General features: G+C 42.1%; 3 protein-coding genes, 1 long non-coding RNA gene and 1 other non-coding gene across 10 annotated transcripts; 2 read left to right on the forward strand and 3 right to left on the reverse strand.

Annotated features, from left to right (window-relative positions):
• The first annotated feature begins 33764 nt into the window (after positions 1 to 33764).
• On the forward strand, positions 33765 to 64408 carry LOC124615467 (protein l(2)37Cc). Of its 2 annotated transcripts, none has more exons than XM_047143377.1 (7): positions 33765 to 33817; positions 34145 to 34245; positions 43563 to 43724; positions 51089 to 51231; positions 56559 to 56675; positions 58510 to 58605; positions 63352 to 64408. In XM_047143377.1, exons 2-7 carry the CDS (start codon positions 34158 to 34160, stop codon positions 63565 to 63567), a joined length of 822 nt encoding a protein of 273 aa, XP_046999333.1. In that variant the 5' UTR covers positions 33765 to 33817; positions 34145 to 34157; the 3' UTR covers positions 63568 to 64408. The 2 variants fall into 2 exon arrangements, with proteins under 2 accessions (XP_046999333.1, XP_046999334.1); XM_047143378.1 differs by having other exon boundaries at positions 33792 to 33842.
• Positions 64409 to 72499: 8091 nt separating this feature from the next.
• On the forward strand, positions 72500 to 72573 carry Trnas-cga. The gene has a single exon. It is a non-coding gene; the product is annotated as a tRNA-Ser (tRNA).
• A 39428-nt stretch (positions 72574 to 112001) lies between these two features.
• On the reverse strand, positions 112002 to 444090 carry LOC124615287 (aldehyde dehydrogenase, dimeric NADP-preferring). 5 transcript variants are annotated; one of them, XM_047143059.1, is made up of 13 exons: positions 443979 to 444090; positions 178687 to 178730; positions 165945 to 166088; positions 165477 to 165572; positions 165130 to 165351; positions 159821 to 159984; positions 159463 to 159693; positions 159165 to 159362; positions 148521 to 148636; positions 135274 to 135409; positions 134352 to 134502; positions 127878 to 127969; positions 112002 to 112398 (listed from the first exon to the last, which is right to left on the reverse strand). In XM_047143059.1, exons 1-12 carry the CDS (start codon positions 444073 to 444075, stop codon positions 127916 to 127918), a joined length of 1653 nt encoding a protein of 550 aa, XP_046999015.1. In that variant the 5' UTR covers positions 444076 to 444090; the 3' UTR covers positions 112002 to 112398; positions 127878 to 127915. The 5 variants fall into 5 exon arrangements, with proteins under 5 accessions (XP_046999015.1, XP_046999016.1, XP_046999019.1 ...); XM_047143060.1 differs by lacking the exon at positions 148521 to 148636 and adding an exon at positions 153878 to 153993; XM_047143063.1 differs by lacking the exon at positions 443979 to 444090 and adding an exon at positions 237248 to 237570.
• Positions 444091 to 482629: 38539 nt separating this feature from the next.
• LOC124616765 lies at positions 482630 to 484160 on the reverse strand. Its single transcript, XM_047145150.1, has 2 exons — positions 483640 to 484160; positions 482630 to 482761 (listed from the first exon to the last, which is right to left on the reverse strand). The coding sequence occupies exon 1, from the start codon at positions 484018 to 484020 to the stop codon at positions 483649 to 483651; it is 372 nt and encodes a 123-aa protein (XP_047001106.1). The 5' UTR covers positions 484021 to 484160; the 3' UTR covers positions 482630 to 482761; positions 483640 to 483648.
• An 18548-nt stretch (positions 484161 to 502708) lies between these two features.
• LOC124615933 lies at positions 502709 to 504709 on the reverse strand. Its single transcript, XR_006979820.1, has 2 exons — positions 504394 to 504709; positions 502709 to 503284 (listed from the first exon to the last, which is right to left on the reverse strand). It is a non-coding gene; the product is annotated as an uncharacterized LOC124615933 (long non-coding RNA).
• Between the last annotated feature and the right edge of the window lie 59310 nt (positions 504710 to 564019).

The following is a 564019-nucleotide window of genomic DNA, read 5'->3' on the forward strand; positions in this document are numbered from 1 at the left end:
CGCTGGCAGCAGTCCACATACGCATGTCAGAGTACGGTGCAGCGAGTAAGTGTGCAGACATTTTCAAACGTGCTAATGGTGACTGTATGTTGAAAATGGCTCAAAGAACACATATTGAAGTCGTTATGAGTGGTAGAATACTAGGGCGACTGGAGGCTCGTCAAATACAGCAGGCCCTCCGTGTGCCACAAAGTGTGATCTCAGGATTATGGCAACGATTCCAGCAGACAGGAAACGTGTCCAGACGCTACAGTACGGGACGTCCACAGTGTACAGCACTACAAGAAGACTGATATCTCACCATCAGTGCCCGCAGTCGTCCACGGAGTACTGCAGGTAGCCTTGCTCAGGACCTTACCGCAGCATCTGGAACAGTTGGCTCCAGACACACAGTCTAAGACGACTGAACAGACATGTTTTATTCGCCCAGAGACCTGCAAGGTACATTCCACTGATCCCTGGTCACAGGAGAGTCCGTAAAGCCTGGTGTCAAAAACACAGTACAAGGTCATTGGAACTGTGGTCCCAGGTTATGTTCACGGACGAGTCCAGGTATAGTCTGAACAGTGATTCTCGCCGGGTTTTTATCTGGCGTGAACCAGGAACCAGATAACAACCCCTTAATGTCCTTGAAAGGGATCTGATGGAGGTCGTGGTTTGATGGTGTGGGATGGGATTATGATCGGTGCACCCACACCGCTGCATGTCTTTGACAGAGGAACTGTAACAGATCAGGTGTATCGGGATGTCATTTTGCACCAGTATGTCCGCCTTTTTAGGGGTGCAGTGGGTCCCACCTTCCTCCTGATGGATGATAACGCACTGCCCCACCGAGCTGCCATCGTGGAGGAGTACCGTGAAACAGAAGATATAAGGCGAATGGAGTGGCCTGCCTGTTCTCCAGAGCTAAACAGCATCGAGAACTTCTGGGATGCTCTCAGTCGACGTATCGCTGCACGTCTTCAAACCCCTACGACACTTCAGGAGCTCCGACTGGCACTGGTGCAAGAATTGGAGACTATACCCCAGCATCTTCTCGACCACCTGATCCACAGGATGGCAAGCCATTGTGCGGCCTGTGTACGTGTGCATGGTGATCATATCACATATTGATGTCGGAGTGCGTGCGCAGGAAACAGTGGCGTTTTGTAGCGCACGTGTTTCGGGACGGTTTTCTCAACTTATCACCAATACCGTGGACTTACACATCTGTGTCGTGTGTGTTCCCCATATGCCTATGCTATTAGCGCCAGTTTTGTGAAGTGCCACGTTGTGTGGCACCACGTTCTGCAATTATCCTTAATTTGTGAGTATGAGTGTACATCAAGCCTTTAATCTTATAAGCTGTTGTGTTTGATTTCATTTAATTATTAATATCACTTAATTGATGGCTCCCAGCGTGTGCCGATCTCATTCGTAATATGCTTGTTATGTGACGTCACAAACAATTTATCCAGTTCCCTACATTTTCAGCGCCCACACAAATAATTTCTCGAGTTCATCACAACAATAAAGCTCAATCTTAATTAAAGCTAGCGGAAAATTAGATACACCACAGACACTTTCACGATGTGTCTACTCTGCAGCGCTCATAGGACACCAGACGAAAATCGAGGAGTCAGCTGTCAGTTGTGGCAACAACTACGACTGCATCACATCCAGGTGCACGAAATCTCTCATCGTCTGCTCGATGAAGGAAAAGGGACCATACACCTTTCTCTTGGATACGGCACAGCGGACATTATTTTTTGACGAAAACTTTACCAACTCCACACGGACAGCAACTATTCAGTACCCACACTATCCCATTGTGCTGATTCACGTTTCCCGACAGACAGAAACCCTTCTCCAGTATTGCCGCCATTTTGTAAAGCGCCGTCACAGGCCTGCCATCGAGCGTGAATGCGAGCCACGAAGCGGCTTTTTCAGTTTGGTGAGTGGCTCTTTTTTTTTATCTGTCACCCACCTTTGTACATCGTATACTTGTCAATAAATACGATGATTCATTTAGGCTAACCCTGTATTGTAAAAGCTATTAGTCTAATCCTGTATTGTATAAACTATTACTGATAAAACCGAACTTTGCCCAGTACACCCAGAAGAAGGACAATGTAACCATGGACAAAACATTCGTTTCATCATTAATAGTTTTTTTTAACTACACCAGGTACTACACCCAGAAAATTTTCAAGACAAAGGGACGAGTGTGGCTCGATGATTAAGATTTCGTGTAAGGTTTTATTCGATCCATAAACGTTCAGGGACAAGCGTGCTCAGGCTTTTAGTATCAGACAGTGATTTGGATTCCCCACCCAGCCTGAATATCAATGTGGAGACTAGGTTAGAGATGTGATTCTTCAGCTTCTACCAGCGTACTTCATATCAAAATAGTTCACAGGTGAACTGCCAGACGGCAGTGCCCAACCGCCACAATACTCCGGCAAACCCTCACGGCCGGCCGGAGTAGCCGAGCGGTTCTAGGCGCTTCAGTCTGGAACCGCGCGACCGCTACGGTCGCAGGTTCGAATCCTGCCTCGGGCATGGATGTTTGTGATGTCCTTGGGTTAGTTAGGTTGAAGTAGTTATAAGTTCTAAGGGACTAATGACCTCAGATGTGGAGTCCCATAGTGCTCAGAGCCATTTGAAACGACCACGTTGCCATTATCAGGTGTGCTGATGGATTGACTGACGAGGGGCTCGCACGACGCTTTTATTTGCTCCCCCTCTGGAGCAACCGAGCGGAGGGAGAGGGGAAACAGATAAAAGCGCGGTGCCAGCACTGTGTCAGTCAGTTCATCAGCGCACCTGATAATGGTGGCGTGGTCGTTTACTGACATGTTGTGCCGGTTGTACAATGACATCCGGCAGTTCACCCACGAAATATTTCGACAGTCAGGGAATCTCAGCCTTCATACCACGGTCACAGGTTGCTCCCATGGAGAGCGCCGCTTCTGCCTTGGGCATGTCACACGGGCCCATCCATTGATGCGATAGCGTCCGCAAATATCGTGCCCTCGAACTTGTCCGGTAGTCCTCGCCATTCTATGAGACCTTGCTCGTATTTGCGACTTTTGATTCGGATCATTTCCTGGACTGTTTCAGCACGCTTACAACGACTTTTCTGCTCTCTGTACCTCGTTTCTGGCCAGTCGTTCACTTCGTGAACTGAACTCTGCCATCACTGACCACAGGAGCCGCCTTTTTGTTCCACTAGTCTTTGCATCAGATAGATTATATAATGGTAAGACAGAGATTTAGGAACCAGGTTTTAAATTGTAAGACATTTCCAGGGGCAGATGTGGCCTCTGACCACAATCTATTGGTTATGACCTGTAGATTAAAACTGAAGAAACTGCAAAAAGGTGGGAATTTAAGGAGATGGGGCCTGGATAAACTGACTAAACCAGAGGTTGTACAGAGTTTCAGGGAGAGCATTAGGGAACAATTGACAGGAATGGGGGAAAGAAATACAGTAGAAGAAGAATGGGTAGCTCTGAGGGATGAAGTAGTGAAGGCAACAGAGGATCAAGTAGTTAAAAAGACCAGGGCTAGTAGAAATCCTTGGGTAACAGAAGATATATTGAATTTAATTGATGAAAGGAGAAAATATAAAAACGCAGTAAATGAAGCAGGCAAAAGGGAATACAAACGTCTCAAAAATGAGATCGACAGGAAGTGCAAAATGGCTAAGCACGGATGGCTAGAGGACAAATGTAAGGATGTAGAGGCTTATCTCACTAGGGGTAATATAGATACTGCCTGCAGGAAAATTAAAGAGACCTTTGGAGTAAAGAGAGCCACTTGTATGAATATCAAGAGCTCAGGTGGCAACCCAGTTCTAAGCAGAGAAGGGAAAGCAGAAAGGTGCAAGGGTATTTAGAGGGCCTATACAGGGGCGATGTACATGATAACAATATTATGGAAATGGAAGAGGATATCGATGAAGATGAAATGGGAGATACGATACTGCGTGAAGAGTTTGACAGAGCACTGAAAGACCTGAGTCGAAACAAGGCCCCGGCAGTAGACAACATTCCATTGGAACTACTGACGGCCTTGGGAGAGCCAGTCCTGACAAAACTCTACCATCTGGTGAGCAAGATGTATGAGACAGGCGAAATACCCTCAGACTTCAAGAAGAATATAATAATTCCAATCCCAAAGAAAGCAGGTGTTGACAGATGTGAAAATTACCGAACTATGAGTTTAATAAGTCACAGCTGCAAAATACTAACGCGAATTCTTTACGGGCGAATGGAAAAACTGGTAGAAGCCGACCTCGGCGAAGATCAGTTTCGATTCCGCAGAAATGTTGGAACACGTGAGGCAATACTGACCCTACGACTGATCTTAGAAAATAGATTAAGGAAAGGCAAATCTACATTTCTAGCATTTGTAGACTTAGAGAAAGCTTTTGAAAATGTTGACTGGAATACTCTCTTTCAAATTCTAAAGGTGCCATGGTTAAAATACAGGGAGCAAAAGGCTATTTACAATTTGTACAGAAACCAGATGGCAGTCATAAGAGTCGAGGGGCATGAAAGGGAAGCAGTGGTTGGGAAGAGTATGAGACAGGGTTGTAGCCTATCCCCGATGTTATTCAATCTGTATATTGTGCAAGCAGTGAAGGAAACAAAAGAAAAATTCGGAGTAGGTATTAAAGTCCATGGAGAAGAAATAAAAACGTTGAGGTTCGCCGATGACATTGTAATACTGTCAGAGACAGCAAAGGATTGGGAAGAGCAGTTGAACGGAATGGACAGTGTCTTGATAGGAGGATATAAGATGAACATCAACAAAAGCAAAACGAGGATAATGGAATGTAGTCGAATTAAATCGGGTGATGATGAGAGAATTACGTTAGGAAATGAGACACTTAAAGTAGTAAAGGAGTTTTGCTATTTGGGGAACAAAATAACTGATGATAGTCGAAGTAGAGAGGATATAAAATGTAGACTGGCAATGGCAAGGAAAGCTTTTCTGAAGAAGAGAAATTTGTTAACATTGAGTATAGATTTAAGTGTCAGGAAGTCGTTTCTGAAAGTATTTGTATGGAGTGTAGCCATGTATGGAAGTGAAACATGGACGATAAATAGTTTGGAGAAGAAGAGAATAGAAGCTTTCGAAATGTGTTGCTACAGAAGAATGCTGAAGATTAGATGGGTAGATCACGTAACTAATGAGGAGGTATTGAATAGAATTGGGGAGAAGAGGAGTTTATGGCACAACTTGACTAGAAGAAGGGACCGGTTGGTAGGACATGTTCTGAGGCATCAAGGGATCACAAATTTAGCATTGGAGGGCAGCGTGGAGGGTAAAAATCGTAGAGGGAGACCAAGAGATGAATACAATAAGCAGATTCAGAAGGATGTAGGTTACAGTAAGAACCGGGAGATGAAGAAGCTTGCACAGGATACAGTAGCATGGAGAGCTGCATCAAACCAGTCTCAGGTCTGAAGACAACAACAACAACAACAACAACAGTCTTTGCATCACTGCTAGTGTGAGTGATCATAAACTGTGTTCTACCTGCGACGAATACGACAGAAAAATGGTGACGAGGATTTTCTCACCGTTCAGCTATCGAATGTGAGGCATAGTTCCAGAATTTCTAACGTGGCAGCAGCAGTTGCAGCAGGAACAGCAACCGCAAGAACAGCAGTGGGAATTCCGGCAGCAAAAGCAGAAATTACTGTCACAACTACTGCAAATCTAACAACAGTCTGCGGCTGGAGCATCGTCGCCTCCCATTTCACCGTCCACTTGCTTCGTCAAGGCAAATGATAGTTGGGAGATCTGTTTACGTCGTTTTGTACTTCACTGCAAAGCAAGCCACATAGCGGACCCTGAATGTCGGATTGCTCTCTTTCTGTCTTCTAATAATAAACTGAACGAAGTGGTATAATAACTACATTCATTCTCGGACACCAGTAGTTTGAGCTTCCCGAGATGTTCTGTAGTACTTACTTTGCTATCTATTATCGTCACCATACTCACAGTTGCAGCTAGGTTCTAATTTTATCAGTGTGTTAACATTAGCAAACACCCGCATCATCTGCTACTGACTTGAAGGGCTTAGCAAGTGTGATTTTTCCTATAAATAATGTGGCGTATTGTACCCAAAAACATTATTTTGTGTTTTGTTGCACTATAGCTCCTCATACAGGAGTCAGTGTGAATATTTTAGAGTCATCAGATTTGTAGTAATCGCCGTTGTGTTTTACGATTAACTAATGACAACTAGTCAACGCATGCCTATCACACGCTTGTCCATTAGTCCGGCAAAGCAGGATTCACTAGCTAGAGGAGCAGCTAGTGATCTAACCGACCTACTACCCTTATCGTTGGTAGACGCATACACGTGGAAGCATTTCGTTCTCCACAGACGTGTCCCAAAGTCAGTGGAAAGTTTCCTCCATCTCATTTTGAAAGAGCCTAGAAACGTTACTGTAATGAAATCGTGTCCATATAGCGGCTCAGAGCATGAACAAGGTCACTGTCTGTCACTGAAGTCACTTGTTTTGCATTCTGCAAAACCAGGCCATTTAGCAAGTGTCTGCCTTGGCCGGCGTTCAACAGCAACAACAGCCACCAGCACGCTGCACACTATCTTGCTGGTGTCAATAGCGTCAGCAGACGGGATGCAGAAGCTCATGCCGCAGCTGGAAATTAACGGAGCAATAGTAGAATTCCACCTGGACATGGGAGCGTCTGTGTCTTTGACGTGGACATTCTAGCGCATCGGCTCCCAGCAGCTGTGGTACCCTCCACGTTGAGTAACGACGTACAATTGACAGTCAGTTCCACTGTGGGATCAGATCGTAGTCCAAACTAGGTATAAAAATGTTGCTTGGCAACTAAAGCTGCTGGTGATAAATATATTCTCGGATGTGAACCAACAGTTTTACCTTAGACACCTTTCGGCGTTTTGGTTCCCACATTCAAGACCAAGTGCATCCAGTTTTAACTGCAATACCATTCGAAGTCGTTGATATATTGTATGTACAATATAAGCCATTATTTGACCCTACATTATGTTGTACAACTAGGTTCCAAATCAATGTATCCTTAAAGCAATCAGAAACGCTTAAGTATAATAGAGCACGTCCTGTGCGTTTCGCTAGACGCAATCGAGTGGAATTAGATTGACTAAAAAGCATGAGAGTAATCCATCCCAACTGTGTTAATTTTTTAGATGATGTGATAATTATTGGGGCCACTTGGGAGCACCGCCTGCAAAATTTACATATGTTGTCTGTGCGGCTTGAAGCCCATGGTCTGCACTATAACAAATGCAATCACAAACTCATCAAAACCTAAGACCTTCAAAGAACTACCGTTGTTCCCGTGTAAAGTTCATTATTATCTGAAACTCATTCCCAAAACAGCCACCGAGCGAGGCGATGTAGTGGTAGCACGCTGGTCTCGCATTCGGGAGGAAGACGTTCAAGCCCCCGTCCAGTCATCCAGATTTAGGTTTCCCGTGATTTCCCTAAATCGCTTGAGAAAATGCCGTGATGGATCCTTTGAAAGGTCACAGACAATTTCCTTCTCCATCCTTGACACAATTCGAGCTTGTGCGCCGTCTCTAATGACCTCGATGTCGTCGGGACGTTAAACCCAATCTTCCTTCCTTCCTTCCTTCCTCCCCAACACAGCCCAGATTTCCTATCAACTTAATCAACTGCATAAAAAGGGACCTAAATTATTGTGGTCAGTGGAATGACAGAGGGCTTAGTTGCAACTTAAAAAGTGCTTTAGTTCAGCCCTTTGTTAAAAAATTTTCAACCCAGGCAAACGGTTAACTGTAAACACTGATGACTCAGATCGCGGCACTAGTGCAGTGCTGGTCCATAAATATGCTGATGGCATGAAACAGTCCACTGCATTTACATCTAAAACGTTAAATAGGACACAGAGAAAGAGACACTGACTATCATATACAGCACCAAGAAATTTCACATACATCTCTATGGTACTCAGTTTCTCCTATCACCTATCGCAAGCCCTAATTTCCCTATCCAGACCGGACTCAAAACTTCCTGATAAGACAGCACAGCGGTTGCAGTGGTGGTTGTCGTTTCTCAGTAACTGCAACTATGAAACCAGGTATAGGCCCACCACGCAGCACTTTCCCACTTGACAGGTGGTCGAGATCCAGAGTTTGGCAGGCACAAAATACTGTGTTTTACCTTAGGCGCCAGTCAATGACACACCCTCGACGAATTTCCAACTATAGCATACGAAGAAGCAACATAAACAGGCTGTGAACCACTACAGCACGGTGCTAAAGTCTTCTGTACACCAGGGTTGGCTGGAATACCTGCCCTAAGGGCATAGACCTTGCATGACACACACATTTTTCGTGGTGTCTTATTGTGTTTTACTATTAGACACAGACTAATCTGAATGCCGAGTGATAATTCTGTCCACACACCGCCCCACACGCCGAAGCTCGCCCACACTGCATATTATGGAATGTTCAGACTGAAAGTAATAGTGCGGCGTCACATGTACTGGGCTGATATTGACACTACCATAGATATGTGGACAGGCAACAACCTTGCCGCTGTGGATACACCGGTTAAGCGCTGTCGGGCGCGGCCGGCACTTGGATGGGTGATCATCTGGGCCCTCATGCGCTGTTGCTATTTTTTCGGGGTGCATTCAGCCTCGTGATTCCAATTGAGTTCCCTTTGTTCCCTTCGTCACAGGTAAGCCATGAAATTAGTTAGTGCCAGTCTTACATTACAGTCAGGACAGTGAGATCATTTACAATTAGATGCTGCTTTTCAAAATTGTCAGGTTCAGTTTAAGTAAAGTTCAGTTTAGATTTCATTTCTTTGTATAGACAGCCTCATTCTTAAAGTACAGAGTTACATCTGCGTGAGTATTATTCACTGTTTGGAATTTTATTTAGTCAAATCGTCTTCATAAAGTCACAGGACATTTTTAAGGAAACATTTTCATTATTTATTCTTTCGAATTCGGCTTGTAATTTTACGCAGCATTTTTATCCTCTTATATTTGTATATTGAAACAGAAAGTCACGTAGTGTGACGTCACACATTTTAGCACTTCTTACTTCACTGCAGAATACAGATTTATATTTTGGTAGAAGTTAATTAAATACAGTTTCAAATAGTTCGGAAACTCATTTAATCTGACAGGGTTTACGTAATTACACTACCTGAATTCTTCAGGATGACAACACATCCACATGAAAGTCACGCCATGCTGGCAGCACCAAACAGTGTCCCAGAAACCATCGATCAGCTGGCAGTTCCACAGACAGTGTTGACATGTGACCCGGCCGCTTGCAATGAGCTCTAGCACTTCTCGCTCCCCTTCCTCGTCGAATTCAGCGTAGGCCGTGCCATTTCTGACCTTGCATGCCTATTAAACTGTGGCGTATCCAACAGAGATTTGGGTTTCCTACCCGGCCCAAGTATCAATTTGGAGCAAAGGTCAGAGCTATCCGGAGTCACAGAGTACCGGAGTTCATACCATGGCCGCAGCTTAGTTCCACGAAGGGCGCTGCCGCCGGCGCAGGCTTCTTGCGTGGGTCCATCCAGTACCGCGACAGGGTCTGTAAATACGGTGACCCCGCATTTGGCCGGCTATTCCAGCTGCGCTCTGAACCCTTCGGTACGTGTCATCGATAGTGGAGTGATTGACCTTGCCGCCGTTTACTTTTTTCGATTTGGGTTGGCTCCATGGACTGCTTTTGCTTACGACCACTTTCGCCACTTTCTGGATTTTGTGTCTGCTTAGCCGTTCACTTCGTGGACTTCGCTATCATCTACCATAGGAACCGCCTGCTTGTTCCACCGGTCTCTGTGACCATCTAAGTGAGTGACCATACAAGGCATTCTACCTAAGGTGAATAGGTTGGCAAGAGTTCGGCAGTCATATTCTCAATTTTTGTAAGTGATCAGCTAGCCATACTTTCCTGAGTTACGAAGATCATTCACTAAGTAATGCAACACTCTCTTTTTCTCGGCCAGTTTCGGTTGAAAAACTGCGGAATTTCTTCTGGGACATCGTGGTATATTCTCCTTGAGTTCCGATAGGTGGCGCTGCTTTACGTACCCTTCAAAATGGTATCTATAAACGGAGATGCTTTCCAAGCAAAGAGCTGTCACTGGGTTTCCTTTAGCGTAAGACCAGAGCCCAGCAGATATTCATAGGTTCTTTCAGAATGTCCACGGATCCCTCGCAGTGAACAAAACCACAAGGAGTCGCTGAGCGAGGTTTCTCTCATCATCGCAAAAATGTCGCGTAAACCAGTTCGATCTCCCGCATGCTGGCCAGCCGTATGTAACTCCTGCAGTGTTGGAAATTGCGGACACTCTTATTCGAGATGATCGGCGGATTACAATCAAACATCTCGCTGCACAAGTGGACATCTCTTTCGGCAGTGCTGACACACTCGTCCACCGGTTGTGGAACTCAAATGGGTTTCCCTCATCTAATAGAAGACCACGAAGCATTTGTGCCGCATTGCTTGCGCGTTACGAGGCTGATTGTGATAATGTTTTATCGAACATTGTCACAGGCGATGAAACATGAATACATCACTTCGAACCGGAAACAAAACGACCATCAACTGAGTGGCGCCACACCACCTCTCCGCCAAAGGAAAACTTCAAAGCTGCACCATCAGCCGGTAAAATCATGGCGACGGTTTTCTGGGACTCTGAAGAGGTTATTGTGTTCGATGTTCTCCCTCATGGTACAACAATCAAATCTTGAAGTGCATTGTGCTACACTCGGGGAACTGAAGAAACAACTTCAGCTCTTCCTCCTTGACACGGAACATTAGCCGTAGGTGGAGTTATTTACATCTGCATATGTATACTGAGGTGACAAAAGTCATCGGAGAACGGTATGCACATATACACATGGCGGCAGAATCGCTTACACAAGGTGCGAAAGGGTAATGCATTGGGGGAGCTGTCATTTGTACTCAGGTGATTCATGTGAATAGGTTTCCGACGTGAGAGTGTACCTAGATGTAGATGAATAGCAATGATTTTCTAGCCATTCCATTCTCGTCCCGCTATGTGAACCCTAATCTCTCTCATTCTCTGACCATTACGCGAGATAAGAGTTGGTGGTAGCAGAATTACAGCGCAGCTGCGCTCTAAGTTTACCCAAAGCGGTTTTGCAAGAACTGTATCGCCTCTCTTTCAAGCATTCACCCTTAAGTTCATATTTAAGTTCCCCTATCATTTCTGTTATGCTTTCGTGTGGATTATACTGCTTATCAGCGGGACAACGAAAAAATCGAGCGAATCGGTCGAATACAACACGAGAAATAACAAAATACCAGCTACTTTTTGAACACGTCTTCTACATCAACTTCCAGATTTGAAGGATAGCTCACAGAGAACAAATTGGCATGGAAACTATGGGTGTCGAAAATGGCTTGAACTGTAGACCTTACAACACTTACGTGTAACACAGGACACTCTTCAGTCGCCTACGTGACGCCCTGCTCATGTGAATGGGCCTGCAGTCTAACACACTAACCGATAACATTCCATCTAGGTAAAGGTGCCCATGTGCAGGCTGACCTGCCTGCTACCGACAATACATCCGGCACGGAATGTCAACTGCAGGTGGCGCAGCAGGCGATTAGGGCTTGATAGTCATATTAAATTAAGCAGTGCACGAAGATAAACAGCGAAAAAACTAAATAGCAAGACAAATATGAACAGAGAAAATTAAACAAGATGTCCAAAACCAGGAACAGCGAAACCTAGTATACGTATAAAGAACAAACGCAAGGCAAACACTGGGTACCCAGAAAAATGAATAATAAGAAAAAGCAAGCAAACAGACGACAGAACAGGAAGAAGGCAAACTTGAAGACTTGATGACTGCCACGCGCAGGTTTGATGACTCGTTGCCAGATGTTGTGTGCGACATCGTAAACAACGATAAGCCTTGGGCACAAGGACCGTGCTGTCGAACGTCAACGTTGTGCGTGCTGAGTTCAACGTGCTGCTAAACTCTCAGAAACGATGCGACTTGTGTATAAGGTACGTGGACCCCAGTGTGGTACACGCCATCGCAACGCACTCCAGGGGCAGTTGTGGGATGATTCTAGTTTGTAAGTAACACTGTTTATGAAACGTGCGTGCGTAAAATTCTCATATTGTCTCCATTGTCCATATGCTAGTCACGTTGCTCTATGTCTAATGTACACAAATAAAAACTGTAATATCCTTGTACATGTTTCGAGACAAAAAGGAAATTTCATGTCCAATCAATAAGCAAACGGGCTTATAAAAGTTCCGTTACAGACAGTGCGATACAAATTTGCAATAGTTCTCCACATAAGACAAACATTATTTCATAATTCCCACATTTTAGTAACACTCTAAGGTCATTCTTACTTGATCACTGTAGCAGAATCTTTACAGCATGGGAATTACGAAACTTAAAAGAAAAAGGAGCAAAATACGTACGAGTAGCGCAAGCTGTTCTGTAGATTAAGCCAATCGAACAAACTCACTCCTCAAAAAAAGGTAACCTTATATTTACATTATAGTATATACATATATTAAACTAATAATAAAGGATTAGAACCTATTAAAAACGCGAATAAAAAATTAAGACGTGGCGAGAAGCGAACCACCATTATATCACACCTTTCGTTGTGAACCGCTAACGCTACCCACAACGCTTTTTTCTGATCTCATTTTGTTCGATATTGTTCGTTTCGTTTGGACTGGGTGGACGTCGCAAGACACCCGTTCAAGTTGATCGTTGATTCCTTCACTCCGTTTTTTTTTTTTATTATAGAGGACAATCGGCCCTCTGATCAAACACGCTAACTTACCGTACTGGCGTCCTAAACCGACGGCATGTTAATGGCCAATCCTAGCGTGTTCCCACTTGCTAAGAGCTTTAATCATAGCTATGTTACTAATTTAAATTTAATTATAACAAATTGTACCAAGAACAATGCCTTTTTGGTGGATCCTCAGTGTGCCGTTGCCTTCAAATGGCATACTCTCATTATACGCAAGTTAAAATAATTCTTTTGACACAAATATGATGTTTCTCATTATTTTATTGCAACTAATCACACAGTAAACAACGGGTTTTAGAGTGAAATGGTAATAGAACTATATTAATACTCTCAGCTGCTAACGGACGTTGATATTTATCAACGGGGACAGGTGAAAACGTGTGGCCCGACCGGGATCTCCTGCTTACATGGAAGACGCTCTATCCATCGCTTTTTTTTCTATTTTTTTCTTTTTTTCATTTCGTTCGTTGTTGATCGTTGTGTTTGGTCGTTGCGGACTTCACATGATATCCGGTGACGTTAGTTTGTTGATCCTTCCACTCAGTTTTTTTATTACAGAAGCCAGCCAGCTCTCTGACCGAACACGCTTCTTTTTTTTTTTTTTTTTTTTTTTTTTTTTAATCTCATTTTGTTCACCTTCGTTCGTTGCATTTGCTCGGGGCGGACGTCGTAAGACATCCGTTTAAGTTCGTTGTCGATAGATTAACTCAGTTTTTTATTACAGAGGGCAGCTAACCCTCTGACCGAACACGCTGAGCTACCGTGCCGGCATCCATCTGAGCCACCGAAGGCACAGAGGATAGCGCGACTGCAGGGGCTATTTCGCGCACGCCTCCCGCGAGACCCACATTCTCACCTCGTACGTCCCCACACTACATTCGTAGAGTCCCACCCCAACACACTCATTACTCGTGGAAGTCATTCTTACCAAGTCGCGTAAGAGTTTGGAGAATATGTGTGTATCCGCACAGAAGAAGAAGGTCATGGCCGGTGTTGTCAGAACTATATATTTATATGGAAGAACAGGCACCATATCCATTTAAGTATATAGTTCTGGCAACACCAGTCATGAACTTCTTCTTCTGTGCGGATGCACACATGTTCCCCGAACTCTTATGGGACTTGGAAAGAATGACTTCCACAAGGAATGAGTGCGTTGGGGTGGGACACTACGAATGTAGTGTGGGGACGTACGAGGTGAGACTGTGGGTCTCGCGGGAGGCGTGCGCGAGATAGTCTCTGCAGTCGTGCTATCCTCTGTGTCCTCGGTGGTTCATATGGATAGAGCGTCTGCCATGTAAGCAGGAGATCCCGGGTTCGAGTACCGGTCGGGGTACACATTTTCACCTGTCCCCGTTGATATATATCAACGCCTGTTAGCAGCTGAAGGTATTAATATAGTTCTAATTTCGTTCTAGACGGCTGCAGGTCATCAATGGTGTCTGTTCTTTCAGACATGACCAAAAGAACAGACACCATATCCATATAAGGTTTTAGAGTGGTTCTCAATTTGCTGGCCGGCCGTAGTGGCCGAGCGGTTCTAGGCGCTTCAGTCTGGAACCGCGCGACCGCTACGGTCGCAGGCTCGATTCCTGCCTCAGGCATGGATGTGTGTGATGTCCTTAGGTTAGTTAGGCTTAAGTAGACCTAAGTTCTAGGGGACTGATGACCTCAGGTGTTGAGTCCCATAGTGCTCAGAGCCATTTGAACCATTTTTTTTTTTTTTTTTTTTTTTTTCAATTTGCTGGTGCTAAGAAACGGCACCTGTAAGTATAGGCTTGAACTCAGAGCCAATATTGCGCCTCACAACTTTGTGCTGAAGGGAGATGGCGTGCATGTGACGTAGGTGGCATTGAGCCATCTCATTGGTCAACGCTCATATGCACGCTCAGAATATCTGACGTGTTAGATATTGCACTGCACGTTCGGGAAGACTCCCCAACGTGCTATTCCACGCTATGACGTCAGAAACTCGGCACGCTCAACGTTCGGATACACGGTCCGTGTGCCGACGGCTTAATGAAAAAAGGCCTACAGAGTGGTACGTCAACTGTCGTCGTAAGAAAGCTCGACTGGAGCAGTGATTTAGTTAACAAAGCAATCATTACATTTACTTAACTTGTATTTCTCCGAAAGTACGAAGACTCATTATACACTCCTGGAAATGGAAAAAAGAACACATTGACGCCGGTGTGTCAGACCCACCATACTTGCTCCGGACACTGCGAGAGGGCTGTACAAGCAATGATCACACGCACGGCACAGCGGACACACCAGGAACCGCGGTGTTGGCCGTCGAATGGCGCTAGCTGCGCAGCATTTGTGCACCGCCGCCGTCAGTGTCAGCCAGTTTGCCGTGGCATACGGAGCTCCATCGCAGTCTTTAACACTGGTAGCATGCCGCGACAGCGTGGACGTGAACCGTATGTGCAGTTGACGGACTTTGAGCGAGGGCGTATAGTGGGCATGCGGGAGGCCGGGTGGGCGTACCGCCGAATTGCTCAACACGTGGGGCGTGAGGTCTCCACAGTACATCGATGTTGTCGCCAGTGGTCGGCGGAAGGTGCACGTGCCCGTCGACCTGGGACCGGACCGCAGCGACGCACGGATGCACGCCAAGACCGTAGGATCCTACGCAGTGCCGTAGGGGACCGCACCGCCACTTCCCAGCAAATTAGGGACACTGTTGCTCCTGGGGTATCGGCGAGGACCATTCGCAACCGTCTCCATGAAGCTGGGCTACGGTCCCGCACACCGTTAGGCCGTCTTCCGCTCACGCCCCAACATCGTGTAGCCCGCCTCCAGTGGTGTCGCGACAGGCGTGAATGGAGGGACGAATGGAGACGTGTCGTCTTCAGCGATGAGAGTCGCTTCTGCCTTGGTGCCAATGATGGTCGTATGCGTGTTTGGCGCTGTGCAGGTGAGCGCCACAATCAGGACTGCATACGACCGAGGCACACAGGGCCAACACCCGGCATCATGGTGTGGGGAGCGATCTCCTACACTGGCCGTACACCACTGGTGATCGTCGAGGGGACACTGAATAGTGCACGGTACATCCAAACCGTCACCGAACCCATCGTTCTACCATTCCTAGACCGGCAAGGGAACTTGCTGTTCCAACAGGACAATGCACGTCCGCATGTATCCCGTGCCACCCAACGTGCTCTAGAAGGTGTAAGTCAACTACCCTGGCCAGCAAGATCTCCGGATCTGTCCCCCACTGAGCATGTTTGGGACTGGATGAAGCGTCGTCTCACGCGGTCTGCACGTCCAGCACGAACGCTGGTCCAACTGAGGCGCCAGGTGGAAATGGCATGGCAAGCCGTTCCACAGGACTACATCCAGCATCTCTACGATCGTCTCCATGGGAGATTAGCAGCCTGCATTGCTGCGAAAGGTGGATATACACTGTACTAGTGCCGACATTGTGCATGCTCTGTTGCCTGTGTCTATGTGCCTGTGGTTCTGTCAGTGTGATCATGTGATGTATCTGACCCCAGGAATGTGTCAATAAAGTTTCCCCTTCCTGGGACAATGAATTCACGGTGTTCTTATTTCAATTTCGAGGAGTGTAGATGATGCAACAAAAAATTTAGTCCATCTACCACAATTCCCACAAGGAATAGTCTCCCTGTGCTAATGGTCGACGATGAAGGAGCCGCGACCAGGCGGTGTGTGCGAAGCATGACGTTGCGAAGTGGCTACAATGCGCGAGTGAGCCGCGTCGCTGCCGACGGCCGTCCTATATTGCGGCAGCACATAGAAACCGAAACACAAACAGTGACCTATGACCCAATCCAGAGCCGAACCCTGGATCTGACCCTTCCTCAAGAAGCAATTGCACATTAACCGTTCCCAAATGTTTTGTGTTGGGCGTTGCTTATTGTTTTATTTCTTGGGTTGAAATGAGTGAAGTGACTAATCCTAGTCCACCACGAATTTCGATTATAATCAATACAACACCAGAAGGGATCGTCGAACGCTGTGACTTTTTATCAGCTCTGCTTTAGCAGAAAACAGATGTATGGTAGCTACCCCGCAAGAAGGAGTCGGGGCTTGTTTCCCTGCAATGTTCCTCTCCACTCGGGCGGTGAAAATTCTAGTTTGTTTATGCAAGTATATAACTTCCACACTCCGCACTATACGAGCGAAGTGGCCGCGCGGTTTAAGACGCTATATCACGGATTATGCGGTTTCTCCCGCCGGAGATTCGAGTCCTCCGTCGGGCATGAGTGTGTGTGTTGTCCTTAGCATAAGTTAGTTTACGTGGTGTGTAAGTCCAGGGACCGATGACCTCAGCAGTCTGGTCCCTTAGGAATCACACTATTAGTCAATTAGTCTGCACTCTAACAATTAGGAAACAAACCGAGTCGAAATTTCGAGAAATACCTTGCGGTTGCTTTCCCTATAAGGTGCAGAGATTGTACAAATAAAATAAGTGATTAGTAACTGGAAGTACATCTGACACTCGGTTCATTTCATTCGTGGCAATTTAAGTTGTGCTCTTAGGTTCCTACCTAACCATACCATTGAAAATCGCGACATATTCCGAATAAACAGAAAAATATTGATGACAAGCCAGACTATAAACGTAATTGCCCCTCTTTCATCCGCAGCAATTTAAGATGTATTCTTAGGTTTCTGTATAACCACACCATTGGAAATCACGACATATGCGAGAATAAAAAGGTCAAACCAAGACTCACTTGACCCAGGTGATAGCGCCATGTGAGGGCTCCTGGCTGGAGTTACAGTGAAGACTTCACTAGGAGAGAAGGCAGAAAGAATGCATCCTGGAACGGCAGAATTAGCGCAAGAAGTAACACAAGAAAAAAATCCGCAATGGGTCTGACTTGCAGCAAGCGGAAAGTAGTCAGCATCTGTTAGCCAGAGGTACAGCTGAAAACGCAATCCTCAGAGCTAACAACCCTGAGTAGTGTATTTAAGGGGCTTGTTCCCCTAACTCAACAAGCAATCAACATTGGAGATGCACTTTGTAAGAGATTTTACCCCAGGGTGCACCCAGTCTCCTGTTTCCAAGGAAATTTAAAAATAGACATTAGGATTCTGGGGGCCTACGACATCGTGCAAAGAATGAGTTGGAGCATTCTGAAACCTGCTTTAAACAACAAACCCATAAAATCAAATACAGAAACATAAATTACCTAGCCACTTTTAATGTAAATTCACTCTTTAAAAAAAGGAGAACTCAAAACTGCAACAAACTTTATAAAGGCAAAAAATGCTGATAACAGCAATGATGAACAACCTTTAGATTCAGGAGGATTCAGGATATTTAAGGGAAAACCAGAAAAAAGAGTTGCAAGAAACATAACCCAGTTTTGCAGGTTTCATTGTATACAAAAAGATATTAAACTCAATAACTGAATTTAAATCAATTAATGAGAGGCTTTCCCCACTAACACTTAAATCATCAAAGAAAGCTTACACTATTTTAAATACACATACACCAACAAATGAGGAAAACAGAACACAGAAAGAGCAAACAGAAAATTTTGGCATAATGTGTCAAACACCCTAGATCACATTCGTTCAAAAAACACAGTATTATTATTTAGAGACTTAAATGCACAAACTGGTGAAAAGGGTTAGCACAGGTCAATGGCAGGAAAACTCCTTGCACTTAAAGAACTAATGCAAATGGAGGAAGACTCCCAAGCCTATGCAGGCAGCATAATGTACTACTAAAATCTACATTCTTCAAAAAGCTTTCTAGAAAACAAAGTACATGAGTATCACCAAGTCCAATTTTTGGTGAAAAAGAACTTGATCACATTGCTATAAGTAGACACTCTACAGTGGAGGTACTCAATGTAAAAGTTGCCAAAAGCGCCAGTTTAGGTTCACATCACTATCCATCTATCATTAAATTCAAGGTTAGATCAATATATAGAAAAAAGAACCAATACCAACCACGAAAGTTTGACATACAGACGTCATCTAGAGAAAAGGATCACAAAATACAGTCAGAAAAAAGAATACCTAAATATTGGAAACAACTTGAGAAAGGCATTATTGAGATTGCAGGGGAAACTATCCCTCTTTAAAAAAAATGGAAACATAACTGATGGAATGATGGGCTGTGACGGGTTAATTATAAAGAGAAAATTGGCCTGGAATATCTAGAACACAAATAAAAATTATAAGAACTGGAAACATTTTATGGAAGCAAGGAAGCATGCAAGAAAAAGTCTCGAAAATATCAGAGGACAACATAAAAAAGATCAACCAACGTCAATTCAGTCACATTTTAAACAGACCAACGCAAGGAACATCTATAAAACATTCAAGAATAGTTTAAAGAAGTACACACTATCAAGTTTATGGTTTATAGATAAAAAAATGCTGCATATAATAACTTGGAGAACAGCAGAATATTTGCAGGCTACTTCAAATAATTACGCAACTGAGATCCAATGAAAGAAGAATTTAATTTTGGTAATGTATTTCAAATACAAACAGACTCAAAGGAGATGACAGCAGAGGAAGTCAGAAATGCCATAAAACAACAGAGCATCAGGAGAAGACAATATAGTTGCTGAACTGCGGAAACACTCAAGTGACAACATTATTCGATGTCTAACAGAAATCATTAATGAAAATTTGGCCAAAAAACAGCTTACCATCAGAATGGACATCTGCATTAATACATCTGCTACATAAAAAGGGAAAGGAAACTGATCCTAATACTTATAGACAGTTCTCCCTCTTACCAGGCACATATAAGATCTTGTCCATGGTGTTTTAAAGAGAACTGAAGGAACACTCGACCTACAACTAGTAGAGTATCATGCACTATTTATGAAGGGAGGGTCTTGTGCAGAGCAAACATTAAATCTAAAGAACGTATTAGAAATGAGAAAAATCAGAAACTTGAAGTATATGCCAACTTTTGTAGATTTTTAAAAAAGCATATGACTCAATTGATACAAATACACTCATGATCATTTTAAAGGAATTTGGATTCGACAATAAAACGAGAGAAATAACTAAAGGAACTATATCAAACACAACATCAAAAGTAAAATTTATGGAGGATCTGCCCAAATCTTTTGAACTAAAATCAGGACTAAGACAGGAGATAGTTTATCACACCTACTTTCTAACTGAGCATTAGGGAAGATAGTGAGAGAATGGAGACAATCCGTCAATACTAAAGGTTTCAGGCTAGGAAGGAAAATTTTGCAAATGATATGGCATAATTACTGACTCACTGGATAGTGCCAAAGAACAAATCACAGAACTACAGAAACAAGCCAACAAAATATGACTAAAAGTATCGTTTTAACCCTTTCATGGAAAATGGAGATATACCTTCCCACATACTTTAAAGTCTTCCAGGGTCCAAAGGACTCGAGACTCCCACCTCTTGCTGGTGCTGCCATCTGTAAATTAGAATGAGAGACATGTGAAAATTCCCGCCGCTGCCAGCAGTCGCACTGGCAACAATTGATGGAGTATTATTTGTCTGTTGTGCTCAGTTTTGTGGCAGAAAGAAATCGTTTTGGTGTTATTTCGTGGTTTTCTTTGTCTCTCTACAGACAATAGCATTTGTAAGTAATTACACAGTATTTATTTGATATTTTGTACAATTTTGTTAATGTTAACGCATGAAAGAAAATTTCTAGTCCATTCTAACACATCAAAAATACTCTGAAGAGACAAAGAAATTGGTATACCTGCCTAATACCATGAGCACGGAGAAGTGCCACAACACGATGAGGCATGGACTCGGCCAATGTCTGAAACAGTGCTGGAGGGAAATGACACCATGAATCCTGCAGGGCTGTCCATAAATCCGTAAGAGTATGAGGGGGTCGAGATCTCTTCTGAACTGCACGTTGCAAGGCATCCCATGTATGTCAGTAATGTTCATGTCTGAGGAGTTTGGTGGGCAACGAAAGTGTTTAAACTCGGAATAGTGTTCCTAGAGCCACTCTGTAGCAATTCTGGACGTGTTGGGTGTCACATTGTCCTGCTGGAGTTGCCCAAGTCTGTCGGAATGCACAATGGACACGAATGGATGCAGGTGATCAGAAAGGATGCATACGTATGTGTCACCTGTCATAGTCGTATCTAGATGTACCAGTGGTCCATATCAATCCAACTTCAAACTCTCCACACCATTACAGAGCCTCCACCAGTTTGACTAGACCCCTTCTGACATGCAGGGTTAATGTATTCAAGAGGTTGTCTCCATACCTGTGCACATCCATCCACTCGATACAGTCTGAAACGAGACTTGTCCGACCAAGCAACATGTTTGCAGTCAACAACAGTCCAGTGTTGGTGTTGATGGGCCCAGGTGAGCCGTAAAGCTTTGTGTCATCCAGTCACCGAGGGTACACGAGTGGACCTTCGACTCCAAAAGCCCATATCAATGTTTCATTGAATGATTCACATACTGACCCTTGTTGATGGCCCAGCATTGAAATCTGCAGCAATTTGAGGAAGGGTTGCATTTCTCTCACACTGAACGATTCTCTTCAGTTGTTGTTGGTCCCATTCTTGCAGTATCTTTTTTCCGGCTGCAGTATGTTCAAGATTTGATGTTTTACCGGATTCTTGATATTCATGGTGCACTCGTGAAATGGTCGTACGGAAAAATTCCCACTTCATCATTGCGTCGGAGATACTGTGCCCCACGGCTCGTGCGCCGACTACAACGCTACGTTCAAAATCACTTAAACCTTGATAATATGCCATTGTAGCAGCAGAAACCGATCTAACAACTGTGCCAGACACTTGCTGTCTTATATGGGCGTTGTCGACCGCATCGCCATATTCTCCCTGTTTACATATCTCTTTATTTGAATACGCATATCTATACCAGTTTCTTTGGCGCTTCAGTGTGAGTTGTAAACATGCGGGAATATTTGCTCCCGCGGTCCAAGCTGACCACACATCTAGCACTGTTTCTCACTTTTAGTGTAGACAATACGCCTGTTTATTGAGGTATTGTAAGGCATATTCAGGTATCGTAGGAATTTCATTGCAGAATTACCTCACCAGGGGTAAAGACATGTCGCAGTATCTCTTATCACTTCAGATAATGTTTCAACACATGAGGAAAATAATATAGTGATCATCCACGCACAGCCTCCTGCTACTTTTTAACCACAAGTGCTGTCAGTAGTAGACAATGTTGCAGTCCATGGAGTGTGTTTGGTGTCTGTAGGTTCTACCACAGAGTCAACAAGAATTCTAGCTCTGACTGACAGTGGTCAGAGCCCTGAAAGTGACTGGGATGAAACACTGCCTCAGTGGTTAGACACAGATCCTGTTAGAGAAAGCTTAGCATCGCCAAAGAAAGCGATGTCCATACGAGTATTTTATTGGTATCTTCAATGAAAGTATCATTCAGAATATTGTTGAACAAACGAATATTTTCAAATGAGATATGAAAACTTGTAACAACAAAGAACTGGACACAACAGTCTCTGAAATCAAAGATTTTATTGGGTTGCTCATCACTATAGGCATCCATAAACTGCCACATTTATCAACTACTGGAATTCAGATACTGTTTTGCATGTTGAACCAGTGTCGAAAGTGATGACTCTAAAAAAAAGTTCAAAAGAATTTTAAAAAACTTTCATCTCAACGATAATTCGAAGGCAGTGGGGAAAGGTGCTCTTGTATATGATGAATTATATAAAGTGAATTGACTGACAACCTAAACAGTAATTTCGTAGAGGCAAATAATCATTAAGGCAGATTATCCATTGTTGAAGCTATGATACGTTTCGAGGGATGATTGAGCGTAAAACAATATACGCCCATGAAGAAGGTACAAGGTCTGGTGGCTGGCTGATGCTAAGACAGGCTGTCTACTGAAATTCCATGTCTATTGTGGAAAAGGGGAAGACAATAATGCCAATAGTCCTCTTCGTGAAAGTGTTGTATTTGAATTGTGTTCAACTTTGAAAAATAGTAAATGTATTGCATTGTTGCAGTTAACAACTAGTTCACTTCATACACCCTAATAAAACCACTTCTGCATAATGGTATATACTCTGTAGGTACTGTCAGAGTCAACAGAAAAGGTGTTCTGGAAATGATGAAGAAAAACTACAAACTTTCATGAGGCGAGTTAAAAGCACATGTCAATGATTCAGTCTTTGCAATAAAGTGTCAAGACACAAGAATAGTAACAGTTCTGTCTATAGGAACACCTAACAAGAATGTAATATTGTTGCAGTAGAAGGTGAGGAGCACTGTGGTATAGTGGATATGATACTAAACTGTTGCATAGTGGGTAGTGAGTTCAAAACTCGCATGGACTGTGTTATTTTAATTTCTATATTCGATTCGAGTACATTCTAGAAGTATCCTCAAATGTCAAGAATCGCTGTACTGGAATGTTCTGTAGCTGTAGATATACTATATGTGTTCTGGTCGGAGGCAGTTCGCACCGTGTTCTTGTATGTGCAAGTGCTGAATAAACCTTCGTTAAGTTAAGTTAGTGTTCGTCATTTATCTAATTAAACCTTCTCCTACGTGACATTATTCTGGTGGAGACGCTGCGTATTGGAACTTGTGATAGCGCACATTATCGACAACACAGTGGCTCCTATCAGATCACGACAGAGCAGCCATTTACGTGGCGAGAAACCCGAGTTCGAGCCATATTCAACAGATCGCAATCTATCGGAGACAGAAGAAGAAGAGGATGTTGATATGACAGCAACTGTGTGCCACCACATGAGACATCCTTCGGGGTTCTCTGGTGACGATGGCCAAGATCCAAACAAGTGGCTGAAGTTATATGAGCGTATAGCCAAATTTAACAAATGGGATGACATCGTGTGTTTGGCTAATGTATTTTTCTATTTGGAGGGCACTGCCAAGCAAGGAGAAGTTCACAAGCTGGAAAGTATTTCAGGTGGCATGGCGCAAGTATTTCGGCGACACACAATGACAGAAGTGCAAGGCTGAAGATAAATTAAAGTGCAGGGCACAGCGTCCAGGAAAAACTACAGCATCCTACGTTCAAGACGTCTCGGAGCTGTGTAAAATTGTGGATCCTAGAATGAAGAAGGAAGATAAAGTTGCACATCTCATGAAGGGTGATGCTGAGGACATGTATCAAACCCTACTCCTGAAGGAGGTTTCGACAGCAGACGACTTCATAAAATGGTGCCAGTATATCGAGACAATGCATCAAAAAAGAATTACACGCAAGAAGTTTGAACGGCTTTCAAACGTCGTATTGATGTCTGTGATGGAGGAAGCAACTAATTCCGCAAGTGTTCTTCGTCAGATAGTGAGAGAGGAAGTTCAGAAGGCACTTGGATTGCACGGCGAGCAAAAAACCGAGACGCTTCAAGAGGTCATAAGGGATGAAGTGGAACAAACATTGAACCCAATCTCTCGTCCTTCATTTCCCTTTAAAACTGTGAAAACGTCGAGACCCATGCGGAGTTACGTTCCTAAATGCCGCATGAGGAACCAGTTTGGGCACCAAGGAAGACTGACGTCTGGAGGACCCAGTATAACCAACCAATATGTTTCCGCTGTGGACGACCGGGACATGTGGTGCGCTATTGTCGAGAAAGGCGGCGGATATTTGCTGACGCCCGCGCCAGAAGACAGCAGGCCGATCTTAACCGACACCAACTCCGGGACGACGAAGATGAACAAGAAGATGTGGGTGCAGGATGACGTAGGTCACCATCGCCGCAAGGTAGCCGCTTGAGAGGACGTTCCCCAACACGTCGATCAAGGTCTCCATCGCCACTTAGAAGCTCCAGCCGATCACCTAGCCGCCGCAATCTGGAAAACTAAAAGGTGCGATCTTCCTTGGAGGTGAGGCCGTCGAAGAGAAAAATCCTCCGCCGTCGATCACTACACAAATTATCGGAAACTACGTCGATATCCTCATGGATGGCCGACCAGCCCAAGCTCTTGTGGGCTCTGGATCATCATATTCAGTCATTTCGGTGAAGTACCGTCGCCACTTGCAGAAAACCGTAATCTTCGACAGCAAAACATCTCTGCTGAAGGTGGCTATTGGGAAATATGTAAAGCCTACAGGAAGATGTACCATTCGTGTGGGTATAAGTGGCCATACACAGCCCTTAGAATTCATCGTCCTGCAAGAGTGTAGTCATGACGTCATTCTCGGATGGGACTTTTTGAAAGCTTCTCAGGCAATTACAGATTGTGGTCGCTAGAAGATTATGCTAGATGAGATGAGATACTGTTGACAGGAAGATGCACATCCGAGTGTGTGGAGACTATGTGTGCTGGATGAAGTGATCATTCCTGCAGTCAGCGCTAGAAAGGTAACTGTCACGTGTGAAGCCATGCATCAACTCATGGCTGTTGTAGTGGAATGTAAGAGAAGCATACCACTGGAGAATAATTTGGTCATCCCAGCCTCCGTCGTCTCGTTTGAGAACGGATATGATGAATTGTCGATAGTTAACTGTCGCCGAGAACTGCAGATCCTTCCAAGACGACTGTGTGTAGCAAGCGCTGAGCCGTTAATTGAAGAACAGCTAAGCGTCATAGAAACTTCCCATGTCCCATGCCGAGTCCGTGGTCGAAATTAGCGCTACCACTACAAGATCTTCTAGTTCGACTATCACCAGATCTCACTAAGGAACAACAGAAGAAGCTACTTGTCATTCTTCAAGAGTCCTCTGAATGCTTCAATCCACAGGTGAAGAGCAAGTTAGACAAATCGACGTTGAAGCACCAGATTAGCACTGGAGACCATCAACCAATAAGCCAGAGAGCATACCGTGTGTCAGCAACGGAACGTCGAATAACTCGTGACGAGGTAGAGAAAATGATGAAGAATGACATCATTCAGCCTTCGCAGAGTCCATGGTCATCACCAGTGGCTCTAATCAGGAAGAATGATGGCAGTTCGCTTTTTTGTGTTGATTACAGGAAGCTTAATAAGATAACTAAAAAGGACGTTTACCCTCTTCCACGAATTGACAATACACTATGTTGTCTGACAGGGGCTAAATTTTTCTCAACCGTGGACATGTACTCGCAATACTGGCAAATCGAAGTAGATGTGGCTGATCGTGAGAAAACTGCATTCATCACCCCTGAGCGCCTGTATGTTTAAGGTAATGCCGTTTGGTTTGTGTAATGCACCAGCAACTTTTGAACGGATGATGGATGATCTTCTAAGGCACCTAAAGTGGACAATGTGTCTTTGATATTTAGATGACATTATAGTGTACTCAGAGACACTTGGTGAACATATAAGAAGTGTCTCCAAGAAGGCGGACTGAAACGTAAGCCAACAAAGTGTCTCTTTGGAGCGAAAGAAATCAAAATACTTAGGCACCTTGTGTCAAACGAAGGTGTGCGACCAGACCCAGAAAAGGTGAGATCTATAAAGGAATTCAATATTCCTAAAAGTATTAGAGATGTGAGAAGATTCCTCGGATTATGTTCTTATTTCCGCCGTTTTATCAAAAACTTTTGTATCAAAGTCAGGCCACTCCAAGAGTTGTTAAAAGCTGATGCTAAATTTATCTGGGATGGTGCTCAACAAGATTCTTTGGGTGTGCTGCGAAAAGCTCTGACGACTGACCCTGTACTTGGTCTGTATTATGAGAGAGCACCTACAGAACTACACACACATGCCGGCGGATATGGGATCGGTGCTGTTCTGGTGCAAATTTCGGATGGAAAAAAGAAGCCTATGCTTCTAGGACACTTACAAAAGCCAGAGAAACTACTCAACTACAGAAAGAGAATGTCTTGCTGTGATCTGGGCAATGTGCAAATTTCGACAGTATCTCTATGGAAGGCCATTCACAGTTGTTACAGACCATCATTCACTTCGTTGGTTTACAGGTCTTAAGGATCCAATAGGAGGACTCGCAAGGTAGGCACTACGTCTTCAAGAGTATGACATTACCATAGTGTACAAAAGTGGAAGAAAACACCAAGATGCCGATTGTCTCTCAAGAAACCCTGTGCAAAACCATCAAGACTTTTGATGAGATAGTGACTGTCTCGCTGCACTCCAGGATTTCTCTGCTGGGCAGAAGAAGGACGCAAAGATATCTCAACTATGCCTGCCTTAAATCGGTCTGAGGATGTGAAAGGACAATTTAAGGTAGTTAATGTATTACTTTGCAGGAAAATCTTTGATCCGTTTGGAAAAAGGTAGCTACCAGTGATTCCTAAACACGTGAGCTTAGAGGTTCTACAGAAATTCCATGACACACCTGAGGCCAAACATTTAGGATTTATTAAGACATACGATAGAATCAGCAAGAGATTTTTCTGGCCAGGTTTATTTAGGAGTGTCCGTCACTATGTGTCGCACTGTCGAGAGTGCCAGAGGAGAAAGGCTGTTCCTCAGAAACCACCTGGCCGAGTCATACCAATTCCACCAGCGGAAAAGCCTTTCCAGCGTGTTGGGATTGACCTCCTCGGACAATTTCCAAGTCTGCTATTGGCAATAGATGGATTATCTGACACGCTATGCCATTACAAAAGCCGTGAAAACAGCCGAAGCATCCGAGGTACCCAAATTCATCGTGGAAGACATTGTCTTAAACCACGGTGCCCCAAGGTCGCTAATTACGAATCAAGGGAAAGTTTTTCAATCGAATCTTGTGACAGAGATAAACCGTCGCTGCAACATTACTCATCACACGACTACTGCCTACCATCCGCAAACTTACGGGCTTACTCAATGCCTTAATAAGACCTCGGCCGACATGCTATCAATGTTTGCCAGTGTTGAGCAGAGCAACTGGGATGAGGTGCTACCTTTCGTGACGTTTGCCAAACAAGACGCCACAGGATTTACGCCATTTTTCCCGGTGCAAGGGCGTGAGGCGACTACGACGATGGACACTGTGTTTCCGTTACATCCTGATGATGTGGACGACAACTACATCTGCCAGGTGTTAACCAGAGCTGAGGAAGCACAGCAGTTAGCTCGACTCCTCACACTGCAGGCTCAAGAAAACGATCGCCGAAGGTAAGACGCGAGCCACCGCCCTGTTGTCTACAAGCCTTGTGATCTCGTCTGGATCTTCACTCGTATTCGGAAGGTTGGTCCCTCTGAGAAGCTCCTCAGGTGCTACTTTGGACCTTGTAAGGTTGTAAGACAGTTGTCTGATGTTACTTATGAAGTTGAAAATTTCAACCCCAACACAAGACGAGAAAGATCAGAGATACGGTCCACGTCCTTCGAATGAAGCCCTATAAGGATCCTGCCACACAGGGTAAATCCGAAGCTCCTGCGACAGACAACAAGCGGAAAGGTGACAAAGAGCGTAGCGGCAAAAGAAGTTCTAAGGAGATCACCGCCAGAGCGAGAATCAGTCACCAGTAGTCAGAGTATGCAGGACCGATGACTCGTTCCCGGACTAGGAGGACGCAACACCGAGACGCTGTTCGCTTAAGGAGGGAGTAATGTCGCAGTAGAAGTTGAGTAGCACCATGGTGTAGTGGATATGATACTAAACTAGTCACTGCTTAAATAAATATCTTTTACTGCAGCCCAGGCTACAATTTTGTAGTAATAATAATGCTAGAATTTTTTGTTTAATTAATGATATTTGCACTAAGTTTGAGGTATAGCATCTACCAAGAAGTTATGGGAGAATCTATAAATTTGCACTAAGTTTTTATTTTTGCACCTTCTGTACGAACATTTGAAACATCCAGTCTGCGCTTGTCAGCACAGACTGGGTGTTTCACATGTTCGTACATAAGGTGTTTGTCAGCAAAGTAATTCATCTAGAGAGGCTCTTCAAAGCTCAGATAACTTGGTGATTTTTTTTTCACAGTTATATTTCCCATGGGTAGATCACATAACTAATGAGGAGGTATTGAATAGAATAGGGGAGAAGAGGAGTTTGTGGCACAACTTGACCAGAAGAAGGGATCGGCTGGTAGGACATGTTCTGAGGCATCAAGGGATCACCAATTTAGTATTGGAGGGCAGCGTGGAGGATAAAAATCGTAGAGGGAGACCAAGAGATGAATACACTAAGCAGATTCAGAAGGATAGAATAGGGAGTAGGTACTGGGAGATGAAGAAGCTTGCACAGGATAGAGTAGCATGGAGAGCTGCATAAAACCAGTCTCAGGACTGAAGACCACAACAACAACATCTTTCCCATCCTTCTTTCTCATCTGGGCTTTGGACCAGCAATGGCGAAGTTAATTTTTTTTTCAATTTTTGTAATTATTTTTATTTTTTCAACTTTTAAGTAATGTTTTCAGAAGTAAGGGCTTCATTTCATCTTCCAGCTGTAGCAACTTGGCTAAAAGTTCTTCTTTGTGTGGTATGTTTAAAACATGGATCAACGCACAAAGGTACATTGCATGTTTTGCATTCATATTTCGTTTCTCGATGCACATTCTGTTTCGAGCAGATTTCACATCTACGCCATAGTCCGCGTTTCTTGGACTAGTCACTTGGAACGACATGTGGAAAGTGCCTCCCAGTAAAGCGAAGAGGATTCTCGTCAGCAGAGCGTCTTCCTTTCCTATCTCTTCTCCGTTCTGTAGCAAATTTTTCCACAAGTTCTCGTAGCAGGCATAAATGAAAATCTGCTAATGATATTTTGCTACCTGTCACCGATCTGTGAAGAGTGTGAGCATTCAAAACACAAAGGTCCACAACATGAAATAAAACTTTTTGTACCATTTGACAGATTTCCGCACAGATGTAACAGAGCTTAATAGCATATCGGAGTGGTCCACTGCTCCCATATTTGCACTGTAATCAATAACACATTGCGGCTTTATTACTTTTTCGCCAGTCGTCCTGTTTGTCTTCCCCGTATCACGCATTTCTGTAGTGTTGCAGGTAGTCAGCATGAACACTTCTGTTTTGTCGCACCACTTGACGGCAAGCATTGCGTCAGTTGATATAAACTCGACTTCTCTTCGTCTCAGTTTCTTTTGTAGCTTCAGAAAGTTGCACCTGTTCCTACATACAGTAACACATGCTGCTGTTCTCTGGTTGTGAAACCAGAGGTACAAGGATGGACTTGCATACCAATTCCCGACATACAGGGTATGTCCACGTTCAAGGTATGGCTTCATTAGTGTTGCCAGAGTATCACCAGATTTCCTCAAATTATGGACTTCAATTTCTGTTGTTGTGCCTGTGTATACAATAAAATCCAAGACGTATCCAGTTTTACAGTTGCACAACACGAATGTTTTGATTCCAAATCTACTTCGTTTCGAAGGAATGTATTGTTTAAAAGACAAGCGACCTTTGAACAATAAATACAGAGTTTTCTTAATGGATTAAATGCACTGCAGAACGCCACATGACCTGTATCAATTATTTTCCTAATTTTAAACAAACTGTCTTCTCCACAATTGGCCAAGTTGTCACTAAAATGCAACATTCTCAAAAGTAACATAAAAAGGTCATGGGACATAGCTTCGCCAAAAATTGGTGTACTCAGAGGTACATCTCTGGACCAATATTCCTTTATTCTCAACTTTTTAACACGAACCATGAGGAGCCAAATACCAATGAAGCTATACATTTCCTCAAACCTGTATCTTTCCAGGTGGATAGTCGAGAATGAACTGATTCCAATGTTTTTGTTATGGTGAAAGTGAAAAATCGTTTCGTTTCAAGTGCTATAAATTTTAATATTTTTAAAAAGTTGGAGGCAATGTTAAGCACTTCATATGATAATGAAGTCAAATTATTTTTATGTGGGGATTTTAACATTTAGATGTTAATTGAAATTGAAGAAAAGAGTTTCTGAGTATTCTTAATAGCTTTCACATGAAACCACTCTTTAGGGACCCCAGTAGAGTAATAGTTTTCTTCTTCTCTATTAGATAATATCTTCACAACTATGAAACCTGGTGCCACTGAGGCACTAAATGTAAACTTTGATCTTTCAAATCACAACACACTCGTCACATGCATAAATTTTCTATACCCAAGGTAATAAATAGTAAGTGTTGTTATAAAAGAGGCTTCTGCACAGTAAAAGTAAATACTTTTATTCAGATGTTAGCAAACGAAACCTGGGGAAATGCATATTCAAAAATAACAACCGATGCTTATACTATGCTTGTGCTAGTACTGTCCCATCACTATTTACAAAAATCAGTGTCTGACAAAGAACAACAGCCAATGAATATCACCTACTATCAGAGTATCTAGTCAAACTCTAAAATGTCTCAGTCAAATGAAAAAGGACAACCAAGATAAACACTTTGCAGACTATTTAAGATGTATAAGAATATTTATAGATATGTGACTCAAAAAGCTAAAACTATACACAATGACAAAGCAATTTTAGGGTCAGCAAACACTTCAAAAGCAATATGATAAATAGTAAATAAATAAATAAACAAAAATGTTAAAGCTCAAGATGACATTTTAAAAAATTATCATGTTGCGCTACTCAGAAATCTCACTCTAGCAAATTACATAAATGACTACTTCATAAATACTCCAGTCAAAATAAGTAAAAATTGTCTTAGGAATAGTGGAACCACTGTTCCAAGAGAATAAAGTGTCAATTCATTATTGCTATGTCTTACAAATAAATCAGAAGTTCTAAGAACAATAAAAACGATGAGAAATAAAATGTCTGCAGGAGTTGCCGAAGTACCTGGTACAACCATAATAAAATTGCTAGTGTCAAATCAGATCCTCTCTCATTTATCATAATCAGAAGGAGAGTTTCCTCAAAGATCAAAAGTTTCAAAAATAAAAGGGCCATATACATGAGGTGAAAAATTATAGACCAATAGCTTTGTTATCTGTATTTTCAAAAGTATTATAGAGAGTCATGAAAACTTGAACTACAGATTTCCTTAAAAAATTCAATCTCAAGTGTGTGAACCAACATGGTTTTCCCAAAGGATTGAGTAGAGAATCAGCTATTACCCATTTCATTGAAAATATTGTAATGGGACTAGACAGACACAACAGTACAGTGGGAGTAAAGTTGGATTTATCAAAGGCATTTGAAACTGACCAACATGATATCTTTCTAGACAAATTAGAAGCTATTAGTGTATGAGGAGTTGCGAAAAAATGAATGCAGTCTTATTTCCATAATGGAACACAGATAGTAGAAATTACCTCAGCCAGCATTAAAACGAAAACTTTCCTTACAGATCTGATTTCCGAACTATACTGATTGTGGTACCACAGGGAAGTGTTCTAGGACCTAATTTATGTAAATTACGTCAAAATTCGAATCAGTAGTACTCATATAACACTGTTTACTGAAGATAAAAATGTTGGTATAAGTGATGTAAACCAAGTATTGACATTATATGCAACCAGAGTTTTTGGCATATTTACAAAACTGGTTTGATATAACTGAGTTAACTACAAATATTTCATACAGTAAGTACATGAGTTGCAGAGAAATGACCTGGACCTCAGAATACAAAATAAAGAAGTTCACAAAGTGTTTAGGTCTCAACATAGATAAAAATTTAGACTGGAAAGCGCACATCCACTATTTCGCTAACAAGTTAAGTTCTGCCTGCTTTCTGCTACATGCAATTAGTAATGTATCTAGTAAACAGTGTAGCAGAACTGTCTACTTTGCTTACATTCACACTGCTATTATCTATGGCCTCACTTTCTGGGTTCGTAGTACAACAAATCTAAAAACTATCTTCACAATACAAAAACGAGCTGTTAAATAATTACCAGCAGCTGCATATTCTACCTTTACCATGCCTCTACATACAAACTTAAAAAATTCCAGAACCAATTCAGATTTTCATTCAAATAACACAAGAATGTACAATGATATCCATGTAAAAAGAGTAAACAAGGCTGTTGCACCGAAACAAACAACGTTCAAGACACAAAATTGTATAACAAACTTCCAGCACATATAAAATAAATTTAAAAAATTGTCAACATTTAAGGAATCAAGATTCAAGTTTTTAATGATCAGCTGCTATTAAAATGTCAACGAATACCTCCAACTACCTAGTAGCAAATAACTATATTCATGTTCTACACGACATAGTCGAAATCAATAGCATTTTCATCAAAATGTTTGCTATGATGCGAATTAGTCTTTTCAACAGAAGTGTTACAACTATTATGTGTTTTTATTTGAATGTGAACTACGTATTCCATGAAAAATACCTTGTATGTAGTTACTCAAAGTTGTATGTGAAATTTTAATGTGAGATATGTATGGTACTGTGCACCCTTGTATTTTTAGGATACTGTACATCCTTACATGTGTATGTGTGTCTGTATGTATTTTCTGACAGAATCCATGCAATGTAAATTGTCTCTGGATGAATAAACAACAACTACTACTAATACTAATAGTATATCGTGTGCATGTCAGCTCTGTTCTGTTATTGTAAAGCGTAAATATTTTTTTTTCTTTCATATATCTGACCTCACTTATGAAACAACACTCAATGAGAAAAAATCCATGTTATCATGAAATAATTGCAATTTGCCACGAAAACTAGCATAATAATAACAAAAAAGAAAGAACGATGAAGATAAAAAATACACTCCACTGCTACAACATAAGTGAGGGAGATGAAAATATGGTTAACTTCAGATGTTAGCAGAACTTTCTTCATGAGAAACCTTGACGTGACATAGCGTGATGTGACGTGGCTGTCTGTTGCGTCCGTTGACGGTCTGCGTGAATTTTGCCATTTTAAAAGCACTGTGAAATGCTTTGAAGTGACATTACGGTAAGTGTAAATTCGCCTTTAGCCTACAGGCATAAGATATGTAAGCATTCCTCACTTTGCAGGACGTTACTCCAGTGTTCAGTATGAACGTCTTAAGAGTTTTTAATGATGCCACAAGGCCAAATCGCTTTTTAATTTGTCGCTGGTTTCTCTTCTAAAGTCTTTAATCCTGAAGATTTCACAAACCATTGGCGCCAATCATCGTTGGAATGTCAAAGTAATAGATGTTGATCCGTGTTTACCGCAGTATCTTCACATTGTCATCTTTGGTTTCGCCCTGATCACCAGCAGGTTTGTACTGTAGATAGCCAAAAAAGTATGTATAAACTTTAAGTTACATGAGTTAACTTTAATATTCATTTTTTGTGGTTGTATTACACTTGTGTGAATTTCAATGGAATAAAGCCCTGTTATATTGTCATAGGACAACCTCCGTACCCAATAGTTTACATCGTTAAAAAGCTTATGCTATTCACCGGCCTATGTTGAGTGGATATTGCATCAGGAAGCTTAATGTCCAGTTGCTGTCATAACATTTGTTATAGTGTGTAATAAGCATAAATACGTAGGTTCATAGGTAAACATCATTTATATATAATTTATTTTGTTTGTTTTCAGTTTTGAATGTACCATGGCAGCCCAATTTTTTAACAGGCTCGGTCAGATTGGTCTGGGAGTGGCTGTAGTTGGCGGTGTTGTTAATTCCGCATTATATAATGGTAAGCATAATTTGTAGTGTGTTCTTGCTTGTTGCATCGGCGAAAAACATTTCACGTGGCTCGTGCAGAGTGTCAGTTGAACGCATAAACTATTTTTTTTGTTTGCCTGTATTTTACTCACAGCCGTGATGCATTTTATTTCGTCTTTTTAATGAAAATTGTCTAGACCGTCAAGCAGTGCCCTGGCCAATACATCCAAATTTGGGCTTGCTTTAAAAATGAAATAACTGTGCCAAATTCAGTGCACAAATAGATTAATCTGATTTTGAGGCTGGTAACAATTCTTTGATAAACCATCAGACCATTTGGTCTATGTATATAGATGTATAGTGGCGTATCATTGTCCTTATATAATGTCTTGTAAGTATGTGTACATTACATAAGAATTTGTGAAGCGAGTTATCTCCCAAAACACACTTTGAAGGTTGGTGGCCGTTAAGGTGCTAGATATGATACTATCTGGTGCAGAATGTCATAATTTTTTTCCAACACGACCCTAAGTAATGTATTTATGAACATTTTATTTAAAATGTTAAGACGATACTATGAAATATTTTTAGATGATTTGTTTAGATCATCATATGATGCATATATAGATTACTAATTCACTGTGATGGTGGCCCTGTCATCCTAAAGTGTGGACTTACATAATCTAACCATATCAATTAGCACTTTATCATTATTGTTCATTTTTCTTTCAGAATGTGGCATAACTAGAACGAAATTATCTATACTCTTAACTGTAATGAATCACTTAGAAGGATATTTATGTTGCATGATTGTGTGTTAAAGAAAATGTTGATCAGTTAACTTAAAGAAGTTAATTCATTGGTTTTGCCTAGCAGATAGCAAAGAGAAGCTATGGCAGCCCGAAAACCTGGCATTTTCTTTGTGTATATTTACAAGAAAGAGACATAAAAAAAATTTTAGGCACCTAATTTTAACATTAACTTTGAGAAATAACTATGCTAGAATGTATAAAATTTAATGACAGAATGTAATCAGTGTCACATTGCTGACACATTTGCCGTGACGTAGAAAAGGGTCTCTCCAGGGATAGTTGATGCTACAGTGATCACTGCGTTGTTGAAGTGCTGTAAGACAAACTAAATTAGGTAATAAGATTCTGTACAAAAACTTAATGATCTGTCAGTTTAATGCTCTTATAATTATAGATATGTCAGTATACTGATACTAAAAGATGTGTGTTAAATGATGGGAAATACTTCAAACCAGAGCAACTGCGCAACAGTTTTGAAATCATTGGCAAAGATGTTTCCCCTCCCAAACTTATGCAGGGTGTTACATTAAAGGCTTCCAAACTGCTAAAGAGCATGCTGAGATGCAGCAAATCACGTTGTCTCAGTGGAGTCGGTTGTAAACAAAACTGAATCATATTGACCAAAAAAAATTTTGGGTATAAAGCAAAGGAAATAATGAGTTTGCAGGGAATAACAGTGCCAGAGATGACACACTGGAATCATTGGCCAGGAATTCAGTAATGTTTTCCTCTCAGTGCCATTAAACATTTCCACCTACTAATGAACTACTAAATACAGGTGTACAGTACTTACTCAGATGAACACTGAGTACAACTCTGACAACATTAAATTAATTTAAATTTCAGAAATCAGCTAGAGTGTGATATTGAATCCCACTGAAGCCTTCATTGTGGTGATGTCAGACTGATGTGTAACACAGCTCAAGTTCTAGGTTAGGTGGAAAGGTGTTAATCTGGATGTGGGTAGGCAAAGCCAACATTGTGAATGTCAAATGAGGATTATGGTAACAGATTGAGTTGTAGCTTAGCCTGATGTGTATTTTAAGCAACATATTTAAATGCTACATTAAACACACTTTTTGTCACAAAATCTAAAAGTGCAGGTAAATTCACAGTATGTTTATTGGATAATGAACAAGGTTCTGAAGAATATTTTTATCCATATTATGTATTGTACATAAGCCACAAAAATGCATTTGGGGGGGGGGGGGAGTTCTGCTGCATAACTTTTACCCTAAACACGGTATTGCTAAGGATGGTTATTGTTGTACGGCAGTGTTATTGTGGGATGTGATAGGACCACCATCAAGTTAACTTTCACCATAGACTCAAGGTTTACTTCCTGACAGCCTTAGTATTGCAACAGTGTATTCCATATGTAAAAATCAAAAAGAAACTTACTATTATTACAGATTGAGCTAAACAACAAAAAATATATTGGAATTTTCTGTGAATGTGTCAAAGTTTTACATTTTGTGTTCCATGAAATTATGTTTGCAGGAAAAACTAAAATATTATTTCATTAATGGCATTCCTCTTCCTAGGAGGGGGCTTACCTACATTATATAATCGACCAGAGAATAAAACCTAATTCAGAATTGAGGGGGAGAAAAATGAGTCCCAAGTTTTATCCTGAATCCGCTTGCTAAGGCATTCTGAAAAACTGGTTTAGTTCCTTGTGTAGCTGTCCAGATTTAACTATTTCATGGATTCCGTAAATTGCTAAGGTAAATGCTTAAATGACAGTCACAGACGTGCTTCTAAGAGACACTCCTGTGGCAGCTAAACAGGCCTAAAACTTATTCACAACAAACAATTGGTCGTAACCTCAATGATTCACAGTATCCCATGTTGAACAAAGTAAAGTGGCTCAGCCGAAATAGGAATAAATTTTAATGTTCATGCACCTACAAAAATAGTGTAAAATTCATTGGGTAATGTGACTTGGCACTACTGTATATTGTGGACTATAAGATGCTACTTTAATTTTTAAGCTTTTTTTATTTTACCGTTTTTATTATTAGATTGCTAAGTGAGACTAAAAAAATTCGTAGTTTATAAAGCTGAACTGACCTTTTAAATCCCTGAACCTTCTTCTTCTTCTTTGTTGTCATCACTCTCCTCTTCATAAATAAGATGGTCTTCACTGCCTTCAAGAGCGTTACTTATGCTGCAGTTCTTGAAAGACTTAACAGTAATTGTTTTACCCACTGACACACTTGTCTGGTCTTTAAATATGTCTGCTTGTGTCTGTATATGTGTGGACGGATATGTGTGTGTGTGCGCGAGTGTATACCCGTCCTTTTTTTCCCCCAAGGTAAGTCTTTCCGCTCCCGGGATTGGAATGACTCCTTACCCTCTCCCTTAAAACCCACATCCTTTCGTCTTTCCCTCTCCTTCCCTCTTTCCTGATGAGCCAACAGTTTGTTGCGAAAGCTTGAATTTTGTTTGTATGTTTGTGTTTGTTTGTGCGTCTATCGACCTGCCAGCGCTTTCGTTCGGTGGGTCACATAATCTTTGTTTTTGGAAATATTTTTCCCGCGTGGAATGTTTCCCTCTATTTATATATATATATATATATATATATAGGCACAAGCAGACATATTTAGGTCTTTAAATATGTCTGCTTGTGTCTGTGTGTGTGTGTGTGGGTGGGTGTGTGTGGGTGTGCGCGCGCGAGTGTATACCCGTTCTTTTTTTCCCCTAAGGTAAGTCTTTCCGGTCCCGGGATTGGAATGACTCCTTATCCTCTCCCTTAAAACCCACATCCTTTTGTCTTTCCTTCTCCTTCCCTCTTTCCTGATGAGGCAACAGTTTGTTGCGAAAGCTTGAATTTTGTGTGTTTGTTTGTGTGTGTATCGACCTGCCAGCGCGTTCGTTTGGTAAGTCACATCATCTTTGTTTTTAGATATATTTTTCCCACGTGGAATGTTATATATTGTGTGTGTGTGTTAATTACAAGTAACGCACCTGAATTTTGGATGCAATTTTTCGAAGAAAATGTGTTGTAAAAGTCCATAAAGCACAGTATACTGGGTGTCCCATTCACCATGACCACCCTAAATAACTGTTTGTCCAGATGCCAATTACAAAATGTTTCAAGCAAATGTTCTTTAGCTGTCAGGGGGACATCAATCAGCATGATTGCCTTTATGTAGTTTCTTTTTTTACAAAGATATGAACAGCAGTATGACTTTTTTAAATGGAACCCTGTATTTTTTATTTGGTAATTAATTTCCTCTCTTAAAGACCTACTCAAAAATGTATCACAGTGTACTATTCACTGAAACATAACATTATCAATTACATAACACAACACTGATGTTGACACTCGCAGCCGCTTATTGCAGGTGCTCAGGGTAATGAAACACTTAATGCACACCCGTCATTCTGTCAACCATCGTCAGTTGAGAGTTGTGTGAGTAGAATGTACACCAACGAAGAGAAGGTAGAAATGCTACTCGTCTATGGGGAATGTAAGTTAGCAGAACAGTAATTGCAATACTGTTTTCTTATTTACAGGTACATTTAGTACAGTACTTTAGTCCTTTTAAATACTGTTGTGTAGAGTAGGCATACAGTAAAGGCTGTCCTTCCTACAAACTGCATCGACATAATGTTTCTTTTATTGTTGTTGTTGTTGACGGTAGGCGAAATGCTGCGCAGGTGCGGAACTGTACAGAGAGCAATATCCTGACAAGAACCCACCTTCCCGACATGTTTTCTCGTCTTGTTCCGACTCTTCAGGAAACGAGAAGTTTCAACCTACGACAACACAATCGTTGTAGCGCTCGCACAGACGAAGCTGCCGAAGTTACTGTTCTCACTTCCGTTGCTCGGAATCCACATGTGAGCACATGACAACTTGAACATGAGATTGGCATTCCTAAAACAAGTGTACATCGTATTCTTACATGTCACCAGTTCCATCCTTACCACGTACACCTACATCAAGAATGGGAATGATTTCCAGAATCGTGTACAGTTCTGTCAGTGGGCACAGCAGGAAATCCTTGCCAACCCGAACTACTTCTCCAATGTTCTACTTACCAATGAATGTTCCTTCTCAAACAAAGGACAGGTGAATACAAGGAACATGGATTATTGGTCCAGCAACAACCCACAATAGTGTAGTCAGTGTCAATGGAGAGTTAACATCTGGTGTGGGATGCTTGGTACTAAAATTATTGACTTTTATTTCATCAGTGGTAGTCTAAAATGGCATAGTGTATGCCAACTTCCTCAGACGAATTCTTCCTCCTCTTCTGGATGCAGTGCCACTAAGAACCAGAATGCTTATGTGGTATCAATTTGATGGGTGTCCAGCACATAATGCCTTGCATGCACATCGTGTTCTATACTGAAGGTATCCTGCCAGATGAATTGGTCGGGGAGGAACAGTTACTTGGCCTGCTAGGTCTCCTGATTTAAATCCTCAGGACTTTTTTCTTTGGGAATGCATTAAAGACGTTGTCTATCACAATATTCCAACAACTCCAGAGGACATGCAGGAACATATTGTGATTGCTTGTAATTCTCTTCAGGAGGCAACACTGTAAGCAGTAAATAATTCTTTCATTCAACGAGTGCACTAGTGTATCGGTGTCTATGGCCACCACTTTGAGCCCCTTTGAAGATTCTACTCCTGGGCAAAGGTACAGTAGTCAAAGTCAATTTTGTGTTATGTTTCTACTTGGTTTTCATTTGTTTCCTGACAACTCTAGCAAGTGGACGAGTTTGTGATCGCAGGCTCAAAGTTAATGTTGTGTTATGTAATTAATGATGTTGTGTTTCAGTGAATGGTACACCGTGATACATTTTTGAATAGGTCTTTAGGAGAGGAAATGAATTACCAAATAAAAAAGCTACAACAAAAGCAATCATGCTGATTAATGTCCCCCTGATGGCTAAAGAACATTTGCTTGAAACATTTTGTAATTTGCATCTGGACAAACAGTTATTTAGGGTGGTCAGAATAATTGGGACACTGTATAGAAAGTCTCTTCATACATCTTCTGTTTTATCTGAGATAATGTTTTACTTTAATCTGCTTTTGATATTCAAGCAGTTAACATATATCTTGACTCATTGCTCATCCTTGGGTGTTTCTCTTAATGATGGGAGTTGGTTATCAGAGATAACTGCAATGCCATGTGTCTAAAGCTGCTTTTAAAAAATGTGATAGTTATTTACAGTGAATTGTTTGCAAAAAACTGAAGTTAGGGTACTTCTTGTGCATAAGAACAATAATAATTGATATTAAGACACAGAAAAGTGGATACAAGAGCATGCAGTACCATTTGGGCATGTGTCATCACTTTGCCTTTACATATAAGATCACCAGACAAAAATTTTACTCATCCTATTAACGCCCCCCCCCCCCCCCCCCCCCACACACACACACACACACACACACACACACACACACACTTATAGCTCTGGAGCATTGTAGATAGTTCCACTGCTTACGTAAGTCATTGCAGTTATTTAGTGTGTACTTCCCAGTCACACAGTGCCACAATAAGGTGGGTCGACATGGAGATGTGATAGAAGGGCAGAATGAAGCTATCAAGTTTGTATGTGATCACATACAACACTGTGAATGAAGTTGGCTGATATGCTTATGTATCAGCCAGAACTGTCCTCCATATCTAAAAGAATGATGTACCACACTTAGCCAGTGAACAATGGTTGTTAAAAGCTCGTAACTGATAGAGACCACAGACGAATGTCGTGCCTTGTTGGTGACAGTCAGGTTCAAAATTGAGGGAATTGCTGCTGTTGTGAAGGCAGATCCATCTCAACCAGTTTCTGAATCAGCATAGGGAAGGAACCTGCATCCAGTGTACATTATGAGTCGTGTATCTCACAAAAAGGCAATTGCTTACAGTCCACATACATCTGCAAGTCTTCAGTGTGCCAAACAGCACAGAAACTGGACAGTAGCTGTCAGGAGGCATACATTGTTGTCCGCTGAGTCTTGATTTTGCCCGTGTTCAAATGGTGGCAGGCATAAAGTTCAGAAGCAATCCAATGAGGCAATTAATCTGCAGTGTTTGGAGGTTGTATTTCAGTCTGAAGGTGGTTCTGAAGGTTTTTAGGCTTTTCATTTTTTCTTTGTAGTGAGCCCATTCGTTCAGGTTACTTTGAAATTTAACCAGAATGTTTATTCAGTGTTCTGAATAATAAGTCTTGCGCTTCCTCCTCACCCCTCACCCCCTCTCAATATAAGTCTGCTGTGGACACATGGTCTTCCAAGATGGCAGCAGCAGTAGTTTCGAAAGGGCTGAATGCAAATATTCCTTGTTTCATGAACACTTAGGCATCCTGTGTCACCCCTTGACTAGCCCACTAAATTATTCAATATTAATCCCATCATAAATGCTTGGGAGTGCATATTTGGAACAGCAGGTGAATCATAGCAGTCAGCATCCCCACAGTGTGATAGCTCTACAAGACCTAGGCACAACTGAGTTGGCTTCAGCTGGACACAGCAAACCTGAAGAAACTTGTGGAACCCCTACTTTGCAAATTGAGACTATTGTCAAGACAAGAGGTTGTGTTACACAGTGTTAAGTTAGTGGCTCCTGCAACTTTCTTTGTAACAATGAATAACCCCTATCACTGTGAATGACTGCACTTCCCCTGCCCCCAATCCCATTTTCATAGCAAACAATAAAATGTCTCTACATGTAGCCTGTACATGATTTTTTTTATTCTCCCTTATCTTATCCTCATGATCTCTACGAGCAGCATAGGCTAATTGTGTAGTATACAGTTTTTCTCAAGAACCATTTCTCTGAATTATTGAACACAGTTTTGTGAGTGTACCACCCTTCTTTGAAAGAGTCTCATTTAAGTTCACTGAGCATTTTCAATACACTTTTGTATCTAAAAACAATCCTGTCAGAGGAACACCTGCAACTGAGCATTACACCAGCAGTTGTAAATACTGCTACAGTTGTAAAGTTCTTTTCTCTAGAACACGATCAGTTTTGGGCTGTTATAAGCCCATCATCAGGTGTTATACTGAAAATAGCAAGAGATGGGAGATGATAATTGTTTTTACTTACAACAATACACGTAAAAGAGTTCCATCTAACATTTCAGAAACCACCAGTGAGTTTGGTGCCGTAAAACCTAAGTTAATGGCAAAGTGACATCAGACATTACTTAGGACGACCGCATAAAATTTATGATAAACTTTAAAACACAATGAAAATTCCCTCTTTCCACAAGTGGCATGCAAGTTTTTGATTTAGTGAGGATGTATATGGAAACTTGGAACAATAGGCACTATCGTCAATTAAAAGAACATACACACGTGCCACTCCTATTTAAAAGCATCTTGGTACTAAACAAAATTGAAGATAGCAAAACCTTACAGTCCACACTGTCATAAACTATTATGACAGTTAATAGCTAGCAGCACTAGCACCAAAGGGACATATTAAAAGTGGGGCAGTTTAAAACCTGTTAACTAAAAGTCAACAGCTAACCGAGGCTTACAGAAGGTAAGACCTGAGACAAGTTTTACATCATGAAAGATAGGTAGATTTTAAATTAGTGAGGACACATAGTGATCCAACGTAATAATGCACCATAGTCATAGGATAAAAAATGAGAAACATGCAAACTTCTATTAAAAGAGGGCATTTTACATCTGTGTATAATAAGCTGGAGGACCTTGCAGACCTCACTATAGGAGACAGGCATATGGCGTACAATCGTTAAGCCTAATAAGGACCACAAAAGTAATGGCGAAAAACAGCAACCGAGTTAAGAAATACACGTCTACACATGTTCATAACCAGTGAGTTCCAGGTGTGTGTGTGTGTGTGTGTGTGTGTGTGTGTGTGTGTGTTTTGAATATTTTCACCTACACATTTGAACTGAGAAACACTCCAGAATTTTCTACTTTTAGTTTTTAGATATTTGTTTGCCAACTTGCTGTTTGTGCATTTTTTTCCCCTTTCAAATAAGAATTGGAGACTTACTCTTTCTGTTGTTCTTCTCCCCCTTAGAAACCAGATTGTCTACAAAAGCTAAACAGTGTATCCTAATACTAATTCCTTGTAATCTGATTGGAGCTAAAAATTGACTAACAAATTTTAGTTTCTGCCTCTAATGGAATACTTTGTTTTAAGATATGGTTGTCTCATTCGTGTTTTGTTTCAGATAAGAGAGATGGTGCAGTGCTATGGCACTGACCTTCTAATTATGATGATGATGGTTTAAAGCATTGTCCATCCATCTGGATTTAGGTTTTCTGTGTTTTCTCTAAATCACAGTAAATTAAAGGACGATTCCTTAAAAGTGCAAGACCAGTTTTTTCCCCAGTTCAAGCATGTATTCTTTTTATGACAGTGACATAATTTTAAAGTGTTTTAATGTCTTATTACAATTTTTTCCCCCAGAGGATTAGTTGTTATATAGTATTTATTTTGTTAAAATGTATTTTTTACTTCTGTTGTATTGAAATATTTTGCATAACTTCATTCTTGTCATTAAGATCATAATTGCTATCTATTCACAGTGGACGGTGGCCACAGGGCTGTTATATTTGACAGATTTGCTGGTGTAAAGAACCAGGTGGTGGGTGAGGGAACCCATTTTTTCATACCATGGATACAAAGACCAATAATTTTTGACATACGTTCAAGACCGAGGAATGTGCCTGTTATCACAGGAAGCAAAGGTAATGTTCTACATGTATTAAATTTGTTCTTATAAGTAGAGAAATACGTTCAGGGCCTTTGGAAATTCACTCCTTACAGCCAATTAAAGTGTCATGTGTTATCAGACCAAGTCCCACCATGGGGCTCACCACTCTTTGGAGTTTGTTCTTGGTTACTGTGGGACCCCAAGCCTTTGCAGCACTCTTTCCCTTCCATGCTGCATGTCTATCCTCCTGCTATTCTTTTTCCTCTCCCTTGGGGAACATGGGGAGATTTTTGGGAATATGTCCTGAATTTTCAGTAGCCTGATATCAGAACAGTCCCTCCACTGTTTCTTCGTTCATTGCTCTTCTCCTGTTCTTCCTCTGCTTTGGCATCTGAGGTTCCTCTTTTCCTTCGTCCTCCCTGTGTGCTCCTGAAGGCCGGCCCACGCCTGATGCCTAACAGGTGACTGGGTAATGCATAATTCCCAGCCGCAGGTCGACAGGTAGGGTTCGCACATATCCTCTGGTACAGACCAGGCCCAGGGAGGCATGATTGCCTGAACTCTTACCTTCCCAAATTGCCAGCTGGTACCTCCATCAGGCGTTCAGGAAGTTTGATCTGAGGTGTGAACAATCACCTAAGATGAGTGAACCCCACTCTGAGGGAGGGCCCCCAGTTGGAAGCAGCACACCATCGGAGATGCTGGCAGTCATGGAGGATTTTCTCGCAGTGATTCAATCATCATCTTTGTGGTCTGTGTCTACTGTATGTAAAAGGAATGAGGTTAATGATTCAAAGACATTCCCAGCTGCCCAGCAGTTCGTCGTGGTTTTACGTACTAAAGACGGTCAGTCCTTTGCTGTGATTAATCCGTTTATTATTCAGAAAGGTGTTGATGAAGTTGCTGGCCCTGTGAAATCCTGCTCTCGTTTACACAATGGCACTTTGCTTTTGGAGACAAATTCTGATTCTCAAGCACAACAACTGCTTGCAGCTTCACTCCTCCACAGCTATCCTATTCGTGTCGAGGCCCATCGAACGCCAAATTCTTCGCATGGTGTTGTTTACACTAGGCCATTCAGTGGTCTGACCGAGGCAGAAAACCAAACTTAACTCTCTAATCAGGGCATCACTGGAGTCTTATCGGGTTGTGAAAAAGGTACATGCATCCTAAGTAGCCACACACTCTTTTTCTCATGTTTGGCAGAGTAGTGCTTCCATCAAAGATCAAAGCAGGCTGTGAAGTTAGCATGTTCCGAACACAGTGCGCTGCTACCAGTGTCATCATTACGATGACACTCAAATGTCCTGTCGACACCCATCATAATACGTAACATGTGGTATGCAGCCTCCTCCCGAGACTTTCCTGTGCATCTCAATGAGTGTGCCATGCAGCAGATCCATGTGAAGGAGTGCCTTACCCTGTCACTCGCAAGTTGTTGATTAATTGGAAACCACGAATTTTACCATCCGGCACTTATAGTACCGTTCTTGCAACATCTTGCTCCATGAAGGACTTGGTCACGCAGATGTGGGACTTCAAATTCAGCACCACGGTTGTAAAATTGCCCCATGTCACAGTAGCATCCCTGTCTCCTCCTCCTCCTCCTCCTCCTCCTCCTCCAGCTGTGCAATAAGCCACCAAATTTTCGCCTCACTTCATGAAATCATCTGTCACACAACCAGCAGGGCAGAAAGGACAGGAATACTCCCGGAAACACCTTTTACATCCCTCCAGTCAACAAACATCAGAATCATCACCTGCCAACCGCAAAGGCTCCAAGGAATCAGAAAAAGCCAAATGGCCAAATGGTCTCCTTCACTGTCTCTGATATCTTCTTCAGCAGTGTCGCTGCATGATACCCTCACTTGGCTGACCTCTGTGTCACTAGTGTGCACCACCAACCAATTGCCCTGGACTCCGCAGACCGCTGTAGGTCTCATGGAGCAGGATCCTCCAGCAGGTCCCCCACAAGGACCGACACCTCAATTCATAAACTTGTTACCGTACCTCACCGAAACCACACCCCTACCTTTTATCTTCTTCCTAAGATCCAGATATCCAGTCGCCCTAGTCATCCCATAGTTGCTGGCTTCAGACCATCCGCCGAACATATAATCTGCTTTTCAACACCAGCAACCTAAAGCACAAAGACTTCCCTGTTATATTAAAGACACCAACCAATTCCTCGGTAGTGTGAAATATATGCCTGTCCCACTCTCACCATACAGCTGCTTGTTACCATTGATGCCACCTCCGTTTATACCAACATCCTCCATGTACATGGTCTGTCTGCTGCTAACATTTTCTCAATCAGCACCCACCTGATTCTGTACCTATGATGTCCTTCCTGCTCACCTTAATCAGTTCTATACTTACCGACTACTTTATCACTGAGGAACGCAACCATGGGAACCAGGATGGCTCCTTCCTGTGCCACTCTTTTCATAGATCACTTGGAGGGAGATTTCTTGGGATCTGTAAGGATGCAGCCCCTGGTTTGGTTTAGATACATTGATGACATCTTTGCGATATAGCCTCATGGTGAGGCTGGGAAAAATGGAAATGAAGTCCCACTCTTCTCGACAGAGTATAGGGGAACGAGGCAGGAGCCCACACCGCTGCACTAGGCAAGGTCCTAATGGAGATGGTTTGCAGTCGCCTTCCTCCGACCGTAATGGGGATGAATGGTGGTGATGAAGATGAGACAACAACACCCAGTTGTCTAGGGGCAAGTGAAAATCCCTGACCCCACCAGGAATCAAACCCAGGACCCCATGCTCAGGGAGTGAGAACGCTACCACAAGTGGCGGACCATGGTAATGCTAAGCTGTTAAAATTCTACAAATCTCTAAATACGTTCTTCCATTAAATTTTGCATGGTTTTATTCTGAATCCCATGCCACTTTCTTTTATGTTAAACTCATCCTCACCAAAGGTCAGTTACACACTTTTGTTCACGTTAAACCTAGTATCAAACAACAGGACAAACATTTTGACAGTTGCTATCCTTTCCATGTCAAATGTTCCCACAGCCTTGGCATGTGAGACAAACATATTTGTTCAGGTGCAGACTCTTTACAGTAATACACCATCAGTCTCACCTCAGCCTTCAGAGGACGTAATTATCCCATCATCCTAGTTCAAAAGCAGATTTCCGGTGCCTTCACATCCAGTACTGATACTGTTGACACCTCCAAAAAACAACTTAGTAGTACACATGGTATCGCACAGTATTATCCTGGTCTTGAATGTATTAATCAGCTGTTTTGATGAGGCTATTACCTCCTAAAATCATGCCCTGAAATGACATCCGTTCTGTCCAACATTTTCCTCACCACACCTACAATAGCTTTTTGTTACCCACATAACCTCCACAATATCTTTGTCAAACCCTATTTTCCTCCTTCAGTACCCACTTCCCTACCCTTGGCTCCTCTCCCTGTGACCATTCCTGCTGTAAGACTTATCATGTGTATCCTCTCACAACCACCTCTACCAGTCCTGTAACTGGCAAAACTTAAACTATGAATGGGAAACGACACATGTCCTGTACGCTGTTGTGTAAACAGTGTGGTTTTTCTACATTGGCACAACTGCCATCAAGTTATCAATTAGGATGAACGAGAATAGGCAGAGGGTTTCTACTGACAACACACAATATCCTCACCAACATGACAGTCATGGGCTCGGTGCTTGTTTCATTACGTGTACCATCTGCATTCTTCCCCCAGACACCACTTTCTCACAACTCCGCAGGTGGGAACTGGCATTACAACTTGTCCTTAGTTCTCACCACCCATCTGGCTTTAATTTAAGCTAATTTCTTCAGAGTCAGTATTCTTTTCTTCATTCCCTTTTATTTTCTGTATCTTTTACCTGCCCTGTCTTTCCCCAACCCCACTCACCACCACCTCAATCTCTGCCACATTCAGTGCACATAGCTTTCCACTCTTAGTAACTCGTGAATGATGTTTCGTTAATAATCTCTGTATTGCACTATCCTCCACCTTTAAGCTCTCAGGTTTTCAAATCTCATCCGGCACAGTCCCCAACAATCAAACTTTCCTTCTCGTACATACAGTAAGCATCACTTGGCCTGGGATTTGGGGTGACTTTCCCAAACTCTCCAAATTTCCTAAACATCACCAGTTATTTTCCTTTGCTCTTCTTCCTTCCCCCTCCAACCCTTCTGCCAGTAGGAGACGCCACTGGCTCCAAAAGATTGCAAATTTCTTCCTGCCACCGATTGGTAATAGATTTTTCCTCTCTCCAGATGCATTATGTTTTCAAAAATTGATTATTTTCACATGCCTATACTGGTTTTTTATAATGTTTTGTAAACTTTATCATTATCCTGTATAGGTTGTTGAATGTAGTCATATTTAATCATGTGATGCCCAAGGAATTAATTAGAATACAGGTCCCTGTTAGTAGTAAATGAGTTTTGTTATTTGGGCAGCAAAAAAAAAAAGCTGATATTGACAGAATCAGAGGGGATAGCAATGGAGACTGGCAATAGCAAGAAAATTCATTTTAATAATGAGATACTTAACATCAGAGACCACTTTTAAATACAATGGAGGAACAGTGTGTTTTTCAGATATCCAGTAATCTTGCTGCAAGTGCTTTTAACATCTCTGAGGAGACTTTTCAGCCAGAAGGTAACTAGAGGTGTCTTTACGAAATATTTGCTACTGTACAACCTGTGACCCACACGTGAGTGTGGATGCACACTGGTAAAGTCACGGGTTCACGGGTGACGATGTTACGGCATGTACCCACTGTATCAACTTAGTTCAAGATGCTAAACTGCAGTAGCCATTTTTGCATACAAATTAAATTAGCACTTCATTATACCTTCAGTTGTTATATTCACTGGGAGCTATTGATGTCTTTATTTTCATTAAAAGTGTGAACCTAGCAACTTTAAAAAAAGACATCTTAATACATTGCTGCCAAATAGCAGCATGGTACAAAGTCTACATTAAACTCAACACAAGCAGGAAATTAGCATAAGAATTTATTCAGTTGTTAAAATTAAAGCCTGAAATGTCTAACACCAGGGCTTCATTTGACAGATGTCCTCTATATTGCAACAGTTATGCATATTATTGAAGAATTGCTTCAGTTTGTCTGAAGTTGTCCTAGTACTAGTGGCTTATTACATACTTATGAGATTTTCAATCTCACCATGGATAAAGACAGGTGCCAGTCTGACTTATTTGCATGAGACTTCATGGAAGTCATTCATCACATCTAATTCTAAATGTAACTTCTCATTTCATTTCTGTGTACATAATAAGTACAGCGTTGTTGCTGAAAGTATGTGACCAAAGATCTCTTTTCTCAAATACCAGTTTCAAGTGGCTACTGAGCTGACAGTGTTTGCAAATGGTTCTTTATATCAGTAAATTGCAAAGTTTTGTTAATATTACCCTGTCTGACACTTACTTTTCAAACATTTTAAACTACGTGGGAGTGCTTTCATTGCAGTTTCCAAATGACCATGAACACTAGAGTGAAGAATTCTATTTTCACATAAAATTGGACAAAAATATTAAACTACGTGGAAAATAATCTATGGTATGCCTTTTTACATCTACTTTTCTTGTATCAGAACAGATATACATTCTTATTAGTCATGCCCTAAGTTTTCAGGATTGTGATGAGTAATTTAACAAAACTTTGCATTTTACTGAATTGATATGTGTAATTGGTTGACAGTATGGAAGAAGTCTGTCAGATTATGCTTTGGCATTAAACATTTCAGTCTTTAATTTTAACAGTTGAATCATTTGTGAAGGTAATTCCCTACTTAACATTGAGTTGAACATGGCAGCAGCATTTGCATTAAGAGATAGATGACACCTATGTCAGCTGCTTAAGACAGTTACTGAGTAGAAAGTACAGTGCTGGAAACAGCAGTTGAAATGAAAATGTAACAGCCTTTGTATCCACAAATATACCAACACCATCCTCCACAGATGAGAAGGGTGCACAAAACAAAAGCATAGAAAGTGCCCCTGACCATTAGATCGTTCAACTGTTATTTTGCCTTATGATGAAATTCCAGTAGAAGTATGGACTGCACTGAAAGAATGGAGCTTTTTGCCCCTTGAACTGTACAGTACTCACTGCAGGCTCCCCACCTTGATGAAAGTGAGATAAAATGAGGGCATGACACATGAACTGAGGCTACTAGAATGGAAAGGATCTTTTCGTGTTCTGCAAGTAACAAATCTTAATTTGATAGGTGATTTTTGCCAAGGTGCTACATTCTCTGCATAAAGGGTGTCCTCTGCAGAGGCAGAACTTAACGTGGTATTTTTGTAAATGAATGCATATAGGTTACCTCTTCTCAAGCATAAGAGTTTGTTGTGTCATGTTTCCATTTGCGAAACTGTAGACAAGCAGACTATCACTGAACTTATCAGGCCTTTCTCCTTTATGAACACAGGTGGCTTTTTAACCACAGGTTGAAAGTCACATTTTTGAAAACATCGTGTTAAGAAGCTTAGTGTGTTGTTGTTGTTGTTGTTGTTGTAATGCAGAGAATACACTTATACACTGCCTTGAGGCCATTTCTGCATTGTTCGATGATTACGTTTATGAAGTGACCACTTTTCAATTTGGCTCTGTCTGCAGTGCCATCTACCAAAAAGGCTGCCTAAATAGATTCTCAGTAAGACTATTTAAATACTGTGCAATCATTTTTCAGGATTTGACTTGCGGCAGTGCTAGGAATGGATGAAGGATATTTTGAATATAATGAACATCATATATGACGCATTCTAACTATAGTCTTATGTAATCTTAAAGGTCACCTGTTCAATGAGAAACTGAGTGTCATTCCACAATTGAAAACCACATTGTGCTGCAGAGGCTCAAATGCAGGTTAGCTGATGTGTGCAAGCTTCGGTGGTCCATTATTTTCCTTGTACGTTAAGGAACCACTACACACCCAATAAAAAATAATATAAACCACATAATTGGCCTGTCAGGAACTACTAACACCCCACTTTTCAAAGCACTTGAATCTATAGTTTTGCAGAAGAATCATAAAATAAGTCATTTATCAAATTTGTCTCTGTAGAAGTGAGAGTTCCCAATTCCATCCATTGTACATTTGTCTGGGAGCCCGTAAGGAAAACATCGGAGGTGAGAAGCAGGTAATTATTTTAATAGTTATAACCATGCTAACCTAATAATGATTTAGTATGGGTGCTAGAGACCTCACTGTTGAACAATCAAAATGCTTACAGTTATTAGTAAATGAGACTTCTTTTTAAAACACAATTGGGGGCATTTTCTTGCTTACTGAATTGCTTGAGTACTTGTACTATAGTGCTACATAATGCTTAAATTTTCTTATCAAATGTTTGTGTTCAATTAAAGATTTGCAGAATGTCAACATAACTCTTCGTATCTTATTCCGACCTCTGCCGGATCAGTTGCCACGAATCTACACTATCCTCGGAGTCGATTACGATGACAGAGTACTGCCGTCAATCACCACAGAAGTACTTAAAGCTGTTGTTGTAAGTATGCGTACTGTTTATAATTTGGTAAATATTATGAATAGTTACATTATGTTTTCATCACATTGAAGTGACAAAAGACATAAGGTGCCTCCTAGTATAGGGTGTCCATTTCATTTTCATTGAAAAAGGAGACATTTAAAATAAATTAGAGTAAAACGTGGCACAACGAAGGAAAAAACGGGACGTAAATATTGTATTGACTAAATATAATACACATACAAGTTTACCTTTACAATGTGCACTCAGATGATCCCAAATCACTTTTTACAATTCTGCCACACTATCACCATACTTTTCACTTTTATGTGTTTTGTCAAGAAGTGCATTTTCGTTTGAAATTGTATCAGAAAAGTCACACATGTTCCTCAGCAGCATTTGACCCAGGAATTGCCAGACAAAGCTCCACCAAATGAATCATGTTTTTCATGTTAACGTTTTTACTTTAGAAATAAGCAAATATTTTACACCACGTTGCACTAACACGTTTTTTGACTCCTTCACTTTTTATGAAGTTCTGTGCACATGAAAATTCATCGAACAGTTCATCATCTTCAACGGGAAAATTTGGTACAATACTTTTAACAAAAACACAACAGTCCTGAATATCCTTCCACTGTAGCTGCTCCTTTTCAGTATTAACCCAGTCAAATGCTTTGAAAGGTGTGAGAAATGGTAAACACCATTCTTTAATATACTCAATGCAAGAGTCATAGATGATGTCAGCATAAATATTAAATTGTTCTACAGTAATTTCACCCTCTTCTTCCAGCTTTCTTAGAGTCTCATGTACAAAGGATGTGAGAAATCTTTCAGATTTTCTACATTGTAATTTGCCCAATAATTTGTTTATTTCTTGATAAACTTCCACTATTGTGATTTCTTGTTTCTCAATACATTTAATTGTTGTGGAGAAAGGTTTTAGCTGGCTAACAAGAAAATGTAGAACAACAATAGACACAGGGTTATCAAAGAATTGTTTAAGGATAACAGGAAACTTATCAAGGGAAATGAAATATGATTTCAAAGCAGGAAATATCTCTACAATTCTTTCCAATGCTGGTAGCAGAGAATGCCACCTTGTCTTGCTGTGCCCAAGTACAGTTTTGTATTCAGTTTCAATAAACTTACAGAATGACTTCAGAGATTCAACCCTTACTGTATATATGTGGAAATGCTGGTAGATTTTGTTTACAATTAATTGGCAGTCGATGGGTAGGCAATCTGAGCCAGTTTGTAAGGAATTGTGCACCACATGTGCTGGGCAGCCAACACCACCTATATTATTCACTGTGTTCTGTTGCAGTTTATAGAACAACTTGTTTTTTCCTTTCCTCTGCTTACCACCAAAATTGGCATTAGTGTTGTCTGCAGAAACTGCAATCACCTTTCCTTCAAGATCATATTTCTTTTAAACATCCAGCACATAATTCTGAAGTAAATCTGAAGTTTCTCCAGCTGAATCAACCAATTCGAGCACTTTTACCGTGATGCCATTTTCAGGGTGAAAATACCTGATAAGGAGAGGAACCAACTTCAAATCCAGGTGACTCGATGTATCAATCATTACAGAAATGAATCAAGCCCTTTTCAGTTCATTTAAAACCTGCTGAGCTGCATACAGTGCAATAACATTTGAAATGGTTGCATTACATTTTGTCTGTCCACATGTGAATTTAGGATTGAAAAGTGTTTTAACAACTGCTGTAGTAGTCCATTGGCTTAAAGCTATGGTTATGCATTGCACTGCGACATGCAAACGTAGCTTCTTGTGCTGCCAAGTGCCTATCCATTTCTGTTACTGATTTTAAGTTTACATAGTAGTCACTCACACATTTATTTGCTCTTTTCGTTTGATCACTCATGCGATGTTTCTTCGTCTTAATGTGATTCACAATGTCAGACCTTCCACCATGACCAATAGCAAATTTTGATCTGCACAACTTACATTCTAGTTTCTCCACTACCAGTGATAAAAGGAAACTCGCTTTTTATATTGCTGTTAAAATTACACTTTCGTTTTGGCATAATGAAACAGTGATTGCACAGTGCAAAACATTAACAGTGTGGCGACGAAAGCCAGAGAGCAAGTATCAGTGGTGTAGAGTATCTCTGGACCGAAAGGGTGGATTCAGTGGATCAATTTAGAAGGCAAGAATTTTCATTGTTATTCATAACCTATAGTGTGTTTAAAATTACTTGCGATTTTTGACAGTTCAGTACATGTTTGGGGTATGCTGAAAGTTATCACATGCTTCCTAGTGTAAATAATTGCGCATTTAATACCAAGTCAAACAACCAGTAGCGTAAAATACTCTAGCCAAGCGGAATCATAAAAAAAATGGGACATTTGAGCATCCCCAAAAAAACTTTTGGGTCAGTGGGACATTTTGGTAAAAACGGGACGAATGGACACCCTATCCTAATATCATGTTGCACCTCTTTTTGCCTGATGTACTGCAGCAACTTGACATGTCATGGACTCAACAAGTTGTTGGAAGTCCCCTGCAGAAATATTGAGCCACGCTGCCTCTGTGACCATTGCGAAAGTGTTGGGGATGCAGGATTTAGGGCATGAACTGACCTCTCAGTTAAGTCCATAAATGTTAGATGGGATTTTTGTTGGGCAAACTGGGTAGCCAAATCATTCACTCGAATTGTCCAGAATTTTCAAACCAATCACTAACAGTTGTGGCCTAGTGACATGGCACATTGTCATCCATAAAATTCCATCATTGTTTGGGAACATGAAGTACAATAGTGGCTGCAGACAGAGGGCCCAGTCCATTCCATGTAAACACAGTCCAATACCATTATGGACCCACCACCAGCTTGCACAGTGCCTTGTTCGCAAATTGGGTCCATTGGTTTGTGGGGTCTACTCCACAGTCAGACCATAACATCAGATCTTATCAACTGAAATCAGGACTTATCTGACCAGGCCGCAATTTTACATTTGTCTAGGGTCCAACTGATATGGTCACGAGCCCAGGAGGGGCACTGCAAGCAGTGTCATGCTGTTAGCAAATGCACTCACATCAGTCGTCTGCTTCTATAGCCCATTAACACCAAATTGTGCCACACTGTCATAACAGATATGTTTGTCGTGCGTCCCAAATTGGTTTCTTCAGTTATTTCAGTGTTGCTTGTTTGTCAGAACTGGTAACTTTATGGAAATGCTACTTTTCTCAGTCATCAAGTGAAGGTCACTGGCCATTGCATTCTCCATGGTGAAAGATAACATGAAATTTGGTAATCTCAGCACACCTTTGACACTGTGGATCTCGGAATATTGAGTTCCCTAATGATTTCCCATGCATCTAGCTCCAACTGCCAGTCTGCATTCAAACTATGTTAATTCCCATCATGCGACAATAACCAATTTGGAAACCTTTTCACATTAGTCACCTGAGTACAAATGACAGCTCTGTCAATGCACTGCCATTTTATACCGTATATATGGAACAATACAGCTGTCTGTATATGTGCATATTGTTATCTCATGACTTTTGTCAGCACATTGTATACTTGTGTACTCTGTCCACAATTTGTCTTTACTTTTGTGATATATGAGTGGTAAAACAAATTATTGTCTAGTAAAATATTTGTGATAGATGTACTTTTGTCTAAGAACAGTAATGCAGCAATAGTAGTAGTATTGAAACTTCCTGGCAGATTAAAACTGTGTGCCCGACCGAGACTCGAACTCGGGACCTTTGCCTTTCGCGGGCAAGTGCTCTACCACTTGCCCGCGAAAGGCAAAGGTCCCGAGTTCGAGTCTCGGTCGGGCACACAGTTTTAATCTGCCAGGAAGTTTCATATCAGCGCACACTCCGCTGCAGAGTGAAAATCTCATTCTGGAAGTAGTAGTATTGTTTTTGATGATGAAGCTGATAATGAAGATCTGCACTGGAGTTAGTCCCATGACACTGAGAATTATGGCAGAACTGACCAAACTACATAGACAAAAAAATTTTGAAATACGGATGGAGGTGGAAGTATTTGCTCAATTCACTATATTTACCTACCAATTTCCACTATGAGCCACAATTAAATTTCATAATTTGAATGTAGTTACTTCCCTGTATTGTTAGGTTTTAAATTTAAAATTTTCCCTTTTCTAGGAAAAAAAGAAACTTATGCAGTGAGTAGAGTGAAAGAAATAGTAAAATTTCAATCTTATTGATTGAAGGATTATGCCCATTGAATGGAAAAAAAAGCCAAAGGCATGTACGGTGGAAATTATTAAGGTGGACTCTGTCTGCTCACACTTCAATGTCTTCCAGTACCTCCATGACCAAACCATGCTATGTGCAAATCTGTGTAGTTTGTTAACCCTTTAACTGCTCTAAACGTGTTAACGTGTGCGCCGTTTTACCTGTCCCTGTGTGCTTTGAACATGAGTACGCGTAGACATGTTCAGAGTACCAGGTAGAAGGACTGGTGATGCACCTAAACACATTCAGAGCACACAGGGACAGGCACAAAGGCACACACGTTAACATGTCCAGAGCAGTTAAAGGATTAACAAGCCAGTAACATGTCAATACCCATGTCAGTCATTTGACCCTTACATGATTTACTCCATTGCCAGTATCAAGTGGACACTCAGTAAACAGAACTAATACATTATGAGACAGAAATGCTCACCAGTGCTTAACCTCCTGAAGTACTGGCCAGCAATCTTCTCTTTTATTAATACTCCTTTGTTGATCTGTTAGTTTTTCCTGTTCTGTCTAGAAGCAGTGCATCCCAAAGTACTTGCATCTTTATTAAATTTAAGACCATATATGCACATTATTTTCTTTCTCTGTAACCATTGTCATTTTTTTTATGTAATCGGCTGTGTTAATTCCCGTGTAGTGATACGATGAAAGTGAGAGTGCGGAAACTAATGATGACAAGAGCTACCAAACTTCATAAAGCGTATGATATTCTAATTTATACCCACATAAAAAATAAAGATTCAGGGTTTTGCTCTTTGGCCTTTGATTGAAAATTAATATAAGGTAGTTATTTTGCTGTGCAGACCTGGGAGTAGTAGCAGGTAGTGAAGTTAGCTGTTACAAATAATTTTAATTTTTGTCTTGTATCTGTAGTTTGTCATTTTAATTTGTGGTAACTGTTGAACATGATGCATGATAAAGTTGAAATTTCAAATGTTCTTGTTGTGCAAACACTGTTATGAAGAGTAGATAAAGTGATTTGACACGACTGAGAATATTTCCTTTCGTTCCTCACTTTGCCCTCACATCTCCTCTCCCATATTTAGGTTTTCAAAATTTTTTGGCTCATGATGATGTAAATACCTATGTAACTACTTATAGGCTCAATTTGATGCTGGTGAACTCATCACTCAGAGAGAACTTGTGTCGCAAAAAGTGAGTGAAGATCTAATGGAACGTGCATCACAGTTTGGTGTTATATTGGATGACATCTCAATTGTGAGTAATATTTTGCTTATCTTTGTAATTAATGTTTATAACAAATGCCAATTAAAAATTTGTATATGCAGGTTCATGTTCCGGTCAAGCAAACATTTTTATTAATTTTTTACTTCCTTAAAAGGTTTTAGACATGTGGTATCCATAGGTCCTATTTATATGCCACTGTTACATTTTACTTATTATAGTTTGTCAAATCCCTTATTCAGTTTTCACTACAATGTGTGTTGTTCGTGGATCAGCAAAGGGGACTTGCAGAGCAATCTATTTCTAGCCTCTTGTTGAAACTAAGTGCACATCCAATACTGAAGTGAAAAATTTGAATATTAGTAACACAGTCCTGACCGTGATCATTAGTAAAGTTGAGGTTTTCAAATCTTGAAAGGGTATGTGTAGCATGATTTGTGTTTGTCAAGGTGCATTTTATACTGTTTCATCTGCTATGCGTTTCATGTATATATAAAGCAGAATGTGTGTCCACGATGTCCTCGTAAACCACTGGATCAATTTCAACCAAATTTTACACAGAAACAGCAGGCCTCACGGGTATCGACACTGTGGGGTTTATAACCTCCAAGCTCCAGTAGGTGCGGAGATGCAGGCAAAAATGTGTTTCTCCCAGCCACTCGCATAAGGCTGCCTCGTACGACAGGCATGTTGTTCAGGAATGGTATCAGCCAGCCAAATGAACCTGGTCTGCAGGGTAGCCTATGTGTCAGGGTAAGACACTGTTTCCCAGGCCCCAACATGTAAGTTGCCCTGGATGACAGGCATGTTGTGTTGGAGTAATATCAGCCTGTGTTATCGACCTGCTTTGCATGGCAGTCTGTGTCATGGGCAAATAATGATTTCCAAGCCTCTGATGTGTAGCCTGCTCTGCTTGACAGGCATGCTGTGGGACTAATATCAACCTGGTTTATTGAACTGTATTGCAGGAGCCACACATGCTGAAGAGCATGGTGAGCAGGATGAGGTGGATAGAGCCTCGGATAGACAGAGCGAGAGGGAGAGAATAATGCAGGTGTAAGGTGTAGTGGTGGGTGGAAGAGTGGGAGGCAGAGACGGAAAGAGAGAGTGGTGGGGAGAGGGGGGGGGGGATAAGGTCAGATGATTGGGGAGGGGGAGGATATGGGCAGAGAGGGGGTGGAGGAAATGTACAAAAAGAGTGGGAGTAAAGGATGTGTTCAATATACATGTTGAATGCATATGCCGGTGAAGCTGCAGGGAAAAGGCTAGTTTGGATAATAAAACTATAACACTGTTCTCATTGTAGTTCTTAGTTGGCTGTTCGGTAATTTGTGGAGCAATGCCTTTGGACTTTATTTTCTGGATAGTTAATTGTATTTGATGCATAGGATACACATTCCTTGAGTCGGTGAAACATCTTAGATTTGAGTGTTAGTGTCAGTCAGCAATGTAAAATTTCAAATGCATACATGGAAATAGAATTATCATAATACTATTATAGTTAATATTTTGTTAGTGTAGTTTAAAATGGTGTTGATTTTACGTTATTCATGTCTCATTCATGCTTGATTGCTGAAAATGAAGTGCACAGTGCCAAGAAATAGTAATCAGTCGGTGCTACCTCATTCGTCATTCACATAGTTCATTTCTACTACTGTGTATTTACAGCCCGTATCACTCCCTACTGTTTCTTACATGAGTCCTGTCACTTAGTAACTCTTTTTGTATATTGCATTTCTTTCTCTTCCATAGAATTTAATTTCTATCAACTCTTAGAGAATGGATATCATTCAGCTGTTAAGTTACAGCTTTGTTTAATTTTATTTATATTTTTAATATTAAATTCAAAGAAAAATAATTTTTTCAGACTCATTTGACTTTTGGAAAAGAATTCACCCAGGCTGTAGAACTCAAACAGGTAGCACAACAAGAAGCAGAGAAGGCACGCTTCTTGGTAGAAAAGGTAAGCATCAAGTCAATTGTAGAATGTTTAGTGTCTATATGTTATAATGAAAATTGTATCTTTGTTATTTTTGGTTCATTACTCTTTTTATATTATGTTCCTGGTGGCAATGGGGAACTTAAAATCAAAAAGACAATAATGCATAATCTAAAAATGAAGTCCTTCCATTCAGGGCCATACTTTTTTCTTTCCTGATATCTTCAGATATTGATCTTTTGTAACTGTTACCTCTATGGATTCTTTCCTTGTTTAGTTCTCACTTTTTATTTGTGGAGTTCATTTTGATGACAATGAGTCAGTAAATATCCACCAAGATATTTTAGTTGAATGCACTGTTTTTTGCACGCTGATGCTGATAGTCTGCCATTGTTTCTTTGAGCCTTGCACCTCAATCCTTTTGTCGCTGATTAATAAAAAAAAGCCAACGCCATTCGTTATGCATACATGAGAACGTGACAACATATGCCAATTAAATTGAAAAAGTATTGTGTGTGCTTACAGAGAGAAAGTGTAGAGTGAACAGATTCATAGAGCTGTTTAAAAACTGGCAAACAGTGTTGGTCCAGGCTGTGATTGTAATAAACGAGTAACTGTTGACTAACGGAACGTTTGTGTGCATATTAGTTAGCTCTGCATATCGAATCACTTATGATGAGTTAATGTTTGAAAAGTCTGTGGACAATGGTTGCTTAAATTACTTAACAATTGTCCAAAAGACATTGCATTTGTATTTCAAGGAAGACAAAAATTTGTTACAAAAATAGTGACACAATTAAACTTGAATACACATCTTAGAGCCAGAGAAGGCTCATCAAAATGTTTGATGGTGTTCAATCTCAAGCCAAAATAAAATTTTTAAGAAATATCAACACAGCAGAAGCTATCTCCGTATTCAGAATGTTCTGGCTGATCAGTGTGCAACAGCTGTGAGTAATGAAAACTTCCGCCACTGCTGGATGCTGCAGTCATACTCCGTGATAACACTATAGCCCACACTCCAGGCATCATCAAAATGTGTGTACAACTGTGGGGGTGGGAAATCCTCCGCCATCCACCCTACTCACCAGACTCCAATCCGTGTGACATCGACCTTGTTCCACAACTGAAGAAACCATTGTATGGGAGGCACTTTGCGAACAGGAAAGATATCCACACAGTATGTCAGCGATAGGCGACACACATTGTTAGCAATGCCAGTATCATTCAGTGCTTTCACTGTAATTTGTATTTCTGCCTGGATCCATTGGGGGACTATTCTGGAGGGCAGTAGTTGATTTTGATTCATTTCTGTTCCATTTGTGCTTGTGCACAGTAAATTTATAAAGAGCTCCAATGCGTGTTTCCTCTGCTGCAGTTGTGATTTCCCTAAATCGCTCCAGGCAAATGCCGGGATGATTCCTTTCAAAGGGCACGGCCGACTTCCTTCCCCGTCCTTCCCTAATCCGATGGGACCGATGACCTCGCTGTTTGGTCTCCTTCCCCAAAACCAACCAACCAACCTGTGCTGCGGCCTTCTGTACTATAACCCTATGTTGTGTTGGCGTTCAGATACACACTGCATTACCAGTTCAACGCACGTCATGGAAGTCCCATGTCATCCCATTATTGTAAGATATACCATAGTTGCCATGACTCAAGGAATGATCCTTGTAGATTAAGCAAAACATCAAAAACTGAATGATAATCCTGCCTCACTGCCTGCTATTAGATAGCTTAAAATATCCTGTTATTTTGTATTCATTACTGCTGAGTTTTGCCTTTGTAACCATTCGGCGAATTGGTAGTAGCTGTGGACCATGTTGCAGCTAAAATACATCAAATCTTTTATGTAATTTGTTGTTGTTATTGCGGTGGTCTTAAGTCCTGAGACTGGTTTGATGCAGCTCTCCATGCTACTCTATCCCGTGCAAGATTCTTCATCTCCCAGTATGTACTGCAGCCTACTTCCTTCTGAATCTGCTTATTGTATTCATCTCTTGGTCTCTCTCTACGATTTTTACCCTCCACGCTGCCCTCCAATACTAAATTGGTGATCCCTTGATGCCCCAGAACATGTCCTACCATCCGATCCCTTCTTCTTGTCAAGTTGTGCCACAAACCCTCTTCTCCCCAATCCTCTTCAGTACCTCCTCATTAGTTACATGATCTATCCACCTAATCTTCAGCATTCTTCTGTAGCACCACATTTCGAAAGCTTACATTCTCTTCTTGTCCAAACTATTTATCGTCCATGTTTCACTTCCATACATGGCTACACTCCATACAAATACTTTCAGAAACGACTTCCTGACACTTAAATTTATACTCAATGTTAACAAATTTCTCTTCTTCAGAAACTCTTTCCTTGCTATTGCCAGTCTACATTTTATATCCTCTCTACTTCAACCATCATCAGGTATTTCGCTCCCCAAATAGCAAAACTCCTTTACTACTTTAAGTGTCTCATTTCCTAATCTAATTCCCTCAGCATCACCCGACTTAATTCGACTACATTCCATTATCCTCATTTTGCTTTTGTTGATGTTCATCTTATATCCTCCCTTCAAGACACTGTCCATTCCATTCAACTGCTCTTCCAAGTCCTTTGGTGTCTCTGACAGAATTACAATGTCATCGGCAAACCTCAAAGTTTTTATTTCTTCTCCATGGATTTTAATACCTACTCCAAATTTTTCTTTTGTTTCCTTTACTGCTTGCTCAATATACAGATTGAATAACATTGGGGATAGGCTACAACCCTGTCTCACTCCCTTCCCAACCACTCCTTCCCTTTCATGCCCCTCGACTCTTATAACTGTCATCTGGTTTCTGTACAAATTGTAAGTAGTCTTTCGCTCCCTGTATTTTACCCCTGCCACCTTCAGAATTTGAAAGAGAGTATTCCAGTCAACATTGTCGAAAGCTTTCTCCAAGTCTACAAATGTTAGAAACATAGGTTTGCCTTCTCTTAATCTAGCTTCTAAGATAAGTCGTAGGGTCAGTATTGCCTCATGTGTTCCCATATTTCTACGGAATCCAAACTGATCTTCCCCGAGGTCGGCTTCTACCAGTTTTTCCATTCGTCTGTAAAGAATTCGCGTTATTATTTTGTGGCCTGACTTACCGAACTGTGATAGTTCGGTAATTTTCACATCTGTCAACACCTACTTTCTTTGGGATTGGAATTATATTCTTCTTGAAGTCTGAGGGTATTTCGCCTGTCTCTTACATCTTGCTCACCAGATGGTAGAGTTTTGTCAGGACTGGCTCTCCCAAGGCTGTCAGTAGTTCTAATGGAATGTTGTCTACTCCCGGGGCTTTGTTTCGACTTAGGTCTTTCAGTGCTCTATCAAACTCTTCATGCAGTATCATATCTCCCATTTCATCTTGATCTACATCCTCTTCCCTTTCTATAACATTGCCCTCAAGTGCATTGCCCTTGTATAGTCCCTCTATATACTTCTTCCACCTTTCTGCTGTCCCTTCTTTGCTTAGAACTGGGTTTCCATCTGAGCTCTTGATATTCATACAAGTGGTTCTCTTTTCTCCAAAGGTCTCTGTAATTTTCCTGTAGGCAGTATCTATGTTACCCCTAGTAAGATAAGCCTCTACATCCTTACATTTGTCCTCTAGCCATCTCTGCTTAGCCATTTTGCACTTTCTGTCGATCTCATTTTTGAGACGTTTGTATTCCTTTCTGTCTGCTTCATTCACTGCATTTTTATATTTTCTCCTTTCATCAATTAAATTCAGTATTTCTTCTGTCACCCAAGGATTTCTACTAGCCGTCGTCTTTTTAGCTACTTGATCCCTCAAAGCTACTACCCATTCTTCTTCTACTGTATTTCTTTCCCCCATTCTTGTCAGTTGTTCCCTCATGCTCTCCCTGAAACTCTGTACAACCTCTGGTTTAGTCAGTTTATCCAGGTCCCATCTCCTTAAATTCCCACCTTTTTGCAGTTTCTTCAGTTTGAATCTACAGTTCATAACCAATAGATTGTGGGCAGAGTCCACATCTGCCCCTGGAAATGTCTTACAATTTAAAACCTGGTTCCTAAATCTCTGTCTTACCATTATATAATCTATCTGAAACCTGTCGGTATCTCGAAGCTTCTTCCATGTATACAACCTTCTTTTATGATTCTTGAACCAAGTGTTAGCTATGATTAAGTTGTGCTCTGTGCAAAATTCTACCAGGAGGCTTCCTCTTTCATTTCTTACCTCCAATCCATATTCACCTACTAAGTTTCCTTCTCTTCCTTTTCTACTATCAAATTCCAGTAACCCATGACTATCAAATTTTCGTCTCCCTTCACTATCTGAATAATTTCTTTTATCTCATCATATATTTCTTCAGTTTCTTTGTCATCTGCAGAGCTAGTTGGCATATAGACTTGTATTACTGTCGTACGCATGGGCTTCATGTCTATCTTGGCCACAACAATGCGTTCACTATGTTGTTTGTAGTAGCTTACCCGCACTCCTATTTTTTTATTCATTATTAAACCTACTCCTGCATTACGCCTATTTGATTTTGTATTTATAACCCTGTATCCACCTGACCAAAAGTCTTGTTCCTCCTGCCAACGAACTTTGCTAATTCCCACTATATCTAACTTTAACCTATCCATTTCCCTTTTTAAATTTTAAATAATAAGTTACTGCATACGGTCAAAGAACAGCAAACTTGGTTGCATAATGGAACAATGGAATTCACTTGTTACAGTATAAGCCATATTCATTGACAGTATTTTTATTTACTTGTAGGCTGAGCAGCAGAAGAAAGCAGCTGTTATATCTGCGGAGGGGGATGCACAAGCCGCTCTGTTGTTGGCCAAGTCATTTGGAGAAGCAGGAGAAGGTCTGGTAGAACTGCGACGGATTGAAGCAGCAGAAGATATTGCATATCAGTTGTCAAGATCTCGCCAAGTAGCATACTTGCCACCTGGGCAGAATGTGCTGCTGAACTTGCCAACACAATAGAAAAATGTGCCTGCTGCTTCCATACAGCCTCACTATTGAGTCCCTTGTGACATCCATGGATCTGCAAAGGAAATGAGTCATTGGCAGAATTGTTAATGTTTCCATTGTGGTTCATCCTGTTCGCATTTACAGAAATGGATTTGTGTGGTTCACTGGTAGTGTTAACATTTAGTACTACATTCAGTGTGACAGAAAGATATTTGTGTTACTGTGAAAGCAGGAATTTGTAATGTGTAAGCATTTGCTGTGTATTTTGTAGTGAAGACTGATGATATGTCAGTGAGGAGTGGTTACCAAATTTTTTTTAGCTTCTGGACAAGTTTGAAGCAAAGTTTTTAGAGGCAGTTATATATTTGCTAGTGGATCATAAATGCCCATTTGTGGTGCTGTTAATTGTATTGATACTTTCCTAATTTCTGTTTCAAATTAGAATCATTTCCTTTCACTTCCCTAAAGCCTTTTATGTACTCTCATGTAGAAGTTATCTATCAAATAGATATGGTTATTTTTGAGCAAAGCAAATTTAAATTGTGTGTTTCATGTGTTGCACAACAGTATTTTAAATACTAAATATATTTTTCAATATTGTACTCTGTTGTGCAAAGCAATCAGTGAAATGAAATGTCTGGATAGATAGGTGAAAATTTCATATTCATCTGATAATTGTCCTATACAGTTTTTATACCTCCTCATTATGCTGTTCAAATAGGCAGCCTATCTTGTTGCAGTCTGTGTATGGGTGGAATTTGAGAGCATTCTTAACATTTTAGGATGCCTTTCCCAATGTAAAATGTGTTGTTATGAAGAGGGGGGAGGGAGCGATAAAGCTTACAGAAGCAATTTTTCCCTCTTTTTTTTTCTCTAGTGTGTAGAAATATTTTTTTTATGTTTGACTTATTGATACCCCTAGCTTTCTGCTATTTAAAGGAATTATATGTTTAGTGACCATTCAGTTGCATACAAAACATTATATGTGGAATATTTGCAACTATAATCCATTTAGAGTTGCTTGAAATCAATTTTACACATAAAGGCAACAGTTGTGTATTCCAGGTATGAACTGTCTGTTGCAGTGGATTTCAAAACCTTTTCCCTGTTGAAAGTTTATTAATAACTAAAGGAAGTAACAACGGGGCTCTTTTCTGTGTTTAATACTACTAAAGAATTTTTCTGCTGTCAAGGTGATCATAAGTTTGTAGCCTGTCATATAGCAACAAGGAACATAATATTTCATACCAGGAAAGGAATGGTGGTGATTGTAAATGCAGCAGTTGTCAGTTAGTGTGTACTCCTTATAAGGCAGAGGTATCTTTGTTGACACAATGAAAGGATGCTGCAGCATCTGAGTTTGTCATTGGTCTGAAAATCCTATGGCCTGTAGTGTTACAGGTTACATATTAAGGCGATGGAAGCTTGATCGTATGGTGAACGAAGTCAGCATCCCAAGTTGTATGCAGTTGGACCAAACTTAATGAAATATACAAAATTTAATGACAGTGCTCATTGGAGGAGTGACCTTGACAGTGATACAGTATCTAGTGGCTGGCAGGGTTGGTGTACTGGCATCAGCATGTATTAACTGCCACTATTGATGACTGAAACTTATGTAACAATTCTGTTCTGGTCAACTTCCACTCTGACTGTCCAAATGGAGTATTCACAAAACCACACTACTTCTTTTATCCACCCCCCCCACCCCCCCCCCCCACCCCTCTTTTTCATATCCTCCCCCTTTTCCTCAAACAGCAGAAATATGAAGACTTCAGGCAATTTGCATATCTCCTTCTGTAGTTGCCACTTTTCACAGTCCAATAATGTTTCTGTACAGTATTGACCACAGTGACTTGTCGCATACATTTCCAGTTAGAATGTATGCCTGTACACCAGTATGAACTTTGCTAATTTGGTAATTTCATCTTCATTAACACCGCATCAAATAATTATGTTTTTGTACTGTATGGGCCAGGTGATTATCTCTTCTGCTCAGCATTAATCACCACCACATCCTGACCTCAGACAAATCTTCTCTGCTTTGAGCACTTCCTAGTGAAAAGTACTCAAATGGTAAATAGCGCCAGTGAAATCAAATGATAAATATTATATTTTAAACACATTTATTTTTGGCTTTCACAGTAATCATTTATTTACACTTAAGTCGTGTAAAGGATCTTATGTTGCTCACACACAAGTAATAGAGATTTGACCAGTTTTATAATATTAAAGAGAACATGGACATCAATATTTCTCTTGTGGGGCTGTGTAAAGTTCCCCACATAGCTTTGCTCAGTACTGATAGACTAATGCATATCTTTATAGACTGATATGTCCAATGTAGGCTATGATCTTACACAACAGTTCATTACTGTATTTACCCAATTATAAGACAAAGTTTTTCCCAATTTCTGAAAAATACATTTGCAGATTAAACTATTACTGCTGATATCAGCATTTTTATATCATGTAATAGATTGATACAGCGGGTCATTGTACATTTACAGATGAAGCTAAGTCACATGTAGATTTCGTTTGAAGGATGGGAGGGGGAACAATGGCACCAGCTTTGCAGAGCAGTTGGTCGCATGTGGGGAGGGGCACAAGCAGTCTGTTTTCTCAGGCTGCCAACCAGTGATATGTATACCACGTACTTTGGCTTTTTATGAACATCTACCGCATTAAATTTCAGTTTGCTTCAGTCCATTTGTAATCGGAATTAAATCACCTTCAAAATTGGACAAATAACTCATTAATAATATTGGACAATGTAGTAATATAAATTTCGACAGGACAGGTAAAAATCCATATACGGCCATTGCCATACTTAAGTGTTTTGTGCAGCAATGTTGTCAATGCTTGCTGGGAGGTATGATGGGAAGTGTCGGCCACTGGTTTTACGCAGCCAATGAGAGAGTAGTGGGCTGACAATATGTTTGGATGCAAGAGGTGAAGGAACACTGCCACATTTTCTCATCAGTGTAGAAGAAAACTCCACTGTGTATTCTGAGGGGAACAGCTGTGTTCTCACATCTCACCAAAACCACTACCAATTCAGAAGAAATAGCCAAATTTATGTGACAAACACATTCCCATTTCAGTTGCAGCAGTTTCAGCTTTGCTTTTAGCTCCCATCGTAACTACCTCTTTGGAAATCGCAATATATTTGGAAGAAATGGCCAAATATTTGTGTCAACAAAACAGGAAGTAATTCTCCTTGTGTTATCAAAATGTAGATGGTCAATGTATGACATAAGTTTAGAACAGATATAATGTTAACTTTTCCAGACAGATACTTATTATCAATGAAACTTTTTGTAATTTTGATTAGCCAGAATGTTAAAAATAAAATTGTCATGGAGCCTTGTAAAAAGGGGGGGGGGGGGGCAGTTGCTATTGGGTGGTCATCTTATACTCAGGTAAATACTTTATGCATTTTGGTGAACAGCAATCTTCAAACTCTGACACAGTGTGTCAGGAAGAAGCAAGGGGAACAGCATGTCTCAGTTCCTGAAATAGATAAGCTGGAGATGGATAAAGATTACAGTGTGATACAATCTGTTGGCTTTGGTCAACGATGTGATCAAAATGATGACTATTCGTCACCCATGTAACCAATAAGGGAGTTCAACAAACTGTCCAGTGTATTATGAACTTCTAAGTATTGCACCCCTTCTGCAGGCTTGGACAGTGATGATGTTAATTGCAATTAAGAATGTAAACAATACCAATTGTTTTATTTTGTAATATAAGCTGCAGTGCAGTCTGAACTTTGTATAGCTCCAGTTTGCAATGTGATACACTGGTTACCACTAGAGAAGCACTGTATAACCGCAAGTAGCATGTCATCGTCAGCAGCTGCAACTCGATTCCAAGTGAGCACAGCTTCTTCCTGCTTAGAGTGAGCATTTCCACTCGACTTATGGATGTGTTTCCATTGGCTGAACCGGCCAGTCCATGCATAAAACATGCATCCACACTAAATGGTTGGAGGAGGACAGGGTTGTAATGAGTGGAGCTTTCTTGCTTGTCACTTGGCCTCTTGATGTCTATGACATTCTTCCTGAAACAAGTTGACAGTGGTGGATGTAGTGTTCCTCCACAGTTTTGCAGTCCACGACCTGTTTATAAAAGTCGTCCTCATAATGTGTTTAGCTTGTCCTTAAAGCACTTAAGTGGGGCTCAAAGAGGCTTCCTGCCAGAGCAGAAGTCAACATATAAGATTTGGCAGGGAAGCCTTGTATCACTCATGTAATGAAAATAGCTTAACCATTTCAGTTGATGAGCGATGATGGTTGTGTCTGCTGTTTAGACCCGGTTTCTCGAGAGCCTTAGTGTTGGTCACATGTCCTCCCGCTTAATGTTCAAGAAGTATCTCATTTTTTGTTGGTGGAAGTGCTCAAGTTTTTGAAGACTGCGTGACAATTCCATCACTTTAACTGATGGAAAACTCTTGGAGCATTGGAAGGAACATTTCTCTTTGCATCTAAATAATGTCACCAGTATTGCTGAGGACTTTTTCTCATGTCCCTCAGCAACGCCAACAACAATGGATGCACATCCACCCGCATGCAGAGACTTCATCAACCCAATCAGTATTTAAGGCCAAGAAAGCCTCCTGGCCCTGATAACATTCCTCTGGTTTTAGTACAAGATTAAGGTATACCCTTGAAGAGTAGACTTTTTATGCTGATGCTCTGAAATCTGAGAAACTTGAGAAGTACCTGATGACATGAAGAAAGTCGACCATAGTGAATGTGAGAACTACTGTGGCATATTGCTGTCATCAGTTGCAGGTAAAATTCTCACAAGAATTCTATTAAATATGTTCTAAATTATTTCAGAGAGGATTTTACTTGAATCTCAATGTGATTTATAGTCCTCCAGAAGCACAGCAGACATTATATGTGTTAGTCAACTCCAGAAAAAATGCGAGCAACAGAAGCCTCCATCCAATAAAACCCCCATTTTTACGTTCCCACAGTTTGTTTTCCTGCTTTTTACGTTCAGTTTTGTTGGTACCAACAGAAGTCTTATTCTTTCAACACAATGCTTTCCCATCATTAAGACTTTCATATTACATTTCCCGCATTTGAAGTTTTCTTTGATGTTATCACAACCTTTAACACTGGTTCTCGTACAGATTCCTCCAAAAAGTGCATTGTATTCCTGCTCAAAGTCATCCTTATGGAAAAAGCAGAAAATGCACATTATATGCAAAATTTTTGATCAAGTATTGTAGCGTTAGTGCGGTAAGCAATATTTGCATTTGTCCGTGTGTAGGGTCATGGCTACTTGCATTATAGTTCAGTGTTTGGAAGAGTGGGAAAATATGCTGAATCACTGCCTTAATGATGATCATTATCTGACAGTAATAACGTTGGTAGTAACCTTCCTTCTGACCACTACATTGTATTACAACAGCTTTAATTTCACAGTCATTTACACAAATAAATTTGGCATTTGAAGATGGTCATTTCTATAATGGGCTTTCATGAATCATCTTTACTTCCGCATGAAATACGCTAAACCATACTAGGTGCACAGTCTTAAGTTAGTACAACCTGATCTTAGATATAAACAGTCCTCGAGATGCTCCATAACATGATGACCATCCTCTTTCTCACCCAGGATGTCCCTGAACCAACCAAATACACACACACACACACACACACACACACACACACACACACACACACACACACACACACACACACAGAGAGAGAGAGAGAGAGAGAGAGAGAGAGAGAGAGAGAGAGAGAGAGAGAGTGAGAGTGAGTCTGGACTCGGCAGCCAGAGACTGCAGGTCATTGTGTGGGTGTTCTATCTCCAGCGAAGGCCTTGTTGGCCAAATGCTCGTTTCTGATAGTCTTTTTGTTAAACCTATCTGCGACTCGGCCTCTCCACTATATGGTGAGTAGCAACTGTCCTTTTCGTAATACAGCTAATTACTGTTAGAAAGAAACAAAAACAATTAAGATGTTTTAAACAGGCAAAATTAATTTTATATATGAACAATATAAAGGGAATGCTAGTAAGAGAAATTTATTCCTTTTCAGCTGTGTTTCCTATGCTTTCTTGCATTTTATATATTTTTGGGTCATTCTGCTGAAAAGCGTAAAAAGGAGGTTTTACTGTATTTAGTTTTATATGACAAGGAAAAAGCCTATGATTCAGTACCTAGATGTGCACGATTCATTTTTATCAATCCAGTCTTGCCTTTTTTCTTCACAAAACCAATTGTTTCTTCAACTGACTCAGTAATGACCACCTGAAATGTGGCACACTCTTTATTTGCCCATTAGTGGTGACTGAATGACTAGCCAGCTTATTTGAGATTTTGTTTCTGTAATCTGCAGCAGTGGATTTAATTGGAAGCTTACAAGTGTTGAATTTCTGTCTGGGAAAGCTAGTGGATGGATTTTTCTGGTTTGCGACAGATTTAGATCCTCAGCTGGTAGAAAAGGAGCTTGTGAGTCCAAGTTTCCTCATCACATTTCTCCATAGTTGATGATGTGTACCAACTGAGAGTTGAAATCACCAAGTGATAAGAGCTTGTCTCAAGGCAGTACTTTGGTGATAGTTGTGCTCAGTGGGCTTTGATGTCTACATCAGCATCTCAGGTGGGGGCATATACAGAAATGAGTCACAAATTTACCACCAGACTGTGGGATCTGAAGATGTGACTCTTTTGCTGGCAGCAGTTGGAGTTAGCTGATAATCATTCACCAATGTGGTCTTCACAGTGAATCCAACACCTTGAATCTGATGTTCTCCTTCTTATCCCTTCCAGAAAACCATACAATCAGAACTGAACTCTGTATTGCTCAACAGCTTGAAAAGCGAGCCACATCTTAACTCCAATGTGTAGGTCACACCCAACTGTGTGCAACTGACATGGCATACCTGTGACACAGGTATGTGCCAGGGAACGGAAGGCCTGTCACCGTTGCCACTGAAACAGACTGCAATTCATGATACAAGTTTGCAGAATCATCAAATAACGTTGCAGCACATTTGGAATTTTCCACGGGCACACTAATGATGATGTGGATATTTTGGGAATGCAGAAAGTTTCGTCTCGATGGGTCCTGAAAGAACTTGAATGCAGATTGGAGACGGGAGCGTGTGCAGTGTTGTGAAGAAATCGTCTGCTATTTGAAGTGGATGAAGATGAATGTCTTGCATTGTATGTGAAGTGGTCAAGACATGGGTTCACCACCTTGATCCTGAGACAAAACAACAGTCAAAACAATGGAAACATCCATCATCTCTTAGCCCAAAAAAATTGCGGGTGCAAAAATCAGCAAGTAAGGTGATTGCTTCGGTCTTCTGGAATGCAGAAGGGGCAATTGTGGTGGATTACTTGGAAAAGGGCGTAACTATCAATGCATCATACTAATGCACCCTCCTGCACCATTTGAGAGAAGAGAGAGAGAGAGAGAAAAGTCGTGGAAAATTGGTGCACAGAGTTCTTTTGCATCAGGACAATGCACCGGTGCACAAAGCCCTCACAACACTGGAAACTCTGCGTGACTGCAGGTTTAAATTGTTATGTCATCTGCCATATTCTCCAGATTTGGCTCCATCAGACATTTTTCTTTTCCCAAATCTAAAAAAAGACCTCAAAGGACGACGATTTGACAATGACGATGCAGTGATTGATGCTGTGAACGCTTGGTTGGACTCGAAATCAAAGACCTTTTATTTCAATGGTTTGCAGAAGTTATCTGAGCATGCTTCACCAGTATTATATTGAAAAATAAATTGGTATTATGAAATTTCTGTCATTCTTTATTCATTAGGCTAGAAACTTTTCGACCCCCTCTCGTAAGCGTATTTTAATTATAGTCTTATTTTGTTCTAGTCTGTAGTATAGCTCGTGCCATGACTACTTAAATATTCCTCATTTTTGGTATTAAGAGCAGCATTGTTCATGCCTTAGAAAACGGAGTAAAGTCTAACATTTGTGGTTTGTTTGTGTTTAATAAAAGGGTGAAAGCAGTGGAGGCAGTTCGATACACCTGTACCCTGTAAAGAGCGAGCACTATTGCGGATGTCAGATTCTATTGTTTCAAGTTGGATCATTTAGAGAGAAATTAATCACCACATTCAGGAAGACAAACAGGTGTTGATGAAGGACATTTCTGCAATTTACAGCTATGGTCATGCACAGTGAATCAAATAACTGGCTAGTGTGACAACCAATTAACCTTCATGCGACACTTGCCTTCAATATATCTAAAAACAAAGATGATGTGACTTACCAAACGAAAGCGCTGGCAGGTTGATAGACACACAAACATACACACAAAATTCAAGCTTTCGCAACCAACAGTTGCTACGAAAGGATGTGGGTTTTAAGGGAGAGGGTAAGGAGTCATTCCAATCCCGGGAGCAGAAAGACTTACCTTAGGGAGAAAAAAGGACAGGTATACACTCGCACACACACCCATATCCAACCGCACATACACAGACACAAGCAGACATTTGTAAAGGCAAAGAGTTTCGGCAGAGATGTCAGTCGAGGCAGAAGTACAGAGGCAAAGATGTTGTTGACAGGTGAGGTATGAGCGGCGGCAACTTGAAATTAGCGGAGGTTGAGGCCTGGCGGATAACGAGAAGAGAGGATATACTGAAGGGCAAGTTCCCATCTCCGGAGTTCTGACAGGTTGGTGTTAGTGGAAGTATCCAGATAACCCGGACGGTGTAACACAGTTTTAATCTGCCAGGAAGTTTCATGTCAGCGCACACCCTGCTGCAGAGTGAAAATCTCATTCTGGAAATGTCCCCCAGGCTGTGGCTAAGCCATGTCTCCCCAATATCCTTTCTTTCAGGAGTTCTAGTTCTGCAAGGTTCGCAGGAGAGCTTCTGTAAAGTTTGGAAGGTAGGAGACGAGATACTGGTAGAAGTAAAGCTGTGAGGGCCGGGCGTGAGTCGTGCTTCGGTAGCTCAGATGGTAGAGCACTTGCCCGCGAAAGGCAAAGGTCCCGAGTTCGAGTCTCGGTCGGTGCACACAGTTTTAATCTGCCAGGAAGTTTCAAGACTTTATTTGCTTGTGGTTGATTTCCCCAGAATATGATGCCATATGTCATAAGTGAATGGAAATTACCAACATATGCCATTTTGATTGTTTCCATGTCACAAACAGATGCAATTTAGCGAATGGCAAGTGCTGCTGAATTCAGTCATTTACATAGGTCAGTGATGTGGACGGACCAGTTTAGTTTGTTATCAATGTGTAAACCCAGAAATTTGGAAGATACAACTTTCGATATTTCTTTGTATCCACATTTTATTTCATCATTTTCGAGTTTTTTGTTTACTGTTTGAAACTGAATGAAATGAGTCTTATTAACATTGAGGAACAGACCATTTGCAGAGAACCAATCTATAAATTCTTGGAATATAGTAATCGCAGTGTTCTCTAGACTGCAGTTGGGTACCTTGTCAATCATCATGGTTGTGTCATCTGCAAATAGGGTGAAGTGTGCTTCTTGTCGGCCGAAGTGGCCGTGCGGTTCTAGGCGCTACAGTCTGGAACCACAAGACCGCTATGGTCGCAGGTTCGAATCCTGCCTCGGGTATGGATGTGTGCGATGTCCTTAGGTTGGTTAGGATTAAGTAGTTCTAAGTTCTAGGGGACTGATGACCTCATAACTTGAGTCCCATAGTGCTCAGAGCCATTTGAACCATTTTGTGCTTCTTGGGTCACACACCATGGGAGGTCATTTACAAAGATTAAGAAAAGTAAGGTGACCAAGCACTGAGCCCTGTGGCACTCCACATTTTAATGTACCCCAATCAGAGCTGGCAGTCACCTTTGCAGAATTGTTTAATACTACCTTCTGATTTCTGTCGTCTAGATACAACTCAAGCCACTTCCTTACTTTATCTTTTAAGCCATTATGCTCAGCCTTTCTTAGTAGAATCTTGTGATCTACACAGTCAAATGCTTTTGATAGATCACAAAAGATTCCAACTGGTGGCATTATCTTGTTTATTGATTCAAGGAGTTGGTTGACAACTGAGAAAATGGCTTGTTCAGTTGAAACACCCTTTTCGAATCCAAACTGATTTTTATTAAGGATGTTATATTTATTATGGTGAGCCATGATTCTATTGTACATAAGTTTCTCAAGGATTTTTGAAAGACTTGTTAACAATGAAATTAGGCAGTAGTTAGAAACCTCTGCTTTATCAAACTTTTTGAAGAGTCTTTTAACAACTGCAAATTTTAGTGTATTAGGGACAGTACCTTAATTTAGAGATTCATTAAATATGTGACACAGAACTTTAAGAATATATTTATGGCAATGTGTCAGTACTTTGATATATATATTGTCCACACGAGTGGAATTTTTGTTTTTCATTTGGCATATCACCTTCTCAATCTCATCTGTTGTGATGTAGCATACATAGATCAGGCTAATTTTTCTCTGCATGACTTTTTGTAGAAGGTTCATGGCTTCATCCATAGACCCTCTACATCTAATTTGATCCGCTGCTGTCAGAAAATGATTGTTGAAGACATTGGCAACTATTTACCCTTCCATTGTGACACACTTGGATACTGTCTGTATCCTCTGAAACTTTTCCTGTCTCCCTTTTTACCACTTTCCAGATTGTTTTTATTTTATTATTTAATCTGTCAATTTTGGATTTGATAAACATACTCTTGGATTTCTAATAACATTCTTTAGGATGTTACAGTACAATCTGTAGTGTTCCCTATCCTGAGGTTTATCAGAATTTCTGAGTGAAATATAAAGCATTCTCTTTTTTTCTACATGAAGTTTTTATTCCCTTAGTGAGCCACTATCTCCTACAATCATTCCAGTTTGTGCATTTTAAAATTTTCTTAGGAAATACAGCTTCAAAAAGGGTAACAAATTCAATTAGGGAAAGGTTGAATTTATCATTTACATTTTTAGCCTCCCAATCTAACTGCTCCAAATGCCTACTGAAGGTTTCCAGGTTCTCACTGTTGATTAACCTGTATGGTCTACTGATAGAACTACTTTTGTTAGCAGTAACAAATCCTACCTGGAAGACAGCACTAAGGAGCTTGGTGGGCAAACACGCCTTACCACATGTCTCCTAATCTGGCACCCGCATGTCTTTACCTTTCTCGCCCCTTATCAATCAACCACCGAGGTAGTAAGTATTTGTTTGTTTTGTTTTGGCAATTGTGTTTTAATCGTGGCATAACTCAAAATCAGCAAGTCACTACATACAATGGATCGAAAAACTACCAGTGCATCATCAGGGTGTATACGACCCGGGAGACCCGGGAAAAACCCGGGAATTTTTTAGAATTCCGAGGATTTTTTGTTTTGTCTTATTTTTCAGTTAATTTTTTGTAATTTTGACTGTTAAAATCTAACAATGGATATTACTGTATCCGGCTACTGCAGATTAATATTGCAGCAATAAAACATGAATAAGAGAAAAAAAAACTTAAGTTCCAAAGGAAATGTGCCATATACGACGACAAATCACAGTGCTTATACAAGCGTCTGCGTACAGCAGAATGTGTCAAAGGCATTAGGAAAACTGTGCAATGTTTCATAACAACAAATTGCCTCCGATGAGCGTGACGTCACAGCTGTTTACATTAGATTCGTTAGAGTAGTTGCGAGCGGGCTCATGCGCATGCGCAGTTGAGTCACGCATGTGTATTATAGTACCTTCTCTCATTTCTGGCAACGGAAGTGTGGCTGTTAGCTGTGTAAGCAGTAGCAGCAAGATGTTACCCGGAAAAATTTTTATGGTGTGCACAAGCTGCCAGATTCAATGGGGGCAAACCGGGTTATCTGCCCCAGGCGGCAAGAATTCATATTCTTGAGGAAAAAGCCCCTAGTATCAAGCGCATGTTGGTCTATGGATTATTCATATGATTTTGAAAATCGTTCCTGTTGGTTTTAGAACATTTGTGAATATATTTTAAGTTTATTTCTGAATGGATCATAAGTTGATTTTTGAATGAGTGCACAGTGTATGTCATGTCTCTGCTAGAGGAATCCCCGTGGCATCTGGAAATAAAGTTTCCTGCAGACAGAAGGGGATGGGGCTATAAAGGTGGGTCCACACTGAGCGCGCCGCGCTGCGCAAAACGGCTCTGCACGCTCAGTGTGGACAGCGAACCGCGCTGTGCCGCGTCGTGCCGCGCCGCGCAGTTTTCCAGCTGTTGTCAGTACATCAAAGGAAGTGGCGCATTTGTGTGCAGTCAGTTTAGACGGGGCTTTGGCTCGCTCCATCTTCAGACCATGCGCTCGGCGCTAGCTCGAATTGGAACACAGTGCACGCCTCAGAGCGGGGCGCAGACGGCGCACTCCCGTGGGGTGTGCTCAGTGTGGACCCGCCTTAAGAGCTGAGCGGAATAAAGCTGAACGGGTGAATGTTAATCGCTGTTTGTGTGATTGACTGGGTTTGTGAATGTTCAGCGCTGTTACAATTACGAACGAAATCCATAGATTTAGACTACCTGAGTGGAAATAAACTGCTAATAGGAATTACAGTTAACAAAGATTACATATTATCTTCTCGGTGTATCCAAGAAAATGAAATATTGATAGTAAATTTTTGGCCAGACCACTACACTAGTAATGGCTAGTTATACAGACCCCAGTAGCAGCCACCTAAGTTCTATTCTGAGAGTAGTGTGGAAAATTCGTTGTACGAACACGTAATAACGCCTAACTAGAGAATAAACCCTGTATAACTAAGCAGTTGATTGTGGCAGGGTTAGTGAAATTAACCGGAGAATAAGTTTTGACACTAGCAGGAATAGTTACAGAATTAGTGATGACAAGATTGATTGTTAGAACGAGGAAGGAGAAGAAATGGGGGACACCACTCAAATTATATTCGACGATTCCAAATTTATATAAAAATTTCATGCTACTACTTTTCGTTCTCATGCTAGAGAAGCTGGGGCGTATGAATGAAATGTGAAACTATTTCCGAACATAAAGCTTTTTGCTTGTAGTAGGCCCAATAGGCATTTGATATTGGTACTTTGTGAATTATATTCTGTCGTGTTGGAAATAAGTGACCGTTTGTGCTAAAACAGTCTGTTTATTTGGTGTGTGTTGCAATTGCTGCAATATTAGACAGGCCTATTTCGTTTTATCTAGCAGACAGTGACAAAATACATGTAATCAGATCGAGAAACCACACCAGTCTTGGGTACTGTTTGTATTAAGAGCTTTTTCAGAATTAGACAACGACATTTCGTTTTTTCTTGACAAAAAACATTTCGCAGAAAGGAAAGGACACCATGTAAAACTGTAGCGAGGTTAGAGAGAAAAAAAATGGTAGGACTTATGGATTGAAGAAGTGTGTACTGTCTTGCTTGTCCCTTGTCTTTATTGGTTTCATGTATCCTATATTTAATTTTATGTTACACAAAAGATGCAAGTTATCAGCTAATAGGCAATAAAGAGTGCAAATTTTCTGGAGATTTCTTGTTCTCTGGCTTACAAATAATCCCATCCAATATTTATTGCGAGAATTTTCTTAAATAATAATAATAATAATAAAGAGAGAGAGAGAGAGGGCCTGGATGTCAAATTGGCTGACTGGGAGCAGGAGAGACACGACAGGACATTTTAATTTCCACTGTCCTTGATATAGTTTGATGGCATCCAGTACAACATATTATACTGAATTCCACAGAGCGAAATACAATGACGTGCGACAGAAGAATGCTGTGTGAAGAGGCGTGGCACTGCACTTTGGCGCACTTACGACCAAATAACATGTCTTACATTTCCTCGAACACATGTTTTATATATCAGACTCTTCAAAAAAATGTGCGCTACAAAATGATAATATTTTTGAAAAGTCGAATTATTCTTTTTTTTTATTATTATTATTATTTTTTTTGCGTTCTACCTCAAACACTCGAGGGATGAAGGGGGGGATCACTATCTAGTATTGCTGCAGTTCGGAAATATCGTTGATCCGGTGCTGATGCACAGAGCTGTCTGAGTTGTAGTGGGGAGGTGGATAGTCTCTACATGACCCGTGTTTACGTTTAGTGATTTTGTTGTTTCCCCTTCGTTTATTGCTCTCACGTCAAATGAAAGCAGAACAGATTTCTGTGGCCGGGAGCTATCAAGTGAATTAAAATACATTCACATAATTACAGAAGGCTAAAATATATTATTAGTTTCAGATTTTATTTCCACCTTTCTGACAGTCAAGCATTAATCGCCTTGCAGAACAATAAAGTTATTTTTGTCAGTTTGCTAAAGAATATTTAACTTTTATTAATCTTTTCCGCTGAGGCAGTCAATTTATTTGAAACGAAGTGTTTAATTCCACTCTATTGGCTAGGTTCAACTGTTCGCTGCATTTCAAAAGTGCATCTTTTCATCTTCTAGCCATACCTTTCCATCTTCTAGCACATATGGCATTATGCCATAATAAAGAACCAAACATGAGATAATACAGTACTGGTTCTCGAAGAAAATTTACATTCGAATCTGTACATACGAATGTGCACTGTAAGCTGAATTATGGATTTTAGTATGATTCACGAAATTCCAATGCTCTTGGAGTGTCCTCTGATGTCTTGTTTCTTTTATGACATAATGTAAGACCTTTTAATGTTTTACACATACGATAATATGGGCTTCCTGCACCATCGTAGCTTGGCATCTGCTGAAACGAACCTATTTCTAACAGGTTGCAGGAAAATATTGCAAATGGTTGAAAAGTGTGTCTTTCAAAGTAAATTTCCTTTTATGCAAGCTGAACAATGTGCGAGAATGGACAGTGAATTTCTTAAACCACAGAGCGTTTGCCTCTCATTTAAAAATTGAGGACAACCAATTAAAAAAAGATTCTAGCTCAGAAGATCAGACATTTATATCGTTACTAAAATTTTTACTATCAGATTTGTGTGATGTATCTTAAAGTGTAACACGTGCAAAAAAGATGAATATTATATGTGAAAGCTTAGTTTCTCTTGCAGCTTATTAATCTTTGAGACCAATATTATACATGAAAGCTTTGCTTTTCTTGTGCAACACTATGTATATTAATTTAAACCATTGACTTTTCCAAATTGTGTATACGCACTACTTAACAGTGATATTGCTATTGGCTGACTACATCACATGTCTGACGCGATCACGTGACATGAGCTATGACTGGCTTACAAAAGCGCATCGCAATCTCGATTTCAATGCTTCAGAAATAACATGCGGTGTTTGGTGGAATTCAAATTTATACTTTCGTGATACGAAAATATGCAGTGTAAATGTTGCTGCACATCAAAGATCTTTGCAAAACGTGTTTTTTACTGAGTTTGTTTTTCTAAAGGGCCGGGAAATTCTACAACGGTGTATAAAACCATTCAAAGGATTGATAAGTTTTACTGTTCTGAGGAAAAAGGATACTGTCACTTAACATGAAAAAAATTGTATTTTCACCTGGGAGAAAATGTATTTTTAACCAGGAAAAATCCAGGAATTTTTATCTTGTCTGCGTATGCACCCTGATCATCAGACAGTTTTTGAAGACGAGGTGGAATATATTGTTTCCCTGCAATACAACCGAAATAGTGAACTGCCTCACTGAATTGCAGACTTTGTGTCTTGTGATGTTTCACCACTTGAAAATGGTGTAGTTCCCTAAAATGACATCAAAATCCTTTCTGTGTTTCTGTACTGCTTCCACACCAAACCCATACTTTTCCCATAAATCTGTAGATTTACAAAACAGGTACTGGCAGGCACTATTATTTCCTCACCTAGTCCACTTATAGCATGGTGGCTTAAACACATGCTTATTACTATGAGAAATAATAGACAAATCTGAGCCACTACATTTACTAATACTGTGACAGTCCTTCCCCTAAGCTTGCCTTCTAGTTATTTTACTGGCCACCTCATCTAACTTTCCTTTTTGCACAAGATTCATTGTTGTTGTAGGGTGTGAGGGTGGGTGGCAGAGCCTGGCACATGCTTGTTTCTCAACTGTTATATTTCACTGTGTTTATTATTTTATGGAGTATTCTGCTGTTGGTAACTTTCCCTCTGGTTCTGTGGGCAACTGTTGCTTGTGTGACCGACAGTATAGCATTTTGTACAGCGCAGTGCATGACTGTGCTCAGCCATATGATTTGGCTTTTCACAGCATTTGCAACTTGCACAAAAACATGATGCATTGCTTTGCGAGGTAGTTGAAACATCTCAACCTGGCTCCTCACATAACACTACCAATCTTCACAGCTTTATGTATGGAGGTACAGGAAGCCACCTTGACTTCACTGCCTATCTACAGGTTTATTCTGCAAATAGATAAATCAATAGCTCTCACTTTGCTCTCTTCAATTAACCCTTCATTATATGACATCTTTTCCCAATGCATACATGTAAGAGGATACAGCCCTTACTCGATTGGCAAAAGACTCAAAATCTTCACTGTTTTTTTGTTGCAAAGTAAAAAAATGGTCTTTGTAATGTCTGACTGCTCTTTTGTCAGCATAGTGCTCTGCTAACCCCTTGATGGGATATCTAATGTTAATATGTTGAATACTGCATCAACTGATTCCACATAGTTGCATGGAACATCGGACAGCTTTAATTTTGTTACATTTAGTAGGAAGCTATCCAGCCAGGAGCAAGTGCATGCTATATCTTGGACATTCTGCAAAAAAAAAAAAGTGTTAACATTCTCACTTTGTTTACCCAAAAAGGTGGGACCAAAAGAGACAGCAATATTTGGGGTATAGTAACAGCACAAGCCGCAAAGGTCTCAAAGGGGATTGCAGCTGTTTGACTCGTGCATGCCTAGTTTCGCAATTACATTCATGTAATAGTTTGGCTACCTGTTCCTGTAACTGTAATTTTTGCGATATTAAAGCATTGATCTGCACACACAGAAGAAAAGCAAGATTTGTTTCCAGCATCTTCTGCCTCTTGCCATTCCTGTGACCAATTCACCACAGAGCACATATTAGGCATAGGTATACATTATGGGACCACAATTTCCAGCGATCACCAAGCCTTTGACAACAGAAAAGTGTCTCAACATGTGAATGGACACTAAAACCTAACCACAATGGCAGCTCACAGAAGATGGCAGCAAAAAGTGAGCACACATGGCTGTGAGACTTACTTTAAATTTTCTAGTGTCAAATGGGGTGGTATGAATGCAGCAGTTTCAGTGGTGTCGGTATCATGGCACAGAGCCTTGTTGACATGAACAGCAACCAGGACTTCCATGCATGTGGTAGTGGTGACAGATGCTCATTCAACAGAAGTATGGTGGCATAGTAAGCAGTTCATCCAGGACTGGCACCTGCAGTGACATTATGATGGTGCAGCCTGTAGAAAGTGCCCACGCAGCAAAAGGGTCATCTCCAGCCGGACACAGCAGTGGTGAGTCTTGCAGCATTTACACATGTTGTAGCTTGTTTGGGCACATCTAAACACCAAAAGAAGTTCAGACTACAGAGTAGTCCAGCCCAGTATAGCAATGCTATAGGCTAAGGGTGTGCAGCCAACTATCTCCCATGGGAATGCTACATGGCCATCATCTGTGAATGAAAGTTTGAAAAACTGGATCTAACAGTGGATCTACACCCTGCAGCTGACACTAGTTGTTCAAGGATGGATCATGGATAGGGATTTTGGCGAAATGTGGATGTCCAGAGGTGTCAGGAAATTGTTAAAGATGTAAAGCCAGAAATGTTCTGATCAACTGAATGAAGTTTATTGCCCTGAAAGCTATCTCTAAAGGATACAGGTAAATAGCTGCAGCATGTAGGAGGCCATCTCAGCCAGACTAAGGAGCATGATGCCCAAACGAGGAGCTGGATAATATATCTGATCAGGATGAGAGCTGGCGAACAAGAGAGCAATCCTGCAATGCCAGCACGCTCTTGCCAGTTGCTCTGCAACCCCCATATGACCATTCTCAGCCTCCTTACTGGCTGCAGAGGATACTTTAGATGCATACCTCCATCAGCTATGCAAGAGTGTCCCCCGTCAGAAATATCCAGTATGGGAACGTTGTTCATGCAGACTGAGCATGGTTAGGTGTAGTATCTGGAGACATTTGGTACTGCATCAGCACACGCCCAACCATGGCTCTACTATAAGATGCAGGCTGACTGCATCAGAACCCAGAGAATTGAAAGAGAATTTAAAAAATTAATTTAGAATAAATGTTTCCATTCAGTCTGACAATCCACCAAGTACACAGTTTAGGAGGTACTGTCCCACCTTTATCAGTTTAACCTTACTAGAGGCTTCACTATAAAGATAACAATATTTTGTGTTGACAAGACCTACAATACTATTTGGAGGAATAACACTCTCAGATAGCTCCATGTATGGATCTTTAGTGTACATCTTCCTACAGACGTTCCTTTCTGGATGACCTATCAGATATCATGTTGGGGATACCTTTTTGAACAGAAAGAAAAACAGAATGGGATCCTTCAAGGATCACTTAAGTGTTACAGTTTTGCTATATAAGTAATGACTTTAGTGTCCACAGTCCAGCCACTGGTATAATGTTTATTGTTTGTGCATGGCTGCTTCTTTCTGCCCATCTTACAGCTTCACAACAACCAGCCAAAGTTCTGATGATAAGGCAGTTAGAGGAGTTAGAAGAAAGTATAGACTTTAAATTCTCCCTGGATTTTAGCTCACAGTCATTTCAATTCATCTACACAAAAAATGAGGGACACACATTCCAATTTAAAGAAAGCAATAAGGTTTCAGGGACATACTTTCAGTGAGCAACTGATGTATTGCCACACTCAAAGGTTTTAAATAGCAAGACACTAAGTATCCAGCAATCTCTTATCCACATCCTGGGGGGGGGGGGGGGGGCAGATATGGCATGTCCTCTTCAATTTTATTAATCTTCTGTGGCATCCTGACTAGATTATGTGTGTCAAGTTGAAGAAACAGCACATCTTATACACCTGAAGATCATTCACACTGCCAATGTGGGATTTAAGCTGCTCACAGGACTGCCCCCATATCAAGCCTCTGCACTGAAAACGGCTAGTTTCTGTCACATATTTGGCAACAACTCATTGTGCATCAAGCAGACATGTTCATATCTGATCTGTAGTCATGTGCATTCTTTCTGATAAAACATCCACACATGTTAATGACATTTTCCAAACACTGCAAAGCCATTTGGATTTGCAGGAATCATGACAAAATGGCACTTGATGTTGTCTAAATATCAGTGCTTATGCAGGGGTGGAGCTGACTGTTAACCCTCGAGTGGGCTTGCCTACCTATAAGATGTACCAGCCTTATAATACATTATCTTTTACCTTTACATGTTTGTTTTATAATGTGACCCCATACATAGCCCTTTATTATTGCTTCAGCTAACACGATTGTGCACTGTGTTATCATATGGCCAAGTGAGCATAAGTAATACAAAATAAACAGCTAGCTAGGTGAGAAAAAATTTATGATCCATGAAAGAAAATGACCAAGATTACTAGCTAGCAGCACAAACCCACAATGAGGCAGTTGTCTGCAAGATAATTAGTAATTAAATAAGCAATTGGCTGGGATCTCACACAGCTGTTCTGTTTAATGCTTAGAGTGGGTGACTACTGTAGGGTAACCCTTGTATGAAGCATCAGAGAGATATAATGAAAGTTTATTTTATTATTATTTAATTAAAAAGTGCTTTAGTTCTTATAATGTAAGCATATTTTATCATTTTTTTAATTTAACTGACACTAAACTGTGATTCTGGTCATACATGACTACCTTGGTAACATAAAGAGAGCTATTTTTGACATGTGTACAAAGAATGCTGCGAGCCCACTTGAGGGTTAATTATGTGGCCCTGAATCATCATAAATTTACTCAAGTACTGCAGATAAAGTATTTTGCGTTTTGTTTACAGACTGCCATTTTATATCAGCACTTTCCTGACTGTATTCACTATCTATGATGCTGATGTACAAGTGATTTTGAGGGCACTAGATCCGATGAGACATATTTGGACTATAGAATGCATCATCTGCTCTGACTTTCTGATTACCCAGCAAGCTTCTGGAGGCATGTGTTCAACAATGAATCAAGTCCAGTTCAGTTCATCTGCACCACCATCCATTGTCTATAATATCAAGGAGACACAGGAATGAATTAAACTAATTCATGCACATGGTAACACAATGTTGAGGCAGTGTCTTGTAAAGTTGTACAGTCACAATATCAGGAATAGAACCAACCAAGTTTTTTTTCTGCTTCCACATGAAGAGATTCACAATAACACTGAATGATGTACAAAATGTATAGAACACATCAATATGCAGTCTCATAGGTTAACATACAACATGTAAGTAAACATAAGTGATGTTGAAGACCTGGCATGCCGGGCTTGTATTGGGCTTTTGTGCACGTGGCATAGAACTCGCTGCACCTTCCATTTAGCTTGAGAGGTGACCACTCTCAGCCGGCCATGGAAGTACTTGTACTGTACGATTACACATGCTCTCACTGTAGTGTTACAATGCTCCTTTTCCCTCGAGGAAAAGTGTTTGCTGTGAAGATGTCCATGTCCTCATCAATAGGTGATGATTGCTCAAACAGGTGTCATGTTGGCACAGGAGAGTATGGTTCGAAATGGCACGGGTGCAGAAAGGTGCAATACCCACACCCCCGCGAAAGGCCATAAGGGAGCATTGCTGACAATGGTGCTGTATCCATGCCCATACCCAGGCAAGTGCTTGGTGATGGACGCAGCAGAAAAGACAGTGGCAATGGCAGTGGCAGTGATGACAGGGGCTGTGGAAATTGAGGTGGCCCCGTGCTGACTACTCTGTCTGGTGGCGGCAGCACCCAGAATGAAGACAGCTCAGGGGCTGACACAGCTGGGCATAGGGGTCTCCGGTGCCTGGTTGGCCACGCGTGGACAGAGCTGGTCATAGTGTTGTGACAGCAAGCCATCATAGGCACACACGATGCAGAGGCAGTGATGGATGACCAAAGGTAACCACTCAGGCCACCAGCCAAACCCGTCGGCTGAGATGGCAAAGCCCAGATGGAATTGCTGTGAGGTGGGTGCTGGTGGGTGGTTGGGTGTCAGCGAGAGCAGATGGAGCAGTGTATGGGGCTGAGGGTTCCGCCAGGCTATGGTCACTGATGGGAGTCACTCTAAATGAACTCAGGAACCTGTTAAGGGCTTTCTGGACAGAGGAGTAAGTGATACATCTTTAAATCTGGGTTTTGAATCTAGAGACCAGCTGCTCCACCTCTCCATTGGATTGGGGATGAAAGGTAGGGGCCATAAGATGCCAGATGCCACTCTTAGTACAATAATCTTCAAAATATTGAGACACAAAACGTGGACCATTGTCTGTCGCAAGCATTTACAGCAACACTTCTAAGAGGGCCATGACCTTAGCCACCTTGGACATGGGTGGGCAATGAAACATGTAACAAAATTTTGAGAAAACATCAACTACTAAAAGCCAAAAGAAGTTGAGGAACAGACCTGCAAAATCAGCAAGAATACGCTCCAAGGGACACTTTGGTAGGTCATGGGGGGAGAGAGAGGCCCATGGTGCCACTTTATGCGTGGCACACTGCAGGGAGGCTGTCACAGCATGTGCGATCTCATTTTCAATACCCAGTCAATGCGGATGGCATCAGGCAAGCATTTTGTAGAAGAAACACCCCAATGGTCCAGGTGGAGAAAGCGCATGATGCCACGGCAATGCAAATGGGATCACAGCCCTGGCTACTGATTTTTCAGCACCAACAGTAACACTCTGTCAAGAACTAAGAGACAATGGTGGGGTCGCATTGTTAGCTGCAACAGACAGAAGACATGCTTTTTGGTGCTGTACATTTTAGTTATTTTGATCACTGCAGTGTTGTTTTTTGGCACGCCAGTGTACAAGTGTCCACAATATCAGATAAGTGAAAGATCCTTGCAATACGAATGTTCATTTATATATAAAACCTGATGCAGGAACTTTCCCCTTGTGTGAGACCGCTTGTACAATATTGTGTGTAAGTTTAAAGTTCTAGTTTCGCATATTTTACTCTTCACATCGCTTCTTCTGCATAATCTTTCATTGACTGGATCAGTATCTGTTTGTATTGCGAAATTTCAAACACACGCGAGTGCTGCGATAAACTAGTACTGTTATCATCAATTGTAAGCTTAAAACAAATTGTGCTCTTTTAAAATTTTTAAGGACAGCATGCCTATCCTCATTCAAAACGATCTTTCTCTAATTTCATTGTACAATTATGTGAAAAATAGATTAGTTTCAGAATTTTTGGATGCTTACAAAACTATATTTTCATTAAGTTAGCAGTACAAGTGTTTTGGATACATAATTTAATTCACAGCAAATCAGTGTTTGCAGCTCACAGTTCAGTCAATGTACATATCACCCCTGAATTTAATTGTATATCAACACAAATAAAAGAGTGCTTTTGAGAATTTTCAGAAGCTACTATTGTCTTTTGCATAATCTATGAGCAGTTTGTAACAGATTGTGGTTTGTGATTTAGACACTGTAGCAGATTTTCTAAATAACATATTGTGTTATGGTACATCTAGTTTTTCCTTAAATACGAGTAGCCCTATATATTATTTGCATTTATCATAAATTAACTCTGTTTTCAAGTTTGCTGACAGCTATAATTAACATCAAAACGTTTTAGAAAACTAGTAATTTTTACCCCATGTTTTTGCGTTTAATAGAAACCTTGTTTTGTGTATTTGCTTCAATTCTTATTGAGAATTTGCCACTTTTTAGCTCACCAGATTAAAAAATAATCATCAAATTTAATTTAAAGTTATTTTTTCACTGCCTTGCAATACACTTCATTGCACCAGCCAAAATGCAGCCCCACTGTGAATGTTGTTCTCAAACACAGGAAGAGTTGGTTGTTGACATTTGTAACCTACTGGAAATTTCCCTGGTGACTGTCAAACAACAGGCAGCTGCTGTGAATTGGGATGTTGTAAAGCTCTAAGAGTTGTGTGTCTGTGATATCTGTACCAGAGCTACCTCGAGAACTATCCTCTCCTGTGGACCTGTCTCCTCTGCAGAAAGTACAGGATGTGTCATTACCTGTCCACTTGACTGCAGGTGGCATTTACTGGTTGTTGGGGGCTCCAATGTAGGCATGTTATGGAGCCCCTTAGGCAGATAGCATTCAAGGCTGGAAAGAAAGCCAATGTGCACTTCGTATGTCTGCTGGGGGGCCTCATCCGAGATTTGGAGGTGGCCTGGCCTGTGGCTATCAAGTGTGCAGGGTGCAGTCATCTGCAAGTTGTGGCTCACGTTGACACCAACAACACCTGTCGCATGGGTTCTGAGGCAATCGTCAGTTCGTACAGGTGGCTGGCAGAGGTGGTGAAGACTGTTCGCCTCACACATGGGGTGCAAGCAGAGCTTGCAATTTGCAGCATCATTACCAGAGCTGATCGAGTCCTCTAGTTTGGAGCCCAGTGAAGGGTCTCAACCAAAGGCTTCATCGACCCTGTGATGGTCTTGGCTGCAGATTTCTGGACCTGCATTATCATGTGGGGATTTGTTGGACTTCCCTTGATAGGCCAGCAATGCACTACACAAAGGAAGCAACTACAGGCTGTAATGGTTCTATGGAAGAATCATTGTCCCTCCTACAGAAAGCTATTAGCAACAGAATCCCACAGTTATCTTTACCTCCAGTTACTGTAAGCGAAGTCATAAGAGTAATTAGATCATTAAAAAATAAAAATTCTGCTGGTGTAGACAATATTTCTAGTAAAATACTGAAACACTGTTATAAATTTGTTAGTCCCGTCTTATGCAACATATACAATACATCCCTACAAGAAGGGATTGGCCCTGACAGACTAAAGTTGGCTATAGTGATTCCTCTCTTTAAAAAAGGCGATAAAATCATTGTTACATACTATCGCCCAATATCCCTATTAACTACCTTCTCGAAAATTCTAGAAAAACTTGTGCACAGGAGGATTGTAGACCATCTCAACTTCCATAGTATTTTAAGCAAAAATCAGTTTGGTTTTCGTGCCGGTCTTTGTACTGAACAGGCAATATTCTCTTTCAGCAACCAAGTTTTGGAAGCCATTAACAAAAAAATGTCTCCAGTGGGTATTTTTTGTGATCTTACAAAAGCCTTTGACTGTGTAAACCACCAAATTATTTTGAAAAAGGCAGAATACTATGGTTTAACTGGTACTGTTGGCTTGTGGCTACAATCATATCTACAGGATCGGAAGCAGACTGTAATGCTAAATGGCTCTTCTGGAGAACCTGCCTCGTCTGAATGGGGCACGATAACGTGTGGTGTGCCACAAGGCTCCGTTTTGGGCCCACTGCTTTTCCTTGTCTTTATTAATGATCTTCCTCTTTGTTCTGAGACAAACACCAAATTTACCCTGTTTGCCGATGATACCACAATTCTAATTGACGATTTGATTGATCATAATCTTGAACTAACTACAAATACTGTTTTTAATGACATCTTAAATTGGTTATCCTCAAATGGTCTCTCACTCAATGCAGATAAAACTCATTATATGAGGTTCCATACATCACAAAGTAATCTCGATGAAATTAACATAAAATGTAGAGATCAACCAATACAGAAAGTTGAAGATACAAAATGCCCGGGTGCTTACATAGACAGTAAATGTAATTGGTCAGTTCACATTCTTCATCTATATAAAAAACTTAGCTCGGCAACATTTGCGTTACGGGTAATTTCTTCAGTGGCCGAAGTTGACACCATTAAGGTTGCCTACGTTGGCTACTTCCACTCATTGATGTCATATGCTATCATATTCTGGGGCAACCAACCACTTGCAAAAAACGTTTTCACCATCCAAAAAAAAGCAATCAGAATAATGTGTGGGGTCCATCAAAGACACTCTTGCAGGCACTTGTTTCAGAAGATAGGTATCCTAACAACTGCCTCACAGTATATTTTTTCCTTGCTGACCTTTGTGTGCAAAAATTATTCTATCTACCAAGACAACAGTAAATTCCATGGCTATAACACCAGAAGCAAAAACAATCTACATTTCGAAATGAAATGTCTCACTCTGGTACAAAAAGGAGTTTACTACTCCAGCATTAAGCTGTTCAATGTTCTACCACTACATATCAAATGTGTTCATACAGAGCTGCCAAAATTTAAACAAGTTCTCAAAGATTACCTGACAGAGAAATCTTTTTATATATATCTGAAAGAAAATGTATACCATCACTAAACTTATTGTGTCTAGAAGTAGTTCAATCGATTTTATTGTGCATTTGATCATTAGCACACTTTTTGTAACAACAAATTGGCTGTACCTGTATTTACTCTTGTAGGCCTAATATCTAAATTAACTTTGTGCTCTTATCTTTAACCTTTATTTGAAACTCCTTTTTCTGTTTAATGGTTGTTATGTTATCTAGCTGACATTGTATCTATTACTGTATTTATAGTATGTCTTACTTAAACTATGTACAATTGGCATTGAATTGTCCTTGTATTTATTGTAAGTGTAAATTGAAACCTGTACAATTTGACACGTTCCATATCCTTGTGATTGACACACTAACTGGATCTATGGAACAAGAAATAAATAAATACTCAGGTAGCAGAGCACTTGTAGAGTGCACATACAGGTTTTTTAGGGTAGGCAGTAGTTTGAGGTGCTCTGGTGAATACTCACCACTCGATTCACAGCAAGGGAAGTCAAACAGCATTCAGAACAAAGACACTTCAACTGTCACAATTTTATCAGTAAACTGTCAAATTATTTGTAATAAAGTTCCCAAATTTACTGCCATCCAGGAAAGTTCTCGCGCTCAAATTATTCTTGGGATGGAGTGCTGGCTGAAACCCAAAGTGGAAAGTTCTGAGATATTTAGTGAGTCATGGAACATATGTTGGAAAGACAGATTACAGGCCATAAGAGGGGAGTGTTCATTGCAGTTGACTAAAATATTCTCTCTATTGAGGTCAAAATTGAATGTGACAGTGAAGTTATCTGGTCATGTATAACTGGTGTAGGTGAAACTAAGTTAGTTGTTGGATGTTTTTACCTGTCACCTGATTCTGCCATGACAGTTCTTGTGTCATTCAAAGGAAGTCTATAGTCAATAGCATGTAAAACCCAGATCATGCAATACTAGTTGGTGACTTTAACCTTCCGAGTATAGATTGGTATGTCTCTGGATTCGTAATACTTTTGAACATGTTTCCTGAATGTTTTCTTGAGCAGCTAGCTCAGCAGTCCATCCACAATGGAATATATTAGATCTTGCAGCTACAAATAGGCCAGACCTTATCACAGTGTCACTATAGAAATGGGGATTAGAGATCATGATGTCATTTTAGGAACTATGATTATGAAAGTTAATAAATCAATCAAGAAGGCTAGGAGAGTGTTTCTACTAAATAGAGCAGATAAGCAGTTATTAACATCTCACTTAGCCAGTAAACTCGCAACACTTAGTTCCAATAAGATGGGTGTAGAGGAATTATGGACAAAGTTTAAGCAGATTGTAAATTGTGGCCTGGAGATTAAGTGGATTAAAACTGTTATTCTGCCAGGAAGTTTTGTATCGGCGCACACTCCGCTGCAGAGTGAAAATCTCATTCTGGAAGGGTCCCCCAGGCTGTGGCTAAGCCATGTCTTCGCAATATCATTTCTTTCAGGAGTGCTAGTTCTGCAAGGTTCTCAGGAGAGCTTCTGTAAGGTTTGGAAGGTAGGAGACGCGGATGAGTAGGAAGAACAAACCTGTAATTTTTGGATACAGTATTACTAGTATCCTGCTTGACACAATCAAGTCATTTAAATATCTGGGTTTAACATTGCAAAGTGATGTGAGGTGGAACAATCGTGAAAACTATGGTAGGGAAGACAAATGGTTGGCTTCGGTTTATTGGGAGAATTTTAGGAAAGAGTTGTTCCTCTGTAAAGGAGACCGCATAAAGGATGTTGGTGTAACATATTCTTGAGACTGATTGAGTGTTTGGGATCAATAGCAGGTCGAATAGAAGGAAAACATTGAAGCAATTCAGAGGCAGGCTGCTAGATTTGTTATTGGTAAGTTCGAACAGCATTTAAGTGTTACTGAGATGCTTTGGGAACTCAAATGGGACTCCCTGGTAGGAAGGCAACATTCTTTTTGAGAAACACTATTGAGGAAATTTAGGGAATCAGTGTTTGAAGCTGAGTGCTGAACGATTCTACTGCCACCAACATACATATGCATAAGGACTATGAAGACAAAATACAAGAAATTAGGGCTCATACGGATGCATACAGAGAGTCGTTTTTCCCTCACTCTATTTGCGAATGGAACAGGGGGGGGGGGGGGGGGGGAATGACAAGTAGTGGTACCTCTGCCATGCACTGTGCATGGACTGCAGAGTATCTACGTAGATGCAGAATTAGATGTAGAATGGTAGATCTAGGCATCCTGTATAGGGTGGATGTGGACCAGGGAGGACTCTGGGTGTTGTACCAGTCCCCCAAACCAACAAGTTTGAGGTCCTGTCTTTCACTGAAACTAAGCCAGTGGGACTCACTTCACCTGTTTTGGGGAAACCTGTTTTGTCCAGTGTCAGGAGGAGGCAAACACAAAAGGATAGCAGTCTATTAATTGTTAGCAGTTCAAAAGTACAGCGAATGATGGTACCCCTTAAAAATGGGAGCAAGGGTTGGAAAAGGACACTAGTTGCACTCAGTCTGTATACCTGGGGGCGTCATTCAACATGTTGAAACAACTATTCTGGCAACCACTGAGGGAATAGGGTGAACCAACTGCAGATTATAGTGCATGTTGGAACAAACAATGACTGTTATCTGGGCTCCATGGTCATTCTTGGGTCATTCCAGCAACTGGCAGAGAAAGTTGAGAAGACCAGCCTTGTGCATGGAGTTTTAATGAAGCTACCAATCTGCAGCATTGTCCCCAGAACTGATCATCTCCCTTTGGTTCCGAGTCGAGTGGAATGACTGAACAAGAGACTTTGAAGGTTTTGTGACAAGCTAGGCTGTGACTTCCTGAACTTGCGCCATAGGGTTTGCTAACTGTAGGGTCCTCCTAAATATGTCAGGTATGCACTACACGTCAGAGGCTGCTGCTCAGGTAGCTGACTGTGTGTGTGGTGCACATAAGGGTTTTTTGTAGGTTAGGTGACTCTCCACCCAATCCAGGTAATGATAGTTGTAAGAAACCCAGAAGTATCAGTATAAGATCAAAAGAAAAGCGTCCTACAGGCAAGAGTATTAAAATCCTTATGGTAAACTGCTGAAGCATTCACAGCAAAGTACCAGAGTTTGAAGCACTTATGAAAGCAGGGGAGTTCACATAATACTAGGTACAGAAATGTGGTTGAAACCTTAAACTGATAGCAGTGAGAGTTTTGGTAAACATTCAAGTGTATACTGAAAGGACAGGCAAATGGGAAATGGAGGTGGCATACTTGTCACAGTAGACAAGAAACTCAAATCCACCGAGAAAGAAATTGAAGTTGAATGTGAGATTGTTGGGCAAGACTCAGTGTCAGGGGTGGGCATAAAATGATAATTGGATCCTTCTATCGCCAACCAGACTCTTCTCCTGATGAAGCCAAAAACCTTAGAGAAAACCTCAGTTCACTTGTACATAAATTCCCAAATTATTCGTGGAGACTTTAATCATCCAACAATTACTTGGGAAAATTACAGTTTTATTAGTGGTGGGCATGATAAGACATCCTGTGAAACTTTACTAAATGTCTTCTGTGAAAACTGCCTAGAACAGATAGTTAGGAACCACGATCATGATGGAAATATATTAGATCTAATGTCAAAAAATAGGCCTGACCTCTTTGAGGATGTCCACATCGAAACTGGTATCAGGGACTGTGCTGTGGTTGTGGCAATAACGATAACCAAAGTACAAAGAACAACTAAAACAAGCTGAAAGATATATATTTTATAATAAATTAGATAAAAAGTCAGTAGTGTCATATCTCAATGAGGATCTTGAAACTTTAAGCACAGGTCAGGAGCATGTATAGGAACTCTGGCTCAAGTTTAAAAGAATAGTTGGCCACGCACTGGATTGATGTGTACCCTGTAGAACAGTTCATTATGGGAGGGACCCTCCATGGTATACAGTCACTGTAAAGAAACAAAGATTACAGCAGAATAGGTGTAAAACAAAGTATAGGGCTATAGATAGAGAGATCCCAAATGAAACAAATTTGGCAGCCAAGAGAGCAGTACCGTGACAGAATATTGTCAAATGACATTCCACAAAATACAAAGAAATTCTGATCATATGTAAAGGCTGTTAGTGGCACCAAAGTTAGTGTCCGGTCCATAATGAATGAGACAGGAACTGAAATTGAGAGGAGGAAAGCAAAAGCTGAAATGCTTAACTCTGTTTTCCAAACTTCCTTTAAAAAGGAAAATCCAGGAGAATTGAGCCAATTTAATCCTCGTACCACTGAAAAGATGAATGAAATGAGTATTAATGACAGTGGTGTTGAGAAAAAGCTGAAATCATTAAAAATGAACAAAAGCTCCAGGCCCTGATGGAATCTCTGTCAGAGTCTATACTGAATTTGTGGCTGAGTTAGCCCCTCTCCTAACTATAATCTACTGTAGATCCCTCGAATGAAAAACCATGCCCTGTTCTTGGAAAAAAGAGACAAGTCACATCCGTCTAGAAGAAGGGTAGTAGAAGTGATCCATTAGCCTTGACATCGATCTCCTGCAGAATCTTAGAACATATTCTGAGCTCAAACGTAATGAGGTATCTTGAACAGAATGACTTCCTCGATGCCAACCAGAACAGATTTCAAAAATACTGATCATATGAAACCCAATTCGCACTTTTATCACATGACATACTGAAAGCTTTGGATCCAGGCAACTAGTTAGATGCAGTATTTCTTTATTTCCAAAAAAGCATTTGACTCAGCATTGCACCTAAGCTTATTGTCAAAAGTACTATCATGTGGAATATCAAGTGAAATTTGTGGTTGGGTTGAGGACTTTTTGGTAGGGACGATAGAATATGTTATCTTGGATGGAAAGTCATCGTCAGATGTAGAAGTAACTTCAGGTGTGGATCAGGGAAGTGTGTTGGGACCCTTGCTGTACATGTTGTGTATTAATGACCTTGCAGGTAATATTAATTGTAAACTCAGGTTTTTGCAGGTGATGCAGTTATCTATAATGAAGTACTGTCTGAGAGAAGCTGCATAAATACTCAATCAGATCCTGATAATATTCCAACGTGGTGCAAAGATTGGCAACTTGCTCCAAATGTCCAGAAGTGTAAAATCTTGCACTTCACAAAACGAAAAAAATGTAGTGTCCTATAACTATAATATCAACAAGCCACTGTTGGAATTGGCAAACTCATACAAATACCTGGGTATAATACTTTATAGGGATATGAAATGGAATGTTCACTTAGGTTCAGCTGTGATTAACGCAGAAGACAGACATAAACTACCCTGAGAAAGTCTACTAACAATGTTTTAAGAACCGGCTATAAATGATTACTCTAGGGATACACTACAAGCCGCTGTGTATCACTCACAAAGGGATTGCGAGAACAAGATTAGAATAATTACTGAATGCACAGAGGCATTCAAATAATCATTCTTTCCATGCTCCATATGTGAATGGAACAGGAAGAAACCCTAATAACTGGTATAATGGGACATAATCTCTGCCATGCATCTCATGATGGTTTGCAGAGCGAAGATGTAGAGCATAATAATTACACAAAGGATCTGATGCTCAGCCTGGTGGTTTATCCAGCCAGCTGTGGTGAAAAAACTGAACAACCCCATATAAGACAGGATCGACCACAACAGCCACCGAAATCCAAGAACTGATAAATGGAAAACCATCAATAGTATTCTGGGCTTCGACTTCTTAATGAAAACACAACAGTCCATTCTGATCAAATGCTGGATCGTGGCCAATTGGCAAGCAAAAAAGAGCATTCACATTAGCGTGTTGTGCTATGAGGCAGACATGAATCTCATAAGTTATAGTGTGACAAACAGAGCCCAGCTTTGCAGGTGATGGGCTGCTTTGTCCGGTAAAGATGTTGAAGGCTGAAATGAGGACCTAGAGATTTACAATCAGTAATCAATTGAAACTTAGATCTGTAAAGGAAATTTTTTAAGTGCATACACAATAGCAAAGGCTTCTTTTTCTATCTACGAGTAGTACTATTGCGCCTGATTCAGAGTTTTGGAAGTGTATACAACAGGGTGTTCAGAACAGTCTGAATATCTTGTGTGCCTGAATCACCCAAAGGCTGTACTGGGAGGCATCTGTGGCCAAAATAAGATGTTGGCCTTGTTGGAAGATAACCAAGCAAGGTGCTGAATGTAATTTTGACCTTAGTAGGGGAAAAGAATACTTGCAGGCCAGTGACCAGTCAAAATGAACACTTTTATGTAAGAGAGAATAAAGTGGCTGGGCCAATGTGGCTGCTCCAGCAAGAAATTTATGGTATTATGCAATCTTTCCAAGAATAGCTTGCAACTCTTTAACATATGTAGGATGCAACAACACTGTAATGGCATCGACATGCTAGCATAAAGGCTTGATGCCAGCACATGAGACTTCAAAACCAGACAGACGATAGACGGTGGAAAAAATTATGATTTGTCCAAGTTACATTTCAAACCGGCAGCCTGTAGCACAATGAGTAAGGTATGAAGGTTCCGCAAATGTTCATCTGCTGAGGAATTTTAGACCTCAATATCATCCAGAAAGTTAATGCACTCCAGCAAGGAGGCCATCAGTCACTCCAAAAACTGGTGCAAAATGACAGGGGTACTAGCTCTGCCAAATGGCAGACACTGGTGTTGATATAACCCAAAGGGGATATTCTCTATGTGGACACATCTGGAAATATCATCCAGTGGGAGTTTTAAGTAGGCTCCTGACAAGTCTATTTGGGAAAAATGTTGGTCCTCAGAAAGCTGTACTGATTTCATTCTAATAGGGTAAAGGACTGTGAATTTACAGACACTTTAAAATCACCACAAAGCTGAAGGCCGCTGTTATGTTTTCTTGACAATTACAAATGGAGTATACCATTCACTAGAGGAGACAAGCATGATAATCCCAAAGATGTAAGTTGATCAAGTTCCAATTTGAATTCCTTCCATAACGGTATTGGGACTGGGTGGTCATTAAAAAACAAGTATGCACTGTCGGTTTCAGTGTGATGTGAGCCTTGAAATTGGTGGCACATCCTAACCTTACAAAACCAGGGAGGAATGTTCCAAGCAGAGTGCATCTAGTTGTTGGTATGGAACCTGATCTGATATCAGATGCACTTCTCCAGGAATAGAGCACCAAAAAATTTTGAATGTGTCTAACCCAAATAAATTTTCAGTGTGGGCACCATTCGCTACTATAAACGTCAAATGCTGAACAACTGTATTGTACCATATGGAAGAAGAAAACTGTCCCAAGATGGGTACCTGTAACTCACCAACCAATGAAAGACAGATGACAATGTTGGTGATCCAAGATCCACGTATGTTTGAGAATTTAACAAAGCCATTACTGCAGCCATGTCCAGTTGCCTTTTTAACATATTTTCCATCACACATACTTCAACGTAGAGTTAATTTGGGACTACAATGCTCTGGACACGTGGCCTGCTCATGTTGAGCAAAACAGTAAGGGCAAGACAGAAGAGGAGCAAGTGGCTGCTGATGTGATGCTAACTGCTGCTCCTGCTGCTTAGCATGGTGCTGCCCCAAGCAGCATGGAGGCTGCAGTAGCATGGCCATGACTTCATCTTTTTCCCAAGAGCTAAATGACAGAGGCTGAGATGGAGAGGCAGATTCTTTACACCAAACTTCTATCTGATTTCCTGCAAGACTGATCAATGTCCAGAACACAACATGTCATTCTTAACGGTTCAAAATCTGCAGATGTAGAGGTAATTTCGGGAGTACCGCAGGGAAGCGTGATAGGACCTTTATTGTTTACAATATACATAAATGACTTAGTTGACAACATCGGTAGCTCCGTGAGGCTATTTGCAGATGACACGGTTGTCTACAAGAAAGTAGCAACATCAGAAGACTCGTACGTACTCCAGGAGGACCTGCAGAGGATTAATGCATGGTGCGACAGCTGGCAGCTTTCCCTAAACGTAGATAAATGTAATATAATGCGCATACATAGGGGCAGAAATCGATTCCAGTACGATTATGCCATAGGTGGTAAATCATTGGAAGCGGTAACGACCGTAAAATACTTAGGAGTTACTATCCGGAGCGATCTGAAGTGGAATGATCACATAAAACAAATAGTGGGAAAAGCAGGCGCCAGGTTGAGATTCATAGGAAGAATTCTAAGAAAATGTGACTCATCGACGAAAGAAGTAGCTTACAAAACGCTTGTTCGTCCGATTCTTGAGTATTGCTCATCAGTATGGGACCCTTACCAGGTTGGACTAATAGAAGAGATAGACATGATCCAGCAAAAAGCAGCGCGATTCGTCATGGGGACATTTAGTCAGCGCGAGAGCGTTACGGAGATGCTGAACAAGCTCCAGTGGCGGACACTTCAAGAAAGGCGTTACGCAATACGGAGAGGTTTATTATCGAAATTACGAGAGAGCACATTCCGGGAAGAGATGGGCAACATATTACTACCGCCCACATATATCTCGCGTAATGATCACAACGAAAAGATCCGAGAAATTAGAGCAAATACGGAGACTTACAAGCAGTCGTTCTTCCCACGCACAATTCGTGAATGGAACAGGGAAGGGGGGATCAGATAGTGGTACAATAAGTACCCTCTGCCACACACCGTAAGGTGGCCCGCGGAGTATAGATGTAGATGTAGATCTGTGAAAGAGGGATTTTCACATCGTAAAGCACTTTCATGAACTTCCCTATCAGGGGCCAGGTGTATTATGGCAACACGAACCATTAGAGCAGTATATGAGTCCTGGTGGGCTCCAGTAACAAATTGGCAGTGACTGCTGAGCTGATGAAGTACCACTGCCCAAGCTCTGTATGCCTGTTGTGATCACTTTTGTCAATGGTAGAACTCAAGACGAGCAACAATAACATGAGTATGTTTGCAGTGATAATTAGAGAACAACTGACACACTTTGTCCAAAGAAAGGTTGGCATATTCCTGAAGAGAAGCTAGCTGACACAGAAGATGATAAAAATGAGGAGAAATCTGTGAAGAAAATAATCCTTACACAAGATTGGACCTATGGCATTTTTCATGTGTGTTCCAATCTCCTGCAGAATCATCATATGGAGGGAGCGGTGGGGATCGTGTCAACAATGGTTTAACCTGGCACATCAAAAAGGCTGCAAAATTTTTTAGTGCCACGAAGAGTGCCTGCTGTTGGTTGGTGAGAACTCACTGTTCTTAAACAAGAGATTGAAGAGTTTCCTTCATTGACATGTTGGCAGTATATCAAACCAAGAAACGAAACAAATCAAGTAGAATCTCACCGTTGTTGCCAAGTATTTTATAATGTTGTACAGACACAACATCAGAAGTAAAACCAACCAAGTTTTACCTGCTTCCACATGGAAAGACTCACAGTGACACTGGATGAAGTATAAAACGGTACAAAGTCTCATAACTGCAGAACACATCAATATATTGTCTCTTAGGTGGACATGCATTAAGTAAGCAAGCATAAGTAAGGCTAAGGGCCAGTAAGCCATACTTATACAGGGCTGCTGTGCACACAGCACAGCATTTGTGTCTGTCCAGGTTGCAAAGTGACCTCTCTAGGCAAGTCACGAAGGCACTTCTATTGCGCGCTGTTTGGTTTACCTTTTTTATTTATCTACAAATTCCATAGATCCTGTTATGCGTATGATGCTAGGATGTAGAACGACTTTAGTAATATATGTTCACAGACCATGGTATCAATTAGTTTACAAGAGCAGAACTAGACATAAATTACATAAGACTTGCAAAAATAATAATGAACTACAATAAAGTCATAGGAATAATACATTATGCAAAGTTTATGACATTGCAAAAGCCTATTTGTCACAGTAAGTATATGGTTACAAATAGGAACAAAAAGAACATAAACAAACAACAGTAAATATAAATACTAACAAAGACTACTTTTCTCTGTTGAAGTATTCATCAAATGAGTAAAACGTTTTCTCGATTAAATATGTCTTTAGATTATGCGTGCTCATTCTGTAGGGTTACAACACACAGGGTAGTATCAGCCAAAAATAAAAATAAAAAAAAAATAAAATAAAAATGGCTGGATGTGTGAGGGTAACAAGCTCCAATCAGTGAAACCTATCTAGTCATGGCATGGCACCTTTCAGCCACAGAGGTGACATGAAATACTCCCAGTGTACATCCTGCCTGGTCACTGCCATTCACTGTATTGATTCTTCCACCACACACTATTTTAAGCTGAATGTACACAATCTCTGCATGAAGAGTCACTCCACAACTTTGGCAATGTGACCTCTATTTTAAATGATGAGGTGAAAATCCTGGAGTGTTTACTATCTAAGTTCAAGCAAGCTACTCCTTCTTTTTTTAACTGAGTTTTTGCATTTGGAGCCTTTTTTATATCAATGTAAATATTCATTTTCAAGGTCTTTTTTATTACTTTTGCCAATGGCCTAGTCACATTGGTAACACAAGTTCCCTTAAGATCAGTGAAGTTCTGTCTGGCACGGATAGCATTTGGAAGGGTGACCAACTGGGTCTGCCGAGCACAGTTGACAAGCGGAGTGCACTCAGCCCTTTTGAGGCCATCTTAGGAGCTACTCAGCTGAGAAGTAGTGGCTCCAGTCATGAAAACTGACAACGGCTGGGAAAGTTGTGTGGTTGTCACATGCCCATCCACATCTGCATCCAGTTTACCTATGGACTGAAGATGACACAGCTGATGGTTGGTACTTTCAAGGCCTGCTAAGATGAAGTTTGTTTTGTTATTATTACTTTAATTTTCTGACCATATGTTACCTCAAATTGAGTCCTAATGACCATGTATCAACACCCCTAATCCAAACAACAGCAGTAATAATGAACAAATTGGCACTTGATGTGAAGTAAGCTGGAGTAAATCACTCTGTGACAATAGGCCGCAAGTCAGAAATCCAACTTCTGTACTACAAGGCTAAATAAATTAGCCAGGTGATAAGCTACTGCACTTGACTGTATATAAGTAGTTAAAACACTGTGGGGGACTGGGATCAAACTCTTTGGCCCTGCCTTCCATTGACAATTTCAACCATTTATATCCCGAGCATGCCTCACTGACCTGCTCAAAGTTTCAACTTGTTACTAGCTCTTCCTCCTATATTCCAAACTGCAGCATCTCTCACATTTGTAACAGAGAGTATGGCTTTTACACAGTCTTAGAGTGGTTGTTGAGACAGAAATTAGTGTTTGAATGGAAATTAAAAAGAGCCTGCTATAGGTTGAACCTTTGAACCAATGTGTGACGTGTACTCAGACTGTGTAATTGGTACTGCACTGCTTGTGAAAGGCAGGGATGAGTGTGTGAATCTCAGTCCAGTCATTTGCATATGAAGTCAGAACAGACTGTAATTTTACGATACCTAATTGGTATAACAAATTAATTCCTGGCCACACTTCTAAATGAAACCCCTGCATGTAACACTGCTGACTGTTCCATTCCATCAGTCGTAACACCATATATTTAGAGGCATTATTTGCCTCTCACCTTTCAGAAGTTTGGGTGCGAGAGCAAAAACCTGTGCTTCTCAGATCTCTGTAGTTACAGTATGATAGAATACTTCTCATTTGGTCAGACATCAAGATAGCTGAAATTACTGCAGCAACAGTTGAACTGTATGCATCATTACTAGCTGAGCATATTTTTCTGTCCTAATCATGCATCTACGTACTTTCTTTTTTATATGTGATGAGTTACTCCAGAAATTGTTCCATATTACATTATTGAGTGGAAATAAGTAAAATATGTTGGAAGACTGATTTGTTTGTTTGTTTGTTTCCAAGGCTAGCAATTGCACAAAAAGTAAAAGCAGCTCATCTTAACTGTTGTTGCTCCTTCAGTTCAAGTTTTCATCAATATATACACCCAAAAATTGGGGAGCACTCTACCCTGTTTACTGACTCCTGTTCCTGCGCTACATCCTATTTATTTTACAGAACTGAATACAGAGTTTTTTCTCAAAATTAAAGGAGAAACCATTTTCAGAGAATTCTATGAGAAGATCATTAACAGTTTCTTCTGTCACTTTCTTTCCAATGGGTTTTGTTATAATACTAGTATCATCCCCAGAAAGTATCAATCCTCCCAGCACATTTGTTAAGTGTGATTTAATCCAGTTGTTTATACAGCCATCAGTTCAGTAAAATTTATGTTTTTCAAAGACAGCAAAATGATCTAAGCATTAAACACCTTAGAAAGAATACAAAAAAAGTACGAGCTCGTGTTATTTCATTATTTAAAGCTACTAATTTTTGATGAGTGATTATATAAATGGCATTCTCATTCATTAACCCTTCTGGAAACCAAACTGTGACGTGTTAAGTAAATTGTTACTACTCAAATGTGAGATTACTCTTGAGTAGATTACATATTCAAATGTTTTGAAAAAGACATATGTAAGTAAATATGAGGCTAACTATGCAAGTATTTCTTGTCACATTTCTTATAAAGTGTTTTAACAATTGCATATGTTACTCTCTCTGAAAAAATTCACTGTGCCAATGATGCGTAGTATATCACTAAGGACATTACTTATGAAGCTGGAATAACTCTTCAGAATTATGTTTGAAATTCCACAAACGCCATATGAGATTTTGTTTTTGAGAACTTTTATAGCTCTGCTAGTTTCAATGAAGCAAGTCTGGTGCTCCTTCCAGTTGCTTAGATTTTTGTGGTCTGACATTTTTAATATACGTTATTGCTTCTTCAACTGAACCATTTAATCCTATTTTTACAGCTGCATTTCGAAAGTGATTATTAAAAATACTCACATCTTGCGAATTATCAGTCACATCATCATCATTCAGTTTATTTGTGGTAATATGTTGTGCACTGACTGGTTTCCAATCTACCATATCACAATACCCTATACAGTTTTAAACTTATTATCTGTATTATTAATTTCTGTCATGATATTCATATTTGTGGACGTATAATGACTTTCTGTAAAATATTACGGTCTTTAATAGACTCCAAGAAATACTGAATCTTTGCTTGTTGTGGTCTTCGTATAAAGTTGCCTTTTCCCCTAACATGATATTTTGATCCCTTTAGCTATGAAACTTTCTGGCAGATTAAAACTGTGTGTCAGACCAAGACTTGAACTTAGAACCCTTGCATTTTGTGGGAAAGTGTTCTACTAACAGAGCAACCCGAGCACAGCTCATGGTCCATTCTCACAGCTTTATACTTCCACCAGTACTTCATCTCCCATATTGTTTACCTTGGTTTCCTAAAAGGTGATCTACAAACCCGAACAACATAATTTATCCACAACCAGAAATATATAAATAAGATGCAACTAGGAATGGTGCAAGCTATATTAAGTCCATATTCCTCAAGCAATGACCAATCCAAGCTGTATCAGCATTTCGGCTATTACAAATAGATTCTACTAGAATAACACCATAGGCGGCATAGTAACACTTGTGGTGTGCACTCCACTGCTCACTTCAACATTGGCTTATGCTGGCCCTGGTCTGGCTTAACACTGCAGTCCACAGCGATATAGTCAGAAGATGTGCCTGAGTACGAGTGCCATCTAAGTACTGGCACAAAGGCAGTCGACAGTAAGGCTGCGTTCACACTGCCGGCCGGGCTGAGCCGAGCCTGGCCGGGCCGCCGCCCGCTTTGATATCAAACACATGGTTTTGAACTGCAGTGTTCACACTGGTGGCCGAGCCGACGACATCCCGAGTGTTTAATATTGCCGGCGCAAGCCGACCGCAGGCGCGAGCCTGTGGAGCAGTACCACAGCTTCTGCAGTACACGCATCAAACGTCTCCCTTCTGCTTTCATCACAAGTGTGACTGCACACGACTTTTATTTTAAGATGTTACCTCACATTTCACAACCAGTGAGGAAGAATTACATTTATTATAATGATACATGCGAAATTACTTTTATTTCATTTATTTAATCTACCGTATTTACATTCATTTACAACAATACCTTGCCAACGATTGTGGCATTGCCGCCACTGAATAGTTCGCATTTACTTGTAAACGGAGACAGATACAAGTGTCACTGAGGGACGGAAATGTGTCCCTACCAGATGACAATGCATTGTAAAGTCATGCTGTGGCACGTTACTATAAGCTGTTGTCTGTGACATCTTTTTGCGATGTTCTTACTTTAATGAATGCAGAATAACATATACATGACATTACCTTGTGTCCATCAATTTGGTATCAGAAATTCGGCTAGTATGACAGTAATGATGCAGTTTCCAGATTATGGAACGAAGTAACCAAGGAGTGTGTTTCAGATAGTACACACAAATATAAATTATTTTCCTTTATAATTTTATTTGTTTTATTTACAATGAAATGAGATACACAAAAATACAGTAAATAGCTAAGTGCTTTCAATTCCAGAATTTATTTTTGAAAGGTTTTTTAATTATTTTAAGTTGCATTTTTAACGAAATATTCAACAAAAGTGTTCCTGACAGTTTTCGAACGTAATGTGGAATTTCTGTTGAATTTGGCACCAGCAGTCTGCATATCAGCATTGTTACAAAAATTTTCAGCTACAACATTGCGTCCTTCTCTGCCAATGACAATATTATGAAGCAGACAAATGCACTTGACTATGTGATCAGCTACGTAAATGGATGTTTCAGTTTCCTTCCTCAGTAGTCTCCATTTATTGGTCATTATACCAACTGCACATTCAACAACTTTTCTTGCTCTGGAATGCATATCATTGTATAGAATCTTCTCGTTGTCCAAATTTCTGTGAGGAAAAGGTCTCATCAAATTCCCTAATAAGTTGTAAGCTTCATCTCCCAAAATGATGTACGGTGGTTCCTGACACATTCCTTCACGTCTTGTTGGTGGCGGTAATAACAGCTCCATATTTGTAAGTTTCTTATATAACATACTTTCTTTAAACATGGCTGCATCAGACTGTTTACCGTAGGCACCAACATCTACAGCTATAAATTTGTAATTTGCATCAGCAACTGCTTGGAGTACAATCGAATAATACTGTTTGTAAATGTAAAACATGCTGCCAGAAAATTTAGGACATTGGACACGTATGCGCTTCCCATCTATACATCCAATACAGTTTGGAAATCCCCATCTCATATGCATTTCACTGGCAATTTCTTTAAATCGAGAAACAGTTGGCGTTGGTGATTGAATGGGAGCAAGTGACTCCCATATGGCCATACAAACGTCTTTCACCAATACTGATACGGTGGACACTCCTAATCGGAATGACGATGCTAGTGCATAAAAGGAGATGCCAGTGGACAGATACCCGAGAAAAAAAATCATAAAATGTGTTACTCAAGTGTGGTGTTGGGCGAAGCTTTTACAGTTTTGTTTGCACAGTAGATATTTACTTAGTCCGTGTCATTTCACTGTTATACAACAATAAATAATTAAAGACATTTTCTTGCACCCTTCTATATTCTTTCAATTAAAATAATGAAATCGAAATGCAAAGACCTGAGAAACAGTTACAAAGAATAACTTTTGTAACTTGGCAAAATAAGGTCATGTGATCCAGGGAATAGTATATTAAAATGCAATTCCACTCGGGCTTTGTTCTGTCATATGATTTTCCTAAGTTCCAAGAGCTATGCACAGGTCCTTATCAGTGGAAATAGAACCACTGAGTCAAAGGGTATTATCTCAAAACTCTTCGTCTATCAATCTGTCTATCTTACAAGGTAATGAAAAGAATTTTGTGAGGTCATCAGTGGCTCCACATGACAAACCATCACGACTGCCAAGCGCTGCATCATGAAGAAAAAAGTTGGAAAATTCTGAAGGAGTATTTCTGCGATTTTTCGTTGAAGGCATAGCAAGACATTACCCAAAATGACGAAGCTAATTACTTCCTAATGATTCTCAGGAGTCCCATAAATTCTCTTCCCCTCAGAGGTAGCGTTTGTGAAATTTAAAATACAAAAGCATGACTACAATTAATTGGGGTAGTGAATGCTGTACAAAGTTCTACTGCAAACCAAAAAGTGTGTACTAACGAATCTTACCTTATCGTTATACACAATTTTTCTTCTGCTGTTATACTTCTGCGAAAATTTGTGTTCTGTTTCGAAATTTTGTCTTGAATGTTCTGCAGCACGTACTGAAATGTATTAGGATTCATTCTGTAATATGAATAAAAATTTTCAGCATAGTTTTTAAGTTCTTCATGTAAAGAAAAACACTCTCCTAAATGTCTGTCGCTATTTATGGGATGAATCCATAACCTCCTAGTTCATCTGTACTTCAAAACTCGACGAGTTACTGCAGAGTCAAAACAATACCAATAAAAGAGTGAAGACATTGTTCTACAAGACAGCACAGACTAGCTAAAGGTGAGCAACTGTTGACTGCAGCTGCGTTTTCTACTGACTTGCTTGTCAGCTGTCAAAGGGTATGGATTTTTTAAAATTTATTTATTTGGCCTCCGGCAGCTAACAGCCATTTAGCCAAAGAGTGTGGATTACCTTGACAGTGCAGCGCAGCCCGCCAAGGAAGGAAAAAAAAACAATGAAGAACAATGAAACGCACATCTGTGTCGATCTACAGTAGTTTCATTAACTCTCCATTATTTTTTCTGTCAAAGTAGACAACGAGACTACAGAATTGTGCTTCAGTTTCTGCAGTAAACGTATCACAAATCTCCAGTTGGTTGTTGTGATTAGTTTTACATCATATTTTATCAGACCTATGTCATTGACACTTCTATTTAGACACTTTATCTAGACAATGAGACCATTAAAATAATACGAGGGACTGACACTAGGTCTGCGCTGATCACTAGTAATTAGTTTTTTTCTGTCCTGCATTATATGACTACACTAAACCAAGCTGAAACCGCGCGAACTTGCGGACGCGGCACTGACGCCACTGAATAGCTCGCATTACTTGTGACCAGAGACAGATATCAGTATCATTATCATTTCAAAAACTTTTTGGTACTTTTAGCTACATTTCATTCCCAACAATGTATGGTCTAAAACGGATCTAACAGTAAGCTACCCACTACATAACGTTTTCACTACAAGATTTGTAAATCAAGTGCACAACATTGACAAATAGCATAATTTCACAATGACTGCTAAGAAATATGGAAAGATAAATGATTCAATACAAAGCTAAGATGTTACTCTACCACGTGTACAAAAATCAGAGTTTTTAGTCACATACTTTCTTCAAAATCAGTTGAACGCTTTTAAGGAAAAAATAAGTTCATAAAACGATGTGGTGAAGTCTTATATACCGCTAAGAATTTTTAAAACATGCAAATCGGAGAAGTGGATTTTCCCCCATTTCGCCGTCCCAGCTCGGCGCGGCGCACAGTGTGAATGCACTACACGTTGGCCTGAGCTGGCTAGGCACGAGCCGAGCCAGTACGCGTCATCCCAGCCCGGCCCGGCCGGCAGTGTGAACGCAGCCTAATTGTGAGTCAATTACTCAGTTTCCACAATGACTTGGATGGTGCCCCATTGCATGGCTTATTTGTTTCTTAATGGACTAACTGATAATTTTTTAGGAAGCCTACTTTCAGATATTGACAGAAATTTACTACGGTGGGGGGCGTAGATCATCCCGCAGAATCAAGTTGGGTACTGTCTGAACTGTCAGGCCCACACTGGGCACCCACCCACAAGGAAGAAGCCTCAGCAATTATGTGCACCAGTGGTTGGTGCAGCAGCATTTCAAAAGAGTGCAGTTTGGGCAACCATGAAGCCTCTCCACCAGACTGCAGCCACCGCCCCCCGCCTCACCCCCCCCCCCCGCCCCCTACCACTGCTCCACCAAATGGTGTGGCCTGTATGTTGCTAGAAAGCTGCAGAGTGCATTAATGTGGTGTCTGATACCATTTCCTTGCAGAGCTGAGTTTTAAAGTTTCAGATAGAGATCCTCACAGCTCTTGGAGGCCAGGTGAAAAGAAATTGTGCGAAAATGTTGAATCACACTACAAATGCAAAACTGTTTGAAGTCGTAGGAACTAAAAACCTTTATCAGAAACCACGATGGATGGGGGACCTTCAAGGGCAAAGCTACTTTCAAGGCTGCAATAGTAGTTGTAGAAGTAACTTGTGGCATGTGGAACACAAAAGGGAAGTGAGAAAAGGAATCAATCACGACCAACCACACAGAGCCTAAACACAGCCCATCAAAATCTAGGTAGATATATTCCAACAGTTAAACATTGTCAAACCAAGGAGAAAACCACTGGGGATGTGCAGGTTGATGGGGCTGACAGGAGCAACATTAGCACTTGAGGTCTGTGGTGTCGGAGTGAATATTTGGCGAGAATACATGTCGTCACCTGAAACTTTGCATCCAGGGCATGCCCCAATGGGCAGTGTGCTCGAGGTGCAGCTCTCACAGCCTCGGGCGAAGAATTAGGACTCAGCAGTGTTCTTCATCCAAGATCCACAACAGAACTCCTCGACTTAGGGGTAGGCGAAGCAACGGTGGCAAATAGGGCGAAAATTTGGGCCTGGGAGGTGTATCCAGCCTGTTGTACAAAGTGAACAAGGCAGCCTAAAGTCGGGTTCTTATAGGTGATGGCTGCAAAACTGTACAATGTTAAAGGAAAGACGGAAAATCCCAATTCAGATCTGAACTGAGACAGTGTATCTTCTGCATGTAACATTGCTGCTTGATAGTGATAGTATAATGAAAAGTAGACAAGGCTGTCTTGTCTGGTAAGCGATGCTCAGGGCGAAAGATGATGAGCGACGTGCGATGATATCTGACAAGATGAAATTTACATTCATAAGGAAATAATTTCAATTTCTGAACTCCGTAAATAACAGCGAGGTCCTCCTGCTCTATTTGAGAACAGCATTGCTGAGAAGCAAATAGGATCTTTAGAAGCATATGCGATAAGGTGCTTAGTGTCTTCAAGGTTATTATGGCATAGGACTGCACCATAACCACGGGGGAATACATCCGTTGCTACTTTCAGAGGCATATGACATTAGACATGGTGCCCGCTGCAAGTAATCTTTTAAAGCCTGGAAGACCTGTTCATAGTGAGGTGACCATTCAAACTTCGTAGCTTGGTGCTACAGTTGGCTCATTGGGTAAGAAATTTCTGCCTGGTTTGCAATGAATCAACCACAATAGTTGATCTTATCCAAGAACATTTGTAAGACTCTGATGTTTGTGAGAGCAAGTGGCTGCATCTTATTGTTTACTGCAACACAATCCTTCATTGTTTCAACTCCATTACCAGGGAAGGAAATCCCAAATATGGTCAAGGAGGATTGCATAAAAGAACACTTACACATTTGCATTTAAGTGCTCTTGTTGCCTGTCATGAACAAAAGCTCGAGGTTGTGAAGATTATCCTGGTATCTTTGAGGTATGCAGCACATTTGGGAATTCCCTGCAGTAGCTGATCCACAAAATGCTGAAATACGGCAGGGGGATGAAGAAATTCCAGAAGGTAACTGTTTAAAATGATGAAAGATGCATGTGTAGCAGGAGGACAGTTTCCTGATGCTGCTATCATGGGGATCGAAAATATGACTCTGCAAGGTCAGCTTTACAGAAAATCTATAACTTTGCAAAGAGTTCATCTGAGATCAGTAGCTTTAGCTAGTGCATTGGCTATTATTTTGAAAGTGCCACAAAGTCTCAAGGTGCCACTGGGTTTGCTTACTGTTACCAAGAGACTGGCCCATAGACTATGGTAAATAGTCGTTAAAACATCTTCAACAGTGAGGCTATCCAGCTCCATTCTGAAGCAATCATTAAGAGCCAAGGACACCAGGCAGACACTCAAACAACAAGGGGCCATCATTACTTTAAAAGTGACGTGATCTTTGAAATCTGTTCTCTTCCCTAGTCCAGCAGAGAAAATTTAGAAATATTTATCACTATCCATCTTTAAAGCAGTGAAAGTCCTTCAGATTGCATGATGTACACTGTTTCACAGACTCTAAATCCAAAAGCATGGAAACAGGTTACTCCAAAAAATACTGTCCACTTTGGGGACGGCTATCATCAGAAAATAAACTGGATGAGTGAATTCATAAGTAAGTAAAACAGGAAGCTTTCCTTGCTGAGGCACATGATAATGATCATTGGCCCAAAAATTTGTCTCAGCTACCTGTAATGGTGCTGGCCCTAAACTTAAGTAAACTGGTTTAACAATGAGAGAAGCAATGGTGTCCAAAAATAACCTCACAGGTTGTTTGTTAATGACCATGTCCAAGTACATCTTCCAGGCTGCATAGTGAAAAGTGCATTTCCACAAATTGCTCACTCACTTAGTTTACTTTTGTACATAGGAATGTATCCACACTGGAACTGCCAAACATACTTCTTGCAAGTGTCCTTTTTGCCACACCTGTGGCATGTCTGTTAGAGGCACGCGGTGTGTGTGATAAAGGAAACAATGTTTGCAGTTGGGTAATGGCGCTACAACTGATAAGGCCAGTTGCCACTGGTGTGGTTGTTCATGAGGCCACCTGGTTTGTGGTGTGATGCCTGTGAAACCAGTGCCACAGAGTTGTATGCTGTGACATTTTCTTCCATCAGAAACACATTTGGGCTGCATGGATAGTTTTGTGGGCTTACGCTGTTCGCGTAAGTTCCATGAGAGATGGATCAAGTTCCCTTAATACATAGTTCCTTACTTCTGAGTCAGCCGTAAGTCGCACTGAGTTGCTGATTAGAATGTCTGCCGAGTCCTGCCCTCATGAACTTTTACCATTGCAATTCGTGCTTAATCCCTGTAGATTGGCAGCTGCATACACATATTATTGACTGGGGTGTGGGTGGCTCTTTTGCATTGCTAAAATTCTGACTTTCCTGCGATAATGTGTTTCTTCATTGAAAAATGTTATTACAATAAAGAACATTCTAGGCAACTCAAGTTCTGCCAGTTTCACTAATGGCTCTAGTTTTTCTGTTAGCTGAGACAGTTTACTATGTCAGTCTTCACACTGTTCATTAAATGGTTGAAAGGCCATAAACGTAGGTGGAGTGGGAGACGCTCCTGCTACATTCACTAACACTTGCACTGCTAATAATATAGCTGCTGTCACCTTCTGATAACCCTGCACAATTTGCATTAGGAGTTGTAAATATTCAATGGTTAAAAACTTGCAGTCTCGCACAATTACATAATTGTTCAAAGACTGATTTGCATGCATCACAGATCCCGAGTCACCACCACTTTTGTAAAAGGCCATCTACACCTGCAAACAACTGAGTTTATTTACAACATGAGATACATATATAAATTGCTGCTAGAACCAGTGAAAGCCATTTTACCACCCTATTCCCAAAGTAAAGTCCAATCGAAGTCGTATCAGGGCACCAGCTAATAAAATTATAATAGACCAGAATAACACAATAGGCAATATAGCAGCACTCACAGCATGAATCCCATGGCTCACATCAACACCGGCTTAAGCCAGCCCTGGGCCTGCTTTTATGATGGAGTCTGGCGTGATCCCATCAGAGTGCACATCTGAGAATCAGTGCCATCTGAGTAGTGGCACCACAACAGTTTATAGTAATGCTGCACTGGATCCTCAGTTTCCATGGTGACGTTTGGTGGCGCCACTACACATGGCTCATCTTTTTTCCCTTTTTTTAAATGAACTTCCTGGATAATTATTTAGGAAAGCAACTTGCAGATACTGGCACAAATTTACTATGGATACAGTGTATTGTGTATTAGCATCTATTTCCATATATACCTCATTATCCGGTCTACACATTCTCCACCTGCACCACATTTCAATAGCTTCTATTCCCTTCTTGCTGGAATGTTTATCATCCATGTTTCACTTCTCCACTCCAAGACAAATAACTTCAGAAAAGACTTCTTAACATTAAAATACATATTTCAGATTAACAAATGTCTCTTTCAGAAACACTTTTTTCTGTACTGCCAGTTTGCATTTACATTTTCTCTACTTCTGCCAAAACTTTTTTTTTCTCCTGCCAGTCTTCAGTATCCTCTCTACATCTGTCATCAGTTATTTTGCTGTCCAAATAGCAAAAGTTAACTACTATATTTAATTTCTTATTTCCTAACCTCTTAACGTCACCCGATTTAATTCGACTACATTCCATTACCTTGTTTTACTTTTGTTAACAACCATAGTCTCTTTTCATGAGAAAACCCATTCAATTCAAATGCTCTTTCAAGTCCTTAGCATCACTGACATTGCAATTCTGTCTTTGGCTAACTCAAAGTTTTTTTCTTTCTTTTCCCTGCACTTTAATTACATTTTCAAATATTTAATCGGTTTTCTTCACAAATTGTTCAATGTACAGTCTGAATGACAGAGGGGATATTTTACACCTCCATCTCACTCCTTTGTCAACTACTGCTTGCCTTTCATATTTTCTGGCCTATATTGCCATTAGCCTTTCACCTAACTTCTTAGTGCCCTTAAGCATGTACTGTATCACATCCATTATTTGCGATCTGCATTAACATACCTGTTTGGTCTGTAGTTATGTATATGGTATGTCTAAATTTAAAAATATAAGGGAAACCAATATGTTAAACAATAATTTTGATATGGAAGGAAACACACCATTTTCATGAACACCAGAATAAAGTATAATGCTTTTATTATTCAATTTATTTGGTCTTACTGACCACACAGCAAAAACTTCTGCTCATCTTCGCAATTTCTTTTCCTTGACCAAGTCTCTATGTTGTGGAATACATAGTGTAGAACAAAGACCAATCATAGGCTAATTCAATAGAAGAGAAATAACAGCTTTATTCAATTGAAAACAATAAAATGCATTTTTTTCTGAGGTCCATCTGAATGGGGTTTTATTCCATTTCTTTGTTTTCGTAAAAAAAACTGTAATTTCTATACTAACTTACAGCAGATATCCTTGCGGATCCACCAAAATTGCAGTTGTTTATAAACGACTTACTTGTATCAACAGCACACAACTGTCAACTGTGACTGTTCATTTTATATTTGCAACAACCTTTTATTTTTATGAGGCCTTACTGTTCAATATATGATATAAAATCATAGCCACACCCTTAAAGACAAATTCTTGCACTAATAGGACAAAGATTTGTATGGTTGGTCATGACAGGACAGCACAATTCAACACTTAGAGAAGCTTCACAAAACCTCAGAATTTGTCTATTTTTCTCAGTACTCCCACTCATAAATACAGTGTCATTATGTTAGCAAACAACAGCAATTTTTAACTAAATAAAGAATACACTATCAAAAAGACAAAATTTTATTGAACATTACAGAAATGTACAGTACAAATATTCAGACTTTTCCTAATCTCTTATAAGGCTGCTCCCAGGTTCTTATTGTATTTAAACAAAGTTTTACATAAAACACAAATATTTAAAATATTTATCAGACACAACAATTCATCTATAGCAAGATGCAGCCCACTTGAGATGCATTCCCAGTCTGGATGTATCTTTTACATTTATAGGTGACATTGCTGCCCCTGAGCAGTCAGAAATTGAGCAGTTATAGCACTTTAAAATAGTACTTTAGCAAATCCAAAGCATTATCTGTTTGTGTAATAACTGCAGAAATTGGAACCTGCATACAACAGGTTGATGTTATTTGCAGTACTTTATTCAGACTCCACTCCACTAGCCTGTAAACAAATAAAACAAAGATTAAACTAATAGTATGCCCCCAGTTAGGTCCGTAAAGCTGTCTGTCTGCAACTTATTTGTGTTAAATAAATACAGCACTTTGTAAACAAGATGCAAATAAGAAGTGAATACGAACTCCTCTAAGAATTTCAGAGTTTGTTCAGTGATTTTTCCGAGTATTCTGGTATAAGGGCTCTGTGGTCTCCAGTAAAATGAGGTCACAATTTATTAAGTTAATTCTTCCAGTTATCTTTGTTTCTATAAAAATATCTTCAGACCAGTGAAAAAGTCTGTAATATGCAATCAATGAAACAAGATGCTTAAGTACTGTGATGTGGTCGCTGTTGCTTTGGGAACAATTCAGCAAAGGTTGTCACTGCTGCTTTTCCATTGCATACAGTGAACCATAAGGTGCATATTGACCAACCTTCATCAGTGAACCTGTCCATACTTTCATGTATCACTGTTAAGAGAAAACTAACATTGCTGGAAGAATAAACATGAGACATAACTATACAGTATTGAATGTGAAGTTGAGGGTCAAGACTGAAAGGGGCACAGGTTCCTTATAACAATATATTCAAAAAAATATCCCTGAGCAAACTCCAGAATTTTGTCTGTGGGTTTTGGGTTCAACCAGAATGGGCTGTAAACAAACAAACAAAAGAGTCACTGAAAGTAGGCCTTCAAGAACAGGATGACTTTCTTTGCATGACAAAAGCCAATGATAAAGCCAATAGACACTAGTCAAGTACAAGAAACGTAACTATGTAGTGTCACATTGTTAGCTAAAACCACCGGAAAACATATGGTCTAAGTACATCTACCTTGCTTACATTTACAGGTACCCAACACATTTTGCGTAGTTCTTCAAGCAACCTAATGTGCAGTTAAACTTTGTAACAGACAAAACAGGGATTAAAGAAGCAATTTTACATTGTTGTTGTTGTTGTTGTTGTGGTCTTCAGTCCTGAGACTGGTTTGATGCAGCTCTCCATGCTACTCTATCCTGTGCAAGCTGCTTCATCTCCCAGTACCTACTGCAACCTACATCCTTCTGAATCTGCTTAGTGTATTCGTCTCTTGGTCTCCCTCTACGATTTTTACCCTCCACACTGCCCTCCAATACTAAATTGGTGATCCCTTGATGCCTCGGAACATGTCCTACCAACCGATCCCTTCTTCTGGTCAAGTTGTGCCACAAACTTCTCTTCTCCCCAATGCTATTCAATACTTCTTCAATAGTTATGTGATCTACCCACCTAATCTTCAGCATTCTTCTGCAGCACCACATTTCGAAAGCTTCTATTCTCTTCTTGTCCAAACTGTTTATCGTCCATGTTTCACTTCCATACATGGCTACACTCCATACAAATACTTTCAGAAATGACTTCCTGACACTTAAATCTAACCTCGATGTTAACAAATTTCTCTTCTTCAGAAACGCTTTCCTTGCCATTTCCAGTCTACATTTTATATCCTCTCTATTCAACCATCATCAGTTATTTTGCTCCCCAAATAGCAAAACTCCTTTACTACTTTAAGTGTCTCATTTCATAATCTAATTCCCTCAGCATCACTCGAATTAATTTGACTACATTCCATTATCCTCGTTTTGCATTTGTTGATGTTCATCTTATATCCTACTTTCAAGGCACTGTCCATTCCATTCAACTGCTCTTCCAATTCCTTTGCTGTTTCTGACAGAATTACAATGTCATCGGCGAACCTCAAAGTTCTTATTTCTTCTCCATGGATTTTAATACCTACTCCAAATTTTTCTTTTGTTTCCTTTACTGCTTGCTCAATATACAGATTGAGTAGCACCGGGGAGAGGCTACAACCCTGTCTCACTCCCTTCCCAACCACTGCTTCCCTTTCATATCCCTCGATCTTATAACTGCAATCCGCTTTCTGTACAAATTGTAAATAGCCTTTCGCTCTCTGTATTTTACCCCTGCCACCTTCAGGATTTGAAAGAGAGTATTCCAATCAACATTGTCAAAAGCTTTCTCCAAGTCTACAAATGCTAGAAACGTAGGTTTGCCTTTCCTTAATCTTTCTTCTAAGATAAGCCGTAGGGTCAGCATTGCCTCACGTGTTCTGACATTTCTAAGGAATCCAAACTGATCTTCCCCGAGGTCGACTTCTACTAGTTTTTCCATTCGTCTGTAAAGAATTCGTGTTAGTATTTTGCAGCTGTGGCTTATTAAACAGATAGTTCGTTAATTTTCACATCTGTCAACACCTGCTTTCTTTGGGATTGGAATTATTATATTCTTCTTGAAGTCTGAGGCTATTTCGCCTGTTTCATACATCTTGCTCACCAGATGGTATAGTTGTGTCAGGACTGGCTCTCCCAAGGCTGTCAGTAGTTCCAATGGAATGTTGTCTACTCCGGGGGCCTTGTTTCGACTCAGGTCTTTCAGTGCTCTGTCAAACTCTTCACGCAGTATCTTATCTCCCATTGCATCTTCATCTACATCCTCTTCGATTTCCATAATATTGTCCTTAAGTACATCGCCCTTGTATAGGCCCTCTATATACTCCTTCCACCTTTCTGCTTTCCCTTCTTTGCTTAGAACTGGGTTTCCATCTGAGCTCTTTATGTTCATACAAGTGGTTCTCTTATCTCCAAAGGTCTCTTTGATTTCCTGTAGGCAGTTTCTATCTTACTCCTAGTGAGATAAGCCTCTACATCCTTACATTTGTCCTCTAGCCATCCCTGCTTAGCCATTTTGCATTTCCTGTCGATCTCATTTTTGAGATGTTTGTATTCCTTTTTGCCTGCTTCATTTACTGCATTTTTATATTTTCTCCTTTCATCAATTAAATTCAATATTTCTTCTGTTACCCAAGGATTTCTACTAGCCCTCGTCTTTTTAGCTACTTGATCCTCTGCTGCCTTCACTACTTCATCCCTCAAAGCTACCCATTCTTCTTCTACTGTATTTCTTTCCCCCATTCCTGTCAATTGTTCCCTTATGCTCTCCCTGAAACTCTGTACAACCTCTGGTTCTTTCAGTTTGTCCAGGTCCCGTCCCCTTAAATTCCCACCTTTTTGTAGTTTCTTCAGTTTTAATCTACAGGTCATAACCAATATATTGTGGTCAGAGTCCACATCTGCCCCTGGAAATGTCTTACAATTTAAAACCTGGTTCCTAAATCTCTGTCTTACCATTATATAATCTATCTGAAACCTGTCAGTATCTCCAGGCTTCTTCCATGTATACAGCCTTCTTTTATGATTCTTGAACCAAGTGTTAGCTATGATTAAGTTGTGCTCTGTGCAAAATTCTACCAGGCAGCTTCCTCTTTCATTTCTTAGCCCCAATCCATATTCACCTACTATGTTTCCTTCTCTCCCTTCTGCTACTACCGAATTCTAGTCACCCATGACAATTAAATTTCCGTCACCCTTCACTATCTGAATAATTTCTTTTATCTCATCATACATTTCTTCAATTTCTTCGTCATCTGCAGAGCTAGTTGGCATATAAACTTGTACTACTGTAGTAGGTGTGGGCTTCGTATCTATCTTGGCCACAATAATGTGTTCACTATGCTGTTTGTAGAGCTTACCCGCATTCCTGTTTTCCTATTCATTATTAAACCTACTCCTGCATTACCCCTATTTGATTTTGTGTTTATAACCCTGTAGTCACCTAACCAGAAGTCTTGTTCCTCCTGCCACCGAACTTCATTAATTCCCACAATATCTAACTTTAACCTATCCATTTCCCTTTTTAAATTTTCTAACCTACCTGCCCGATTAAGGGATCTGACATTCCACACTCCGATCGTAGAATGCCAGTTTTCTTTCTCCTGATAACAACATCCTCTTGAGTAGTCCCCGCCCGGAGATCCGAATGGGGGACTATTTTACCTCCGGAATATTTTACCCAAGAGGATGCCATCATCATTTAATCATACAGTAAAGCTGCATGCCCTCGGGAAAAATTACGGCCGTAGTTTCCCCTTGCTTTCAGCCGTTCGCAGTACCAGCACAGCAAGGCCGTTTTGGTTATTGTTACAAGGCCAGATCAGTCAATCATCCAGACTGTTGCCCTTGCAACTACTGAAAAGGCTGCTGCCCCTCTTCAGGAACCACACGTTTGTCTGGCCTCTCAACAGATACCCCTCCGTTGTGGTTGCACCTACGGTACGGCTATCTGTATCGCTGAGGCACGCAAGCCTCACCACCAACGGCAAGGTCCATGGTTCATTTTACATATGACAGTTAAAGAACACCATATCAATACGGGAACATAACAGCATCAGTATCATGGCAACACATGAAATAATTCCCAGTTTGTATTATGTTAAATATTAGAAGTCTAGAAGATGGTTACAGCTTCATTTTAGTGGAAGATATGACATATGTAAGCAGCTATGTGCGTGATACATCCACAGTTTTAACTATAAATCAACATGCCACACAAAGAAATTTATATTCTATGTTATTTTAGATAAAGCATTTTGCCTTCTGAATACCATGAACATTCAATAATTGTAAGACACTTTTGTATGTACTATTAAGCAGTTATGTTTAGTCATATTACCGGACATTTAATACTGTGTAAGAAATGTTTGCTGCCATCATGATATATGCTTCAGCCAAATGATAGATACCACAGAATCATTTATTCTACAAAATTACAGCTTGAAGCAATAATTTTTCATTGTTGTTGTTTTTGTTGTTTTGTTTTGTTTTTTCAGTGGTCTTCAGTCCGAAGACTGATTTTATGCAGCTCTCCAGCTAGTCTATCCCACGCAAGCCTCTTCATCTCTGTATAACTACTACAACTGACATCTATTTGGACCCACTTACTGTACTCATGCCTTGGTCTCCCTCTACAATTTTTATGCCTCCACACTTACTTGCATTACCAAAGTGGATAATTACGGTATCACAATTAAGAAAAATATATTTTATGCACATACATTAATGTAATACAGTATGATTTAAATACAACTGCGGCATTTTTAATGCCAATATGACATACATTTAAGTGTGACGACATAAGTAGAACCATTTACACCACACATATAAAAAATACAAATATGTAAGTGCTTACCATATAAACCATTACGATACCTTTATTAACCACATTTGACACATCCGCACATAACAAATTTTGTTCTCTGTAATAAGTGGTGTGTGAAAACATGCAAAGCTCAAAACTAGTCAGCTAGTATAGAAACATCAGCTCTTATGCTAAGCATTTAAAAAGTCTTTTCTTCAATACTCAAAAGTGGTGTCACATTTAAGTAGAAAAAATTTTCTTATTACATCAAATGTGTGTCCCACAATAGTTTCTCAACCGAAATCATCATTTATATATTTTAGAAAATATTGTAAGTTTTAAATTACTTGTATTACAAACAACTGATCTGAATCTGATTTTAGCAACTGGAGTAATGGGTCACTCCAACACAGCATCATAAGATTCAACTATGGGTCAAACCTTACTTCTTATATAACTGACACCACCATCCACTTACCATACATAAAGCAAAGTTTGTACTCATTACAGATGACAAATGCTACAATTATTGCTTTCGGGGCGACAGCGACAGTAGAACCACCACTAACAATTGATGCAAGACATTAAGAGGAGTCAGTGAAGAAGATAAAATGTTATAAATTTTTGGGTGTACATCCTGCTAAAAATTTCATTGAAAAAAAAAATTAGTTTATTCCTTTTCTCTAATGATAAATATGTTTTCTTATTGTTACTTGAATATGGAAAGACTTTGGATTCTTTTGTTTATTTTATCTGCTTTTGTATATTTTATCTGCATTTGTAATATTATGTCGTGAAGAACTGCTATGTAAATCATAGGCATGAAAGCACAGATTGAGAGTAATAGCTGAGCAGCGATATACAATGAGGGCGTGTCAGCCAATGTGTGTGTGTGTGTGTGTGCAGAAATATGGCAAGACGTGCATTACTGATCTGAGGATTACCATTGCAGTGTGTAATGAAAACTGAAGTGATCATTATGAACAGAAAGATCATACAGCTTGGGGATTACTAACTGGATGCTCTCTCCACTAGTACTGAGAATCCTTTCACGTTTAGATATTAATAGTTATTGCTGCCGTGTGAATGAAACAGCTTTTAACAATAAACCATACCATAAGAGCCAAGGCTCCATAAAACTGTGTAATATATTTGTCTCCTTAATGAACAATCAATTTTTTGAAGCATTAACTGTCACTGTGAGCATAATTACAATTATGGATCATGTGTAAGAGTGATTTTACTGACTGTGAATTTGTGACTGACATAGTCATCTGAAAATGTGACGGACAGTGATATTGCAGTTCAAAATTATCACAAACAGTGTATGAAGTACTGTAACGAGAATTAGGTGTGCCTAACAAGTAATAAATGTGACATGCTAAACCTATGCATTATCATCAATAATTACATCTATTCAGCCAGTGGCCTGTTAAACGCCACTGCAGATGACTTTGCAGCCCAACCGAGAAGAGACTTCACTAGCATACTATGTTGTGAAAATATGACAAATGGAGTTGCTGCAATAACTTCGTTTGTAACATCACAAGCCTCTGCTGTCATCTCAACATGCCGCAACATGTTTCCAACAACAAACAGCTAAGTGCTTTTCCAAGCTCAAACTAACAAAATTCAACAGTCCAGACTGTAAATCATTTGTTTCATTATAAAGCTATTGTTTTTCTTTGCCATTTCATAACTTTTGCTACGTAAACAAAAATGCTTGAAGTGAACTATTAACATTCAATGTAGCTTTTTTGACCCATCATTAGTCATAAGTATTTTTCTTTTACTTAAACGAACTCTTTCTTTTAAATAAGTGCTGCTGCAATTGCATGTGTTATGTTTTATGTGCCTTTTGGAATGGAGTGTTACAAATGTGTGTGCACCATTATGATCAAAGTGAGTTGGCATACCTCAATATGTGTAAATTGCGGTGTCCGCCATTACGTTCTGGGTGCCGACCAACAGAATTAAAGCTGCCTGTTCACTATTGGTTTAAGCTTCTACAGCAAGGGCAAACTGAATGTGATGGTTGCCAAACAATTGCTGCATGTTATGTTTACATAGTACTTAGATTCACGTTACCACACTTTCACAAGTAATAGCTTGGTGGTTGTTGATTAAAGAGATACGTCAACATGTTTATGGGATTAGTAAGAGAATTGTGTGTGATTTACATAATTTAGTGACTAGATGGAATCACATTCTCTGCATCCACACAATTCAAAAGTAAATCGAGTTGTTCTGGGGTGAAATAATTGGACATCAATTCAGTTAGGTTATTTTGGGCAAATTGTATAAATACATGGTCTATAATTTCACAAAGTACACCAAGATGCATTTTCTCCACAATATGCAGAAAATTGTAAAGGTTTGTCGACAACTTGAAAATATTTCGGAATTGCTCAAAAGAATTTGAAACGATGTGCTGAGTACTGAACTTTGAGGAAGACACTTTGAACAGCTCTTTTTAACTGGTACAAGTATAGAGTAATTGCAGCAAATCAGTGTAACATACTAATTAAGGGCAGTATTCCTTGAAAATTAAAAAACATTCTTACTTCTAACGAATTAGAACTTTTAACCAGGATTGTTAGGATGATGTTTATTAACAATGAATTCAAGAATGGCTGACAAAACAAATTTCAACTTAAATATTTTGCTGAGCCATGTTTACTAGAACTTTTTGCTACTAGTACCAAATACTTTCAACTGGTTACTTCATTGCGTTACTGATGCTACAGTCTGTATGTCCTATTTGACACTGTGTCAAGAAGTCTGGGGCTTCTCAACCTGGAGGAGTCACATTAACATTTTAGGAAGTTACATAATAGGAGACGAGGTACTGGCAGAAGTAAAGCTGTGAGGACGGTGCATGAGTCGTGCTTGGGTAGCTCAGTTGGTAGAGCACATGCCCGCGAAAGGCAAAGGTCCCGATTTCGAGTCTCAGTCCGGCACACAGTTTTAATCTGCCAGGAAGTTTCAGGTTACATAATGATTTCGAAAAAATTGTGTGCAAAGATTTAGTAAAAGTTTGTGACTTCTTGTGTTAGCTGTATTGAGAAGCTGCTCACTTTCTGACAACTTTTATCTGTTTAGAAGTTCACTGCGCAATATGCAGTATTCTACGCAACAAAGCCCAGCATTTTTATTGTCCTTAAGTATTCAAAGTCAGAAACAAGTGAGTGAATCATGTTGAGTTATGGGCTACCATTGTTTCAGAAAATAATAATAATAATATCAATATAATAGAGGGAAACATTCCACGTGGGAAAAATTATATATAAAAACAAAGATGAGGTGACTTACCGAACGAAAGCGCTGGCAGGTCGATAGACACACAAACAAACACAAACATACACACAAAATTCAAGCTTTCGCAACAAACTGTTGCCTCATCAGGAAAGAGGGAAGGAGAGGGGAAGACGAAAGGAAGTGGGTTTTAGGGGAGAGGGTAAGGAGTCATTCCAATCCCGGGAGCGGAAAGACTTACCTTAGGGGGAAAAAAGGACAGGTATACACTCGCACACACGCACATATCCATCCACACATACAGACACAAGCAGACATATTTAAAGACAAAGAGTTTGGGCAGAGATGTCAGTCGAGGTTTTTTTCAGAAGTGTAGAGGCAAAGAAGTTGTTGAAAGACAGGTGAGGTATGAGTGGCGGCAACTTGAAATTAGCGGAGATTGAGGCCTGGCGGATGACGAGAAGAGAGGATATACTGAAGGGCAAGTTCCCATCTCCGGAGTTCGGATAGGTTGGTGTTGGTGGGAAGTATCCAGATAACCCAGCGGTGTAACACTGTGCCAAGATGTGCTGGCTGTGCACCAAGGCATGTTTAGCCACAGGGTGATCCTCATTATCAACAAACACTGTCTGCCTGTGTCCATTCATGCGAATGGACAGTTTGTTGCTGGTCATTCCCACATAGAATGCATCACAGTGTAGGCAGGTCAGTTGGTAAATCACGTGGGTGCTTTCACACGTGGCTCTGCCTTTGATCGTGTACACCTTCTGGGTTACAGGACTGGAGTAGGTGGTGGTGGGAGGCTGCATGGGACAGGTTTTGCATCGGGGGCGGTTACAAGGATAGGAGCCAGAGGGTAGGGAAGGTGGTTTGGGGATTTCATAGGGATGAACTAACAGGTTACGAAGGTTAGGTGGACGGCGGAAAGACACTCTTGGCGGAGTGGGGAGGATTTCATGAAGGATGGATCTCATTTCAGGGCAGGATTTGAGGAAGTCGTATCGACTGACATCTCTGCCCAAACTCTTTGTCTTTAAATATGTCTGCTTGTGTCTGTATGTGTGGATGGATATGTGCGTGTGTGCGAGTGTATACCTGTCCTTTTTTCCCCCTAAGGTAAGTCTTTCCGCTCCCGGGATTGGAATGACTCCTTACCCTCTCCCCTAAAACCCACTTCCTTTCGTCTTCCCCTCTCCTTCCCTCTTTCCTGATGAGGCAACAGTTTGTTGCGAAAGCTTGAATTTTGTGTGTATGTTTGTGTTTGTTTGTGTGTCTATCGACCTGCCAGCGCTTTCGTTCGGTAAGTCACCTCATCTTTGTTTTTATATATAATAATAATAATAATAATAATAATAATAACAATAATGATAATGATGATGATATCTGTCAAAGACCAAGCCAACAGGTAACCTTGAAGCTATAGATCCCGCAGGACCATGACCATCCAGCTGCAACAAGTAGGTGCAGACAGAACTACAGACATTGTGCCTTGACATGCAAAAAAGAAAATATGATTAAACATTTCCCCAATATGGATTTACTTTTACCTTCACAAACAGTGAAGACACAGATGTTCGCCCAATTTATAATGAGTGCTTAGAGAGTGAAAGCCTGAAACCTGCAAAATTAAAATTGCATCTACTTACAAAACATGTTCCCCAACCCAAAAAATGTGCAAAGTGTTTTAAACAGCCACTGGAATCTCTGAAGATCAAAATGAGTCTATTGAGTCCCATAGATCCATAGACAAATTTAAAAAATTCTCTATTAAATTATACAGTAGGTAGACATATTTTGGAAATTTGCAGTGACCAGTGTGACCAAGTTACAGCAAGAATTAAATGAAGTTGAAAATTAGCAATTCTCCTGATGGTAACATCAGGTTTTGTAATGCTGAGAGTATGCATGAAGATATTCTCTTTTGTTGTGTCAATAGTGCACTTTATGGGTGAGGAAATTATTTAAAGAGTTGCAATTAGAGGAAGAATAGCAGCATTTCATGCTAAATTTGCACACAACAGTTCTACTACATATTACTCATTTTGTGATTAATCAAGAAGCTTCAGTGGCTAAGGAAATTTCTGCAGATTTGAATGCTTTTCCAAAATGCAATTAATATTATCAGTCTGATTAAGAGTTGTGAACTTCATAGCTGTCCCTTCGCAAATCTGCGTTATAAAAAGGAATCAAATTTCAGCAGACATTTAATGTGTGCTGGCAATGGTTGTCAAGCAGCTCTGAAGAGTTAAAAAACGAAACTACACTATTTTTATTTCAAAATAACTGTAAATATGCTGATTTCTATACAATGCAAACTTGCTGTAACAATTATGCATACTATAATATGTTGCTGTAGTGATAGGAACATGATCTTTACACTGAAATGTAAGATTCGGGTTTTTATGAAGGAATTGAACAATTTGGAAGCATAATGTGGAAAGTAATTCACATGAAATGTTTCATGTGCTGACAGCTTTATTGATTGTAAATTTGATTACAAAACTTTCTGGCAAATTAAAACTGTGTGCCAGACCTTATAGCTTTATCTACCTTATAGCTTTACTTCAGCCAGTACTTCATCACATACCTTCCAAGCTTCACATAAGATCTCCTACTGAACTTATGGGACTATCTCCTATTGAACTTACGGGACTAGCCTCCTGGAAGACGGGTCCCAGGTTTGAGTCCCAGTCCAGCACACAGTTTTAATCTGCCAATGCAGAGTGATAATTCATTCTGGAAACTATCACCCAGGCTATTGCTACACCATGTCTCCACAATATCTTTTCTTCCAGGAGTATTAGTCCCACAAATTTCGCAAGAGCAATGCTGCGAATTTTGGAAGGTAAAAGATGAGGCACTAGCGGAAATAAAAGTGTGAGGACAGGTCATGAATTGTGCTTGGGTAGCTCAGTCAGTAGAGCATGTGCCCATGAAATGCAAAGGTGGCAGGTTTGAGTCCCGAGCCACCACACTACGTGAACTGTCCTGGGAGCTCTATGTGAAATGGAAAAATATTTTGTTAATGCCCACCTGTATTGGGAGACACAAACATCACAATAAAGTAAGAGGAATCAGTGCTTGTACAGAAAGCTGTAAGTGCTTGTTTTTCCTGCACTCTGTTCAATAGGGGAGTGATAGAGAAATAGTGTGATAATGGATTAATGAAATTTAAGTGTGAATTGCAGAGAAGTCATGCAGACGTAGATGTAGATCAGTGCACACACTGCTGCAGAGCAGTAGTCTGATTACGATTTGGTTAAGAGTACCATAATTGATCATTGATATGGTTGAAAATTAATATCAGAATTATTTTTTTACCATGAGTGTACCGTAATCTGTTAGACTGCATTCAGAATTCTTTTGTCTTAGGAGTGGATCATGTGAAACATCTCTTGTTAAAATCTCAGGAAGAACATGGACACTTGTCCTGTGAACAGAAATCATGAACTTAATTTTCAAGAAAAGAAACATTAACAGTTTCTGGTTTGATGTGCAGACAAAATTTCTGGTACTGTCAGATTTAACAATCACAGTTGTCCTGCCATATGCTACGACTTATTTGTATGAATAATTATTTTCAACAATGGTGGCCATAATAATTAATACACCACTCAGATCTTAAGAACATGGATAGTGCCATAACCCCAGCAGTGACTTGAAGCTGCACTCTGAGATATTGTGTCAAAATAAGCAGTCACATCCATCACATTACATCTTTTATTCTATTCCACTGTATGTGATTAATTAATTGTGTATTTTTTAAATTATGTTACCAACTTTTTGTTTGTTTCCATTTTAATCATAGTCCTTTAGATATTGATGTAGTTCAAGTGTTCCTAAGATTTTATCTGACACTTATCACTTTGTACCACCTCATTCTGTCCCTGCAAATGTGAGTGTACACTGGATTTATAAACATACTGTGTAACTAGTATTTGTTATTATAGTTACTCTTTGACATTAGAGATATAGACTGTTCCATGCCGCTCTTTACAGTAACTGTTAAGCCTTCCACACTTGTAAGCTATCTTGTATAGATGTGTTTTATGTGGAAATAAATGTTCAATTCTATCAGATATCACATATTTAGTGACACCGACGATAACACAATAACATGATCGCGTCAGCTTCAGTGATCCACATGCATGAAAACATGAACATTCATTACGTCCACATCAGCCACAGTGCGCTCATTCCCACACAAAAATGGACAACCCGCCAGTTATCACAGAGCCAGCTGCGAAAGAGCACAATGAATAGGGTTACAATTAAACATCACAACACACTCCAGCAATCCAGTGGTGTTGTTTGCGCAGTTTGAAAGCCAGTTTGTCCTTGCGCAGATATCAAGAGATGAAATAAAGTACAGCTATGTAATCGCAACACGAACAGAAGACTTAGCCGCTGAAGTACAAGATACCGAACAGTATGCGTCAATTAAAAATATGCTAGTGATGCGCCTGTCGCAATCGGAAGAGAAGCGACTAGAGAGGACTGAGGAACTCAGCTATCAAATCCCATCACAACTTTTATGGCGTTTGCACACACTGGCAAGCAACACAGTGAGCGACGAAATGCTGTGCAATATTTGGTTGTCTCGATTAGCCTCGGACACTCGAAAAATTCTGACAAAAGTCGGACACATGTCAACGACCACACCATCAGTCATCAATAAGTCGTAACCACTCGCCATCAGCACAAAATTTGTGCCCAACCACGCAAGTGGAAACATGAAGTGGAAAATGTAGCAGCAACAACTATTCATACCCGTACTGCATGTTGACTTTTTGTCAGATACCACAACATGAAAGTATAATACCTAGTGGACACAGGAGCAGAAGTGTCGCTGTACCCAGTAACTTGTGTATCATGCCAGAACTGTGATGATTCTTGTCTGTTTGCCGCCAAAAGCTCTAAGATTTTTATAATCTAGTACCTGACCTCCAATGCAAGCAGCATATCGATTCCACTACAAACCTGCATCACCCTGATGACAGTATGTACGGTTCCAGGAGAAATGCCATACACATGATTACCAAAAGAATTTCCCGAAATCATGCAGCAGTCACCCACTCTTCTGCTGGTTAAACACGCAATGGTGCATCACATTTTGACCATGCCAAGCCCGCCATCTCACGCTACACCTAGATGTTTGACACCTGAGGAGTTGTGAGTGATGAAGCAGGAATTCCACAGCATGCTGTCAATGGGCATTTGCAAAGTTTCAGTAGCAGCTGGGCATCCCAATCCATATAGTACCTAAGAAGAACGGATAGTGTCCATGTGGCGATTACCGGCAGCTCAACACGACAGGCATCCCAGATCAGTACCCGGTGCCACATATAGAAGACTTCTTTGCCAACGTTCTTGGTAAGACTATGTTTTCCATTACTGATCTAGTCCAGGCGTATTATCAGATCCCAGTTGCCATAGAAGGTATCCCCATGACAGTAATGACAACACCTTTCAGTCTAGGATGCCTTTTGGTCTAAGCAATGCTGCATAGATGTTTCAGTGTTTCATGGATGAGATCACTAGGGACTTACGACATCTGTTACGTTTACGTAGATGATGTTTCGGTGAGTCTGTGACAGAAGAAGAACATTTGTATCATCTGGCTCTGATATTTAATCATTTTTGCACACAACGCTTAGTAACTAATCCTTCAAAGTGTACTTCTGGAGCGAGGGAAGTGCAATTTCTGGGTTACACGGCAGACGTGCATGGAATTTGACCACTGTAAGAGAAAGTGGAAGCCATAAAGAAATAGCCTTGCCCCATTACAATCAGAAAGCTACGCCGATTTTTAGGGGTCATAAATTTTTACCAAAAATTTGTATACAATTATGCATCGATAACAGCACCCCTGAATGAATTTACTAAGGGCACATCAAAGTCAAACAACCGGTTGACTGAGACTGCAGTCGTGTGTGTGTGTTTTTGTCACCTAACTTTGACGAAGGACAGGCCAAAAGCTATATTTGTGACAGTCTTTTTGTTGTGCCTATCTGCGACTCAGCATCTCTGCCATATGTTGAGTAGCAACTTTCTTTCTCACATTACTGTTACATTCCATCCTAGATTTTCCATTGTTTGATGAACTAGTATATTACTTGTTTATCTACAATGTTAGTACTAATTACATTTATAACAGCATGTGAGGTCACTAATAAATATGCCTGGATGAAAGGGATCACTGACCAAAAAAATCTGAGAACTTTATATAGCCAAGGAGTGTGTGGTTTTTCATTATTCAGTAGTGTACTAGGTACAGGATCTTCATATTAGGGATCTAAGATAGTATGGCACTGCAGTTGATCTCTGACAAAGTGTGGATTTAAATGTACAAAGACTTTAACTGAAAGAATTGCAACTGAAATTCCACTTGGTATTAGAATGCTAAAAGCTAACTAATAAACTGATACATTAAGCATGGCTCTAAATGCAAATTACACTCATTGTCATAAAAAGTTTGGCAACACTCTTGTGGATCATGCTCTTATAGCTGATGTTAATATTTCTGCAGAAATATTTTTAACACATATGTTGTACATTTCTAGTATGTTTTCATTCATATCTTTAACAGTGATGTTGACCAGTTAGGACATAAGAGACACAGATTACCAATTTTTTTAAAACACAAATATTTGTTTAAAGCAAACTGTGAAGTTTCGTTGGCAAAGATTACCACATTACTTCCTTGAAAATTTTTTAGTTTCAATTTACTAATTCGCAACTGTAAACTATGAAAGATTATAACAACAGTGCTTGCTACAGGTACCAAGAGGTTACCATTATAAAACATTTGATTACATCTGGTCAACATAACTGTAAACAATTACAACAGAAAAAACGCCATGCTGTTCCGACTTGCATTAAGCAACACAAAAGTTCACCCTCTCCAATTTGCAGAAATGCTACTGGGCGTGGAAATGAGCATAGATGATCTAAATGAAACGGCTAGTAGTGGTAATCTCTGGTCAACAGCAACCATTTGTAGTGGTGAGTATTATCTATATCCTCTGCCAAACAATAATTCTCTTGCACTGCAAAAGTAAAGGGCCTCCCGAAAATATTTCAAACTGGAAATATTGTACTTGCTAATACAGAGAGATGTGAGCTTATGTATTCCTCTCTATCCTACTTATAATATTCTACAATGATTATATGAAAATGATAATGATGAGCCCCACCTTCAGGGTAAGTCATGAGGTCATCAAGAACTTTACAGCTACTTTCTTTTCTGCAACGACCAGATGTAACCCAATATTCTTGATGGCTCTCTCTGGAGAAAATAAAACAATTAATGAGACAATGATTCCACCAATCCATGACTAGATGTTTCAAATTTGTATGCTCCAAACTGTTATGAGAAGATGTAATCAGGATATATTGAAGCATTCATTTCTGTTATGTGATGGAGGTCAGGTGATACTGTCCATCCACGTATTTGCTGTAGGTTCGGTTTTGACAAATATACCGAGGCAAAGCTACTGAACTGAAACCAGTCATTTCAAGTATAGTTCTTCAGCAATGTCTTTGTTTTTCTCACTATCAGATGGTTTGTGAACAATATCCTTACTGTAAGTGCCTTTTAAAATTCTATGTTTTAAGTGAAGTGTTAAAACTACAGTGGTACATAATATAGCTATTTTTAAAATGTGTTTTGAATGAATGAAAGAAAAGTGGCGGAATATGAGTTAGTGAAAAGTAACTGAAACACCATTGTTTTCCTGATCACATACTATTAACCTTTAGTGCATATAATCTTCCAAAACTAATCAAAGAACTTAACAGAGCAAATATCCAAGTATATCCGAATGTTAGTCATAACAAGAGTTATATAACATACAATCAAGACAGTAAAAATAGGCACAAATAAACAATGAAGTAAAAGAAGCAGTTTATGAATTTCTGCATTTAGAGTAGTTTGAAACAAGTGGATGGACTGCAAAAGGAATAAACAGAAGAGTAAAAATGCCCTGGAATGCCTTCAGTAAACTAAATATCTATTTGTAAACTAAACTTTCAACATGCCTGAAAATGAAGGTTTACGACCATCATCATGTATTAGTATGACTATGTTTTTGGCTGTACTATTTAATGACGCTCATAAATATTTGATGGCTGCATGTTATAATAATTTTATTGTGGACTGTACAATGATGAGCCTTTGAGAAACATACCACTTATCTCCAAAGTAATTACAATCAGTAGCTATGGAAGAATTATTTCAGATTCATTTGTTAACAGCTAGAAATGCAAGTAAAAGTGAAAAAAACCTTGCAGTTTGAAAACGATTTCAGAGAAGGTATACCAGGACAGGTTGCCCGCAATAACTAAGAAACAATTTTTTTATGTCTGAGATTCAAGATTACAATTACAAGTGTAAAATGAAGTCAAGTGGTGACAAAGTGTGACACTGAGTATAAAGACTATACAGAAAAAGAATACGTGAAAGCAGTTAAGCATCTACTGAGTAGTGTACTGTCATTTTACTGACAAGGAGAGGACATGACATTCGGATCACAGATTTACTTCAAACTTTGTTCACCTTTAGTACGCCATTAAAACAATATAATGTCCATGTAGTAAGGTGCACTACTCTGGCAATTCCAAGAAAATCATAAGAGAAGTTTTACACATCTATTATGTATCTGTACATAGGTGCTTGATGTTAAGAGTTCCTGCTGGTCAGTTGGTTAGCGTTTGCGATCTGCAAGATGAATGTGTGTGAGGTGAAGGTTCAACTCCCACTCAAACTTAATATTTTTTTCATCACTGGTCGTATTATTTAATTCATATGACATTTGAGAGGTTAAATAATTAAAAAAACACACGTATTTACATGAAGTTCTGGTGAATTTCATGTTATTTGACTATCACTACTTTCAATTAAATTTAATTATTACAACAAACACATTTACAACAATCAACAAGCAAATGAAGAAATGTATAGAGTTTTCCTGGAAATGTATACGTGTCAAGATGTGCAAAATCCCTTATACATGCAATCTGGTAAGATACTTGGAACTACTTTGCATCCCAACACTTCAAGCTGCAGACATAGAAGTAGGCCACATTCGGCAGTTAAGCTGCGTAGCAGTGAGACGTAGCTAATGAAGCATGAACGAATAGTGTAGGTGCAAATTTTTTTTACCATCACAAAATTAACACTTGTACTACTAAAATAAGTTTTGAACAGAAGTCGAACCGTCACCTGATGCACATTTGTCTTACGAAGTTCAAACGCTGACCGCTTGGCCACCACGAACTCTTAACATCTAGCACCTACGCACAGATACATCAGTTACATAATAGACACCTAAAGCTTATCTTACTATTTTCTTGGAATTGCCAGGGTAGTGCACCTTACTACTTGCACATTATGTTGTTTTGATGACCTACTAAACATGTACAAAGTTTGAAGTATATCTGTGATCCCAACATTGTGGATTTCTCTTGCGAGACAATATAGTGCTAAAGGTATTCATTGTAAGAAATTCATAAATTTAGCATACCACATCTTTCTCGAGTTAATGCAGCTACTTTTGGGACATTTTAATACAGCTATGAGGTATGCAAACAAATACATAACAGTTACACAGCATCTATAAATTACACAGTTCTCACATATGGAAGAAGAATAAGGTATGAAACTTTCACTAAATAATGACAACAACAGCAAATATGTTCACAGACTGAAATGAGGAACATAAACAGTTACACCAAACAAAGCAAGAGCAAAATAGTTTTCAAATATGGAATTTTTACAGTCAGAGAATGAGACAAAAAGATATGGATGAAAAGGGATTGTCTCCCACCTTTTTGTCATCTCAACTATCTCACCTGAATCTTCACATTTTCATTCTCTCTTCTTAATATCTCCCAAACAGATTTTGCTTTCATTTGTTTCTTTAGCCATTCCCTTTTTTCCTTGTTCTTTAGCCATTCCCTTCTTCTTTGCATCTACTCTCCTCCTGCCTATCTCCATTTATTCAGTTATACCACTCGTCTTTATTAGGCTTGATTTTTCAATTTATCCTCCCTTTACTAGTGAACTGCTAATTACATATTTTACCATTTCTTACTTTTCACATTTTCAGGACGTATCTTTTTAACTTTCATTTCATCGAATATTGTCAGGCTAACCTTTGCTCATCAACATATGTGACTTTCCTGTTCAACCTTACGAAAATGTGTCTCCTTTTAGTGTATTTCCTATGCTTCAGATACAGAAAAGTTTATTTTTGCCTTGGATGTCCTGCTAATTATCATTCAAACAATCAGATGTTTTGCTTTTCTTTACTTACAGGAAACTTCAACAAGGATATGAGAAGATTTCTAAGCAGTTACACATCAATTTATTGTGATGACTCACAGAGCTAGTTGTAGTGTGATTCTATAAGGATTTGAGACACGACGAGGCATGGTTTCGAATTACATCACTACAAGCAATAGCATCAGTTGATCTAAAATGGCTACTGTCACTGATCTCAAACATGGTCACTGCGTATTATAGAATTTAATTCTGTAACACTTGTATAATGAAATATACATATCTATATCTATATATACATACTCTGCAAACAACTGAGAACTGCCTAGCAGAGGATGCTTAGTACATTACCACATTAGGGTCTTTTCAGTACCATCGTGTATGGAGAATGGAGAGAACAAACGTTTAAATGCCTCTTTTCATACTGTAATTAGTCTAATTTTGTCTTCATAGTTGCCTGAGAGTAATGCATAGGGGTCAAGAGTCATCACTTAGTACTAGTTCTTGAAATTTTGTAAGTAGGCTTTCTCACTTTAATCTGTGTATATCTGCAAGAGTCTGCCAATTCAACTTTTTCAGTATTTTTTTTTTTTTTTTTTTTGAGACTGTTTTGCGAGTTGAACAAACCTGAGACCATTTTTGCCACCCTTCTTTGTTTACACTCAATATTTCACATTAGTTCTGTTTGGCATGGGTCCCACATATAAAACAAATATTCTAAAATGGGATGTACAAATGATCTGTAAGAGGTCTCCTTTGTAGATTGACTAAATTTTCCCAGTATACTGCCAGTAACCAAAGTTTGCTACCTGCTGCATTTCACACCCATAGAAATTGTTACATCCATAAACTTGGATGAGTTGATTGATTCCAACTGTGAATCACTGATATTGTAGAAGTTGATTGATTCTAACTGTGGATCACTAATATTGTAGTAATAGGATACTACTTTCTGTCATTTTATAAAGTGCATAGTTTTATATACATTCAAACAAAGTTGCCCATTTTTGCACCAATTTGAATTCTTATCAAGATCTGACAATATTTCTGCAACTTTTTCTGAAAATACTCCATTACAGGCAACTGCATAATCTGTGAAAGGTCTCAGCTTGCTACTAATATTGTCTGCCAGGTCGTTAATATACAACGAAACATCAAGTAACCCAACACACTCCCTTGCAGCATGTCTCAAGTTATTTCCATTTCTGTCAATGACTTCCCATGCAAGATAACATGCTGGGACTTGCCTGCCAAGAAATCCTCAACCCAATCATGAATTTTGTTTGATGCCTGTAAACTTGCTCCTCACCTTAGACAAAAGTGGTGTGCCCTTTCTTCCACCAATGGTCCTCTTTGACCTGCAGAATGGCTTGTGTGGCAAATAGGCATTGTTTGAGGGAACAGTGCGGAGCCTACTGAATCTGGGGCTGTAGTACGTACGTGAGGTGTTTGGTCACATTAAAAACACAAAAATGAGTATAACTGTTTGTTAAGAGAGGAGAGACAAAATGATATTGGAAGTGATTTATGCAGAATGTATCTTACCCTGATCATAACAAATAAGAGGAAGAATTACCACTGATAATGCACTTATGTGTGTGAACAGAACTGTGGTTTCAGCAGTAAGTGTATGAGAGCTGGAAATCACAAAGAGCTGGAAATCACAAAGAGCTGGAAATCACAAAGAGCTGGAAATCATAGTGACATATTTGACTATAAACTACAGATGTGTCATGACGCTTGTCTTGAATAATAATAATAATAATAATAATAATAATAATAATAATAATAATAATAATAATTCATATTTTTCAAGGCATTAACAGCAACATAGTCAAAATAATGAATTTAACTGTGGTTATATCAGTTAGAGCACTCACACGTTGTTGAAAACGAATTCAACCTATGGATATGAGCTCTGCAACTAATTTAACAGTTCAACTGAAAACATTAATTAAATATCATACTTATTAAGTAGAAAAGAGCTTGCATAGATCATTCAATTGTACTTCTGCCAATAAATGTAGGTGTTATACCGAGTTAAATTCTTTTTGGAAGATAAAAAAATAATACATCTTCCTGATTCTCTTGACCCATAGCATTCGGGATGTCACTTGTGAGAAGCAAACATTGGGTTTTGTATGATCAATGTTTTCGGGATCCATGCAATTTGGCACAGAATATGTCATTTTACTCGAGATATCTCATTACATTTGAACTGAGGTTATGTTCTAAGAGTCTACAACAGACAGACATAAATGAGATTGGGCAATAGTTTTGTGGATCACTTCTGTTACCCTTCTTGTTGACATGTGTGTGCTGTACTTTTTCCAGTCACAGTTCTTGGTTCCAGGAATCTAAAGTATATCACGGTTAAAATATGTGCTAACTGAGCTGCAAATTCTGTGTAGAATCTGAGACATATCCCGTTGGGCTGCAGTATCTAGTTTAATTCTAATGATTTTGTGCAATTGTGATTTTGTGTAGTTCCTGACACAACTGACACTAATATCTATATAACTCATCTTTGCAGTGATGCAAGAAGTTAACTGGGACAGTACTTCTTTATCTTCATTAGTAATAATAAACAGAGTTCACCATTTCTGTTTTTTACTTTGCTATGCTCAGTTTCAGTTTCTGTCTCATCCATGAGTGCTGGGGCACTAACTCTGATTCCATCAACATCCTTTGCATATGACCATAATTTCTCTGAGTATTGCGAAAGATCTTTTGATAAGGTTCTGTATTACAGTAGTTATGGAAGGCTTCGTGCATTGCCTTCTTGTCAGCCAAACGTTTTTCATTCAGCAATTCTCTCTATATACATGATATTTTTTTTTTATACTTATGGAATCCACTGTTTCTTTAGAAGTTTCTTTACAGTGACTGTGTACCATGGACAGTTCCTCCCATTGCACATGGTATGAACATTACCTCTCAGGGAGCCCACTATTTATCGTGGTGTAATTCCCATCCCCCCCCCCCCCCCCCACCCCACCCCCCAAAAATACATTGTAATAAACGTGCATGGCATCCCATAATGTCAGAGAACCAGTGAGACTAAGCTTTGGTGACCATTCTACAAACCAAATAGAAAAGGTATTCCTTGAATTCTGTGTTTGATATGAGGTTATCTGGTATGTACCGAGCAATCATTTGCTTCCAAACTCAAGCATACTTATAACAGAGCAAAAACTAAAGACACAAGAGGTGGCTAGAGAAGAGTTTTGTGTGGAAATACAAAATCAGCTAGATGAAGGCAAGAAGTGTATTGGAAGCAGAATTTTCTGTGATGATTCAACTTTCCATAAAATAAACATAAATAATTTCTTTAGGAAGATTCAAAAGATATCCATAAATTTCTAAAATAAATTAACACACTTATTACCTTCAGAATTTCTGTTACACCAACAGTTGCTGCAATACCCAGAACAAACATGACAACATGTGGCAAGTACTTGAAGCTTATTCCTTTCCGTTTTTTCAGTAAAAATCTCAGCGATGAAATCTTTTTCTCTGAATATGGTGGGTACCTTGCCCTGAAATCACAAATCCTTTTTGTAAATACGATCTCCTGTAGAAATAAGTTTATAGAACATGAAACAAGGCAGAGTTGAAAGAAAATGCACACTGTATTTTGTAATTAAAATTAGAAATATCACACCCTGCACTGTGATGCAGAATAATCTGTAGGTTCTATTACTGTGCAGATGCACAAAAACTACATCTCAGTATTAACAATGGTTTGGAAGACCAACGTATGAAGAATGCACCAAAGTTTCACAATGTACCAACAGAGCCTTAAAAAAAAATTTACGGAGTGTGATATGTGGTCATTCTTAAAGAAGTTTTTTTATGCTTCGTTACAAGCTCAATTGTGGAACTGATCTCTATTCATCAGTTTAGGGGCAGCGTAACGACATTAGGGAGAATGTAATCAGTGTCTTCCTCATTCATTATGCTTACTAACCTCAATGGGTTTTCTAAATATTTTATCAATTCAGAGAAAAGAAATCCAATCCTGTTGAAGCTAGGAGTTGCATTAATGGTTGAGCAATCAATCAACAGACTTTTAATGTATGGGAATTCACAGGCTTTGGCAATCTATGTCATTAGTCAACATAGCTTTATATCTTCATGGTCCAATACTTTTAAAAATATTTATATTTTTCCATTTGATTTACCTACATAAAAATTTCAATGTTTACAATACACAGACCTAAATACAATACACAGACCTACTTCTATTTCTTTAATCATGTACTGAGTTTTTTTTTTTTTTTTTTGTTTTTTTTTTTTTTAATACTTACGCAGCAAGTTTCTCCCCAATCGCACTCAAGTTCTTTACCAAACAGCTTTTCTTGTGAGTGAAAGTATTGAAAGTGTAGACTCCATGATAGGCTCCCATTCCACTATGTCCAACTCCACCAAAGGGCAAGGTTTCCACTGAACCAACATAAGGAAAATTAAGTACATTCATTCTTCATACACTGGAAATGACATAGTACAATGACTCCTTTTTACTCAGCTACTCTTACTTTGGCATAGTTCGATCACAAGCAAACAAAATACACTACTGGTCATTAAAACTGCAAAGGCATGAAGGGGCATTATTACAAATATTGAATTGGCAGGGCAGTATATGGCATGGAATGGAGAAGACACTCTTCACAAGACCGAATACAACAAAAACAGCAGAAGACAGGAACAAAAAGCTTCTTTGTTTCTTGCTTGCTCCATCTGAAAGAGAATGGCATGTCTTTGATCATTGTTTCCCAACAGATAACTAAGAACCGTCAGATACCAAAAATATATGTAACTCAATTTGAAAGGTGTTGCAGGACATACAAAAGTAAATCCCATAAATTTAATTTTAATTCTTTTCACTGCAAGCAATGTATATTTTATTACTGGAGAATGGACTCAGCATTACAAATTTCTTACACTCCCTGCTAAGACATAGATATGCTCAAATAACCTACTACATCTAATTAGACCCACATAATACGCCATTCAGTTCAGTACGGAATGTTGGCCAGTGCAGGTGCATACTAGGCGGTGGAGTAGTACTGTCATGTGCAGAGCATAATGGCTGACCAACCTGCAATTTGCCATGGAAGAAACTGCCATTTTCATGTTCCAGGACAACAATATCCAGTTGGATAAAACGATAGCATGAGTAAGGTTCCATACCCAATGTGAAGGATAAGGGACATGAGATGACAGTTTGAATGCTAGTAAATACCCAACTCATTCATGCAGCTCTGCTACGAAGCCCTCAGCAATTTGTCATCACTATTCAAGAACACTAAAAATCCTTCATATGTCTTTGCAGAATATTGTGAAACAGGAGTTGAATTTCCACCCTTATTAGCTGCAAGTGGTCATCAGTTACAGCTATGAGATAAACCCCTTCATCTGAGCTGAGCCATACTCTGCAAGCCACTTAACCGTATGTGGTAGAGGATACCTCTGGTGCCATTAGCTGACCTCCCTTCCCCCATTTCACTCACAAATGGCACGTGGGAAGAATGATACTTGGTAAGCCTCTGTATTGACTCTCAGTTTCTCAAATTTTTCTCATTTTGCGAGATGTATTTGGGAGTACGTAATATGTTGTCTGACTTTTTCTGGAAGCTGTTCTCTTGAAACTTCAACAAACCTCTCCATGACACACAATGCCTCTCTTGCAACGTCTGCCTCTTGGAGTTTGTTGACCATCTCCTTAACATTCTCATTCTGACTAAGTGATCCTCTGATGAAACATTCTGCTCTTCATTTGATCTTCTCCCCCTCATGTGGGTAAGGACCCCAGGTTTAAAAACAATACTCAAGAATTGGTCAAACAAATGCCTTGTATGCACTTCTTTTGTGGATGAGTTACATTTCCTCATGATTCTTCCCATGAATCTCAGTCTGGCAGCTGCTTTTCCTACTATTTGTTTTATGTGGTTGTCCTACTTAAGACTGCTCTGGATACTTACTCCTAAATAGTTTATGGTAGACACTGTTTCCAGCAATTTATTATCAATAGTGTATTTATTTTTCCAAATATGCACAATATGTTAATTCATTTATGGTAGGGTTCAACTGCCAGAGCCTGCACCATTCATAAATCCTCTGCAGGTCATTCTGCAAATCGATACTATATTCTGGCATTGCTACTTTCTTATGAACAACTGTATCATCTACAAACAGTTTTAAAGAGCTTCTGACACTTTCTACCAGGTCACCTACAAACATTGTCAACATTAATGGTCCTATCACACTTCTTTTGGGTACTCTTAAAAACACCTTTACATCTGTTACTTTTGTTCCATTAAGAGTGGCATGCTGAGTTCTATCTGCAAGGAAGACTTCAATCCAGTCTCAAACCTGATCCGATACTCAGTAAGCTCATATTTTTCTCACTAAACAGCAGTGCAGGACAGTGTCAAATGCCTTCCTGAAGTCAAGGAACACAGCTTCAACCTGAGCACCGTTTTCTTGTGTGCTATGGATCTCATGGAGGAACAGAGCAAGTCGAGCTCTGCAAGATCTCTGTTTGCAGAATCCATGTTGATTTTCTATACAGGAGATTTTCATTCTGCAAAAACGTCGTAATTCTTGAGCATAAACATGTTCTATATTTCTACAGCAGATTGATATCAACAATATAGGCCTATAATAAAGCACATTTGTTCTATGACTCATCTTAAAAATGGGCATAACCTGCACTTTTTTTCCAATTGCTAGGTACCCTTCATTGTTCAATGATCTACAACAAACTGCTACTAGAAGGGGAGCAAGTTCTTTCGCATAATCTTTCTATAATTTTATAGATATCTCATCCGTCCTGATACCTTTCCATTACTATTCGATTTTCTACTCTGCAATCAGTTATCTCAATATCTGTTAGTTTGGCATTTGTACAACGATTGAAAGGAGGAACCATGTTATCGTCTTCTCCTACAAAACAATTCAGAAGACTGAATTCAGTACTTCAGCCTTCTCTCTGTTAGCTTCCATTTTGGTTGCACTATGATCACTGCATGAATGAATAGAGGATTTGAACCACTTAGTGATTTCACGTTAGACCAAAACCTCAGTTGACAAAATTTTACTTTCAAAATCACCGAATGACTCTCTCATTTTTCATCTTGCACTCATTTTTGCTTCGTTTAATGAGTGGGCATATTTGTTGCACAAAAGTACTGGGCAGAATATAACAGGGTGGCGCATTTCTGACAAATCTTGCAATATCTGATGATGCAAAATTTCACCTGAATGGGCTTCTCCATAAACAAAACTTCTTATATTACTCAGAGAAAACCTGCAACCCAATGATGAAAAGGCCCAGAGTAACCCAAAGGTTGCCCACTGCTGTGCTATTGGATAGTTCACTGGAATTGCTTGTGGTTATTCTCCCTCCCTCTCTCTCTCTCTCTCTCTTTCTCTCTCACTGCTGGCCAGAAAGTGCCAATTCTGAGCTGTATATAGCCATGATAATTATTTCTTCATTCTCCACCAGCAGGGACACTGCCATCTATATGGTTCAGCACGATGTGGCTACAGCCCATGTGGCCCGTAATTCAAAGACTACACCCAGGTGCCACTTTCCTCATTCCTTATTCTCACAATTTGGTGATATCCTTTGGCTGGCAAGATCACCTGATCTTTCAGCCCATGATTTTTTTGTAGGATTCTCTGAAGAACAAAGTTTTTTCATAGTGATACTGTCAAGCTGCAAGCCACAAATCCGAACATCTTTCGCAATGGATTGCCAATGATGGGAGTAATTTGTGTGATGTGCTTTTTAGGAAACAAACAGGCACCTATAACTTACCGTATTTACTCGAATCTAAGCCGCACTTTTTTTCCGGTTTTTGTAATCCAAAAAACCGCCTGCGCTTAGAATCGAGTGCAAAGCGGAAGTTCTGAAAAATGTTGGTAGGTGCCGCCACAACTAACTTCTGTCGTCGAATATATGTAGCGCTTCGCAGGCACAAAGATAAATACTGGCACCAAAACATCTGGGTCAGTAAATGAATTTAAAAAAAGGTGGAAGACGAGCTTTTTTTCTCCACCCCGAGTTTAGACCACTTCATTTTCATACATTATCCAACAAAGTAAATACAAATTCCGTTTTGTTCATCTTCGAATGTAGCAGCATTTCAATGTACTACGAAAATCCGACTGGCAAGGCTGTTTGGGATGTTTGTCAATAAGGCCAACTCTGCGTTCTGAATTTTTTCCTACCTGTGAGAAGAGATGATTGCTAATAGGAAACTTTTATGAATTGTGAATTACATGCAGTATTCTCTTCACCATAATAATAATACGAATATAAACATTTTGCCATGTATTCTTTCGTGTTTGCTGCTATCTCATTTAAATACTATCTGCCTAATAAACTACGAAACTAGAGTGAGACAACAGCAAACGGGAAGAATATACATATCGTGTCATGTTTATATTTGTATTATTCTGATGCCGAATAGTGATACAGTCAGAAATGAAGCACGGCAATTGATTAGATTTTTAAATCTAAGATGACTCTAATTTCTGTGCAGAATGTAATGTACTAAAGAGACGTCTGCAAAGATTTTCAAACGGAGAAAAATTTTCGCTAAACTCTCGTTCAGAACATCTTCTATCATACGCAGTCTATTATTTGGTTCTTTTTTATCATTATCAAAGAAAGCGGCAGTGTAAGTAACAACAAATAGCAATCTCTTGCCATTGTTTCGCTAATGAGACGATTCCTCTCTTTTTTTCTTTTTTTAAAATTGTACGCGGCGGTAGCGCGCACAAAAGCAAGCCATACCGCGAGCGGCGACAGGTCGTAAACACTCATTATCAGAATACGACAAACAATGCATGACACAGGACAGTAACGCATTTTCAGCTTTGAGCGACGTAAACACCTATAACAAAGAGAACGGCACTTATCAGATCAAATAAAAATAAGCATCAATTCAAACCAGACGAAGCACGTGAAAAAGGAAGGGTACCCGCATAAATACGGACGGAGCGCCTGACGCATAGCAACGGCTACCTGGTAAAGCTTAACTGCTAAGCTTACGACTCGAACCAAACTACTATAGCTGTATCGTCATTCATTTGACCTAAATTGTGTCTCATATTACAATGGACCAACTTTGTTTCGATTTGGAGGTGCAGCCTAAAACTTTTCTCTCCCCCTGAATTTCGAGTCTCACATTTCAGGTGCGGCTTAGATTCGGGAAAATTTTTTTTTCCTCGATTTCGAGTCTCACTTTTAGGTGCGGCTTAGATTTGAGTGCGGCTTAAATTCGAGTAAATACGGTATACTAGAGCAAATATACACTAAACCTCATAATTACCTAATGACAATGTACTACTTCCTGTTGGCCACACAAAGATTATATAATGTGATGCTTCCTGTTAAGTGAACATTTGATAGCAGCAGAAGAAATACAAAAACAAGACAAAAGGACAGTAAAAAAAGAAAAAAGAAAAGAAATAAAAAACCAGACATGTGCAAGAAGGACTCGCACTCCGAGGGTTCCCTACCAACTTAATAATGCATATAGAAATAATAATAATTTCGTGTGGTTCAATGGCCTGGTGCAAATCATTCTACTGGATGCCAGTTTGGCAAATCACTTGTCCCTAACCCATCCCAGTTATCCAACCATGGAAGGGACCTACAGTTTAAAGTGGAATCCAAACCACATATTGTTTCTTGCAACTCCTCTCATCACTGACAGGTGAAAGATAGGTTGAAACGAAGACTGAAAAATCTGCTGGCCATCCGAGTTTCAACCCATGACCTCACCATTTGCAGGCATGCACTTTACTGCTTCGTTCGCATTATCACCACCTGCCTCTTCATTGTTCCCCCCCCCCCCCCCCCCTTCTTTTTTTCCACCAATTGTCTTACAAGGATTTCACATGCCATTGTTCAAAATTCCATCAATGAGTTTTTCACTCAGTTTTTACATTACAGAGGGTGGTCAGTCCCATGACGGAACACACTGTGTTGCCGTGCAGGCTCTAGACCAGAATTCCCAAGTATATACAGAGTGACCGGTGAAGGAGTCCCTGGTTTCAAAATTAAATGTCTCAAAAACTAAGACTGATAGACAAATGTAGTGTCACAATGGAAATGGATTCAGATGCCACAAAGATCACCAATTGGAAGCTCATCCAGTGTGCTGGGATGGTTCCAGTAGGCAGTGTCTTTCAATGTATCCCACAAAACGTAGTTGCAAGAAGTCACACAGAGCGAATATGAAGGTCTGTCTATTCCTGGATTAGTAAATTTACAGTAATCCAACACAATGACCATTTCCGAAGTATAGATCAAGAGAGCAAAACATCTGTTCTGTGTGGTGATGTCTGGCCCCATCTTGCACGAACCACTCAGTATCTGGTTGACCCTCCCACGCTACGTGTGTGGTGACAAATTGTTCCAAAATTGCGATGTAAAATTCACTAGTGACCATTCCTCACATGAAAGAAGGGTTAATAAGGCCTCTGCTGCATACCACAACCCAGGCAGTAACTTTGGGAAAATACAGTCGTTTCGCTTCACACAAATGGGGTTTGTCACAATCCCAAAATCGCTAATTTTGTTTATTCACAACTGCATTCAGGTGTAAGTGTGCTTCACCTGTGAACCAAATGCAGCCAACATCAAATCCTTCATTATCAATCACTGTGTGAATCTGGTTTGCAAAGTCAGCCCCGTATCACACATCTTGCACTGGTATGGTCTGCTGGCTTTGGATTTTGAATGTAAACAACATGTAGTCCTGGTCTCAGTATTTTCCTTGCACTAGAACTCGGAAAGTCAGTCTTTGCAGCAAGTCTTTGGACAGATTTTCTTGGATTTTGCTGTACGATTCCAGAAACTTTAGCGACATTTTCAGGAGTAACTACAGTTTGTCTGGAGCCAACATTCCTCACTATGTCATCAGCCACACTGCCCGTCTCTTGGAATTTGGTGATTTCAACCTCCTTCAATGTTCCAGTGGTGGCACTGATCACTCTTGAGCAGCAGCACGCTATTTATAGGCACTATATATTGTGACTACTGCATCGCCTGTTACCAGCTTTTCAAACTATTTCAAAATTTCTGTATATAATTTATACAGCTTGCACAATAAACATACTATTTGTTGCACCCATCTATTAGTCTTAATCTTAGAGATATTTAATTTTGAAATCAGGGAGTCCTTCACTGAACATCCTGTAAATGGTTTGTCTATAGGTTTTGATAAGTGAGTTTGAGAGTATTGACTTAGAAGCTGAAATTATTTACACCGGTAAGGTACCGTAGACCTTAGTATTTGACATAAGCTTCAAATTTGATACTTCTACCCTTTCCTGAGAAAAGGGGTCTTAACAGCCAGCCAGACGGACAAGAAAGTGAGACAATAAGCATTCCATTTTCACCAATTGAGGTACAAAACCCTAAAAATGCCAATATTTTTAAAAAAATAGATATTTTTTTATGTCCCAGAACAAGAAGCTCCTCACACGACATTCCTCTACACAAATGCTGCTGAAAGAAGCAAGTGAAAATTAGCTATCAAGGATTATTTGCTGTAAAAACAGTTCAAAGGATATCAATTGTTTAATGGTGGCATTATAAATGCAAAAATAAAAGAAAATAAAATGCTCAATTAAGAAAGTATGAGAATGTACTGTTGAATAACCCAGCATTCATAATTATGGGTAGAGACTAAAACACACTTGCCTGAACAGTTAACATAGAAGTGAAATGAAAGAAAAGATGGCACAAAGGAAGATTACAGGTGAATGTCTCATCGACATTCAAACTGTAATACCTGGAACTACAGATGGTGCTTGTGGCAGGCTCTGTGAAACTAGAGGATGATCACACAGACTAATCAGTGCACAGTCAACCGAGAAAAAAATTGGCTGACCCTGTAAATCTCTGACAGAGACCCTGAATACACCAATGTTCTTCACAGCTATTTCAACCGACAGATTGTGCATTATGACTATCACTACTGACTTTGACCCGACTGCAAGTCATAATCTAGCTGGTGTTATATCCAGGGTACAATAATGACTTCATAGATCTTTGTTGTGTGAATTGCTAGTTGTGCTTATTTTCTCATTGGCAATGAATTCTTTTTGTTGTTATGGAATGTCATTTCCTTCAAGCTGAAGTAGTTCATAAAAATTGTCAATGATTCATTTGAAACTTTTAATGTGAGCTAGCAGCAAGCCTAATGGACCCTGCAACGGCACAGAGATTTTGGAACAGTAACAGCATAAGTACACCATCAACAGAAAATGAAGCACTACATTTGCAAAGCATTTTATGCTCTTCCGCACTTCAAAATTGACCACAAACAACTTCAGCAGTAAACACACCCATGAATACGTGTGTGTGTGTGTGGGGGGGGGGGGGGGGGGGGGGCGGGGGGAGGGGGGAGGGGGGGGGGGCAGGCACACAAGCACTGTATGAGAAATGTGAAGTGTATAAGAGGCACAGCTGCCGTATCTCTGACCACAGAGGATTAATTACCGGTTTTTCACAATTCAGTATTCCTATAATATAGTTTGAGTTCGTGGAGATAATTCTTTCTGGATATAAAAATCTTAATGTTTCTTTGCATTGCCCCTAAATGCCTCTCTTTCTCTATTTCAGTTCAATAGGTGAATCAGTTAAAACACAACACACACACACACACACTCTTTCTCTCTCTTCAGTAGATTCAGTGACATACCATAACCAGCTAACTATAAGATGAGGTTTTTTGCCAAATTCATTACTCAAAAAATGTAGAGTTGTCTTACAATTACAGATGAACTACTGTTTCCAATGTCAACATCTTTACTTAGTATGGGGGTTTTCTTACATTTACAGATGAAACTTCGACAACTGAGTAATGCACAGATTTAATTTAAGAGTGGGAGGTGCAACAACGTGGCTGAGCACTAGGAAGAACATGTGGAGGAAAGTGGCAAGCAGACAGCAAATTTTCTCATGTTGCCAAACATGGGAACACATACTGCCTTTGTTTTCTATGAATATCTGCAATGTAGTTTGCCTGAATCCAATTGTAGCTGGAATTTAACTGAATATATAATACTGAACAATAGTAAATGTTTCTACAGAAGACAAATTAATGTTAACAAAAATATATTTGCCCAGAACACTTTAAAACTTTAAACACAGTACAACAAATGAAACATGAGCTTCAACAAAGTTACTGAAGTTGTTACTATTCTACAGCACTGCTGATTTTCAAGTTAGTATCAGTGTTAATCCAAAGTGGTATGATTTCTGCCTATGCACCTGCATTCTAACAACAACACTATCTTGCTCAGTCAGTCACGTAGACAGTAAGCATAAAAGAAAGTGAAAATAAAAATTAATGTATATCATTTCTTTTGGTTTATTTTACTACTTCTTGTGTGACCAAAAATCAATAAACGGTGGAAGTTTAGAATAGGAGTCATCTTCTATTTAGGGTTGTCTTATAGTCAGGTAAATAAGGCACTTAGGCAACAACTAACATTTCTCAACATTCCAAGAATGGTCAGTAATTCTGAGGGAATGTTGTATATTCCAAGCATCTTGTTTCCACTTAGGTCTTTCACTGCTCTGTCAAATTATTCTCACAGCATGTGTCCCACATCATCTTCACCTACTTCCTCTTCTCTTACTATCACATTGTGCTAAATTTTATTTTCCTTATAAAGACACTCTTTATACTGCTTGCACCATTCCATAGTAGGAAGAAAGAGTAAAGTTTACCATCTCTCTGGCACTGAGTTCATTACAGATTGAGCTGTGGGAATATCCACTGTGGTTTGTGCATGATAAGTGAAATATTTGTGACTTGACAACAGACATTAGTGAATTCTTAGTTTCAAAGCGGAACCTTTTACTGTGTAAATATTTGTGCAATAAAGCATTATCATCATTCTGCATGGTGTCATACCTCAGTTATATCATACCCGCACTGTACTCTCACCACATTGGAGACCCACAACGAATGTAAATTACGCCACATATGTACCGAACGACACCACAACAATGTGATGTGCGCTTAACCATTGTGTGCCATTCACACATTACAACAAGCTTTTCCATTCCAGTCAGCGCAGTGTTTTTCATCCGACTCTTCAACCACCTACAGTGATCAATTCCGCAGCAGGAGATGTACTTCAATACTGCGTATTGATTTTTGACAATAGTGCCATACAACTGAAAGCAACAAATGATCTACTTTGGGCCCTGATTGCTGTTCCCATTTTGCAGAAACACTAAGCGACTGCTGAAATGCAGCATTCCAGCTGCTTGCATTTGCATTTGTTCAGTGTGGACGCAGCATCTCCCACACCACACGTGATTTCCTTAGACCTGCCTGTGCTGCCACCGGCTGCCCAGATTTCAAACATTTGCACTGTGGATGGATCTGGAACATCTCAATTTAGTCTGGACCAACTACATGCCTGGTGTGCAACTGCTGACAACTCATCTGTAATGAATGAACAATTACATCAAGAACATTCCATGTAACACCAACAACATATTCACACTGTTGATGAACATGCTGGCTGCCATGGACTGCAGCTTCAGCCTCAAGTGCTTATTTCCAAGCAGCAGACAAATCCCACCGACTGCACCTGTCCACCATGAACTCCAACATCACCGTGCTCATTTGATATGATGGCCTTCACATGACATCAACAAACCCCCACTTTTTTGTGCTGATACAGAATACTGCCAACCACACCTGACCCTATGCAAATCACCACCACTCACATCATGCAGCTGCACTGTGTCCAACCATGCCACATCTGTGCAGCCATGACATGCAACTGACTTCGCCATGTTCCCGCCTGTGCAGGACACTGCTGTGTTGCACTGAGCAACCACGCCCCACATCCCACTGCATCCATGAGAGTCAAATTCGATGACACTGCGTGAAATTTATGCCTGTACTGTGATTAATTGATATTGCTCGAAAAACGTTCATTTACTTCAGAAGACTATTATAGTTGCCTCAATGCGCCACATGGCAGTGAATCGTCTTTCACTCCACAGACAATGACTGCTACCGGACTTAACATCTGCAATTACACACATAAATGTGATCTGCTCATTGACTTGGTCTCTGATGCGTGTTCAGCAGGGCTTCCATTTCCGATGGTCCCATTCCGAGAACCATGTTTTCCACTGTGCTGCCTGCCTTCTTCCCTCCAATGAATGACCTTTTGGTGGAACAAAGTTCTAATATCAACTTGCTACCAGTCATCAGCTCATTGACAAAGGACGAACCTAGGGTACTGAAACCGCATGAGGCTGCCCGTTCATGGATTACAGTGCACAAATCCATGGCTCGGACCCTACAACTGCCATTGTCTTTCCCCTTAAATGGACATTTTCTGCTAAGGACATCATAAAACCAGACCTAGTGATGGACTTTTTTAACACCAATTTCAACTCTCCTCCGTCGTACAACATGCCGTGCTTCTGTACTTTGACATGGACCACTGCATCCCAGAAACTTTTGTCTTGTTGCCTCCACCTATACATGGTCAAACAGGAAGACAATCGTACATCCATCAAGACCGTTGAGGAGCATACTCCCTCAGCTGATGAGCTACGCCAACTGTCTTACGTCATTGGACAGATTCTGTTGAGATAACATGTTTATCCGCCAATGTAATGAAGACATACCTGCTGCCCTCACACTGGTGCATAGGCAGATCACAGGTTTGACACACAACCGTCATGTCGAAGAGAGTGGGAGCACACGCATAGTCCCGTCGCACAAACCAATCATGCCCACCCAACATCTGGCCGTGCCCTCCTCTCCTTGCTCTACCTATCACCCGCAATGTTACCAAAACACGCATATGGTGGAGTACATGTCATGTCATGTCAGTAAAGTACAGTACAGTACACCACGTCAGTCCTGCCTAGCCATGTAGCTACCCCACCACTGGCATCATTGTTCATGTATCTCAGCTGTACAGCACACTGTGGCCACGTACCTTCCACATGATGCACCGCCATGCAGCTCGACTGCTGCCCACTGCTGATCTTCACATGACAACAGCAACCCCACCGGCTACATTCACCTGGTTCACTGACAGCCACTGCACAGACTGTGCCCATTGAAGCTCCCTCCAGCAATTGCATTATAGGCTCACGTCAACTGCACAACCCTTCAACATATGCTGTTCCTTTGATCAGAACGAAGTCTCTCCAAGATGTCTCGCCTCCACATGCCAACATCCTCACCACTGACACCCCACTCTCATCTCTCCAGTCGTACTGCCACTGTTCCATGTAGACACACTGGATGCTTCCCATGGCAGCTACAACTTTATTACCACCTGTTCAGTATTCGTACCGCACCCATGACTACTTCAAGAAGTGGCCCAGTTGTGACTCTCTAAAGTGCCAGCCACAGCATGACCTATCATTCATATCGATACTCACTGTTAAAAGTAGTCACCAGCCCCATTCTCATCATCCCTTCAGTGTTGCACACTGCAGGGTGAGGAAGGGGTGAAATTGGGGGGGGGGGGGGGGAGGGGGGGGCGCCTCTCTGGAAAATCCACGCAATATACACTGCTGATGTACCTTAAGTGGTAAATGGAATATCTGTGACCTGACCACAGATTACAGTGCATTTTTAGCTTCCAAACAGAACAGACATGTACCATATCTCAATTACTTCATACCCACTCCACACTTTCATTATAGAGCATTACCTCAATTACACGTAACCAGAGAAAAGTGGGTGAGGTGGGAGGGGGGTGTGCAGTGGTGGTAGTGGTGGTGGTGGTGGTGTGTGTGTGGGGGGGGGGGGGGGGGGGAGGAGGGGGGTGCAGAGCGAATTAACTGTGGCCTTGCTGAAGCAACCACCTTAGAATTCATCGAAGCTGGAAAAATGACCATTTGCTTCACGTTAATGATAAATGGAATTTGCAGAGTTTGAGTCTATAAAGTTTTCTTTGTCTCCCTTGCAGTTTTTTAAAGTGTTTATGTTGTCATTGAGTGTATATGTAACTTACTTTGCTTTGTTTCTAATAGGGGAAAAAAAAGAAAAGAAAAAGAGTGTGTACCATCAGTTTGAGAGAAGACAGAAATCAAGTGAAAATTAAATTGCAGCTATTCAGGAGCACAGAAATGATTATGCAACTTGTGGACCAACATATCACAAAAGATATAATTGGAAAACTGCTTAAAATCAACACTGAATGTTGTCAGTACCCAGCATACACAAACAGATAAAATAAGCAACTACACATTACAAAAGAATGCAAAGTATCACTTTCATACATACTAGTGACTACAACTGTATTCATAATATATATTCACAATGACTGTCACTATTAGTACTGTTAATGTTGTTACTGTTACATTAAACCAGATTGAGGAAAAAGGGCAAAAGGAAAGAGGGCAAAAGTAGAAAGACTGATAGAAGGCACATTTCTTAGTTTATATTTGTTACATACAAAGAAGTTAAAATGTTTAAAGTTAACAGTGAACTAACTGCATTACAAAAGTAACTTGAAACAGACTCATTACCTGCAAGATGAAGAACAGTGTCATTGCAACACACTCCACCACAAGGGACATTGTCAATCAAGAGCTCCATATCCGTTTTTCTACTGGTGAAGATGTAGAAAGCTAAAGGCTTTTCCCTGTACCAATAACAAAACCATGCCCAGCGTATAGTTCAAAGCAGGCTTCAAAAGAGGGTGCAGCAAACATAAACCAACCATCCTTTCCTCAGGCCACTAAAGAATTCATGTTAGGAGGGAAGAGATTGGACTTCCAGAAGTTATAGATTTGTGCAACCTTTCCCTATCTGGGAAAGTACTTTGCCACTCTTTTCAAATTATCACCTGTGACAAAGCAAGCTGGGATAATTTTAATTCCCCTCTTGTTTTGTCATCTGCCTCCTTAAAATTCATTTTGTTACTTTTAACTGATTACCATTAGCATACGTGGATATAATCTGCATTTTCATATAAGAGAAAGACTGGCCCTCAGTTTTAAAATAAATAACACCAGATCTAATTTTGTGCTTAGTTTTATGTATGTGTTTGATTTTCTAATTTATTTTGGTTATAGGGCGAAATCAGTAATTGTTTCATAGCTTAAATTCTATTGTTGATGTATAAACAAATATAAATTCTGTAATAATTGTAAACATTTGGAAGACGAAATGCTAGTAATCTCAAAGTATCTATTTGGCTCTCTTCGAAAACATGTTAGCAAAACCAGCCCTTAATTAATTCCAAAGTAATTAACAATTTTGTCAAAAGTATTATTTGCATAACTATATTTGTTAATTTCATGATTTAAAAAAAATAGTGTGGCCTAACTTTTGTAGTAGAAGAAACTGTTAAAGGGACGCAATTTTTCAGTGTATTTAGTTAATTTAATGAGTTAAGTTTTAATTGTAATTTACGTAAATTTAACTTTGAACAATGCAGTTTCAGCCCCTATTATTGTGAGGATACATAAGGGCCCGATTTTTGGTCACGAGACATTCAGTCCACAGCCAAGTTTTAGAGGAGAAACCTGTGTTGGTTAGAACAACAACAACAACACTTCAAATTTACTGTGGAACAAGTGTTAAACAATTAGGCCGTGCGTAAAAACAGTGACAGTGTCTACTTCATACATACCTGATTATTCTAGAAGAACCGTGAATTTTGTGGTTAGATTTTACTGCTCATAGATGTTCAACTAGAAACTATTGTAGCAGTATGTGGAGTTTCACCTGCTAACTGTTATGAGGCTATCCAAGGTTACATATTAGTGCACTGGCCATATAACTGTGTAATATTGGGGCTTGTGCAAATTGAAAATTAAAGTACGGTGAAACGCAACTGTGCACCTGTCGGCTACATGATTTACAGTAGTGTGTGTTGGAATCCACAACCCATTTTTGCACCAGTGTAGCAACACAGTATGGCAACACCGAGGACAACAATCAACAAAAGACGACAGCTAAGCAGGAGGAACCGCCACACACTGGATTAATCACCACAAAGAAAGCTTAGCTCATTTAATATCATACAGATTCTGCTAGCAGCATGCACATTGTCATACCACTCAAGAAAGACAATGCAGAATGTGTCAAATTGGGATAAAATATCAGACTTGTGACAATATTCTCCTTTTTTCTCAGAAAAACAAATCTGTGCCAGAAAGCTGATAGGAATACGCAGATGTGAATGCTGTAGCAGCGCAACCAGAAACTGTAGTCCATTTATCTACTGATGCTCTTGAAGCAGATTACATTACACACAACCCTTTGATGATAAAGTCTCAGTAATTTGAAATGTGAGCCAGAATCTGACTTTTGATGGTGCATGTCAGTTTCACCTCAAGTGTTCCACAGCAGTGCTACCTCTACCGCTACGAATGCATTACTTTTGGTTTATGTTACAATGTAAAGTAATCTTTTCCTTTGTTGAAAGGCTGGTTGTGAGAACAGCAAGTCCCTGATCTCCAGATACGAAAACATTTACAGGAGTTGAATTCAGCTGAAGGTACGCTGAATGAAGAAAATATTTCTCTTAGTTGGCCAGCCACAGATGAAAGCATATATTTCTTTTATTACACATTGTAATGATGGATTAATGTAAAGTGGAAGTCAGTTGCAATTGTGTTTTCAACAGGATAATATCTTGTTATGTTGAAAAATGTTAGTTGTTGCATAATTATGTTGCCCTTAATAAGCGAAGATTTTTTCAAGTGCCTGAGTCACTGAATCTATTGAGCTTATTTATGTGATTTTTTAAATACTTCATACACCTTCTAAACTGAAATAGGTACAGAGAGAAGAAGTGTCTAGAGGCAAAGCAAAGTAACATTTGGATTTTAATATCCAATAAGAATCTTCTTGATGAATATAAATTACACTACTTGAATACTGATTTATGGAAAACCAATCATCACAGCTGTGCAAAGATAAGCTGCAGAGAAGCTGTTCAAATCTGCTCCAAAAACAGTCTCCATACCATTAAATGAAAGTAATAAACAAGGCAAATGTTTAGAAGCAAATTTAATCTTTTAAAAAAAGAATCTACAAATTTAGTTGCAAAGTGCGATGATACAATGATGCAGTAATTCAAATTATACTCTTGCAAAACAGTGACTGTTCAATTTATATCCCTACAGTTCAGTCACTTTGGAAATTAGAATGCACATTAACAACTTAAGTAGATATATGGGGCACACTCTTAGCAATGGGACAAGGTTGGAATCTGATATAGAGAAGTTACAGATAAATATACTCTACGCTGTGATGAGAAGCATTTTGCTGAAGGAAAAGTATCACCCCTAGCATTAGCGTAGTCTCTGATGGCAGATGTGCATATCTACGGGTTATCATCTCTACACATGATTATCTGTTAAAGACAATGGAGAATCCCACTTTGAAACAAAAATTTGATCTCAAGAACAACTAAATGCAATGCCAGAGTAACTGAAATTCACTGACATGTGCATGTTTTAACATATGCTGATTCTGAGATGTTCCAGCCACAACCAAAAACAATAAATAGTAAAAACTATGGTCTGCTTTGTTCTAAGCTTTCTGCCACAGCTGAGTGAGAGAGGAAGGGGCGGAGAGAGGAAGGGGATAATATTTGTCACTGCGTAGCTGCCTGTTCCATACAAGGATTCTGCACCAGAGAAAGCCTCAAAGCATATCCCATTAGTGATTATGAGGCCTATCTATAACACTCTTTTTAGGAAATAAGGTAGATTCATCAAAAACTATAGGACTTATTTCAACTTCACTTGTCTTTATTATTAACAATTCTGGCTAAAATATTGCAATAGATAAGCAATGCTCAAGGGTAAACTACGTAAGTCATTTGTATGATATTTCTTTAGTTGAGAAACTACACCTTCCCAGAACTCTTCCAATGAAATACAACCAGGCATTTCCTCCTTCTACTGTAAAATTAACATAGTCAATGCATACTGTTTTGTTCTGAAGTATCATTTCAGTAATCCCTGACTATAATGATGTTAGAATCATTAGTCAAATATTGCAGTCATACTAGTGCAGAAAATGGGGACAGTCTCCTTCTCTTCACGTAATTATAATGAATGACTTGAATACCAGTTATGTCTTGCAACACAGAAATAAACTCTTGGCGGATTAAGCAAAGAAGTCCTAACCATGACCAAAACAGCTACAATTATTGAAATTCTGTCCAACTCACTTTTTGTGAAAGAATATGTTAGGTTGGTTTATATTTGCTCTACCACTCACATGAACAACTGTAAATCTTATTACCGAAAAGTACACACAAGAGAGAAATTGAGCACTCACTGATCAGACTAAGCTGCAAAATAAGCTTCCAATTGAATAAAAGATAATTTATCAATTTGTTATTTATGGCATTATCTTGCATCATAGCTTCCTTTTTAAAGTGGAAAGTCAGGTAAAGAACAAAGTAGTTACATCTACAAACGCTGTAAATGCCAATGAGCTGATTAAAAAGAAAATGGGAGCATAAACATGGAGAAGTTATGAATGCATTTTCCACTCATTTTTTCTGTTTCATCCCCTCTCACTACAATTTATATTGACACTATTATACGTAAAAGAGAGTGCATGAGTCCAATATTCTTCACTATTTTTGCATTTTAAATGATTTATTCTAACTACTGATCCTTGTTAACTACAACTCTACTATATCAGTTGTGTGTGTAATGTTCACAACCCTTTTTATTGCACAATACTCAAAAGCTCTAGAATAACTTTAAAGGATAATACAACAATACTTCTAAAAGTGTTCAGTTTTTAAGGACGTTTAAAACAAAGTAGTAGAAAATGGTAATGCAGCTATTTTTATAATTTTTTTTATCACAACCTGATCTGACCAATGGCACTTTTTACACAATTCTCTCTGCTGCACATTGAGCATAATTTTGTAGTATAATATGTTAGGACATTTAAATAATAATTTTTTATAGTTTTACCAACCAACAAAGTCAGTTAATTAACCATTGCTTAAAATTATGATAGCTAGAACAGACAGTAACCCTATCACCAATCTGCTAGTACGTTGGGCATGATGTATGTTGCACATCAGTTTCTCTGAAAACTGCAGTATCTATGGAAAGAATCATCATCACTGAGGCATTTTAAATGTACAACCAATGACTAAACTTATCAAACTAATTTTAGTTTCTGAAATGAATCACAATGCAGAGAGAGGAAAATTTTTGTGAATTTATTATGCTATTACATGCACCATCTCTTTTCAAAGTAGTTTCTAATTAGTACACTTAAGATCCAGCTAGAAGCACAGTATCCATTAGTGTGTGAATTGAAGTTACCCATTATTCTAATTGGTTTGGAACTAACATCTACATAAAACCTCAGTGTGCATAGCAATATTTACAAGTTGACCAAGTATATCTTGCACACCAGTAAAGAGACAGGATTGTAACAAAGTGTGAACCCAACTTCCTGGAGTCACATATAAACAGTTTAACCAGTCAGCACATTCTGAATGAAGAAGAAATCTGTTTATATCTAGATAGTTGTATCCTGCCTTGTAAAGCCTTTAGTACAACTACCTCTACATAACAACAGAATCAAAGCTCATAATAAACATTAACTTCACCTTTACACTTAAAACAAATGGTGGTCTTGATTTGACCACCTGATAAATGGCAAAGCATGTAAAATAATTCTGAATGTATACCCACCACCAAAATAAACAATGTTTTTCCCCTGTATTATGAACATGTCAACAGCAACTATAATTAGCTACAGAGCAGTGTTAATTATTACTTGTACAGAATGGGGGAATTTCAGATTATCTTCACAACTGTAACTACATTCTATGCCAAGCACCTCATCACAGGACCTGAAAGCATATTTTGCATTACCAACAACTCACCAGCAAACTGCATCACTGTGTCATTGATGCAAGCTGAGCCACTTCTTGTCTGATCCATGAACAACTTCTGTATCGACTTGTCAGTTGTAAATACATAAAGTGTCAATGGATGCCAGCTATTGAAGAGAAAAATGTGGGCAGATATATAAATGGTTTCCTGGGATGAAGTGATTAATTATGATCACATAAACATATGTGCTGAGGAGATTTCGAATGGACTTACTTTTTCTCAATAGTGCCTCCAGCTCTTCATAATATAATCTAAGTTATGATAACATAAATATGGTTCTCATTCTCCACCTTCTACACTTATATTCCTTACAGGTACTACTAGTGCTACTAGTAACTACAGTACCATTCCTCCTGAAAGTTCCACACCCCGAACATTTCATAGTCATTATGTATTTATAAATTATATGTTTGTTGGCTGTAGAAAAATTGCTCAACAGTTTACAAAAAATATTTCCAAACATACTCTTATCAATAGGTGAACTTCAGCTAGATTTTATGAAACTCCCTGGCAAATTCAGCTATGTGCTGGACAAAGACCTGAATGTAGGACCACAGGGAGATCCCTGTGTTTTAATCCTACTTAAATATATAATTGAGATAAAGCATGAATTTTAAACTGCAATTACTAATCTTTCATGTGTAATACAATGTCATTCTACTACCACATAAATTATTTAAAACTCACAATAAACATTTAAATGCTGCAATTTGGCAAGAATATGATAAACTGTCAAATATGAACATGTCCAAACAGCAAATAAAAATTGATCTGTACTATGAAGATATCATTTGGGATTTCCTCAAAATTTTAAGAAATGAAAACTCACTTGCTGTGATTCAATAAGTAAAGATATTTCATGAAAAGTCTCTCATACTGAGACACAAACTTGTTTTTGCCATGTTATTGATAGGGGGGGGGGGGGGGGGAATCGGTGTTATTTTATGGCCAAAATCAGTATTACTTTTTGCACTTTTCGGTGTTATTTATGAGTGTTATTTCTGGCAAGCTTTTTCTATTATCAGTTATCTATTTTTGTCACATTTAACCATTTTTCAATGCTATGTTGAAAATGTAACTATTCCTAAGATAGGGTAGGCCAAACATGAGACAAGTGTAGAGAAAAATTCTTTTAACAAAAGACTTTGACACAAATAATTATTTAAAAACAAATACCAAAGGTAAAAATGAAAATAACAGCATGTTGCAGATATTTCATTGATGACATGTTTCGTGCTTCTTCATGTCGTTCTTGAGCTCAAGAATGACCTGAAGATGTGCTAGACACGTGAAACGCGTCATCAATAAAGTATCTGCAACAGAGGCTATTATTTCAATTTTTAACATTTGTATACTGTTGCTGCGCTTGGCCAGAACGGTGTGAAGTGATACATATATTTTAAATAATGCGAAAAAAAATTATTTATCAATGATGTATCCAGCTTGTGGAATGTAGTGTTGGCCTGCAAAAATGTTTCCGCAGTCCTTTGGGCCAGATTTTCACAATCGCTCTTCTTCTTTTTTGCAGCTTAAAAAGCTGCTGCTAATTGTAGATTGCCACTTTATTGGCAAACTGGTCTACTTACACTTGTTGCCCTTATGTTTTTCGGTCTGCACATGTTTCACTGTTGAATTTTTACACTCCCATTAAACTCTGACATTGCAGAATTTATAAGACATTGTTAGCTAATCAGGAGCATATAAACCACGGATTTCAAATCTTCGCACCCTTTTGTCAGTGGTTACTGTAGGCTTCGTCATTGTGATGTGTTTGTGATAGATTTTCATTGCACCATTGCTCTGAAATGGCATACTGTGGCACATACACTGCAAAATACACAATCGAAATTCGCACAGTGGTCATTTGTATGCGCTCGCAAAAGTCGATAGTCGAAAGGCAACTAGTGACGTCACAACTGCGAAAGTAGTATGACGGTTGAACATGGAACATTTCAACACTAAGTATGTTTCTGACATCATTATATTTACGACATTTCTTACGAGGACACAGAAATATATTGTTGAAAAATGCTGATTTTGCGTTACTTCCTTAACAACTGCCAAATTCGCATTACTTCCTTAAAAACTGCTGAATTCGCGTATTCGTTGTGTTATCATTTAAACGAATTTTTCCTGTTCCTAGTTATTGAATCAAGAAATGTAATGTGACTGGCTTTCTAAAATATAAAAATGAGAAATATGCCTTTGAGTGCTCCCAACATCTTGCACACATATAAGAAAACAGTGGAAAACTTCAGAACTAGTGTGTATTGTAGCAGCCAATGCCACAAAATTTCGATCAAAGAATATTGAGTATCAAAACACAAAGCAAAAGACTGAATACAAACTAAGTGCTCTCCCTCCCCACCCTCGTTTCTCTCTCTCTCTCTCTCTCTCTCTCTCTCTCTCTCTCCCCCCCCCCCCCTTCCAGATGTGTGTAAAACCTTTTAAAGTTTTATTTTTGGCATTGTAATTCATTTAACAGAATTGGTGCAAAATTTACAAAACACAATACCAATTTAAGCCTAATTTAAGCTGACACATGAAATACAATAAAAAGCAAAAGATCTTAACCCACATAGACATTTTACCAATGTTAATTAAGTCTTGGTCAAGGGGTTAGTGTCTCCAACTACTACTCTAAAGATGACAGGTTTGACTACATTCACATCTAATGGCTGGAATTATAGATCTACCAAAATCACATTTGATAAACAATTAAACTGGCCATGGCACCTTCTCTGAACAGTTAAAAATTGATAAGATACAACAAGTGTATAAAAAGGGAGTAATCACTCTCGTAAATAATTATAAGCCAATTTCATTGACCTCAACATACAGGAAGTCGCTTGAAAGAGTAATTCTAGAGCAATGTAATCTTTCTCCTGTAAGTACACCCATTAAATAACTCGCCGTACAGGTTCCGAAAAGTGAGATACGCATGAACAGCAGTAGCAGCTTTTTCCATGAAAGGCTAAACAGACTGGATAAAGGAACCAAAGTCATTGGGACTTTTCTAGATTTGTCTCATGCCTTCGATTCTGTGGATCATGCAGCACTATTACCCAAATTACAAATTTATGGTATATGAGGCGAAGCACTAAACTATGTAAGTTTGCATATATGAGATAGAAGTGTACTAAACTGTATTATAAGAATGAAAATAAAATCCTAACAGTAAAATCAGCATACAAAACTCTTCCCCCAGGGAAGTATTCTTGGGCCATTTTTGTTTCTTGTATATGTTACTGACAAAACACAGCCACAAAACTGAAAGCTAGTGACTATGCTGATGAAACATCATTCATTAGGTGGGGCTGTACTGATAAGCTAGCATTACAAAGCAAACTCTGAATTGGTCACAGAAAATATAACAATGAATAGGGCCAAGACAGATGTAATGAAATTCCTGTTGAATTATAGCCTATTCCATGCTGCATCACAGTCTACAGCTGAAACATCCCATAAATGTAAGTTTTTAGGCATCGTGATGAAGGAACACCTCACATGCAAAGAGGATATCAGTTACATCTTTTTAAAGATTAGCTGCAATATTTACTTACTGAAGTGGCTCTCAAACATAATAAATCCTTCCATCCTTAAATAAGCATCTTATGGATTATTTCATTGGCATTTGCAATGTAGGACTGAAATTTGGGGTTGAGCATCCACAGTCTACATGGATGGTACGTTGAAGATTCAAAAGAGAGCAGTTAGAATAACTGCTAATATAAGTGAACTCCAGTCCTATAGGAACTACTTCAAAAATTATAATTTACTGACTTTGTATTCACTGTACGCCCTTACGTTTGAAAAAGAGAAGGATGAACTGAGCATAATGAACAGACACACACACACACACACACACACACACACACACACACACACAGTGTTGTCTGATTCAGAAAAGGCTTTTTGGCTGAAAGCCTACTTATTTAGCAGTCTTTCTTGTGCCTGTCTGCGACTCAATATTTCCACTTTATGGTGAGCAGCAATCAATTCTTTTCATATTATTGTCATTGTTAAATCCTGGATTTTCCATTGTTTGACTAATAAAAGAGCTACAGATCACAGTCCACTTGAAGCTGGAAGATAAATCTATATTAGGTTGCCAGATAACATAAAGCAGCTCCATGGAAAGCAGTTGTTAACTGAAAAATATTTATGCTCACCTAAAGAGTTCTGAGCTCCGTTATCGACAATTCTACCTCTGTATATTAATAGTGGTAAATATTTATATAATAGTATATAATATGCTACTTATTGTATATATTCATCACATGGCATTATATTTTTGGAAATCTACAAAAACTGACATGTCCAAGACTGTAAATTATATAAGGACAAATATATTCTCAAAAATTGATTGTTTTCATGTTATATAGGGATAAATAAAGATTATTATTATTATTATTATTATTGGAATATAACTCAAGATCAGAGTGATCAAACATTTTCAATAGATGGCATCACCTTCACTCTTTCAACTCCCTTATCAAAAGAAAGTGAAGGAATGTACAGAGGTTCAGGTTACCCTCCTACCATTGCAGTGATAAATTACTCCAAAAGGGTAAGAATCAGAAATAATCAACTACATGAATTTAATGACAATTCCACATGTGCAGTTTTGTTTTATCACAAATCTGACAACTACAAAAAATAACAAATTGGTGATCAAGGCAAAATATTTCTTCTGGTTACTTTACATTCATTGTTCATGCAGATCCGAAGTCCCTATAGATTTCTTTTTGAAATTTCTACAAGAATTTATCACAGCTTCATGGCTGTTTCCTCCTGCCCCACCCTTCCTACTAGCCACATTTTACCTGTGAAATAACAGTAAAACCCAACACTAACTTTGTCGTTGATTAAGTCATACAGTAATCAACCATTTAACTAAAAAGCTATGAGTTTATGTTCCTCTATGTACCATGTCTTTTAAACTTACTGCCGCCATCTAAATGGCAGTTTATATAGGAGTTTACCATGTTCTTTCAATTTTGTACCACACAGTTTGGTCAGAACCCCACTTTTATTTGCAGCAACACCTACTACATTCTCTGTCTGTTTTAGAGGTAAATAGCTTCTCAGTACTGGGTGCATAATGCTTAACTGTTAATCTGCATGTCAGTCTCTCATCCTAGTCGTGCACATCCTTACGTCTTCTTCCACTGTTAACTGCTGCAGTTATTATTCAAATGAAAAAATATTGCTAGTACTATATGAAGTTGCAGGTCAGTGAAAGTATATACATTTAAACTTCCTCTGACTACTTACCGACTGTTGATGAACTTTATCGCATCAAAAGCACTCTCCACATTTATTATAGGAAGTATTGGCCCAAATACTTCTTCTTGCATAACAGGTGCTGTTGGTTTCACATCTGTGAGAATAGTTGGGCTAATAAATCTTTCTGAAGCATCTGTTTCACCTCCAACTGCAATGCTTCCATTACTCAGATAACCATGTAATCTCCTAAGGAAGTATGAAGTTTTTAACAACTGGTGATCTACCATACTTTTGTTTTGTTAAGTTAATTAGTAATAGACATAGGATATTAAAATCCAAAACTTACTGGAATTGCCTATCAGAGATAATTCGGCACAGATCAGGCGAGTCCTTTGGATTATCTCCGTACCATTCTTTGAGTATTTCTTTAGCTTTAGCAATAAAATTCCTCTCCACTTCCTTAGAACATAGCACATAGTCAGGTGCTATACAAGTTTGACCAGCATTGATGCACTTTCCCCAAAGAATACGTTTTGCAGCTATATCCATATTTACAGTGGAATCAATGTACACAGGACTGTGGACAATGAACTGTAACTGTACATGGGTCCAAATAAATATGCACTATGCAAACAATTACTTATTACAAGTGAGGAATTTCCGCCTCCATTAACATCAAAATTTCAAATTAATCTGGATTTTACCTTTTACCACCTAGTTCCAAGGTGGTAGGAGTCAAATGTTCATTGGCTGCTGCTCTCACAATTTTACCAACATGTGTTGAGCCAGTGTAAAAGATATAGTCAAAACGTTCTTTCAGCAATTCAGTTGTTTCTGGTACTCCACCCTGAACAACATGGTAACATTCCTAAAAAAAAAAAAATAAATAAATAAATAAAATAAATAAATAAATAAATAAAAAATTCAAACAATCAGAAAAAGGAAAAACAGCAAACATTATGTTCAATGGGTAATAATTTCTGTTTATGAAAACTGTCATTCCACTTAGAGATGGTTACAAATATTATGCAAAGGATAGATGGCTGCTCACCATGCAGTGGAGATGTTGAGTCACAGACAGCCATAATAAAAGAACCACTAAACAAGAAAGCTTTTGGCCAAAAGGCCTTCTTTTACTGTAGACACACACATATTGACTCAAGCACAATTCACACACACATGACCACTATCTCTGGTTGCCGAGACCAGCCTGTCAGGAACTGTGCATGGTGGGCGAAGCAATTTGGGTGGGGGTGGGGGTGGGTGGTAAAGGGAAGACTGGGGCAGGGAGGAGGAGGTGACAGTAAAATGCTGCTTGTGGGAGCATACAGGGACATGATAGGGAAAGGGTAAGGCAGCTATGTGCAGTCAAGAGGTTAGATGTCAGGCAGGTGGGGGGAGGCAGGAAAGGATAGAAGTAAAGAGACAGTAAGTGCATTGGTAGAATAGAAGGCTGTGTAGCGATGGAGCAGGAACAGGGAAGGGGATAACCAGCTGTCTCTTGGCCACAGTTTATCAGTAGCCATTCACGCGGACAGACATGCCCATGTAGAATGCAGCAATGTGATTGCAGTTTAGCCTGTAGATCACATGACTGCTTTCACAGATAGCACGGCCTTTGACAGGATAGGTGATGCTTGTGACCAGAGTGGCGTAGGTACTGGTGGGAGGATGTATGGGACTGGTCTTGCATCTAGGTCTATTACAGGGATACGAGCCTTGAGGTGAGAGGTTGGGAGCAGTGGTAGAGTATGAATGGACGAGGATATCGTGTAGGTTCGGTGGGCGGCGGAGTACCACTGTGGGGAGGTAGGGGTGGAACAGATAGTGGGTAGGATTAGAAAAGCATTGCATTCATAATAATTTCCTGATTAATAAACAATATTAATAACATATCAATATAATAGAAGGAAACATTCCACGTGGGAAAAATTATATATAAAAACAAAGATGAGGTGACTTACTGAACGAAAGCGCTGGCAGGTCGATAGACACACAAACAAACACAAACATACATACAAAATTCAAGCTTTCGCAACAAACTGTTGCCTCATCAGGAAAGAGGGAAGGAGAGGGGAAGACGAAAGGAAGTGGGTTTTAAGGGAGAGGGTAAGGAGTCATTCCAATCCCGGGAGCCGAAAGACTTACCTTAGGGGGAAAAAAGGACAGGTATACACTCGCACACACGCACATATCCATCCACACATACAGACACAAGCAGACATATTTAAAGACAAAGAGTTTGGGCAGAGATGTCAGTCGAGGCAGAAGTGTAGAGGCAAAGAAGTTGTTGAAAGACAGGTAAGGCCTCGACTGACATCTCTGCCCAAACTCTTTGTCTTTAAATATGTCTGCTTGTGTCTGTATGTGTGGATGGATATGTGCGTGTGTGCGAGTGTATACCTGTCCTTTTTTCCCCCTAAGGTAAGTCTTTCGGCTCCCGGGATTGGAATGACTCCTTACCCTCTCCCTTAAAACCCACTTCCTTTCGTCTTCCCCTCTCCTTCCCTCTTTCCTGATGAGGCAACAGTTTGTTGCGAAAGCTTGAATTTTGTGTGTATGTTTGTGTTTGTTTGTGTGTCTATCGACCTGCCAGTGCTTTCGTTCGGTAAGTCACCTCATCTTTGTTTTTATATATAATATTAATAACATAGTATCAGTATTTAGTAAACTCATAAAAAAGGATTTTTAGGGACAAGAAGTGCCAATTTGTGCTTCAGGAAAGCTTTAGTGTTTATGACTGCTTTATACAGAAGTAGTAGTTGCACATTCTCCAATTAGCTCAAACAGCATGTAAGTCATAAGCAGTATCATGTCTCACAGCACCATATAATGTACATTTGCCATCAGGTTGAACTGAAGCTCATTCACAATCCAGTTGAAGCTCAAATTTACATGGCAATATCTACAATCAAGGGCACACTATGGATAGGTATGCACTAAGATATTTATTCAGAGAACTTCCATAAAAGAAATACTTGCAACAAGTTCTGAAAAGTAAATATCTGTTTACTCTCATCATATAACAATTCACAACACACTGCACTATCTAGCAATGTGCATTTACATTGTTTATTAATTTGCATATTATACCTAGCTTTGTATTATTGCCCATAATTTTTCCGTGGGGATGTTTTGATCATGATACGTCTATCGTCAAAAAGGAAGTGTGTGTTCTATGAGGAAGCTCATAAGATGAAATTTCTTCCTTCACTGCAACAAGATGTTGTGCCACTGTATACAGCAAAAGAGGTATATGATCAATTCAGACACAAGTATTCCAATTTCGCCTCTGTCATTCTAAATTTAACATAAAAATAATATTTTTAGCTGCAATAGTACTGGGCACCTTCTCAGAATTTTTTCTGCAAATGCAACAATCTGTACAATGCGACAACCTGTTAAACATCTCACTGAATGTATTTCTTTGCCATGTTAACCGATTCTTATATTGCTGGATGATAGAACAATTTATTATTTCTAAATGAAAATCACAAAATGAGGATTTGCTACAGTGTTTTTCGATTACAAGTATTTGCTTGTTTAAGTTCCTTCACAAGATTAAATGTAACAGCCACAAATTAACCGTATTAAATGTTTCATCAGGTATACCACTGTTTCATTCAGCTGGGATGTCATCACTCGGAAACGTCAAACACTTACTGGTAGGCCTGCACCATAGTAATAATCCATTCTGGATAAGTTTCATATGAAAGGTACAAATTACTCCACGTCAGCACTGGGGTTCAACAGAGTTTTTCAGAATGTTAATCATTTGGTAAAAGGCACAAGAGGATTGTTAACAATCAACACAAGAGGAACGTTAACAATCAGTATGAAAAAATACGGGCATATTTCTTACAATTATTTATTTTTGGGGCTCCGTATGTCAATCGACGGAATCCTTAAAGGATGACTTTATTGTCCCTCCATCTGTCTGTTAAGACCCCTTTTTCTCAGGAATGGGTAGAAGTATCAAGTTGAAATTTATGCCGAATACTATGCAGTTGAAATAATTAAAGCTTCTAAGTCCATATAACCAAAATATACAGCTATATATGTCACATATTTTGATACTCGCAAACTCAATCATCAAATCTATAAATGAACTATCTATATACATGTCAGACCTGATGATCTAGCAGTGAAGTGCACGCCTGGAAACTGAGAGGTCATGGGATCAATTCCTGGTCAGACCATACATTTTTCAGTCTTTGTTTTAGCCTGCACTTCACCTCTCAATGATAATAGGAGCCAGCAGACACAACACATGGTTTGGATTGTGTGTTAAACTGTATTTTCCCTTTCCCTACATATATACATAATTAAGTCTGCATAGAGCCCTTAGAGCACGAGTCCTATTGCACTTGTTCATTTTTTTTAAAGGGTAACTAACTTCATGTGTTGGTAGAACAGTATTGAAGCTTACAGTACTCTTTTTTAACTGAATGGGATGAATGCCAGAATGTGACATTTTTAATATGCCAAAAGCAGCAAAGAACTGTAATTTCAATTTACTTGTGGTAACCAATGAGAAAGAACACACACTTGAATTATTTCATCTCCTATGCATTATTGCTATCTTTTTTTTGTCTTTGTAAAAAGGCAGATTTCTTTTAGATGAAAATGGCAAAAATGTAACTGAAAATCTGAGGTACTTTACAAGCATATTTGTATGTCTACATATTTCATGAGATATTTGTCACAAGCATCGCATCTCATCTCATGGATGTTTACTCTATAACATGTTTTTCTAGCATACAAGTACAGATGTGAATAAACTTCCATATCTACTTTTATATCCACATCGATAATGTGCAAACAACACACAGATCCATACTGCACAAATGACCAGGAGGTGCATAGCAGACAGCACTTGCCACTGTACCATTTTTTATGGTTTATCCCCATTCCATTCATGCGTAGAGGTGGGAAGATGATGATAAATGCCTCAGTGCGTGTTGCAATTAGTCTGATCTGGTCTTTGTCATCCATGTGGGAGCAATACATAGAGTTTCAGTACACTGCTAGATTCATCGTTTGACACTTGGTCTTGAAACATCATAAGTAAGCTTTTGAGGAATAGTTTGTCTTCAAGCATGTGTCAGGTTAGTTTTTTCAGCATTTTCATGACCTATTCCTGTGGGTCAAACAAGTTATCATTTGCACTGCCCTTCTTGGCATACATTCAATATCTGGTGTTAGATCTAATGGTACTGTTACCACCCAACTGAGAAATATTTATATGCTGATAGAATTTTGATAAGCTGCCTGGATATTCAGTCCTTGTATTTTTGTTTAGGTAAAGATACAATTTTGTTTCACACTCATATACGCACAGAAAGATAATGTTCAAAAACATTACAGGAAATTCACAAGGTCATATTATTTTGCTGTGGTGGAAGGGCTTATGTAACTAACAGTATCACACCTGTACACCCATGCACACTGAGTAGTACAGTTTGTTCCATGTCAAACATACACCTCAGGAATTGTATGATTCATTTGTCATTTGTAGTCAACCACTATTAAATTATGATGCTTACAGCACCATCTATTGCCACATTTTTTAACTATTTATTTTTCTTCTGTCATACGTTTTCCCCCTTCTCTGATAATATTCTGTTGCAAATTTGACGTCGTTCTGCCCAGTGGTGTTATTTCTATAGTGGTTTGAAAGTTTAACTATAATTGTAATCACCCTGTATATCAGCACAGTGGTAGGAAATATACAGCAGCTATTAAATACAATTTTAGGAGAAGCTTGTTTGATACTAATTTGTCTGTATCAGATTTAACTCAAGTAAAATAGTTGTGTCACCTTAAATATAGTTCATTATTAATGCCATTTAATACCACTGCTTCTCTTTGTTAATAAATAATTTTACTCATTCCGCATTTCTGAAAAAGCTCTTTAATTACTAGGCCTTCAGGACATGTGATATAAATGAACAGACCAAACAAGGGTGTTAACATAGAAGCAGTAATAACAGTAACAGTTGGAACACATTACCTGATCTAAGTACTTTGGAAGTAACTCAGCTATGAGTTCCGAAGATCGAACAGCCACTTCTGATGGTTTCAGCACAACACAGTTACCTGCGGCTATAGCACCAGCCATTGGCAACAGAGATAACTGCAGTGGATAATTCCATGCACCAATAATTAAAACTACACCATAAGGCTCCTTAAAAATTAATACGTCATCCATTAAATTGACAAATCCTTTCGCTGGCTGTCAACAAAAGAAAATAAATTTCCAATAAGATCTTTAGAAATTCTTCACCACATATATGCTTCACAAAAATATCATCATGGTTATCTTGTTTTAATATGGTTAAGTGATTCATAACAGTATACCTTATCAGGCTTCATCCATTCTTCCAAATTCATCAATGTATTTGTTAGGTCATATTTTAGAAACTCTACTTCTGTGACAAGGGCCTCTTGTTTGCACTGAAAAATAATGAAAATAAGATTGTATTAATAGTAAAACCAATTTACTAGCCAGAAATAGCTCCACATATTACTACATCCAGTGACCTGAACACCCAACTAAAATTCAAGAAATCACTTGATTAATTGTAGCTGAACAGGAGAAACGGTTTTAAAATGAAAAAACTGAGACAAATAACCAAAAATAAAGTTGACAAATAAATTCTCTCTTTCTGTCATATTTAAATGGTAATATTTATTTGCTGCTTGCTCTACGTACGTATTACTTCTAATACAGCATTCCGAAATTAGGAGTAACTTTAAACAAAATCACACTAATGTGAAAGTTAGTATCAGTTACAATGACAACAAATTTCAGGATATGTTACTCACTTTTCGGAGATCTGATGCTAAAGCTGCAATCATTGCACCTTCATTCTCTTCATACATTTTGTACAATTGTTTCAACTGCTTTTCACGAAATGCTGCTGGTTTTGTTTGGCCGCTATTAAAGGCATCCCGAGCCCGTTGCACAATCTGTACCAAGAAATAATGAAACATTAATCTATTTCTCAAAGCACTAAATAAACTAATGGAAGATAGAACACAGAAATAAAGACAGTGAACCATTCCAAAAATTAATACATAAATTTGTCAGATTATTTCCATTACACAGCACTGGTTTGAAAATGGCGAAGACAATGTCTGACTTTTCTATTTAATGTAATACAATTCCTTAGAGTGTAATGATTTTTCACTGCCACTGCCACCGCCACCACCACCACCACCACCAGCAGCAGCAGCAGCAGCAATAATGTGGATTAAGAGCAGTAGCAGTCGGGGTGGTGGTGGAGGTGGTGGTGCAAGGTACTTGTCAGTTCCTTTTAAAATGGTGTAATTGCTACAATGGAAGGCAAACAAAAGTTCATCTAATGATGACTTAACAGTGCTCTTTATTGTGGCCAGCATACTGTTAAAACAATAAATACCTGGGGGAGTGGGATTGGAAGGGTGGAGGGAGGGGAGGGATGGGATGGGTGGAGATTGTGGTACAGGCACACAACTGCAGGAGGGGAGGGAGGAAAGGGGAAGGAGATTACACCATTGACTACATTTACACACTGTGGTAATTCTGAAGTGATATGGGTAAGTTACACATTTAGGTTTAACTTTAACAACACTGTAGACACTGGCAGCATTCCAAGTTAAAACCTGATGCATTACATTATTGTTCAAAACAGTATTAACAATCTGTATGACAAACAATATATTTTAGGTGCGAAAAACTTTTGTAATCACCTTCATTTGGATAGGCTGATACTTTCTGACTCCATACTGGAATTAGCCAAATAGGTTCTTCATTACAACATATGTACAGGGTGAGTCACTAACTATTGACACCAAGAATAACTCTGAAAATATGATAGGAGCTGAAAAGTTTGTGGGACAAAAGTTGCATGGGATAACGGGGGCCATAATATGACGATGGTTTTTTGTTGCTAGGTGGCGTCGCTTCAGAGATATGAAGGAAAACTTTGCTTTTTAAATGGGATACTATAGTTTAGTATTTTCTGATAGCGGCTATAGAGACGAATCCAGTGATGTGTAACAGTAAGGCCTTTGAAGGTCAACAAGGTGGCATGAACGTCCATTTACAGAAGGTGTTCGAAATGATGACCAGTGGTATCAATGTAGTGCTGCAATCATCTTATCATGGATTGAGTGGTATTCCTTATCACATAGGCACTTATCGAAGCACATGCTCTGACAAATCTCTCTCACATATCTTCAATTGTAGTTGGAACATCTTTATAAACAATGTCTTTTATGAAACCCCACAAGAAAAAATCCAGAGATGTCAAGTCTGGCAAACAAGCCAGCCACGACAGATCTCCTCCGCATCCAATCCAATGATTTGGGAATTGTCTCTGCAAGTCATTTCTAGCCATCAGCAAAAAACGTGCCAGACACCCATCGCGTTGATACCACATTCTGCTCCCTGTTCCTAAAGGTAATTCTTCCAATAACAGACCTAATATTTCTTGCAGGAATTGGTGCACTTCCTACTATTAAGATTTCCATCAATGAAATAGGGGCCTATAATTCTGTCCTCCAGAATCATACACCATACATTCACCGACCACGGTTTTTGGTGTGCAACTTGCCGCAGCAGTGGATCTTAAGTTGCCCAATAATCCACGTTATGCAAATTAACATTTCCATGGTCCGTGAATGTAGCCTCATCAATGAATAAAATCAAATTAATAAATGTGTCGCCCCTCTGAATCTGAAGTTGAGCCCATCGGCAGAATTCAATGCGATGCATACAACTCGTACCAGTTAATTCTTGGTGGAGACTGATATGGTAAGGATGATACTTATGGCGGTATAGAACATGAACAACACTACTCTGGCTCATGCCAGATTCCCCTGTGATTTGAAGCGAACTAACACGAGGATCTCGAATCAAGTGGCAAGGGTACCAATTTCCGTTTCCTCATTAGTAACTTTCCTTTGCCAGATATGTTTCTGATGCATTAAAGGTCCACTGTTGTTCTCAATTTATTATACACACATTTAAATGTACGATGTGTAAGGTGAGTACGTTGAGGATATCTTTCAGCGTAGAAGTCTCTAGCTCTCACTGAATTTTGTTGGTATTCTCCATAAATGAGAAGCATATCAACTTGTTCTTCGAAGGAATACATCATCCACATTCGCTTGATTCGACGATACTAGTCTTATCATTCCTATTAGTGTTGTATTGTGAAACCGTCGAATGATGTTTACATGTCAATGGCACATTAGATGGATATGCTGTATTAGGTGAATATTTACTATTTGCATGATATAGGAGAGAGAATTGTCGGAGCATGTGCTTCGATAAGTGCCGATTTTTTATGGCTCCCGTTGTCCCATGCAACTTTTGCCCCCACAAACTTTTCAGCTCTTATCATATTTTCGGAGTTATTCTACGTGGCAGTAGTTAGTGGCTCACCCTGTATACAATGCATCTGATGAGCACACATTAAAGAATATTTCTTACACAATTGCTAAATGCCACATTGAAATCTTTCCCTGGTTTCAAGGGAGTAGCCATTATAGCTTTCCGTTTGAAGCCAGGGCAATATCTTTCTGATCACATCTTGTTAAAAAGTTGCACGGGAATGTCTCTTGGATTTTTGGATTCAGCTGTTGCAACATGTCTTAGTGAATACTGTTTGGTCATGGACTATATTTTTCACCATATATAAAGCAATTCTAACTCTCACAAGAGGAAAGATTTGCTGTACATCTGAGTTTTTCAAAATGAAGTCAGATCTTCTTTTCCCTGGTTGTCAGGGGTACTAGGAAATATCATTTTGTAATTCACGAGTTCTTGTACTTACTCTGCACTGTTTGCATTATAACATATGGTGATACATTACAAATGTCATTTTTTTGTACAACAAATATGTCAATTCAACCCTCTCTCCCAGAATTTCTCTTGATTATTTCCACTTAGCCACTAGACAACACTTTCAGAAGATATTGATCCTTTGTGTTTACAACCTTTTCATAGATCAACTGCAGTTTGTCACTGTATGCCTTTTTTAGTTTAATGTGTACAGCTTATAGTACAAATTTCACACATTTTATATTAAAATCATACATTTTGCATTAAAATCATCTACTACAGTGAACCTGAGACAAACACTGAATAGTTGCCATCAATACCATGAAATTCATTAATAGAATATTATTATTCAAAAGTTACGGTAGACTACAGTCATTTTCCATTACAGACCTTGTACAAGATTCATACAAAAGATTTAAGTTCATCCTGCTATCTATACACAGTTACTTAAAACAGTCTTTTCCATGGTTTGTTTATACTCAGTGAACACCTAATGATTTTCTAGAAGGTTTATTAAACCTGATAGAATGCATCTGCTAATGGAACTGCACCTTCTGGAGATTTCTATGTTGTACCATAGGCTGTCATTAACTTGGTTCCTGAAGCTCTTATTATATCAAACTTTTTTCTGCAGCTCTCAAAGTCAAAACACTGCTCTATTTGATATGGTTGAAGTGTGAAGTTGACATGGTACAGGACAGATGTTCGGTCAAAGATACAGTAACAACTGAATCATATATTTTAAATTTTAAAAAAATTATTGAGCAGATTTATTATTACTATCACTACTGAGACTAATGAGTTCCTTGTTCACAACAGTAAATCTGTTAACAACCCAAAGTTTGGTTTGAACACCAAAGTGCTTTACTGGCTGTGGTCTTATTGGAGGTGGTATGCTCTTGTCCTCCTCTGACGTTTGAACTGGCTAACCCAGCCAATTATAGAGGGACCAAATCAGCAAATATCTTGTTAACAAATATTGTCAGAGGTGAAAGAAGTCGTAAGTGACAGACAAAAATCCTACGACCAATGGGGAATCCAACCTGAGACCTCTGGATCTGTAGTCTATCAGTTTACCACTGGGCTATTCCTTGTTCTCTTAAATCTTGGAATCAAAGTGGATATAGCTATCATCACTTTCTGTTCCACAATAATTGTTGCATGATATCTGCTCTTCATTACAGTGACCACTAAATGCTCAGCCTCACACAAATACAATCCTGCAAATATAATTAATGTTCATTATGTCTTTCCACTGAGCAGTGGATATTCAGCTTTTACTCAAATCCAAAAGACAGTAAATTCCATGCTGCCAAATTGTGTCTTCAATATAATGTTGCAAGACAAACCAATGAGATTTTCTTCTCCAAAGGAAATAAATTCAGATTTAGCATTGGCTTTCTTGAATTATTTTATAAGGCAAGTGATCTTCAAATATCATCAGTATTTACATCAACACATTTTATTCATTATTTTCAAATATAAGTATGTATACATCTAAAATAAGTATTTTGTCCTTGAAGTAATGCTTTGCAAAGGAGAAGAGATGTATGTGACTAATTTTTCAATTAATTGCATTTTGACATTCAACATCACATGCTCATTCTGTGGCTGATGGCACTGAAGCAAACACCCATTTGGGTTTTTTTTTCTTTTTTTTTTCGTAAATTTCCTGAGAAATTAAAAACTGTGTGCCAGACTGGTAGACAGAACTTCTATAAATTTTGGAAAGTAGGAGATGAGGTACAACTCTGAAGTTTAGTTGGTAGAGCACTTGCCTGCAAAGGGCAATGTTATCAGGTAAACAGCCCAATACATAGTTCTACATTGCACACTATTCTGCAGATTGAAAATTTATTCTGGAAAGCATTATTTGCTCTTAACAAAATGCTTAGAAAACATATGTTTTGTTGATTTAGCTGATTTAACTTTACAGTCAAGAAATTGTGATGTTTATCAACAATGCATGAATGAATGGTTCAGGGTGGTGTTTCAACTTACTCGGAAATAGAAACTGCTACCAATATTTTCAAACAATATGCACACCTTAGTTTCTCTTCAATGTCATCATTTGTTGACATTAAGCAAAACCTAAAATAGATGACATATTTGTGATGTGTTTGTTTCATTAAACACTTGCCACTCTGCGGTGTGCGCTCTCAACATCAACAGACATGTATAAACTTTTAGAGTGTGTGCAAGAACAGCTTTTAGTAGAGCCATTAGGCACACCTAAAAGTGAAAGTGATACACTTTCTTGTTTTCAGAATTAATAGTCCCTTTCTTGGAGTGGTCTACCATTCTTCTCACTACTTTGGTACAGAAAGAGCTGAAATGTGCAGCTATAAAACTCTTTTACAGTTTACTCATAGACATAGAATGCCTGAAAGATAGATAGAAGTCTTCTGAAAAAAGGTGTTTCTCCTTAAGAACTCCTATACCAGAGACGAATCCTTATGTGGAGATAATTTTAAAGAAATAAAACTGTAAATAGCCAGCATGTAGCCATATGAATATTATCTTTTTTTTTAATTTTTGTTTATATATAAGTGTTCTATGTTTTTCTGTTGATACATTCCACATCATAGCTTTCACATGAATTTGATCCATGGACCAACTAACCAACCAACCAACCAACAGGTGGGGTACCTCTCATTCTGCAATCTAAGTGACCCACTCCTCCATTTAACCTTTCTATCCCTCTCCCTTCCATGAGGAAGAAACTATCAGTTCCAAAAATAGGAAGTACATCACTTTTTCTGTTATATGAGTATACTGGCAGTGCTATACATTTCACCTCCTGAAACTAAGAAATGTCTCACAATTTATTAGTTTTCTTGAGTGAATTTTCCCTTGATACAATTACAAGAATAACTTAAGAATCACCATGTCTCAAAAAAACACAAATAAGTACATATTGTTAAACACTACAGAACAGTGAAAGTGGTGGCTGTGAGGAGAATACATATTGTTGAACACTACAGAACAGTGAAAGTGGTGGCTGTGAGGAGAATGTCTGCTCTCCCACCTCTGGAGTTTAATTGTCCTGTAACTGCCAGCAGCAGGCTTCCCCTGTAAATGCAATTTGTGGTCAGTGTGAAATTCCTGGTATATATGCTATCCAGGTGGCATCACAGTCAAACAACAACTACAAAGCAAATACCTATCACTGACAGAGTTTATGAAGCTACACCATCACATTATATTTACACTGCTGTGGCCAGCATAGTTCACTCACATCCAACAGCTGTTGCTACTTCACTACAGTATAGTTTGATTGCAGTCAGTCAAGGTTTCAGAGGGCAGCAGAAAAAGAACAGCAGTGAACATCACTTGTCACATGTACAACACACTGTAGGTCATATAACTCACACAGTATGTCATTGCAAAGCTGCATGCAAGAATGCAATCAGAATTTACAATGCACACATAAACGTTACTACATAGATTAGACCTGCATGGAATGTACCTTACAAAAAAGGAAGCAAAATGAAGATTTGGGTTTAATATTTCATCACAATGATGAGGTCATTGCAGACGGAACACAACCTTTGATTGGGGATGTACACTATGACCAATCAGTCTGGAAATATTTAGGCTGTGCAGATGGCCTCATGCCATCTGCCTCTGTTAAATGTAAACTGTTGTGTCTCTTGTTTCCTATTCTGTTCACTTCTTTGTTCAAACTCTTAGACTGGCAGTCCATCTCTACCTCTGCCACAGGGCGAGCCTTTCTGTATTCAATTGTCGAGAATATATTGAAAGTTTTCTTTAAGCCATTGGCTTCTACAGTTGTCTCAAAGCCAGTCACAGGTTTCAAGTCCGTTATTGCATTGCCGACTGTAAGACGAGCCGAGCACTTTTAGATTCTTCTTAGTGTTTCCTCTTCTCTGTCAACAGATGACAAGACATGTTAAATACCACTGAGTGGTGTGAAATACACACTATTTCTTCCAGAAATTGCGTAGTGTGCAAAGTGAGGGAAAAGAAAAGAGATACGGGGAATGAGTGTGAGAAATGTCTAGCGGTGTTGCACATATCTGTATATTTTGGGGGTATACCACAGCAACAAAAACTTCTAAAACAGTATTATCTCCACTCTTCAATAAATAGTAAGGATAGATTTACAAATAATTGCTATCAAAAAAATTACATAATTCTGAGGACAGCGTGTAAGACAAAATACGCTGTTCCTTGTAAATTTATGTAGTAAATATCGGATCAACTAGGGAGAAAAATATTAGTAAGTCAATTGGATAATTAACTGTTTTATTTTGCTGCCTCCCCTCAAACACTCAACCATCCCACCCTGCACGTAATACAGCGAAGGATGGGGAGGAAGTCTGTGCCCTTTCAAAGGGACTACCTTCATATTCATCTTAAGTGATTTAGGGACATCACAGAAAATCTAAATTGGGATAGTCATGTGGGAACCTCACTCAGTGTGGTGCAGTGGTAAAACATTGGATTCCCACTCTGGAGGACGTTGGTTCAAATCCACATTCAGCCATTCTGATATTAGTTTTCAGTTGTTTCCCTTAATTACTTATGAGAAATATCTGGCTAACTCTTTTTTTTTTAAATGATACGGTCAATTTCCTTTTGTCTTCCTTCCCCTTTTGAGCTGTCACCTTCAGGATTACAAGTCCAATGTCTTACCACAACACTTCACACGGTCTACCTTACGCCCGATTGCAAATGTATGTCAATGGATTTTCATTCATCCTCTCGGTATCCTTTACTGTTGCAGATGGTGTGTAATATTGGAATATTTTGTGGTGGCCCTGAAGCACAGCCATCGTTTCCCAGAGCACCTGGGCACACAATTTGGGAACCACTGCTCTAACAGATGAGGAAACAAGGATAACTATTTGCAATATTATGTTTTCCACAAATCCAAATATTCCATTATTATTTATTTAATAGTGTCTTGTCTACAATGTTACAATGTAACTTTTTTAAGGTAAAATGAAATAAATAAAATTATGAAATGGGAACCTCTGTCAAATTCCTTTCCTACTCTCCCTAATTATTCGCCACACTCTTAATACCTCAATGAACATATAGCCAAGTTTCCTCCCATTCCACAGATTTGAACCCTCACAGTGCTAAGCTGCCTGTCTAACTGTACAGCAATCCTATCACCTTGGAACAGTCTGGAGGATTTTGGTGTGTGTGTGTGTGTGTGTGTGTGTGTGAGAGAGAGAGAGAGAGAGAGAGAGAGAGAGAGAGAGAGAACAAAGTGGTGAGTCCTGCTTGTGGTGTTGTACACTTAATCCTGGATATGTTGTGTCTGTATTCAAACAGCACCAACTTCTTGTACAGTGTTCTGTCTACTCCAATTACCTTGCACATTGCTGGCTTCCTTCTGTGCACCAGCCCCCCATATCAGTGTAACCAAGTTCAGGAGAACTAACTGGGCGGGAAATTGGAACACATATTTGATACCTGTGGTTCATGGAGATCCAGAGGAAAACTAGTTACCTACATTTCAACAAGTTTATGCATTTAAGTAATTATAAAGCACCTGGAATGACACAACCGAAAGACTGGCTGCTAAGAAATGCTGGACCCTTGCTCCTACTCAATTCAACAACAGACATCTCACCTTAAGACAAACATTTCTTTCTGTTCCACCCCCTCGGAACTCATTTAGTTTTGTAGAGCAGCCACTGGGTCATCTGTCTATCCCACTCCTGCCTCATGTGTCCTTTCCTACCCGCTCCATATCCATCAACCCAAGCATCAGCTAATAACATATCACCAAGGTCACGGTAGTGTGCGTTTGGGTGTCTGTGTTGTTGAGTGCATAAATGTGTGTCCTTTCTGACAGAAATAGAGCCAGGGCTCAAAAGCTAATTAATACTACATTCTGTTACACGAGTCTACAAGCCACACATCAGTCTGCTTTCCTTTATTTTAGAAACAGTTAACTAATGTTCACAGCTTTTGAAAAGTCAGTGTTTCATCTTTGCACAAGTTTCACAACTGGAGACTAGTGGCAACACTGACTAACGATCAAGATCTGCTAAACTTGAATCCAATGAGGAATTAATGAGGGCCCTGAAGTGCTCATCATTTAGCATCAGTCAGAAGTAACTTATAGTTTACGGCTATCAAGGAAGTGATGAACATTACTCACTGATGAATCGCAGAGTTGTTTTAGTAAGTTTCAACCAATTGTAGTGCATTGCTTAAAAATTTGAATTGTTAAAGAGAAAGGAGCACACACGGGTGTAGGACAGTGGCAAATGAATATCAAATGAATTCAACAAAATGCTCTGAGACACTGAACAAATAAAGGTAACTATTAAAGCTAGAGAGGATACTGTAAGTACAAGGGACAGGCAAATGTGCAAATTCTATGGACGGCTCAATAAGTACTTTCATTTAACAGTAAAAAAAGACAATAAAAGAGTGTGATGAGAAATCTGTTATACAGATCACCTAGAAATCAAATCAATAAGATATGCACAGAAGCAATATCAGATTTGTTAAGAAAGCATGTGAGGAAAATTAGGCAGTTATGGCCATAGAAAAAAACTGACACAGTATACTAAGATTTAAACAATTTTCAGAAACGAGAATTAAGGGTGTCAACAAACGAAATGTAAATTCAAAGAGACTTTGATGCAGAAAACAGCAAATAGATGACAAAAGTTAGATGACAAGACAGTTGACAAACTACATGCATAATTTTACAAGTTGCTAATGCCTTTGATATTTACCAGTGGTGGGGCTGGAGCAGGTGACAGTGAGTGGGTGTGGGGGCAAGTTTTACAGCAGAGGCGTGTATGAGGAGATAATCTAAAAGATAGACTGTTTAAAACAGAAGAGGTTTTTTATTAAATTGTTAAAAGCAAACATTACAAGGAGAGCTCATTACTTTCTTAACATATGTTACACATAATGATCATGACAGTACACTAAAAGAAATGGGCTTAAGTGGTGGAGCTACCAACAGTAAGTACCAGAAAAGGAAGAGGAGGAGAATGATACAAATAGCCTATACCACATTTCCTCCACCAAACACTGTAATTACTTGCAGATTATACAGGGTATAAAAATAAAGTTTTACATATTTTAAGAGGCTAAACCAAAACAATGAAAAATGTCCTTTAAGCATGGAGTCTAAAATGCTTGCCTTAAGAGCTACGATCACATTTTCATATTTGCTACTGTGTAACACATCTACTGCAAGCTCTTTGCTATTACAAACGACCTACAGTCTGCACTAAACCTATGAGTGTATAAATGAGAATACTTTATTCTGTTACTGTCTAACATCAGATCATGTATTGTACTAAAGTGCATTAAATATCATGTGACTGTAAACATCAGGCTACACTGCAGGTCAGTCTATTACCACAACCTATATTTTGCATTCACATTCATTGTTTTTGCCAATTAATAACAGAACTGCAAGAGCTTGCAGTAAAAGAGATTATTTCACAGTAGCAAAGATGAACAAATGCTCATAGCTCTTAAGGTATACATTTTAGAGTCCATGTTTACTGGACATTTTTATCTTGTTTTCATTCATACTACCACCTTCCAAAATATGGTAATTTTTTTGATATCTTGTATATGTAATTTGAGGATACTACTCACCAGGTGTCCTTTCACATCTGACTATCATACACGGCATACATTTGAATGTGGTAACAGAAGATACAACTACAAGCACAAATGGCATGAAGTTATGCTTAGATGAAAGCACACTGTAATGGTTGTTGAAATGTGTAGCAGGTGACTCATTGTCCACATAATTCTTTCCATTACTTCATTAAATACACATCGTCCACAAGCATCTCTTCCTGATGTAAAAGCAAGTCAAAACTGTGTAACATACTGAACTCATACCCAGGTCTCTGCCCTTCACAAGCAGTACACTGACTGTTACCCCAACTGAGCACAGCTCATAAAAAAGATTCAGACTTTAAAATTGCCACTGCATATCTTCCAATATCCAGGAATCTATCCTACTAAGCTGCTGGACTAGCTCAATACAGCTGCCTGCCTGCTTTAACCGCACCAAGTTGACACTTTGTATCAGTCTAATCCCTCTCTGATTGCCAAATTCAGAGCACAATGCTCCCTGAACTGGGGGCACCCACACCCTAGCACACAGTTTTACCTCATCACAGATGGTTAATACACCTACTTTTATGAAGAGTATAAAATGCCATCTTACCAGTTTGATCATTAGCATGCATGATTGCACTGTAAGTAAATACAGCTATACAGTAACAATGAATTGTTAAAAACAGTCTGACATCAGTTTATAATCGCACAAACTTACCAATCCATGTCAAAAGCGCACAAAATTTCATTTATGAAGGACCGTAACTTCTGGATATGAAAATTTCATTTTCCAAAGTTAGTGTACATCTTACGTGCTTATATTTAGCAGTTAAGAATAGTGAGAATAGCCTTATAGTTTATTCATTCTGTAAAAATTCATTTTTAACAACTGTTGTTTGTGTATATGACGACTTACTTTAAAATGGCCTAAACACTTTCTTCTAGAAGCTTTTTTTAAAAAAAGGTGGGACGATGTCAATTTACAGCGACATTCAGCCTATATCTGAAAGCTGCAGTGCAGTGCATCATATCCTACTATCATTTCCTTCAGGCTGAAGGTGATAATGATATTTTACAACTGTAATACTAGAAAGAAAAATGTACTCTCTCATCACCAGGTGAACTTACTAACTTATACCATTCATGAACATACCGTTTATCACTGACATGATTTAGTACTAGGCACATAATTCTGGGGCTGGGTGTTACCTGCCAGAAATCAGTAAAGTTGTTACCCAAGTGTAAAGGTATATTATCATTCAGAACATTATCTATTACATGTTTCTATAGGGGATAGTTGAATGAAAATAAGAGATGGAAAAAAGTAAACAAGACATTTATTATTTTAAAAGCAGTTTCCATAACAGTTAATACATTCACCCACTGTGAGACAAAACAGTTAATGCCTCCATGGAAAAATGTTTACCAGTGCCTATGCAACCATGCTTGTATTAATGTGGGCACTTCTTCATCCAAAGCATACATATGGCCACAAATGTCTTTCATCAGGACTCCAAAAATATGGAAATCACATGGGGTATGATCAAGACTGTAAGGGCTTCCCACTGAAACTTCTGCAGTACAGTCCAAACAACTTTAGCAACATGTGGCTGTCAATTTTTTTGGACGAAGAGATGCACATCTGAGTACAATCATGGTTCCATAGGCAACCACAAACATGAAGGCATTGGCATCTTCTCTCACAGTGGGCTAAATGTGTTACAGTGGTTACTTTTGAAATAAACAGTTTAATTACTTTTTCCATTCATCTAATTTTCATTTAACTGTCCCCTAATTTTTTTTTAAAAAAAAGTATCTTTCCTACAAAAAGATAACACCAGAAAGTAGTAACTACTTAGGGGCTTACACATTATTTAGCAGCCCAACTAAATGTCCAGACCTCTAAGTAAGGGTCTAGTCTTGCAAACTACCCTTCACTGATTTATATCTCATATGAATGACTGAACATTGGGCAGAAATGCAATTCTGAAAAATATTTCTCTTTGACAATGGATAAAATATGTGAATCTAAAATAATAGTAAGCTCTTTGCCAGACTATCAAGATATTTCTTCAATTGAAGAATCTGACAGTTCATCCTTCCCTAATTACACAGTGAAATTGTGGAAACATGTTAAATATAAATTACACTTACATTGGAATAGGCCATGCTTGAATCTTTCCCGTTCGCCACCGGACCTGTAAATACGAAAAAGCATCTTAATTTGCGAAAGAACATCACTCCTCTCTGCATTTTGGAGACATGCTGTTCCCAAAACATAAACATTTTGAAGTTACTCTCTCCTCCCTTATTCACAATTATTGGTATGCAAAATTCGCGTTGTATTTCATATTATTATTATAGACTGGTGCAGACAGTAACACAGCTTCAGTTAAATAATGACCGACTACAGTAAACGAACCGAATGAACATCGCAATTTTTTTCAGATGATACCCACTTCCCGTCCCATGTAAACAATCATTTATTTACAACGGCGAAACCACATGTATGTGGGCGTGTTCAACATCTGAAAGACAGCACGCTAGAACTTCAACAATCCTAAATCTGTCAAGGCACCTATCAACTCATACCACTTCACTTCAACAATGCACGTAAATAACGTCAAAAATTGAAGACATTTACCCATTTCCGATTTCTGTTGTGCAGTAAATGAAACTTAGTTCTGAGTATAGCCTTACATCAACTAGTAGCCACCAACATGATTTTTAAACAGGACACAAATTCACTAGATGTCAAATATCCCGCATAACCTCATACATGCACATACACCTCGCCGCAGTAAATCGCCATCTCCACTCAGCCTTCGCAGTGAATGCCTCTAAAAAGGCGTAGATCACGTGACTGCTGGAAAACTGGTTTGTTACTGCTAGTGAGGCCCTTTCGAGCGACGGAAGCTGCGGTAGTAATGTGTGGCCGTAATTGTAGTAAGCTGTGTGATACTGAGTTAACCAAACTTCAAAAACAATGTTCTGAGATTATTCAACGATAAGTTTCTTATATGCTCTAAGATACTGGTTTATTGTGCTTTGTATTTTTAAGGAATAAAAGAGCGGTGATCCATAAATCGCGCCAATCTTTACTTTTTTATTCTGATACGAATATCTGGAGAAACGATGGATTACAATGTCCCTATATACAAATTATAGCGCAAGCTGCTATTAAAACTATTTCTCGAATAGATTAAGGGCCAACTATAAGCGTAATGTACATATTTCACTCGGTATAGAGTGTGTTGAACCACTGCTTACTTAAGTTACCGGTAACTTTCGTGTTTTGTCAACGGTAACGTGCTGCAATAGAGCGAAAAAAGGATATTCTTTCGTTCGTCGCCTAATTAATTCTGTCTCTACCGGTTAATCAAAGGTAAGCTCCAAGCTACAGGTAACGTAGACATGTGTGTGCTTCTGCCTTATTCACCAAATTACTCAGCATTTAGATATGAGATGTAAAAATAGCAGCGTTCTAACAGATATTACAGCAATCTTGCCCCCCCCCCCCCCCCCCCCCACACACACACAAATATCACAAAGGTCAGCACTGTGCTTACTATGTAACAAAGAAGTACATAAAACACAGACATTTCTGTTGTCGGCTTGTGATACGCCGTGAGAAGCGACGTCATGATAAACTGTTTTCATTTAATGGTGACATTCCACGACAGCTTTTAGTTATTACCATACCATGGTTTTTCTTCCTCTTCCTCCTCCCCAACACAATCAACATCGTTGTCACTAAGAAAGTGAGGAGGGGAAGGGAGCCTATAGTTCTCGTTTGCGTATATGTCATTGCAGAGACGAAGCGCTACTTCAGGTGAATAAGGATGGTGCAGGAAATGATCTCATGACATGTCAGGAAGCATTCGATTCATGAGTCAAGAGTCTTAATATGCATTGCCCCGTTCTTCAGGTGGTGAACGGTAGAAAGCAGAGAACTGTAACCCTATGACGAAATTTTCTTCCACGGAGTAAGTAACTTTGGAAATTGCGGGTGTGCTGTAAATGTGTAAACATCCACCGAGTTGATTTTCACCAATGCGGTACTATATGTGACTGGTTGCTTTATTAAGTACACAGTCGTCGATAAGCAAAGTTGCTTAAGTGGAGAGTTTCTTGATTTTTCATTGCAATCTACTCTTTAATAAAGATAAACGTTCTGCCTCGCACAGGGAATTTACCTGGAGATTCAAATTACCGACACGCGATATGTGGCGTTGGAGCGGGTCGATCAATTCGTTAATTCACCTTAATTGGCGGCACACGCTGTGCCCGCACACTTTCTGACGCAGTAACTCCATGCGGCTTTTCATTCTTATACTCCTTTTATAGGTTCGGGCTTCTATGCTGAAGAGGTAAAAATACACTGCTGTCGGTCCGTGCACGGTACCAATATATTCTGAAAAGCCGCGCCGAAAATGCGCCGTTTCCGGTGGTCATACCGCGAGCCTAGCAACCATTTGTATACCTATCGGAAGACCGGCCTTAGTGTAGCTATCCTACAGAACTGATTCAAAATGTAAATGTTATACACGTCCTCCAGCCCAGGCAAATTGAGTAAACCCCTCGGTTGTTTTGCATTAGATGTGGTCTAGGATTGACCTTAGGCGGCCCATAAAGTACCATTTGTTCAAGGGCGGTGCCTGAGAAAACACCGAAAAACCATGATTTTTTTTGGTATGAAAAGTGCCAGTTGTGGGGATGGCAACTTCTGTAATTTTTATTCATGACAGATGGTCGAAATTTTTACCACATGTTCTTAAGTTGATGATCTAGAGAAATCTTAACTTTTTGACGATGTCATGATCCGTTATTGAGGTACAGAGGTCCTAGTTACCGCACTTACGCACGTAAAATATGCACATAATATCCGTTGTGAGGGGTAAATGTAGTTTTAACTGACCTAGTGGACACATGACAAGTGTTCTGGGTATTCGATAGGAATCTTATGTCACCAAACTACGTTTTTAGTCGGCATTTTTTTTTTCACCAACAAAACTTTGTGCCTATTGTATAATGGACACTTCACGCCTATAGGAATGACCACAGTGTACTGCAATGACATAAAAAGGGCAGAAAAGGGCATTAACACATCTTAAAAGACTTAAAACGACTGCCAAAAATTATGAAAGTGGAAAGGCTGCAAATTCAGTAAAATATTTCTAGTTACGTTTTCACTCTTAATATACAAATCATAAGCCGGGCGTTATGGATGAACTGCGATAGATTAGTAAGGTATGCAGAAAAACTGCAGAGCGAACGATTTTGTATTAACGTTATTTTTATGCGTGCATAGTAGTCATTTATGTGTGTCAGGCTATATAAATGTGTCGGGAGTAAAGAAAAAAACAGTCAAAACTTTACTGACCTATAGAATTCGTTTTATACAGGCTGAAAAGTATATAAACCGACAAACTCTGGGAGGTTGTAGGGGGCATCAGAACAAATATTTTTCCCTAATGTCATTGTTTTCTATGAGGAGTAATTAAACCGGTAGAGGAAGATTTCTCTGGCGGCAAATTAATTAAACCAATAAACACTTTTCCATTTTTTTTATGACCAAGAGACAATACATTAACACAACCCAATTTCAATTACAGCAGACTTTCGAAAATGCCTCCATTGACACGTAAACAAAGGTTACACCGTCGGATCATGTTCTGTCTGACACGGGCAAAAACGCCAGGAGTATCCTGAATTGTTCCTGCTGCCGCTCTATCCGAGCAACCAGATCCTCTTCTGATGCAACAGGAGTTGTGTAAACAAGGCTGCGCATCTCTCCCCACACAAAAAAGCCCAGAGGGGACGTATCTGGGGATCGAGCAGGCCATGGTACAGGACCACCTCTGCCAATCCACGTTTCTGGAAACCGTCGGTCCACACGACGACTGAAATGTGCCGGCGCCACGTCATGTTGGAACCACATGCCTTGTATTGTAGGGAGCGGGACGTCTTCCAGCAATTCTAGCGGGAAAATTGTAATAGTGCCTGCCATTTAATGGCCTAGATAGCAGATACGGTCCAATTAAACAGTCCGCAACAACACCGACCCACACATTAACGAAGAACCGCACTTGATGAGCACTAGTAACTGTGGCATGTGGGTTTCCTCACTCCAAACATGCGAATTTTGCATGTTGAAGACTCCACCACGCCCGAACGTTGCTTCATCGGTAAACAACACAGAGGATGGAAACGTAGGATGCATTTCACACTGTTCCATATATCACTACGAAAACTGTGCTTTGGGTGGATAATCAACGAGTTCCAGGTTGTGAACACGCTGTAAGTGAAATGGACGTAACAACTGCTCTTGAAAGACTGTTCTCACATTCGTCTGATTCATCCCCATGTTATGTGCAATTGCACGAGTGCTAATTGAAGGATCCCGCTCCACACGCTGCAAGACAGCTTCCTCAAATTGCAGCGTTCTTGCCGTGCGCCGGCGTCCCTGTCCAGGTAATCTGCTAAATGACCCGCTAGACAGCAGCAAAGGTCGTATGATGCGGGATACGGCGATTAGAATATTGTTGTTGATAAACCCGCTATGCACCTCGTCCGTTGTGGTGCGCTACGTAGTACGCACCAACCATATCAATGTACTCACTCCAAGTGTATCGCTCAATTAGTAAACAGAGACAATGCACTATTACACTAGTGGACAACAGTTGCCTACAACTGAAGGGCGTAATACGGCCTCCACCGGTTCAAACAATCCTCATAGGAAAAAATGACATAAGGGGAAAGTATTTGTTTTGATGTCCCCTACAACCTCCCAGAGTTTGTCCGTTTAAATATTTTTCACCCTGTATAAGAATCACGCTCTACTGCAGCAGGGCAAAGAAAGAAACTAGCGAAAAATTCTCCTGTCGGAGCACAGAAAAGGCGAGTGTGTTCCTCTTTTAAAGACTCTGACAGTGTAGTGGCGAAACTAGCTGCCTCAATCCTCATTTCGTCTTCCGCGTTTCCCCATGTGAAAATATCCGCACTCTCCGGTGCTGAAAGAGAGTAGCCGAGCGGCAGAGACGGTGCAACAGAGAGGAGACAGTGCCAGGGGAAAGAGAGCGCGATGGACATAGAATCAGTGGGAGCAAAGGAGTAAGGAGGAAGAGATAATGAAAAATACAGGCGAGTGGAGGCCATAGGGAGCGGCGTCTGCAAGCCACAGACTTGCGAACTTTAACACGTAGATAAAGGAGAGGGCTCATTTTGGCCGAAATTTTAAACACGTGGATGTAGAGAAAAAAAAGGAAGTTTGGCCGTCCAGTATTTTTCAGTTGCCGAGGTGTGGTGGGGAAAATGGCAGTCTGAAAGAAGACAGTGACACAGAGAGGAGACAGTGGCACTGGGGCGCACTGTAAATCAATGGCAGAAAAACGAGACGCTGAAGAGCAAAGGAAGCTGGTACACCTGCCTATAGTATCGCATAGGACCCCTACGAGCACGCAGAAGTGCCGCTACACGACGTGGCATTGACTCGACTAATGTCTGAAGTAGCGTTGGAGGGAACTGACACCAAAAATCCTGCACGCCCGTCCATAAATCCGTAGGAGTACTTGGGGGTGGAGATCTCTCCTGAACAGCACGTTGCAAGGTATCCCAGATACGCTCAATAATGTTCATGTCTGGGGAGTTTGGTGGGCAGCGCAAGTGTTTAAACTCAGAATGTTTCTGGACGTGTGGTGTGTCGCATTGTCCTGCTGAAATTGCCCAAGTCCGTCGGAATGCACAATGGACATGAATGGATTCACCCGATCAGGCAGGATGCTTATGTGCGTATCACCTGTCAGTCGTATCTAGACGTTAAAGTGGTCCCATATCACTCAAAACTGCACACGCTCGACACCATCACAGAGCATCCACCAGCTTGAACCGTCCTCTACCGACATGCAGGGACTATGGATTCATGAGGTTGTCTTCATACCCGTACACGTCCATCCGCTCGATACAATTTGAAACGAGACTCGTCCAACCAGGCAACATGTTTCCAGTCATCTACAGCCCAGTGGCGGCGTTGATGGGTCCAGGAGAAGGGTAAAGCTTTGTGTCGTGCATCAAGGGTACACGAGGCTCCGAAAGCCCATATCGATAATGTTTAGTTGAATGGTTCGAGCGCTGACTCTTGTTCATGACCCAGTATCAAAACCTGCAGCAATTTGCGGAATGGTTGCACGTCTGTCACTTTGAAAGATTCTCTTGAGTCGTCGTCGGTCCCGTTCTTGCAGCATCTTTTTCCAGCCGCAGCGATGTCGGAAATTTGATGTTGTACTGGATTCCTGATATTCACTTTACAATCGTGAAATGGTCGTAGGGGAAATCCCCACTTCATCGCTACCTCGGAGATGCTGTGTCCCATCGCTCGTGCGCCGACTATAACACCACGTTCAAACACCCTTAAATCTTGATAACCTGCCATTGTAGCAGCAGTAACCGATGTCACAACTGCGCCAGACACTTGTCTTATATAGGCGTTGCCGACCGCAGGGCCATGTTCTGCCTGTTTACACATTTCTGTATTTGAATACACATGCCTATACCAGTTCCTTTGGCGCTTCAGTGTATATGACAGTGGCACTAGGAGTGAGATAAGAGTATGAAAGCTTAACTACAAAGAGAGTCCGGGTAAATGATTTAAAATGTTCTATGTTAAAAGATCCCGAATACGTTCGTGTGCCAAAATTTTTTATGAGGAAGGCCGAATGAGGATTGAGGCAACATGTTCGAGAAACTTTCATCTAAGTCTCTAAGCAACAGCATACACAGGCGAAGCTAAAAGGCTTAACATAAAAGTTGTCGTTGCCATTTACACTAATGCCGATTAGATCTCATATTAATACAGAACCAAAACAAACTTGAAGTAATGACAGGAGTAAAAATATGAGCGAAGTAGAACGGGCTGACCGTTTCCGAGAATTAGAATCGCATTTTAGATTTTTATGGCGTCATCCATGCTAATATTATAAATGTGGAAGTACACTACTGGCCATTAAAATTGCTACACCAAGAAGAAATGCAGATGATAAACGGGTATTCATTGGACAAATATATTATACTAGAACTGACATGTGATTACATTTTCAGGCAATTTGGGTGCATAGATCCTGAGAAATCAGTACCCATAACAACGACCTCTGGCCGTAATAACGGCCTTGATACGCCTGGGCATGGGTGTCAAACAGAGCTTGGATGGCGTGTAGAGGTACAGCTGCCCATGCAGCTTCAACACGATACCACAGTTCATCAAGAGTAGTGACTGGCGTATTGTGACGAGCCAGTTGCTCGGCCACCACTGACCAGACGTTTTCTGTTGGTGAGAGATCTAGAGGACGTGCTGGCCAGGGCAGCAGCCGAACATTTTCTGTATCCAGAATGGCCCGTACAGGACCTGCAACATGCGGTCGTGCATTATCCTGCTGAAATGTAGGATTTCGCAGGGATCGAATGAAGGGTAGAGCCACGGGTCGTAACTCATCTGAAATGTAACGTCCACCGTTCAAAGTGCCGTCAATGCGAACAAGAGGTGACCGAGACGTGTTACCAATGACACCCCATACCATCACGCCAGGTGATACTCCAGTATGGCGATGACGAATACACGCTTCCAATGTGCGTTCACCGCAATGTCGCCAAACACGGATGCGACCATCATGATGCTGTAAACAGAACCTGGATTCATCCGAAAAAATGACGTTTTGCCATTCGTGCACCCAGGTTCGTCGTTGAGTACACCATCGCAGGCGCTCCTGTCTGTGATGCAGCGTCAAGGGTAACTGCAGCCATGGTCTCCGACTGATAGTCCACGCTACTGCGAACGTCGTCGAACTGTTCGTGCAGATGGTTGTTGTCTTGCAAACGTCCCCATCTGTTGACTCAGGGATCGAGACGTGGCTGCACGATCCGTTACAGCCATGCGGATAAGATGCCTGTCATATCGACTGCTACTGATACGCGGCCGTTGGGTTCCAGCACGGCGTTCCGTATTACCCTCCTGAACCCACCGATGCCATATTCTGCTAACAGTCATTGGATCTCGACCAACGCGAGTAGGAATGTCGCGATACGATAAACCGCAATCGCGATAGGCTACAATACGACCTTTATCAAAGACGGAAACGTGATGGTACGCATTTCTCCTCCTTAGACGAGGCATCACAACAACGTTTCACCAGGCAACACCAGTCAACTGCTGTTTGTGTATGAGAAATCGGTTGGAAGCTTTCCTCATGTCAGCACGTTGTAGGTGTCGCCACCGGCGCCAACCTTGTGTGAATGCTCTGAAAAGCTAATCATTTACATATCACAGCATTTTCTTCCTGTCGGTAAAATTTGCGTCTGTAGCACGTCATCTTCGTGGTGTAGCAAATTTTAATGGCCTGTTACGCTATCACGACTAAATTGTTTAACAGATTTTGATGAAATTTGGTATGGGGATAGCTTGAATCGAGAGGAAGAACTTACGCTACTTCAGAAAACATAATTATCGACACCTGAAAAAGCGAGGTAGCGAATGGAACATTTGTTTTTATGTTGGCAAACACAATCAATGACGAAAAATTATTAAATTTATTGTTTAATGAACACGTTACATATCGCGCAGTGGCTTCAATAACAAGATGCCTCAACTCCTGCCCACACCCTTCCCCATGCATGCTTGGAAGAGACGCTGTGCGTACCGAGGCGTATTGGGGCAATTGGGTGCGTGGGAGGAGGGGGGGGGGCTGAAGGAAGGGTAGAAGGCCTCACACCACTTACCCGAACAGATGCACTCATGAGGGCAGCTAACATTATTGCATGTACAAATATTATGAAATTTATGCTGCACCGAACTACAAAATATTTAGTTTCTTTTTTCGTTAGTTAAAAGGTACTTAACAACTTTAGATTGTAGTGCCCAAATTGATTCCTTGAAACAGGCGTCCATTTTTAGTAGATAACAGGTGTTTTTTAATTTTCGATTTTGTATTTAATTTAGTTATAATAATATAATTACAAATAACATCCCTGTGTAGATGGTTCAAATGGCTCTGAGCACTATGGGACTTAACTTCTAAGGTCATCAGTCCCCTAGAACTTAGAACTACTTAAACCTAACTAACCTAAGGACATCACACACATCCATGCCCGCGGCAGGATTCGAACCTGCGACCGTAGCGGTCGCGCGGTTTCAGACTGTAGCGCCTTTAACCGCTTGGCCACCCCGGCCGGCCCCTGTGTAGAAGCACATTCATTATGTACCTACACGCTGGTGTTATGTACACCTCTAACTTTAAAGTGGTTATCTGTCAAAAGCCTGAATAATCACCTTTTGCAGTATTTACTGCTGCGATACGACCAGAAAGAGTTTCAGTGAGTTTTTGGAAGGTACTGACAGTGCTGTGGCTAGTCGCGCTAGGTCTCTCAGCTGAGGGTATTATATTTCTGGCTTTGCAGCCACCATATTCAGGTAAAAGAAGCTCTTCCTTGAGCAGTTGAGAAGACAGCAGTGGCAAGATGACTTAATGTGGTTTGAGGTATGATGACAGGTGGTTTACTCAGTACGGATATCTTGAGAAAGACCGCCTAAATTGTGATCCTGTGCGATTGGTTTCTGCGTTCGGAAGTTGCGCACCAAAATGATAATCTTGTGTTATTAATATTAGACAAACTAAACAGCATATTTACTTGCATTTCAAATTAAAGTACCTCTCTATAGCGTTATGTCATTCCATTACTTCACAAGTATTAATATACAGCAGAATAATAAACAACTGCTAAACGAAAAGGCAGACGAAGCACTTCGGAGATCTTCGGATCGCTCCTAACTTGGATGGCGGATGAAGTGGTTTGGCTGTAACGTCATAGCTGGTTCGGCAGTGTCGGAGGACGGACGTGTTGTCTGCCGCGGTCGGGTTAGGTAAGACTTTATTAGCAATGTATGGTTATTTGGACATGTAGTTGAGAACAATGTGATAGTAATTACAGAAATACACAGTTCATTAATTTGTTGAAGAATAGAAATTACTTGTGACTCTAAAGTTGAATGTAATTGTGAAGTTTCTCGTGTTCTGCTAATAAAATGCGAGTGGCAACCAGTAGAAATAAACTGATTGGAAATTTAATTATTTATAAAGTAACAGTTTCTCGCTAAGAGTTTCTTACAGCCTCACGGTAACGGATTCACGACCTACATGCTATTTTCTGTGCAGTGGGCAACAACTAGAGAAGACTGCATGTTGGTAAACATATAATAGAACTTAAGCATTCCACTCAGGGTGATGGAAGCAAATAGGCTCCTCGCGTGTACTGCAATCTTAGTACAAATGAGATCAGTGACACGCCATCTGTGATAACACGACATCTGTGATAACACAGAGGAGGTATGAAGAAGGGAAATTTTCGAGGGAAAGGGTTTATCCTACACACGTATATACAGGGTGACACTCATTTAACTATATGAGATAAAATCGTCATAACTTCTGAACGGTTTGCGTTGGGTCGTTCAAACAGCACGGTTGACCGCGGGGCATGATGGGAATTAGTATGCGCATGCGCACGCGCTTTGTTGTTGTCGGCCATTTGTACGCAAAAATGTCACGGTACAGAGCATTTGAGGGACTGAAAATGCGCATTTCGCGATCGAGAAGTCTCTTCACCCTCGAGAGTGACTGTGACGTGCAACGTCCAGTTACAGAATAATCGGTGCGATAGTCCTTGATGACACGTTAACTCCCGAACGGTACTTGAAGATTTTGGAAGATGATTTCATCCCCATTATCCGAAGTGACACTGATTCGGCAATAAGTGGTTCATGCAAGACAGAGCCGACCCCATCGAAGTAGGAGAGTGATGTTCTGGAGGAGCACTCTGGGGACCGCATTCTGGCTGTGGGGTACCCAGAGGCTGCTGGCGTGGGCCTCGATTGGCCACCATATTCTCCAGATCTGCCCACACGCGACTACTTTTTCTGGGACTATCATGAAGACAAGCCCCAAAACCATTGCTGAGCTCTAAATAGCCATTCAGGAGGTCATTGACAGCATCAATGTTCTGATATTTCAGTGGCTCATGCAGAATTTCGCTATTCGTCTGCGCCACATCATCGCCAATGACGGCACGCATATAGAACACGTCAGAACCTAAATCTGAGTATCTGTAGTGACGTTTGCTTGTTGAATGAAGAGTGGACACGCCATAGTTTGTAACTAATTAACGTTTTTTTTTCATACAGTTTAGTAATTGCCACCCTGTATTACCCGCTCTCTCTCTCTCTCTCTCTCTCTCTCTCTCTCTCTCTCTCTCTCTCCCCTCTTCCCTTTTTGTAGTTGCTGTTCATGGCATTCTTGAAGGCTAAGTGCTTTGTAACTATGAGGCTAGATTTTATTAGGGAAAATGGTGAACTGTAACCGACCAGCGAACTGTGGTACGTGTGAACTGTGAAGGACCAGAGAACTGCATGAGAGCTGTCATAAGTAGGCTGTGAACTGTGTTTGAAGCGTTTTTGAACTTCAGTTGAACTATAATATCTGATGCCGAAAAGACAAATTTTCCGATTACAGTGGAAGTGGTATCGGTAACTAAGGAATTCAAGTGCGGAAATGCAACGAGAATAAAAGCTAACATTGTGTGTAGGGTCCATGGGATTACGTTATTAAACATCACTTCAAGATTTTTCATGCTATAATGGAAATGTCGTGCGGCTAGGGCCTCAAGTCGGGTAGACCGTTCGCCTGGTGCAGGTCTTTCGATTTGACGCCACTTCGGCGACCTGCGCGTCGATGGGGATGAAATGATGATGGTTAGGACAACACAACACCCAGTCCCTGAGCGGAGAAAATTTCCGACCCAGCCAGGAATCGAACCCGGGCCCTTAGGATTGACAGTCTGTCACGCTGACCACTCAGCTACCAGGGCGGATTTTCATGTTATGAGAAGGAACAGCGTGCAGAGCAGCGCGAGACAGCCACAGACAACACGTGCGACGGCAGAAAGCAACGGCCGGCGCAGTTAGCAGTACAGTGCGCATTAGATGTACTGGCTTCAGCACACCGCAAGAGCAGAGTTGTATCCAGAAGTGCAGCCCACAGCCACGAGAATCAGTGGCAGTACCTCGAGGAAGAAATGTAGTGTTAAGTGTAGCGCTCACGTATGTAGCAGCCTCAGACTTGAAATTTGAACATTAGTATTAATAATATGTCTGGGCTAAAGAAAGTAAGTGGTACAGCATCAGCTGACACATTTACCAACTCAGGAGGATGATCAGGATATAAGATCTACACTAAAATTAACTTTGCAAGAACAATTAAGTAAAGCACTAAAATAAGGAGGAATTAAGTAAAAAGTAGATATGGGGTTAAAAGAAAGTAAGAAGGAATTAAGTAAGAAAATAGATAAGGGGTTGGGAGAAGCTAAGGCAGGAATAGCTCAAATTATCGCTAAATTCGATGCTTTGGAACAGAAGGATACAAAGCTTGAAGTTAAAACTGAGGGATATAGCAAGAAAATACATCATGAAATAAAAGAATGGGTAAAGAAGAAGTCTGTAAGTTAGAAATAATCAAAAGGTTGACACTGAAATCGAAATGTTAAATAAGGATTTGCAGAATCTAAGTGGGATAACACACACAACAATTAAGGACACAAGTAATGCAAGACAAAAGCAAAGTAAAGTTATCATGAGTAATTTATAGACTATCAAATATGACCAGGAAATACTTAATTGTTACAGTTCATGTGTAGAATCCTCTTGTAAAGGCAACACAAGTGCGATTCCGGGCGACAAAATAGTAAATGAAGTTAAACAAAAGTAGAAATTTGGTGTGAACAAGAAAGAAGGAAAGGTATTGTTCACGTAAGTGATGTTCAAATCACGCCAATGCATATACATTCCATTATTTCTCTAGTAAGGGAAATATACACGCAGTAGCCTTTATTAGGCAGTTTGGTGGCATCATTCCTGAAAACATGACAAAACAACTTAAACTCAAAATCGTGACCAATAGGTTAGAAGGAGAAGTAAAGTAATGCGGAACAGGCGTCAGTAAAAAATGTAAAACATAAGATTTTTTAAAAAATGATCAATTGTGTGTGAAATCTTATGGGACTTAACTGCTAAGGTCATCAGTCCCTAAGCTTACACACTACTTAACCTAAATTATCCTAAGGACAAACACACACACACCCATGCCTGAGGGAGGACTCGAACCTCCGCCGGGATCAGCCGCACAGTCCATGACTGCAGCGCCTTAAACCGCTCGGCTAATCCCGCGCGGCAGATTTTTTTTTTTTTTTCAAGCATTCTTGAATCAAGATTGGTCTTGCAACACAAAAAACAGAGCGAGAGGTGAAGTAATGGTGGGCAGAAGGCTTGATGGTGACAAAGTCATTATACATCAAATGGCTGGGACTAAGTTACTAGAAGGTCCCATACCGAAGTTCAAAGGCGTCAGGATATCAATTTTAGGAAGGCGTAAAGGGGGGGGGGGGGTGGATTACGTAGTTGAATTTGAGAAAGTTGTGAATGAAGCGCCTCATTCTACCATGGAAATACAGTCACAAAAATTATTATACGACATGTCACTCAGTGATATGAAAAAATATTATGATTATTAATCTCAGTGGGCAATAGCGTTCTGTGTATTGCTAGGTAATTGGTGATTACCAGGTACCCGAGTTAACTGACAGCATACTTCATTTTCTTTTTCTGCTGTTAGTTCTTCCCCCTCTTTCATTCAGAACTATAATTGTCTTCTGCAACATTCAATATTAAGACGACAAAAATTTTCTTACACTGAATGTGACAACAAACAAACGAGCCCTGACACAACCAAAGTAACCCAGCAGAATAAACATCTGCATAGCGCGGGTGAAAAACAGAAATTTGGTGGAATACAAGCGGACAGGCTAGAATATACGAAGTTTAGGATTACAGATACACGAGCAAGAGAACACAATATACAGTTACAAAAAACCGTACTAGACTTACGCACATAACAAAAAAATGTCATACCGTATGTAGTGAAACAACTTTTAAATATTTGTAACAAGACATACATAGCTTTACGTCTGAAAATATTTTAAGAATATGATAACAAGACGAGGGCTACTACATATAACACAGATGAAATAACGCCTACAAATACGCTCAAGGCTACAGAATAAGACGACGGCGCTAAACCAGTTAAGTGAATATGACAATCTGCAATAGTAAGGAATTCAGGTGGCAAAAATAATGGAAGAAATTAAATGTTGTCCTGAGATGATGTACAAGTTGAGTCAAAATAGACATATCGTTACTCTTTAGTGTGAACTGAAAAGGCGAAGTGGTTTCCGCTGCAAAGAGTTAGGATACATTGATAGGCTAGGAATAGCCGTGACAAAGAGGTTAATAGTAAATGGAGAGTTATAGTTATTAGGCGACAGAAAAGCCTGCCAATTATTTATGAAGAGAGAAAAAGAGGCAAATAGAGGGTTATAAATTAGGCGACAGAAAAGTCGGTAAATTGTATACATAGAGAGAGAAAGGTGAAATATTGTTATTAGGCGACAGGAAAGTCAGGCAATGATTTATGAAGAGGAAGGGTGGAAAGGCAAAGAGCGACATTTAAGTCGGCCATTAAGTAGTGCTTATGGGCGAAGTGCTTTCCGCTAACTATTTTATGAAGTACATGGGAGTAGACATATTATCTACATCGGACACAACTCTGACATGGAAATCTCACTAAGACATAAACGTAGTAAATAAGATTTAAATACAAGGCCACGTAATATGAAGAATAGAAAGTAATGCCACATACTGGTTCTAAATATGAAAGGAAGGTAGAATAAAGATCTAGTAGCTACGAATAAGGTAATTGGCCCCAATGTATTAAAAAGTCGCATAATGCTCGTATGTGTAAGTCAGTAGAAAATACACAATCATTGCATGAACACAGTTCCACTATTATGTTTTGTAGTAACAATAACACTTAAATATGGAAGGAATGATACCTCACACTGTGGAATATAGTAACGATTTGGTTAATGAAGGTTTGTGCTTTATGATTGAAACAAGATTCTAAAACGTTCTCTCAACGTGTCTGCGAATCGCAGTTGTAAGCCTCCGTAGGTAAGATTTAAAGAGCATGGTAGGTGACGCCGGCTAGCGGCGTGAGTCATTAGCGAAGCAGTTCAGCAGTAACATATGGTGCGAGCAAACACAGAGTTCTTAATAGATTGCGAAGGGCAATGCCCCAGCTGTATCTAGCTACAGCTGTGGCCAAAACAAAAACATTGATGAATCACTGTTGTAGTAAGACGTAGACATTGGCTTTGTTTATAAACACCCAAAATCATAACAAAACATTATGTATCACGTATTTATGTAATACTAGCGCATGGAACCGTTTATTTAAAATTTGTTTAAAATTATTAGGAAACTAATTTAAGGCATTTTGTACTGTTTCACGGAATTGTACTGGAGCTGTATGATGAGGCTGGAGATGGGAGAATGGGCAGAAAGTTGCTGAACTCAACACCACTTTGGAAAGTCTGGCGTTTCATAACGCAAGACCACATCATGGACAACAGAACCATTAGTATGGGTTGGCGCTGGGGGCTGCTTGCGCATGTTTGGTAAAAAGTGTGAGCTTCTGTTCTTCGGTCTCCACGTGTCTGTGAAATGTGTAGGTGTCGTGCTTATTTTATCTGCAACCACGTGAAGTGGACGTCTTACGACGCATTCATATAGATAAGTGTAGAACGGCATGCTGCCGACATAATAATGAGGAAAATTGTAAAGCGTAAAGAATGTTCCATCGAAGTGAAAGGATGGCAATGCGCCGATAATATTGGTATAGCAGTTGATCTGTTTAAAGAACGGCAATGTGCCGAAAGTGAATAACAATGTAAATTCTTCACGAGAAATATTTTTTTGAATCTAATGGACGGCAATGCGCCGATAGTAGCGTAACAGGAATATAAAATATGTGAATGAAACGTGCATAGGGGACAGAGGACTGCTATGGAGTATTACAGCAGAAATGGTAGATTGTAAACTAACAAAAAGACTGTCAACACCATAAAGGTGCAGAATAACGCTACTTTAAAAATATTTGCTATTATAAGAATAATATAATTAGTCCAGAAAGTGTTACTAAAGATTAATAATTTTGGGATATAAGGTTACAGGCGAATTTATTAAGGGCAACAATCAGTTTTTTCTATTAACAAAATAATTTAAGTCTATGGTTATATAAGTAAATTAATAATCTGAAAATTGAAAAACAATGTAGATTCAACTTTTGAGAAACAATAAGAAATTACAGATATAGTGGAATGATAAAACCCTTGAGAGATGATAATGAAAAAAATTATAAAAACTGGAAAAAAATTGTTTATTTTCCAAATTGATTGTTGTCTGTGGGAACATCTCAATTTTTGGAAATCTCAGGAGGAGGATGTTTAATACGAGGTGGAATCCAAAATTTTCGGGACCGGTGCTGCCATCTGGAAAGTAGGAGTAGTAGATCTTTGCACCGCGAGGTGGCGAGAGCTGCTTATCTGATGAGTCGGTGTACAGGTTGGCATTCAGCTGGGAGGACGTGTTGCGTGTCCACAGTGATTTCCGTGATACTCTGGTCTGTGGCGATTTTACGATGGATCCGCGAACAGAACAGGCAGACCCTTGCAATAATTCAACACGTGTTTGAGGGACAGAGCATGAGGCGTACGCCTGTGTTTGAGTGGCATGCTCGGTTCAGGGCCGGCCGTACAGATGTCGAAGATGATGCTCACACTGGAAGGCCCATTGCCAAATTTCAACAATTGGTTCGTGCGGATCGACGTCGAACTATTCAAGACTTTGTGCATGCAGTGGGTATTGGTTATGGGACATGTCAACGAATGCTGACTGATGAATTGGGCATGCATCGTGTCGCCGCAAAATCTGTGCCAAGGATCTTGACTGCCGATCAGAAGGCACGGACCTTCGTCAGATCGCATTTGACGATCCAACTTTCTTGTCACTGGTTATCACTGCAGACGAAAGCTGGATTGACAGTTATGATCCAGAGACAAAGCAACAATCGTCCCAGTGGAAGAGCCTGGGTTCTCCAAGACCCAAAAAAGCTAGACAGTTGAAGAGCAAAGTGAAGAGCATGATCATGGTTTTCTTTGATACCAAGGGAATTAAACAGATGGTAGCACCAGTCCCGAAAATTTTGGATAGCACCTCGTATTTCTGGCTTTGCAGCCACCATATTCAGGTACAATAAGCTCTCCTTAGAGCAGTTGAGAAGGTAGCAGTGGCGAGATGACGTAATGTGGAGTGATGTACCGATGACAGGTGCTTTGTTCGGTACGGATATCGTGAAGAAGACCGCCTAAATTGTGATCCTCCACGACTGGCTTCTGCGTTCGGTAGTTGCGCGCCAAAATGATAATCTTGTGTTATTAATATTGAACAAACTAAACAGGATATTTACTTGAATTTCCAATTAAAGCATCTCTCAATAGTGTGCTATCATTCCATTATTTCACAAGTATTAATAACCAGCAGAATAATAAACAACTGCAAGCAAACAAGGCAGATGAAGCACTTCGGAGATCTTCGGATCGCGCCTAATTTGAATGGCAGACAAAGTGGTCTGGCTGTAACGTCATAGCGGTTCGGCAGTGTCGGAGGACGGACATTTTGTCTGCCGCGGTATCAATTAAGTCTTAATTTCCAATGTCTAGTTTGTAAATGTGAGAGCTGGTTCGGCAATGTCGGAGGACAGACATGTTGTCTGCCGTGATCGGTGTCAGTTATGCCTTTATTAGCAATGTATGGTTATTTGGACATGTAGTTGAGATCAGTGTGACATTAATTACGGAAACACGCAGTTCATTAATTTGTAGAAGAATAGAAATTATTTGGGACCCAACAGAGGAATGTAGTTGTTCTGTTTCTGTACAAACAAACTGATTGGAAATTTAATTATTTCTAAAATAACAGTTCCTCGCTGACAGTTTCTTACAGCCTCAAGGTAACGGATTCATGACCTATGTGCTTTTTTCTGTGCAGGGAGCAACAGGTATAGAAGACTGCAGGTTGGTGAACATTTATTACAACTTTTTCATTCCTCTCAGGTTGGTGGAAGCAAACAGGCACCTCGTGTGTAATGCAATCTTAGTACAAATGAGATCACTTACACGTCATCTGTGATAACACAGAGGAGGTATGAAGAAGAGAAATTTTCGAGAGAAGGCGTTTATCAAACACATGTAAATATCACCCACCCACCCACCCTCCCTCTCTCTCTCTCTCTCTCTCTCTCTCTCTCTCTCTCTCTCTCTCTCTCTCTCTCCCCTCCTCCTCCTCCTCTTTTCTACTTCGCGTAACCATCAATGGCAAGAACAGCCTGATGATCCTACAGATTCTGAAGTGCGTTTAAAGAAGGGGAGTTTGATGGATAGAGGAGTACAGTAAACTCATCCTGTTGCTCTCTCAATCACACACGTACACTGCGAGCTGTGTGACATGTTGCATTGTTCTGCTGGTTGATGATATTGTGCTAAGGAAAGCAAACTGCAATTAGGGGTGGGAAGAGACCCCAAGGTTAGATGCATACTTGTGATGATCCACTGTGCCTTCCGGAATGACGAGATCACCCAGGGAATGCTGCGGAAACATTCCCCAGAACATAAAGCTCCCTCCTCTGGCCTGGACCCCTTCGACGATTGTTGCTTTCGTGTCCGATGGAGCATGAAACGTGATTCATCTGAAGAGGCCACCCGGCACCACTCAGTGGAGGTCCAGATACGGTACTGACATGCAATTTCCAGCCTTCATCGCCGATGAACAACAGCCAGCATGTGTGCATGAACCAGGCACCTGTTGCGGAGGCCCGAATGCAGCAACGTTCGCTGAATGGTCATTGAGAAGACACTGTTGGTGGCTCCTCGGTTTAATTTGAGTGGTCAGCTGCTCAACAGTTGCATATTTATTTGCCCACATATATCTCTGTCATCATCATCCACCCCTGTCACATATGGCCTGTGGTGCACCACAGTTGCCATGGGGCCAGCTTTGGACAGCGCCATTTTGCCATGCACGATACACTTTAATTACGGTGGCATGCGGACAGTTCACAAACTTAGCAGTTTAGGAAACTGCTTCTACCCTTAGCCTGAAAGCCAATGGTCAAGCCCTTTTGGACATCAGATAAATAACTCCACTTTCACCTTACGACAGTGTGTGCACCGTTGTCCGCAAGAGATCGAACTGGTTGGGTTTGCACCCATATCTTTCTTTTGAAGCTCCAGCATCCTTTGTGATCCGACGTTCGAATTGGCTATCCTGAAGCTTCGTATTGGCTTGGTGACATCTTGTTACTGGTACATAAAGTTTCGTCTCTTCAGTATGTTTATGTTTTCAATCCCTGACAGGTTTCGGAGACTTTCAAGTCCGGACAGTGATCGTAGTAGTCCACATCAATTAGGAGATGTTCGTCTTCGCCTAGCTATTCCTTGAGAGAGAGAAAGAGAGAGAGAGAGAGAGAGAGAGAGAGAGAGAGAGAGAGAGAACAAGCTCGATATCTCTGAAATATTCTGTGAAAGCATGCCACTGTTTCGAAACCGTTGCTGTCTTCATGGTCATCTGGAATTTTGTGTCACTGACAGTCATCACTGTTTGTGCGGTTGCTTCGATGGTGGTGGTGGCTGCCAGGTCAGTCTGTGTGGCGGTCCCAATAGCTTCCTTAGTGGTGGTGCGCTGTGTGACTTCTTCTATTTCGCTGATGGTGTGGCGGCCAGCACGACCTCTGCCACCCGTGGGCTGAATTGCTACATCGACTGCTCGACGGTCGGAGTCCTGCTGACACGCTTTATATACCTCCACAGCTAATGCCGCCACCTGCCATCTACCAGTCGTCTTTGCGCGTTGACGCAGAACATAGGCGATGGTCACTTTAATGTGACTGGACCATGGACCATATATATATATATATATATATATATATATATATATATATATATATATATATATATACCAAGGTACTAGCCGGCCGGAGTGGCCGTGCGGTTCTAGGCGCTACAGTCTGGAGCCGAGCGACCGCAACGGTCGCAGGTTCGAATCCTGCCTCGGGCATGGATGTGTGTGATGTCCTTAGGTTCGTTAGGTTTAATTAGTTGTAAGTTCTAGGCGACTGATGACCTTAGAAGTTAAGTCACATAGTGCTCAGAGCCATTTGAACCATTTTTGAACCAAGGTACTAGCTTTACTCACCATTACTCATCATAACAAAACTACTGATGTGCGATCATAGCCACAAGCAGCATCTAGTTTTTACATAAATACTAGCAAATGTTGGTAAGGTGTGAACTAATACTTGTATACGATGCTAGGAGGGACAATCAAAATTTTAATTATCATCTCAAATCAATAAATAGTTATATAATTAATATTCTGTTTGTTTGCAAGCACAAGTCTATAGTCCTGATACACAATTAAATCACTGCACTAGACTGAAGTACAATTTCGCTAGAATAGCCAAGGCAAAGTGGCTTAGCGATTAGTCCGTTGATGAAGCTAAGTATTGTTCAGTAATTCGTTTCCTCCAAATGAAGAGGGGCAGCACTGTAACACTCAGTGCTCAGTTGCTGGAAGTGTTCGGCAACAAACTATCATCGTATGACACAGTGGATACGTGGCATTGTCATCAGTCAAGTATGGTGGCGAAGCATGGATTCCGAAAATACCCATCATGTGAAACCCAATTCGCACTTATAGGTAAGACATGCTGAGAGTCAAGGATCAAGATGGTCATTTGCCTCAGTTCACATTTAGCTTATTATCGAAAGTGAGAGCGAATGACGGGTATTGAGAGAAACTGATGACTTCATTGAGGGTTTATCGGTACAGAGGCTGCAGCATTTTATCTAGGATAACAACCATTGTCAGGTGTAGAGATAAACTGAGTTATGCCACAGGGAAGTGTGTTGATCTTCATGTTTTACACTCTAAGACAAAAAAAAAAGGACACACCACTAAGGAATTATCCGAAGGGACGGAAGTCGGTATATTTAATGTACATGTACAGACAAATAAATGATTACAGTTTCAGAAAAATTGGATGATTTATTCAAGAGAAAGATCTTCACAAATTGAGCAAGTCAATAACGTGTTGGTCCACCACTGGCCCTTAAACAACCACGTATTCGGCTTGACATTTATTTATACACTTGTTGGATGCCATCCTGAGGGATATCATGCCAACTTCTGTCTAACTGGTGCGTTAGATCGTCAAAATCCCGAGCTGGTTGGAGAGCCCTGTCCATAAGCCTCCAAACTTTCTCAACTGGGAAGAGGCCTTACAGAAGTTCCGGACACTTAAAGGTATGAAAAATGCCTTGCTGGCCAAGGTAGGGCTTGGCAAGCACTAGGACAAGCAGTTGAAAATTTCGCTGTGTGCAGGCGGGCTTTATGTTGCTGAAATGGAAGCCCAGGATGGTTTGCCATGACAGGCAAGAAAATGGGGCGCAGAATATTGTCGACGTTCCACTGTGCTATAAAGGTTCCGTGGATGACAAGCCATGAAATGAAATGGTACCCTAGACCGTCACTCCTGGTTGTCGGGCCATATGGAGGCAACAGACTGGTATCCCATCGCTATCTGGGGTGTCTCCAGACACATCTTGGCTGGTCATCGGGGCTCAAGTCGAAGCGCGACTCGTCACTGAAGACAGCTCTACTCCAGTGATGAGATTCTATGGCTTCGCTTCAGGAGAAGACACAAACCGTGCTGTGGTACATTTAAATCCATTGTTATGGTGCAAAGGCAGTTTCGTTCTGTCCACAAGAAAGCAGCATAAGGCACCAGAGGGAGAAAAGCATGGCACAGGCAGTTTCTGGGCACTGGCAGCATTCTGAAGCGGCATGCAGGAGATCGGCGCGTCTCTGAAGACCAAGCTGAGAATGTCCGCCAAGCGTTCCGAAGACGTCCAAGCAAAATCAATTGGTCAGGCTTCATAGTAACTTTAGATGCCACGAGGGGAACTGTTCGTAAGCTCCTCAAAAAGCGCTTGGTCCAAGGTGCAGATTATGCAGGCGATAAAGCCTGAATACGCATAACGTTCGCATTTAGGGATAATAGAATCCATACAAAATCCGCGCAAAAAGGTGCGAGACAGCTCGAAAGTGAACGCTTTAGGTGGTGTCATGTGCGTGGATACCTAGACCATTGTTCTTTGCCACGGAGACTGTCTCAGCAGCGACGTACCTAGACGCGTTGGATACGTTTACTTTTCCCCAGGTCGAAGCCCTACGATCAAACCTTTGGTTTCAACGAGATGGTGCTCCACCTCACTAGTCGTTGCGTCTACATCTGTATGACAACTTTGCAAATCACACGCAAGTATCCGGAAGAAGGATCTTCGAACACTCTGAATTTGAACATTTCCAAGACGCTGGACTGGACGTTATGGACGCGTGAACTGGCCTCTACGTTCCCATTGGACGTTTTTTTCCTCTGGGGCTACGCGAAGGGAAGGGTGTTCACCACTCCAGTGAGGGACCTACAAGACCTCCGTACCTGGATAGCGGAAGTCATCGGTACTATTCCTCCAGACATGTTGCAGCAGACCTGGATGGCAACTGAATACAGACTAGACATTACTTTGACTCACCGCAGGGACTCATGTGAAAGTATTTTGATTCGATGAAGTAATTTTTTTTTAATACTTACGTTTGGGAAGGAAATAAGGTTACTTAATTTAATTTTGTGTTGGGAGCAAACTGAAAATAGGGAATTTCGGTACAGCCACCCTGCACTTTACTTTGAATCATCAGTCTTCTACCTGATTTGACGCGGCCCGCCACGAATTCCTCTCCTGTGCCAACCTTTTCTCGCAGTCTACGTCCTCATTTATTTACTGAATATTTTCAGATATCTTTCTTCCCCTGCATTTTTCCCCTTTACAGCTTCTTCTAGTACCACTGAAATTATTTCCTGATGTCTTAACAGGCGTCCACCATCCTGTTCCTTCTTGTTGTCAATGTTTTCCATTTTCCTTCCCTCGCCGATTCTGCAGAGAACCACCTCATTCCTTACCTGACCAGTCCACAAAATTTTCAACGTTCTTCTGTAGCACCACGCATCAAATGCTTCGATTCTCTTCGGTTCAGATTTTCTCCACAGTCCATACAATTCTGTGCTCCAAAAGTACAGTCCATACAATTCTGTGCTCCAAAAGTACATTCTCAGAAATTTCTTCCTGAAATTAATGCCTATATTTGATACCAGTAGACTTCTCCTAGCCAGGAAAATCCTTTCTGCCAATGCTAGTCTGCCTTTTACGTCCTCCTTGCTCCGTCCATCGTGATTTATTTTGCTGCCTAGATAGCGGAATTCTTCGACTTCATCTACTGCGTGACCCCCACTTCCGAGGTTAAGTTTCTCGCTGATCTCATTTCTGCTACTTCTCATACTTCCGTATTTCTTCGATTTACTCTGTCTATGGGTGTAGCGGTTCTAGGCGCTCAGTCCGGAACCGCGCGACTGCTACGGTCGCAGGTTCGAATCCTGCCTCGGGCATGGATGTGTGTGATGTCCTTAGGTTAGTTAGGTTTAAGTAGTTCTAAGTTCTAGGGGACTGATGACCATAGATGTTAAGTCCCATAGTGCTCATAGCCATTTTTACTCTGTCTATGTTCTATACCATTAGACTATTCATTGCATTCAACATATTCTGTAATAATTCATTCACTTTCAATGAGGGTAGCAATATTACTGAATCTTATCATTGATATCCTTTCACCTTGAATTTTAATCCCACACTTGTACCTTTTTTTTTTATTTCCCTCATGGCTTCTTCAAAGAATGGTTCAAATGGCTCTGAGCACTATGGGACTTAACTTCTGAGGTCATCGGGAGGACGACGGTTCAATCCCGTCTCCGGCCATCCTGATTTAGGTTTTCCGTGATTTCCCTAAATCGCTTGAGGCAAATGCCGGGATGGTTCCTTTGAAAGGGCGCGGCCGTTTTCCTTCCCCATCCTTCCCTCACCCGAGCTTGCGCTCCGTCTCTAATGACCTCGTTGTCGACGGGACGGTAAAACACTAATCTCCTCCTCTCCTTCTGAGGTCATCAGTCCCCTAGAACTTAGAACTATTTAAACCTAACTAACCTAAGGACATCACACACATCCATGCCCGAGGCAGGATTCGAACCTGCGACCATAGCGGTCGCGCGGTTCCAGACTGTAGCGACTAAAGCCGTTCGGCCATCCCGGCCGGCCATGGCTTCTTCGATGTATAGATTGAACAATAGGGGCGAAAGACTACATCCCTGTCTTACAACCTTTTTAATCAGAGCACTTCGGTCTTGGTCTCCCACTCTTATTGTTTCCTCTTGGTTCTTGTACATATTATTTATTACCTATCTTTCTATAGCTCGCTCCTACTTTTCTCAGAATTTCAAATACCTTGCACCAATTTACTTAGTCTAACAATTTTTTCAGGTCGACACATCCTATGAACTTACCTTGATTTTTCTTCAGCTTTGCTTCCATTATCAACCGCAACATCAGAACGGCTTCTATGATGCCTTCACCTTTCCTAAAGGCTCACTGATCGTCATCTAACAGATCATCAATTTTCTTTTCCATTTTTCTGTGTGTTATTCTTGTCAGTCACTTGGATGCGCGAGGTGTTAAGCTGATAGTGCGATAACTGGAAATTATTCATGGAACTAAAGTAAAGAAGGTTAGATTTCAACGACCCGTCGATTACGAAGTTCGTATTGGGAAAGAAATTCGGCCATGTGCTTTTCAAAGGAACCATCCCAGCATTTACCGTAAGATACTTCAGGAATCCACAGAAAACCTTAGAAGTGTGAATGGCCGTATGTGGATCTGAACCGTCGCACTCCCGAATGCGAGTCCGGTGTCTAACAATGCGCCACCTTGCTCAGTTAGTCAAGGAACTGCGCTGTGTGTCTGGTCTTTGTTTTTGTTAATCTTGTGAATTTTATTTGCTGTGCTTGTGTAAGTTCCTATCGGTATCTGATTCTTTCACTGAAAGTCCTGTCTTACTCCATGTTCGAGTTGTGCCTAGCAATTCAGATTTCTACCATTTCTGCGTTGTTGTTTTGTTAAATGAAATACGTTTTTTCGATAGAATACTCGTACCCTGGATCATGTAGTAATTCACACACTATTCATGTTACTGAGAATGCTATCTTTGTCTGGCCTGTTTCAGAACCTCGGAGGATTTTATCCTCAAGAAAGGAAGTACAGGATGTGTTTTTGCGACAGTATGTTTTAAACTGGAGAGATACTACATTCTGCCAACAACGAAAGTGCAATGGAAACAACTAAGATATTATGTGCCTAATAAACTGCTTTTAACTATAGATGACGACAGGGAATATTCCTTTTATTTATAAATAGAAAGCCCAGTTCCGATCTGTCCGGATATGTGGAGTCATTTTTTTTATTTAACTTTGTTTGTAGGCTACTAGGCATGAGCATCTATTCACAGTTCACACTGAATACTGTTTAACGAATTGTTGCTTCGACAGCTGAGATTTTATGAAATTTTGTAAGTCAAGGTTTTGCCACTTTAATTCCATACTTCATTAAGAGAACAGAAAAATGTATGCCTACGTCAAATTGACTCCTACGAGGCCTACGCCCAAGTTAAATTGCAATAAATTAATCCCCAATGGGTAATAAAATACGAATTGTTGCCAGTGATTGGCAACACATAGCCTCTTGGATTTTGATCTGACGTACTAAATTACATGCATAGTTAAATGATCGGTCACTGGGAAATCAAGTTGAATGCCTAAGATCCCTGGGGTGTCTACCCCCGTGCCATTCTTAGAACTGTCCAGTTCCCTCCTCGTGTGAAGGGAAACCTGAGTCAGCTCGGAAAGCGGCTGAAGCGGCGCTTTGTTTAGTGGGAAAAAGAGGAGAGAAGCCGCCCAGACAAAGTTGGACACAGATGGCGCCGTGCGTCTGCCATGAGACAACGCAATCTCAGAAATGTGCGGGGCAATGTTTTTAACAAGCCATGTCCATGGGCTGTGTGCCGTTTAATGGCCAGAGACCTGTAAGAGCTGCTTGTGAAGGACGACTCAAAAGGCAGTCAAACTTCGCAACGAAACAGTCTGTTGAGGTAGCATCTTAGAGAGTGGAACAGGAACAGAAAGTTGGGACTTCTTTGTGGTGTGCGAGACGCTGACACCTAACAAAGTGACGCCATTGCTAAATGAGTGTTTAAACAAACGTCAAGACATCTCCTGTGGATTTATATAAAGAATACTGGAATGGAAGAATAGAGTGTGACTGTACCCGCAGAGAGTTAACTATATTGGTCAACACATGAAGGAAAGCGGAGGGAGTAATGCATAGACACTTTTGGAGCCCCAAGAATAACAAGTTTTTTGACTGGTTAACCACCTGAAATACAAGTAAGGAACGGTGGCCAGTGTCTTGTAAGACATCTTACCGCTCGGTACTCACAAGAATCAGTATTCCACCAATCAAAATTACGCATCGAAAAACGCTGAGATGGAAGTTTTCCTTGTCGGAATCTTCAGATAGTCACTTCTCTCCTAGACCTCATTTCTGGACCACACTTCTAAAATGCACGTCCGGTATAACATCTGGCTGAGGTTGAAATGACTTTGGCAGAGTCGAGTTATTGTTACACAGTCAATGACCGATTTTGCAGCAATCATAGTCGCCACTTGCAGCCTCTAAGTATGGCGAGGCACAAATCGCAACAGCGAAGCAAAATGTATGGAAAGGCGAAGTTTATGTGCCAATGCTCAGTAATTCCAGTTTTGATTTCGAAGACTTATTTATTGTTAGAATTTTAACATGCTTTCAACCCCAGCAATAGATGAACACGCAGAAAAATTCTGTAGCATTTTCTGTCTCTATGTACCAACTAACGGCAATCATGGTACGAATTTCGTGGATGTAATACGCATACGCATTAACTTTGAATTACGATTCCAGGTCCTTTATCCATGTCTGCAAAGGTTTATGGACTTGAGATCTGCTGGACCAATTTTCATGGTTTTTGATTTGTTGGATTTGTCTCCGCCCCGAATAGCAGAATACATCTTAAAAATAATGAAAAATCGACGAATAAAAATTTTCATGGTTTTTGATTTGTTGGATTTGTCTCCGCCCCGAATAGCAGAATACATCTTAAAAATAATGAAAAATTGACGAATACTTGAAAAATGCGTTATTTTCCCTAAAAGTTCTTTAGTTTCGGAGCTGTCAAATTTTTTTGTCAAAATCTGTAAGTAATGATTGACATTTATGCATGCGTTCATAAACTATTTAAAACTAGCTGACCCGGCGAACTTCGTACCGCCTAACAGTCAATGAATGTCGTGTTACCTTTTAGCTGAACTAATTTAGGCTTTGATGAACGTAATACAATGATACAAAATAATCTATATATAAAAAAGAAAGTCGTGTTAGTTACACTATTTATAACTCAAGAACGTCTGGACCGATTTGGCTGAAAATTGGTGGAGAGGTATCTTAGAACCAGGAGACGGAGGAGACGGACATAGGATACTTTTTATCCCGTTCGACCGCTATAAAACGTGGTATAACAAAAACTCATCTTTCATGGAATAACCAAAAGCAAATGCCGGCTAAACGTCACCATAAAACGTGGTATAACAAAAACACATCTGACATGGAATAGCAAAACGGAAATGACAGCTAAACGTCTGTGGTTAAGTATCAGTATAGATCATTAATTAAAATTTTAAAGAAATAATTTGTATTTTCTTTGAATCACCATTAACAATGCCGCGACCAAGACGATCGAATATTTCTCGACAAAGCCGTAATGCAAGAAGGATACAAAACATTGCGAATGAAAGTACTGAAGAAGAACAACAAATTGCCCGTGAAGAGCGCCGCGTTAGTATGGCTCGACATCGTGCTTATCAATCAGAAGAGCAAAGTGAGGCAGCCCGTGAAACGGCTCGGTTGGCAATGCGAAATCGTCGAGCGAACAACAGAGATCAACATGTGGATAATTTTCGACACACAAGAAGAGATTTATCACGTGATGATTTGAATCGATTTGCGTTATGTGTTTTGATAAGATTGCAGCACTGATTACTGCTTGCATCCTTGCGTCTGCATTGGACCGATGGACGTTATTTGCGAGTATTGTGGCGCATTGAAGTTTTCCGGGGAAACGCGCGGATTGTGCTGCCTTAGTGGGAAAGTGAAACTGCCATTATTGACTCCGCCACCTGAGCCATTGCGTTCATTGCTTTGTGGCGAAACACCCGAATCACGTCATTTTTTTTTTGCAAACACCCAAAAATACAATGGTTGTTTCCAAATGACCTCATTTGGGGCAGACAGTATCGAAGAACGAGGATTTAATCAGACATTCAAGGTATTTATTTATTTATTTTTGTACTTGCACACAATGAAGTAGAAGAATAACTTACTATACTTATTCGTACGTATTTGCTAACTCTAAAAAAAGTGTTTATAAATAAGTAATATTTTACTTTGTAGATACAAGGAGAGATTCACCATCGAATTCGATCATTGCTACCTCTCGAAGATGCACAGCATAAATTTTTACACATATACTTCATGGGCAACTTGGAAGAACAACTTGATCGACGTCAAGAGATCAATGCAGCAATGAAAAGAGCAACTCTTCAAGATTTGCAGCAACTACTTCATGGACATCATGCGTTGGTCAGGCAGTTCAGGGGTGCTTTAGAGCGCATGCCAAATAATGACTACAAAGTCGTGATCAGACCAGAGATTAAGGCGGAACAGAGTTCGCCGGGTCAGCTAGTTATTTATACACAGAGAGATAAAGATTGCAATAAAATGAGTTTATAGTGATCATTGTTTGTAGTCAGATGTATTCCTTGAGCATCGATATGGTAAGTGATAATTTAGACTTTTCCCATATATATATTGCGGGGCCATATTCATTTATTTAAAGTATCCAATTAAAGAACCCCATCCACTCAACAGGCAAGAAATCGAACCGCATACCTTTACAGCGACACAGACATTAGCATATCAAAATAAGATAAAAAAGAAATATCAGATGAGATTTTCTTGATATGAGAGTAACACTGGGAGAAAAAAATAGATGCAATAATATTTGCGTTGAACTGAGAAGTGACTCACAATCGAGGAAAAGTTAAAGCTATAAAAACAATAGCTCACATGTCTACAAAGGATAATTCACGACCGACTTCCTTGCTAAGCCTATCATAACAAACCAAAAAGAACGAGACGTCAGCGAGAAGATGCCTACATTGCAGTGATGGTGAAACTCCTTCAATATTATATCGCCTAGCAGTTTTGACTGATAGTTTCTATCCAAATTTTTGGAAAGTTTATCACGTTAATCCTCTTAAAATATAATCTAAAACCGTAAAACTGTTCATCATTCGGTTAGAAATGAAGTTAAGTATCTGTTCACAGTAAAGTTACTAATTAGAAGTTATGGAATCCGCGTTGAGCTTGAAAGTGATAAATGATTTAGAAAAAGTCAGAGGTATAAAGACAATAGATCTCTTATCTACAAATTAATAGTAACACTTATATCCTTTCCGCACTACAAGAAGAGAAATCTTGCTTCCGTATCTTAAACCATATACATTACTTGGGACATCCTGTAATTTTATATTCGTTACGTGCTGAACATGCGATAGCACAGCTCTGCCTTGCTTAGCCGTAACTTTTTAGAAACGTGGCAGCTTCGACCAGTGTCGGATGACCGTGTGAATCACCGTCTTACTTGGAAATATCACAAAAACCCCTACCAGACAGGCGCTATCAGTTTCTTTTTCCAAGAAACCATGACTGTAGAAAACGACTCAGTGCTTGCTCCTGGGCAAGTGCATCCTACCTTGACCTCTGATGGGTGTCCAAATTGCTAATGCTCACAGTATCTCTGCGTTTGTTAACTTGTGAAAGAACGAGCACACGGCAACGTTAATTATCCTCTACCCTGCATATTTTTGCTTCTGCAGTGCCGTGTCACCCACTTTGCATTATCTGTAGAGCCAGTTCTCAGTATCCAACGATTACCTCTCGGAACAATTTAGAAGTTTCAGAATAACAGTGGGGACCATGCTGATGTCACTGCGAAATATTCGGACGTCATTCGTCAGAGACTGGATTTCAGTTTCATGTTATCCGCGGAGCTTCAGGTCACCCATGCACAGCAGGTGGGATATTTTGTGACTGAGAATTACTCAGTACCTGGCAACCAAGGCTTCTTTTCTTAAGATGGATGGCAGTGAGATCAGTGCGATGATGAACAGCGTTGGGGACAACGAATCCCCGAGGGAAATGCCTGTCTTGATTTTGACTAGTCCGTAACTTTTATTTCCGATAAATACACTAAGAAAAAACGACGCACCACGAAGGAATTATCAGAATGGAACAGAAACCGGTAGATATGATGTAAATGTACAGGCAAATAAATGATTACAATTTCAGAAAAACTTTATGATTTATTCGAGAGAAAGAGCTTAACAAATTGAACAAGTCAATAACGCGTTGATACGTCTCTGGCCTTTATGCAAACCGTTATTCAACTTGGCATTGATTGATATACTAATATGTAGACTTTCACGGCCGGAAATATCATGTCCATTATAATTATCCGGGCTGTTATGCCGTGGTCGGTTGATGAATTCAGTGTCAATTCCCAACGTTTCGTCTCCGACTGCGGGAGACATCTTCATGGATTCCGTAGCTCGATGGAAGATCCAACACACCCACTGGCTCGCTACTGACTGCCGCTAAATTCCGTGTCCGCGCGCTCCCGCACCGCGGCGTGACGTCACGTGTTTTGAGAACGTCAGTGCAATTGGCCGCTGTCCGTCGCCGTCGATCGCCGTTGCCATCACCCAGTAATGGACGGGTGGTATACATCTTCTTTAACACCGGTATCCATATACCGTTTAATTTCACGCGGCGCGGGAGCGCGCGGACACGGAATTTAGCGGCATCGTAAGTTATTTTGCTCCCCAAATAGCAAAACTCCTTTACTACTTTAAGTGTCATTTCCTAATCTAATTCCCTCAGCATCACCAGACTTAATTCGACTACATTCCATTATCCTCGTTTTGCTTTTGTTGATGTTCGTCTTATATCCTCCTTTCAAGACACTGTCCATTCCGTTCAACTGCTCTTCCAAGTCCTTTGCCGTCTCTGACAGAATTACAATGTCATCGGCGAACCTCAAAGTTTTTATTTCTTCTCCATGGATTTTAATACCTACTCCAAATTTTTCTTTTGTTTCCTTTACTGCTTGCTCAATATACAGATTGAATAACATCGGGGAGAGGCTACAACCCTGTCTCACTCCCTTCCCAACCACTGCTTCCCTTTCATGCCCCTCGACTCGTATAACCGCCATCTGGTTTCTGCACAAATTGTAAATAGCCTTTCGCTCCCTGTATTTTACCCCTGCCACCTTTAAAATTTGAAAGAGTATTCCAGCCGACATTGTCAAAAGCTTTCTCTAAGTCTACAAATGCTAGAAACGTAGCCAGTGGGTGTGTTGGACCTTCCATCGAGCTACGGACCCCCTTGAAGATGTCTCACGCAGTCGGAGACGAAACGTTGGGAATTGACACAGAATTCATCAACCGACCACGGCATAACAGCCCGGATAATTATAATGGACATTGATTGATATAGTTGCCGGATGTCCTCCTGAGAGATATCGTGCCAAAAAACAGCCCACTTAGCGCATTAGATCCGAGCTGGTTGGAGGGACCTGCCCACAATGCTCCAAACGTTCTCATTAGGGGAGAGATCCGGCGACCTTGCTGGCCAGTGTGTAGTTCGGCATGTACAAAGACAAGCAGTAGAAAGTCTCGCCATGTGCGAGCGGGCATTATCAAAAATGGTTCAGATGGCTCTGAGCACTATGGGACTTAACATCTGAGGTCATCAGTCCCCTAGACTTAGAACTACTTTAACCTAAGGACATCACACGCATCCATGCCCGAGGCAGGATTCGAACCTGCGACCGTAGCAGTACCGCGGTTCCGGACTGAGGCGCCTAGAACCTCGGGCATTATCGTTCTGAAATATAATCCCAGGTTGGTTTGCCACGAAGGGCGACAAAACGGGGGGTAGAATATTGTCGGGGTACCGCTGTGTTATAAGGGTGCCGCGGATTACAACTAAAGGGATCCCTGTATGAAATGAACTGGCACCAGAGACCATCGCCGGCCGAAGTGGCCGTGCGGTTAAAGGCGCTGCAGTCTGGAACCGCAAGACCGCTACGGTCGCAGGTTCGAATACTGCCTCGGGCATGGATGTTTGTGATGTCCTTAGGTTAGTTAGGTTTAACTAGTTCTAAGTTCTAGGGGACTAATGACCTCAGCAGTTGAGTCCCATAGTGCTCAGAGCCATTTGAACCATTTTGAACCAGAGACCATCACTCCTAGTCGTTTGTCCATAAGAAGGCGACAGTGACGCTGGTATCCCATCGCTGCCAGAGCGTCTCCAGACACGTTTTCGCTGGTCATCGGGGCTCAGTTCGAAGCGGGACTCCTCACTGAAGACAATTCTACTCCAGTCAATGAGATTCCAGCCAAATGTGCCCGACACCTGTGTAAACGGGCTTGTTGTTGTACAGAAATCAGTTCTACATCTACATTTATACTCCGCAAGCCACCCAACGGTGTGTGGCGAAGGGCACTTTACGTGCCACTGTCATTACCTCCCTTTCCTGTTCCAGTCGCGTATGGTTCGCGGGAAGAACGACTGTCTGAAAGCCTCCTTGCGCGCTCGAATATCTCTAATTTTACATTCGTGATCTCCTTGGGAGGTATAAGTAGGGGGAAGCAATATATTCGATACCTCATCCAGAAACGCACCCTCTCGAAACCTGGCGAGCAAGCTACACCGCGATGCAGAGCGCCTCTCTTGCAGAGTCTGCCACTTGAGTTTATTAAACATCTCCGTAACGCTACCACGGTTACCAAATAACCCTGTGACGAAACACGCCGCTCTTCTTTGGATCTTCTCTATCTCCTCCGTCAACCCGATCTGGTACGGATCCCACACTGATGAGCAATACTCAAGTATAGGTCGAACGAGTGTTTTCTAAGCCACCTCCTTTGTTGATGGACTACATTTTCTAAGCACTCTCCCAATGAATCTCAACCTGGTACCCGCCTTACCAACAATTAATTTTATATGATCATTCCATTTCAAATCGTTCCGCACGCATACTCCCAGATATTTTACAGAAGTAACTGCTACCAGGGTTTGTTCCGCTATCATATAATCATACAATAAAGGATCCTTCTTTCTATGTATTCGCAATACATTATATTTGTCTATGTTACGGGTCAGTTGCCACTCCCTGCACCAAGTGCCTATCCGCTGCAGATCTTCCTGCATTTCGCTACAATTTTCTAATGCTGCAACTTCTCTGTATGCTACAGCATCATCCACGAAAAGCCGCATGGAACTTCCGACACTATCTACTAGGTCATTTATATATATTGTGAAAAGCAATGGTCCCATAACACTCCCCTGCGTTGTCGACGCAAGGGGTGCCATGAGCTCAGCCCTCTTTCTGTGAGCCGCCTATTAAGTGTCCCTGCACGTCGAATCGACGATAACATCCGTGGCTCTGATTGTTCGGTCCTCACGTTCTGTCGTCTCTCTAGGTTGACTGCTTCCTTTTTTATGCTGTGTTCGGCCATGTTTCACCCATTCCTGCCTACACCTCTACATCTACATCCATACTCCGCAATCCACCATACGGTGCGTGGCGGAGGGTACATCGTACCACAACTAGCATCTTCTCTCCCTGTTCCACTCTCAAACAGAACGAGGGAAAAATGACTGCCTATAGGCCTCTGTAAGAGCCCTAATCTCTCTTATCTTATCTTTGGGGTGTTTCCGAGAAATATAAGTTGGCGGCAGTAAAATTGTACTGCAGTCAGCCTCAAATGCTGGTTCTCTAAATTTCCTCAGTAACGATTCACGAAAAGACCGCCTCCTTTCCTCTAGAGACTCCCACCCGAGTCCCTGAAGCATTTCCGTAACACTCGCGTGATGATCAAACCTACCAGTAACAAATCTAGCAGCCCGCCTCTGAATTGCCTCTATGTCCTCCCTCAATCCGACCTGATAGGGATCTCAAACGCTCGAGCAGTACTCAAGAATAGGACGTATTAGAGTTTTATAAGCGGTCTGCTTTACAGATGAACCACATCTTCCCAGAATTCTACCAATGAACCGAAGACGACTATCCGCCTTCCCCACAACTGCCATTACATGTTTGTCCCACTTCATATCGTTCTGCAATGTTACGCCCAAATATTTAATCGACGTGACTGTGTCAAACGCTACACTACTAATGGAGTATTCAAACATTACGGGATTCTTTTTCCTATTCGTCTGCATTAATTTATATTTATCTATATTTAGAGTTAGCTGCCATTCTTTACACCAATCACAAATCCTGTGCAAGTCATCTTGTATCCTCCTACAGTCACTCAAAGACGACACCTTCTCGAGCCCCACAGCATCATCAGCAAACAGCCGCACATTGCAATCCACCCTATCCAAAAGATCATTTATGTAGATAGAAAACAACAGCGGACCTACCACACTTTCCTGGGGCACCCCAGATGATACCCTCACCTCCGATGAACACTCACCATCGAGGACAAAGTACTCGGTTCTATTGCTTAAGAAGTCTTCGAGCCACTCACATATTTGGGAACCAATCCCATATGCTCGTACCTGGAGTCTGCAGTGGGGCACCGAGTCAAACGCTTTCCGGAAGTCAAGGAATATGGCATCCGTCTGATACCCTTCATCCATGGTTCGCAAGATATCAACACCGACGAATAGTGGCATCGATCCTGTTCAAATGTCGAGCGATTCGCCGATTAGTCCAACTGGCTTCGCCGGCCGGAGTGGCCGAGTGGTTCTAGGCGCTACAGTCTGGAAACACGCGACCACTTCGGCCGCAGGTTCGAATCCTGCCTCGGGCATGGATGTGTGTGATATCCTTAGGTTAGTTAGGTTTAAGTAGTTCTAAGTTCTAGGGGACTGATGACCTGAGAAGTTAAGCCCCATAGTGCTCAGAGCCATTTGAACCATTTTTGAACCAACTGGCTTCTTTGAGCGCAACTACACGTCCTCTCTCAAAGCTGACATCTGCGGATATTGTTCATGTACCTGTCTGCGAGGCATATTTACTGTCTGAGAACACGAAATGAAATTTATGCTCTGGTATCGACATGTTCCCTGTTTACTGCCCTTGCTAGATGCGCGGTGAATTGTGCTGCAGCGTCACACATTCATCCACCTGCCACCAGAGTTTACAATTTGCAGTTTCCTTCGATACCTGTACGAAATAAGTAGTTCTGTCTTCATGTGCCCCATCACATTCTCTGAATTTTCTCACTTTCTTGTTGACTCCGATTGATTTATGATTCTGTCACTTCATGATCCAGCTGTGTAGTTGTGAGTCACAAGGCTTTCTTGGAGTCAATCCGGCTTCGATGGACCCACCCGGATAACTACGTTCGTTAGCACGAGGATTTGGGGAGGCGCTTTGGCCCAGGATCGAATCCGCCCAGCGGGCTAACGACTAGCGCCGGTGTGCCAACCAGCCTGGATGTGTTTTTCAGGCGGTTTCTCCACATCTGACTAGGGAAACACATCTACATCTACATCTACATCTATACTCCGCGAGCCACCTTACGGTGTGTGGCGGAGGGTACTTATTGTACCACTATCTGATCCCCCCTTCCCTGTTCCATTCACGAATTGTGCGTGGGAAGAACGACTGCTTGTAAGTCTCCGTATTTGCTCTAATTTCTCGGATCTTTTCGTTGTGATCATTACGCGAGATATATGTGGGCGGTAGTAATATGTTGCCCATCTCTTCCCGGAATGTGCTCTCTCGTAATTTCGATAATAAACCTCTCCGTATTGCGTAACGCCTTTCTTGAAGTGTCCGCCACTGGAGCTTGTTCAGCATCTCCGTAACGCTCTCGCGCTGACTAAATGTCCCCATGACGAATCGCGCTGCTTTTCGCTGGATCATGTCTATCTCTTCTATTAATCCAACCTGGTAAGGGTCCCATACTGATGAGCAATACTCAAGAATCGGACGAACAAGCGTTTTGCAAGCTACTTCTTTCGTCGATGAGTCACATTTTCTTAGAATTCTTCCTATGAATCTCAACCTGGCGCCTGCTTTTCCCACTATTTGTTTTATGTGATCATTCCACTTCAGATCGCTCCGGATAGTAACTCCTAAGTATTTTACGGTCGTTACCGCTTCCAATGATTTACCACCTATGGCATAATCGTACTGGAATGGATTTCTGCCCCTATGTATGCGCATTATATTACATTTATCTACGTTTAGGGAAAGCTGCCAGCTGTCGCACCATGCATTAATCCTCTGCAGGTCCTCCTGGAGTACGTACGAGTCTTCTGATGTTGCTACTTTCTTGTAGACAACCGTGTCATCTGCAAATAGCCTCACGGAGCTACCGATGTTGTCAACTAAGTCATTTATGTATATTGTAAACAATAAAGGTCCTATCACGCTTCCCTGCGGTACTCCCGAAATTACCTCTACATCTGCAGATTTTGAACCGTTAAGAATGACATGTTGTGTTCTTTCTTCTAGGAAATCCTGAATCCAATCACAAACCTGGTCCGATATTCCGTAAGCTCGTATTTTTTTCACTAAACGTAAGTGCGGAACCGTATCAAATGCCTTCCTGAAGTCCAGGAATACGGCATCAATCTGCTCGCCAGTGTCTACGGCACTGTGAATTTCTTGGGCAAATAGGGCGAGCTGAGTTTCACATGATCTCTGTTTGCGGAATCCATGTTGGTTATGATGAAGGAGATTTGTATTATCTAAGAACGTCATAATACGAGAACACAAAACATGTTCCATTATTCTACAACAGATTGACGTAAGCGAAATAGGCCTATAATTATTCGCATCTGATTTATGACCCTTCTTGAAAATGGGAACGACCTGCGCTTTCTTCCAGTCGCTAGGTACTTTACGTTCTTCCAGCGATCTACGATAAATTGCTGATAGAAAGGGGGCAAGTTCTTTAGCATAATCACTGTAGAATCTTAAGGGTATCTCGTCTGGTCCGGATGCTTTTCCGCTACTAAGTGATAGCAGTTGTTTTTCAATTCCGATATCGTTTATTTCAATATTTTCCATTTTGGCGTCCGTGCGACGGCTGAAGTCAGGGACCGTGTTACGATTTTCCGCAGTGAAACAGTTTCGGAACACTGAATTCAGTATTTCTGCCTTTCTTCGGTCGTCCTCTGTTTCGGTGCCATCGTGGTCAACGAGTGACTGAATAGGGGATTTAGATCCGCTTACCGATTTTACATATGACCAAAACTTTTTAGGGTTCTTGTTTAGATTGTTTGCCAATGTTTTATGTTCGAATTCGTTGAATGCTTCTCTCATTGCTCTCTTTACGCTCTTTTTCGCTTCGTTCAGCTTTTCCTTATCAGCTATGATTCGACTACTCTTAAACCTATGATGAAGCTTTCTTTGTTTCCGTAGTACCTTTCGTACATGATTGTTATACCACGGTGGATCTTTCCCCTCGCTTTGGACCTTAGTCGGTACGAACTTATCTAAGGCGTACTGGACGATGTTTCTGAATTTTTTCCATTTTTGTTCCACATCCTCTTCCTCAGAAATGAACGTTTGATGGTGGTCACTCAGATATTCTGCGATTTGTGCCCTATCACTCTTGTTAAGCAAATATATTTTCCTTCCTTTCTTGGCATTTCTTATTACACTTGTAGTCATTGATGCAACCACTGACTTATGATCACTGATACCCTCTTCTACATTCACGGAGTCGAAAAGTTCCGGTCTATTTGTTGCTATGAGGTCTAAAACGTTAGCTTCACGAGTTGGTTCTCTAACTATCTGCTCGAAGTAATTCTCGGACAAGGCAGTCAGGATAATGTCACAAGAGTCTCTGTCCCTGGCTCCAGTTCTGATTGTGTGACTATCCCATTCTATACCTGGTAGATTGAAGTCTCCCCCTATTACAATAGTATGATCACGAAACTTCTTCACGACGTTCTGCAGGTTCTCTCTGAGGCGCTCAACTACTACGGTTGCTGATGCAGGTGGTCTATAGAAGCATCCGACTATCATATCTGACCCACCTTTGATACTTAACTTAACCCAGATTATTTCACATTCGCATTCGCTAATAACTTCACTGGATATTATTGAATTCTTTACTGCTATAAATACTCCTCCACCATTGGCGTTTATCCTATCCTTGCGGTATATATTCCATTCTGTGTCTAGGATTTCGTTACTGTTCACTTCCGGTTTTAACCAACTTTCCGTTCCTAATACTATATGCGCACTATTTCCTTCAATAGGAGATACTAATTCAGGAACCTTGCCCTGGATACTCCTGCAGTTTACCAATATTACTTTGACTTTTCCTGTTTTTGGTCTCTGAGGACGGACGTTCTTTATCAACGATGATAATGTCCTCTCTGGTAAGCCGTCAGGTATTTTATCGTTTCGCCCAAGGGGGGGTCCCTCTAACCTAAAAAACCCCCGTGTGCACGCCACACGTACTCTGCTACCCTAGTAGCTGCTTCCGGTGTGTAGTGCACGCCTGACCTGTCTAGGGGGGCCCTACAGTTCTCCACCCAATAACGGAGGTCGATGAATTTGCAACCATTATAGTCGCAGAGTCGTCTGAGCCTCTGGTTTAGACCCTCCACACGGCTCCAAACCAGAGGCCCGCGATCGACTCTGGGCACTATGCTGCAGATATTAAGCTCAGCTTGCACTCCGAGTGCGATGCTGGTTGTCTTCACCAAATCAGCCAGCCGCCGGAAGGAACCAAGGATGGCCTCAGAACCCAAGCGGCAGGCGTCATTCGTTCCGACATGTGCTACTATCTGCAGCCGGTCACACCCAGTGCGTTCAATAGCTGCCGGAAGGGCCTCCTCCACATTACGGACGAGACCCCCCGGCAAGCACACCGAGTGCACACTGGCATTCTTCCCCGACCTACCCGCTATTTTCCTAAGGGGCTCCATAACCCGCCTAACGTTGGAGCTCCCTATAACTAATAGGCCCGCCCTCTGTGACTGTCGGGACCTTGCCGGAGAATCGGCCACTGGCCCAACAGGCGAGGCATCCTGTGGTGGCTCGGAAACGATGTCATCACCACTAGGAAGCACCTCGTACCTGTTGGAAAGGGGTAAGGCAGCTGCCACGCGGCCAGATCCCACCTTCGCCTTTCGGCCAGGCACGCGCGAGCCCACCACTGTCCGCCATTCACCCTGGAGTGATGGCTGACCGGTAAAATGCTCACTGCCGGAAGACGCAGCGACATCAGGGGTTCCATGCGATTCCAAGGCCACCGAAGTAGGCATAGGTCTCACCACAGTTGCCCCAACGCCACTACGAGCCGACGCCTGCGCCTCGAGCTCGATGAGCCTAACAGACAAAGCCTCCACCTGCCCCCGAAGAGTGGCCAATATCCACGTCCCGCCTCAGTTACACGATTCATAAACACTTCGACAATGTTCTCACTCGTTCGCATGTGATAACGCTACAAGCAGACAATTGGGCCGCGCGGGATTAGCCGAGCGGTCTGAAGCGCTGCAGTCATGGACTGTGCGGCTGGTCCCGGCGGAGGTTCGAGTCCTCCCTTGGGCATGTGTGTGTGTGTGTGTGTGTGTGTGTGTGTGTGTGTGTGTGTGTCCTTAGGATAATTTAGGTTAAGTAGTGTGTAAGCTTAGGGACTGATGACCTTAGCAGTTAAGTCCCATAAGATTTCACACACATTTGAACATTTTGAACAGACAATTTGGACACACAAATTCCGACCCGGAGGGAAATAGGGTGGCGGCGGAAGGACATCCGGCAACCCACTACTCCTAACATTGCCCAATGCAGATTAACATGCAGACCCCAAGAACATACGAGATAAGGCCAAGAGAAAGAAGAGTAAGCTTGGTTCCATGTTGGCCAAAAAATGGCTTTCTTGTCACAGCAAGAACATGGGACTTGACTGAATGTGGAATAGAACTACCCATTACGAACGAAGCACAATAGTGCTCCAGCTGAGGGCTGCAAACGTGGCGCTTCACGCAGGTATGTGAAAAATGCTAGTGCCGCAATCTGTGAAAATTCTATTTTTCTAATACTTCGATTTTCAGTTTCCCGATACCTTGCCCAGAAAGAGTGATGTAAACAATAGTGACTTACAATAGCTTCGAAATCAACAGTTTAATAAAGCGAGGCGTGCAAGAAGAGGATATCATTGTCATTTGTGAATTTGCATATGTAAAAAAAGAAGTACCTTTGTACTTAGGATTTAATTGTCTGCTCTAACCTTAAGAAGAGTAGTTTACGCTTATCTGATTTCTGTAGTACTCTGTAAGTGAGATACCACAAGGAATTTAAGTTAGTCTGCAGTAATAACATAAATATAAGAGAATGTATAATCCATGTTTTGTATTTTTCATATTATCTTCTCAGCTTCGTAATTGTTGAAACAAACTGTGAAGTAATATTGTCTGTATGCAGTCTACGCTTCGCACCAGTTGACCCGTACAGCTAACTCGAAGAGCTGGAGGACGTAGTTACGTAACAGGCGGGAAGTGAGACACATGCCTCTCTGTGTCATCTGGCTGCCATCGAGTTGCAACACCGCTGAGGCAAAGACACATTAGTTTCTGATTAGAATGTTACGTCCAGGGCCGAATCGGCTGTTAGGAGATTAGTTATCTAATTATGATGACGATGATCATGATTGGCAGACGGCACAGGTTAAGTCACAAGAGGAAGCCACGACCTTGGTATCACAGATTTACTTCAAACGTTGTACACCTTTAGTAGGCCATTAAAACAACATAGCGTGTAAATAGTAAGGTGCACAACTCTGGCAATTCCGAAAAAATCGCAAGACAGTTTTTGCGCGTCTATCGAAGACAGTGCTGCCAAAGCAGAGTTACTAAACACAGCCTTCCGAAATGCCTTCACAAAAGACGACGAAGTAAATATCCCTGAATTCGAATCGAGAACAACTGTCAACATGAGTAACGTAGAAGTAAATATACTCGGAGTAGTGACGCAACTTAAATCAATTAATAAAAGCAAGTCTTCTGGTCCAGGCTGTATAATAATTAGGCTACTTTCGGAGTATGCTGATGCATTAGCTCCATAATTAACAATCATATACAACCGTTCGCTCGACGAAAAATCCGTACCCAAAGACTGGAAGGTTGCACAGGTCACGCCAATATTCAAGAAAGGTAGTAGGAGTAATCCACTAAATTACAGGCTCATATCATTAACGTCGATATGCAGCAGGATTTTGGAACATATATTGTGTTCGAACACTATGAATTACCTCGAAGGAAACGGTCTATTGACACACAGTCAACATGGGTTTAAAAACATCATTCCTGCGAAACACAACTAGCTCTTTATTCACATGAAGTGTTGTGTACTATTGACAAGGGATTTCAAATCGATTTCGGATTTTCGGAAGGCTTTTGACATTGTACCACACAAGCGGCTCGTAATGAAATTGCTTGCTTATGGAATATAGTCTCAGTTATGTGACTGGATTTGTGATTTCCTGTCAGAGAGGTCACAGTTCGTAGTAACTGACGGAAAGTCATCGAGTAAAACAGAAGTGATTTCTGGTGTTCCCCAAGGTAGTGTTATAGGCCCTTTGTAGTTCCCCATCTATATTAACGATTTTGGAGACAATATGAGCAGCCGTCTTCGGTTGTTTGCAGATGACTCTGTCGTTTATCGACTAATAATGTCATCAGAAGATCAAAACAAACTGTAAAACGCTTTAGAAAAGATGTCTGAATGGTGCGAAAAGTGGCAGTTGACCCTAAATAACAAAAAGTGTGAAGTCATCCACATGAGTGCTAAAAGGAACTCAAACTTCGGTTACACGACCGAGCGAGGTGGCGCAGTGGTTAGCACACTGGACTCGCATTCGGGAGGACGACGGTTCAATCCCGCGTCCGGGCATCCTGATTTAGGTTTTCCGTGATTTCCCTAAATCACTCCAGGCAAATGCCGGGATGGTTCCTTTGAAAGGGCACGGCCGACTTCCTTCCCCGTCCTTCTCTAATCCGATGAGACCGATGACCTCGCTGTTTGGTCTCTTCCCCCAAACAATCCAATCCAATCGGTTACACGATAAATCAGTCTAATCTAAAAGCCGTAAATTCAACTAAATCCGTAGGTACTACAATTACGAACAACTTAAATTGGGAGGAACACACAGAAAATGTTGTGGGAAAGGCTAAACAAAGACGGTGTTCTACTGGCAGGACGCTTAGAAAATGTAACAGACCTACTAAGGAGACTACGTGCACTACGCTTGTCCGTCCTCTTTTAGAATACTGCTGCGCGGTGTAGGATCCTTACCAGATAGGACTGGCGGAGTACATCGTAAAAGTTCAAAGAAAGGCGGCACGTTTACTATTATCGCGAGATATTGGAGAGAGTGTCTCAGAAATGATACAGGATTTGAGCTGGAAATCATTAAAAGAAAGGCGTTTTTCGCTGCGACGGGATCTTCCAACCACCAACTTTCTCCTCCGAATGCGAAAATATTTTGTTGACACCGACTTACATAGGGAGAGGAACGATCACCACGATGAGATAAGGGAAATCAGAGCTCGTACGGACAGATACAGGTGTTCATTCTTTCCGCGCGCTATACGAGTTATAAATAATAGAGAATTGGGAAAGTGGGTCGATGAACCCTCTGCCGGGCACTTGAATGTGATTTGCAGAGTATCCATGTAGATGTAGATGTAGATAATGTGACTGAGATATCTGTGCGTAGGAACTTTTTGTAAGAAGTCGTTATGGTCAAGCGGTTAGAGTTTGCGTTTCGCAAGACGGTCGTGAACGAGGTGGCGGTTCGACTCGCACTTGTTTTTCAATCTATATATTTTTCATCACTGATGATATTATTTAATTTATACGACATTTGTGAGGTAATATAATTAAAATACACCACGTGTATTTGCATGAAGCTTTAGCGAATTTCATGTTTTTTAACTACTCACTGTTTTTAATTAAATTTAATTATTAGAACAAACATATTTATAACTATCGGCAAGTATATGAAGAAACGCATACAGTTTTCCTGAAAATGTATGCCTGCCGTGATATTCGAAATTCCTTACACATGTAATCTGGTAGGGTACCCGGAACTATTTTGCACCTCGACGCTTCGAGGTGCAGACACATAGGCAGGCCTTAATTGGCAATTAATCTGCATTGCGGTGAGACGTTGCTAATGTAGCAAGAACGAATAGTGTAGGTGCAAATTTATGAATATCACAAAATTTACACATGTACTACAAAACTGAAGGTTTATACGGGAGTTGAACCGTCGCCTCATACACGTTCGTCTTACGACGCTCGAACGGTAACCACTTTACCACCGTGAAGTATAAAGTCCGGCGTCTACGCACAGATATGTCAGCTACATAATAGACGAGTAAAACTTCTCTTGTGATATTCTCGCAACTGCCAGAGTGTGCACGTTACTACTTGCACATTATGTTGTGTTAATGGCCTGTTAAGGATGTACAAAGCAGGAAGTAAATCCGCGTTCCAAACGTCGTGGCCTCTCCTTGTAAATTATAATACAACTCACACGTTTCTGGAAATGAAACAAGTGAGGCACAATTGTGTTTCATTATACAACTAGTGAGTTGCGCCACGCGGCGTTTACTTGAAGAACCTTGCCATTACACCTGGATTTCGTTTCGCAATGAACAGAAGTAGAAACGTACCAACTTTTGCACGGTGTGTGCAACAGTATAAAAGGGAATCAGAGTAATCAGTCATCTGTGAGAACGCAAGAGGCTCCAGAAAATATTACCACCGGCATGGAGAAGCAAATAACGACGTGGAACCACATAATAGCCAAAACTCCATCCACGTCACAGAGCGAAAGATACAAATCAAGACACGATTGTCGTCATCGGCATCAAGTATAAATAAAATTTTCTATCTTTGGTAGGGCGCGTTTCGATATACAACTCAGGATACGTATATTTTAAATACACCCGTTCTAGTGTTGCACTGAGTGATATCGAAGGATTGTTGCGATAAGAGGTGATTGTCAGAAATAATATAGCATCATAATGAAACTTTAACGTTAAATCACGTTTACGTTGTCTGGAAACTGGAGTTTTATGGTTCAGTGTAAACACCAGTTTCATTTTAAGCTAACATCTCATGACGATACAGAAACACCCCATAGAGGAACGATATGAGACAGTAGTATACAAGCATTTAACCGTCCACATGCATCGTATAAAATTCAAAAGTTATTTGTGACTGACAACTGCGTATTATATATTTTCTATACTATTTAAACAGTCACGATGAAATATTATCAGTGGTGTCCTCTTTTAAAGTTAATATTCACAGCTGAAGCTAAACTTTGTATGTATCAAGTTTATGGATGCACAGTGATTTGCGTTGAGTTTGAAATTTGCTGATCAAGGTGAGGGTGTCAAATATTATAGCCAATAAACCCAGCTCCGCACGAAACAATATGTCTTACAGAGAAAACTTTCCGTGGCACGGAGTGTTTAGCGCCAGCCTAATACCCCAAAGTTTTGTGCTAGTCTTCCAGGTGTGTCATGACTATTTTTTTTTATTTTTAAGTCAACTACAGTCAATTGCAAAGGGTACAACTTCCAACTTAATGACAGGAAGTAGAATAGCATCACCAGTAGGACCACGCCTGATAATGCACAGCAGTTTTCATACCAACCTTCAGACTGGTAATCGATTTAGTTTTAATCTCACAGATATTCGCAAGATAACCTTTTCCACAATCGGTACGAAGAAGAATCTATATTTACCGCTACCGGATCGATATTGTGGTGCATACCGTCGATACCTAGATGCTTGGCCGTTCACGCATCGGCTCATGGATAGAACAACGGTCGAGTGGATTGTCTGAAGATTATTTCTGAGACCGCGAGGGTCGACAGTCCTGTCAGTAACGTCCCGTTGCGTCCTTATAGAAAACAAAAATACGTAAAGTGAGGACAACGGGGGAGGTTACAAAAAGTGGAAGTTCTTTCCCGACTGTGAAACAATTCCTCTTAAAACATACCAGTCATCTGTAACAACATTATTTATAGATGAGTCGGCTAAGTGTGGAATCGCAACCAATCCGTGTTGTCTTTTATTATTTGATCGTATGTAACAGGAACTGACTGTAAAATGAATAAATTGACAAATACTAAAATGCACTTTCAGTGTCCGAATGAGTCAGACAACACAAGAGCAGTCATAACAGAGCATATTTATCAGCTAAATTCCATCCGATTCTTCATCCTCGCCGCGCGGGATTAGCCGAGCGGTCTGTGGCGCTGCAGTCATGGACTGTGCGGCTGGTCCCGGCAGAGGTTCGAGTTCTCCCTCGGGCGTGTGTGTGTGTGTGTGTGTGTGTGTGTGTGTGTGTGTGTGTGTGTTTGTCCTTAGGATAATTTAAGTTAAGTAGTGTGTAGGCTTAGGGACTGATGACCTTAGCAGTTAAGTCCCATAAGATTTCACAGACATTTGAACATTTTTTTCTTCATCCTCATGACTATCCTGGTTTACAGTTCAGTGAGTTATTCCTGCTCCGCAACTTGAGAAACTGTTTTGTTTGAATAAAATTTTATCAGTGGTATGATCCCTCCCCCCCCCCATGAACCATGGACCTTGCCGTTGGTGGGGAGGCTTGCGTGCCTCAGCGATACAGATAGCCGTACCGTAGGTGCAACCACAACGGAGGGGTATCTGTTGAGAGGCCAGACAAACGTGTGGTTCCTGAAGAGGGGCAGCAGCCTTTTCAGTAGTTGCAAGGGCAACAGTCTGGATGATTGACTGATCTGGCCTTGTAACAATAACCAAAACGGCCTTGCTGTGCTGGTACTGCGAACGGCTGAAAGCAAGGGGAAACTACAGCCGTAATTTTTCCCGAGGGCATGCAGCTTTACTGTATGATTACATGATGATGGCGTCCTCTTGGGTAAAATATTCCGGAGGTAAAATAGTCCCCCATTCGGATCTCCGGGCGGGGACTACTCAAGAGGATGTCGTTATCAGGAGAAAGAAAACTGGCGTTCTACGGATCGGAGCGTGGAATGTCAGATCCCTTAATCGGGCAGGTAGGTTAGAAAATTTAAAAAGGGAAATGGATAGGTTGAAGTTAGACATAGTGGGAATTAGTGAAGTTCGGTGGCAGGAGGAACAAGACTTCTGGTCAGGTGACTACAGGGTTATAAACACAAAATCAAATAGGGGTAATGCAGGAGTAGGTTTAATAATGAATAGGAAAATAGGAATGCGGGTAAGCTACTACAAACAGCATAGTGAACGCATTATTGTGGCCAAGATAGATACGAAGCCCACGCCTACTACAGTAGTACAAGTTTATATGCCAACTAGCTCTGCAGATGACGAAGAAATTGAAGAAATGTATGATGAAATAAAAGAAATTATTCAGATTGTGAAGGGAGACGAAAATTTAATAGTCATGGGTGACTGGAATTCGAGTGTAGGAAAAGGGAGAGAAGGAAACATAGTAGGTGAATATGGATTGGGGGACAGAAATGAAAGAGGAAGCCGCCTGGTCGAATTTTGCACAGAGCACAACATAATCATAACTAACACTTGGTTTAAGAATCATGAAAGAAGGTTGTATACATGGAAGAACCCTGGCGATACTAAAAGGTATCAGATAGATTATATAATGGTAAGACAGAGATTTAGGAACCAGGTTTTAAATTGTAAGACATTTCCAGGGGCAGATGTGGACTCTGACCACAATCTATTGGTTATGACCTGTAGATTAAAACTGAAGAAACTGCAAAAAGGTGGGAATTTAAGGAGATGGGACCTGGATAAACTAAAAGAACCAGAGGTTGTACAGAGATTCAGGGAGAGCATAAGGGAGCAACTGACAGGAATGGGGGAAATAAATACAGTAGAAGAAGAATGGGTAGCTTTGAGGGATGAAGTAGTGAAGGCAGCAGAGGATCAAGTAGGTAAAAAGACGAGGGCTAGTAGAAATCCTTGGGTAACAGAAGAAATATTGAATTTAATTGATGAAAGGAGAAAATATAAAAATGCAGTAAGTGAAACAGGCAAAAAGGAATACAAACGTCTCAAAAATGAGATCGACAGGAAGTGCAAAATGGCTAAGCAGGGATGGCTAGAGGACAAATGTAAGGATGTAGAGGCCTATCTCACTAGGGGTAAGATAGATACCGCCTACAGGAAAATTAAAGAGACCTTTGGAGATAAGAGAACGACTTGTATGAATATCAGGAGCTCAGATGGAAACCCAGTTCTAAGCAAAGAAGGGAAAGCAGAAAGGTGGAAGGAGTATATAGAGGGTCTATACAAGGGCGATGTACTTGAGGAAAATATTATGGAAATGGAAGAGGATGTAGATGAAGATGAAATGGGAGATATGATACTGCGTGAAGAGTTTGACAGAGCACTGAAAGACCTGAGTCGAAACAAGGCTCCCGGAGTAGACAATATTCCATTGGAACTACTGACGGCCGTGGGAGAGCCAGTCCTGACAAAACTCTACCATCTGGTGAGCAAGATGTATGAAACAGGCGAAATACCCTCAGACTTCAAGAAGAATATAATAATTCCAATCCCAAAGAAAGCAGGTGTTGACAGATGTGAAAATTACCGAACTATCAGCTTAATAAGTCACAGCTGCAAAATACTAACACGAATTCTTTACAGACGAATGGAAAAACTAGTAGAAGCCAACCTCGGGGAAGATCAGTTTGGATTCCGTAGAAACACTGGAACACGTGAGGCAATACTGACCTTACGACTTATCTTAGAAGAAAGATTAAGGAAAGGCAAACCTACGTTTCTAGCATTTGTAGACTTAGAGAAAGCTTTTGACAATGTTGACTGGAATACTCTCTTTCAAATTCTAAAGGTGGCAGGAGTAAAATACAGGGAGCGAAAGGCTATTTACAATTTGTACAGAAACCAGATGGCAGTTATAAGAGTCGAGGGACATGAAAGGGAAGCAGTGGTTGGGAAGGGAGTAAGACAGGGTTGTAGCCTCTCCCCGATGTTATTCAATCTGTATATTGAGCAAGCAGTAAAGGAAACAAAAGAAAAATTCGGAGTAGGTACTAAAATTCATGGAGAAGAAATAAAAACTTTGAGGTTCGCCGATGACATTGTAATTCTGTCAGAGACAGCAAAGGACTTGGAAGAGCAGTTGAATGGAATGGACAGTGTCTTGAAAGGAGGATATAAGATGAACATCAACAAAAGCAAAACAAGGATAATGGAATGTAGTCTAATTAAGTCGGGTGATGCTGAGGGAATTAGATTAGGAAATGAGGCACTTCAAGTAGTAAAGGAGTTTTGCTATTTGGGGAGCAAAATAACTGATGATGGTCGAAGTAGAGAGGATATAAAATGTAGGCTGGCAATGGCAAGGAAAGCGTTTCTGAAGAAGAGAAATTTGTTAACATCCAGTATAGATTTAAGTGTCAGGAAGTCATTTCTGAAAGTATTCGTATGGAGTGTAGCCATGTATGGAAGTGAAACATGGACGATAAATAGTTTGGACAAGAAGAGAATAGAAGCTTTCGAAATGTGGTGCTACAGGAGAATGCTGAAGATTAGATGGGTAGATCATATAACTAATGAGGAAGTATTGAATAGGATTGGGGAGAAGAGAAGTTTGTGGCACAACTTGACCAGAAGAAGGGATCGGTTGGTAGGACATGTTCTGAGGCATCAAGGGATCACCAATTTAGTATTGGAGGGCAGCGTGGAGGGTAAAAATCGTAGAGGGAGACCAAGAGGTGAATACACTAAGCAGATTCAGAAGGATGTAGGTTGCAGTAGGTACTGGGAGATGAAAAAGCTTGCACAGGATAGAGTAGCATGGAGAGCTGCATCAAACCAGTCTCAGAACTGAAGACCACAACAACAACAACATGATCCCTCCATAAAAGAATAATTCACTGATTTTAACATCACTGAACTGCGTAAGACGAAAACTTTGGAGCCTCGATGCGTCGATTGCGTAGTTGTCAAGGAAGACCAGTGGTTAGGGGGTTTGTCAATCGGATTCCTAACAATACATTAACAGTTTCTGTCGAGGAGGAATTGTGGACTGTAACATTTACAATGTTACAAATCATTTGAGGAAAGCAGTGTGTTTTCGTCATCATGTATCTTAACGAGAGGACTGCAGGTGATTAATAAGAAACGACAAAAACGGCTGGTGTTCTTTCACGGTAGGGATGCTTTCGCCTCATCGTGAGCATCTGCGTGGCAAGTTGCGACCGTTGTGTGTGTGTGTGTGTGTGTGTGTGTGTGTGTGTGTGTGTGTGGCCGGCCGGAGTGGTCGAGCGGTTCTAGGCGCTACAGTCTGTAACCGCGCGACCGCTACGGTCGCAGGTTCGAATCCTGCCTCGGGCATGGATGTGTGTGATGTCCTTAGGTTAGTTAGGTTAGAGTAGTTCTAAGTTCGAGGGGACTGATGACATCAGCAGTTAAGTCCCATAGTGCTCAGAGCCATTTGAACCATTGTGTGTATGTGTTCGTGTGTCGCGATCACATTTTGAGTATTATTTCTACCAGCAAATAGTAACTTCATCTAAGAATTTAGATGTGTTCTTCAGTGGAATGTGTGTATTACGTAATAGGCAGTTCTCGAAAATAGCAAAATTCATCAGTATATCTAAAAATAATGATTAGGAAAGTTACAAGAAATTAGAGAGATAAAGAACATATAGTTTCTTATTGCCAGACAATCTGCGAGCGTATAAGAAAGTTTGTAGTTATATGACCTTATGGTAAAATTAAAGAAAAGTGGTAGGACACATAAGGCTTGAGACTTTTAGGCGCTGTTCATTACAGATAGAATGCTTCTCGCGCATCTATAATAAAAATTATACCTTTGAGTAAGCTACCATACCAAGATCTACTTTTTCAGTTTAGTGTGGGTTCGGAACCACAGTGGGATCCTTAACGTTTGGCTAGGAGAGAAACACGCAAAATAAATCTGTATACTAATGATAACGAAGGAAAAAAAGTGATTTTCTCCTTTGATAATAGGCGAGGAATCTCATGATCCGCAAGCAACTATAGGTGAAACACTACCAACATTTAGCACTCAAAATGTTATTGACCTGTAGTATCCGGCGTCCAGCAAATTAGATAAAGCTGGGAACTTCTTGCTGAAGGAAGGTGTTCTACCCTCTGAACTTCGTCAAAACACATGTATAGCGTGGGCGAAATACTGGAAACACTTATATCTTACATATTCGTATCCGTTTACTCACAAGACTCAGGTTCACGCCTTTCCCTTATTACGCGTTTCGCCAGATATTTGTAAACTGTATAACCTCCGTTAATCAGTTTTAAACTTCGTGTGTGTTACGTCACTCAGGTGATGATGAATCATCTCTAAAGCGGTGCACATAGAGGCAGCGCGACTGCGCGAGTGACGAGATGCTGTGTAATTTCTCATCGAGTTGTTCAAACCGCGACTGACAGCGCGACGCAGTGCATCTCGTGGAATATCCCCAAGTACAGCCGCATACATAACCGTATGCCTCCACAACTAGGAAGTGCGCACACACTGTGTCTCATTTATTAAGCAGGGGGTTACACAGGCACATCACAAAAAGCCACCGACGATGTTTACACAAATCCTTGCCGTAGTTCTGCTTTTTAGAGAACTTACAGGGCCAATAGAATGAAACATCTATAACGTCGCAGTTCCACCTGATGAGTACAGCAAAAGTAGGTGCTGCTATCCATCACTGAGGTTGTCTGTTTCTCGTAAGGGTGTAATTCTGAACGCTTCAGACAATAATATATACTGGCATTCATACCTTTATTATTCTTGTTTTTCTTCTCCTCCACATCTTCGTCTGGTTAGATACTCGGCGTGATTGCCGCACTGTTTTCTCGACCTGTTATAAATATTCAATTTTTTGTCCGCAGCTCGTGGTCGTGCGGTAGCGTTCTCGCTTCCCGCGCCCGGGTTCGATTCCCGGCGGGGTGAGGGATTTTCTCTGCCTCGTGATGACTGGGTGTTGTCCTTAGGTTAGTTAGGTTTCAGTAGTTCTAAGTTCTAGGGGACTGATGACCTCAGAAGTTAAGTCCCATAGTGCTCAGAGCCATTTGAACCATATTCAGTTTTTTGTCACTTACTGTTTTCTTCCATTCTACTTCTCCCTTCGGTGTTGGTTTAACTAATCGTGGACTGCTTAGCAGATGTCTCACTATCTTGCACGCTCTTCTCGCAAGGTTTATCATTTATGATATACCACATAATTATCGATTTTAAGAGGTCTTGATAGAGAAATGATTCTTAGCTCTTTTATTTACCTGATAAAAATCACTGGTTTTAATGTTACAAAGGTGTTTTACAATGGTGTGTCCTATGCTTTCTACCGCTTGATCTGATTTCATAATTTCTAAGATCTTTGAAATACTTTCCGTTTCTGTTCTTCTACTACGCTGCAGTCCACCGTCATACGTTACTTTGTTACAGATGTATTGTTCAGGAATATATTCATCAGTTTTGTGTCAGGCTTCGATACCAACACAAAATTGAATTACATAAGGTTAAAGGTTAACATCTCACTAAAAAAAAAAAAATGGTTCAAATGGCTCTGAACACTATGCGACCGTTCGGCCACTCCGGCCGGCCTAGCATCTCACTAACATCAGAGTTATCAAAACGCAGCTGGATGAAGACGGGAAAGGAAATTTGCCACTATGTTTCCGGCTGAACCATACCGGTAGTTGACTGAATAGTTTTTGGGGTCGGATGAGGCTTCGAACTACTACTGCAAAATAGCTGGCTGTCAGAGTCACAGCCTTCGGAGACATAGGAAAACTTTTTGTTGAAGGCAGCTTTCTTCCAGTCCGCTCTTTGCGTCCCTTTTACTCTGGCCATTATTTTCTGCATTATTGCCTCAGTAGCTGAATAGTTTCGCCGGCACAGTAGCTCACCGTGTTCGAGGAGGAGACTGCAATAATAATAATAATAAAACTGAGTGGAGTTCTCATCGATCGAATGTGAAAGCCGTCATGCCACAATCGCCCAGAATCAACGACGAAAAAACGAAGAAACAGATCGACAGAAGACGGAAAAAAATGGTTAGCGTCGCTCCCTTCGGTGCGAAATGACCCGGGCTCGATTTCCGGTATATCCTCAGATATTTTTTTATGCGATAGGAAGGTCAGGAACAGGGTCACTCGGTCTCGTGATACCAAATGGGGAGTTGATTGTGCAAAGAAGCAGCAGGACAACTAGGATTCAGCTGTTCTCACAAGCCTTACGATCATAGACTGTTACGGTAGTGCCTCGTAGCAGCAGTCGACCAGTCGGAACAGGCCAAAGGGCTAATCCGTGGGTGGTGTTTACGTTCTTTCTTATAAAGAGAACTTCTTTTACTTTTTCCCTCATGTCACCACTATTTTTTATATTAAGCTGCTCATTATTCCCCCTTTCGCCTCTCTTCATAACTTTCCTCTTACTTTTCGTCTTAATATTTCCTTACAAACTGTACGCCTGGCACACCAAATTCCACGGTAGCTCTTGTACCAGCAGCTTCAACAATGAGTGCACCAACTGTATGGTACACCTCGCGCACTATATCGAAGGACTCTCACAGCAAGAATTTCTTAAGCAGCACTTTATTTAAAAAAAAAAAAAAAAAAAAAAAAGAGAGAGAGAGAGAGAGCCTAGATAGTACAAGAAACATAGTCCTGTGTCAGCCACACTTATTTGTGTTCACTACTAGTTTCGATGGTTACAGCATCATTATCAAGTGGATTTCGTTGTGTTTTACTCGTAACTTCATTTGTGACATAGTTGAGTGATGTCTGACAGCTAGCGCTGTAACGCAAAGCGCATGTCGCTGTTTGCCGGAACTATATGCCATGCGCATGCCAGAAATAAAATTTTATAGATAGGGTGTAAAGGAAACTGTTTACAACATACCACAGTGCTGTATAGAAGACGAGACGAACAATTTGATATAGGACATGCATTCAAACAATTTATTCGCCTAGATGAACAGTGGAATCACCTTCTTCAACGCGAATGCACAAGTACGTCCGACCTCCTGCGGGAATCTGAGTGTGGCGACCACGGAGGAAATGGGCAGGGACTGAGGACAGGTGGCGGTCAGTGGGGGGATGTGGGTCGGCCGTGAGGCGTGTCGAGATAGCGCAGTTGCGATAATGCTGTGTTGGTTAACGCACCTGCCTAGTTAACAGGAGATCCCGGGTTCGAATCCCAGTCCGGTACACATTTTCACTCTTCGCCGCTGATTGAGCGTAATGTGCCGATGCAGCTTACATCCCTTCCCTTCCCTTCCCTTTGCCCCCCTCCCCCTCTTCCACCTTCAATTTACGTATTATTACTTAAATTTTCTCGTAAGGATAACGAAAGAAACAAATACTTTTGTAAACGTCATGCAAAAACTAATTATGCTTACAGCTAATTCTAAAATTAATCCTTACAATCACAGCATTTTCGTAGTAAGGAGGCCAGACAAACAAAGAGATTTAATTGCTAATTTTATACTGTGTAAATTCACAATATTTTGAGATAAAATTTATGCAAACGTCAGTTTTAGTGTAGAAGCAAGAACAAGGGATTTTTAATGTTCAAGAGCGATTTTAAATAGGAAAAAAATGTCGTGTGCAGAGCATGCACTGTAACCTAGGTGACTTTTCTAGGCCAACTTGAGGCTGTTTCTGGCTTGATAGAAAAGTGACTTATAAATTTGTGCAAGTCCATCTTCATACAAGATGCCTGAAGGACTTTGACCGTTCAGTATAAAAAACACCTTTACCTGTCTATATTTTGTGTGTACAGTAATTTATTTATGTGAGCAGTTTTAGCATTTCTCTATGCCATCTTCAGGTCCCTTTGTGGAGACAATAATGATAACAATGTGAACCGCATAGTAAAGGGTCAGAGTAAAATTTAGGAGATCAAATACGAGGGGTATTCAGAAAGTTGGGAACGTTTTGGCATAAAAAAAGTACAAGAAATATATTTTATTATATACATCTGAAAGAGCGACTGACATACTACTTTTCCACATAGTCACCAAACACAATAAGGCACTTGTCATAGCGGTGGACAAAGTTTGAGAGACCTTCGTCGTAAAATTCTGCAGCGTGAGACTTCGGCCAGTCAGTCACGCCCGCCTGGGGTTCCGCGTCGTCATCAAAGCGCTGCGTTGCAAGCCAGTTGTTCATCTTGGGAAACAAGTGGAAGCCATTTGCTGCAAGATCGGTGCTGTAGGGCGAATGAGGGAAAATTTCCCATTTGAGTGGGTTAAGGAGTTCTTTACTGGTGTTTGCCGTGTGAGGTCGGGCATTGTCGTGCAAAAACAAAATTTTGGAAGTCAGCTTTCCTCGGCGTTTGTTTTGAACTGCTCTTCTAAGGCTGTGCAAAGTTTGACAGTACCGGGCAGAATTTATGGTTGCTCCACGTTCGAGAAAATTAGTAAGATGCACACCTTGACTTTCCCAAAAAACTGTCGCCATCAACTTCCTTGCTGGCGAGGTTTGCAAACATTTTCTTGATTTTGGGGGGGATCTTGTATCATCCCACTCCATGGACTGTAATTTTGTCTCGCCATTTCACCCAAGTCTCGTCGCCGGTTACGATTCATCCAGTAATGAATCACAATGTTTGTGGTAGGCCTCCAGAAATGTCAACATTGCCCCCATTCGCTGTTCTTCATGGTGTTCTGTAAGCATTTTGAGCACCCATCGTGCACAAAATTTGTGATAGCCTAGCTTTTGAGTGACAATTTCAAACAGCAAAGTCTGTGAAACTTGTGGAAAAGAAAGCGAAAGCTCCGTTATTGTGAAGCGGCGGTTTTCAGGAATCGTTTCATCAACTTTAGCGACAAGGTCGCCAGTCACGATGCTCGGGCGTCCACTCTTCTCTTCATCATGAACGTTGGTTCGGCCATTTTTAAACCGAATGCACCATTTCCGGTCGTAACATGCACTCATTACGTTATTTTCGTACACTTCGCACAGTTCACGACAAATTTCTATAGGTTATAGGTTTTTTTGCCAACAACAACCGTATCACAGACCGCACTTCACAACTGGCTGTATTTTCGATTGCAGTGCACATTTCAAATTAGACTATCGAAAAAACCAGACGCGCAGAGACGTTCCCATTCTCACGGATGGATGTCGACTGAGCTGCTGAGCACACACATACCAAACTATACGCGATAGGCGCGCGCCTAGCGGCGTCAAACGGAAACGTTCCCCTCTTTCTGAATAGCCCTCTATATACAATGGTAACATGTAGTAAACATTTAATGAAAACCAGACTGTACAAGGTACGACATCAGAGTCAATGGTGAACTAAAAAATAAAACAATGTATGAATGGAAAGAAGGAAACAAAATATACATGTGCCATATAAAAATAAAGTGAACGTACTAATCGCAGGTCGAAATTATATGTCCTGGTTTTTGTTAAATGTTTACCACTTTTATAGTGATGTCTTAAATTTTACACTGCCCCATTATTATGTAGTTCACACTGTCATTGTTGTTGTTCTCTTCACATAAGAGCAGCCAGATGGCAATTATAAACAAAATGTAGACGGCTGAAGGGGTTTTGAATTTGACATATAGATTAGTCTGTCTCGACTTAACCTACACCATTGTGGTACGTTGGTAAGCAGTTATCGTTTAAACCCTGTACAGAGCACAAAATCAAAGCCCTCTGTAAACGCCTGAGTAGCGAAACACATAGTGAACGTAAGTAATGTGAGACTGACGATGAATATTTTTGTTATTCCGCTGCACTTGCTAAACAGGATAATAATTGGTGCGTTGGTTTGAGTACAGCACATTCAACAGGTTATTAGTTACCTGTACTAATTTCTTGTTGGCCAAATGATTTGAAGAGTATATTGCCTGTCTTTTCGATGTTACTACAGCTACTATCATCTTGAAATAAAGCCATCTCAATTACAGGGTCTATTCTTTTTCAACCTCCGATTGGTAGCGAAATTAAAACCATAGTGAAAATCCGGTGAAGCTTTCCACGGCATGTTGTACACTGTCACTAGTGTGGCCGTCTATCCCATCCCTTTTTCACTTCTGGATGAACAACGAACACTTAAATAGCGTCTCCCGCCACGAGTAAGGTGCCTGCTGAGGGATTCCGCCCGATTTCATGCAGTCCACATGACGTAACCGTCATGCGTTTCTTCAGTTCTTGGCCGCATACTGGAGGTACAACAAAGTTGCACGCCCCGTGTTTTCGATGTATGTTTAATCTCGCACCATACTGCCCGGACTTGGCTCCCTCTGATTTTCATCTTTCGATCACATATGTGACAGCATTTTGGCACGGACAACACGCTGCAGACCATCGTAGGAAACTGTTGGAAATCACAGTTGGCGGCCTTCTGTGACGAGGGTGTTGGAAGGTTGCTACGACAAATGTCTAACTGGGAGTGGCGTCTATGTAAAGAAGTAGCTGGGAGGTGAAGTTAAATGTTGTAATTAAAACATATTTCGATTTTCACTGTGGTTTCCATTTCGCGACCGATAGGATGCTGAAGAAAAAAACTCACTCTTAACAATCAAATAATAAAATGAACGTGTCCTAATATTTCTAATTGCAGTGTATTGCCGCAGTTGTCTTCAAAACGATTATCGATTTCGTTCAGATTTTGAACATTAATATTATAGACTGCTTTAAAAATATTAGATAATAATATTGCCTTGAAAGGAGGATATAAGATGAACACCAACAAAAGCAAAACGACGATAATGGAATGCAGTCGAATTAAATCGGGTGAAGCTGAGGGAATTAGATAAGGAAATGAGACACTTAAAGCAGTAAGTGAGTTTTGCTATTCGGGGAGCAAAATAACTGATGATGGTCGAAGTAGAGAGGATATAAAATGTAGACTGACAATGGCAAGGAAAGCATTTCCGAAGAAGAGAAATTTGTTAATATCGAGTATTTAATGTCAGGATGTCGTTTCTGAAAGTATTTGTGTGGAGTGTAAGCTTTATATGGAAGTAGGGTTGCCATACATCGCGGATTTCGCGGACAGTCCGCAATTTTATGCTCGAAGACGGGTGTCCTGGACGAAGAGGAAAATGTCCCCAAAAAAAGTGGCTAGTAAGAGAAAAAAAATTTTTTACGCATGTTTTGCCAGTGATCACCGATCAAGTGTTTCATAGCTCCTGCGAACTTGACGATAGCCACTGAAACCTGTCCTGATATTCCGTGTTACTTCAGAATCGCTCGGCTATTTTCAGAACAGACTGTGGAAGCAGTGCAATAATCGATTCTTAGCGATTGTTTTCAGTTTTCCGCTGTTGGTTTATGTCTCTGTTGTCGGTATCGGATATTCTTTGGTCGTGTAAAGTTAACATTCAGCTGGGCGAAGTATAGTTCTGGTGTTGTTATTGCACAGAATTTGAAATTTAAAATGTCAAAATCGCAGCAGCATGATTGTGTACATGTTAATAGTTTGTGTTTAGTGCTTTAATTAAAATGTTATTTAATGTCAATTGCAATTAATTTTCTTCATCATTGACCACTCCTTTATAGACACCATTAATGCTTGGATTAATTTTCCTTGTTAATTACAACTTCTTTGCTGACAGAATTGCTGATTGAATTATGGTAATTATGAAGATTTGGCTGACGTGCAGAAAGGTGAAAGGACATTGTGATTCCAGGTTTCAACCACAATTTCATAATTACCCCTGTAAAGTAATGATGAAGATTTAACTGAAATGAAAACCAATGGTCACTTGCACAATCGGTCCGTGTTTCAACCACATCTTTATAATCACCGAATTTTGTCCTTGATTTTCGTCCTTTGATTATGCCAACCCTATATGGAAGTGAAACATGGACGATAAACAGTTTAGACAAGAAGAGAATAGAAGCTTTCGAACTGTGGTGCTACAGTAGAATGCTGAAGATTAGATGGATAGACCACATAACTAATGAGGAGGTACTGAATAGAATTAGGGAGAAGAGGAGTTTGTGGCACAACTTGACTAGAAGAAGGGATCGGTTGGTAGGACATGTTCTGAATCATCAAGGGATCACCAATTTAGTATTGGAGAGCAGCGTGGAGGATAAAAATCGTAGAGAGAGACCAAGAATTGAATGCATTAAGCAGATTCAGAAGGATGCACGTTGCAGTAGGTACTGGGAGATGAAGAAACTTGCACAGGATAGAGTAGCATGGAGAGCTGCATGAAAGCAGTCTCTGGACTGAAGACCACAACAACAACAGATAATAATGTGTTTTCATGGGTGTGTCTCCTCTTACATCATTCCAGGCTCCCATAGAAATGAAAGTGTTTAAAACTATAATTCAGAAAAGTGTGGCAGAAAGACAGTTGATGCAAAAAATGGAGAAGAGCCAAAGCAGGTCAAAGAAGAATATGGCAGCAGATGTGGAGGAAGATAAAGGTATGTGGACAGGTGGCAAGACTGAACTCTCCGTGTATGATCAGAACCACATGGAGACAACATATCTGTTACAGCGCCATGTGCGGAATAAACTAGCTCTGCTTGCGTTTGAAAACTCACCTTTGCAGGGATGCTAGTTGTCAGTCTGACTGCTGGCTGGTCTCACGGCGCTCGGTACGTAACTCTGCCGGACGCTAACTGGCCGAGTAGCCGACGAACTGCGCCCACCGCCTTGTCTTATCAGTGTTGTCACGCGCGTTGAACCGGCGGGATAAGAGCGAGCGAACCGCTAAGCACGCACTGCGTGCGCTGCCAGTAGCCGCCGACAAGGCCTGCTCCGCGCATGCGTGGGGCGACACGTCCTGCAGCGCCCTTGACGCGCTCAGCTGACGCTGATGAGTTTGTTTTGTGCTGCTCGCACGGGCAGCCCCGTCATCTCAGCGGTCCGCTCCTGCCGGCACTGTCGGAGATCGGATGAGCTGCCAACCGAGCTCTCGAGTGAAAGTGCAGTAAAACAGTCGGCCTGGCACGCGGCGCCAGCTGCATGCTGTTACGTCAGCAGGGGCTATCGCTCAGAGTCATCAGCCGCTTCCGGCAGGCCCGTCACAGTGTCTCAATTGCCTCTGGTATGGGAAACGGCCTCGGATTCTCGGACTCTTCCCTTTTTAAATAGCTCCAGGCTACTCCCAGAAAGAAAAAGGAAAAAATGTGGGCTTTAATTTCCTGTCGACATCGATGCCATTATACATGCTGCACAAGCTCAGATTACGTCAAGGATGGGGAAGGAAATCGGCATTTGCGTGGAGCGATTTAGGGAAATCACGGAAAACCTAAGGACGCGGGTTTGAACCGTCGTCCTATACCAAGAAAGCCGATAACAGTGGAACGTGATCAATAATCTGCCACTTATTTACACTACTGGCCATTAAAATTGCTACACCACGAAGATGAAGTGCTACAGACGCGAAATTTAACCGATAGGAAGAAGATGCTGTGATATGCAAATGATTAGCTTTTCAGAGCATTCACACAGGGTTGGCGCCGGTGGCGACACCTACAACGCGCTGGCATGAAGAAAGTTTCCAACCGATTTTTCATACACAGACAGCAGTTGATCGGCGTTGCCTGGTGAAACGTTGTTGTGATGCCTCGTGTAAGGAGGAGAAATGCGTACCATCACGTTTCCAGCTTTAATGGTGGTGGTGGTGGCTAGTGTTTAACGTTCCTCGGGTTAGGGAAGGATTGGGAAGGAAATCGGCCGTGCCCTTTCAAAGGAACCATCCCGGTATTTGCCTGAAATAATTTAGGGAAATCACGGAAAACCTAAATCAGGATGGCTTGAGACGGGATTGAACCGTCGTCCTCCCGAATGCGAGTCCAGTGTGCTAACCACTGCGCCACCTCGCTCGGTCCAGCTTTCATAAAGGTCGGATTGTAGCCTATCGCGATTGCGGTTTATCGTATCGCGAAATTGCTGCTCGCGTTGGTCGAGATCCAATTGATTGTTAGCAGAATATGGAATCGGTGGGTTCAGGAGGGTAATACGGAACGCCGTGCTGGATCCCAACTGCCTCGTATCACTAGCAGTCGAGATGACAGGCATCTTATCCACATGGCTGTAACGGATCGTGCAGCCACGTCTCGATGGTGACGTTTGCAAGACAACAACCATCTTCACGTACAGTTCGACGACGTTTGCAGCAGCATGGACTATCAGCTCCGAGACAGTGGCTGCGGTTACCCTTGACGCTGCATCACAGATAGGAGCGCCTACGATGGTGTACTCAACCAATGTCACCAATGTCAAAACGTTATTTTTTCGGATGAATCCAGGTTCTGTTTACAGCATCATGATGGTCGCATCCGTGTTTGGCGACATCGCGGTGAACGCAAATTGGAAGCGTATATTCGTCATCGCCATACTGGCGTATCACCCGGCGTGATGGTATGGGGTGCCATTGGTTGCACGTCTCAGTCACCTCGTGTTCGCATTGGCGGCACTTTGAACAGTGGACGTTACATTTCAGATGTGTTACGACCCGTGGGTCTACCCTTCATTCGATCCCTGCGAAACCCTACATTTCAGCAGGATAATGCACGATCGCATGTTGCAGGTCCTGTACGGGCCTTTCTGGATACCGAAAATGTTCGACTGCTGCCCTGGCCAGCACATTCTCCAGATCTCTCATCAACTGAAAACGTCTGGTCAATGGTGGCCGAGCAACTGGCTCGTCACATTACACCAGTCACTACTCCTGATGAACGAACTGTGGCATCGTGTTGAAGCTGCATGGGCAGCTGTACCTGTACACGCCATCCAAGCTCTGTTTGACTCAATGCCCAGGTGTATCAAGGCCGTTATTACGGCCAGAGGTGGTTGTCCTGGGTACTGATTTCTCAGGATCTATGCGTCTGTCATCATCGCAACATTGTCGTGCAAACTTGTCTGGTGCTGACTGGCAGCACACGGCTGTGACTCCTGCAATGATAGCCTCAGGAAACTGAAGGAATGACTTCAACGTGTTCGTCGCCACTAAACTGCAAACGAACGTCTCCTCCTCCATGACAACCTGAAGTCTCGCACTAGTCGACGCACCCGAGAGCAGCTCACAAATATTCAATTGACAGTACTTCCTCATCCACCCTACAACTCAGATCTCGCATCTGTCGACTTCCACCTGTTTGCCACAATGAATGGTGCGGGAAACAGTACTTGGATGATGGGGTGGTTATTGATGCGGCAAGACCTTGGCTTCGGCGTCGACAAGTAGAGTCGTACCAAGCGGATATACAGGCCTCCCCAGTAAGGTGCCGTAACGTCGTCGCATTGAACGGAGATTATGTTGAAGAAAAGGGTCTTGTAGTCACAAGAATGGGGAGTATCATGGTGCATTAAAATCCTGAATAAAACCAATCTGCTTTCAGGAAAAAAAAATGTGTTGCATTACTTACTGCATGCCCTTCGTCTTGTGCATGTAACAACTAGTTTCGGCAAGTTAAAGAAGCCATCTTCAGATCACATATATAAGCTATTGTGCCAATATATGCAGTCCACTACCACTCAGCCATGGAACAAGAGTCTTCTTCAACAACTTCTTCCAAAACATGTTCATGACTACAGTGCATTACATAGAGTGACACAGTGGTATATGTGTGTAGAGGATTTGATAATGGCGATTTTACTTGCTGAAATTAGTTGCAAATATATACATATAATTTGCTATCTGGGGACATAAACTTCTCCAGTAAGAAGATTACATTATTTAAAGCAAATGTATCCTTGATAAAACACACAAATGCGAGGCAGTCTTGTCGCAAAAAATGGGATTTAGTCAACCCAAAATTCTGGGCTATATTGCAACCACTTGGCTTGCTGCAGGGCAAGCTAAATTTACACGAGAAATATAAAGAATCAAACGAGAAACAATTATTAACTGTTCACTCTCTAGAAAGAGATTGGTGACTGGGGGAAAGCGAGAGAGAGAGAGAGGTGACTGGGGGAAAGCGAGAGAGAGAGAGGTGACTGGGGGAAAGCGAGAGAGAGAAGGTGACTGGGGGAAAGCGAGAGACAGAGAGAGAGAGAGAGAGAGAGAGAGAGAGAGAGAGGTGAGACTGGGGGAAAGAGAGAGAGAGAGAGAGAGAGAGAGAGAGAGAGAGAGAGAGAGAGGTGAGACTGGGGGAAAGAGAGAGAGAGAGGTGAGACTGGGGGAAAGAGAGAGAGAGAGAGAGAGAGAGAGAGAGAGAGAGAGAGAGAGGTGACTGGGGGAAAGAGAGAGAGGTGACTGGGGGAAAGAGAGAGAGGTGACTGGGGGAAAGAGAGAGAGGTGACTGGGGGAAAGAGAGGTAACTGGGGAAAGAGAGGTAACTGGGGAAAGAGAGGTAACTGGGGAAAGAGAGATGAATCTTGGAAATCGAGAATCTCAAACGAAGACAGTTAGCAGGCAGGGGTCATGTAATGTGAGAGAGTGCTGGAAAGCAGTGCCTCCGAAATTTTTATCCGAAACAAACGTGATTAACATTCTATATCTTCATGCTTCATGTGTACATACTCATTTCTCGACGTAGGCACCCTGCCGACGAACACATTCCTCCCATCGAGAGACCAGTCTGTAGAAGGTTTGACATTGTTGACGGAGCCACAACCTCACCTTTGCTTGCACCGCTTTATCACTGTCAAAGAGCTCTAAGTTGTTCTTTAAGTTTTGGAAACAGATAAAAATCGGACGGGGCCAAGTCGCGATGGTATGGATGACGATCGATGACAGCAAACCCAAGGTGTCGGATTGCTGCAGGTATCGCAGCACTCGTGTGTTATATGGCATTGTCAGGCTGAAGGGTCCGGCCGCTGTGACCGAGCGGTTCTAGGCGCTTCAGTCCGGAACCGCGCTGCGGCTACGGTCTCAGGTTCGAATCGTGCCTTGGGCATGGATGTATGTGATGTCCCTAGGTTAGTTAGGTTTAAGTATTCCAAGTCTAGGGGACATGACCTCAGATGTTAAGTCCCATAGTGCTTAGAGACCCCCCCCCCCCCCCACGCTGAAGGGGAGGGTGCTCCATGTATGGACGAACTCTTCGAATTCGCGAAACGTGATTACAGCAAGCTGTTTCTCACGCATCATCTTAGTTACGTTGCACATCACCATATTACACGCTACAATTCGGAGCCCTTAGCGGCAGAGGTTGCAGATAAGTAGACGTGAAGAATTAATATGGAGAATGTTAATAACGTTTGTTTTGCTTAAAATCTTTAAGAGTTTTCCTATAAATTCACAGGTATCACTTTTCAGTATGCCGTCGTACAAGTAAACAAACAAGGGCAGCGCAACAAGGCCTACCGCTCTAAAATCAATGTAACGGTAATGCTGGTTGCTCACGATGCAAATAGTACATTTGCATCTTAGTCACGGGTGAAGCTGCCACGGACATTTTACAGTGAAACCTCCGACTAACACTGACTGAATGTATAGGTGATTGCCTCCAGTTGATGGAAGCCAACACGTTCGACAAGATGCCGGCAACTAACGCACTACTACTGGTCGCGAAGTTAAATCGAGTAAGAACTGTAAATACATGGGGCTGGGAGAGAGTGTCTCGGTAGTTTTGTAACATTAGGCGTAGCGTAGCAGTGTTTCTCCTTCAATAGGAGAGGCTCCCTGTAGCCGAATTGACAGAGTGACAAAGCAAACGGTAGATACTTCTATCAGCCAACGAGCAGCTCGGCCTCTTGGTGCCCAGGTTGATGACCCTGAAGTGGTATCAATTCTCCGAACGCAGGGAGGGGACAGAGTAGTGTCCTTCAGCATCAACGTAGCTGCAGGTTGAATTTAAAAGTCAGGCCACGAACGTCTGTCGATTTTCGCCATCTTATGTATTTTTTGAATTAATTAATAGGCACTCATGAAAACTGCTCTGCCCCCTCCATCTGATAGTCCTCTACGAAGGTGAACCATCGATGATTTTAGTTGACCAGGGGAAATTGATCTTAAGGGATAAAACGACTAATTAATTTCATTGACTTTTTAATTAATTGATTCTTAAACTAGTGATTAGGACCCATGAACTCATGATTACCCGACCAATACGAATCTGTGATTGGAAGTATGATTTTAATTTAATTCAGCTATCTTTATTTGTAATGGGGAATGTCAACGTGCTTATTTCGTCCTAGAAAAGTCTCTGAAGTTACACTGTTTTGCGTACTGTTGTGGCAAGTGTAGGCCTATCTGCACACGCTGTCGGTCCCAATATCTCCTGACATCGAACAAATTTAGTGATCCTATCCCCAGAGAGAATGTTAGAGCACCACCCCCTTACACCAAATGTCACTGGCATTGCAAATGGGTATTTTCCTCTGTACTCGTTTGTACCAATGCCACAGATTTCGTTAGAGACTTCAGATAACAAAATTGTGCTCAGCAGCCCTCTCGGATAAAGGGGGAGGAATGGATGTTAACGCCACAACTTCGTCTTGCTGACGACATTGTACCGTTCGCATCGATTTCAAGTAAGCTTAACAACGAATGGCAGAACCGAACATTGTGAACAGTTTTTGATGTTGCTGAGCAACAGTCATATAATATTTTTTAAATAAAAAGCGAATAGAGAGTTCAACAGTAGGCCTAACAATTAATTACAAAAAGATTGCAATAATATGTAAGAAACAGCAAAGGAAATAATCACAAGAATAAATAGAAAGTTCTGGAGTACTTTTGGTGAACGAAATGCACTTTTCAATACCAAGCTCCTCGATCCCTCAAACGGAAATTTTATAACCAGTGTACGTTCTTCAGCTACTAATGGAAAGTACGCCCATTGTAGACGAAGTGCTTGAAATATAAACCGGTTATTGTTTAAATAAATATTCTTCCAACTAGTGTGACTCATCCTTATGGTTCCAATGGAAACTAGTTTGCATAAACATCTGAGTTCGTTGTGACATTGTCGAAGACGAATGACTTCCTCCGGGGGCTTTTAATGCCGTCACAACATACGCAGGTTAACGAAAAGCTGCCAAACATTCAGAGAATCCATTCACGTCCATCTGTGCCACATCACGTATCGTGACCCATCCTTATTAAAACCTTCTCCCACCCTTACATAGATAAGATGATAGAATTGTCTGCACCAGTATAAGCAATTTTGCGCATACGATCCTGTGATCAGCCTAGTGTCCCTCCTCGACTGATTATCGTGTCACTGATGTGGTTACTGGAACTGGAACGTAAGTTGCCACGACACTATATGTAAATATTTATTTATTTATTTATCGCGAATGGACTCAGAAGGATCACGCAAAGCTTTCTGACGTCGTTTCTTCCATACTTCTTTCATTCGTTCTCCATGTTTTCTTTTTCTTTCTTCTGTCCATTTTGTTCCTGGTCTCTTTAGTGCTTCCTTCTCCGACAATACAATCCACTTTTCCACCTTATTTCTAAAAGTTTTTTCTATCTTTGACATCTTTAAGTTCAATATTTGCTTTTTGTAAATCTAATTTTACTTGGCTAATCCATGGTGTTGTTGATTTGACTTTTTCTATGTAAGTGAGAATTCTGTTGGTGAGTCGTGTGGGGGGAAGTCTAGTGACATGTCCATAAAATTTTAATCTTCGCCTTCTTATGTCTGCTGCCAGGTTTGATATAGTTTCTGTGGTTCTTCTTGATTGTATCCGGTAACCTTCTTCTGCTAATTTTGGACCTAAAATCTTTCTCATAATTTTGCGTTCTTCTTTTAGTATTTTTTCTAAATCACATTTTGTGTGGAGTGTGAGCGTTTCACTAGCATATAGTGCTGCTGGCTTAATTACTGTGCAGTAGTGTCTGATTTTTGTGTTCGAGGAGATGCATTTTTTATTGTATATTTCATGTGTCATACCATATGCTCTCTTCATTTTCTGTTGTCTGATCTTCTGTGCAACTTTCTCTCCTCCGGTTGGCTCCAAAATTGCACCTAGGTATTTAAAATGTTTTACTCTATTTATTTTTCCATATTTTGTGTTCAAACTGTGTATATGGAATTTCGTACAGAAAAATTCTGTCTTTTGAAACGAAATTTGTAAACCTACTTTATCAGCGCATTCCTTAAGGATCTCTATTTGTTTGGTGGCGATTTCTTCATCATCTGCAAGTATGGCCAAGTCGTCCGCGAATGCTAAACAAGATATCTCCACGTTGTCATTGGTTCTACCAAGATGGGTTGGTTTCCAGTAGGATTGATTTTTTAATTCTTTTTCCCATTCCTTAATGACTTTATCCAGGACTATATTAAACAGAAATGGAGATAGCCCGTCACCTTGACGTACTCCAGTTTTTATGAGAAAAGGTTCAGAGATTTCTCCCCTGAATTTAACTTTAGATACAGTGTCTGTCAGTGATTCTTTGATAAGCCTTAGTGTTTTGGAGTCAAGTCCAAGTTCCTCTAAAATGTTAAACAAAGATTGCCGGTCAATTGAGTCATAGGCTTTCTTAAAATCTACAAATGTACAAATTATGGGGGCATTTCTAATTGCTTTGTGTTTTAATATTGTCTTTAAATTAAATATTTGTTCTATGCATGAGCGACCGGGGCGGAAGCCTGCTTGATAATCACCAATTTGGCGTTCCAGCTGCTCTTGTGTTCTTTTCAGCAGGCATGTTGAGAGAATTTTGTAGGTGACTTGTAAAAGTGAGATTACCCTGTAGTTATTGACATTTGTTCTGTCTCCTTTTTTATGTAACGGGTGAATAAGGGCACATTTCCAATCCTCTGGTAATTTTTCTGTTTCCCATATTTTTGTTATTATTTTTGTGAGCTCTTGCAACGTCTTTGGTCCTAGGTTTTTTAATAGCTCTGCAACAATGCCATCTTCACCAGATGTTCTATTATTTTTTAAGTTTTTAATGTGACATTTGATTTCTTCCTGTGTTGGTGGTAATGAATCCGGTTGAGCGTTGGCACTGATTTCTTTGGGAAACCTTAAACTAGGTTCTGGGCAATTTAGTAGGTTAGAAAAATATTGAGCCAATACTTGACAGTTTTCCTGGTTTGTTAGGGCTAATTTACCATCTGGTTTTCTGAAACATAAATTTTGAGGGATATATCCTCGTAATTTATCTGCGAAAGTTCTGTAGAAGTCTCTTGTATTATATATATATAATCGTTGGTTCATACAATATTTATTTAATTTAGGCAGTCCGTTTCAATCTATTAAGCTTACCAGCGGGCTGACAGAATCGATGCTTCCCTTACGTTCTCATTTGACAATAATGTCGTTAACAAATAATCGCACATGCCCACACACAATTTCTGTGGGGCGTCTTCTCGAATGCCCGAACTTTGGGACTACATGATAATGTTCAGTTGAAAATAAATTTCACCTGTTGACTCATTTTGTTGCATTTTTAGGACGACGACATACTGCGCCGCCACTTGTATATCGTGACAGCAAACAGAGCTTGTCCATGGTAATGTCCCACGACTTAGCCACGCAGCGTAGCTAATGTACTTCTCACAAACCGCAGGAGTTTCTGCAGCATCTTTTTTCAGCAGACCACTGGGAACCACTGCTCATTTGCACACCAATATTGTACTGAGAAATGAAACTACTTTCTGGAACTAAATGCTAAGATTATGGCTTAAATCCGTGAAATGTCAGTGCTAACTTCTCCGCGATTTAATGAAATCGCCCCTGAGGAAATCTTCATTTCTCGGATTTTGTGTTCACTTGCGAGACCGGTTTTAGCTCATGGAGGCAGTATCATCATATTTTAGTGTTACCTGCAAATTACATTAGAAGTGATTACAATGATATTGTCTCCAGCAAAAATAATCCTGCTTGTTGTATATTAGACAGAAGGTCGTCTACATATATGAGGAACACCAGTGGACCTAAGATTGCGGCTTGTGGATTCCGTGTGTGATTCCTCCTTCCCTGCTTACATTGACTGGATTAGTACAATCTTCCGTATTCTTTTTCTTATATATGACATTAGCCATTGGTTGGCTACACTATCAGTCCCATAAAACCTCAGTGTATCTCTGAGGACACTGATTCACGTAGTCAAATGCCTTAGATAGGTCACAGAAAATACTTGCCGGTGCTAAATTTTTTTGTTTTGTTTAATGCTTGGTGAGTGAACGTGTAAATTGCATTCTCTGCTGAGCAACTGTTATAAAATCCAAACAGTGATTTTCTAAGAATATTATTGATGCTTAGCCAGTATAGTATTCTTGAGTACATCTCTCCTACCGCCTTTCTTAAAGATGGGCAAAGAATTCATGTTTACGTTAATGTACGCCTACTAAAAATTGCACATGCACACACCGCTGTTTCGACAACGGCGGGAATAGAATAACCATCGAGAATACCAGAAAAATGTTGCCAGGAGTGGTTAACATTCTCGTTCCACCGCTTATTTTTTGATCGTTTTTAAGAACTATCTATACCAGGCTATAGGCGCACCTGAAACTGGTATTATAAAACTTATTAAAATTTTTGCCACTGAGTGTTAGAAGGCTATTTGTTTTGAGAATGAATTTTACACTGCAGCGAAAATGTATGTCGAACCGGAATCTAACCCGCAACCTTGTCACTAGCCAGTAATGTTCTTACCTGATTCTGAGAAATTTGGTAAGTTTGAGAGAGGTACTGATACAATCAACAATGCGAAGGCACACCGTGTCTGGATCATTCAGTCGTAAGAACGCTACCCACGCAATACGGGGTTCCGATTTCGAGTTCTGGTCTAGTAGACAGTTTTAATTCGTCGGGAAATTTTGTTTGTTTCGGTTTCGACTGTTTTACGATACAGATACCTAGTACTCAATCGATAAGAATATCAATATTCCTGAGATTTCAGCTGAAGGCCGCGATGGCGCAAGTACTAAGCTCTGGAAATGCTGGAGCTGCAGATACTGCATTAGCCTCCACGGAAATAATAAGCTAATAACCTGTGGGTTTTCCCCGAGAAGCTGTTAGCTACCAATTTGGAGAATCCGTAATCTGGTCAAGAGGATTAGGGAATTCCTAAGTAAGTTTCAGGAACTGAATTGTTGGTCGTGCTTTATACGGGGTCTCGTGATGTGAACATGACATCTGCAGGTGACACTAACAAGCTAAAGGGAGAAAAATTTATTTAGCATAGGAGCAGTGGAAATATAAGTTCTCATTGAACGATAAAAGCTATTGATCTACACTGCACGACAATGAAACATAACTTGCGCGGCTTCTGACTGTTGAGAGAGGAAGTAAAACTTATTTCATCAGACACTTTATGAAATAAAATTTAGGTGGCTGTACTTGACTATCAAAACCAACAACATCTGGGGTTGAACCGGTGTAATGATGAGTAAAACAGGACTTAAGATAATGTCACATATCATCAACGCACTGAAAACCAAGAGCAATGAATAACGTAGCCATAGAAGTGTTGAAGTACGGATTGGATTAGTTGCTCTCTAAGACATCAGATGGAAGGGTGAAGGAGAAATACGGAAGGAAAATTTTACATTTTATTACCTTTATTACCCTGGGAGAGATGATAGACTAGGAGAGATCACGGTGCTCGGTTCATTGTAAAAAAAAACTCCTTTTGTAAACTTCTAGGTTTTAACAGAAGTACCTGATGAGGATCTGGCGTATAGCTGTTACCAGCAATATGAAGGGGTACATGCCCGTGATTCGAGAATAGTCCAGAGAGATTATACCGCAAAACTTGGAAAACAAGAACCTTTTCATGCTCTCTTTCGTAACGAAAGCCTCCTTGGGGAAACAATTACTAATGGGCTGACGGTTACCTAGTTCGCAGCTACCAACGATTTTAAAGCAGTAAGCACGTTTCCCCAGAAAATTCACAAAAGGGATCTGGAAGATTCCAGGAACGAATGACACAACGTAAGCTGACCTCATATTGGTATCTAAAAGATGTTCAAGCAACATGAAAATGTACGCACAATTCGGGATGCAAACTCGTACCCCGGCCACTACCTCGTAGCTGCAAAAAATGAGACAGTGGAGGTACCCGAAATAATAATGATTCTTGGGGAGCAAGGGCCAATTATGAGTTGGTTAGTTCCGTACAAGGAGCTGATCGTGTAAGACTGATTAAAAGTAAACGAATACCCTGCTGGAACACGTCGTAAGAATAGAGGACACAAGAACTACAAAAGGTGGTCTTCCAATTGAAACTCATAGGAAGGAGATTAAAAGGAAAATCGCATAAACGATGTTGGGAAGACGTGGAAGGAATCATGGGATGGAGATGGAAAGTAAATGAGAGGGCGGAATGGAAGGAATTGTTAAGGAGGCGAAGACGCACGCAGTGTAGTAAAGCCACAAGAAGAAGAAAAAAAAATTTTGGGATTGAGACTGGTAAATATTTCAAGTGAATACAGGTTGGAGATACCATACTTTTCAGTCCAGTGGTGTTGGTTTCCAGACAACGCTCACTTATTTAGCACTTCGGCTGAATGGAGATTAGTGGGCGAGATGGTAAGGTCATATTGAACCTTACATAAACGTCTCTAAAATAGAGGACTCGTATAACGGTTTTTAGATTTCATTTTCAGTGATACATTTAGTCAACGAATGCCATAAGCTCATATGGCTTGCGAATTGCTTCAGCATGTTGAAGTGCAATATGGATTTTAGCAACTGGCACAAATCGTGGAAGGTACATTAGTGGTCATTCAGAATTTGTGTGTTGTAGCACGTAATAGACTTGGATGCAGATGAACCCTTAACTTGTAGTTGAGAATCGATTACCATACATTCGCGCGTTGAAATTCTTCGTGCAAATAGTGAATGACCTTCCGCGCTCGTCCCACATTCTAGTTGAGTGATTTGATTTCGTGGTTGTTCTTGGTAAGCGTTGTCAGGGGACTAGCGCAAAAAATTATGCAACGAATATCGATTGCCGATTGTGAGAAGTGGAAACAAAATGAGAAGTACATCACGTCGCGTAGCATAGGTATAAAACTGCTGCAACTATTTTTCGGTACAGGAAATAAGACTCTACAACTGATGATTCATATTCATTTTGTAATATTCTCTTCGTAAATATTAAAACATAGCACTTTATGACGCATCAACAATTCTGTGATGTTAAGACACAACCGGACTAATATCTTACTCAAATCTATATTTACGGAGTTTCTTGTCACAGATTACGGTTACTACAAGCAGTTTGCAGCGCCTTAGTTTCAACTTACAGAAGATAAGCGCTGAAGCAAGTACATAGCGAAAAGTTTAACTAAAAGTGTGTGTTTAAGTTTGTCACAAGGTGATACATGTTGTGTACGGTATTACAGTACACATTTCAACGGAATAGAGGTCAGGAGAGAGTAAAATTATTCATGATACTGTTAAGCGTTGATACGGTACTAACACTTTTAATTTTCAAAATATACACAGATAAAACGGTTCCGCACGAAGCAAATAGGCTGTACTTTTAACACAAGATATTTTCTTGTAGAGTTCTAAGGCGATGCTCGTAAATAATATAGATTTTCTGTTAACAGCCACCCCGATTTTGGCGTAAATTGCCTCGTATCCATGGAATGTCTTTCTTCAGAGCAAGTGAGGTATGAATATTTGAGTTAATTAATCGAAAGATGACTGAAGAGTAAAGCCATCACTTGATGAGCTCTGTCTCTGAAGCGAAGAATCAAAATAATTTCCAACCAAACGGGAAGGAGTACCATAAAGTAAAAACTTGTGATTGACGGTGGCATTGTTCCTGCACGCTCATATTAGTGAGTCTGGTAAAGACAGTTGTACTTGTTTCCAGAGATACAAACTGGGGGCCTTCTCACAGTAAGACGGCATAAATTGTAGTCCTAACATTATTTATGCGTCCGCATCATACTCACCCGGTATACGTAGTCTCTGTGTTAGGAAGGAAGGCTGCTAAGAGCTGGAACAGAGAACTGTTTAAGGTGGGACGAAGAAATGCAGTATACCGATACTGTAGCACGCAAAACAAAGTTTCGCGAGGTGGTAGGGTTTTTCATGAAAAGCAAATCAGGGGACTAAATACCGAAAACAAGAAAACTTATTTTTTCAGACGATATTTCTTGGGAACTACAGCTGTTAGATGTTTCAAAACAATTTGAATGGAAAACAGCAACCAGACATATTTTAATTCTAATTAGTTCTATTTGAAAGCCAAAACCATTAGTTTCAAATCTGAATTTTTTTCGTTAAAATCTCAGGTTGCGTATTTTTACAGGAAAGCGTCTTAATTTTGTTTACCATCTGTCAATAGCATCCACTGACTTCGAGTAACCAAGTAAGTGGTTTTCGTTTTTACCATGTTTCCGGAACAAAATCACTTCTTCGCAGAATGCACAACATGGTTCATTTACCATATTGAAAATGTAACGACAGAAATAAGTTACATGGCATGTTGTATTGCGACAAAATTTTTAGTAATTTTGCGATATATGAGAAAAAAATTGTAAAAACGACTGCTGATAGCAAAACCTCTCTGTAAGTTGAACAATGATAACAAAACCAGCGGCTGTATTTGAATCTAACATCGTTTATTTTTTGTAACACATGCTACCAGTTTCGACAACACATGGTGTCGTTTTCAGGCCCCGAACGTAACATGCCATTAAAAACCGTTGTCATGTGCAATGGACAGAGTCGTACGCAGCAGGTCGTCTGTGGTGTGGTGTCGAAACTGATAGCACGTGTTAGAAAAAATAAACGACAGTAGAATCAAATACATCCGCTGGTTCTGTTCTCACTGTTTAAGTACTACGTGTGCGGCTGCAGTTCCACTTTCCGTGATGCATTACCAGAGACCCTCTATAACTAGTTTGGGGAAAAAAAATCTTTAACATCAATGTAGGTCCACAGGCTACAAATATACTTGCTGATCAACGGTGTCTGGACGCCTATTAGTGGGCATTAATGTAGGGGTCGCCCGCACTGCCACCCGCGCCGCCCCCACCAGTCAGCCCGCACGCTATTCGTTTCTTTCGTCAGTCGACTCGACTGAATCGAGTTATCGAGAAATTATACTTTTCTATGTAGCACGCACGTCCGCCTCATCTTATTTTATATGTCTGGCTCATAGATAGCTAACACATATCTACCAGGATTTCGCGGCCATTTTAGTGATCTCGATATGTTATTCTACCTGGCATTCGTTCGAGAAAAGTCGCGAATATTCTACTGTTTTCTTGTACAGAGAACCTTCGATACGTAGCGTTATAACGTGGAGATGAGTGTTCCTCGTCTTACAGGCAGACAAAGACACAGGGAAAACTGCGATGATGATAATGATGATGATGATACGACATACTGGAAATGAACTGTCTTTATTCCAACACTGGACCATGTTACCATTAATATGAGAGAACGTTTTGCCGAAGAAAATATTTATCGTTTAAAATCCATCCAAATGAAATGCTTCAAATAGCTCTGGGCACTATGGGGCTTAACATCTGAGGTCATCAGTCCCCTAGAACTTAGAACTACTTAAACCTAACTAACCTAAGGACATCACACACATCCATGCCAGAGGCAGGATTCGAAACTGCGGCCGTAGAGGTCGCGCGGTTCCAGACTGAGGCGCCTAGAACCGATCGGCCACAGCGGCCGGCTAAAATTCAACATACTTTTGCCCTCACAACTACTGAAACATGACGGTAATGATCTGGCACATAAATTGAATCAGTGCTCAACTGAACTACCGTTCTTTGAAGAAGAATCACTCTTTGTGATTAGAAAGAGACTAATGGGAGAGATTCTTCAATACAAGCAAATGAGCGTAAACGCCCTTAATGATGGTGATTCTGTTATGCACGCGTTGTCTGTCTGTCCTAGGTCTGACTATCCTACTTTGCATACGCAGTATAAAATATTTGCTTGTCTACCTGCATCTATTGCTACAGTATAAAGAAGTTTTTTAACACTGCCGGGTACAAAGGCATGGCTGAGATCGACAATGAAGGAGGATCGACTTAATGGCTTAGCTCTGTTGAACACTCACCCTGACATTGATTGTCCTTTTGACGATGTAATTAATCAATTTGCCAGGAAGAACAGGCGCATAGAATTCATCACTTAAGGAAGAGAACCACAGTTGTAACTTTCTTATATCATAAGTGGCATTGCGTTGTATTTGCTTGCGACTTTATTATTTTTTATTACGGTAAAAGTAAAGATAGCTCAAGATATTTTTAGCGCCCCCTCCTAGAGGTTTTACTGCATCCGCCACTGGTCCCCACTTCGCCTTTATAGCTCCTTGAACTCGGCTGGGGACACTTTCAGTCAGGTGTCTGAACGTCTGTGGAGGTATGACAAGAGGCGAAAGCAGAGAAGGAATTAAAATTGGAAACTGCGGTCTGGAAACAGCAAAGTGGAGCAAAGTGGACATTGTAACTGATCCCAAAGGTGTTCCATTGGGTTAAGGTAGGGACTCTGGGCAGGTCAGTGTATTTCAGGAATGTTTTTGCCCACAAACTATTGCCTCATAGGCGCTGCTTTACGACAGAGTACATTGTCATGTTGATAAAATCGTCATTACAGATCTGTTCTTCTACTATACCCAGCACACAATGCTGTAAGGTGTGTTCTAAGCGCAGTAAGGCGACCACATCTTAAACGAACGAGATCCTCATATCTCGACACCACCACCCCTGACTTCACTGCTGGTACTATATACGACGGCAGGTAGTGTTCCCCAGGCATTCGCCAAACCGAAACTCTTCCATCGGATTGTCACAGGGTGTAGTATCATAATTCATCTCTCCAAATCACTCGTTTCCACTCATCCACTATCCAATGACGTTCTTTACATCAGCTCAAGTGTCGCCTAGCACTGAGTACAGAAATGTGTGGCTTGTAGGGAGCTGCTCGACCATTGTGCCGATACTTTCTAATTCACTGTTCACAGCTTTAGTGCTAGCTGACCAGCTGGTGGCACTACAGCGCTGAGGAGTGATTCCTTCCGCTAATTTCATGTTATTTACGATCACCACCCACAGTAGCTGATGGTCCCCTGTGTCAGTGCACGAGGTCTCCTGGTCTTTTTTAAGCTGTGTTTTTTTTTTCGCATTTCCACTTCACAGTCACATCACCAACAGTCGACTTGGACAGCTTTAGAAGGGCTGAAATGTCCATGAAGCACATGTTACTCAGGTGACTTCCAACGACTAATGCAATTTCGAAGTCACTGAGCTCTGTTGACACATTCTGCTGTTCCTTCTTCTCTATTGCTAACACAATACTCCCCGCCACCTTTTATACAGGTGGAACTGCCTCTCGTGACATCTAGAGAACAATTTCTCGTTACATAGGTTGTCCTGACACACTTGAACAGATGTATATGTAGTTAATTTTTTATACCTGGGATTCAAAGGCATGTAGAACTTTATAAAAGCGTGCCGCTTACTTGGAAAGTGTATGACCGCCTCTGTGATTCTGGTTCTGCTAACAATAAGTTAATACTATTTTTTTTTCTTTATTGTTATTTCAACATCTTGTACAAAAGGTGGGCCGGCAGCGGCAATAGTACGCCGCTCTTCGGCCACAGTCAGTACAAATAGAAACAATGAAGACACAGAAAAAAATATCGTAACGGTGGACAAAAAACAGTAGACACACGAGTAAAAAACACGGAGCCGTTCACAGGTGTAGTAAAAAGATAAAAAACGGTCAGCTCTGTACACGAACACTGAAGACTTAGATAACACACATGAGCGATGGAGCGTGTTGCGGTGAAAATACTGAAGCACTAGTTAATACTATAAACCACGACGAAATAAATGAGTGGGCAACATAAGAATACCTACAAGTATGTATAATGGTATATATCCTTTATGTATATAAAACGATGAATAACGATGTATTCCTTTACGTAAGGGAAACGGTGATCGATCCCATGTATTTTATGTACGATGTATTAAAAATAGGTTACGTAAGATATTATAATTTCACAACGAGGGCACACACTATGCTTCCTATTATAGTCGCTGGACGGTAATGGCGCTCCACACAGAGCAAAACAATATCTGTAATCCGTTTGGCGCCAAAACGGCTACCAGTAGCCTGTAAACAGAGATCTGCCGCTGCAGTTTAGTGCAAATGTTACTAGTGATGGGCTAACGAACATGAGTGTCTACAGACTATGTTGTTTTATGGCATATGGATGTGTGTGCTCGCACTATGTAACAGCGTCACCAATGTATTTAATAGTAATGACAACGACATCTAAAGGTCTCCTCTTTAAACTCCAAACCTACGCCCTGCCTATCAATTTTGTCCGTCTGGTCGCTTCCTTCCTCTCGCACCGTCCTTCCTATGTCACCCTCCACAACACCAACTCCCGTATCTTTTATCCCACAGCTGGCGTCCCCCAGGATTCTGTCCTCTCCCCTGTCCTTTATCTCTTGTATACAGCTGATATGCCCAAGCCACCTCCACCAGTCCACCCTCTCCAGTATGCTGATGACACCGCCTTCCTGGCTCTCTATCCTACCCTTCAACGGTCCCAACGTACCCTCCAAACCCACCTTAACCAGTTCACCACTTGGTGTAACCAGTGGTTCCTCCATCTCGACCCTTCCAAAACCCAGGCAATCATCATGGGCCGCACCACTCGCTCCTTTCGCCTCCATGATTTCTACCTCACCCTTTATGGTCGTCCTATCCAGCTCACCCCCACCCTGAAATACCTTGGCCTCACCCTCGACCGACACCTCACCTGGAACCCTCATCTCCAGACCATCCAGCAGAAAGCCCATTCCCACCTCCGCCTTCTGAAACTCCTGTCTGGCCGGACATGGGGATTGCATCCTCCCACCATCCTCCACACCTACAAATCCCTCATCCGTCCTATCCTCTGTTATGCCAGCGTTGCCTGGATCTCCGCCCCCACCCGCTTTTACAAGGCCCTCCAAATCCTTGAACGCCATGCCCTCCGCCTTGCCTTCCGTATCCGCCTTCCTTCCCCCACACGGCTCCTGTATGAACTGATCCCCTTCCCCCACCTCCACCTGTTCCACCAACATCTCCGCATCCTTTGCATTGTTCGCAGGCTTGATCCCCCCCCACCCTCTGGTTTCCTCCTTCCTCTCCACCCCCCGTCCGTTGCCGCGCCTTTATCGCTGTATCCCTCCCTCTCTCCACCTCCACACCCTCCATCTCCTTCATCAGGGCAATTTCCAACACCTCCCCCTCCCGGATGACGAACTTCGCTGTGACATCTACCCTTCCTTCCAACTGTAACCTGGCCTTGTTCCCCCCCGCCCCCCTCCCCAGGGCCCCCCTTTTTCCTTCTCCCTCCTTCTCCCAGAGCGGATTTTCCTCCATCCCCCCCTCCTCTGAGACCCTGCACCCCATACTTACCTCTTTCCTTCCCACATCCCTCCCTACCTGGCCCTCTTCCTCCCCCCTCTCTTCCCTTCCCTCCCTCCCTTATTCCGGTCTCACTCCTTGCGCCTGGCAGATCCTCTGTTTTGATCATCGTCAGTGTGCCACATCAGTGTTGTGTTTAGTGCTGTTTCTCCTGTGCATCAAGAGGTGTGATTTTAATAGTGTACTGCCTTGAGGTTCGCCATCCGTCGATACCTTTATGCTCCAGTCATACTGTGCCTTGTGTTCTTTTAATCGTCGCAGTGTGTGGCTTTTTGTGTGTGCTACTTTTAAACAGTTTTTTATCTCCATTTTACAGTCACCCCGCTTTTTGTCTCTTGCCTTCCATGATGTTCCCCCTTTTTTATATCTATGTTCACCTTATTCTCTCCTTTGCTGTTTTTAAATGTCTTCTATTGTTTTGTTCTATATCTTTCGGCTGAAGAGCAGCGCATATGCTGCTGCCAACCCGCCCCGATGGGGAATTGAAATACAATAAAGAAAAAAAAAAGACTTCTAAATGTGTCAGCCCATTTTAGGTTGACATGGTGTAATAGCCGTAACATCTTCACTTGATTATGGCCTAAGGCCGAAATTGCAATCGTGAAATAAAGAAACTGTTACAGTCACTAGCGTAAATATGGTGTCTTTGATAAAACACGCTCCAGCCAAGCATTTCCCTGGAACTCTTTATTTCAATGGGATGAAGATAGTTTTTAACAGAGAAATGTCCTTCGTCACTTATCTGGTACATCAACATTCTTATCTTAACTTCACACGTTATCATTTGATTGTAGCGAAGAGCTGGGTTGGGCACCGATCTTAACACTCGAAGGGGAACGAGAAAGAAAACTTAAGAGTTAAGCGTCTCCTTGAGTGAAAGTTTTTACTTGACTTTTGTACAAGAAAAACTTTAAAGTGAAAATTGGAGAGCTGTGGTGGCTACCTTCGGACGGTAATTGGAACGACAACGCTGCAACCTTAAATCTCAGGTGCTAAATAATGTAAATCAGACTATTGTTCTGTAAGCAGGGTTCATATTCTCGTCTAGTCACCGAAATTAATTGAAACAACTCAGCTGGAGTGCAACTGGAGAGGGGAACAGCCCTGACCTGTTTAGGGAAGCGCCCTAGCATCAGTCTCGTATGGTTAAGGGAAAGCACAGAATACTTGAAATTTCGATGACTGGCTGAGAATCTGAACCCTGCTTACTGATCCACTCCGGTAACCAATAGGACTATAGTCTGTTTTACATTATTTGGCACCTGACGTTTAAGGTTGCAACGTAGTCGGCCTGAGTACTGTCTGAAGGTAGCCACCACAGCTCTCCAGTTTTCAGAGCGATAGAAAATCACTTTAAAGTTTGTCTTGTACAAAAGTCAAGTAAAAAATCTGAAATTTACTCAAGCTATTGATCTCTATAGCTCCTCTAAGCGTATCAAAAATCTTTTGCTAATTTTAGGGCCAGATTTTTTTCCGTGAAACGCGCGAAATTTTCGCGGGTGGAAAAGTTTCCTACTTAACTGGTAGACGCAATGCTTTGCGCAATAGAAGTGACAACACAAAAGGAGCCGATAGTGTCACATTCCCATTGTTGTAATGATGCCGTGAACCGTATAGCACGCTGTCAAACGCCAACTGAGGTAAACAGAACAATAGGAAGGTACATGTTTTAATGTAGTTTACTGTTCACAGATATCGCGAAACCTATATATGAAATGAATAATAAACAATTGCAACTTGCCTCCTGTAAAAGCATATCACTACTACTGTGACCGTTCAAGAAGTAATGCAACACTTTTTTTCTGGAGGCATGTTAGTTTCATTCATGATTCTGATACGCCACATTGTACCCCACCCTTCTGGCTACAAAACCCACTTTTTCAACGTAATCACCGTTCAAAGCGACGGCCTTTCGCCAAATTACTGGGAGGGCCTGTATGGCGCCATGGTACCACACTAACGGTCGACGTCAGAGCCAACGACCCGCTGCATCAATAACCTCCCCAACCTGCACTTACCGCTTCCCGCGGAGTGCATCCTTCGTTGGGCCACACAATGGAAATCGGAAGGTGCGCGGTCCGGGCTTTAGGGTGGGTGAGGAAGAACAGTCGATTGGAGTTTTGTGAGCTCCTCCCGGATGCGCAGACTTGTGTGGGGCCTTGCGCTGTCCGTTTGTCGCGACGAACACGCTGAAGTAGTTTCTTCAATTTCCTGAGGGTAACACAGTCCACTTCCGAGTTGATAGTTGCACTATGAGGGAGGACATCAAACAGAATAACCCATTCAGAGTCCAGAACGCCATCGCCATAACTTTACCGCCTGAGGGTGCGGTTTTGAACTTTTTCTTCGCACGGGAGGTGGCGTGGCGCCACTCTATGGACAGCAGTTTTGTTTCCAGTTCGACGTGACGAATCCATGTTTAATCAGTTGTGACTATGTTCGACAAAAAATTGTCACGATAAGCCTCATAACGCGTAAGCAATTCTCCACAGATGGTCCTTCGTTGCTCTTCATGTTTTTCTGTTACGAGGCGAGAAACCCAGCGGGCACACAGCTTTGAGTATTCCAACTGATGGACGTGTGTGTAAGTACTACAGAGACGTCCAGTTGAGCAGCGAGGTGGCTGACTGTGATGCGTCTATCAGCTCTAATGAGAGTTTCCGCACGTTCCTACACTGCTGGAGTCATAGCTGTCTGCGGCCGGCCGGCACGCGGGTGATCGGACGGATTTGCGCGACCTTTTTACGACGACGACAGACGCCTCACCCAACGAGTTACCGTCGTTAGGTTTACTGCCACGTCTCTGAAGACATTCTGCAAGTGCCTATAAATATCTGCGATGCTCTGGTTTTCCACCAAAAGAAACTCAGTGACGAGCTCTGTTTGGAACGCACCTCAATTACAGACCCCATTTTGAAAGCTACGTGAAGCGCTGCCACCTGTCGGAACTTAATGAAACTATAGGGACTGAAGCGGGAATATTCCACGATGTCCCACAAGTTAAGCATTTTTTTCGACCAAAATGGCCGAGAAGAAAAATGGTTGCATTACTTATTGAATGGCTCCCGCAGATTTAAGTGTGGTTCAGAATTTCACAGAACGCACGAGTTTCTGACTTATGAACGAAAGCAACACTTTTAAGTAACAGTAAAAGCGTAGAAACTTCTATCTTACATCAACGTTATGCTAGTTCAATATCATTTCACTTCGGCTTTATAATACCACATACGAAGTTTAGTACTTTTACCTAAAATTTAAATGTTTTTAGTTTATCTAAATGCACATCGACTATTTTGAAGGTATCTTGCTTTATCAAGCGGAGAACAGTTCACTCCTGTCCTAGTCTACTCGTGAATGGTTTATGGGAAGACTGTACACTATCCGGTCAAAAGCATCCAGACACGCCTACGCAATGCGAAATTCACTACCAGATGTCACGGGAGCGGACCCACCAGTGAAAAATAAGGCGGGGTATTCTGTTGTCGATAGAGAAACAGTAACAGCAGAGCTCAGTGACTTCGAACGCGGACTAGTCTCTGCATGTTACCTAATTAACAGATCAATCAGGGGCATTTCAACCCTTATAAAGCCGCCCAAGTTGACTGTTGGTGATGTGTTTCTGAAGAGGAAACGCGGAGGAACTACCACGGATAAACCAAGCTCAGACAAGTATCGTGTCATGACGAACAGAACCTTCGAACATTGGTAAAGATTGGAAAAAATCGTATGAAATCAGATGAAGAAATCAGTCGTGAGTTCCGAAGTGCTACCAGAATCCCAGCTAGCACAATGACTGAGCAGGGAGTTGAAATGAACGGTGATGCAGAGGTCGAGCAGCGCCTCATATGCCACACATTTCTGTAGTCAATGGCAGGTGACATTTGAGGGGGAGTAAAGAGGGACGCCACTGGACAAAGGATGACTGGAAACGAGTTATGTATCACGCTATAGCCTCCAGCAATCCGATGCAACGGTCGTCTGTTTGGCGAATGCCTGGCGATCGTTATCTGCCATCATTTGTAATGCCAACACCGAAGTACGGATGAGGTGGTCTTAGAGCACATACTTATAAGATTCTATACAGATTATGGGAGCGAACTTGCCCCCCTTCTAGCAGTAACTTATCGTAGATCTCTCGAGCAACGAAAAGTACCTAAGGACTGGAAAAAAGCGCAGGTCATTCCCGTTTTTAAGAAAGGCCGTAAGACAGGTCCACACAATTATAGACCTATATCGTCAATCTGTTGTAGAATTATGGAACATGTTTTATGCTCAAGAATTATGACGTTCTTGAAAAATGAACATCTCCTCTATCAAAATCAACATGGATTCCGCAAACAGAGATCCTGCGAAACTCAGCTCGCTCTGTTCCTCCATGAGATCCACAGCGCAGTGGACAACGGCGCTCGGGCTGATGCCGTGTTCCTTGATTTCAGTGAGGCGTTTGACACAGTCCCGCACTCCGGTTAATGAAAAAAAATACGAGCTTACGGAGTATCGGAGCAGACCTGCGATTGGATTCAAGACTTTCTTGCAGGTAGAACTCAACACGTCGCTCTTAGCGCAACAAAATCGACAGATGTAAAGGTAATATCCGGAGTACCACAGGGAAGTGTTGGTCGCTTGGTTGGTTTTGTTGGTTTAAAAGAGAGGGGGAAGGGACCAAACTACGAGGTCATCGGTCCCTTGTTCCTAATTTAAAAAAAAATGCCACAAGTGTGAGAATAAAACGGACGAGACATATAACACAAAACGGAATGAAAGGAAAAACCACAAGAACGAAGGAAAGGCGACGAACCCTTAAAGGAACAAAAGAGGACAAGAAAACAACAGACGCTAGAAACAGAAGAGAGTAAAACAAGAAGGCAGATTACAGCGGCTGGCCGACCACGAGAATAAAAAGGAGAAGCCAGCCACTCTGCAACACATTGAAAAAAGAATGTTCAAATGTGTGTGAAATCTTATGGGATTTAACTGCTAAGGTCATCAGTCCCTAAGCTTACACACTACTTAACCTAAATTATCCTAAGGACAAACACATACACACCCATGCCCGAGGGAGGACTCGAACCTCCGCCGGGACCAGCCGCACAGTCCGTAACTGCAGCTCCCTACACCGCTCGGCTAATCCCGCGCGGCAACGCATTAAAACTTCCACCCTAAACGCAGTAGGGTGCAGGACACAAAGGGGCTTAGCACATGCGCTAAAACCTACATAGAAGTGTAAAACCAACTCTCATGGATAAAACTTAAAACTAAAGCTGCTGCTGAAGCTTCGTCGCCCAACACCGAAGGCAGGGAGCTGGGAAAGTTAAAAGTCCGCCGAAAAGCGGCTAAAAGTGGGCAGTCCAGCAAGAGGTGGACGAGTGCCATTTGGGAGCCACAGCGACACAGAGCTGGGTCCTCACGACGGAGTAGGTGACCATGCGTTAGCCATGTGTGGCCAATGCCGAGCAGGCAGAGGACAACTGATTGCCTGCGAGAGGACCGCATGGAAGATTTCCACACATTCGTCGTCTCCTTAATGACACGCAGCTTCTTGTGCGTACTGTTATGCCATTCCGTCTCCCAAAGCCCGAAAACTCTGCGGCGTAAGACAGAACGCAGGTCAGCTTCGGAGATGAAGGGAAGTGTGACTGGGCCGTTGCTCTTTACAATATATACAAATGATCTAGCAGAAAGCGCCGGATACTCTTTAAAGCTATTCGCAGATGATGCTGTTGTCTATACTAAAGTAGCAACACCAGAAGATATTAAGAACTTGCAGAGAATTGGTGAATGGTGCAGACTCTTACAGCTGACTCTGAACGTAAATAAATGTAACATATTGCGCATACATAGGAAAAGAAATCCAATACTGTACAGCTATACTATTGATGACAAACAGCTGGAGACGGCATCTGCCGTAAAATATCTAGGCGTAATTATCCAGAGCGACCTTAAGTGGAATGAGCACATGAAACAGGTAGTGGGAAAAGCAGACACCAGATTCACCATCGGAAGAATCTTAAGGAAATGTAACACATCCACGAAAGAAGTGGCTTATAAGGCGCTTGTTCGCCCGATTCTTGAGTATTGTTCATCTATCTGGGATTCCTATCAGGTAGGATTGATAGAGAAGATCCAACGAAGAGCGGCGCTTTTCGTCACGGGATCCTTTATCTGGCGACAGAATGTTACGGAGATGCTAAACAAACTCCACTGGCAGACGTTACAAGAGAGGCGTTGTGCATCTTGGAGAAATTTCGGGACAGCGCTTTTCAGGAGGAGTCGGACAAGATATTACTTCCCCCCACATACATCTCGCCTATTGACCACGAGGAGAAAATTCGAGGAATTAGAGCCAATACAGAGGCTTGCTGACAATAATTCTTCCCACGCACTATTCGCGCGTGGAACAGGGTTGGAGGGGTCAGATAGTGGTAGCGAAAGTACCCTCCGTCACACACCAGTAAGTGGCTTACGGAGTGTGGTGTAGATGTACGGTATCGGTCTGTTTCTCGTAGTTAAGATGTGGGCCCTTTATTGTGCTTAAAAAAATGCTAAATGTGAAATGATATGACCACATTTAAGCATTGCGTACTGCGTACAATACAGGAAAAGTTCGGAGACGGTGATTGATCGTACCAGCATGTTAAGGAACTCTGTCACAAAGCAGTATTTATGACGTAATGTTTTGTGGACAGTAAGATTTCTGAAATGGACTACACTGCCAAGAGCCGCGACCTGAGCCCAGTGGAACACGTTTGGGGTGAGTTAGGAAGTTGACTTCGCTCCAGACCCCATCGAGCAACAAGAGTACCTTCTCTGGTTTCTGCTCTTGCTATATCTCCATAGAAGTTCATAGATTTTACCGAATGTGTCCTCAGAAGAGTTCAAGCTGTCGTAAAGGTGAATGGTGGAACCTCGTAATACTGTAATAGGTGTCCAGATACTTTTGATCAGGTAGTTTATGTCGGTAAGGCTCCATTGGGCTTCACTTTTACAGTTATGTTTCTTCGCATGAGATACATGGGAAGAAGTAATATTTTGCTCTAAGTCTCTGACACTTCTCCATGACTCACCTCCGAAGTAGTGTCAGCCAATGTACTTTGCTTAGCATACTTGGTAAAGGTCCAAAACCCACAAGCAGTAATCATGAATCAGACGAAAGATAGTTAACGATCTTTATATTTAAGTATATAGGATTACATACGGAAACTTACAATGTGCTGCTGCAGGGCTCACCACACACTGCCAGCTACACTTGCGCTTCGACAGACTGAGTCTGAGAACCAAATGGTCTCACCCGCAGCCGAGGGGAACTTTCTCATCATTATGTAAGTCACCAGGCTTTTGTGGTCGTTGTCATTGAAGATAAAATCATGTGAGTCGAAGGCCACTTCGAGTAGTGAAGAAGTGAGGAAAGGAATATGACTCGGCCTAACGACTCAGAAGATTTTATCATCAAATGCTCATCACTATTGTCAAACGTTAATAGCCCGATAGCCTGTGCACGAAAACAGTAACAGGGTTTTATAGAAACTTCCTAAGGAGCTATGAGTAGTTCCTCTACATGATGTTTACGCAATACGAATGGGAGTGCTTTACAGCCACGGAGAGGGAAGGATCACTAATTTTGATATGGTGCATAATGAGACTGTGTCACCTAAGCACGCTGGATGAAGAACATAATAACGGCACTTGCATTTCCTCTTCCAAGCAATAAGTAGGAAGAAATCCACAAATATCAGCAGGGTCTCAGATAAATGATATATGGACTTCTGAAAGTTGATTCTGGAACCAACAGCAGAAAAATCTATGTAAACAAATGACGAAAAATACTTATCTACGTGGGCCCATCTACCTTTCCTCATCCTAATAATTTCGATGGTCTTTCTCAAAGTAGTCTCCCATGAATGCGATGCACTTGTCCCAGTGTTTCTGCCAGTCTTCAAATACATGCTGTCAACCATTTTTTTGAGAGGTCTTTCAAAATCGCCTCCGCAGCCTTCACCACTGCTTCTGATGATTGATTATGCCTACCACGAACGCGTTTTATCATGTTAGGGAATAGAAAAATGTCACATGGGGCTAAATCCGGACTATAGGGAGGGTGAGGGATGCACTTCACGTTGACTTTTGCAAGATATTCAGCAACAACATTGGCAATATACGGCCGCGCATTATCGTGGTGCAGCATCCAGCCTGCTTCACGGAAATGTGGACTTGCAATGTTTTCAGGACGTCCCTATAGAACCGTCCGATTAGTGATGCGTGTGCAGGAACAACATGCTAATAAACCATTCCATGAATATGAAATAATGAGATGACCATAACTTTCCCAGCAGAAGCAACTACATTAAATTTTTGGGGGTTGGTGATTAGGGAGATTTCCGCACTGAGCTCTGCTGTTTGCTCTCAGGATCGAAACGATGTAGCCAAGTATCATCAGCAGTCATTACATGTGAAAGAAACTCCGGATTTTCCTCTAACATCAACTTTAACTGCATGCAGACCTGCACGCGAATGTCCTTTTGTTCGGGAATCAACAGTCTTGGATCGCATCACGCACAAATACGTGTCATAAGTGTATCTTTATCTTTCCTATGCATTTCTACCCATATTAAGTACCAGTTTTCCAAAGAATTACATTAACTACCTTATTGGTGTTAAACGCGCATCACGTGTTATGTCGTTATCTTCATTAGATAGTATGAGTGCACGATCGTGGACAAAGAGTGACAATGAATAGTCCGGTTAGATTTGCTGACGAGCAGTATCGGCTCTAGAGCGCGCTGAACAGCAGTGATTTTTTGCCCTTCTGCGAAAACCTCGAAAATACACAATCCTCCACAAAACTCGAAAAATATAACATGCAGTTTTCTCGTGAGGAGGAAAACAGCAAGTCGAAACTATGAAACATGCCTTGTACACTTTACCTGTCTATCTCTCAGTGACGTTATATTTTCTGTGTATTACAATTCAAAGAAGTTGCTTTTAGTGAATTGATGGGAAAGCTTGTTTCATGAAAACATTAACTACTTGTATATACAACCCTTTAGGTGCGTGACATTGAATCGGAAGACGAATATGAAATCTGTATTTCGTTATGTACATATGCCCTGAAATATATGAATATCGAACTCAGGATCTGGTCATCAGTTTGAGTAGGAACTCCATCTGGGAAAGACAGAAGGCTTTTCGAGGAAACACCTATACCGATGTCGTGTGTGCAGTTATTTTACTTGTCTCCGTTTGGTTGTAGGTGGCCTATGCAATGTCTTTGGTCACTAGAAGGTCCAGGTGAAGAGTCTGGGCAATGGAAGATCCTGGCAAAGAGTTTTGGAGAATGGAAGGTCCAGGATGAACATTGAATTCTTCAACTGAAAAATTGTGATTGAATGTTCATGCTATGATAAAGAAAAATTGATGCACAATGCTGTCCAAATATTACATGAATGAACACGTTGTATCACCCCAACTGCTTCCGACATTGATACTTCAGTTTGCTCGCTTAGGTCGTCCTCGTCTTCTATAACACAACTGTCATTTATCTTAGAGCACAATTTTACACACTGCTGGCACAGTTTCGTGGGGAACAATTTGCTCGTCTACACCCACACTGACCTTAGCAATCTGTCATGCGTTTGCAAGATATGAGCTGAAGAAGCTCCTCGGGCGTCGGGGCTTTGAGTGTAGTAATGGAAACCATCCCATTTTTTCAACTTCCACCACCACTGTTGTGAATCCAAGTACGAGCAGTGCAGTATATCTGACTGATGGGGGCTTCTTGTTGCATAGATTCGTATAGTCGAAGAGGCATAACTTCGAACAATTTAGTGACTCATATATCCATTAAGTACGAAGAAAGTACACTCAAAGTGTAAGAACTGTGTCCAGTGGGTACTTTGACGGACAGAAGACTACAAAGTCCAGCGAGCGCTTGAGGAGGTCGAGCAAAAAGCAGTCTTTGGAGATATGATTTAGAAGCACCATGACACCAACCCTTTCACAAGTCTATTTTCTATCCAATGCGAAAACAAGGACAGGATAATCATCATGCTGACGACAAAATGCAATGAAGGTGGAATCCCCTTCAAGCAGGCAGCTGATAATGCATACACACTGATAGTGCGGACTGTAGAGTCCCTCGCTTCGCCTCACAAGTGTGTCCAATTTTGAGGAAAGACCTAGACCTTCTGGACATAATGATGTGTCTCCAATCTATACCCAACGCATATTTCCTCAAGCCAAGGAGAGGTACGGTCCCTCAACTATTCTGCCATCCGGAATGTGCAGTGGAGAACAGTGTGGCCAACCACATTCTCTTCTTTCACGCAATGAGTGGTTGCGACAGTACGTCAGCGTTATTCAACCAAGGCAACGTTAAACTTCTCAAGAGTCTCTTCAAAATTCCGTATATCGAATCAAAGATTACTGAATTCACTGATTCTTGAGCCCATCTAAGGGGAATAACAGCTGCTGGTTATAGATTTATCACTGCCCTTTATGGTGTAACCACACAACCACAACACTTAATAAGCTAAGGTATAAGCAGTACCTGACATCATCCCACAAGGCATCAGCAAGCATTGTTACCATATTCCCCACTAAAGCTGTAGCTCACCTTCAGAGTTTTCGGTCACATGCAGTAGTGGATCTGAGTGGATTCAGATGAGTGGGTTGAAGTTGACAAAAAATGGTTTGGCCCCCAGCTCCTGAGAGGCATCATCAGCTTACATCTTGTAAAAGCAAGACAGACTGCCAAGGTCAGTGTGGGTGTAGGCGAGCAGGAGTGTTCTGCCCAGTACTGTGCCAGCAATGTGAAGGATCGTGCTCCAAAGTCAACGACAATTTTGACACTGACGACGAAGACGGCATGGGTGAGTCACATACAGGTCCCTCTATCTAAAGTAGCTGAGGCGACAGAAGGTATTAATTCAAGTAATACCTAGCAGCATTAACCATCTTTACTAATCAATTTTTCTTATCGTAACATGAATCACGTAACAATTTTTCAGTTGAAGAACAGCAGCAACACATTGTTCGGCTCGGACCTTCCACAGTGCCTTTGCTTGGACCTTCCATTGCCCGAAACTTTTCACCTGGACCTTCCACTGCCCACGAAACATTGGCTGGGCCACCAACAGCCAAACTGAGACGAGTAAAAAAGACCGCACACATGACTTCAGTGCAGATATATTTCTTCATATACTGATAGTTCATAGTACAACTTTCGTCTTTTCCGTATGGCGACACTACTCCAAATGATGACCCATTCCCGTGTTCAGCATTCACTTACTTCATGACATGTACATACAGATTTTATTTTCATTTTCCTTTTCAGCGACGTGTACATAATACGTTACAAATATAATTTACTAATGTTTATTCAAAACCACCAGTTTTAAGCGTAATACACCGAAAGTATAGCGCCGATGAGAGACGGAAAGTTTGGAGGGTCGTTTGGCTGTAAGGCGGAGAAGGCATTTTTCGTAATTTTCGATTTTCTGCCTCCCTCTTGTAATAAAATTAAATGTTACAGACGTCTTTTGTAGGAAATTTAATGGTTCAAATCGCTCTGAGCACTATGGGACTCAACTGCTGAGGTCATTAGTCCCCTAGAACTTAGAACTAGTTAAACCTAACTAACCTAAGGACATCACACACATCCAGGCCCGAGGTAGGATTCGAACCTGCGACCGCAGCGGTCTCGCGGTTCCAGACTGCAGCGCCAGAACCGCGCGGCCACTTCGGCCGGCGAAATTTAATGTATTTTCACGTGGTGTAGGGATTTTTGTTGATAACATATATACTTTTCGAGTTTAAGTGGTGGGATTGGGCGTTTTTCACGTTTTCTCACAAGAGCCAAACAATCGTTGCGTTTCAGCGCGCTCTAGCGTTATTACAGTGAAACATAAAAACAAGCGTGACTAGCGAAGTTTTGTGAAATTTTGTCGGCTTTAGTTATGAATATATTGGTCAACCTAAAAAAATGCGTAATTCTCGAGATGTAAGTGAAAACTGAAAAATGCCACAATTTTTAGTTTTTGCTTTTTCGTTGTGAAACCGACCTCCTGCAAGCCAGCAAACCTGAAATTAAGATGCAGCACCCTAAAAAACAGATACAACCACTGAGAAAAAAATCTTCAGCAATTTTCTTACGGGAAAACCATTTGATCGGGCTAATACGAGTATGTATTGGGTCAGTGAACTCACAACGCGAAAATTACACAGACTATATTCATCCAGTATTTGAGAATGATAGGAGTTAGCTGCTTCGAAGAACCCTTGCATACAAATTCAAATATTTTCAAAACTCTTTCTCGCTGACAACCACCACAATATAATGATAGAAAAGAGTTTATCGCTTACTTTTTTTTTCTTCTTGCAATAAAATTTCAAAATCAGCACTACGTTTTATTACTTCTTCACTACTAACTCTACCCGCAACACATTCTGTAGACAATATCCAAATACACAACTGCATGTAGCTGCAAAATTTACTTTTGTACGACACACAGTTCCGGAGACATGAGGAACACTGAGATACCTGAAACGGTTGGTTTGTAAGTGGGAGTCCGATTTTAAAGAGTCCAAGATGGTTAATGGTACCTACGAACCGATTTAAATGAAGTGAATGGAAACGTAGTTAACTAATATGTAATAAAGTGCTATCAGCGGAAAATATTCAGAACTGTTTAACCTGAAATGAAATGTACATGTCATGACAAACGATTAAATTACAGGTCCAGATTTTGTAGGGTTTCTTCACATATCAATTCATGACATTGTATGTTAATGTATTTCATTCCAGTCGAATCAGTCATTTGATTTTGGCAAATTGAATTCAAAGAATATTACGTAAGGTAGTCAGTTCTCGTGGATTTTAATGTCTTTTCTGTTATGGCTTCCCGTAGTTTCACTAGGTTGTCCAAGAATAAAATTATTACGACTAGACCGATTAATACAGTAATCTAAAATAGTGGTTACGGTCATGGACAATTATGCTCATCTAAAATATAATAGGCTTTTGATGCCTTGCTACCTTCACTCTCTTAGTACACACCTGTAACAGGTAATTCATCTAAAAGGAGTAAATTCCGTAATGGTTTTGTAAATTCAGTAGTCCCGTTTTTCAAGAACTCTTCTTATTCAATAACTTGTAAGATTCGCTTCCGGCAATTGCTTTATAAAGAGTTGCCTTCAAAAATATATAGCTACGAAATAGAATAGAAAAAATAATTGAAGAGAAAGTTTATAAAGATCATTTTGGATTTAGAGAAGCAGTTCCTGACAACCAGATTAATAATTGGAAGAGGAATTAAATCATTACTTTATCGCTGTAGCATTTGTGAACTTAGAGCATACATTGGTGAAAGATGGACTAAAACGCTCAAAATACTGAAACGTATGGAGATAAAATTCGGTAACGACAAGCAGTGTACATCATCTGCCGAAAACCAAACGGGAGGAAGAAAGTGGAAGGTAAAGAGAAACAAGTTCGTGCCAGGAATAGTGCAGTGCAACGTTGCAGCTGCCTTTAGTAGACTGTGGGTGTCGACGAATGTGCAGGATGACTGTCAGCTTCTGTTGCGTCTAAGAATGGTATATATCACGTGACAGAAGCTTCACCTCAGTTCGAAGCGACACTCATCACGGGAGACAATTCTTCTCCAGTCCACGAGATAAGCCCCGACGACGACCGAAGACGTAAATGGAGACTTCGAGACAGCAGTGGGACACCAAACTATCACCCGCCATACGAACCGAGAACCAGGAATGATGGTCCAGGGTGCCATTTCTTTTCACAGCAGGCCCACTTTGGTTGTCATCCTTGGCACCCTTATAGAACAGCGGTACATCGACGACAAGACCCGTTTTTTGCCCTTTATGGCCAGCCATCCTAGGCTTACATTTCTACAAGATAACGCCCGCTCGCACACGGTGAGAGTTTCTACTGCTCGTGTTCGTGCTTGCCAAACCCTACCTCGGCCAGAAATATCGCCGGATCTCTTCCCAATTGAGAACGTTTGTATGGACAGGGCTCTCCAACGAGCTCCGATTTTGACCATCTAATGCACCAGTTGGACAGAATTTGGCACGATATTCCTCAGTTGGTCATTCAACAATTCCGTGAATCAATGTCAAGCTGAATAACTTGCATAAGGGCCAGAAGTGGACCAACGCGTTATTGACTTGCTCAAAATGTGAAGTTCTTTCTCTTGAATAAATCACCCAATTTTGAAGAAATCGTAATTATTTGTCTGTCTGCACATGTGCGTGGCATCTCCCGATTTCCGTTCCATTCGGGTAATTCCTTCCTTCTACGTCTTTTTCATCGTTCTTCTTAGAGAGTATTTAAGTTTTTCGGTAGGCCATCCAAACAAATGACTGTGATAATTGTCGACATTAGTCAGGACTTCAGTACATCTTTGGAAAGGACAACGTGATTACAATCGCTTAGCGCAAATAACGAAGCTGAAGTGCAGGTCTACATTGTTTTTTCGCTCCGAAATGTTAGCCTTCACAGAACTTCCCGTCGTATCGATCAATCCTGAAAGCCGTGAATCGAGGCACTCAAATGAATGAAAGCTAGACTTCTCCAAAGTATTTGACCCAATATAACAAAAACACTCATTAAGGAAAGTACGACCATAAGAGGTCTCAAACGAAAGGCGCGACTGGGTTGGGGATTTCTTGGTAGGGAGGACGCAGCGTCTTACCTTCGATAAAGAGTCATCGTCGGTAGCCTCTGGTGTGCACCAGTCAAGTGTATAAGGACGCTCGTTGTTAATATATTTTTATTAATGACTTTGGCAGACGATATTATGTTCAGATTTTTTACAGATGGTGTAGTTAAACTATAATGAGCCCGCCCGGCTAGCCGCACAGTCTAACGCGCTACTTCCCGACCGGGAAGGCGTGCTGGTCCCCGGCACAAATCCGCCCAGTGGATTTAGTGTCGAGGTCCGGTGTGCCGGCCAGTTTGTGCTTTTCCGTCTGCCTCGGCGAATGTGGACTGGTTCCCCTTATTCCGCCTCAGTTACACTATGTCGGCGATTGCTGCGCAAACACTGTCTCCAGGTACGCATACACCACAATTACTCTACCACGCAAATGTTTGGAATTACACTCGTGTGGTATGAGATGTTCCCACGTGGTGGGGGTGAGGGGGGGGGGGGGGCGTCCAGTGGGGAAGGAACCGCAGACGGCCGGAGTGGCCGAGCGGTTTTAGGCGCTACAGTGTGGAACCGCACGACCGCTACGGTCGCAGGTTCGAATCCTGCCTCGGGCATGGATGTATGTGATGTCCTTAGGTTAGTTAGGTTTAAGTAGTTCTACATTCTAGGAGACTGATGACCTCAGAAGTTAAGTCCCCTAGTGCTCAGAGCCATTTGAACCATTTTGAGGAACCGCACGGTAACCCTGGGTTCGGTGTGGCGCAGATAGGTGGTATCTTGTGCCTGCAATACCAACTAACAACTGAAATCAATCAACACTTAAGTTCCTGGGAGCTACGTTAATGGGGATATGAAATGCTGCGTCCGCCCTACAAAGAAGTCCTCTGTCAGGTTACAAATGTTCTTTGATATGAGGCTCAATCTCAGGTGAAGCAGGTGGTAGATTTCGCTTCACTGGTAGGATACCAGCAAAATGCAGTCTGTCTACAAAGGAGATTGCAGTAACTTGAGACCTCTGCTATAAACGATGGTAGGAACAGTTTACGAGAAACAGAGGTATTGCATGTAAAACATGGTACGTGATGTGCTTTATTCATATTAAGTTGATAGTTGATGATAAATCGAGCAATGGCAGCCTGTCTGTAACGTCAGATTCTCATAATGGTAACTTTGTCGGTATGTTTGCATGTAAACAGCGGTAAGTGCCAAACACATGGCCGCCGCAGCAGTAATAACAACATATGCCGAGTTCGTGACGGGAGAATGCTTTACAGGGGTTTGTACAAATCCGAGGATGATGCGGTTAACTACGACTCTGATACAGGTCCTGGAGTTACACTGAATGCAAATGCTCTTCAAAGGTTGTTGATAATCAGGTAAAGGTGAATAACTGTTTAATCAAGTGTAAAATATTGTGTTCTTTAGCAATGTTTACGTGAATTTGTGTGACAGTGTGAAGACAAATGTTAAGGTCCATCCTTAACATGGTGTACGTCCTGTAGTAAGGCAGCAACTGAATTAATTTTATACTGTGTTGAATCATAGATTAATTTTTGAAGTGGTTATACTTTCTACTGCAAAAATTTGGTAATATAAATCTTAGAATTATAAACGAAAACAATTCACATCTTTCAAATTAGTATTTTTGAGAGATTTCGCAGAATCGTTTGTTAACTCGTCCAGCAAGACGTAAACTGTGGAAAGTCAATGCCAGCTCATGTTAACTGCATTCAGTTTGCAGGTAAACAATGTTAAGTACCTAGTGACGTATTTTTAATAATAAAATTTCAGACAGAATTTACGGTTTTAAAAATACTAAAAACACTAAACCAATAAATTAACTGAATAAAAAAAATCACAATGGATGCACTTGAAATGTCTTATGAGGTTTTACTGAGACTGCACTGGCGAAGTCTTCAAATCCCTTCTGTGTCCCGTCTTAGAATATTGCTCAGTCTTTTTTACCCGTATCAAATAGGACCAACAAGGGATATTTAACATATACAAAAAAAATGGCAGCACGATTGGTCACAGCTTTGCTTGACCCAAGAGAGAGCATCACAGAAGTGCCTAAAACACCTGCTGTTGACTGAAAACAGACGTTTGTTATCCCGCAAAGGCCTACTTACTTCGAGAACAAGTATTAAGTGAAGAACTGATAAATATACGGTAGCATCCTATGCATTGCTCCTGTATAAACAGTGAGTACAAGATTAGATTGTTTACAGCAGACATTCTTCCCATGTTCCATATACGAATCGATGGGAAAATTTTTTAACATGCTACTCAATTCAATTCAATTTATTGCTCGTAATACATAATTATACATGCATGTGCATTTTCAGCTAAGTATAAAGTTTTTACAATTACAATTTTTTTTTAGTTTTCATTATTTCGTATTACATTTTAATTCAAGATAAATTCAAGTTATAAGGGCATTTTTGGATAAGCCACTGATTGACTCGCTTTTTAAAACTATCCCTCCCCATCAATATCTTAACTTCATTTGGTAACAAGTTATTAAAAACAACTCCTCTGACGTAGGGGCTTTTCGCTGTTAATCTTCTGTTAACGATACGGAAATCTTTTCTATGCCTTGTTTCACAGTTGTGAATATCCATGTTTCTTTTTGTGATCTTAGTGTCTTCTTTCACTAGCATTATAGTTTCTAGTATATACATGACAAACTATGATAGTATGGTGTCTAATGAATAGGGGTTTGCAAGAAGTTCCTGGTTTTACTTTTGCTATGATCCTCAAGGTTCGCTTCTGAAGTATGAAAACTTTTTTCATGTTAGTTTGGCACGTCCCACCCCACAGTACTATTCCATAAGACAAGAAAGGATACGCTAATCCATAATATACAGTACTTAGAGTTTCAGAATTAAGATATGGTGATAATTTTCTTAATACATATAGACTGTTCTTTTTAACAGACATAATAAGCTTGCTTGCTTCCATGAAAGTCGATCATCTATACATAAAGCCAAGAATTTACAATCTGTACAGGATTTTGGTAGAATTTCATCAATCACAGTACTTTGTCTGTTTGGACCACTTGGTTTAAAATAAATATTAGTTTTTTCTATGTTTCCTTTTAGGTACTCTCTTTCAAAGTGAACTCTTGCCATTTCAATAAAGTTATGTATCTCTTCAACTAGGCTGGGCTCATCGTCTGCATAGCAGACACCAGATGTATCATCTGCATGCATAGTGATTAGTTGCTTGTTGTCAAGAAAACGTGCGAAATCATTTACATAGCATATGAATAGGACTGAACTCAAAACAGAGCCCTGAGGAACACCAGAATGTATATTTCTTATACTTGACCTTCTCCTCTACAGTATTTCTCCATTAGAGTACATAATCTCTGTGCACTGTTGTCTACCCTTTATATATGTTTCTAGCAATTGCACGAGTTTTCCAGTAACACCACTCTTCGCAGTTTTTGATAAGAGCACGTCATGATGTACTCTGTCAAAAGCCCTTGAGAGGTCCAGGAATGCTACTGCTGCTCGGGAATTTTCCTTTTATTTTTTCAAGTACATTATGGACAAATTGTACTGCTGCTTCTGAAACCATGCTGGAAATCACTTAATATGTCAGTATTGTTGTAATGTTCGAAGATTTTTTTAAATATTATTTTCTCTATCAGTTTACTGAAGGTTGAGATTAGGGCAATGGGTCTGTAGTTCTGTACATGTTTTATTTCCCCATTTTTGTGCACTGGTTTCACTACAGATAGTTTCAACTTGTCAGGGACCACACCGCCTGCTAACAAAGCAACAACACGAACTTTCCCCTCACCGATTTCTCTCATATTGAAAGGATGTGTAGGACCTTAGGAGGGTTTGCTGGTCAAGAAGTTTCAAAAAATCAATTTTTTTATTGTGTATTTCGATGACTAGCGGAGAACATGTGGGAGAAACCGTTTTTCTGGTTGACTATTTCATATAGTCGAAATACACGATCATCGGACCGGCAGTCAGACCGGTATATGGATACCTATCGATTGACAGTTTACTGGTAAGATGTGTTGGCGAGAACACTCAAAACTCTAAAGAGTTGATAAATTCGCTGTTTTGGACGTTTTCCCCAGAACACACATATTCCGGCAAAGAAATAGTCGAAACTGCAAACAGTTTGGCTACAGTGACCTTCAACGGCTGCTTAATGGGAATCGCACAAATTGGGTACTATGGGCATTCTACTTAGCAACGCGGCATTAGAATTTTACAATGCCGACCGCCTTACACGCTCAGAACGTCGCGCGTCTACGGCCAGTAAAGAAACCATATCTGCGGCCGGGAGGAAGCGCTGCACGCGAACGAGATTTACAAGGTAGGCGTACTGTATGCTCCAGGCATCGCAGACTAATGGTAAGTTCCAGAAAACCGCCTAAAACCTTTTAAAACTTTATACGTGATTTCCTGAAAGCCACATTTTTTTTGCTGGGTTTTTAGATTTCCGAAAAACGACTCAGCTGATTTTGATCCTCTTAGCTATTTTTGTAGAGAATTGAACTTTCTATGGTCGAAACCTCAAAAACTTAAATAACTTTCTAAATATCGATTTTTATGTACCTTTCAACGCCCAAAAACAGCAGTTTTTTGTACTTCTCTCAAATAGCCGCCATTTTGTGAAAAAATGACAGTTTTTCACTTTCAGAGATTCTGACCGTAGCTACATAAATATTTTAATAATATTTCCAGTTACCTGAACCATGTCCACCCGCCTACCGGTGCACGCGTGTATTACAATCTTCGGCGCCATTTTGCTTAGTAAGTTCTTAATGTATCTGGGCAAAAAAAAATTTAATTCAGCCTTTATTTAGTTATCTTTTGGTTGCACCTTACAAAAAAGTTGAAAATTAGGTAAAAAAAGTAAAAATAGGACTTGTAGACCAGACTTATGTAAGGAAGAAGATACAACTTTCAACCTTTTTTGATGAAACTGAGTTTGAAAATTACAAACGCGCTTACGGTGTATACTTTGTAGAGCCGCCAGTGTTCACGGGACCCGCAGCTGGGCAAGTATTCACCTTAGTCCCATATGCGCGAGATCTCTGTTGGTAGTTTATATTTCAGTCCCACATAATTCTAACAACAGATTTATTATGACCGTGGTAAGTATCAATATCTAATCACTCATTAACTGCTTTCCTAATCTTTAACATGAAAAAGAAGAAAAAGTTTTTTCTTAAAGAGATTGGAAATCTAAGAAGGATGCATGAAAACTTTAAGCAAATCTGTGTAGTCATTTTGTTTATATCATTCTTTCTACATTTGTGGCAAGTATAACGTGTAAGCTATGCAACACTGCACGAATCAGGATCTTAGAAACATGGAAAACAATAAATATCGCAACATACAGCAGATGTAAGGAACGGCGAATTTACGCGTGTTCATGGTTTTTTTCAATGTGTGTATGATCGTAAACCAATATTGTTTCGGAATAAACATTTCTCGATCGTCACAGTTTCGTGCCGTACTCCGCATATTTAAGCAAGTAACTCAAGAACGTAGTAGTACCGGCAGCGAGATTCGATCCAGAGACCTTGCGTTTGCTCGCTCTGCTGTGAACTTGTTGTATATTAACAAGCATACAGAATAATAAGCACGGCTAAAATTTTCAAATTCTGTTTGCTCGAGAACGGTTGAGAGTTACGTCTTCCTACTATCACTTGTTGAAGTCAGGAAGCCGTGCCCTACACACCCTGTCAATACCAAGCAAATCGGAGAGGGAAAGTTCGTATTGTCACCTTGTTAGAACGTTCTGTGATGCACTTGACTTTTGTTCGAACAGTTTGTACCTAGATGTATCAGACCACCAGTTTACAATTGAAATCTGCCAACGTCATGAAGATAGCATACTAATGAGGTTTATCTCATTAGAGTACACTTCCCACACAAATTTCGAAGTTTACGTATACATCGTTATTGCTGGTCGGTTTTTTTCCGTTTGTTTACCTCTTAGTTCAGATTGTCAGTTGAGAGATAACTCTTGAAAGCTGGAGATTAGTTCTTTTGCGCCTTCACGATCGAAGTACAAAGTACATTCACGTACCGCTGTGCTGTAAGGAGGCCGCGGATGACAACCAAAGGCTTTGTCCCATTCGGATGACTCCTCGGTGGTGCGTCTTTTTTTGTCTGAGTGTAAATAGTAATAACGTGATATTATTAGAATTAAAACTATTTGAATGAGAAAACCACCACCACTGTTTAATAATAATAATAAACCTCGTGGAGGCCCGGGAAAAGAATAGGCTTCCGGTATGTTCTGGCAGTCATAAAAGGCGACGAAAAGAACAAACCACTAATAGGGCTAACTCCCCTTTTAGTGTGATTAGTTGGTTCAGGACAGAATTAATGAAGCCTCGGACAAGCGCTGTCATGGTCGGGGACGACGCATGAACCCTATGCCCGTCCACAATGGTAACGACACTGCTAGCCACACGGAAAATGATTTGAATCCAAATAGAGGTGTTTTGCAGGATATGCCTCCTGCAACCACTCTAGAAGGAAAACAAAGACAGAGGATGAGATGTTCAGATGAAGTTAACCGACACCTCATGTTCTGTTATTACCAAGCAACAAACTTGGGAACCAACACAACTGGATACAGATCACAAGTATACACAACATTCATTACCAGATACCCAGAATTAAAATTTTTAACAGAACAACGACTAGCTGATCAGATCCGTGCAATAATCAGAAATAACAGGATACCCGAGTCAGAATTAGAAAACATCAAACAACAAGTACAACAAATACTGGAACAAAATAATGTGCAATCAGAAGAAGAAAATACAGTAATGGACTCAAACATTCCAGAGCAAACAAACAAAGAACAACACGCATCAATTAAACAATCAGAGGAAAACGAAATCTTAAGACAGCCACCAGAACAAGCACAAATGGAACACGAAGTGACACACATGTTATATACAGAAGAAAAATTTCAGCTGACATATATAGAATACATAGACACAAATACAGACATTAGTCCATTCTTGCATAGACCCCCAAATAACCCACAAGTCGAAACAACAATAACAACTATCAACACAATCATACACAACAAAATAAATGAAAATACTACTATGGAAGAGTTACAACTACTGGTTTATATAGGAGCACTCACTACACTAAATATACACACTAGGCAGAGATCATAACCAACCAACACACAGAAGAAAGCCACAAAATCAGCATGGCGACACAGGCTACAGATCAGAATAGAAGAACTGAGAAAAGACATTGGAAATCTCACAACAAGAAGTGATAGAGCAATTAGATGAAAAGAAGCAGAAATAACAAGCATTGGCCAAACGACTTAGAAGATACAAAAAAAGTGAAAATAGAAGGAAACAAAACCAAACATTCAACACAAACCAAAAGAAATTTTACCAGACAATCGATAACACACACATTAAAATAGACTATCCACCAAACATAACAGACATGGAACACTTCTGGAGCAACATATGGTCAAACCCAGTACAGCATAACAGACATGCACGGTGGATACAAGCAGAAACACACATATACAAGATGATACCACAAATGTCTGAAGTGATAATTTTGCAACATGAAGTCACCCAAGCAATTAATTCTACGCACAATTGGAAAGCCTCTGGAAGAGATAAAATAGCAAATTTCTGGCTAAAGTAGTTCACCTCAACACATTCACATCCAACTAAATTATTTAACAGTTACATTGCAGACCCATACACAGTCCCTGATACACAAGGAACAACTTATTTGAAACATAAAGATCAAGCAGACACAGCAAACCCAACAAAATGTCACCCCATAACATGCCTACTAACAATATACAAAATATTAACTTCAGTCATTACACAGAAATTAATGACACATACCACACAGAACAAAATTATAAATGAAGAACAAAAAGGCTGCTGCAAAGGAGCACGAGGATGTAAAGAGCAACTGATAATAGATGCAGAGGTGACATATCAAGCTAAAACTAAACAAAGACCGCTACACTACGCATACATTGATTACCAAAAAGCTTTTGGTAGTGTACCTCACTCATGATTACTACAAATATTGGAAATATACAAAGCAGACCCTAAATTGGTACAGTTCCTAAACATAGTAATGAAAAATTAATATCCAAACAAATTCAAATAATATCACATCACAGCCAATACAGATTAAGCGTGGAATATACCAAGGAGGCTCATTAAGTCCTTTCTGGTTCTGTCTTGCTCTGAACCCACTATCCAACATGCTAAATAATACAAATTATGGATATAATATTACTGGAACATACTAATACAAAATCACACATTTGCTATACATGGACGATCTAAAACTACTGGCAGCAACAAATCATCAATTCAACCAATTTCTAAAGATAACAGAAGTATTCAGCAATGATGTAAATATGGCTTTTGGAACATTATCGAAACCACCTTGTACAGTATGAGATTCGTGCTTTAGAAGAGCGCAACTGATTGGAAACAACTGTTCACATGCAAGATGAGTCACCTCTTCACGTGGCTCGCCCAGTGAAAAATCTGCTTAAAGCAACCTTCCACGAACTTCTTTTCTCTAGAAGTTTTCAGATGCATGGCCTGAAAGCTCACCGGATATGAATTCACGTTTCATCTTGGTTTCGCCACGTGTTGAGGAGTGCAGTTTCCGAAATGCTACTGCCGAGCCTCCGGGCCATCACAATCTGCCCTCGGTGAAACTCAGACACGTGGCGCGCCTTCCTCATTCACACGCACAACCACGCCCACTGATGTTACGTGCACCGTGCGTATGTCTGATTAGTAGTCATTCCTCGCCAGGTGAGGCTGCTATCGCCTGGACGGGTTTATGTCGATAGTAAGCTGGTGTTCACAATGTTCTGGACGATCAGAGTATATAGGGTAGTCCATTGATAGTGGTCGGGCCAAATATCTCACGAAGTAAGCGTCAAACGAAAAAACTACAAAGAACGAAACTCGTCTAGCTTGAAAGGGTAAACCAGATGGCGTTATGGTTGGCCCGCTAGATGGCGCTGCCATAAGTCAAATGGATATCTACTGCGTTTTTTAAAATAGAACCCCCACTTTTATTACATATTCGTGTAGTACTAAAGAAATATGAATGATTTAGTTGGACGACTTTCTTCGCTTTGTGATAGATGGCGCTGTAATAGTCACAAACATATGGCTCACAATTTTAGATGAACAGTTGGTAACAGGTAAGTTTTTTAAATTAAAATACAAAACGTAGGTACGTTTCAACATTTTATTTCGGTTGTTCCAATGTGATACATGTACCTTTGTGAACTTATCATTTCTGAGAACGCATGTTGTTACAGCGTGATTACTTGTAAATACCACATGAATGCAAGAAATGCTCAAAATCATGTCCGTCAACCTCAATGCATCTGGCAATACGTGTAAAGACATTCCTCTCAACAGCGAGTAGTTCGCCTTCCGTAATGTTCGCACATTCATTGACAATGCGCTGACGCATGTTGTCAGGCGTTCTCGGTGGATCACGATAGCAACTATACTTCAACTTTCCCCACAGAAAGAAGTCCGTGGACGTCAGATCCTGTGAACGTGCGGGTCGTGGTATGGTGCTTCGACGACCAATCCACCTGCCATGAAATATGCTATTCAATACCGCTTCAACCGCACGCGAGCTATGTGCCGGACATACATCATGTTGGAAGTACATCGCCATTCTGTCATGCAGTGAAACATCTTGTAGTAACATCGGTAGAACATTACGTAGGAAATTTGCATACATTGCACCATTTAGAAAGCCACCGATAAAATGGGGGCCAGTTATCCATCCTCCCATAATGCCGCCCCATACATTAACCCGCCAAGGTCGCTGATGTTCCACTTGTCGCAGCCATCGTCGATTTTCCGTTGCCCAATAGTGCATATTATGCCGGTTTACGTTACCGCTGTTGGTGAATGGCGCTTCGTCGCTAAATAGAACGCGTGCAATAAATCTGTCATCGTCCCGTAATTTCTCTTGTGCCCAGTGGCAGAACTGTAGACGACGTTCAAAGTCGTCGCCATGCAATTCCTAGTGCATAGAAATTGCAGGTCGTGACTGACGTTTCACATGTTGGCTGAACACTTCCTGTTTCCTTAAATAACGCAACTATCCGGCGAACGTCCGGACACTTGGATGATGTCGTCCAGGATACCGAGCAGCATATAGCACACGCCCCTTGGGCATTTTGATCACAATAGCCATACATCAACACGATATCGACCTTTTCTGCAATTGGTAAACGGTCCATTTTAGCACGGGTAATGTATCGCGGAGCAAATACCGTCCGCACTGGCGGAATGTTACGTGATTCCACGTACTTATACGTTTGTGACTATTTCTTTAAGTACTACACGAATATGTAATAAAAAATGGGGGCATCCTATTTAAAAAAAAACGCAGTAAATATCCATTTGACCTATGGCAGCGCCATCTAGCGGGCCAACCATAACGCCACCTGGTTTCCCCCTTCAAGCTAGACGAGTTTCGTTCTTTGTAGTTTTTTCGTTTGACGCTTATTTCGTGAGATATTTGGCCCGGTCACGATCAATGTCCACCCTGTATACATGAAGCCTGCTGGGGCCCTTATTCAGCAGCGGAAATCGAGTGGTTGATGACAATGACAAAGTCAATTTTAAGTGAGTGCAAAATTTTCGATATGAGCCTCTAAGAGGACACATTCCAAAATAATTCTGAGAATCAAATAATTAGTGTAAAATAAGAACCATTGTTTTGTATCCCAGATGACAATTTTTCCTTCAATAGCTAGAATGGTGGACTTCTTTCACGTATCTATATTTTCTTGTCATGGCCATAATGCCTAATGTGAGTGCTTGTCCCCTATCGACATCAATTCGAAAAGATCATGCAAAGTGCCTCTTTTTTCCATCGTAATCTAAATCATGCATCGGTGACGTAAAGACGACTGCACAAATGGCTTCGTATAGAGCAGTTTTCGGTTTTCACCAGAACGACTGAGAAGAAGATGCAGGTAGAAGGGAATAATAATATAAACAGTTACGATCAATATGAACAAATTCGAACATATATGATTCGTTCGCCAGCTTGTCGTTCTTTTTTTTCTTCTTCTTCTGTATGTTAACAGGACTTTCCCTTCGAGCAACGCTTTGTTCGTGCTACATACGTTAACCTATACAAAAATTCGGGCTCTGCGCTGTCTCTCGATAATTGAATGTGTCAGTTCTGAAGTCAGACGAAGATCAATGCGTAAAATGTCAAACAGTAAAGCACTTTAACGTAATACGTAATAGCAAGAATAACCACACTGTATGTGACACTACATTTTTTTTTGTTCTTTAATCTGTTCGGATTCAACGCTTTCTTTTTGTTTCTTCGTGTTGCACTGCAGTGTAGTTCGTGAAAACACTGCACTCCACTAAAGGATGTGAGCGCTCCCTTTTCCGTAAAATAGATGCTACAGGAATTTTCACTCTCGTATAGGAAATTAAGCACTGTGTCAACATGTCAACATCATTAAACCAAATTCTAGTACAATCAGAGCCATTCAGTGAAGAGCCAACTTGGGTTTCACGAGTTTTGGCGAAAACACGGAATGTTAAGATCCGAATGGTTCAAATGGCTCTGAGCACTATGCGACTTAACGTCTGAGGTCATCAGTCGCCTAGAACTTAGAACTAATTAAACCTAACTAACCTAAGGACATCACACACATCCATGCCCGAGGCAGGATTCGAACCTGCGACCGTAGCGGTCACGGGGTTCCAGACTGAAGCGCCTTTAACCGCACGGCCACACCGGCCGGCGATCCGAATGGTGTGATAGGTATTTTAACCTAACTTCTCTGTAGTAACACTGCGGGTTAAATGCATCGGTGCACTGGACACGTTTTTTCCCCAAGCCACACACTACGTTTCCAGCCATCTGTTCAGTTGTGTGAGTTGTTCGGCCAACTGAACTCATGTAGTTTTATGTGGCCCCGTTAGCATCTACAAAATGTCCGTCGCCTGCAGTCCTTTTCGCAATGTTCGCTCGGTAACTGGTTGAGGTGGACCTGCATCTACTGACATCAGCGATTCCTATCCCTGTGAAACCGACTGTCATTGACAGGGCGTGATACACGTCTCCGGCCCATGTAAGTTAAGTTCATTTCTGTGAACACTGTTCTTACGCCGTGTTACATGACTGTGCTGGTACACCAATTCTTGTAGACATGTTGGACAGTCCGCGTTGACACACAAACAAAGCGTGAACTTCATTCAGGACGTGATCTTCGTCAAGTCCAAGCACGGCAGCTTCTTTCCGCCATAATGTCACGTCATCACATCGACTCATGTTACTACGATTACTGCAAAGAACCGACTGTCGCAAGCACACCACTCCACTGCCACGACTTACATCAGCAGTCGAGTGTCATATGACCACCTGGTAAGCGTGCTAGGCCATTTACAGCTCTCTTATATACAAACGAAGAAAAGGTCAAACTTCGAAATGGGTTCCCAAATTATCTCAGAAACCAGTGGAGGGCATCGAATTACTAATGTTTTGAGAAGCAACGCATGATCAGTGAGGTTACATTTCCCTGCAACCCTGCGAAACATACAAAACAAAGTATTCCACTCTCTCGCTCCACTTGGATAAAACAGCGGTTCAGCTAATTACTTCATATATAATCAACAAAGTAAGGTGGCAACAATGTCCGGCGCTAAAGTTCACATGAAGCAGACAACATTCTCGACTCGCATTACACACTCTCTCTGTCCCTCCACGTTATCATGCTGTTCCACTAATACAAGAGTGGCTTTAGGCATTGTTGTCGTTACTTAACTTGCTACAGAATCAGTAATTAACAGCGTGTCTGCCATTTGGCATCGCTCCTTCATTCGGCAGACTCCTAAGATTAGGACACATTTTATAGGTTCGTTTTCACTGCACGAAAAATGTGTTTCTATATATGGATTTCTGTTTACTGTCCACCCAGAATTCTCTACACCACCCAAGAAATTGTAAGGGGAATTTAAAAATAGTGTAAGTAGTTTGCGTGAGTTACCTTGTCGCAACAAGCAAACGCAGTCACAATGCGCTGTACGGCAGATGTGTCACGAGACAGTTTCCCGGAACTCCTCGTGCATACAAGAGGCACCAACCATTATAAGTGTAGGTTTGCGTTTCCTGAAGTCAGTGGACGCCACGATGCGCTGCGCTGCTATGAACACAATGAGGCGGATGTCATGTGCTCTACGGCTGTTCCCACGCCGTGGTAAACACGCGAGCCCCAAGCTATAAAAGTGTGCTTTCTTAGGCTGTGAAACGCAGCTCGCTGTATTCATCCACGGGACCAGCAGGCAGCAGATACCGGCCTCCAGGTTGATGCCGTGTTTCTCGACTTCCGAAAGATGTTCGGTACAGCTCCCCACTGTTGCCTTATGAGCAAAATACAAACATACGGTATATCAGACCAGATTTGTGATTGAACTGAAGAATTCCTAGCAAACAGAACGCAGCGTATCTTTCTTCATGGAGAGAAAGCTTTACACGCAAATGTAACTTCGGCGGCACCCCGAGGCTGTATTATAGACCTTTCTTTTCCTCTTCCTCTTCCTCTTCCTCCTCCTCCTCCTCCTCCTCCTCCTCCTGCTGTGTAACTGCTGCAACCTGCATCCATTTGTACTTGCTTTCTGTATTCAATACTGAGTCTCACCCTACAATTTTAAGACAGATCACTTCCGTCCATTACCACATTATTATTGGTGCTTCAAGATGCGTCATACTAACCTATCCCTTCTTTTACTCAAGTTGTGCCACAAATTACCTTTTTATCCAATTCGTTCCAGTACATCTTATCCTCTTCCGTACAAGGCTACACTCTAAACACCTTCAGAAAAGATTTCTAAACACTTTAACTTCGAGGTTAACAAATTCCTATTCTTCAGATACCTTTTTCTTGCTCTTGACAGTCTGCATTTTGTATAGTCTCTATTTCTGCCATCAACAGTTATTTTGCTATCCAAATAGCAAAACCCATCTACTATTTCAAGTGTCATTTCCTAACCAGATCCCCTCAGTATTGCTTGATTTAACTTGACTACATACCATTATCCTTGTTTTACTTTTGTTTTTGTTCGTCTTACAACTTCTTTTCGAGAGACAACAATTTGTGTTCAACTGATGTTCCAAATCTTACTCATCTCTGATTGAATTACAATGTCATCGGCAAACAATGAAATTTATTCCACAGATCAGGGACGTGACAATACACAAATGATTAGAATTACAGAAATGCACCGGCTCGACCATGAGAATTCAGTACAGTGCACACTGAGGTGACAAAAATGACCTTGAAGAAAATGACTTATTGATACATAAGCAACACGGATTCAGAAAATTCGTTCTTTATTCCCATGAAGTAATGAGTGCTGTCGACAAGGGATCTCAGATCGATTCCTAGATTTCCAGAAGGCTTTTGATACCGTTCCTCACAAGCGACTATTAATCAAATTGCGTGCATATCGACTCAGTTGTGTGACTGGATTCGTGATTTCCTCTCAGAGGTGTCACAGTTCGTAGTGGTAGAAGGGAAATCATCGAGTAGAACAGAAGCGATACCTGGCGTTCCTCAAGGTAGTGTCGTAGGCTCTCTGCTGTTCCTGATTGATATGAATGATCTATGTGATAATCTGAACAAGCCCCTTAGATTGTTTGCAGATGACGCTGTAATTTACCGTCTAGTAAAATCCTTACACGATCAATTCCAATAACAAAATGATCTGGAGATAAATTCTGTATGGTGCGAAAAGTGGCAATTAGCAATAAACAAAGAAAAGTGCGAGGTCATCCACATGGGTACTAAAATAAATTCGATAAATATTGGCTGTACGATAAATCTCACAAATCTAAGGGCTGCCAATTCGACTAAATATCTAGGAATTACAATTACGAGCAACTTAATTTGAAAGACCACATAGATAATATTGTGGGGAAGGCGAAACAGAGACTGCGCATTGTTGGCAGAACACTTAGAAGATGCGACAAACTCACTAAAGAGACAGCCTACATTTCACTTGTCCGTCCTTTGCTGGAATACTGTTGCACAGTGTGGGATCCTTACCAGGTAGGATTGACGGAGGACATCGAAAAAGAGCAAAGAACGGCAGTCAGTTTCGTGTTATCGCGCAATGGGGGTGAGAGTGTCACTGATATGATACGCGAGTTGGGGTGGCAGTCACTGAAACAAAGGCGGTTTTCTTAGCGGCGAGATCTATTTACGAAATTTCAATCACCAACTTTCTCTTCCGAATGCGAAAATATTTTGTTGACACCCACCTACATAGGGAGAAATGATCATCATAATAAAATAAGAGAAAAGATTTAGGTGTTCCTTTTCCCCACGCGCCATTCGAGAGTGAAATGGTAGAGAAGTTGTATGAAAATGATTCGATGAACCCTCTGCCAGGCTCTTCAGTGTGAATTGCAGAGTAACCATGTAGATGTAGAATCATGAGATAGCGATATGCACGTATACAGATGGCGGTAGTATCGCGTACACAAGATCTAAAAGGGCAGTGCATTGGCGAAGTTGTCATTTGTACTCAGGTCATTCATGTGAAAAGTTGTCCGGCGTGATTATGTCCGCACGACGGGAATTAACAGACCGAACACGGAATAGTAGTTGGAGGTAGACGCATGGGACATTCCATTTCGGAAACCGTCAGGGAATTTGATTTTCCGGGATCCACATTGTCAAGAGTGTCCCGAGAACACCAAGTTTCAGGCATTACCTCTCACCACGGACAACGCAGTGGCTAACGGCCTTCACTTATTAACCGAGAGCAGCGGTTTTTGCGTAGAATTGTCAGTGCTGATAGACAAGCAACACTGAATGAAACAGCCGCAGAAAGCAATGTGGGAGTACGACGAACTTATTCTTTAGGACGGGGCGTGGTGAAATTTGGCGTTAATGGGCGGTTGCAGCAGACAATCGCCAGTGCCTTTGCTAACAGCAAGACATCGCCTGCAGCGACTCTTCTGGGCTCGTGACAATTTCGGTTGGTCCCTTGACGACTGGAAAACCATGGCCTGGTCAGAAGTGTCCCGATTTTAACTGCTAAGAGCAGATGGCAGGGTTCGAGTGTGGTGCATATCCCACGAAGCCAAGGACGTAAGTTGTCAACAAGGCATTGTGCAAGCTGATGGTGGCTCCATAATAGTGTGTTTATATGGAATGTGCTGGGTCCTATGGTCTGCTCGGCTACAGGGAGGTCATTTGCTGTATTCATGGGTTTTATGCTCCCAAACAACGATGGAATTTTATGGACGCCAGTGGGCCATGTCAAAAGTCCACAACTGCTCGCAATTTGTTTTAAGAACATTCTAGACCAGGGCTTCCCAACGTGTGGTCCGCGGACCCCTTAGGGGTCCGCCGGCTCTTCCTAGGGGGTCCGCGGCCACCTTTCACCAAATCGTGTAAAATAATGAGTAAAATTATTGAATGAAAATGAGAAAATCAAATACATCACTTTCTTTCGTGTGAAAAAAAACGTGTACTTTTTTTACTTCAGGTCGTATTCCCAAGCAGCCTTTGCGGTTCATAGGTGAGAACACATACACAGTTTAGTGCCGGAGAATGCGGCTTCTCTGATCGACTGTTTCCCAACAATACGGGGGTCGTTTGTGGCCAGCTCACGGCGCTAGATGCGCTGAAACCTTTTACGCATGCGCGGAGCGAGCTTTGTCGACCAGTCACAGCGCTCGCCGGCACGTATGCGGCCCCCAGGCATAATTAAATGTTAATCTTGCTTTGTCATTGCACTACCTATTTCATAAGTTGATATTTGACCTTCAAGTTGTTTTCATTCATCTCTAAACCAAAGACAATTGATACTTCGGCGGAGAGGGGGGGGGGGAGGGGGGGGGGGGGGCTTGGGAACATGGCACTTGCATTAAGAAGGGGGATTTTCGACTGAAGAAGGGGTCCGCCAGCTGAAAAGGTTGGGAAGCGCTGTTCCACTGAATGATCTGCCCACACAGTTCGACCGACATGAGCCCCATCCAACATTTACGGGACATAATCGAGAAGTCTGTTTGTGCACAAAATCCTCCACCGGCAACACTTTCGGAATTATGGACGGCTATAGAGGCAGCATGGATCAGTATTTCTGCAGGAGACTTCCAACGACTTTTGGAACCCATGCCATATCGAATTGCTGCACTACGCCAGGCAAAACGAGGTCCGACACGATATTATGAGGTATCCCGTGACACCTCAGTGCGAAGCTCTCATGTACAGCAGTCATAGCCTGTAGTCATCGTGAGAAAATCAAAAAGGACCTGAATATGCTGCTGTGTAAAACACTCCTCCGTGTCCACAAAGCATCGACAGTTGTTGGAGGAGGACTTGAAAGAATAAGTTACCGACCGATCATATTCTAGATATGTTCCGTTGGTGACGTGTAAGGCGAACGTGCAGGCCGGAGAAACATTGGTACCCGTCGTTCGTCGAAGGAGGCTTATACAGTCTTCGCCTTGTGTGGTCGGGAATTATCCTTCTGAAATACGTTATTTGGGTCTGTCTGCAGGAGGGCAACTGCCTCGGTCTCCAAGATGTCGCTCACGTAGCGGTGGCTATTCAGATTGCCCTCAGTAGTTAGGAGACCAGATCTAGCAACGGCGACCCAAGCCATCGACTTGGCGGCTGTCAGCTGTACCGCTCAACAATGCAGTTTGCCCGATGGCGGTCACTCACCATGGCAGCGTCTTACGCGTACACTGCCATCACTGTAGAACAAGCTGAAGCAGGACTCGTCCGAAAACACAAAATTTTGCTACTCAGCACGCCAGTGACTGCGTTCACGTGCCTATACCAGTGTGAGATGATGTTGGTTGTTGGTCCGTGAAAGCAGACGCATTGTCATGCGTTTCACCAGTCCAATCCTCGGCAGAAGGTGGACTGAGCGTGTCGTAACAATGCCCGTTCGGACATACAAACTGAGAATTCTGTTGTCCTATGTGCACGCCATCTCTCTGCTATCTTAACCATACATTGTGATTCCACTATTCTACACATCCTCCGATTTTGGAGTGATTCATACCATACAGTCCGGGTTGCGCAGTTCTCACAGATATCAGTGTAGAAAATTGTAGTGAAATACAGAAACACCCAAAAGTGACTGACTCCTGGCGCACTGGTTGGTTGTTGACCCTCAACACATACAAATTTAGCGTATTGTGCTTGAATACACAGAAAGATCTGTAATTGTACCATTACATGACTGCTGAACATGCGTCCAAAGCACTCGAATACCAGATTGAGATAACCGGAAGAAATCTCAGGAGGTATCACACAAAACCCTATATTCCTCGTCAATATGGGATCTTTACCACATAGGATTGATAGAGGAAAGAGAGAAGATCCAAAGAAGTGCAGTGCATTTCGTCATAGGTTACTTTAGTAAGCAAGAAAGCTTCACAGAGGAAGTAGTCACGGGGTGGTTTTACTGTTAAATTCCGTGGGCACTCCTTCCGAGAGGAGCCGACCAATATGTTGCTATCTCCTGCATTTATCTCGCGAAATGGACACGGAGGTAAAATTACAGATTTCCGAACTCATGTGGCAGCACATCAACAATCGCTATTCCCATACACCATTCAAATGGTTCAATTGGCTCTGAGCACTATGGGACTTAACATCTGAGGTCATCAGTCCCCGAAAACGTAGAACTACTTAAATCTAACTAACCTAAGGACATGACACATCCATGCCCGAGGCAGGATTCGAACCTGCTACCATAGCGGTCGCGCGGTTCCAGACTGAAGCGCCTGTAACCGCTCGGTCACACCAGCCGGCCATACACCATTCCTGATGAACAGCGAAAGTGGGAAGTGACGGTGGTGCATGAAGAACGTTCCGCCACACGTGATAAGGTGGTTTTGCGGATTACAAATGTGGGTGCAGATGTGCATGTTGCTGGAGGAGGTATGGGGGAAAGAGGAAAGTAAATAGCACTTCGTACAGACGCCAGGATCAGAGGAGTTATAATGTAAACTGTGTTGATCAGCTTTGGAGGAAGATGCCCAGCATGATCTCTAATAGAAGGAACCACCCCCCCCCCCCCCCACACACACCTCCGAAATAATTCATGGAGCCGGCCGCTGTGGCCGAGCGGTTCTAGGCGCTTCAGTCCGGAACCACGCTGCATAGTGCTTAGAGCCATTTTAACCATTTTTTTGATTCATGGAAAACATCTAAATACTGACTGCTTGACAACAACTGGAATTCTATTAAATTCTATCAGATTTGATGTCGACACTCATCCTAGTCTTTTATCAGACAGGAAAAAAATCAAATGACAGAGTATAAAATCAAAGTAATTTTTTACATGTTTTTAGTGTAAGTGTAGTATTATTAAATTATCCTTTTCACTATCACTTCATCCACATATGCAATCAACACATGTACTGAACAGACAACCACCACCACCCCTTTCTGTGTCCACCTCTTCCTCCTCCTGTCTGTCCTCCTCCTCTCTCTCTCTCTCTCTCTCTCTCTCTCTCTCTCTCTCTCTCTCTCTCTCTCTCTGTCCATTCCTAATCCCCCTTGCTCAATCCATTGCCTCCTCTATTAATTTCAACTTATTCAAAGCCATACTCTTTGGCAAGGGTAGGCCCTGCAGTTCAGTTCAGTAAAGCAAGATGATACTACTCCCATAACATGCCTGTCAAGCATGGCAGGCTAGACAGCAGGGGCTTGTAAAGCACTTATTTGCCCCTGATGTACAGGCCGCTACCCAAAGCAGATCAATAAAGCATGCTGATACTATTCCAACACAACATGCCTGTCATATGGCAGCCCTGAAAACTGATTCTTGCCCCATCATGCAGGTTGCCCTACAAAGCAGTGATCTGACAGACTAATACTGCTCCCACACAACTTTCCTGTCATGCAGGACAGCCTACAAGCCAGGAGCTGTTAAAAATTTGTTTTCCTCTGTATCTCTGCTCCTACATGAGCTAGTAGGTTATAACCCCCCCCCCCCCCCCCCCACAGCGCTGATACCGCTGAGGTCTACTGTATCTGTGCCAAATTTGGTTGAAATCAATCCAGGGAGTTTTGGAGTAGAACCTGGATAAACACACACTCTGTTTTATGTACACTGGTAAGCCAAAATATTGTGACCACAGCCCACCACGACGTTGGATGACGTCTTGTGGCGTTATGGGCATGTGGCGTGGTAATGGAAGTATGAAACAGAGCAGACATGGACAGGGGATCGCCCTAGCGAAGATATGAGCCGCAAATGGTAAAATACTTTGAGAAAAGCGACTTTGACGAAGGGCACATTACTATTATACAGAGCTTATGAATGAGCATTTCGAAGCTGATCAAGCAATAAGTCATGAACATCTACAAAAAGAGGTAGAAGGACAGTGAAACTACCACCAAGCACTAAATGGTTGGGCGTACATGACTCTTCACAGAGTGTGTGGTTTGGAGATTTGTCCGCTCTGTAAAATAGGATAGATGGTGATTTGTGCCATGTCTGTCTTAAGGGCGCAATGCTGGTGCACACGCAAGTATTTTGGAGCACACCGTTCATCTTAAATTGTTGAACAAGGATCTCTGCAGCAGACCACTCCTACATATTCATATGACGACGCTATGCCATTGTCAGTTACGATTCGGGATTCGACCATCGATCAATGGAAACGTGTCGCCTCATCGGGTGAATCACATTATCGGCACACTAGGTTGATGGTGGTCTCTACAAACGCCGTCATCGAGGAGAACGACGGCTCGAAACGTGCACCGCGCTACGTGCATATGCTGGTGGGAGCAGTATTATGCCATGGGAGACATTCTCCTGTGCTTGCGTGGGACCTGCGGTAGTAATCGAAGACAAGCTGACAACTGCGAACCACCTGCATCCCTTCATGCTCGAAGCTTTCCCCGAAGGTGATGTCATTTTCCGGCTGTATAATTGTCAGTGTCTCTGAGTTAGAACCATGCTACAATGGTTTGAGGAGCATTATAGTGAACTGCCGTTGATGTCTCGGTGACCAAATTCACCTGATGTAAGTCCTATGGAACCCATCTGGGTCGCTATCGGGCGCCATCACGGGGCACGCAAATCAACGGCTCGTTATTTACGTGAATTGCATGACGTATGCGTAGACATCTGAATGCCACATACCTCCACAAACCTATCAATAAACTGTCGGATCCCTGATACGTAGAATAAGTGATGTATTTCGTTCCCAAGATGGACAAACAAGCTATTAAGCAGGTGGTCGTAACATTTTGGCTCATCAGTGTATACATATATATCAGACTAGCTTATTGTCCGCTGGCTTCGTAGACTGTATGACTTGCAGAGACTTTTTATTTTTATTTAATCGAATGATTAAAAAATTGCAACATCGTCTATCCTTTTCACGCTAATTAAGGCCATATAAGCATGATCTTTTCCGAACGTACCTCTGATCAAAAAGCCATTCCGCTAGCTGGAGTCCGAAGTTTTTTTAATCATGCTTTTTGAGTTCTTGTGGAGATATTTCCGTTGCAACTTTCTTCCGCTTACAAATATTTCTTCATTTCTGAGAAGTGGAACACCAATTTTCACAAATTTAACTTTAAAATTTTAGTGTAACGAATTATTTTCTTGAAAATTCTCATCCACTATTGCACTCCCTTAGCGGTCGAATTTCCAGAGACACTAAAACACGTATTTTTTAAATTTCTTTCCGAGAAGTCAATTACCAGTTGTCATAGAAGTAGCCATAAAAATCCTTCAGTAGTTCTTTAGCAATTATTTTCAAAAAACATTCACCCACTATTTTATCCCCTTAGTGGCTGAATTTCCAAAAATGCTGAAACACACATTTTTATTTTCTGACAGAGAAACCAAATACCAGTTTTCATAGTTCTAGCTTCAAAATTCCCTTCATAGCAACATACTTTTGAAAAGGCTTTCATTCCCTATTTCGCCCCCTTAGTAGTGAATTTCGGACAATCCCTTCTTAAATGATGCTACAATATAAGATGCACACCTTCTCCAAACATCAAGTTTCTATTCTTAGCGATTTGGGCTGGGTGGTGGTGAGTCAGGGAATCAGTCTGACCTTATTTCATTCCCTTAGGGGTTGAATTTTCAAAAACAATGAAACACCTATTTTTTTCCATCTCTAACTGAGAAGTCAAATACCAATTTTCAAAGATTTTGTTTTATTATGCTTTCGTAATGAAATCTCTTGACGAAACGTTTCACTCACTTAGAGATTGAATTTCCAAAAACAGTGACATCGTACGTTTTATTTCTAACAGAGAAGCCAAATATAAATTTTCGTAGACTTACCTTCAAAAAATGCTTGTACAATGAAATATTTCTACAAAAGCTTTCATCCCCGTTTCAGCCCCACGGGTGTTGAATTTCCAAAAACGTTGAAACACGTATTTTTTTAATTTCTAATACAAATCAAATTTAAATTTTCATGGATTTAGCTATAAAAATACTTTCATAATAAAATATTTTCATAAAAATCTCATCCCCTATTTCACCACCTGAGGGGCTCAGTTTCAAGACGCGATAAACATTTTTTTTTTTTTTGTAACCGAGAAATCAAATACCAGTTTTCATAGATGTAGCTATAAAAATACTTTAGTAGTTCTTTAATGATGATATATTTTCAAAACAACTTTCACCCATTATTTCACCCCCATATGGTTAAATTTCCAAAAATGTTGAAATCACTATTTCTTTGTTTCTGATCGATGAACCAGACATCAATTTTCGTAGGTCTAGCTTCAAAATTACATTAAAAGCGACATTTTTTTAAAAACCTACATCTCCTATTTCACCCTTTTAGGGTTGGAATTTGAAACGTCGCTTCTTAAGCAACACACCTACAGTATGAGATCCACACCTTCTCCAAATTTCAGGTTTCTATCCTTAGTGGTTTGGGCTGGGCGATGATGAGTCAGTCAGGACGTTGCCTTTTATATATAGAGATTATAATGATATCGACCCATGTTTATTTTTGTTATTTTAACGCTTTGAGCCGTATGCAAGTTAAAATTAATTGTTACCTTTTACAAATAATTTATTTTATTTTTTGTCATCCTTATAAATCATTTCATCATCATTTGGATTTATTACGAAGAAAACAATTTACCTCCAGATGTGTTGTAATTTCATGTGTCATATTTTCACTGTTTACATTTCCTACATGTGAAATAACCCATTACGTGTACATCTCATGTGATTTATTAATTGTTTCAAAAGTTATTTTGATTCATTTATGAGTACGAATGTCATTTACGATGGTAGATTTAGTGATAGATGAAGGACCTTAAACGAAGAGCCACTTCATAACAAAAACGAATGTCAGTGAAGCAAGTTCACAATTTTGTCGCTTCTTAAATGGGTCACTGTTCTGTTCAACGGATAGGAATCATTAGTTAAGTTCAGAGAAGGTGTATCTTTACTTAGATCACACAATCAGTTTTTTTCCCACTTATTTTCTGGAAGAGTCAAAAGCTGCAGCGTCTGCTTAGTCATCGGGCTTCAGAAATAAGAATATGATACCTTGCACAACTGCAATATTCCTTTACAAATCATGCGAGACGTTTCCTATGTTTCACAGAGGAGTTTTGTATTAAAAATGTGAAAAATTCTACTGTAAAACTGTTCGTTACATAATCGACAAACTGACTGACTAAACTTATCTGTGGTTTGAATTCCTTTTATAGCGCTTGAGACATCGAAATTTCACACGGAAGAAGCAGCACACCTAGGTACCTGTCACTTTCTGCATTGCTCACCTATTTCCTATACTCTTCTGCATCACGTCTTCTAGTTTGAGAAACACATATTTGTAGCGATTCCGCACTGCAACACCACAGCCAGCGTACACTATTGAATACCAACATCTTTCTTATGTAAACACTGAAATCGTAAACGAAGTTTGTAGCGATATGAAAAATCATGCTAAAAAGAAATTATGTATATTGATCTGCGCTTGAGCTTCATTGTCAAGCGAGGGATCCAAAGTACATTTCCACTGCTGTGACAAATTCCAGAATGACACAGAGGCACTAGATATGGAGCTAGCAAATCAAGATTGAATGGGACTCCTTTTCATATGGAATTTTGACAATGGTGAAATGAAGGAAATAGCGACACTCCTACGACACAGCATCATGCGGTTGTTTATTAGATTTGTATCGTAAGTATAAAGAACTAACAATTACTTTTCCGTATATCCTCCTTCAATAGGTCACGGTGTTTTTGATGTTTCTTTATTCTCTTCGAATAGTTTCGGTTCTACAGTTCACCATCATCAGTCTGAAGGTGGTGCCATCAACGTTCACAGTGTTAACTGCACGTCACTGCTGCACAGCGATATTTTATTCACATTTCGCTCGACTTTTTCTTTCAATATTAAGTTGATAAATGCCCGAAGTTGGTCAAATTCTACGATCTTTTAGGTCTTGTAAAGGACCTCTCGACTTTTTGTAGGTCTTTCTGACTGGAGTCTTTTCAGGCAATTCTGTCTCATCTTTTCACTGCTCCTTTATTAGCACCATCCGAGGGTCACTTGTAATGAATTAAGGATTATACCAATGCACGAAAGCAAGGCAGACGTGTAACTCAGTTAGGCAATGCCAGTAATTCCTGTTTTCAGCAATATCCCACTTCCAACTCTAAGAAAATCAGGAGTCCTACTGAATGTTGGAACAACATTGCTGTGTCTTCTTTCAATGTTAACCATTCCTGGAACATCCAGTGGGAGCAGTCATCTGTTGTCAACAAATATATAGTCGAGAACTTTTCCCTGCAGATACAAGGTTTCTACGAAGGGACTTCAGTAAATAAGGCACACATTTTTTTCTGAAAGCAAGTTAGTTTTATTCAGGAATAGAACACACCAAATTATTCTTTTAGCTACAAAACCCAGTTTTTCGACACAATCTTCTTTCAATGCGACAGCCTTATACTACGTTACTGGGAAGGCCTTTATCCCGCATGGTACAACTCTAGTGGTCGACGTGTGAGGCAACGTCTTGCTACTTCAGTAACCTCCCCATGATCCACGTACTGTTTCCCACGGAGTGCATCCTTCATTGAACAGAACAGATGGAAGTCAGAAGGTGCGAGATCCGGGATGTGGGTGGATGAAGATGAACGCACCTCTAAGTGCCCCAACTGCTGTGTCGGCATTACCAACAGAGTGAGGTTTTTGGTTGGTTGATTTGGGGTAGAGGACCAAACAGTGACGTCGTCAGTCCCTTGATCTACGATGGCAGAAAACAAGAGAGGAATAGCACAAACATTGCAGTCCAGGCAAGGGGAAATGATAACGTACAAACAAATAGGGAAAAAGGATGTCAGGACAGTAGGAAGAGGGAATGGGTTGGAAAGGGAAGAGCTGGTGTGCCTCAGAAAAGCCACGTGCAGTGGTGCACCAGCACCACCACCGACTCGTCCTATCCCAACACCCACACCATACGATTATCGCGATACAAATGGGACAATACCAGGGGAGGAAGACACAAGAAAAGCGGAGAAAAAACAGAACCTGGCCAGTGTAGAGGAAAAGTCAAGGCTTCCACAACTAACGCCTACGTTAACTGAGCCTAACTGAGGGACTCAAATGCCAGAGGAAATTTCAAGGACTTATACCTGATAGTACAAACCACTTCTGTGAAGAAAAATAAGGTCGCACGTAACCATGTGAGGGTGACAAGGAAGCTGGGAGGGAATGTTTAGTGTGAAGGGCCAAAAGGAAGGGGCAGACCAGCAAACACTGGTTCACCATGAGCAGAGCCACACAACTACAAATGGGCGGGAGGGCGGGGGACGGGGGACGGGGGGGGGGGGTCATTGCGGAGTAAAGAGTCATGGGTCAACCTAACATGGGCAATACGAAGATAGCAAAGGATGGTGGACTCCCCTACTTTGTGTGTGGTCGGTCGGCACGCGGGAGATCGGACAGGTTTGTGCGACCTTGTTGCGATGGTGACACACAGCTCGCTCAACGACTCACTGTGCTTTCGTTCACTGCCAGGTCCGCGTAGAAATTCTGCAAGCGCCTACAAATCGTTACTGACTGTGCTCTTCGACAATATAGATTAACAGTAATGGACATTCACCACGCGTCGAATGAAGCGTTCGAATGGATCGAGGAACTAGATCTTGAGATATAAGACTGTACGAGATTGTGATTGTGCACATTTGTCCAAGAATTATATTATACTATTATTGTATAGTATGTTTTCATCATACGATGAATATCATTTTGTGGTGCTTAGACTATCTGTTTCAAACGTTTACCAAATTTAGCTCTATGCCAATACTACTGCGTGAGTCACTTCTGAATAACTGTAGCGCCGGCCAGGGTGGCCGAGCGGTTCTAGGCGCGAAAGTCTAGAACCGCGCGACCGCCACGGTCGCAGGTTCGAATCCTGCCTCGGGCGTGGATGTGTGTGATGTCCTTAGTTTAGTTAGGTTTAAGTAGTTCTAAGTTCTAGGGGACTGATGACCTCAGCAGTTAAGTCCCATAGTGCTCAGAGCCATTTGAACCATTTTTTGAATAACTGTAGCAAATTCGCTTTTGCATTGCATAAGCAGAGATCCTGCGCTGTTTGGAAAGCCCTTGACGAGCCGTATGTGGAACACGCATGTGGCGAGTCTAACTACCGGTTTTGGCCGGAAATGGTTGCGGCAGGCTGACGCAGCAATTTCTCCATTCTACACAGCTGGCTTTCAGTATGTACAAAACCTCTGCAGAGAGTGAGACAACGGTCGTTGCCATTCAACATGCGTTTAATACGACAGTTTTGGCAGTCTAGCGTTTATTCTCGGCCGTAAAAATGTTGCGATACCTCACGTTTATTGTTTGTTCGCAAAGATTACCTCAATCCCGCCAGTCTAAACGGCGTGGGAACGAGAATTCAGTCTAACACCAATAATTCTTACAAACAAAGATGAATTTCACTTCAGCTACAGTTCTTTCCTTCCTCTGGAGACGCAAAAGTATTCCTATGCAAATCTCATGCGTTCAGTAATATTGACAGAACACTGGTACTGAATGTATCAGCTGTTGTGACAGTAATGGGATATTGACGTGTTCATATTTCCCGATCTCAAGGCATCAATACTGTAAAGTGTTAGGAATGCTGTCAATGGCTGCAAGAGCCTGACATGCTCGTGTCGATGTTTCTGTATCTTTTAAATGAACGTGAGCATCACTACCGTGACTGAAGGACGTGGGTAATGCAAACGACATTCGTGTGGACACAGGAGCATGTAATGACGACTATAAAAAAGAATGTAAAGTGATTCACAATTTTATCAAAACGTATTGTTGTTTTCTTCAGTCAGAAGACTACAAAAAAAAATGGTTCAAATGGCTCTGAGCACTATGCCACTTAACTTCTGACATCATCAGTTGCCTAGAACTGAAATGGAAATGCCGTGTGGCTAGGGCCTCCCGTCGCGTAGAGCGTTCGTCTGGTGCAAGTCTTTCGAGTTGACGCCATTTCGGCGACTTGCGTGTCGATGGGGATGAAATGATGATGATAAGGACAACACAACACCCAGTCCCTGAGCGGAGAAAATCCCCAGCCGGGAATCGAACCCGGGCCGTTAGGTACGACATTCCGTCGTGCTGACCACTCAGCTACCAGGGGCGGACAGTTGCCTAGAACTTAGAACTAATTAAACCTAAGGACATCACACACATCCATGCCCGATGCAGGATTCGAACCTGCGACCGTAGCGGTCGCTCGGTTCCAGACTGTAGCGCCTAGAACCGCACGGCCACTCCAGTCAGAAATACTGATTCAATGTCTCTCTCCACGTTGATCTATCCTAGGCAAGTCTTGGTTCCCCTATATAGTTTTTAGCCTCTACACTTACCTTCGTTCTCTTATTGACGATCCGTTGCTGCCCCTGGACGTCAGCCGATTCCTTCTTTTAGTCAAATCGTGATATAATTTCGTTTCTTTTCGACTGGATCCAGTACCTCTTCATCGGTTACACGAGCTGTCCATTTAACCTTCAATATTCTCCTGTAACACTACATTTCAAAAGCTTCTATTCTCTTCTGATCCAAACTGCTTATCGTCCATGATTCACCTCCGTGCATGGGTACACTTCCAATAAAAACGGTCCGAGAGAGAAACTACGCAACGTGAAGGAATTAACAGAATGGGACGGAAATCGGTAAATGTGACGTAGACACACAGATAAACAAACGATTAAAATTTCAAAAAAAAAACTGGACGATTTATTCAAGTGAAAGAGCTTCGTTCGTGTCCAACCCTTATGTAAGCAGCTACTCGGCTTCTCTGACTGTTGCTGGATATCCTCCTGAGAAATATGCTGCCAAATTCTGTCAAATGGTTCAAATGGCTCTGAGCACTATGGGACTTAACTTCTGCAGTCATCAGTCCCCTAGAACTTAGAACTACTTAAACCTAACTAACCTAAGGACATCACACACATCCATGCCCGAGGCAGGATTCGAACCTGCGACCGTAGTGGTCGCGCGGTTCCAGACTGTAGCGCCTAGAACCGCTTGGTCACTCCGTCCTGCCCAAATTCTGTCCAGTAGCCTCTTTAGGTCATTAAAATCTCGGGCTGGTTGGAGGGACCTGCCCATAATTCACCAAACGTTGTCAATTGGGGAGAGATTCGCCGACCTTGCTGGTCAAGGTACGGTTTGGTAAACACGAAGACAGGCAGTAGGAATTCTCGCCATGTGCGGGCGGGCATTATCTTGATGAAATGCAAGGCCAAGATGGCTTACCATGATCGGTAACAAAACGAGGCGCAGAATATCGTCGACGTACCGCGGCGCTGTGTGTCGCGGATGACAGCGAAAGGGGTCCTGCTGTGAAAAGAAATCGCATCCTGGTTGTTGAGCCGTATGGTGGGCGACAGTGTGGTTGATACCCCATTGCTGTCTGGAGCATCTCCAGACACGTCTCTGACCCTGAATCTCATGGACTGGAGTAGAATTGTCTTCAGTGATGAGTCCCGCTTCGAACTGATCACCAATGACAAGAGAAGTCGATTCTGGAGACGCCCCAGAGAGCAGTGGGATACCAAACCTGACTGTCGCCGGCTATACGGCCCGATAGCCAGGACTGATGGTCTGGGATGCCCTACCATTTCATTTCATAGTAGGATCGCTTTGATTGTCATCCGAAACACCTTTACAGCACAACGGTACGTCGACGATATTCTACGCCCCGTTTGGTTGCCCTTCATTGCAGACTATCCCAAGCTTACATTTCAAGAAGGTAATGGCCGCCTGCAAACGGTTAGAGTTTGTACTGCCTATCTTCGTGTGTGCCAAACCCTACCTCGGTTAGCAAGGTCGCCGTATCCCTCTTCAATTGACAACGTTTGTGGCACTATGGGCAGTGCCCTCCAACCAGCTCGGGATGTTGTTTATCGAAGACACCAATTGGACAGAGTTTGGCACCTTATCCCTTGGGAGGACATCCAACAACTGTATCAAACAATGCCAAGCCGAATAATTGCTTGCGTAAGCGACAGAGGTGGACCAAGGCGTTACTGACTTGCTCAATTTGTGATGCTCTCTCTCTTGAATAAACCATTCAGTTCTTCTGAAATTGTAATATTTTGCTTGTTTTACATGTCCATCACATCTGTCGACTTCCGCTCCATTCGGATAATTTCTTCGTGGCGCAACGTTATTGTTTTTTTTTTCTTACAGTATTTTCAGAAAAGACTTTGGTACATTTAAATATATATTCAATGTAAACAGACTTCTCATTTTGAGCAAAGCTTTTCTTGCTATTACAAGTCTGCACTTAAATCCGCTTTACTTCTGTCATCCTTAGTTACCTTGCTCCCCAAATAGCAATACTCTACTACGCGTAAGTGTCTTAGTTCTAACGCAATTCCCTCTGCATCACGCTTCCTGCACCACCATTAGTGGGCGCTTCGGCGTCTTGTGAAGCTTGTAGACAGTCAATTGAGTTTAGACACACGAAAGTGATGAAATATCTCAAAACAAAATATACCATACTAAGGCGTATTTATTCATAATTTCTTCTGTCGGATCCCATCATTAGATCTTTAAAGACGAACTGTTCTACTGCAGTGTGTAGTTACACATAGGTGTTACATTCCGAGCTTATAATCTTCGAAACAAAACAGACAAGTAAGTAAACTAAGCTGTCATCTTATAGATGTCATGTAGCAATTTTATGTCTGCTAAAATTAAAAGAATGACTACGCCCTCAACATGTTCACTGTTAGCTAAAAATCGTAATGGAACTGATGGTGTTATTAAATTATGTCTTAACATCCAACCAGTATTTCTAAACAATACAGCGTGAGTTCGTTTGCACCTTGTGTATACAGCCGCAAGTGTTTGTCTTTTCCTCAGATAGCGAGTAACTTTTTTCCGTCCACGGTTGCAGTCACACAGTCCGCAGTTTAGCAGATAAGACCGAATAATGCCACACCTCTCTCACAGACAAACAGGAAGCTTAGATAGAAGCACGCCAATTAACGCAGCAATATGTGATGGATATTGTCGACGGCATAGCTTCGCATGACATTCTGCATTATGAATGAAACTGAAAACTATTGTTTTCGGTTGTAATCAACTGAAGAACAGAAAAATTGAATAAAATAAGGTCTGACTCTGTCACTAAGCTAAAAGTTAGTTTCTCTGCCATTTGAGTTTCGTTTATTTTATTTTTTAAATATTCTCGGTGGCCTCCACCACATATTTTGCTTCTGTATCTGTAATCTGTAACTGTATCTGTAATGACAAAATACGTAATAAAATAGTTTTAAGCATACCTCTAAATTGCCGCTTTTCGGCGTAAGCCTCCGATTGTTAGTCAGGACAGCTTTTTGGAGCACAAGTTAAGTTTTTGGCACCTTCCCCATTACAGTTACGATTTTGCATGAACCCTCCTTCACAACTGTGCCGTGCTCGAATAGCATCTGTATTTGTTATGGGAAGTCAAAAAGTAAAGGACTTTACGCCGGAGGGCTTGGTGACACTGCTAATATCCAGGGCTGAAGTATTGTTGTCTGCAACAATTCTATACAACGTATATTGTAGCAGACCTTGAAACATGGCACCTCCATTGTCGATCTGCACCAAGGAGGAAATGAAGGCAGTGATTCGCTTTTAATTTAAATTCGAAAGCAAGCGCATTATGGTGGCAGCTGTTTATCGCGAAGCAAGATCTACGAATGGACAGAGCTCTTAAAACAGGTAAGAACTTCTGTATGTGGCGAGGAAAGACCGGGCAGGCCATCGACGTCAACAACTGAGGACAATTTCGAAGATGTTGGAAGTATTGTGATAAACAGACGAATCACAGTGGACGAAATCTTCAATACTTTACGTGTTAGTTATCGTTCAGTGTATTCCAGCTTACACGACAGGCTAGAATTTCAGAGTGTGTGCAAGTTGGGTACCGGAAGAACTGTCAGCAAAGCCTAAGGCGCAAAGGATGCACGTCTCTCGTAAGCATTTGACCCGTTTTCATCGCGACAGAGTTTGTTTTTTATAGCAAATCGTTACTGTGGACGAAATATGGGTGCACCATCACTAATTGAAAAGTAAGGCTGCGAGCATGGTCTGGAAACACCGAACATCACAAGAAGTTAAGAAATTTAAACGTCAACCGTCAGCTGGTAAGATTATGCTAACATTATTCTGGGGTATGGAACGTGTGGTAGCCGTTCATTTCGCCTCCAAGAGGTGAAAGTGTATACAGGGAGTACTACTGTGATGTGTTGCGAACTAAACTGAAACCTGCAGTCAGATCCAAATGTCGCGGGAAACTGCGAAAAGACGTCATCTGCAGGAAGATGACGCCCGACCACATTCTGCCAAACGGATTGCTGAAACAATAAAGGAGTTGGGATTCGACTTGCTGGAACTCCTGCCGTAGTCCAGACCAGGCTCCAAGCGATTTCCATACTTTTGGACCATTGAAGGAAGCGTTCAGGTTTGTTGATTTGGGGTACGGACCGAACAGAGAGTTCATCGGCCCCGTCTGATTAGGGAGGGATGGGAAAGGAAGTCGGCCGTGCCCTTTCAAAGGAGCCACTCCGGCATTTACCTGAACGATTTAGGGAAATCAAGGGAAACCTAAATCAGGATGGCCAGACGCGGGTTTGAACCGTCGTCCTCCCGAATGCGAGTCCAGTGTGCTAACCAATGCGCCATCTATCGCGGTAAGCGTTCAGGGGAAGATGATTTGCAACATATACAGTCATCGATGCGGTGCAAAATTCGTTACAGGTTCAACCAAAACCTTTATTTTCCGACGGAATCAAGAAGCTTGGGGAACGTTGGACAGGGTACGCTGAAGTGCAGGGAGGTTATGTAAAAAAATAATGTTTCAGTTTTTTATCATTAGACTATTGTTTAGAAACCAAATGGCAGTTATAAGAGTTGAGGGGCATGAAAGGGAAGCAGTGGTAGGGAAGGGAGTGAGACAGGGTTGTAGCCTCTCCCCGATGCTATTCAATCTGTATATTGAACAAGCAGTGAAGGAAACAAAACAAAAGTTCGGAGCAGGTATTAAAATCCATGGAGAAGAAATAAAAACGTTGAGTTTCGCCGATGACATTGTAATTCTGTCAGAGACAGCAAAGGACTTGGAAGAGCAGTTGAACGGAATGGAGAGTGTCTTGAAAGGAGGGTATAAGATGAACATCAACAAAAGCAAAACGAGGATAATGGAATGTAGTCGAATTAAGTCGGGTGATGCTGAGGGAATTAGATTAGGAAATGAGATACTTAAAGTAGTAAAGGAGTTTTGCTATTTGGGGAGCAAAATAACTGATGATGGTCGAAGTAGAGAGGATATAAAATGTGGACTGGCAATAAGAAGGAATGCGTTTCTGAAGAAGAGAAATTTGTTAACATCGAGTATAGATTTAAGTATCAGGAAGTCGTTTCAGAAAGTATTTGTATGGAGTGTAGCCATGTATGGAAGTGAAGCATGGACGATAAATAGTTTGGACAAGAAGAGAATAGAAGCTTTCGAAATGTGGTGCTACAGAAGAATGCTGAAGATTAGATGGGTAGATCACATAACTAATGAGGAGGTGTTGAATAGGATTGGGGAGAAGAGAAGTTTGTGGCACAACTTGACCAGAAGAAGGGATCGGTTGGTAGGACATGTTCTGAGGCATCAAGGGATCACCAATTTGGTATTGGAGGGCAGCGTGGAGGGTAAAAATCGTAGAGGGAGACCAAGAGATGAATACACCAAGCAGATTCAGAAGGATGTAGGTTGCAGTAGGTACTGGGAGATGAAGAAGCTTGCGCAGGATAGAGTAGCGTGGAGAGCTGCATCAAACCAGTCTCAGGACTGAAGACCACAACAACAACAACAACAACAACAACAGACTAAATATCCCTCTTCTCTAAAGTCCATTTACTTTTTGGCTTCCCCTCGTAATTATCCTGCTCACGCCAGACTGGGATGTACTGTAGTAGACACGTGGGTATACATTCCATCATATGCACTCCACGTTTCCACAAGTGTGTTTCAAACTAGTGTTTACTATTTCAGGTACAGTCAACTGTCGCGGCGCATTGTTATGTCATCTTTTATTTGTGTCGTTGTGGCTACACGCATTTCTGTTTCATTTCCTAGTTTGGGGCATTTGATCGGCAGTAGCTCTTAATATAATCTGTGAGCTTGTTTTTTCCTTCTAGTAAGAACACAGGTGGCAGTACTAACGACAGTAAACACACCGAAAGCTTTACGTAGGGACTTCAGAAAGTAAGTTACACACGTTGTTCCAGGCGAGAAACTCGCGCATCAACCGTGGCGCATTATCAGAAGAGTGTGCATGTACCGTGTTTCTTGCAGACGCATCACAGTAAGCCACTGAGGTCGTATTCCAGAGTTGAAGTACGCGAGGCACTATGGCTCTTGAAAGCAAAACGTTTAAAATGCACACAGATTCATCAAGAAATTCTGGCGGTATATAGACCAGTTGCAATGTCACGTCCAGCAGTAATGAAATGACGCCTACAATTTGACTAAGTTCGCACAGGTGTGAGTGGTACTGATCGAGAAGTTAGAATCTTGCACAGTGCGATTTCAGCTTTTCGGCACGTTTGGGGAACAAACATTTTCCACTGCTGAGGACGTTCACACAGCGGTTCCCGAATGACTCCGTGACCTCTAGGGGAGGATTTTTATCGTTGAAAAACTGTACTATTGGTAAAATGTTCCGATTGTTGTTTACAGAGACTTGATGACTATGCTGAAAAATAGTGTCAAGTATCTGTCAATTTGAAGAGTAGTGCAGCATTCAGTAAATGTTGTTTGCCCTGCCACTATAATGTGCAGCTTACAAATTCAAGGCCTCCCGTAAAAGACACTACTGAAAACGTGAAGTTGATATGATGGTGTTCACCCAAAATGTCTGTAACTGGACGCCTTGGACTGTAGAATATAACTGAATACAGTTACAACGCAGCAGAGATGTGAAGAAAGGACTACATAAAATCTTAAGTGGAACCACGGCGTGTTGAAGCCTAACTTAGTTTTATGCCAAAATGTTTCTCACCTAACAGAAAGACTAATATTGAAATGCTACGATAAAACTCTCGTTTAAAATTGCTATGAAGTACAAAACTCAAGGTCGAAAGTAACTTCCGCATTATGTCTCACTTTCAAGTAACATAGATCGATGAAACTTGGACCATACAAAGAAAGAACTGCTAGTGTGTAATACAGAATGTAACAAAGATATACGCATTGAGACGAACAGAAATGACACTTTTATTCAAAGACAATATTAACACTTAAGCCGCCGCGATTTATGATGGTTTCCTGGAAACGGTGCTTGATAGTGCATGCTCTGCAACGTGCTCCCACACTGTCCACGAGGTTGGTAAGTTCTTTTAGTAGGGCGATCCATTCCTCGACCATCACAGCTGACAACTGCTGGATTACGCCCCAACGCATCCCACACGTGCTCGATGGGATTTAAGTCCGGGGAGGCCAGTCCATCTGCCGAATATCCTCTCGTTCTAAGACCACCTCCACCTGCGCTGTCTGATGTTCGCGCAATGTCATCCATAAAAATCGGACAAATGCAAATAGGACTCGCCTTCTGAGGGGCTCCTTACATACTTAACTGCATATGTAGGTAGTTCATGTATAGTTCTTGACGGGTGAGTTTGCGAGTATCAAAATACAAGACATAAACAGCCATATCTTTTGATTGCATAGACTTAGCTTTTTTTTCTTTTTTTTTCACACCGCATTTTTTTCTTTTTTTTCACACCGCAAAGGGAGAGTAGACTTAACTATTTGATATAAATTTCAACTTGATGCTTCTACCTGTTCCTGAGAAAAATTGTTCTTAATACAGCAAAGTGATCCTATAAGAGTTGGTTTTCAGCGGCTGAGGCACGAAACCCTAGAAACGAAGTCAGGACGCAATGTACCGCTGAAAAGACACATATGGGGAAGGAGTACAATGTCGCTATAATGTTACATGTTGAATGTACTGTGTTCAAAGATGTGGAGGTCAGCACACCCATGCAACATTATGCCTCCCCACACCACAACACGTAGACCACCAAAACGACCATGTTTGACAGTGTCCCTGGGTGCATTACAACCCAACATGTGGCGACAGGTGGGAACACGTAATACGTGAGCTAACATGTGGATTACATGAGGTGATAGAACATGGGATACCTCCTAAAATCGTGTCGGACCTCTTTTTCTCTGTCATAGTGTAGCAACTCTGTAATTTTGCCCCTTAACATACCATTTTAAATATAGAAACATACTCTACTCATCAAGCCATGGAGTTTGATACCATACATACTGTACTTCACGTGAAGTGATACTTATTTGCATTCTACGGGGAGTAATCATTCATACACAGCCGACTTGAACTCGATACTAACAAGCATCCCCTACTTTGTATGCTAATAGTTATGTAGTATCGCAATGACTTTGAACTAAAGTGGATACAGGGAGTTCCGAGCGGTCGAGAGAAGCAGAACATGGAACGCATTTCGAGAGAGGCCATAAAAAAGCCGACCGTTCGCAGTGGGGAGGCAGGCACCATTAGCGCAGGTCGTTTATGACAGCGCACAGCTAACAATAGTCCATTAAGCGAGCTTCTCTGACTCACACTTGCGTGGAACGGAAAGAAACATCTGAGCATATCAGGGGTCCGCATGGACGCTCTTACAGGACCAATACATGGAATTCGCCCAAAATAAAGTCAACAGCGGGTCAGAGACGACTGGACCGAACACACATGGAAAGACTACACCTGATGGCTGCGGAAGCTTCTAGGAAAGAAATACTTTCAGAAGCACAATGGGAGGTCTTTGAATAGTACGAAAAAACTGGCTCTATGTTTCATACTTGGAAGCAGAAAACAGGCCACAGTGGAAAGTACAAATACTCGCATATCACGTGCTAAAGGCTTGGAGAACATGAGGTTGCACGTGGACAGCTCATGTATGGACGGAGTCTGAGAGGATAGGAGCGAAACATGAATGTTATAGGCCAGAAGGTAAGTAGTTTACACCCCCAATATGTTTCTCAAGCCTCACTAGGCCAAGCAGCGGCGCAAGTCGTACCACAATCAACATGGCCGCTACGACTTGTGGCAGGGGTTTAACGCAAGGTACAATGGGCGGAACCAAAAAGATATATAGGATGGCCTCGTCAGAGAGAAGGAGAGAGAGAGAGATCTCTTCACACAGGGGCCGTGGGTAGAAGGGAGAGAGGTCTCTTCGGACCAGGGCCATATGTAGACGGAACACATCCTGTTCTGTCGGCCTGGAGCTTTTTAATGAACACTTGCGTTCACAGGGCTCGAAAATCTCGTAACATCTCCAGAGTGGAGATTATGGATTTCGACCCCAGTTAGTTACGTCCTGCAGAACAATTAAAGAGGGCAGAGATGTACACGTCGCTAAGCCAGAGCGAGTGGACAATGCCATTAGTTTAGGTAGGGGAAAACCACAGTTTTTCGCCTCAAGAAAACTCTGGCAGTTTCTGACTGCTGATACAGTCAAGGCCAGAATAGTATTGAGGTTTACAGGTCCGCGCAGCGTCGACGTGCCGCCGTTATCATACGCCAACCACAGCAGCCGCCGATAAAGCACAGACATATCGCGTTTGCTAAGGCACTCGGTAAGGGAGTTACTAGCTTGTGTGTGCTCTTCAGTTCTATTGGAGATTGAAGTTGTGTTACGTATTTTCTTCTCAGTCCCTCGTGTCCATGATAGCGAACTATCGTGTGTGTGTGTGTTCATAGGGCTTAAAAGTCTAGAAAGGTATCAGTAAATATACGTTATTGTCCAGCTAAATTAGCATAGCAGGAGGGTATATATGGTTGTGAGTGTAATATTTTGGAGGGTAAATTGTTTTGTGATCATTGTATTGTAAGTTATGCTAGGGGTTCTTTTCTCATGTAGGAACAATTTTGGAAGGTTCTTATATGTTCATGGTTATCATGATTCATTTCATTTAGTTTGTGAATTCATTGTCAGAATCTTTCTAATTATAGAGGATTTTCCAACATCACCAACTGCACACTTGAATCCAATGTATATGGTGATTCTGTAATAAAGAGATTTAGTACAGGTAACAGTTGTTTGTGTGTTCTAGAGTAGAGGCTACCCCTTCCTCACTGAAATATTTTAGTGCATGTATGATGGCTGTTGTTCTGATGTCTGATCATGACTTCATCTGGAATCTCCTTACCTTGGAGGGCCTGGGATCACAGGCACTTTAGTTCTGTCAGATATCTCCTTGCGTGGCAAGTGGTTAGGACAGATCATAACGACCGGGGGAGTATGTTAGACGTGTCGTCGGAATCCCCTGCAGAAATATTGAGCTATGCTTCTCCATAGCTGTCCAGTATAGCAAAAGTTTTGCTAATGCAAAATTTTATGCGTGAACTGACCTCTTGATCATGACAACTAAATATTCGATGGAAACCACGTTGAGCGAGCTGAGCGACCAAATCATTCACTCGAATTGGCCAGAATGTTCTTCAAATGAATCGCGAACCATTGTGGCCTGGTGACGTGGCACATCATTATTTGGGAACATGAACTCCATGGATGGCTGCAAATAGTCTCCAAGTAGCCGAACATATCCATTTCCAATCAAGGATCGGTTCACTTGGACTAGAGGACCCAGTCCATTCCATTTAAACACAGCTTATACCATTTAAGAGCCATTACCAGCCTGAACAGTGTCGTGTTGACTACTTGGGCCCATGGCTCTGTGGGGTCTGCGCGACACACTAACCTATTACCAACCGAAATCGGGACTTATCTGACCAGCCCACGGTTTTACAGTGGTCTAGGGTCTAATTAATACGGTCGCGAGCCCGGGAGAGAGCAGGAAATGTGCTGTTCGCAAATGCACTCGCGTCGTTCGTTTGCTGCCATAGCCCATTAACGCCATAATTCGCCGCACTGTCCTAACGGATACGTTCGGCGGACGTCCCACACCGATTTCTGCGGTTATTTCAAGCAGTGTTGCTTGTCTGGTACCGCCGACAACTCTATGCAGAAGCTGTTGCTCTCAGTCGCTAAGTGATGGCCATCGTGCATTGCATTGTAATGGCTGAAATTTGGTATTCTCAGCACACTGTTGACACTGTGCATCTGGGAATACTAAATTCTCTAACGATTTCCAAAATGGAATGTCCCACGGATCTAGCTTCAATTACCATTCCACGTTCAAAGTATATTGACTCCCGTCGCGGTGCCATAATCACATCAGACACTTCTGCACGTGAAACACCTGAGCATAAATGACAGCTCCGCCAATGCAGCACCCTTTTATACCTTGTGTACGCAGTACTACCACCATCTGTATATGTGCGTATCCCCATACCATGACAGTGCATGAGCAACAACTGCTGGAACATCAATGTAGTTCACTTCTCCCGTCTATGAACGAGAACTGTTTGACAGTGCTGGACGTTTGTCAGATACCCGAAATGGAATGTACTAGAATGCGGTTATGTGCAACGATACTCCACTGAAGTGTATTCAGGAAGACCACTACTTATCCAACACTGAAGAGATCCTAAAAAGAGATACCGAGTGAAGGTCATGTTGTGGCATCTACCTCCATACTCTGCAAGCCACTGTGAAGTACATGGCAGAGGGACTTCCCATAGTATCAGTTAGTAGAGGCGCTTCCCTTTCCATTCACGTATGCAGTGCAGGAAGAATGGCTGCTGAAATCTATCTATGCACACTGTAATTAATCAGTCTTGTCCTCGCGATGCCTAAAGAGCAATTCGTAAGGGGTTGTAGTATATTCAGAGTTCATTTAGCTCTTGAATCATACTGTAAGTAGGCTCGCTCTCGGTTATTTGTGTCTATATTCAACTGTCACCCAGTTCACTTTATACAGTATAATTGTGACACGCTCCCACGCATCACATAAATCGAACACCTTTCGTCTGACTCTCTGTAAGCTTTCAGTATCCCCTATTACTCTGATTTGATATGGGTCCCATACTTCGCAGACGTGAGTTCAATGGGCTGTACTTTCTAGAGAGATGGCAAGTTTCTGCTGTAGCTTGAGGTTTGTAAATTGGCTCGTGTTAACAAAAGAATCGAGAACGCAAGCAATGCAGTTCGAACGGTTTAAGTCACATGTGTATTCAAACATTTACACTTGCGCCTGTGAAAATTTATGAAATGCAACACACAGGAAGTTGAACCGTATAGGAAAATTCCGCTGAGATGCTCTTCTAGGCATCGGTGTTAACAAGGTGGATGCTTCGTGCTGAAAATTTATTCAACATTTAACTGACTCATCTTTCCATGCTGCAACTACGTAATACCATTTGAAAAAAAGCACTAATAGGTAAATCATATTGAAGATGTTCTCTTGCGCTGGTGACAAAAATAATTTCAAACAGATAATGCACGCAAGCAGTTCTGAAAAATGCGTGAGAAATACAGGGTTATTACAAATGGTTGAAGCGATTTCACAGCTTTACAATAACTTCATTATTTGAGATATTTTCACAATGTCTTGCACACACATACAAAAACTCAAAAAGTTTTTTTAGGCATTCACAAATGTTCGATATGTGCCCCTTTAGTGATTCGGCAGACATCAAGCCGATAATCAAGTTCCTCCCACACTCAGTGCAGCATGTCCCCAACAATGAGTTCGAAAGCATCGTTGATGCGAGCTCTCAGTTCTGGTACGTTTCTCGGTAGGAGGAGGTTTAAACACTGAATCTTTCACATAACACCACAGAAAGAAATCGCATGGGGTTAATTCGGGAGAACGTGGAGGCCATGACATGAATTGCTGATCATGATCTGCACCACGACCGATCCATCGGTTTTCCAATCTCCTGTTTAAGAAATGCCGAACATCATGATGGAAGTGCGGTGGAGCACCATCCTGTTGAAAGATGAAGTCGGCGCTGTTGGTCTCCAGTTGTGGCATGAGCCAATTTTCCAGCATGTCCAGATACACGTGTCCTGTAACGTTTTTTCGCAGAAGAAAAAGGGGCCGTAAACTTTAAACCGTGAGATTGTACAAAACACGTTAACTTTTGGTGAATTGCGAATTTTCTGCACGAATACGTGAGGATTCTCTACCGCCCAGATTCGCACATTGTGTCTGTTCACTTCACCATTGAGAAAAAATGTTGCTTCATCACTGAAAACAAGTTTCGCACTGAACGCATTCTCTTCCATGAGCTGTTGCAACCGCGCCGAAAATTCAAAGCGTTTGACTTTGTCATCGGGTGTCAGGGCTTGTAGCTTCTGCTTTAGCCTTTTCCGTAAGATTTTCCAAAACGTCGGTTGTAGTACGTTTAGCTCCCTGCTTGCTTTATTCGTCGACTTCCGCGGGCTACGCGTGAAACTTGCCCGCACGCGTTCAACCGTTTCTTCGCTCACTGCAGGCCGACCCGTTGATTTCCCCTTACAGAGGCATCCAGAAGCTTTAAACTGCGCATACCATCGCCGAATGGAGTTAGCAGTTGGTGGATCTTTGTTGAACTTCGTCCTGAAGTGTCGTTGCACTGTTATGACTGACTGATGTGAGTGCATTTCAAGCACGACATACGCTTTCTCGGCTCCTGTCGCCATTTTGTCTCACTGCGCTCTCGAGCGCTCTGGCGGCAGAAACCTAAAGTGCGGCTTCAGCCGAACAAAACTTTATGAGTTTTTCTACGTATCAGTAGTGTGTCGTGACCATATGTCAATGAATGGAGCTACAGTGAATTTATGAAATCGCTTCAATCATTTGTAATAGCCCTGTAATTTTTTGACTGTCGTAACCCTGCCATTCCGAGCACATAATTTTGAAAAAAAGTCTGCTTCTGTCCTGTGACCGGGTTTGCAATGTTGTTAACGTTAAGTGCTTTTTAGTCATCTTAGTTCAGTGGAAACGTTGTGTTGTTTTTAATACGTATGTTGTGTTCTGTTCTGTATGTCAAGTGGTATGCTTTAATAGCGTGTACATGTACAGGCCATTAAACTGTATATTTATAGGCACATATACGTATAGTTACACATCAAATGACGCCCCACACACACACACTAAAGTGACAACACAACTTATCACGGGCAAATTACACCGTCCTTTTTACGGAAACATTATTTGAACGTTTAGTACCCACAATATGAAATATGTAAACAGCAATGTGAAGCACCACAGTGGCTCAGGTTCTTTTTGTATTGCTATTTCATTAAAATTAATACTACTTTAATGCCATGGGTTCACGTAGAGAAATATTATTGCGTGGCACATTTATCACTGATCATTTCGGAGTAAATTAATTTCTGTGGGTTTACGTAGCTGAGATAAAAGACAGCCGTTAAGTGGCAACCACAATAACTTAATGAAAACTACTATTGGTCTTTACAAATAATTTAAAAAGACACTGGAGTTAAATAATATAATTAAAATGCAAACATTGTAAGTTATTTTCGCGGCACTGTGCCGTTTAATATTGGCAATATTCAAATAAGACGTTGCGCCCGTGCAAATGGCCGACAACAATCATTCACAGGCTCGCGCTATATTACGCGGTCTGATAAGTCATTAGCTTCCTAATACGTAGAGATGCTAAAGTTACATAAATAAAGGTTTTAAGAGCAAATAAACACGTATTTAACCAAGACGCGTCGTAAGTACACTTAACAATGTCTCTCACGTCTATCCTATCCCGAGATAAAGATCAGAGCTGGTAATTACGTAAAATCATTCAACTATATCACAGTAATTAATATTTTTAACATAGAATAAAAAATAATGTACACAATAAAACGATATTTTTTAAAATGCAATTACGTTGAATGATATATATTTTTATGTACCTTTTTACATACGTCCTTGAAGAATCAGAAACGTCTGAATTGAGTGCACTGTTCGTAATTCCATATGAATAAATATTGTTCTCCCCAGGGCAACCAGTACAGCACATTTACTTATGACATAAACCCACGACATCGATACTGTCCCACGAGTAGTTCTACACCCGTATAGTTAAGACATACCACTATGATCCAAGTTTATGTACAAATAATTGTACAGTCAAAGGATTTTGCAGTACTGTATTTGAAAGAAAAATCAGATCTGAAATATCAAAACAAGTAAAATATAACAAATTTTGTGAAACACAGCCCTTTATATTACAATGGAACCTATTTGTCAATTCAAAGGAGAAAATTACTTTCCAAGCTATACAATCTTAATCTAATCAGGGAGTATTAATCAAATCTTGAACGTTGACAGTAAAGCAAGAACAGCAATCTCCTGTTCTTCGTTCAGCGTAGTGGGAAGAGAAATGTCTGAGGTCGCATTTCAGCTGTGTTATTCTTTCATGACGCAAGGATAAATGATAATCACTTGTCAGCTCAATGTGGACAGTAACCAGGCGGCCTGGGTGACACAAGGGATGTACTGCATGTCCCTTGACACACCACATCTAACCCCTCACAGTGACACCCATTGGCAGCAGCCTCAAGCTGTGTGACCAGAAGCAGCACCACTGAAGTTGTGAGCAAAGGGTCACGAACTCACCTCACATCCGAACACAGCAGTCATATAACCCGTTCATCATAAGAATAAACCTGAGGTAAACAAACCCAAATGCGATGACTGGTCAGAAGCCATAGCACACGCACATTGGTGTTGTTAAGCTCTTGGAAGTAGGTACTACTTATGGTTAGGTATCTTATTATTAAGTTACCTAAATTGAAACTTTAAGATATTCAAATGTATTAACAGCCATCAACGTTTTTCCTAATCACGCTTTAGCTACGTAGTTTTTATTTCAAAAATCGTGTGCAGTCACAGCCTCTGCAGTGATGTGCTCTGATTGTCGCGCTGCTAACGCGCAGTACAAAAATGGCAGAGATTGCTTTCTGTTCCGTAGTGATATAAGCGCGTGGAACACTGTTAAAAAGTGCCGAGAAATAGCATTTTCTTAATGTTTTTCTTAAATTTACGGAGGTAATCGGCTTTGAAGTTTTCCCAGCGTTGTATGTACTATAGTAGACAAACAAATTCCATTTGCACGTATAGTGCAGTCGGTGCGAATATTCACGGGTTGGTTCAAATCTCCCCAGTATCATTTTCTTTCTCGTTCAATTCGAAATAGCTACATCTCCTAATTATAAAATTCATCATTATTTTTTATGAAAATGCACTACTTCTTGTTTCTAATTACATATTGGACGCGAAATTCCTGTTTCCCTTTCAAACACAAATTCTCAATTATCGATGTTTTATGAACGACTGTTCGTAAAAGTTGTTTAAATTAAGAAAACATAACAATTTAATTTTTAAGGCAAAAATGCAAAACCAAATCCCCTTTATTTTGACTACGTTCATCGTTTTATACCACAGAAATAGATAAGTATCGTAAAAACATTGTTGAAATGGCTCTGAGCACTATAGGACTTAACTTCTGAGGTTATCAGTCGCCTAGAACTTAGAACTACTTAAACCTAACTAACCTAAGGACATCACACACATCCATGCCCGAGGCAGGATTCGAACCTGCGACCGTAGCGGTCGCGCGGTTCCAGACTGAAGCGCCTAGAACCGCTTGGCCACCACGGCCGGCTATTCTTATGATGAAAGGATTATGCTCATAATTCTTTATCCAAGGCGGCAACATTGTATAAAGTTCTCAAAACGTGCTACTGTACCTAGAAAATACACAAACGCGCTATAAACGTAAGAATTTAAACTACAAAGTAGGCTAGTAAAACAATAGAAATCGCTTCTAGTTAGAAGCTCACAAAAGAACTGTGTACCCTCGTATGTAGCTGCTAGGTTGAAGTCTGGTGCCATAATTATTTAGATAGAGAAGAGTTTCTTTCTCCAAAGAGGACAATGAGCGAGCATGAAGCAGGCTCCCTGATTCAACAGATGCAGTTCTAATTAAGTGCATATACCCGCCGACCCTTGTTGAAAAAGCCAATGAGCTGTACTTTTTTTCCAGTCGCTGCAGTCCAGCAACCTATGAGACACTGTCACACAATAGGGAACAAATTTGTTGGCACAGTCTCCATAGAATGTTTTAGCTCTCCGATCCAGACATCTTTCCACTGTTGAGCGATTTTAGATGATGATCTAGTGCGTGATCATTGGGCCCAGGGCCCAGGACCCACGCCACCAGTAATGGGGGCTTAGCAGGACCCACGCCTTTAGAACAAGACTGATGGCCAGTTGGTAGCAGCCCCGAGCACATCCACTCTCCTCAGAGTTACAGTTTGGCGGCTGATGTTTCAGTCTGTGGCAGATCACTTCATAGTGAATGCGCCCACCGATTCAATTACAGTAAGTAGCCTGAAACAGACCCCAGGCATCCCCTGTTCGGACATGTAGCACAAAACTCCAGGCTGAGATGGAGGAGGAGTTTCATGTACACAATATTAACAATTCCGTCAGTACCTGGAACTCGTCGAACATAGCTGCAGTAAGATTCATTAACTGAAAGGAATAAGTAGAACTCAAGGAGGAACCTGCCACGGGCTTTCATCTGCCGTATGCTACGTGGAAGGCTCTAGACCGACGGAGGACAGGAGTGTCAAGATGCAAAGCGAACTTCAGCAAGTGGGGCGACAACACTGACAAGGGAACCTCCCCATCGCACCCCCCTCAGATTTAGTTATAAGTTGGCACAGTGGATAGGGCTTGAAAAACTGAACACAGATCAATCGAGAAAACAGGAAGAAGTTGTGTGGGACTGTGAAAAACATAAGCAAAATATACAAACTGAGTAGTCCACGTGCAAGATAGGCAACATCAAGGACAATGCGAGCTCAGGAGCACCGTGGTCCCGTGGTTAGCGTGAGCAACTGCGGAACGAGAGGTCCTTGGTTCAAATCTTCCCTCGAGTGAATAGTTTATTTTCTTTATTTTCGCAAAGTTACGATCTGTCCATTTGTTCATTGACGTCTCTGTTCCCTGTAATAAGTTTAGTGTCTGTGTTTTGCGACCGCACGGCAAAACCGTGCGATTAGTAGACGAAAGGACGTGCCTCTCCAATGGGAACCGAAACCATTTGATCGCATGGTCATAGGTCAACTGATTCCTCCACAGGAAAACACGTCTGATATATTCTATACGACACTGGTGACGGCATGTGCGTCACATGACAGGAATATGTTGTCGACCCACCTAACTTGTACACTTGGCGAATCGGTAAAAAGATTCTTCTACCTTGACCGACTTAGGTTTTCTTGTGGATGTGATAATCATTCCCAAAAAAGTGACGAAAACATAAGAGTTTGTCACATAAACTTCAAAAAATGAATGCAACAGTTTCACAGTCGCACAGTTTTCCCTGTGCTGTGTCAAAACATATGTTTTTAACGTTTTCAAATTTTTCCGTGTGTAGACCGTCAAATCCTGCATATGTCCAAGCAAATCTGGACATGTCGTGGAATTCTGGAGAGCGAAGTAGATTATGTAAAAAATTAAACTTTTCACTCGAGAGAAAACTTGAACCAAGGACCTCTCGTTCCGCAGCTGCTGACGCTAACCACGGGACCACGGCGCTTCTGAGCTCACATTACCCTATATGTTGCCTATCTTGCGCATGGACTACTCAGTTTGTATATTTTGCTTATGTTTTTCATAGTTCCACACAACTTCTTCCTGTTTTCTCGATTGATCTGTGTTCAGTTTTTCAAGGCCTATCCACTGTGCCAACTTGTAACTAAATCTGAGGGGGGTGCGATGGGGAGGTTCCCTTGTGAGGAGGAATTATGTGAGTGTGGTGACCTGCAGGGCGCACGACATCTCCTGGTCAGAAGGAACCTGTCTGATCCTTCCACCACAGAATATCTTCATGCAGCAAGTGATAAGGCCTTCAAAACCGCGCAGTTCTGAAGCCTGCTGCCCATTGAATTGAAAACTGTGTGTGCTGTATTGTGTTATTACTTCTAGTATCTTTTATTACTGTACTGTACTTTTACTTATCATGTTGCATTTTAATTGGTTTGTATATTTAAGTTCTGGACACACAAAATAAATAAATGTAGTTAACATCACAGAATACTTTACTTTATATGAGTACACAAACTGTGCGCCCCTCGTAGCTGAGTGGTCAGCGCGACAGAATGTCAATCCTAAGGGCCCGGGTTCGATTCCCGGCCGGGTCGGTGATTTTCTCCGGTCATCATCATCATCATTTCATTCCATCGAAGCGCAAGTCGCCGAAGTAGCGTCAAGTCGAAAGACTTGCACCCGGCGAACGGTTTACCCGACGCTAGGCCCTAGTCACACAACATTTATTTAGTACACAAACTGTAAGAGTTTGTGTAATAGATTTGCGCATTAAATAACTAAAACTACAGGCAGGCAGGTAATAGCTTGCGTTATATCCCCAACTGTCAAACACAACATAATTGTACATAGCAATTGCCTTATGAAATATGGTGTGGTAGAGACAGGGCCTAAAACATATTTTACCAGTTTCTTAATAACATCATCATCATTATTATTATTATTATTACATTTTATTTGAGGAGATGGGACCTGGATAAACTGAAAGAACCAGAGGTTGTAGAGAGCTTCAGGGAGATCATTAGGGAACGATTGACAAGAAGGGGGGAAAGAAATACAGTAGAAGAAGAATGGGTAGCTTTGAGAGACGAAATAGTGAAGGTAGCAGAGGATCAAGTAGGTAAAAAGACGAGTGCTAATAGAAATCCTTGGGTAACAGAAGAGATATTGAATTTAATTGATGAAAGGAGAAAATATAAAAATGCAGTAAATGAAGCAGCCAAAAAGGAATAGAAACGTCTCAAAAATGAGGTCGACAGGAAGTGCAAAACGGCTAAGCAGGGATGGCTAGAGGACAAATGTAAGGATGTAGAGGCTTATCTCACTAGGGGGTAAGATAGATACTGCCTACTGGAAAATTAAAGAGGCCTTTGGAGAAAAGAGAACCACTTGTATGAACATCAAGAGCTCAGTTGGAAACCCAGTTCTAAGCAAAGAAGGGAAAGCAGAAAGGTGGAAGGAGTATATAGAGGGTCTATACGAGGGCGACGTTCGTAAGGACAATATTACAGAAATGGAAGAGGATGTAGATGAAGATGAAATGGGAGATATGATACTGCGTGAAGAGTTTGACAGAGCACTGAAAGACCTGAGTCGAAACAAGGCCCCGGGAGTAGACAACATTCCATTAGAACTACTGACAGCCTTCGGAGAGCCAGTCCTGACAAAAATCTACTATCTAGTGAGAAAGATGTATGAGTCAGGTGAAATACCTTCAGACTTCAAGAAGAATATAATAATTCCAATCCCAAAGAAAGCAGGTGTTGACAGATGTCACAGCTACCGAACTATCATTTTAATAAACAACGGCTGCAAAATACTTACACGAATTCTTTACAGACGAATGGAAAAACTGGTAGAAGCCGACCTCGGGGAAGATCAGTCTGGATTCCGTAGAAATGTTGGAACACATGAGACAATGCTGACCCTACGACTTATCTTAGAAAATAGATAAAGGCAAATCTACATTTCTAGCACTTGTAGACTTGGAGAAAGCTTTTGACAATGTTGACTGGAACACTCTCTTTCAAATTCTGAAAGTGGCAGGGGTAAAATACAGGGAGCGAAAGGGTATTTACAATTTGTACAGAAACCAGATGGCAGTTATAAGAGTCAAGGGGGCATGAAAGGGAAGCAGCGGTTGGGAAGGGATTGAGACAGTGTTGTAGCCTCTCCCCGATGTTATTAAATCTGCATATTGAGCAAGCAGTAAAGGAAAAGAAAAATTTGGAGTAGGAATTAAAATCCATGGAGAAGAAATAAAAACTTTGACGTTCGCCGATGACATTGTAATTCTGTCAGACAGCAAAGGACCTGGAAGAGCAGTTGAACGGAATGGACAGTGCCTGGAAAGGAGGATACAAGATGAACAACAAAAGCAGAACGAGGATAATGGAATGTAGTCGAATTAAGTCGGGTGATGCTGAGGAAATTAGATTAGAAAATGAGACGATTAAAGTAGTAAATGAGTATTTCTAGTTGGGGAGCAAATTAACTTGTGATGGTCGAAGTAGAGAGGATATAAAATGTAGACTGGCAATGGCAAGGAAAGCATTACTGAAGAAGAGAAATTTGTTAACATCTAGTATAGATTTAAGTGTCAGGAAGTCGTTTCTGAAAGTATTTGTATGGAGTATAGCCATGTATGGAAGTGAAACATGGGCGATAAATAGTTTAGAAAAGACGAGAATAGCAGCTTAAGAAATGTGGTGCTACAGAAGAATGCTGAAGATTGGATGGATAGATCACATAACTAATGAGGAGGTATTGAATAGAATTGGAGAGAGGAGGAGTTTGTGGCACAACTTGACTAGAAGAAGGGATAGGTTGGTAGAGCGTATTCTGAGGCATCAAGGGATCACCAATTTAGTATTGGAGGGCAGCGTGGAGGGTAAAAATCGCAGAGGGAGACCAAGAGATGAATACATTGAACACATTCAGAACGACGTAGGCTGCAGTAGCTACTGGGAGATGATGAACCCTGCACAGGATGGAGTAGCGTGGAGAGCTGCATCAAACCAGTCTCAGGACTGAAGACCACCACCACCACCACCACCACCACCACCACCACCACCACCACCACAACAACAACAACAACAACATTACATTTTGACATTGACCTGTTCAACTTCGTAGCAAGAGCGTGTCCGTTATGAAAATAATAATGCATGATCGTAAACGTCGATTAGTAAACCAAAACAGGCAGACAGAGGCACTTGCTGCAGCCAAATAAATAATACTCCCGGAGAATGCATCCCTGACACAGTGACGCGATATAGACAGGAGGTCACAGCTTTAGATGCCTTTAATGAAGCCTTAATGTATATCTCCATGCAGAGTATGAGGAATAATGACCCCTCTTTAACCTTGCAGAGTAATATCAATATCTACAAACGCTGCTGTTTTCTGCCAGTTCTGTATTTTACCGCTAAAATCTTAAGTCGAAAATGTTGTTTGGAAGGAAGTGTTAAGATCAAGGTGTATGATTATTAAGCATTAAGCGATCTACACTACTGGATATTCAAATTGCTACACCACGAAGATGACGTGCTACAGACGCGAAATTTAACCGACAGGAAGAAGATGCTGTGATATGAAAATGATTAGCTTTTCAGAGCATTCACACAAGTTTGGCGCCGGTGGCGACACCTACAACATGCTGACAGGAGGAAAGTTTCTAACCGACTTCTCATACACAAACAGCAGTTGACCGGCGTTGCCTGGTGAAACTTTGTTGTGATGCCTCGTGTAAGGAGGAGAAGTGCGTATCGTCACGTTTCCGACTTTGATAAAGGTCGGATTGTAGCCTATCGCGATTGCGGTTTGTCGTGTCGCGACATTGCTGCTCGTTGGTCGAGATCGAATGACTGTTAGCAGAATATGGAATCGGTGGATTCAGGAGGGTAATACGGAACGCCGTGCTGGATCCCAACAGCCTCGTATAACTAGCAGTCAAGATGACAGGCATCTTATCCGCATGGGCCGGCCGGTGTGGCCGTGCGGTTCTAGGCGCTACAGTCTGGAACCGCGTGACCGCTACGGTCGCAGGTTCGAATCCTGCCTCGGGCATGGATGTGTCTAATGTCCTTAGGTTAGTTAGGTTTAAGTAGTTTTAAGTTCTAGGGGACTAATGACCACAGATGTTAAGTCCCATAGTGCTCAGAGCCATTTGAACCTTATCCACATGGCTGTAACGGGTCGTGCAGCCACGTCTCGATCCCTGAGTCAACAGATGGGGACGTTTGCAAGACAACAACCATCTGCACGAACAGTTCGACGACGTTTGCAGCAGCATGGACTATTAGCTCAGAGACCAATGCTGCGGTAACCCTTGACACTGCATCACAGACAGGAGAGCCTGCGATGGTGTACTCTACGACCAACCTGAGTGCACGAATGGCAAAACGTCATTTTTTCAGATGAATCCAGATTCTGTTTACAGCATCATGATGGTCGCAACCGTGTTTGGCGACATCGCGGTGAACGCACATTGGAAGCGTGTAATCGTCATCGCCATACTGGCATATCACCCGGCGCGATGTTATGGGGTGCCAGTGGTTACACGTCTCGGTCACCTCTTGTCCGCATTGACGGCACTTTGAACAGTATTGACGTTACATTTCAGATGTGTTACGACCCGTGGCTCTAGCCTTCATTCGATCCCTGCGAAACCGTACATTTCAGCAGGATAATGCACGACCGCATGTTGCAGGTCCTGTACGGACATTCCTGGATACGGAAAATGTTCGACTGCTGCCCTGGCCAGCACGTCCTCCAGATCTCTCACCAACTGAAAACGTCTGGTCAAGGGTGGCCGAGCAACTGGCTCGTTACAATACGCCAGTCACTACTCTTGATGAACTGTGATATGGTGTTGAAGCTGCATGGGCAGCTGTACCTGTACACACCATCCAAGCTCTGTTTGAATCAATGCCCAGGCGTATCAAGGCCGTTATTACGGCCAAAGGTGGTTGTTCTGGGTACTGATTTCTCAGGATCTATGCACCCAAATTGCGTGAAAATGTAATCACATGTCACTTCTAGTATAATATATTTGTCCAATAAATAACCGTTTATCATCTGCATTTCTTCTTGGTGTAGCAATTTTAATTGCCAGTAGTGTAGATAAACAATATTTCTGTATGTAGAGTCTTTATGTGTGTGCTTTCCTACTTCAACAAAATCAGTTAGAGCGTTTGAGCCGTCAGAACATAGCTTTAATGTTGGTCTACGCTACAGCCATAGGTTATTTTACATTTATCTCTGTAGAATGTATCATCTTTCCGCTATTAAAATTATGTATTGTCATTAAATAGCCACGGTTACTTATGTTCGCCGGCCGGTGTTGTCGAGCGGTGCTAAGGCGCTAGAGTTCGCAAACGCGCTGCAACTACGGTCGCATGTTCGAATCCTGCCTCGGGCATGGATGTGTGTGATGTCCTTAGGTTTAAGTAGTTCTAAAATTCCAGGGGACTGATGACCTGAGATGTTAAGTCCCATAGTGCTTACAGCCATTTGAACCATTTGAAACTGTCATGTTCGATTTATATGTATTTATTTATCAGTTGCAGAACAAGTTTTGGGGAATGTTTCGGATTTTCAAATGCGTTTTTCGTGGTGTGTCAAGCAAAAATCGTCAGCCTAAGACGCTTACCAGGTTGGGTGAACAGGTGCTTTATATATGATGGTGTGGGGTACAATTGTCTTGCAACTTACCTCATCTGTATGTTACCTAAACATAACCAAGCGAAGTGTATGACTGACAAACACCCAGCGGAGGAATGAAATAAATTGGAAGTGCTGGGAAGCCAAAACGAAATGGCTGGATGAAAAATGTGAAGAAATCGAAAAAGAAATGATTGTCGGAAGGACTAACTCAGCGTATACGAAAGTAAAAACAATCTTCAGTGAAATTAGAAGCAAGGGTGATAGCATTAAGAGTGTAATAAGAACTCCACTGTTAAATGCAGAAAAGAGAGCGGATAGGAGAAAGAGTACATTGGTCTCTATGAGCGGGAAGATTTGCCTGATGGAATAGAAGAAGAAACAGGAGTCAATTTAGAAGAGAAAGGGATCCAGTATTAGAATCAGAATTTAAGTGAGCTTTGTGGGACATAAGACGAAATAAGGCAGAAGGGATAGATAACATTCCATCAGAATTTCTAAAATCGTTGGAGAAGTGGCAACAAAACGACTATTCACGTTGGTGTGTAGAATGTACGAGTCCGGCGATATACCGTCTGACATTCGGAAAAATGTCATTCACACAATTCCGAAGAATTCAAGAGCTCACGAGTTCGAGAATTTTCGCACAATCGGCTTAACAGCTCATGCATCCAAGTTGCTCAAGGATAATATACAGGATAATGGAAAAGAAAATTGAGGATGTGTTAGATGACGATCAATTCGGCTTTAGTAAATCACGAGTGGAATTAAAATACAAATGAAAGGATATCAGTGAAACGATTCGCTGATGACATTACTATCCTGAGCGAAAGTGAAGAAGAATTACCTGATCTGCTGAATGGAATTAACAGTCTAATGAGTACGGAATATGGATTGAGAGTAATACGAAGAAAGTCGAAAGTAATGAGAAGTATCAGAAATAAGAACAGCAAGAAACTTAACATCAGGATTGATCTTCACGAAGTAGATGAAAGTAAGGAATTCTGCTACCTAGGAAGCAAAATAACCAGTGACCGACGGAGCAAGGAGGACATCAAAAACAGACTAGCACTGGCAAAGAGGGCATTCCTGGCCATGAGAAGGCTACTTGTTTCAAACAAAGGCCCTTATTTGAGAAAGAAATTTCTGAGAATGTACATTTGGAGCACCACATTATATGGTAGTGAAACATGAACTAAGAGAAAACCTGAGCAGAAGAGAATCGAAGCATTTGAGATGTGATGCTACAGACGAATGTTGAAAATTAGGTGGACTGAAAAGGAATGAGGTGGTTCTGCGCGGAATCGGAGAAGAAAGGAATACGTGGAAAACACTGACAAGGAGACGGGACAGGGTGATAGGACATCTGTTAAGATACATATCTCCCCCTGCGGGTCTGGGGGTCAGAATAGGCCCGAGGTATCCCTGCCTATCGCAAGATACAACTAAAATGAGTCTCTCACTTTTCGGCTCTGTAAGTTCAGGTCATATGGTTTAACCTGCCACTTTCCAAATTCTACAGAAGTGCAGGCCATATGGGGAAGGACGCCTTACGTGGTGCATGAGTTATCCATAGGGCCCTTAGATTCGATCTCCTGGACCTCTTGTCATGGCTTTGCATCTCCATCTGCAATTCAGCTATTTGGGTAGGACACTTTCAGGGGCATGTCATCTTCTTTCGTTGTCTCTTGTCCTCTTTCGCCTCCACGATAATGCTGAATTTCTCTGCGCCCAATATCCAGCATGGTAGCCAGTCCGTTGTGATTGTGCCCATGTGGTGGTAGCCTCCTGACAACACAAGGATTGCACTGCTGATGCCATCTCACAAGAGTATGAACAAAGATGTGAACACAGATGAATGGGTAATATCTGATTTTCAGAGCACCTCTTGGCAGCCTCAGGCATAAACATTAAGGCTACTGAACACTCATTTAGATAAAACCCTCAAAGTCGGCCATCAGTACCGAAGGAATTTGTTACAGCAGTTTTTTATTGCGCACGTTTTAAGATAATGATGCAATGTACTCAAATAGACTTAGGCAGCTCACTGTGACTCGGATAGCAGCTGATTTATGCTAAATCTTCAACGATAAAAAAAGGGCTCTGAGCACTATGGGACTTAACATCTATGGTCATCAGTCCCCTAGAACTTAGAACTACTTAAGCCTAACTAACGTAAGGACATCACACAACACCCAGTCATCACGAGGCAGAGAAAATCCCTGACCCCGCCGGGAATCGAAACCGGGAACCCGGGCGTGGGAAGCGAGAACGCTACCGCATCTTCAATGATAGTCATTGATGGCACGTTTTCGGCGCTGTTACTGTTCCAGCTATACAAAAACGTCACGAGAGAAATTGGAAAGCTTGACGTCCAGTGCGTTAAGCCTGACGATTTTATTGTAATAGAGGAAAAACACGTTCTTCGTAAAATTGAACTTGATTAAGCAACAAAAGAGTTCACTCGTCGTTACAAATTATCTGCCTAATACAAACAGCTCACAGTATTTGTTGCACTCACACTACGCTACGCCATTGGTAAACAGGCCAGCACATACGAGTATACTAAAAACCTACAGTGTCAGGCACCTTGAAGGCTACCTTACAGTGGTGCCACACACCAATAATGCTGCGATAACACTTGGTTCACAGTGGTAGCAGAGTGCTAGTAGTCCAGGACTTTAAACCTGATGACGCATTGCGGAAATTGTTCAGTGAAGGATATCAGTGAATTTTGTTAAAATAATGAGCTGCTGTAATTGCCTAAAATCGTCTCTACACATACAGAGAGACAATTATTGAACTATATGAAGTAAAATCGCCCTAATTTGTGAACGGTTTGCGTTAGGAAGCTCGAAATGCACACTTGACCGCGGGGCATGATGGAAATTAGTATATGCATGTATGGTATGGTTCAGCGTCGAAACCCACTTTCATTTGGATAGGTTCATCAATAAGCAAATTTGGCGCATCTACGGGGACTGAGAATCTGCATTTCGCGATCGGGAAGTCTCATCACCCTCAGCGGATGACTGTAGTGCGCAACGTCCAGTCACGGAATAATCCGTGCGATATTCCTTGATGGCACGGTGACTACCAAACGGTACGTAAAGGTTTTGGAAGATGATTTCATCCCCATTGTCCGATGTGAACCTGATTTCGACACGATGTGGTTCAGGCAAGATTGAGCTCGACCCCATAGAAGCAGGAGAGTGTTTGATGTCCTGGAACAACACTTTGGGGACCGCATTCTGCCTCTGGGATAGACAGAGGCCGCTGGCATGGGCCTCGATTGGTCGCCATGTTCACTGGATCTGAAAACATGAGACTCCCCTTTCCGGGGCTACTTTAAAGATGAGGTGTACAGTAATAATCCCAAAACAATTGCTGAGCTAGGAACAGCCATGCAGGTGATCATCGACAACATCGAAGTTCCAAAACTTCAGTGGGTCACGCAGAATTTCGCTATTCGTCTGCGCCACATCATCGCCAATGATTGCAGGTATATCGAACATGTCATAACCTAAATCCGAATGTCTGTAGTGACGTTTACATGTCCACGCCGCAGATTGTAACTAATTTACGTTTTTCATTTCATATAGTTCGATAACTGTCACCCTGTATCTTAGAATGGAAACAGACAATGACGAATGCAATAATCGGAAACAAACTCCATGCTAAAGGGATGAAATTATATAGTGTTTTCTGCTGTACGTGTAAATCGTATAACTAACGAACGAATAGTACAGTGATGGACGATTCATCGCTTGTGCTGTAATAATTTTAATAACAACTTCTTACTGGAAATATCTTGGTATTTCGAAAGAAGTATAATAAATACCTTTTAAGCTGTTTCAAGACTGCCTGCGATTGCAAGCATGCCTCTCTAACGTCTGTTGCGTGAATGGCGGTTCCGAGTGGGTGTCTTAAGAAGTGGTTTGAGTGTTATCTGCAGGAGGCATACAGGCAGATGCGACTTCCGCGCCGGCGAGAGGAGTAGTTCACTATTAAGGTGATCATCACTGAGCGCTGATTCCCCATTCATCAGTTTTGAGTAGTATGTTTCTCCAGCAGTTACTGGCAACCAACACGAATGTTTTGTGCGAACGTTGAGGACGTGGCAGCTCTGCCCGAGCTATACATTCCACTTTTTTTTCCGACTGGTTCGATGTGGCCCGATGCTAATTCCTTTCCTGTGCCAACCACTTCTTCTCAGAGCAGCACTCGCAACCTACATTCTCAACTATTTGCTGGATGTATTACAGTCCCTGTCTTCCTCTACATTTTTGCCCTCTACAGTTCCCTCTAGTATCATGGAAGTCAGTCCCTAATGTGTATCTTGGTTGGTTGGTTGGATAGTTTGGAGTATAAAGGGACGAAACTTAGGGTCATCAGTCCCTTTCTCCTGACGCAAGCAAGGTTCAAGGTACAGAAACACCAAACACCACACCTAAAAAGAAAATGAATGGAACGAACAAAAAACGTAGAAAACATACACCACAAGGAAAAGTAGAAGAAGGTATTAAAACCTAGAGCAGGTGGTCTGGGCTGGCTGATCACAACAATAAAAGAGCATGAGCCAGCCACTCTGCAACACATTAAAATTTCCATCCCAAAAAGACAAGGCAAAATGAACACATGTAGGAAAAAGACGACCACCAAGAGAAGCAAATGCAAAGAAAGTGCGACAGAGTTAAAATGGAGGGAGGGTGGCGGCCTCTGAAAGAAGGCTAAATGCCCACCCTTAGATGGTACGATAAAAAAAAAAACCTCACGAATAAAAAATAAAACTAAATCTGCTGTTGAGGCATTGTCGCTCAACACCGAAGGTAGGGTGCTGGGAGAGTTAAAAGTCCGCCGCAGAGTGGCTAAAAGTGGGCAGTCCAGCAAGATGTGGACTACAGTCATATGTGAGCCACATTGACACTTAAGTGGGTCCTCGCGACGGAGGAGGTCGCCATGTGTTACCCACGTATGGCCAATGCGGAGCCAGCAGAGAACCACAGAGTCCCTGTGAGAGGCCCACATGGAGGTGTTCCACACATTCGTAGTCTCCTTAATGGCATGCAGTTCATTGTGCATATTTAGATTATGCCAATCCGTCCCCCAAAGCTGAAAAACCTTGCGGTGTAATAATGATCGCAGGTCAGTTTCAGAGATGCCCATCGCCAGGAGTGGTTTCCATGTAGCCTGTTTAGCCAGCCTGTCAGCAAGTTCATTTCCTGGGATTCCGACGTGGCCTGGGGTTCACACAAACACCACGTTCCAGGGCATAGATGGACACGTGGATGGTCACTACCAAAGGATGGTGGTGGTAGCACTGGTCGACAGCTTGTAGGCTGCTCAAGGATTCAGTACAGAGAAGAAACGATTCGCCAAGGCATGAGTGGATGCACTCAAGAGCACGAGAAACGGCCGCCAGCTCTGCAGTGAAAACACTGCAGTCATCTGGCAAGGAGTGTTGTTTAATATGTCCTCCATGAACATACTTGAAGCCAACGTGACCATCAGCCATCGAGCCGTCAGTGTAAACCACTTCATGGTCCTGGTACACTGGAATCGAGAGGAAGTGACAGTGGAGAGCCGCGGGGTTAACCAAGTACTTAGGACCACGTGAAAGGCCCAGGCGAAGCTTCGGTCTAAATGAATACTATTATGGTGTACGTGAATGGACTTCGAGTAAGGTGGGAAAGGCAAGGACTCCACTTCAGACACAAGAGATCGGATGCGAACTGCAATCGTAGGCCCTGACCTGGGCCTCCAATGCGGGAGACGAACCGCCATGGATGGGAAGAGGAGACGGTAATTCGGATGCTCAGGAGAACTACGAATGTGTGCTGCGTAACTGGCGACCAGTTGTGCATGCCTAACCTTTACTGGAGGGACTCCGGCCTACACCAGGATGCTGGTCACCAGACTCGTCCTAAAAACTCCCATTGCCAGTCGAACGCCACAGTGGGTCGAGTAAATGCAACGCTGAGGGCGCCGCCGAATCACAAACCAGACGTCTATAGTCAAGGAGGGATTGAACCAGGGCTCTGTACAGCTACAGCAGCGTAGAGCGATCTGCACACCATTGGTGTTGCTCAGGTAGAAGAGAGCATTGAGGTGCTTCCAACACTTCCGCTTAAGCTGGCGAAGATGAGGAAGCCACGTCAATCGAGCGTCGAAAAGAAGTCCTAACAATCGATTTGTCTCCACTACAGTGAGTAGATCGTCATTAAGGTAACGTTCTGGTTCCGGATGAACGGTACGACACCGATAGAAGTGCACGACATAAGACTTCATGGCTGAAAACTGGAAACCGTGGGCTAGATCCCATGACTGTGCCTTGTAGATTCGTACTTGAGGAGCAGTACGAAATGTAGAAGTCGTCTGCATTCAGAGAAAGTGAGACGGACGACCCGACAACTGCTGCTAGACCGTTAATGGCCACTAAAAATAGAGACACTCAATACAGAGCCGTGCGGGACGCCATTTTCCTGGATATGGGGGGAACTATGGGAGGCAATAACTCTGACATGGAAAGTACGGAGCGATAGGAAATTTTGGATAAAAAGCAGGAGCGGGCCCCAGAGACCCCACTTATATGATGTGGCGAGGATATGAGGTCGCCAGGAATTATTGTAAGCTTTTTGCAGGTGTTGGCGTCTGGGAAAGGCTGTTTAGATGGCAGACTCGAGGGAAACTAGGATATCAGTGATAGAGCGACCCCAGCGGAAACTGCCCTGGCATGGAGCCAGTAGGTCACGTGACTCCAGGACTCAACACAACTGCAGACTTACCATACGTTCTAACAGCTTACAAAGAACGTTGGTGAGGCTGAGGGGCCGATAGCTATGCACATCAAGTGGGCTTTTACCGGGTTTTGAATGATGGTGCTCTCCCGCCATTGCGATGGGAAGACCCCATCGCACAAGATCCGGTTGAAGATGACGGGGGTATGTCGCTTGTAGTCGGACGAGAGATGCTGGATCATCTGGCTGTGTTTTTTTTTTTGGTGTGGTTTAAGGGCGCTCAACTACTGAGGTCATTAGCGCCCAGTCACAGTTATTAGAGCACATGGAATCTAGTAAAACTCAAGGGGAGGGGGGGACACCAGACAGGCTTGACAAAGATGCAGATAAAATAAGTAAAAAAGTTAGATGTCTTTGGACAAGCCAGTCAAAGTTATAAAACGCAGAACAGGAGCAGCTGCTCGAGCGTCATCAGCTAAAATATCCGGTAAAGCAGATGGCAGGGACAGGACAACACGAGATTGACTAAAGCGGGGACACGACAATAAAACATGGCGCACTGTTAATGCCTGACCCCAAGGGCACTGCGGGGCTGGGTCACCGGAGAGCAGGTAGCGGTGGCTAAACCGGCAATGCCCGATCCGCAACCTGGTCAGAAGGACCTCCTCTCGCCGAGATGGTCGGGAGGAGGTTGTCCAAGCAGTTGGGAGCGGTTTTACTGCCCGGAGCTTGTTTCCTTGGAGGGATGACCAAGCATCCCACCACAACGACACAAGCCTCTTACAAACATCCCCACAAACGTCAGATGACGGGACACAATGGGAGGCTGGCCGAGGCAGGAGGACTGCGGATGCTGCAGCCTCATTCCCAGGCACTCCTACATGTCCAGGAACCCACAGAAAGCTGTCAGGAGAACCATTATCAGCGAAAGAATGGAGGGACTGCTGTATCCGTTGAACCAAGGGATGGACCGGATAGGGAGCTCCAAGGCTCTGAAGAGCACTGAGTGAGTCAGAGCAGAGTACATACGATGAATGGCGGTGGCGGCGGGCATACTGAACGGCCTGATGGAGAGCAAAATGCTTGGCCGTAAAGCTGGAACATTGGTCGAGGAGCCGGTATTTAAAGATGGCGGCCCCGACGACAAAGGCACAGCCGACACCATCGTCAGTTTTGGAGCCATCGGTGTAAATAAAGGTGTGACCGGCAAGTCGAGCACGAAGTTCGACAAACCGTGAGCAATACACTGCAGCCGGAGTACCCTCCTTCAGGAGTGAGCTGAGGTCGAGATAAATATGAACCGGAGCCTGGAGCCAAGGTGGTGTCGGGCTCTCACCCTCTCTGAAGGTGGTAGGGAGGGCAAAATCCAATTGTCGAAGCAGGCGACGGAAGCGGACTCCGGGGGGCAGCAGGGTAGACACATACAACCCGTACTGACGGTCGAGAGAATCGTCGAAGAAGGACTGGTAAGAGGGGTGGTCGGGCATAGACAACAGCCGGCAGGCATACCGACACAGCAGTACGTCGCGCCGGTAGGTCAATGGTAATTCGGCAGCTTCAGCATAAAGACTCTCGACAGGACTAGTGTAGAAGGCTCCGGTCGCAAGATGTAACCCCCGATGGTGGATGGAGTTGAGACGGCGTAAGAGGGATGGCCGAGCAGACGAGTAGACGAAGCTCCCATAATCCAGCTTCGATTGGACTATGGACCGATACAAGTGAAGCAGGACAGTGCGATCCGCTCCCCAAGATGAACCACTAAGAACTCTGAGGACATTAAGGGTACGTGTACAATGGGCCACCAAATAAGAGACATGCGGAGACCAACACAGTTTCCAGTCCAACGTGAGCCCTAGAAACTTAGTTGTTTCCATGAATGGGAGAACAACGGGACCGAGGTGTAAGGATGGCGGAAGGAACGCTTTATATCGCCAAAAGTTGATACAAACCGTCTTCTCTTCAGAGAACCGGAAGCCATTTGCCACGCTCCATGAGTATAGGCTGTCTATACAACGCTGAAGGCAGCGCTCCAGGAGGCATGTTCTCTGGGCACTGCAGTAGATCGCGAAGTCTTCGACAAAGAGAGAGCCTGAGACATTAGGTGGAATGCAATCCATAATTGGATTGATCATGATGGCAAAAAGGGCTACGCTCAAGACGGAGCCCTGAGGCACTCCGTTCTCCTGGAGGAAGACGTCGGAAATACGGAACCCACACGTACCCTAAACTATCGATCCGTTAAAAAGGAATCAATAAAAAGGGGCAGACGACCGCGTAGGCCCCACCTGTGCATAGTGCGGAGGATACCTCCTCTCCAACAGGTATCATAAGCCTTCTGCAAATCGAAGAACACGGCTACCGTTTGGCGCCTTCGCAAAAAGTTGTTCATGATAAATGTCGACAAGGTCACAAGGTGGTCAACAGCGGAGCGGCGGCGACGAAAGCCGCATTGGACATTGGTAAGTAGCCGTCGAGATTCAAGAATCCAAACTAACCGAGCATGAACCATGCACTCCATCACCTTACAGACAGAGCTTGTAAGAGAAATGGGGCGGTAACTAGAAGGAAGGTGTCTATCCTTCCCGGGTTTGGGTATAGGAACAACTACGGCCTCACGCCAACGCATGGGGACCTGACCTTCGGTCCAGACGCGATTGTAGGTACGAAGAAGGAAGCTTCTGCCCGCCGGAGAAAGGTGTGCCAGCATCTGAACGTGAATGGCATCTGGCCCCAGAGCAGAGGACCGGGACAGTGCAAGCGCACGTTCGAGTTCCCGCATAGTAAAGGGGGCATTATAAGTTTCCAGATTCAGCGAGTGGAAGGAAGGTCGCCGAGCCTCTTCTGCCTCTTTCCTGGGAAGGAAGGCAGGGTGGTAATGGGCAGAGCTTGAAACCGCCGCGAAAAACCGGCCGAAGGCGTTGGAGACAGCCACAGGATCAACGAGGACCTCATTACCTGAGGTCAGGCCAGGTACCGAGGAGTGGGCCTTAATGCCCGACAGCCGGCGCAGGCCACCCCATACGACAGAGGGAGTAAAACTGTTAAAGGAACTGGTGAAAGAGGCCCAACAAGCTTTTTTGCTGTTTTTGATGACTCTATGGCATTGTGCTTGGAGTCGTTTGTATCCAATACAATTCGCCAACTTAGGATGGCGGCGAAAGGTACGTAAAGCACGTCGTCGAGCACGGATAGCGTCTCTACAAGCCTCGTTCCACCAGGGGACGGAAACGCGACGTGAAGAAGAGGTAGTACGAGGAATGGAACGTTCGGCAGCATTGATGATAACAGCCGTGAGGTATTCGACCTGACTGTCACAACTGAGAAAATCGTGGTCCGGAAAGGTCGCCAGGGAGGAGTAAAGTCCCCAGTCAGCTTTCGGTATGTTCCAGCTCGAAGGACGTGGGGATGGGGTGTGGTGCAGGAGACGAACGACACAGGGGAAGTGGTCGCTCGAATAGGTGTCAGAAAGGACATACCACTCGAACCGACGGGCAAGAGTGGTAGAACAGATCGAGAGGTCCAAGTGGGAGTAGGTATGAGTAGAGTCCGAGAGGAAAGTCGGGGCGCCAGTATTGAGGCAGACAAGATTGAGATGGTTGAAGACATCCGCCAAGACTGAGCCTCTTTGACAGGATGCAGGAGAGCCCCAAAGGGGATCTGGCTGTGTATCTGATCTGGCCCAGGAGCTGTGTTGGAGCAATGTGCAAGGACGCTGAGGAACCCACACTCTGTAAATGGAGCATTATAGGGTTCACTGTGACGTTCAGTGAACGAGAGCACTTTTCTTTCCATCCACTCCCCGACCAGTATTCAAGAGACAGAGGTCTAGTAGAGACAGCAAAGTTTCAACATCTCTACCTCGATCAGTAAGCATGGGGCCACCCCACAAGGGGTTATGAGTGTTAAAATCTCCTAAAAGTAGGAGAGGTTTAGGGAGTTGATGAATCAGTGCAGCCAATGTGTTCAGGGATACTGCACCATCTGGAGGAAGATATACATTGCAGACAGCTTTTCCTGTGTCGTCCTTATCCTGACACCCACAGCTTCAAGAGGGGTTTGAAGGGGCACATGTTCACTGCATACTGAGTTCAGGACATGGACACAAACTCCACCTGACACACTATTATAGTCGCTATGGTTCTTGGAATATCCCCTATAGCTGAGGAGGGCAAGGGTCTGCTTTCCTGGGAACCAGGTTTCCTGGAGGGCAATGCAGAAAGCACGTTTAAAGCTTAAGAGTTGCCGTATTTCAGCCAGGTGGTGGAAAAAACCAGCAATTCCACTGGAGGATGTTATCGGGAGGCTGGGAAGGCATGAAAGGTTACGCCTCAGGGTCACCTGCTGCCACCGACTGAATAATTGTATCCATGCCTGTTGTGGATGAGGCATCAGGGAGATCTGGGTCCTCAGGGGATGCTGAGATCTCCATCTCACCTGCAGGTGCAGAACGGGTAGGGAGTGGTAGTGTTGGGGCCACCGGAGGGTCCTTTTTTTTTTAGCAGACTTCTTTGTTTGCTTGTCCTCTCGCTTCTCTTTAGGGGCTTAGAGGGAGGACTTCTCCAAAGTAGCTTCAGGCATGGAGGAAGACCATGAAGCTCTTCCTCAAGCAACTTTTGGCTCCTTTAGCCACTGACAAGTGTCCACTGTGGCATTAGTGGAGACCTTGGGATAGAGGGTCCCAAGGGACCCCTTCCACACGAGTGGAGCTGGAGGAGGCTATTGCTTCTCTGACTGAGGGAGGGGGGAGGAGGGGACCGATGTCTCCTGTGTTTGGGGAGGGGGGAGGTTTGCTCCAGAAGTAGGTACTTTTGGAGCAATGGATGGAGATTTTCCCGCTACCACCGAGGGGACAGATGTATTCTGGAGGCCCGGAGGGCCCACTGTTTATTGTACAGAGTGTGGTACAACTGGTACTTGTGATGGAGATGGTAATGTAGCTGCAGTGTATGTGGATATCAACTGAATGGGGTGTAATCATTCAAATTTACGTTTAGTCTCTTGTAAGTCAACTGGTCCAGGGTTTTGTACTTCATGGGAGCGCTGTTCCCCACCGTTGATACAAGAGGGAGGAGGTACACAGAGAGTATCTGGATGCAGTGGACGTCCGCAGTCTCGACATTTGGCGCTGGAAGTGTAGCAGCAAGACATGTGCCCGAATTTTCAGCGCTTATAGCACCGCTTATAGGGAGGGACGAGGGATGTATGGTTTAACGTCACAATGGTAAACCAGCACCTTGACCTTTTCAGGCAATGAATCGCCCTCAAAGGCCAAGATGAAGGCACTGGTAGCAACCCTGTTGCCTTTAGGTCCCCTGTAAACGCGCTGGATGAAATGAACAACCCGCCGTTCTTGATAGGCGTGGAGCTCGTCGTCAGACTGCAAGAGGAGGTTGCGATGGAAAATAATCCCCTGGACCATAATGAGGCATTTATGGGGAGTGATAGAAACAGGAACATAACCCAGCCAGTCACAAGCGAGTAACGCCAAGAACTGGGCTGGGGATGCTGTCTGAACCAAGACTGCACCGCTTTTCATTTTGGACAGTGCTGTCACTTCCCCAAACTTATCCTCAAAATGTTCAACAAAAAACTGAGGCTTCACAGGTAGAAAGGAGTCCCTGTCCATCTGCTACAGACTAAATACTAGGGCGAATATGGCTCCTCTTTCTGTAGCCCTACGTCCCTCCCATGCTCTAGTGAAGGAGGGGAACGATTTAGGGTCATATGTGTCAGCATTGTACTCTATCTTGCCCTTCTTAGAGACTGCTGACACTGTACGTCACCAGCAAGAGATGACAGTCTGCTTCAATGCGGGTCATTTGCCCTGATACCACCCACTCCGATCAAGGGCTCTCCCCACGTGCGCCACCCAGCCACAGCGAAGGCCACCTGGCATGATGGTCGTTGTTGGGAGTCCAGATGCCCGAGGAAGACAGGCATCTATCTACTCCTTGGCATACGTGGGGAGTTTACAGCTCAGGTATCAACAGTGGAGTCCCTCTGTTGTCAGGAGTCTACCACCAAATGGGTACATGACGGCCCCACCACAACGGACTGGCTACTGTGCTGGATATTGGGCACAGAGAAATCCAGTATTGTCATAGGGACGAAAGAGGACAGGAGACAACGAAAGAAGATGACATACTCCGGGAAGTGTCCTCACCCAAATAGTTGAATTGTAGGTGGAGATGCAAAGCCATTACAAGAGATCCAGGAGATCGAATCTAAGGGCACTATGGATAACTCGTGTTCCACATAAGGCGTCCTTCCGCATATGGCCTGCACTTCTGTAGCAATTGGAAAGTGGCAGGTCAAACCATAAAATGGGATCTGAATTTACAGGGCCGAAAAGTGTGAGACCCCTTTTAGTCGTCTCTTACGACAGGCAGGGATACCTCGGGCCTCAAAAATGGTTCAAATGGCTCTGAGCACTATGGGACTTAACATCTATGGTCATCAGTCCCCTAGAACTCAGAACTACTTAAACCTAACTAACCTAAGGACAGCACACAACACCCAGTCATCACGAGGCAGAGAAAATCCCTGACCCCGCCGGGAATCGAACCCAGGAGTCCGGGCGCGGGAAGCGAGAAAGCTACCGCACGACCACGAGCTGCGGACAATGCAGTATTTTTCAATGAACTATGACGGCCACATTGATAATACGGGGATGTGTAAGTGGTAGCAATAGTTTATTTATTGCACTGCAGTACTTGCTTATGCAATCGTTTTTAACACATTACGACGTGACTGCATCGTCGCTGCAGACGTCGAGCCGAAAGTGCTGGTTGTGTCTAGGGACTGTGCTCCACAGCCCTGCATCTTGGCACCACTGCTGTTGGTGGTTACAGAGAAATATTGTGTGTCTTAGTTGAAGACACAGCGCGATTTTCACCTGGTCCTATATCTATCTGTTCAAACGTTGTGTCCAAGTTTTAACAGACAGAGAACCGCTAACGCTTATGAAAGTTTCCATGGAAAGTACAATAATCAGTTTTACTTCTGCAGTCCAAATATATAAAAATTTCTTGAGTTACTCAAACAAATTCAGCATGACACTAAAACTGCAATAAATTTCTCAGCTTACAAGAAAAAGGGAAGATCTTGTCTGGCTTTAAAATTCTTGATGCTGCAACTGGCGGAGTTTAAAAGTGGAAAAATTACAAGAACGCCATACATGTAATTAGTTTTCAGTAAAATAAAAACTTAAAGCACAAGCTAAAGTGAAAAATATTGACAATTTTACTGATAAGCATATTATTATGGTAGTACGACATTTTTTAATATATGTAAAGAAATTGTGAAGTTATAAATACTTTGGAGTTTTGAGACAGCTCATCTCTCATGTTGCATTGTGGTAAACTAACTGGCACGAAAACCGCTAATTAACATTGTAAGAGGTTCATGTTATGGAATTTGTAGCTAGCGCACTCGAGCAGATGTAATTTCGATGGATTGCTCACGCGATGCCTGCGATATGTAAGCTGTAAGAGAATCTCAGACCAGAGAGCAGTGTTGTATGCAGTAAGAGCAGTGTCGGTAGCAGTAGGAGTAAGTAGTTGCGAGCAGTCGTGTGTGTGGAGTAGGCTGGGCCGGTCGTGGGGAGCGATGGCGGAGCCTGAGCGATATAATATAAGGTAAAAGCAGCCTCGCGCACATGTAGTATTGTTATATCAAGTCCCATGTAAATGTTTCTAAAAAAATCTCTTAATAATAATCTTTCTTATAAAAAAAATGAAAATTCTTACCTCAATGAAGTCGCCGGATAACGCATATATTGTCATGTATAAAAGGAAACAACTGATTTTTCTTAACAATAATCGGGATAACCATGGATTGGAGAAATTAGTAAATTCTTTAAACTGAGATGACTGATTGTCCAAAGTTAATTTTTATAAGTAAGATTATTATTAAGAGATTTTTAAACATTTACATGGGACTTGATATAACAATACTACATATACGCGAGGCTGCTTTTACCTTATATTATATCGCTCAGTTTCCGCCATCGCTCCGCGCGACCGGCCCAGCCAACTCGACACACACGACTGCTAGCTACTACTACTATAACTGCTACACTGCTCTTACTGCATACAACACTGCTCTCTGGTCTGAGATTCTCTTACAGCTTACATATCGCAGGCAGCGCGTGAACAATCCATCGAAATTACATCTGCTCGAGTGCGCTAGCAACAAATTCCATAATCATGGACCTATTACAACATTTAAGTATTAGAGGTTCATTTTCTTTTGAGCTCCAAGGGTAGGATAATCAGCAGTGTCTTTCCTTGTTACTTACGACAGATGCGAAAACATTTTTACAGTTTCGGCTGGAAATATGTACATAGCTACCTGCTTTGAACGGGAACACTACGTCCCATTCTCAACCGTTCGAGGGGTGGGTCCTGCGCCCAAGGCAGGCCGTTAAGGGTCCCGGAGGCATGGGTCCAGACTGAAGAAGGTGTGAGTTCACGCTCACCTCAGTATTTGATACATCGCCGTCTTTGTGCAAAACCATACCTTTATCGGAGCAAGGTCGCCCGATATTGCCCAATTGGGAATGTTTGTGCTCTCCGAGCATCTTAACATTTTAACGATCTAACGCGCTAGATGGACGAAATTTGGCATAACATACCTATTGACTTTCTCAATTTGTGAAGCTCTTTCTCGTGAGTAAATCATACAATTTTTCTGAAATTGTAATCATTTGTTTGTCTGTACTTGTACATCATATCTGCACATTTCCGACCCATTCGGTTATACCTTGGTGGTGAACCTTTTTTTGTCTTAGAGTGTACTTTCCATGCAACCCCAGAAATGAAAAGCGGAGCGGTAGTATTTCAAATTAATCACATTGCAAGAGGTCCATGATTAAGGAATTTGTTGCTGGCGCACTCGAGCAGATGTAATTTCGATGGATTGCTCGCGCTGCCTGCGATATGTAAGCTATAAGAGAATCTCAGACCAAAGAGCAGTGTTGGCTACAGTAGGAACTGTGTAGCAGTAGGAGTAAGTTGTTGCTAGCTGTCTGGTGTATCGTGTTGGCTGGGCCGGTCGTGTGGAGCGATGGCGGTGCCTGAGCGATATAAGGTAAAAGCAGCCTCGCGCATATGTACTATTGTTATGTCAAGCCCCATGTAAATGTTTTTAAAAAATCTCTTAATAATAATATTTCTTATAAAAAATTAACTTTTGATAATCATTCATCTCAATTTAATGGTCATCCCGATTATTGTAAAGAAAAATCAGTTGTTTCTCTTTATACATGACAAATCTATCTGCCAGCATTGCACAGGGCTGTGCCAGAAAAATTTCTTATAGGAGCAGATATATACGCGTTATCCGGCGACCTTATTCAGGTAAGAATTTTCAATTTATTCAGAATGATCTTTCAGGGCCATGACGCAGCGCTGCTGACGTCCAAAATTCACCAGTTTTTAATTCACAGTCAGTTATTGAAAGGTTACAAGTGAGCCACAATTTTATTCAGAGATTAGTCACATTGTATTATTGATAGGTTACGCAATTTTTCTGTTGGGCAGTTACACTGAATGTGAATTAAATAATTATATTTTTTACTGTTGGGACGTTTCGGAACTTTACTGTTGGGAGATTACACTAAATGTGAATACTATTCATATTATTTTTTGTGGGGCGGTTACAACATATTAATTTTATTTTCATAACGCAGCTAAGCCTGCTGAATTAAAAAAAATTACACAGGTAAATGAAGAAAGGAAAAACAAAAGTATGTGATTTCCACAAGAGAACGTTAGTAAAGTACGAGGGTTGCCCAAAAAGTAATGCACCATATTTTTCTTCTCAGCCGAGAACAATTCTGCAAATGCGAAAATTTACGCATGTATTATTGGAAGTCTCCTGAGTGAGCGCGCCAAATTTCCGTCTCTTCCGGCAGATAGCGTAGCTGCAGAACAGTTTCAAAATAGCGTCTGTAGGTGATGTACGTTACAAGCAACGTGCCGTCGTTGAATTTCTCACTGCAGAGAAAGAAACTGTGAAGAATATTCACAAACTCTTGTACATATATGGAGCATGTGCTGCCGACAGAAGTACAAGTCGCTGGGCACGGAGGGCGAGGTCATCAGGAGGCGGTTGGGCGGAGCTCCGCGATTTGCAGCGTTCCAAGAGACCACCCACGGCTGTCACACCTGTCATGTTGCAGCAAGCTGACGATGTCCAGACGCATTACGACTCGACAGTTGGCGCTGCATCTGTCAATCATCAAAGAAAGTGTGGATGCAGTTATCCGCACTCTTGTGTACTCGAAAATGTATGCAAGATGGGTCCCGAGGTGTCTAACAGTGGATCACAAATCGCACAGAAAAAACATTTGCCTTGATTTGTTGCAACGGTTTGAAACTGAAGGGGGGGGGGGGGAGGGCGTGCTTCTTGTCCCAGTTTGTGACAGGTGATGAAACCTGCGATCACCATTTTGAGACCGAAACAAAACGACAGTCAATGGAACGGCGGCATTCCCACTCCCCAAGGAGACAAAATTCAAAGCAACTGCTCCCGCCGTCAAGATCATGATCACAGTGTTCTGGAACTGTGAAGGCGTGATTCTCATTGATGTGATGCCAAGAGGCGGTACCATTAATTCAGAAGCATATGCCAACACATTAACAAAAGAGGCGGTTCCGGCGACATCTGCGCCACAGCAACCCAGGAGATATTTTGCTGCAACACTGTAATACTTGGCCCCAAACAAGTCTGAGGACTGCTGAACACATCGCAAAACAGGGTTGGGCAGTGTTACCCCATTTACCCTACAGCCCTGACCTAGCCTCCTCGGACTTCCACTTGTTTGGGCCATTAAAGGATGCCATTCGGGGAAGACATTTTGAGGATAATGAGGAGGTGATTCACACAGTGAAGCACTGGCTCCGCCACCAGGACAAGGATTGACACAAACGGAGCGTACACGTCCTTGTTTCGCGCTGTAGGAAGGCCATAGAGCGGGAAAAATAGGGTGTGTAGATGAAACACCATTCTTTCGTGAGTGTAACTCTCATTATGTTCAATAAAGAACTGATGAAGAAAAAAATGTGTTGCATTACTTTCTGGGCAGCTCTTGTATTTACATACCCTTCCATAAGATTCTACATCCACGTTTTAATCACCACCTCTAAAAAATAAAATTACATAATACCTTTGTTTCGTTTACCGATATGTGCCTGTCGGTAGTCATGGACACACTGAAATACCTGCACCACAGTACCGTAGCACACCTCCAGAGCAGCTGTAACAAAACTGTTGCAGCTATGTATGCCCAATCCAAGTTACTTCTTTGGATGTTTGGATTGGCATTGTAGAGTTGCAACGCTTCTGCTACAGCCAAAAACAAGCTGCACTTTATCAGTAGGCTCCATCATTTTGTCACGGCTGCTTTAGCGGCATGCTACTGCACTGTGGCGCGAGGTTTTCAATGTTCCCAGGACTGCAGACGGGCATGTACACTACTGGCCATTAAAATTGATACACCACGAAGATGACGTGCTACAGATGCGAAATTTAACCGACAGGAAGAAGATGCTGTGATATGCAAACGATTAGCTTTTCAGAGCATTCACACAACGTTGGCACCGGTGGCGACACCTACAACGTGCTGACATTAGGAAAGTTTCCAACCGATTTCTCATACACAAACAGCAGTTGACCGGCGTTGCCTGGTGAAACGTTGTTGTGATGCCTCGTGTAAGGAGAAGAAATGTGTACCATCACGTTTCCGACTTTCATAAAGGTCGGATTGTAGCCTCTCGCGATTGCGGTTTGTAGTATCGTGACATTGCTGCTCGCGTTGGTAGAGATCCAATTACTGTTAGCAGAATATGGAATCGGTGTGTTCAGGAAGGTAATACGGAACGCCGTGCTGGATCCCAACGGCCTCGAAACACTAGCAGCCGAGATGACAGGCATCTTATCCGCATGGCTGTAACGGATCGTGCAGCCACGTCTCGATCCCTGAGTCAACAGATGGGGGCATTTGCAAGACAACTACAATCTGCACGAACAGTTCGACGCCGTTTGCAGCAGCATGGATTATCAGCTCCGAGACCATGACTGCGGTTACCATTGACACTGCATCACAGACAGGAGTGCCTGCGATGGTGTACTCAACGACGAACCTGGGTGCACGAATGGCAAAACGTCATTTTTCGGATGAATCCAGGTTCTGTTTACAGCATCATGATGGTCGCATCCGTGTTTGGCGACATCGCGGTGAACGCACATTGGAAGCGTGTATTTGTCATCGCCATACTGGCGTATCACCAGGCGTGATGGTATGGGGTGCCATTGGTTACACGTCTCGGTCACCTCTTGTTCGTATTGACGGCACTTTGAACAGTATTGACGTTACATTTCAGATGTGTTACGGCCCGTGGCTCTAGCCTTCATTCGATCCCTGCGAAACCGTACATTTCAGCAGGATAATGCACGACCGCATTTTGCAGGTCCTGTACGGGCCTTTCTGGATACGGAAAATGTTCGACTGTTGCTCTGGGCAGCACATTCTTCAGATCTCTCACCAATTGAAAACGTCTGGTCAATGGTGGGCGAGCAACTGGCTCGCCACAATACGCCAGTCACTGCTCTTGATGAACTGTGATATCGTGTTGAAGCTGCATGGACGCTGTACCTGTACACGCCATCCAAGCTCTGTTTGACTCAATGCCCAGGCGTATCAAGGCTGTTATTACGGCCAGAGGTGGTTGTTCTGTGTACTGATTTCTCAGGATCTATGCACCGAAATTGCGTGAAAATGTAATCACATGTCAGTTCTAGTATAATATATTTTTCCAATGAATACCCATTTATCATCTGCATTTCTTCTTGGTGTAGCAATTTTAATGGCCAGTAGTGTACATGTTGTGGCATTACATTTCGGTAACACCCACAGGCGTCAAAGTTGGCGATGGAATTTCAAGTTTCTGCCAGACGCCGATAGCTGTTGTGCATGATCTGGCGAAGCCAGTGGCATGTACCCGCTGAGCCCCGCATCTGGCATCTCCGTACCATGAGTGCTCTCTGCCGCTGCAATAAACGACAGCCGCTGGCAGCCACATAACCGACTCACACTTGATCCACTTCGCTACATGACGCTACAAGGCGCCACCTAGTAGCAGCTCCAACACCATCGTTTGTGCTTTACTTTAGGTTGCCTCTTCCCTGTTGACATTAAGTGCTGGACTCTGTTTCTTGCTATGTTATCTATAATAAGTCTTTGTACACTTGGAGAAATACAAAAAATGGTTCAAATGGCTCTGAGGTCAATGGGACTTAATTTCTGAGGTCATCAGTCCCCTAGAACTTAGAACTACTTAAACGTAACTAACCTAAGGACATCACACACAGCCATGCCCGAAGCAGGATCGAACCTGCAACCGTAGCGATCGCGCGGTTCCAGACTACAGCACCTAGAACCGCTCTGCCACCCCGGCCGGCGAGAGAAATACAAGTTCAGTAAATCTTCTGCTTATTGTGTCAACTTATTCACTTTTCATGTCTGGTCCTGTTCAGCTTTCTTACAACGACAGCTGCTGCACCACTCTGCAGCCCACCTCTTCTTACCGTTGTGCACGAAGTCGTACACAAGAACTGTGAATGAAACAACGTTATTATGTAACTATCTTCTTAGAGGTAGTAATGAAGACTACCCGTACGGAATAAATAAACTGTAATGATTTTGGATTAAATCTAGCACTGGAGAGAGAGAGACCGGGACGAGTGTAAAAGCCACGCAGTCCAGCCTTACTTTGCCGGTCAAACAATGATGAAAAGTTTCCTTTCGCACGGTCACAACCTCTAAATTTGACTGGATTGGTCAGTCTCATGCTAAGAATCCGTTGTGGTCGAATACTGCTGGAAGCACGACAATAGCCATCTTCCTTCTTTTACGTTTCATGTTTTGTAAGCTCGCAAAGTTTTTGTAAAGTTCAAGTAAACACCAGCGACGCTACCCACTAGTTGTCTGTACTTGCGGTGAAGTGTTTTGTTTCACGAGATATCACACTGAGTCACTCGCAGTAGGACTCTGTCACCCGCTCAAAGGTGAGGAGACAAAGTGCAATGACTCCCGTGCTCGGTATCCCTCCAACGATGAGAACGCCAATCACATTAAGAGTTGTCTGTTAGGAGATAAAGAAGAAAAAAGTAGCATGACACGCACAATTTAAATGCAGACGATTGGATTTTCCTGGAAAAAACATGGACGCAGTTCTGTTGATATCGCTGAAAGATAGGTAATCCCATCTCTTGCCTCAGCGTTTCGTTTCATCCACGGGTGCTATCCCTCTTCGGAGCACCCTAGTGCAGCAGTTACAATTCCGGTCTCCATGTAGGGGACAGAGTTTAAAAATCCCTCCAATCTGCCTGCTTTAGGTTTTTAAAATAATCCCTAAATCACTCGAGACACAACTAGTTCTTCGTAAATAGCAAGGTAACTTTAAGCCGGTCCTCCCACGTCGCCATGGTAACTCGATGAATGAGCTTGCAAAATAGCTGTGCGACCCTCTTTTACTTCCCGACTCCTATCTCTTTCGGTACTCTGCCAGAGACAAATTAAAACTTTTCCTGCTTTTTTATTTTAATTTTCCTCGCGGGATTATTAACATTCTTCCTTTATAGCTGTGATCAGTTGATGAAATGCATATTTGCCCATTTAACATTCACCTAACAAAAATGTGATTACAGAATTTAGACCAGTCTATAGTATCTTTTCACGTTTCATACCTGCTTCCATTCGTTCAGCAATCACAATTGACGTGATACTGTAATGAACAGTTTCACATGTTACTAGCTTTAAAGGATTCCTTGAATAAATCGCTTTGAAAGCACAAGTTACCAGTAAGTGTGACAAGATAATTAATTTAATATCCGTTTCTCCATCAACTTTCCCTGACCAAAATAATTTGCCGTCCTCTCACTGAATCGAACTGCAATCAACCCGAAACTATTCGGAACTGACTGACGTCAATACTACAGCTGTCAAAGCGATTCAAAGATATAAATGATAGGTGGAAAGTCACTGTAGGAAAGTATTTACATTTATGCAGTCTTCCTCTGTAATCTGTAATGACTGAGACCCTTAATGAACGCTAAAACACTACCTAAAAAGGTAAGGATCGACATACAATGAGTAATGTAACATAGACCAAAAATGCAACATTTGGTAAATAGTCCAGTTTTCCCTGACACTGTCAACTAAACCCATTCACCTGAATCAAAATGGAGTTCATCTTTCAGTACAGCAAATTTGTACCTAGTCAGGCAATAAGTTCCGCATCTGAGTATACCGGATTTGAGCCAGGTCATGCAGAAATTTTTTTGTAGCAAATCTTCAACCATTGAAATTGATCTACGCAGAAAGACCGAACTTGCTGCGCGAACTTACAACAAGGATTCAGAATACAAGAACAGAAATACGCTTAAAGCAAATTGCTCTAGACAATGAACTGAAATGGAGAGACCTATTCAGTTGCAGCCCGGACATACGAAGTGATGTCCTGGGGATAGGATATTTGCAAGTATTTTGCTGTGTAGTCTCTTTGTTGTTTTTCTTCAGAGGTGCAAATTGAGCCACCTGTAAAATCATCGTAAGTGAAACTGTAACGTAAGGTATAATCAACTTACTATTTGTTCGCAACTCGTAGTCTAGTGGCTAGCGTTGCTGCCTCTGGATCACGGGACCCGGGTTCGATTCCAGTCCGGGTTGGGGATTTTCTCTGCCCGAGGACTGGGCGTTTGTGTTGTCCTCATCATTTCATCCTCATCTTCATTATTCGCGACAGTGGATCGATTAGACTGTGTAAAAAAATTGCATTGTGAAAAAATTAGGACTTTGTACGGACGCTGATGACCGCGCAGTTGAGCGCCCCACATACTATTCGTGTCATTTTTCTCACTGGAGCAATAATACATTCGAATCCTCAACATTACTAGCTTCAAGGCACAATAATTTTATTTCAGTAGAAAAAACGCGGAACTTCGCACGTCTACGGTTCCTACTAAACCATTACCTCATACATCTGCAGTACTTATTTGCAAAGTATAACTCTAACAAAGTCACCTACGATATATACTTCGTGTTTCTGATACGGCAGCAAGGCTTCAGCGGGAGAGGTCATGTTATGTTCTTCGGTACAAGGCTGACTACCTAATGCGTTATTTTTCTCAAAATTCTTCATAAATCAGAAGCCATGTTGGTACCCGTTGACTTAATTTTTTTTCACATTTTAAGGATGTCCTTGCGTTTACTTTCAGGTATTTATTGGATTGTTTCTAACAAAACTATAGTATTTATCTATTTATTTATTCTTTTGTCTTCAAGTTTATGTGTATGACGGGAAAAACTATATATCCAGAGGTCTTAACACAGGGTACTCAGCGAACTGTTGCAAGTATGGTCGATCCATGTTCTGAAAAAGTTATAAAAACAAAAACCTGTCCAGCTTTAAACTCTCCAATTTCACTGAAAGTGCCAGTGAGAGAGAACGGTATAAGCTATCGGCCTGTTGTAATTCCTTTGCTATGCAAATGGAATAATGCCTGTATAACTCTAATTAACTGAGACCTGTTACTGGAAACAGTTTCGGTTGTTACTCCAGCTGTCGAGAAGGAGCTGTAGCCTGAACCCACCGATTCCATATTCTGCTAACAGTCATTGGATCTTGACCAATGCGAGCAGTAATGTCGCAATACGATAAACCGCAATCGCGATAGGCTACAATCCGACCTTTATCAAAGTCGGAAACGTGATGATACGCATTTCTTCTCCTCCTTACACGAGGCATCACAACAACGTTTCACCAGGCATCGCCGGTCAACTGCTGTTTGTGTATGAGAAATCGGCTGGAAACTTTCCTCATGTCAGCACGTTGTAGCTGTCGCCACCGGCGCCAACCTTGTCTGAATGCTCTGAAAAGCTAATCATTTTCATATCACAGCATCTTCTTCCTGTCTGTTAAATTTCGCGTCTGTAGCACGTCATCTTCGTGGTGTAGCAATTTTAATGGCCAGTAGTAGAAACACATATTGTAGGTTGTGCAGTGATGTCGGTAAGGAGCTGGCTGCATAGTCTGCAACGACTGAACTAATTAGTAGTCGTTGGTAAAAATTATATATATTATGCTTGTGTTACAGGCTTCTTCATATGCTGCATACATATAATTAGAAACAGGTATCTAGAGAGGCATTACTTATGCCATACTTGAATAAGTGCTTTGTTAGAGGTTGTTTCCTATCAGCTGAAGACTATGCTACATTCCTAGTTGACGTCCCGAGCAAGAATGGACGAGAGCTCGCTAGATACTTGTCACAAGCCGCAGAGCGGCGCTAGTCGCGACTCGCGGGTCCAGCGATTTCTATTACGGACCGCGGTCGATATCTGCAACCCCTAACAAGTGTGGTATCGAACTTGATAACACACTCACCTTTAAATACAACGTAGTAACTTCTAAATCTACGAAACGCAAATACTTCTCACGCCTTCCTAATCTTTTGCCTTTGGTAACCATTTTGAAGTGCTATCAATGTGTGGTTTTCGCAAAATGGATTGGTAGTTAGGAGCTCGTATTGTTAGTCAATAAACAGGTTCTAAGTATTACTGCAAAGCGTATTTCTTGTGCAAAGATACACTCCTTGAAATGGAGCAATCTTATTGACATTAAACTACAAGTAGGGTAAATTGGAATGTCAGTGATGTTTAATGCAGGATTCTAGTGCGAGTCATTTACGGAATATCGTACTTTGAAAAGTTCCCAGACCTACACTTGTACAATACCTGTGTTAGCACACACTAAATAACAACACAATCGCACACACTAGCTGTGTGGATTCTGACCAACAACGAGGCAACTGATCATCACAGGTTGTGTTGAAAATGAGCACCGGCATCAGCAGTACATGCTTCCACAGTGTGGTATGGAATGACTGCTGCACACGTGCAGGCATTTCAGCTGAGATGTCCAATTAAGCTGCTTGCATATCGTCGAGTGTAGTTGGTATGTCCTTGTAGACAGTGTCTTTCAGCATTCCACCACAAAAAAATTCTTCATGCGTCAAATTCTTGGAACGGCCCTGCCAAGGTATAGATCCACTACGTCCAATCCCAAGATTTGGAAACAATTCCAGAAGACTACTGTGGTACTTGGTTCACTAATGGCCGAACAACCATCACTTTCGTACCGCAGGTTCCACTTTAGTCTGCAGTGGGACGTATTCTGGCATCCGTGTTAGGAGAAAGCGATACTGATGCGCATTCAATGATCCGTCTATGAAAACAGGCCTATGAACTGGTGGTTCACTATACGACATCAAACGTTACACTCCATGGACACTGACGCTCCACCTAACAAAGCCAACGGGGATTGTCAACAGACCAATAGTGCACGTTTCAGTGGTTACCTGGCCTTGACTGGTAAATGTGGCACCATCACTAAACAAAATCCATTACAACGGGTGTTCAAAAAGTCTCTCCGCAGTGCCGTATGATTGTTAGCCGCGCATGCCGTATGCCGCACTGAATATACCTAAGTGAAACTCAGTGAAATACAAGTTCTTAATTTACTGAAAATTCATTTTTAATTACAAATTTTCACATTAAATGTTGAAAGTGTCCCCACTTGCCGGCCAGAGTGGCCGAGCGGTTCTAGGCGCTTCAGTCTGGAACCGCGCGACCGCTACGGTCGCAGGTTCGAATCCTGCCTCGGGCATGGATGTGTGTGATGTCCTTAGGTTAGTTAGGTTCAAGTAGTTCTAAGTTCTAGGGGACTGATGACCTCAGATGTTAAGTCCCATAGTGCTCAGAGCCATTTGTCCCCACTTGAAGGTAAGTAACCCAGGCAGGCGAACTATCTTACGGCACGCGCGGCTAACAATCATACGGCACTGCGGAGAGACTGTTTGAACACCCCATACATCTGGAGTATCCTGTCTTAATGCCCACGCACACATGTTAACACGATTCTCATAATCGTATACATGCAGAGGGAGATGAGATAGGTATGGAATCTACGTCGATGGAGAATGAGAAGGACGCTTGCCTGATTCTTGCACCTCCTCATGCGATTGCGCTGGAGCTAATGTGCTGATCAACAACAGCAACAATAACATTAATTTCCGCTCTTTTGCGGTAAATTGTTTCCTTCTGCTACTTTCTCTAGGTGTTACACCACCACTTTCGCGTAACTGATTGAAGAGTCTGATAAATAAATGCCCAGGCGGCTGACGTCTATTGGGATATCTTGCCGCATGCACCTTATGAGAACGAACTGTGATCCTTCTATACTCTATCCACTAGGACTGTTGATATTTTTAAAAATACCGGGAATCCGACATGTCTATGCCGGCCGCGGTGGTCTCGCGGCTCTAGGCGCGCAGTCCGGAACCGTGCGACTGCTACGGTCGCAGGTTCGAATCCTGCCTCGGGCATGGATGTGTGTGATGTCCTTAGGTTAGTTAGGTTTACGTAGTTCTAAGTTCTAGGGGACTGATGACCACAGCTGTTAAGTCCCATAGTGCTCAGAGCCATTTGAACCATTTGAACCGACATGTCTATATTTTAAAAAATTATTATTTGATCTCGATATACCGAGAAACAGTATCGATGTATCGGCATATCGACGGAAAAATATCGACGTACCGGCCCATAAAAATAGCGGCTTCACATTGTAAATATAATGCCGGTTTTAGAGCTGCATATTTAAGTCTTGATTTATTATTGGATATTCCGTACGTCAACAAACCAGCAGTCTGCTATCCCCCTCAGAGCAAGAATTAAAGGAAAACTATGCACGTTGACGCTTGCGATAACCACTTTGCTAAAAATGGTAACTGCAAGTAAGTGGCACAACAAAAGGTGTCCGATGGGTCCATCGCTCGGTTTCGTCACATATCGGATTTGTACGGAACACTTCACTTCATGTCGACCTCCTCTGTTTTTTCCATTTCTACCACCGCCAGCGACGTAGTAGTTGTGTCAGAATTGCTTGGTGAAGGTAAACGTTGCAGTTTCTGTTGGTAGCTCCGAACGCCGATTACGTCAACATTTTCCCTCAGGCGTCTCTGCCCACCGCAAACTCCACTCCTGTCATTCAGATCTTTGTTCATCATTTTCAGCAACTGTTTTTGAAAAATGCCTATGTAAAGAAATAGCAGCTGCATTAAAAATTGCTTTTTAACGCTATTTCTTCACGTCGGAAACCTTATTACTCCATTCACACCGCCACCCCCAGCGCAATCGGACTTCTTCTTTTGTGCCCCGCATACTTGGCTCACATAGTCAAAGAGAAAGAAAGGACGTGATGAAGGCTCAGGAAGCAGTAAGACTTCCTAATACAGTGAAAGTAAAAGTTGTGAAGAAAATATAATTAAAAATTAATATATCGGCACTCGATATTGCCACTTTGATCGCGATATACTGGGGAAAAATTACCGTCAGTATATATTGGTATTTTTGAAAGAATATCGATACATCGATATTTTATCAAAAGCCCTACCATACACAATGAACATGTCGGCTTTTTCCTCCGCTGGTAAATCCCATCGTCCGCTCACGGACTGCTGTTTGGACTGTCACACACTAACTGATCAGCAAATTGAAATGCCATCTAGGAACACACAAGCGCACTGTAGAATGAAACAAACAAGTGTCGGTTTGGAAACCTTTCAAAAGTATTCGCACTAGGATCCTGCAACAAATACCACTTGTATTCTAATTGACCCTACTTTAGTCTGTTCATTTTCATTTAAAAAAGTGTGTTTGCACAAAAGATACACTTTCTAAGTATTGTTACAATCTTTTTGTTCGATAACAATAGGGGTCCCTGACTAGAATCCATTCTGTGAAAACTGCGCGTCAATAGAACTTTCCATTTTCGCAATATTTGCGGTGCAAGTTTAAGGTGATTCAATGCTATGGTCGTCGAACTCCATTTCTTTGATGACACTGACGCAATTGTGGTGGTTTGTTTGTAGCCAAATCTCAAACGTTTCTCTCGCGTGAGAGTTGCCGAACTAGATGTTCGCTGCAATTACCTGTTGCGAAGTTCTCAGTTGATGAGGTGAAGTCAGTCTCAGCGATAATGACAGTCTTACGACAGGCTTACTTCCGTACTATGGAGTGCAAGTAGACTTTGAATGACTACAACTGATGTGTTGTGAGTGACTGCCATTGTTCTCTCTTGCATCTACACTTTGTTATTTTGTATCTCATGCTAGTTACTATCAGCACTACACGTTCTGGAGAATTTGTCGTAAATGATATAGGCACTTCACATTAGCGGACGATGTATCGCAAGATCGAAGCACGCGAATGACGAAATTACCTGGTGAGCTGTTTCGTTCGCATCGCCCTGATGACGCGCACGGGAGGAATCACTACTTCGCTCTGCAGGGCCCTTCAGTGAAGTTTCAGTCCAGTATGACAGTGTGTGAATGTTGAGGACGCAGTATCCAATACTATTTTTAAATCATGATAGCAATCTGAAAACTGCAATGTCGTTCAGTGGCAGTTAAAGATTTTAGACACAACGGAGAAGCTTTTTTTTCTGTTCAGCAGAGTCGATACTGCTTAATTCCACTATATGCTTGCACAAGGAAACTGATTTCAGCCACGAATACTGTGAAAAAAAAAAAACAACAAAGGGAGAGAAATAAATATCTCTGAAGCATTTGAAGTCTGAGGGGAACATCTGCCACCAGCCTTCTTCTGCGTGTGTCGAAGTATATTCATGAATGTTGATTGGTTCAAATGACTCTGAGCACTATGGGACTTAACTTCTGTGGTCATCAGTCCCCTAGAACTTAGAACTACTTAAACCTAACTAACCTAAGGACATCACACACACCCATGCCCGAGGCAGGATCCGAACCTGCGACCGTAGCGGTCACGCGATTCCAGACTGAAGCGCCTAGAACCGCACGGCCACACCGGCCGGCATGAATGTTGAACTATACTAAATAATTACCTAGAAGTTATGCGATGCAACGTCTTTTTGGCATCTAGCCAGTTCCACTTCAGCCACAGCTACAGACAAGCGCTTCAGACTAAGTTTACAGGTCACTGCTTTATGGAAATTAGAAATATGCGTCCTTTAGAAATAGTCGTTTCTGGATAGGAGCTGTGCATGCTTTCTCCAGTGGGGCTATTAGGAATGAATCTATGCGCAGCTCACCACCAATCGAGTCTTCTACAGTTTTTACAAAAGGGGTCTAAGACCCTGGAGTACAAGTAATGTGCGTTTGTTTGCGAAAGAAAGACATTTTGTGAGAGCAGAACGAAGATAAATATCCACTCACAAGTAATACATATGAAATGTATACTCTGCAAGTCATTGTACAGTGCAGAGTGGAGGGTATTTTGTGCCAATTGTAGCGACTTTATGGTAGAACCCATTCACATTAGGAGCCAGGGGAAACTATGTATATGATTCAGGGCATTACCTAACTCACCTAATCTTACTCTCGTGACCCTTACGGAATAAAACTGTTGCTCATTCCTCGTCGAATAGCGACCTTCCAGAATTACGGAAGATGTTGCCATGAGTATGACGTCATGTTTTGCGTACAACGTCATTTTTTCCCGGATCGTCATTCAAGATCCATAAGCATTCCATTAAAATTTCGTAAGGACCCTGCTGGCTCCTTACGATCCTAGCAGTGCTTCGCTAACCCTTCCTTCGCTCCTGCCACCAGCGATCGGCCGGTTGATAGGCCGCCAGCAGTGCGCCTCGGCGACACAGAAGACGGCCGTGGGCGATTTCCGCCAGGTGGTGCCGTAGATGAGACACGCCTTGGCGGAGAAGGAGATGAACTGGGTTTCTTATTAGCTTTCTTGGAAACATGATGTTTAGATGAAGGAGGAACCGATGGGTGTGAAGTTGGGGTACGTAAAAAATCTTCATGAGTATGCTCTTTTTTCGAAGTCTTGGTGTCTGACTTTTGGGAGATTTAGCAGAACCCGATGAAGGGTGAGCCATAGCGTGAGCAGGCGAAAGTGGGGAGGTTGAATGGGCGATCTTTGTGCTGGCCGATCTGACTACCGTGTCACTAAAGGTGAGATCACAAGTCTGCGTGGCCGCCTCCTTTGTTGGCCGAGGAGAGGCAAGGACAGTGCTGTATTTTCCTGTCTGAGGCACAGTGGGCTTTCGACTTGCGAATAATTTTCGAGCAGCAAAGGTCGACACCTTTTCCTTCACTCTGATTTCCTGAATTAGCTTTTTGTCTTTAAAAATGGGACAATCTCGAGAGGAAGCAGCGTGGTCACCCATACAGTTGATGCAACGAGGGGATGGAGGTGAACAAGCACCCTCATGGGCATCCTTGCCACACATAACACATTTGGCCGGATTGGAACAGGACTGGCTGGTGTGATTGAACCGCTGACACCGATAGCAATGCGTAGGGTTTGGGACGTAAGGGCGAAAGGAAATTATCTCATAGCCTGCTTTGATTTTCGATGGGAGTTGAACTTTGTCAAATGTCAAGAAGACAGTGCGGGTTGGAATGATGTTCGTGTCAACCCTTTTCATAACTCTATGAACAGCCGTTATGCCCTGGTCAGACGGGTAGTGCTGAATTTCCTCGTCAGACAATCCGTCGAGGGAGCGTGTATAAACGACTCCACGTGATGAATTTAAAGTGCGGTGTGCTCCAACCCGGACAGGGTAGGTGTGGAGCAGTGAAGTACGCAGCAATTTTTGTGTCTGGAGGGCACTGACTGTTTCTAACAACAAGGTGCCATTCCGTAATCCGGAACAAGACTTTACAGGACCTGCAATTGCGTCGACACCTTTCTGAATAATGAAAGGGTTGACCGTGGAGAAGTCGTGACCTTCATCAGACCGAGAAACAACAAGGAACTGTGGCAACGATGGAAGAACTGTCTGTGACTGAGAATCAGTGAACTTACGCTTGTGAGCAGACATAGTGGAAGATGAGGAAACCATTGCGGAAGAATCCCCCATGATTACCGGCGTCTCCGATGGCGCGCTCCTCCCTTGTGGGGGCCCTCTCTGAGGGCACTCCCGCCTTAGGTGATTGTTCACACCTCAGGTCACATCTCCCGACAAACGGACGGAGGGACCAATCGGCACTTTCGGAAGGTATCAGCTCGGGTAATCACCCCTCCCTGGGCCTGGCCGTTACCAGGGGGTACGTACGTGTCCTACCTGTCTCCCCGGGGCGGGGAATTACGCGTTACCCTGTCACCGGCTACGCACGAAAATGCGTGGGTCGGCCTTCAGACACGCACAGGGAGGAAGAAAGAGAAAGGGAAAAACAAAGAAAGGGAAAGGAAAGGAAAGAAGAGAGGTCTCAAACGCCGCAGCGGAGTAAAGGGTAAAGAGAAGAGGTAAGGAAAAGAGAAGGACAAAGGAAGGATGAAGACATACAAGCAGAGAAGGCGAAGAATACGTTACATTTACGAGCGTCCGTCTTCGGACGTAGGCACAAACCATACTCCCAGAGGGGGAGAAAGGGAAGGAATGAGCCAGAGGTGAGGGGTGGGGGGGCGAAGATCGGGGATAGGGAAGGATGCGGAAAAGGAAGGTATGCAGCCCGGAAAGGAAGGAGGGCCACATTAGCTCGGGGTCCCGTGCTCGCTACGAACGTATTGAAAGGTGGCTACACTGAGCCACAGCGCCAGGGAGTTTTGTTTCGCCGCCTCCACTGGCAGTGATTATTGAGAAGTAGCGCAGTGCAGTGCTTGTTGAGAACTCGTAGTAGAGTGCTCGCTGAGATGTCGTAGTGAAAGGTTCTTGTCGAGAAGTCGTAGTGGAGAGTGCTTGTTCCATGTTCTATGCAGTAGTTTGATGGGATAGATAGCAGATGTTGTTCTAATGGAGATACTGTAATGATCAGAGCGCTTTTCATCAATATATATGAAGGTAAAAGAAAAAAAAATTTCCTTTTCTTTTTATTATCTCAATGTTTTAAATAATGCGTCATTACAGGTTCAGTCAACAAAGCATCTGGCTTGTGTTCTTGTATTAGAGTGTAATTCTGGTTTTCTTGCGCAATTATAGGATTTCTATTTTTCTTAATTACTTCAGTATAAATGGTATTTAAAATTTCTCGTCTTATTGAAGAAGAGCCGTGCCAGATGTGTACGTTGAGTCATACTTCCGCACACAGAACAGTTATACTTGTGCTTTGGTTTCGCAGGTTTTATAGTTGCTGGGGACTTAATTAATTAATTGTGTTAACGGAAATTTTCATTTCATTCTTTGTTGTTGTTCTATGCAGTCAGATTGCGTACTAAAACTAGTCAGGGCCAACCGTTTACGAGACTGCGTAATCGGACTTACAGCTAAACTAAAATTTTAAAAGTATTTGCATTTCATATGTATATAATTAAGCCCCCATGCACGCTACGGCACATATTCACTTAGTGTAGTGAATCCCCTGAGGACTTTAATAGCCGCACATAAATTCTAGTTTGTGACTTAGTGGCCAATTTGGTCGAAGTGCGTACGTAAATTGATCTAACCATGCACATGGATGTATGTCATTCTTAGAATTGCGGAAGATCTTAAATTTCTGAACAGTCAAAAAGTGTTTATAATCAAAGTTTTCACCTCGTGGCGACAAAGACCTACCGCGTCTGTCCCAGTCCCAATGTAGATTATTGTCAAGTTCGCGCGCCTGGCGCTCTCTTGTTGCATCCCGTAAATGAAACAAATTATTTTCTTCAAACCCCTTTGGTATCTGTGATTCTAAATTTCTTTTGCTGTCTTTTCCTACGATTTCGCCTTCAATTTGCTTGACTTGCTTTCGTAATGCCTCAAATTCCCTTTTCACGCGTTCATTAAATTTTCCCTGATTTTCAACATGCTTATTTATGTTGTGGTACTCTTCGGTTTCTGCAAATGGTAATGGAGCTGTATCTTCTGAATCTCTGTCCCCATTTAAACTAAGACTTGTCAATTTATCTGAAATCTCCTCAACTCTTTCCGATAAATCACCTATTTGTTCTTTCTGTTTATTTACGTCTTCCGCAAGTGTCATGACTCGGGTTTCAGTATTAACACATTTGGTAGTTAGCTGTTCATATTGTTGTGTTAGGTTATTTAATCTGTCATTTGGTACGGATTCCTCGATTCTCTCAAATATTTCTTCCTTATCTTTTGCACGTTGTAAATTTAAGTCTGAAAATTTCTGTACTATCACGCGATCTCTTTCTTCCTGTTCTCTATCCTGTTCCCTTTGTTTAATCTCTACTGCAATTAATCTATTATTGTGAGCATTCAAAATCGGTTGTACTACTTCTCTGATTTCTTTCTTTAATTCATCTTTCATATTTTTAAAACACGTCCCTATTCGTGAATCTAACCGTGTTTCTATTGTTTCCATCTCTGTTTTAATTGTTCCTATTTGTGAGTCTAACCGTGTTGCCAAAGTTCCCATCTCTGTTTTAATTGTTCCTATCTCTGTTTTAAATTCAGATCGTATCTGTGATCCCACTGTTTTTAATTCAGATCCCAAATTTAATATTACACCCATCAACTGCTCCATATTAAATGGTTCAAAACTTTTTTCGCCTCTAACATTTCCCGCAAAACCAACGTCTTCCGTCAAAACTGTAAAGCTATTTGTGTTCGATACTATTCCAGAATTTTCTGTCGTTAATCTGAGATTCTGAAAAATTTTTGACTGAGAAAAATTTTGAAATGGTTCCGGACTATTTTCCCGACTTATTAAATTGTTTTCCACTTCATTATTCATCATACTGTTCTCCTGTGTTGGCGAGTTCGCCATGTCAACAATTTCGTCATTCTGACTATCCATCATTTTTGCCTTTTTCATCTATCGCGTAATCATTTAAAAAACATACAAAACTCGTCACTGTACGAAAATTACACACAATGACTCCTTATCTCCAACAATACCATTCACACGAAATGTTTCCCTCAAACACGATTAACGAACAATTGAAATAATTGCACTAAATTCTCAAACGCGTATACAAGACAACAAAATTAAATTCTGAAAAAAAATACCATTAGAAGAATGACAATTACCAAATCTACACATGCAAAATAGACTACAATTACTAAACTACAAATTACTACAACAATACTACTGTCTACTATTTTTACAATCAGAAGAATTCCAAGGGACGATCCGAAGCAGCGGTCGCCACGTGCATGGGGACTTAATTATATATATATATAAAATGCAAATACTTTTAAAATTTTAGTTTAGCTGTAAGTCCGATTACGCAGTCTCGTAAACGGTTGGCCCTGACTAGTTTTAGTACGCAATCTGACTGCATAGAACAACAACAAAGAATGAAATGAAAATTTCCGTTAACACAATTAATTAATTAAGTCCCCAGCAACTATAAAACCTGCGAAACCAAAGCACAAGTATAACTGTTCTGTGTGCGGAAGTATGACTCAACGTACACATCTGGCACGGCTCTTCTTCAATAAGACGAGAAATTTTAAATACCATTTATACTGAAGTAATTAAGAAAAATAGAAATCCTATAATTGCGCAAGAAAACCAGAATTACACTCTAATACAAGAACACAAGCCAGATGCTTTGTTGACTGAACCTGTAATGACGCATTATTTAAAACATTGAGATAATAAAAAGAAAAGGAAAAATTTTTTTTCTTTTACCTTCATATATATTGATGAAAAGCACTCTGATCATTACAATATCTCCATTAGAACAACATCTGCTGTCTATCCCATCAAACTACTGCATAAAACATGGAACAAGCACTCTCCACTACGACTTCTCGACAAGAACCTTTCACTACGACATCTCAGCGAGCACTCTACTACGAGTTCTCAACAAGCACTGCACTGCGCTACTTCTCAATAATCACTGCCAGTGGAGGCGGCGAAACAAAACTCTCTGGCGCTGTGGCTCAGTGTAGCCACCTTTCAGTATCCACAAAAGAGTTATGGACCCCCTGGGGGGGGGGGGGGGTGAGATTATTTAATCGATACTTCCTAATGATCACGTTTAGTAGAGAACCTAACTACTGGACACAAATTCCTGTCTGACGTTTCATTTAACAAATGAATAAATATTGAAGTTATATTTGGACGCATGCAGCACCCCAGCAGTCAATCATAGCAAAGGATACCTCCGCTGGAGTAACATCATCAGCTACGTAAAGGCGCCAACCAAACTATGATTAGGTGTACAAATGACATGCTGCGTTTCAAGGTCGCATGCACCAATCAATACACTAATGACGCCAGCTCCCTCCTATAACACTAAGGATACTATGACAAAAAATAATGGAAGCATGACTGCAAGAGCCAGAAATGTTACAAGTGGTATTCCCAGATGTCACTTTTCAAAACTGTAAGAACGCCCGTCGAGCTTCTTCAAAGCGGCAATTTACTCCGCTATACGCTCATTATTTGCAGAGCCAAGTGCTCAAATACTAAAACTGACTTTTGCTTGGAGTGTTGTATGTACCATTGACTTACTACATACTCATGCTATGACGTTTAAACAGATTGTGACACTGACGGGGGTAAAAAAAAAGCACTCGATTGCTCAGGAATTTACTTTCCATTCCATCACGTCTGACAATCTTTTCATTCAATCATTCGTTCAGATTCATCGTTTCCTAATTACACAGCAGACATAACATTTTAGATACTGCGGTGGATGTTTCGTTGTCTAAATATTGAACGCGATGATTATTTACAGTTTAATTCTGAAAATTCGTTCTTCTGCTCGTTGATTAGGAGACTGAAATGTGTGGCATCACAAGACACCACTCAGCTTTCGTAGTTTGAAGAGCCGTGAGAAAGAGTGGCAGCTGCTGTAGTCTTTAAGGCCCTGCATGCAAAATTGTGGTCTTTCCTGCTTTATTTCATTGCGATCAGCACTAGAAAGTTCAGGCCTGGCCTGCACAATCGTGGCTGAATGGTTTTGACGTTTGAAATGCTTTTTATTTCCAAGACTCGTCACTGGATTGCACCAGCAATCGGCAAACTTGAATGAGTTATGATGGCGGATAGGTAGTGCACGTTAGACTGTTGTTCTCTTTTGTGATAATATAAGTTTGGGTTATATCGTTTTCATGGCATAAATGCACTTTAAACAGATCGTTTTACGTGAATCTCAAATTGTTGGTTTATTTGAAAATAATGGAGATATGAACTGAAACATTAGCATACTCACAATTGTCCATATTGGGCCTAATGTCAGAGGCTTAAGACAATAGCATGTTAAAGTGTATATGTCCGCATTTGTTTCAACACCTGCATCTATCATGTCTGACAGTCAGTTGATTTTGTGTGCCCCTGTGATGATGTTTTGCCATTAATTCGCTTGTATCACATAAAGAAATGAGAATGAAAACATGACATAGTTCGATTGTGTATATCATAAAAAAGTTGCAGTAAAGGCCCAACATGCACAAATGTGCACTTGCCAGATTTCTAGAAATTTCAGAAAATAAATTTATTTTCATTTTACTAATGAATTTATGACTGGTTTTCATATTGCGGAAAGTAACACACAAAATGCAACCTTGGGTCTGAAAGGGGTAGTGTATCTCTATGAGGGCGCAATCAGAGAGTACGCCTCGAAACCAGCACTTGCGCGCGTCGGCGTACGAGGCCAGCTGGACGCATAGGGCAGGTTACAACCGACCGAGCAACTCGAGAGGGAAACGGATTTGCCCTGACGCCTGGGTTGCCGGCGGCCGATAAAATGTGCTATCCCTAGCGGTTCCTGGAAGGCACTGACTGGGACAGCGTCTTCAGCTTCCCTCATTTCTGGTGTAAGTTGTTAACTGTCTCCACTAGATGATCGGTGTCGTGTTTGTAGGAATGAGCAGACGGTGTTGTTGCTGTGTATTCAGGTTGTTCGTCTGTGCAAGAATGACTTATTATTGCGTGGCTGTTAAGCATTTTTGTGATAGATTACCCCTGATTCTGAGTACTTGTGTTATAATAATTTCGGGCAGTTGTGCAGTAAAACTCAGTGAAAAACTGAGTAATGTTATTGTACCTTTTGCAAGGTGAAGTAAGCCCGCCTAAATAAAGCAAAACCTTGGCATATTTTGCTGTCTTCGATGCAGTGTTGCAATTATTTCTCTGGTTCCTTTTGCAGTCGGCGAGTTTTGAATATCGTATATTCTTGTTAATGTTAATGCTCATAACGCTCGTATAGGCTACTCTGGGAAGTTATCTGGAAACGTTCTCGTCTCCTGTTCTAATTTTCAATTGTAATAAAATTCTTTACGCCTTGTTATACGAGGTGTGGCCGTAAAATAACGGGACTGATGCCGTCACAGAATAAGTACGCATGCGCGCATAAACGATGACCATTGGCAGCAAGGCTTGTGGCATTCCCAGTGGAATGCTGCATCTCTGGCGTCTGCACGTAAATCAGTGTGGTCGTGGCCTTCGTTTGTGTAAGACCTGTTATTTCGTTTTCCCGGAAAAATGATAAGTGTAATAATAGAGCAACCAATTGTCGTGCCATGAAACTTGGAAAAACTGCTACTGAAACCTATCTTTTACTAAAAGGAGTGTATATCGAAGACTTTATCAAGCACACGAACTTTTAAGTGGTTCAAGATTTCCAGGATGGCTGCGAAAACTTAGGGGACTCACGCCCAGGACGCCTTTCAACATCAAAAATGGACGAAAACATCGAAAAAGAACGAAATTTGATTCGATCTGACCGTCGGTTGAGTATTCGATCGATTGCTGAAACTGTAGGAATTGACAGAGAATACGCAAGGCAATACATAACCAATGTAACATGGGAAAAGTATGTGCACAACTGGTGCTGAAAATTCTCACGGTCTAACAAAAAGCAGCTTGTGAAAATGTTTGTATTGACACTTTGAATACCACTGAAAATGATCCCAATTTCTTGGAAAGAGTGATAACATCTGAAAAATCTTTATTTTTCACTTATAGTCCAGAAACTAAGCGTCAGTCCATGAAATAGAAAGGGCTAATTTCTCTGAGAGTGAAAAAAGCTCAGTTGAGCAAATCAAGATTCAAAGTGATGAATGTTTTTTTTCGATATTCACGGAACTGTGTATCTCGACTGGGTTCCTGAAGGTCAGACTATTAATCAACATAGTCCACCCGCCTTATTCGCCAGACCTACCACAACATGTGACTTATAAAGTTAGTAGGTCGGTTTGGGGGGAAGGGACCCAACAGCGTGGTCATCAGTCCCAAAGGGTTAGGAAAGGAAGGGTAAGGAAATCGGCCGTGCCCTTTCAAAGGAACCATTGCGACATTTGCCGGAAGTGATTTAGGAAAGTCACGGATGAACTAAATCAGGATGGCCGTTTGAACCGTCGTCCTCCCTAATGCGAGCACAGTGTGCTAACCGCTGCGCCACCTCGCTCCATACTTATTATGTCCTCAAGGTCGAATCTGCGTTAAAAGGAACAAAATTCCAGTCCGTTGAAGCAGTGAAAGCAAAAGCAGCACGCATTATCAAGGAGCTCACAGAGGAAGACTTCCAGCACTGTTTCCAACAATAGAAAATTCGCACTGAGCGTTGTAGTTTTAGGGGGGGGGGGGTATATTAAGGGTGACAATAACTAGATGAAGGTCTTTGAAATAAAATGTTTTACAGCAATAGTCCGGTTATTTTATAGACAGACCTGGTAGTTCAGATTTGTTGTCCTGTGTTATTTGGCAGAGACTGGGCATGATTATTCACAGCAAACGTTCATATGTGTGTTCTCACTGTCACAGTAAGATCATACTTTGTGCTCTGGCCCATGTGCAGTCAATTCATTTTTGAATCTGGTATGTGTGTTTAAAATTTCTCACATTCCGTGGGTTGCCTCTTTGTAATTCTATTACGTTATTTGTTTTTTATATTATCTTTGGGACATGTTACCTGGCTTTGTATTTAATCGTAATGGTTCTTGTATTTTGCGTTGATCGAGTGGGCGTTGATCTACTACTGAATATCTGTCGTTATTCAGACACTCCTTGGGTTTTAATGCATTGCTCTTAGAATTTTTTTAAGGCAGGCTATAATATAAATTCTCGTGCACGTTGTTAAAGATTTAAAATTATGATCACTCACAGCTCAGCCCACGCTACCACTTCCTGACACGTCACGAAATGTACCCAGTTGTATAATGACTTAATTATAGTAATTTCCTCATCATGTTACATCGTAGCAACTATACCCACCGTCCACGTGCAGTTAATTGAATGCCTCACGAACGATCAAGTAGTTAACAGGTATCCACTTTATCTTCGCAATGCTCAATCGCTTAGCTTTGCTCCTTATGAGTAAACAGTGATTAACAGATTGGGAATTGCTAGTTTTGTTTTACTGTATGGTATCTCTCTCTTTGGTAGTGTAGCAGTTTTCTGCATTTTTTCTTGAGTGAATTAAATATTTAAGCTGTACGTTCTGGAATCAATGCCACAATACGTCTAACAAAAATGTTTTCCTCCTTCCTTTATTCATTCTGTCCAGCGTACCACCGGTGCAAAATTTATTAATACGGAGCGAAAAATTTAACTTCTCAAGGTTTTTACGGAATTACTTTTTTTTAAACATTACTGCGTTGACCTGGACTGGCCTGGTGAAGCCTTTGATGATACAGTGGTTCATAGACTATGATCGATTATCCTCCGCCACTTGATACGTGTATAGTAATCAGCTGTAAGTTTCATAATATTAATAAAAAAGAAGAGATTTTGTATATGTTGTATTGTGATATGATGCTGCAAAAAAAACTTATATTCTTTGTACTGTTCCACGTTACAAGCGCTGAGCGTGGCAGTGGCGGTAGGAACAGTCAGTTTCGTCAAGAGGCAGCCATAACCGCTGAGCTGCATTGGCGCCGAACAGACGGCCGCTTTCGAAGAAGACATCCTGAAGCAACTCGCCCGAAGATTAATGATGGTAAAGAAAGAAATATTGTACTTCGAACTGTAATGGATTAAAATATGTTTTCAGTTTATGTTCAGATTTGGCCACGATCAGTTGGAAGCTGTAAGTAGATTGCGTTGATGCAATACTTCTGTAATAATGTTTTAAAAGGTGAACGAAGTATTCCAATGATATTCAAAGTGTCAATACAAATATTTTCACGAGGTGCTTATTGTGAGATCGCGAGAACTTTCAGCACCAGTTTCGCACGCACTTGATGTAGTGGTTATGTAAAAATTGCCTTACGCATTTTCTGTCAATTCCTACACTTTCAGCAATCGATCGAATACTCAACCGATGGTCAGATCGAATCAGATTCTCTGCTTTTTCGATATTTTCATCCGTTTTAGTTGTTGAAAGCTTCCCGGGCGTGAGTCATCGAAGTCTTCTCAGCCACCCTGGAACGCTTGAACCACTTAAAAACTCGCGGGTTTGATAAGCAGTCCTCGCCATACACTTCTCTCAGCAAAAGATAGTTTTCAGTAGTAGATTTTCCAAATTTCATGTGAAACGTCACGACAATTCGTTGCTCTATTATTACACTTATTTTTCCGGCGAAACGAAATAACGGTTCTTGCACAAGCGAAGTCCACGGCCACACTGATTTGTCTACTGATATCAGAGATGCAGCGTTCGACTGAAGGTTACATGTCTCACAACCAGTGGTCCTGTATCTTCGGCGCATCCGTACTTATTCTGTGACAGCATCAGTCCCGTTGTTTTACAGCCACACTTCGTATAACAAGGCGTAATTTTTTTTATTACAATTGAGAATTAAAGCATGAGAAAGTTTCCAACTGACTTCCCAAAACAGCTTTAGGTCTGCATCTAGTATACGCATCGCCAGAACTGACACGAGATAGATGTCTGGATTACTGAGATTAGGATACTGAGTTTGAGGTGACTGTACCTCACGATATTTGTGTGAAAGTGATGTTTAGGAGATTCTTTCAACACTAGACTGACTCTTTATCACTCCTAGAAAGAAGAAATGTGAATTTATCGGTAAATAAGCTTACAAGTGACAGTCGCAAATAACAAAACAGATTATCTCTGCGAATGAAGCTAAGCTCAAGCAAGCAGCACTGCTAATATCGCTGGACGCTATAAATTACGACAAACCCAATATTAATGTGTAGCGTCATCGTCGTTATAAAAGAACTAGGACAAATAATATCATGTAGTAAAAGCATTTCTTAAAGCTGATTGTGCAGCTTAACTGAATTTATTCTTCGTGAGTTGGTTACGGACTATTTCAAAGCTGAATATACATGGACCAGAGACAGTGAACTGCGTGAAGCTTGCATGAAGTTAACGTCTATAATACTCAGACAAAATAATATTAGGTCCAGAGTTCGAGTCTCGGTCCGGCACACAGTTTTAATCTGCCAGGAAGTTAAATATTAGATAAGTTACTATATTAAGGAGACCCATCTCGTTTTGTAGAAGATATGTCTACATTAATCAGTGAACGAATTGTGTGTACTAGGATACTTGGTTGAAGGGCCCGCACACGGAGGACAATGGCATAACGCATGGATCGGTGCTTAGCCCACTGACATGGAAAGAACTGTAACTCATCCAGTTAGAATTCTACAGTTTGTTTGCAGATGCCATGCGTGTTTATTTCCCATTTAGTACCACAGTAGGAGGTGAATAACCTTACGTCACTGATAAAGAGTCTAAGTCGCTGGCTTTGTGGAAATGACCTGATGGCACCGGAAAAAATCTTCGCCAATCGTATTCGCTAGGAAGGTTATGTATCAGGAAATTGTTCAATACATGAGGACGAAAAAGTACAAGTGAAGGCATCTATTCGTTTCTTAGGAGTAACGCTGGACAGAAAGCTTACTTGGCGGCACATATTAATACCGTAATTGAAACAAGTGAGAATAAGCTTAATATTATGCGATCACTTACTGCACCATGACTGGGAGCGCGTACTTCAGTGTGCTGCTCCTATATCGCTCCCTCATTAGATTCAGATTGGATTATGGAAGTATATACTTCAAATACACGACTTGCAAGCTATTTGAGAAACTGGATAGATTTCAGTGCCGCCGTATACGTACCTGCTTAGGAGTGATGAAATACATACCAACACATGCACTGCTGGTGGAAACGCAAGAGGGGCCTTTCCATATGAGAAGGAAGTTGCGCATGGAACGTTAAACAATAGAGAAACTATCATATTCACGGCATTCAATGTATCACATTCTACCATTGTTCCGTCCTCCGCCAGAAAAGTCGGAAAAAGTCTTTCGATTTCATCTCCGTTTATAATGACTTGGCAGATGAGTGCAAAGCTATTGCGAAAAGTATACAGTGACCTGTCTACCAATATTATTTCATCATCAGGGATCGTATCTCATTCCAAACGATAGAGAAAAAGTCTGATTTCTTGGAGACAATTATAGTACTGCAAAAACAAACGGAGGAAACAAGACAGTAGGTAATCCACAGATACACAGACGGAGCAAAGACAACAGGCGAAAATACAGGATGAGCTATAATTAGTCCACAAATACAGATAGCCCAAAAACAGATTACCAGCAACTAGCCCTATCTGTTAGCCGAAACAACTGCAGTACGAAAGGTGGTACAGTGTTGTATGAACCAGAAGTTCGCGCCCTATGCAATATTGTAAGACTCGGAAAGCGTACTTCAAACAATGTCAAGGGCCTTTTTTTTTGTCATCTGTCTTCTGACTGGTTTGATGCGGCCCGCCACGAATTCCTCTCCTGTGCTAACCGCTTCAGAGTAGCACTTGCAACCTACGTCCTCAATTATTTACTCGATGTATTCCAATATCTGTCTTCCTCTACAGTTTTTGCCCTCTACAGTTCCCTCTAGTACCATGGAAGCCATACCCTCATGTCTTAGCAGATGTCCTAACATCCTGGCCCTTCTCCTTATCAGTGTTTTCCACATTTTCCTTTCCTCTGCGATTCTGCGCCGTACCTCCTCATCCTTACCTTATCAGTCCACCTAATTTTCAACATTCGTCTCTAGCACCACATCTCAAATGCGTCGATTCTCTTCTGTTCCAGTTTTCCCAACAGTCCTTGTTTCACTATCATACAATGCTGTACTCCAGACGTACATTCTCAGAAATTTCTTCCTCAAATTAAGGCCGGTATTTGATATTAGTTGACTTCTCTTCGCCAGGAATGCTCTTTTTGCCACTGCTACTCTGCTTTTGACGTCCTCCTTGCTCCGTCCGTCATTGGTTATTTTACTGCCTAGGTAGCAGAATTCCTTAACTTCATCTACTTCGTGACCATCAATTCTCGCTGTTCTCATTTCTGCTACTTTTCATTACCTTCTTCTTTCTTCGATTTACTCTCAATCCATACTCTGCACTCATTAGACTGTTCATTCCGTTCAGCAGATCATTTAATTCTTCTTCACTTTCACTCAGGATAGCAATGTCATCAGCGAATCGTATCATTGATATCCTTTCACCTTTAATTTTAATTCCACTCCTAAACGTTTCTTTTCTTTCCATCATTGCTTCCTCGATGTACAGATTGAACAGTAGGGGTGAAAGGCTACATCCTTATCTTACACCCTTTTTAATACGAGCACTTCGTTCTTGGTCGTCCGCTCTTATTATTCCCTCATGGCTATTGTACATATTGTATATGACCCGTCTCTCCCTACAGCTTACTCGTAATTTTTTCAGGGTTTCGAATATCTTTAACCATTTTACATTGTCGAATACTTTTTCCTGGTCGAAAATCCTATGAACGTGTCTTTATTTTTCTTTAATTTTGCTTCCATTATTAACCGCAACGTCAGAATTGCCTCTTTCGTGCCTTTACTTTTCCTAAAGCCAAACTGATCGTCATCTAGCGCATCCTCAGTTTTCTTTTCCATTCTTTTGTGCACTATTTTTGTAAACAACTTGGATGCATGAGCTGTTAAGCTGATTGTGCGATAATTCTCGCACTTGTCAGCTCTTGCCGTTTCGGAATTGTGTGGATGCTTCTTTTCCGAAAGTTAGATGATGTGTAGCCAGACTCATACATTCTACACACCAACGTGGATAGTCCTTTTGTTGCCACTTCCCCCAATGATTTTAGAAATTTTGATGGAATGTTATCTATCCCTTCTGCCTTATTTGACCGTAAGTCCTCCAAAGCTCTTTTAAATTCTGATTCTAATACTGGATTCCCTATCTCTTCTAAATCGACTCCTGTTTCTTCTTCTATCACCTCAGACAAATCTTCACCCTCATAGAGGCTTTCAATGTATTCTTTCCACCTTTCTGCTCTCTCCTCTGCATTTAACAGTGGAATTCCTGTTGCACCCTTAATGTTACCACCGTTGCTTTTATTGTCACCTAAGGTTGTTTTGACTTTCCTGTATGCTGAGTCTGCCCTTCCGACAAACGTTTCTTTTTCGATGTCTTCAGATTATTCCGGCAGCCATTTCATCTTAGCTTCACTGCACTTCGTATTTATTTCATTCCTCAGCGACTTGTATTTCTGTATTCCTGAGCTTCCCGGGACATTTTTGTACTTCCTCCTTTTATCGATCAATTGAAGTATTTCTTCTGTTACCCACGGTTTCTTCGCAGTTACCTTCTTTGTACCTATGTTTTCCTTCCCAAATTCTGTGATGGCCCTTGGTAGAGATGTCCATTCCTCTCAACTGTACTGCCTAGCCCGCATCTCGTGGTCGTGCGGTAGCGTTCTCGCTTCCCACGCCCGGGTTCCCGGGTTCGATTCCCGGCGGGGTCAGGGATTTTCTCTGCCTCGTGATGGCTGGGTGTTGTGTGCTGTCCTTAGGTTAGTTAGGTTTAAGTAGTTCTAAGTTCTAGGGGACTGATGACCATAGATGCTAAGTCCCATAGTGCTCAGAGCCATTTGAACCATTTTTTGTACTGCCTATTGAGCTATTCCTTATTGCTGTATCCATAGCCTTAGAGAACTTCAACCATATCTCGTCATTCCTCAGTACTTCCATATCCCACTTTTTTGCGTACTGATTCTTCCTGACTAATGTCTTAAACTTCAGCCTATTCTTCATCACTACTGTATTGTGATCGGAGTCTCTATCTCCTCCTGGGCACACCTTACAATCCAGTATCTGTTTTCGGAATCTCTGTCTGACCTTGAAGTAATCTAACTGAAATCTTCCCGTATCACCCTGCCTTTTCCAAATATACGGCCTCCTCTAGTGATTCTTGAACAGAGTATTCGCTATTACTAGCTGAAATTTATTACAGAACTCAATTAGTCTTTCTCCTCTCTCATTCCTTGTCCCAAGCCCATATTCTCCTGTAACCTACTCCTTCCCCTACAACTGCATTCCAGTCCCCCATGACTATAAGATTTTCATCGCCTTTTACATACTATATTACCCTTTCAATATCTTCACACACTTACTCTGTCTCTTCATCTTCAGCTTGCGACGTCGGCATGTATACCTGAACTATCGTCGTCCGTGTGGTTTGCTGTCGATTCTGATAAGAACCACCCCGTCACTGAACAGTTCACAGTAACACAATCTCTCCTACCTTCGTATTTATAACGAATCCTACCCCTGTTATACCATTCCCTGCTGCTGTTGATATAACCCTATACTCATCTGACCAGAAATCGTTGTCTTCTTTCCACTTCACATCACTGACCCCTACTATATCTAGATTGAGCCTTTGTATTTCCCTTTTAATATTTTCTAGTTTTCCTACCACTTTCAAGCTTCTGACATCCCAGGCCCCGACTCGTAGAACGTTATCATTTCTATGATTAATCAATTTTTTTGTCATGGTAACCTCTCCCTTGGCAGTCCCCTCCCTGAGATACGAATGGAGGACTATTCCGGAATCTTTTGCCAATGGAGAAATCATCATGACACTTCAGTTACAGGCCACATGTCCTGTGGATACACGTTACGTGTGTTTAATGCAGTGGTTTCCATTACCTTCTGCATCCTCATGCCGTTGATCATTACTGATTCTTCCGCCTTTAGGGGAAGTGTTCGGCCGCCAATGCTGATTATTAATCAAAATTTAAACAGCAGCTTGATTCGAATCCGCGACCGAAGACGTTTCGATTGTGAATCAAAGACGCTACAGCTGTTTTTTCCTTTTCTTAAATCTCATTTTGTTCAACATTGTTCGTTGAATTTGTTCGGGGCGGACGTCCGATGACAACCGTTCAAGTCTCCGTTGATCCGTTCACTCAGTTTTTTTTTTTTTATTACAGAGGGTAGCTAACCCTCTGACCGAACACGCTGAGCTACCGTGTCGGCAGTTAGACCATGGGTGCATGCCAAGTACAAAGACTCAAAAACCACTAATGAAGACCTACTCCAAGTTTATTATTGGTACTATGAATCCCTTTGCCTTTATGTGGGTGAAAGTCCACTGTGGAATCCCAGACAATGAAAAAGCAGATCGAGTGGCAAAGCAGGCAACGGGACACCACTGGACATAAAGCTCCCCTATAATGAATATGTACAACTTATTCGAAAAAGAGGATACGAATTCTGGCAGTAAGAATGAACGCAGAGCTCGCGAACGAAGGATGCGACTATGGGCAAGTACAACCACGAATTCCGAAACCACCTTGGTTTGAAAAACGTTTATGGAACCCGGAATCTATTCTTTTCAATTTTCTCGGTCAACTTCTCCACTCCAATTTCCTTCAAAACATCTTCATTTTTCTCTCTGTCTCTCCTCTGGTTTGTATCCTACTCTCCTCTCTTCTAGTCATAGTCCAAGTCTCTGAGCCGAAAATAAGTATGGATGTGAAATAAGTCTTGTATAGCACCAGCTTGCACCTCATTGGCACTTCCCTTACCCACACAAAGCCCCATACACACTGATAAAATGAATTTCTCTGTTGTATTCTTTTGCTAATTTCTGTCTCCAAACGAGCATTCCCCATTAATACACTTCCCAAATATTTAAAGTTGTCCACTATTTCAATATCCCGTCCCTTAATATAGCGCCATATGTGGCACTAAAATGAGTAACGGAACCATAATTAAGAATGGTCCGTAAGAAATTAGTCAATGAGGAGCCCATGAATAGACAAAGAAACACTGCCCCACAAAGGGTAACAGGCTTTAAAATCCCCAAGCAGGAGGAAAGGTGGGAGCAGTTGCTGAAGGACGGCAGTAGGTATAGGTGACCAGTGAGGAGGGGAAGAGGGATTGTGACCCCACTGTTGTACACAGTGGGATCATATACTAACGATGGGCAAACAGACCAATGTGCAGCAGTGGCTGAGCGGTTCTAGGCGCTTGAGTCTGGAACCGCGCGACCGCTACGTCGCAGGTTCGAATCCTGCCTCGGGCATGGATGTGTGTGATGTCCTTAGGTTAGTTAGGTTTAAGTAGTTCTAAGTTCTAGGGGATTGATGACCTCAGATGTTAAGTCCCGTAGTGCTCAGAGCCATTTGAACCAGCCATGTGGGCATGTCCTGTGGACTACCTATGTAGACAAAGCTGCGCCCACAGAGCAGCCGTCTCGAGTTTCTAGCCTAGTCCGTCTACTCGCCTAGTGTACTATAAAAAGGACCTGTGCTTGCTTGGACTTACGTATGTTCTTTCGGTTGTACCGTGACTACAAATGACATATGAATATCGAGCTGAGAGGTCTTACTTATGAAGCTTTGTGTTAACAGCTGTGCCTGGCATGTTTATCTAGTTTGTGTGTGTGTGTGTGATGTCTTCCTCTACAAAGCGAACCGTAGACCTCGCAGTAAATGAAACTTGGTCACGAGACCAAGCCACCAGCCATGTTCCACTTTGGAGCAATGCGTGCTCTTGCTTCGGAACGCAAGCATGTCGCCTTCGCGGATAGTCACGACAGCTTTCTCTTAATGTCGTAAAATTTATTGACGATGAGAAGCAAAAGGAGTAATAGTGCTGACGTAAAAAATGACAGAACTCCCAAGCAAAGTGTAAAAGATGAGTAAGTCGATACAGCAGAAATTATGGTTACAGGGGCTGAGTGGTAAGCTGATTTGTGTTCAAGTATCTATCGAGAATAGGAAGGAAGGAAGGTCAACAAGGAAGGGAGGGAAATAAAAGCACACAACAAACATCTCGTGCAAGAAAAGGCATTGACAAAATTGTACTCGTCGAATGGTGTCTTCTGGCTGCTGGTGTTGAGTTAACGCGTAATGATACAGATGCAGTTCTTCCGAGGCCTTTGAGAAAGACAGGCCGCGGCACGTACGTCACGAAGGTAGGGCTGAGCAACTTATCTGGCTGGCTCGCTCGCTCGCTCGCTAAACTCAGCACACAAACTACGTTTCTACACCTGTTAACTACTAAATACGTGTGTACTTACAAACGAGAATTGCATCTTCTACTGGAATCTGCTCTTATGGAGTCTTACTGTTATTAGTCCTACAATGATCAACAGTCGATAGGCCTACTTATAATTTGTTACGGCTGTACTGGGGTACAATAAAATTAAAATTATGCCAAAATGATTATCAGTTGCATAAGGCACCACTTCTTGTCTGAAATGAGGACTGTTACGCAGAAGAGACAAAATGCTATAAACAAGCTGTTACACCATTTGTATTAAGTATTGGTCTTAAATTTTGTTGTACTGTTAATCAGTGAGACTTCATAATAGATTCCAGTAGAAGACACAATGCTCGTTACTACGTACACGCCCAGCTTCGAGTTAACAGGTTTAGAAACGCATTTGTCTGCTGAGCTGAGAAGGGGAGAGTTCAGGACTACCTTCGTGACGTACGCGCTGCGGCCTGTCTTTCTCGTGGGCCTCGAATTCTTCATGGTGAAATACATGAACACCGGTCGATGACATGGAAATATTGTAGGTAAAATGAGCCTTGCAATATCGAGGTACTTACCTGAGGTTATTGGTGAACGGTTTCAAGAAGCGCGACGTCTGTTTGTGGAGTACTTCTAATCCCTGAGCAACTTTTGTTCATTACTTGTGGACAAAGATTACCAGTTTCCCGAAAGCATTGGTCCGAGCGACGAAAAATAATATTATCGGAACTGCGGCTTTGAGGGTGGCGTGCAGCATACACACGAGCAACAGCAGAAGCTGCAGCAGCTTGGTTATCGGATGCACCCAGCACCAAGACCATATCAACGTATCCACCGTTTGTGTACTCCACCGGGAAGCCGTCCTAAGTGGACTTGGCAGAACCGGAGATGGTTGTATATTGCGCGGGTAGTAGACACATGGATGCAGTTTCATGGGGGCCATCATATGATGGCCTACTTATAAACAACGAGAACTAGGGAACGGACGTCTATAAAATAAAAAAGGAACGTGACAAGGACACGATCCGTAGCTCTATGGCGGAAGTGGGTTTGATTTCCCAGCAGTCTATTCAGTGAGCTACGATGGCTCTGGTACGGTAGAGCGGGGTAACACGCATTCTCCGTATAATCCGATGCGCTGCAAGATGTGACGGTGTTGCCAGTCCCCATTTTGTTTACATGCGTTTCCAAAACGCACCCGATCTGATTTTGACTGACGAACTGACGCCTTGAATTTGGATGAGTAATCGCATGCCGACCTCCAAATGCGGCGGCATTTTTTCTGGCCCAAACACAGGTACGCGGACATCACAGAGCGTTTCCTTGGTACAAAAACTTCAGAACAAAGCAAATTTAGGAACACTAATCACATGTGCGACATGTATCTTCATTCAATACTGCCTTTCCACGCTGTACAGTTAGAGTAGCGGGTAGAGTTCCGCGTTAGAATACTCGAGTTCAAGAGTTCGATTCCAGGTATGGTGTAATTTTTTATTTATTTTCTAGATTGCATAATATGATGTCTGGCTTCTTAATAGTTAAACAACAATTACAGTCGGGCTCATACAAAACACGATATTGCAGTGTGTGTGTGTGTGTGTGTGTGTGTGTGTGTGTGTGTGTGTGTGCGCGCGCGCGCGAGTCGCGCCCCCCTATACCAACCAGTGACTTTCAGTTAAAATGTCCTCCCTCTGGCCTTGGGACGTGAACGGATAGCCAGAGCGGTTAAGGCTATGCGTAAAGCAGGGACTGAGGGTTAGAGTCCCAGCCCTACGCAGGATTTCATTGTTGTCATTTCCTTACACAGGTGATGGTTGTTCATATTTGCTACCGTGAATACATTTCGCATACTGCATAAAACACGTGCAGTTATTTGACACTGATACAAATCAGTGCAGTCGCATTCTTATTATTCTACTTTTGAAGATGTATTTTGCCTTTAAAGATTAATTCTGTTGTCTTTCATCGACTCCATGCTTTCCAGAACAGTGTTAGCATTGTTACCCTTTTTCAGTTGTTTCCCTTACCCGAAAGATAAAAAATGTTCAAACCACACCTCTCCTCTTTCTGTCCCTGCTTCTTTTAAACTGGATAATTGCCTGCTGTTGAGCTTGCTCCTACGTCTGCTCTCCAGCCCCCCCCCCTCCAGCCTCCCACTGTGGGACGCAACGGCAGTTCTGCTGGTGGCCCTACGGTCTGCCAGTACGGGATGGCTGGAGAGGCGGTAGATATACAGGGTGTACATAGTCTAGGAACACTTTCAATTATTTCTTGCACAAGAATTAAACATTGTATAGATGTCATACATATTACATTTTGAAGAGATGTTCGATATGTGAACCATGTGTTACGACTTCTGCACCACTTGTTAACAGCAGACACAGTGGCTGCGCCAAAGACTGAGACGTGGAGTTTTACAATTATTTATTGAACTTTATTTAGTTTCACCCTCGTCATCGCTGCCCAGCCCTGCGAATCCCTCCGCCTGGCTGCTGCCGTGTAGATTCTCCGACAATGTGCGCAACGCGCGCCGCTGATCGCACTCGGAGCCTCAGGCCACCAGTGGTCCGCTGAAGCCAGGATGCCCTGTGGTTGAGATGAACTCGTCGCCGCTCGGCGCCCTAGTAGGGCACGCCCAGGCAGCCGCGTCGCCGTGAGGTCAGCTGCTGACGCCTGCTGCACCGGCGGCTGGGAAGCCGTCAGTCGCGATGTCCGCGAGGTTCCGTCATGGACGGACCACGCTCTGTGGGGCCGGGTTGCCGTCAAGTCCGGGCATCAGTCCCCGGCGGCGCCTGTGACCAAGACCACGCTGTGGCCGGTCCTGCTGGAAGTTCTCGCTGCAGTTAGTCAGCCATGGTGCCGACCGAACTCGGGCCGACCTCCAGAGCTGAAGTACACATCTGGCGGCGAACGGATGACTCCTGCGAGCTGGAACAGACTTCCGGAATCGTCACCTACGAAGATTGAACATTCGGACATGGACCACGTCCGCCCTCAGATCCGAACTGCTTCCTAATGGCTTCTGTCTGTTGCTGCCTGTGCTCCACTATTTATATCCAGCAGGAGGACGTTCTTTACCCTCGGTGGTAGCTTTTTGTTATTACTCCCACAGTATATTGCAGCGTAACTTAGTGTGCTGGCCTCACTCCCCCTTACTCGGCACTCTCGCTCGGCGCTCGGTCTGTGTGTGTCCTTGCATGAGTCTGTTGGTAGACTGCTGCTGTCAGCAAGGCTATCTGTGCCTGTCTACTTCGCAACGCCTCGGTCGCCGGTGTGCCTCTGTTTTGCCATTCTCCACTGTGTGAAGCAACGCTTACTACATGTAGCTGCAACACATGAGTGACCCGGCAGACGTCAATACGGTAATCGAATTCTATCCATACCCATCCCAGCATGGCATCGTCGACTGTGGCTTCTTAACTAGCTCCAATTTGAATGGTTTCATAGACAGCTTCTGTCGCAGGACTTTCCACACAGTCATTGGAGCCATTTCGATTTCACGTGATGTACGATGAACCGATTTCTTTGGACTCCTTATGAATGTCTCTCGTACGTGCTTCGCATTCACTTGTCACACTGGGACGTCCGCTTCTCTTTGCCGGACACAAGCAACCCGTCGAAACGAATTTGTTGTGCCAGTGGTAAATGGCACTCATTGTTGGTGGCTTCTTACCGTACTTGGTTATAAACATCCGCTGAACAGCTGTAGCACACTTGTTTTTTCCGAACTCCAACAAACAGAAAGCTCGCTCCGCACCTGAACTCGCCATGTTTGCGACTAGCGCTGACTATCGGCAAATTACCAAACTATGCTGTGGCAGTATACATGAAAAAAAAACTTTCACGATTTCTCTTCAAAATGACATATGTATGATATCTGTACAATGTTTGGTTCTTGTACAATAAATAATTGAAAGTGTTCCCAGACTTTATGTACACACTGTATTTCCTGAGTTTGCGCTTATTATTGAAATTTATAATAGGGGAAAGACAGATACCGTCTACAGGAAAATTGAGGCGGCCTTTGGAGAAAAGAGAAGCAACTGTACAAATACCAAGAACGCCGGTGGGAAACCAGTCCTAAGCAAAGAAGGGAAAGCTGAAATGTGGAAGGAGTGTGCAGAGGGTCTATACCCGGGAGATGGACGTAAGGCAATATTAACAGAAGTGGAACTGGACGTGGATGATATGGGAGATATAATACTGCGAGAAGAATTTGACACAGAACTGAAAGACTTAAGTCGAAACAAGACCCCCGGGAGTAGACGACATTCCATCAGAAGTACTGATAGCCTTGTGAAAGCTAGCCCTGAAAGAACTCTTCCATCTGGTGTGCAAGATGTATGAGACAGGCGAAATAGCCTCAGACTTCAAGAAGACTATAATAATTCCAGTTCCAAAGAAAGCGGGTGCTTACTGGTATGAATGTTATGGAACTATCTGTTTGATAAGTCGTGGTTAGAAAATGCCGACACGAAAAACTGGTTGTAGCTGACCTTGGGGAAAATCAGTTTGGATTCCAGAGAAAAGTATGAACATGTGAGGCAATACTGACCCTAAGACTTCTCTTAATTGATAGGTTGCGTTTAGAGCATTTGCAGACGTAGAGACGGCTTTTGACATATTTGTTTGAAATTATGTGGGTATCAGGAGCAAAACAGAGGGAGCGAATGGTTATTTACAACTTTTACAGAAGCCAGAAACCAGTTAGAAGAGTTGAGGGACATAAAAAGGAAGTAGTGGTTGAAAATGTAGTGAGACAAGTTCATAGTCTAGGCTCGATGTTATTCAAATGGTTCAAATGGCTCTAAGCACTATGGGACTTAACCTCTAAGGTCATCAGTGCCCTAGAACTTAGAACTACTTAAACCTAACTAACCTAAGGACACCACACACATCCATGCCCGATGCAGGATTCGAACCTGCGACCGTAGCGGTCGCGCGGTTCCAGACTGTAGCGCCTAGAACCGCTCGGTCACACCGGCCGGCCGATGTTATTCAATCTGTACACTCAGCAAGTAGTAAAGGAAACGAACGAAAAATTTAGAGTACAAATTACAGTTCAGGGAGAAGATATAAAAACTTTGTGGTTTGCCGATGACATTGTAATTCTGTCAGAGACAGCATAGGACGTGGAGTAAATTTGAGCAGAATGGACAGTGTCTTGACAGGATGATATAAGATAAACATCAAAAAAAGCAAAACAAGAAATATGGAATGTCGTGGAATTAAATCAGGTGATGCCGAGGGAATTAGATGGCAAAATGAGACACTTAAAGTAGTAGATAAATTTTCTTATTTGACCGGTAAAATAACTGAACATGGCCGAAGTAGAGGTGATATAAAATGCAGAGTGGATTGAAAAGTTCCTGAAGAAGAGAAATTTGCTAATATCGAATGTAGATTCAAGTGTTGGGAAGTGTTTTCTGAAAGTATTTGTGCAAAGTATAGCCATACATTGAAGTGAAACAAGGACGATGGACAGTTTAGACAGGAAGAGAATAGAAACTTTTGAAATGTGGTTGTAAATAAGAATGCTGACTAATGAGCAGATACTGAATATAGCTGAGGAGAAAAGAAATTTGTGACACAACCTGACTAGAAGAAGGGATCGGTTGATAGGACACATTGTGAGGCATTATGGGATCACCAATTTATTATTGGAGGGAATTAGAAGTATTAACAATTGTAAAGGGTTTCGTTAAGTCAGGATCGTGTGCATCCCACAAGGAAGAGTGAAGACACCGCCGGAGAAAAAAATTAACCACCCTGAAGGAGACGTAAGTGCAATGACAAGTGAGGTGACAGGTAGTTCATCATTTGAGTGTATGGTAACAAATTCAGGCTAAATGAAACAAACATGTCACCATAACGGGTGCCAAAACAGTCGCAAAGATACAGTATATCCCTCTCTGCAGCAACGCAGGGGTGTATTCTTGAATGCAAATTGATCATAGAGGTGCTGCATGGCACACTGCGATAAATTTTCCTAAGCATCTTGCGCCTTTTGTCGCAGTTCGGCAATGGTTCTTGTAGACCCTAGAGAATGATTAAGTTCTCGCTTCATCATACCCCATATACGAGGTGCGGCTAGAAAAAAACCGGACTGATGCTGGAAAAAACATTTATTTACAATTATTTACAATTTCATGTTATCTCCTTCAATGTACTCTCCTCCTCGGTCTCTACACCGCTCCATACGAATTTTCCACTGTTCATAGCAATGCTGCAGATCATTTTCGGTAAGTCCATGCATTACTTCCGTCGCTTTTTCTTTTACTGCTTCAACAGTCTCAAATCTAGTTCCTTTCAAAGCTGACTTGACTTTAGGGAAAAGAAAAAAGTCACAGGGGGCCAAATCAGGTGAGTAGGGTGGATGATCTAAGATGGGAATGTTGTGTTTTGCCAAAAACGTTTTCACTGACAACGCACTGTGAGCTGGGGCATTGTCTTGGTGAAGGATCCATGACTTTTTTCTCCACAAATCGTTCCGTTTTCTCCGTACTCGCTCACGTAGGGTAGCCAGGACGCTAATGTAGTAATGCTGATTCACTGTTTGTCCCTCTGGTACCCAATCAATGTGCACAATCCCTTTGATGTCAAAAAAAAAACAATCATCATTGCCTTGAATTTCGATTTTGACATTCGTGCTTTTTTTTGTCGTGGAGAACCAGGAGTTTTCCAATGCATCGATTGGCGTTTAGTTTCGGGATCGTAAGTAAAAAACCACGATTCATCGCAAGTAATAACATTTTGTAAGAAGGTGGGATCACTTTCAATGTTTTCCAGGATGTCAGAACAAATCATTCTTCGGCGTTCCTTCTGTTCAATTGTGAGATACTTTGGAACCATTTTTGAACACACTTTGTTCATGTTGAAACTTTCATGAAGAATCTGCCTAACACTTTCCTTGTCAACTCCTGTTAACTCAGACACTGCTCTGATTGTTAAACGGCGATCTTGTCGAACAAGTTTACCGATTCTTTCAATGTTTGCATCAGTTTTTGCTGACAATGGTCTGCCAGTGCGAGTGTCATCACTGGTGCCTTCGCGGCCATCTTTAAATCGTTTAAACCACTCAAACACTTGTGTTCGCGATAAACAATCATCGCCATACACTTGTTGTAACATTACAAACGTTTCACTTGCAGATTTTCCTAGTTTGAAACAAAATTTGATGTTAACACGCTGTTCTTTCTGTACACTCAACATTTTCCGACGCACAGACAAAACGTCAACTACTTAAAACAGACGCCACGGGCAGACTGAGTGCAGGAGGCAGATGAAACTCGAGCAGTAGGCGGAGCGAGAGTCCCGTGACAGGCCACGCGACTTTCAGCCTTATTGCATTCGTTTTATTGTTTCACCAGTACTAGTCCGGTTTTTTTCTAGCCACACCTCGTATGTTCAGTGGGCGTGAGATCGATGATTTGGTGGCCATAGCATTTCTAAACCATGAAGAGCACGTCGAGTCGCAGCAGCCGTGTGTAAGTTACAGTTACAACAAAAAAATTAAAAAGCACCGCAAACAACATTACTGATGACCCAGCACACCTTGAAGCCTCGGTTGGAATCTGTCTGTTGTGAGCGAATGCTCTCTAGAAAAGGCAGCTTACCAGGTCTACGCCACACACGTGTACATCCATCACTCGCATACAGACACAACCTACTCTCACTACTGAAGACAACAGAACGCCATTTCACTCTCCAGTCAAGGATTTCACGACACAAAAGTTGTGCGTGGCAGTATCCTGTTACCAGTGGTAGCCTGGCCATACAGAGCCTTCTTACGCAGAATATAGGCTCTGTACCCGGCCAAAGGCACACATGATATTAATCCTACTGCAAGCAGACGGTTCCCTGTAGTTCCTGCTGACACAAGATGTGCAACACGTGCCCCTATTTCTCCCTGGATGACGATCGGTCGGCCATTGCTGCTCGCATAATGCGTCGATCTTGACTTGTGTACTACACGGACGTCCAGAGCCTGGTCTACAGATGTGAGAATGTTCCACAGACCATAAGTATGGGCAGCGACGCACCACCGATACATTGTGCCCAGTATATGCACCAGTCTGTCGATATATTCATGCAGCTTTCTGCAGGCCCACCATGCGACCCAGTTCAAATGGTTGAAGCTGTTCAACCCATCGGTGGGGCATGATTGTACCCAACAATGAACGGTGCGAACGCTGTTCATCTCTAAACTCAGCACAGTGACTGCTCGGAGCGTCAAAACAGAGGGTGCATTGACAGGTATCCCCAGCGCCGATGACCGTGAGAAACGAATCACTAACACGACAACCAGTCAGTATGCATATACTGATGGCCTGGTGCCACTGAACGCAGGCCGTCAGAGTTCTGCATTTTGTTTTCCGCCACTGCATATGTTTCAGTTAGGTGTGTTTATCCAAACCTTTGCTGGTATAAGAAGATGCGCACGTCGACAAAAAAGCGCCGTATCTCGTGCAGATGCATTAGAAAAATAAAAAAAGGCACAAAGATGACTAAACACCGTTAGTTTAGAGATTTAATCCAAGTATACAGCAAAGGAAATCAAGCGAGCGGCAAGTACCAGGGGTACCTGTATGAAATGAGCGTTAAGAAACATATGTGTCGATAGAGAACATTTGTTGTGAACGAGCCTTAATTTTTTTGTTTGGTTGGTATGACATCTGTCAAAGATATTTAGTATACATCAAGTCATGGAACAAAGATCATCATATGTTTTCATCGTGTTAACAATGTCGAATTTTGTACCAGAAAGTGATGATTTGCGGAAAGCATTAATTTTTTGTTTTCATTCGAAAAAAAGTGCTGCAGAGTAGCATCGAATGCTTGTCGAGGCATATAATGATCATGCTTTATCAGACGCAACATGCAAAAGATGGTTTCAACGGTTCAGAAATAATGATTTTGATGTAAGAAATGAAGAACGTGGAAGACCACCAAAAAAGTTAGAAGACGCCGAATTGCAAGCAATTTGGATTAAGATGATACTTTGAATCCGAAGCAAATGGCTAAATGTTACAGAACAAACAATTTCTGACCGTTTGAAAGCTATAGGAAAGATCCAAAACCGTGGAAAATGGGTGCCACGTGAATTGAATGAAAGACAGATGGAAAATCGAAAAACCATTTGTCAAATTTTGCTTCAAAGACATGAAAGAAAATCAATTTTGTATCGAATTGTTACTGGCGATGAAAAACGGATTTATTTTAAGAACGCTAAACGGGAAAAATTATGGGTTAATCCTGGAGAACCATCAACATCGACTGCAATACCAGATCGAGTCGGCAAGAAGACTATGCTCTGTGTTTGGTGGGATCAGAAAGGTGTGGTGTATGATGAGCTTCTAAAAGCCGGTGAAACTGAATACTTATCGCTACAGACAACAAATGATCAATTTGAACTAAGCATTGATCGAAAAAACACCAGAATGGGCCAGAAGACATGGCAAAGTAATTTTTTTACACGACAATGCACCTGCACACAAAGCAAAACTGGTTCAGGATACAATCAAAACACTTGGGTGGGAGCTGCTACCCCACCAGCCGTATTCACCAGACTGCCATTTGTTTTCATCAATGGGACACACATTGGCTGAGGAACACTTCGATTCCTACGAAGAAGTCGAACATTGGGTGTCTGATTGGTTTGCTTCAAAAGACAAACATTTCTATTGGTGTGGTGTCCACAAATTGCCAGAAAGGTGGTCAACATGTATAGAAAGCAATGGTCAGTACTTTGAATCAAATGTTTTTACTTTTCAATTCAAAATTAGTGTTTCATTTTCACAAAAAAAACGCTAATTTCATACCGGTACACCTGGTAGAAGACGAAGATCAAATGATTTTACTGTTTCTACTGACTCCACTTCAAAGTACACTCCTGGAAATTGAAATAAGAACACCGTGAATTCATTGTCCCAGGAAGGGGAAACTTTATTGACACATTCCTGGGGTCAGATACATCACATGATCACACTGACAGAACCACAGGCACATAGACACAGGCAACAGAGCATGCACAATGTCGGCACTAGTACAGTGTATATCCACCTTTCGCATCAATGCAGGCTGCTATTCTCCCATGGAGACGATCGTAGAGATGCTGGATGTAGTCCTGTGGAACGGCTTGCCATGCCATTTCCACCTGGCGCCTCAGTTGGACCAGCGTTCGTGCTGGACGTGCAGACCGCGTGAGACGACGCTTCATCCAGTCCCAAACATGCTCAATGGGGGACAGATCCGGAGATCTTGCTGGCCAGGGTAGTTGACTTACACCTTCTAGAGCACGTTGGGTGGCACGGGTTACATGCGGACGTGCATTGTCCTGTTGGAACAGCAAGTTCCCTTGCCGGTCTAGGAATGGTAGAACGATGGGTTCGATGACGGTTTGGATGTACCGTGCACTATTCAGTGTCCCCTCGACGATCACCAGTGGTGTACGGCCAGTGTAGGAGATCGCTCCCCACACCATGATGCCGGGTGTTGGCCCTGTGTGCCTCAGTCGTATGCAGTCCTGATTGTGGCGCTCACCTGCACGGCGCCAAACACGCATACGACCATCATTGGCAACAAGGCAGAAGCGACTCTCATCGCTGAAGACGACACGTCTCCATTCGTCCCTCCATTCACGCCTGTCGCGACACCACTGGAGGCGGGCTGCACGATGTTGGGGCGTGAGCGGAAGACGGCCTAACGGTGTGCGGGACCGTAGCCCAGCTTCATGGAGACGGTTGCGAATGGTCCTCGCCGATACCCCAGGAGCAACAGTGTCCCTAATTTGCTGGGAAGTGGCGGTGCGGTCCCCTACGGCACTGCGTAGGATCCTACGGTCTTGGCGTGCATCCGTGCGTCGCTGCGGTCCGGTCCCAGGTCGACGGGCACGTGCACCTTCCGCCGACCACTGGCGACAACATCGATGTACTGTGGAGACCTCACGCCCCACGTGTTGAGCAATTCGGCGGTACGTCCACCCGGCCTCCCGCATGCCCACTATACGCCCTCGCTCAAAGTCCGTCAACTGCACATACGGTTCACGTCCACGCTGTCGCGGCATGCTACCAGTGTTAAAGACTGCGATGGAGCTCCGTATGCCACGGCCAACTGGCTGACACTGACGGCGGCGGTGCACAAATGCTGCGCAGCTAGCGCCATTCGACGGCCAACACCGCGGTTCCTGGTGTGTCCGCTGTGCCGTGCGTGTGATCATTGCTTGTACAGCCCTCTCGCAGTGTCCGGAGCAAGTATGGTGGGTCTGACACACCGGTGTCAATGTGTTCTTTTTTCCATTTCCAGGAGTGTATTTCCAAAGAAAAGAAAATGACCACTAAAATTAGGATCTTGTCATAAATGAAGCCCAGTTCGAAGAATACGCCCCTCCACGTTAGTCACATTCAAACTAATTTCACCAAAGAGCTTCCAGGACAATAGCCAGTTAGAGAACGTCAAAATTATCTTATCTCAAATTCCTCACAACCTGTTTCCGGTACTCCACTTCAACCGTACGAATTTCACAACACGGACAAAGCGCATTTCCTCGAAACCTACTCCCAGACCGAAATAGCGAAGCTAAGTCTCCTGCTGCAACGAGTGTCTCGAATGGGTCCGACCCATCAAACGCGGGAGAATTATTTTAAGAAATAAGACACTTAAAACAGAGAGAGGTCTCCTAATTTGGCTCAGATATTTCTGGTATAACTGGTTTTATAATAAAGTGCTTTTGAAATAAGAACCGAAAAACCACTTCCATGTGTACGTTACAGTTATAACTGTAGACCTTAATGTCACGAAAAGCTTTTCTTCTGGCTATAAGGCTTCCCGTAAATGACCATTTTTCAGACAATACCGGCAGATTTCCAGCAACTCGTCGAATGAACGTAGTGAAACTCTCGCGTGACTGAAAAATCTAACACAGTAATTTCTTAAATCATTGTACAGTGTGTGAAACAACCAGTTTATCACAATCGACAATGATAGAATATACCCAGGACTACTTTTTCTACATTCTGCTTTTATTTGGATATAGGGGACATATGCTTCTAAATCCTTAGAGTTTTCCTCTAGCCGCTCCTGATTAGCGATTTTGCACTTCCTATCAATCTTATTTTTTAGACATTTATATATTATTCCGCCTGTTTCATTTGCAGAAAAGTAGGTGGAGAAATCAGATGAATGGCCTACCTCAGGGAAGCGTCCTCGCCCCCAGCTCTGTATAATATATACAAACGACCGACCAGTACCAAACATCACGCGCCAATTTATGTATGCCGATGACACTGCAGTTGCATCCCAAGGTCACAATTTTATGAACGTAGAGGAGAAATTACCAGTACCTCGGAAGCTCTCTCCCAGTATTATGAGGCAAACCACCTAAGGCCGAACCCTTCCAAAACGCAGGTCTGTGCATTCCATTTAAAGAACAGGGGGGCAAATGGTGAATTAAATGTAATATGGAGAGGTGAACGTCTCGAGCATTGTAAAACGCCCAAATATCTTGGTGTCACGTTGGATCGCACACTGACCTATAAATATCAATGTAATGCCACAAGAGAAAAAGTCTCAACTAGAAACAATATCATCAGGAAACTAACCAGCGGATCCTGGAGTGCAAACCCTGAGAACTTAAGCCCTTGCGCTCAGTGTGTCAGCCGCGGAATACGCCGCTCCAGTATGGTCTGTATCAACACACGCGAGAAAAGTTGATGTCGCGGTGAATGAAATGGCACGGATTGTTACCGGATACTTGAGGCCAACCCCAGTGCACAAGACGTACTTGGGGATCGCACCGCCCAACATACGACGTGACATCGCTGCCGAAGCCGAAAAAACCAAGCAAGAAAAGGACATGCGTCATCCTTTATATGGACACCAGCCCGCTGACCGACGGCTTTGTTCGAGGAAGAGTTTCCTGTCACGTACCCGAGCCCTGGAAGGGTCGGCTGCAGAGAATCGTTTGAAAAGGTGGGAATTCGACCTGAGAAACCCCCATTAAGATGTAAAAGAAGAACTGGCGCCTGGTGGAGACCTACCATACACAATCTGGAGAACCCTAAACCGCATGAGGGTAGAAGTTCCAAAGTGCAAGACAAACCTGCAGCAATGGGGTTTCCTAAAACAGAATGAGAACACTCTCTGTCTGTGTGGTTCTGTCCAGGATCCTCAACACCTGCTTATCTGCCCAAATTTAAACCAGCCCTGCACAATGAATGACTTATGGGAGGCAAATGACAAGGCCATATTGGCTGCTGATTTTTCGAAGTCTGGAGTCTAGTTCCGGACACGGAAAATAAGTATGTATTTGCTACATTTTTATATTTTTCTTTTCGTCAGTTAAATTCAATACCTCCTTCGTTATCCAAGGATTTTTAGTAGACCATTTGATCCTATGCTGCTTAATCAACCAAAGCTATCCATTCGTCTTCTACTTTATTCCTTTCTCAATCGTTGTCTAATGCTCCCTCAAACTCGCATCAACCTCTGTTTTCTTCAACGTGACCAGATTCCATCTCCTTAATTTCTTAACATTTTGCAAATTCTTCAGTTTTAATCTACAGCTCATAACCAATAAATTGTGGTCAGAGAGCACATCTGCCCCTGGAAATGTCTTACAGTTTAAAACACGGTTCCAAAATCTGTGCCTTACCATTACATAATCAGTCTGAGAAATCTTCCGGTATCTCCACGTCTCTTCCACGTGTACACGCTCCCTTCGTGATTCTTAAACGAACTGATAGAGATGACTAAATTATGCTCTGTGCAAAATTCTACCAAGCGTCTTCCTGTTTCATTCCCTCTCCCCCCCCCCCCCCCCCCCTCTTCCAAATCCATATTCACCTACTATTTTTTCTTCTCTTATTTTCCTACTATTAAATTCCAGTTCTCCACAACTATTAAATGTTCGTCTACCTTATTTCTGTCTGAATAACGTATTTTATCTCATCATTTACTTCTTCAGTGTGTTCATCATCTGCAGAGCTAATTTTATTGTACTGTACTGTGGTTATATTGCTCATTTGCTCATGGAGAGTGTTAATTCACCATTTTAAATTAGTCGTAAGTTATTCTGTACTGAGCTGCATTCAAAGGCCGGTGTGGTAGTTAGCTGTATGTAGTTGTGATGTATGCTATCGTTGGTTTGGAAGTCTGATAAGGCCAATGATCATACAGCGTAGGGGCTTCAGTTCTTGTCTCAGTGATCCTTGTGCCCATCTGTACAGTTATTACGGGCTGATACTGTCTCTTTTTGTTGGTGCTCACTTGTGAAGTCACCTGGGCTGAGTTACATAATTGTCTAACAAAGATGTGCGTTTGTTTAAGTACGAGGGCGGTTCAGAAAGTAACCTCCGATTGGTCACAGTGCGGGTTGTGGGGGCAGTAGCGACGCCATCTGTGCGTTCACGCACTCAACAGGTCAGTCGGCATCAAGCCGTGGTCGAGTGAACGTCGTACCTGCGCTAGTTTAGTTTTTGTGGCAGTTTGAAATGTGTGCTGCAATAGAAAACCCCGCCAAATGTGAAGTGCGTGCTGTCTTAAGGTTTTTTATAGCCAAAGGATATTCTGCAGCAGCTATTCATCGTGAGCTTTGTGCCATGTACGGACCAAGAGTTATGAGTGAAGGAGTTGTCCGTGAATGGGTACGTTTATTTAAAAGTGGACGAGAAAACGTTCATGATGAAGAGAGGAGTGGTAGACCATCATCGGTGACTGACGAACTCGTTCAGACAGTTGATGCAAAAGTTCGTGAAAATCGACGTTTCTCAATGTCGGAGTTGTCTACTGGTTTTCCACAGATTTCTAAGACTCTCTTGTACGAGATAGTGACAGCAAGATTGGGTTACCGTAAGTTCTGTGCACGATGGGTGCCCAAAATTCTTACCGACCACCACAAAACTCAAAGAATGGCCTCTGCATTAACTTTCTGTCACGTTAAGAGGCCGAAGGAGAACCATTGTTAAACAGAATCGTGACCGGTGACGAAACCTGGATTAAGTACGTGAACCCTGAGACAAAAGAACAATCAAAGATGTTGGCACATTCAAATTCGCCTACCAAACCAAGAAAAGCCCCGCAAGATTTTTCTGCCAGAAAACTGATGGCAACGGTGTTTTGGGATGCCAAAGGGGTGTTGTTGGTTGAATTCATGGAACGTGGTATGACCATTAATCAAGACGTGTACTGTGAAACAATAAAAAAGTTACGACGGGCTATACAGAACAAACGCCGTGGTATGCTGACTTCCGGTATCGTTTTTTTGCACGATAACGCCCGTCCTCACTCTGCTCGCAGAACAACGGCCCTTCTTGAGTCCTTCAAGTGGGACGTTATCAACCATCCACCTTACAGCCCAGACCTGGCGTCAAGTGATTATTACCTCTTCATGCAAAGAAATGTCTCGGGTCACAGCGGTTTGATGACGACGAAGAGCTCAAAGATGCGGTCACAGGCTGGCTCCAGGCACAAGCGGGTGATTTTTATGCAGAAGGAATTTCAAAGCTTGTGAAGAGATACGATAAGTGCCTCAATCGCTATGGAGACTATGTAGAAAAATAATGCAAAGATGTAGTTGTAAGATGTATATATTAAAATATTTTTATTTAACTTGGTGTATTTTTTTAAATCAACCGGAGGTTACTTTCTGAACGGCCCTCGTAGATTTTTTTCTATTACGTTACTATGCCAATTTTAATTGAGAACTTGTACTATATCTGTATCTGGGTGGAATAATGTATATTTCTGGTATTAACAGTTTCAAGATATTTTTGTGAGCCAGAGCAAGTGTTTTTATTGAATGCACTTTCAAGTTTTGATAACGAGATATTTAAAATAAGCCCACACTCTTGCAACTCCCACGGCCAAAGGCCTCTCACTCAAATTCTGCGCTACAGTTTGGGAAATAGAATGAAAGAAGTTTTTAATAAGCATATGTTTTGTACACTCCTGGAAATTGAAATAAGAACACCGTGAATTCATTGTCCCAGGAAGGGGAAACTTTATTGACACATTCCTGGGGTCAGATACATCACATGATCACACTGACAGAACCACAGGCACATAGACACAGGCAACAGAGCATGCACAATGTCGGCACTAGTACAGTGTATATCCACTTTTCGCAGCAATGCAGGCTGCTATTCTCCCATGGAGACGATCGTAGAGATGCTGGATGTAGTCCTGTGGAACGGCTTGCCATGCCATTTCCACCTGGCGCCTCAGTTGGACCAGCGTTCGTGCTGGACGTGCAGACCGCGTAAGACGACGCTTCATCCAGTCCCAAACATGCTCAATGGGGGACAGATCCGGAGATCTTGCTGGCCAGGGTAGTTGACTTACACCTTCTAGAGCACGTTGGGTGGCACAGGATACATGCGGGCGTGCATTGTCCTGTTGGAACAGCAAGTTCCCTTGCCGGTGTAGGAATGGTAGAACGATGGGTTCGATGACGGTTTGGATGTACCGTGCACTATTCAGTGTCCCCTCGACGATCACCAGTGGTGTACGGCCAGTGTAGGAGATCGCTCCCCACACCATGATGCCGGGTGTTGGCCCTGTGTGCCTCGGTCGTATGCAGTCCTGATTGTGGCGCTCACCTGCACGGCGCCAAACACGCATACGACCATCATTGGCACCAAGGCAGAAGCGACTCTCATCGCTGAAGACGACACGTCTCCATTCGTCCCTCCATTCACGCCTGTCGCGACACCACTGGAGGCGGGCTGCACGATGTTGGGGCGTGAGCGGAAGACGGCCTAACGGTGTGCGGGACCGTAGCCCAGCTTCATGGAGACGGTTGCGAATGGTCCTCGCCGATACCCCAGCAGCAACAGTGTCCCTAATTTGCTGGGAAGTGGCGGTGCGGTCCCCTACGGCACTGCGTAGGATCCTACGGTCTTGGCGTGCATCCGTGCGTCGCTGCGGTCCGGTCCCAGGTCGACGGGCACGTGCACCTTCCGCCGACCACTGGCGACAACATCGATGTACTGTGGAGACCTCACGCCCCACGTGTTGAGCAATTCGGCGGTACGTCCACCCGGCCTCCCGCATGCCCACTATACGCCCGCGCTCAAAGTCCGTCAACTGCACATACGGTTCACGTCCACGCTGTCGCGGCATGCTACCAGTGTTAAAGACTGCGATGGAGCTCCGTATGCCACGGCAAAGTGGCTGACACTGACGGCGGCGGTGCACAAATGCTGCGCAGCTAGCGCCATTCGACGGCCAACACCGCGGTTCCTGGTGTGTCCGCTGTGCCGTGCGTGTGATCATTGCTTGTACAGCCCTCTCGCAGTGTCCGGAGCAAGTATGGTGGGTCTGACACACCGGTGTCAATGTGTTCTTTTTTCCATTTCCAGGAGTGTACACTGTACTATACCAAAAGTCTTGCGATAAAGCGCTACCTTTTCTATAAATCCGCTGACACTTGTTCAAGAAATATGCCTTCGATGCTTGTTCGTGTTTAGCTCTGCCGTTTTGTGCACTGAACAAGAATTTTGTCCTAATATTACCTGATCCAACAGTACACCTGGCCCCTCCCGCCGGAGGCTCGAGTCCGCCCTCGGGCATGGGTGCGAGTGTTGTCCTTAGCGTTAAGTTAGTTTAAATAGTGTGTAAGTCTAGGGACCAATGACTTCAGCAGTTTGGTCCCTTAGGAATTCACACACATTGGAACATTTTGAGCAGTACACCACTACTACAGTGTTTTCGCAAACAAGGTTACTATCGGAATTACAACACTTGGTCTTAACATTATACTCTCAGTAGCATTGTGAGTAATTTCATTATTCAACGAACTCTGTATGCTTATGTCATGTTCTCAAACACATCGCCGAGGCGTTAAGGTGGCTGTCCGCTTGTAGTACTCGGCAGTAGAATAAACATTTTGATGGACTTACGCCGTACGTAATGTTTGCTCGAATGAGTTGTGTGAGCTACCCCTTCACTGTATCCGCCGTTAGCTGTAGCGTCGAACCTTTTTTCAAGTAAAGTGCTAAGAGAATGTGTCTGCAATCACTTGTCATAGCCTCTCCAGCTCCGCCAAGAGCTGGAGAAATGAAATAGAAAAGGCCACAGTGGCTCACATAGGTAAAAACAATCCATAGTTCATAGTACAAAACTCTGAATAACACAGGAGATACTAAATGTAATTGATGAAAGGATAAAATATAAAAATTTGACAAATGAAGCAAGCTAAAGGGAATACAGACGTCTAAAAAATGAGACTGACCGAAAGTGCAAAAAAGCTAAGTAACCGAAGAACAAGAAAATTAAAGCAAGGCTACAGAAGCGTGAGTAACTAGGGGAAAGAAATGCATCCAGTATGAAAACTGAAGAGACCGGAGGAGGAAACTGAAGCAACTGTGTGAATATCAAAAACTAAGATGAGAAGCGAGTACTATGCAAAGAAGCTAAAGTAGAAAGGTTGAAGGAATGTATAAGGGGCCTATATTAGGGGAGCACATGTGAGAGCAATATTATAGAAAGAGAAGAGAGAGATGGGATGGAGATACGATACTGCGAGAGGAGCACTGGAAGACCAAAAGGGAAACGAGTCCTCAGCACTAAGCGAGCATCCCTGAAGAATTATTGATAACCTTTGGAGAGTCAACCATGACACCATTATTTCATCTGCTGCGCAAGATATGTGATACAGGAGAAATGCCCTCATATTTCAGGAAGAATTAAGAATTCTAAAGAAGTCACGCGCTAAAAGGTGTGAAACTACCAAACCATCAGACTAATAAGTCACGGTTGCAAAATAGTGACACGAATCGTTTGCAGGAGTGTGGAAAATCTGGTAGCATCCGACTCCTGGAAAAGTCGGTTTGGGTTCTGGAGAAATGCAGCAATGTATGAGTCAGTGCAGTGAGCAATTAATAATAAACGACTGTTCCTGCGTGCTGTTAATGCCATACAGGCACCAGCGATTAGACAAGAGTCCAAAGAGTACCACGTAACGAAACCAGTTTCTTTACCTTGCGAAATGTCTAAGGACATTTGCGTGCTTCTCCACACAGGACACTAAAATATCAGAAGTGCAAGGCCCGAAACAGAACGACAGCGGCGCTCCAAGTGGCATGGCAGCGAACTTTGAATATGGGAAATTTGGCGCTGAATCCGTATTGTTGCTTTTCGAAATATGCGCATTAAATTATAATATTTGTCCATTTATCATTCATCTGGTAATCTGGTGACAAAGTGTATTTATTTGTAAAACGCAATATTGCGATTTCGACTGTGTGGCTATCAACAGGTATAAGTTATGTTCCTGATTATGACCTTTTGTGCTTATTGAACACTCTGAATTGCAACATAAATGTGTTGCTCGTGTTCTGCTTAATATTTGCCCTCATCCGTAATAGTGGTTGAAATAAACGATTCTATGTTTGTTTTTATTTGACATTGAAAAGAAACTGGTTTCATCATATGGTACTCTTTGGACTCCTGTCTGTTTGTTACTACTTACGAATCAGTGTGTGCACTGCTAGATTTTAAAGCACCGTAAGTGTATTGTTGTGTTCTATGTTATTTTTGTTACTATCGGTTTCTTATGCTTTCGCAGTTAATGGAGGCCATCTAAATTTTCATTGACTTCTGCTGAAATGTGCTATTTGTATTACTTGTTAATAACGCGCGAAAACATTTGTGTAACTACTTTCACATTTTTAGCATTTGCAAGAATGCTGCTCCAGTCACAAGAACTTCATAGCATAGGACCTTCTCATCTGCGTCTACATTCATACTCTGCAGGACACACAAATGCATGGCATTCAGTGGCAAGATGCAACACTGAATAAGCAGAATTACATACTCATTCCTGGCAAGACATAACAAGGTTGAATACCAGTACTGTCAAACCCTGGTGAACATGGAATTCTCCATTAAATGCCAGTAACTACTGAGAAAGAATGCAAACAAAAATAACGTAGAATACGAGCAATATACTTAAATGCATTTAAATCGAGCAGTTCACACTCAGATTCGTAAGCAATAACAGATACACTTAGTCCGCAGAACACCAAGCAACGAAAGCAGCTTCTGTTTTACATGAGACAAGAAGGCACAAATTTGGAATCATTTACCCCACCCTATACTACGGATGCCAGAAGAACGCAATCATAATACGAGTAACATATTTACAACACAATTCAAAGGGTGCAACAAACCCGACAAGTCTTAATCAGATGCACATTATGATGAAACCAACTTGTATTAACTGTGAAACGAAAGCAAACATGGAAGACTAAAAATCAGCCAATAAGAAATCAAGATGATGGATTGATAAACTTGCACAGAAAAATGGCACCTTTGTGACACACGGGCCATAAAATACAAATTCTTTTACGTCACCCTTTTATGTACAAGGTGCTAGTTTGTGAGATGGATAACTAACTTATTTTGAGCTGCATACGTATCTGTATCGAATCTACGTGCTTTATGAACGACTGTTGGTATTTTGCACCAAAATACCAATTTTGAAAACGTCCAATCGTCTCACAACTGAAGACTGCGTTCTTCTGTCACTCGCCACAAACCATCACTATCGCCTTCAGACTGGCGCTCTATCTCATACAGTGTGATGAGGTCTGGAAGAGTTGAAACTTCCCTGTTATAGCAGTTTAAGGCTATGTTTTATTTTCTGTCTCTTTTCCTCCCGCTCCTCTCTCATTTGTCCAAATCCGGCTCTTTCTAAACAGTGATGCACTGATTCTCGACTAATCACACAATCATCCAACTACAATTGCACATGTAATAAGGAATAAAGGAACTTAAATGAAATAAAAACATCTAACTTGTCCCATCTCCCCTCCAGGAGGCTGTAACGCAGTATCGCTAAGGTAACATGTAGTATGTCTGACTATACGGTGCCACTGGCATAACGCACGGATGACATTTCATCCATCTTTATGAAACTGGGTTGGAAAACGAAGGGGATTCAAATTCTCGGAAAGAGGTTAAAAAAATTGAGGTTTGCTGCTGATATTGTTCTAATTGCAGATAGAATAGAAGAACTTCAAATACTGGTTAGCGACCTTGTGTTAGTCCACTCTGAAGTTGGTCTAAAAATGAACTATGACAAAATCAAGATCACGTTGTATGAATGAATGGTCACAGGAGGGAAATATATCTGTTGGAAGTACGCATCTGCAAAGGGGTCACATAAGATGTATGTCTAGATCAACTTGTAAATATGAAAGGAGACCTACAACCATAAATATTTCGGCGTATTGAATTAGGCTGGCAAACTTACGGAAGATATTCTTCATTTTTGAAGTCAAAGATATCGGCTGAGCTGAAAACAGCTTTTGACCAGTACATACTGTCAGTAATAACTTATGGTTGTTGACATTGAACGAATTTAATTCTTAGATAATTAATAGTAATCCAAAGATGAACTGAAAGATCAATGTTCGGCTACTCAAAGAAGAAAAAGAAAGCAGTTAACATCAGGCGGACAACAAAGAGCGAGTCCCCTGAAATGTCAGGGGACTAGTCTGTAGCTCGAAAAATAAAAATGGCAGTTGGTCAAAACAAATGCTAGACTGCAGCCCAATTTACCAAAAAAGACATAGGAGAAGACTACCAGACGGATGGGACAGAGACTTAAGAAAGACAGCCGGATTGAATTGGTAACAGGAAGCACAAGATCTGCAGAAAAGGAAGAATTTGCAGGTATCTTATGATGCATGAAGACTCAAAGAGGGTACATCACCAAGTGATCGAACAGAATGATGATGATGGATATAAAACGGCCAATGGTCATATACTCAAAGTAACAAGGTCGACAAGTTGTCGCGTTTTATCAGCAGTGGCTATAGGACAGTTTTTTGAGCGCCATTCAGTATAACAAAAAAAAAACATTGTCAATTAAAAGCGTCCAATTAATTTTCTATATATTTCTCCAAAAACCGCATGGCACTAATGAAATACGTTTTGATGTCTCCACTTTTGCCTTTTGTGTTATTTTAGGTTCACTCGGTATTTTAACTGTTATTTAAGGGACTTGTTTTGATTATCTTATTTAGTACCATTTACGTTTAACCTCCCACCTAGTGACTAACAAGTCCTTTTTTTTTTTTTTTTTTTTTTTTTTTTTTTTTTTTTTTTTTACAGCAATAAGTTGTAGATGGAGATTTACATGAAATGAAATGTATGTAGTTTCTTAGTGTTTTAACTAAGTTGCAGCTTAATATACTTGTAAACTTAGAACTAATTAAGAAACGGAAATGCTGAAAAATATTTACGTATTACAAAGATAGGAAAACAGGACAGCTTTTAAATTTATAGATTGCCACCCTTAGGAGGGTGTGTCTCAGACTTTGAGTCTCTTGCTCCTCGGTGGCCACCACACGTTTCAAATGGTTCAAATGGCTCTGAGCACTATGGGACTTAACAGCGGAGGTCATCAGTCCCATAGAACATAGAACTACTTAAACCTAACTAACCTAACCTAACATCACACACATCCATCACCAACTGAAACATAATCGCGTGTACAAACAGTGATCCAATACTGTAAAATGCTTTTCTATTCTAGTGTCTGATCAGAAATGAATTCTTTAGACGATGACCGGTTTTAGTCTGTTATGACCACCTTCAGATCTTTTTTACACCATGTCCTAAAGTGATACGGCCATAATGGCATCGTCAAAACATATAAATATAATCAGCATGTGACGATGCTATGCTGATTATATTTATATGTTTCTGCGATGCCATTATGGCCGTATCACTTTAGGACATGGTGTAAAAAAGATCTGAAGATGGTCATTACAGACTGAAACCGGTCATCGTCTGAAGAATTCATTTGTGATCAGAGACTGGAATAAAAAAGCATTTTACACACATCCATGCCCGAGGTAGGATTCGAAACTGCGACCGTTGCGGTCGCGCGGTTGCAGACTGAAGCGCCTAGAACCGCTCGGCCACTCCGGCCGGCCCCACTCGTTTCACTATTACTCGCCATCCGAAGGCGAGGACCTTGGCCTTTACATTGAGCTTCTCGTTCTCAGCTGGCGTTGTCCAACACGTTCGTTAGATTTAACCTTGTAACTACACATCAGCTTGTGTCCATTTCTAGATTTACATGAAATGTACTCGCAGCTGCGGGTACGAACAACCATTAGCTGTATAAGGTATTGACTATGAAAATTTGTGCCGGAACGGAACTCAAACCCAATTCCCCGCTTTATGAAAGCAGTCGCCTTATCTGCTTTCGCAAAAAGCAGCGACTTTCAATTAAAATGTCCTCCCCTGCACGGAAGTCAATGTGTATACGAGTACACCTTGTGACGCAGTTTGGGCCTGGCCGTGGCTCGCAAGGATAGCCAACGTGGTTAACGCGACCACTCACGTAAAGCGGGAAACCCGGGTTCGAGTCCCTGTCTGGCACAAATTTCCATTGTCATTCCCTTATACAGCTGATGGTTGTTCGTAGTCGCAACGGCGAATTTATTTCGTAACGGCTGCAGTTTTTTGTCCGAAACAACAACGCAGGCATTGCGTTTTCGTATTTCTAGATTTGTCTTACAATCCGACCATAGTATATTTTTTTCATGACGCTCCAATGACAGCCACCTGCCAAGTTTAACTATGATCCTCTTTATAATTTTACTATTCTACGTTCTTTGGACATCTACCACGAGTGTCTGCGTACGTTGCGTCCTGTGTAATAAAGTGGCAGGATTGCTCCATGCCTACGGAATAGGACTCGCCAGCGTAGCTAGCAATTCCGATCTACATCGACATAAATTCTCTGCATACCACCAGACGGGTTGGCGGCGGAGGGTATATTGTACCACTAGTAGCCATTCCATTTCCTGCTCTACTCGCAAAGAGCGCGACGGAAAATCGACAGTGTTTGTGCATCCTTACGAGCCTCTAACGTTGTCTTCGCAGTCCTAATATGTACGTTGGCGGCAATAGAATCGTTCTGCAGTCAGCAGAAAAAGCCAGTACTCCAAATTTTCTCAGTAGCGTTTGTCGGAAGGAACTTCTTCCCTCCAGTGATTCCCATTTGAGTTCACGAAGCATCACCGTACGACTCGCGTGTTGATCGAACTTATTTGTAACAAACCGGGCAGGGCTTTTAATCAGCTCGTTTTAACCTTCCTGAATACAGGAGTCACCTACGCTCTCTTTCAGTTGCACAGGACTTCGCGATGGACTAGAGATTCTCGATGATGCGAGCTTAGTATGGGAAAAATGCCGAAGAGTACTCTTTGCGTATCAGCGAGCCTAACTGTAAGTTGTTACTTTACGTACACCGAGTTGACAAAAGTCATGGGATAGCGATATGCACACATCCAGATGGCGGCAGTACCGCATACACGAGGTATAAAAGGGCAGTGCCTTGGTGGAGCTGTCATTTGTACTTAGGTTGTTCATGTAAGTATGTTTCCGACCTCATTATAGCCACACGACGAGAATTAACACTCTGCCGACCGCACATCTCGTACAAATTTATTCGCTTGACGCCGGCAGCGCTAATTCGGATTATTTAGCTTGTCGCCGGCCCCTTGTCACCTTTCCGTTGATGACAAGCTTCAAACACATTGACTTTTGCGCGCGCTTTAATTTACCGGAAATCTTCTATTTTGCCGTATCGTTCCACAAACTCGGACTTTCTTTTCAAGTAACTCCACTGCAAGTTCTACACTGTTATAATAATTATCTATGCAGAGGTGATGCCACTTTCCAGCGCCAGAATATATCTTGAATGAGGAAACGTATCCTGTACTTGAATCACACAGCATCCGAATGAGTATGCCGTATTTCGTAATTTTCGACGGACTGTAAACTTTAGAATTTAACCGTCCACACCACAGTATCAATCCTTAATCAATTGAGATGTTTTGACTTGGATTAAACGTTTCTTTAAACTTTTTGGAATAATAATCAACTACATATTGCACTTTGACAAGCCGGTGGCACTATCCGGTTTATTGTTGCTGTCGGAAAAATGTAAAAATGATAGTATTTGTCTGCATCGGTTGCGGGTCATCGTTTTGCGAAATACTGGTGTGTCTATCAACGGATTCGTTGACCAATAATCATCGATCCTTCCTTTTTTTTACAGTTCCCATAAGGATAGCAAGCCCAAACCATTTTCTAAGTTCGGGTCCCGTAACGTCAACAAATTTGGCATTTTTTTAATCCAGTTTCCTTCTATTGCAATTTTGACTGTAGTACTTGTTGGTTTCTTTGCTAATATATTCATTTAGATCGTTCCCAATATATAATTCTACGATATCCTCGACGCTCTGTGTATCTTTGGGAAATATGTTTGGACTTGGGGATCCTACAAATTTATTATCTGTCCTCGGTAAATCACAATCTAACCACTGTGCCCTGGCTTCTTCGTCTGATTCAGCTTAACCAGCTGGCAACCGTAGCGTTCGCCGAATTCTTCTTGGACGTATTTCCCTATCTTCCTACGATTCTGCTTCACTTTCTTTTATATATATATATATATATATATATATATATATATATATATATATATATATAATGTCTTCTTCCCAATCGGGCAAGTCGTCCGGAACGTCAGACAAGGCGTCCGCGCATTCATCGTAAATAATCCTATTGTCTTTTTCGTCCGCCATGATGGAAGGGCACAAGTATATATAAAAACCAAAAACTTGTTGACGTGTGTAACTTATTGTTACTTGAACAAAACACCAACAGAATGCAAAAGATACTGAAGTACTGTCGCCACCCACTGCGCGATACTATGCTCACGACACCACTGTGGTGTCGCCGGCCACTGAGCGATACTATGCAGACGACACCACCGTGGTGTCGCCTGATGGCATAGTGTTAACATACTTTGAACGCGGAATAGTAGTTTGAGAGAGACGCATGGAACATTCCGTTTGGGAAACCGTCAGGGAGTTCAATATTCCGAGAGCCACAGTGTCAAGAGAGTGCCAACAATACCAAATTTCAGGCATTAGCTCTCACCACATGCAACGCAGTGGCCGACCGAGGGCAGTGGGGTTTGCGTAAAGTTGTCAGTACTAACATAGAAGCAGCGGTGCGTGAGATAAAAGCAGAAATCAAAGTGGGATGTACGACGAACGTATCTGCTAGGACAGAGCGGCGGGATTTGCCGTGTATGGGCTATTGCAGGAGACTACCTACGCGAGTGCCTTTGCTAACAGCACGACAGTGTCTGCAGCGCCTCTCCTGGGCACCTGACCATGCTGGTTGAACCCTAGACGACTGTAAAACCGTGACCTGATGAGTTCCGATTTCAGTTGGTAAGAGCTGATGATAGAGTTCGATTGTGACGCAGACCCCACGAAACCTTGGACCCAGGCTGTCACCAAGGCATGTACATCTACATATCTACATACATACTCCGCAATCCACCATACGGTGCGTGGCGGAGGGTACCTCGTACCACAACTAGCATCTTCTCTCCCTGTTCCACTCCCAAACAGAACGAGGGAAAAATGACTGCCTATAGGCCTCTGTACGAGCCCTAATCTCTCTTATCTTTGTGGTCTTTGCGCGAAATATAAGTTGGCGGCAGTAAAATTGTACTGTGGTCAGCCTCAAATGCAGGTTCTCTAAATTTCCTCAGTAGCGATTCACGAAAAGAACGCCTCCTTTCCTCCAGAGACTCCCACCCGAGTTCCTGAAGCATTTCCGTAACACTCGCGTGATGATCAAACCTACCAGTAACAAATTTAGCAGCCCGCCTCTGAATTGCTTCTATGTCCTCCCTCAATCCGACCTGTTAAGGATCCCAAACGCTCGAGCAGTACTCAAGAATAGGTCGTATTTTATAAGCGGTCTCCTTTACAGATGAACCACATCTTCTCAAAATTCTACCAATGAACCGAAGACGACTATCCGCCTTCCCCGCAACTGCCATTACATGCTTTCCCACTTCATATCGCTCTGCAATGTTACGCCCAAATATTTAATCGACGTGACTGTGTCAAGCGCTACACTACTAATGGAGTATTCAAACATTACGGGATTCTTTTTCCTATTCATCTGCATTAATTTACATTTATCTATATTTATAGTTGGCTCCCATTCTTTACACCAATCACAAATCCTGTCCAAGTCATCTTGTATCCTCCTACGGTCACTCAACGACGACACCTTCCTGTACACCGCAGCATCATCAGCAAACAGCCGCACATTGCTATCCACCCTATCCAAAAGATCATTTATGTAGATAGAAAACAACAGCGGACCTACCACACTTCCCTGGGGCACTCCAGATGATACCCTCACCTCCGATGAACACTCAGCTTTGAGGGCAAAGGCATTGTACAAGCTAGTGGTGGCTCGATAGTGGTGCGAGATGTGATCAAATGGAGTCGACTGGGTCTTCTGGTCCAACTTAACCGTTCCTTGACTGGAAATTGTTACGTTTGGCTACGTGGAGAGTATTTGTAGACATTTATGGAAAAGATCGAGAGGTCAGAGTTCATACACAAAATCCTGCACCAGCAACGCTTCCAGAGTTATGGACGGTTGTAGAGGCAGCATGGCGCAATATTTCTGCAAGGGAGTTCCAACGACTCTGTAATGACACATTCCGACGCAGAGACATACAATACCTTAAAGGCTGCGCCAAAGATTAAATTGAGAGGCATGTAGATTATAATCTTTGTAATGTTCACATTGGATTCTCTTTTGTTTCATACTCCAAGAAGGAGCTAAGAGACACTTTCGATTGTTGCCTCGTGGAGGATGGACGTAATTTTGGTGTGTGCGGAAAGGCAGCCATATACACTCCTGGAAATGGAAAAAAGAACACATTGACACCGGTGTGTCAGACCCACCATACTTGCTCCGGACACTGCGAGAGGGCTGTACAAGCAATGATCACACGCACGGCACAGCGGACACACCAGGAACCGCGGTGTTGGCCGTCGAATGGCGCTAGCTGCGCAGCATTTGTGCACCGCCGCCGTCAGTGTCGGCCAGTTTGCCGTGGCATACGGAGCTCCATCGCAGTCTTTAACACTGGTAGCATGCCGCGACAGCGTGGACGTGAACCGTATGTGCAGTTGACGGACTTTGAGCGAGGGCGTATAGTGGGCATGCGGGAGGCCGGGTGGACGTACCGCCGAATTGCTCAACACGTGGGGCGTGAGGTCTCCACAGTACATCGATGTTGTCGCCAGTGGTCGGCGGAAGGTGCACGTGCCCGTCGACCTGGGACCGGACCGCAGCGACGCACGGATGCACGCCAAGACCGTAGGATCCTACGCAGTGCCGTAGGGGACCGCACCGCCACTTCCCAGCAAATTAGGGACACTGTTGCTGCTGGGGTATCGGCGAGGACCATTCGCAACCGTCTCCATGAAGCTGGGCTACGGTCCCGCACACCGTTAGGCCGTCTTCCGCTCACGCCCCAACATCGTGCAGCCCGCCTCCAGTGGTGTCGCGACAGGCGTGAATGGAGGGACGAATGGAGACGTGTCGTCTTCAGCGATGAGAGTCGCTTCTGCCTTGGTGCCAATGATGGTCGTATGCGTGTTTGGCGCCGTGCAGGTGAGCGCCACAATCAGGACTGCATACGACCGAGGCACACAGGGCCAACACCCGGCATCATGGTGTGGGGAGCGATCTCCTACACTGGCCGTACACCACTGGTGATCGTCGAGGGGACACTGAATAGTGCACGGTACATCCAAACCGTCATCGAACCCATCGTTCTACCATTCCTACACCGGCAAGGGAACTTGCTGTTCCAACAGGACAATGCACGCCCGCATGTATCCTGTGCCACCCAACGTGCTCTAGAAGGTGTAAGTCAACTACCCTGGCCAGCAAGATCTCCGGATCTGTCCCCCATTGAGCATGTTTGGGACTGGATGAAGCGTCGTCTTACGCGGTCTGCACGTCCAGCACGAACGCTGGTCCAACTGAGGCGCCAGGTGGAAATGGCATGGCAAGCCGTTCCACAGGACTACATCCAGCATCTCTACGATCGTCTCCATGGGAGAATAGCAGCCTGCATTGCTGCGAAAGGTGGACATACACTGTACTAGTGCCGACATTGTGCATGCTCTGTTGCCTGTGTCTATGTGCCTGTGGTTCTGTCAGTGTGATCATTTGATGTATCTGACCCCAGGAATGTGTCAATAAAGTTTCCCCTTCCTGGGACAATGAATTCACGGTGTTCTTATTTCAATTTCCAGGAGTGTAGTTAGTAATTATGGTTTGTGCGACGAGCACAGCAAGTCTTATTGTGTTGTGAATCAAAATAGTGAGAAGTATCGAAGTGTTACGAAAATTATTTAAAGCAACGTTGCATTGTATTCCTTGGTTTCCACCGTCTTCGTGAAGTGAACCGATGCCGACTTAGGAAGATACACACGGTCAACAAAGAGAAGAACATCGATGGCGACTAATGAATTAATATTGTGGCAGAAGGACTAATTCTACGTCTAAGGTGAGAACTCTGATTAAATCAACAATGACGTAGAATTCAGAATGTAATTAATCGGAATGGTAAATTATATTACAGGCATATTTCACGCAGCACTGTATTTGTCCGCATTCAAGCCGGTCAACACAATCCGTAAAAAAGCCTTTCAAAAATTCTAAAGTTACAGTTCCATATCCATAATTTTTTCTCATTTTTAAAAAAAAAAAAAAAAAAAAAAACCAATAAATTCAAATGTTTTTTATTTATTTCGCCACAACTCCTTGAGTCCATGCTAGGTCAAGTTACTGCACTGCACCGGGTAGAAGTAGGTCTGATACAATGGTAAGAGGTATTCCATGACTTTTGTCACCAAAGTGTATAGTTCTTATTCTATTTGGTCTTTGCCTGTGCCATTGTCGCCTGATCTCCTACCAGTGCCATTTGCCTGAGTACTGAGAGAGGGGGTAATATGAAGCGGTGTAGCACACAATGTTGACTTTGCGATCAGTTGGGTTCCCCGCTACTCCGGCAACCCTGTCCAAGAGGCGATCTTCGCTAAGCTGCTGTCATCGCCCCGCCTACGGCTAGGCTTTCGCCACGCATGCGCCTAGACTGCGGGCAACGCGTCCCGGTTTCCACACGGCATGAGGGGCCACTTGCGCAGTCCGCAGACACGTGCGGCTTACGCGCAGCCTGTGACCAACGACAGACAGCCCAAATGGGACGGCGCTGCACTGTAGAGTCTACGCTATGGTTGGCAAGGCTTGCGGCTGAATACTCGCTACCAACATCGATGTTGTTAGATACTGGGTGGCACAGGGAAATAGGAAAATTTGCCGTATGTAGTGGATATTGATAAAAGTAAATCTACATTTATGGTATTTGTGGATTAGGAAGAACGGTTTCAATAACATTGACTGGCAAACACTCTTTGAAAGTCTGAAGAATAAGAGGATTAAATGCAGGGAGTGACAGGTTTTATGCAACTTTTAGAGAAACAGTCACTGGAGTCTAACATAAGGAAGAGGCAACAGCTGAGAAGGGAATAAGACAGGTTTTTATCTAATGCCCCTTTTATTTATTCTGTGACTGTACACTGAGCAAGCAGCGAAACAAAGCAAACAGAGATATGGAGATGAAATAAAAACGTTAAAGTTTGCCGATGGTCTAATAATTTTACATCTACACCTACAGACACACCCTGCAAACCACCGAAGTGCACGGTACAGGACACGTAAGTCTGTGCAATGGGTTACGGTTTATTTGCATTCCAATCGAGAACGGAGCGTGAGAAAAATGTTTAAATCCCTCTGTACATGCAGTCAATGTGTTACGACACATAACTGAAAATTGTCTCCACCTTCTTCACTTAATAGACACTCTTTCTTAAAAAACTAAGTACGTTTTCCCGCAATATTTTGAGTGTACCTACAAGTCTGCCAATGCAGATCTTCTAACATTTCAGTGACACTCTTTCGCGAGTCAAACAAACCTCTGACAATTCGATCCACTATTCTGTGTACACGTTCATTTTTCCCTGTTAATCCTATTTAGCATGGGTACCATTAATTATAACAATAGATGGCACGCAAAGGACTTCAATGGTCAGTTGAATGGAATACATATTGTCTTGAAAAGACGTTATAAGATTAATATCAGCAAAAGTGAAACACTGTCAATGGAATGTAGTCTAATTAGATACTTCGGAGAGAATCAGATTGGGAAATAAGACGCCAAAAGCACTAGATAAATCCTGTCTTTGGGCAGCCAAATAAGCAACGATGGCCAAAACGGGCAGGAAACAAAACGCAGACTGGCAACAGTAAGAAAAGCACTTCTGTAATTTGTTAATACCGAAATTTAAGTGTTCACTATAGCCAACGTAATTGTCTTTAGAGTCAGCAACTGTATTGATATTTAAGGTAATTCTCATTCATTGTCCCATCTCAGTTACAAATTTTTATTTATATTAATTATATGTTTCTGTCACTCTGGATTATCAGATCTAAGTAACTGCGTCAGCAACCCATCTTGTCTACTCAGAACCAAATATCAGAGTACTCTCATATGTGGTTCCGAGTTGGCAAGACGGTTTGCTGACGCAACTACTTAGATCTAAGGATGACTCAGAGTGACCGAAACATTTAACTTGAGGTGGAACAATAAATGAGAATTATCTTAAATACAAATTTAAATGCTAGGAAGTCTTTGCTGAAGGTAATTGTCTTGAGTAGAGTCTTGCAAGAAAGTGAAACATTAACAGTTTAGACAAGTGGCCAATACGATTCTCTAAATTTTCCCGGCGTTATGAGTATTCCACTTTGTGTCGGGTTTGCAGCTGGATAACCGCGACATCTTGCCACGATGTTTCTGCTGACAACAGTGTAGAACTCCTGAAGTTGGCTGAATGGTCGTCGGCCGAAATATCATGGCAAGATGACGTAATCCGGCTGCAAGTTCGGAAACTCATGGAAGATGAGAATAACTTTTCAAATGTGGTGTTACAGAAGAATGTTGAAGGTTATATAGGCATATCTGATAACTAATGAGGTACTAAGTCGAACAAATTTGTGGCGTAACTTGGCTACACGAAGGCATCAAGGAGTCATCAATTTGATAACAATGGGAAGTGTGGGGCATATATATTTTAGAGGAATACCAGACCTTGGTTACAGTAAGCAGTTTCAAATGGATGTAGGTTGATTTAATGCAGTAGTGAAGAAGTCTGCGTATGGTACGCTAGCCGGCCGGAGTGGTCGAGCGGTTCTAGGCGCTACAGTCTGGAACCGAGCGACCACTACGGTCGCAGGTTCGAATCCTGCCTCGGGCATGGATGTGTGTGATGTCCTTAGGTTAGTTAGGTTTAATTAGTTCTAAGTTCTAGGCGACTGACGACCTCAGAAGTTAAGTCGCATAGTGCTCAGAGCCATATAGTACCGTAGCTTAGAGAGCTGCATCAATCCACAACAAGTACAAAACATAATACGAAATTATTTTGTGCTCCGACAACGAGGCTCTTCACAACAATGCTCTCTATTGCGGCAATTTTCGCATTTGTTCCTTGTGAGTGATAATCCCTGTCCAAAGAAAACGTAGCGACAGCCGTGGATTAAAGATCAAGTGGTTCAATTGGCTCTAAGCACTATGGGACTTAACATCTGATGTCATCAGTCCCCTAGAACTTAGAACCACTTAAATCTAACTAACCTGCCCGAGGCAGGATTCGAACCTGCGACCGTAGCAGCAGCGCGGTTCCGGACTGAAGCGCCTAGAACAGCTCGGTCACAACGCCCGGCGTAGAGTAAAGAGAAGGGGTCATGTGTCACAGCAGGGAAAATCAGTCAGACAGTGACGCCAAAAATGAGATGTACTGGTCGCAGATGAAATCATGATGGTCGAGCAAATGATGTTATCAGTTCTGAAAACTGAAACCAAGGAAAAGATGAAGAAATGCTGCTCAATTATGTTCAACATTTCATTTGAGAAGGAGATAGTAATTTGCAAAGATAATATACAATGGAAGTAACAACTGCAAGCAAAATATAAACAAAATGTTAATTTGAGCTTCCAGTTAGCTTTTAGATCAAGGAAAACACTATCTAAATCGCCGACGATGTCTTAGAACTTCGCCATACGATTTACTGCACACCAGTAGCAATGTTATAAATTTAATTTCTAAACATGGAAGAGCGTTTTATGGCACAGAAAAAAATAGATCGAAACAGCATCTAAACCGAGTGTTGCGGTTCTGCTGTTTTACTTCTCACTTTTCCCGCCACGTAATGGAGTGTTTGGAGTGTTTGCAGATGGGACTCATCGCAAAGTGTCCTGTTGCCCTTCCCGAGTGTCTCGCCTGTTTACCTTTGACACCTTCGCCTTGCCCTGCGGCATCGGTGATGTGTGTGCTGCCAGTAGGAAAATCACCGTGCACACCGATTTCGTTGCCGCTGTAACCGACGTGACCTAACAAACGTTCCGTCAACTCCCCTGCTGTACTCTGTTCATCATAAGATGCAAACAAACACAAAAAGCCGTGATTGGTCAGAAGCCGTTAGCACATGTACGCTGATGGTGTTATGCTCTTCGAAGTAGGTCCTACTTATGTATTAGATATCTTATTTTTAAGCTACGGTAGCTGAAACCAAGACTTTCTAATGTATTAACAGACAACAACGTTTTCCTTTAAACGCGCTTGAGCTATGTAGTTTTTGTTTCAAAAATCGTCAACACTCACAGTCTCTGTAGTGTTGTGCTCCGATTGTCGCGCTATTAATACGCAGTATGAAAATGGCTGAGGCTGGTTCCTGATCTGTAGTCAAACACGTGTGGAACAATGTTAAACAGTGCCGAAAAATAAGTTGCTCATAACGTTTTTCATAAATTTACAGAAAAAATTGGCTTTGAAGTTTTCCAAAGGACTGTATTTGATATGGTTGAGATGCAACTATTTATTAGATGTGTAGCAGAATCGGTAGGGTAGCAGACTGATAAGCTGGTGCAGTTCAACTCTCACATTAGTTACCCTTTTCTTCCTTCAATTTTAAATGACTACATTTCGGAAAATTCATCATCATTTTTTATGAATAATGCACGTCTTCTGGTTTGTAACTATATATCGCACGCGAAATTGCTATTTTCATTTCGATTATAAATTCTTAATTATATATATCTTAATAAAAATTGTTAATTGCTTAAATTAAGAAAACAATTTAATTATTAAGACAAAAATGAAAAAGCAGATAGTCTTTATTTGGACAATGTCCGTTGTTTTATACTACAGGTGTAGTCTCTTATGAAGCAGAGTGAGAAGTGTCGTAGAAACATGGAAAATAATCATTTTCACAGCATCGAGAACACCATACAAATGATGCAGTTTACATTTGTCACTGTACCATTACAATATGAACTCAACAGAGCTGATCTGGAACCAAGTTAAGGGATTTGTCTCGAAAAATAACTTGATTTAGGCCGCCAGACGTACTGGAACTAACGCACGCAACTTTCTCACATGTCGCTGCCGAACGCTGGCGGGATATAAAACGGCACGTCCTGAAAGAAGATGACAGAATGCGGCGCCTACGTGACTTCGTGGATTCTGTTGTCGACCGACTCGTTATCAACGTAGCAGATGACAGTTCCAGAAGCGAAATGTATTTCTCGGATTCGGATAAGGAAGGAGCCAAGAGATTACCAGGTGACTGACTATTATTCCTTCAGTGGCTTTAGTATTCAACAACACGACGAAATCCATGCTTTTGCATCACAAATAGCTCGCTCAGAAAAAAATTTCCCTGTGTTTGAGTTAGGAATTTTCATCACTCTTGTGTGCAACTCGAATCTGTGTTAGGCGAGAGCATTTTATGTTTTCCGTCTGATCACTTAAGTAGCGTGCGGTAGCGCTGGAGTTTTGTCGATTATTATTTCACTCTCTTTAAAAATTAAATGACATTGGAAGCTAATTTGTTTTTCTGCTCGTCCCTTTTTACATCTGAACTGCAGCTGCTCACATCATCGCACGTTAGCTGGACCAGGTGGTTGGCCAGTGCTGTCCTAGTTTATATGTGCCGGTAAAGCTGTTGTCCCGTGTGATCCCTCAGTCCATGTGCGTGTAACACACCATAAAACGTGTCCTTATGATCGTACTTAACTGTACGGGGTACAGTTGGGCTTCCGCTCCAAGTGAAACGAGAGATTTTAAATACGACAGTATGCCATCTTAGGCACTGTATAACATTAAAACACTTGATAATGGCAATTTAAAGCCGAAATCATGATGGTGTAAATGTAACACCGCAAAAAAGGTCTAATGGCGGTATTGACTTTAAAGAAATATATTATGACAGTGGCCCCACATTATGAAAAAATTATTGGATCCAATGAGATTCAAGCAAACGAGGAAGAATACGTGGTGCAATGTTGATATCAGGTTTATTATTATGATGAACACTGTATAAGCACTGTCACCAAGGCCGTTCCTAAGTGAACATGAATGTTGATGATGGGATAGAATAGAATCTTGCCTGTAGTTATTACTGTCAATATCGACTAGTTGCGGTATAAGTTGAAAGTAAGAGCTTTAGGAATGGGGACTTGACGATAAGCCACCATTCTTCTTCGTAAATTTTAGTCACAAAATATGAAAAAAAACTCTTTTAAGAAACTATCTTTTCCATAGCTGTCCTTATCGTAGACCATCGTCCTCGTGTTCAGGCACGGCCGCTGTAGTAAAGACGACAATGAAGTTACTCTGAAAGGGAGACTAACCTTACTGATGTACCTTCCGCACATTGTTTACAATGCAGCTTGTTCAGCAGTGTGCATCTCAAACGCTGTTGGGGGAATACACAGGGACACTTGAAAGTAGCTGCTGCCATCTAGTGGGGACAGGACGAACTTCAACGGCAGCTGCAGAAGCGTGACACCGTGTTTTTCTGCCTCATGCCGAAGTACTGGTAATGATCCCGACGGAGTTTTAAGAACTGTAATAGCGGCAGCACCGAAGTCGTAAATAGATGGGAAGAAGGAAGATTAGGGTTTAATGTCCCTTCGACGACGAGTAATTAGAAATCGAGCACAACCTCTAAATGGCCTAGGTTGGGGATGCAATCTTAAGAAACCACGGGTAACACAAAGATGACGGGATCTGAGTTCCACGTTTTCCGAATACTAGTCTAGTACATTAACCGCTGCGCTACTTCTCTTGGTTGTGACTTACAAAGGCAGGTGGATACTGTCGCCGCGTCGTCTTGCCAGGCCTTTTTTTTCTAATGACTACAGCTCAGATCAATTATACGAAGGATTTGAAAGACGGAGTACCTATAGGCGCTCATCAATAGGTCAGCGGAATGTCCCAGTTGTCGGTAAGCACTGACAGAAATTCACAAAAACTCTTCTTCACTCCCTATGAGTAATGAAGGTGTTTTTCGGGTGACTGGGTGTACACTAACGTTAAATATCGAATTCTGTAGAACTTTTCTGGGGAAAGTAGACACAGTCATATTTTAATTTTGTTCCTGCAGACTTGCCAACAAATTCCTAGTTTTGTGTGTATTGACGTTTCTTCCAATTCCACTCACAGAAAAACGAGTGCTTGTACGCCCTGGATGTGATAAGGAGAAATGGTTCAAATGACTGAGCACTATGGGACTTAACTTCTGAGGTCATCAGTCCCATAGAACTTAGAACTACTTAAACGTAACTAACCTAAGGACATCACACACACCCATGCCCGAGGCAGGATTCGAACCTGCGACCGTAGCGGTCTCGCAGTTCCATACTGTAGCGCCTAGAATGGCTCGGCCACCCGGCCGGCTGTGATAAGGAGAAGTCAGAATAAAATTCGAAGATTCCCTACTGAAGACCAGTTCTTGAAATTTTATAAGTAGGTTTTTCTTATATTAGGACAACCACTTATGTAACCCATGGACTCTAACAGTCTTCCATAAAACGTGGTACAAGCGTTTGGTTAGTTGGTAATGTCCGATCCTGCCTCGGGCATGGCTGTGTGTGATGTCGTTAGGTTAGTTAGGTTTAAGTAGTTATAAGTCTAGGGGACTGATGACCTCAGATGTTAAGTCCCATAGTGCTTAGAGGCATTGGGACCATTTTTTCTTTTTTTTTTTGGTAATGTCTGACAATTTGCACCCTCCTAACATCATACCAATGAACGTGAGAGTGCCACTTGCTTCATTCATCATTGAATATTTATGAGTCTCATACCTCACTTCCACGAACTGTTACTCGCGTGAATTTATATGACAATCTTCAGATTGACCGTAGGTCTGAAGTTAAACGTTTTGTAAAAGAGTTGATTTCACTATCTTCCAAATTCAATTTCATTACTAAATTTTTCCTAGAAATGTAACTTGCTAATCTGTATGCGTTCCATTTACACACCCGAATTACGACATTTGTTTACTAGGAATCTCTTAAAAATTATAGAAATTCAGAACGACAGGCAGAGAAATTCACGAGTAGATTTAATAATAGAGTAAAACCTCGGTGCTCAAGGAATTTCGAAAGACCGCCGCAGCAGCACTGCAGTGTAAAACTGTCAGTAATATTCTCGTTCACTTCACCTGTTCGTGTTAATCCGTGACTAAGATGCTTATCAAAACTCGCTTGAACGTCAGCTGAACCAGTTTCTAATAATCGAAAACTCACACCAAAGAATATTTTCTTGATATACTGCTGGAAGTTAGTTCACAAACTATGTGCTAGAACAAAAGATGGCAACGAAATTTCTGACGAGGGGATGACTGAAAAAAATTGACTTCTGAGGCAACATATTTCTAACCTTAAGGTTAAGAATATTCTTCTCGGTTGTTGTGTTTCCCGAGAGCACCAAAAACACTTTTACTCTAAATAACCTTGTAATATAGCACCCCCTGAGGTGACAATCACTTTCCCTCAAAACTAAGGCAAGGTCGAATTGAGCATTTCGGCAAACAAAAATACTATCGCAACAACGAAAAATTTTGAAATATTATGGCCACTGAGCTCAGTGCGACAACTCCATCGACATTCCTGTTGCTTTTCATCCTCACGTTGGTCCATGTGGCCCCAAATACAAAGCAATGTTGAACCGAAGTTTTTCAGTTCGTAGGTATACTACACTTTAATGTATGTATGTATATTCACAGCCGTAAATTCGTATATAATTGATATGGATTCTATCGGGCCGTGGAGCGTTGTTCGGTTTTAGCAGTTTTAAGTTTCAGTCCGTGTTTAGTCCATGAATGTCTGGACACTAACTTTGGCACCACTAACAGGCTTTACACATGCTCAGAATTTCTTTGGGGTTTGTGAGATCCTTCTATAATATTCTGCTGCGTTAGTCATTGGAGACTTCACGCATTGCGCTGTAGGCAGCCAAAGGCGTTTCGTTCAGCGCCGTCCTATCTACAGCCTTATGTTTTATTTTAAATCTGTTATGCAATAACTCTGCCCTGTCGCTGTTGAATTCAGACGCATGATGACAGATGGTTCTTTACCACACATAAGGCATGACGCAATCTACTCGCAAATAACATTCAAATACGACTTTTTGAATAAGACTGTGTAATTTTTTCTCATACACTGAGTGCAGAGGGCTTTATTCCTTCCTACAGGGGTTGGACACACCGCTAGGAAAGCATGCTTGAACAGAAACACAGATGCTAGCAAAGCCTATAGTGTGCACTGGGTGTATTTGACCACGAACGGCATCTGTGCAATGTCGTCAATACTTTGCAAGCATCAGCCATGGTCCTAACACTGTTCCGTGTAGTTGTGAGCGCGTTACGTCGCAGCTAAGTGAATTCGAACGTGAACAAATTGATGAATTGATGCTCGTATGCTGGGTGGTTTCCGTAAACAAGGTAGCCGAAGTGTTTGATATTTTATGAGGCACATTATGGAAGATTTCAGATACATGTTGCATAATTATTCTGTAAAACGCCATGGTCATTTAGTTGCACTAATTACATGGCATGTTATGACATTAAGGTTTACTAGTTATTGTGTATTTGTATTGGAAAGATTCATTCTGATTTTTGATATCCGTACAACATTGTGTTGCATTTTTCGATTTTTGAAAATGGCGTAACGCTGATATCCGTTTGTAGTCACTGTTCACTCTCTACAGTGATGTAAACGCGCGTGCGTGCGCCAAACGTGTAGTCATTCCACTGCTTTCAGACTTTGTGGCATAGGCAGACAGCTAACATTTCATTGCAATCACTCACAATTCTTTCTGATGTATGTTCCCTATGCCAACCTAAGTCAGCGAGCACCTGCACATCGGCAAATTTTATTATGTGGTCGGTCTCTGACAGCGGGCATTCCACCACGGCAGACCTTACCTGTACCAATCTCCAACCGTCTATGTTCGATGATCCTGTTATTGCAGAACTGTCCAGTCATTCCAACAGTTTTCCACAATTGCACCTTATGGGGTAAACTGCCAGCATTGCAAACGGGTCCATTTTTTGTTTTGGCGAACATCGATCAATCTTGGTCGGTTTGTAGTCTATATGCCGTGCTTGCAGAATATACTGCCGATTCTGTCCGTTAGCTTGGGGATGTAATTAGGGTTGCCAACTTTCTCTTTCAAAAATCTAGATGATGAAATAAATCAACGAAAGTCAAATACTTTTTATTTAAAATTATATATTTTTTTCACAGCGTGCATCTTCTAGCGCCTTTGGATTAGCAACAATAAAATCATAAAATTCCTTAAGAGTGAATCTGAAATTAGTGCACACCTCTAATTCGGATTTGAGATGGAATTCATTTAGTCGACTGCCACTTTTTGACCATAGTTTGTTAACAATGGTGAAAACACGTTCAGCGGCTGCATTTGCGGTGAGCTTCGATAAAGCGAAAGTGACAAGTCTTTTATATTTCTTTTGCAGACTCATCTTTACATTTTTCGAACCAATTACCCAGCGTAGATCTAGCCTGCAAGTTTTACTCGCCACAACTTCACGAACTTCTCTCAGTGTACAGTAATTATCGTACAATTTTTCCTCACTTACCGGCTTCGTTGTCAAAAAGTTCATTTTCTTGTAAACAGAACCGTCATATTCGTAAGCCTTATTTAAATAAGCCAAACAACGCTCAAAATATTTGTCTGCATCTTCTTTAAAAGTATTTTAATCACTAATCAACTTCCTCCGAAACTGCATCACTGACTGTCCATAAAACTTGTCGGGTGTATTAGTAATTTTGGTTCACAATTCCGTCATAATCACTTGTAGTTCAGTGCATGTCGTATAGTCACTTTCCAATTTTTAAATAGAGGTTTCAAAAATTTGCATTATATTGTGAACAAAATAGCAGTAACGTAATGGAACACAGTTTTCGTCTTTAAAGGCTTTCCAAATTATTGCTGCATATTCCTCTTCGCCTTCATTAAGAAAATGTTCTCTCAAAATAAGAAAGGGTTCTCTCAAAATAAAAAAGGGTTCTCTCAAAATAAGAAAGGGTTCTCTCAAAATAAGAAAGGGTTCTCTCAAAAATAAGAGAGGGTTCTCTCAAAATAAGAGAGGGTTCTCTCAAAATAAGAAAATGTCTCTCAAAACTGGCTAATTCAGAAGAAGTCTGTCTAAAGCCGGAAGCAAAGAGAATCATCGTTTAACAACACAGTGGAGAACAGATTTGGGCTCCAGATGAGCGAAATCTGCGAGTTCCTTAAGCGTCGCAATTTACTGCGCAAATGCGGAAAATTCGCTATGAACTTGCAATACCAACTTCCCACATCAAACTAATTCTTTTAACGCATTTTTGTTATACTAATGTAAAATGTAGCACCTCCAGCTCGTTTTAAAAATATGTGGATTTTCTATTTTGAGCTTTTGAAAAACAGTTGTGAATCTCATAGTTGACTGAAGCATTACCTGAGGAGTGAAGATCCTGATGCCCAGGATAAGCTATAAAACTTAACAGAGCTCTGTTTTGATAGCTTACCTAGTTTCAGCGGGGTCTTGACTTTAATCAAGTCTTGTTTCGTGCCGGCCGGGGTGGCCGAGCGGTTCTAGGCGCTACAGTTCGAATCCTGCCTCGGGCATGGATGTGTGTGATGTCCTTAGGTTAGTTAGGTTTAAGTAGTTCTAAGTTCTAGGGGACTTATGACCTCAGAAGGTCTCATAGTGCTCAGAGCCATTTGAACCACTTTCTTGTTCCGCCCGCCCGGCTAGCCGTGCGATCTAAAGCACTGCTTCCCGAGCGGGAAGGCGTGCCAGTCCCCGGCACGAATCCTCCCAGCGGATTAGTGTCGAGGTCCGCTGTGGATGGTTTTGAAGGCGGTTTTCCATTTACCTCGGCGAATGCGGGCTGGTTCCCCTTAATCCGCCTCAGTTACACGATGTCGGCGATTGCTGCGCGAATACCGTCTCCACGTATGCGTGCGCCATAACTACTCTACTACGCAAACATTTCGGGTTACACTCGTGTGGTATAAAACGTTCCTGGGGGTCCACTGGGGGCCGAACCGCACAATAACTCTAGGTTCGGTGTGGGGCAGCGGTGGGGTGAGTGTACTGCTGTGCCCTGTTGTGGGATTGTGAACCATTCAGGGCTACGGCGGGACGAAGCCTCTGTCGTTTCTAGGTCCCCTGTTTAAATACACAATACACAAACCTTACTTCAAACCATCCTTAAGTGAAAAATGTTGTATTTTAATTGAAATATTTTAAAATTTCCTTTGTTAGAAGAATCTCTGCCAATTGAGGAATGTGTGTAATCATGCAATTCGGATAGCAGTATTTCTTGTTACAACGCAACTGTGACATTTTGATAAATTTAGGTCGACTGCACGGTACCGTCTTCGCGACTTCCGTTATCAGGTAATAACGTAGGAAACAGCTTACTCAAAAAATGGTTCAAATGGCTCTGAGCACTATGGGACTTAACTTCTGAGGTCATCAGTCCCCTAGAACTTACAACTACTTAAACCTAACTAACCTAAAGACATCACACACATCCATGCCCGAGGCAGGATTCGAACCTGCGACCGTAGCGGTTGCGCGGTTCCAGACTGTAGCGCCTAGAACCGCACGGCCACACCGGCCGGCGGAAACAGCTTATTGTTACAGTCTTTCCTGTGGTGTTTCACCCCATGATGCAAAGATGTATCTTCTGCGGCAGTAATTAAATCTTCTCGTGCATTATTTTTTTTCCAGAAAAAAGTAGAATCTGATTACATATCTCTCAAAAAAAAAAAAAAAAAAAAAAAAAAAAAAAAAAAAAAAAAAAAAAAAAAAAAAAAAAAAAGAGAGAGATTACAGTGCTAAGTCACAGTTCTGCATACTTTACATTCTGTGGCGAAACCCTCTCTCTTTTTAATCCAAGCACAAAATACAGGATCGTTCAGCTAAGTTTCGTCGAAGCTTGTGTGACACTTGCCTTTCTCTTTTTCCTCAGTGTCTGCGTTGGACTTTCCGATCCAGAATATAACCAACTGTACTCACGTAAATGCTTAAAAATACAAAATGCGCCCACCTCCGGCCAGCTCCCGTCACTAATTAATTACACAACGAAGGTCGCAGGATAATGCTGAAGCACTTCCGACTCAGAACTACTAACCGACAAGCTCGCTCGCGCTCCTCGTACCAAACAGTAGCAATGGTATAAATTTCAGACGGAAGTATGGATGCTGGTGTCAATGGGAAACAGGCGACAGGAGACATGCCTCGAGGAAACTTCGGGACCAGCCGCCGAGGTAAAGTGTGTGAACTATGGATAGTTTTTTAGCTTAAGTGCGACGGACGGCTATGCGATGAAAATATCGCGACATTTTAGCTACGTTCCTGGAGACGGAAGATTTTAGAAAATAATTGCCTTCATCGACGTCTACACAGAAACTCCGCAAGCATAGCGGAGGTGCCTTGAGCCATTACTAGTCGTTTCCTTTTCTTCGTCACTGGCAAACAGAGCTAGGGAAAAGCGACTATCTTTATGCCTCTGTAAAGACCTAATCTCTCTCATTTTAGCTTCATGGTCCTTAACGCGAAATGTACTTTGGTCGCCGTAGAGTCGCCCTGCAGTCAGCCTCAAGTGCCAGTTCTCTAAATTTCCTCAATAATCTTCTTCGAAAAGAACGTTGCCTTCCCTCTAGTGATTCCCATTTGACTTCCCGAAGCACCTCCGCAGTACCTGGGTACAGTTCGATCCTACCTGTAATAAATCTAGCAGCCTACCTCTTGCAGTACTCAACAGTGGGCCGCAATAGTGTCCTGTATGCAGTCTCCGTCACAGATGAACCGCGCCTTCTTAAAATTCCACAAATAAACCGAAGTCTATCGTTCGCCTTCCCTACTACAAACCTTACATGCTCGTTTCATTTCATACTGCTTTGCAACTTTAAGCCTAGATATATAATCGACGTGGCTGTCAGGCAGCACAATACTAATACCGTATTCGAACACTATGCGTCTGTTTTTCCCTCTCATCTGCATTAACTTACATTTTTCTACATTTAGAGCTAGTTGCCATTCATCAGGCCAATTACAAATTTTGTCTGAGTCACCCTGTATCCTCCTACATTCACTCATCAGCGACACCTCTCCGTACACTGCAGCATAGTCAACAAACAACTGCAGACTGCTGCTTACCCTGTCTGCCAGATCATATATATATACGCTAACTGAGGGACTCCAGTTCCAGAGATAATTCAAGGACTTCAACCTGTGAGGACAAAACATTTTCATGAAGAAAATCGATGACAGATGTAACCATGCGAGGGTCATCTGCTAATACCTGGGAGGCCATATTTACTATGAGGGGCCAAATCATGGGGGCAGTCCACCAAAATATGGATCACTGTGAACGAAAAGGGGCACAGCTACAAAGGGGGCAGGCCTCATTGTGTAGTAATAAACCATGGGTCAGCCTAGTATGGTCGAGACAAAGACAGAAGATCACGATAAATTCCCACTGGGAGAAGCAGAGGGAGGACTGTCATCTGATGGTAGTCTCCATGATTACGTGAAGTCTATTAGACAGTGGGGTAGACTCCCAAGAGTTGGACCACGACTGAACAAAAGGGATTCGACATAAAACCACAAATCCGACACCTGGAAGTGTCACAGAGATGGGGGCAGGTGGCCGACCAAAACTCGAGGACCCAAATGAGCCGATGAGCCCCAATCCATTCTAGTATCTTGCAGGGGACATTGGCCAATCTGACTGGCCAGTAACTATCAATGGACGATGGATACTTGTCGTGCTCAACACGGATAGGGGAAAATGCCTTGGAGCCAAATACAATTGAACACACAATGGAGATACTGGCATTGTGGAGGGCTGAGGTTTTGAAGCAATTCATTATGGATGGAAACAAAGCCAGGGGCTGAAAAATTCAGTAGAAAGGTTCATTGTAGAATTCCACCTGACAAGGGGTAAAAGTGGGAACTTCAGCCTGCCGTTTCTGGAGGAGAAAGGCAGCTGGATAGGAGGCCACTGCTGATACTGTTGCAAAATGGATAGTGAGGTTTTCTATGAGAACTGACGAATCTGTGCAAAAGCCACGTGGAAAGGCAAGGGCTGGAATGGAAGACTGCTGCGGACAACCTTTGAGTATGCGGAGTGTAGCCCACGCCCGTGACAAAGGGACAGGAAACCCTAGAGGGGAGACGAAATTTTCGCAACTCACCTGCTTGCTCTGTTTCATTAAGTGATGGGATTTGGCATAAAGATGTTTAGAGGTAATAAGACTGACAGAGGACGGATGCCACTTAACATGTTGCAAGGCATGATGACGACCACAGATGGCAGTGGAAACGGCCATGCTCCGTCATGGAACTGGCTGAAAGTGAATAGGATCTGTCAAGTGCAGAACAGCAATGCTGGCAGCTAGATATAAAGCTCAGCAGGTTAGCATGGTCATTGGGATGAGGATGATGATGAGGATGATGATGAGGATGATGATGAGGATGATGATGAGGATGATGATGAGGATGATGATGAGGATGATGAGGATGATGAGGATGATGAGGATGATGAGGATGATGAGGATGATGAGGATGATGAGGATGATGAGGATGATGAGGATGATGAGGATGATGAGGATGATGAGGATGATGAGGATGATGAGGATGATGAGGATGATGAGGATGATGAGGATGATGAGGATGATGACTGTTTTTTTTTGGGTTTAGGGCGCAAAACTGCTATGGTCATCAGCGCCCGGTCCGTGACTTAGGAAACAGTAAAAAACCGAAAATGGAAACCAGCGGCAATGGGAACGAAAGTCATAAAATTGGAGAAACGAAAAGCAGAAGGAAGGCTTAAAAATCCACTACAGAAAGGGGTGGTTGTCCCCAAAAAAAAGCTTCAAATGACTGACGTCATTTCACTGGCACTAATAAACTCGAGAACGCGATCGGCTGAGCGCGTGTCATCTGCTAAAATCGACGATATATCAGGCGATAGCTACGGGAGCGTAACGGATTAAAATAGGGGCACTAAATTAAAAGGTGTCTTACTGTCCACAGCTGAGAGCAGTGGGGACAGAGTGGGGGAGGATCGCCGCTTAAAAGATGTCGATTGCTAAAAAGACAGTGCCCTATCCGGAGTCTAGTTAAAATTACCTCCTCCCGACGACGCGTTCGGGAGGAAGAGGTCCAAGCACAAGGAAGAGCTTTCACGTCCCGCAATTTATTATGGGGAAGTGTCGACCAATGTGCGTGCCATAAATGAAGAACACGACGACATAAAACGCTCCGTAGATCGGCGACGGTAATCGACAATAGCTGGCCGAAGAAGAGAGACTGCAGCCTTGGCTGCAACATCGCCCGCTTCATTTCCACAGATACCAGTGTGTCCTGGGAGCCAGAGGAATGCCACCGAGACGCCCCCCAGGTGGAGCAAGCGTAGACAGTCCTGAATCCGGTGGACCAGAGGGTGCACAGGGTAAAGAGCTTGGAGACTGAGGAGAGAGCTGAGAGAATCTGAGCAGATAACGTACTGTATCCGCTGATGGCGGCGGATGTAGTGGACAGCCTGGAGAACAGCGTAAAGCTCCGCAGTATAAACCGAACACTGGTCGGGAAGCCGAAAGTGATTTGGGGTGTCGCCAACAATATAGGCACTCCCTACACCTAACGATGTTTTCGAGCCGTCGGTGTAAATAATTGTGGCTTCTGTCATTTGTGCACATAGAGCAGCAAATGCCCGACGATAAACAAGTGAAGGGGTACCTTCCTTGGGAAATCGACAAAGATCACGGAGCAGGCAGATCCGGGGACGGAGCCAAGGCGGTGCTGTACCGCAAGTTGTCAAGAAGGTTTTAGGAAAGCGGAAGGAAAGAGAATGGAGCAGTTGACGGAAGCGGACTCCCGGTGGTAGTAGGGAGGAGCTGGATTAGCAGGCATGGAAGACAGATGGCTAGCATAACGACTCAGAAAGACTGCTCGCCGATTGGACAGCGGAGGTTCATCAGTCTCAGCATAAAGGCTTTCCACAGGGCTGGTGTAAAAAGCTCCAGACACTAAACGTAATCCACGGTGATGGATAGAGTCGAGACGGCGAAGAATAGCCGGCCGAGCAGAGGAGTAGACTATGCTTCCCTAGTCCAATTTCGAGCGCACTAAGGCGCGATAGAGGCGGAGAAGGACCACTCGGTCCGCTCCCCAGGAGGTACCATTCAGGACACGGAGGGTGTTGAGGGATTGCAGACAGCGAGCCGAAAGATAGGAAACATGGGAGGACCAGCACAGTTTTCTGTCAAACATAAGACCCAAGAATTTAGCGACGTCTGAAAACGGAAGGTTGACAGGACCTAGATGTAAGGAGGGCGGAAGAAACGCCTTACGTCGCCAAAAATTAACACAAACGGTCTTACTGGGAGAAAAACGGAAGCCGGTTTCGGTGCTCCAAGAGTGGAGGCGATCGAGACATCCTTGAAGACGTCGTTCAAGGAGGCTGGTTCGTTGAGAGCTGTAGTAGATCGCAAAATCGTCCACAAAGAGGGAGCCCGAGACATCAGGAAGGAGACAATCCATAATTGGATTTATGGCAATGGCAAACAGTACAACACTCAGCACGGAGCCCTGGGGTACCCCGTTTTCTTGGGAGAAAGTACGGGAGAGAGTAGTGTTCACCCGCACTCTAAATGTGCGCTCTGCCTTAAATTCACGAAGAAAAAGGGGCAGCCGACCTCGAAAGCCCCAAGAGAACAGTGTGCGGAGGATGCCTGTCCTCCAACAGGTATCGTATGCTCTCTCCAGATCAAAAAATATTGCTACTGTTTGGCGTTTCCGGAGAAAATTGTTCATGATATAAGTGGAGAGAGCAACAAGATGGTCAACTGCAGAACGATGCTTTCGGAATCCGCATTGGGCAGGTGTTAAAAGACTGCGGGATTCCAGCCGCCAAGCTAAACGGTAATTCACCATACGCTCCAAAACCTTACAGACACTACTCGTGAGAGAAATGGGGCGATAGCTAGAGGGGAGATGTTTGTCCTTTCCAGGTTTCGGAACAGGAACGACGATAGCTTCCCGTCATCGTCTGGGAAAAGTACGGTCGGTCGAAATTCGATTATAAAGGCGAAGGAGGTAACGCAGACTATGGGTTGATAAATGCAGCAACATTTGGACGTGGATACCATCCGGTCCTGGGGCAGAGGAGCGAGAAGAAGAGAGTGCATGTTGTAGTTCCCGCATGGAGAAAACAGTATTGTAGCTTTCGCGATTTTGAGAGGAGAAAGCAAGATGTCGCACTTCCGCTGCTCGTTTCTTCGGGAGAAACGCTGGAGGGTAATTTGAAGAGCTCGAAATCTCAGCAAAGTGCTGACCCAATGAGTTAGAAATTGCGACGGGGTCCACTAATGTATCATGCGCGACAGTGAGCCCAGAGACCGGGGAGAAACTAGGCGCGCCTGAGAACCGTCGAAGCCGACTCCAAACTTCCGAGGAGGGAGTGAAGGTGTTAAATGAGCTAATAAAGAATTTCCAGCTTGCCTTCTTGCTATCGCGGATGACACGACGGCATCGCGCACGGAACTGCTTATAGCGGATACAGTTGGCCAAAGTAGGATGGTGGCGGAAAACGCGGAGAGCACGTCGCCGCTCACGTATTGCGTCACGGCATGCCTCGTTCCACCAAGGAACTGGGGAGCGCCGGGGCAATTCGGAGGTGCGTGGTATTGAACGTTCCGCAGCTGTAAGAATAACGTCGGTAATGTGTTTGACCTCATCGTCGACGCTGGGAAAGTGACGGTCATCGAATGTCGCTAGAAACGAAAAAAGTGTCCAATCGGCTTGGGCAAACTTCCAGCGTCGCGGGCGCATATATGGCAGTTGAGGCTGCAGTCTAAGGACACATGGAAAGTGGTCATTCGAGTGTGTATCATCAAGGGCGAACCATTCGAAGCGGAACAGTACCGACCGCAAGGTCCAAATGAGATAAATTTGTCGTGGAGGCAGACAAAAATGTAGGGACCCCAGTGTTGAGGCAAACTAGATCCGCTTGGTGGAAGACGTCAAGCAATAGTGAGCCACGTGGACAAGGATGTGGAGATCCCCAAAGTGGGTGGTGGGCATTGAAGTTCCCAACCAGCAAATAGGTGGGTGGAAGCTGACCAAGAAGATCAAGGAGATCAGCTCGTGCCATTGGTGTGGATGATGGAATGTATACAGTACAAAGAGAAAAGGGATATCCAGAAAGGGAAAGACGGACGGCGACAGCTTGGAAGGAAGTGTTTAAATGGATTGGGTGATAATAGAGAGTATCATGGAGAAGAATAATGAGTCCTCCATGGGCTGGAGTGCCTTCAACAGAGGAGAGATCATATCGGACAGACTGAAAATGAGGGAGAACAAAGCGGTCATGGGGACGCAGCTTTGTTTCCTGAAGACAGAAGATGACCTGCGAGTAGGATCGTATGAGGACCGACAATTCATCCCGATTGGCTCGAATGCCGCGGATATTCCAGTGGATAATGGACATAGGGTGAACAGAAAATGGAGGAATGTGACCAAGGTCACTGTCAACTCAACGACTGCTCAGAGCTTGCGACCAACAGCATGGAATGGCATTCAGCCGAAGGCAGAAGATCCTGATCCTTAGGTTGTTCAGGAGCAGCTCCTGCCACCAGCGATCGGCCGGTTGATCGGCCGCCAGCAGTGCGCCTTGGCGACACAGAAGACGGCCGAGGGCGATTTCCGCCAGGTGGTGCTGTAGATGGGACACGCCTTGGCGGAGAAGGAGATGAACTGGGTTTCTTTGTAACCTTCTTGTAAGTATGATGTTTAGATGAAGGAAGAACCGATGGGTGTGAAGTTGGGGTACGTAAAAAATCTTCACGAGTACCGTATGCTCTTTTTTCGAAGTCTTGGTGTCTGACTTTTGGGCTCGAGATTTAGCAGAACCCGATGAAGGGTGAGCCATAGAGTGGGCAGGCGAAAGTGGTGAGGTTGAACGGGCGATCTTTGCGCTGGCCGATCTGACGACCGTGGCACTAAAGGTGAGGTCGCAAGTCTGCGTGGCTGCCTCCTTTGTTGGCCGAGGAGAAGCAAGGACAGTGCTGTATTTTCCTGTCTGAGGCACAGTGGGCTGTCGACTGGCGAATAATTTTCGAGCAGCAAAGGTCGACACCTTTTCCTTCACTCTGATTTCCTGGATGAGCTTTTCGTCCTTAAAAACGGGGCAATCTCGAGAGGAAGCAGCGTGGTCACCCATACAGTTGATGCAACGAGGGGATGGAGGTGGACAAGCACCCTCATGGGCATCCTTGCCACACGTAACACATTTGGCCGGATTGGAACAGGACTGGCTGGTGTGATTGAACCGCTGACACCGATAGCAACGTGTAGGGTTTGGGACGTAAGGGCGAACGGAAATTATCTCATAGCCTGCTTTTATTTTCGATGGGAGTTGAACTTTGTCAAATGTCAAGAAGACAGTGCGGGTTGGAATGATGTTCGTGTCAAGCCTTTTCATAACCCTATGAACAGCCGTTACGCCTTGGTCAGACAGGTAGTGCTGAATTTCTTCATCAGACAATCCATCGAGGGAGCATGTATAAACGACTCCACGCGAGGAATTTAAAGTACGGTGCGGTTCCACCCGGACAGGGAAGATGTGTAGTAGTGAGGTACGCAGCAATTTTTGTGCCTGGAGGGCACTGACTGTTTCTAACAACAGGGTGCCATTCCGTAATCTGGAACAAGACTTTACAGGACCTGCAATTGTGTCGACACCTTTCTGAATAATGAAAGGGTTGACCGTGGAGAAGTCGTGACCTTCATCAGACCGAGAAACAACAAGGAACTGTGGCAACGATGGAAGAACTGTCTGTGGATGAGACTCACTGAACTTACGCTTGTGAGCAGACATAGTGGAAGGTGAGGAAACCATTGCGGAAGAATCCCCCATGATTACCGGCGTCTCCGATGGCGCGCTCCTCCCTTGTGAGGGCCCTCTCTGAGGGCACTCACGCCTTAGGTGATTGTTCACACCTCAGGTCACACCTCCCGACAAACGGACGGAGGGACCAATCGGCACTTTTGGAAGGTATCAGCTCGGGAAATCACCCCTCCCTGGGCCTGGCCGTTACCAGGGGGTACGTACGTGTCCTACCTATCTACCCGGGGTGGGGAATTACGCGTTACCCCGTCACCGGCTACGCAGGGAAGTGCGTGGGTCGGCCTTCAGACACGCACAGGGAGGAAAAAAGAGAAAGGGAAAGGAAAGAAGAGGGGTCTCAAACGCCGCAGCAGAGAAAAGGGCAAAGAGAAGAGGGAAGGAAAAGAGAAGGACAGAGGAAGGACGAAGACTTGCAAGTGTAGAAAGCAAGGAATTTGTAACAGTTTCGAGCGTCCGTCTCCGGACGTAGGCACAAACCATACTCCCAGAGAGGGAGAAAGGGAAGGAAAGAGCCAGAGGTGAGGGGGGGGGGCGAAGATGGGGGACGGGGAAGGATGCGGAAAGAGAAGGTATGCAGCCCGGAAAGGAAGGAGGGCCACATTAGCTCGGGGTCCCATGCTCGCTACGCACGTATCCACAAAAGAGTTGTGGACCCCCTGGGGGGGATGACTGGTTTGTAGCGCGCCCAACTGCATGGTTTTCAGGACCCTTACAAATTCCCAACCTTTTCTCATTCCAGTCTCGTCACTTTGATGAATGATGATGAAATGATGAGGACAACACAAACACCCAGTCAGCTTGAGGCAGGTGAAAATCTCTGACCCTGCTGGGAATTAAACCTGAGACCCCATGCTCGGGAAGCGAGAAGCGAGAAGTGACTGCGAGACCATGAGCTGCAGACCTGGTCATTGGGAAATGAAGGGAATAGGAGAATCAATGGAAAGTGGTCACTATCACAGAGGTCATCGTGTGGTGACCAGTGTGAGGAAGGAAGAACGGGAGGGGAAGAGAGAAAGATCACTGGCAGAGATAGCACCATATCATCATCAACTTTGTTTCCCCCTCTAACCGACATCAGGTCAGGTTGGGGTATCAATGGTACATTGCCACTTTACTCAGTCTTTCCACCATTCTTCTTCTACAATTGGGTTCCATAGCAGGTTTCTCCTCCTTAAACTCATCTTTATTGCATCAATCCACCTTGTTCCCGGTCTTCCTCTTGGCCTCTTGCCTCAATCTTGAACTCCATCATTCTTCTTGGTATTCTTCCCTCTCCTATCCTCTTCACATGCCCAAACCATTTTAACCTATTCTTTTCAATATTCTCAGTCAACTTCTCCACTCCAATTTCCTTCCTAACATCTTAATTTTTCACTCTGTCTCTCCTCTGGTTTGTATCCTACTATCCTCTCTTCTAGTCATAGTCCAAGTCTCTGAGCCGAAAATAAGTATGGATGTGAAATAAGTCTTGTATAGCACCAGCTTGCACCTCATTGGCACTTCCCTTACCCACACAAAGCCCCATACACACTGATAAAATGTATTTCTCTGTTGTATTCTTTTGCTAATTTCTGTCTCCAAACGAGCTTTCCCTATTAATACACTTTCCAAATATTTAAAGTTGTCCACTATGTTAACATCCCATCCCTTAATATGGCGCCATATGTGGCACTAAAATGAGTAAGTGAACCATAATTAAGAATGGACTGTAAGAAATTGGTCAATGAGTAGCCCATGAATAGACGAAAAAGCCCTGCCCTACAAAGGGTAACAGCCATTAAAATCCCCAAGCAGGAGGAATGGTGGGAGCAGTTGCTGAAGGAGGGCAGTTAGGGCAGCAGGTATAGGCAACCAGTGAGGAGGGGAAGAGGGATCGTGAGCCATGACTGCTGAGTCCAGGTGACCCAATTGTTGTACACAGTGGGATCCATATACTAACAATGGCCACACAGACCAATGTCCAAACGCCATCAGAAGCCTTCAAAGTGCCAACCCAGTTCTGACAAAGCACATAATCCATGAAGGGTCAGTGAGTGAATTCCAGTAAAGTTATATTCCTGGTGAATGACGCAAACTGCTGAGTAAAAGGCAATAAGGGATTGCAACTGTGGGAGGTGACAGCTGTATGCATTACAATTCCATTGAGTAAGCACAGAGTGGGTATCCAAATGGGAGGTGAATGGGCTGGAGCCAATCACACCGACAGGTCACCATCCATCACCAATGAGAACGGGATGACACCCATAAATAAGATATCTATCAGGTTGTGGAGAGGGGGGGGGCACTTGTCCTGGGACTTAAGTTTTTTCTTTCTTTCTTCTCTTTCACACGTTGAGAAGGGCAGGGCATGAAAGGAGAGCAAGATCAAAAACTTAAAGAGAGGAGGCGATCTTGACTGTGTGTCCTGTTGCCAAGTTGTGGTAGCATGTTGCTGGTTTGAGAAACGCCAGGAGGGGGGGGGGGGGAGGGAGGGGTCTTGGGAGGGAGCCCCATCACCGATAGGGACTGAAGAAGGGGTATATTTCTTCAGCCAGTCAGAGGGGTGTGGCACTAGGAGGGGGAAGGTGTGGGAACTGCATGGGAGGAGAGGGGGTGGGACTGGGATAAGGGAGAGGGAGGAACGGGAAAGGATGTAACAGAGGCAAAGATAGAAGTCATCATCACAGGATGAAGTCAATCTCCTGTCTTCTTTTTCTTCTGCTAAGCTGGGCAATCAGATGAGCATTACGAGATGCTGTCATGACAGTTAACTCACACAAGTGGCAGAACACAGGGGCTTCCCTCATGGAGTGGGTATCCACATTCACTGCATAGAGGGTCCACTGTACAGCAGGAAGACATGTACCTGAAATGGAAGCTCCGAAAATACCTCATTTGTGACGATACATCACACTGATATCACACAATCCTGACCTTCTCCATGAGGGTACCTCCATCAACAGCCAGAATAAAGGCGTCAATGACAGTGCGATTGTCCTTATGACATTTCTGAACACATCAAACAAATTGTCTTTCCAGACGAGTCCAGAGTTCCTCATCAGTTTTAAGACAGAGGTACCTATGAAAACTAACTCCCTGAACCATTTTCGAACACTGGCGAGGAGTAATGGACCCTGGGATGTCGCCAAGATGGTAACGAGCACGAAGGGCTGCCGATAGGGTGGCAGAAGTTTTGATCAAAAGAGAATGCGAGAGCATCTTACCGAAGGACTCTATCTCGCCATACTTGCCTTCGATATTTTTCTCAAAAAATAATGGCTTTGCGGCGGTGGAAGTGTCCCCATCCATCGTAGTGCAGACCAGGCAGCAAAGTAAGTGTTTCACCCTAAGCCGACGAGCCTGGCCCTCCTCCCAGTGTGTAGCCAACGAAGGGAAGGCTGCAGCGTCATAAGAAGCATCATTAAATGAACCATTACCAATGGAAGAGATGGCCGTATGCAAAGCATCTGCCTTGATACCATCTATTCTGATCAGGGGCTCTCCTCATGGGTGCCGTCCAGCCACAGTAAGGGCCATCTGGCTTGGCAGTCATTGCCGGTTTTCCGGCGCGACATCAAGCGCCGGCACGTCGGCCTGAACGAAATAGCAGAGAAGGCTGTGAGACGACTTCAGCCAATAGAACGCTGACTAGGACGACACCACGACAGGAGCGGCACCTACACGAAGAGAATATAAGCGCCGCTCCAGCTAGCCTCGGCCGCACTAGAAAACGCACTAGATGAGCCACAGTAGAAGACGAGCCGTCATCCTACCTCTTTAATCGGGACTTATGTTTTGCTTGCATGGTAATTGTATATATTGAAGGACATTGATTATTTGTATGTCGCCAATTGCTTGCAACACCTATTTGTAAAACGGCAAAGTTAAGTATTGTGAGGTTAACTTTTTGTAATAAACTCCAGTAATAAAATTTGCTTGAGTGTTGTCTAGCTATCTGAGAAAACAGCTTCCTAGGCATCCTGTATTAGACGAATGAACAGGATCCCACAGACAGGAGTTCTGATGCTCCAGAATGACAAGCATCCACTCCTAGGCATACGTGGGGAGACAACAGCTCAGGTATCGGAAGTGTGATCCCTGTGCTATCAGGAGGCTCAGCCAGGTGGGTACATAACTGCCTCACCACATAGACTGGCTAAACGTGCTGTTGACCTAGTGGAGTGGAGGAGGGCTGCAGTGGGGGGTGGAAGAAGGGTAGAAAGGGGGAGAGGAGTCCACATTGTAGAAGCTCGGGAGGGAGGTCCCCCATAGATGGCCAAAGGGGGATCAAAAAGGCAAAAATGGAGGATGGAAAAGGCAAGGGGAACAAAATCACAAGGAATACAGGAAACGAGGTGGATAGTCAGGTTGAAGTAGGTAAGAACACAGAGAGGTTTAGGAAGGAGCACGGGAAGGAGCGAGGACGGGGAGGGAAGGGCGCGGAGAAGGAAATGCAGCCCAGGAAAAATGGGCTGCAATAGCCCGGGGCCTCATGGACGCCGCACACAAACTTACGAAAGAATTTTGAGCCACATGGGGGGGGGGGGGGGGTGGAGGGGAGCGGGTAGGGAGGTTTGGAATATTCGCCATCAATGACAACATACTAGGTTCTGTTATTTATTGAGTCTTCGAGCCACACACATACCTGGAAACCTATTTCAAATGCTTGTATCTTTGTTAACTGTCGGCATGTGGCACCATGTCATATGCCTTACAGAAATCTACAAATATGGGATCCACCTGTTCCAACTCATCCGTGGTTTGCAGGATGTCACGTGAGAAAAGGGCAAGCTGAGTTTCGCACGAGCAAACCTTTCTAAAACCGCGCTTATATGTGAACAGAAGCTTTTCCCTCCGAAGGTACTTATTGTATTCGAAGAGAATATTCCTCGAAACTCGTGGAAATCCGGGTTCTGCAGTTCACATATTTAACTTATGAGCGTGTTGAGCGTGTTAATCATGCCTCTTTTCTGGTCCTTGTAGGTGTTTTCGATACATCCTGTGACCTGGTTTCTCGCCATTAGGTCTACTCATAATCATAAACCTAGAAAGAGTAGCTGATGATCCTGTCCTACTTCCAGTGCTGGCATGGAGGCTTAAGATGTACTAGGAAGTCACTGTTCTTCGCCAAAGGCCTCCCATGACGAATGTGTCGACTTACCGGTATCATACCTTAGGTTCAGTGCCTGTCTTTCGAAACGTTCTATGAAGAAATTGGCAACCACAACTCTATGGGACCGCCCATGGTGACGCTTTACAGCTGTTTGTATTAATCGCCAGGCCACATAATTTCCACAAGGCAGGATATGTATGAAAGAGATTGGTGATGTCTTGTGAGGAAAATGAATCCTGCGAGCTTTGGTTTCTTTAACTTTTTTACTTGTGTATAAATCTTCCTCACCTGTGGCGGAACCAGATAGGCTAAGTGTTTCGTCAGTCGGTCGGCGAACCAGGAGCGCTTACGATGACACACCATTGATGTGAGTTTTTGATAATCCAAACAGCCGAATTCCCTTGACGATAAGCAGAACCAGTATGCTCTTTCCAGCTGTAAGGCTCTTGATAATTTGTATCTTCTTTTCAGGTTTCAAGCTGATGGTTTTGTTGTATGCGCTATCCCGGAGGTTTCGGCACTTATTTCCTACGCTTTTTGTCGAGAAAGAGTTCTGACTGCCACTTCGGTGTTAGGAATGATTGACTCTGCAGATGAGGTGGATGATAGTGATAACAGCAAAGTTCTGTCCTTTTTGAAGGCAGTAGTCGCTCACTTAGGCTTACCACTGTACGTAACATGGCGGGAATCTACGTTATCTGCTTTTGCAGATATTTCAAACTTTTCCTTCTCTTTCTTGGTGCAGTGGTCAAGTCTGTAATGCATGCGACTCTGAAAGATGCTATCGATCTTACCTTAGTCATTTTTAAATCTTGGCACTGCCTCTGAATGTACTTCATTTGCTATATACAGTGGTGTGCAAAACTCAAAGACGAAAGTAACTTTCGCAAGATGTGAAACTGCCAAGTAACATAGCTCTATGAAACTTGGACCATACATATCTGAACTGCTGTATTGTAAAACAGAGGGCAACAAAGAAATACTCATGGAAGCGAACAGAATTGGCACCACATTCGACATGCATGTTTATGACCATGACTAGAGTCATGTAGTTGCTCAAAAGGAGGAGATGGAATTAATTTTTATAACAAATGCCCACATTTTGGTCCTTTCACTATAGAGTAAAAACAAATACGTTACTCACAAAGCTATTGTGGTTGCACGTCTTTATAAAGACAGGTTGAGGATGGGGAGAATAAGACGATTTTATATGTAACTATTTATTTTATACTTTGATACATCAGCGGATACAGTGAGTCATCTTTAAAAAATCGACTGATGCTTTTTTGCCACATCATCACTGATGAGGGGTGATAACGGTAAACCACTGCCCGGGAACAACTGCTGTATACCACATGAACTGTCACTGTGCCACTTCTTCAGGGCCGCATTTCCTTGTCCCACAATTCATATACATGCTATGACTGGTGGAGCAGCAACACTTTCTGTCCTGCTAATACTCAATTAGGAATGCTTTGAGCTGAAAAAAATCGAATATTCTATTATTATTATTATTATTATTATTATTATTATTATTATTGACAGCCACTTACTTTTCAAATGCTTGGATTGTGCAACTCATTTCAAAAAGAAAGACAGTTCCGGTAATTTCAAGACTGTCTTGGAGGGCCCAATCAGTTACTCCACCATTTCAGTGCTGTAGCCTGACACTGAAGGTCAAGGTTGCCTCGTTTTCTCCTTGCCCTCTGAACACAAACCATGCTGAGTAAGCCCAGAACAGACAGTTCGACCTGTCTCTACATTACCAACTTCCGATAATCTCAGATAAGGCTATTGATGCTACACAGAGAAATATATCCTGGAGCGTTTGCCACCAGATACTGCCTCTCAACTTTGTATACAAAACACGATTAAGCTTCTTCATGGTATCCTGCCACTGTTTTGTACTGAGTACACACCTTTCTCAAATTCAGGTTCTTCAGCACAGACCAGAACTATACGAGTACAGCGCCTCTGATCAGCAGTTGTACGCTGTAGGGCTGGATACCAGGGTCTAAAAGGACTACAGCTTCATGCACGCCTTCAGCCTCCTTCCAATATGTGAAGTTAATAAATGTTTAGTACACTATATGGGCAATAAGAACTGTTTCTATTTTTGAATAATTTAATTAATGGAATTAGTGTTCCAACAACTACAGAATGATTAAAAAGTGTGAAACAGATGAAGCTCTTTAACTTGTGGCATCCAGAGTTCAAAAATAGACAAAGTAGAATGGAAAGCGAAGAAAGAATTTTTTCTTTTAGAGTGTGACCGCATCCTCTATTCTGGCTCGCTGAAAAGCTGCCTGGATGTTTCCAGATGTAGATGTGGATGGCTGTACCTGTGATTGTGGACGTGAAGTCTCCTGCAGCATATTCCACCTGCCGATCAGCACACAATTAATAGCATGCACTGTGGCCCTTGCTCATTCCCTACCCTAGTCGAAGCAAGTTTATTAAAAAAAAGAAAAAAAAGAGTCGAAAGAACACCCCAACTTTGAAGCAATGTTTACAAACACACTACAGAGACGTCAAATAGCTGAAGCGACGCCAGCGCTCCAAGCGGTTACATTTCACAATGGAGTGAACAGACGACGAACGACTTTCACGATAAAATCTACGGCAAGGCCCTAGATTTGATCATTTTGATGACAGGCGAGATTTGACGAAGTTCCCTATTATGCCATCAAATTTCGTTGACATAAATATTTGACATAACAAAGAAATAAATAATGTAATACCGGCCTTAGTCTGATAGAACTGGATCATAACCTGATTGATATCTTACTCATCTCTGCATCTTGCCATCCTATAGTGAAGATTGTGGATGTAAACTGTCATATTATGTGAGATGAGACTGTGAATAATATACCCAATACTTGTAAATATCAACTGTTTGTGAAATAAATTCTGCGTATTTGTGTCTTTGCTTTCATAGCCAGTAATTCACATGTCATACTAAAGAGTTATAGAAGAGTCAAAGAGACCCCACTGGGGATGCAGTATTTAGGGTCCCTTGCACCACACCATGTTATCCAAAATCCGTTGCATAACTTCACTAGTTGACACTGGACGCTGAGGAGAGATCTGCTTGGAATTTAGGGCGATCAGGTCAGATAACACAAGCGCAGTGGAAGGAGGAGGTTTCACATAATTTAGTTGTGATTTATTCGGTTTGTTACCCTAATTACATCTTTTTGTTAGAATACCTTCAAAACAGTGCAAATACCTGTTGTAACACGCAGTCACCAAAACGTATAACACAGCGCAATGAATAATGCAACAACCCTCAGACGACATATGCATCGTGCTGTCGCTCAGCATAGCGACGGCGCCTCTCTTCCATTGCATTAATTGAACCCCATGATGCGCAAATAGACCAGCTCTTCATCATTAAGCCTACTCGCATTGTCTAGCAATGTTATCGTACCACTAACACTGCTGGAAAGCAAAATGCAGTAGTACTGATAACTAGCTTGAAAGGTAATGCAAAGCGTGCGTGTGCTGGAGGGGGGGGGGGGGGGGGGAGTGTTACTGATAGACACATTACGTACCGTGAATGAACGGAATAACTTTATTTGCAAGCAAGGGGCAGCGCATACCATCGACATTTACCCAGCTCTGCAGATATTTTCAGTGCAGTACAGATGCAAAGATAAAAGGGGGGTATGAAATCGAAGTACGAATACTCTGGATATCCACTGGAGAACACCGGTCGCCGACATTTTGTATATGGAGTTAGGGTTCACGCTATAATGTGTTCTATACAATTAAGCTGGCAGAAACGAAAACCACGTTGAGCAATGTGGAATTTACTTTTGAAAACAAAAAGTAAGCGTGTATTTAACTGTTTTCTTAGGAGAGTGTACCACATTATTTCACACATTCAGTATTAAATACATTACCACTTACGTGGAAGCGTCGTACAAAGTGGCTGGTTTCGACGAGAGGTATCTAGAGTTCCTGAAAAACGCGAACCCGAAAACTAAGCAATGGGTGCTACTGCTACACACATCAAAAAAAGTTTTGCTTCTCCTCGGTTCCGAGAGTTCCGGAAACTTTACAGAAAATTGGAATAGAGATCAACATAAACATCATTTCTGTCCTTTTTATTGCTCATGAAAACCACACATTGCATGTTGTACTACCATACAGCAAGACCTTCAGAGGTGGTGGTCCAGACTGCTGTACACACCAGTACCTCTAATACCCAATAGCACGCCCTTGCATGCATTGATGCATGCCTGTATTCCTCGAGGCTTACTATCCACAAGTTCATCTGGGCACTGGTGGTCCAGATTGTCCCACTCCTTAATGGCGATTCGGCGTACATCCCTCAGAGTGGTTTGTGTGTCACGTCGTCCATAAACAGCCGTTTTCAATCTACCCCTGGTATGTTCGACAGGGTTCATGTCTGGAGAACATTGTGGCCACTCTAGTCGAGCGATGTCGTTACCCTGAAGGAAGTGATTCACAAGGTGTGTACGATAGGGGCGCGAATTGTCGTCCATGAAGACAAATGCTCCGCCAATATGCTGCGGATATGGTTGCACTATCGGTCGGAGGATGGCATTCACGTTTCGTACAGCTATTAAAGCTCCATCCATGACCACCAGCGGCGTAGGCTGGCCCCACATAATGCCACCCCAAAACAGTAGAGAATCTCCACCTTGCTGCACTCGCTGGACAGTGTGTCTAAGGCGTTCAGCCTGCCCGGGTTGCCTCCAAACACGTCTCTGACGATTGTCTGGTTGAAGGCATATGCGACACTCATCAGTGAAGATAACGTGATGCAAATCCTCAGCGGTCCACTCAGCATGTTGTTGGGCCCATCTGTACCACGTTGCATGGTGTCGTGGTTGCAAAGATGGACCTCATCATGGACGTCGGGAGTGAAGTTGCGCATCATGCAGCCTATTGTGCACAGTTTGAGTCGTAACACGACGGCCTGTGGCTGCACGAAAAGCATTATTCAACATGGTGGCGTTGCTATCAGGCTTCCTCTGAGCCATAATCCATAGGTAGCGGTCATCCACTGCAGTAATAGCCATTGGCCGGCCTGAGCGAGGCATGTCATCGACAGTTCCTGTCTCTCTGTATCTCCTCCATGTCCGAACAACATCGATGTGGTTCAGTCCGAGACGCTTGGACACTCGCCTTGTTGAGAGCCCTTCCTGGCGCAAAGTAACAATGCGGACACGATCGAACCGCGGTATTGACCGTCTAGGCATGGTTGCACTACAAACGCCGGCCGTTGTGGCCGAGCGGTTCTAGGGACTTCAGTCTGGAACCTCGCGACCGCTACGGTCGCAGGTTCGAATCCTGCCTCGGGCATGGATGTGTGTGATGTCCTTAGGTTAGTTAGGTTTAAGTAGTTCTAAGTTCTAGGGGACTGATGACCTCAGATGGTAAGTCCCATAGTGCTCAGAGCCATTTGAACCATTTGCACTACAAACAACACGAGCACTGTACCTCCTTCCTGGTGGATGACTGTAACTGATCGGCTGTCGGACCCCGTCCGTCTAATTAGGCACTGCTCATGCATTGTTGTTTATATCGTTGCGCGGGTTTAGTGACATCTCTGAACATTCAAAGGGACTGTGCCTGTGATACTATATCCACAGTCAACGTCTATATTTAGGAGTTCTGGGAACTGGGGTGATTCAAAACTTTTTTTTTATTTGTGTGTATAATAAATTGGTCAATGGAAAATTGCCAACAAAAATTAGGACTGCAAAGGTAACAGCTGTCAAAAAACCTGGTAAAGATGGCAGCGAAGCATCACACTACAATACCATATCACTACTTAGTGTAGTTTATGGACTACTACAAAGAATCTTGCGAAACAGAATTCAGTCATTAGTTGACTTCGCTTTATCAGGCCAGTTTTCGAAAGAATGGCAGTTGCTGTGATCAGGTATTGGCACTAACTTCTTTCATCGAAGGTGGATGCCACCGCAAATTGAAGACCGCAGTAGTATTTGTTGAGCTTATGGCCACATCTAAGGACTTATGGCGCCATGGCCTGCTATTTAAATTTGCAGGAAATCATACCATGCAAGAAGTTGGTTGATGTAATGGATAGCTTGCTCAGCAACACGATTTCAAGTATTCCTTGGAGACAAAGGGCTACTTATGGCTCTGTGGTATTACCAACCCTTTTTAATCTTTGTACCAGCGATAGGCCCAACACTAGCGCTAAAAAGATACAATTCGCTGACGACCTAGGACTAGCTTATCAAGCAAGAAAGCTGGAAGAGCGTGAAAGATCTTTGACCACAGATTTACAGATGAGCGACTATTTCAAGATCTGGAGATTGAAGCCAAATCTATCTAAAACGGAGATAAATGCTTACCATCTTAATAACCGTGAGACAAATCGTAAATTAAACGTGGTCTTCGAAAACGTCCCCCTGGAACATAACGCATCCCCAAAAACTTGGGGGTCATTTTAGACCGGTCTCTTACCTTTAAGAGCCATTTAGAAAACTTAACAAAAAAGTGAACACCAGAATTGATACTGTGAGAAAACTGGCGTTGTCAGGATGAGGTGCAAGTTCAGATATTCTTCATACTGATACATTGGCATTGGTTTACTCCACGCCAGGATACTGTGCTCTAGAATGGAAAAAAAGTGCACATGTACCCATACGTGACGTCAAATTTCTTCAAGCAATGAGAATCAGTGGCACTACTAAATCTACACCACTTCCATGGCTGCCTTTATTATGTGATATTGCACATCCATCAATAAGACCAGAGGCAGCAGCAATAAGAGTTCCAAAAGTGTTTCACTCACTGGAACTCACTTCTACATAATCAACTACAGAGTACACATTACAGCAGACTCAAATCTGGGAAACCAGCCTGGCCAATGTAAGATGCGCCTCTTTTATATGCTTGTCAATGATGGAAAGAGGTTAGTAGAAAGTTTCCTTCGATTAATTCTCACCTTACAACTGACCCTAACAAATGCGTGAATGTATTTGGTCTTCCCGGAAAACTATGGACACCTCTGAATCGTTTTCGTACGGGGCATGGAAGATGTGGTGCCTGTTTGTATGAAATGGAGGTTCAAAGATGGTCCAGTGTGTGACTGGTCTGATCCTGTGCAAACTGCGCAGCACCTGATTGAAGAGTGTATACTACGAAAATTTCCTAGTGGACTCAGCAAGCTGCATTTGGTGACACAAAGAGCTGTAGAATGGTTAAGAGACCTAGATATTCCACTACAATATTTTGTCTGGATTGTTTGTTTGCTTCTTTATATTACGTATATTTTACTGTATATTTAACCTTTTGTATATGAAGTCCTTAAATAAGACTGTAAAATGACCACATAAGCCATACGAATAAATAGACACTTATGTGCACTTACTCTGACATATAATCAAAAAGTAACAAATCGAACTAATGGCTCTAACGAGCCACTACGGACCAAGTGTTCATACAAAAACATCTGGCAAAATTTCTAGGCGAAATTTTAGAGTGTTTGTAGGTAAGAGTTCGAACTCTTCCTGCGTTTCTCCTGCGGATCCTAAGTGTAAAACGTCCTCAAACAGAGCAAGAAAGGTTGGCTCTTGCTACACGTATATGTAACAAATTTAACATATCTGAAGACGCGAGTGTCCTCTGAGAACGCGTCCTTCTAATTAAGGTATTATATAACAAGTGAAGCAGTGAACATGTGGTTTAGTGTCAGTTATCTAAACTGTCAGATACCTCACAGAAACACTTCCATAATGGAGAATTTTAGGCAACTACATGCTAGTTACCATGGCCAGTTTAAAAAATCCTCCCGCCTTTCAAAGAACACCAGATTTCTTGAACAGTGGTTCAAATGGCTCTAAACACTATGGGACTTAACATCTGTGGTCACCAGTCCCCTAGACTTAGAACTACTTAAACCTAACTAACCTAAGGACATCACACATATCCATGCCCGAGGCAGGATTCGAACCTGCGACCGTAGCAGCAGCGCGCTTCCGGACTGAAGTGCCCAGAACCGTTCGGCCGGTTCTTGAACAGTGGAGCAGCATCGGTGCAGAGTTAAAGGAAAAATTTATTTACTACTGAAGAACAGCCTAGAAGGAAACTCCGAAGCCAAGGGCAACGGCGCTCCCGTCGTGCAAATGTTGGCATTAGGGAGCTCGCTCGCTTGCACCTTGCATCGTGCCAAGTGCTACCGCACCTTCGTGGTGTTACCAACTCCACCTTCTTAACACAACAAAAGAATGTGGTAAACATTGCCTTGAAGTAGTTGGGTGTTGGAAGCGACGGACTATGTCTCAGAACGAAGAGGATTAGCTACGTTTACAGAAATTGCTAGGTATATGAAAGAGAAATTTTTGTTGTATGCTGTATGTGTAAGATGAGATATTTTTCATTAAATTTTATCATCAGGAGAGAAATAACAAGTGGCCCTATCGAAAACCTAAAATAAAAGGATAAATGACATAGTGCCGTACAATGTGGATACACCTCAGTGGAAGTCAGAATGATTAATGACTACAGGGCAGATGTTTTTAAGAGTAGTTTACAAGAAACAACCTGGGATGAAATTTATAAAGAAAGAAATGCCAATATAAAATTCAATCTATTCCATGACAAATTCATATTAATATTTGAAAACAGCTTTCCACATAAGCCAATCATAAGGGACATTAGACTGTCATGTAAAAAACCATGAATCACTAAGACGATTAAAGTACCTTGTGAAAGGAAAACGGAAATGTATGTTTTTACAAGAACAAGTAGAGACCCTGCAGTAGTTGCACACTACAAAAACTATCAAATTGCTAAGAAAGGTTATTAAACCCCGCCCGGTTAGCGGTGCGGTCTAACGCACGCCTTTTCCGGATTGGGAAAAAGCACCTGGTCCCCGGCACGAATCTGCCCGGCGGACTTGTGTCGAGGTCCGGTGAGCCGGCCAGTCTGTGGATGGTTTTTAGGCGGTTTTCCATCTGCCTCGGCGAATGCGGGCTGGTTCCCCTTATTCCGCCTCAGCTACGCTATGTCGGCAATTGCTGCGCAAACAAGTTCACGTATGCGTACACCACCATTACTCTACCACGCAAGCATTGGGGTTACACTCATCTGGTGTGAGACGTTCCCTGGGAAGGGGAAGGGGGAGAGGGTGTCCACCGGGGGCCGAACCGCACCATAACCCTGAAAGAGTTGTTCGTTGTGAGGCGGCAGAGGGGTGAAGTGGACTGCGGTAGTCGCCGTGGGGTTGTGGACCACTGCGTCTGCGGCGGGGACAGAGCCTCTCCGTCGTCTCTAGGCCCCCGGTTAACATACAATACAATACATACAAGGTTATTAAAAAAAAAATCAAGAAACATGCACACAGTGACAGAAATCAGTAAGTCTGACAACAGAGTTATGGCAATATAGAATATAGTGAAGCAAGAGACAGGACAACCAATCACAGAAGAGGATAACTTTACTATTGAATTCAGTGGCAGGGATATAAATGACAAGTCACAGGTAGCAAATGCATTTAATAATCATTTCTTAAACATAGCAGAAAGCATAGGGACCAACAGTTCAAGAGAAAGATCACAGCAATATGTTGAAGTGACTCTCATAAAATTACATCATATGAATGTACCACCAACTGCTCCTGCTGAAATTAAGAGGGTCATACATTCTCTCAAGAATAAAAGCTCTTCTGGTTTTGATTATGTTTCCAATAGAGCACTAAAGATTTGTTCCCATATAATAAGTCCGGTATTGTCTGAAAAATGTAATGCATCACTAACTCAAGGCATTTTTCCAGAGAGACTAAAATATGCCGTTTTCAAACCCCTCTTTAAGAAAGGTGTTAAGAGAAACGTTAGTAAATACCGACCTATTTCACTGCTGACATGTTCCAAAGTTTTTGGGAAGGTGATGTATTCTAGAATAGTATCTCTCCTCAGCAAATTACAGTTTGGTTCAGAAGGTTGCTCTACTGAGAATGCCATTTACATGTTCACACACCAGATATTACAAGCATCAAATAACACAATAGCACCGGTAGGTATTTTCTGTGACCTATACAAGCCATATGATTGTATGATTGTGTGATCATACTATACTCCCAGATAAACTGAATTTCTTTGGGAACTATCAGTTTAATAAGTCACAGCTGCAAAATAATAACGTGAATTCTTTACAGACGAATGGAAAAACTGATAGAAGCCGACCTCGGGTAAGATCACTTTGGATTCCGTAGAAATGTTGGAACACGTGAGGCAATACTGACCCTACGACTTATCTTAGAAGAAAGATTAAGGAAAGGCAAACCTACGTTTCTAGCATTTGTAGACTTAGAGAAAGCTTTTGACAATGTTGACTGGAATACTCTCTTTCAAATTCTGAGGGTGGCAGGGGTAAAATACAGGGAGCGAAAGGCTATTTACAATTTGTACAGAAAGCAGATTGCAGTTATAAGAGTCGAGGGACATGAAAGGGAAGCAGTGGTTGGGAAGGGAGTGAGACAGGGTTGTACCCTCTCCCCGATGCTATTCAATCTGTATATTGAGCAAGCAGTAAAGGAAACAAAAGAAAAGTTCGGAGTTGGTATTAAAATCCATGGAGAAGAAATAAAAACTTTGAGTTTCGCCGATGACATTGTAATTCTGTCAGAGACAGCAAAGGACTTGGAAGAGCAGTTGAACGGAATGGAGAGTGTCTTGAAAGGAGGGTATAAGATGAACATCAACAAAAGCAAAACGAGGATAATGGAATGTAGTCGAATTAAGTCGGGTGATGCTGAGGCAATTAGATTAGGAAATGAGACACTTAAAGTAGTAAAGGAGTTTTGCTATTTGGGGAGCAAAATAACTGATGATCGTCGAAGTAGAGAGGATATAAAATGTAGACTGGCAACGGCAAGGAAAGCGTTTCTTAAGAAGAGAAATTTGTTAACATCGAGTATTGATTTAAGTGTCAGGAATTGGTTTCTCAAAGTATTTGTATGGAGTGTAGCCATGTATGGAAGTGAAACGTGGGCGATAAATAGCTTAGACAAGAAGAGAATAGAAGCTTTCGAAATGTGGTGCTACAGAAGAATGCTGAAGATTAGATGGGTATATCACATAACTAATGAGGAGGTATTGAATAGAATTGGGGATAAGAGGAGCTTGTGGCACAACTTGACTAGAAGAAGGGATCGGTTGGTAGGACATGTTCTGAGGCATCGAGGGATCACCAACTTAGTATTGGAGGGCATCGTGGAGGGTAAAAATCGTAGAGGGAAACCAAGAGATGAATACACTAAAAAGATTCAGAAGGATGTAGGTTGCAGTAGGTACTGGGAGATGAAGCTTGCACAGGATAGAGTAGCATGGAGAGCTGCATCAAACCAGTCTCAGGACTGAAGACCACAACAACAACAACAGCAACAACAACATGGGATTGATGGTATAGCCAACCAATGGATCACATCACATCTGACCAGAAGAATGTAGGAAGTTGTACATAGTAGTAATTCAACCAACAAAATCCAGGAACACAATTCTGACTAGGGAGAAATCACGTATGGAGGTTCCCAAGGCTCAATCTTAGGTCCGCTACAGTTACTCATGTATGTAAATGATCTACCGCCTAACGTACAACAAGCAGAATTAGCTCTTTTTGCAGATGGTATCAATATTGTAATCACTCCCAGTACACATACAGAAATGGAAGAAATTACGAACAAAGTTCTCTAAAGTATCATTGACTGGTTTTCTGCGAATGGCTTCACCCTTAATTTCACATGACATTCACTGCTCCACCTGTAGGGGTACTGCACCAGTAATAAGTGTAACATATGGTGATGAATTAATACCTAGGGTGGAACTTCAAAATTCTTAGGTGTCCATATTGATGAGAATTTAAACTGAAAAAAAAAAACATTCTGGAACTACTAAAGCAACTTAGTTATGAAACATTTGCACTTAGAATCATAGCAAATTTTGGGGAGAGAGAAGTCAGTAAGTTCACATATTCTGCTTATTTTCATTCAGTAATGTCATATGAAATAATATTCTGGGGTAACTCATCTTTAAGAAAGGTCTTTACTGCCCAAAAATGTACTGTAAGAATAACATGTGGTGCTCACACGAGATCATCTTGTAGACATCTGTTTAATGAGTTGGGCATTCTGACAACTGCTTCACAGTATATTTATTCCCTCGTGAAGTTTGTTGTAAATAATCCACTACAGTTCAAAAGGAAGAATGAGGTACATAATTACAATACTAGAACAAAAAATGACATCCATTACTCAACACTAAGGTTGTACATTGTATTCGTTTTAATAACAGTAACGGTTAAATAACCCGTTGATAGCCCCGCAGAGAATAAGAAGTTTTGTAGAAGACTTCTGAAATGATACACAGTCGGCTAATGCACCTTTTTATCCGTCCTGTCCTCAGTGAATGAATGAATGTATGCATACTTTCGCTTCAAAGATGAACTTAACAGCAAGTGTCTAAAGACAGTAAGTACAAAGCACTTAAACTAGCAGGCAGTTAGCACTTGTTGGTCTATGAAGCAAAATGCAACAATGGTCCTTCCTATTGCTAGAGTGTTTAATATTCTGTGTCGATTGCTTGATTTCGCCATTGTTCTTCCCTCCCACGTCGTCAGTTATTGTGATATAATGTAGCAAAGGTGTGGCTGAACTAGTCAAAAACGCCTTGTGTCAAATCATCTCCTCTGCTGGTTATTTACCATACCGAAGCAAATCTAGCGCCGGAACAGTAGCTGGAAGGTACACATGAAAAATGAGGCTTAACTAATCTACACAGATTCTGTTCGACTATTGAAAACTTCGATGTACGTTACGGACTGTCAACAGATACTGATTGCATTTAGATGGTTCTGTAAATTGATCTCATATCGCCAGCTATCACAACCCAGTAAGGCCGAGCCTGCAATAAATACTCCATTATTACAATGAATCTTTCACTCTGCAGCGAAAGTGTGAGCTGTTTCAAACGCGTACTGGCAGGTTATAAATGCGTATCGAACAGGGACTAACCCGGAACCATGACTTTCATGGATAAAGGTCTTCCCGACTGAGCCATCCAGTGCAGTGTTTGCCTTCGTCTGGTCATTATAATAATGTTAATACATTAGGAGCATTTTATAAAGAAAGTGCCTTTATAGAAAGAACAAAACTCCTATTACTACAACTTTATTTCTACATGAAACCCTGGATCTACATCTACTTCACGACATTATTTCAACCTGTATAACGGCTCGTATAGTTATCGTATTTTGAGATCCGTTCTCATAGAAATCTGCAGCTTGCGCGTCCGCACAACTGTGAGCATTTCTACAAACGCGAGGAAAGACACGAGTTCATGACATCGTTAAGTATCTGTCGCTAGTTTTTTAGCGACTTTCTTCATCAGATCGTGAGTAATGACATACGGTCGCCCACTTGCTCATCGTGCAAATTTGTGCAGCCGTCTTTAAAATGCTCTCCATCATTTTCTAACAACTCCCGCGCTCCTTGCTTTCCCCGCATAATGTGCTAATTTCACGTCTCTTGCATTTGAGAAACGATTAATAGCATATATTCACAATGTGTTTTTTTCAGTTGGCTGGCCAGTTTTAAACATGTCAAACCTACGTTCATTCAAACGAAAGCTACCGTTCTGGTGTCTGTGGATAGTCAATAGTTGAAGATACTTTGCGAGCATGCGCGGTGTGCGACCGCAAAGTTCCAACAGGTGTATTTCAAAACGGTACTTTAGAAATGTGTGTCGTATTACCATTTTGAAAATATAAGTCATACAAAAAGTAACGGATTAAGCGGATAATGATCGAAGCAGAAGAAATGAATTAAAATTTGTGCTGCGGCCAGGACTCTACCCGGGTTCGGGTCCTGGCCGCAGCACAAATTTTAATTCATTTCTTCTGCTTCGAACATTATCGTAGATAATGAAGAGACTTAAATGTCTCAGGGAAACATTTAATTATAAGGATTAAACGGAATTGCTCAATAATTAATTTCTATTTCTCACATGACACGGAGAAATTATTTCTCTCACTTTTAGTTGGCCTCAACAGGTCAATCATCTAATTTCTTCCACTGAACTTATATTTCACTGGGAATGTCACCAATTTTTTACGACGTTGGAAACTATAAATTTGACATTAATATCTGCTGTCTTCTACAATTTTTTACATAACACCCTTTCCCGCTGCTACGACAACTATTTTTACGCGTCGTCTCTTTCCCACCAAAACACAGAATGCTTTCACGTTCGTTATATTTTCCATTAAATTATTTGGGAGACTTGCACCATTTCATTTCATTTTACGGTCTTCTAGCGCCATAGCGCTGAACGAACCCTAACCACATTAGTCAAGACAATGACTGCAAGTTGCTAGCAGATAAAAAGGTAATGCAATCAAGGAGAAACTTCCACCGTCGTCGACGCACAAACGTAAGTACTGCTTTACCATCACCTGCTGACACTGCCCATTCACAATCCCATAGTACCTGAAATAATCATTTCAGACAATTACTTGTGTGAAAATGCTCAGTTTAAATCAGCTGCATAATTTTAAACCTAAAGATGTACAACACATTGTAGGGGCCATGTGGAAGGTCGTTGTCCACCGTCAGCATGTGCTGCTGAAGACGGCATTAAGTGAATAAACAAAAAAACGTGAACAGAAACAAGCCCTCAAATTTCCCTTGCCTGCACCGACCACTGTTGGTATTACCTGCTAGTCATGAAGCTGTCTGTACAGAGAAGACGTCTACGAGCATTATAACAGAAAAACAATAGATTTATGTGGTAAGGTAGGTTTAAAATTACGATGAACGCTTCCATAAAGAACTGAACAGGGCATTTAAAACCGAAAATTACTTTATTGGTCGTAAAACTAATAAATTACCGATTCTTCAGTTAACACAAATTGACAGATTAATACTTGTGGAACAGATATCTAACTCTTAGGTGTGGTTTGTTTTGTGTTAAATTTTTCCTTGTTCTGGCCTTTATCTGATCCTTAAAAGTATGAGCATAATCAGAATGCTCACGGGCGTTCTAACAATTAGTAATGGTGACGTGCACGTAGACTATAAGGTAGTGTGCCCTGAGGGTTGAATGTACATGTGCAATAGTGTTAGCTGTTAGTAGAGAAACGCTCAGTGAACCAAATCCAAATCAATGTGTGATCATGGGTTATCGTAGACATTATCAAAGGGCGGGAGGGGGGTGAGGGGTGGGGAGTTGTTCTAAAATTTGTCGTTCTCGATATGGCGTACAGTGGATTCATAAACGTGTCGCCATCCACCAACTAAATTTGACAATATGTAGGCGGAATTTCTTTTGTCTCTAACTATTGACATCACTTTAGAATTTTTAAGGTGGTTTACGGTATTACCTAAACATTAAATCTCAATAGTCTATATCAAGTACAGCATCTTACGTTATATTAGGGGGGGGGGGGGGAGGGGGTGCCTTCAACGCAATTTGAAATTATATTTTCATATGCTTAAATTCAGAATATTCAATGTATTACGAAACACAGTAGAAATTTTTCACTAAAGTAATTTTGTTCATTCTCCAAGAATGTTAGATTGAAACTAAAAATTAAAACTGTGAAATAGAAAAGAGATAATTGATAAAATACTGCTGTAAATGGAGCAACAGAGATAAAGTGTAAAAAACGTTTATTCAATGTTTATGTTAACACTGCCTGAAAACAACACATATGAACATGTTAACTGATGTTGATAGGCATAACTAATAATAAACAAAATTGTTTTTAAAGCTACATAATGTGTAACGCAGAACCAGTGCACACCTAGGTGATGATGGGAAATGCCCTCTTTATGTTATCCAGGAAATCCGCGCGCTTGGGTCTTGGAACGATCCCTCTGTGCAGATTGATATGGGCCACGTAAGAAAGCGACAGAGAAGCGATTGGGACAATTTGGCCACTGATCTGTTGTTCATCTTGACTAAGACCAAAGCCGAAACTGCAGCCGAAAAGAAATGTAATTACTAGCACACAGATAGATATCCAACTATCACAGGCCCTGCAGACCAAGTGCTTCCATAGTGCCTCTAGTTCTCCATATTTTGTGCTCGGTTCCTTTAGGTGTCTTTAGTCTCCAGGACTGCCAAGTCATTTGCAAGATCATCCATCCAGCGCTGCCTTGGTCGTCCTATGCGGCGTCTGGTGTGTGGTTTCCCCGTCAAGTGCTTTCTTCATCCGTCTTCTGGCATACGGTCTACATGGGCCACCCAGTGGATTCTTTTGCTCTTCAGCTTCCGTTGTTCTGTTGGTTGTTATATCAAGAGGTAGAGTTCCTCATTCTTCCTTCTCCATTCTTTAAAATAGGTCCCCATATCTTCTTCATTGCATTTCTTTCAAATATTAATAGTATTCTTTTCTTGTTTTATCAGGCTCCAGGTTTCCGAACCGTAAACGACTACTTGGCGCATCACATATAATTCTCATCTTAATATTCGCCGATATTGTGATATTGATTTTGAGGTGAATGTCTCCCTTAGGGAATACATTCGTTTCATTCCCCCTGCTGTTCTTTCCTTGACGTGTATCTTCTACGCTGGTGTCACTGGTAAACCAAGATACGATGTATTTCAACTGGTGAACTTTCTTGAACCTCTTGCCATCTAAAGAAATTCTTGCTACTCTTTTCTCCCTAATTACATGAACTAAAGCCACAGTGTTTACCGTCGCACTCGGCAACGTCAGATCTACTGTTCATTAGACTCAAAGATAATTGCCACAAACGCGTGAGAATTTTGAAGCGAAATTTAAGTCTATGTCTCCTTATTCCAAGAGCATGCGAGTGTTACACGCGTCCCGTCGCCATCCCCATTTTGCGGACGCCTGTATGTGTAATAAATATGTTGACTATGTTTCTTAGACACATCGCGCATTGGATAGTTACGTGTATCCCTGATCAAAGCACCTCTTCTCCCTCTACGATATATTTTCTAGTTTTTAATATAAGGCGTCTTGCTCATGACAGACTATCGTGCAAAAAATCATTACAGTTTACGGACTGATCACAATGAAAATATAATGAAACTTCATGGCAGATTAAAATTGTGTGGCGGACCGAGACTCTAACTCGGGACCTATGCCTTTCGCGGGCAAGTGTTCGATCCATGACATCATCAATATGGCGGAAATGGCTATTCTAAACGTCCCCAATATGGTGTCTGTGATATCACTACATATATACGGCAACAAACACGAAAATGCGTATAAATAAGACAATAATATCTCCCTCCAAAAATACAATCAAACTAACGCGAAAACTCCGGGAAATTGGGGGTTTTGGAGAGGGGACAGCTAAATGTAACAGTAAAAAAAAAAAACGCACCACGATTAAAAAAAAAAAAAAAAAAACCACGAGATGACGAACAAAAAAATAATTACAAAAATCTACAGGAATCGGACACTTCCTTTGACCTATATAGGTCAACGGCAGCTGACGATACCAAAACACCAACGCCTACAGCGAAAACTACGGAAACTGGAATCAGACATTTCCCTTGACCACACCTGACGGTACCAAAACACCTACACCTAAATATAAAAATACGAAAATTGGAATCGGTCATTTCCCTTGACCTATACAGGTCTACTATAACTCTTGATACGAAAAAATCAACACCTACAACTACGAAAAACAAAAACAAAACCAAAACGACACCTCAAAAATTAAAAACTCAAACATCCCTACGTAAATTAAAACACATTCAATACACAATAAATACACAAAACATTACAACTCAAGAAAAATAGACCCAAAAAACAGTTACCACCAACAAACTTCGGCCAGCCATCCCAAGCACACACACACACACACACACACACACACACACAGAGGACACCATCAAAAACAACGAGACGACATTTACAAACAACCAACTCAAACTCCGCGCCATAATGACGTCACACACCACAACACCCTTACATCATGGATCAAAGCAGACGGGTGGAATCGGACGCTTCCGGTGAACCGAGGTTTGCGAGAGTCAGTTTTTCGCTATGATTTCAGAAATGGCAGTTTTTGCCCAACTTTACCTTGTGAACAGTTTATAAAGCAAGTCAGAAAATCATGCGACACGTAGGTACCGTCGCCAGCCGAGCGAGAGAGAAGAACATAACTGCACCAACAATACAGCTTTGTTAAGATCGGAGAGTATTTATGTTCCCTAATTGGCGACTTGGCATTTTACCAGGCGCTGCAGCGTACAAGGCTGAACAACTAGGCAATTTGCGAGAATCGAACGTAGTGAATATAGACTTACCTGGGCACGGAGGCTGCAATCCGTCAACGAGCACAGCTTCCAGCTGGTCCTCCTGCAGCCGGTTGGGGTGAGGAATGTTGTGCTGCACAGCAGTCATCCGGGCAGGGCTGGTGGCTTTCTACGGCACGCGAGAGAGAAAAAAAGCGTGGCCAGTAGGCGCGCGCGGGCCGAGTGCGACACGAAACTGGCGTGTTGTGGCGGCGGCAGCGCACTGCCGTGCCAGCAGCGCGTCCTCACTGTTGCCAACACTCCGCCCTACAAACCCTCCGACGGGAAGGTGCCAGCGGCTTACAGGCAGCGGGGCACGAAGCGGTGTTAACCCTGGCGTAACTTGGGTAATAGGCGCCCAGAACAAGCTGTGACTCTACGCCTGTGCTGCCCCCCCCCTCCCCCCTGTCCCTCGCTACTAGCATCACACAATAAGAACAACTTCGGTTACACTGAATTGGAGAGGGACCTGGGCACCGTTATCCGCAAGAGGCCTTCTCAATTTAGGTCTATCCAAAAACGATCTCAGTGTGTTGTGTACGAGAGTGCTAATTGATATGAACATCTCGTTCCGCGTCTATCAGCGATACGTAAGTACGAAGAACGGGGTAGCGTATGGTAGAGCGTCGGGTGCGTGGGTTTCGCTATGGCCTGACGCGTCTACTTCAGGCCCAATGCCTTCTTTATTCTCTGCCCTCCCCCCCCTCCCTCGCTACTAGCATCACACCATTTTTTTGTTTAATGTCAATCGCTGCTTGAGGCCCCCCTCCCCCCCCTCCCCCCCCCTCCCCCCCCCCCTCCCCCACACACACACACACCAATTTATCGGCCGATCGACCGGCAAATTTCGTTGCAGCTTACACACGTCCGACCGGTGTACCCTGTTGTTGCGATTCGTTTTAAGTTCACTGTTTTTGTGTCCCGTGAGAGCCCGCTACGTTTTACACAGAAACAAACACGGGGTTTCCCTCGGCTGTTTTAGAGGTAACAGGACAAAAAAAAGTAAGGAGCGAAAGCTGTGGGCAAAGAAGTGGATAATGCAAGGAAAGAAATTCACTCATGTTCTGTTACTTAAGCAATTTCGGAGCTGCTGAACATCAACGAACCATTATTAACGAAAAAAGATACTACCATGAGGGAGGCTGTAAGCTGCGAAGAGAGGCTGATAGCTATATTATGATTTCTAATCACTGGCAGAAGTTAAGAGGACCTCAAATTCAGTGCTGTTGTATCCCAACAATTATTAACTAAAATGATTCCTGAAACATGCAACGTGATTTATACTTGACAGGAAATACATCATGGTAAAGCAAAATAAATAAAACAAAAGACGTTCTTGTAAACATCACTGTTTTGTTGATGTATGTAGCGTAAAAGATGACATGTAAGTTTAAGAAAGTCATTTCAGATTCGAAGAAGAAAGACTATACACATGGTGCTGGCGCACATCATCTAATAAATACAACAGATACATAATAAATGAAGTATTTAGCAACTGGGAGAACTATACAAAAATCTTATACTTTGCTCCTTACAGCAGAGGGCTTGGATATAGGCTGGGCTTTTTTAATACCTGTAATAATGACGCAAGTATATTGTATGAATTAACGTCCACTGAATATCGATATTTCGATTTTTACATTTTATTTTCCATAAGTATCGGAAAGTAGGGAAAAAAATACAGAATGTCGGCAGACTCTTATTCTCTTCATGTGCCACTCGAAACCATTATGGATCCGTTAAAAAACGAAAAAAAGTGTTTCATTTCTTGAGTTTATATTGCTACACTCCTCTCATGACGTGCCTCATGAACATCTCCAGTTTCTAAATTTCTCCAGAAACCGCTACACAAGGGACAACGCCCACACACGTGCAATTTGTCCGTCGGTCGGTTGGTGCGTGTGTAGGGCCCTTAGCTTGGGTAATAAGCGCCAAGAGCAAAATTGTACTTTATGTCTCTGGTCCCCCCCCCCCCCCCCCCCCGCCCTCTCGCTGCTATCATGACAGCATTTTTCGTTGAATCTCTATCGCTGCTTGGAATGACTATTCCTTTGAGATCAACACCACGTTGTAATGAAATTTAAAAGACGCATTTCAATCATTCTTTTCACTATACCACATGTTTAAACAAGAAAATACACAGTCGAAGGTCGCATTGGTTGCAACGAAAACGCGGTTACATTTTTATCGTTACGTTGTAGATCTGTCGATTAATTCTTCGCTTGTAATGGCGTCGTGGGATGGACTGTCGGTATTGAGAAAGGTAAATACCGAACTATCAGACTGGATCAATGGTTATGTTACGTTATGTTAACTGGATAGGACGGAGAGGCTCCGTCCCCGCCGCAGCCGCAGTGGTCCGCAACCCCACGACTACTACCGCAGTCCACTTCACTCCTCCGCCGCCCCACACCGAACCCAGGGTTATTGTGCGGTTCGGCCCTCGTTGGACCCCACAGGGAACGTCTCACACCAGACGAGTGTAACCCCTATGTTTGCGTGGTAGAGTAATGGTCGTGTACGCGTACATAGAGAACTTGTTTGCGCATAAATCGCCGACATAGTGTAGCTGAGGCGGAATAAGGGTAACCAGCCCACATTTGCCGAGGCAGATGGAAAGCCGCCTAAAAACTATCCACAGACTGGCCGGTTCACCGGACCTCAATACAAATCCGCCGGGCGGATTCGTGCCGGAGACCGGCGCTCCTTCCCGCCCGGAAAGCCGTGCCAATCGGGCGGGCGGATCAATGGTACTGGAACATACTGAATCGGACAAGAACTGACCGGGCCAGATGAGGAACATTGCTGCACTAGTGGGAATGGAAGTCCTCCCCTGAACGTGACTGCGACGAAGAGCGACATACAGTACACCACGTAACATTCTGAATGTTCCCTCAGAGCTTTCAGAGGAACAAGACCTCCACTATTTGTCTACAGAAGCTTATGATTGGATTTCGAACCCATCACGAATTTGAGATTGTATCTGTTTATATATGTATATATTTATGAATGGTGGGCTCCATGTGGTTCCCAGGTCGTGCAGCGAAAGTAAACCATAAAATTACCAAATATGCAGCAACCAGTAGTATGTGGTTGACAAAAGTCCTGGTCAATATATCCATTACATGTAAATATTTTAGTATTATATCATTATATTTTACCTCACTTTGTATGTCATACCTCTTTCTTCTTCTTCTCATTTTTATTCTAGCTGTATCTTTTCGCATAGAGGGCGGGTTTGCTTTGCAGCGCCCCCTTATGGTTTCTCGTTGTCATAGTCAATTCTCGATGTATCACTTTATGTTTGACCTCTGCTTAAGACAGTATTACTACTTAGAGCACGTATTGGTTGAAAGGTAAATTTGTATGTTCATTTTAAATGGTTTAATGCGTCTACATTTAATTGCTTTACGTTGCTTTATGTACATTTATTCATTTGGTCACTATTATTAATTATGTTTATTCTTGTATTTGTAGCACCGATGATGGCTGTTAATCAGTTGAAATCGATTTGCAAAAGTGAATAAATAAAACATGATTTTGCGACTAGTTGCTGCATATTCGGTAATTTTATGTTTATAGGGTTTCGTTTTGCTATTGTTTTCCTGTTAGTGACGTTAGTCTTGGTCGTTGGCCCCCACACACGCACCAGTTTATTGGTCGATTGGCCGATCGACCGACCAGTTTCCTGGCAGCCTACACACGTCTGCGCTCCGTATTTATCCTGTCATCACTGGATAAATAAATAAATAATGGCACTCGCAGATTGGTCGTTGGCGAGGCTGCAGCCTACAAGAAAGTAGACGTATCGTCTTTGGATGGGCGCAGAAATGTGAAGAACGAGTTAGACTGCATGCCCATTTGATTTTAAGAATAGCAGATCTCCTTGAAAGTTGATAAACGTAAGATAACGACCATAACAACGGCAAGGAATCCGATATTATGCAAGATTTGTGGTAAACTCTTGGAAGTTTTTGTTTGGAGTAAAGCTTCGGAACGATATCAAATGGTACCAACACGTGAAATCAGTATTAGATAAGAAGGACGGAAGACTTAAATTTACTACGCGGGTTCTAGGAAGGTGAAGTGTACCTGTAAAGGAAATTGTATACCGTACGCTAGAGTGATTCTAGAGTACTGTCCCAGTGTTTGGGGGTCTTATCAAGTAGCCCTGACAGCAGATGTCGAACCAATCGGCAGGCGCTATGCTACGATAATATCAGATCAGTACAGCCCATAATGAACGTATAAGAGATATTTAAATAGGTATCTTTGTGGGTAAAGGAGACATTGACCTCACAAAGCCTTACTGGATAAATTTAGAGAACTCGTATTCGAGGGAGACTGCTGTCTCTATTGCCATAGCGTATCGCTCGCGGGGGCCACAAAAATAACGTAAAAGAGGCGCACAGTGTAATGAAATGACCTACACTCGTGCTTAAGATTAAGGATTTTCACACTTTTTCAGAAATGAAGGTCTATGGCCATTTCCAGTCCATTTTTTTCAGTTACAGTGGTGATTTACTTCGATATGCTGGAAAGATATCATAGCAACAATTGAATAGTGCAAGTCGTGACTACGTCTTACATCATGCCGCAACAAACAACATCAACCGTGTACTGAAAGATGTTTAATGGCAACAAGGGCGCTCGTAGTACAGACTCCAGGAGGCAAGAGGACACACCGAGCGAGGTGGCGCAGTGGTTAGCACACTGGACTCGCATTCGGGAGGACGACGGTTCAATCCCGTCTCCGGCCATCCTGATTTAGGTTTTCCGTGATTTCCCTAAATCGTTTCAGGCAAATGCCGGGATGGTTCCATTGAAAGGGCACGGCCGATTTCCTTCCACATCCTTCCGTAACCCGAGCTTGCGCTTCGTCTCTAATGACCTCGTTGTCGACGGGACGTTAAACACTAATCACCACAATCACCACCAAGAGGACACGAGAGCAACATAGAAAGTGTTTTGTACATGAGGTGTATCTTGCACTAGTTTGGAATAGCCCATATCGCATAATTTCGTATAATTAATCATTTCAGCAGCTTTTTTCAGCATTTAGTGTCGCTACTGGCATAGCTGCTGGTACATCTCGGATGCGGCACAGTTGCAACCAACTCTCAAGGCCAAGACTGAACTCTTGACGAGCGACTGCTGTGTGCTCCAAGGAAGTATAAAAGGACCGATGTCGTTCATATTATACAGGGCATTCCCTTGATGCTGATGAAACAAAGATGATGGCGCACATTGACTGGATTTTCCCGCTGCTATTACACTGTGAATCCGATATATGACCTATCGGACACTAAACAATGATGAACCCAACTATTACAGGCATGCTGACGCTGACCGAGAAGCCAACAACGGCACCCAGCTGCAGCTGTCGAGAACACCGCTCCACAACGCCAAAGGTATCCACCTGCATCATACCCACTGCTACTAAAGCCTACCCTTGCATGGCCTGTAGCAGACAGCAAGAAAACAGCGAATGCTCTTACAACCCGACGCAACTATCGCAGAGGCATTTTTTCATCTTGGCTCTTGCCTTGGCACTTTTCTTCCTCTGCTCTTCAAACTGTTACCCTCGGTTCAACTTTCGGCCCAATCTATCTCCAGGTGAGCGCATATTAATGGTTAATCATAACCAGACGTATGCAAACTTCGCAGTACCCACATCCTGCGAGACCTCACTTAGTGAAAACTAACCAATATGCAGAGATGGCAGTAGATTTTTTGTGTTGGCCATCATACCGACGTGAGCGTGTAGGGGCTCCATCCTATAGAAAGGTGGTCCTCTACATCTATCGCAACTGTTCACAATCAAAATGTGCAAAGTGAGATGGCATTCTATTTTAATGAAACTAAATTCCGACGCGAGGGCCTCACTTCAACCCATTTTGTTGTATGCTTAACTGTTGCTCGGGTTTGTCTTCCCCACATCGAAGTAGCCATCATGATAAATCACTGTACAGATAATGTCACAGGTTCATTGGCTTGCTTATCACACAAAACGTTTTGCTGAAAAACTGGTGACTCGATCATTTCCGGACAAGGGTTCTGTACCTCAAATTAGTACATACTGCCTTGCCCAAAACACCAGAAAAGTTGTATTATCATCACACTTCGTACATCACTGACGTAGCAGGTTTAGAATTCTTATCCGATAAGAACGATCATAAAATCCTGTCAATTCTAGATAATCTACTAACCTGCTGCAAAGATTAGCTGTTAGGTGTTTAAACAAACAAATAGAAAGCAGTGAACGGAAAAATTTAATTTTCGATTATACTGTCAGTGGTGTCATACAAAGCCTTATTTTTGAATTAAAATACTGAATATTCCTTTAAAAAAGAAAAAAAAATTCTTGCGTAACGTGTGCTTTACATATCGCATACGCATTCAATTGCTGAGCAGTACTGACTGTTGGTTGGCCCTGTGTTGCGCATAAGTATCGTGAAACAAATCTTTAAAGTTAGTGAAATACTGAATTTGAAATAATGTAAATTAATCTAATTCAATGCGAAAGTAAGTGATGGTGTCCTCAGTGAAAAGTATTTAACTGAAACTCAATACCGAAGTACATTGTGAAAGTTGCGAGACATTAAGCGCAATTTGTGACTTGTAATGTCCACGAAATAAAGTACCGTTCTACTCGTAAGAAACATAACTGTTTGAGATTACCTACACTGTTCATTATAAGTTAATCTGCTTGCTTAGCACAACACCTGATAATTCTCATTACGAATTGCTTCCTCATAAGAAGGCAAAGTGATATCTGTCCTGAAATGAAAGTAAATTGCCTCATGCTCAGCAAATGCTCAGCATGCTGTTTTGCGTCTGGTGTACTGACGTTCTCGAAAGCAAATTTGAAATAGCAGGTGCAGGAACTAAAGAAAAAATAAACTACGGTACTAACTAAAAAATTAGTTTTTTGATTGTCAGAAACAATCTGCGGCATAGTGTGGCGTAAGGTGCAACGCACACACGACAAAATATTCAAAACATTACTAATAACAATGGAAGAGCGTTTTACTTTAAGGGAAGTCTTTCTTGAAGAAGTAAACTGTGATTATTGTCAGAAAAGACTGTGCAACATAAGATTTTAACAATTACGCAATTCTCCCAACACAACATTAGACTTTCCTACCAACTGCGTTATTTGTGACATAATAAAAACAGAGAGATGAAATTAACACTAATCATGAATGTTACCAGTTGATTACCTTGAAAAACTGCGGCGCGGGGCGGCCGCGCGGTTAGAGGCACCATGTCACGCATTGCGCAGCCCCTCCCGCCGGAGGTTCGAGTCCTCCGTCGGGCATGGGTGTTTGCGTTGTTCCTCGCATAAGTTAGTTTTAAGTACTGTCTAAGTCTAGGGACCGATGACCCCAGCAGTTTGGTCCCCTAGGAATTCACACACATTTGAACATTTTTTTTGAAAAACCCCTTCTAAAACTCTTGTCCTTCAATAGAATCAATAACCTACGGTTACAAGCAACTTTTCATCTCCGAAATAAAGTATTCCACAAGATTCACAAATATCAAACGTGCTTCTCTAAAAACTCAACTGCTCGCTATCATGCCTCAAATGAAAGTGCCCCTGCACTGCACAACTAACCGGCGACAAAGCGCACCACATATTGCATTCAACCAGAGGCAAGGATCTTATTCACTGCTCGTGCAGCGCGCTCATTCATCTTTGTCCCACTACTGTAAAGGTGAATTAGTTTCAATGGCAGAAAACATATGGAAATCTTACACTTTGGGTAAGGACGCTGTGCGGTATCAAGAAGAACAGTCTCGGAATCTCGAGATTATGATAAGCAAGTTTATGCCAAAGAGCTTGCCCGCCAAATTCTTGCAGCTAACAAAGAGAACCCGCCATGGGTCGTTCTCCATTGCACATGAAGCTTGGTGAGGTAACAGAAGAATAAAAAAAAAGGGACAACAGCTTTTTTTGTTTGTCTTATGTGCCAACACCCGGTAGCTTCCGAGAAACCAACGATCGAAGTTTCGCGTGACTTCGTCAGACTACTGCGTAAAGCCAAGTGCATTGCTGCATTATGAGTAAGAGCACAGTTGGGAAATCTTGCGCCTCGTGTTCAAATACAGTCTCAGATTTTTTTCTTTTATTGTTGTGGGAGTATGCGATATCAATATTTTCATGACGTCGTGAAATACAATGGAATTAATGGCAAAAGGAACAAAGATTTCAGATCTTACTGAAAACAGATTTTGTTATCCCAGTAGATACTGTTTAAATCCTTCCAGAAAAATGCTACCAACAGTTTCGTCCAAGAAGTAAGTGACAAATTTGGTCCTTGAGTCCATCAAAACGCAACCTAATTAGTGGAACGACATTGGAATGTACACCCAACAACAGCTAAATCTGAAAAGCTCACAAAAGAAATCTGTCATCAGTTTCTGGACAAAGTAAAAATGGAGCCGTTTCAGTACCTTGTTGACTCGTGGAATGGGCAAAGCTGTTCGTCGATGAAATCGGAATCCCGACATATTCATTAACAGTTTTCCGCCAAAGTGTATGCCGTTATGTAAATGCTACGAGGTGTATTTTTATTGACAACTGAGGAGTTACATTCGCCGACTGCAGAAGTGCTCTACTCGCAACGCACAGCAAAGGAAAATCGCAAGTAGAAGCGATGCAATTAAAATACAAACCTTGATCCATAATCAACTGCAGGTCCCAGCTTTCGAAAAAATCGTTCCACGTGCGTGATTGACCGTGAAGTTATCTTCAGGTCGCGAGGCGGTTTTCCTGAGGATATTCAGATAAAAAAAAATGTGACTGTTGTACATGTGCCTTCACATGTTACTCTTGGTGCTCCGAATTTTTATGTTTTTAATGTTTTTATGAATTCACTGTTTCTCTTTACGAATAAAAGTGAAAACGAAAAAATTGAAGCTCTAGAATTTTTAAATTTTAAATTTTCAATTATTGATAATTCTATACGATATATAAGACGTGATACGACCGATTTTTACTAACATTTGAAATGCTCATTTCTTTTGTCAATAATTCCTTTATATTTTATGATGTCACAAAAAGTTTTGATGTGACATACCTCCGTGACAACAAAAGAAAAACAAAACAAAACTGGAATGGAACACCGTGCGATAAATTTCGAAACCGTGCTCTCAGCCACTGCGCTACCAACTCACCTGCTGTTGACGATAGGCGAGAGGACTGATGAAGTCGCGTCGAAAGTTTCACCGTCATTTTCTTGAAGACTATTGAGTGTTGACAGCTATGCCGAAATAGGTGTACCTTAATTTTCACTCTTCTTTCACCACGTCAAGTTTCGACTGTACCAGAGAGCGGCCTACCGTGGTTTCCCCTTGTAAGTCAAGAACGCTCTTAGTAAAACACCGATTCGTAGTCTAATTCGTGACTTATAAATCAAAAGCGTTAAATTAAAATATCTGCAAGATATTTTTATACATTTTAATTAGCTTTTGGAGTACACCCCACGTAGCCATCAACTTCATACGTGTATGGATCATCTGATGAATAAAATAATGATTGTCTAACGATATACAGAGCATATAGTAGATCATAATACCACATCGTGGTATAACCCAGCAAATACCTTTCTTTTAGATTATTGAAAGAAGGAAAGGTAAAAGAATAGTACAAATTCGCCTGTTTGTTTTGAAATCACAATGCAACATTAATCCGTGTTTATGCTGTGTCTACTATATAGCAAGGATTTAGCAGTACTCAGGTACAGCGCTGTCCCTGACAGTCTGTTGAATGGCTCAGAAGCTTTTGGTTGGGATGCACTCAATTATGTGAGCTGGTTACAATGTCTTAAAGTTCATGATCAAATAGTTAAAATGACCCTAAGCACTATGGGACTTAACATCTGAGGTCATAAGTCCCCTAGACTTAGAACTACTTAAACCTAACTAACTTAAGGACATCACACACATCCATGCCCGAAGCAGGATTCGAACCTGCGACCGTAGCGGTCACGCGGTTCCAGACTGAAGCGCCTTTAACCGCACGGCCGCACCGGCCGGCAGTCTTCTTGGGGTGAGGGGCTGGAAGAAAGGGGGAGAGGGAGGGGGCAAGTTGCAGGTTGCAGATTATACATAGAATTGGTAGCTTCTGTGCCGTCCTGTTTCTTGTCACTCGTCTTTCAACACGTTGTATGCCCTTAATTTGGAATACCGTCGAGGGGGCACTGAAATGGGGGACAAGCAAGCGTCCAGTACGTACTTTGCGAGGCGGTGCAAAGGCTCATTTTGCTGTATGCCTTTGTTGGTGGCATCTCGAAAAAGTTCACGGAACTTCCATTCTGCAGTGGCTCAGTCATTTTCTGCATAATGTTCATGAGATGAACGTTGCTGTTTCTCTGTTGCGTTGAGATGTTGAGTGCCCGTAGTACACTTAACGAGTCATGTATGGCCAGAAACTTGTTCAGTCCGAGACACTGTATCTGACAGTTCTCTACAAACTTAAAACATACCTTCGAAGTACATAACTTCCACCACATTTTTTTAAATTTAGCTCATAGTTGTGGGACGTGATAAGTGATTGTCAGCAACGTTTGTAAGAAGACTGGAAAACTATTTGTACGCATTACGCTTAGAAGACTCAGAGGGGAGGGAAGACATTTATAGTAGCAGAAAAAAAGTTCATATTAGGGAAATCGCGGAGAAGTAGATTTGTGGACTCTTTGCGTGTGTCTGTTGTGAAAGTGCATCGTGAGTGGACTAATAGTACCATTCAAGATCACCGCCGTGAAAACTGAGGAACTCCACCTGGCGCTGTTGGTGGTCGTGGTGGAAGTTGACTTCTTCGGTACATGAAGGCTAACCAGAAAGCTACATTGCAAGACCGTTCTATGGAACGGGCGCACATTTACAGTGATAAGAATAATTTTTGAGTGCCATATTGAATAACTAATTACATAAACAGCACGGTACACTATCAATGAAAGTGAGTTACTAAATACTGTTTGATGTACGTCACTGCTATTAATAATTTTCCTTATTAACATATTTTGCTGAAAAAGGACGTAAGATAATGTCCACTTTTCTGATAAAGTATCATTTTTTTCTCTTTTTGCACAGTATTTACTGCTGAGTGGTGAAAATTTCACATTACATTCTCGCCTGCATTCGCGACTTAAGTTGCTTTTTGCGATTTTTTCAAACGAAGACGGAAGTTTATGCTCTTTACTACATATTAATTGATAGTAGCTGTCAGAATAATTACACTACTAGCCATTAAAGTTGCTACACCAAGAAGAAATGCAGATGATAAACGGGTATTCATTGGACAAATATATTATACTAGAGCTGACATGTGATTATATTTTCACGCAATTTGGGTGCACAGATCCTGAGAAATCAGTACCCAGAACAACCAACTCTGGTCCGTACAGGACCTGCAACAGGCGGTTGCGCATTATCCTGCAGAAATGTAGGGTTTCGCAGGGATGGAATGAAGGGTAGAGCCACGGGTCGTAACACATCTGGAATGTAACGTCCACTGGTGAGAGTGCCGTCAATGCGGACAAGAGGTGACCGAGACGTGTAACCAATGGCACCCCAAACCTTCACGCCGGGTGAAACTCCAGTATGGCGATAATGAATACGCGCTTCCAATTTGCGTTCACCGCGATGTCGGCAAACACGGATGCGACCATCATGATGCTGTAAACAGAACCTGGATTCATCCGAAAAAATGACGTTTTGCCATTCGTGCACCCAGGTTCGTCGTTGAGTACACCATGGCAGGCGCTCCTGTCTGTGATGCAGCGTCAAGGGTAATCGCAGCCATGGTCTCCGAGTTGATAGTCCATGCTGCTGCAAACGTCGTCGAACTGTTCGTGCAAATGGTTGTAGTCTTGCAGACGTCCACATCTGTTGACTCAGGGATCGAGACGTGGCTGCACGATCCGTTACAGCCATGCGAATAAGATGCCTGTTATCTCGACTGCTAGTGATACGAGGCCGTTGGGATCCAGCACGGCGTTGCGTATTACCCACCGATTCCATATTCTGCTAACAGTCATTGGATCTCGACCAACGCGAGCAGCAATGTAGCGATACGATAAACCGCAATCGCGATAGGCTACAATCCGCCCTTTATCAATGTCGGAAACGTGATGGTACGCATTTCTCCTCCTTACAAGTGGCATCACAACAACGTTTCACCAGGCAACGCCGGTCAACTGCTGTTTTTGTATGAGAAATTGGTTGGAAACTTTCCTCATGTCAGCACGTTGTAGGTGTCGTCACCGGCGCCAACCTAGTGTAAATGCTCTGAAAAGCTAATCATTTGCATATCATAGCAGCTTCTTCCTGTCAGTTAAATTTCGCGTCTGTAGCACGTCATCTTCATGGTGTAGCAATCTTAATGGCGAGTAGTGTAATACGAGAGGTGACAATAAATAATACATATTTTCTCTGAAAGCAGATTGGCTTTATTCAAGTTTCCAATATGCCATTTTATTCTTCACCCTTTTGGCTACAAAACTCTATTTTCAACATAATCTCCGTTCAAAGCGACGGCCTTATGCCATCTTACTGGGAGGGCCTATACGCCCGCATGGTACCACTCATTGGGCGACATTGTAGCCAACGTTTGCATCTATAACCTCCCCATCATCCAAGTATTGCCTCCCGCGGAGTGTATCTTTTATTGGGCCAAAAAGATGAAAGGCGGGAGGTGCGAGATCCCGGCTGTAGAATGGATGAGGAAGAACAGTCTAATGAAGCTTTGTGAGCTTTTCTCGGGTGCGCAGACGTATGTGAAGCCTTGCGTTATCAGAGGGAAGGAGACTCAATCACTCCGTCTTCAGGCCACAAGTGGTCCATCGGGGCCATCCGACCGCCGTGTCATCCTCAGCTGAAGACGCAGATAGGAAGGGCATATGGTCAGCACACCACTCTCCCGGTCGTTACGATTGTATTCTTTGACCGGAGCCGCTACTATTCGGTCAAGTAGCTCCTAAGTTGGCATCACAAGGCTGAGTGCACCCCGAAAAATGCCAACAGCGCATGGCGGCCCGGATGGTCACCCATCCAAGTCCTGGCCACGCCCGACAGCGCTTAACTTTGTTGATCCTACAGGAACGGGTGAATCCACTGCACCAAGGCCGTTGCCTATAGGGAAGGAGAAGTTCGTTTATATTTTTGTGGCGACGAACACGATGAAGTTTCTTCAATTTCTTGAGGGTAGCACAACTCACTTCAGAATTTATCTTTGCACCATAAGGGTGGACGTCAAATAGAAAACCCCTTCAGAATCCCAGAAGACTGTCGGCATGACTTAACCTGCTGGGGGTGTGGCTTTGAACTTTTCCTCGGAGGAGAAGTGGTGCGGCGCCACTCCACGGATTGCCGGACGGCACACGGGGCATCGGCCAGGTATGCGCAACCTTGTAGCGATGATAACAGACGCCTCGCCCAAAGACTCACCGTGCTTTTGTTCAAAGCCACGTTTCCTGCGCTTATGAATATCTGCAACGCTCTGATTCTCAGCCAAGCGAAACTCAGCGACAGCCCTATGCACCTCCGTTACATACGGCAGTTTGAAGTTACGTGCTCCTCCATCGATCGGAACTTCATGAAACTGTAGGGGCTGAAGCGGGAATATTCCACAATGTCCCACAACAAATTGCGCATTTTTCAACCGAAATCGGCCGAGAAAAATACGTGTTGCGTTACTTATCGAACGTCCCTCGTAATTTATCTGCGTTTTCGCTGCAGTCGAATTGACATTGTTATAGTTGCTCATTGCACAGTGTCCGCATCTCGCGTTCTAGTTTTCTCTAGATCGAGGGGTACGTAATTCGATTCCTGTAACCAATTTAAGAATCTGATGGTACGATATAGATTAAATGAATCTCTTCTACTAATAAATTCAAAAGCAGATGTATTTTTCCATTTTGACGATATATACGTGTATATTTTTACGTAAAAAATGAAACGGTACAGTAGTTTCCGCTCTATAAGCATCCGGTTTCGCTGCTCGCTCGCACGGGGAAATACAGAGGCGGCTCCGCCACCAATTTTATTGCACGACGCGGCCGGCCGCGGGTGCAACAGAAGCCATGTGGACGGGTGGAAAGAAATGTGTCAGGCTTCATAATATGTATTTATATGTGTCGTGTATTATGCATTTCTTGTACGTGAATGTGAATCTGCACATGAACTTTCCTAATCCTCCTCACACCTTTCCGTAAAGCGTGGCCAAATCTTAGTTGGGAAGTAGTTCTGTAGTATAGAAGTGCCAACATTACTCCTGGGTAGGGGATCAGAGAGACAGCACTGGCAGGTAAAAGTCAAAGACTTTCCAGTGTCACAAGATTTGGGATGGAGAGGTTGGTCACGGCAAAGTGGTTCGACCATCTCCTCCACTGGGGCCCAGGAAGACCTCTAGGTGCCCACCATATTCGGAGTATTACAGAAGACGGGTGAGCAGACGTGCCCTCAAGTACGTCTGTCTCAGTGTTCAAGCATGGAAGAGAGGTATTTGAATATTTGTACTAATTCTTTTATTTCCAGCTTTGGATTGTGTAAGGAAATGAATGTTCTCGTTTAATTTCGGAAATTTGACCCCTGTGTTAATGTATCTGGTCCCCAGTTTGCCCGTTATCCTCCTCACATAGTGGGTGTCCTATGTGAAATATTGGGAGACTTTGGTGGTGTACATTTGGCCAACGCAATTACGTCTTGCCCGTAGAAATATGCGTGCAAATTAGTATATAATATACCCGAGCTATAAGTTGTAAAATTGTAATATCTGTAAACTGGAACAATTGCTGCAATCGCTGTAAAACCGAGTGATAATGTTTAAAATAAATAGGTAATCAATTGTCATCAATCTTTAACATACCTTAAAAATCACAAAGACGTCAAATTAAAAGAATTCATTTAAAATAAAAGATATAGAATGCAGGGAACCACACATCAGCGTGTGAACCCTCCAGCCCCTTGCCTAGTATCGTACAGAAAGCGCACGCTCTCAAGCTCCCCTCTCCAGTTATCCGCTGCATAATTTTCATTCAGGGTTTGACGACATCAACTTTCATCTGGCGTCCCTAGGCAAGGAGGTTTGACGGTAATCTTTCAAAATATTGGCTCATTCCACAATAATAGTGACGTAATCACAGTTGAACAAAGACAAATTATAGTATAGTATAGTATGGTATGCAGGTACACATTTCATTAAATATGTGCTTCTTAGTAGAATCATCAGAACACTGTTACTGTATAGTAACCGACACAATCCTGAACACCACTTCACACAGTAGTTAAGACAAAAAATGTCAGAAGAATAATCGGCAAGGGTACGACCTAAGCACAGATTTCTGCGGCTTAAACTTCTATGTTATGCAAATGAGAAGGCGCGAAATTCAGAGAGAAAATTCGGTTTTGCTCATTTGCGTCGATACCAGTTATTCGTATCATCTGAAAGTCGTGTTGACAGAAGCCGCAGCAGTTCTTAAAAGAAACTTCGGACAATTGTTTATGAATAGCAGGTTGAACAGACCGTTTTAGGAACTACAGAGACCTAAACACGGAGTTGATGCCAGTAATATTTCATTTAATAACGTAACTTGTGCACCTTTTGACTAATTCATACTCATTATGCTGTTAAAGTTTAAGAAATAGTTGTTGATCACTAAAGATTACTGCTACTTTACTAACGTAACGAAAAGATGGTGTTCAGACTGAGTGTGTAGAACCGGAGCATTCAGTAACAAGTGACGCATGCCTAACGTAACAATACGTGCGTGCTTCGAATGAGGTTAAGTACAATCGGATCGGATGTCAGTGTGCAGCGTACACGGAGTGACAACCATGCTACGTATGCTTGAGGCGTGTCTGCAATTGGAGAGAGGCAAGCGCGACACTCACTCCCATTGTGATGCCGGTGTGCTGGTCAGGTACGCACTTGTGTAACTGTTACTAAGCGCAACATCAGCACTGCGCTCACGTCCGACGAATGCACGCGGCGGGGGCCACCCGGAAACTGCTAGTCACCGTCCAATAAAAGCTGGCCTTTGCAGGGTACTGTAAAGCTGTCGGTGAAGTTCTTAGTTGAAAAAAAATTAAAGTAAATATGTGTTATACTACATCCACATCTACAGTCCTCTAGCCACCATAAGGTGTGTGGCGGAGAGTGCTTTTCTCCCATCCTTGATCAATTCGCGAATCACGCATGGGAGACTGGCAGTAAACCCGTACGCTTCAATTGCTGTGATTTTCTCGTTGTGATATTTTCTGGGGGAGGGGGGAAGTACGAGGAGGAATCAATAAGTAACGCAACACTTTTTTTTTCGGCCTATGTCGCTTGAAAAAAATGCGCAATTTATTGAGGAACATCGTGGAATATTCCCGCTGCAACCCCTATAGCTTCATGATCTTCCGGTAGGTCGTGATCGAATTTTTTCATATGCACGAGGTTCTTGCCAGCCGGCCGCTGTGACCGAGCGGTTCTAGGCTCTTCAGTCCAGAACCGCGCTGCTGCTACGGTCGCAGGTTCGAATCCTGCATGGATGGATGTGTGTGATGTCCTTAGGTTAGTTAGGTTTAAGTAGTTTTAACTCTAGGGGACTGATGACCTCAGATGTTAAGTCCTGTAGGATTCAGAGCCATTTGAACCATTTTTTAGGTTCTTTCCCAATACTTTCTCCTCTCCAGGCTTCAAAGGTTTGCGAGGGTCGTTCCAAAAGTAATGCCTACCATTTTTACTCACGGAAACTACAGGAGATACGTAAATCACAACAACACAGCTAAATAGAGCAATGTTTCAGCTACAGACTGTCATTTTTCCACATAGTCACCACCATCCTTTATACACTTTTGCCGTCGTTGAACCAGAGCCTGCATGACGCGTTTGTAAAAATCGGAACCAGCTGAGGCTAATCACTTCCTTACAGCTTTGGCAACAGCATCTGAGTCTTGATAATACTCGCGACGTAGTCCATCTTTCAGAGGCCCAAAGAGATGGAAGTCTGAAGGCGCTAAATCGGGACTGTACGGTGAATCTAGTGAGACAGTGCTGTAGAATTTTGCAATGAGTTGTATGGTGGAAAAACTGGTGTGAGGCCTGATGTTATCATGTTGCAGGTGAAAGTTGGTCCTCTTTTCTGACCTCACCCTGGAAATTCTGGCTTTCATCATAGTCAGTTGTGTGCTGACTTGACAGTTTCTCCAGGCTCCAGGACATCCAAAAGAACCACACCCTGGCTCTCCCAGAAGACTATGTACATCACTGTGCCTGCAGACGGCTGTGCCTTGAATTTCTTCTTTGATGGAGAAACCACATGTCGTCGCTCCGTGGACTGTCTTTTGGATTCCGGCTCTTGGTGGTAACACCATACGTCATCTCCGGTGACGATGCTCTTCAGAAAATTGTCATCTTCAACTTCATATAGGTCCAGCAGACCAGCATAGATGAGTTGATCAAGACGTTCTTAATTGCGAGGGATGACAGCTGTGCAGGATCGACCGGGCCGTGGCTTGTTATGCACAGCCTTTTCACTGCTTTGAAAATGCCGATCCATCGCCTCACATTGCTCACGTCTAATCATCTCCATACACCTTTAGCAAGCGGAGATGGATTTCATCGGCGCACATCGCAGTGAGGAATTCTATCACACATCGCTGTTTTATAAGCGTGTCCATATTAGACTCCATTTTGGAACACTCCCCTGCTGGCTCCAACTACCGCAGAACAACGGAGCCACTAGCACATGAAAGAGTAAGGTTCAAGCATTAGCACTACACCAGGGACATCTGATGCGGACATCCAGTCACCAAAAAAAAAAAAAAAAAAAAAAAAAAAAAAAAAAAAAAAAAAAAAAAAAAAAAAATACGAGGCATTACTTTCGGAACGTTCCTCGTACTTGCATGCCAGTTCTTTATGAACTATTGTTGATCTCTTCTCCTACGACACCGTTGCATTAACTGAACTACTACACGGAACGTGCACTCCTAAAAATGCTAAAATCCGTTTTAAATATTGAGAAGTTAACTGTTAAACAATGATGAGTGATACGGTTTTTTGCCTCCATATCAGGATTCAGAGCACTGAAAACCAAGAATTTAGTTTATCAGAGCCGGCCGCTGTGGACGAGCGGTTCTAGGGGCTTCAGTCCGGAACCGCGCTGCTGCTACGGTCGCAGGTTCGAATCCTGCCTCGGGCATGGGTGTGTGTGATGTCCTTAGGTTAGTTGGGTTTAAGTAGTTCTAAGTCTAGGGGACTGATGACATCAGATGTTAAGTCCCACAGTACTTAGAGCCATTTGAACCATTTAGTTTATCAGATGTCGCTCGAACAAAGAAGGGTGCCTAGCTAGACTGGAAAAAATAGGTCATTACTGTTTACACAAAGGGACGTATCTTAGATAAACATAATTATTGATTGACGACTCCATAGAGTTATTGTGATCGTTTCATAGCTTTTGTTACTGATAATAACTTGACACCAGTGCCTACAAGCTTTAATTTGTACGCTAAAGCACTGAAGATGATCATTATGTGATCGAAAATCGATTTTTCTGTCAATACATAATCGAAATTGCGGCCAACGCTGACCTTCCTTCTAATTTTACAAATAATTATGTCCTATATCAGACTGTTGTAGAATTTTTACACATGTTTTGTGCTGGCGTATTACAACGTTTTTGGGTAACGATATTCAAAAATGGTTCAAACGGCACTATGGGACTTAACATCTGAGGTCATCAGTCCCCTAGAACTTAGAACTACTTAAACCTAACTAACCTAAGGACATCACACACATCCATGCCCGAAGCAGGATTCGAATCTGCGACCGTAGCGGTCGCGCTGTTCCAGACTGAAGCACCCAGAACCGCTCGGTCAGAACGGCCGGCGGTAACGATAATCTCCTTTGTAAAAATATACATGAATTCCGTAAACACAGATTTAGTGAAACCATCTCTCTGCTCTTTCAGGAGATCCGCCGAATCATGTTCCTTCGTTTCAGGAAGGCATTACATACAGTGCCGTCAACGTTTAGTGATCAAAGTGGGAGCTTACCGAATATCGGACGAGATTTGTGATTTTATTCAGGAGTTCCTTGTAGACGAAAGGAACAAAATCGACAGAGGCTGCGGTAATTTTAGGAGTACCTCAAGGAAATGTGATAGGGCCGTTGCTTTTTAAAATAGAGGGTGTTTATAAATGAATATCGGAGTTTTAACGCTTTATGATATTTATTACATTAAACCTACAGTTATAAATGATATGTCAAATGAAAGAGCAACTCAAACAATTTTACCAAGAATCTTATAAATGTTCAATGTGAGCACCATTTGTCACACGGCACACATAATGTCTATAGCCGAGTTCTTCCTAAACGTTGATAAGTGTGTCTTTAGTGATTGTAACAACAGCTGCTTCAATCCGGTTTCTTAATTCAGGGAGGTCTGGTGATAGCGGAGGCACGTACACACGATCCTTGATGAAGCCCCAAAGGAAAAAATCGCATGGCGTTAAGTCGGGTGAACTTGGAGGCCATGCAAAGCAAGCCTTGTCATTGGGCTCCTTGCGGCCTATCCAGCGCTTGGGTACAGTGAAGTTCAACCAACCGCGTACTTCGCTATGCCAGTGAGGTTTATAAGGCTCTTGGTAAAACTGTTTGAGTTGCTCTTGCATTTGACATATCATTTATAACTGTAAGCTTAATATAGTAAATATTATAAAGCGTTAAAATCCCGATATTCATTTATAAACACCCTACACAGGTATACATAAATGATCTAGTGGATAACGTCTGCAGCTCCATGATTATATTTGCAAACGATACTGTGTTGTTTACACGAAGGTAGCGACGCCAGAAGACTGCTGCAAACTGGAGGAAGATCAGCAGAGGATCGACGATTCATGCACGGATCGGCAGTATAAATGTAGCGTATTGCGCATAAATGGCAGCAGAAATCTACTACTGTACGATTACACTTTTGTCAACAGGAGAAGAAATCCACTACTGTATGGTTCAAATGGCTCTAAGCACTATGGGACTTAACATCTGAGGTCATCAGTCCCCTAGACTTAGAACTACTTAAGCCTAACTAACCACCGAGCGAGGTGGCGCAGTGGTTAGATATTGGACTCTCATTCGGGAGGATGACGGTTCAATCCAGCGTCCGGCCATCCTGATTTAGGTTTTCCGTGATTTCCCTAAATCGCTCCAGGCAAATGCCGGGATGGTTCCTTTCAAAGGGCACGGCCGTCTTCCTCCCCGTCCTTCCCTAATCAGATGAGACCGATGACCTCGCTGTCTGGTCTCCTCCCCCAAAACAACCCAACCCTAACTAACCTAAGGACATCACACACATCCATGCCCGAGGCAGGATTCGAACCTGCACCCGTAGCAGCAGCGCGGTTCCGGACTGAAGCGCCTAGAACCGCTCGGTCACAACGGCCGGCTCACTACTGTATGATTACACCCTATTGTCAACAAGTCACTGGAAACATTAACTCCCTAAAATACCTAAGAGTAACCATACGGAATGACCTAAAGTGGAATGACCACGTAAAACAAATTGTAGGAAAGGCAGGTGCGACACTAAGACACAATCGTAAGGAAACGTAATACACCTTCGAAATAGGAGGCTTGCAAAACACTTGTAAGATCGTTTCTTGAGAATTACTCAACAGCCTGTGAATTGTGTTGGGAAGTCATCTAGTGCAACAGAAGTGCTCCTGGGGTTCCCTAAGGAAGTGTTATAGGCCCTCTGCTGTTCTTAATCCTTTTAAAGGATGTAGGAGACAATCTGGGCTCTTAGATCCTTTGCAAATGGTGCTGTCGTTTACCTTCTATTAAAGTCATCAGCAGATAAAAACGAATTTCAGAGTGAAAGAGACAACATATCTGTATGGTATGAAAAGTGGCAGTTGATATTATTCAATAAAAATGTGAGGTACTCCACAAGAATACAAAAAAATCTTTAAATTTCGGTTACACTGGCTGGTATACTTGTCTGTCGTCTTCTGGAGTGTTTCTGCCTGATGTAGGATCCTGACCATATAGGATTGACTGAGGATATCGAAAAAGCTGAACGAAAGCTCGTTTTGTATTATCGCGAAATAGGTAAGAGAGTGTCACGGATATGATATGCTAGTTCAGGTGGCACTAAAACAAAGGCGTTTTTCGTTGGCGGCGAGATCTTCTCAACGAAGTTTCAATCACCAAATTTCAATGCCGAACGCAAATTATATTGTTGACTCCCACTTACATAGAAACAGATGACTATCGTATTAAAATAAGAGAAATCAGAGTTCACACGGAAAGATTTAGATGTTCATATGTCCCAAATGCTATCCCAGAATGAAACAATTGAGAAATAGCCTGACAGTGGGTCTATGAACCCTTTGCGAAGCATTTGTGAATTTACAGACCAGCCGCTTATATGTACATATAACCGAACGTTGCAATTTTGAAAATAAATCTACAAACATATCTTCAACATACATGAGATTCTAAGTGGAAAGCAGTTGCTAGTTAAATTATCCGTCAGATGGATCATTCTCAACAGTATACAATCACTTCCCGAGATACTGCAGAGATGCCTGGAATTAAACCCGGGACCTTGGAGGACAAACTAGTGATCAGGAACAATATGCTACTACTACCGTACTCCTTTTTGGTCCCGTTTTGACAATGAAATCTTTGTCGAACACAAGGATCCCAAGTGGGTGCTCCAAGACAATAGTTTCTGCATTATCGCACGTAAACCCCAATTACGGAAACGATTGTTAACGTGCTAATATTTCTTGATGTTCGACTATTCTCCACCGCGTATTTCAAAGCTTAAGTCAGCTAAGCGCAATGATTTGTCAGCAGTTTTCGAGCTTCAGCCGGAAAACTACCATCAGCACATCCATACCGTAAGGTTTGCACACCATATGTCCAGCGCCACACAACATGCTGGGCGTATTCATCTTGAAACGTCACAGGTTCTTAAAAGCCAGGATTCAGCCAGCAGTTCATCTCAGAACTCGGAAATGAGAATAGATTTCGCTAAAATATGTGCAAAATTGTACTTGAATTTAAGAGGAGTGGACTATAACACAGCGGGTTTTCGTAGTTTTCCTTAGTAGTTCAAAGCATGGGACACAGCTGATTTTCTTCAGCTTCCTTACCAAATTTGTCTTCGTATCTAATAAGCTCATCATCGTTGGGATTTTAAACATTGGGGTAGCTAATGACTGGTTTCGATCATACTTAGCAGATATGGTACAAAGAGGAGAGCTAACACACACTTAGTAAAACATTTATCAGAACCAAAATACATTAATATTAAGGTAGCATATTAGCACCAGTACTATTCCTGATATACATCAATGGCTTTCCCAGTAGTGTTACTCATGGTGAAATAATTCTCTTCGCTGATGACAGCAATATTACAGTCACTGAGAAAACAAGATAACTCCTTGCAGAGAAAGCAAATGAAAATCTCAAGGAAGTTTACAATTGGTCAATAATCAATAAAGTGACATTGAACAGAAAGAAAGCTAATGCTATGAATTTTAGTTTGAAGAGGAAAAATGACAATGTTAAATTAAAAGTAGATGGCACCTCTATAGACTGTGTAACACATGCAAAATTTCCAGGGATGAATATTGATTCTCAGTTGAAGTGGTGTGAACACACAAAGGTACTGGCAAATAGAACGTCATCAGCACGTTATGCCCTTAGAATCCTATCATCAGTGTGTATATTCATATATACACTCCATTCTTAGCTACGGCATTCTTTTTTGGGGAACAAATACACAAAATATGAACACAATTTTCAAACTCCAGAAAAGAGCCATAAGAATAATAACCAAAAATAGTAGTCTAGCTCATTGAATAGATCTGTTCAAAACACTGGGGATTTTAGCTGCTCTGTGTATACCTTTACCAGTCAGTTGTACACATTGGTAATTACTGCACAAACAGCTCTGTCCATAACCATGATACAAGATATAGCCTCAACTTACATTTACCAAGAAAAAATAAACATAAAGCTCAAAACAGCATTTTCTACCAAGGAATAAATCACTAAAAGAGATTAAAAAAACTACAAAAAAGCACTTATTTAAAAAGGCAGCTAAAAAGTACCTGTTGTGCAACACATTTTATACATTGAAGGATTACTTTGATGAAACAGAATAGGGGTTTGGAAAAAAATGTTATACAAATAAATAATAATAATGATTATTAAACATCCAACGTTCCACATAACACCTTCACACTATGTTTTTTTGCTTCTTTTCTAGAAAAACTTACCCCCAAGTTATGCATAGCACAATACTAACGTCTCTTTCTCTTTCTGGGCTCAACATCTCATTCATTATAGAGGGACTCAGTTTTCCAGGATAACAAATGGGAAGTTGCAGTACAGAAAATGGCTCAGAGATCACCAGTGTGTGTGTGTGTGTGTGTGTGTGTGTGTGTGTGTGTAGTGAGTGAAGTGTTATGAAACAACGTGTGTATAGTGTGTGCAGTGACTGATAGTGAGATATGAGTGAACAGTGTGGCATACATTATTTAATAAGTTCTTTGTAAAAAGGTATTCTATACCAAGACTAAATCTAATGATTGCCTCTAACTAGAAATCCATAAATGTGTGTGTATACGACTTAGCTTATTTTAAATTGATCTACACTTGTAATTACTTTGACATATCCTATATCCTTGTGAAAAGAGATCTATAGATGAATAAAGCTACTACTACTACTACTAGAACATCCAGTCCTTGTTTTATCACTAATCTATGATTTCATTCAGGTGAACATAATACATTTACTCTAGAGGTAGATTGTTCAGTCTTTTATGGTCAACTTCTTTACCCGCACTATGTGCAGTTGCTACAGGTGGTTTATTTATATTCTTGTAATTGTCACTCTTTGAGGCTTTCATTCATCCTTTTGGGGTCCTATATGTGTTGGTCATGCATAATATTTGATCATACACCTTTATACATAGGATATATTTTCGACGTTCAACATCTTAAATAATTTAGCTCTAATAAATTGGAAATTATTTCAAATCCTGATTCTCATCTCGTATCCCAATCTCATTTAAATGTATTGGGAGCTTACCTGAAATAAATGGTTCATCTTGCTGATCTATGTTCTGTATAACTTAGCACTGCTGTAACAATTAATGAAGTCAGTAACAGCATTTACTAACTCATCTTCTGCTTCTTTTCTGTCTGCGTGAGAGCCCTTTCAGACTGTCAGTTACTGGCTTCAGCATTTCCGAGAGATGCTGATCTCGTTGCGTCTGCATTAACTTCGACAACTGTAACTTTCATTAACTAGCTTTCTGTGCCTCAATAACTTTACGCTTTGTCGACGAAATACTGCTATATACGAACTTTTTTTTTTTTTTTTTTAGATAGTATGCAACTTATATATGCGTTGAGACTACTCGTGATGATTGGAGTCAAGTGCCTTAGCTATCGCCTTAACATATCCATGCATATCTATTAGTTTTGTGTTGATTTCTTCAATTTTCTCATTGACATATACTTCACATTGCTGTATTCTAGCATTCAGTACATCGACGTTTATAGTCCACACTTTGGTTACACTTTCCGGTTCTACTGATTTAGCAATTATTGCCTCGATTTTTTCGTCAAATAAACGCATGAGCTTTGCTCCTTCTGAAAAAGTGTGCGACACACGTGCAAATTTGTCCATAGTCTACTATACTGATACAGTTAGGTTTTGATACACTGCTCTTTATGCAGAATCTCACTGAAGTTTCGTCTATATCGGACCATATCCTATTTCCTAGTTTCATCTAGAACCAGAAAGCCATACTGTGAGTTATTCTGGCAATCCCGACGTACGGTAACCAATTCAAATATCTGCGGATCTCATACCGATTTTCCATGGCGACGTTGACAATTACGAATACACCGTTTGCCTTTACTTTTTCAGACGGTAGAGTATCACTGCTTTCGCTGAACGTCTGATATGTTACTCCCACAAAGGCGTATAAAATCTCCTGCAATAACATATCTTGGGTGAAATAGAGTTTTGAAAAAATTAATACATGCTCAAAGTGGACTCCCTTAGGACGTGTTAAAAATGTTAGAACAAGGTTAGTTTTCCCCAGCCAAAAGGCTCAGTAACCAAAGCATCTGTAGTAATGATCCATTTGTCTTGTTCTTCCGGTTTCCAGCTTCGTCACTGTAGGACTAGTCGCTTACTGCAAGATCCTCGAAGTGAGGTTGTATCGTCCACTTGCTCATAGTGTTAACTGTTCGCTTACATTGAAGTGCAGGGGCTTTTTATAAAACCTTACATATAGCTGGGTTTATAAACAAACTTCAATAAGATGGTAGTCCTGTGCCCACATCTGGTAATGTTGACTCTTATGCTTCAACCTCCATGGATGCAGAGCAAGCATTGTAGAGTTGAGTTATGGTTTCTTCCGATGGGCTGAGATTTTAGCGAGCTAACTCCATTAGACTACTCTCATTCTCATAGAATCGGTTGACGTATGACTGCCACCTTTGTCGACACTATAGCTCATGCTGAATTGCATAGCTAGCAATCATTAAACCCTTAAAGGTCTGCTCCTGTAGATTTATAAACACTCTGTTGCCAAATATTTGAAATGTATCAGGAAAATCCCCTACAGAGTTTTTGTGTTCATCCATTATCATCAACAGAGAGTAAACGTTTCTGTGGACCGAGGCCGAAATCTGCATTGACACATCAAGTGGTTGACAGCATTTCTCTATGGCTAATATAACTCTGACGTTCCCAAATCGAGTGTTTTCAAATACTACCACTGGGCAGAACTCCCTGTTTGATGTCATACCAACACTGACACCCTTATACCCACAGGTGCTCAAAACAGTAGGTTTGCTTAAACAGCGTCATGTTCATGTCAGGTGGCTGTTGCTGCAAGTACTTCACCTAGACTGCAAGGAAAACAATTAGTTGAGCTTATTTGCTCCCCTCCCCTCCCTTCTATTCATCAACATCGACGTTAATACTTGCATTGCCTCGCACCCGGCAGCGTTGATGTACGTCTGTACATCCTCATCCTTTGACGTTCCTCTCACAAGTGAGTGAACTATTTAACGATTGCTGTAAATACACTCCTGGAAATTGAAATAAGAACACCGTGAATTCATTGTCCCAGGAAGGGGAAACTTTATTGACACATTCCTGGGGTCAGATACATCACATGATCACACTGACAGAACCACAGGCACATAGACTAAGGCAACAGAGCATGCACAATGTCGGCACTAGTACAGTGTATATCCACCTTTCGCAGCAATGCAGGCTGCTATTCTCCCATGGAGACGATCGTAGAGATGCTGGATGTAGACCTGTGGAACGGCTTGCCATGCCATTTCCACCTGGCGCCTCAGTTGGACCAGCGTTCGTGCTGGACGTGCAGACCGCGTGAGACGACGCTTCATCCAGTCCCAAACATGCTCAATGGGGGACAGATCCGGAGATCTTGCTGGCCAGGGTAGTTGACTTACACCTTCTAGAGCACGTTGGGTGGCACGGGATACATGCGGACGTGCATTGTCCTGTTGGAACAGCAAGTTCCCTTGCCGGTCTAGGAATGGTAGAACGATGGGTTCGATGACGGTTTGGATGTACCGTGCACTATTCAGTGTCCCCTCGACGATCACCAGTGGTGTACGGCCAGTGTAGGAGATCGCTCCCCACACCATGATGCCGGGTGTTGGCCCTGTGTGCCTCGGTCGTATGCAGTCCTGATTGTGGCGCTCACCTGCACGGCGCCAAACACGCATACGACCATCATTGGCACCAAGGCAGAAGCGACTCTCATCGCTGAAGACGACACGTCTCCATTCGTCCCTCCATTCACGCCTGTCGCGACACCACTGGAGGCGGGCTGCACGATGTTGGGGCGTGAGCGGAAGACGGCCTAACGGTGTGCGGGACCGTAGCCCAGCTTCATGGAGACGGTTGCGAATGGTCCTCACCGATACCCCAGGAGCAACAGTGTCCCTAATTTGCTGGGAAGTGGCGGTGCGGTCCCCTACGGCACTGCGTAGGATCCTACGGTCTTGGCGTGCATCCGTGCGTCGCTGCGGTCCGGTCCCAGGTCGACGGGCACGTGCACCTTCCGCCGACCACTGGCGACAACATCGATGTACTGTGGAGACCTCACGCCCCACGTGTTGAGCAATTCGGCGGTACGTCCACCCGGCCTCCCGCATGCCCACTATACGCCCTCGCTCAAAGTCCGTCAACTGCACATACGGTTCACGTCCACGCTGTCGCGGCATGCTACCAGTGTTAAAGACTGCGACGGAGCTCCATATGCCACGGCAAACTGGCTGACACTGACGGCGGCGGTGCACAAATGCTGCGCAGCTAGCGCCATTCGACGGCCAACACCGCGGTTCCTGGTGTGTCCGCTGTGCCGTGCGTGTGATCATTGCTTGTACAGCCCTCTCGCAGTGTCCGGAGCAAGTATGGTGGGTCTGACACACCGGTGTCAATGTGTTCTTTTTTCCATTTCCAGGAGTGTATTTCAGAGTCACTGTCAGGTGAAAAATCTACATTTACACGTTTAGAAACACTGACTATTCCATTGTATGTCTTAGCAAATCCCTTTGGGGCTTGGCTGCTGTGCTTGTGTTACAGCACAGTCAGACGACGCCATATCCGGACATCCTGTGGTCTGCGACTGTGGAAATATCAGAGTGAACTCGTTCAGCATTGTATCAGGCGCTCGTTGCAGCTGCTCTGTTGTGCCACAGCTTAGTCTGTCAACGCCATACATCCTGTCGGCTGCAGCTGCTGTTGTGCATTTGTAACATTTTTGCAAAAAAATACACTAAGTATAATGAAGTATAAACAATAATAAGATGGGTTGAGGTAATACATACTGACAGTCTTCTTCTTCATCCCAGCTGATTGCTGCTAAGGCTGGCGATGCTTCATTCTGGAGAACAAATGATGATGCACATGAAGTCACATTATTTTAAAAAAAATTCAAGTGGTAAGGAGCTGAGCATGCACGCTATTGGCTGCAGATCGGGGACGCTCGGGGTGGTGGGTTTTTCATGCAAAATTTGCGGGAGCGCAAGGGAGGGAGGCGAGAGTGCCATCCCCTCCCCTCCCCTCCTTGACCTTGGCGGAATACCATGACTCCTGCAAAGGCCTTGGAGATAAGGAAGTGCTGATCCTGCTGTCAACGAAATATGACATGCTCAGTTGTCTCAGTTGTAATATGACACCACAGACAAGAATGTGCGGATGCTGTTGTCAGCGAATTCCTGGATTGCACCTGCAGTGCCCTACCACTGATGGTACCTACTTTCTTCTCCAAGATGGGTCTTCTCACCCTTGTGACCTTGGACACACGTCGCCCAGTCAGTGGTGAACGATATGTGACTGAATATCTGCCGAAAGTCTTCGCCACATGGAGCCACATCACATAAACTTTCTTCATCACGACAATACTTCAGCAAACACTCCTCTCAGAACAATAGAGTTCTTGGAGAAGGAAAAAGTGCAAGTGTTACCGGACCCACCCAGTTACCTGACATGTCTCTGCGTGACTTTTTCCTGTTCCCACAGACGAAGGACAAAATTCGTGGGCATCGTTTTCCAGCCGTTGAAGATACTATTGCAGCATACAACACTGTTCTAAGTGAATTCAACTAAAGAAGCTTACACTGAGACACTTTTAAAGTGGTTTCAAAGGATGGAAAAATGTGTAAGTGCTCAAAGAGAATATTTTGAAAAGTGGTGACAGTTATATTGCAAATAAAAATTTTTCTGACTTTCTGCTAAAAACTTTAGGTAGAACACCCGTAGATACTACAGGTTTGTAGCGTGACTACTTTAAAACACACACAATAATTTGAAGATTTGTATAATACAGAGTAAATGACTGTCATATGTAGATCTTATCTGCAGAAGAAATTTAGTCGAAATGTATTTACATTCATGACTGAATGGCAACACACTACCGAATATATCTAGCATTTGTCTCGCGAATATATGGCCACACATTCAAATACAGTTCTTGCTTTGCCTCTAACTAGGGCAAGTGGCCAGGCCGGAGACTGTCACTAGTTACACATGTTTTGCCCTGAACAGTGGTGCTGCCTGTGCAGAATTGGTCAAACTTGTTTTAACATACATCATAATTGTCAGCGAGTTTGACAGAGGAAGCTTGTTCCTTTATTTTGTTGTAAAAACGTACCTGATTTTCAGTTGTCTAATGTAAAATAAGCCATTAATATACTCTTGTATAATACTAATGATTAAACAACGTCTCTAAGTCTACAAATGCAATATCCCGTCGCTTCTTTCGGTTTGATAGTTTCATCAGCTAACCACCAAATGCAAACACATGGCTTCCGATCGAGAAAAGTGGCCGCAGAAGTCGTCAGGAAAAGTGGCCTGACCCCCATAAGGGTTCGTTTCTTCTGTATATCACGTGTAACAGTAGAGATCAGACTGACTTCTAAACCATTTCATATATAACTCTGTCATTCTTCATTCGGTCCTATGTGACGATTCTGATTTAATTAACTTACAATATTTAAAACTGTCTCTGTTCTGTTTCATTTGGGCTAATACAAAAATTCGACTGAAAACGGTCTGCTGGAACTGCTTGGCATTTTGTTTCAGATACTAGCTCATAAGATGCGCGAAGAATATGTCCGGAAATCAGAACAACAAACATAGGATGCTGTTGCGATGGTGTGGTCTCATTATCTCTCAGGAAGAGAAAAGCAGTCTGTGCGCAAGCCTTCAGGGAAGTGCGAACATGTCATATGGTATAATATTTTGGCGTAACTCTTCAAGTCAAACAAAAGTTTTCAGAGTCTAAAATCGTGTAATACATATTATTTATGGAGTAAATTCACGGACGTCCTATAGAAACCTCTTCAAAGAACTGGGTATACTAACTACTGCCTCTCAGTATATTTACTCCTTAATGAAATTTGTCCTAAATAATACACTGCTGGCCACCGTAAATGCAACACCCTGAAGGAAGCATCCGAATCAAGTGAAATTTACACCATGGGTTTGCAGCGATGAGATATGCAACTGATTAGAATTTCAGCGCGGACGCACATCACGCGCGCCTGTGGCGCCACCTCATAGCGCCATTTAAGGCTTGGCGATTTCGACGAGTGTACGTTCGGCACGTGTGTTTACCTTGTGGTTGTTTCACAAGACGATCAGTTATGCCTCGTAGACAACAGCGAACATCGTTTGATCAAGTATCCGAGTTCGACAGAGGAAGGATAGTGGCTTACCGAGATTGTGGATTATCATACAGAGAAATCGCTAGTCGTGTTGGACGAAACCAAACAACTAATGCGGATATGTGACCCTTGGATGCAGGAGGGTACGACGGACCGACGTGGTCGATCGCATTCACCTCGGTGCACCACTGCACGTGCTGATAGGCAAATTGTGCGCATGGCAGTGACGGATCGCTCAGTGACATCCAGAACCATAGCACAGCACATTGCGTCTGTAACGCATCATCCAGTGTCTGCGCGTACCATTCGACGCCGTTTACAGCAGAGTGGTCTGTCCGCAAGACGTCCATTGCTTCGTCTACTATTGACGCAGAACCACAGACGTCTCAGTCGCCAATTGTGTGATGACAGACGGATGTGGACGGCAGAATGGAATGACGTTGTCTTTACTGACGAGTCACGCTTCTGTCTGCAGCACCACGATGGTCGGATTCGAGTGTGGAGACACCGTGGAGAGAGGATGCTGGACAACTGCATTATGCACCGCCACACTGGTCTTGCACCGGGTATTATGGTATGGGGCGGTATTGGATATTACTATCGCACGCCTCTAGTACGCATTGCCGGTACTTTAAATAGCCGGCGCTACATATCCGAGGTGCTGGGGCCAGTTGTCCTTCCTTACCTTCAGGGCTCGGCCACAGCCATATTTCAACAGGATAATTCGCCACCACACGTGGCACGCATTGTCCAAAGGTTCTTCGTCAATAACCAGATTGAATTGCTTCCCTGGCCGGCTCGCTCTCCGGATCTTTCGTCGATGGATAACATGTGGTCCATGGTTGCTCAACGAGTGACCCAGATTACATCCCCAGCTGCCAAACCAGATTATCTTTGGCAACGTGTGGAAGCTGCTTGGTCTGCTGTACCCCAGGAACACATCCAACGTCTCTTTGACTCAATGCCAAGACGTGTGGCAGCGGTGATCTCCAACAATGGCGGCTACTCTGGCTACTGATTCTGGCAGGAACCACATGTCACAGACGTCTGTAAACGTAATCATTTGATAATTGGTCAACATGTTATCTACAAAATAAATTTTGTTGTGCTACCTCTTGTCTTTCTTGATGTTGCATTTACTGTGGCCAGCAGTGTGTATCTCTTTTTCCAACAAACAGCTCAGTTCATACATACAATACTAGGAACAAAAATGATCTGCACAAGAACTTAAAAGCACTTATTTTAGTTCAAAAAGGGGTCCACTACTCAAGAACACTCATCTTCAATAATCTGCCAGCAAACATAAAAAATTTAGTTACAAATAAAGATCAGTTTAAAAGGAGCTTGAAAGGCTTACTAGTGGCCAACTCCTTCTACTCCATTGACGAAATTTTTAATAGGAACAAATCATGTATTGTATATATTCATACTATTAATATCGTTATTTCAGCTTAAAAAAATTGACATGTTCCACATCCACGAGGATCTCATCAGCACGGATCTATGGAACGAAAAACTAATCTAATGTAATCGAATCTCTAATCCTCTCCTATCTTGTATATATTCATACTATTAGTATTGTTATTTCAGCTTAAAAAAAAGACATGTTCCCCATCCACGAGGATCTCCTCAGCACGGATCTATGGAACGAAAAACTAATCTAATCTAATCCAAACGAACAAAATGAGGCGACAAAGTTATGGAATAGGAATGCGCACGTAGACAGATGGCGGTAGTATCGCGTACAGAAAGTATAAGAGGGTAGTGCATTGGCGGAGCTGACATTGGTACTCAGGTGATTCATGTGAAAAGATCTCCGACGTGATTATGGCTGCACGACGTGACTTAAGATATTGAAAGCGGAATAGTATTTGCAGCTAGACGCATGGGACATTCCATTTCAGAAATAGTTAGAGAATTCAGTATTCCGAGATCCATAGTGTCAATATTGTGCCGAGAATACCAAATTTCAGACATTACCTCTCACGACAGACAACGCAGTGGCCGACAGCCTTCACTTAATGACCGAGAGCAGCGGCCTTAGAGCTGTCAGTGCCAACAGACAAGCAAGACTGCGTGACATAACCGCAGAAATCAATGTGGGACGTACGTGTCTGTTAGGCAGTGGAGCGAAATGTGACGTGAATAGGCTACGGCAGCAAACACCTGACGCAAGTGCCTTTGCTAACGGCACGACATCAGTAACGCCTCTCTTGGGCTCGTGGCCATATCGGTTGGACCATAGACGACTGGAAAACCGTGGCCTGGTCAGATGAGTCCCTATTTCAGTTGGTAAGAGCTGATGGTAGGGTTCGAGTGTAGCGCAAACACCACGAAGCCACGGACCCAAATTCTCAACATGGCACTTTGCAAGTTGTTGGTGGCTCCATAATGGTGTAGGCAGTGTTTACATGGAAAAGACTAGGTCTTCCGGTCCAACTGAACCAATCTTTGACTGTAAAAGGTTATATTCGGCTACTTGGAGACCATCCGCAGCCATTCATGGACTTCGTCTTCTTCAATAACGAGGGAATCTCTATGGACGGGCCACAGTTGTTCACGAGTGACTTGAAGAACATTCTAGACAATTCGAGGTTATGATTTGGTCAGCCAGATCGCCCAACATAACCCCACTGAACATTTATAGGAAATAATCGAGAGGTCAGTTCGTGCATAATATCTTGCACCGACAATACTTTCGAAATTATAGATGGTTATAGAGGATTTTTTGCAGAGGATTTCCGACGAATTGTTGAGTCCGTGCCACGTCAAGCTGCTGCATTGCACCAGGTAAAAGGACGTGTGATACGACATTAGGAGATATTCTGTGACTTTTGTCACCTCAGTTTAGTTCCTATATATACAGGGCCTCCATAATTAAAGTCCCGGTTTCAAAAAGCTGTAGAACGAGAACCACTGTTCATAATTACGTCAAATTTCAACAGCATTTTATTGACGCAGAGGGAAACGTCATGGAACAAATAATTTAACAAAAAATCTACCACTAGCTGGCGCCGTAAGAGTCTTAACGTAAGTGAGGTCGGCTACAAATGACAGGTGGATCGCAATACGACGGCTATGGCTTCAGTTGCACATTTCACCATCTGAACTGTTCAATGTGCATAACTGCACAAATTCGGCAGTCAGCAGTTGTGGCACTGTCAGTTATGTAAGTCCATCCACTACGGCAAGGCCGTACCAGATCCGATGGGAAAAATCGGTTCTTAACTGACCGGACGCCAAAACAGCATAAAAAGCAAAATGACGTCGGTTTTTGTCCTGGACCCAAAAATCGCATAAAAACAAGAAGACATCAGTTTGTAACTGTCGTGAGACTGGCGCAAGACGTGTTCAACATGCTGTCCCGCATTTTCTACCACAAGTTTAATATCAGAAACAGCATGTTCTAGAACAGATCGGAGCGTCTCTAGGGTCACGCAATGCGTGTCTTCAGTTCAATTACGCTCGTAACTGGTAATGGTACACAACGTCTTTCAGACAGTCCATCAGGCCAGATATCATACGATTAAGATCAGGTGATGTTGACGTCCAGGCTGTAGGGGAATGACAGCTGATATTTCTAGCATTTCCGAAATGCCTTTGCAGCTGCCGCTTCAGTGGCACGCCATCTTGCAGAAAAATGACCCTAGCCAAACGTCCACACTGTTAAAGGGTTCGGTGACGTTGGTGCGCCAAATACTCTCATAGCATTTAGCAGTGATGGTACATGTGACAGGACTCGCAGGACTCATCTTGACGAGAAACACGGCCCTTCAATAAACGATGCCGTCAACACTCACGACACTGTCAACAACGACCTTTGCAGTATATAGTTGTACCGGCAGATGCCGTACGGATTTTCCGTTCCTATATTCTACAATTCTGCGTGCTGACGTGTCCTTGGAGATAGAAATAGGCTTCGTCTGCCCACAGTATGTTCCATGGTCATTTATTGTCCACTCCCATAGAAGCAAGCAATCCCAGAGCGAACTGTTCTCGTTGGCAGGTTAGCAGGAAGGAACTCCTGAACATGGGTGATTCCGTACGGATGGCAACGCAGGATGTTTCATAGGATTCTACGCTCCATGCTCGCAGGCGTGTACATGTGGGCAATTCCCCGTGCAGTGCACGTTTGCACACCATCGCTTAACCCCTCCTGCAATTCTGTGGCCACATCTTCCGCAGATGACAACATATCAACTGCTTTCCTCCCTCTGACGCATTGAACCACAAAAGAACCTGTCTCTTCGAATTTCGTAATCATTTTCTCCGGACACTTAGCAGACGCCGGCCAACGTCTTTTTTCAGACTCTTGAGTGTCTGGAACTTCCGCAGGGCAACAGACACGCAATCAGCGTTCCTGTAAAGCAGCTTTAACAGCAGAGCGAGATCGGACGCATACTGAGGAACTGCCGTGCGCCGCGCGTATCTGGTGTGCATATTCTGACACTTACAGATATTGGTCACATTTTCGTTAAATGTTTTTTTGTTCCATGACGTTTTTCTCTGCGTCAATAATATGCTGTTCAAATTTTACGTCATTCGAAGCTGTGATTCTCTTTTTACATCGTTTTAAAATTGGAACTTTAATTATAGGTACCTTGCATTAATTTGTTTCCAATTAAAGATATTTTGTGTGATATGTTACACTGAAGTGACAAAACTCATGGGATACCTCCTAATATCGTATCGGACATACTTTTGCCCGGAGTAGTGCAGTAGTTCGACGTGACATGGACTCAACAAGTCTTTGGAAGTCCTCTGAAGAAATATTGAGCGATGCTGCCTCCAGAGCCGTCCATAATTGCGAAAGCGGTGCCGCTACAGGATGTTGTGCACGAACTGATCTCTCGATTACGTCCCATAAATGTTCGATGGGATTCGTGTCGAGCGATCTGGGTGGCCAAAGCATTCGCTCAAAAAGTCGAGAATGTTCTTCAAACCAGTCACGAACAGTTAGTTGTGACCTAGTGACATGGCGCATTCTCATCCATAACATGAATAGCATGAATGGCTGCAGATGGTCTCCAAGTAGCCGAACATAACCTTTTCCAGTCAATGATCGATTCATCTGGGTCAGAGGACCCAGTCGATTCTATGTAAACACACCCGACACCATTAAGTAGCCACCACCAGCTTCTACATCTACATCTACATGGTTACTCTGCACGCTTGAGTGCCTGGCAGAGGGTTCATCGAACCATTTTCATACTACTTCTCTACCATTCCACTCTCCAATGGCGCGTGGGGAAAAGAACACCTAAATCTTTCTGTTAGAGCTCTGATTTCTCTTGTATTATTATGATGATCATTTCTCCCGAAGTAGGTGGGTGTCAACAAAATATTTTCGCATTCGGAAGAGAAAGTTGGTGATTGAAATTTCGTAAATAAATCTCGCCGAAGAGAAAACCGCCTTTGTTTCAGTGACTGCCACCCCAACTCGCGTATCATATCAGTGACACTCTCACCCCTATTGCCCGATAACACGAAACGAGCTGCCCTTCTTTGCACTTTTTCGATGTCCTCCGTCAATCCTGTCTGGCAAGGATCCCATACCGCGCAGCAATATTCCAGCAGAGGACGGCAGGTGCAATGTAGGCTGTCTCTTTAGTGGGTTTGTCGCATTTTCTAAGTGTTCTGCCAACAAAGCGCAGTCTTTGTTTCGCCTTCCCCAAAATATCGGATTTCTTGTAGTATCCATGTGGATGACCTCGCACTTTTCTTTGTATAGTGCCAATTGCCACTTTTCGCACCATACAGAAATTCTCTCTAGATCATTTTGTAAATGTAATTGATCGTCTAATGATTTTACTCGACGGTAAATTACAACGTCATCTGCAAACAATCTAAGGGGGCTGCTCAGATTACCACCTAGATCATTTATATAGATCAAGAACAGCAGAGGGCCTATGACACTACCTTGCGGAACGCCAGATATCACTTCTGTTCTACTTGATGATACACCGTCTATCACTACGAACTGTGACCTCTCTGAGAGGAAATCACGAATCCATTCACACAACTGAGACGATACTCCCATGTGCACGCAATATGATTAATAGTCGCTTGTGAGGAACGGTATCAAAAGACTTCTGGAAATCTAAGAATATGGAATGGATCTGAGATCTCTTGTCGACAGCACTCATTACTTCATAAGAATAAAGAGCTAGCTGTGTTGCACATGAACGATATTTTCTCAATGCGTGCACCGAGTCTCGTTGACAACTTGGGTCCATGGCTCGGTGGGGTTTGCGATACACTCGAAACCTATCCTCACCACTTACTAACTGAAATCGAGACTCATTCGACCAGGCCACCATTTTCCAGTGTCTGGGTCCAACCGATATGGTCACGAGCCCAGGAGAGGAGCTGCAGACGATGTCGTGCTTTTAGCAAAGGCACTCGCGTCGGTTGTCTGCTGCCACTAATGCCAAATTTTGCCGCACTGCCCTAATGGATAAGTTCGTCGTACGTCCCACATTGATTTCTGCGGTTATTTCACGCAGTGTTGCTTGCCTGTGAGCACCGAAAACTGTACGTCAACACCGCTGCTCTCTGTCGTTAAGTGCAGATCTTCGGCCACTGTGTTGTCCGTGGCGAGAGGCAATGCCTGAAATTTGGTATTCTCGACGCACTCTTCACACTGTGGGTCTCGGAATATCCAATTCCCTAACGATTTCCGAAATTGAATGTCCCATGCGACTTGTCCGAACTACCATTCCCCGTTCAAAGTCTGTTAATTTCCGGCGTGCGGCCGTAATCACGTCGGAGACGTTTTCACATGAGTCACCTGTGTACAAATGTCAACTCCGCCAATACACTGCCCTTTTATACCTTGTGTACGCGGTATTACCACCATCTGTATATGTGCCTATCACTAACCCATGATTTCTGTCACCTGAGTATGTAACGTGAATGTAACGTGAAGAATCAATATGTGTAATTGGCAAGCTTCTATCCACAACCCTGGTCTGATGAAAACTTATCTTAGAGAGGCCACTTTACCACACATCCCTCGTCCCTATTATGATCACACCTTTGTAGTAATTAGGTATGAAAATAACTTCTCCTCCCTTGAAGAACTTCAGTTTGCATATATAGCAGTAAATTCATCACCATTGCTGTTACTAATAAACAAATGTGTGGAAAGAGGGCAAATGACTGTATCATTAAACTTCCTGGCAGATTAAAATTGTGTGCCCGACCGAGACTCGAACTCGGAACCTTTGCCTTTCGCGGGCAAGTGCTCTACCATCTGAGCTACCGAAGCACGACTCCCGCTCGGAAGTTTGGAAGGTAGGAGACGAGGTACTGGCAGAAGTAAAGCTGTGAGTACCGGGTCTGATTCGTGCATCGGTAGCTCAGGTGGTACAGCACTTGCCCGCGAAAGGCAAAGGTCCCGAGTTCGAGTCTCCGTCGGGCACACAGTTTTAATGTGCCAGGAAGTTTCATATCAGCGCACACTCCGCTGCGGAGTGAAAATCTCATTCTGTATCATTAAAGTTTTGGTAGCTATCGCAGAATGTAAACAACAGCGCCATACTGTCACTTGTCTATTTTGGATTGATGTTGACATACGTAGCACGCTATTCACACTCTATAGGCATTCCTAGTATCTGCTGTGACATTCTACTGAGCTGTCTGGTGGTCGCTTGTGAATTGTCGCGTCTGATAAATCGGTCCTGCCTTGTGATTATTTCTTTTCGTTGTGTATTAGGAATTAAGGGAGATTCATTTATACTTACGCTGTTACTGCAACTTCATTTGCAGTTCAACATTTTAACTACTTATGTTGTAGCTACATTTGCCCGTAAAGAATAACTGACGCAATCGCGCCTACGTTTTTAAAAGTATAGCGGTGCGGTAGTACCCATTTAGGGAATGGAGGAGTAAATTACAATCGCTATTCCTCTCGGGTAATCCAACTCAAAAAGATTTCTTTTTCGTATTACACAGTGATGCAATCATTTAGTGGTAGCATGAAAAAATGTATCATTTATTAGACAAAATTCGCACAGATGGATTACATAAGTTGGATTCTCACTTCTCAAAAACCAGTCCAGTAGCATCAAAGATTATAAAGTAAGAGTCTGGCCACAATATTGACCAAATCCACTCCAAGTACAATAGCAGAAGCCGTTAGAGAGTAAACGGCCTGACTGTATCAGCGCTGTTAACCACAAGCTGCAATCTTCCTGTCAGGTCCACACTAGAGATGACGGGCTCTCTGCACACGAGACGTGTTGCAGACGGTGGCGCCAAGCTCGTTGGAGGCCAGCAGCTCGTCGCGTCGCTGGCAATGCAGTATCCCAGGTCCTCAGCACACACAGCAGGTGTTTACTCCGCAAGCCACCTTACGGTGTGTGGGGGAGGGTGGGCGTCCCCCTAATGCGGGACTCAAAGGTTCCCGCTCCGGGAAGCTGTTGGAGATGGCAGTCAGCTCCCCGGTCAGCTCCAGTCACCACAGCGAACTCCCATTGCGGTCGTCGTTCGGAAGTTGACGCCCGCACCGAGGCTCCACTAGCAGGGCACTGGGGTCCATCCGTGTTGAGACCTAAGGGAATGATTTTATTCTTTATTTTCATTTTGATAGCGTTTGTTGCACGTACCATGCGACTAGCTACATATATGATTAAAAAACAAAGGCAAGCATAGTAAATAGTTCACAGTTGGTGACAACAGATCTCAATAACATGTCATGTTAACCAGTAACAAATGAAATTCTTATGGGCTACATTTAGTTTGTGAATTATTATCAGCTGGATCTGAATTTGTCTCATACAAATCTGCTATTCTGGGACAAGATACCATTGTTCCATTAACAAACAGTTTACGCCTGTATATCGGTGATTTGGGCAGTCGCGAAAACGCGTTGGTCTTTATTTAAAGAGCCCCTGGTCACACCGTCTAGCTGAGAACAGTTTACAAACGCATGTACCGCTTCAAAAATTGTTATAAGAGGGGAAAAAGTTAGCCATCTTATGCGCTATAACAGAAATAAGGACAGGAACTGCACTGAAAACATCAAGACATTACAGGAATAAAGTATCTAAAAGTAGAACTAAAGCCTTACTAATTTAGGAGCACAGGAAAATGGAGCTCAAAGAATGAAGAAGTCCTGGGGTCAAGTGAAGAGGTTGACAAGAAAGGCCGCCCGCTGTGGCCGAGCGGTTCTAGGCGCTTCAGTCCGGAACCGCGCTGCTGCTACGGCCGCAGGTTCGAATCCTGTCTCGCGCATGGATGTGAGTGATGTCCTTAGGTTAGTTAGGTTTAAGTAGTTCTAAGTCTACGGGACGATGACCTCAGATGTTAAGTCCCATAGTGCTTAGAGCCATTTGACAAGAAAGCCTATCAGTTTCACATGGTTCCTAGTTGGCCAGTTATGATGGAGGAATGACTCGATGGCGTGTGTGAAGAGAACAACTGACTTACGTGAGGCCTTCACAGCTGCCGCCGGAATCTGGTTGCCCCGTAGGCGGCTCTGGCGCTGGCTGCTGCGGATGCTCGGGGTGCTCCGTAGGCGCCGGTACCGGTGGCGCCGCGGTACGCAGCGGCAGCCGCCCGCACTAGCAGCGGCGCGCCCTCTGGAGCAGCCAGCCCGCGCTCACACGGCCGCTCCTCAGCCGCCTGCATCGCCATCCGCGCGGCGTGCTCGCCGTGGCCGCGCCTCCTGCTCTCAGACTTATATTTATCTAAAAAGTAGGAGTCTATACCCATCGTCTGTATGTGCCCGGAGGCATAGCTTACAGCTGGTTTGACCGCCCCATAATAGAATTCCCCTATAAGGAGGTCCCTAAGTACTTTGAAGAACATCGCCGTTACCCAGTCCAGCGCTCTTGCGATCGCTCAGAAAGTGATACTTAGTTACCGCGGAAACCAATTACGTCGTGGACTTCATTGTTGGGAGTATCCCCAGCGACAGTGACATTACTTGTATTTCCTGATTTTCACAATTGTCATTGTTTAGCCACATATGTAAACTCCTCTATTTCCACCTTCCTTGCTGATTTTGTAATTGCTTTTTTGTGCTTTGTAAGGTGTTCACATGAGGGAAAAATATGACGAAAGGTACACTGGAGAGTCGTGTCATTGAAACTATTGTTAGAAATGAAGGGGAAAAAGTAGAAAGAGGAAGCTGAGCAGTAGTGTAGCCTAATGTCAAGATTCTCATCCAAAACAGATTTCTGCTATACGTACACGAAATATCCCAATTTCTCTATGTAATTTCAGTGTTCTCAGAGTGCATGTAGGCACTTGTTGAAGTCGGCATTTCGACCTCATTTTGTGGAGCTTCTAGTTTGTTTGGTTCAAATGGCTCTGAGCACTATGGGACTTAACATCTGAGGCCATCAGTCCCCTAGAACTTAGAACTACTTAAACCTTGCCCGCATCTCGTTGTCGTGCGGTAGCGTTCTCGCTTCCCACGCCCGGGTTCCCGGGTTCGATTCCCGGCGGGGTCAGGGATTTTCTCTGCTTTGTGATGGCTGGGTGTTGTGTGCTGTCCTTAGGTTAGTTAGGTTTAAGTAGTTCTAAGTTCTAGGGGACTGATGACCATAGATGTTCAGTCCCATAGTGCTCAGAGCCATTTGAACCATTTTTGAACTTAAACCTAACTAACCTAAGGACATCACACACATCCATGCCCGAGGCAGGATTCGAACCTGCGACCGTAGCAGTCGCGCGATTCCGGACTGAAGCGCCTAGAACGGCTCGGCCACCGCGGACGGCCTCAAAATCTCGTCAGCAGTTAGTGAACTACAGGGAGGCAGTTTCAAGCTTTGATGAACTGTTTGTCTAGGTCAGTGGTCGGTAAACCCCAGCTCGCGAGCCACAAGCAGCTCTGTGGCCACTTTTGAGTGTGGCTCTTCCACAAAACACCACGTGTGGACGCACACTTACAACACTACAACTCTTGATCATTGCCAATTTAATGAATTATTTTACGATATTGCAGTGCCTGTGTTATTCTGATTAGAGTTCCTTTGCACATGCATGTAGGCCTATGTCCAAAGGAACTGGCACTGTGGCGACTACAGCCGTTATGAAATACATTAAATGAATTCGCAATTGTGAATAAGGACAACCATCAGCTGTAGAATGGAATGACGTCAATGAAAACTTCTGTCTGACGCGTACATGCATGCATGCCCAGAGGAACTTTGCGCCGTAATCAGAAAAACACAGGCGCTGCAGTATCGTATTTATCTGCTGATACTGGGCAACCGACTTTCCAAGTACAATGCCTGACCTGTACAGGAATATACATAGTGGATGTACGAGTACAGGTCGTAGACGCATGCCTGATGTTATATGGATGTTTGGGTGTGGCCATGAGTCGTGCACGCATAGCCAAATGGTAAGGCCACCGCTCGCGATAAGCTGTAAATCCGGGTTCGACTCCCGGTGCGGCACAAATTTTCAGTGTCGTCATTCTATTTTACATCTGATGGTTCTCCTTATTCGCAATTGCGAATTCACTTAATGAATTTTTAGTTGTAATGGTGAACGAGCAGGCAGATTTTTTGCTGCATAACGGGATACGTTGCTTATGAAGAGTAAACGTTTTGAAACTTATTAACAGAAATAGTCCACCTCCATAGCTGAGCGGTCAGCTCGGCCGAGTGCCGTGCGAGGAGTCCGGATTCGATTCCCGGCAGGGTCGGAGATTTTCTCCGCTCGGGGACTGGTGTTGTCTCCATCATCAAATCATCCTTATCGACAAACAAATCACCGAAGTGGCTTCACCTAAAAAGACATGCGCCAGGCGACCGGTCTATCCATTTCAGTAATAGAAATTAAAGCATTTCGCCATGAGAAACATGTCAATATACAGACCCAACCAATAATCAGTGGCTCCAAAAATTTTATTTCGTGGAAAATTTTACGTCTCACCTAATTGAGCTTCATCAAAAGCTACAGAGGAAAAGAAACACAGTTTTTTCAGTGTCAAAGGAAGTTATTCCATTCGAAAACAAAGTATCACTTTTTGCTCAAGATTCTGAAATAGAAACTTTGATTCAGTTCCCAAGTGTGTTGAAATATCGCCGAGAAAACCAATTGTTATTGATATTTACTGTTTCGAAAGACCACTATTAAATATGAGGAAAACCTTTCTCAACAGGTCTCAGAAATGTGAAACAGAATGGCGACGCTAGCCTTTGTTTTTTAAAAAAACTCTTCACCTCATGTAAAAGAATTAAAATGTTCTTCCGTTAATACTGAAACTGGCAGCTCTGAAGTGTGATTGCTGGATTTAAAAAACAAGGAATTGTAGATATCGAAATTTGAATGTCTTTGTGCTGATGTAGAACTATTCGAGGAAAACAAACGTGAAGTTAATTCACAGCACAGGTGGTCTGCTTTGGAAGGCCTCGGGAAGTAAATGTGTTGATTTTTAACACAAGGAATAGCATTTCTGATTCATATAATCAACTGAAAAAAACTAGTAGCGTTTGCTGCTCTTTCCTTGTTCGAATCTTCTTATAATGCGCACAATCATTTTCAAGCATTAACCTTACGAAGATGAATCTGAGAAGGCTTCTTATAGATGTTAACCTGAAATGTGCCAAAACTTTAAAGCAACAATATTAAAACTTGATTTAGGCAAACTTTCTAAAGAGATGCATGGTCGTTGTTCATATAAGTATTTGTCAGCCATTCTCATAATTTAATTTTGTGGATGCCTTACAATTTAGTTATATCAATAAACAATACCGTTGTTAAATATGATATCAAGTTCTGTTCAACGCAACTGCAGTTTAACTAATAAGACTAAGTGACGTTTACTAAATTTATTTTAGGGAGCACAGTGGAGTGAAAGATGTAGTGTCGAATATTGAGAAAAATATATTGAGATGGTTTAGAAATATAGCGAGGGTGAACGAAAGGAGATAGACGAAGCAAGTATACAAGTAGAGTATGGCTGGGAGAGCTGAAATCTCAGTGAACATAGCTCAATCAGGCTCAGTACTTCATAGCGAAAGCCAGCTTAGAGGCACCCTAACAAAGTTGGTAACAGTATTGACCTGCTTATCTATATAGCTGAAATTTTAAAAAATGCTCTCACGAGAAATGTCAATATTTTTAATCTTGGTGTTTGGCTCTGTTGGCCAGTGAGTTTGCAGACAACTGATCTAAGCTGGTGTCCAAAATTAAAGCAACAAACCGCTATTTCCCCGTCCTGTGTCTAATTCACGATATAAGCTTACAAACTGTCAATGTATGTCCGTACGATCGTGTTCTGTACGGAAGATAGCATTCCGGTTCAATGGGCAAACACGCCATTGGTGACGCCAGGGCACCTGCGAACGGGCAAGAGTTTGCCGGGTAGTCCCATCTCCACAATCACTGTGTACACAGTCACAGACGGTGCAGTATGGCACAGAGAATACACCTACCAGACTGTCTGCAGTGGAGGGCCATAGGAAGAATGGAAGCAGGGCAGTCTCAAAGTGATACGTCCCCACGGCTCAACGTGAATCGTTCTGTTGTTTTTCGGACGTGGCGACAGTTTATAGAGACTATGTGTGACAGTTTATAGAGACCGAGTGTGAGATCAGAAAGAGAGGACCGCTATTTGGCTGCAAGGGGACGACGGTACTGCTTTAGTACTGTACGGTGACTGGCATCTGACCTGGCAACGTTGTATGGCAGCCGCGCGGAGTGGCCGCGCCGTTTAAGGCTCTATGTCGCGGATTGCGCGGCCTCTCCCGCCGGAGGTTCGAGTCCTCCTTCGGGCATGGTTGTGTGTGTGTGTGTGTGTGTGTGTGTGTGTGTGTGTGTGTGTGTGTGTGTGTGTGTGTTGTTCTTAGCATAAGTTAGTTTAAGTTGGTTTAAGTAGTGTGTAAGTCTAGGGACCGATGACCTCAGTAGTTTGGTCCATTAGGAATTCACACACGTTTGAACATTTGTTGTATGGAGGCAAACATTGTACAAAGGGCTTCGGCAGAGTGGTCTTTGTTGGAGACCTGCTGTGTGTGTACCTACGACGCGTCTTTAGAGAAGGGAACGTCTAGAGTAGAATCGTCAACATGCCCTCTGTGCGGTCAAACTGTGGGCCAATGTGCTTTTCGCAAATGAGTCCCAATTTGGTCTGGAGAGCGATTCTCAACCGATTCGCAGCTAGAGCGAACGGGGAACAGGTTTTCGCGACCCAAACATTGTGGAAAGAGGCCGATATCGAGGAAGGTCTCTAATGGTGTGAGCGAGGAGTTTGTTGACTACTCGAAAACCTCTTCATGAAATTGTACGGTTGAATTATATATGTTTAACTGCTGTCAGATATCGTGACGAGATCCTGGGACCTCATGTGGGGTTGTTGCGAGATGCTGTGGGCCCAGGCTTCGTATTAATGGACGATAATGCTCGATCTCATAGAGCATGGGGATTGCTGTTTTCTTGGAAACCGAAGAATTTGCACGCATGGCGTGGTCTCCTCGCTCTCACGATTTGAATCCCATAGACTACGTTTGGGATGCACTAGGGTCACGGGTTTAATCATTTCAGTATCCACCAACCATTCTCCAAGACTTGCAAGCAGCTCTACAGGAAGAATGGCTTTATTGCATCAACATGAGATTGATGACATCATTCACAGCATTCCCTTTCGTATTCAGGTCTGTATTGCTACCAGAGGTGGTCACACCCTATACTGAGCACATTAACCAGTTGTCAGAATGTGTATGTAAATTTGTTAAGTTGGAAGAAATGAAGAATACTTTTGTCTATCGCTATGCATGTTGCAGTTGTTTACGTTCTCTATACTTTACATTGTTACTATTTTACGATCACCTGTTTGTACTGCTTTGCAGCAGAAAAAAAACTCAACCTTGCAACATTTCCGTTTGTTGCTTTAATTTCGGACACCAGTATAGGTCTTTAACAAATCCGCAATGCCTAGCTACACCACAACATGATCTTTTTCTGCTATCGCTGTCCTGATTGATTTGATGTGTTCCGCCATCTTTTCTCTCCTTGCCAGTTACGTCGCAGTTAGCAAACTCTATTTTCACTCTACAGCAGTGCGTGCTTTGATCTGAAACTTCATGGCACATTAAAAGTGTTTACCTGATGGGCACGCGAACGTGGGTTTGGAATGTAGGAGAACAGGTACTGGTGGTAGAAAAGCTGTGAGGGTAGGTCGTTAGTAGTGCCTGGAGAACTCAGTTGATAGAGCACTTGCGCTCTATAGGCAAAGGTTCGAGGTTCGAGTCTCAGTCCCGTACACAGTTTCAATCTAGCAAGAAGTTTCAAAAACTTCAGTCAGATTTTTTGTATACCATAGATTGCAATCTGTGTCTCTCTCCCTAAACAGCTCCTAGTATCACGGAAGCTGTTAGCTGACTTCCAAACGAATGTCCTGTCATTATGGAGTTGTAACGAAGTACGATTTAATGGTAGACTGATGATGCATTCTAGAGAGAGGGAGGGAGATGTTGGCGCAGGTGATTTGACCATTTTTTCCGCTGTTCTGTCAGTTATGTGACATAGCCTGCATTCGACTCATATACAACTGCGTGTTCTGTATTTGACTTAAAGCAGTGTGTACTTGCGATCGTTAACAGTAAACCCATCGGTCATCAGAGGACTTCCATCTTATGTGTGATGAAACGTGACACATTGCTCTAAACGAACGAAGATTTATGCGATGTTCTCCACTCCCTTGTCTTACCTTGGGTATAAAATCGAGACTTCAGTTTCATAACTAAGTTGATTCTAAGTAAGCGATAGTTGTTTGTGAGACACTGCAATCCCCATGTATACATCTGCTTGACAGATGACCTGTTACCGAGCTAGTGGCGGCATGACGGGTAATTTCACAAGTCGTTGCTGCTATGCGTTTATCTGTTTCCTTGTAAGAGGTATTCTCTGTCACTAATGATCATTTTATATTGGACTGATGTGGGCATAGTATAATTTCTGAACCGTGATCAGATGTGAACAGTGGACGCTTCACATGTCTGGAAAACTACATTGTGCACGTATCACACAGAATCGATATATTAAGGAAGTAGTTTTTTCATGTTACAGTTTGTAATCATAGTTTATCGTAGAGAAACCTGCAGGAAGGATGTATATCATGCGCTGGAAATATATTTCCTACATTTGCATATTAACAGCGCTGCATTCCACATGACTGGTAGGTCGGAAACTCAAGTGATCTTACATTATAGCCTGTTTTAAGTGCAGAACCGTGTAGCCTTGGGAGTGCGTGTGTTTATGTTCACTCTTACCAATACCCTCCTGTTACTGTTTCGAGACACTAGAACAATACTTTAAAATTGATGTACATAAGATGCTTCGAACTCCATCCGTCTGCAGTTCCATCATGCATAAAAACCACCCGTTTCTTGTTCTTCTTAACCATCTGCTATTATATCACAACACTTTCAAATCTACTACTATACACCGATAAGTGGTGCTAACCTCCTCGACACGGACTCATCTGGGGAAATCTTGCGCACTTGGATGGGCGAGGGCTTGGCAACCTCCATTCATTCAGTGGCTCCCTCAGTCGGAGGTTCGAGTCCTTCATCGGGCATGGGTGTGTGTATAGTCCTTAGCGTAAGTTAGTTTAAGTTAGGTTAACTAGTGCGTAAGCTTAGGGACCGATTACTTCAGTAGTTTGGTCCCATAAGACCTTACGACAAATTTGCAAGTTTTCCCATTCATTCACGTGACGCAGAATGTAGGGGTCTACTTCTGGTCATCTGCAGATTAAATCTGTAACTGTGCTGCAGAACAGATTGGTTAAAGACAGTGCGATGGCGTCTTTCAGTCTCTAATTTTATCCTAAGACTGCGAGAATTCTCTGTGACACCCATCCACATACAGATAGATCATAAATTATGCACTATCCTCGAGGTGCTAGAAATATTTAGAGTGATGTCTGGTATACTTTTCATGACGTATATGTTCGAGAATTAAAGATGGACATACTGCACAGTCATCTATGTACATTCGCAATGATACTTGGCAAAGCAGAGAAGGGGCAGTTTAGCTATGATACTGAAATTGGGTAACATGCTGTCGCATCATTGGTCGGTGTTGAAATTACTGTAAAATTGCAAAAATTGTTCACACTATCAACTGTGATGCTTATTATTACAGTACATCGACTGTGTCTTTTCCACCCCATCCGTCCACTGGTATGCTGTTGGTTACCATACAATGATTGACTGACATCGCTTGTTTGAGATAGAGAAAGAGTTTCGGTGGAGAGGCAACATCTTCTAGGGATGGCTAGCACTGAAACAGCGATCATGTTCATGATTGCGATATGAGGAATCAGTCGAAATGGGAGGATCAGCCATTAACTATTCCGTCACTGTGACAGATGAGTTTCAATGTAGAGGTCGTCCATCACCTTTGGACAGCAGTTTGCAAACGCTCCACAACATGGCCAAACTCTTCCAGTTTTCTTATGTTGTAACTGTCTTTTATTTAAAACCACCCAGTGTGTGTGGTGTGTTGTGGTAGCAGCAGTAACAACATAATTCGCACCATGCAACGTCTAGTTTTCTGTGAGAAGCAATGGATCAGAACGTGTTAATGTCAATTTAGAACCTGACACGGACCTCGAAGTCTTGGCGGAAAAATAAAATGTATGGCAGTGTACAAAGCGTGTTACAGCAGAAAAAGCAATGTTTCAAACAGCGACCCAGGTCAATGGAAGCGTCTCTTACGACTTATTATGTAGTTTGTGGAATACAGTCATCCTCCTACAGTACAGGTGATGCAAGTTTTCACTAGTGTGTGCAATGGATCAATACGTGTATATTTAATAGGATCGTCACATGTGCTCAATACCAGCATGCAGACGGTATTTGATTTAGATATATGGGAGGAGACAGATGCAGCAAAAATCTTGTGGTGTTCTCTATCGGATGAAGTTAGTGTGGATTTTATAGCTCGTAATTTTTCACTGTTGGATGGTACAGAATAACGATGATAGCATGTTGGAGTGATAGACGTGAATGTTGTCTCACCAACTGCCAACTATTGATCGGTTGCGTCGTCCAGGGCACTAAAATAATCAGCTCTGTGTTATTGAGCCTTTGTGATCTACACTACTGGCCATTAAAGTTGCTACACCAAGAAAAAATGCAGATGATAAACGGGTATTCATTAGACAAATATATTGTACTAGAACTGACATGTGATTGCATTTTCACGCAATTTGGGCGCATAAATCCTGAGAAATCAGTACCCAGAAGCACCACCTCTGGCCATAATAACGGCCTTGATACGCCTGGGCATTGAGTCAAACAGATCTTGGATGGCATGTACAGGTACAGCTGCCCATGCAGCTTCAACACGATTTCACAGTTCATCACGAGTAGTGATTGGAGTAGTGTGACAAGCCAGTTGCTCGGCCACCATTGACCGGACGTTTTCAATTGGTGAGAGATCTGGAGACTGTGCTGGCCAGGGCAGCAGTCGAACATTTTCTGTATCCCGTACAGGACCTGCAACATGCGGTCTTTAATGAAATAAAAATAAAATATAAAATAAAATGAATGAATATTGATTTGAAAATATACGGGGGATGGAATGTTACTTTAAATTGTTTTTATTATTTGCTCTTTCTGTACGAACTTTGTTGTAGAACCCCTTATTTACGTGTGGTAATAAAAATTCATTTAGACAGAATTAAGCACATTTAAAATTACGTGAACTTAGTCAACCCACTCATGCTGATAAATTCATATTAACTGATTAAGAACATTTAGTTGAAAATTATATAAATTAATTTTTTTTCATATTTCGGCCTTGGCGCACATTTTCTAAATGCAGTGTTTTTTTTTTTTTTTGAAATATTTACTGAATTCTTTCCCGGCGTTAGCTATGGAACACAAGACTGTCTCCGTTAGCAGAAAATGGTTAAATATTGCCAAGCCGACCTGAACGTTTAATTATCATTGATAAAACACACTTCACTATACGTTTAAGTTATTTGCTTTAGAAATTGAAAGAACCAACAGATTGTTAAACTTCAACGATAACTATCCGCCTATGAATGCACAAATGTGAAACCAGTAATAAATTCCGTTAGTCTCAGGATTGCTGTAAAAGAAAAATATTTTCTTAATTCACTGCTAATTTATCTGCTCCCGATTTACGGGTTTGGTTCATTTTTCTTAGCGGAACAATTTTTTAAATGTGCCGCCGCTGCAAATCGTTCGGTTTCGGCACAGCCCAGTAACACCAACGATAATCGCTAAAAATGCTGAAAATTCTTTAAAGAAATATTATAGATGACATGGGCAAGCTAATTTACATTAGTAATACACAATTTTGATAAATTATCATGTATTTAGACCACAACAATAATTCAACTTACATTAGTTTGTAATTTCTCCTCTAATGGCGGCTAAAGATAGATTCAGACAAAAGAAGTCTACTCATTCATAAAAATGCTACGTCACAGGTTCCTCTCTCTCTCAGCTCTCGAGGAAGACGACAAAGAATGCACACTATGTATTCCTATTTATACCATTGAACCGTTAATGTCTCTTCCCAATCTTACAACATTACTCCCCTCTGTGGCTGTATTTTACATTTTTCTTATCGCAGATATTGACATATTTCGTAATTACATTATGAGTATAGAAAAATTACAATCATAAATACATCGAGAATATTATTACAGAAAATATTACAATAATAACGGATGTCCTTTATACAAACTTAAATAATATTTTTTGTTAAATAATTACAGTATATACAAATTGCTTCATAGCGGCGTATATAGTAAAATTAAATTTTAGTTTATTAATAGTGTGTGTGCTGCCAGGGAATGTTACATTGCCCCCTGGCAGCATTCGGCAAAGAGTTTCTATACTTTGACACAATGGTGCCAGTAACGTTCTTTACAATCCTGTATTTTTTTATGGTATGGCTCTTTTAATGAGTCCCAGGGTTATGTGCGTTCATGGCTCCCCCATTTGGGCGAAGGCAAACAGGAAACCTGAGCAAAACTGTGCCGGAGCCCAACCATCCTAGTTGGTTCATGATTAATCTTGTCTCTTTAACAGTCATTCTTTTGCATTGATTTAGCAGTTTGTCATCAACGGTTACACAATATCACAGTCACATACAGTTCAACGATAGTTTGTTGTGTGTGATTAACAACTCGTAATTATCATTTTTTCGATATACTGCAAGGTCACTTGTCTTAGGATATATCACTTAGTTTTTTTGAAATCATTTAGCACAACGTCACTTTTCATAATGTTCCCACTACATACGTGTTACAAATCCATCTCCTACACTTGTTAGTGTTCATTTTCTCTCGTCAATTTACGGGTATACATAATAAGTGTTCAATGTTTGTCAAAAATCGAGTTCATTGACATGTTATGCAGTTTGTGTAAATATTTTGGAATATGTCAATAATGCTGTAGTTGGTGAGCGGTGCGGAGTGATTGTTGAGCGGCGCTCGGCGCGGCGCGTCGGCTCCGTGTATGTCACCGCCCCCGGTGTTGACAGCTACGGCGCGGAGAGGCGTGTGGCTGTCTGGTCTGCTACGGGCTGCTGCGGCCGCTGCATGGCTGAAGTAGCCGGATGCGCGTTGTATATCAGCTCGCCCGTGTGACATCTTCTTGCAGTGCTCCAGGAAACATGCAACAAGTTCACAAACAGTGTACTATCCTTATGGTCATTTTTCCTGCTGTGGGAAAGAGTACACAGTTATTGGCAGTTATTATTCAGTAGGCCTTCACTAGTCTGGTTTGCACAATGTTTCGTTGGCACAGTAACACGTTTTATGGCACACAAGATTTTTTCACCATATCATGACTTGTCATTAGTCACACGCAAGTTTTCACCTTAGGACAAAATGTATCTCTGTAGTCAATGAGCTTTCCTGGCTTCCCTTGACACACAAACAGTTAGAGTTTGACACTAGCTTGGTCCACCGTCTGTTATCGGCTCTCTGTTCGTGTCGTGCTAGTTCCTTGTCCACTTGCACACACGGCGATGATACAGTTTCTTATTGCTTGTTCAAAACAACCTCGTGACGTATTGCTGCAGTTTTAACAGTCACTGTCTGTCTCTGCCACACAATACTGCACTTTTGTTTAAGTTTTTTTCAGTTACAAAGTCCGTTGTGCAATTTTTTTGTAACAGCACATTCGTAACTTCTTTGTTCGCTCTTTACCAAGGTGTATGATAATTGTGTACATGGCAACAAATATTAAAATTTCGTATTAGTTTGCCCAAAAATCATCTATATTTATGTTCGAGTAGATTTTATTTGTGCATTCCAGCCGGATTCAGGCATATTGTTCAATAACTCCTTTGAAATTATGTCTCACTTTAATTGCAAGGAAATTGCATGGAAAATTCAATCCTCCAACCCGTGTTCATCAAACTTAATTTTCCCCGAGAAAGGTCGATTACTGCGTCCCTTTCTCTCAAAAAATCTACCCCCAAAATGCAGGCCACCTTTAAACACTTTACTACCAGGAACGAGAACGCTATGGCTTCTCCCCCTATATACATCTCTACCCGCACTTGGAGTTTAATTATTTGTCACTGTGTACTGATGGCTCCAGTGACTTTGCAATTGTTCACAGGAAAAGTCAACATACGCTTTTCTTTCCCCAGTACTCTGAATAGGTCCATACTCATGACACTGACAGTAGCACCTGTATCTACGATTGCTTGCACATCAATATTGTTAATTTTGATCTCTATCATCGCTTGTACTTTGTCTTTGTGCTCCTTTATGCACGTGGGTGGTTCAGTTATTAATTCATGTCCCATCTGTACCCCGTCATTATACCTGAGGATACAGATTTCCGATGTTTTGTTCTGTTTCGGGCTGCTCTCACTCCAAACCTCAGCCGACGATGGAGAGCGTATCTCGGCTGAATCTAGTTTGTTGGATTATTACTGGTGGGTGGGTGTGCCTGCTCTGTGTCGCTGACCTCCACTATGTGTAAGTTGTGTTGGGTCAGCCGCCACGGTTGCGCAAATGGCGCACTTTGTGGTGCGGTTGGTTATTGTCATATCTTTCACTGTTTTGCCGGTCCGGACTCGGCCTGTGGTTCTGTGGCCAAGTTCGGTTTACATCGTTATAGGTATTGGTGTTCCACGGCCCCCTGGCATTTTTCCATCTACTGTTGCTTGGTGGGCCCGTTTCATATCGGTCATCGAACCTCCTTTTCCGGTCATTGTTCACCGGCGGACTATTGCCGTTCCGGTCTCTACCTCTATTCACGTTTTGTACATAATCTTGTCTCCTATTGTTACCTCCGCCGTTTCCATTATTTGGTGGAGGCGTGCTATTTCGACCATTTCTGTAACCGTTTCCGTTACTTCTAGCCTGTTCAGAGGCTGCCTTAACATCCTCCTGAATCAGGTCAATTGAGTCCAGAACAGACAAGAAATGTTCCATGTCGTTCTCCGGTACGTGTATAAGTTTTTCCTTTACGTGTATCGGCAAGTGTGATTTCAAAAGTCTGATCAAATCCCGGGATGAAATCTACTCGTCCCAGTAACGGGTCATATTAATGTATTTCTCAAAATATTTTCGCAAATTGCCTAATCGTGGAGAATACGGCTCTGGATTATATACCTCTTTCCGTAATCTCTCCTGAATACGTGTTGACCAATATTTGGCCAAGAATGCCTTTTCAAATTGCTCATATGTGTCGCAACTATCAGCTGCTTCGGTTGCCCATAATGCAGCATCTCCTTGTATGTAAGACATAACGAACTGTATTTTCTGTGTATGACTCCAAACGCTAGGCAAAATGTTTCTAAATCCCTTGATAAACACTACAGGGTGAACAGATTTCTTCTCCGTTGTAAAGATCTGAAACTGTCGGTTTTTAATCAGGCTTTCTTCAATCACTATTTTGGAGTGACATTTGTTTGTTTCGCTAACATTGGTTGCCTGTTCTATCTCGCAGTCGCAATTTTTCACTGCCTATCATTGTTGGACCTGGCTGGCGTGACACACGCCCGTGCGTCACCGTGCAACAAGCTGTTTTCCAGCTCCGCAAGACGACGGTTGACATTCCGCTGCCACAGCGGAATGTCAGTGTACACCGCCCTTTTTAGGTCCCGCACTTCCGCACTCGAGCCCAAGTCTTTGGCCTCAATCGCGGCGTGCACCTTCTCGTCTATTTTTTTTATAAATTCGTTTTCAATTTTGTGCACTTATTGGGACATTTTCTGCTCAATTGCTTGACTTGTGTCAATTTCTAATTGTTCCATCCTGTTAGCCAGTACACTGATTTCATCTACGATACTGGCGTTAGCCACCTGGATATTATCTACTCTTTCGCCCAGTTCTTGCACCGCTTTGGGTATGGCTTCATAGTTTTGTCTCAAACTAACACTCTCACTTTGCATAGCTTCCAAAGACTGCATTAACTGCAAGTCTCTCTCACGCTGGTATCGATCACGCTCTGCTTGTTTAGCATCACGTTCAGTTTCTCGTTCTGCATGCATAGCATCACGTTCTCTATTGCGTTCTGCTTGCATACGTGCAAATTCAGCTACCAATCTCTGGTCACGCTCTGCTTGTTCATGCACAAACGTAGCTTGGAAATTGAGCATGCGCTCGAACATAACCCTTAATGATTGCACTTCTGACACCTCACCACTCTCTGGTCCGTGTCTAGTGCTTGTAGGTGGCACAGTATTTCTACTTTCAACTGAATCACTGGCTGGCAGTGGCAACATTTCTTGCCCATCTGCCGCCAGATTCTCACATTGTACTCCCTGAACAACGCCACTAACATTACTTTGTGCCTCACTTTCTAACTCGGTATCACTGCTTGCTAACTGTTGTTCATTATCCATGTTTATATCTTTCTGACTACGCAATCTAACCATAGTCAACAAAAGAAAAAAAATCTGAACTAAATATCCTAACACTCAGGTTTCACTGACATAATCACACAAGAAATGGTCATTTGTTGAAACACACTTATTATATACTACGATGACTAACTACTCAAATGTCCTGTTATTTTTTAAAAAAAAACACTAACAACAAGCACACCACTAATGATCCGAGGACACCGCACTGAGGCTACTTTACTACCCACAGGACAACTACGTACAACGTAGCTTTACCTTTTGGTGATCTATCTTGGGTGCAGCTGCCCCCTGGTGTTGTGGTAGGTAATTAATTTTTTGATATAATGAGCTCTCTTCTTCAGCTTGCCTCTGGGTATATAGTGTTCTCATGCAAAAAATCATATACAGGTATTACCACACAATATTGGTTAGGCAATACATACAATACATGAAAAAATTATTAATTGTTCCCCAACAAAGTTCGACTACAATAATTCCCTAGTTATCTCATGGGTATTGTGTCGCCACTGCTTATTGGAGCCCCACGTTGGGCGCCAATTTAATGAAATTAAATTTAAAAATATATAAAATGAAAATGAATTGATTTGATTATGATGGGGGATGGAAATGTTACTTTAAATTGTTTTTATTATTTGCTCTTTCTGTGCGAACTTTGTTGTAGATCCCCTTATTTACGTGTGGTAATAAAAATTCATTTAGACAGAATGAAGCACATTTAAAATTACGTGAACTTAGTCAACCCACTCATGCTGATAAATTCATATTAACTGATTAAGAACATTTAGTTGAAAATTATATAAATTAAATTTTTTTTTCATATTTCGGCCTTGGCGCACATTTTCTAAATGCAGTGGTTCTTTTTTTTTTTTTTTTTTTGAAATATTTACTGAATTCTTTCCCGGCGTTAGCTATGGAACACAAGACTGTCTCCGTTAGCAGAAAATGGTTAAATATTGCCAAGCTGACCTGAACGTTTAATTATCATTGATAAAACACACTTCACTATACGTTTAAGTTATTTGCTTTAGAAATTGAAAGAACCAACAGATTGTTAAACTTCAACGATAACTATCCGCCTATGAATGCACAAATGTGAAACCAGTAATAAATTCCGTCATGCTCAGGATTGCTGTAAAAGAAATGTATTTTCATAATTCACTGCTAATTTATCTGCTTCCGATTTACGGGTTTGGTTAATTTTTCTTAGCGGAACAATTTTTAAATGTGCCGCCGCTTCAAATCGTTCGGTTTCGGCACAGCCCAGTAACACCAACGATAATCGCTAAAAATGCTGAAAATTCTTTAAAGAAATATTATAGATGACATGGGCAAGTTAATGTACATTAGTAATACACAATTTTGATAAATTATCATGTATTTAGACCACAACAATAATTCAACTTACATTAGTTTGTAATTTCTCCTCTAATGGCGGCTAAAGATAGATTCAGACAAAAGAAGTCTACTCATTCATAAAAATGCTACGTCACAGGTTCCTCTCTCTCTCAGCTCTCGAGGAAGACGACAAAGAATGCACACTATGCATTCCTATTTATACCACTGAACCGTTAATGTCTCTTTGCAATCTTACAACATTACTCCCCTCTGTGGCTGTATTTTACATTTTTCTTATCGCAGATATTGACATATTTCGTATTTACATTATGAGTATAGAAATATTACAATCATAAATACATCGAGAATATTATTACAGAAAATATTACAATAATAACGGATGTCCTTTATACAAACTTAAATAATATTTTGTGTTAAATAATTACAGTATATACAAATTGCGTCATAGCGGCGTATATAGTAGAATTAAATTTTAGTTTATTAATAGTGTGTGTGCTGCCAGGGAACGTTACAGGTCGAGCATTATCCTGCTGAAATGTAGGGTTTCGCAGGTATCGAGTGAAGGGTAGAACCACGTGTCGTAACACATGTGAAATGTAGCGTGCACTGTTCAAAGTGCCGTCAATTCGAACAAGAGGTGACCGAGACGTGTAACCAATGGCACCCTATACCATCACGCCGAGTGACACGCCGGTATGGTGATGACGAATACTCGCTTCGAATGTGCGTTCACCGCGATTTCGCCAAACATGGATGCGACCATCATGATGCTGTAAACAGAACCTGGATTCATCCGAAAAAATGACGTTTTACCAATCGTGCACCCAGGTTCGTCGTTGAGTACACCATCGCAGGCGCTCCTGTCTGTGATGCAGCGTCAAGGGTAACCGCAGCCATGGTCTCCGAATTGATAGTCCATGCTGTTGCAAACGTCGTCGAACTGTTTGTGCAGATGGTTGTTGTCTTGCAAACGTCTGACTCGGGGATCGAGACGTGGCTGCACGCTTCGCGATACGATAAACCACAATCGCGATAGGCTATAATTCGACCTTTATCAAAGTCGGAAACTTGATGGTACGCATTTCTCCTCCTTACACGAGGCATCACAACAACGTTTCAGCAGGCAACGCCGGTCAACTGCTATCTGTGTGTGGGAAATCGGTTGTAAAATTTCCTCATGTCAGCGCGTTGTAGGTGTCGCCACCGGCGCCAACCTTGTGTGAATGCTCTGAAACGCTAATCATTTGCATATCACAGCATCTTCTTCCTGTCGGTTAAATTTCGCATCTGAAGCACGTCATCTTCGTGGTGTAGCAATTTTAATGGCCGGTAGTGTAGGTATCTTGTATGAATTTGTTTCCAATTAATATTTTGCGTGATATCTTACACTGAAGTGACAAACGTCATGGAACACCTCCTAATATCGTGTTGGACCTTCTTTTTCCTGGTGTAGTGCAGCAGCTCGACGTGACATGGACTCAACAAGTCTTTGGAAGTCCTGTGCAGAAATATTGAGCGATGCTGCCTCCAGAGTCGTCCATAATTGCGAAAGTGTTGCCGCTACAGGATGTTGTGCGCGAACTGATCTCTCGATTACGTCCCATAAATGTTCGATGGGATTCATGTCGAGCGATCTGGGTGGCCAAACCATTCGCTCAAAAAGTCGTGATTGTTCTTCAAACCAATCACGAAAAGTTGTTACCCAGTGACATGGAGCATTCTCATCCATAACATGAAGACCATGAAAGGCTGCAAATGATCTCCAAGTAGCCGAACATAACCTTTTCCAGTCAATTATCGATTCAGCTGGGTCAGAGGACCTAGCCTATTCCATGTAAATACAGCCAACACCATTAAGGAGCCACCACCAGCTTGCACCGAGTCTTGTTGACAATTTGTGTCCGTGGCTTCGTGGGGTTTGCGACACACTCGAAACCTATCATCAGCTCTTACCAACTGATATTGAGACTCATCCGACCAGGCCACGGTTTTCCAGTCGTCTAGGGTCCAACCGATATGGTCACGAGCCCAGGAGAGGAGCTGCAGGCGATGTCGTGATGTTAGCAAAGGCACTCGCGTCGGTTGTCTGCTGCCATTAATGCCAAATTTAGCCGCACTGCTCTAATGGATACGTATGTCGTACGTCCCACACTGATTACTGCGGTTATTTTACGTAGTGTTGCTTGCCTGTGAGCACCGACAACTGTACGCCAACACCGCTGCTCTCTGTCGTTAAGTGCAGATCTTCGGCCACTGCGTTGTCCGTGGCGAGAGGCAATGCCTGAAATTTGGTATTCTCGACGCACTCTTGACACTGTGGATCTCGCAATATCCAAATCCCCAACGATTTCCGAAATGGAATGTTCCATGCGACTGGTTCCAACTACCGTTCCCCGTTCAAAGTCTGTTAATTTCTGGCGTGCGGCCGTAATCACGTCGGAGACGTTTTCACATGAATCACCTGAGTTCAAACGACAGCTCCACCAATACACTGCCCCTTTATACCTTGTGTACGCGATATTACCACCATCTGTATATGTGCTTATCACTATGCCATGATTTCTGTCACCTGAGTATGTAACGTGAAGAATCAATATGTGTAAGTGGCAAGCTTCTATCAACAACCCTGGTCTGATGAAAACTTATCTTAGAGAGGCTACTTTACCGCACGTCCCTCGTCCCTATTACGATCACACCTTTGTGGTAATTAGCTATGAAAATAACTTCTCCTGCTTTGACGAACTTCAGTTTTCATATATAGCAGTAAATTCATCACCATTGCTGTTACTAATAAACAAATGTGTGAAAAGAGGGCAAATGAGTGTAACATTAAAGTTTTGGTAGCTATCGCAGAATGTAAACAACAGCGCCATACTCTCACTTGTCTATTTTGGATTGATGTTGACATACGTAGCACGCAATTCACACTCTATAGACATTCCTAGCATCTGTTGCGACATTCTACTGAGCTGTCTGGTGGTCGCTTGTGAATTGTCGCGTCTGATAAATAGCCCCTGCCTTGTGATTATTTCTTTTCGTTGTGTATTAGGAATTAAGAGAAGGGAGATTCATTTATATTTATGCTGTTACAGCACTTTCATTTGCATTTCAACGTTTTAACTTCTTATATTGTAGCTACATTCGCACGTCAAGAATATCTGACGCAATCGCTCCTACGTTTTTTTAAAGTATAGCGGTGCGATAGCATCCATTTAGGGAATGGAAGAGTAAATTACAATCGTTTTTCCTCTCGGATAATCCAACTAAAAAATGATGTTCTTTTTCGTATTACACAATGATGCAATCATTTAGTGGTAGCATAAAAACGTATCATTTATTAGACAAAATTCGCACAGATGGATTACATATTTTGGATTCTCACTTCTCAAAAACCAGTCCAGCAGCATCAAAGGTTAGAAAGTAAGAGTCTTGCCACAATATAGACCAAATCCAGTCCAAGTACACCTGCAGAAGCCGTTAGAGAGTAAACGGCCTGACTGTATCAGCGCTGTTAACCACAAGCCTGCCATCTTCCTGTCAGGTCCACACTAGAGATGACTGGCTCTCTCCACACGAGACGTGTTGCTGGCGGTGGCGCCAAGCTCGGTGGCTTGTCGCGTCGCTGGCAATGCAGTATGTCAGGTCCTCAGCACACACAGCAGGTGTTTACTCCGCAAGCCACCTTACGGTGTGTGGGGGAAGGTGGGCGTCCCCCTAATGCGGGACTCAAAGGTTCCCGCTCGGGGAAGCTGTTGGAGATGGCAGTCAGCTTCCCGGTCAGCTCCAGTCACCACAGGGAACTCCCACTGCGGTCGTCGTTCGGAAGTTGACGCCCGCACCGAGGCTCCACTAGCAGGGCACTGGGGTCCATCCGTGTTGAGACCTAAGGGAATGATTTTATTCTTTATTTTCATTTTAATAGCGTTTGTTGCACATACCATGCGACTAACTACATATATAATTAAAAAACGAAGGCAAGCATATAGAGAGTTCAGAGTTGGTGACAACAGATCTCAATAACACGCTATGTTAAGCAGTAACAAATGAAATTCTTATAGGCTACATTTAGTTTGTTAACTATAATCCGCTGGCTGTAAATTTGTGTCATACAGATCTGCTATTCTGGAACAAAATACCATTGTTCCATTGACAGAAAGGTTTGGTGCCTGTATACCGGGGACTTGGGCAGTCACGAAAACACGTTGGTATTTATTTAATGAGCCCCTGGTCACTCTTCGTCTAGCTGAGAACAGTTTAGAAACGCATGTACCACTTCAAAAATTGTTAAAGAGGGGAAAAAGTTAGCCGTCTTCTGCACTATAACAGAAATGAGGACACACACTGGACTCGCATTCGGGAGGACGACGGTTCAATCCCGCGTCCGGCCATCCTGATTTAGGTTTTCTGTGATTTCCCTAAATGCCTCAAGGCAAATGCCGGGATGGTTCCATTGAAAGGGCACGGCCGACTTCCTTCCTCGTCCTTCCCTAATCCGATGAGACCGATGACCTCGCTGTCTGGTCTCCTCCCCCAAAACAATCCAACCCTAACCCACAAACGAGGACAGGAACTGCACCGAAAACATCAATACAATGCAGGGAAAAAGTACCTAAAAGTAGGACTAACGCCTTACTAATTTAGGAGCACAGGAAAATGGAGCTGAAAGAATGAAGTAGTCCTAGGGTCAAGTGAAGAGGTTGACAAGAAAGGCCGGCCGCTGTGACCGAGCGGTCCTAGCCGCTTCAGTCTAGAACCGCGCTGCTGCTACGGCCGCTGGTTCTAATCCTGCCTCGGGCACGGATGTGAGTGATGTCCTTAGGTTATTTAGGTTTAAGTACTTCTAAGTCTAGGGAACGATGACCTCAGATGTTAAGTCCCATAGTGCTTAGAGCCATTTGACAAGAAAACCTATCAGTTTCACATGGTTCCTAGTTGACCAGTTATGTTGGAGGAATGACTCGGTGGCGTGTGTGAAGAGAACAACTGACTTACGTGAGGCCTTCACAGCTGCCGCCGAAATTTGGTCGACCCGTAGGCGGCTCTGGCGCTGGCTGCTGCGGATGCTCGGAGTGCCCCGTAGGCGCCGGTACCGGTGGCGCCGCGGTACGCAGCGGCAGCTGCCCGCACTAGCAGCGGCGCGTCCTCTGGAGCAGCCAGCCCGCGCTCACACGGCCGCTCCTCAGCCGCCTGCATCGCCATCCGCGCGGCGTGCTCGCCGTGGCCGCGCCTCCTGCTCTCAGACTTATATTTATCTAAAAAGTAGGAGTCTATACCCATCGTCTGTATGTGCCCGGAGGCATAGCTTACAGCTGGTTTGACCGCCCCATAAGAGAATTCCCCTATAAGGAGGTCCCTAAGTACTTTGAAGAACATCGCTGTTACCGAGTCAAGCGCTCTTGCGATTGCTCAGAAAGTGATACTTAGTTACCGCGGAAACCAATTACGTCGTGGACTTCATTGTTGGGAGTATCCCCAGCGACAGTGACATTACTTGTATTTCCTGATTTTCACAATTGTCATTATTTAGCCACATATGTAAACTCCTCTATTTCCACCTTCCTTGCTGACTTTGTAATTGCTTTTTTGTGCTTTGTAAGGTGTTCACATGAGGAAAAAATAGGACGATAGGTACACTGGAGAGTCGTATCGTTGAAACTATTGTTAGAAATGAAGGGGAAAAAGTAGAAAGTGGAAGCTGAGCAGTAGTGTAGCCTAATGTCAAGATTCCCATCCAAAACAGATTTCTGCTATACGTACACGAAATATCTCAATTTCTCTATGTAATTTCAGTGTTGTCAGAGTGTATGTAGGCACTTGTAGAAGTCGGCATTTCGACCTCATTTTGTGGAGCTGAATCCTTACACTTCCTTGGGGTTTGTTAGGTTCAAATGGCTCTGAGCACTATGGGACTTAACATCTGAGGTCATCAGTCCCCTAGAACTTAGAACAACTTAAATCTAACTAACCTAAGGACATCACACACATCCATGCCCGGGTCAGGATTCGAACCTGCTACCGTAGCAGTCGCGCGATTCCGGACTGAAGCGTCTAGAACCGCTCGGCCACCGCGGCCGGCCTCAAAATCTCGTCAGCAATTAATTAGTGAACTACAGAGAGGCAGTTTCAAGCTTTGATGAACTGTTTGTCTAGGTCAGTGGTCGGTAAACCCCGGCTCGCGAGCCACAAGCAGCTCTGTGGCCACTTTTGAGTGTGGCTCTTCCACAAAACACCACGTGTGGACGCACACGTACAGCGCTACAGCTCATGATCATTGCCAATTCAATGAATTTTTACGATATTGCAGTGCCTGTGTTATTCTGATTACGAGACAGATTTCCTTTGCATATGCATGCATGACCTAAGGAACAGGCACTATGGCGACTACAGCCGTTATGAAATACATTAAATGAATTCGCAATTGTGAATAATGCTACCATTAGCTGTAGAATGGAGTGACGTCAGTGAAAATTTGTGTCTGACCGGTACATGCATGCCCGTCCAAAGGACACAATATTGCGGCACTTGACCACGTTGCCATCATAAGGTGCGCTGATGTACTGACCGGTGGTGGGCGGGCGTCATGTATATATAGGACAATCCTGTTTTGGTTGGCAGGAGAGTCAACACCGTGTTACTAGAGGAGGCCGAAAGGCACGTGTTTTAGCTCACGCAGGCTGGCGTGAGGTCTGGAACAGGACAAGGAAATTAGAATTTAGAAAAACGGACGTAGCTGGTGGAATACTTAACTTTAATTCATTAATGGTGAACGTCGGTCTGGACGGTACATGAATCAATATCAATAGTAACTGATAATGGCGCCTTGCTAGGTCGTAGCAAATGACGTAGCTGAAGGCTATGTTAAACCCCAGATCACGTAAGAAACAGATTGACCGTCCTTACGGCAGAACAGGCAACCGAAAAAATAGTTTTTTCGTCGGTCAACAGATGTCGTAGGCGACGCTACAATGCTAACTGACCTGTACATGTCGGGCAACCGAAAAAATAGTTTTGTCGTCGGTCAACAGATGTCGCATGCGACGCTACAATGCTAACTGACCTGTACATGTCGGGCAACCGAAAAAATAGTTTTTTCGTCGGTCAACAGATGTCGCAGGCGACGCTACAATGCTAACTGACCTGTACATGTCGGGCAACCGAAAAAATAGTTTTTTCGTCGGTCAACAGATGTCGCAGGCGACGCTACAATGCTAACTGACCTGTCCATGTCGCGCAATTGTCAACGCTGTATCTTCGGTGACGTGAATGACGCTGATTTGCGTTCGGCTAGAGCGTTGCGCGCGAAATGCATTCGTCACACTGCTGACTGCAGCTCATCATCGGCTGTGGTTTTTCCCGAGTTTTCAATCTAAGAATGTAGATTGGCTCCTGTAATTCTACAAACCAAGTTTATTTCTCACTATCATATGCGAAATGAAAGAAATGAAAAGTAACACACAAACATTTCTCGCGAGTCACTTTTTAAATGCAGACTGTATTGCAGTCACATAGGTTTTACACTCGCCTGGATTGTTGTTGAAAGGGGCCTGCAAACGCGGTAATATACAAGTATAAGCGTGTTTTTGGAACATATTTTGGCGGTGTCAACTTTGAAGAGCCACAGACGGCAAACCATAATTATGTTAAACATTTACTTTGTACAGTTTAAAGATAACCTGCAAATATTCGCAACAGACGTGCGCTTTTATCTGCAACACAGTTATTACTGGGGATATTCGCTCTCGCGCAGACCTGTTACTATAAGTAGTGTTGTTTTCGAGTGAAAGCTGTGTGAGGCTTATTAGCACACAGATAAAAAAATTAAAATAGGTAGCGTCTATAGTTTGCATGTTACGCTCGTTCTCTTCTATTCTCCTCCCTTCATTCCAGTATAAACCCTTTTCACAAGTATAAAAGAATGGCAGTGAACAATGGCAAATTATCTATGAATACTCGTTTGCTGCAGTGTAAACGAGGTTTTACACTCGTTCACTTCGTTCGCTCTAGTATATACCAGGATTTAGAGGGACCGATGACCTAGCAGTTAGATGACGGCCATTATTCATTTATTTCACTGTTGCGATTTCAGCTCTAGAGCCATTTTCAAGTACCAAGGGAAAGGTCTTATAAGGTAATGCTTCTTCAATTGTTTACCAAACGTTACCACACTATGCTTTGCATTTTGTTATCCATATCTTATACTGGTTTCAGTTTTCGCATTACACACAAAGATGCCTCTCCAGCCAAAATTACAATAGTGAAGTGAATAAACAGTTTTAAAAAGTCCAAATCGCAACAAAGATTTCATTTAAAAATTGTATGATATGATTCTTGAACAGGAAGGGCTGCCACGTCATATCAGAATATAAGATCGACAAAATTTAGATAGGATCGAACGCTTAGGGCTCTTTATTAATTCTTACTCCTAACTAATTTATTGATTTACCTGAATTTAAAATCCACTCCCGTAACCTTTCTTTATCTTTGACGGGAAATCTGAATATTTCTGTTCAGGATTTGTCCGTCTACTCCTTCCACTGTTGATATACTCGCAGGCCCTCCGCATGACCACTCGATCCATTCATTACCACTGGTATGTCAGAAACAGCTGTACTTCACAGACGCCAAATGGTGGAAAGCTGCATGCGTTCGGACGATGTTGCCACATATTTCACAGAACGGAGTGCCATCTAGTGGCTGGTGCCACAAGTAAGGGTGTGACGCTGTTGCCGCCTGGTGGCTGTTCCCTGACATGGGTTGCCTGCTAGACCAAGCGATTGGGCAATGTGTTTCTTACGTGATCTGGGGTTAAACTATCGTCTCGGCAAATGAGAGCGCATTTTGTCAGTGAACCATCGCTAGCAAAGTCGGTTGTACAACTGGGCGAGTGCTAGGAAGTCTCTCTAGACCTGCCGTGTGGCGGCGCACGGTCTGCAATCACTGATAGTGGCGACACGCGGGTCCGACGTATACTAACGGACCGCGGCTGATTTAAAGGCTACCACCTAGCAAGAGTGGTGTCTGGCGGTGACACCACAAATCCCCCTCCCGCTCCTCCCTCAGGCGCTTCCTATGAGTCGGTGCGGTCCAGGTGCAGCGTCCGTGCTCCCGCCGTCTGGGCCCTGCGTCCCAGGTCTTCTCGTTCAGGAGGGTCTGCCGGCATCGCTCTCGTTATTCTTCCCTCCCCCCCCCCCCCCCCCCCGAAGTCGGTACACTCTGGGAAATAACCTTTTTCTTCTTAACCCGGGTGATCGAGGGTTCCCACGCCTTGCTAAGGATGTAACTGCTGTCACGATTTAGTTGTGGCCCCCTTGCCCTGATTTCTATGGCTTCTTTGATGACACAGTCCCAGTATTTGGAATTCTGTGTCACATATTTCCCATAGTGTACCGACTTCGGGGGAGGAGGGAAGAATAACGAGAGCGGTGACGGCAGACCCTCCTAAACGAGAAGACCTAGGACGCAGCGCCCAAACGACGGGAGAACGGACGCTGTACCTGGACCGCACCGACTCATAGGAAGCGCCTGAGGGAGGAGCGGGAGGGGGATTGTCCTATATATACGTGGCGCCGGCCCACCACTTCAAACAACACATGAACAGGCTCCAGGAAATAATCCGGGACAAAATACAAACATTTAAAACGCAACAGTGGGACCAGAAACTCGAAGGGCTGGACACCACGCGAGCTGGCATGTGGCAGATGGCCCGACACTTCAACTGGGAGAAACTGTACACACTCACGCTACAAGGGCCCGACGGACCAGTATATTCTGCAGAAGAAAAAGCGGAACTGATGGCCCTCACACTCGCAGCGTCATTCACACCGAACCTGGATCCCTCAGACCCAGCGTTCACACTTGCTACGGACCAGGAGGTCACACGCATCCTGGCCCAACCAGCGCGCAACATCATCCGACAAGCTAGTACAGCAGAAGTCAAATGGGCCATCATGCATACCACCCCTAGGAAGACCCCTGGTCACGATGGCATTCAAAACCGTGTCCTCCTCGAGTTCACGGACAAAGCAGTAGACTACCTCACACACATCACGGATGCCATACTTAAAGGCCAATACTTCCCCGCCTTTTGGAAGACGGCAAAGATCCTGATGTTCAGGAAGCCGAGGAAAGACCACTCCCTCCCACGAAACTACAGACCCATCAGTCTGCTGAGCGCGCTCAGCAAGATCTTTGAGAAGGTAATACTAAAACGACTCACCAGGCACTGTATCACAAATGACACCCTGAGACCGGAGCAATTCGGTTTCAGGAATCACCACTCGACAACACAACAACTCTTTCGCGTCGTTGAATACATAACACACGGATTCAAGACAAGCTAAGCAACTGGGGCGGTGTTCCTGGACATCGAAAGGCTTTCGATCGTCTGTGGCACAACGGCCTTATACGCAAACTCAGCGACGCAGGGTTCCCCGACGAGCTCGTACGTCTCATACATTCATATCTCACGGACAGGAGTTTCAACACCGACGTGCAGGGCGAACAATCGACACGACATGGTATCCAGTCTCGAGTACCCCAAGGAAGCATCCTAGGGCCCTTTCTGTTTAACCTCTACATTAACGACCTCCCAGCTACACACAACACGACGGTGGCAATCTCCTCGGATGAGACTGCTATCCTTGCGCAAGATTGGAAGCCGTCTAAGATTAACTCACGACTACAGACTGCACTCAGAGCGGCAGAGCCTTGGCTGGTGAAATGACGTGTTAGAGTAAACGTCGACAAGTGCGAAGCCGTTCTGTTCACTAGAAGACCGAAACTACTGCGTAAACATCAGCACTGCAACCCAATAACACTACATGCACGCCCAATACGTTTCCGCGAGGTCAAATACCTCGGTGTCTGGCTGGACCGGAAACTACTCTGGGGGGGGGGGGGGGGGGGGGGGGGGGGACCACATTCAACACGTGACCAACAAAGCAAACGCGAGGCTCAAACAACTCTACCCTATGCTTCACAGGCGTAGCACACTGAACAGGAGAGTGTCTAGTTCCATACATATGACACTTATTCGACCCCTGATGACGTACGCAACCCCTGTCTGGGGATACGCTGCGCCCACACGCCTGCGCCGTCTGCAGCTCATACAGAACAAAGTACCCAGAATCATAAGCAACGCTCCGCGCTACACACGCACCGCGGACCTTCACTGGGAATATCGGCTAGATACCATCTTGCAGGTATTCCAAAAACTCTCCACACGACTGTACAATAACACGAGACACTCGCGCAACTCGTTTATCCCTTCTCTGGGTAGCTACGACCACAACCATAGATGGAAACATAATAGACCAAAGACACTATTGGCAAGGAACTAAACGTCTATGGTCCATAGCACGCTAACACGACAGTACTGGCGAGCCCCTGCAACACAGCTACTACTGGTAACCCCAGATGCTCGACTCGCCGAAAAACAGGCAACCGAAGGGAAATCGTACTGTACACAGCACGTAAACCAGTCACACACGGCCTCTACACTGTGAGCCGACCTATGACTGCTCGCCCACTAATGTATGACGACCTTGAACTGTTACAGGGACGCAGAAACTGCAGCAAGCCCCACGACGAGCTTCCGCAACGACAAAGGTAACGATGCACGATACCTCGCACTAACATAACCACACCTTACATGCACTGTAGCAGCTAGCAAGCCGCTACTGCCCTTACTGCCCGTCTTACTGTCGCATAGGTGTTTTTCCCTTGGCGCTTGCCTTGGCACGTTTTTTCCTCTGCCCTTACAACCGCTACCCTTCGATCGCTTTCGTCCACTTTCTACCTCCTGATGGACCATGTTAATGAGTAATCTTACCCAGACGCATGGATAACATCACAGCCCGCATCCTGTGACTCCTGATTAAAAAACTAACAAGTTATACGGAGGTGACAGTAGAACTTTTGGTTTGGTCACCACGTTGATGTGGGCGTGGAGGGGCCCCATCCTTTAGGTAAACCAACGGTCAGTACACCAGCGCACCTGATGCTGGCAACGTGGTCGATTGCCGAAATATTGTGTACTATGCACACTCATACCAGGCTGTTCACCCGAGATTTATTTCGTCATAAAATACGCCTGGAGAAATTGAAGAATCGCACGTCCAAAGGAGCTTTGCATCGTAATCGCAATAACACAGGCACTGCATTATCGTATTTATCTGCCGATACCGCGGAAGCGACTTTCCAAGTACAGCTTGACCTGTACGATAATATACATAACGGATGTATGAGTACATGTCGTAGACGCATGGTTGACGATATATGGAAGTTTGGGTGTCGCCATGAGTCGTGCACAGATAGCCAAATGGTAAGGCCACCGCTCGCGATAAACGGAAAATCCGGGTTCGTCTCCCGGTCCGCAACAAATTTTCACTGTCGTCATTCTAGTTTACAGCTGGTGGTTGTCCTTATTCGCAGTTGGGAATTCACTTAATGACAATTGCGAATTCACTTAACGAATTTTTAGTTGCAATGGAGAATGAGCGCGCAGTTTTTTTTCATAACGAGATATGTTGCTTATGAAGAGAAAACGTTTTTTGAAACTTTCCGATTCCTTATTAACAGAAATAGTCCACCTCCATGGCTGAGCGGTCAGCTCAGCAAAGTGCCGTGGGAGGAGTCCGGATTCGATTCCCGGCCGGGTCGGAGATTTTCTCCGCTCGGGGACTGGTGTTGTCTCTATCATCAAACCATCTTTATCGACACACAACTCACCGGAGTGGCTTCACCTAAAAAGACATGCGCGAGGTGGCCGGTCTATCCATTACAGTAACAGAAATTAAAGCATTTTGCCTTGAGAAGCATGTCAATATACAGAACCAACCAAAGATCAGTGGCTCCAGAAATTTTATGTCGTGGTAAATGTTATGTCTCATCTAATTCAGCTTCATCAAAAGCTACAGAGGAAAAGAAACACAGTTTTTTCAGTGTCAAAGGAAGTTATTCCATTTGAAAACGAAGTATCACTTTTTGCTCATGATTCTGAAACAGAAACTTCGATTCAGTTCCCAAGTCTGTTGAAACATCATCGAGAAAACCATTCTGTTATTGATATTTACTGTTTCGAAATAACACTTTTAAATATGAGGGAAACCTTTCTCAACGGGTCTCAGAAATGTCAAACAGCAAGGGGACGTTAGCCTTTGTTTAAAAAGAAACTCTCCACCTTCTGTAAAAGAATTAAAATTTTCTCCCTTTAATACTGAAACTGGCAACTCTGAAATGTGATTGCTGGATTTAAAAAAAACAAGCAATTGTGGATATCGAAATTTGAATGCCTTTGTGCTGATACAGGACTATTAAAAAAAAAAAAACGTGGAGATAATTCACAGCACAGGTGGTCTGCTATGGAAGGCCTCGGGTTGTAAATGTGTTGATTTTTAACATATGGAATAGCTTTTCTGATTCATATAATCATCTGAAAAAACTGGTAGCGTTTGCTGCTCTTTCCTTATTCGAATCTTCTTACCATGCGCACGATCATTTTTAAGCATTAACCTTACGAAGATGAATTTGAGAAGTCTTCTTATTGATGTGAACCTGAAATCTGCCCAAAATTGAAAGCAACAATATTCGAACTTGACGTCGGCAAACTTTCTAAAGAGATTCATGGCCATTGTTCATATAAGTATTTGTCACCCATTGTAATAATTTAATTTTGTGAATGTCTTACAGCCGGCCGCTTTGGCCGAGCGGTTCTAGGCGCTTCAGTCCGGAACCGCGCTGCTGCTACGGTCGCAGGTTCGAATCCTGCCTCGGGCATGGATGTGTGTGATGTCCTTAGGTTAGTTAGGTTTAAGTAGTTCTAAGTCTAGGGGACTGATGACCTCCGTTGTTAAGTCCCATAGTGCCTAGAGCCATTTGAACCAGTTGATGCCTTACAATTTACTTAATAAACAATACCATTGTTAAGTATGATACCAAGTTCTATTAAACGCAGCTGCAGTTTAACTAAGACATAACGTTTACTAAATTAATTTTAGGGAGCGCTGTGGAGAGAAAGATGTAGTGTCGATTGAGAAAAATATATTGGGATGGTTTAGACATATAGAGAGGGTGAACGAAAGGAGATAGACGAAACAAGTATACTAGAAGAGTATGGCTGGGAGAGCTGGAACGGGACGATCTCAGTGAACATAGCTCAATCAGTCTCAAAGCAAGTTTTTAAGCGCCCTAACAAAGCTGGTAACAGTACAGGCTTACTTCTCTATATAGTTGAAGTTTTAAAAAATGCTCTCAAGAGAAATGTCAATATTTTTAATCTTGATATTTGGCTCTGTTGACCAATGAGTTTGCCGACCACTGATTGAAACTGGTGTCCAAATTTAAAGCAACAAACTGCTACCTTCCCGTCCTGTGTCTAAATCGCGATATAAGTATACAAACCGTCAACTTATATCCGTACGATCGTGTTCTACACGGAAGATAATAGCATTCCGGTTCAATGGACAAACACGCCATTGATGACTTCAGGGAACCTAACGAACGGGCAAGTGTTTGCTGGGTAGTCCCACATCCACAATCGCTGTGTACACAGTCACAGACGGTGCAGTATGGCACAGAGATGACGCCTATCAGACTGTCTGCAGTGGAGGGCCATAGGAAGAATGGAAGCAGGGCAGTCTCAAAGTGATATGTCCCCACGGCTCAACGTGAATCGTTCTGTTGTTTTTCGGATGTGGCGACAGTTTATAGAGACTATGTGTGACAGTTTATAGAGACCGAGTGTGAGATCAGAAAGAGAGGACCGCTATTTGGCTGTAAGGGGACGACGGTACTGCCTTAGTACTGTACGGTGACCGGCATCTGACCTGGCAGCATCCACTGAACATGTATGGCAGCCTCGCGGCGTGGCCGCTTGGTTTGAAGCATCACGTCACGGTTTGCGCGCCCCCTCCCGCCGGAGGTTCGAGTCCTCCCTCGGGCGTGTGTGTGTGTGTGTGTGTGTGTGTGTGTGTGTGTGTGTGTTGTTCTTAGCATAAGTTCGTTTAAGTTGGTTTAAGTAGGTCTCGCGTCCGTCGGCCGTCGTAATTTATTATTATTATTATTATTTTGGTTGTTGCCGACTTGCTTGGAGGACCTTAATAAAAATGATATTTCATTCAATTTTGATTTATGGTTAAATGCTTTTGTGAGTCCTCTTTTTTAATAATATTAATCTCAGATTATTTGTTACGTTAACGAACGTTAGACTCACTGAATCTTAAAACATGAGCATACAAGTTGAACATTGGAATAAACTTTTCATATTAATTTCCTCAGCTAGTCAGTTCACTTTAAAGCAAAAGATCTTTAGTTATTAATTACAATTGCGGTCCACACACCGCGCGAGAGTATTTTTTCTTACCTCCGTTAACCATTGTATTGTAGTCGGAGTCCTGGCTCTGGCTCTCGGCTATGGTACTGAAAATAAGAATCTTAAAGCTACGTATTTTCTGCAACGTCGGGCGGCTGTGGAGAAAAACTAATATTATGTTAATAGCGGGCGAGTTTTTCGCTTCCGCAAAATTTTTATAAGTTAATATCGCCACGTAATGGCGTCGTTGGCTGCATCGGCCGCTGCGATTGTTGAACTGTAAATTACTTGAATACAGGTTAATTCAAGGAAGGCGGACATGAAATCGGGATCACCTCTTACAAATTAAAAGTGCACAATAATATTAAATCAATATATTATCTGCTTAACTCATACAAATATGCTTACATTTGCCAGCACTCGCAAGATGTCCGTCTACACACAACCAAGACAAGAGAAGAAGTGAAAACGACTAAAAAATTAACAAAAGAGCGTATCTTGTCGTCTCTTTAGATCATTTTGTTATATTTCTTTGCACTCGAAACTTACACAGAGAAATTATTATTTTACCGGTACATTATGTTAGAGGTATGCGATGTATGCGCTGCCTGCAACAGGCAAGACTTAGGAGAGTCTCTGACCAGAGAGCAGTATGTAGTTAGTTGTTGCTTGTCGCTAGTCGACTGTAGTCTTCAGTAGTCTGCGTGAGTCGGCGGTAGTCGGCGCGTGTCTGCGCTTGTGTGCAGTGTGCTCTGGTCGGGACTCTGGAGGATGAGTATTATTGTAGAAGGTAAAGAAGCAGCCTTGCGCATATCTAATAATGTATGTCAACTGTCATTCAATTTCTTTTAAAAAATGCCCCAATAATAATTTTTATAACATAAAGTAATTAAAAAAAATGAATGTATTACCAGTCCCAAATAATGCTACCAATTTAAAAGAGTTATGAGTAATACTGAATGATGTTTTCTAATCACAGACTTTGAGTAATAGTTACAGTGTGTTACATTTTAATTATGTCTTATGTCACTTAAATGATGAGTTCTGAGTAATAGTGAATGATATTTTGCAATAACGCATGCATGCTCTACACAAATTAACTCCTGTTTTGACTGATATCTTCTGATGATTTGTAACTGACCAATGAGTGCCAATAATTAATTTTAAATGTGTCATATGTCACTTGAATGATGAAAAATGTTTTGTAATATTCAATACTTGCTGACCAATTAATGCCACTGTTTCTTATATTTAAAATTTGTATTATGTCACTTTCATGCTATATATATATGAATACCAGTAGCTTGATGCTACACTCATTAACTCCTCTTTTGACTGATGATTTGTAACTGGCCAATGAGTGCCAATAATTATTTTTAAATGTGTCATATGTCACATGAATGACGAAAAATGTTTTGTAATATTCAATACTTGGTGACCAACGAATGCCACTGTTTCTTATACTTTAAATTTATACACTCCTGGAAATTGAAATAAGAACACCGTGATTTCATTGTCCCAGGAAGGGGAAACTTTGTTGACACATTCCTGGGGTCAGATACATCACATGATCACACTGACAGAACCACAGGCACATAGGCACAGGCAACAGAGCATGCACAATGTCGGCACTAGTACAGTGTATATCCACCTTTCGCAGCAATGCAGGCTGCTATTCTCCCATGGAGACGATCGTAGAGATGCTGGATGTAGTCCTGTGGAACGGCTTGCCATGCCATTTCCACCTGGCGCCTCAGTTGGACCAGCGTTCGTGCTGGACGTGCAGACCGCGTGAGACGACGCTTCATCCAGTCCCAAACATGCTCAATGGGGGACAGATCCGGAGATCTTGCTGGCCAGGGTAGTTGACTTACACCTTCTAGAGCACGTTGGGTGGCACGGGATACATGCGGACGTGCATTGTCCTGTTGGAACAGCAAGTTCCCTTCCCGGTATAGGAATGGTAGAACGATGGGTTCGATGACGGTTTGGATGTACCGTGCACTATTCAGTGTCCCCTCGACGATCACCAGTGGTGTACGGCCAGTGTAGGAGATCGCTCCCCACACCATGATGCCGGGTGTTGGCCCTGTGTGCCTCGATCGTATGCAGTCCTGATTGTGGCGCTCACCTGCACGGCGCCAAACACGCATACGACCATCATTGGCACCAAGGCAGAAGCGACTCTCATCGCTGAAGACGACACGTCTCCATTCGTCCCTCCATTCACGCCTGTCGCGACACCACTGGAGGCGGGGTGCACGATGTTGGGGCGTGAGCGGAAGACGGCCTAACGGTGTGCGGAACCGTAGCCCAGCTTCATGGAGACGGTTGCGAATGGTCCTCGCCGATACCCCAGGAGCAACAGTGTCCCTAATTTGCTGGGAAGTGGCGGTGCGGTCCCCTACGGCACTGCGTAGGATCCTACGGTCTTGGCGTGCATCCGTGCGTCGCTGCGGTCCGGTCCCAGGTCGACGGGCACGTGCACCTTCCGCCGACCACTGGCGACAACATCGATGTACTGTGGAGACCTCACGCCCCACGTGTTGAGCAATTCGGCGGTACGTCCACCCGGCCTCCCGCATGCCCACTATACGCCCTCGCTCAAAGTTCGTCAACTGCACATACGGTTCACGTCCACGCTGTCGCGGCATGCTACCAGTGTTAAAGACTGCGATGGAGCTCCGTATGCCACGGCAAACTGGCTGACACTGACGGCGGCGGTGCACAAATGCTGCGCAGCTAGCGCCATTCGACGGTTCCTGGTGTGTCCGCTGTGCCGTGCGTGTGATCATTGCTTGTACAGCCCTCTCGCAGTGTCCGGAGCAAGTATGGTGGGTCTGACACACCGGTGTCAATGTGTTCTTTTTTCCATTTCCAGGAGTGTATTATGTCACTTTCATGCTATATATATGAATACCAGTAGCTTGATGCTACACTCATTAGCTCCTGTTTTGAATGATGACTTCTGATGGTTTGTAACTGGTCAATGAGTGCCAATGTTCTCTGTAAACAGATTACTTATGAACATTATTCTGTAATACTTCATCCATGGTACAGAAATGTTCAGTAACTGGCAATGAGTGCCACGAATTCCTCAAATCAGTTGTTAGACTAGTGTAATTCTCAATGATGACTGGCATAAGACTTAATGTCCTTCACCTTCTGACCTAATTACCAGAAATTACTGCAATATCCGTTTGTCCTGTCTATCCTCATGCTCATGGAGCACTATATTTGGTTTTTGCACTAATTCTACGTTGGTGTACCTTACAAGAACGTGATGTTGACACGACATGCTGTCCACCACCTTGAGCGATGGAGATGTTATTATGGTCCCACTGTTTGGTGTACCTAATATACTACCAAAATGATAACATGGAATATTACTGCGACATTTCAGTGTCTTGGCTACACTGATTAATACTTCAGGGAAAAGAACTTCAGATTGTCTCACTTGGTGTTCTGCTTCTGTAGAAAGATATGGACTTTCAGTGCAGCTGCGTGTAACCTAATGTGTACAACCATGATGCAATCCTTCCCTTTCCTATCCTAGTTCTTGTAAAACAGTAAAAAAAAAAGTACTACAGTGCGTGTGCACTTTTGTGATTTCCTGATATGTTCTGTACTGCAGTGCGTGTGCACTTTTGCCATTTGTTAATATGTTTTGTACTCATTGTGTGCACATTTTGTCTTTGCTTGATATGTTCTGTACTCAGTGCATGTGCACTATATTTTATTTCATGTTCTGTGATTGTAAACTTAGTTAATTAGGAAAAATTTGTTGCCCATGGCAAGTCCAATTGACTTACCATCGCTGCCAAATTTTTGCCCCCCAGTGGAGGGTTATGTAAGAGGTATGCGATGTATGCGCTGCCTGCAACAGGCAAGACTTAGGAGAGTCTCTGATCAGAGAGCAGTATGTAGTTAGTTGTTGCTTGTCGCTAGTCGGCAGTAGTCTTCAGTAGTCTGCGTGAGTCGGCGGTAGTCGGCGTGTGTCTGCGCTTGTGTGCAGTCTGCTCTGGACGGGACTCTGTATTGTAGAAGGTAAAGAAGCAGCCTTGCGCATATCTAATAATGTATGTCAACTGTCATTCAATTTCTTTTAAAAAATGCCCCAATAATAATTTTTTATAATATACAGTAATTTTTTTTTTAAAAAAAGCATTCATTTCAATTTAAAGATTTTATCCAATGGATAATTATTCCTTTCACGAATCACAAAGCATAGGCCAGCATTGCACGAACCTGTGCCGAAAAATTTTTTAGGTAAGAGCAGATATATTCGCAGTTTTTTATTGAGGTAAGAATTTGTGCTTTTTTTATTCAGAGTACAGCGCCGTGGCGCAGCGCTGCTGTCGTCATAAAATTTACCAGGTTACTGAATTTTTTTTATTATTTCCGGGTTTAGGAATTGAATTTTGTGAGTACATCAAATGTGAATGCATTTCTGCACAGAGATTATAAATGGAAGCCAATTTTGTTCAGAGGTTACAATATTTAAAATTCATTTAATTCTTATTTCCGAGGGGAGGTTACATCTGGTTCATTTTTATTTATAAAATATTTTTGTGCGGAGGTCACAATTATAAAAAAAATATCTGTATCATTCAAGTTTTAGATGTCTCTTCTTTATAAATACTGTTTTTTAAGTGTTTTCTTATTATCTCACTGGGGACGCTATATAGTGTGTGAGTCTAGGGATCGATGACCTTAGTAGTTTGGTCCGTTAGGAATTCACACACATTTGAACATTTGTTATATGGAGGCAAACGTTGTACAGAGGGCTTCGGCAGAGTGGCCTTGCCGGAGACCTGCTGTATGTGTACTTCCGACGCGTCTTCACAGAAGGGAACGTCTGGGCGGTCGAACAGTGGGCCAATGCTCTTTTCACAAATCACTCCCGATTTGGTCTGGAGATCGATTCTCAACCGATTCGCATCTGAAGGGAACGTCGAACAAGTTTTCGCGACCCAAACATTGTGAAAAGAGACCGATATCGAGGAAGATCCCTAATGGTGTGAGCGGGAAGTTTGTTGACCACTCGACAATCTCTTCATGAAATTGTACAGTTGAATTAGCAAGGTTTAACTGCTGTCAGGTATCGTGACGATATCCTAGGACCTCATGTGGGGTTGTTGCGAGATGCTGTGGGCCCAGGCTTCGTATTAATGGACGATAATGCACGATCTCATAAAGCATGGATGATTGCTGTTTTCTTGGAAACGGAAGAATTTACACGCATGGCGTGGTCTGCTGGCTCTCACGATTTGAATCCAATAGAGTACGTCTGGGATGCACTAGGGATATGGGTTTAATCACTTCAGTATCCACCAACTATTTTCCAAGACTTGCAAGCAGCCCTTCAGGAAGAATGGCTTTGTTGCCTCAGCATGGGATTGATGACATCATTCCCGTCGTTGTCAGGCCTGTATTGCTACCAGCGGTGGTCACACCCTATACTAAGCACATAAACCAGTTGTCAGAATGTGTTTGTAAATTTGTTAAGTTGCAAGAAACGAAGAATATTTTTGTCTACCGTTATGCAGTAATAAGAGTCGAGGGACATGAAAGGGAAGCAGTGGTTGGGAAGGGAGTGAGACAGGGTTCTAGCCTCTCCCCGATGTTATTCAATCTGTATATTGAGCAAGCAGTGAAGGAAACAAAAGAAAAATTCGGAGTAGGTGTTAAAATCCATGGAGATGAAATAAAAACTTTGAGGTTCGCCGCTGACATTGTAATTCTGTCAGAGACATCAACGGACTTGGAAAAGCAGCTGAACGGAATGGACAGTGTCTTGAAAGGAGGATATAAGATGAATATCAACAAAAGCAAAACGAGGATAATACAATGTAGTCGAATTAAATCGGGCGATGCTGAGGCTATTAGATTAGGAAATGAGACACTTAAAGTAGTAAATGGGTTTTGATATTTGGGGAGCAAAGTAACTGATGATGGTCAAAGTAGAGAGGATATAAAATGTAGACTGGCAATGGCAAGGAAAGCGTTTCTGAAGAAGAGAAATTTGTTAACATCGAGTTTAGATTTAAGTGTCAGGAAGTCGTTTCTGAAAGTACTTGCATGCAGTGTAGCCATGTATGTAAGTTAAACATGGACGACAAAGAGTTTGAACAAGAAGAGAATAGAACAGAAGAATGCTGAAGATTAGATGGGTAGATCACGTAACTAATGAGGAGGTATTGAATAGAATTGTGGAGAAGAGAAATTTGTGGCACAACTTGACTAGAAGAAGGGATCGGTTGGTAGGACATGTACTGAGGCATCAAGGGATCACCAATTTAGTATTGGAGGGCAGCGTGGAGGGTAAAAGTCGTAGAGGGAGACCAAGAGATGAATACACTAAGCAGATTCAGAAGGATGTAGGTTGCAGTAGGTACTGGGAGATGAAGAAGCTTTCACAGGATAGAGTAGCATGGAGAGCTGCGTCAAATCAGTCTCAGGACTGTTGTAAAAAATTAAAAAAAATAATCCGCAACCTTGCAAGATTTAATTTCGGGCGCCAGTATATGTCGTTAACAAATCTGCAAAGTCTAGCTACACCACAACATGATCTTTTTTTGTTATCGCTGTCCTGATTGATTTGATGTGTCCCGCCATATTTTCTCTCCTTGCCTGTAACGTCTTCACGAGCAGCGTCGCATTTTGCAGACTCTTATTTTCACCTACAGCAGTGCATGCATTGATTTGAAACTTCATGGCACATTAAAAGTGTTTGCCAGATGGGAACTCGAACGGGGGTTTAGAATGTAGGAGAGCAGGTACTGGTGGTAGAAAAGCTGTGAGCGTAGGACGTTAGTAGGGCCTGGAGAACTCAGTCGATAGAGCACTTGCGCGTGATAGGCAAAGGTTCCAGGTTCGAGTCTCAGTCCCGTACACAGTTTCAATCTAGCAAGAAGTTGCAAAACCTTCAGTCAGATTTTTTGTATACCATAGATTGCAATCTGTGTCTCTCTCTCACTTTGCAGCTCCTAGTATCACGGAAGCTGATCGCTGACTTCCAAACGAATGTCCTGTCATTATGGAGTTGTAACGAGGTACGATTTAATGGTAGACAGATGATGCATTCTAAAGAGAGGAAGGGAGATGTTGGCGCAGGTCATTTGACCATTTTTACCGCTGTTCTGTCAGTTATGTGACATAGCCTGCATTCGACTGATATACAACCGCGTGTTCTGTATTTGACTTAAACCAGTGTCTACTTGCGATCGTTAATAGTAAACGCATCGGTCTTCAGAAGACTCCCATCTTATTTGTGATGAAACGTGACACATTCCTCTAAACGAATGAAGATTTATGTGATATACTCCATTCCCTTGTCTCATCTTGGGTATAAAATCGAGACTTCAGTTTCACAATTAAGATGATTCTAAGTGTAGTGTTACCTTTCTCCTCGTGGTTCTGCCGTGAAAAATATAAAATAGAAAGTTTGATTGGATTTGGAATTTTGGTGGTTTCAGTTACGGATAAGGCGGACTTCGTATTATTGATTGAGGTCGTGCTTTAATTTGACCGTGCATGACAGTCCGGGTCGGCAACACTACAAAAAGCGACTGTACGGAAATAACAACAGAAACTAATTGAAATTTACCTTATAATCTTGTTAGATACGCAATATTAATTACAATTTAGTCTTCATGGCTGTCCTCCTAATTTCTCTTGTAGTACGACCCGTCTTTCACTTTTCTCCGTCTGTTGAAAACTTCTTCAAGTTGTCACTGTCATGATCAATTTACAAATTTGATGATAACCACCTCGAATCACTATTGAAACAACCTCGCTTTGTAATGTAATTTTAATTTCCACCCAAAAGCACATTCAACACATCGCCGAAAAATACACGTCTTTCGTATGAAGACAAGAGAGAGAGTGTAATCAATTAGTTGTTAAAAAACAAAAACCTACGCAAAAGTAAAAAGACAAACAAAATTATTTATAAAATCGGTCGCTGGCGCAGCGCTCTTCTGCGTGCGCGATCGTAAATTATATCTTTGTATTGGCGTAGGCGCGAAAGTCAAAGTACCATTACATAAGTTAGCGATAGGTGTTTGTGAGCCACTGCAATCCCCATGTATATATCTGCTTGACAGATGACCTGTTACCGAGCTAGTGGCGGCATGACGGGTAATTTCACAAGTTGCTGCTGCTATGCGTTTATCTGTTTCCTTGTAAGAGGTATTCTCTGTCACTAATGATCATTTTATATAGGACTGATGTGGGCACAGTATAATTTCTGAATCGTGATCGGATGCAAACAGTGGGCGCTTCACATATCTGGAAAGCTACATTGTGCACGTATCACACAGAATCGATATTTTAAGGAAGCAGTTTTTTCATTTTACAGTTTGTTACCATAGTTTATCGTAGATAAACCTGCAGGAAGGATGAATGTCATGCGCTGGAAATATATTTCTTACATTTGAATATTAACAGCGCTGCATTCCACATGACTGATAGGTCGGAAACTCAAGTGATCTTACATTGTAGCGTGCTTTAAGTGCAGAACCGTGTAGCCTTGGGAGTACGTGTGTTTAGGGTTCTCTCTTACCAATACCCTCCTGTTACTGTTTCCAGACACTAGAACAATACTTTAAAATTGATGTACATAAAATGCTTCGAACTCCATCCGTCTGCAGTTCCATCATGCATAAAAACCACCCGTTTCTTGTTCTTCTTAACCACCTGCTATTATATCACAACACTTTCAAATCTACTACTATACACCGATAAGGGGTGCTAACCTCCTCGACATGGACTCATCTGGAGAAATGTTGTGCACTTGGATGAGCGAGGACTTGGCAACCTCCATTAATTCAGTGGCTCCCTCTGTCGGAGGTTCGAGTCCTCCATTGGGCATGGGTGTGTATTGTCCTTAGCGTAAGTTAGATCAACTAGTGCGTAAGCTTAGGAACCGATTACCTCAGCAGTTTGATCCCGTAAGACCTTACGACAAATTTCCAAGTTTTCCCATTCATTCACGAGACGCAGAATGTAGCGGTCTACTTCTGGTCAGCTGCAGATTAAATCTGTAACTGTGCTGCAGAGCAGGTTGGTTAAAGACAGTGCGATGGCGTCTTTCAGTCTCTAATTTTACCCTAAGAATGCTCTGTGACACCCATCCACATAGAGATAGATCATAAATTATGCACTATGCTCGAGGTGCTAGAAATATATAGAGTGCTGTCTGGTATACTTTTGATGATGTATATGTTCGAGAATTGACACTGAATGGACATACTGCACAGTCATCTATCTACATTCGCAATGATACTCGGCAAAGTAGAGAAGGGGCAGTTTAGCTATGATACTGAAATTGGGTAACATGCTGTCGCATCATTGGTCGGTATTGAAATTACTGTTAAATTGCTAAAATTGTTCGCACTATCAACTGTGATGCTTATATTACAGTACATCGACTGTGTCTTTTCCACCCCATCCGTCCACTGGTATGCTGTTGGTTACCACATAGCCGGCCGCGGTGGCCGTGCTGTTCTAGGCGCTTCAGTCCGGAACCGCGTGACTGCTACGGTCGCAGGTTCGAATCCTGCCTCGGGCATGGATGTGTGTGATGTGCTTAGGTTAGTTAGGTTTAAGTAGTACTAAGTTCTAGGGGACTGATGACCTCGGATGTTAAGTCCCATAGTGTTCAGAGCCATTTGGTTACCACATAATGACTGACTGACATCGCTTGTTTGAGATAAAGTTTCGGTGGAGGGGCAACACCTTTTAGGGATGGCTAGCACCGAAACAGTGATCATGTGGATGATCACAATATGAGGAATCAGTCGAAACGAGAGGCAGAGCCATCAGCTATTCCGTCACTGTGACAGATGAGTTTAAATGTATAGGTCGTCCATCACCTTCGGACAGCAGTTTGCAAACGCTCCACAACGTGGCCAAACTCTTCCAGTTTCCTTATGTTGTAACTGTCTTTAATTTAAAACCACCCAGTGTGTGTGGTGTGTTGTGTAGCAGCAGTAACAACATGACTTACACCATGCAACGTCTAGTTTTCTGTTAGAAACAATGGATCAGAACGTGTTAATGTCAGTTTAGAACCTGACTCGGACCTCGAAGTCGTGGCGGAAAAATAAAATGTATGGCAGTGTACAAAGCGTGTTACAGCAGAAAAAGCAATGTTTCAAACAGCGACCCAGATCAATGGAAGCGTCTCTTACGACTTATTATGTAGTTTGTGGAATACAGTCATCCTCCTACAGTACAGGCGATGCAAGTTTTCACTAGTGTGTGCAATGGATCAATACCTGTATATTTAATAGGATCGTCACATGTGCTCAATACCAGCATGCAGACGGTATTTGATTTAGATATATGGGAGGAGATAGATGCAGTAAAAATCCTGGTGTGTTCTCTATCGGATGAAGTTAGTGTAGCTTTTGTAGTTCGTAATTTTTCTCTTTGCAAAAACAGACATAATGTCTTATGGGATAACAGCAATCAGTGATTTTATAATGTTATTTAAAATCCGTCTTGATTGCAAATTTTTTTTTATTAGTGATATGACCGGTTTCGGTTCATTCAGAACCATCTTCAGATCTGATATTTCAGACGAAGCAATGGACGTCTTGCGGACAGACCACTCTGCTGTAAACGGCGTCGAATGGTACACGCACACATTGGATGATGCGTTACAGACGCAATGTGCTGTGCTATGGTTCGGGATGTCACTGAGCGATCCGTCACTGCCACGCGCACAATTTGCCTATCAGCATGTGCATTGGTGCACATCTGCCTATCTTGCACATGGACTACTCAGTTTGTATATATTTTCTATTTTTTTTCGTAGTTCCACACAACTTCTTCCTGTTTTCTCGATTGATCTGTGTTCAGTTTTTCAAGGCCTATCCACTGTGCCAACTTATAACTAAATCTGAGGGGGGTGCGATGGGGAGGTTCCCTTGTGAGATGTATGTTGAAAGCAGAACGTCACGATTTCCAGGAAGGGAACGCGCGGAGTTTCGGTAGAACCATCAGGAAAAATGCATTCGGTGTTATTCTGGGCTATTTTCGTAAAACAGTCCTGTTAGGGCAAGAATTTCCACGCATGCGAGCTGAGACATCACGAAAGCTCCTACAAATGCGGCAGCACTTTTCGAATTCCGGGAAGGGACTGATAACTAATGGACGGGCTGTCCCGTTACATCTCTCTCAGCACTGTACCTGCAACTCTGCATCATCGCGCCAGCAACGGTGCCTGGGTGAACACGTATTTGGACATGTATTTCTCAGGTGTCATGTGTCAAAGGGATGTCGCCGCCTTATCCTTGCGGTACCTGAACTGACCCCTGCACGTGGTTCGGCAGCTGACGGCCTCGTCCTCACTTCGCGTGGCCCGCGGGTGCATCCAGACTCCTGGGAGCGTGTGCGGTTGCGTCCTGTGCAGTCCAGTGGACAGGGACGGCAGGTGGTGCGTGCTTCGTGATCGAAAGATTTTTATCTGTTTGTAATTACGTGTGATGTGTGTTTCATGACGGTATTCCCTGCGCAATCGGAATAAAAAAAGATATGCGATCGATGTAATTACTTCAAGACCTGCATATTTCCAAACAGCAGTGAATGATGAGCAAGTGAAATACAAGCCCCGCAAACTGATTTTTTTAAAATATAAAAGAACAATATACCTTAGAATTTCCCTTCATGAGATCCTTCCTCTTCACCGCAGAGCCGCCAATTTCCAGGTAGAGGACGGGAGGAGGAGAGGGGAGGAGGCGAGGGGGGCGGGAATGCGGTGGCGGGGGTGGTGATCGATTTCCTGATAAACTCTTTAAATAAATTAATAAATAAACTATACACCATACATTGTCTTGTCTCCCCTAAATTGTTTCAATAAACAATGTACCACACATTGTCTAAACTGTTTAAACAATATTCCATGCAGAGCAATCGATTTCCAGACAAATTCTTTAACTAAATAAATAAACTATATTCCATAAACTACCATAAATAAATAAACAATACTCTATACATTGTCTAAATTGTTTAAACAATATTCTATACACTACAATCGAATTCCCCCCAAATGACCAATCAGCTGAGTCTTTTTCCCGCCAATTTCCTCGACGGGGAGTGGGAGGGGAGGTGGTTTACCAGAGGGGGTGAGGTTAATTAATTGATCAATTTAATTAAGTTGTCAATAAAATTGATAAGAGTGAGAGGGGCTATCCAATAACTCAGACCTGAAAGTGTACCTGTAGCAGCGAGGCGGAAGGTTACCTGTGGGGGAGAGGGGTGGGGGTAGGGGGGAGAACAACAATAGGTTAAGTGCCTGTCAATCCAAAGGAAGGATCCTTTTAGCAGAACAATAGGTTAAGTGCCTGTCAGTGCAAAGGAAGGATCCTTTTAGCAGATCAATAGGTTAAGGACCTGTCAATCAAAGGAGAACAATAGGTTAAGTACTTGTCAATCAAATGAGAGCAATAGGTTTCCCCTGAGTACATACCTGCCCCTGATGTAGGCAAACCGCACTAACAAAATGCACCCGCGTGAACATTGCCCTACTGCTAACTTATTCCACTTGATTTTCAGCATTCTTCCATAACATCACGTCGCAAACTCTTCAATCCTCTTCTTTTCTGATTTTTTGCCACAGTCCATGTTTCACTTCCATGCAGTCCTGTGCTCCAGACTGACAATCATAGGAATTTGTGTCTCAAGTTAAAATCTATGTTTATTGCTCGCAAATTTGCGTGCCCTCTTCTCGCACAATATCCTGAAAACCATGGCTGAGGAGCAACAGGCTGATTGGATATTCTGGAAAGCATTTGACATAGGGCCACACTGGAGACTGTTAAAGAAGGTCCAAGCTGATGGAATAGGTAATCAGATGTATGAGTGGCTTGAAGTTTATTTAAATTATAGAGCCCAGCATGTTGTTCTGGACGGAGATTGCCGTCAGACGCATAAGTATCGTTAGGGGTGCCCTGGGGAAGTGTTGTATGATCACTCTGTTCTCTGCTTACATAAACTATCTGGTGGATAGGATGAGCAGCAATCTGCACCCTGTAGCTGATGACGCTGTAGTGTACTCGAAAGTGTCACTGTAGACTGAGTGAACAAGAATATAGGGTGACTTGGAGGGAATTTCTATTTGGTGTGATGGGTAAAAGAATCCTCTGATGTTCGAATACAGTATTAATGGTGTGCTTTTTGACAAAGGTACGTTGATTAAAGGCAGAACGTTGAAAATTGACATGGAAATGGAACAAACATCTAACGTCTGTTGTAGGGGAACTATTGGGAGTATTCTAGGAAAGCGGTTAAGGCAACCGCTCGCGAAAAGTGAGAAATCCAAGTTCAAGTCCCGGTCATTATCGTTGTTCCTGTAGTGTTGGCAGTTAGCCAACACTACGTACACTATTTGTGAGAGGAGGCCGATAGGCACGCGTTAAACTCACGCAGGCTGGAGTGAGGTCTGAAACAGGATACGTAATGAATGCTATAAAGAAAAAGTACGTAGCTGCTGGAATACTTAACTTTAATCCATCATTGTTGTACATCGCTCTTGACGATACAAGTGAGACTCTGTAGATACATGCAATGTAATGCTAATGGCGCCTTGCTAGGTCGTAGCCATTGACTTAGCTGAAGGCTATTCTAACTATCTGCTCGGCACAGGAGCGAGGCTTTGTCAGTGTTGGATCGCTAGCTAAGTCGTCCGTACAACTGGGCGATTGCTAGTAAGTCTCTCGAGACCTGCCGTGTGGTGGCGCTCGGTCTGCAATCACTTACAGTGGCGACACGCGGGTCCGACATGTACTACTGGACCGCGGCCGATTTAAAGCTACCACCTAGCAAGTGTGGTGTCTGGCGGTGACACCACAGTTCCTTTACACAACTGATAATTATTTGCATTCTCAACTGCAAACACATTTCATGAAATACATAAAGGTCATGTTAAGTCAGTGCTAAGCATCTGCGACTACTAGGGCTAACCATTGCAGTGGACACTTAGCTTATGTACGTTGAGAAGCTAATTCATGTGGTGATGGATAATCCACTATCCAGATTGGTAAGCCAATCTACATTTATGAATTCTGAACCATCCTTTATACTTGTGACAGCGGCATCATTACAAGAAACAAACAAAAAAATTACTGTGTATGCAAACAATTAACTTAAAGTGAACATGTGTGGGCATATTCTCATGGATGATTATGCCACAGATGATCAGAAGCGGACAACCTCGAGAGCATTTAGAGGTCCTTGAATCAAATTTTCCTTGATCCATAATGCGGATCACAGCCCAAAACGAAGCAAGTGGTTCATGAGTTCTCTTTACTACAGTCGCAATTGATATTGACGACTGGAAATCACAGTTTTTGGGGATGACGTCTAGATATGTCGACCCCAAGGCATAGACGATTGAGAGTGCGCCTTATAGCCTACGTCTCTCGGTGGCCAGGTGGGAGATTTCCAGATGATTGAGGCCAATGGGATTGGTCTGCTAATTGTGGTTTTCACTTTCCCATTCTCGGTTGAGAAGAAGTCGTTTGCAAGATGTTGCTGGTTTTCATTTTATTGAACCTCAGTCTACATCTACACTGAAACTGGTGAACCTGCCTAATATCGTGTAGGGCCCTCAGGAGCCCGCAGAAGTGCCACAACACGACGTAGCATGGACTCGACTAATGTCTGAAGTAGTGCTGGAGGGAATTGACACCGTGAATCCCGCAGTGCTGTCCATAAATCCGTAAGATTACGAGGGGTGGACATCTCTTCTGAACAGCACGTTGCAAGGCATCCCACGTATGCTCAATAATTGTCATGTCTGAGGAGTTTGGTGGCCTGCGGAAATGTTTAAACTCAGGAGAGTGTTCCTGGAGCCACTCTGTAGTAATTCTGGGTGTGTGGGTGTCGAACTGCCCTGCTGAAATTGCCCACGTCCGTCGGAATGCACAATGGACATGAAGGGATGCAGGTGATCAGACAGAATGCTTACGTACGAGTCACTTATCAGAGTCGTGTCTAAGTCGTGTCTAGGCGTATCAGCGGTCCCATATCACTACTCAGCTGCTCTTATCGAAACAAAGCATTTTTGTAACTTTACACAGGCCACTATCAGCAGTCTGTATACTGGCAAAGTAAGGACGTTTCTAATATACACTGGAGAGCCAAAGAAACTGGTACACCTGCCTAATATCGTGTAAGGCCCCTGCGGGCATGCAGAAATGCTGCAGCACGATGTGGCATGTACTTGACTAATGTCTGAAGTAGTGCTGCAGGAAACTGACACCATGAACCCTGTAGAGCTGTCCATAAATCCGTAAGAGTATGAGGGGGTGGAGAGCACATTGCAAGGCATCCCACATATGCTCAATAATATTCATGTCTGGGGAGTTTGGTGGTCAGTGGAAGTGTTTAAACTCAGAAGAGTGCTCCTGGAGCCACTCTGTAGCAATTCTGGATGTGTGGGGTGTTGAATTGACCTGCTGGAATTGCCCACGTCCGTTGGAATGCACAATGGATATGAATGGATGCAGGTGATCAGACAGGATGCTTACATACATATCACCTGTCAGAGTCGTATCTAGACGTATCAGGGGTCCCACATCACTCCAGCTGCACAAGCCCCACACCTTTACAGAGCCTCCACCAGCTTGAAAACTCCCCGGGTGACATGCAGGGTGCATGGATTCATGAGGCTCTCTCCATAACCGAACACGTCCATCCGCTCGATGCAATTTGAAACGAGATTCAACCAACAAGGCAACATGTTTCCAGTCATCAGCAGTCTAATGTCGGTGTTGGCGGGTCTAGACCAGGCGTAAAGCTTTGTGTCGCGAAGTCATCAGGGGTACAGGAGTGGGCCTTCGGTTCCGAAAGCCCATATCGATGATGTTTCGTTGAATGGTTCGCATACCGACACTTGTTGATGGCCCAGCATTGAAATCTGCAGCAATTTGCGGAAGGGTTGCACTTCTGCCCACTTGAACCATTCTCTTCAGTCATTATTGATCCCGTCATTTCAGGATCTTTTTCCGGCCGCAGCGATGTCGGAGACTTTATTTTTTATCGGATTTCTGATATTAACTGTACACTGGTGAAACGGTCGTACGGGAAAATTCCTACTTTATAGCTCCCTCGGAGGTACTGTGTCCCACTCCTCGTGCGCCGGCCATAGCACACGTTCAAACTCACTTAAATCTTGATAACCTGCCATAGTAGCAGCAGTAACCGATCTAACAGCTGCCCCAGGCACTTATTGTCATATAGGCGCTGCCGACCGCAGCGCCATATTCTGCCTGCTTGCATATCTATTTGAATACGCATGTCTATATCAGTTTCTTTCTAGGTCTATACTCTGCAAACCTCCTTGAAGTGCGTGGCAGATGCTACCACCAATTGTACCAGTTGCTAGGGTTTCTTCCCGTTCCACTTACGTATGGAGCGTGGGAAGAATGAGTGTTTGAATGCCACTATGTGTGCTGTAATTATTCTAATCTTGCTCTCACAATCCCTATGTGAACGACACCTAGGGGTTTTTAGTATATTCCTAGAGTCATCATTTAAAGTCGGTTCTTAAAACTTTGTTAATACACTTTCTCGGGATAATTTATGTCTATCTTCAAGAATCTGCCAGTTCAGTTTCTTGAGCATCACTGTAACGCTTTACCATGGGTCAAACAACCCTATGACCATTCGTGCTGCCCTTCTTTGTAGACGTTCGAAATTCCCTGTTAGTCCTATTTAGTACAGGTTCCACACACTTGAGCAATACTCTAGAATGGGTTGCAATATGGATTTGTAAGCAATCTCCTTTATAGACTGATTGCACTTCCCCAGTATTCCACCAATAAATCTAAGTCTACCACTTGCTTTACTCACAGCTGAGCATATACCGGGTGATCAAAAAGTCAGTATAAATTTAAAAACTGAATAAATCACGGAATAATGTAGATAGAGAGGTTCAAATTGAGGTTCCTCTCTATCTACCTTATTCCGTGGTTTATTAAGTTTTCAAATTTATACTGACTTTTTGATCACCCTGTATATCGTCATTCCATTTCATATCTCCACAAAGTATTACATCCAAGCATTTGTATGAGTTGACCGATTCCAACTGTGACTTACTGATATTATAATCATAGAATACTACATTTTTTCTTCCAATCCATATGTGGCATACAGCAAACCAGTGCTTAACAGTATTGGTTAAAAACAGCCTTGGTTGCAATTTTAGTTTTTTTATTTTTCAACGACGCGTTTCGCCTTATTTAGGCATCTTCAGGTTATCTTTTCTAGATGGACGCGAGAGGCACCAAGATCTGCATAACGCGTTACTGTTACTCGCTCCTGTGAACGGGAACGCGTTATGCAGATCTTGGTGCCTCTCGCGTCCATCTAGAAAAGATAACCTGAAGATGCCTAAATAAGGCGAAACGCGTCGTTGAAAAATAAAAAAAATAAAATTTGCAACCAAGACTGATTTTAACCAATACTACATTTTTTTCGCTTTGTGAAGTGCAAAATTTTACACTTAACATCTAAAGCAAGTTATCAATCTTTGCACCAACACACTTCTCCGGGGCACACCCAAAGTTTCTTACACAGCTAACAATGACTCTCCATCCAAGATAACATTCTGTGTGCCCTTCCTACCAAAACGTTCTCAATCAAATCACAAATTTCGCTTGATAACCCGTATGATATCACTTTTGACAATAAGCGTAAGTGTGGTACTGAATCAAATGTTTTTCGGATATCAAGAAATACTGCATCTACCTGCCTGCCTTGATCCAAAGGTTTTAGTATTTCATGTGAGAAAAGTGCGAGTTGGGTTTCACATGATCGATGTTTTCGGAATCCAGGCTGGTTGGCATGGATTCAGTTTTAAAGATTTCAGCCGTTTCTCAAAGACACTGAACCAATTACCGATTTCTCACATCTTACAATATACATAAATGACCTGGTGGATGACATCGGACGTTCACTGAGGCTTTTTGCAGATGATGCTGTGGTGTATCGAGAGGTTGTAACAATGGAAAATTGTACTGAAATGCAGGAGGATCTGCAGCAAATTGACGCATGGTGCAGGGAATGGCAATTGAATCTCAATGTAGACAAGTGTAATGTGCTGCGAATACATAGAAAGATAGATCCCTTGTCATTTAGCTCAAAATAGCAGGTCAGCAACTGGAAGCAGTTTCTTCCATAAATTATCTGGGAGTACGCATTAGGAGTGATTTAAAATGGAATGATCATATAAAGTTGATCGTCGGTAAAGCAGATGCCAGACTGAGATTCATTGGAAGAATCCTAAGGAAATGCAGTCCGAAAACAAAGGAAGTAGGTTACAGTACGCTTGTTCGCCCACTGCTTGAATACTGCTCAGCAGTGTGGGATCCGTACCAGATAGGGTTGATAGAAGAGATAGAGAAGATCCAACGGAGAGCAGCGTGCTTCGTTACGGGATCATTTAGTAATCGCGAAAGCGTTACAGAGATGATAGATAAACTCCAGTGGAAGACTCTGCAGGAGAGACGCTCAGTAGCTCGGTACGGGCTTTTGTTAAAGTTTCGAGAACATACCTTCACCGAAGAGTCAAGCAGTATATTGCCCCCTCCTACGTATATCTCGCGAAGAGACCATGAGGATAAAATCAGAGAGATTAGAGCCCACACAGAAGCATACCGACAATCCTTCTTTCCACGAACAATACGAGAATGGAATGGAAGGGAGAACCGATAGAGGTACTCAGCGTACCCTCCGCCACGCACCGTCAGGTGGCTTGCGGAGTATGGATGTAGATGTAGATGTAGAGTAAGTCATTCTGTTCAAGATGCCTTATAATGTTTGAGGTCATAATATGTTCTAAGACTCTACAACGAATCGATGTCAAGGATACTGGACGGTAGTTTTGTGGATCTCTTCTACTGGCCTTCTTGTAGAGGGGAGTTAACTGTGCTTTCTTCCAACTAATGGGACCTACGATAGATTAGAATTATAAGAGGGGCTAACCCAGTCGCAAATTCAATATAGAATCTGTAAGATTCCATCAGGTCCTGGAGCTTTTCTTCAGTTTTAACGATTTCAGCAGCTTCTCAAAGACACTGAACCTATTACCGATTTCTCACATCTTTACAGTGGCATGAGGATTAACTCTGTCGGCCGTTGGTGCACAATCGAGTAATGGAACTGGGTGTTGTGTGATGTCCTTAGGTTAGTTAGGTTTAAGTAGTTCTAAGTTCTAGGGGACTGATGACCACACAAGTTAAGTCCCATAGTGCTCAGAGCCATTTGAACCATTTTTTGAAGTGGTGGATGGCTAGGCTTTTTTTTCCATGCAGGCAACAACAACAGATGACTGGGAGCTCAATATTTGCCACATGATATACTTAGGAAAGTGGAATAGGCCGCAGACATCCAGTAATAAGGTTGAAAGTCTAGTTCAGTGCAATGACAACCTCTTTGGCAGCGGGCAGACTTGTACGAGGCAGGGCATGCGTATTTGTCACGATTAACAGACTGATAATGCCGTTGTTATTAAAGTTTGTGGCTGATAAACCCATGTACTACTGATTATCTTCCTCACGATGTTATTTCTGTCTTCAGCTTTCAGCCTTGGGTTATAACAAGTGTCTACCAGTTCAGAAATAAGGATCGCAGCAATCAAATGATTTACAAACAGTAAGTATAGCGCACACATTTTAACATGGTTGATTGTAAATGGGGTTGCAGTGTGAAGGTCAATCAATTGCCGCAATGGAGAGGAGTAATGCTGGGGAAGTCTGTTTTGTAAGAAGTGTAGTTGTGGGTACTACTTGTGATGCATCATGAATTTCTACATCATTCATTCACACACACACACACACACACACACACACACACACACACACACACAAACTAAATATCATTCACCTTTCATCATTTTGAAAATAAAAGTTTTCCAAGGAAATTCTTTCATTCTACGGTTTAATTATGGGCCAAAGTTGGTTATAATGTAGGGGAGGAGGCTATGGCCTAAGAAAGCTTGGGAACCTCGGCTCTAGCCGCAGGAATATAATTACAGTAGCTTTTCAAAGTGCATAGAGGGTAAATCGTTGAGTGATTTACACAAAGATCCGGTTAGTTTAGTTCAATGCATTTTTAACGAGAAGAGTTAGAGTATAAACATACAGCTAGTAAGTGCTTAATTCTTTCAAAAGTTGTCAATGAAAATGTCACTGAGGGCAACTCTGGGTTTTTGATATTGCAATCAAACCCTCGTGAGATGACAGTTTTCCTGGCACGTCATAGGCAAGTGAAAAGCCTAAACAGATTATGAATCATTTGTTAAATAGATAAGATAATCATGTGTAATTTTTATTATTGGCAAAATATGTTATTAATTTTCTGTATGAAGAAAAAAATGGAATGAGCGTATGGCATCATTGGCCAAGTGCATCGGGGCTCGGGGGGCAAAGTGGGCAGGGGTTGAAACCCAAGGCCTGGCCACAGTGTCCCCCTCGCCACCACCGAGCCTGTGGTGCTTAGGGAAGTGGGAGACACAGGAATCAACAGTAGTGGAAGGCGTTGTTATTTATTTATTTGCATGTGGTTTTGTAATATTCACTAATAGCATGAAATTATGTGAACACATCGGCGAAAGAGAAAAGAAATATAAATTCTGGTTAAAGAAAAAGAAAGGAAAAGGGAAAAGCAAAAAGAAATAAAATCCGCGCAATCTGCGACGCGCTCTCCCATCCGCGCAGGTCAGAAGTAGAATAGATCATAGGCGGTTGCAACTCAGACACCGCCGGGGGGGGAGGGGTAGGTGCCTTCTGAGCCACGCACCCCCCAACTCAGTGAAGGTCTAACGAAGACCGCTCGAAGATTGTTAGCAAATAATGTTCGGTAACGTGGCGTATTTTGGAGAGCTGCATGAGCTGTTCGTAAATAGGTCCAGAAGTCGAGGCGGGATTAGGTCCCTCATGAAAGATATAAGCGACCGCCCACCCTTTGACCCACGTAATTTGGCGGCGGGAAAATATCGGTTCTCCGGGTATAGAAACATTCGAGGTTCGATTGTATCTGGTGGCACCCGGAGATAGCAGGCAATGATTTGCTGCACGAAGCGCCATACATCTTGCGATGAGGCACATGTCAGACAGTGTTCATCAGTGTCCAGTTGCTGGCAAAGGAGACAAAGAGGGGATTCTGACAAGCCAATGTTGTGCAGTCGCTGCTTTGTGGCAAATTTCCTGTGGACTATGTGATACCACAGTGCCCGGACGTTCGTAGGGAGGTAGGGCTGGTGGATGGTAGTCCACACTATGGGCCACTGGATGGAGGGATGTTTGGTCTCCATCACATTCCGGGGAACACAGCGCAGCAACAGGCTGTAAAACTCCTTAGTCCTGGGTGGGTGTGTATCTGGGAGACTGGTATGTATGTAACTGTAGTCGACGAAAAAGGTCAAAAGATGGGACAAATGAGGCACGATATGGCCGACAGACACCGGTGGTGACGTGGAAGCAGGTAGAGAAAATCTCCAACCCAGCCAGGAATCGAACCCAGGCCCACTTGCATGGCAGGCGAGCACGTTACCACTCAGCTAAGCAAGAGGACAGTATGATGAATATTGTTATAGACAGCTGCTGTAAGCGGGGACTGCCATCTGGTGCAACGTTGTTTTCCTGCCAGGCAGAGCTGCATCAGAAGATGAGTAATGAGAGCGAGGTATGTAATGTTATAACCAAATTGTGCCTGTTTCGTATGTTTCATAACTTCACCTTCCGAGTGGAGAGACAATAAAAATAATAACCAATACATAAATTTATAGTACGCAAGATATGGGGAAACGATCGTTGGTGGAGCAGCAAAAAAGCAAGTTAATAATTTCTACGTATTTTTCATTAACCCTGAACCCGAAACATCTCTGAAATGTTTGTAACTAGAAACATGTGGTCTCTCAAAACACCTTATATATTAGATCACAGAACTCCACATAAGTTGACAGAAATCAAGTAAATAGTCAGCTAATTCATGTTGTAAGTAAATTTAATACTTTTCAGCCCATAAAAACAATTTGTTGTTTAAATTATATAAAATAAACACGAAATATCACAAGTACGTGCAGTCATTCAGTGTCAGATTTCTTAGGAATTTCACCGCTGTTATACGAGACTGGCCATTAAAACTGCTACACGAAGAAGAAATGCAGATGATAAATGGGTATTCATTGGACAAATATATTATACTAGAACTGACATGTGATTACATTTTCACGCAATTTGGGTGCATAGATCCCGAGAAATCAGTGCCCAGAACAACCACTTCTGGCGGTAATAACGGCCTTGATACGCCTGGGCATTGAGTCAAACAGAGCATGGATGACGTGTACAGGTACAGCTGCGCATGCAGCTTCAGCACGATACCAGTTCATCAAGTGTGGTGACTGGCGTATTGTGACGAGCCAGTTGCTCGCCCACCATTGACCAGACGTTTTCAATTGGTGAGAGATCTGGAGAATGTGCTGGCCAGGGCAGCAGTCGAACATTTTCTGAATCCAGAAAGGCCCGTACAGGACCTGCAACATGCGGTCGTGCGTTATCCTGCTGAAATGTACGGTTTCGCAGGGATCGAATGAAGGGTAGAGCCACGGGTCGTAACACATCTGAAATGTAACCTCCACTGTTCAAAGTGCCGTCAACGCGAGCAAGAGGTGACCGAGGCGTGTTACCAATGGCACCCCATACCATCACGCCGGGTGATACACCAGTATGGCGATGACGAATACACGCTTCCAATGTGTGTTCACCGCGATGTCGCCAAACACGGATGCGACCATCATGATGCTGTAAACAGAACATGGATTCATCCGAAAAAATGACGTTTTGCCATTCGTGCACCCAGGTTCGTCGTTGAGTACACCATCGCAGGCGCTCCTGTCTGTGATGCAGCGTCAAGGGTAACCGCAGCCATGGTCTCCGAGCTGATAGTCCATGTTGCTGCAAACATCGTCGAACTGTACGTGCAGATGGTTGTTGTCTTTCAAACGTCCCCATCTGTTGACACAGGGATCGAGACGTGACTGCACAAGCCGTTACAGCCATGCGGATAAGATGCCTGTCATCTCGACTGCTAGTGATACGAGGCCGTTGGGATCCAGCACGGCGTTCCGTATTACCATCCTGAACCCACCGATTCCATACTCTGCTAACAGTCATTGGATCTCGACCAACACGAGCAGCAATGTCGCGATACGATAAACCGCAATCGCGATGGGCTACAATCCAACCTTTATCAAAGTCGGAAACGTTATGGTATGCATTTCACCTCCTTACACGTGGCATCACAACAACGTTTCACCAGGCAACACCGGTCAACTGCTGTTTGTGTATGAGAAATCGGTTGGAAACTTTCTTCCTGTCGGTTAAATTTTGCGTCTTTAGCATGTCAACTTCGTGGTGTAGCAATTTTAATGGCCAGTAGAGTATTCCTAAATATAAATAAGATATTCCAGAAAATGTAGAAAAAAGATAGTAATCAACTGAACTGAAATATTAAATCACATCTCTTTTGCACAGTCGACACACATCTTTCTGCTGGATTCCAGGCAAACTGAGTGACCACATTTGGTGAATTTATACGCTGTTTTTCTCTTCTTGGACGCAGGGCACTTCATACACGTCTTCCTTTTGTCCATTCTATCATTTAGTATGCCTTCGCTTGGTTGCTGAGTGTCTCCCAGAACTTTGACGATAATTTCCTTGATATTTCTAGGTAAATTTTGAATTTCTAGGCGTCTTCTTAGATGTGGCTCTATCAGCTACATGACCAGACTTTTTGTGAATTTGAGACGCGTTAGCATGGGGTTTCCTCTGTAGCACAAATACAGAACAAAACTGTTCACGGAACTGATGTTTACAAGTGTGTAAAAGACTGCCATTGGCCAGCGCCTTGTACGTCTGTTTGACGAATAATTGGCACATTTCATGTCGAGCATATCTACTCCAGATTTCGTTGCATTGTAGTAACAAATAATTTCTGGATTATTTTTTATGGTATCATTTTCAATGGAATGATGCATTGAAGACACACGAATTACTGCCTTGTTTCTCTTAGGAACAAATGAAACCAGTGTTGTATTCTCAGAGAATCCATATAATGCTGACCCAACTGGCCTACTTTTATCAGCCAAAAACTCTTGGGGAATTTCGCGTTTGTTCTTTCTGACCATTCCTAGGTACATTAGTCCTCTCTTGCTCAGCTCACGAATGAGTTCTATAGATGTAAAACAGCCTGAGTTGGTTTGGCAAGTTTTTTCTCTTCTTCTGTCAGGCCACATCCAACATTATCTTTCTCTGAATATATGTAGGCATTGAAGGGGTAAGCGCTTCCAGACTCTGCCAGACACACAATTTTTATGCCGTATTTGGCTGGTTTGCTAGCCATGTAAATGCAGAAAGGACATTTTCCCCTAAATGGAACCAACATTTCATCCACTGTAACGTTGCCTTTTACACAGTATAACTGCTGAGAACTGAAAACTAATTTCTCAAAAATATTTTATATTGCACCTGTGTGATCTGACTTCTTTCTTTTTGAGACCTGAGTTTCTCCTGGCGTATACAACTTTCAAATAACTTCCGGGAATTCAGCCAGGTAACACTTTCAGCGACCGCCGATATTTCGGCGGGAGAACACCCCGCCATTTTCAAGGCAAACTGCAACGGACAGGCAGTTTGCCTTGAAAATGGCGGGGTGTTCTCCCGCCGAAATATCGGCGGTCGCTGAAAGTGTTACCTGGCTGAATTCCCGGAAGTTATTTCTTTCTTTTGTCTCTGGTAGTCGCATTGTTAAGTCTCAGGCTGCTTAGAAGCATTTTAAAGTGCTTTGCCAACATTGTCACCACAAATATGGGACGAATGGTCATTCCTTTTCGAAAAGAGACGACTTGAATGTTGATGTCATCATTAGACGACCTATGAAAGGTTTGATGTCAACATAGTCAGTATCTCTGTAATTGGACAGATTAGTTTTCTCCTGCAAGTTTGCCCTTATTGTATTCAGTTTCACGTTTGTATGTAAAACAATTTCATTTATCATGTCATCATCAAATAACTTAAATTCTCCCATATTTGAGATTTAGTAGGTCTTTGTCCCGAACTTCGACTTTGGATGTTAGGCCAGGCATTCCTCCTTTCAGAATGTTGTGCTCTGGTGTTCTTCTCGTTCTAACAGGCTCAGAACTTCCCCACAGAAAAAATATTTTTCCCATAAAAGCATTGTGTTTGCTGTGAGGTATTATCTGTAGTATAGACCGCTCCAGGCTCTTCTTGCAATAAAACATTTTCTTCACTAGTATCACTCTCTGTTTCATGGCGCCTATCTGGATAAGCATCATAATCGTCAAAAGTGTCGTCATTGATCCCATTTTCCTCTTCATCTAAATCCCATAACGGCGCTTGCACCCAAGCTTCCAAATGTGGCTTAGCTGCAGATATGTCACTCTTCTTAGAAATTCGATCCATGTTATACCTGAAACATTACATAAATTCATGCATAGAAGAAGACATTATAAAATAACAGTCGTAATCAGACACCTGAATTTAAAATAAATGAGGGGTCTGAGAGACCGATTTTCGAATTAAAGACACTATTTGCGTGAGTTTTGAAGTTATGTGTGTTTGTAGTGTGTAGACCAACGAGTTAAAATTTCATAGAGTGGCTGAGATACTAGTTACAGCGCTCCTAGCGACAACCAACGCTAACTCGGCCGCCATGTTCTCCTTAGTCAAAGTATTAGGAAAGCGTTACTGTTGTTTTTGTTGGAAGTTTGTCAGCTGTTGTGATATTACTGCAATATTTAACTTTTCTAGTTGACTTTTTTGTTACAAAATATAAAGTCAACATTCCTGCAGTGTGTTCAGCGTTCAACTGCACAAATCACAGCGATAAAACAACAAATATTTCATGTTATAAGTAAGTATATTAGTACCGAAATACGGCACACGTTTTTTAATGGTTATTAAAGAGTCATTTGCATTGGACCTGTAATTATGCTTAAGACAAATGTAGGAAAGTAATTTATTTATCGTTGATTACAGATTTCCTTTAAAAGATAAGGAAATTACAAAAAGATGGGTTATAAATATGAAGTGAGAAAACTGGTTTCCTACTACAGCCAGTTACCTCTGTTCAGCTCATTTTGAAGAGAAATATATGTACCACACAAATGTCCAGAGGCGCCTTTTGTCAAAAGCAGTACCTACTATCTTTAACTTTCCACCACATTTACAAAAGCAAGATAAAGTATTACGACCACAATCCAGAAAGCGATCTTTCGACAATTTCCAAGATAGTGCTGTTACAGTGACATCATTAGCACAAAGTAAGTCAATAATTTAATTTTACTCCGTGTTCTTATTACTTTGAATTACACACTTTCTATTATAATCTTATGGTGTAACTCTGTTATAAACTTATGATGTAACTGCATTCTTTCAGTGCCTGTCGGACCCACATCTGTTTCTGCTGATCACAATTACTGTCTACCAAGCCCTAAGAACTTGAAATCACAATATAACAGAGTACAAGCAGAGAATGTGCGACTAAATAAGCGGATAAAGCAAATGAAGCAACTTAGTGTACGACACAAAAGAAGAATAGTGCAATTACAGACTTTAGTTGCTGGTTTGAGAAGAAGGCTATGTAGTTCAGTTTCTGATATGTTAAACAGTGAACATGTAGTTGGTTTGTTGAAGGAGCTATTGGAACTTCAGTGCAGTGCTAAAGTATGCTATTATTCTCAGCAAATAAGTAAATTTGCCCTGACCCTACACTTTTATTCTGCCAAGGCATACAGCTACTTACGAAAATTTGTGAAGTTACCCCTCCCAAGAACGCTTCGCCGTTGGGCAATGTCAGTGGGTGGCCATCCAGGTTTTACTGAGGAGGGTTTCACTAAAATTGCCTCTGAAGTTGAGTATAGCACAACCCAAATTTTTGCAACATTGATGTTTGATGAGATGGCTATTAAGAAGGACCTTGTTTGGGATGGGGAAAAAATAAGAGGCTATGTTGATTTTGGGGAGGGTGGCATAGAAAGTGATGATAGCGAGGCAGCAAAAGAGGCTCTTGTGTTCATGGTCACAGCGCTAAACAGAAAATGGAAAATTCCTGTGGGTTATTGTTTAGTTCACTCCCTATCTTCTACTGTAAAGCTAAATTTGGTACAACAGTATCTCCAAAAACTTGAAGACATTGGTGTTACTATAGTAGCTGTGGTTTGCGATGGTACTGCCACAAATAGATCTTTAATGGCAAATTTAGGGATCCGATGTGATGAACAGGGAGCACAGTGTTGGTTTCCCCACCCTTCAAATAATGATATGAGGGTATTTTGCATGTTTGACACAGCTCACATGCTAAAGCTGGTACGTAATTTACTTGCAGAAAAGAATTTTTTGTTAGATGGTACCATTTCAGTCAGTGATAACATAATTAAATGGGAATATTTTAAAAAGTTAGTGGACTTGCATGAAAGGGAAGGTTTGCATGCTGCAAACAAACTTAGGAGGTAACACATTCTGTACCATACTCAAAAAATGAAAGTGGCTTTGGCAGCACAAATCCTTAGCAATTCTGTTGCAAATGCCATGTTGTTCTGCAAAGATTTAGGCATTGAAGAATTTTATGGGTGTGAGGCAACAGTTAAATATATCAAAATGTTAGACAGTGCCTTTGATTTATTAAATTCTTGTCACACAATGGGCAAGGGCACTAAGGCACCAATTTTCAGAGGGAACAGAGACACAGTCTGTAAAAGGATCAATGAATACATTAAGTATTTCAAGTCTTTAAAGCTTTCTGATGGAAGTCCTGTTATTCTGTCTAACAGAAAAATGCCGTTGTATGGACTTATGCTGAATTTAATGAGCATAAGGCAAATTGCAGAATTGTATGTTTGGAAAGAAAATGCAGAGCTCAATTATATTTTGACCCGTAGAACAAGTCAAGATAACTTGGAATTATTTTTCTCCAGCATTCGTAGTAGAGGTGGAAACAGAAATAACCCAAATGCTGTGCAGTTTAGATCAGCATACAGGAAATGCTTAATTGCACAGATAGGTTCTCAAAATGGTAATTGCCAAGAATCAAATACTAGTATGCTACCTCCTGCTACCGTTCCATCACTTCCTTTTGCTAAGGTAAGCCCTGCAGCTGTAGACCATGATTATGTGCCAGATTATGCCTCACTGAGTATGTACTCTGAATATGTCATTGAGTACATAGCTGGAAGTATAGTGAGACAGGTGACAAACAAAATTAACTGTACTGACCGCTTAGAAGTTATTTTTGCTTCTTTGAGACTAAAAGAACTGGATTGATTGCAGTGAAAGATGTGAAAACCAGTTTAATCAATCCAGCTAATGATGTTGTTAAACTTTGTAATGTTGCTGAGAAGGTTTTCAGAAATAATGAGGACATAATCCTGAAATGTCAGGAAAACGTTTTGTTGAGGTTCCAGACAGAAGTGTTGCAATTGGTGAGAGGCTCCTTATTTATAAACAATGAACATCTTTTTACAGAAACTGAATTTGGTGAAGAAACCCATTATGTTAAACTGATAAAACTGCTGCTCAAACATTATTTTGTATGTCGAATAAATCACTTATGCAAATCAAAATCATCTGAGCAGAGAGGTAAAGTTGTGAGACAACTATACACGAAGCTTATTTTATTTGTCAGTGAAAAGACTGGAAAAATACGAATGTCAGTTAAAACATTGTAAAAATTAAATGTAAATAAATTATTTTACTTTTCTTGTAGATTATTATTATTATTGAATTACTGTGCTTGTGTTAACTACTTGTAAAACATATTTCAAATAAATTCTCGTTCACAGTGTACTGGTTTTTGAGGCTTTGACTGTTTACTTTGAAATAGCGACAAAAAAATCGGATTTCTGCGCCCGTTACTGTTTCTAAGAGTTAATCACAGCATGTTTAGAAGTTTCACCGTAATACTCTGGTGGTACCTGCTCTAATTGCATTAATTTATGGGCAACAAGTAACGTTATAGTGGATGGACAGACTTATTTGAGTTGTCTTGTAGTGTTATCTACATCGAAAAGTTTAGCCATATTTCGACAAAAACATCCCTTTTTGCTGTCAGTGTACACTGAAATCACTGCTGTCTATTGCTTGTTTTAGAAAAAACAAACCTAGTATGGGCTATTTCAAGTAAGTCAAACGCAGTTACAAGGGGGCGGGACACAGCAGACGAATGCCTTGACTAAAGAAAACATGGCGGCCAGAACTTCAATTTGCTTCAAACATGGCGGACATATAGCCACTCTATCTTCGACCATAAATATAATAGACTGGCCCTGACATCATTTTCGTGGCTCCAACATCTCTGGGCTGGAGTCACGTGAATGTTGGCAAAACATGGTTGTTTCGTGTTGCGCTTATGGCTGTACTCAGCATTTTGTCGGGGGAAATGGCATTACATTTCACGTGTAAGTGTTTCTATGATAGTGCAGAAGCGTTTATTGAAATCTGCTGAAGTGACTTTTATATGTTTTTTACACTTGAAGTAGGGTATCACGTAAATTAAAGTGTTGAAAGTGGTGCCTGTAAAGTCAGACTCAGACTACATTTTGGAAAGTATCTGTGATAATTCGGTTACAGAAGTAAGTATAACTGTTTTGCATTCCTACTCATAGGTTCCCTAAGGATGAAAACCTAAGGCAGCTTTGGATACAGGCCCTGAAGCGGAAAAACTTTAAGCCATCTGCATATACGCACCCTTGCTTGAAGCACTTCGAGGAGAAATGTTTTGATAGGTTAGTTATTATTTACAATGTATATTTATAATTTGTATTTACAATGTCTGTCATTTTTAAACCTGATGATTTTTATAGGGCTAAGACTGGAGGGAATTGGGTAAGTAGTGGTGCTATCCCGACACGTTTCGATTTTCCGCAACATAGGAAATTGAAGAGGCCTAAGCTCCATAAATCACACACTAGAAGGCGTTCGTTAGATGATGCCTCGTCTTCTGAAATCTGTGCTTCCAATGCCTGTAAGTCTGAATGTTGTTAGAATGTTTGTAACAACTGCCAGTTAGTAAAATATTGTATTAGAATAGAACTGTAGCACGTTACGTTAAGTGGCATTTCGGACATGCTTCGCCTACAAATTATACCTCAAAACATGTATTTTTGTTTTGTTTATAGTGACGTTATGCGATATGGAAACGAACACCCCGAAAAACAAAAGTTTCAGGTATATTGGGGACTTTTCGAATAGCGATTTGTGTACTCCTGGCATAGCGGAAAATGTGAAAGATGTGGCAAGACAGCAGATTAGCATCAAAGTCAGAAAGTTAAAGAATTTGCAGCGGTCATCTAGTGGGATGAAGAAGAAAGTCTTGTCTTTGAAATCTTTGATAAATAATCTTGAAAATAATCGTGTTATAAATGAATCCCTGGCTAATTTACTAAAGGCAAGTATATTTACAATGCCTGTCATTTTTAAAATGTATGACTGATTGCAGGTTGGAATACTTATGCTTAAATGATGTGGCTTTTTGCTATCAGATGCTGCCACCTGGTACTTCGGAGTTGCTCCAACGTGTCAGTAAGGGTAAAGAAGCAAATATGTATCCAGCAGCTCTTCGGACCTTTGCTCTAACACTAAATTTTTACAGTAGCAAGGCATATAGTTATGTAAGGACAAAGTTTAAAACATCACTGCCACATCCACGAACATTAAGAAAATGGTACAGTGTTGTTGATTGGGATCCCGGTTTCAGTAAAGAAGCAGCAATAGCGCTTAGAATAAAGAGTCAGGAACTCATTAGCAAAGGTAAGAAATTGCTTTGTGCCATGTCATTTGATGAGATTGCCATAAGGAAGCATGTTGAATTTTGTGGAAATAAGTTTATTGGTTACATAGATTATGGTACAGATCTTGACAATGACAATCTGCCTGTTGCAAATGAGGCATTAACATTCATGTTGACTGCTGTTAATGGTTCATGGAAAATTCCAATTGGCTACTTTTTAGTCAATGGCCTGGGTGCTGTTGAAAAATCAAACCTACTTAAGGAGGCATTGAAATTTACATATGATGCTGGAGTAGAAGTAATTTGTTACTTTTGATGGTGCTCACGTAAACACTGCAATGGTAGACAAGCTAGGGGCCTGTCTTTCAACGTGCAGAATGAAATCCATGTCACATGTTCAAGTTAATACGCAATACATTAGCTGGTAAAGGTGTCATTTTCGATGGAAACAGAAATCCAATAAAATGGGATTATGTATTAAAATTACATGAGCTGCAAAAATTGGAGAAACTTCTGGCTGCTACAAAAGTAAGAACAAAACACGTCATAAAATGAATGTAAGGATATTTAGTGGTAGTGTAGCTAATGCTCTGGAATTCCTTGACAAAGACTTGCAGCTAGCTGACTTTAAAGGATGTGAACATACAGTTAACTTTATAAAGACAATGAACAACCTTTTTGATTGTTTCAATAGTAGGAATCTCCTGTCCAAAGGGTATAAATTACCTCTGTCAATGCAGACAGCTGGCCACATTTTACCATTTCTTGATGAAGTGGAAAAATATATTAAGGAGCTGAGACTTGAGGCTAATGGGCCATCTATTTTGTATACTAACAGAAAGACTGGTTTCCTTGGCTTTCTTGTATGTATACAGAGCCTAAGAAAATTATATGTTTCGCTCATAGACAGCTCTCAACCAAAACTAAATTTCTTGCTTACATATAAATTGCTACAGGACCACATAGAGACATTTTTCAGCTCAATCAGAAGATATGGTGGTGATAACAACACTCCCACAGTAGCTCAATTCAAAGCAGCCTACTAACGATTGCTTATCCATCAGCAGGTAAGAGGGTCAGAATTTGGATCTACTTTGGATACTGCAGATTGTTCCATTCTCAGTGTATCTTCTGGACTGGATGTGATGCAATCTAACCCATTTACATCGGCTATCAATTGTAATTCAGAGAAGTTAGGTCTAGATGTTGCATCAGTCTCTTATGATCACTCATACAGCATTCCTGCTGTCTCATTTGAACAGCTGTCAAATTATGTACAGAATGTTATTGCATACATAGCAGGATTCATTGTGCGTAAATCGACTAAGTCAGTACATTGTGTAGAATGTGCAAATTCCTTGTGTGGGGCAGTGGACGGTGACATTGGACTAATCAGAAGAAAGAATGTGGGAGGTTTAGTTACACCTTCTGCTGACATTATTAAAATTTGCAAAGCAGCAGAGCAAGCTTATCGGTTGCAACAGGCGAAGGGAATGTTGCAAAAGAAAAATGTTATGCTTCTTCTTGTTTCATGTGCTATGGCAGATGTTGGTTGTAGTGTTTTTCAATCCATCAACGAACATATTATGGACTTTGAGCCCACAGAAAATCACAGAAATGCTCTAATTAAATCAATTTTATTTGAGTATTTTAAAATTAGAAATCACCATTTTGGAAAGCCTGTGACAGAAACATTTCAGAAAGGTTGTGTGAGGAGTTTATACACAAAAACTGTGCTGTTTAAGGGACATTAAATATTCTATGCCTGATCCCTATTACATTAGAGTTAATAATTGCCAAGGTTATGTTGTTTATTATTATTAATGTTTGAACCTTGATGTCTACACAAAGTACAGACAGAGGTATGTGGAGTTCTTAGCCTTTCTAAGTGCCCGTACTGCATCCACAAAGGCTTTTTCGATATATGTTTGGACTTTACTTCTGTTTTCAGACCAATTGGATTCATTTATTTTATGTAAACCTAGATATACTTTTGCTCTTAACAGAATATATATTTATGTACTGTCTTTTTTTATATTTTTGTTCCTTCTAGGTCTGTATAATGTGTTGTTAATTTGTTAGGGCCCTTATATTTTTACTAGATTTATTCTCTTGTCTGTGTCTTTTTATCTGTTAAACATTGTTCTGCCCTCTTAGAATATGGGCTTAAGAAATAAATCTGCTGGAAAATATTGTGTTGTAAGAAAGAAAATGTGAAATAAAATTTTGCAAGAAATAAAATAATGTTGTGAAATAAAGTATTGAGTTAATTTGTCTCTATCTATTTTTTCCCAAGAGATGTTAGTTTTCTTTGAATACTTGCAGCAACTGAGAAAAAAGTGTAATAAATTTAAAATGAGAAAAGCACATGAAAGAATCCATGTGTATTTCTTTTCATGTTATCTATGGAAACTCAAACCCCCAAAAGTTGTTTCACGTATAAGTCTAAACCAGTTTCTTGATTCTTGGTCAACTGTAGTTGGTGCAATGTATTGTGTTCACTTCGGTAAATTGTGTCTGCTATAGATACGTAATAGCCACCAGGTAGTAAGGATTTGTCAGATGAGATTGTAATACAAAATTCAGTAGGCTCTGAGTGAAGCATGTACAGGTACATATATTTCATTCATATGCAACAGCTTTCAAAATTTGCTAAGGAACTTAGTGAAAATGTGAGATTGTGCATGGTGTTGGCAGTGCATGTTTGTAAATATCATTGGAGTGTCAAGCACAAAAGTATTTCTATTACCTCAGTTGTTACTGCAATGGATAGTGTTCACCTCTGGCAATACGCATCCACTACAGACACCAGGTATTAAGGATTTGTCGCATAAGCTTGCAATAAGAAATTCGGAATGCTGTTTGAGTGAAGCAAGTACAGGTATATATATTTCATTCATATGCAACAATTTCCAAAATTTGGTGCAAAAGGTCATGAAAATGTGACATTGTGCATGGTATTGACAGTTTATGAACTCTGCAGAAAACAGACCTCACTTTTCAGTGTAAGAACAACATTTCCTATCTGTAAAGGTTACTCCTAAGGTAAGCCAGAAATTTCTGTTAAAAAAGTGAGTTTTTAAGCTCTAGGTTGACTAATTGTCTTCTGCTGCATTTGTAGTAAGCTATTCAAATTGTTCACAAACTGCAATGATAATCATTAATATGTAATTAAAGGGTAGTTTTATATGATTTATGCCCACATGATTATTATGCAGAGGCAAGGAAAAATTTCCTCATGATCGCACACAGTGTCAGAACAAAATCAGATCACTGTAGAGGCATTATTTTTCTAAAATAAGAGCCCCTATTCTTATTGTACTGAGAGACTGCAAAATGTTTTTGTTTTGGCAGATGAGCTCTAACCTGTTTGTGCCCTGGAAAATAGCTCTTAATCTGGGTGAGGGTCAGTACAGTTTTGCAATATTAGGAGTAAAAAGTGTCCCTTAGATAGTTTTCTTAAAAAATTATTTACTGTCACAGTTCATTGTGGGAATTATTTTGCAGTTTGTTTCCCCACAGAATGACTATCTTAACAGAGAAGTAGACAACAGTGTTTTAACCTTGAAAAGAGTTTTCCTTGAGATTGTTTTCATCAACTGTGAAGAAATACCTGTTAAAAAATTAAAATTATAGCATAGTCTCTTGGAACTTTTAATTTATGGCCTGCCCTGTAACGACTGTTTCAGTTGAAATTTTATAGCTGTTTCACGAGTCATAATTGACATCTTTTACTACGGTGCTCAATATTCACTTTGGTAAATGCATTATTCATTTTGAGGCACTTAATAGCCCACAGGTAGCAAGAATTTGTATATTCAAGTGAGATTATAATAAAGTAAGAGCACCTATAGTCGACACATTAAGAGAATTTTTTCTACCCTCTAATACTATTAAATAAATGTAGGCTCCTAAATTATTTTCTGAAACTTCAAAGTTTCACCTTTCATCTAAAATATCATTTTTTTTAAACTGATAGTTTAAACTTTTGTAAAAATATTGGGAAATGAACCTTTGAAGTACACCTAAAATTGATACTGAAAATTTTGGCACCTATAGTTCACATAATTCCCATATCCCATTTTCTTTTATAAGTGACTAGAGCTCAAAACGCGGCGAATCCAATGTTTAAAGTTTTGACACGAGCCCACTCTTACTGTTTAAAAGAATTTTAACGAAATTTTACTTTAATCGATAGTTTATGGTAATTTCGTCCCGCTGCGCACCAGAGTGGCGCTCGATGTATTTGTTAGATTTTATAAATGGTACTGTGAACAAATCCAGGTCCAATTTAGTTCTGGCATAACGTTTCGCAAATAAAAAGTAATTTTTGTTGGAAGCGTTTGGGAGTCAATTGAGAACTGTGGGGAAAATACGATACAAACATTGGACGGCAGACTGCTGATTTGAAATCCCGCCACGTTTTGCCAACAGTCACGTGGTTTATGTTGGAGCCACACCAGCCATATAGCTTCTGCACAGCAAGGCCAGTCGACTAGTATCTATGGTCGAAGCACTCTATGAAATTTTAACTCGTTGGTGTAGACAGACCATAGAGTAAAAATCTCTGGAGTGAGTACTCACATGCGCAGAACGGTTTTTGTGTTGTCAACATAGAACATACATTGCCGGTCTGGTCACGTGATCTCGGGACGTCGTGCGTGTGTTCGTATAGCGCCCTGTATATTTAGAATTTCACTACATCCCTAGTACAGACGAATTCTTTTCGTACGTGTCGTGGATTATTTATATATGTTGCGAAGACATTTTAACAGTATCCATTTGATACCGGGAATAAACCAGCCACGTAACTTTTAAGGGCAAGTGATATTACATTCAGCTTCTTTGCGATTGGTGTCATAGTTCAGATGCACTCGATTTTTGGTAGTTTTTGGTATGATACCGCACTTTATAGTATTACAGAGCCTGAAGTACATTTTTGCAGTGATAGTCCTGCAAAACGACTTGACAGTACGTTAGTACTTTCGCAGGTGTCCGAAAAACACCGAATTTACCACACATTAGCGGTTATATCCCTGCTAATTCGTCCTTTTTTCTTGTATTTCTGCGTATTTATTTTCTCGTTTTTGCGACCTAAAGCACAATTTTTCTTAATGGTGGCACTTTGAGGTATTTATTTAACGCATTTTAAGTACTTGCTCCCAGTTCATTAAATAAATAGTAGACGGAGTAATCTATATACATAATTGACAAGTCACTGATAAATGCATGGAGGACAGTATTTACTGAAACAACTAACCTTTCCCTTTCCTGTTCCACTAGCAAATTTACGAGAGGAAGCGATTGTTTGTAAGCTTTTGTACGAGCCGTAATATCTATTATATAGTCACAAAATCGTAGAAAAATAGGTCTACAGAATCAAGTCTTAATTATAATGCGTCTCGAAATTTTTAAACGTATACAGTGTCTCTTACTAAAATGAAAACTATAATTAGGGCTATATGGAATGTACCCATGAAAGGTTGCTATCCCTCCTTTCACATATTTTTCTTTCCATCCGTAGCAACAACGTAATTCACCATCGCTATTACACTATCAACAAACGATGAAACACAACAAAAACTCTTGGTATTATAAACTTCTAACGCTGCAGAAAGCACACAGACACAGCGAAGTCCCGAGATCACATGGCAATCCTGGTTTAATGTTCACAACATGCGCAGAACGCAATGCTCACTCCAGAGACATTTACTCTATGAGACAGGCCAAAGACCTTGTAAAAAATGAGACAGACCTTCGACCAGTATCTATGGTCGAAGAGACAGACTGAAACATGAAGTGGGGAATGGAGAATATTGTTCGCTTTTCGGGTATCTATATTTTGCATAAGTGTTTGTGGGATTTCAGTGATGCTGATTACAAAAATAAGCAACATATTGCTGCCGCTGAGACCGTCATGTGCGATCATAACATAGATGGTTTAGGGCAAAATTTATTGCGTTAGGAGCACATATACAGGGTGATTCAAAAAGAATACCACAACTTTAAAAATGTGTATTTAATGAAAGAAACATAATATAACCTTCTGTTATACATCATTACAAAGAGTATTTAAAAAGGTTTTTTTTCACTCAAAAACAAGTTCAGAGATGTTCAATATGGCCCCCTCCAGACACTCGAGCAATATCAACCCGATACTCCAACTCGTTCCACACTCTCTGTAGCATATCAGGCTTAACAGTTTGGATAGCTGCTGTTATTTCTCGTTTCAAATCATCAATGGTGGCTGGGAGAGGTGGCCGAAACACCATATCCTTAACATATCCCCCATAAGAAAAAATCGCAGGGGGTAAGATCAGGGCTTTTTGGAGGCCAGTGATGAAGTGCTCTGTCACGGGCTGCCTGGCGGCCGATCCACCGCCTCGGGTAGTTGACGTTCAGGTAGTTACGGGCAGATAAGTGCCAATGTGGTGGCGCTCCATCCTGCTGAAATATGAATTGTTGTGCTTCTTGTTCGAGCTGAGGGAACAGCAATTCTCTAACATCTCCAGATACTGTAGTCCAGTTACAGTAGCACCTTCGAAGAAAAAGGGACCAAAAACTTTATTGGCTGAAATGGCACAGAAAACGTTCACCTTAGGCGAGTCACGTTCATACTGAGTTGTTTCCCGCGGATTCTCAGTGCCCCATTGTCGTCGATTCACTTCTGCCATACTCAATAACACAAAAAGCTTTCTGTTGAGCGGTCGCCATCTTAGTGTCGGTTAGACCGTCAGTGAGAGAGCACTTCGATTTCCTGCTGCTAATAAGGCGAGTACACCGTTCGCTTGTTACACATTTTTACGAGCTTCAAACAGGTACAACTTATTTTCAGTTATCTGGGTAGTTACTATTTTATTTTTGTAATTTATTGCGTGTTTGAGTGCCTACTAGACACAACCTTTTATTTTAATAACAGTGTAGTGTACAGTATCGCCGTTGCTATCGACCCTCGTATCGTACAGGCTTTTGTTTGTTTGGTTAGAACAGCTCAGTGTCGGTTAGACCGTCAGTGAGAGAGCACTTCGATTTCCTGCTGCTAATAAGGCGAGTACACCATTCGCTTGTTACACATTTTTACGAGCTTCAAACAGGTACAACTTATTTTCAGTTATCTGGGTAGTTACTATTTTATTTTTGTAATTTCTTGCGTGTTTGAGTGCCTACTAGACACAACCTTTTATTTTAATAACAGTGTAGTGTACAGTATCGCCGTTGCTATCGACCCTCGTATCGTACAGGCTTTTGTTTGTTTGGTTAGAACAGCTCAGTGTCGGTTAGACCGTCAGTGAGAGAGCACTTCGATTTCCTGCTGCTAATAAGGCGAGTACACCGTTCGCTTGTAGGGTAAACATAGTCATGTGTAGGGACTGTGGTTGTTGTGAGCGGACGCAAGGAGAATTGGCCACTCTTCGGGGGCAGGTGGAGGCTTTGTCTGTTAGGCTCATCGAGCTCGAGGCGCAGGCGTCGGCTCGTAGTGGCGTTGGGGCAACTGTGGTGAGACCTATGCCTACTTCGGTGGCCTTGGAATCGCATGGAACCCCTGATGTCGCTGCGTCTTCCGGCAGTGAGCATCTTACCGGTCAGCCATCACTCCAGGGTGAATGGCGGACAGTGGTGGGCTCGCGCGTGCCTGGCCGAAAGGCGAAGGTGGGATCTGGCCGCGTGGCAGCTGCCTTACCCCTTTCCAACAGGTACGGGGTGCTTCCTAGTGGTGATGACATCGTTTCCGAGCCACCACAGGATGCCTCGCCTGTTGGGCCAGTGGCCGATTCTCCGGCAAGGTCCCGACAGTCACAGAGGGCGGGCCTATTAGTTATAGGGAGCTCCAACGTTAGGCGGGCTATGGAGCCCCTTAGGAAAATAGCGGGTAGGTCGGGGAAGAATGCCAGTGTGCACTCGGTGTGCTTGCCAGGGGGTCTCGTCCGTAATGTGGAGGAGGCCCTTCCGGCAGCTATTGAACGCACTGGGTGTGACCGGCTGCAGATAGTAGCACATGTCGGAACGAATGACGCCTGCCGCTTGGGTTCTGAGGCCATCCTTGGTTCCTTCCGGCGGCTGGCTGATTTGGTGAAGACAACCAGCATCGCACGCGGAGTGCAAGCTGAGCTTAATATCTGCAGCATAGTGCCCAGAGTCGATCGCGGTCCTCTGGTTTGGAGCCGTGTGGAGGGTCTAAACCAGAGGCTCAGACGACTCTGCGACTATAATGGTTGCAAATTCATCGACCTCCGTTATTGGGTGGAGAACTGTAGGGCCCCCCTAGACAGGTCAGGCGTGCACTACACACCGGAAGCAGCTACTAGGGTAGCAGAGTACGTGTGGCGTGCACACGGGGGTTTTTTAGGTTAGAGGGACCCCCCCTTGGGCGAAACGATAAAATACCTGACGGCTTACCAGAGAGGACATTATCATCGTTGATAAAGAACGTCCGTCCTCAGAGACCAAAAACAGGAAAAGTCAACGTAATATTGGTAAACTGCAGGAGTATCCAGGGCAAGGTTCCTGAATTAGTATGTCTTATTGAAGGAAATAGTGCGCATATAGTATTAGGAACGGAAAGTTGGTTAAAACCGGAAGTGAACAGTAACGAAATCCTAGACACAGAATGGAATATATACCGTAAGGATAGGATAAACGCCAATGGTGGAGGAGTATTTATAGCAGTAAAGAATTCAATAATATCCAGTGAAGTTATTAGCGAATGCGAATGTGAAATAATCTGGGTTAAGTTAAGTATCAAAGGTGGGTCAGATATGATAGTCGGATGCTTCTATAGACCACCTGCATCAGCAACCGTAGTGGTTGAGCGCCTCAGAGAGAACCTGCAGAACGTCGTGAAGAAGTTTCGTGATCATACTATTGTAATAGGGGGAAACTTCAATCTACCAGGTATAGAATGGGATAGTCACACAATCAGAACTGGAGCCAGGGACAGAGACTCTTGTGACATTATCCTGACTGCCTTGTCCGAGAATTACTTCGAGCAGATAGTTAGAGAACCAACTCGTGAAGCTAACGTTTTAGACCTCATAGCAACAAATAGACTGGAACTTTTCGACTCCGTGAATGTAGAAGAGGGTATCAGTGATCATAAGTCAGTGGTTGCATCAATGACTACAAGTGTAATAAGAAATGCCAAGAAAGGAAGGAAAATATATTTGCTTAACAAGAGTGATAGGGCACAAATCGCAGAATATCTGAGTGACCACCATCAAACGTCCATTTCTGAGGAAGAGGATGTGGAACAAAAATGGAAAAAATTCAGAAACATCGTCCAGTACGCCTTAGATAAGTTCGTACCGACTAAGGTCCAAAGCGAGGGGAAAGATCCACCGTGGTATAACAATCATGTACGAAAGGTACTACGGAAACAAAGAAAGCTTCATCATAGGTTTAAGAGTAGTCGAATCATAGCTGATAAGGAAAAGCTGAACGAAGCGAAAAAGAGCGTAAAGAGAGCAATGAGAGAAGCATTCAACGAATTCGAACATAAAACATTGGCAAACAATCTAAACAAGAACCCTAAAAAGTTTTGGTCATATGTAAAATCGGTAAGCGGATCTAAATCCCCTATTCAGTCACTCGTTGACCACGATGGCACCGAAACAGAGGACGACCGAAGAAAGGCAGAAATACTGAATTCAGTGTTCCGAAACTGTTTCACTGCGGAAAATCGTAACACGGTCCCTGACTTCAGCCGTCGCACGGACGCCAAAATGGAAAATATTGAAATAAACGATATCGGAATTGAAAAACAACTGCTATCACTTAGTAGCGGAAAAGCATCCGGACCAGACGAGATACCCTTAAGATTCTACAGTGATTATGCTAAAGAACTTGCCCCCTTTCTATCAGCAATTTATCGTAGATCGCTGGAAGAACGTAAAGTACCTAGCGACTGGAAGAAAGCGCAGGTCGTTCCCATTTTCAAGAAGGGTCATAAATCAGATGCGAATAATTATAGGCCTATTTCGCTTACGTCAATCTGTTGTAAAATAATGGAACATGTTTTGTGTTCTCGTATTATGACGTTCTTAGATAATACAAATCTCCTTCATCATAACCAACATGGATTCCGCAAACAGAGATCATGTGAAACTCAGCTCGCCCTATTTGCCCAAGAAATTCACAGTGCCGTAGACACTGGCGAGCAGATTGATGCCGTATTCCTGGACTTCAGGAAGGCATTTGATACGGTTCCGCACTTACGTTTAGTGAAAAAAATACGAGCTTACGGAATATCGGACCAGGTTTGTGATTGGATTCAGGATTTCCTAGAAGAAAGAACACAACATGTCATTCTTAACGGTTCAAAATCTGCAGATGTAGAGGTAATTTCGGGAGTACCGCAGGGAAGCGTGATAGGACCTTTATTGTTTACAATATACATAAATGACTTAGTTGACAACATCGGTAGCTCCGTGAGGCTATTTGCAGATGACACGGTTGTCTACAAGAAAGTAGCAACATCAGAAGACTCGTACGTACTCCAGGAGGACCTGCAGAGGATTAATGCATGGTGCGACAGCTGGCAGCTTTCCCTAAACGTAGATAAATGTAATATAATGCGCATACATAGGGGCAGAAATCCATTCCAGTACGATTATGCCATAGGTGGTAAATCATTGGAAGCGGTAACGACCGTAAAATACTTAGGAGTTACTATCCGGAGCGATCTGAAGTGGAATGATCACATAAAACAAATAGTGGGAAAAGCAGGCGCCAGGTTGAGATTCATAGGAAGAATTCTAAGAAAATGTGACTCATCGACGAAAGAAGTAGATTACAAAACGCTTGTTCGTCCGATTCTTGAGTATTGCTCATCAGTATGGGACCCTTACCAGGTTGGATTAATAGAAGAGATAGACATGATCCAGCGAAAAGCAGCGCGATTCGTCATGGGGACATTTAGTCAGCGCGAGAGCGTTACGGAGATGCTGAACAAGCTCCAGTGGCGGACACTTCAAGAAAGGCGTTACGCAATACGGAGAGGTTTATTATCGAAATTACGAGAGAGCACATTCCGGGAAGAGATGGGCAACATATTACTACCGCCCACATATATCTCGCGTAATGATCACAACGAAAAGATCCGAGAAATTAGAGCAAATACGGAGACTTACAAGCAGTCGTTCTTCCAACGCACAATTCGTGAATGGAACAGGGAAGGGGGGATCAGATAGTGGTACAATAAGTACCCTCCGCCACACACCGTAAGGTGGCTCGCGGAGTATAGATGTAGATGTAGATGTTAGTATCAACTGACGCTGACGCCTAGTCAACAGCGCCTCAAGCGAACAAATGTACAACTAAATGAAACTTTATAGCTCCCTTAATTCGCCGACAGATAGTGCTTAGCTCTGCCTTTTGTCGTTGCAGAGTTTTAAATTCCTAAAGTTGTGGTATTCTTTTTGAATCACCCTGTACTACTGAATTAAGAAAAATACAAACAAGTGTAATTCTAGCTGTGTCAATGTTATCATCTACAAGACTAAAATCCCATCGTTCGAGTTGGACAACTGTTAAAGGAATATTGTTGACAGGAGGGAAGGCTATACAAATTCAAGAAGCTGCATTCTTTATTTAATATTCATTTATCTAAAACGTCGCTGCAGTGCTCCCCATTCGCATATGTTAGAATCTTGAAATATTGCCACTGTACAAATCTATCTTCAAGAGAGTAGTTTGCAAACCATTCTCTTTTTAATGCGGTCTGCTTCAAATTATTATTGTTGCAAATGTTAATAACTATTACTGTTAATAATTACTGGTGTTAATGAAATAACGTCATCACCAACAAAAACGATATCTTATAGCATGCCGAGTGTTCTCGATTGTAATGCACGCAATATGATATGCAATTTCAGTTCTGCCGACAGTGCTTCATGCGTTACAGTACCTTTATTCCTTATCGCATAATTAACTCTATTTAAAAGAAACGTGAACAGTTAAGGTGACATTCTAGGATAATTAAAAGAACTTCTAGGATCTTCCATTATAAATTATTTCAGCAAGGATGCTGAGCAACCGAGCTGACGTCTTTTCTTCCTACAGCCATAAATCGAAACACGTTTCTTAAGGCCCGTCCACACGCAACGATCTGTCTGCGCAAATGTCTGCGCACATCACATCTGCGCAGACAGATCGTTGCGTGTGAACAGAAGTTTTGCACCAACCTGAGGTGTGTGCAAACCTGGAAGTTGGAGTTGGAGGTTTGAGCGAAACCTCTCAAATCTGTCGGTTCAAACCACATCTGCGCAGACAAGTTGGAGCGTGTGGACAGGAGATCGTCGCAAATCTGGTGCGAAACAGCTGTTTGCTCAGTCTAGTGTTTGTATTTGTGTGCACAGGGCATTAAAATGGCTGATACTCGTCAGTGTTCTCGAGAGTTTGTAAGTGAATTCATTGAAATATACAGAAACCACCCATGTTTGTGGAAGATTAAAAGTAAAGAATATAGTGACCGAGACAAAAAGACAGCAGCATACAATGCTCTAATTGAAAAATTGCGGGCAGTTGGCGCCTCGGCAAACAGAGAAACGGTAATAAAAAAATAATTTCGTTGCGAACTGGCGAAATTATTTGCGGATGGATGTCGAAACTTATAATTATCTCTTAAAGCATGTAACCCCTCATATTATGAGAAAAATACTTGTATGAGAAGGGAAATTCTCCTCATGAACGCCTGGCAGTAACATTAAGATTCCTAGCAACAGGAAGGAGCTACAATGATTTGGAATTTTCATCTGCAATATCGAAACAAGCATTGAGTGAAATAATATCCAACACGTGTGAAGCTATTTACGCTTTCCTGAAAGATGAGTTCATGAAGGCAAGTCAAGTAAATTAGTCTGTCAGCGAACTGTTTACCGAAAAGAGTTATCCAAAGTTCAGAAATCTAGAAGATCTGGTGTAGGAGTAGATCAAGTATACCAGCCAACGTTATGGTATTTTGATCTACTTGGCTTTCTTAGTGATCAAGAAACGCCAAGACCAAGCAGGAGTACAATTGAAGATGAAATTGGAGTGCCAATGTGCGAGGAAATGGAACACGAGGTTATGTAAAACAAAACAGGTTCGCCCTGCAACTCTCGCAGTAAATTTACGTGACAAAACTGCTTTCGCTTTAGCAGCCACTGTCTGCACCATTTTGACCGCTTTCTCTGTTTCCTGCGGTTGGTCTGAATGTTTTTTGCAACAGAAGTTGCGAACACAGACCACAACAGAACTTCCTCCATTTCTATTTTTCAAAATAACTGAATTAAATTTCGACGTTTTCGGGGAGCGTAGTCGCTTGCCACTGATATTTCTTTTCTACACCGACAGATGGCGGGCGAGTAGTAGATTGGGGTTTGTGTCGTGTGAACACACCACATTTGCAGCGATCTTTTGCATGTACAGACATCTGCGCCGATGTCTGCGCAGACAGATCGTTGCGTGTGGACCGGGCTTTATATTTTTCGTATGCAACGATTCCACGCAACAAGCTTTAACTCCATCATAACTCGTGCGACGTGCAGCTGCCAAAACTTTCATTTCAGACACGACTCAGTAGGGACCCACAAAACGACGAAACTGAAGTGTATACTGGTGTCGCCGTGTCTACAATCATATATGAAAGCACTTGCGTGCAACTCATTCCACGCAACTAGTGGCGCAACCCAATGTCGTCGTGTAAACTATGCTTAAGGGTTGATCTTCTTGCATCATGTTTTGAGGGCTTTGAATGAACCTTAGTGCATTTATCAGCGTTCAAGTAGGGAATGAAGTAATTTCCGCGTGACTTTAAGAATTAAATGTAATGCGCAAGTCAAAACAATGATTAATGCAGCAATAACCAGAGCGCTGCGAGATTCATTTTTTGTTAAGTGATGGAGATGTAACAGTTACTGATGCAATAGTAAGAATTGGACAATAGATTACCATATTAAATATCTTACTATTACATTTAGTCTTGTTTTGATAATTTTGAACAATTCTAAGTTGTAGTGAAGACTGCCAGACAAAATGAAATCCAACGTGACCGTCATACTGATGTCGCCCTGGAATCAACATCATACTGATGTCGCCTTGGAATCCAAAGTAGGAGAACAGAGTACCCAGGAAATACAACGGGCAAATCCGATGCTTAACATTGAAAAAAATTCGAATCCGTGGTTTCGGCAGTGACTGAAATATAATAAAATCAGGACGCTATAGCCAAAAACCAGGAGGGTGTGGCTCATAAGATTTCAGAGAATTCAAAAAAGTAGGATACTATAGCAGAAAAGCAGGAGGTTGTAGTTACAGAAATGGCGAAGATTTCAAAGGTCGTGCAGAAGCAGAACGAGCTTGCGTCCAAGCTTACTGCACTTTCAGGTAGACGGACTAAGATGGTGAAAGAATTATCTACCGGAATATCGGAACTAAAGAGTGCGTGAAGGTATACCGGAGGTTGTGCAGATATTAACTGGAGTGGTTAACAAGACAAAGCTGTCACATTCTGCACCATGCTAAAATGGACGACTGCTTTCGAGCAGGCCGCAGGGTTAATAATTTTGCAGTAGTTCTGGGGCAACCTTTGCACAAGCAGTTTAAACTGCAAGGTAATGCTACAGAAAGTACTCAAGAGCGCCACAATAGTTTTTTTTTTTTTTGGGGGGGGGGGGTATACCTGTAGGTATGGAGTATTTTTAATATTTTTAAAGACGAATGGCAATTTGCAAACGGTTCCAGTTGCAACTCTGTTGAAAACCTGCATAATAGCGACTTTTAAATCGTTTTTTAAAAGGAAAACAGCTTACCACACTATATTTTTTCCTTTCCCTGAGAGCTAGGGGGGATGTTCAGCCACCAGTTATGTTCTCTACACCACTGGTACATAGTATAGAAAACACAACTGTTTTATGATTTTTCAGAAGACGTAATGTATGAGAGAGAGAGAGCATTTTCTGTTTGAGGAAATATTTATGCTAATAGCTATAGAACGAAAGCTGAATCACTTTGAAGCAAAGAAGTTTTTTCCCCATTGTAGTAATGTAGATAATGAGATTCGACAATACTGACTTAGAATCACTCAAAGTGCTCTAAAAGAAACATAGAGTTAAAATCAAAAATTTTACTGTGGGATTTAATAGAAGATTAAATTCATTACTCTGCTGGTTCATGTTGCTAAGCAATTTTTGTCTCACTAAGCTTGGGACAGGTGGATGTAAGGGAAAATACATTATTAGGGGACAAACAGCAACATTTCCACATAGTGCTGAGTTGCTGGCTGTTTGCAAATGAAATACCAGCTAAGAGCATCTTAATACCAGCCCAGAAACAGAGGTGCCTAAATAATATGTATATTTTTATATTAAAAATGGTTACTAGGATGATAAAAGATTATTTCATTTAATTATAGGATGGTACAATAATGTGGGATTCGGGATGGCAGTCTGAAAGAGCTACATTGTGAGGATGTGAAATGGTACGATAGATCTGTATACCTAGTTTGAAAGTATAAGCAAAATCATTAGCTAGTCTAATTACTTATGTATGTGCTAGTGCTGCACCATGGACAAAACAAGAAAATTGTAGTGTGGATCTGAGGAATAAACTGTGAACTTAACTTAACTGTAAGCAGTGACTTCTGTGCTGAAGAACTCTCTTCAGTGGTGTACCAGTGAAGGAAGTACTGCAATCCTTGATTACACAGCGTAGAAGCTGAGAAGACATCTTGCAGGCTGCATGTGAACTGGAGTGAGGTGTCACTAGCACTGAGTAACTGTCACAGGATGACAATCAGGCTACTTGATGGAATTACAAAGAAATAAACTGTGTGCCTTTAGCCACTTAAGAAAACTTCATAATTTGCACAGATGATAATAAGACTGCAAGTGGCAGACTACAAGAATGTACTATGTAAGGGGTTGTGGTGGTCATGAACAATGATGTACCGGTACACTTGTAGTCATAGAACACGTGACATGTAAGTAGTTGAAATTGACAGCATAGCAAAAATGACAACTTTGTTTTTTCTCCCCTGGAAGCTATAGTTATTTGTTCCTAATACTCAAGTACATTGGTTTCATGTTGTCATCATGAAGGTCCCCTTTCAATGCCTCAAACCACACACCATTCACCTGAACAACAGTCTGTCCACTGATGGACCAAGAAACAAAATAGGAATAATTCCATTTATTATGTCCAATTAAAATTCTGATACAGTCAGTTTGCGGAATATAGTGTCTCACTATACATGAAACTGATTAAAATAATGAAAAGGACAGTTTTCCAGAATATGCAGATATAAAGATTGTGTAATCCATTAATAGGAACACAGTCTTGTTAATGAAAAGTCTGTATCTGAAAAACATTTCATTGAATATGTTTGTATATGTATTTGAAAACTTGTAACTTAATATGGATAAATATGCAATTGAAATAGTCCAGTGTTTAATATGAGAACAAAGAACCTTTCATCAAACACATTTTATGAGTATTGCCTAACAAAGAACAATACATTTTTGTAAGTGTAAAACACTAAAAATGAAAACAAGGGGAAGCTACAGCTGTAATTTTCCCCAAGGCCTTGCAGCTCTACTGTATGGTTAAACGATGAGGGCATCCTCTTGGGTAAAATATTGCGGCGGTAAAATAGTCCCCCATTCGGATCTCCAGGCAGGGACTACTCAAGAGGACATCATTATCGAGAGAAACAAAACTGCGGATCAGAGTGTGGAATGTTAGGTCCCTTAATTGGGCAGGTAGATTAGAAAATTTAAAAAGGGAAATGAATGGGTTAAAGTTAGATACGGTAGGAATTAGTGCCGTTCGATGGCAAGCGTAACAAGAATTCTGGTCAGATGAATACAGGGTTATAAATACAGAATCAAATAGGGGTAATGTGGGAGTAGGTTTAATAATGAGTAAAAAAAATAGGAATGCAGATAAGGTCCTATGAACAGCATAGTGAACACATTATTGTAGCCAAGATAGACATGAAGCCCACACCCGTCACAGTACAAGTTTATATGCCAACTAACTCCGTAGATGAGGAGGAGACAGAGAATATATATGATGAGTAAAAGAAATTATTCAGGTAGTTAAGTGAGATGAAAATTTAATAGCCATGGGGGACTGGAATTCAATAGTAGGAAAAGGTAGAGAAGAAAAAGTATAGGTAAATATGGACTGGGAGAAAGGAATGAAAGAGGAAACTGCCTGGTAGAATTTTGCACAGAGCATAATTTAATCATAACTAACACTTGGTTTATGTATCATGAAAGAAGGTTGTATACATAGAAGAGACCTGGAGACACTGGAAGGATTCAGATTGATTATGTGATGATTAGACAGAGATTTAGGAACCAGGTTTTAAATTGTAAGAAATTTCCAGCGGCAGATGTGGACTCTGACCACAATTTCTTGGTTATGAACTGTAGATTAAAACTAAAGAAACTGAAATAAGGCAGCGTTTTAAGGAGGTGGAACCTGGATAAACTGAAGGAACCAGAGGTTGCAGAGAGTTTCACAGAGAATATTAGGGAATGAGTGATAATTAAAGGGGACAGGAATATAGTAGAAGAAGAATGGGTAGATTTGAGAGATGAAATAGTGAATGCAGCACAGGATCAAGTAGGTAAAAAGATGAGGGCTATTAGAAATCCTTGGGTAATACAAGAGATATTGAATTTAATCAATGAAAGGAGAAAATATAAAAATGTAACAAATGAAGCAGGTGAAAGGCAATAAATTGTCTAAAAAATGAGATTGACAAGAATGGCAAAATGACTAAGCAGGAATAGCTGGAGGACAAAAATATAAGGATGTAGAAGCATATATCACTAGGGGAAAGATAGATGCTGCCTACAGGAAAATTAAAAAACCGTTGGAGAAAAGAGAACCACCTGTATGAATGTCTAGAGTTCAGATGGAAAACCAAAGAAGGGGAAGCAGAAAGGAGGAAGGAGTATACAAAGGGTCTTTACAAGGGAGATGTACTTGAGTGCTGTATTATGGAAGTGGAAGAAGGTGTAGGTGAAGATGAGAAGGGAGATATGATACTGTGTGAAGAATTTGATAAAGCACTGAAAGACTTAAGTCTCTGAGAGTAGACAACATTCTGTTAGAGCTTCTGACAGCCCTTGGAGAGCCAGCCATGACAAAACTCTTCCATCTGGTGAACAAGATGTATGAGACAGGCGGAATAACCTCAGACTTCAAAAGGAATATAATAATTCCAATTTCAAAGAAAGCAGGTGCCGGCAGTTGTGAAAATTACCGAACTATCAGTTTAATAAGTCATAGTTGCAAAATAATAACACAAATCCTTTGCAGAAGAATGGAAAAGCTGTTCGAAGCTGACCTCGGGGAAGGTCAGTTTGGATCTCGAGAAATGTAGGAACACACAAAGCAATACTGATCCTACGACTTCTCATAGAAGGTAGGTTAAGGAATGGCAAACCTACATTTATAGCATTTGTAGATTTAGAGAAAACTTTTGACTATATTGACTGGAACGTT

This window comes from Schistocerca americana, chromosome 5 (assembly GCF_021461395.2).
Source record: "Schistocerca americana isolate TAMUIC-IGC-003095 chromosome 5, iqSchAmer2.1, whole genome shotgun sequence".
Taxonomy (NCBI): Eukaryota; Metazoa; Arthropoda; class Insecta; order Orthoptera; family Acrididae; genus Schistocerca; species Schistocerca americana.

Excerpts from the sequence above, each read along its gene's own strand:
- LOC124615467 (XM_047143377.1), top strand. The coding sequence starts at position 34,158 with ATGGCAGCCCAATTTTTTAACAGGCTCGGTCAGATTGGTCTGGGAGTG. Across the intron at positions 51,232-56,558 it reads AAGTACTTAAAGCTGTTGTT|GCTCAATTTGATGCTGGTGA; the intron begins GTAAGTATGCGT and ends AACTACTTATAG. Across the intron at positions 56,676-58,509 it reads TATTGGATGACATCTCAATT|ACTCATTTGACTTTTGGAAA; the intron begins GTGAGTAATATT and ends TAATTTTTTCAG.
- LOC124616765 (XM_047145150.1), bottom strand. The coding sequence starts at position 484,020 with ATGTTCTTCAAAGTACTTAGGGACCTCCTTATAGGGGAATTCTATTAT.
- LOC124615287 (XM_047143059.1), bottom strand. The coding sequence starts at position 444,075 with ATGACTGCTGTGCAGCACAACATTCCTCACCCCAACCGGCTGCAGGAG. Across the intron at positions 178,731-443,978 it reads ATTGCAGCCTCCGTGCCCAG|GTCCGGTGGCGAACGGGAAA; the intron begins GTAAGTCTATAT and ends TCGTATTTACAG. Across the intron at positions 165,352-165,476 it reads AATGGATGAAGCCTGATAAG|CCAGCGAAAGGATTTGTCAA; the intron begins GTATACTGTTAT and ends TTTTGTTGACAG.